Consider the following 576,716-nt stretch of genomic DNA (forward strand, 5'->3'; position numbering starts at 1 on the left):
GCTACAGCTGTTGTTGCCATGTAGACGGTTATGGAACTGTGAGCGATGTTATCAGAGGTGACAATCCTGTGACCGTAGTAGGTGGGTTGTGACATTAAAAGGGAGGGTAGAGAAATCCCCTCCTCTGTTGTATCAAGTAAGAAGATCCACCAATGTTTCCTATCATGCATGCATTTTCACATTTGTTGCAAGATGGTCACACAATGCGCAGCCTGCCGGAGCAGAGGGGACACTGAAGAGGTAACTTCTCTTCATTTCCTTATTTAAGCAATAGGATATGAGCTACTATGTGCCGGCCTTGACACAGATTTGCTTAATTCAGCTCATCCAGCCCTTCTGGCCAATGGTGAAATAAATGAAGGCTCTTGCAATCTCTGTGTTCTTTAATAATCATTTAGATCCTCTGCAAAATATCATATGCTTTTTCTAAAAGGAACCAAAGTAACAACTACGCGGAGGTAAAAGGAAGAAACTATTCTACACCATTCCACCTTAAACCACTGAAGGCTTGAGGATAAAAACAAAACAAAAACAAATAAACAAAAAACAAATAAAAACCTGTAAACGAAACAAAGCTCTCCTTTTATCTTGATGTGTCCCAAAATATAGCCAATAAACATGTCCCTCCTCATAACACACAGAGGTAGCAGATGGGTTGACTTTGTTATATGGCCAAAATAGATCTAAAGGGTGGGAATAACATTTTTCCAGAGACACAGCATTGAAGCTGCCAGGTTTTCAAAATCCACATACAAATGCAGCCTCCTGTTTCCTTCTAATGGATTTGTCCCCACGCAAAAGCAAGCTAAATTACAACTTGAAAAGCTATGAAGGATGCAGGAAGATGATCACATGCTTTTTACTGTTCAAGTCAGCTCTGCTTCTAATTCAGAAGTTCCCAGTCCTGTGCCTTTTCATTTCGGAAGACTTTTGCTCTAATTTAACAAGGAAGCTAACTCTACCCCTCCTCTCTCTCACACACACACGCACATATGCACATACACACACAATATAACAGCAGATCATGATGCTTATCTTGTCCCACTTTTGAGAAAATAAATTTGATGGAATCAGGGAATGTAATCTCATGTTGTTGTTTAGTCATTAAGTCGTGTCTGACTCTTCATGACGGACCAGAGCACGCCAGGCCCTCCTGTCTTCCACTGCCTCCCGGAGTTGGGTCAAAATCATGTTGGTCACTTCGATGACACTGTCCAACCTTCTCGTCCTCTGTCGTCCCCTTCTCCTCTTGCCTTCACACTTTCCCAAAATCAGGGTGTTTTCCCGGGAGAGTTCTCTTCTCTTGAGATGGCCAAAGTATTGGAGCCTCATCTTCAGAATCTGTCCTTCCAGTGAGCACTCAGGGTTGATTTCCTTCAAAATGGATAGGTTTGTCCTCCTTGCAGTCCAGGGGACTCTCAAGAGTCTCTTCCAGCACCACGATTCAAAAACATCGATTCTTCAGCAGTCAGTCTTCTTTATGGTCCAGCTCATGTAATCTCATGTATGTTGTCATAAATCCTGAGTAGGATGTAAAACACTTAGAAACTGGGGCAGGGGGAGAGGCAGGATTGGCCTTGGTGGTTTTGGAGGAAGCTACATTATTCCTCCCCCCTTTTTATTTTTTTATTTTTTATTTTTTTGCACAAAGCAACATATTTTTAAATGGAAGCCCAAACTTTTTCAAATAAACCCATTTGCTCAGTGCAGGGGGGGAAATCATATTGGTGTCTTCTAAGCAAGTTAGCACCACACGAGGTGATGTTCCCGTGTCACAGTTCAAACCAGTCTGTCAATACTGCTCTTTTTATTTTTTCCCTACCCTGCTTTTGAAAAGCTGCTTTCAAGAGATATTTTGGAAGAAGTCTGTCCTTGGATAAGGTTTCATTTGGCTCAGTGGTGATTTCATCCTCCTTCCGGAAAATCTCCAGACTCACGGCGAAGCTCCCGCGGTCATCCTGACCAACCCGCTCAAACCAATTCCTCTTTCCACATCATTTCCCGAAGCAGATTTGTTGTCCTGCTATAAATATTTGCACTCAGTGCTTCAGAATTTCCAAGAGATGGTCCCTCGGCTCCAGAATTAAATTAATTGTGCTCCTTCTGTCCACGATCTGTAATATATGTTGGAATGCCTCTGGAATGCTCCATCTGAACAAAACTGCAGGCAATCCTAAATTGTAACAATTCCTCACCAGACGGAGAAAGCCGTTTGCCGCTCCTCAGGGGACTATGATTCTAATTCCGGGTCCGTGTAAGAAAAGTTTCTAAATTCTTCTTGATTAATCATGGAAAGAATTCCATCTTCAATGGGGGTTAAAACAGGCTCTTCTTTTAAAAATTCGGGATCGAAGTTGCTCACGTCTTCTTTGGATTTCTGTCAAATGAAAACATAACATAAATGCTAGGTGTCTCTGCTTTCTTTGTTTTCCAGCTACGACACAGGATAAAAGTCCCTTTATTTTCACAACTCTAGCCCAAAAGCATTTTCTAGGATTGAGGTGGAATGTTCTAGAAATGGGGGGTTATTCAGAGCCACCCTGCATCAGACCAAGACTCTATTAATACTTGGAGATTTACTCTGAGTATTTTTCAATGATCACATGATGGAAATGCCAATGCGAATCAGCCCAGCCCTTTTGGCTTCAGTTCTTCCCCACCACCACTGGGGGCTTCTATATTTTTAAAGTTGAACCGATTCAAGCAAGTGCTTTCCCTGTTTGATCGTTTGTTTCGTTCTACAAAAGGATGAGGTGTGTTTCTCTGGGTGTTGTTAGGGTGACATATTCAGCTGGGGTGTGATGTTTGGGAAAGCAGGAACATCCACCCCACCATATTTATTTATTTATTAGACTTCTACCCCGCCCATCTAGACCAAAGGTCTACTCTGGGTGGCAATAGTTTTCCCTAGTCGCCCCAAAGCATTTTTTAATTCTTAAGAAAACAAACTGCCACATTGAGCGCTAGATTGCCTTATCACTGTATTGGGCAGTATGAAGGGAATAAGGCCATGGGCACATATCAAATCAGCGTAAGGGCCAATGTGAATGCTGGCACTGAAAAAGTTGGGTGCCGGTGGGTGTCTTTATGAAACGTACCTGTCCTCCGACCCGGATTTCGGCACTTCCCTCTGCTGGTGCAATGGTCCAACAGAGGGGTGCAATGGCGGCCATTACTGGTCTAGCCACATAGGGGATTGGAGGACCGGTAAGTATTTCTCTGTTAATACTGCCCCTAGAAGAAAAACATAAGCACTTAACCCTTGCAGTGCAAGGGCAGTTGTTGTTTTTTTCCTAAACTAAAACCTCAGGATTCAGGTCTACTTGCAGTGTTGGCCCTTTGAAATAAATACGTTGATTTTGTGTTGCAATTCGGGCACTCGGGCTCAAAAAGGTTTGCCAGCACTGATCTAGACCATGCCATTGTTACTTTTGCTTTTCTCCTGCTTCCTCTGTGTTTTTCCCCCCGTTTGCCATGGAAAATGGAACAAAGAGAGAAACATGATAAATCTACACAATGTCTTTCAATGGATAAACCAAAGCTGAGGTCGCCTTGCTGGCATAAAATAAACTCCAAAATCTGTGGCGAGGTGATTGCTTTAAAGGCAGAAACAAAAATGTGCATCGGTGTGCAGAAACACCAAAACAGGCCCCACATGGATCCCTTAAGAAAGCCAAAAGAACGTACAGAAAATATGCAAGTGTGTGAGCTTCCTGTGTAAACCACAGGAATCTCTCAGTATGTCTTTCACGTACTGAGTCCTGCCTGGAGATGCTGAATACGGAACCCACAACCTTTTCCAGAGAAAGCATCTGCTCTGTTATGGGTCCATCTCCCTTGTGTAAACACAGACATACACATACAACAGATTTCTAAGGACTTACAATTCGAGGTCGGAAAGGTGGCTCGATCTGGCGCTGGTTCAGCAAATCCCAATCCAGTTCCTTAAAATAGGGGTGCAGGAGGATAGCTTTCTCCCCGCCCAAGGCGCTACTGCCAAGGCGCATTTTGGGGTTCTTTGTCATGAACTAAAAAGAAAGGGAGGGCTTCATTAGCAAAACTGAGAGCCATATACTGCCTGCTTCTCTTGGCTTCCCACCAATATTTAAGCCCTGGCCTACATCCAAAGTATAAGAGACAGCCATTTTGGAAGACTGTCATGTCCTTTTTAAAAAAAAGATCTATTAGGTAGGTGTAGATTTGGGGTTTGCCACTATAGCTCCCAGAATCCTGTTCTGTTCCCAGGGTCCTTTGCAAGAAAGCCTGAACCTTAAACTCCTTTAACTCCATGCAAAACTCTAAATTACTGATATAACACCTTGTTCCAACTGATTTCATATTTTTTTCCAGAGATCTGACTTAAACAGATTCTTTTTACCTGTGAAACTAGAATTGCCAACGAAGGCCATGTTTCGGTCTTGAAGACCAAACACAAAGCAGAGCAGGCTAATTTGCAAAGTACAGGTGGTGTGAAATGCTCCTGCTGTGACAATCAGACCCTTCCAGCAATTGAATGCTTCCCTCTTCTAAATACGGATTCTCTGTACCTTACCTGGTAAACCCATATATCTGGTTAGTCTTTAAGATCTAGAGGAAAGACCTTTGTCCCAGGTTCATCACCTTCAAGAGCTTATTCATGGGGCCTCAAGCCAGGACCCCCTCGGTTGTCATGGCCAAGAGGAGCTAGGATCGCCCCTACCTGCTCTCTTTCCAATGGCAGGTAAAAACCTTCATATTTAAGCAATTCTTTGACAGTTAAGAGCCTTCATTTTCCCAGTGGATGTGCTTATTCTCATTGTTTTAAACTAAATTATTACTAGCATTTTTAATGTATTTATCATATCATTTTTGTATTCTTGTTACCTTATTAAAACACTTATTATTTTATTAAAAGCTACCCTGCATGTTTCATGTTAAAAAAATTACATAGTTTATATCAGTTAGTTATCTGCTTAAAAGCTCTTTGGTTTTTAAAACTGCCAGGCAAGAGGCACATTAAACACTGATTACAGAATATATTGCATTTATAATAAGCGCTGTTCATTGTTGGGCCAGGTAGGTGTGTATAAAAGGGAGCAAGAGAAAAAATGTGCATAATATTTTTGCCTAATTGCACATGTCATTATGTTATAGAGTATTGAACAATAGCAGAATTAGTCACAATCTGCAGGCAGAAGCCCAGCTTATCTTGTCAAAGAAAGGAAAGGGTGTTTCTCTCCTGACACTTCTTGGTGACGCAGATGTTGGGAAGTGGATACCAGAAAAATCAGGTGGATTTCACTTTTGCTGTTTCTAATCTTGTGACCATAAAAAGACACACTCAAAAGGGTAACATCTACTAGTAGTAAAAAATTTACAAGCCAAACTGGATTTTAAATAATATTACTTGGAAGGAGGGTAGGGCTTTTCCCCTTTCTCCTTCCCCCCTCCTTCTGGATAGATAAAAAATCTACAGAAACAAAGATACAAATATGTCAGGTGAAAAACAAAATAAAAATTAAAGAAGACAGAACTGTTGCAGCACCTTAAATTACACATTTCCTTATTCCCATCGTCTGATGTCTTCTACATCGGGAGGACTACAACTCCCAACATGCTGGCTGGGAGTGATGAGAGTTGCAGGTCCAACAAATCTGGAAGGCACCCCGTTGGGGAAGCCAACCTCAGGGGCAAAATTGTGCTACAAACTTATACTTCGATGTCCCTTATCACAACAATACACCAATAACAAAAACCACCTTGATCACCATAATCACTCAATCTCCTGAAAGGGACACAAAGCTGATCCCACAGCTACAAATACTCAGCTATCCCACACACTACACCAGAACACAGACAGAGTTCTAATTCCTGTCCTGGGAAGATGCCGGCCATAGAGACTGGCGAAACGTTAGGAAGAAAAACCTTCAGAACACAGCCAAATAGCCCAAAAAATCTACAACGACCATCGGATCCTGGCCATGAAAGCCTTTGAGAATACATTGAACTTACACTTCATTGTATCCTAATTTTAACTGTTTTTACTGTTCCTCACGAATCTGGGCAATGTGGGTGTCGAACATCCTTCATGCAGAGATCCCCAGCGGGCACACCATCTAAAGGCCTACATTTCCATGGAAAGAGTGATAACTAAGAGATTAAATCAGCCCTTTGGAACTGGGTTTATGACAATATATGTGCAGAACAAGTAGGTAAGGCACAAAACCTGCAAGTTCTATTGTTGTTATGCATTGTCAAGTTGGAACCAACTTACAGTGACCCTAGCAGGGTTTTTAAGATAAAGGAGATAAAGAGAGGTTTTACCACTTCCAATGAGTTTCCATGGCTGAGCAGGGATTCGAACCCTGGTCTCCAGAGTCCTAGTCCATCACTCTATCCACTGCACCACACTGGGGGCCTCTCAAGTTCTATTAAGACGTGTAAATTGGGGGGTGTGGTGCAATAAAGTCTCTTTATAGACACCAGACTATGGAGAGAAAGTTACATCCTTTTATATAGAGCTTAGGAAAGTTATTTTCTCTATTACACTTTCCGGAATCCCCTAATACCGTGTTGGCTGGAGATTCTGGAATCAAAGAATCACAGAGTTGGAAGAGACCACGGGGGCCATCGAGTCCAACCCCCCCACCATGCAGGAACATCCATCAAAGCACTCCCAACCGATGGCCATCCAGCTTCTGCTTAAAAACCTCCAAAGAAGGAGACTCCACCACCCTCCGAGGCAGCCTCTTCCACTGCCGGACAGCTCTGACCATCAGGATGTTCTTCCTAATGTTCAGATAGAATCTGTTTTCCTGTAGTTTGAAACCATTGCTCCATGTCCTAGTCTCTAGAGCCTGGAAAACAAACCTGTTCCCTCTTCAACATGACATCCTTTCAAATAATTAATCATGGCTATCATGTTCCCTCTTAACCTTCTTTTTGTAAGGCTAAACATTCCCAACTCCCTAAGCCACTCCTCATAGGACATGGTTTCCAGACCTTTGGCTATTTTGGTCGCCCTCCTCTGGACACGTTCCAGGTTGTCAACACCCTTCTTGAATTGAGGTGCCCAGAACTTGACACAATACTCCAGGTGAGGTCTGGCCAAAGCAGAACTATCACTTCCCTTGATCTGGACACTATACTCCTCTTGATGCAACCAAGAATTGCATTGGCTTTCTTGGCAGCCGCATCACACTGCTGACTCATGTTCAGTTTGTGGTTTACCAAGACTCCTAGATCCCTTTCACAGGTACTGTTGTCTAGCCAGGTTTCTTCCATCCTATATGTGTGCAGTTCATTTTTTTTCTGCCTAGGTGTAGGACCTTACATTTCTTACTGTTGAGATTCATTTTGTTAGGACTCTAATTTGTCAAGGTCATTTTGAATTTTAATCCTGTCCTCTGTGGAATTGGCAACCCCTCCCAATTTGGTATCAAATGTGAATTTAATCAGCATACTCTCTATTCCTTCATCCAGGTCATTGATTAGGATGCTATATGCTTCTGAGTATAGGTATGCACATTTATGGGGCAGGAAGATGAGTAGGCAGGGCCCCTTTTTGGCTGGATGGAATTTGTAGTAACCCGCAGTCTGACAAATCTGGCAATGCCTGAGCTCGCTTCAGGCGTCCAAATTTCAGGAAATGAACTCAGCAGCAGTGGCTTGCCTGTGAAAATTTCCCAGCGGTTTACTTACGGAGAAATCATATACTTTGCCTCTTGTGAGCCTGTGAAAATTTTGCCCTTTTGGACTTTTCTGGTGCACTTCCGGTGCCTTTCCCCATTAAGAATAACAATATTTTAATTTTCCAGTAATGAGGTTTGCTGTATATAGCAGGCACCATGCAAGGCTCATAAAGGGAGACAGGGTCCTTGGTATAGCTTGGACCCATGTCATTGAGGGCTTGAAAGGTTAGAATGAAGACTGTGAATTCTACCAGTGGAGCTGACGTAACAGGGGTTATGTAAGTTGTGTTGGGCCCTTTCTTAGAAGAAAGGCAGGGTAAAAATATTTAAAATAAATAAATAAAATGGCATTGGCATTTGGTAATTTACTGTATTTTTCCATATATAAAATGCCCCCATGTATAAGACGCCCCCCACTTTTCTGATCCAAAATTAAGAAATCTAAGAGGGGGTTAGCAAGGGTGGGGGGAAAGGGATCAAAGCGCTGCAGGATAGCTTTGATCCCTGCTTTCCGTTCCACTTGTTTTTGGTTTCTCCTGAGCCTACTTCCGTGTATAAGACGACCCTCAATTTTTAGTCTAAAGATTTTAGACAAAAGTATAGTCTTATACACGGAAAAATGTGGTATATTCCAAGCGGACAAAACATTTTTTAAAATAAATGATTTTCAAACTCTGATCACATCTGATTTGGTCATTCAACTCGTTGATTACTGAAAATGGGACATTTAGCACCTCACAATTAAAACTCAGGATGTGAAGGGCCTTTTATTCATAAAGACTATGGTGTACGGGCCACCTGTCACTTGGTTTTATCCCAAAGCACAGCTATGACCCACCCCCACAAGGGCACAGACAATCCCCCCTCAGGTTTTTGCCATCATGTCCCCTGATCCTGACTGGACTAAAAGAATCTACGCGACTCATGACTTCTCATTTGATGATAATTATTTTAAATGTTGCGGTAATAGACCTGATCATGTTGGCCAGTAGGCTGGAAGACGTTGGAATTGTAGACCCAAACTCTAACTTTTACGTCAAAAGTGCCATAGATGTGGAAAAAAACTGGTCCCATACCACTGCTATGAAGGGCTCTGAAATTTGCCTTAAAACAAAAGGACAACGTAGCAAGGAAAACGACATATAGGATGGAATGTTGAGCTTTAAATAACTCTCTTGACTCCCTTTAATGAACCTTGGGAAAAGTCATAACAGCCGATCACAAGTGTCTGCCTAGGTCTGCCAAAGGCAAGTTTAACAACAACAACAACAACAACAACAACAACAACAACAACAACAACAACAACAACAACAACAACAACAACAACAACAACAACAACAACAACAACAACAGCAGATAGTTAGGTTTTTGGTTAAAACTTGTATCTGTTATATAATACCAGCCAATGTTTTTATAATTTTGGCCGTGCCTGGAGTTTTTGAATAATAATAATAACAATATTTCCTACTTAGGGTGACCCTTTGGAGGGTTTACTAGCTAGAGAGTACTCAAAAGTGGTTTACCATTCCCTCCTTTTGGGGACTGTGCAGCTTGCCCATGGCCACACAGGCTGGCTCTTCTCCTAGGGGGCACAGTGGGGAATCAAACTCCATACCTACATTACTGAATTATTCAGCAATACAAGCTGAATTTACTTATGTTTTAAAAAGAAAGCAAATTCCTGAAGGAGGAGGAAAAGCTAAAGCCTAAAGTCATTGGTCTTGTGCATTACTTTATATTATATATTGTGATTGTTGTACCTTACTTTGAAGCCTTTAGACCAAGTCGTTTCTAAACATCTATAAAATATCACAGTTCTGACAAAATAAGCAAGCTTTGGTGAATTCCCAAAGCTATATATGGAAAGAATCACCAAGTTGGGTAGGAAGTACTTCCCTAAACTATTTAAAAATAAATACAGTGGTGCCTCGCTTAGCAAGTGCACCGTATAGCGATGTTTCCGTATAGCGATCCCTTTTTCGGGATCGCTATACGGAAACATACCCGATCTTCGCAATGGGGAAAACCCGCATTGCGAAGATCGGGTATTGCGGCGGCCATTTTGGAGCCGCCGAACAGCTGTTCGGCAGCTCCAAAATGGCCGCCGGAAGCCCAGAAATGGCTGCTGGCAGCCGTTTTCACGCCCTGGCCTCGCTTAGCGAGGGCGCGAAAATGGCTGCCGGCAAGGGGAATCCTCGCTGAACGGGTAAGTAAGCAAGGTATTGGAACTTAGTTTAATGCGTTTCAATACCTTTTCCCTACCCGTTTAGCGATGATTCCGCATAGCGAGGGTTAATCCGGAACGGATTAACCTCACTATGCGGGGCACCACTGTACATGGATTCATTCTATGTGAGCTGTTTTATCGGAGATTGGCTCTCTTGTTCTATGGATGTGTTATTGGTCGTGAAAGACCAACAAAAATTAAGAACTAGGTATTGAAAGAGGAGTAGGAGAAGAACTTTGGCCACGCAGACCCTCCCACGTCAACCCCCTAGGGTGTCTAGGTCACTTCTGTCTTCCTGATGACGCTACTCTCAAGAGTGTTCCTGGAAGGGAACTGACCTTCCGAGACCTTCCATTCAAAGGGAATTCCCTGATGCCCTCTAAGAGGAAACAGCTAAGTCATCCAAGAGACAACAGACTCTGTCTCGAGGTTTCCTAAAGGGGAAAAATCTGGGAATTACAAACCTAACCCTTTCCTGTTTACTTTTCTTTCTGTTTGAGACAATAGATATAGACTCCAAATTTCAAGGAAAAGCAGTAATTGTCTATAATACTACAGTATGTGATTGTAAACTGGCTAACCGTTTCCATCAATCTGATGACTCATCTTATTATTCAGATTCAAACTACTTATTAGTCTAAAGTCCGGGTGGAGCGTGGAAAGCCTGCAACTCCCTAGATCACTGGTTTTCTTGGCAGTCAGATTCAAGGACTTGCGTTATGACTTTTCTAGGACTGGCATTATAACTTATCCATTAACAGGATAAGAATGCACCACAATAAGTAGTAGCATGGATAGTCTTATCTTCCATGAATAATTCTAATTCTCTCTTAAAGCTGTAATTACTTCTTATGGTAGCAAATTCCATACTGTTACTATAAAGTACATAAAGACATATTTTTTGTCTTACATCAGTCTTCTACCAGAGACCTTTAGTGGGTGACCTCACTAGGTCTATTATGGGAAAGAGAGATTTTTCCCCCTTCCTATCCATTTTTCCCTAGACTATCTCTACACATTAGAGATGGCCACTGTGAGGAAATCTGATGGGTTTTGTTCTCTAGGCCAGTGGTCCCCAACCTTGGACTATAACTCCCAGAAGCCTTCACCACCACCTCTGCTGGACAGGATTTCTGGGAGTTGAACATCTGGAGGCCCACTGCTCTAGGCTGCTCCAGGTGGCGCTTATCTGCATGAGAAAGATTTAGTTTGCTCCAGGCTGCATCAATACTCTTGAGAGGAGTCTTGATGCAGGGGAGACTCTTGAGAGTCCCCTGGACTGCAAGGAGAACAAACCCATCCATTCTGAAGGAGATCAACCCTGAGTGCTCCCTGGAGGGACAGATCCTGAAGCTGAGGATCCAATACTTTGGTCATCTCATGAGAAGCGAAGACTCCCTGGAAAAGACACTGATGCTGGGAAAGTGTGAAGGCAAGAGAACAGTGTCACCGAAGCGACCAACATGAATTTGACCCAACTCTGAGAGGCAGTGGAAGACAGGAGGGCCTGGCGTGCTCTGGTCCATGGGGTCACGAAGAGTCAGACACAACTTAACGACTAAACAAAAACAACAGGCTGTATCAATGAATGTGCCACAGAGCCTAGATTCCACTCTTAATTCCTTGTCTGCAGAGAGTCTCATGAGAACTGAAAGGAGGGGACTGAGAGCAGTTACATTTTGAGGGTGAAGTTACTGGACAAAAGACCTGAACCTGATTGGATAACGTCATGTTGGGGGAACTTGGTTTTAAGATCCAGCAAGAGGCTACTTGGCGTCAGTCTGTTGAGCTAGCTATTCGTTTGTCTATCTGTCTGTCTGTCTGATGATGATGATGGATTAGATGCAACAGAGATTCAAGAGGAGGAGGAGAAATTCAGCCATGATTACTTAGCTGGAGAATAGTTATTAGGCACAATTAGTTAGTTTTTATTATTGTATGGAGAAATGCTTTCATAATTATCTGAATATGCATTGCTTATTGCTACTGTGTTGTTTTAGAACTGTACAATTGCCTTTTGAATTCTTTATACCTTTTAAATAATTTTAATAAACTTTTAAATATTTTACCCAAGTGTGATCCTTGCGGGGGAAAAGAATTTGGGTGTCTAAAGAAGGTGCCTTGGCCAAGAGGCTAGATTCACTAATTTCATTATTATGGGTGGTCTACCTTGCCTGGTTGGTGCATTCAGTAAAAGGTGCACAATCAGAAAAGATTGCTGTCTTGGGCGAAGAGACAGGTGGAAAATCCAGGTTAGAAACTTACCCATAGTGCTAACAGACACACCCTCCGGGTCTCACCCAGCCTAGAGTTCAAAGGGTGGTAAGTAACTTGAGAGGCTCCTTCCCTAGTGGCGTGCCCTCAGGGGGTTCCTTACAACCACAAAACTGCTGGTTCATTTCTTGGCTGAACAGTTGTTTGGCGCTTCCCAGGCTCACCTCCCCTGGTGGGCACCCTCTCAGAGCCCAGCGCCCCAGCTTCCTTACCACACTTCCCCCAGGCGCCACCTCTGAGTGGGTGCCTACTAGAGGAGGCAGTCTTGGGAAGCCCTGAACATCTGTTTGGCTGAGAAATGGACTGGCACAAAGGACCGAACTGGTGTTTTGTGCCCACCTGCACCTCTCTCCTGTCCCTCCTTGCTCACCTTTTGGGTTTAAATAAAGAGCTGCAAATGTTGGCTTTCTGTGGCACTCAAAAGCCACACATGTTGACTTTTCATTCACTGTGGTTCTGTGCCATCAAACTGCAACTGATTTATGGTGACCCTAATAGGGCTTTCAAGGTAACTGAGATATTTAAGGATTGGTTTACCAGTTCCTCTTGCTCAGTAAATTTCTATGGCCAAAGGGAGATTCCAACCCTGTTCTCCTAGTCGGTCGTTCTCTCCACTATACCTCACTAGGAATCCTTTTAATTGATGAACTAAAAGGTCCTAAAACCACCTTGAACTCATTTGATTTCATCTGATTGTAGAAGTGAAGGAGCATCAGTCCTGGTTTACCTGTTCAATGGGAGATTAACCAAAATTTTGAAGGTACTACTGACCCCTTGATCTAGAAGCTGAATTAGAAAAGTTGTGTCTGGAGGCAAGTACAACACTTTGACATCTTTGGTGTTGAATTTATGAGGTTCTGAGAGGGCAGGGGCACAGTATTTATTAAATCAATCAATCAATTGATTCAATAAATACTGTGCCCCTGCCCTCTCAGAACCTCATAAGTTCAACACCAACCAACCAACCAGCCAGCCAGCCAGCCAGCCAGCCAGCCAGCCAGCCAGCCAACCAACCAACCAACCAACCAACCAACCAACCTACTTACCTATCTATCTATCTGAATATTTATTTACTTATTGATTTATTTACTTATTTAAAAAATATCAGTGTATAACCAAAACCATGCAGCTCAAACCCATGCAATTAAAGGGTATTTCTCTGTCTAACATTTTTGTCACAAAATTCAAGCAAATAAATATTATTTTTTAAAAATACAGTTATGAAGCCTGAGAGAAGGGGTACAAAGGAAAAGGGCATGCGTCAAGCTGATACGTACAGCTTTTAGGATTGCCACTGCGTCTTCCTGGAGCCAAGTGGGGTAGACAATTTCGTCATTGAGGATGGCTTCAAAAAGGTCATCCTCGTTTTCCGCCTCGAAAGGGGCATGGCCACAGAGCATCTCGTAGAGCAGGACTCCCATTGCCCACCAGTCTACGTCTGGACCATAGAGCATCTCCTGGAGAATCTGCAAAATAACCGAGGCGGGATTAGCAAGAATGAAAACCAAAGGTGGAAGCCAAGGTGGGAGGAGGAATGGGCCCAAATCCATAACCCTGTCCAAGCTACTCTTAAGTCTCTGTTTGTGCCCACAGTGGATACTTGCAACACCAGACTTACATGTGACAAAAAGTATCAGAAATCAAATACAGTAGGATCCCCTAGCTGTGGGATCAGTATCCGCTGTTTTGCTTATCCACTCTCTCTCAATAAAAACAACAACAATCGAGAAATACATATTTATGTATATTTGCAGGATGTACTTAGCAAAACTGGACACTAGAGGGACCATGAAATGTATATTGTTTGATACTTCCATGGCTTTTAGCATCCATGGGGGAGGTTTGGACCTGATGCCCCATGGATTCCATGATCCTTCTGTACCACCCACTGAACAGAGTTTCCTATCCATTGAAGAGGAATGTTTTCCATTCTCTTGTGAAATGGAGAGCTGGATTTGTCCTTTGCAGGAATTCCACTATGAGGCGGGGTGGTGTTATGGGGGTGTCACCTGGCTGGAGAGGAACTGAAAGGCTTTCAGGCAAGGTCAGAGTAGGATGTCCTTTGAATCTTTTCCAGGTGTGCAACAGCTGGCTTATCTAGTACTCTTGCTACCATATGGTCAATAATATCACAGACAAAGCTTTCCTACCATTCATTTTTTTGGGGGGTGGGAATTCACATTGATGACTTCAAGAGTTGGGAAATCAAGATGATTACAGGGCACAATAAAAGGGAGAATGACCCTTCCAAGGAGACAGAGATGATACCCAAGGGTTGAACCAGAGCATGTACAAAGAACACAGCATTCATTTGCTATTAATACCCACAAAGACTAGAACTGGGGAACTGAAGGGGTATCCGCGTAGCAACATTGCTGGGCACAACTGTCTCCATATTAGCATAGATGCTCTTCCATTGGAAGACGAGGAAAGTAATTCTTCTGTTACCCATCAGCACTAGTTATTTGCAAGTGACAGATGTGTATATATCATTGCCTGCTGAAAACAGCTGACTTATATGCACAGAGAGGGGAAATGCTGTTTCTTTGACTACAACTCCCAGAATCCCCACACACACCCCTGGCTGGTGGATTCTAGGCATTGTAGGCTCTGCATTGGAGTTCACAGGTTGGAGGCAATTCTGTAGACACATTTCTGAGTGCTTGATTTCACAAACACACATTCAAAGTTGAGTTCGTCACGATGATACGAATATTTGCTCACCAACAAACATTTATATTTTTGACTCAAAGATTAAATATATTCAACAAAGCAGCTGCGCCACTTCCACTGGCCAAGCTGATGGGAAATGTGGGTTTGCTGAGAGTCCTAAGAGAATGCGAAGCCCAAGTATTGGGGGAACCCGTTCCTATACCTCGGGGGCAATATAGTCTGGGGTCCCACAGAACGTGGCTGTAGTGACGCCATCTAGGATGCCTTCTTTACACATTCCAAAGTCAGCCAGTTTGCAGTGGCCTTCGTGGTCCAGTAATACATTATCCAGTTTTAGGTCCCTGTAACAGAAAAACGGATGACTTGGTCAAACCAAAGCAGAAAGTTAGACAAAAATGATGTAAGTTAGTGAGACCAAGATGATCCCTACAATTCCTATTGCCATGGATGTGGGGGAGTCTAAAGCAGAGCTGACCAAGTTACTCCCACTAAAACATAACTTCGGCAAGCACGGATGCTAAAAATATTTTTCCTGCTTAAAACATGTGCCATAGAAAACAGAAGGCAGTTATTGTGTTCCTTATGTCATCATCACTGCCGTTATATTCAGGACCTACAATTCCCAGAATTCTATGGCATGATGACTATAGGAATTGTGTGAAATGTGGTTAAAAAAAATAAATTAAAAGACAAACAGTAACATTTCCAAGCTTTGGTAAAACCTAATCAATCCCAACAAGACAGTCCAAACTCATTGTGATGGCATCTGGGAATTGTAATCCAAAAAGTAACTTTTCCAGACACTGCACAGGTTGAAGGCCCTGTACAAATGGAGATCTGAAGGCTTTCTTGCACAAACGTTACAGATCCAGTTCCGATTGTCCATATCAGCATCTTCTCACAACTGAATGATGATAAACTTCAGTCCAGTGTGCCTCTCAATTACCCGTCATCTTCGTCACCAGAATATTAGCACAACCCTCCTGGGCCAGTTACTTAAGAGGTCTTTTGTGTGCCAGTTTCACCAGCCGCCAGTCCAATGACTTCAGGGAAGCCAGCAAGCAGGGGCAAAAATCAAACTTTTTGTGGCACCTGAAAGAATAAGCAATTTATTTCAGTATGATGCAGGCACAGTGTCTGAGGAAGTAGACTGTAATGGTTGTTGTGGGTTTTTCGGGCTCTTTGGTCGTGTTCTGAAGGTTGTTCTTCCTAACGTTTCGCCAGTCTCTGTAGCCGGCATCTTCAGAGGACAACACTCTGTGCTCTGCTGTAGTGGAGTATACTCCACTCCCAAGCAAACTGCACCAGAGCACAGAGTGTTGTCCTCTGAAGATGCCGGCCACAGAGACTGGTGAAACGTTAGGAAGAACAACCTTCAAAACACGGCCAAAGAGCCCGAAAAACTCACAACAACCATTAGATACTGGCCATGATAGCCTTCGCGAATACAAGTAGACTGTAGTCTGTGGAAGTTCATACTGAGATAAACCAGTTACTTTTTTTTCCAGATGGCCACCACTCCCTCTTTTTGGTTTAACTAGCATGGCTTGCTTAATTCAAAACTGTACTACAGAAGGAAGGAGGGCAAAATCCCACCCTTTCTGGTCACATCCTCCCTTGCCTCCATGAATGGCATTCTGAGAAGTGTGGCTTCCAAGCCTAGAAAAATAAGTATGATTTTAAAATAGGAAACCAGTGGAGTGAGGGGGGGGGTTAACAAATAGGAAAATAGGAATGAAACCGTGAGCTGTAAGCCTAAGGTGGGTAAAATAGATGCAGAAGGTAAAAGAAGAGAGCATAGCGGTGACTGGACAGATAAATAATAAAAGGCTGAGCCTTGAACCAAGAACTGATGGACATCTCAGTGGTTTAGGTATCTGGCCAGGGAATCAGAGGTTGGGAGTTTGAATCCCTGGCTCTGCCTCTCCTTGACAGGGGCTTGGATAGAGTCCCTTTCATCTCTGCATTTCTAAGATGATGATGCTATGGATCACTGAAAAGAAGCCCAATTTGAAAGGTTGGGGGCAAAATACGAAGACCTTTGAGTGAAATAATTTCAGCCTGGTAACCCATCAGATAGTCTCTAGAATTCTTGAGGAGAGTCATTAAGAAGTAGCTCCGGAAGCAGTTCATAGGGCAGCCTTCCTGAGGCAGCAACTACATGGCTGAATAGTACAGGATTTGCTGTGGAAGTAAAGCAGGTACATTTGATTTTCTTTTTTTTTTTTTAAGCTGATCAATTGACGTAAAGGCCAAGGCAAATCAACCCAGTCCTTTTATATATTTTTTTGCTTCTGCAAAAGACTTTCTCTTACCCCTATCATGGGGAGCTACTCCTTTTTTTGAAGCCAGATTGATTCAAATTGCGTTCCCCCCCCCATGTGATCAATTGTTTTGTTCTCCAAAAAGAGTAGGGAAATGACTGTAAGTACTATTCTAGTTACCTGCTAAACTGGGCATAATCTCTTGGGCAGCGGGGATACCCAATGTAGTATTCTTCTCCCAACGTATTTTTAAAGAACCAAACTACCAAGTTTAGCGCTAAATCACCTTATCGCTGCATTGCTATATTAGTTTTGTGCTAGATCACCTCTGCATGACAAAAATTATTAAGAAAATAAAAATCAATAGGAAATAGAAACAACTGCAACAAACAACTGGCAGAGATGCTTTGATGGTATTCCTGCCTTGAGCAAGGGGTTGGTCTTGATGGCCTCGTAGGCTCCTTCCAACTCCACTACTCTATGATCCTATGATTCCATGTATCTACAGCAGGCAACTGTTTCAGTACGTGTTGGTACATGATGGAGAACTTTGGAAAACTGTCGCTTTTACCTAGTGTTGTGCAACACGTTAAATAGCCTTCTGGCTTTACAATGCACCACAAAGTGAGAGCTGGGGAGAAGCAGAGGGCAGGATTAGGGATGGGTACGAACTGTGCTTTGGTACTTTGGCACATTCCAGTGGATCAGGTCCACATATGTTGTGCAGGAGCCTTGGATTCCCTGCCCCACCTACTCTTATGGATGCTCACTCAGAGGAAGAGACAGGAAGAGACGGCCAGGGTGCTTCCTTGGAGTGGGCACCCACAGAAGAGGGTGGGGTGGGGAATCTGGGATGCCCGCGCAACACCTTTGGACCCAATCCACTGAAACAGGCTGAAGTGCCAAACCGTGATTCGGCCCATTTCTAGGCAGGATCAAAGGAAAGGAGACAGTGGCATCGTCAAACCACATCAGATGGATGAGCCAGTGTAGACATTCACACCAGAACAATCTCCAGTCTTCACATATTCATCGAATCAGGACAAAAAAAGTGTACAACAGGCTGCGAATCAAGTTGCAGGAAAACCGAATCAGAGCCAGAGTAGTGGTAGCTTTAGTCTCCCTCCTTCCTTATATTCCTTCTGAAATGTAAAAATTTATGCCTTCGTTACAAAAAAAAATAACTCATTCCAGGAAGCTATATTATCTGTTACTTCTAGTATGTGATTTTGCTCCTACTTCAAATTGTTGGACAAACAGTTTAACATTACATCTTAACTGGCTCACCTTATTGCAATGGGTTATGTTCTATAATTTAGATTTTATTTTTGCCTCTCTCTCTCTCTCTTTCTCTCCCTCTCTCTCTCTCTCTTTTTGCAATTTTGTAATGAGATGGAATTCTTGGGTCTGAATATCCTCCCTCCACGGCTACCAGCAACAATAAAGTGTGCTGCTTATCTACCCACCCATAGCACTTAAAGTATTATCTGGGCTATTTACAATTTAATTATGCAGGCTTACACAGGCTTGCCCGCCCACAGTGGGAATGGAAGGCTGAGTCAACCTTGACCTGGCTACCTGAGGGGTCAAAGTCAGCATGTGAGCAGAGTCTTCACTGCAGTACTGCATTTTAACCACTGCACCACGAGGCTACTCAATCGACACTTACATTGCTGAAGATCAAGTTTTGCATTCCACGTTGGATTCTAGAAAACACATGTCAAATAATTGCAGTTCAGCAAGAGCAAAAACCACTGATCAACTGCTTCAGCATAAAGGAATTCCAGAAGCAGTGTGTTATTGGGGCCTTACATTTTGTACAGTGCTGTGTTAAATACATTCATTAGGGGGAAATGGAACTTTGAGCACACTATTCGAACCGTATTTTTTTTCTTCTGGCTTTCCTTTGGATGACTCGGACCCCCTCATGACAGCAGAGCAACTTTCCCCTCTGATGCAGAAATCTGTAAGATTTGCTGGGTCCAAAGTTAGCAGTCAAATTACCCAGCAAACGAATCTTGAGAAGAATAGGACACACCAAAACCAGAAGGGAGAGACTTGCCTAATTTGGCAGCCTGGACTGAAATTTTCAGTGTCTGTGGTTTGCGAAATGGATGTGCTGTCTCATTCTCGACCCCCCCCCCCCCGTTTCTTGGGTTTTTGCTCGAAATTGCCAAAGAGAACATGCTTGAAACACTTGACAGAAAAAGTGCTGTGCAAAGCAGAACAACGGCTTCTCACTGCAGCCTGTAACCAGAGCCTGGAAGAGTTATATTTAAATATTACAACAAATTTATTTTCAAAGTAACTAACAAAGATCCTTTCTAGGGCTCGGTGCTCATCCCCATCTCTGAGCTGTAGAGCCAGTGATTGTCCGAAGACAGTTTCCGTGGTTTTCTGACAGTATGACCAGCATGTAATATTTTAGATGTCATCAAAATGGACACATGGTCCAAAATCATTCCACTTCATTGTTAGAACTTAGTTCCTTTTGTAACTACAATTCCCATAATTAGGAAAACCAAAATCCTCCAACCGCTGACCATTCAGGTTTGGGAATTCTAGAAGTACTATTTAAATAAATAAATAAATAAATGAGCCCCACAGAATACAAAAACTCTTTCTTTTAAAACTCTACATTGCACAATGGCATTATAATGTTTGCTGTTTTATTTTCAATCCCCTTTTTAATGATACCTAGCATGGAGTTGACCTTCAGTGCCACTGGGTTGACCCTTTCATCGAGCTGTACACCAGCACACCAAGATCTCTTTCCTGATCTCTCGGACAGCTCAAAACCCCATTAGCGGATAACTAAAATTTTGATTTTGTTTGCCGCAATGTGAATTAATTTACATGTTCTTATATTGAAACTCATTTGCCATTTTGCTGCCCATTCTCCCAGTTTGGAGACATCCTTCTGGAGCTCTTCACAATCCCTTCAGGTCTTCACCACATGGAAAAGTTTCGTGTCATCTGCAAAGTTGGCCACCTCACTGCTTATCCGTGTCTCCTGGTCACCGATGAACAGGTTGAAAAGCCCCGGTGCCCAGGACAGATCCCTGAGGCACATCGCTCTTCACCTCTCACCTGTCCAGTGAACCCTGCTTCTCACCCTCCCAATGGGGGGAAAATGAAGTGAAATGACCAGTAAAAGGCACCCTGTTTCATGGTAAACAAAAAGAGAAGAACACACGAAAAAAGGACAACGGAAGAGGCACCTCTGAAATAAAATGAAGGAAACAGAAGTTTCTGCTGTCTAAACCTCTATTGTGGCACACCATTTCCCTTCCTCACAGGAAAATTTGGGTAGATTAGTGCCCTAACGGATTTATTTCAGTGTGCGATTTCACAGATTATAATCCTCTGAAGAAGTATCTGTTCGCTTTAAAGATTTCACAGAACTCTTTCAAATTTCTTTTCTGTATATGTGTATGTTCTTGTTTTTATACATCTTTCGATGACCATTAATAGCTATGTTAGTTATGGAACTTCCATAGATAGAAGTAGTATATCTAGAAAGACCAGTTTCTAAGGATGCTCCAAAAGCAGAGGCTGGCGAATACAACATGCTGACCTTCAGAAGTTCTGATCTAGCATTTACCAGGCTTCCCCATTCTTGTGCTGTTCAGGTCCCCTCAACCACAACCAGCATGGCCAATGGTTAGGAACTGGACAGGGAGTTGTAGTCCAAAATATCTGGAAGACTAGTCTAGTCTTAGGGTGTATAGCTCTAATTAGACCTGCCCTCCCTCATGTTTCATCCTTGCTGAGAATCATGGGAGATAATGGCCACAGTGTAGTGACTACATCCTATGGAAGTACTTCATGAACTCTACCAGCAGAAATATGTACCTAAGATTTATCTACTTATCATTATATTGCATCAGCTCAAATATACAGTGGTGCCTCGCTTAGCAATGTTAATTCGTTCCGAAAAAATCGCTCCTAAGCGATTTCATCGCTAAGCGAAATGCAGTTTCCCATTGAAATGCATTGAAAACCAGATAATCCGTTCCAATAGGAACAAATTGCCGTCCTTAAGCAAAAATCGCCATAGGAAACATCGCTAAGCGAAACGTGGTTCCCCAATCTCAATGGGGGAAAATATACAACAACAAATTTAAAAAGAGTCAGAACAAAGTCAAATTTGGTTTAAAAAGGGTTTATTAAGTGTACTTTATGATTTCAAACATTTTAAACAGCAAACTTTAACTTTATAAATAACAGAAAAACATTTAAAACACAACAAACATGAGGCTGTTTAAAAACCATCATTAAGTGAAACAGGGGACCCAAAATGTAATCGCTATGCAAAGCATGGTCCCAACCATCGCTAAGCGAAAATCGCCCATAGGGACCATTGCTAAATGAAGGGCAAAAACACTCCGAAAAAGTCGTCGCTAAGCGATTTCCTCGCTAAATAGAGCACCCGTTAAGCGAGGCACCACTGTATCTGGAAGACCAACCAACATTTGCTCAACTGGATGGAAATCAGAACCAAAACACACACAACCCCCCCCATGGGAAACCACATGATTGCAACATTTCTGGAAAGCCAGGCTTTGCCATCTCATATAGTGATGGGTTGTGATCTGGCTGCTTTGTTTGCAAGCCACACAAACTGAACCTGTTGAAGACTGGAAACCAGGCCCTATGAGGAAAGACTGAAAGAACTAGGCATATTTAGCCTTGAGAAAAGAAGACCAAGGGGCAATATGATTGCACTCTTCAAATCCTTGAAAGGCTGTCATACAGAGGAGGGGCAGGATTTGTTCTCAATCATTCCAGAGTACAGGATGCAAAATAATTGGCTCAAGTTACAGGAAGTCAGATTTCAGCTCAATATCAGCAAAACATTCCTAATTGTTAGAGCAGTACAACAATGGAACCAATTTCCTCAGGAAGTGATAAGCTTCCTGAGGAAGCTTATCTTGAATAAGCATTCAAGATAAAGTTAGACAGATATAAGATACACTTTAATCTGGATTCTTGCACTGAGTAATGGGTTGGGCTCAATTGCCTTATAGGTAAAGGTTCCCCTTAACATTTAGTCCAATCGTATCCGACTCTAGGGTGCAGTGCTCATCCCCGTCTCCAAGCCATAGATCCAGTGTCTGTCTGAAGACAGTTTCTGTGGTTACATGGCCAGTGCGAGTAGACACGGAACGCCGTGACCTTCCCACCAAGGTGGTACCTATTCATCTACTCACATTTTAACATGCTTTCGAACTGCTAGGTTGGCAGGAGCTGGGACAAAGTGACGGGAGCTCACTCCGTTGCGTGGATTCGATCTTATGACAGCTGGTCTTCTTACCCTGCAGCACAGAGTTTAACCTAGTTTAACCTGCAGCGCCACCACACAATTGCCTTATAGGCCACTTTCAACTCCCTTATTTTATGATTCTATAAATCTCCAAGGAAGGTTGGCCGGGAGATGCTAGTTACTATAGTTTCAAAGGTTTAGATGTGTTAACCGGCAGCTTGTATTATTATTATTATTATTATTATTATTATTATTATTATTATTATTATTATTATTATTATTATTATTATTATTATTATTATTATTATTATTAGTAGTAGTAGTAGTAGTAGTAGTAGTAGTAGTAGTAGTAGTAGTAGTATTAGTATTATTAGTATTAGTATTAGTATTAGTATTAGTATTATTAGTATTATTAGTATTATTAGTATTATTAGTATTAGTATTAGTATTATTAGTATTATTAGTATTATTAGTATTAGTATTAGTATTATTAGTATTATTAGTATTATTAGTATTAGTATTATTAGTATTATTAGTATTATTTATTTATTTATTTATTTATTTATTTATTTATTTATTTATTTATTTATTTATTTATTTATTTATTTATTTAATGCCTATCTGGACCAATGGACCACTCTAGGCAGCTTCCAACATAAAATTTAAACAATAAACACAGCAAGTGCAGAAATAATACAAAATAACTATAATATAAATAGAAAAAATAAGAAGAAAAATAATAAGAAGAAAATCAAGAGTTGACTGGAGGGAAGGTCTGAGTGAAGAACCATGTTTTTAGTTGGATTTTAAAGATGCCCAGCGTAGGGACCGTGCGAATCTCCGGAGGGAGATTGTTCCAAAGGCGAGGAGTCACCGCCGAGAAGGCCCAGTTTCATGTCTTCTCCCTCCGGGCCTCTCTCGGTGTCAGGCTCCTCAGCCTCACCTCCTGGCTCATGCGGGTGATCCGGGTAGACCGTGGTGGGAGTAGGCGCTCCACCAAGTAGCGAGGTCCCAAACCGTTTAGGGCCTTATAAGTAAGCATTAAAACTATAATGGCTGTGGATGATGGTAGTCCAATGCAGAAGAAGAATGCAAAATCAATAGAACAATGAGGTTGAAAGAGAGAATTAAAACTGAAAAGAGACAATAGAACTTGAAGAATAAGAATTAATGGGAGCAGAAAGGAAGATATGGGTATAGGAAAAAGTACTTCACATAAACCTCTTGCATGCAAAACCTACAATGGAACTCTGCAGGTGAACCAGGGCTGACCAACCTATAAGCCATGCAGTCTCAAACTTTTCTCTTGTTAATATTTTTAGAGGAGTAAAAATAGTGTTGGCCTCGATCAGTATTGTATAAGCAATACCCAGTCATTAAAAAAACAAAACCCAACCCTCTAGGCATTTGCTGGTACCTTTGGAGTTCTCCTAACAGCTGACAGGATGTGGATAATTTCATAGATAAAAATAAGTTATTGTATAAAGCGAAAATATCAGTTTCCCTGTAGCACCTTAAAAAAAGGTAAACAGGCAGAGAAAGTTTAAATCTAGGGGCAATTTCATACCAGACACATAACGAAAATAACAGCATGCCAGGAAAGGAGAGGGAACTTGTCATAAGGTAAGCGCATGAAGTGTGTGCGCGCCTATGTGTGTGTGGGCATCCAGGCAGAGGCAGCTTATTACAGTCATGGTGACAGACAAGAAATACAAACATAAGCCGAAGGCAGGCTGTGTTTTCTGGCTGCCCAGCTGAAGTTTTGCCCTTTTCAAATGGAAGCTGGTGATGCCATGCAGGGCGAGAGGCGGCTGGCGCACCGTGAGCCAGTCTTGGACCAATGTGGCTCAGAGGCACGAGGGCAGGAATGGACACAGCGACTATTAAGAAAATGCCAGAGGTGAACAGAGGAGGGCAGAAAAATAGTGGGAGGCGGTGGGGCAGCGACAATGTGATCCTCCAGAGAAAAGCATTTCCTTTCTAAAATAGGAGTAGTGAAGAATCAAAAAATAAACCAAAGTCAACTGAAGGTGCATCATTGAAAGATAAGATTATGTTGAGCCAGGCCTCTGGCTCATTTAGCCTGGTTTTGTCAACACTGGATCTGCAGAATTTCACACCGTTTTTCCGATTCTACCTGGGGAGGCCTGGGATTGAACGTGAGGCTTTTTGCATGCCAAACATTCCATCCTCCATGGAATAACAGCGCCAAGAAGGTAAGGGAGTGAAAAAGAAACAGAAAAAGAGAAGACAGTGACTAGAAAAAAGAGGAAAAGCAATCTGAAATAGAGCAAAAATAGGCAACAGGGAAACTGACAGTATGGCTTTAAAGAGTGAGCAGGAAGGTGGAAGCAGGTAGAGAGGACACACACACACAAACACACACACACACACACACACACACACACACACACACAGAGAGAGAGAGAGAGAGAGAGAGAGAGAGAGAGAGAGATGATTGAGATAATGGTGAAGAAGGAAAGAACTGATGGTTCAAGTCAAAAGTAGGCATATCAAGAAAGCAAACGAGGAGCTGAATGAGCTAGGTCCCATCGTAAGGCAGGCAAGCTAGAACATGGCCCAGAGACGAGATCAAGAACTGTTAGGCAGTGAAGAGTAAGTCAAACAAGGAAAAAACAAGAGAACAAATTTGCTAATGAGAAGCATCAGAAGTTTGGAGCAACCACCACAGGTGGTACATCATGGAAGGATGGAGGAAGAAGTATTTCCCCCATTGGTCAGTGTGTTTCACTCCCATGCCTTTTTAGACCACAACTTCCATCATCCTTGAACATTGGCCATGCTGTCTGGAGCCAGTTGTAGTGAACCATGTCAACAACTTTTGTCTTTTCATATAAATTGGGACACAGAGATGTTTCTCAGAATTGCAAGGAAAAATACCATTACACTGAATGAATGAATGAATGACAGAAAATCCTTCCTGGAAGCCTGTGGCAAGCAAACTCAGGAAGTCGCCTGATGAGCAAATAAGTTATAGCAGCTTAGATCTTTCATCATACTGAATGCATTTTTCTAGCTTGCCGAAATCATAAAGCCAATACACTCTGAACAGTACTGCTATTCTGTGCATGCCAGGGAGGTGAAACTGGATAGTTTCCCCTCTGGAGCCAACCATGCAAACTACATTCCATGACACTGGAAAAAATAGGATCTTAATTTCCTAAGGTTTTGACAAGCATTTCCCCCTCCTTTAAAATTGGAATTTAACTCCAAACGTGGTAGGTGATTTTCTGCTAGTTTCCGGAAGTCTGTGAAACTCTGCATTTCTTCCCCCCCTCCCCTCCATGTTTTGGGACTAATTTGCTACTTCTAAAAGCTGTAGTGCACAGAGACAGGTGCTGAGCTTCAAAACACTGGATTGGGGTGTTTTTCTGCGAGGCTGATCAACAGAATCTCTGTTCTGTAATGCGTGGCATCCTGTGAAAGTCAAATTATATCTTGACGTGGAAGCAGGTTCAGTAAGGGAGGGTTGCGAGTGCCAAAAAGTGATTCGCTAACGGTCTTTGTGGGGCTGCCTCTCGTGAGAGGAAAAGTCCAAAGAGAGGATTATGCAAGTGACTGAACAAGAGAGAGATCATATCTAATGAAAGCAGCAATTTTTGAACCCCAGAATCTCTTTGGTCAACATCGCTAGCCAAAATTCTAGATAAAAAATTTCAATGAAGGGAACAAAGGAACAAATTAATATCAAGTTAAAGAGAAAAACAAAAACTCAAATTGGAAAATCAGATTTTTAAGGTGGGAGCTTTGTCAACACCATCTGGTTATCTAGGAGCATTTAAAACTGCCTCATACTATCATAGGGACATGGTGGTGCTGCGTGTTAAACCACAGAAGCCTCTATGCTGCAAGGTCGGAAGACCAGCAGTCGTAAGATCGAATCCACACGACGGAGGGAGCTCCCGTCGCTTGTCCCAGCTCCTGCCAACTTAGCCGTTCAAAAGCATGTAAAAATGTGAGTTGATAAATAGGGACCACCTTGGTGGGAAGGTCACGGCGTTCCGTGTATAGTCACGTTGGCCACGTGACCACGGAAACTATCTTTGGACAAACGCTGGCTCTATGGCTTGAAAATGGAGATAAGCACTGCGCCCTACACGACTGGGCTAAATGTCCATACTATCAACCTACTACTCTATTTAAGAGCCTGGACCAGTCACGTTTTAAAAGAATTTCTTGCTATTATTCAATACAGTATTCAAGACTAATTCAGTATTATTACTTGTTGCTATATTTAACACATACAAGTAGTTGGTGCAGTTCATGTTGGACTAAGTGTGCAACTCAGCATGTATGTATGTGTATACAAGAATGTTAGAGTTGCATAGAGTTTCCATATTGAAATTTATGCAACCAATCAGATTATGTCTGGAGTTAGGCAATAAATGTGAAGTGAGTTACCTGCCAGATAGGAGAAGAAAAAAAGTGACATTTATCATTCTGTTAGAAGTAGCTGTTAGAAAGACGGAAGTAGTCTGCTAGGCACTGTCTGTTAGTATGTCTGAGAATCTGTCAAAAACATAAGTCTACATTAAGCACAAGCAATTTAAATTTATTCTACATACTGCATATGTTATACAGTAAACATTTTCAAAATTTTACCAAGAATATATGAATATTATTTTCAGCCACTGTCTCTCACACCAAATAGAATACCATTCATACTCTGTGCGGCTTTTGATACTATGCTTGAACCACTGCTACAAACACTCAGCACATTTAAGAGTTCATTGCTTTTTCACTACTTTTTATACAATACTTAACTTTTGATAGAGGTCAAAGAATTTGAAAAACTTCTATCAAAATGCCACACCTAAAAAAACCTTTTGAAGTCAATGTTAAAAATACAGTGGTGCCTCGCTAGACAGTTACCCCACATGACCGTTTTTTCGCTAGGCATTGACTTTTTGCAATCGCTATAGCGATTCGCAAAACAGTGATTCCTATGGGGGAATTTCGCTGGACAATGTTAGGTCCCTGCTTCGCAAACCGAGTTTTGCTAGACAATGATTTTGACAGCTTCCTCCGCGCACGCAAAACAGGTGTTTTTGGGACCTAAGCTTCGCAAGACAGTTATTTAAACAGCTGATTGGCGGTTCACAAAGCGGCTTTCCTATGGCCGATCTTCGCTAGACAACGACGATTCTTCCCCATTGGAACGCATTAAACAGGTTTCAATGCATTCCAATGGGGAAATGTTTTTCGCTAGACAATGATTTCGCTAAACAGCTATTTCTGTGGAACGGATTATCATCATCTAGCGAGGCACCACTGTAATTAGAAAATGTGACTCATTGTAAAAATAATTTCATTACTATTGACTATGTTACTTTAAAAATTCTTATGCTTCCATTAGCCCTAGAAAAGAGTACCTCGTAGTAAAGTACCTATGTTATTTGTAATGAATTATTTCCAGAATCTTGTTCATAGGAGCCAATACTGTCTATTCTGATTTGCACATACTCTATAAGGTCCCAGGCTGCCCATCACATCTAAGAACCTTTAATGGCAGGAAATATCTGAGCTGGGGGTGGGGGAGTGATCACAGAGTAATTGGCTGCCTTTTTTGGTCATAGCAGATCCAGCCTCAAAAGGACTTACATCAACTCTCACAGACAAGTACCAACAATTTTTGGACTCTTGTGTATAATTTTTCCGCACTATCCAGAAAGGGCTTGTGCTAAGCCTGAAGAAGTGGAATTTTCTCCCCGAAAGCCTGCAATTTGTTTGATTTCTAATGGTCCATTAAAAGGGACAACCCACTCTTACACAAGTGGCAATCCATAGACTCACAGAATTCTCTCATGGGAAAGGACCTCAGGGGTCATGTAGTCTAATGCATGAAATCCACAGTTAAACATGTGACCATTTCCAGCAAAGTCAACAGTCTTCCAGGCAAAATCTTTCTCTCTTAAAGCACGTGCTCTGTGGTTAAGGTCTGAGCTTTTCCGAGCCTTACCATTAACCAAATACATAGCTGACAACTGCCAACTGTTTTTCTAGGAAAAGCTCGGCCATGAGTAAAGGCTTGGAGCACTTTGGCTGCCGGTCTGCAAAACGCCATTCACCAACACGTGCTGCATGATAGAACTGACTCAGGCATTTGTAAAGGAATTGCAGGCAATCAATCCATCAATCAATCACAAATTGGGAGAGAAGGCTGAGCATAGAATCTTTCAGCTATGACTCACACACCAGTTTTATGCCACACCATTCTTACAGTGCCAACAGCGGCTTAAAAGAACCAGCTACTACTTCTCTTTGCCAGCCTCTTCTGCCAGAATCATGGTTTCCAGAGCATTTACGGGAAATGTACAGCTGACTATTTCAATGACAACATGGGGCTTAGTGTTGCTTTTACAGCAGAAGTGCTAAAACTGACACCCTCCATACAGCAGGTCTGTAAATTCTCTGGAAATGAGCACAAACACACATATTCTACAGGAGATGTTAATTTAGGATCTCAGAACTGTTCCCCCCCCCCACCTCCATGTGAAAAACAGCTGGGCCATAGAGAAAGATCAATCTCTTCCTAACAGAAACGGGGAGAAGCAGAAATGTTTAGCACTTTTTCTTGGAACATTTTGTGGCCCTCCTGATTGTTCTTTATTCTCTTTCCCCTCCACCACTGCCAATGCAATAAATAATTCACTTTTCATGCAGGGCACTTTACTGGTTTATGATGTAGTACAGTGAATGGTAACACCAGACGTTCCTATTGCGCTGCCCTGCAATGATCATACTGGCTGGGAATGAGGGTGTTGTAGCCCTTTGGAGGATAGTGGATTGGAAAAGGTTGATACATGTGGCTATTCCTCATTTGTATTCACCATATTTATTCTGAATTCGATATCAGGCAAGCAGGACAGCTGCTGCTCAAGGGAATAAACAGACAGAAGTCTGGTATCAGAAATGGCATCACATAAGCCGATGTCAAAACACAGTGAGAGCCATTCAGCAATGGTATTGGAGGGTGGTGGTCTCTCTTTCACTGGAGATCAGAAGGAGACATTACAAGGGAGATTTGAGAGGGAAACCTCCTAGAAACTCTACATAGTATATATGGTCTCCTTGGCCTCCTTCACTTTCCATCTTCACATTATTTCTCAACATTAACTATATCAGTAGGACTATCCCAGTATTTCCCAGGAAGCTTCATGACTGAATGGCAATTTGAAACGAGAGCCTCCCTACATCCTAGTCATTTGTGCAATGCTCTGGCATACACCGACAACTAGGCATACAAATGCCACAAAATGGCCAAGACCTTTTTCCTAGCTTTGCCCGTCACTCACTCTTGAAATGGTGCTCTGCCTCTCCAGTCTGTCACCAAGATCTCCATGTAAAGCTGCAGCAAAAACAGCCTCCTCTTCCCCACCAATTTCAACACCCACAACTTTGCGCATGCTCCAGCCCACAAAGGCTTCATTTCAAAAACAGGGGCTGGCACTCTCCCAGCTGGCAGATCAAGACTAATCTACTTATTCATGAGTCTTCTGCCATTGTTCTCTGGAGAGGCAAAAGGCAGTAACAGAACATTCCAACACATGGGTTAGTCCAAGGGTACTCCAGTTATGCACTGCAGCTTCCTGGTGTGCCCAGGATCCAAGCCAGGGGCACCGTTGGAAAAAAGATGGAACATAGAGCTATGAAGACTGTAGAGAGCTCTGTGTCAAATAGGAACTGGAAGTGAAGGTGTGTGCCTGCCTCTTCTTGTCCCATCTCTATGGTCCATGGTAGAGGCAAGTGATTATGCTTAATATGAACAATATAATAACTAGAGACTGCAACTTTAAGCCTTCAAAGGAAAGAATCACTGTTCTCAATCTTTTGTTTTTGCAAGTATTTGTGTCAAGGATAACTCACTTTTAAAAATGCACCAGGCTTTTAAATGTTTGTTTCAAAATTTGCAAATACTGTATATACAGATCCAGCTGATTAAAATTTACTCAGTTAATTTTCTAAGTCTCCAATACTATACTGACTTTTCAGGGAGTGTGGCTCATGGAACCCAATAGATTTTCTCCTAGATTGCATTGTAGTGGCTGCTTTGGAAAGCAAGCTGAAACCCTATAGAAGGATGTTGGGGGCAGAGGAAGCCTTTTTATACCGAACCGGGTCCTTAATGTCTCTTAGTCCCCTTTTGCCAGCTCTGACGGGCAGTGTCTGTCCAGCACTCCTGCCTTGCTCCATGTGGAGATCCTTGACATTTCCTGGCGTTCTCCCATCCAAGTACTGACCAAAGCCAATCTTGCTTAGGACTGTCGCTTTTTTATTGCAAAACCTAACCTAGTCTTATATCTCCTCCCGCCATATTATTTATGTGTTTGCTGTCAAGTCCATTCTGACCTATAATAGTCCTACAAAATTTCTGGGTACAAACCACTCAGAAGTAGTTTACTAGTTCTCCCCCACAGGGACACCATACAAGTCTTACCAGGAGGGTGAAGTAGAATCAAATACTTAATCCCTGCCTCCTCTCTCTCTCTCTCTCTTCTTTTACTCTCAAGACCCCCCCCCCATTTTTTGTAACCCCTGGTCCAATGGAGAGCTTTGCAGGACTCAAAAACTTGCACATTTTGCAGGAGGGGTGCAATTGGGCCGGTGTTAATAAAGACATTGAATCCCTGTGAATTGCATTGTAACTTTCCCCTGAATGTTTTTTTAAAAAAACAAAGCTGCAGTGCTACTTCATCAGAAGTGAAGTCTTCATGAACTCAGTAATACAGTATTTACTTCCAAGTAAAATGAATCAGATAGAGCAGTTAGCTGTCAGCTCTCTGATGTACGGAGATATGTCAAAACTGTCAAGTACTAGCAAAGAGAAGTGGAAAGAGATTACACTCTCTTTTATGTGCAAAAGATGATTTCACACATTGAACGAAAAGATTTAGCTTTCATGTTTCCTTTACGGTTTCTTCTTAAGTACCTCCTTTCTCTGAATTTCTTTAGACTGCCTGGAAATCCACAACGAAACACTCTCTATCCTTTATTATAAATCTTCTGTATAAAACCAGGATTATTATATAAACTGCCTTCTAAATGTCAACAGCTAGAGCACAAGCATGAACTTTATGACAAACCGGTTGATAAAAAGCATTTCCTTATAAAAGGTGAAAGCCCTAGGATTAACAAGCAAGGATCCTGCCAGGCCAGACAATAAACCTAGGAAGGCATCTATCGGACTGGAGGAGATAACCATTCAAGGAAACAAAACTGAAGAGATGTACACTTCATCAGCCCCTTAAAACAGGGAGCAACACAAGGACAGAATTGAAGGCACCTTTTCATTGTTTTAACGTAGGCAAGCCTTCAGCTGTGACTTTAATTGCTCCATCTTTGTTATCCTTCTCTTCAGGCAAGCTTTAAATAACCTACGAATGGCAGAGCTGGAAGGGATTCTATGGGTCACCAAGTCCAGTCCCTCCCAAGGAGGCACCATCGGGGGACTGAACTCCCAACCTCGGGGCCCCGCAGCCAGAAGCCTAAGCCATTGAGCAGTTCCCTTAATGACTGGTGGCCTGAATAGGGTTTGAAGTGGATGGTTGTGCATTACTGGTTTGGGTTTTTGGTGTTGCTTTTATTTACCGTAAAGAGCATTGCAAACAAGCAAGAACCTTTTAAAACACATTGCTCAGCCAAACAAAAGAAAAGGGAGGGACACATTTCATGATCAACAACAACCGACACACAAACATTCCCGTTTTGGGCAGGCAACTGTGCATCGCTGGAAAAGTCAGCAGTTTATAAACCCTTCAAGCTTGATAGTGATAGCATGTTGACGGAGGTGAGTCTGGAAGCTATGGCCAAAACAATATCACTTTTTCTAAGCCCTGCAAGTTATATTCATAGCCAGGGGGTGCACACTGTTTCGCTGTGCAGCTCCAGCACAGCCATGATGCTCTGCTTACAGACTTGAGATTTTTTTTCCCCCTTAAACAAGGGATAGTTAAAATAGCTCTTCCATCCGACATCATGTTCTGACTGCAAATGCGAAGCAAACGCTGTTTGTCATGTTCGTTGGGACCCTCTGGCAAGGGAAAAATATACTTCCTATTCATTCTGCAGCTGCGTCTCATCCTTGTGTCCCCAAGCTTTGCAGAAGAAATGCCAAGTAAGTTACAGGGCTCACCATCCTTCTTGAAAACCAGCCGCCGCCACGGCCATGCATCCGCGCCATGACATTCATTTGGCCCTCCAAAGAGCGCCGCGTATGCAGATTTGAACGCCCGAGGCTCTTTTTCTCCTTGCTAATATATCCTCCCAGAATAAATTTATTTATTTTTAGGTGCCCCTCCAGCGCATGTGTGCACACGCCCACTTGAGCCAAGAGTCACTATGAATGTTTGCAAAAAAAACCCAAAACGGATGATGATATTGAGGCAGCAGCTGCTGGTATAACGTCCTCTGTTTATTTAGTGGTGTATGACGGAATAAGAACTGAAAAATTCGCATTATTTATCAGCTGAGATAACACAGCCCTGCCACCCCCCCTATGAATTTTGCTTCCGCCCTGCTGTTGCAAACTTGCCTTGTTGCCAGCCCCAAACAGAACAAGACCTCACCCCCACCTCCTTTTCTGCACTTCTAGTCTTCAGAACCTAACACCTTCCACACACACCCAACAACAAGTCTGATAAACGAAGCTGTCAACGGGTGTCAGTTCGTGGCTGGTGATCACAGAAGCTGCTCTCTTACACTGGCAGCTTTTTGCTGGTTGTGGAGAACCCCTTGTACATCAGCTGTTCAAGAGACCTTACGTTTAGAGGAGGCCTTGCTTTCTGGCCAGCCTACTCTTTCACCAGCACAAAAAAGAGCAACCAGGTAGCTTAGCTTTTGGGATCTAGTGATTGCACCACTGAATCCGTCAGGGCTTAATAAATCCTCCTCTGAATTTGATCCAGTTTGTAAGAAGGATGCATTGCCAACAAAGTGGAGCATGTTCAGAGCAGGGCAGCAAGGATAGCCAGGGGATGAGAAACCAACTCCTAGGAGGAAAGACGGAAAGAATTGGGCCTGTTCAGCCTTGAGAAAAGAAGACCGAGGGGAGATATTATAGCACTTTTCAAGTACTTAAAATGTAGTCATACGGAGGAGGGGCAGGATCTGTCCTTGATCATCCCAGAGTGCAGGACACATAATAATGGACTCAAGCGACAGGAAGCCAGTTTTAGGATGAATATCAAGAAAAACTTCTTAACTGTTAGAGCAGTACGACAATGGAACCAATACCTTTGAGAGGTGATGGGCACTCCAACACTGGAGGCATTCATGAGAAAATTGGACGACCATCATTCCAATATGTTTTGATTCGGATTCTGACATTGAACAGAGGTTTGGACCTGGTGACTTTATTGGCACCGTCCAACTCAATTATTCTATGATTCTGTCACTGTGATCCTGTGGTCTCTATGGAGAAGTAGTAATTTCAAATTCCGTTCCAGGGGAAACCTGGGGTTTAATCACTGGGATTTTCTGGGATTTTGCTGATGGAAAAACTTTCTCCTGAAGCTCATTGCTACCAATACGCATGAAGAATCTTCTCCCCATTGAGATGGCTATGGACAAGCTGATTGAGCAGAGGGGTGTGTGTGATATTTGCTGTCATGTTGATTTAGGGTGACCTTAAGACAGTTTTCAAGGTATAGGAAAAGTTTAAGTGGTTTTACCATTGCAACATTCCAGTTCTATGGTTGAGCATGGATTTGACCCAGTCTCCTGATTCCTAGTCCAACACTCCCTGGACTGTGAGGAGAACAAACCTATCCGTTTTGAAGGAAATCAACCTCGAGTGCTCACTGGAAGGACAGATCCTGAAGCTGAGGCTCCAATACTTTGGCCATCTCATGAGAAGAAAAGAGTCCTTGGAAAAAACCCTGATGTTGGGAAAGTGTGAAGGCAAGAGGAGAAGGGGACGACAGAGGACGAGATGGTTGGACAGGGTCACCGAAGCGACCAACATGAATTTGACCCAACTCTGGGAGGCAGTGGAAGACAGGAGGGCCTGGCGTGCTCTGGTCCATGGGGTCACGAAGAGTCGGACATGACTTAACGACTAAACAACAACAAAAGCCCACTGCTGGCACATGGCCCTCATGTACTTTCCACACACTACTTTCACATGCACTCCTCGTCACACTTTCATACTCTCACTCTCACAGATGCTAAAGCTGCACATTTTACCTCCTGAAAATGTGTGCCAGTTGGGTTTTTTAAATGCCTCCAATGGCACCCAAAAGCTTAAAATGCAGAATGGAAGAAAGGTGTGGCATGAAACAGAAAAATCTCCAGATCAGAGATAAGAGACTTTTTGTGGCCAAAAAAAGTTATTATCTCTGATTACCTGCTGATCAGAGATAAGAGATCATTTCCTTGCACAAGAAGGGATCAAGGTAAATAACCACGTTCAGGGAAGGGAGCCCTAGGAGACAAGTTGGAAGCTTCTGCAACATGCTGACATTTGGTGGCAGGCACATAGGACTTCTTCTGCAAGCCAGTCCTGAAGGGTGTCCTTAGCTATAAACAGAAAATTCAGTGGCTACTAATCAAGTCTAGCTTCTACCCCCAAGGCTATCCATTCTCTCTTTATCTTTCATCTAAGGGTGGGGAGAAATGCCTTTGGTTCTCACTTTAACACAAACTGGCCTAATTCACACTTCCTAAACCAGAACACAATCCTCCCTTGTTGTTGTACTCTGAGTTTTCTTTGGAAACAAAACAGTGCCTACAAAATGCATACACTTACCCATATGGGCGAATTTCATATTAAAATGGCCAGATCAGAGAATATGACATACTATTAGGGTACTGTTTAGAACAGTTGCTTGTTTTGGACTACCAGAGTTGCCCATCTAGGATAGCCTGCTGACTAGGAGGCTTTGGGAGATGCAGTATTTCTCCAAAGCTCTGATTGGAGAAATGGCCGCAAAAACACCCACCATTTTTTTGTGTATACTTATTTTTCAAAAAACCATGCACTGACGTAGAAGGGTGGATTCTTCGCTTACTCATTTTGTCTGAAGGAATTAGATGAACCTCAAGCAGTAATGCAAAAAAGAGAAATTGGGGACAGCCGTTTGGCTCACCTGTAGATGATGCCTTTCTCGTGGAGGAACATGAGAGCGGAAATGATTTCTGCAGCGTAGAAACGGGCTCGAGCTTCGTCAAAACGACGGGACTTCTGGATGTGGAACATCAAGTCCCCTCCATTCACAAATTCCATTACAAAGAAGAGGCGATCCTAAAGAAAGCAACACCATGATCAACAAAAGCCTGTAAGTTGCTCCTTTCTTTGGCCCGTTCCATTGTATGTTTTTATCGGTGCCGTTCTTTCTAAGGATCACTCTGAAACTCATTTGCTCATGACCAACAAACATCCTGACTTTTCTGACAGTTCTCCCAGGTACGTTTCTGCTTTGCCCAAACAGGCAGAGAGAGGGGAACCGACTCTGGAAGGTGCTGCTTGTCTTCACTGCTTGCGATGGTTGCCATTCTGTGGAGCCCCTGCAGTTGTTTTCTAGACACTATATTTCTGAGATGCATGATGGGCTGTACAGTTGATCCCCATTCATGGCAATTCTATGAATTAATGACCTTCACATTTATATACTATATATATATAGTACACACTCTCTGTGTGTGTGTGTGTGTGTGTGTGTGTGTGTGTGTGTGTGTGTGTGCGTGTGCGCGCGCGTGCGTGCGTGCGTGCCTGTGTGCGTGTGTGTGAGGATCTTGTAAAGGTCATTAATGCATATGGTTATAAGCTGGAATCAACTGGACAGCATATGAGATACGGATGGATGGATAGATGGATGGATGGATGGATAGAAGAGAGGGAGGGAGGAGGGAGAGAGATGGATAGATAGACAGACAAATGGATGGATGGATGGATAAGAGAGAGGGAGGGAGAGAGAGATGGATAGATAGATAGAGAAATGGATGGATAGATGGATGGATAGGAGAGAGAGAGGGAGGGAGAGAGAGGGATAGGTAGACAGACAAATGGATGGATGGATAGGAGAGAGGGAGGGAGGGAGGGAGAGGGGGAGGGAGGGGGAGAGAGAGAGAGATGGATAGATAGAAAGATGAAGAGATGGATATATATAGTGTATTGGTTGTAGGTCACCTTTCTCCTAGTGAATGGGCCCAAGGCAGTTCACAGTGTTAAAACACTAAAAGCACAATAAATCATGGGATAAAAGAACAATTAAACATGCAATAATAATAAAAAATCCACTAATTAAGCAAAAAGCATTTAAAACTTTTAAAAACAGCCTTGGGAGGGGAAGTCCTAGCATCCAGGGACAGCTACATTGTATGTGTATGTAAAAATACACATATAGACAAACACATTAATCTGTTAAATTACTATAATGATTATTTGCATTTCTACTCCATCTTTCCACTACTAAGTAGTGCTCAAGGCAACTTTATATGCATCATAAAAAACAATAAAAACAAACTGAATTATTAAAATCAGATTAAGCCAAACACAATTATAAAATTCATTACAATCAGTTACATATAATAACAGAAAAATTAACCAGTGTTATCATTTTGTGAGTAACATTCAGCAGTGTTCCCCTGGAACTGTTGATAAATGGGCAGGAACTGGGTTTTTCTGGTATACCAAGAGAACGAACATCTTCTTATTAGAAATCATGGTGCAATAAATTTAAGTCTTCATACAGCATTTGAAAAAGAGCCTTTGTCTGTGTGTGCAACCGCTGAAAAAAGTGTTTTTATTCATTTTTTTTTTAAAAAATGATGCTCTGAATAGTTCTGAATATATTATTTAACTATGGCTTCATATTTTAATACATGTTACTGCTAGCTACCTTGAGGATCATAGTGATGGCTTTTGCCTGATATTCTTGCACAGACTAGCACGGCTACCTCCTTCGAAACTCCTTTGATGAAAATAGATGGTGATGATGATGAAGATGGCAACGGCGATAGCAAGGATGGCAATGACTCAAACCATGTTAGTCTGCTTTAGCATAGGCAACAACACCTTTCATGGCAGCTTTCAGGCAAACACATTCACTGCTAAGAATGTGTTTTGCTTACCTCAGTTGACAAAAACACCTCAGTGCCTCTTTCGAGCTCTGATTTGAGGAGGGCTATTCGGTTTGTCTGGCTGGGCCTTACGCAAGCAGATGTGCTGCTTATAATGACTCAGTAATTCTGGAGAAGCCAGGCAGCCTGCTCTCAGGGGCGACGATCTGCCACCGAGATCTTGCTTATGCAACGATAACGAAGCACAAACCAGAGGACGGAATCGCAAAATACAGCCCAGTCAGTCAGACATGTGAAACATTTTCTTGTGCACTGATTGCTAGATCTGTTTTCTGGTATGATCAACAAACATCATCTGCCAGGAAACAGAAAGGAAATCATTAAAAACTGCTATTTTGGCAGGTTTTTCGAAAATACTTCATCTGAGGAAACTGCTGAGCCTGTTAGCCACCGACTTGTTTTAACTGTTGCCAGTTTTATAATTGTTCTTAATGTATACGATGTACTGTCAATTTTGGTTTTATTTTAATTTTTAGTTATGTTGTTACAATTGTCATTTTTTAACTTTGCGAATAGAGATGGGCATGAACCTCAGTTTGGAGGTTTGTGCTGGTTCATCAGCCCGGCACCACAGATGCCGCGCACTCCCTTTCTCCCACCCACCCCACCCAAGCCGGATCCTCCACCCACCAGGTGGCATGTACTGCTCTTCTCCTCCACTTCAGGCATTTGTCCCGTCCTGGCAGGAGCAACTGCTTTCCTCTGCCTCCACAGACAGCCGCCTACTCAGACAAGGAGGCGGGGCAGGGATTCCTGCACCGCTGCCTTTGAGTGGGCTGCTGCTGGTGGAGGCAGAGAAGGGAAGCAGGCACTCCTGCTGGGACTGGATGAATGCCTGAAGAGAAGGAAGAGAGCAGCATGCACTGGCTGGTGAGTGGGGAATCCAGTGTGGGGGCAAAATGGAACATACAGCACTTGTGGTTCCAGGCTGACGAACTAGAATGAACCTCTGAACCAAGATTTGTGCCCATTTCGAGTTGTGAACCACCACCACCCCACGCGCATCCCAAGACTCTTTAAAAAAAGCTTTCCTAGGCAGAGCTCGTGTTTATTTATTTTTTATAGCTATCTGGTTGACAAGATGAGGAAGCCATCATTGAAGAAGGAAAGCCTTCTTAATTCAGTTCCTTCAAACCATGTCACCTACAGGTGCTTCAAATGGAACTGCAATTAGAAGGATTTTTTTTTCCTCAGCCTGTGTGGCCACTTAGAGAGAACCCAATACCCCAGTGCAACTTCACAGCAAGAGAAGGAATGTTTATTTGCATTTCCCTCACTGAGTAGTCACACCCTAAGATTACCCAGATGTCTCAAGATACTGACTGACTTTGTGCCTTTCATTATCATCATAATCTAGTTTTCAACCTGTTATCATTCATAGTTATTCTTTCGAATGCTCATGTGCTCCATCTGAAGTGCAGTCCCCAAGCACTTACATTAACATCTCTCTTGACTCCTGCCTGTCAGGTCCCGTTCAGAAATCCCTCAACCACTCTCATTACAGCTTCTCCTTCTCTTTCATCACCTCCATTTCACAGATTTTTTTCTTTTGTTAGATAATTAGTGGCAGTGACTTGTTGCAACCATTTCTTTTTGCAACGTTTTCCTTTGTTGCAATTATTTCCTTTGTAGCAATCTTGAAAGAAACGTGGTGGCACTGCGGGTTAATCTGCAGAAGCCTCTGTGCTGCAAGGTCGGAAGACCAGCAGTCATAAGATCGAATCCACGCAACGGAGTGAGCTCCCGTCGCTCGCCCCAGCTCCTGCCAACTTAGCAGTTTGAAAGCATGTAAAAATGCAAGTAGATAAATAGGTACCACTACGGTGGGAAGGTCATGGCATTCCGTGTCTAGTCTCGCTGACCACGTGACCATGGAAACTGTCTTCGGACAAACGCTGGCTCTACAGCTTGGAGACGGGGATGGGCACCGCACCCTAGAGTTGGACATGACTGGACTAAATGTCAAAGGGAACCTTTACCTTTACCTAGCAATATTGAAGTATTCGGGCAAAGGTTTAATATCAGCCGTGAAAAATGCACGGAATTTCACACTAGTTTTTTATCATGTTAAATCTGTTTGCCCTCTGCTATGTGCCTCTCTCTGTGTAAATTAAAAAGAAATAGGAAGTTGCCAGGGAAATAAGCAAATAATGGTACACCAATTAAATAAACCATAGGAAAAATAAAGACGCCATACCCACGACTTTAAGATTGTCCTTGGAAACGTGTAGAACAGACAGGCTACTTATTTTATTTTGGTCTCATTTTGTTTTTTTGTTTGTTGCTGCTAACACCAACAGAGCCTTTTAGGTCAAGCAGAAAACTGTGCAGTGCAAAACGAGAATTAAGAAGCAGCAGGATTTTGAAAACGGGCTTACAAGAAATTTCGTCAGGAAGGAAGAGTCTTCCCAGTTTCCTCATTTTCGTTGGCAGGCAGAAAGGAATGAAAAAAGAGAAAGAGAGAAAGAGAGAGAAAGATTCTGGCACAGAGGATGGCGTGAACCGAGGGGAGGCCAAGACTAAGAGGAATTTTCGCCTCCTCCTTTTGCTACCATGAAAACTGAATAGCGCTCTGAGAACCAGGGGAAGCATGCTTTATTGAAGTGCTTGTGAGGAAACAGAAAGCAAGCAAACTAGGAGAGAAAAATTCAGTCTCTCATCTCTTGGCAAGAACCCTGATGGCAATAAAGCTCAGCGAGGCGGCAGCAGCTGCTCCGTTTCCTCAGCTAACCTTTCGTGGGATAAAAAGGGTCACATGACTCGAGTGGTTGGCATCTTTTTTTTCCCACTTGCGACGCCCGCCACCTAGCGGTCACCCCTCGTTCCAGGAAAACATAGCCACCCACTTGTCACTATAGATGAAAGAGAAAAGTATACATACAAGTTTTCAGCAAATGATCTACCCATATGCTTGTTTTTGCTACTGGCGTGCCTTTGTGATTTTCCTGGATTTCATCTCCCATTTGTTGTTGTTTTTTAACCTTAAGTGGTTTGCAGTGTGCCGTTTTTCGACGTTTGTAATTTGCACGTTGCATAATTGGTAATTTTAAGTCCTCGGGTAGCCTCTTGGCCTACCTGGGCTTTCTGTGAGGAAAGGTGGCGTATAAATCGCCGTAATAATTCAATAGGACAGGCCCTGGCTCCACAGGATCTGCAGGGGCGCATCTTCTGGTGAGCGCTTGCGCTTGTACTTTTTCTGCAGCTGCTCTCAGATCATGGAACTCTCTTCCTTGGGAGGTTGGGCTGGCACTCAACTCCTTTCCTTCCACTGGTAACTGAAGACCCATCTCTGTTGTTGTTTTTGTTGTTGTTGTGTGCCATCAAGTTGCCTCCAAAGCATGGCAACTGTATGAATAAGCAACATCCAAAATGGCCTCAACTGCCCTGCTCAGCTCTTCTAAACTCAAGCTTATGGCTTCCTTTAGGGAATCAGTCCATCTCGTATTTGGTCTTCCTCTTTTCCTGCTGCTTTCCACTTTTCCCGGTGTCATCGTCTTTTCCAGACAATCCTGTTGTCTCATGATGTTCCCGAAGTACAACAGCTTCAGCTTCAATGTTTTTGTCTCTGGAGATTGTCTGGGCTTGATTTGATCTAGGACCCACTTGATCCTCTTTCTGGCAGTCCAGAGTACCCACAAAGGTCTCATCCAGTGAATCAAATGAATATTTTTTTGTCCCAGCTTTCTTTGCTGTCCAGGTTTCTTTACTGTCCAGACCCACCTGTACGTATAGGCTTTTGGCGAATCAGCAAGCAACTGAAATGGCAGGTTTACAGGGCTTTTAAAACCTGTGTTATATTTCTTAAATCATGTTTTTATTTTTTAAAATGTGTATGTTATTTTATTCTCCATGAATCTGGCCAGTCCCCTTTGAACACGGTCCAAGTTGGTGGCCATCACAACATTAAACTACAAGAAATACTCTAACGTAATTATAAGCTGAAGAAGCATTTCCTTTTTTACACGGATATTTTTGAATTAGAAATTAGTGGTGCACCATACTATGGAACAAATAACACCTACTATTATTGATAATGATCTCGTAGCAAATGCCACCATGAAGAGTGAATGCCTACAATGTATATATGCAAAAATAAAGTGTATTCATTACATGCAGAGGTATATTCGTAAGGCACATCTCATTCTTTACATCATGATTACGCAACTTAAGATGCTGCTAGATTGCAACCCCCATCATCCTATCAACTGATGATTCTGGCTCATTTAATGACATCTGGACTGTGGAGGAAATTTGTCCATCATGTCCTTTCTCATGTCATGAGATGGGTTATGTGGTTTAAATCTTGTACTGAAGATGGGATATGTAGTAGTGAACAATGTAAGATGGATTCCATTTTGGTTCTTTGTATAAATGATTTCTGCATGCTGACAGTGTATTGTTCAGAAGAATGTGGGAATGTTTTTCTGTAGGCCTGAGGGAAACATTCCTAGATAAGGAGGATGGACCTTGTTGTGGCGTGGTTGCAGACACGCTAAGACAAACAACACCTGTTACTCATGGGAAGAGAACGAAGCCGAGAAGAAAGAAGATAAAGAGGGACTGTTTACCTGACTTCATTCCGTGATTGGATGGCAGCGTGAGAGATGGGAGATAAGGGATGTGCCAGCGAAGCTTAAAAAAGGAACTTTTATTATGGACATTATACATTCATTATTTCATACATGCATTCATGCATGCATTCATTCATTTCTTTTCCTTTGGATTACCTAACTCTACCTTTTTGGACTATTTTGAAAATGTAGTTTTTCTAGGTCTGTTTGCCTGCTGCTCAGTGCGGGTGAAAGGCTGGGAGAGGATGTAGGGAATTTTAGAAGAGGCTTTTGCCTTTTGCCTTCCCTTAAATAGCTTTTTACATATTTTTATGGATTTTTAGTATTTTTAGTGTCTTTGTATTTTAATGGAATTAATGCTTCATTTCTGTTTTGTAACAGAGTCTTGAAAATGATTAATTGCTGCTTATGCATAAAACTGACTTTATTTTGTGAAACTTTATTTCTCTTTTAATAAAATAATAATTATAAAAATCGGTCTCTTGAACAGTGGAGCTGTCTTAGGGTTACCCTGAGGGGGAATTTAGATCACACTGAGTCCTAATCTGATTGAGCATTCTGAGTCTACTGACTACAAAGCTCATGTGTTTTGATTTTTGATTTTTCCTGAGGTGGCAGAGGTGCTCTTTTTAGGGCAGACTTGTAAGCAGAAGCGTTGGGGCAGCCCTCGGTTAAGTTACCAGGACTCGACTTGGCCTAATGAGGGAGCACAAGCTTCTAATTACAGTGGTGCCTCGCATAGCGATGTTAATTCGTTCCAAAAAAAACATCGCTATGTGAAACCATCGCTATGCGAAACACCATTTCCCATAGGAATGCATTGAAAACCGGATAATCCATTACAATAGGAACGGATTATCTGGTTTTCTCCCCCCCCCCCCCCGCGGCTTGGATCTGACCCCCAGCGGCTACCTCAGCCGTGGCTGGATTCCCTAGAGTCCGGCCATGGCTGGGGTAGCCGCCGCGGCTCGGATCCAAGCCGCGGGGGGAGGGTGGTGGGATTGGAATGCCTTTCAGGCATCCCGGGCTTGGATCCCACCCGCCGCCGGTTAGGGTAACCGGCGGCGGGTGGGATCCAAGCCCAGGATGCCTGAAAGGCATCCCAATCCCACCACCCTCCCAGCCTGCCCCCACAGCTTGGATCCAAGCCGTGGGGGGACACTGGGAGCGGACACCCCCCCACCCTGCAGCCGCCACTTGAAGCCTCCCCGCGCTGCTTTCCCCAGCCGTTCTCGGACGTCCAGGCATCCGAGAACGGCTCGGGTAGGCGGCCCGGGCAGGCTTCAAGCGGCGGCTGCAGGGTGGGGGGGTGTCCGGAAGGTTTCCAGGCTTTCGGCTGGAAACCTTCCGGATACCCCCCCACCCTGTCCCCGCTGCTGGTAGCCTGCCCGGGCCGCCTACCCGAGCCGTTCTCGGACTTCCAGGCGTCCGAGAACGGCTCGGGTAGGCGGCGTGGATAGGCTACCAGCTGGGGCTGGCCGGCGCTTCGGAGCGGCCACGGGAGAGGTCTCCCCGCGGCCGCTCCGAAGCGCCGGCCAGCCGGCCGGCATTCTCGGGGCGGGCGCTTCGGAGCGGCCGCGGGAGAGGTCTCCCTGTGGCCGCTCCGAAGCGCCCGCCCGGAGAATGCCTGCATAGGCGCCGGGGGCCTACGGGGGAAACATCGCTATGCGAGTTTCCTCCAGAGACAGCCTCGCTATACGAGGCAGTAATTTTCCCGGCAAAACCCCTCGCTATGCGAATTCATCGTTAAACTAGGCATTCGCTAAGCGAGGCACCACTGTATTCTCTGTCCGAACAATCAAGCATCCTTTAGGGCAGTGGTCCCCAACCTTGGGCCTCCAGATGTTCTTGGACTACAACTCCCAGAAGCCTTCACCACCACCTCTGCTGGCCAGGATTTATGGGAGTTGAAGTCCAAGAACATCTGGAGGTCCAAGGTTGGGGACCACTGCTTTAGGGGATCTGGTTGTTTACAATGACAAACTCTACCAACTTCTCAAATTAGCAATGCAGATCCAGGGCATAAGATGTACAGCCCGTACACAGATGTCCATGGAAGCACAAGACACTGGGATATATTTTTGCTCTTCCTTGTCCACTTTATGACTAGCTCAAAAGGTTCCAGTGGAGACAGAGGAAAGGAAGGCTTCCAGATTAAGTGTAAATTATTCCTTAATATTTTTTTATTTAACAAATTAATTAGTGAACTAATTTCAAATTTTTGGTGGCTGTGAGAGACTATGGTAATGTGCTCTGAATAGAGGTCTTGGAACAGCATCTAGTGTGGCTGAGGAGGCCAATGCGAGAGCGTTCAGCCTGGAGGCAGGCGGTGCATCAAGGCCTCTCCCAATTTGAAGAGGCCCTTGTCCAGCAGGCTGAGGCAGAGAGGCTGTCCAGAAACTAGCAAAATCAGGGAGCTGGAGAGGGGACAGGTTGTATTTCTCTTCATTGTGGAAGGGATTGTCCCTCTTGAATTGGTGGCTTAATAGTAACCAATTAACATTCTTTTAATGATTTAACATTGCATAAGAGCAAACATAGAGGACAAGATGGATGGACAGTGTCATTGAAGTGACCAACATGAATTTGACCCAACTTTGGGAGGCAATGGAAAAGAGGAAGGCCTGGCGTGCTCTGGTCCATGGGGTCCCAAAGAGTCAGACATGACTTAACAACTAAACAACAACAACAAGAGCAAATACGCATGTATTCAAACTCTAGATTTATTATCTATACAGGTATGTCTGTCTTGTAAGAAATGGAAATGACTTCCTACCTATCTACCAATTCGGAAGGGTGTTTGTGTCCACCACAAGTAAGTGCGTACTTACAGGTGTCTGGAAGCAGCAGAAGAGCTGGGTGAGAAAAGGATGGTTCCGACCCAGAGTCAGGATCCGTTTCTCCGTTAGGGTGCATTCCACGTCGTCATCTTGAAGAATCACATCTTTCTTCAGCACTTTGATGGCGTAGAGATAGCCCGTCTGTTTCGTTTTAGCAAGCATCACCTATAGAAGGCAGGAAGCAGGAATCTTTAGGTTTTTTCGGGAGGGGCTGGGTATGAGGGATACATCTTGGGATAGGGTGGGAACGTTTATAAAATGAGGAATGGAAAGTGGATGAAGGCACCCCTTCTCACAATGCTACAGCCTGGGGCAAATCCTGCCCTGAAACTGACTAGCATGGAGATCTGTAACAAAAGGAAGGCCATAATAAATCTCATAATAATGCTTCCTTTGTTGGTAAGCAGAGAAGTATTTAACTACACTTGTCCAAGTAATGACATGCCACTAGGGGGAAACAGAAACCACCAGTATGGATTACCCAGCCTGCTCTTTCTTTTCCCTAGAGTTTGAATTCATTTCATCCCACATCACACACACACTCTGGAAAACAGCCAGAGGTAGAAGAAGCCAACCATCTCCTAGATGTAGTTCTTTAATAAACATTTTTCTTTCCAGCTGAAATTGTCTTTTGTTCATGGCTTCGATCAGCGGTTTCTGCCCATCCTTTGCTGTGGTTTGAAGCGGATGAGTCAGAACAGTGGGTCGCGGATTGTAGCAGGGACCACACAGAGAGCAAAGCTTTTATTCTGTGACTCCAGCGCAACCATGGGCGTGTTTCTTGGGAGTAAATCTCCCTGTGCTCAGGGACTGCAATATAAGCCAAAAAGAGCAACAGACGTGATCTTACCCAGATGTCAGGGGCCCCTAAATGGACTGAGCTACAAAGCCCATCATCCCCCCCTAGACTGGCCACCCTAAATGGTGAACAGGGCTATACCTTTAGAAATCAGGTAGAAGTGTAAATTTCAGCTTGTCACGCATCTGATCAATTTCCCTTTCCACGCAACTTTTAAAGACGCAGAGCCTTGTCTTCCATTTCTCGTGCCCGCTTTACCCCCCCCCAACCAGCCAATACAGCTCCACCAGCTTCCTGTATTGCCTGTTCAGCATATGCAGAGTGGCCAGAAATCAGTAGAATCGGGACTTATCATTTATATTTTAATAACAATAATCATATGTCAATTAAATTTTGACTTAGAGTGACTCTTTCCAGCGTTTTCCAGGTAGAGAAGACTCAGAAGTGCTTTACCCTTTCCTTCCTCTAGGGGAGCTGTGGGACTGTACAGCTTGCCCAAGGCCCCCCAGGCTGGCTCTACTCCCAGGAGGCCCAGTGGAGGAATCAAACTCCCAACCTCTTGCTCTGCAGCTAGATACAGTGGGGTCTTGACTTGAGAACTTAATCCGTATTGGAAGGTGATTCTCAAGTCAAAAAGTTCTCAGGTCAAATCTGCATTTCCCATAGGAATGCACTGAAAACCATTTGATCCGTATCTGCTCTTTTCCGTCCATAGAAACTAATGGGAAGCTGCTATTCTGCCTTCAACCACTAGAGGGGTACATTTTGTTTCTTTTTTTTCTTAGGTCAAGAAAGGTTCAGGGAAGGCAGGGAAAATACAGTCCAGGCAGGACAGTACCAGGCAGTCCGAAGACTGTCTCCCAATCCACTCTCTAAACGCTGGGAGGAGTGAGGAAGCAGACAGGCACCCTTTTCACTGGCCAACAGTTAACTGAAGGTTCAAATTTTGCACTTTCCCTGCCTCCCACGTGGTTTTTTTTCAGTTCTTAACTCAAATCTAAGTATGTAAGTCAAGTCAATATTTTCCTATGAGAGTGGTTCTTAAGTCAAAATGTTCTTAACTCGAGCCGTTCTTAAGTCAAGACCCCACTGTACTTAACTCATTGAGCTAATTTATATCCCACATTTTCTCCAGTGAGTTCAAGGCAGCACACATGCCTCTCACCTTCCTTCCTTCATTATCACAACAACCCTATGAGGTTGAACAGTTTAAGAGAAAATAGATTTACAGTTCCGGGGAGACATGAACACGGATTTCTCAAGTCTCAGCCCAGCATTCAAACCACTGCACTTTATACTGGGTCTCTGTTAATAGATCTCTGGGTCATTAACACCAGACTGGCAAAAGATTTTCTAACACTTAGTTTTTCAACAACAACAACAGCTTTAAATATTAAACCTATGGAGAGCAAAAACAACACGGAAGAAGGCTGAAGAATGTCTCCCACCAGGACGAGACTCTCGCTGGACCCCCTGGAAGTCCCTTCGCAGACTTTGAAACAAAGTAGGAAGATCAAAGAATAATCAAGTAAAATGGGGATACAGGACAAATCTTCTGTGACTATGGAGAAATTCAATCCATGCAGCGCTTGCGTGCATGCAATTTATGCCCCCCACAGCGTGTACAAAAGAACGTCTAGCAAACGGCTGAGAAAAAGCTATTGAAGTAGCCCGCTTCTGGTCAAAAACAGTCTAATTATCTTAACATTTTAATTTGTTTTAAACCTTCCCTATATTGCACGTACATCTATCATTGTTAATTGTGCAACGCTCTGATACGAATAAAGGAAGAAATAACTGTAGAAATGCTTTCTGCCAGCCTCTGTCTCAAATGGCTTTCAAAGAGAGCTCGTGAGGAGCAGAATCTTGTTTGAAAGGATGGAAAACCCGCTCTTATTTTCAGTATCAAAGCTCCGGACTCTGTGCATGTGCTCCTTAATTCAACATGTATGATGGCCACCTCGGGAGAGGACCTAGAAATTCCAGTAAATAGCAGCAGCAACAACAACGACAATAGCTGTAGATGCCACAAGCCACAGCCACAGGGACTTCTAATCTCCGTAGTTCCTAGGTGCAGATGCTTGGAAGAAAGGGTGCATACAGGTGCAACCCACTTATTTCCATGCAACTTCCTTGGTACATGCGCTCGTAATCTCGAGATTAGACCACTGTAATGCGCTCTACGTGGGTCTACCTTTGAGGCTGCTGCGGAAACTACAGGTGGTGCAGAATGCGGCGGCCAGATGGTGTGAAAAAATACCAACATATTTCACCCACTCTGGCTGCTCTGCATTGGCTGCCCATCCGATTCCGCATCGACTTCAAAGTGTTGATGCTCACGTATAAAGCCCTAAATGGTTTAGGGCCTTGATACTTGGTGGAACGCCAACTCCCACCGAGATCTACCCGTGTCACTCGTGTGAGCCAGGAGGTGAGGCTGAGGAGCCTAACGCCGAGGGAGGCCCGGAAGGAGAAGACAAGAAATCGGGCCTTCTCGGCGGTGGCTTCTCGCCTCTGGAACAACTTACCTCCTGTGATTCGTGGGTCTCCCTCGCTGAGTATCTTTAAGAAGCAAGTAAAGACATGGTTGTTTCGGCAGGCCTTTCCATCATACACCTCTTGACCCCTCTCTTTTCCTTCTTATTGTTTTGTCTTACGTACTGTGCGATCTAATGTAGTGGTTTTATCATTTAGAATTGTTTACTTGCATTGTTTTGTATCATTTTATGGTTGTTAGCCCCCTACTTCTTCATGGATTGCTGCCTTGTCGTGGCGAAGGGGCTTGAGTAACTCAGAGAAACTATGGGCTATGCCGTGCAGGGACACCCAAGACGGACAGGACATAGTGGAGAGTTCCGACTAAACGCAATCCACCTGGAGTAGGAAATGGCAAGCCACTCCAGTATCTTTGCCAAGAACGCCCCATGATCAGAAACAAAAGGCTAAAAGATATGATGCTGGAAGATGGGCCCCTCAGGTCGGAAGGCGTCCAAAATGCTACTGAGGAAGAGCGGAGGACAAGTACAAGTAGCTCCAGAGCTAATGAAGTGGTTGGGCCAAAGCCGAAAGGACGCTCAGCTGTGGACGTGCCTGGAAGTGAAAGGAAAATCCAATGCTGCAAAGAAAAATACTGCATAGGAACCTGGAATGTAAGATCTATGAACATTGGGAAGCTGGAGGTGGTCAAACAGGAGATGGCAAGAATAAACATCGACATCCTGGGCATCAGTGAACTAAAATGGACAGGAATGGGCGAATTCAGCTCAGATGATTATCATATCTACTATTGTGGACAAGAATCCCGTAGAAGGAATGGAGTAGCCGTCATAGTCAACAAAAGAGTGGGAAAAGCTGTAATGGGATACAATCTCAAAAATGATAGAATGATGTCAATACGAATCCAAGGCAGACCATTCAACATCACAATAATCCAAGTTTATGCACCAACCAGCATTGCTGAGGAGACTGAAATTGAACAATTCTATGAAGATTTACAACACCTTCTAGAACTGACACCAAAGAAAGATGTTCTTCTCATTCTAGGGGACTGGAATGCTAAAGTAGGGAGCCAAGAGATAAAAGGAACAACAGGGAAGTTTGGCCTTGGAGTTCAGAACGAAGCAGGACAAAGGCTAATAGAGTTTTGTCAAGAGAATAAGCTGGTCATCACAAACACTCTTTTCCAACAACACAAGAGGCGACTCTATACATGGAAATCACCAGATGGGCAATATCGAAATCAGATTGATTATATTCTCTGCAGCCAAAGATGGAGAAGCTCAATACAGTCAGCAAAAACAAGACCTGGAGCTGACTGCGGTTCTGATCATCAGCTTCTCATAGCAAAATTCAAGCTTAGACTGAAGAGATTAGGAAAAACCACTGGGCCACTCAGGTATAATCTAAACCAAATCCCTTATGAATACACAGTGGAAGTAAAGAACAGATTTAAGGAACTAGATTTGGTGGACAGAGTGCCTGAAGAACTTTGGATAGAGGCTCGTAACATTGTCCAGGAGGCAGCAACGAAAACCATCCCAAAGAAAAGGAAATGCAAGAAAGCAAAGTGGCTGTCCAACGAGGCCTTAGAAATAGCAGAGAGGAGAAGGGAAGCAAAATGCAAGGGAGATAGGGAAAGTTACAGAAACTTGAATTCAGACTTCCAAAGAATAGCAAGGAGAGACAAGAGGGCCTTCTTAAATGAACAATGCAAAGAAATAGAGGAAGATAACAGAAAAGGAAAGACCAGAGATCTGTTCAGGAAAATTGGACATATTAGAGGAACATTTTGCGCAAAGATGAACATGATAAAAGACAAAAATGGGAGGGACCTAACAGAAGCAGAAGACGTCAAGAAGAGGTGGCAAGAATACACGGAGGAATTATATCAGAAAGATGTGGATATCCCGGACAACCCAGACAATGTAGTTGCTGACCTTGAGCCAGACATCCTGGAGAGCGAAGTCAAGTGGGCCTTAGAAAGCCTGGCTAACAACAAGGCCAGTGGAGGTGATGGCATTCCAGTTGAACTATTTAAAATCTTGAAAGATGATGCTGTTAAGGTGCTACATTCAATATGCCAGCAAGTTTGGAAAACTCAACAGTGGCCAGAGGATTGGAAAAGATCAGTCTACATCCCAATCCCAAAGAAAGGCAGTGCCAAAGAATGCTCCAACTACCGTACAATTGCACTCATTTCGCACGCTAGCAAGGTTATGCTCAAAATCCTCCAAGGTAGGCTTCAGCAGTATGTGGACCGAGAACTCCCAGAAGTACAAGCTGGATTCCGAAGAGGCAGAGGAACTCGAGACCAAATTGCTAACTTGCGCTGGATTATGGAGAAAGCCAGAGAGTTCCAGAAAAATATCTACTTCTGCTTCATTGACTATGCGAAAGCCTTTGACTGTGTGGACCACAGCAAACTATGGCAAGTTCTTAAAGAAATGGGAGTGCCTGACCACTTTATCTGTCTCCTGAGAAACCTATATGTGGGACAGGAAGCAACAGTTAGAACTGGTCATGGAACAACTGAGTGGTTCAAAATTGGGAAAGGAGTACGGCAAGGCTGTATATTGTCCCCCAGCTTATTTAACTTATATGCAGAATACATCATGCGGAAGGCTGGACTGGAAGAAACCCAAGCCGGAGTTAAGATTGCCGGAAGAAATATCAACAACCTCCGATATGCAGATGATACCACTCTGATGGCAGAAAGTGAGGAGGAATTAAAGAACCTTGTAATGAGAGTGAAAGAGGAGAGTGCAAAAAACGGTCTGAAACTCAACATCAAAAAAACTAAGATCATGGCCACTGGTCCCATCACCTCCTGGGAAATAGAAGGGGAAGATATGGAGGCAGTGTCAAATTTTATCTTCCTGGGCTCCATGATCACTGCAGATGGAGACAGCAGCCCTGAAATTAAAAGGCGCCTTCTTCTTGGGAGGAAAGCGATGACAAATCTGGACAGCATCTTGAAAAGCAGAGACATCACCTTGCCAACAAAAGTCCGAATAGTCAAAGCTATGGTTTTTCCTGTCGTGATGTATGGAAGTGAGAGCTGGACCATAAAGAAAGCAGACCGCCGAAGAATTGATGCCTTTGAATTGTGGTGCTGGAGGAGGCTCTTGCGAATCCCCTGGACTGCAAGGAGAACAAACCTATCAGTTCTAAAGGAAATCAACCCTGAGTGCTCACTGGAAGGACAGATCCTGAAGCTGAGGCTCCAGTACTTTGGCCATCTAATGAGAAGAAAAGACTCCCTGGAAAAGACCCTGATGTTGGGAAAGTGTGATGGCAAGAGGAGAAGGGGACGACCGAGGATGAGATGGCTGGACAGTGTCTGCGAAGCAACCAACATGAACCTGACACAACTCCGGGAGGCAGTAGAAGACAGGAGGGCCTGGCGTGCTCTGGTCCATGGGGTCACGAAGAGTCGGACACGACTAAACGACTAAACACACAGCCGCCTAGAGTGGTCCTCTTGGACCAGATAGGCGGGGTATAAATCAAATAAATAAATAAATAAAGTTGAACTCAAGTAGTCCTGTAGCAAGTTGGATCAGGACCTGGTGGTAAATCTGGAAGTCCGGATGCTTCTCAGGTCCCTGTACCAGCTCTCTCCAAAAATTCAGAAGTAAGGTTGCTGGATTAGTTCCTCTTCAAGATGGCCATGAACTGCCAACCTGGCAGTAAGTGCCAGTTTAGCCTTCAGATCGACAGGTAGCTCAGCGGTTCCCAGTTCTACTTCCTCTGGCCTGCGCCCGCTCAGGAGGCAGCACCCAGAGAAGGCGGGGCAGGGAAGCCAGGGAAATGCCTCTGAGTGGGCACAGGCCAGAGGAAGAGGAGGTGGGAACTGCCAAACACCGGTTTGTCCAAAGGAGAAACTGGCATGAACCGGCAGTTCAGCGGGTTGTGCCCATCTCTAGTCCACATCAATAAAGGAGCGGGTCTTTGGTAAAGCTAACGGCTCTTAATTGCCTAGGTACAGCCGAACCACTCTCAAACATTTTGTATTACAACTGCTGCGTGATGCACATCCTCCATGCTCCGCAGGCTCAAAGGACGCCCACTTTACCTTTCCAAAACTGCCTTTCCCCAGCACTCTGATGAATATCAAATCGTCAATCTTCAGCTTGCTTGCTGAAACTTCAGGCACACCGTTCCCCTTTTTCACGCTCTCTTTCTTCTGGCGCCTCAGCGTTGATCTGGAGGCCTGCTTCTAGCAAGGAGAAAAAGGTTGGGTAAGCCAGGGGCTGCTGCTTTTCACAAGGAGACATCGTAGCTGGTCCTTGCTTGATAGCCGGATGCTGCTCTGAAATATTTACATTCACTGATTTCCAGATCTTCTTTTTTGGACACATGAGGACCAGAAACTTGCCCAGATTTTCACTGTAAACTGATGAGGGATTCACCATTATGGGCACTAACTAGCAGGACTTTACAGGTGGGGGCGAGGAGCCTCTGGGATTTGGGCTGCAGGCTCAGCCTATCTAGGACCAAAATGCAGTGACTACAGCTTCAGCCTGAAAAAAGCGTTTCTTTTAAAATGTGTACTGCTGTATTAAACACAGATGGTTTCCCCATGTGCTTGGTTTGACCATAAAAGTGCTCATCGGAAAGAGATTTTGCAATAGGGTTTTACCCCCCCCCCCCCCCGGTCACCAGCACAGCCACAAATTTCCCCCTCTTTGGAAGGCTGAACCTGAGACGTGTTGATGGAAAAAGGAAAGCCCAGGTTTTATTTTGCGACACCTGAGTAGGACTGGTACTAAATAGGCCCTCTCAGAGGTCACGGGTTCATGGGATCCCCATCCATTCAAGAGGCTATTAAAGAATGAACTTTTAAAAGAAGCATTTAAAGACATCCTTCCCCCCCCCCACCATGCTATTGATGGACTTGGGTTGGGGGTTCTGCCATCATTTGAGTTTCTTGTACAGTCGTACATCGCTTTACGATTGCCCCGTATAACAACGAATCCGCTTAACGATGCTTTTTGCAATTGCAAAAGCGATTGCAAAACAATGCTTCCTATGGGCAAAATCCGCTGTACGATGATCAGTTCCCTGCTTCGGGAAAAAGCTGATCATCAGGTTCCAAAATGGCCGCCGGCTGAAGAAAATGGCCTCCCGCTGTTTTCTAGAATGGATTCCTCGCTAGACAGGCAGCAAAAATGGCCACCATATGGAGGATCTTCACTGGACAGTGAGTTTTTAGCCCATTGGAACGCATTAACCAGGTCTAAATGTGTTTCAATGGGTTTTTTATTTTCGCTTTACGATGTTTTCGCTCTACAGTGATTTCGCTGGAACGAATTAACATTGTTAAGTGAACCACCACTGTATTTGGCTTAATTTTTATCGATGTTGCTGTTGAGAATTTAAGGTGTGGTGTTACAGTTACACAATGCAGTGATGTGGAAAAGGGTAGGAAAGAGAAGAAGAAGAAAAAAAGGGGGAAAAAACCCCGACTTACTCCATTTGGAGAAATATTTCCTGGTTGCAACCCCATACATGCTAATGTCTTGGCCAGCTCTGCAGCGTTCACCCCGCAGTTGGGCGCCACATTGGCTTCACACCGTATATGTACATTCATTTTGCAAACTGGAAAGGCAGAGAGAAAGACAATCAGGGTTGAGCAAGGCAGAGTTTCCTGCAAATCTGATTTCTGGAGAATGATTCTGAAATAAATGTGTTTCAATGAGACGAAACCCTTTGGGAGCATTTTTACTTCTCTGGAAGAAGCCAACCTTTCCATGACGTTCTGTTTACCAAGTTGTAACTTGAAAAAAATCCCTGGGAATCTTCTCTCTGTCCCTTCGCTTTTGGATGACAGAATCCTAGACATTGACAGCAATTTAAAGGTAATCTAATCCAGAGTTGGAAAAGCAGGTTTTTTTTTTCTGGACTACAGTGGCCATCAACCTCCAGCCAACCTGGCCCGCAGCTATGGATATTTTGACAACTGTCACCCAGGAATATAACTTTCCCAGGCTCTGTCAAGGCAAATCATAAACTGCAAATTGAATTAGCCTGTTTCGTACTGATGTGCATGAGGTCCAGTATCAGGTGAGAATGCCAGACTTAATTCTGGGATGAAAAAAGTGAATGGACAACTCAGTTCTGATCTGAAGCACCAACGAAATCAGATAGAGGCACTAATCATTTCAACTTATGTGTTTGTTTTTTGTTTTTTTTTAAAAAAAATCAAAATTAGGTGTTCAGTAAGAAAATGCCTGAAATTCCTTCTTTAAGATCTATTGTGTCTACAAATGCCTCAGAACACAAGCAAAAACTTCAAAGTTTTCTCTTTTTTCCCCCAAATGCAGCTGAACGGAAGACTTCAAAATGGACTCAAAATGGCATGCAGATGGGGCACAAATTTTTTTTCCAGACTGAATTGGAATATACTGTATTCCAAAATTCTAAATTGGCCTTCAAACTAAGAGAGTGGTGTACCATCCTCAGTTAAACACAGGATCTGCAACGCAGGAGGCAACAACCACCCCTCCTGAACTGAGTGGTGGCTGCTGAGACTATATGCGATGAAAGAGCGCCTAAGGCTTTCTGAAATAGCCTTTCCCCCCGGCTGGACATCGCCTCCTCTTCATTACCTATCCAACCACCGATGTTGAATATGGAGGCCGGGAAAAGATCAAACTGGGAAGATCACCATCGACATCATGTTAGAACTGCAGAGCTGAAAGGGACCCTATGGATCATCTAGTCCAGCCCGTCAAGGAGGCACAGCGGGGAATTGAACTCCCAACCTCTGGCTCCACAGTGCTATCCAGTGGAGCCACTGAGCTATCCAGAAGATACGCCAACTAGTATCTGATCTTGTACTGTCCCACTAGGTAGTCTGCGGTGCAGACTGGACTCTAAAAGGAAAGGAGGAGTGAATGGACTGTACAACTAGCACCAAGGAAGAAGTGGGGCCAACGCAGGAATTATTGAGCACTGAAGGCCTTGGCCCAAGTTCTCTCCACAACGTAAAGACCTAAGTAGCCGAATCAGACTGCGCTTCTGCTGGCCATGTATCCTAATTTCCAGAGGATGGTCCTGTTTTAAGGGCTCTTAGAGGATCATTTCTACATCCTGAGACTTTGTCTCTCATTTATAATATCTTTTGTGGATGGACCGGTTCCTTTTGTTTTGTTTACCTACCTAAGCACCGTCTTCCGCATTATAGTGAAATGTACTGTGTTTCTGCACAACACCTGGTGTGGAGTAATGGCTGCACTAATGAATTTGGGTGATCAAGTTCCTAGTCCCTATTGAGCCAGCCATAAGGTGACTCTGAGCCAGTCACTTTTTCTTAGCTTGACACACATCACAGGATGAAGTGAAGGAGAAGGAGAAGAGAGTCACACCCGTTGTCTTTACATTCTTAAGGGATGGGTAAGATTTAAATGTACTGTAATTGATAATAAATAAATAATTCTGAAATTATAATCATCATTTCTCATCCTGCACGAGAAATGCAGGTTGAGGAATCGTGTCTATAATACTGTAATTATAGATGCCTATAAACACACTTTTTAAAACCAAATCACATCCCTTTTTTGTCCTTTTTTTAAAAATGAGAAAGTATTTTCTGTTTGGTCCTCTATTCCAGGACTGTGTTCAGCAGCCCTCTTAAATGTGAATAGTAAACAGCTTGTTTTTACTAGAACTCGGAAATCGGAACAAAACCGTTCAGGAAAAAGGCAACGCCCCTAAATAAGGAACACTCGGAATTTTTCTTGTTTCCAATGAAAAAGGGTCTCTTGACACATGCAGGTGTCCCATCCAAAAAGTGTCAACCGCTATGAGATGTTCCTCTCCAGCGCAAGAGCAAAACAACCAAGGCTTTCCATTAGCAGTAACATGAGCAGTGGGAGGGCAGGAGGGAAGGGCTTGTATTTCACACACTGTTTTGTGTTCTGTACAAAGCAAAAAACAAAAAAAACCTTGCATTTTGCACTGAAAACCTTGCAATTTTTTTGCAAGGTGTTCAATGCAGAAAACTCAAAGTATATGAATTTTGTGGAAGCTTCTGTGATGCAAAAAAGGACTTCTGCACTTTTTCAAGGGTGGGGTTTAGGGTGGTACAGAAGGGCCTAGAGTCCCAGAACACGCAAAACCCCACAAAAACTCTTGTCATCCCAGCCAACAGGGGGGAAAAACATCTGAAACTTTCCCACCGGTGAGCATAAAAATAAGGGAACATCCGCATACCGAAAATTGTAGAATGAACGAACAGAGAGAGTATTTCGCTTTCTGAGCTTACTTTTACATTGTAGGCCTTGTCGCATGATCCCCCAAAGCAAGGAACCGCAATGGTCGCAAAAGGTGGGCACTTTATAATTGTGGATTCTGAATTTGTGCGGGATGTTGATTCCAAACCGCTGCTCAGAAAACTGTGAGGACAACGGGCAGGGGAGGAAAGGCAAAGCTGGTTAGTTGGAGAAATGCAAATCCATTCTTAAAATACCAGTGTATTTTCCATCCCCAATTCCATTTACAAACAAACACTCCGAATCCTGAATGGCTTTTGAATTTATTCTACATCGCACTGGTTTCCCTTAAATCATGCTCAGTTTAGCGGGGTGGATTCACTATCTATTGATTTTTAAAAAATTATTACTTAATCTGTAGCTTTCCCTGGTAAAGATCCTTGCAGCACACCTGTAAAGGACTTTAATGATCATCCCCATGTTATGGGGGAAGACCTTACAATGGAGGGCCAAACTTGCACCATCTACTTTGCATTTATGGGGTCATCTCTTTTTTTAACAACCAGCTACTGTTTCCCCCAAAATAAGACCTAAGCTGAAAATAAGCCCTAGTAGGATTTTTTCAGGATGCTCGTAATATAAGCCCCCCCCCCCAAATAAACTCCCAGTTAAGTGAAACCCCACCCTCCACCCTTGTGCAGCAACCAGAAGATGACATGACCGTATTTGAATAAATGTAGATTGTTGTACATGAAAAAAGCAAAACATCCCCTGAAAATAAGCCCTAATGTGTTTTCTGGAGCAAAAATTACTATAAGACCCTGTCTTATTTTTGTGGAAATGTGGTAGTTGTCATTGAAAAACTGGAAAGGGGAGACAATTTTTGGATTTGCGCAAGAATAAAAGAGTAACAGAACACAGGACAAACAATCGTCATGGGTGATGGGAACTGTAGTCCAAAACACCTAAAGGCCACATGCCAGATCCCAATTAAGTGGCATTCTAACATGCCTCCTGATACATCCCGGGTTGTTTCTACACACAAACACTCCTGTTTGCTTGCTTGGTTGGTTGGTTTTAACAAAAATAAGTCAAGATACTTCTTGTCTCTCCATACAGCAGAATTCCAGTTTGATTGCCTGAGGCGGAGAAGCATCATTTTGCCCAAGACATGCCTGACTGATCATAACATTGTCAAATTCCCTGCACAAAGAAAACCAACATGCCAGGATGTCTAGCTTAGAACCTTTCTTCCTGACAGGCTAGCTTTCTTTATGCAAGACACTGTTCATTCAAAGCAGAGTTCAGCCCTGATACCGTCCACCTGAATTCTGACAGGGCACCACAACGAGAGAGGGACATCACAAAGTTCTTCTTAATGTGAAAATCGACAATGTGGCAGCCAGGAAAGCATGATAAAAATCTGGCTGCAGATGCCAGAAAAGCATCTTCAAATCATGTGCATCAGGTGTGCATTCAGTGGGTGAAATCCTGCTGCATTTGATACAGTGCAAAGTACACCCACAGAACTTTGCAGGGAGTTACATCCAGCTGCTCTACGTATCCGATTACACGAACTAGCTGCGCAACTGACCACCCTACTTAGCTACGCAACTGACTTTGCAGCTGACGGTCTACTCAGTGTGCAACTGTGTTTCTAGAACTGCTTCCAGGATTTCTCCTTCCATGCTTGCAACTTTCACCACTTCCAGTTACATTTTCATGGAACTACTTTATTTTCTTAATAAAACAATTATTCTTCAGCAAAGGAGTTTGCCTCTTGAACAGCAGGACTGCACCTAAATCCAGTGTGGAGTGGAAAGCTCACTCATTGCTACTATAACTGAGAGGTCCTACCTAGCCAGTCTGTTGTGCTGTCTAAGGAAGCACACAGTCAGTGGTTTGTTGCCTTGTAAGATGGCAAGAGTTCTTTTCAGGTAAAGCTTGTCCTTAGGGCAAGAACTGCCCACTTCTGAGGGTCAAAGGACCTGTCTAAAAGTGGTGGTCTTGCGCTTACAATGACCCCCTCGCCCAAGACGCTATCTCTCTAGAGAGAAGTGATTCTGACACGAACCACCCAGAATAGTGCATTGCATGAATGGGTCAGGATATAAAGCTGAATGGATGGATGGATGGATGGATGGATGGATGGATGGATGGATGGATGGATGGATGGATGGATGGATGGATGGATGGATGGATGGATGGATGAGCGAGCCGTGTTAACCCTGAAGATTTCCTTCTAATACTAAGTTTTAGTTTGCATTCTTTCCGTGTTTACTCCTACATAGGCTCGCCTCACCTTTTTCTGTGGTCTTTAAGACTATAAATAAGCCAATTAAGACAGGAATCTATGCTCTTACGAAACATGGGCATGATCCTGACTGTCTCATTCTCTGCATCAGTCAATACGCTATTTTCCCATCCTGCCTGATGAACGAGAGTGCCATGAAAATGAAAAACTTGCAAACATTTACAGCAAACCAGAGCTGGACAGCCCATTAAAGATCTCGCCTTCTACATTTGGACCCTTGCTAAAACCAGTGATCCAGGTGCTATGTAAACAAACATGCCTATCACCTCTCAAAGCAGACCAGCAAGGGACTGTATCAGATTTGACTTTTCTTCTCTGTTTTTTTTTGTGTGTGTGTGTGTTGTTCCAACGCAAACTAAAGAAATGAACACGTGAGTACCAAAACATTTGCAACAGCAACAATTTTCTGAGAGAAGGGTTGCATTTTCTGACAGAAAAGCAAGGGTGCCAATATTTTTGGCCATGACTGTATATCCCATTTCGTTGCATTTCATTTGAAGTTTCGTGACATGCTCTACTGGGGATTGGCTTTGAAGGTGGTTTAGAGACTTTAGCTCAGCTTTGCAAGCCTGTATGGGAGATGCTCTTCTCGTGCTCCAGCAAGAGAACATGGGGAACACGGAAATGGGGTGTTCTTGGTGGATGTTTCCAGCCCTTCACCTGGAGAGCAAGGATGACCTTCACCCACCATTAGGCTAAGACCTTTTACTACTCTGGCAGAACTTGGGCTGTTTAGCTGTTGAACCAGAACTGAATTGGTTAGTGCTGTTTGTTTGTTCCTTCCTTTCTAACGGATCTATTCTTACTATTTCATGTTATGTTTTAGCCATGTTATCTTTTAGTGGCTTTTTATTTTGACTACTCGCCTCAAGCACGGTGTTAGTGGAAAAGAAGGATGTGATTTAAATAAATGCATACATGCATAAAATAAATAGATGCATAAAATTAAAATGCATTAAATTAAATATATTATCTAAGGATCAACCAGTTTATACCATGGCACATCAAACAACAAGCTATTATGTGCCGTCTCCTTGGAACTGCCTTACAGCAGTTCCTAATGGAACTTTCAAGGGAAGTGAGAGATTTAATCAGAGGTTTTACCAGTTCCAGTCCCCCAGTGGGTTTTCATGGCTGATCGGGAATTCAAACTCGCGTGTCCTGAGTCCTAGTCCTTCACTCTCTTCACGACACCACGCTGGGTATCAAAACCACAAGCGGCAGAATCTCAAAATGTGTCACGGTGACTTTACCTTTGCATCCGTCTTGTTGCTATTGTTCTGGCAGGTGCAAGCCGTGACGATGAGGTGGTGGCAACGCTTGTGCACCACACACGTGCAAACTAGAAGACAAAGGAAGCACAATTAAAAACACGGAGAGAGCTCACCAGAAACCTCAGAAACCAAAGAGGAAAAGTAAAAAGGATATTCTACCACCACAATCCATCTAAAGGTGCTAGCCAACCCTACGCATGACGCTTAGCAGCAAGAGAGAAAGGCAGAAACTGGAAAACCAGCAGTTCATGATGGTTTGTGGTTCGTGGCTACCCATGAACTATCATAACCCCCCCCCCCCTGAACTGGTTTGCTGTTCGTTTTTTGGGTTTTTTGGTGGTTTTTTAGACCAGTGGGGGCAGTGGGAAGCGGGAAGCATCCCATTTTGGCAAAGCAAAACGAAGCACCGAGGGGTGGAAAAAGTTTGGCGCTTCCTTTTACTTTGGCCAAACAGGATCCATGCGCTGGGTCATGAACTGAGCCACAAACCAGCTCCATTCGTCGGTTTTCTTGCTTCGTGGTTCATTTTGTGCCGATCTCCCAGGAGCAAACACGTAGTGGAGAAGTCCAGCCAATTTTAGCAGGACGAAACCTAGATGCAACCTGAGAGTCCCACAGTTTCTTCCTTGCCCCAAAGTTTGGTCCCAAAGATTTGGATTTGTGATACCTTGTAGCTTAAATCCCATTGCTAACCCCCCACACACAAGAGACACAACGAATTCACTGTTGAAAGGTAAGTCAACACTGACAAAACATCCCATTCATTCAATGTGTCCAAAGTAATCAGAACTAGCTTTTGGATTCCGGCCCCCAAAGAAGGAAAGTTTAGTATTCAGGTTGAGGTCTGAAGAAGAGGAACATGTAGCTCTTCCTCCTCAGTATCTATGACTGTATTTATCTACTCGCATTTGCATGCTTTCAAACTGCTACGTTGGCAGGAGCTGGTACAAGTGACGGGAGCTCACTCCATTGCATGGATTCGATCTTACGATGGCTGGTCTTCTGACCTTGCAGCACAGAGGCTTCTGCAGTTTAACCCGCAGCGCCACCACGTCCCTTGAGTGTCACTACTCACACACAAAGAGACTAGATCCTGAACAGCCCGATATCAAAGCAGGGACTCTTTAATTAGTGGCAACCTATCACTGCCGTTGGAAGCATTACTCCCACAGCACCAGTGGAGTTACAGACATTGTGATAATGAATTCAGTAGGTTAATTAGGCACTGGGTAGGATGGACTGTTGCAGCATATTTACATTACAGATTGCAATCTTCATAACAAATACCAAGAGACATGCACAGGCATTTATCTGTCTGTCAGTGTAAAAGCTGTGCCTATCAGCAGAGTCATGATCCACTGATAATACTTGAGTCATGACCCTGCACTTAATTTTGTTATGACTTGTTAAATCTATTATATTTTTTATTTCGTTTGTAGCTTTGTTGTATTATTAGGATTTTATTTTACATCGGTGTCATTATGCACGTGCACTTTTTAATTATAAAATGTCCAACTGATTTAATGGGGTGTGTGTGCATGTTATGGTTCTTATGCTTTCCGTAATTCTTCACCATTGTCAGTTTATTGCTATGTAAAGCAATCTCACTAAGTCAGGTGGTATATGAATACTTCTGACCATCTTCCATTCAGCTCAAAAGACCTTTAGTGGTGAGAGGACACCACTAAATTGTATCTTATAATTTAACTACAGAGATAAGGCACTGTACCTTGGCATTGATAGCCCTGCTTCCCAAATACTCCCCTGCAGAAGATAAAACAGAGACAACACATGACTGAGGATCAGATAAAACCATGAAAATCTGGTCTAGTTTGTACAACATTATCTACATGTAAATGAAAGACCGAAAGACAGCACAACCATGCTCACAATGCATGTCTAAAACCAAGCCCACAGGAGGTACAGTGGTGCCTCGCTAGACGATGATAATCCGTTCCACTGAAATCGCTGCTTAGCAAAATCATTGTCTAGCGAAAAGCATTTCCCCATTGGAATGCATTGAAACCTGTTTAATGCGTTCCAATGGGGAAGAATTGTCGTTGTCTAGCGAAGATCAACAATAGGAAAGCCGCTTTGTAAACCGCTGATCAGCTGTTTAAATTACTGTCTTGTGAAGCTTAGGTCCCGAAAACACCTGTTTTGCAAGCGCAGAGGGAGCTGTCAAAATTGTCGTCTAGCAAAAATCGGTTTGTGAAGCAGGGACCAAACATTGTCCAGCAAAATTCCCCCATAGGAATCACTGTTTTGCTAATCACTATAGCAATCGCAAAAAGTCAATGTCTAGCGAAAAAACTGTCATGTGGGATAACTGTCTAGCGAGGTACCACTGTATCCTGTCCGATCCCGAAGGATACTCTGTACATTTGAAGAAGGCTTGCAGGTTTTGTCATTCCTTCGGTCAACACTTACATTTCCCCACCCTCCGCACTGCAACAGTTTGCGATAGAAATACATTTGTAATTCAAAAACCAATTGATTTACACCGGTTGCTTCTTTCCAGCCATTTTGCAGAGATGTTGATATTTTTCTCTTTAAAAGTTACTTCTAATTGCAATCCCTATAGCCAGGGATTAGCAAATGGCAACCTTCCGGATGATGATTCTTTACAGTTCCCACTAGTAAATGAGAACAACAGTTCTGACCATTGAAGAGAGCAGGTGGGAACCGGCGTCCAGCTATACTTGCAGGGCAACACTTTCCCCATCTCTACCACTTATTCAGAAGTATGTCGCCCAAGGGGTCTTACTCCTGGGGAAGCAGCGTGTAGCTTCGAGAAAGGAACGGCTCACAAGAGTCTCATCAGAGCCCCCCTTTTCAATCCACACTTACCAAATAAATTCCCGGCAGTGTGAACAGTAGGTAGGCTGCCGCAAGTAAGTAGCCATAAACTTGTGCCCGTTGACTTGGTGAACTCGTCTGCGCATGGCCCGCTGGCGTTTCCGGGTGAAGTTTTTAAAAATACGGTCTCTCTGGAGAGTCCCTGCACATGCAAAGAGAGTGTCGAAAGGGGAGGATAAATACAGTACTTACAAGCCAGCTAAGCATAAAAGTGAACAAGTATACGCTGCTCTCCCCCCCTCCCGTAATTTCCAATCGTAACATCTCAGCAATCCATCCATCCATTAAGTGTCTCCATCCCCGTTCTCCTTCCTAACTCCTTCTCCTTTGCTTCCTCTTCCTCTGCTCATCTCACACCACACCTTCCTCCTAAACCCGTCTGTTCCCATAGGCCTCTCCTGTATAGACTGCCTCCTCGTTCTCTTGTTGTTTGACAGCTACTTCCCCGATGGCTAATTTTCTAATTCCTGTAAAATGCCTGGCTTATTCTAAAAGAGAAAGAAAAAAGAAGAAGAGAGAGAAATCAAGAGGTTCCTCAGTTCTAATCTTGCCTCCACCATGAACTAGGTCAGTAGTTCCCAGCCTTGGGTCCCCAGATGTTCTTGGACTAAAACTCCCAGAAGCCTTCACCACGAGCTGTGCTGGCCGGGATTTCTGGGAGCTGAAGTCGAAGAACATCTGGAGACCCAAGGTTGGGAATCACTGCTCTAAATGGTTTTAGACAAGTCACTCTTTGTAAACCTCAGCTCTGCCTTGCAATATGCAGATGGCAAGGCTGTTGTTACAATTACAAAACCATGTACCTGTGAAATGCTCTGAGCATTCAAAAGTGCTCTTCAAATGTGTGTGGAGAACACATGCTATTCCAGATGTTGATGGCGAGCTACACTGCATTCTTCACTATTACCTAGGTTGGTTGGGGGAGATGGCAGCTCCCTACAGTCAAAGAACATCTGAGAGCTACATATTCCCCGACCCTGTTTTTCTTAATATATCTATTTATACATTTAGGGCTCTCACCTGGGCAAAAAATGTTGAGTTTCAATTAGATTGCTTAAATTTCTTTGTCAGCAAAACTGACATTCTTAGAAATAATATGAGAATTATTGCTACATTGAGTAACAGATCTTTTTTTAAAAAAAAATAAATCTGCTGTTAATTTCTTCCAGTCCTCTGGGATCAACTATTTTTAAATGCATACAGTGAATACTTCCCATTTCTGCGCTGACACATGATTGCCACAGGTCTTGTTACATGCGCTAGTGTGTCATTCTACCCAGTGACTGACACTATATACTAAAGAAAGGAAGGGAGAAAGACAGACAGACAGAGAAGAAGGAAGGAAGGAAGGAAGGAAGGAAGGAAGGAAGGAAGGAAGGAAGGAAGGAAGGAAGGAAGGAAGGAAGGAAGGAAGGAAGGAAGGAAGGATTGATTGATTGATTGATTGATTGATTGATTGATTGATTGATTGATTGATTGATTGATTGATTGATTGATTGATTGATTGATTGATTTCTTGGCCAGCAAGAACCTAAAATGGCAACTGTTTGCTGCTACTGAAGGTCATGAGGACAGTACCTTCCTCTTTGGAAATGCAAGAACAACCTGTAATACGACAAGCACTGGTATGCAGCCAAAGCTTAGGAAAAGGGAGCTTTCTACATGCTGACTGGAGCAATTCTATGATCAGATTTTCACTGCCCCCACTGCAGAAGTCACGACCACCATGGCGAATCCGTCATCTTTCTTTCTATGTTAACACAAGAGCATAAGGTATGCCTTGTTTTTAAGGAGGAGAGGACTCCCAGAAGCTTCCAAGAGGTGCAATTTGTTTTGAAACCAGGCGCATGCCCTCCACGCACCTTGTTTAAATGGAAGAATGTGGTGATTTTTGTTGCCATGGTGGATACAGTGATTGGGTGGGTACAACTCCCCCTCCCGGGTTTACCAACAAGGAGGAGTTTCAACACAGTTCCTTCCTGTCTCTCAAAGCTGCCCAACCATGCCCGAAGATCTCCCATGTCTTAGAATGGAAGGGCACACAGCAATTCACAATTTTGCTCCAGGGGCTCAGGGTGTGCTTTTAATTCATCACCAAAACAACACTGCCCAGCTCCGTGCTCTTACGAAAGAGCCATACTTTCTCCATGACTCAACCACCCTCTCCTCCTGCAACTTCCAAAGGAGGCCAAATTGTACAGAGGCCCTACCCAAGCTGTCACAGTCGCATTCCTCGGGACAATATAGCCGCGATTCCTACACTGGGAAGACAACAGGAATGTGTGACAGGTTCCTCTGGTTCCAGGTTGTTTGCTGCTTTTCCTCCTGTCCTGCGCTGACTCCTACACGCAGAGGAAGTAGAAATCTTATCTTCCCCACTTACACATTCAGAACCAGCACTTTGGACAGAACCTATTAGAGGAGTGCCAGGAAGACTCTAGCAGGTAGAATACAACCGATGGTTGTACCTTGATTCTTAGAACTGCAGAGCTGGAAGGGACCCTACAGATCATCAAGTCCACCCCCTGTCAAGGAAGCACATAGTGGGGAATCGAACTCTCAACGTCTGGATCCGAAGTCAGAGACCTCAACCACTGAGCTATCCAAGAGCTGGTAGAGCTATTTAAGAACACAACATATCCAAACAGTTATAGTAAGGCAAGCAGCCTGCTGACTTCCAGAACTGATTTATCAACGTAGGCAGGCCACCATATCATCAGAAAGTCTCATCGTCATTTAGTCGTGTCCGACTCTTCGTGACCCCCATGGACCAGAGCACGCCAGGCCCTCCTGTCTTCCACTGCCTCCTGGAGCTGGGCCAAATTCATGTTGGTCGCTTCGGTGACACGGTCCAACCATCTCATCCTCTGTCGTCTCCTTCTCCTCTTGCCCTCACACTTTACCAACATCAGGGTCTTTTCCAGGGAGTCCTCTCTTCTCAGGAGATGGCCAAAGTATTGGAGCCTCAGCTTCAGGATCTGTCCTTCCAGTGAGCACTCAGGGTTGATTTCGTTCAAAATGAATAGGTTTGTTCTATTTGCAGTCCAGGGGACTCTCAAGAGCCTCCTCCAGCACCACAATTCAAAAGCATCAATTCTTTGATAGTCAGCCTTCTTTATGGTCCAGCTCTCACTTCCATACATCACTACAGGAAAAACCATAGCTTTGACTATTCAGACTTTTGTTGGCAAGGTGATGTCTCTGCTTTTTAAGATGCTGTTTTTATTTTATTTTATTTATTTTTTCGATTTTTACCCTGCACCTCCAGATTACATCTACTCAGGGCGGCTGTCAAGGTTTGTCATCGCTTTCCTCCCAAGAAGCAGGCGTCTTTTAATTTCGTGGCTGCTGTCTCCATTTGCAGTGATCAGGGAGCCCAAGAAAGTTAAATCTGTCACTACCTCCATATCTTCCCCTTCTATTTGCCAGGAGGTGATGGGACCAGTAGCCATGATCTTAGTTTTTTGTTGTTTTTTTATGTTGAGCTTCAGACCGTTTTTTGCACTCTCCTCTTTCACCCTCATTACAAGGTTCCTTAATTCCTCCTCACTTTCTGCCATCAGAGTGGTATCATCTGCATATCGGAGGTTGTTGATATTTCTCCCGGCAATCTTAATTCCGGCTTGGGATTCCTCCAGTCCAGCCTTCCGCATGATGTATTCTGCATATAAGTTAAATAAGCAGGGGGACAATATACAGCCTTGTCGTACTCCTTTCCCAATTTTGAACCAATCAGTTGTTCCATATCCAGTTCTAACTGTTGCTTCCTGTCCCACATATAGGTTTCTAAGGAGATAGATAAGGTGGTCAGGCGCTCCCATTTCTTTAAGCACTTGCCATAGTTTGCTGTGGTCCACACAGTCAAAGGCTTTTGAAGAAAGTCTACAGGAAAGTAAAAACATTCCCACCCACCCAGCTCAAAATGTTTAATTCACTTGGGACAGGGAAGCAGCGAGGAAAAGACATGACCAATAAAAGTTGGGAGCTGTTTTGACAACAGCAGGCTTCCATTCTGCCCCGTGTCCTACAGCTCTGTGTGAAAACGCCCCCTACCCATTTTATTATCCAAATTACACCTACCCATATCCTCACCTCAGATCCATTTACATGCTTATTATGTCATATATTCTCAATTACCTTCAGAATAAAATCAGATTTATTTATTTTTTTGAGCCCAGACTCCAGAAAAGCTCAGGCAGTGGCTTCCATGTTTATTTGTTTATTTATTTTAATTAGATTTTTATACTGCCCATCTGCCCCAGGCCGCTCTGGCGTGGTTTACAAATGACGATAACACAATAAAATACAACACAATAAGACAGAAATAAAGTTAAAAAATAATACCAATAAGAAAAAAACATTAAAATAATAACATTTCACCAATCAGAATGCAATGATTTCTGCAGTTCAGATCATTTCATTCATTTGTCCCTGGGTATTTTATATCATGAAAGGACAGATCCTGAAGCTGAGGCTCCAATCCTTTGCCCATCTCATGAGAAGAGAAGACTCCCTGGAAAATACTCTGATGTTGGGAAAATGTGAAAGCAAGAGGAGAAGGGGACGACAGAGGACGAGATGGTTGGACAGTGTCATCGAAGTGACCAACATGAATTTGACCAAATTCTGGGAGGCAGTGGAAGACAGGAGGGCCTGGCGTGCTCTGGTCCCTGGGGTCACAAAGAGTCGGACACAACTTAACGACTAAACACCAACAACATTTTATATCATAACAGGTCCCTTCCAACTCCATTATGATTCTACAATTCTCTCCCTAGATCATGAAGGGGTGTAAATTTGCATCAAAGAGAGATTTTTTACTTTCTTCCCTTTCTCTGTTATCAGGCAAAAAGTTTACTCATTTCTATCCAGAAGTTGGAAAAATTGATAAAAAGCCACTTCTATTGAAGAAAACAATTTATCTTTAAGGAAAGCTTGGCCAAACCCTTTCTCTCAGCCCGACCCACCTTACAATGATGTCTGCAGTTTCAATGGGAATTTTCAAGTCAGGAGAGCTATTCAATGGGTGGTTCATCACTGCCACCCCCTAGGGAATTTCCCTAGGGGAAAGTAGGAATTCGAACCCAGGTCTCTAGAGTTGTATTCTGGTTACTCTATCCACCACACCACATGGATATCAAAGCACAGGGTGAAATTCTTGACAGCCTAGGTCCCATTCATTGTGTATCCCTTTCATTGTGCATTCAAACACCCTCTATATTATATCACTGGTTTCAGAAACCAGTGATATAAAAGTGAAAATTCTCCAGGTATAATCTCTATTGACCGTTGACATAAGAAGTGGAATGTATAAAATAGTGAGAGAAACTATTCTAAAAGAACTAATTACAAACAAGCCAGAAACTTACCCTTCTGGCCTATGCTTGTACTTCCCTTTTGAAGCAGTGCGTCGAAAAAATCAAGATTACCAGTGAGGTAATCTTGATCTTTTCAATGCAGTACTTTTGAAAAGGAACTTTACTATACCTCTGTTATATTCTCTAAAAATGAGCGAGTCGCTGGTAATAATGTGATTTATATTACTTGTTATTTATTACTTCCTAGTTCTTTTCCATAAACCAGCAAACAGGGAGGACGGGCAGATCCTAAAGTTGCAGGTGGGTGGAGGGTGGAGAGGAGACAAATCCTGGAGGCAAAGACAAATAAGCACATTTCAGTCCTCACCCTGTCTCAAATCTTTCTTTCGGAACATATGATTTTAGATTGTTCTCCCTTCATCTCTGCCTTGTCAGCATTTTCCATGCAAGTCACATGCTCAGATTTCAGGCCGACGTGTCAGAAAGATTCTCCTCTACCTCCGAGGCAGGTACACCTTCTACAAAGCCTTGTCGTATGAAATATTCAGAAGCCGGTGCCATAAAAATCACATTAGCTGCCCCACCAGCTTTCCGAGTGTATTTTCTCCTAGCCTTTTTGCCAAGAGCTTTCATTTGTTTTTGTCTTAAACCGAAGAAGGGGGGGCGACCCAGTCTGTATTTAAGTGCTCATAAAACATGATTTGCTTTTGCTAAATCACAAAAACTAGGCAACACGTTTGCACGGTGAAGATGAGCAGAAAGCCTTGTGGGAATGTCTCCAGCTAATCCTGCAAGCGAAGGCAGAGTAACGCTCCCTCCGGAACGTCCTGTGCAAGACAGAGAGGTTGAAAGCGGGCAAAGCAGGGATCCGGATTCTGAAAATGAGTCACAGGCTGTCCCACGCTTCTCACAAACCCAGCTGTACCCTGTAGAAGTGCAATGTCTGTACATCTTGCACAACTCATTTAAGGAACCCCAGATTCATGAGACTGCCGATGCAGTATGATGGATAGAGTGACAGACTAGGACCTCAGGAGGCGTGGGTTCAAATCCCCATTCGGCCATGAAAACTCCCTGGGAGGTGGCACTGATAGAACAACTCCTTAAATATCTCACATACGTGAAAACTCTGTGAAGGTCGTAGACCCAACTTAATGGCACACAACACACACATTTATGAGAGGATCCGGTGTGTGTGAAAAAGAGATTTTTTTTTCTTCCTTCCCTTTCTCTGTTATCAGGCTAAAAGTTTACTCATTTCTATCCAGAAGTTGGAAATATATTATATATATTTGGAAGCACACTTCCCAGAAACCCATCGCTAGAATAACCATAACTTTTATCGGACTATAACCCAGAGCTGGCTGGGAGATTCTGGGAACTGTAAGGGGGGAGAGAGAGAGAGAGAGAGAGAGAGAGAGAGAGAGAGAGAATAAAACCAGCATTCCTACCACCCTAAATAATTCCTTTCACTATCACGGCCACCTTGACTCATAGTTTGTTTCTAAACTAGAAAAATCCCAACCATCTTATTCTTTCCTCCGGGAGAGCTGCTCCAGAACACAATCCTGCTGATCTTTTCCCTTAAAATCCTCTCCCCTTCCATCTCTTTTAAAGCAAAAAAAAAAACACACAAAAACAAAAACACCCACAGTTTTTAGATCCTTTTTCTACCTACTGTGCAGCTTGGGTTTGTTAAAGGTAGATCTTGACTCTCCGTGTAGCGTCTTCTACCGTCGTACTGACAAGGATGCTGAGATGCGGTGCCCCCTTGGGCAACTATGGAATTCTTCCATAGCGTTCAGCTGCTATGGGAGATTTCGAGATGCAGCAACTGGAGGCTAAAAATAAAACTTAGCACACCAGAAGGAAAAGATGGCCTTCCTCTTACCTTCAGTGAAACTGCCCAGGAGAGTTACTGCAACAAATAACTTCCCTTCAGGTTCCAGGTCCACCTGCAGGAGAACAAGCATGGGAGAGACAGATGGTCAACTCTGACGAGAAGCAACGCTGTTCCTGCCTGCGCATTTCCATAGTCCTCTTCAAGAAAACGGTCATTTGTTACATCATCATCGTAATGTAATTTAGTTACTCCTCAGTTATTGCAGAAAGGAATTACGGTAATTACAATGTCCCTTATTTCTAATGAGTTCCACACCCTCTAGTGAAGTTCATGTGCAATGGAATCAAGTTACATGATCTTGCTCACAGTTTCTCCATTTAGAGAAGAGTTTAAAGGCCAGATTATGCACCTTGTGTGTGTGCCCACCAGCACAAAGGGAGAAATTTGGTTTCTATTTTAATTTGGTCTGTCTTTTAAGACAAATCAGCCCAAATTCACATCGCCCCAGTTTATTCTTATCAGAACGTCACTAAATAAAACAATTAAATAAAAATTAAATCAAATCAGCAAAAATTCATGCCGTGAATGAACTAGAACACAAAAATACACATGTTTCTGAAAAGAGATGGGGTGGGAATTGTACTTTGGGGGAAGGCTTATAAAAATATGTGCAAATTTTCCTGAGAGCTTTTAAAAGCATTCACAGATATGTTGATTCAGAAATGGGAAGAGGCGAACCAAGGCTGGGGAAAAAAAAATCTCAAGTCGTACAAAGTTGAAAGGTTTCCTCCATTCCCAGCTCATGTGGTCAAATTTAGTAAGAAGACCTCTTCAACATCACCTAAAAGGTCAAACAAGCTTTGTGTCTCAGTCACATCTCTTGGACTCAGTGTTCCTCTTCCACAGAAAATGAATACAGTGGGGTCTTGACTTGAGAACTTAATCTGTATTGGAAGGCGGTTCTCAAGTTAAAATGTTCTCAGGTCAAATCTGCATTTCCCATAGGAATGCATTGAAAACCATTTGATCCGTATCTGCTCTTTTCCGTCCATAGAAACTAATGGGAAGCTGCTATTCTGCCTTCGACCACTAGAGGGGGATATTTTGTTTCTTTTTTTCTTAGGTCAAGAAAGGTTCAGGGAAGGCAGGGAAAATACACTCCAGGCAGTACCAGGCAGCCTGAAGACTGTCTCCCAATCCACTCTCTAAACGCTGGGAGGAGTGAGGAAGCAGACAGGCACCTTTTTCAGTGGCCAACAGTTAACTGAAAGCTCAAATTTTGCACTTTCCCTGCCTCCCACGTGGGTTTTTTCAGTTCTTAACTCAAATCTAAGTATGTAAGTCAAGTCAATATTTTCCTATGAGAGCAGTTCTTAAGTCAAAATGTTCTTAACTCAAGCCGTTCTTAAGTCAAGACCCCACTGTACTGTTTTGGCCAGTTGTTTGTTTGACTCTGCTGTCCCAGTTTAGGGTGTTTCATTAGAAATCCTGTAGTAAGATTTAGATGTCAACTTCAGTTTGCAGGTTTGGCGGGCCAAGGCTTGCTGATAAAGCCCATGCTCGGCATTATAGAGACGGAAATCTCACTTTTTATGTCTCTCGAGACTTATGAGAAGAAATGGACTTTGCCTTAAGAATTTGTGAATTTCAGAGGCTGTACGTCATGGGTTTGAAAAGTGATATCTGTGGGCCCTGGGATGACCTCTAGGACTCAAATGCACATCCAACGCGATTTTCAACGACTCAAAAAAGGAGCCTTGTGGCACAGTGGTTAAACTGCAGTACTGCAGTCAAAACTCTGGTCACAACCCGAGTTCAATCCCACATAGCCAGTTTGAGGCTCACTCAGCCTTCCATCCTTCCAAGGTTGGTAAACTGAGTACCAGCTTGCTGGAGTGGAGATGGTCAATGCGTAGCCCGCACCATTGCATTGTAACCTGCCCAGACATTGCATTAAGTGCTGTGGGGTGGTACATAAGCAGCATGCTCTGCTGTACTCTGCTCTCTACTGCAGCGATTCTGAACATGGACAATATTACAGACACCCCGGGGGGCTCTAGCACATTTGTAGAGGGCCATAAACTGGAAATAATTCTTCACACACTATCTTAAAAGGTTCATCATACAATCCTGATTCACCCTATATTTCTTTCACATTGTGTTTATGGTCATGGTCAAAAAAGGGGTTGAGAATTGATGTTCTAAAGAGTGCAGGAAGCATCCCCAGCATCCTGTCCTCCCACCAACATCCCAAATGTCTGGCCTCTCTGGAGGGTGTGACGAGGATTTTTCAGATAAAAACGTTTAAGAAAATTTGGAGGTGGGTGTGCAGGTACCACAGGAACAGGTGTGCCTTTCCAGCCAAACAGGTGTGTGTGTTTGTGTGCGCAGCTGGAGGTTGTCCTGCTCTGATTTATGGGATGCTTTGGGGAAATCAAATGAACACAAAACAGGCCTACATTTTAAAACACAGAGGGACAAAACGTGTATAATTGAAAAATACACACAGACATGATTTAGTCAAGGGGAAGAGGGATGTGTTGCTTAATTGGGAAAAATGCATTAAAATGGGCAAAAGTTTCTATGCAAACCAAAGTAGTCTCAACTTGTATGAAGATGGATGGGAAAGGAAAACCAAGACTAAGAGAATTTCACTTTTCATGTCAAAATCTTTATTTCGGTTCCTGCCAGGGTCAAACTGAAAAGGCCGCTTTTCAAGGTTGTTGGAGATCCACTTGGTCAATGGCCAAAATTCTGTTGCTCAGTGTAGTATATTGTACTAGAGTGTACTAGAGTAGACCCAGTAATCAATGGGGATTTAGTGGGTCACCTCCTCAGTCAGCTGCATTGATTCAAATGGGTCTACTCTAATTATGACTTATCGTTAGACAGAGTAGACCCATGTGAATCAATGGAATGGAAGAGCTGACTCACCGAAGCCTATGGGCCTACTCTAGTGTATTCTAAGCAACAAGATTTTGGCCAATATCAATTAAGAATCTGGAAAACTAACAGGTTTTCTTTGACATAAGCTTTTGTGAACTATGCTGGCTAGATAGCTTGGTGGTTTAGGTATCTGGTTGTGGACACAAAGGTTGGGAGTTTGATTCCCGACTATGCCGCTATGCACAGTCCCAGGGCGCCACCAGAAGAAGGGAATGGCAAACCACTTATGAATGCTCTCTACTGTATTTGGAAAATCCTGAAAAAAGTCACCATAAATCAGAATTGACCGTGATACATCATTATTATTATTATTGTATTCTCAAAGGCTTTCACAACCATCATCATGGTTGTCGTCATTGTCGTCATCATCATCATCATTATTATTATTATTTCTGAATTGCATTATATTTCTTTTGATTTTTTAAATCTAAACATTTTGGGTTAAATGGCATTTTACGCAATTTTGCAGACTTTTCACAAAATCTTTATAGTTTTATGCTATTACTCCATTAATCCTTTTTTTAAAAAAAAGACAACAAGTAATGAGTAATGTAACAATTTATTTTCTCGTATCATAGTAATAGTGAATTCCTTATGATCTATCATTCTGTTTTTCTAATGTGTTACAGAAGAGATTACTTTTCAAAAGTTACGTTCCAAATTCTGTTGTTGTTGTTGTTGTTGTTTAGTCGTTGTGTCCAACTCTTCGTGACCTCATGGACCAGAGCACGCCAGGTCCTCCTGTCTTCCACTGCCTCCTGGAGTTGGGTCAAATTCATGTTGCTCACTTCACTGACACTGTCCAACCATCTCGTCCTCTGTCGTCCCCTTCTCCTCTTGCCTTCACACTTTCCCAACATCAGGGTCATTTCCAGGGAGTCTTCTCTTCTCATGAGATGGCCAAAGTATTGGAGCCTCAGCTTCAGGATTTGTCATCTTAGTGAGCATTCAGGGTTGATTTCTTTCAAAATGGATAGGTTTGTTCTCCTTGCAGTCCAGGGGACTCTCAAGAGCCTCCTCCAGCACCACAATTCAAAGGCATCCATTCTTCGGCAGTCAGTCTTCTTTACGGGCCAGCTCTCACTTCCATACATCACTACAGGGAAAACTATAGCTTTGACTATTCGGACTTTTGTTGGCAAAGTGATGTCTCTGGTTTTGAAGATGCTGTCGAGCTTTGTCATCACTTTCCTCCCAAGAATCAGTCGTCTTTTAATTTCATGGCTGCTGTTACCATCTGCAATGATCATGAAGCCCAAGAAAGAAAAATCTGTCACTGTCTGACCAAGAGCTTATTTTACAAAGCTCTTTGTAAAACATTTAGAAAGATTTAACACAGGCCATATTTGTTCTTTTTTTCTTTATTAAAAATATAGGAGAGTGGGTGGATTTTCATCTGCTGTTCCTTTTATAGCAGTTCTGTTAAAATCTGCTGCACTTCAAGTCACACACAATCTATAAAAAGCTCCCTGCTAATTTCAAGGGGGGGGGGTGTTCTCTCTCCTAATCTGGTTCTTAAGTGTAAACATCAGCCTCACACCATGTGTAATATCACAACAGTCGAAAACAGGCTGAAAATAAAGTTCTCTGGAGGGATGACTCAATGATTTCCAGCAGCCTTTAGTCATGCCTTAACTTGCAAGCAGGCCAAAAATAAGCATTTCGTTTTAACAAAAAGCCACAAGAATTATTTTCTTTCTAAAGATGAAAGAAGGGTCTAACTCTAATACAAAAATGCACAGTCACCTTGGAGTTCTTCATCATTGCTGATAAAAGTAATCAAGTGCATCAATCTAGGAATGCCTTTAGAAGTACAGGTTTCTCAAACGCTGATTTGCAATTTGCATGTTCCAGTCTGAACACCAAGGTCTTAACGGTTGCCAGGAGCACATTTACATAATTAAAACTAGTATTCCGGCTGCTTCTGTTCTTAAAGGTTTTTGATCAGGCCACGGTGATACATGCCTTAGTTACAGGTTGCTTGGATTCTACACTCAGTATAAATTACAAAAATCACCATGGTTTATCTTACTGGATGTAATTTAGACTATGCTTGTTAAATCAAGAACACTTATCCTTCATTGCTCTAAATATTATTCAGCATTTCTCATAGCCACTGAGCTTTCCCCCTCCACAAGCCTTTCCTTGAGAGCTAGAAACTTGGGGTTTCTTTTTTGTCTAAATGCAGCTCTTTTATAGATTGTGTGTGACTTGCAGATGGTGAGAGCAGCCATAAAATTAAAAGACACCTGCTACTTGGGAGGAAAGCAATGACAAACCTAGAAAGCATCTTAAAAAGCAGAGCCATCACCTGGCCGACAAAAGTCTGAATAGTCAAAGCTATGGTTTTTCGAGTAGCAATGTATGGAAGTGAGAGCTGGACCATAAAGAAGGCTGACCGCCGAAGAACTGATGTTTTTGAATTGTGCTGGAGGAGGCTCTTGAGAGTCCTCTGAACAGCAAGGAGAACAAACCTACCTATTCTAAAGGCAATCAATACTGAATGCTCACTGGAAGGACAGATCCATAAGCTGAGGCTCCAATACTTTGGCCATCTGATGAGAAGAGAAGATTCCTTGGAGAAGACCCTGATGTTGGGAAAGTGTAAAGGCAGGAGGAGAAGGGGACGACAGAGGACGAGATGGTTGGACAGTATCATCGAAGAGACCAACATGAATCTGACCCAACTCCGGGAGGCAGTGGAAGACGGGAGGGCCTGGTGTGTTCTGGCCCATGGGGTCACGAAGAGTCAGACACGACTTAACGACTAAATAACAAAAGCTCTTTTCTCCCCACCAACTAGAAAGTAGAACCAAAACTGACTCAAAGCTGGTTTGGGGTGCGATGAATTTGGAGAGTTGTGTAAATTTAACACGAGGAACAGGGAGAAATGGTAAACGCCTTTTGTGCTGAAAAGGAGAACTTCACATAATCTTAATTCTGCTGCCATTATTCACAAAGTGCAGTGTCCTCCTACTCTTTTAAACAATTTGCATTTTTAGGGCATCCCATTCGTCCTGCAATGCCCACAATTAATTTTGACATTTTTTCCATCAGCCCCATGATGTCAACTAATCATGAGTAGACAAAGATCTTTCTATGAGTATTCAGTATATTTTGTTCAGCCAGGAAAGCTTGCTTTGTTTGTTTCCACACACACTGTTTTGTCGCCTGTCTTGTGACTACTGACACTAGTTCTTTTTGGCAGTGATAAGAGCATATCTTGATCACACTTTGGGTAATGTATTCAGTGGGATGAGGTGTGATGGATGCTTCAGCGTTACTTCCTTTGGGCTCATACCCCTAGGGATGACACTGCTTTTCTTTTTTTAAACGTTACTAGTTTAGCGCTATGTCAGATCAGTAAATGCATCTGTAATTCTGAAATGGCCCAGTCTTGCAATGCTATGCTATGTCACTTTGCAAACCAAACTAAATGGGGGTGGGGACTACAGAAGAGGGTATGAGATATTACAGGGAGAAATGTACCTAAATTGACCTTCAGTTCTGTAGATACTTGCAATGCAGTTTCCTGGGGTAATTAAACCTTTCCTGTCTAGACAACAACAATTATTTTTTGCTGGCACAACGCATGGATCTTCAGTACACAATACTTTGCTCCCACCTCACGCAGGCAGAAACGAAGACAGACTGAGTGTACATCTCCACAACTGAGGCCAAAGCCAAGACAGTGGGGAAGGATAGTGTGTCAGCCAATTCCTATCTCACCGCTTCATTTATATAATCTAAAAGGAGGCCCAGGGCAGAGTGCATCTACAGCTTTACCGAGAGGCATCTGAACCACAGAAGCCACAGAATGAACCTGAATCCTCATGCACGGGAAAGCAATGGAGAGGGCTGGTAGGCAGACCAGCAGGAATAGGCAACTCATCCAGTCTGGCTCAAACTGAGGTCCCACAACAAACACAACACATTTATAGGTGCTGCTGGAACCTCATTGGCTCCCTTTGTCACCTTAACCCAGCTGTGCTAGAAAGCCCACAACCAGTTTCCTGCCTTGTGCACCAGTGGTAGCGCTATAGCGCAGCAGCGTTCATGCAAACAGTTCCCTTGGATGGCACGTGAAGGCGGGGACTTCGGGCAGGATCCAGTCCTGTACCAGAGTGTCCACATCACACCCTGAAAGCATAGCATAGGCTCCACCATGCCATGCTCCATCCACACAAAACACTGCCTCATACAGGAAGTGAAATTAGTTTGTCCCTCAATCTCTATGCCTAGATTGTGCAGCGTCTCTCCTAGAGCATGGGAAAGTTATTTTTTCCACTGGCCCTGCTGGCTAGGGGATTCTGGGGCGAATGAGCCTCCTGACTGGCAGAACTTCTCTCCAGTCCTACATGGAGGCCCTTGCCATCACTTGCAACCTGGCTCTTTTTTAAACTGGAGGATCATGGGGGATCCCCGGGAATATAGGATCTTGGACCTCCTGCAAGTGCTCATACAGTCCCTTCCTTATTCCTAAGAGCAGGAGAACTGCTGCTGGTCAGACAAAAAACAACGACGAACCAGACAAGCAACTGGTCTTCGCTGGTAATACAGTAATGTAGTTTCCTTACTGTTAGATTGCATGGCATTAGAGATGGGCATGAACCAAACCACAAACCAGAAAAACCAACAAATCAGGAAGGTTTGTGGTTCGTGACCCAGCTTGGGGACCCTGTTTTGCCGAAACAAAGCACCCCTTAGTGGTTCTTTTTCCTTCAGCAAAACAGATGCCCGCCCCACCCATTTTCCCACTGCCCTCTCGCCCTGCCTAGTCCTGCCACCATCACGGTCCGGGAAGAGAAGACGAATCACTCTCTCTGATGATAGCGGCGGCAACGGCAGCATCCGGACTAGGCAGGGAGGCGGCACGCAGGCCAGTAAGAATGGAGGTGGGGGTGAGTAGTTTCCTCCCAAGGTGAACCTGAAAAATGAACCATGAACCAGTACATGTTGGGGTGGGGGAGGGGTCATGGTGGTTTGTGGTTCATGGCTACCCCTGGTTTCCTGGTTCGTGCCCATCTCTACGTGGCATCCTGGTCCACATCATGTGCTCTCTGATCCTTCTAGTTGGAGATGCCGGGATTTGAACCTGGCACTCTTTTGCATTTCAAAGCACCTATTTTTTTTACCACTGATTCCTTTCATGCCAACATATTTCCTTCATCCCCTTAGAAATACACCACTTTTAGGAACCAGTTAACCTAAACAAGAAACAGCCTGCAAGACTGAACGGAACTATTTTTTCCAATCACCCAGCACAGCTATGGAACTGAAACTGAAGGAAGTCTAGTCATCAGGGTCAGAGGGTTCCAACACACACACACACACACACACACACACACACACACACACACACACACACACACACACACACACACACACACACACACACACACACACACACACACACACACACACACACACACACACACACACACACACACACAGAGAGAGAGAGAGAGAGAGAGAGAGAAGAAAGTGGAAGAGCAGGTAAGGCCAGGGGATGTGAGAAAATTAAGCTTGGCATTTTTCCATTAAATGAACAAAACAAAACAAAAAACCCTTAATTGCTGTGGATGAGAAGAACATGAGAAATGCTAGAGGCCAACATTTAAATGTACACTGGATCCTTAGCAGAGAGAGGGGAGGACAGGGAGGCAGAAACCAAGAAGTCAAAGCGAAACAGATTCTGGGAGAAGCCATGTAGTAGTAATTAGAGCATCAGACTGGAGCTTGGAATCCAGCTTCATGTCACTCTGCTCAACCATGAAACTTCCTGGGCATTAAGAAGGCCCACGAGTCATGATGCTGGTGCTCCACTCCCCGCATAATGCGTCCACCGATCGGTTCTTTTCAAAGTCCCTTCCATCATCCATAGCTCTTTGGTGCACACTGACATTGTACAAGCACAAAACACAGAGGGACACCTTGGGAAGGAACCAGTGAGCCCTGGCACCAGCTGGGAATGGGCAGAGATGGGTCTTTTCTCCCGGGCTTTCTGGCCACTTCAACATATAAGGATCAAACGTCTTCTCTAGTGCTGCTCGGTCTGAGATTTGCCTCACTGTCTGGAGACCTGGAGATGCGGTGCAAGCTCCTTGAGATGTTGTCACTTCTCCTCACACCTGACAACCTTAACTAAGACCCCTGAGCTGCAAAAGATGGTCAGATGCCCATAAATAGAGTGATCCGCTGGCGCCAGTAAGAGAGACGACGGAGCAAAGAAATCACAGGACTGTGGAACTTTTAAAATAGCAACAAGAAGACACTGAATTAACTGGTAAAGAGTGGAGACCACGCAACGTACAGGCCACATGCACTCTCCAACTGCTGTAATCTGCTGCCACCCCCCCCCCACTGCTGCTAGTTTCCAGCGGTTCAAATTTCCAGTGACTTTACTGGGAAAAACTGGCCCTGGTGAAGTGCATTCCTTCTTTCTCAGAAGTGGGATCTTAGGAGAACGATTCTTCTGCGGAACAAAGTCTGTTGCTTCTCTGCACACAATTTTCACAGCAGAATTGCAGGATTGTGTTTTAATTATATAAATTATATAAAAGGATTATATATATCTCTCTCACACACATTCCAAATGTTACTGCTCAAAATTGGCTGCCATCCTTGGATACCACGAATGGTCTCATCCTCCCTCTCCTGAACTTGTTCTGACTCAAGACGTTGCTCAAGAAACTCTGCCTGGCATTTCTGGGAAGAGTTTCGTCCTGCAACCGACAGCTCTCGTTCTAGCGCTCCCGTGAAAGGCCTACCTCTCTGGATAAACCTGTTTGATCCGCCCCTTGAAACCTATTCAAAAGGAGCAGAAGACTTGGTTTGCCGAAGGTTTTTATGGTGGGGTCTAATTAAAAAAAACCCTGATAATATTGCAAACAGATACTTCGAGCCTGTTCAAACACCTAGCTTTTTCTTCTTCTCGACATGCTTTCTTTCCCCACTGCCCCAAAGAGGGATTAAATCTCTCTGATAAAGTCATTTTTGTCTTGTTTATAGAAAGATCTAGTGGTGTGCATGTGGTGGCGCTGGGGGTTAAACCGCAGAAGCCTCTGGGCTGCAGGGTCAGAAGACCCGCCGTCGTAAGATCAAATCCATGCGACGGAGTGAGCGCCCGTTGCTTTGTCCCAGCTCTTGCCAACCTAACAGTTCGAAAGCATGTAAAAATGCGAGTAGATAAATAGGTACCACCTTGGTGGGAAGGTAACGGCGTTCTGTGTCTAGTCGCGCTGGTCACGTGACCACGGGAACTGTCTATGGACAAAGGCTGGCTCTATGGCTTGGAGATGGGGATCAGCACCGTGCCCTTCATGACTAGACTAAATGTCAAAGGGAACCTTTACCTTTACCTTTACCTAGTGGTGTGCACTTCTCTGGTTATACAAGTAACATGCCATTGTGACCACTTTTGTATTAGGGACACTCAGATCATATTGTTGGCTCAAAAACTGATCCAGTAGGATTGTTGCCAGCTTAGTGGCATCCCATTCTCTGACCTTTCAAGGACAAAATCTGAGATCACTGGGAGATTCTTGATGGCACAGAGGCAGAACTTTATCCTCCTCCATCATCACTTTTCCTGAGATTTCTCTTGCCCTCCTGGAGTACTGGAGAAGCTCAGGTATCCCAACAACCCTATTTATTTGTTTGTTTCTTTGTGTGCTTATTTATTTATTTATTTATTTGTGTGTGTGTTTATTTATGTGGGTTTTTTTGTTTAATTTTATTAACCACTCTAGGCGGTTTACAACAATATAAACAACGACAGAATAACCAGAGATCGAACAGCTACCAAATAAAATGTAAGAAATACACAATGAATAACAATAAGGAACACCGTAAAACATCATAAAAATAGAATAAAACGAAGATCAAATAGTATAGAAATAAAAATGTAACTGTTTAGTTTTTAATGTACGGATGCTGCGACCTAAGTGAACGAAATGCAGAAAGCTTTTGTAAAAATACACTCAGATGCAAAGTTTAGCAATCTCTCCTCTTATATTTTGGACTACATCTCCCATGGTCCCCAGCTACTGTAATCAATGGCTGTGTAGCCTGGGGCTGATGTGGGGCTGTATTCCAATAGAGCTGGAAAGCCCCACGTTAGAGAGGGCTGCTGCTGTAGGTCAGGAGCCAGCATGGAAGATTCTTTTGGACCAGCCATAGATGTATCGGTCAGATTTCATCCACTGGGTAGACGTTGATTACGTTCTAAGTACCGTTCCTTGAAACCGTCTTGGGGTGCTTATTTGCTCCCCATACACTGGGGGGGAAAGCCTTTGAATGCTAATAACGAGGGACAGACCCAAAGTGACAAGGTTTAGGTCAAAATGCCTCTTTCAATTTATAGAAATGGGAAGTGCTTCTTATTTTTTTTATCACTTGTGGGAGGGAAACCCCCACGCAAGCATCATATGCCCAATACAGTTCATGTTCTACTTGGCCTTAATTTTGCCATTTAGGAGAATCCCCAGGCACCTCTAAATATTCCATTTTGTTGCAAAAACAGGCATTTCTTCCTGGTTATCAGCCATTGCTACGCTACATGCCACAAGCCTCCTTCATGGGTTGGCAGAAGAAGATTACTACTGATTACTATCCATGCTTTCCAATCCCCATTAACATGAATACATGCAGGTGGAATGCAGGAAGTCTGTAACAGAAACGCCCATATGGAAACGAAACCATTCACAAGAATCAGGCAAAGTAATCCGGGGCGGTTCCTTTCCAAAACAAGATGTCGTTCAAGGCCGTGCTCAACTCCCTTGACATCAATTTCAGTTCTTCCCCTTTGTAAAATGTTTTCTTACTCACAATACGAAGGGCAAAATCCTGTTGTGTAACCCTCAGCTTCACCCAGATCAAATGGCGGGAAAAAATGATTGATTTACACAAATTAAAAGCTTCCTATCCCTCGTTTTAGGTTCCAAGGCTCCCTAACCTTTACCTTTTTGTCCTGGGGAAGCCATTGGGAGTCTTAAAACCTGAGGGGGAGGGCCTTTAAAAGTCAAAAAATGGATGCTATATTGGCCCGGCTGGGATTCGAACCGCTGGCAGTGATTTTTTACTTTTAAAGGAAAACGGACACACACAGCGTCCGGTTCCAAGTCTCCTGAAAGGTTCCACAGGGCAAAAGCATTTCAGAATATTCAGAACAGAGGCCTCTCTCTCTTTTTGAAAGTATTTTCTTTTAGAGTATTAAAAATACTTAAATTGGCCACATTTTAAAGTGGGGGATCTTTATGGGGCTTTTAAAGCAAGTGAGATATTTAAGGAGTGGTTTTACCAGTTCCATACCACCAGGCCTCCTGAGTCCAACGCCGTATCCATTACTACATTACACGGTATTAACTCACTTTGGAATACACTCTGGTTGAAAAGCCACATGTTGCTTTCCTGAAAAAACGATGCTCTCTACTACAGCACTTGAGCTGCTATTTGCTCTAGCAGCTGGGGGGGGGGCGCTTTTTATAAGAAACCCAGGAGTGATCCAAATCCAGATCAGGAGACAGTTTTACACATGAATTTACGAGGCTGTTTTTTCTTTTCTTTTCAATAAGGAGAAAGTGTGGTTATTGTCATATAGCCTTGAGTTGCCTGGGAAAAATCCTTAACACTATTATTTTTTTTTAAACAACCTTGCACTTGTTCCGACTGGAAGGGACCTTTACTGGCCTGGGGATGACTGTCAATCTATCTGGCACTAGCCAATCACTCCTTCACCTCAGAGTTCAAAGAGAGCCCCGCCTCTCCGCTGAATGTTCTCTTTCCCTCCCTTTGTCTTTTTAAGTCAGGGTGCTCTTGATCTGTTAGTGTTCACTGTTCACAATTGTTAAGTAATGAACCATTTTTATTCTTTCTACTACTAATATCTCAGAGTGGGTTATTAAGACTACAAGAGCCAGTTAATGAAAAATGCGGTGGACTGTCTGAGGAATTTGAAACTATTCTCCTCTGTGGATCTCTGTATTTCTATTGCTTCTCAAAATGACAATTTTAACCAAAAATACAAAACTCTGTAAAAACATGGAGTTCAGCACGTTTTTTTCTTAAACTGATATTTGTTTCCCCAAACTTGATGGTTGCAAGGACTCCAGCTCCCATGATTCATCTCACCTTTGGCCCTGTTAGCTGGGGCTGATGGAAGTTGTAGTCCACAGTATCTGGAGGGTGCCAGCTTGGAGAGCCTTATATTACAGTAATGGTTCTCACCTTTTGGCCTTCCACACCTTTTAGAGCTCAATACCCAGAATCCACAGGTAACAAATATTCTGGGAGTAAAAGTCTACTTAGGCTTGGGGGGAGCAAAATTCGAGACCTACTGTTAGATCATGACTAAAAGGAAATCAGAGGGAGTCGTGCTGCATTTAAAGGGGCAGTGCACTTAATAGGAAGCTGGGTACTCAATTTACCATCTTTGGAAGACTGAGTGACCCTTGAGCCGGCTACCTGGGATTGAACCCGGATTGTGAGCAGAGTTTTGGCTGCAGTACTGCAGTTTAACCACTGTGCCACAAGTCTCCCTCGTGGCGCAGTGGTTAAACCGCTGTACTGCAGCTAAAACTGTGCTCAGAACCTGGGGTTCAAATCCCAGGTAGCCGGCTCAAGGTTGACTCAGCCTTCTATCCTTCCGAGGTCGGTAAAATGAGTACCCAGCTCGCTGGGGGGCAATGTGTAGCCTGCATAATTAAATTGTAAACCGCCCAGAGAGTGCTTGAAGCGCTATGGGGCGGTATATAAGCAGCACGCTTTGCTTTTAACAGTTCAGCTACGAGTTGGTGCAGTACATTTGCACAAGCAGTATTACCTGAGAACACACTCGGACAGAAATTCCCACTTTTAACAGAAAGGCAATAATTGGTTTACTGTGCAGAGTCATTCTCATAATTCCCGCGAAAATGTACGTAACGCAGTCTAAGAATCTGGTGAAGAAGCAATATTAATAGTCGATAGTTTCTGAGCTGACCCAAGATTGTCTGATGCCTAAGGCAAATGGTGCTCCTCACCCTCACCAAGGTGCAGAACAAGTACCCACAAGGCAGCAGAGTTATTTTAGCACCCGAGGCAGGATATCCTGTAAGCAACCCTCCCCACCCTAGGCAGTGAAAATAACAACATAAGCACAATCTTGAAGACTATGAAGCACCTTGAAGACTATGCTTGAAGACGATGAAGTTTTGTTTGAGATATGAAACGTCTGTGGATTTTAAGCCTTGAGTGACACCCGGAATCTGCTGCCTGCAGATACTGTTTCAGACAGAAACTACGTTGCCCAGCAAAAAAAAAAAAAAAAAAAAAAAAAAAAAAAAAAATAAAAAAAAAAGTATTGAATCTGCAGTGATTCCCATCACAGCCCATGACACCGAACTCTACAGCGATTCAAAATGGCGTCCAATCTGTTCTTTTCTGCTCTGGTTTATTCCTTCCAAACTGCCATTCCAGGTAGCACATGGCGGCACCTTTTTTCCTCACCAGTTTATGCCCGCCGATTCCCCACCCCTCAGATTTGCCCCTGCTCCTTGTTCCTCTCTCGACCCCCCCCCAATGTCCGTCCCCATTGTATTGTGTCTTTCATTTGGTTTCGTCCTTTGCAATTTTGTCCACACAGGACATATCCTTGTTTCCCACCTGGAATTAAAATTGCACCTCCAAAAAGACCTTTGGGAAAAAATTAAAAGGGGGGAGGAATAAGAGCAGGACCTCTGAAGTGTTCCCATGAAGCGACATTGTACCCAGCCCCCGACATGCCCACAGTAATGGTGTACACACACATCACCACCCTAGATTAAAAGAAAGGGGGGGGAAGTACTGCAAATTGGCCTTACAAGTGTAACACCCTTATCCCCATTTATTGCAAATCTGTGGTACCAGCCACAACCTGCCCAACGGTAGGACCTGCAGACTTTTATCTCTAAAGTATATTTTTTGTGTTCTGTTCTGTGCCAACAAGTTGGAACCAACTTCTAGTGACCTTAATAGGGCTTTTAAGATAAGTGAGATTTTTAAGAAGTTTGAGCAAGTTTATACCACCACCACCCTGTGAGCTTCCATTGCCGATCGGAGATTTAAACCCAGGCTCCGGAGTTCTAGACTATCACTCTGTCCATGATATCACACTGGCTATCACAGATCTTTTACATATTAGCATGAAAATTTAAGCTGGGGTTTTTGCAGCAAGTCCACCACCTTTAGTGGAAAAAAAATGGACTGCTTTCTGCCAAAAAAGGCAAAATCTGGTATTTCCAGATTTCTTGGACTACAAATCCCATAATTCTCCATTCTGGGAGTTCTAACTGAAAGACAGACAGTTTTCAGACACCTAAATCTGGCTGGCCTGAGAGAAAGGCCTTAAAACAGGAAGGCTTTGAGGTTGACCTAGGCCTAGTTCCACCTAGCTAGAAAGAAAGTTTTTAGGCAATACTGGGGAAGTAACAGGATAGGCAGACCTCACAGAGTGGAGAATTATGGAGTTTGTAGTCCAGAAAATCCAAAAATCCCACCTCTAGGAATCCAATTCTAAACAAAGTCATTCTCCTAAATTATTGCGTTCCAGTGAAAGAAATTAGGAAGCTTCAGGACAACCTATGCAAGCAGAAGTCTTGCTGGTCATGTAAAACCACAGGGTAGCTCACTCCAATAATCTCAAGAGCGCTTCCAAGACAATTTTCTTGTGACTCAAACGTGCACCTGGTGAACTGCATGTTACCAACAGGTAGCAATATCCACAGAGTGTAACCAACAGGTAGGAATATCCGTAGAGACAACTGCTTGTTAACATAAAATTTAACCTGGATATTGACCAGTTAATTATCTTTTCCCATGCTCTAGATCTTTCTGTGAATTCACTTTCCAAAATAATTTAAATCGTGGTCAACACACTAGGAGTGTGTATGAAGACATTGCTGCTTTATTGTGAAAATATATTAGTCACAGTATTTACACATATGCACACCTTCCCAGGTTCATCTCTGCTGTTAGTAAGGATGGGAAGCAGAATCAACGGACGTGGCTTGCTACAACAACAGACGCAACAAAATTTTTGCAGAAATGATCTGCAAGAGAAAAGACCAGTTCCATGCAAGGTCATCAACAACGTGGTTTCCTACTACGAACAGAAACCACCCACCAACATACCTTCCTCAATACCGCATATCTGTTCTCACCAAATGCCACAGATTAGAATGACTATGTACAAATAGTGATTTTATCTCGCAATCGGTGGGTCCTTATGTTGCTAAGACAGCACCATCCACACACAGGAAAGATCAGCAGGCTAGCAGAAAAGTCAGTGTCTGTAGAAGGGGGAAAAAACATTTTTGGGGTGGTGGGGTGGAGTGGAAAAGCGATAAAAACAAGTTATGGAGTGGAATGTCCCAGAAAAGCACAGGACTAACAGACTAGATTTCGAAATATTATGGGAAGACGGAAGAAGGCATACATCAAAAGGTTCACATTATGAAAAATGCAACGCAGAATCTGCTACACAAGTGGTATGTTGAACAACGGACAATATACAATATACAAAGGTTCATTTGGGCCAGTGTGGTGTATTGGATCAATTAATGGTCTTGGACCTAGGAGACGTGAGTTCACATCCCCAATCAGCCATGAAAAATCACGGGATGGGGTGGCAATCATCATCATCATCAACAACAACAATGCTTAAATATCATACATGCATTGCAAAGCCTAATAGAGCCACTATAAATTGGCTCAACAGATCCAGTAAACCACATTCTCTACAAATTTTGTATACTGCATATATTTAACATAGTTTTTTGTAAAGCAAAACAAAAGCAAAATGTGTTGCATATACTGTACTGTATACCGCCCCATAGCGCTTACAACACTCTTTGGGCAGTTTATAAGTTAATTGTGCAGGCTACACATTGCCCCCCCCCCAAGTTCTCATTTTAATGACCTCGGAAGGAGAGAAGGCTGAGTCGACCTTGAGCCGGCTACCTGGAATTGAACCCCAAGTCATGAGCAGAGTCTTAGCTGCAGTAGAGCAGTTTAACCACTGCACCAGGAGGCTTACTGTCTTGTATACAGTGGTGCCTCGCATAACGAGCACACTGTTTAACGACGAATCTGCATAGCGATCTGTTTTTTGCTATCGCTAATGCAATCGCATTGTGATGTTTAGATAGGGTAAACATTGCATTGCGATGTTTTTAGAACAGCTGATTGGCGGTTCCAAAATGGCCACCAGGTAAACAAAATGGCCACTGCAAGCATTTTCGCGCGGTTTCCTCGCTTACCGAGGTGGTGAAAATGGCGTCGCTATGGAGGATCTTCGCTCAACGGTGAGTTTTCGCCCCATAGGAACACATTAAACAGAGTTTAATGCGTTCCTATGGGGTTTTCCTATCCGTATAGCGATGTTTCCGGATAGCGACGATTAATCCGGAACGGATTAACGTCACTATGCGGGGCACCACTGTACTGTCTTTTGTGTAATGTGAACCTTCACTGGTTTCTCTAGTTTACTAGTTTTCAAAGTATTCAATTATTGCATGCATTGCATCTCTTTTTCGGATGTGTGTGTGTTAACATAACCACTGCTTCTGTCTGTGCTCTTGGGTAAATCAGTGAACAGGAATGCTCCACAAGGTTGCATGTGGACCTCTAGTGTGACAAACTTTCTGGTTCAACGAAGCACTGACGGTGGTTGACCTTGCAGTATTAAAACATGTCAAGATTAATAGCTAATAAATAAAACATTTCTATTGTATTCCCGTGCACTGTGTGCTTGAATGTCAAAACACAAGGAGAGCCATGTTGGATTAGACCAAAGGTCTGTCTAGTCTAGCATTCTGTTCACGCAACAGTCAGCCAGAGACCCATGGGAAGTCCACTGGCAAGACGGGAGCACAACTGCACCCACAGAATGCAACATTTGTGCCTTCATGTGAATGTTCAAAGGTGTCAAAACGCTGACTAGAACTCAGGGAGTTGGCTAAATTCTTAGGGAATTGCTAGGTTTCCCTCGGTCTCCAACCAGGAAGAAAACTCTTAGGTCAGCAGTACTGAAGAAGGAGAAAACCTAATATTTGTACATGATGTTTCCTTGAATGCAATCATACACAACCACCTCTATTCATTTTCAGGTAGCCTCAGGACTCCTTAGCTCATCACGAAGGTAATTGTGCGTGTTTTGCCTTTGTTTCCCTCCCAAACATAGCCTTTTCTGCTTCTGTGCTGTCACAAGGATGCAGCCCAGTGATATCACAAAGGGCTCTCTCTCTTATGATATCACAAATACCCACATACTCTAAGGTTTTGGATCCAAAATTGCAAGATAGGCTGCTGCTGATCTGATACTATCTGGGCTTGAGCAGAGATAGGTAAAGGTTCCCCTTGACATTGAGTCCAATCGTGTCCGACTCTAGGGCGCAGTTCTCATCCCCGTCTCTAAGCCGTAGAGCCAGCGTTTGTCCAAAGACAGTTTCCGTAGTCACGTGGCCACCACGACTAGACACAGAACACCATGACCTTCCCACCGTGGTGGTACCTATTCATCTACTTGCATTTTTACATGCTTTCAAACTGCTAGGTTAGCAGGAACTGGGACAAGCCACAGGAGCTCTCTCCGTGGCGGGGATTCGATCTTACGACGGCTGGTCTTCTGATCTTGGAGCACAGAGGCTTCTGCGGTTTAACCCGCAGCGCCACCACGTCCCAGAGCAGATATGGTTGCCCTGAATTTGAAGATGTCAGAGGTGGGGCAGATACACCACAGTGGTGGCCTAGGATACAGGTGTGTGCTCCTAGTTTCTCCCAGGCATATGGGAATGACTGGGGAAAAGTGCTTTCAATCCTGCCCTCAGAAGACTTGTAATGAAAAGGGTCAGGCCTTGGCCGCATCCTTTCCTACTTTCATTCCAAAAGAGCCCTCCCCCCTTTTATGCATTTGAGACCGACAATTACTCTTGAATGCAACACAGAAAGGCTGTCGTCGAACGGTGAAGCCGCTTGCAGACCAAATTCTGAAGCTACCTTCAATATAAATAGCCTGGTGATAAAAGTCTAGGGAACTAATGACCAACTGGAAAGTTTAAAATGGCAAGAGATGGAAAGAATTCAAAAGCTCAAACCACTCAAAAACACCCACATGTTCCTGCAGTGTGGCTTTTATCAGCAAGGCCACAGGGGCGCCTTCCTGCACGGAGGGGGGTTCCGGTGGAAACTTGGTGAGCGCTCTGAGAAACCAAATGCACCAGCTTCTGAAGCAGGTTAAAGAGAAATAACCCAAACAGTCCCTTTTTATTAATTTTTTTCCCAAAAAGTTTATATTGCATGTTTCAGCCACATTGAGATTTAAGAGTGTTTCTTTTCTTCTTCTTCTTCTTCTTTTAAAGGTTATACAAATGCTTCACCTCCCTGCAACCTGCTGCAGCTTAGAAATATTGTACTATCACCACTCTTTTTACCGTTTCTGTGGAAGGCAGAATTCTGGAGACTTGTGCAGTTCTGTGGATTTTGGACTCTAATAAAAGTTACTGTAAAAAAAACAAAGCAAAATGTGCCACTTATATACCACCCCATAGTGCTTAAAGCACTCTTAGGGGAGTTTGCAATTTAATTGTGCAGGCTACACATTACCCACCTCCCAGCAAGCTGGGTACACAATTTACTGACTTCAGAAGAATGGAAGGCTGAGCGAACCTTGAGCCAACTACCTGCAATTGAACCCAGTTGTGTGCAGAGTTTTGGCTGCAGTATTGCAGTTTAACCACTGTGCCACAATGCTCCTTAGTATTACTAGATTTTTTGTTTTAGGTGTCATCTGTTTACCCTGATGTGCTGGTTTTCAGTGAGTAGGGAGCAGCTTTTGTATTTAGTGTTGGAGGATGTACAAACTTTCACCGGAAGTGGAACAACCTAGAAATAACCTTAGCAGATGCCACTAAGGTTCATGTTGGGAAGCCAGTTAAATCCACTGGACTATAATTCCCATTATCGCCAGCCAGTTTAGCCTAGGTAATGTTAGTTCAGAAATGTTACCTTTTTAAAAAAAAAAATTCTTGGAATTCCAGAGCCAGCCATGTTAAAAGGGGGGAATGTTAAGAGCTGTAATTTTAAAAAATAATATGTCCAGGCTCTGGGCATGAACAATTTGCTTCTAACTTGGAATTCCACTGGAAGGGGGTGGGAGAAAGAGATAGCCCCTCCTACTTTACCTTTGGCTCCTCCCACCCCAGCTTTTGCCCCACCCAATGGGTGCACGGAACCCCTGTAGTATTATGAACATGGAAGCAGTCATGCCCTGCTTTTGGAATGAATGAACTCCCGAAATCCGCCTGGCGCCCTCCCTGGGATTTTTCAAGAAGCTCCTTAAAACATTTTTATTCTGGCATGTTTTTGAAAAATCTGTCACCCTAAGGATCTCTGAGAGCAACAGCCTTTCATATTTAATTCGGACTCATTTTAATTTGTTTTTAAAATGTCTTTCTACTTAGTTACTTTAGTTTTATTTAAGGCACTCTGTGTTATGCTTTTTGTCACTGTTATTGTCACTTCTGTGAACTGTCCAGAGTGACCATTGTTTAGAAATCAAATGCCCAATGAACGAACAAACGAATGAACTAACTAACTAAATAACTAATTAATAGCTAGCAGTGCTGAGATATCTTGGTGGTAAAAACTGCAGAAGAATTGCATTCCACTCTTAAGTCCGCTGGCCGAGGAACTGCTCTGCAAATCAATCAAAGAAACTGAGCACGCAAGTATGAATATTTTAAGTGGAGGAATATAAAGATAAACTGGAGATGGGGAGAGATGAGAGAGACAAGCCCTGATGGGGTGTCACAGACGAAAGCTGGTAGGACCACGACTACTGCGGCCACAACTGAGGCACGCATGCCAGTCACAACCCTCTGTGATGCCAAGCCAAACTTCAAGTGGTCCGAGATCAGGAGCCCTCCTATTGTAAGAGTTTCGAAATGTTGTTCTTTTTTTAACCACAATTCCCACAATCCACTAACCTCTGGCTAGAGGATTCTGGGAATTCTAATCCAAAAATAGAGAAATGTTTCTAAGCTCCGCAAGAGCCAGGCACAGAACAAGCACGTCTTGAGACTTCTGCACTGAAGCCACAAAGGTGTGATGAAGGAGGACATTGCAGATGGAGTTAACATATACACCACATCCCTAACATGCTTAGAGATCTCCCTGCTTTCAGGCTACAATGTCTAAATATGACTACTAGGATCTTCCATTGAGGCTTCGCTCCTTACAACTGCCCTGGCCCTACTGCAGCTTAAATAAATAATTGTAGAACTGCAGAATGGGAAGGGACCCTAGAGATCATCAAGTCCAGCCACCTGTCAAGGAGGCACGGCAGGGAATCAGACACTCAGTCTCTGGCTCCTAAGCCACTGAAATATCCAGCAGGTCCAGGTCCAGGAGGCTTCCAAAGAGAATTTTCACGACATCCGACGCCAGTAAAGGTACAGTAAAGGCAATTCCTTTTAAACAGCCATTTCTTAAATAATAAGAACTGCAGAGCTGAAAAGGATCATCAAGTCCAGCCACCTGTCAAGGAGGCACCGTGAGGAATCAAACTCCCAACCAGATGCCTAAACCACTGAGCTGTCCAACAAGTAACAGTGCTGGAAAAGAAGCCCATGCTTGTTATTAGTTACAATGCTGTAAAAAGTAACTGGTCATCTTATTGGTTTCATTGCTTGGTGCTTTTTGGTAACTGTTACTTTTCAGGATGGTACTCAGCACTGATAAGATATTGTCACAGAATATTTGTGTGCAATCAAAATACATCTAACATTTCCTTTAAAAGTAAATTTTAAAAAGAATTAGGAAGTACTACACATTACAACAATAAAGGAACTTTGATCCTATTTGTTACTTTATTTTTGACATGTAATCACCTATTACAAAGAAGAGCGTCCTAGGTCAAGTCAAACCTGAACTATCTCTGGAGGCAACAACGGTGAAGCTGAGGCTGTCCACTTTTCAGCACATCATGAGAAGGCAAGGTTCCTAGGTACTGTAATCCTAGGAAAAGTGGAAGGCAGCAGGAAAAGGGGAAGCCATCAAATGCAAGATGGATTGACTCCATCAAGGAAGCCACAGGCTTGAGTTTGCAAGAGCTGATCAGGGCTTGGCGAAGGGCCGATTGAACCAGAAGAGGCTCAGTTCGTGCCCATCTCTACTTGTAACATGTTCCTTCCACACACTAAAAAGGTGTCTGTTGCTCTGCTGCCTTTTGAACTAAACTCTTCATAGAACATCTCATCCCAGGAAGAAGATTTTCCTCCATTCTGCCCCTGCCAGGACTTGGGTGCCTAGAGGCAGCCAGGAGAGAAGTGGCTAAGATGATGAAGATGCACCTTCTTGGCTTAGGACGTGGGGCCCTGATGAAAGGCAAGCCCTTCTTCTAGCATAAAGGAAGGCTATTTGCCTTACAGTCAGGTATGGCCAATATCCCATTTAATTTCTGCTGAGCTGAAAATCCAACCAGCAAAATAATGTGGCATTATGCTTCTGTTTCACAAGGAGATGGTAACTTTTCTTCATGGAGACCATGTCTTGTGCAACACCAATGTTGGCACAAGTAGCACAATCCTGCCTCACTATTCTAGTGGAACTGCCCCATCAGCAGACAGTCAATAGTCTGTCTATCTATCTATCTATCTATCTATCTATCTATCTATCTATCTATCTATCTATCTATCTATCTATCTATCTATCTATCTATCTATCTATCTATCTATCTATCTATCTATCTATCTATCTATCTATCTATCTATCTATCTATCTATCTATCTAATCTGTCTGTCTGTCTGTTTGTTTGTTTGTTTGTTTGTTACACCCCTTTCTCTCAAAAAGGATTGTTTATTTCTTTTGGTGCAACTTTGGCACAAGCAAAGTACTGTATCTGTTTGCCAAGCCTCTGCATGCACCATTAACTGAATTCTGCAAGTCAACCATCCTGTCATTGACGTTGTTCTTATGAGTGGGTACTCTTTGTGGAGTGGTTGATCTGCATTACCCTCCAAAAATGTTTTTGGTGAATTGTAATTGAGTTAATATTACGTTAGCCCGTGAAAAATTGTAGTTGTGGCTATTGGTGTGTGTGTGTGTTTGTGTGTGTGAGAGAGAGAGAGACAGAAAGAGAGAGAACCACTCTGAATAAATATATGGTGGAAATGCAGGATAATTCGTGTAAAATCAGGCATATAATGAATGAGGAAAAAGAAGTGCTGTCAAGAGAAGATCTGAGGTAAAAATCAGGCCAGAACATGGTCCAAGCAGATTAGTCAAACAATAACATTAATACATTTCCATTTTCAAGGCTTGGCTTTCTCTCTCTCTCTTGTATACACACACAGGGAAATATAATGAGAAGTCTTGTGGCACCTACTAACAAGTCTCATTTGCCCATTTTCCTGGCAGCACATATTGCTGTGAAAATCTGTGAGCGCTCATTTCGTTCATGTTGTTGTTGTTTAGTCGTTTAGTCGTGTCCGACTCTTCGTGACCCCATGGACCAGAGCACGCCAGGCCCTCCTGTCTTCCATTGCCTCCTGGAGTTGGGTCAAAGTCATGTTGGTCGCTTCGATAACACTGTCCATCTTGTCCTCTGTCGTCCCCTTCTCCTCTTTCCTTCACACTTCTGCAACATCAGCATGTTTTCCAGGGAGTCTTCTCTTCTCATGGGATGGCCAAAATATTGGAGCCTCAGTTTCAGGATCTGTCCTTCCAGTGAGCACTCAGGGTTGATTTCCTTCAGAATGGATAGGTTTGTTCTCTTTGCAGTCCAGGGGACTCTCAAGAGTCTCCTCCAGCACCACAATTCAAAAGCATCAATTCTTCAAAAGCATCAATTTCATTCATAATACAGGCCAACAGGAGTGACAAGATGGAAGGGCTCTGTTTCTGTTTCCACTGGAAAGGAGAAGGCTAACATGCCATTTTGCAACTGCAATTTAAATTCCAGAAAAGGAAGCAGCAGAAACCACTTGAGAAGTCCCCTCTTGTTTAGCTCCACTTTTTGGTACATACACAAAACAAGGGGACAACTGTAGCCCTTAGTGAACCAACGTAGGCAGTGCCCAAAACTTAGAAGAACTGGCATACGGACTGCTCTCCATGGCCCCCTTCCTTCCCTTGGAATAGAGGTTTAGGAGCATGAGAAAGAACAGGGGCACTTTGGGGCCCATTCAAAGGGCAGCAAACCAATTCAAAAGAGCTAATAAAGCACAAGACACCAGGTATAAAAAAAACCACTAGTCAAGTTCTGAGATTCGAAACCTCCACACAATGCACGTGTGCCAGCCAAAATGTACCTTTGCTGTGCACCTGCTCTGCAGATAGAGTTCTGCCAAGGATGTGTCAAATGAGCTTGTGCTTTTCCTAACATGCTGCTCTGGCACCAAGGCAAGAGAATGCAAGGAAATTATTATGGGTAGGGGATTACTAGTGCTGAGCAGTGTCTGTTTCCTTAATGCCTCACTGATGCTTTGCTTCATGAAGAAACCAAGGAGGCCTGGAGATTTAACACCAGAGAGACTTAACCAACCGTGCATTGTGGCACTTCCAGTGAACTGAAGGGGGGCAGGACCATTCCCAGAAAAGAGCCAGATTTTGCACTATAGGTGGACCAAGAGGGCAGACACCTCCTCCAGAATTCTTCAGAGGTACACAAATACACGCACTTGGCTGAGTTCACAAGTTAATACTGTTTGGTGCAGTGTCTTCCCCTCCTTCTTTTAATACTGATGGCTTCAGATGAATCCCAAGTAAGTGTGGTGACTCAATGTCGCCATCTAGGCTGCAATACCAGTCTGCCAAAATACTCAATTGGCTGATTTTTCTGGGGCCGGTTCCTGCCCTTTAAACTCCCAGTTTCATGAATTTATTGCTAGAACCTCAGCTTTTGACCTCTGCACAGTTTTGATTGTTCAGCTGCTTCAGGCTCTTGTTCGTTGATCAAAAATTATATTTCTTTTGATTACGCAAATGCTCAATACTGATTCCAACCTACGGAGAGCTTTCTCCACCAGAGTCTCAGATCGGAACGTCCTGGAATCTGGTATTTGCAGAATCCTAATAACTGTCCCAACACAGAAATATTTTGATATTGGCAAAACAAGAAACCAAATGCTTTCCTGATTGCCTGTGGTTGGCACAAATTTACTGACAGTTGACCAGGAAGAGTAGGACTCTTCACGCTATCCATGACAATTCCTTTTCAGATCATTGCTATATCTCAGAAGACTAACACAGGAACGGTGCAGGCAAGTGCAGTGGTTTTAAAACAAAAATCTTTCTGGCTCATCAATGTAGACTTCTTTGAAATCCTTGTCTATAATCACATCTAGATTACATGGCTATGACGGAGAAGACGTTATGTTTCAGTGTACCTAATCTCTGCAGTATACACATCGGACTTGTGTGAACAACCAAAACTGTGAAGCAAACTTTAGAACAAAATTTGTGTTCGGCACTGCTACAATCCACTCTTTATTATCGAACCATTTCCTCCCCATGCAGCATTGCTCTCTTTACCTTACAGGTCAGATGTGGTCGTCCCTACTTGTCATTAGCAAACTGAAACAACCGTGTTCACAAACACATTGCCGAACAGACAGGAAAGCTCTATGGGAAACCAAGATATGGCGGCTCTGTTTGGTTTTGTTTAACACCCCCATTTACAGACGGCCACCAGAAGCGAGACCAAGCAGCTTCACATTTCACGGCAAACCACAAATGCTTCAGCGCTGAGACAGATCATTTTTAGTGGGGGACTTCTAGTGGGTGGGGAGTGTTTGGGGAATGTTATGTGTGTGCATGTGTCTGGTCTCTGGGTTTCTGTGAATTTCGTTGTATGGGTATACTGTGTATATACTTACAATGACAATAAATTATATTATTATTATTATTATTATTATTATTATTATTATTATTATTATTATTATTATTATTATTATTATTATTATTATTATTATTATTATTATTATTATTATTATTATTATTATTATCATGTGCTGATAAAGAGAAGGAGGAAGGGGCAACGACCCTAAAACAACTCTAGCGATCAGCTTCTTCTTATTTAGAGTACAGAACAGCCATAAAAATCCTTATCCAAAAAAGAACATGATTTATTGTCATGACTCACTCTAGGTAATCTAGGTGATCCAGGCAGGTAAGCCTGAGAATAATCCCCTCTTCATTATGGTGCAAGGAATATACCGTATTTTTCCGTGTATAAGACTATACTTTTGTCTAAAATCTTTAGAGTAAAAATTGAGGGTCATCTTATACATGGAAGTAAGCTGAGGAGAGAGCAAAAACAAGCGGAGGGGAAAGCAGGGATCAAAGCGATCCTGCAGCGCTTTGATCCCTTTCCCCCTACACTTGCTAAGTCCCACTTAGATTTCTTAAGTTTAGATTAGAAAAATGGCACTGTCTTATACATGGGGGCATCTTATACACGGAAAATATACGGTATATGGGAAGAGACATGGCAGGCTCTGCCCTCCATTGACCTTTGTATGTCCATTGTAATAGCTTGTGGGAACAAGTTCACCTATATGGGTAATAGGAATTTACCAAAAGGGACGTTAATGACAATGCAATGCATTTCAAGATCTAAATACTAAACCAGAAAAGGCTAGCCTAGACCTACGGAAAATAAAAACAACGCACCTTGCAGAATGGATGAATGCTGAAGAGTGTCTCCCACCGGGAGAAGACTCTAGGTGGAACATCTGGAAGTCACTGAATAGACTCCAAAGTGAAGTCGGAAGTTCAAGGGGCTACGTGGATACAGGTGGAGAAATTCAGTCAATGCAGCACTTATGTGCCTGCAATTTATGCCCTACCGTGTGTACAAAAAAAGATCTAGCAAATGACTGAGTTGATTCTGTAGCCTCTACTGGTCAAAAGTAATCTAATTATCTTAACATATTTATTTATTTATAACATATTTACCCCACCTTTGTCCTCGAAAGTACCCAATTTTAATTTGTTTTTAATTTTAGCTATATTTCATTTACGTCCATAATTTTTAATTGGACGGTGCTCTAATGGGAAGGAAGGAAGGAAGGAAGGAAGGAAGGAAGGAAGGAAGGAAGGAAGGAAGGAAGGAAGGAAGGAAGGAAGGAAGGAAGGAAGGAAGGAAGGAATTGCACAGACTAGAGAGGCACAGTCTGCTGCTAAGACCTGGTATTGTCTGGCTGACCCTACCAAATACCACCTTCATGCAACCTATTTTCCATTGGGTGTTTCCCCGAAAATAAAACCTAATCTGAAAATAAGCCCTAGTATGATTTTTCAGGATGCTCGTAATGTAAGCCATACCCCCAAAATAACCCCCAGTTAAGTGAAACCCCTAACATGCGCTGGATTATGGAGAAAGCCAGAGAGTTCCAGAAAAACATCTACTTCTGCTTCATGGACTATGCAAAAGCCTTTGACTGTGGACCACAGCAAACTGTGGCAAGTCCTTAAAAGAAATGGGAGTGGCTCACCACCTTATCTATCTTCTGAGAAACCTATACATAGGACAGGAAGCAACAGTTAGAACTGGATATGGAACAAATAGGGAAAGAAGTACGACAAGGCTGTATATTGTCTCCCTGCTTATTTAACTTATATGCAGAATGCAGAATGCAAAAGGCTGGACTGGAGGAATCCCAAGCCGGAATTAATACTGCGGGAAAAAATATCAACAACCTCAGATATGCAGATGATACCACTCTGATGGCAGAAAAAGAGCAGGAATTAAAGAACCTCTTAATGATGGTGAAAGAGGAGAGCACAAAAAAATGGTTTGAAGCTCAACATCAAAAAAACTAAGATCACTGGTCCCATCACCTCCTGGCAAATAGAAAGGAAAGATATGGAGGCAGTGACAGATTTTACTTTCCTGGGCTCCATGATCACTGCAGATGGAGACAGCAGCCACGAGATTAAAAGACACCTGCTTCTTGGGAGGAAAGCGATGACAAACCTCGACAGCATCTTAAAAAGTAGAGACATCACCTTGCCGACAAAACTCCGAATAGTCAAAGCTATGGTTTTTCCTGTAGTGATGTATGGAAGTGAGAGCTGGACCATCAAGAAGGCTGACCGCCGAAGACTTGATGCTTTTGAATTGTGGTGCTGGAGGAGGCTCTTGAGAATTCCCTGGACTGCAAAGAGAACAAACCTATCCATTCTGAAGGAAAACAACCCTGGGTACTCACTGGAAGGACAGATCCTGAAGCTGAGGTTCCAATTCTTTGGCCATCTCATGAGAAGAGAAGACTCGCTGGAAAAGATCCTGATGTTGGGAAAGTGTGAAGGCAAGAGGAGAAGGGGACAACAGAGGACGAGATGGTTGGACAGTGTCACCGAAGCAACCAACATGAATTTGACCCAACTCTGGGAGGCAGTGGAAGACAGGAGGGCCTTGGCGTGCTCTGGTCCATGGGGTCACGAAGAGTCGGACACGACTAAACAACAAAGTGAAACCCACTCTCCACCCTTCTGCAGCAACCAGGAAAAGATAAACATGGCTGCATTTGAATAAATGTAGATGGTTGTACATGAAAAAAATAAATAAAAGATCCCCTGAAAATAAGCCCTACTGCATTTCCTGCATATACAACAGGGAATATGCAGGAATCAGGCTATTGACCTTTTCCTTCTAGGCAGCTTCTTTTCTCCTACATTCTTTTTTCATTCTCTCACTTTTAAAAAAAGCCTGCAGTTTGTCTGGATAGTTGCTTGGATAGTAGTTTGTTTGGACAAACTGCACCAGAGCACAGTTCCGACTCCAGTCCTCTGAAGATGCCGGCCACAGAGACTGGTGAAACGTCAGGAAGAACAACCTTCGGAACACGGCCAAACAACCTGGAAAACCCACCACAACCGACGGATCCCAGCCGTGAAAGCCTTCGAGAATAATAATCCTCATAGGAGAAAGTGAGTGATAGAAAATCAGTCTCCACCCAATGTATGCATTTTCACATTTAATGAGCTACATCTGCAGCCTAGGTTTCTTCCACTGAGGTCAAAGCAATGGACAACATGGCTCTCCTCCGACTTGTCGGTTTAGCAATGTAGGGGAGGCTGCAAGAGGACGGCTCACCAAAGTTCACCCAGTTAAGCTTCATGGGTCAGGGCAGCCTGGAAACTGGATCTCCAAAGGCACAACCCATCACTCAAACCCTACCTCACACTGTCTTTCCTCCTGGAAGCAGGAACCGCAGGCTGTATCCCGCTGCTTCCCCGGGAGCCTCTCCATGCACATGAGTTAATGGGACCATACACTGCATGAACAGAGGAGGGGAGGGAGGAACCACCAGCCGAAAAAGCACCCAAAGAGGCAGAACTGGAGATGGGACAGGAATACAGTGGTGCCTTGCTAGACAGTTACCCCGCATGACAGTTTTTTAGCTAGACATTGGCTTTTTGCGATCGCTATAGCGATTTGCAAACCAGTGATACCTATGGGGGAGTTTCGCTGGACAATGTTTGGTCCCTGTTTCGCAAACCGATTTTCACTAGATGACGATTTTGACAGCTCCCTCCACGCACGCAAAACAGGTGTTTTCGGGACCTAAGCTTCGCAAGACAGCGATTTAAATAGCTGATCGGCGGTTCGCAAAGCGGTTTTCCTATGGCCGATCTTCGCTAGACAACGACGATTCTTCCCCATTGGAACGCATTATACAGGTTTCAATGCATTCCAATGGGGAAATGCTTTTCGCTAGACAATGATTTCGCTAAACAGCGATTTCAGTGGAACGGATTATCATCCTCTAGCGAGGCACCACTGTAGCTGAAATCAGCCTTCTGGGATGATCTGGAGGAAGGATGTGCTGCTATTCCTTCCCAACCAGCCTGGCCAGGATCACGTTGGATGGAGGATGGTGGCAACCACCATCCATTCCATGGGGAGGTTAGCAGGGCAAGGAAGGCTGCCTTAAATTTAAAAAGCAAGAATAGGTACGGTATTTTCCAAACTCTATGTCTGGTTGAGCCCTTATTCTTTTCTCCTGCCTCAGGGCATGATCGATCATTCTCCACTTCAATGGTTTTCTATTTGAAAAGTATTCTTTATTTACAGTGCCGTTTCCCCTCCAAGGACAGGACACTTAGCAACATGATTTTTTTTTTTACTCTTAAAGCAAAGTGGGGCTACTTGGACATCGCCAGTGGCCGGTTCTCTGCCTCTTGCACTTTTTTAGGGCACTTTACAGGCTCCCCCTCCCCATCAGATGGAAGAAGAAAGAAAGAAAAGAAAAGCTGGAACTGGCCATAAGTTCTCTTGCACTTTTGAAAAAAATAAATTAGGAAACCAGGTTTCCAAGGTGTTAAATAATGCCAGGAGGACTTGGGTCCTGTTCAAAAGCTGAATAGCCATTCCCAAGACCATCTGCAGCTGCAATCCACTTTTTTGTTTATTTATTTTTTATGGGGGAAAAAGGTGGACCTGGGAGGGGTTGGGCCACCAAAGCAGCTTGAGGGCCCAGCCAAAAGACTCCAGAGTCTGTAACTACGAATGTGCACATGGCCGGGCTCTTTTGAGACACCGGCTGGACCTGATGCCAAACCCATCAGCCCACATTCTGTTCATTCAGCAGCCGAGCAGAAGACTCCAGAAAGTCAACAAACATAAGACGAGTGTTATGGCACCCTTCGATTCATTTTCTCTGATACTGGAAGTGGTATATAGCCATCATCATCAACAACGGTCACAACTGCTTGCTGTCAAGACAACCCCAATTTGTGTGTTGTGTGTTTAGTTGTTTAGTCGTGTCCGACTCTTCGTGACCCCATGGACCAGAGCACGCCAGGCCCTCCTGTCTTCTACTGCCTCCCGGAGTTGTGTCAGGTTCATGTTGGTTGCTTCGCAGACACTGTCCAGCCATCTCATCCTCGGTCGTCCCCTTCTCCTCTTGCCATCACACCTTCCTAACATCAAGGTTTTTTCCAAGGACTCTTTTCTTCTCATGAGATGGCCAAAGTACTGGAGCCTCAGCTTCAGGATCTGTCCTTCCAGGGAGCACTCAGGGTTGATTTCCTTTAGAACTGATAGGTTTGTTCTCCTTGCAGTCCAGGGGATTCTCAAGAGCCTCCTCCAGCACCACAATTCAAAGGCATCAATTCTTCGGCGGTCTGCTTTCTTTATGGTCCAGCTCTCACTTCCATACATCACGACAGGAAAAACCATAGCTTTGACTATTCGGACTTTTGTTGGCAAGGTGGTGTCTCTGCTTTTCAAGATGCTGTCAAGATTTGTCATCGCTTTCCTCCCAAGAAGAAGGCGTCTTTTAATTTCAGGGCTGCTGTCTCCATCTGCAGTGATCATGGAGCCCAGGAAGATAAAATTTGACACTGCCTCCATATCTTCCCCTTCTATTTCCCAGGAGGTGATGGGACCAGTGGCCATGATCTTAGTTTTTTGTTGTTTTTTTTATGTTGAGCTTCAGACCGTTTTTTGCACTTTCCTCTTTCACTCTCATTACAAGGTTCTTTAATTCCTCCTCACTTTCTGCCATCAGAGTGGTATCATCTGCATATCGGAGGTTGTTGATATTTCTTCCGGCAATCTTAATTCCGGCTTCGGTTTCTTCCAGTCCAGCCTTCCGCATGATGTATTCTGCATATAAGTTAAATAAGCTGGGGGACAATATACAGCCTTGCCGTACTCCTTTCCCAATTTTGAACCACTCAGTTGTTCCATGACCAGTTCTAACTGTTGCTTCCTGTCCCACATATAGGTTTCTCAGGAGATGGATAAGGTGGTCAGGCACTCCCATTTCTTTAAGAACTTGCCATAGTTTGCTGTGGTCCACACAGTCAAAGGCTTTCGCATAGTCAATGAAGCAGAAGTAGATATTTTTCTGGAACTCTCTGGCTTTCTCCATAATCCAGCGCAAGTTAGCAATTTGGTCTCGAGTTCCTCTGCCTCTTCGGAATCCAGCTTGTACTTCTGGGAGTTCTCGGTCCACATACTGCTGAAGCCTACCTTGCAGGATTTTGAGCATAACCTTGCTAGCGTGTGAAATTTGTTTCTGATCATGGGGCGTTCTTGGCAAAGATACTGGAGTGGCTTGCCATTTCCTACTCCAGGTGGATTGCGTTTAGTCGGAACTCTCCACTATGTCCTGTCCGTCTTGGGTGTCCCTGCACGGCATAGCCCATAGCTTCTCTGAGTTACTCAAGCCCCTTCGCCACGACAAGGCAGCAATCCATGAAGGAGCAACCCCAATTTACATAGGCCTTTTCCTGAGTTTGTTAGGCAAAGAGTACTCAGAAGTGGTTTGTCATTCCCTGCCTCCAGGGAGACCCTGGGACTGTGGTGCAGCTTGCCCAAGGCTACATAGGGTGGGTCTTCGGGGATGCTCCGTGGGGAATCGAACTTGTGACCTCTGGCTCTGCCAGCTATAGCCATCAAAACAGCCGCCGCCTTCTCCATTCATCCCCTTTGAAAGCTGTCCAGGTGAGCAACTAACTACCTGTGCATCATATGGAAGCACATTCCAGTATTCTTCTGCTGTGACAAATAATTGTCTTCGTACACAAGCAGCAGCGATGAGCACCTTCCGAGAGGCTGCATCCAGACTGGTACTCCAACATCTCCCTCCATATTTTTTTTCAATTTAAAAAGACCACACACACGCACACCTTCCATGTATAATCTGGCAACATGTTTGCCCTGCAACCAGGAGTGTGTGTTGGGGGGAGATGGTTTCCAAAATCAGAAGTGATGAGACATCAATTATGGATTTTTTAAACACTAGACTTAAAACCGGCAGGAGCAGGGTACAGAAAAATTGCCCTCAGGGCCCCAAGAAGAACACAAATGCCCCGTCTTGTTTTTTTTTTTAAAGTAGGCATGTAGGAAGATAGTTTTTCCAATGTTGGGGGAAGGCGCTTTGTCCACCCTGCTATATACAGAATCTCTGTCCACTTTGTTAGGAAAATACTTTCGACTATTCTATTTTCCAGCAAATGTCTTTTTTTAAAAAAATGAGTCCAATGTCACCACCACCATCCCCAGAAACTGCATGGCAACTGCATAAATAAATTGAGTATTGTGTGAAGAATAGCTTCCTTTCACTGGTCTTCTTGAACAAAATAACCGCCAGCTTCATCAGGCAAACGCCAACGCGACCTCCATTTCTGTATAAGACATTCACACCTTTTCAAAGCACAAAGTCCTCCCCCCCCCACTTCAGCCTCTGAAATGTACATTTCGCACCTTCCCTCCATTCCAACTAGCAACCTCTCTCCTTTTCAAGTTCTGAGGCACCGTCTGGACGCAGTGTAGACTTTGATGTTTGAGCATGGGAGGGTGAATTAAGATTCAGTGCAGCCAAAACTGAAGTTTTGCTGGTTAACAGAAGGGAAGAAACAGCCTGAGGGTGGGTTTACAAGCTACTGTCAATGGGGATTCACTCTTTCTGAAAGATTAGGTTGGTCCCTCGGAGGCGCTCTTAAATGCACCATTGCTCCTGGAAAGTCTTGCCCAGAAATCGCTGGTACACCTGCCATGTCCTTTCAAAGAGATGATGGATTTGGCCAGAGGGATCCATGACTTAATTACAGTAGCTGCTGGCTAGACTACCGTCAAGCAGTTTATGTGGGGCTGACCTTGAAAACTGTTTGGAAGCTCATAAATAGCTCATGCACCAGAGTGGGGTGGAGGTGGGGAGGTGCCCTGCTTTATCCACAAGCCATGACTGTTCCAGCTAATGTACAATGGACTGATGCTTTCTCCTCACTTCGCACACAATGGGAGGAGAAGCAAGTCACTCTTACAAGAGGTGTAAACTGACCTTCTAGAGAGCTTTTGAATGTGGGTTTAGGCTCAGAGGTTGCCTAGCCTTGTTTTAACACATGTTGGCCTTCTACCCTCGTCATTAAGGGCTGCCAGACAAATGGACAACAAGGTTCCCATTTAGTAATGTTGCAGCGGGAGGGACCTGCACAGGTACAGCATGGCTCACCTTTGCATGGCAAATTACACCTGATCATGAACTGCTGGATAGCTCATTGGTTAAGGCATCTGGTTGCACACTCAGAGGTTGAGAGTTTGATTCCCCGCTATGCCTCCTTGACAGGGGCCAGACTTGATGATCTATAGGGTCCCTTCCAGTTCTACAGTTCTAAGATTATTATGATGTACTTTGCAGCTGGTCTGGCCACTCTACAGAGATTGCCAGCTGTAATGTTGCTTCCTCTGGCCGAATGCATTAGGAGCTACCCAGTTCCCATTGCTAGGCATCTCTCCTGGGACATTTCCAAGCTTTTCCCCACATCTATTAAAGAGATCAATCAATAGGTATGCATCTTCCTCCAGCAGCTCTCATTAATGCATCAATAACTGGCAAGACACAAATCCACTCCACAGCTTTATTGTTATATATGCATTGTTAAAAATCAGAGAATCAGAGAACAATTGAGTAGGAAGAGGCCTCTAAGGCCATTGAGTCCAATCCCCTGCTCAATGCAGGAATCCAAAACAAAACAGATCTGGCAGAGGGTTGTTCAGTTTTCTCTGGAATGCTTCTAGCAGAGTGCTCAACCCCTCCCAAGGTCATGTGTTTCATTGTCGTACTGCTCTAACAGTTAAGAAGCTTTTCCTGATATTCAATATTTCCTGATATTTTCCTGAAATCTGCCACCTAAGCCAATATGCAAGCTTTTGAACTGACCAGGAGTGTTCATTGTGTATAAAAATAAAACACTAGGAGTAACTAAACAATTCATCCTTAGGTTGAACGTAGGGTCAAGTTAAAAATTCAACAAAGTTTTAGTGACTTTGATACATTTTCATTTTAAAAGTGGTATAAATGTAAAATTGCTGTCTAGAAACCCCAATATCTATCTGACTTTGCATGCTTCACATGAAACGCAGTTTTTTAACCTCACTCCAATAAAATAAATACAGTAATGGGTGTTATGAATAATTCAAAAGCTGGAGATAACAACCTTTGGTGTTTCAGACATCAGCTCAGCACCAGACTAAGTAAAAATTATGAATTTTAGATGCTCTGGATAAACCTGAGACAAAGCTTCCCTGAACTGATGCCATCTAGATATTTTGGAATAGAACTTCCAGTCCCAGCACAACAGATAATTGGCGATGTCCTAGCTCATGGGTGTCGTAGTCCAAAACGTCTTGAGGGCACCCATTTAAGAAGGCCACATTTGACTAAAGGCCACACACTAAAACTGGTAGGGGTTGAGTCCAAGATGAACAAAAGGAAGTACTTTTTGAACCACCTAATTACCTTACGGAACTCGCTGCCACAAGATCTGGCAATTATCTCCAGATTAGATGACAACAGACATATTTGTGGGGAAATCTAGAATAGTCACGGGCCATAAGAGCTAATACAATGTACCTTAGCAAATGTACCATGAATTAAAGGAGAAAGACTAGATGGTCACAACCTCCATACTATGTTTATGACCAAAAGCGTGCTGCTTATATACTGCCCCATAGTGCTTCAAACACTCTCAGGGCGGTTTACAAGTTAATTATGCAGGCTACACATTGCCCCCCACCCCCAGCGAGCTGGGTATTCATTTTACTGACCTGGGAAGGATAGAAGGCTGAGTGAACCTTGAGCCGGCTACCTGGGATTGAACCCCAGGTCATGAGCAAAGTTTTGGCTGCAGTACAGTGGTTGAACCACTGTGCCACGAGGCTCTATGACCAGAGATGGAAAAGGTGTGGGAGGAGGGAAGCAAAGCTCCCTGAATCCCCTAGCCAGTATAACCACTAGCCACACTGGCTGGAGGCTTCTAAAAGATATAGTCCCCCCAAAAATTACCCTTTCCACATTCCACTGATGAATCTCCCAAGGAGATTTTGGCTGGCGACTGAACTCAGCATCAGCAGCTGGATTAAGCTGGAGGGAACCCCTCCCGGAACCTCCAGCCCCCAAAGATCTAGTGGGCCATACATTGGCCACCCCTCCATGAGATAGTCCAAAAAGCTAATGTATAGGTATGTTTTGGTTTGGGTTGGGTTTTTCTCAGAGACCAGAGCTTTACATACCCCACATTTCTAAAAACAAACTTGGACTCACTCCATAAGCCATTCAATACCCAAAGGCAATCATCTCCCCGCGCACAAGGACACAAAGGTGCATCATTCATCAGAGCCAGGCACACTTTTCACGGAAGACCCAGTCCCTGGGCCTTCTCTCCTCTACTCACCCAACCTTCGAAGCTGTCAGACGAGCCAGTGCTTTGCAGCAGCTCATGGAAGTGGACCGTGCAATGGGCCACGAAATCGTCATACCCAATGGGGGTCCCGTGGAAGACTGCCAACTCCAGCTGGCATCCGTCCGTCACCGGGATGGAGAATTCCTCATTGTAGGTGGGCTTGTTGGTCTTCTGCTTGGTGCTGGTCTGTCCCACCCGGACTTGGTCCACACTCACCGTGATGTAAGGGTCCAGGAGTTGGTGGCCCTTCTTGAAAAGCGAGTGCCGGAGGGACCAGCGGGTCGGCTGCAGTTCCACCGCCTCGCCAATGCGCACCTTCATGTACCCGTTGAACTTCAAGGTCCCAGACATAGCGGTGGTGCTCCAGCGGAGGTTCAGGGAAAGAAGCTCCTTCCCTCGGAGACAAAGAAAACTTCAGGGCTGTGCCCCACCACCGAGTCTGTGGTGGTGTGGGAGGAACACCCCACTTCTCAGAGGAGAGGACAACGGGAGGTCCCCACCCCTTGGGCCATAACGTGGGGTGTCACCAGCCCAAATTCTCAGGCTCTCCCTGCCTTCCCGAGGAGCTGCTGAATCACTTCATGCCGGAGCTGAGCAGTTGGGTTCCATCTTCTTTGGACGGAAGGCACCGAGAAAGGGAAAAGGGAGAGAAAGAAAGGTGGTGGAGAAGTAAAACAGAGCCTCTAACAGCGGTCCTGGCTGGTTCCCAGAAGAATCCCGAAATCTTCTGGCACAGCAGCACCTCCACAAAACCCGAAGCCTTTGCTGCTTCCTCGGTTTACACACCGCTTCAGGTCCCTCCCTCTCTCGCTGGGCTCTCCAATCCAGGAAGGAACTGCAGTGAAGAGAAAAAGAAGAAGAAGAAAACTATTTTTCACACCCACCCACACTTTCTTGTGCTGCTCACCCAAGCCACCAGCCCTCAAAACCCACCTGGCCCGGGGCGGGGGGGGGATCCTGCCTTCCTTGGGCTCCTCTCGGCTTCCTCACAAAGAGCTTCCACTCCTGAAATAGGAGTGTGTGTGTATGTGTGTGTGTGTGTGTGTGTGGAAATAGAAGACGGAGACAAGTGGTTGTTAGGCAAGGAAAACACCTGAGGGATGAATGGCAAGCCCGAGAGACGACGAGCAGGCCGAGAGGCGGAGCTTCCCGGATGCCCTGCAAGGACTTGTCCAGAAGGGATGTGTGAGCGATACTGCTGGTGCGGGGTGTGTGCGTGCCTGCGCGTGTGCGTGTGTAAAACCACCCTCCCGTTGTGTTCCTCAGAACTCCACAGACAGGGAGCTCACCTTCCCCCCCACACACCCCCAGATCTTTGCTACTAGGGGGCTTCTCCGACCCCCTCCCTTCCTACCTGTCGATCCTCCCCAAAGGTGTGCGCGCTCAGCTCCTGATGGGGAATCTCGATCGCCTGCCACAGCTGGAAAACCTGCTCCTTCCTCCCCCCCCCGCTTCTCCCACCCAATCACAGCTCCCAAATTAGCATCTTGTCAGAGAGAGGGAAGGGGGGGGCAGGAACAGCCGGAAAGGGAGGCGTCCAGGTCTCCTCAACCCACGTGGAGGAGCGTCAGATGCCGGGGTTTCGTTGTGATCCCTTTCAAACCGAAAATAAGCCCAGACTGCATTTCCAACTCGCCTTTGGTATGGTTAAGACTTGGATCTGACTGCAAAGTTGGGAGAGTATTTATACTTATTCATTCGTTCAAAACCCCTCACACATAAGAACATTGACTGGTACTGTATTATATACCCGATTTCCCCGAAAATAAGACCTCACCTGAAAATAAGCCTTAGTATGGTTTTTCAGGATGCTCGTCAAAGAAGCCCTACCCCCCCCCAAAAAATAAGCCCCAATGAAGTGAAAACCCACCCTCCACCCTTCTGCAGCAACCAGAAGATGATATGCCTGTCTTTGAGTAAATGTAGATGGTTGTACATGCAAAAAAAATAAATAAACATCCCCTGAAATATAAGCCTTAATGTGTTTTTTAGAGCAAAAATTAATATAAGACCCTGTCTTATTTTTGGAGAAACATGGTAACAGATACAAGTTTTAACCAAAAAACCTAAGTATCTGTTAACTATGGGTGTAATACAGTATGTCTACTGTTCCTAATATTGCTGTTTTTTGATGGTGTGGTTTCTGAGATCTGCAACTGCTTATAGTACTGTGTGAAATTTCTTGATATTGTTCCCAAAGCCCCAATGACTACGGGGACCGCTGAAGTGTGTTTCATCCACAAGCGAGATGTTTCAGTGGCCAGATTTCTGCATTTTGTTCGGTTTTTTCCCAATTCTTTAGCTTCAACTCTGGCATCCCCTGGTTGAAACGAAAGAATTGGAAAAATTAACAAAAATGCAGAGATCTGGCAGCCAAAAAACTTGTGTGTGAAACATACCTCAGTGTTGTTCCTCTTATTGTATCTTTTATTTTGTACTTTACCTTCTGAGGATGAGGACGCATCAGACTACTGTGCCCACTATCCTCTGCCACGTTGTAGGAGATGATAGGCCTTGTAGTTTAAAGATGATGATGATGATGATGATGATGATGATGATGATGATGATGATGATGATGATGATGATGATGATGATGTGCTGTTGTCAGTTCTGAATTATGGTGACCTTTTTTTAGGGTTTTCCAAGTAGACAATACTCAGAAGTGGTTTACCATTCCCTTTGTTCTGGGAGTGCCCTGGGACTGTACAGCTGGCCCAAGGCCACCCAGGCTGGCTCTGCTCACAGGATACCCCCTGTGAGCAGAGATATCGAGCTCCCAAAAGCACATTCAGTCAGATTGTTGTTATTATTATATACAATTTTATCTTGCCTGTCTTTCAGTGAGCTTGAGCGTAACAAAGCAGGCACAGTAATAAAAGAACGAAGAAATGTCCAGATCATTGACATTGACATTGCAGGAGATGGCATAGTTGAAAATAAAGAATTGGTAAAACTAACAAAGTACAGAGACCTGACCATTGAAACATCTCGCCTCTGGAAGAAACACACTTCGGTGGTCCCCATAGTCATTGGAGCTTTGGGAACAATATTAAGAAATGTCACAAAGTGTTATCAGCAGTTGCAGCTCTCAGAAATAAGCCCATCAGAGCAACAAAAAAACAGCAGTATTAGGTATAGCACACATATTATGCCAATATTTAACAGATACTTCGTTTTTTGGTTAAAACTTATATCTGTTATATAATACCAGTCAATTTTGACTGTGCCTGGTGTTTTTTTAACAACAACAACAACAATAGTGAGCCAGCAAGTCACATAAGGTGATTCTTTTCAGGGGTTTCCAGGTAGAGAATACTTGCCCTTTCCTTCCTCTAGGGGCGCTGTGGGACTGTGCAGCTTGCCCAAGGCCACACAGGCTGGCCCTGCTTCCAGGAGGCACAGTGGGGAATTGAACTCCCAAACCTCTGGCTCCACAGCCAGATACCGAAACCGCTAAGCTATCCTGCCACCTTGAAAAGCACAGAAGGAGTTTTGAAACAGGGAGAAAATATTGAATCTGAGGAATGAAGGGAGAAAGTGAACGCGGAAACAGGAGGAGAAAAGGGGGAGTGGTTTCACATGGGAGATATTTCATTCAAAAAAGCAAACACCCAAACCAACAGTAAATTAAAGCACATTTTTATAATTATTTCAGAATAAGCATCCACCTAAAAGCACACAAAGGTAATGCTGAGATTTTATTTTTAAAATTGGTTAGCTCGACCTCTATGAGTTCACCTTGGACTGGAGTTCCCACTTTATCCTGTCACATCTGGGGGAGGTGTGGCCAAGCCGTAATTCAACAGGTGCAGCATTCTCAGGAAGGGACGAGCCCTCAAGGAACAAGGACTGAGGCCAGTGTAGGAGGCAAGAGAGACGTAAATAGGTCAGCCGCTGTGCCAAAACTCAAATCAAGTTTTCTTCCTGCTTTGCAGAACTGCAATTTTTCGGGGAGGGGGGGTTGTCAGTGTTTATTTTTTTACTTCAAGTTTCTTTTGAGTAGTTCTTCTTTCCAAGCAGCCGCTGTCCTGCTTCTTTAGAGAAGAACAAGAACAAGTCAGACCGGTCATGCAAGGTTGAGATGTCATCCTCAAGTTTCCAGTCAAGCAGCCCTGGTCTTCTACCCATCCCGCCCCCTTTTCCCTCCTGGTTCTTTCAGTTGGTCGCTCCTGTTACCTGCAAGGTGGTTCATTCCTTGCTGGGATGTTTTGAAGGTAAGACTGTTCCCTTAGCTGGACTGGAGCAGCAGGTTTTAAGGTGGCCTCTGGTCCTCTTGTTCAATTTTTCCTGTGTTCGACGGTCTGTTCAGATTAAGTTTCTTGTACAGATTTTCAAGCTTTAAAATCTCCCCATCCACCGTTAGCCACACCTGGACAGAACCCACCTTTCTTCTGCCTTTGGGAGAGAGGTATTTTAATTCAAAACTCAAACGTGTCGTCATTCAAAACAAGGGCTTGCTCCTAATTAAAAGCATTGCAATCATCCGGGCACCAAAAAAATCAAATTGCTTCATTTCTGTGCTGAGGATGACGCTGCGGTTTAATGATGATGATGATCGTATGCCGTCGAGTCAATACTGATTTATGGTGAGCCTTCTCAGAATTTCCTAGGTAGACAGGACTCAGAGGTGGTTTATTCCCTTCATCTGCGGGCAGCCCTGGGACTTTGCAGCTTGCCCAAGGCTACACAGGCTGGCTCTACACACAGAAGGCACAGGGGGAATCAAACTCCCAACTTCTGCTTCCACAGGCCTAAGTTTCTGCTCTTCTAGCAACAACAAACGTTGTGCCTCTATAGTTTGGCACCCTGGGTCTTCAACCTCAGTTGCCCTACTCTAGTAATGGCGGTGGAGCCCCATTTTTGGTTCACCAAGGCTTTTGGGGCTGATGCTTTTAAAGCAACAGCTATTCTGTAGCTCAAAAGGGACGTGGTGGCGCTGCGGGCTAAACCGCAGAAGCCTGTGCTGCAGGGTCAGAAGACCAAGCAGTGGTAAGATCGAATCCACGCAACGGAGTGAGCTCCCATCGCTTGTCCCAGCTCCCGCCAACCTAGCTGTTCGAAAGCATGTAAATGCAAGTAGATAAATAGGGACCACCTCGGTGGGAAGGTAACAGCGTTACGTGTCTAAGTCGCACTGGCCATGTGACCACGGAAGATTGTCTTCGGACAAACGCTGGCTCTACGGCTTGGAAACGGGGATGAGCACCGCCCCCTAGAGTCGAACATGACTGGACAAAAATTGTCAAGGGGAACCTTTACCTTTACCTTTATTCTGTAGCTCGGCATGTCCAGCCACTTCTGTAAACAACGAAATTGGCTGGACGGAGGAGGCCGATGCCTTGACGTGAAGCATTTCAAACCCATCCACTCCCAGGATTTACGAAATATTTTGAAACCAGTACTTCAAGCCTAATTATGCAGCTCCGAAAAAGGTTTAACAGTAATAAACCACCCTAAAAGGAGAACAGGAAAATCCAGACTGTGAAGATGAGACATGTGGCTCGGTGAGTAGGCAGCAGAGATCTGGTGTAGGCGTGCGGCCGAGAGGGTTTATTTGGAACTGTGCTGCTTCCTGTATTTATTTATTTATTGGTTGCACACATTGAATGGTGTGGGTTTCAGCTGTTCTGTTGAACACCAGTAGATGGGGATGTTTGGCCTCATATGAACAAGCACGCAAAGCCATTTCAAGAAAAAATGCATTTGAAAAACTTGTGTTTTCTACCTCTGCCACTTGGAGAATCATTCGCTTTGATATATTAAAGACGCCTCTCTGCTCTGGAAAATTTAGGTTTTTTTTCAAAGAAAAGGCACCCTTCCTTCAGGCAGAAGTAGCCGTTTCATGCTAATTCACTGACGGAGCAAAAGTACTTATGCTGGTATTTTTAGGCACTGCACATGGGGGTTTTTTTTTCTGCTCCAGTGATGCAATCGGTTTTATTCTAATTTTAAAGGAAGGACAGAAATAGAAAAGACCAAAATGGAACATATGCAACAATATAGCAAGAACGGAAAACAAAATAAGTTATCCGGCGTGGAATAATATATTGTGGGTATGCCCGGTGAATTATATCAGAAAGTTTTGGATATCCCGGACAACCCAGACAATATAGTTGCTGACCTAGAGCCAGACATCCTGGAGAGTGAAGTCAAGTGGGCCTTAGAAAGCCTGGCTAACAACAAGGCCAGTGGAGGTGATGACATTCCAGTTGAACTATTTAAAATCTTAAAGAATGATGTTGTTAAGGTGCTACATTCAATATGCCAACAAGTTTGGAAAACTCAACAGTGGCCAGAGGACTGGAAAAGATCAGTCTACATCCCAATACCAAAGAAGGGCAGTGCCAAAGAATGCTCCAACTACCGGACAATTGCACTCATCTCACACGCCAGCAAGGTTATGCTCAAAATCCTCCAAGGTAGGCTTCAGCAGTATGTGGACCGAGAACTCCCAGAAGTACAAGCGGGATTCCGAAGGGGCAGAGGAACTCGAGACCAAATTGCCAACATCCGCTGGATTATGGAGAAAGCCAGAGAGTTCCAGAAAAATATCTACTTCTGCTTCATTGACTATGCGAAAGCCTTTGACTGTGTGGACCACAGCAAACTATGGCAAGTCCTAAAAGAAATGGGAGCGCCTGACCACCTTATCCATCTCCTGAGAAACCTATATGTGGCACAGGAAGCAACAGTTAGAACTGGATGTGGAACAACGGATTGGTTCAAAATTGGGAAAGGAGTACGACAAGGCTGTATATTGTCACCCTGCTTATTCAACTTATATGCAGAATACATCATGCGGAAGGCTGGACTGGAGGAATCCCAAGCCAGAATTAAGATTGCCGGAAGAAATATAAACAACCTCCGATATGCAGATGATACCACTCTGATGGCGGAAAGTGAGGAGAAACTAAAGAACCTTGTAATGAGGGTGAAAGACAAGAGTGCAAAAAACGGTCTGAAACTCAACATCAAAAAAACTAAGATCATGGCCACTGGTCCCATCACCTCCTGGGAAATAGAAGGGGAAGATATGGAGGCAGTGACAGATTTTACTTTCTTGGCCTCCATGATCACTGCAGATGGAGACAGCAGCCCCGAAATTAAAAGACGCCTGCTTCTTGGGAGGAAAGCAATGACAAACCTTGACAGCATCTTAAAAAGCAGAGACATCACCTTGCCAACAAAAGTCCGAATAGTCAAAGCTATGGTTTTTCCTGTAGTGTTGTATGGAAGTGAGAACTGGACCATAAAGAAAGCTGACCGCCAAAGAACTGATGCCTTTGAATTTTGGTGCTGGAGGAGACTCTTGAGAGTTCCCTGGACTGCAAAGAGAACAAACCTATCAATTCTAAAGGAAATCAACCCCGAGTGCTCATTGGAAGGACAGATCCTGAAGCTGAGGCTCCAGTACTTTGGCCATCTCATGAGAAGAGAAGACTCCCTAGAAAAGACCCTGATGTTGGGAAAGTGTGGAGGCAAGAGGAGAAGGGGACGACAGAGGACAACATGGTTGGACAGTGTCATCAAAGCGACCAATATGACTTTGACCAAACTCCGGGAGGCAGTGGAAGACAGGAGGGCCTGGCGTGCTCTGGTCCATGGGGTCACGAAGAGTCGGACACGACTAAACAACTGAACACACACCGGTGACATGCAGAGTCAGAACAGAAAAAAAAACAAATCCTGTTCCATGAAAATGTACCTACGTATGGCTGGAGTGACACCTTGCAATAAACTGGAGAAACTATTTTTAGTGGATTCGCTGCACACTGCAAACCCACTGATAACCCAAACCCAAATAGCAGCATTTTTTAAAAAATAAAATCTAGTGTGCACATTGCTACTATGGCTGTTTGGGGGGCTGTTGCAACAACCCATGATGGGAGCAACATGCTTTGTTCCCGCTTCATTTTTATTTTTTATTTTAAAAGTATTTATGTGCCTCTTTGGAGGTACAGTTTTAATTACAGTTTTGTGTTTTTTTTAAAGGGCTCTCATAGCCACATGCGTGATCAGAAGTGTAAAGGAGGAAAAAAAAGTGAAGATACAACTGTGATCAAAGGAGGGTGGCATATGGGAGCATTAGGAAGGGGAAGATGGGCGGAAGGGGGGTCCTGTACTGCTCCCAACTGCAATGTTCTCTGTAATACCAGAGTAGAGAAAAACTCAGTTCGGGTGCCATTTTGAACTGCTTTAGGGCTTGGCATCGTATGCTGCGGCAGGCTGCAGATTCAATCCATTTTCTCTGGACAAGGTAGTTTAAACCTATACTCTGTATAGCATACATAGCAGTGATGGCGAAACTATGGCACATGTGGCAAAGCTAGCACGCAGAGCCCTCTCTGTGGGCACACGAGCCATAAGTCACCATAGAGAAATACTTACCTGTCCTCCGATCCCGGATTTTGGCACTCCCCTCTGCTGGTGCAGTGGTCCAGCAGAGGGGTGCAATGGGGGACTGGAAGACCGGTAAGTATTTCTTTGTTAATACCACCCATGGGGGGGGGGGGAAACAAGCATTTAACCCTTGCAGTGCATGAGCAGTTGTTTTTTCTAAACCAAAACCTCAGCATTACAAAGATATCTGGAGAGCGGGATCTGAAGGCCTTAGGAATGGACCTCAACAGATGGGAAACCCTGATATCTGGGCGTTCAGTCTGGAGGCAGGCGGTGCATCATGGCCTCTCCCAATTTGAAGAGACCCTTGTCCAGCAGGCCAAGGCTAAGAGGCAGTCACAAAACCAGCAAAACCAGGGAGCTGGACAGGGGACAGATTGTATTTGTCTTCAGTGTGGAAGAGATTGTCACTCTTGAATTGGCCTTCTCAGCCAGACTAGATGCTGTTCCAAATCCTCCATACAGAGCACGTTACCATAGTCTCTCGAGACTGAAGGAGGCCTAAGCTAATAGATAAATATAAAGTGATACCATGCATTGATCAAAATGCTCATTTTTAAGTGTGTGGCTATCTTAAATCATTTCAGTCACATTGGTTACCAGATGAGCCAAATGTGACCCTTTGGCTAAACATTCTTTGCCCCTGGATTAACCCATTCTAAGGTGGTGGCTGCCAAGATATTGTTACATGCTGTCAAGTCCGAAGCAATTTAAAGCAGCCTCGCAGGGCTTTCAAGATAAGTGAGATATTTGGGTGGTTTTATCAGTTCCACTCCCCCCAGTCAGTTTCCATGGATTTGAACCCTGGTCTCCGGATAGTCCAACACCACATAGGAACTACAGCATCAAGAGATACTTCAAGGCAATTGATTCCATACAGGCTGGAATCCTTTTACGTACATCAACCCGGATGACTCAACTGGACTAAATTTAAGTGGGAAATTTTTCCAACTTTAGAAGCCAGCGTAGGCATTTGGGATTGTGTGCTGAGTCATACAATTTCCGTGCAATAGCAAATGCCTCTGCTCCCTTCTTAGTTTGCAGTAATTCTCTGCTGAAATTGATGTTGATGGAGTTATGCCAGCAGATGAAACGAACGGCCATAGTTTATTAACTTAATTAAATTAGCTTTGCTGATCTATTTTCTAGCTTACTTTGAATGTCAGTATTTTAAACAAGAGGCTAAGTTTCTTCTCCTCTCTGGTCACTATGTGAATGTATGAGCAATGCACAGAAACATACACAAGACAGCTTAAGGTGTACCTGCAGAGGATTTGTGAGTGTTAGGTTAAGGTTCCCCTTGACAATTTGTCCAGTGGTTTCCAACCCATAGAGCTAGCATTTGTCCGAAGACAATCTTCCATGGTCATGTGGCCAGCGCGACTAGACACGGGACGCTGTTACCTTCCCACCATGGTGGTACCTATTTATGTACTTGCATTTGCATGCTTTCGAACTGCTAGGTTGGCGGGAGCTGGGATAAGCGATGGGAGCTCCCTCCGTCATGTGGATTCGATCTTACGACTGCAGGTCTTCTGACCTTGCAGCACAGAGGCTTCTGCAGTTTAACGCACAGTTGCCCAGTAATCTATTATTAGTGTTTGCTTTAGAACCTTGAGGACACGGAGAAACACATTACATGCATTATATATGGCTTTGGGACAGTATGTGTTATTTTACCGAGGGTACACCATAATGTTATTTCAGTTTAGAGGGTTTATTTCCCAACACACTTTAAAAGGTTGTGAATGGAAGACATGGAGCCTGAGGGCTATAAAGTCAGAGGTCATGGCAAAGCAAGGAATGTTCCTTCTGTAAGGCAAACTATCCCAGCGATTCCTGGAGAGAAAAATTGATAACAGTGGGAATGGAGTTGGTTCTTATGTGTTTTCTTTCTTTTCCTTCATTTCAGGGTGGAGGTGGGCTGATGGGATGTTCTCCTGCCCTCTTGAACTAATAAATCATTGCAGATAAAAAGCTGATGATGTTGATTTCATGGTGTTTTCCAGAAACTCTGCATGAATTCACAGAGGTTGCATGTTTTATTTTATTTATATGCTGACTTTCACCCCACAAGGGAGCCAAGAAAGCTCAGAACAGGTAAAAGTATAAAACAAACACCGTTTTAAAATCCTATAAAATATTATATTTAAAACTATTAAGATTAAAAACAATTTTATAACATGTACAAATCTGTAAGTTAAAAACCAGCAGTCCCGAGGCAACATAAAAGCCTGCCTGAAGAGGGAGGTCTTTGACTGATGATGGAAGGACACAGACTATGATTCCCAACCTTGGGTCCCCAGACATTCTTGGACTTCAACTCCCAGAAGTCTTCAGCTGTAGGCATGCTGGCCAGGATTTCTGGGAGCTGTAGTCCAAGAACATCTGGAGACCAAAGGTTGGGAACCACTGGACAAGAGAGAAGGGGCCAACCTGGCTTGGGGCAGCACATTCCTCAAGCCGCTAAGGAGGTCCTCTTTTATGTCCTCAAAAATGAGCTTGGGATGGTGGTGGAACCGAGAGGCAAGATTCTCCTGCTATGCCAGGCCTTGGCTAGGAGAGAAATGTCAAATCCCAGAGGCCCTGTATGTTACAAAATATGAACTAATTTTATTTATATGCAATTGATGCGTTAAAACTAGGAATGTGAAATCCTTCCTTCCTTCCTTCCTTCCTTCCTTCCTTCCTTCCTTCCTTCCTTCCTTCCTTCCTTCCTTCCTTCCTTCCTTCCTTCCTTCCTTCCTTCCTTCCTTCCTTCCTTCCTTCCTTCCTTCCTCTTTCTGTTCCTTCCTTCCTTCCTTCCTTCCTTCCTTCCTTCCTTCCTTCCTTCCTTCCTTCCTTCCTTCCTTCCTTCCTTCCTTCCTTCCTTCCTTCCTCTTTCTGTTCCTTCCTTCCTTCCTTCCTTCCTTCCTTCCTTCCTTCCTTCCTTCCTTCCTCTTTCTGTTCCTTCCTTCCTTCCTTCCTTCCTTCCTTCCTTCCTTCCTTCCTTCCTTCCTTCCTTCCTTCCTTCCTTCCTTCCTTCCTTCCTTCCTTCCTTCCTTCCTTCCTTCCTTCCTTCCTTCCTCTCTTCTCTTCCTTCCTTCCTTCCTTCCTTCCTTCCTTCCTTCCTTCCTTCCTTCCTTCCTTCCTTCCTTCCTTCCTTCCTTCCTTCCTTCCTCTCTTCTCTTCCTTCCTTCCTTCCTTCCTTCCTTCCTTCCTTCCTTCCTTCCTTCCTCTCTTCTCTTCCTTCCTTCCTTCCTTCCTTCCTTCCTTCCTTCCTTCCTTCCTTCCTTCCTTCCTTCCTTCCTTCCTTCCTTCCTTCCTTCCGGCATATTTCACAGTCCCTTTGGAATTATTGTCCTGTCCTAGATTCACATCAGTTTGGCTATGAGATGTCTATTTCTTTTTCTTTTGTTCTTGGTCATTCCTATGTTTGTGCAAAAAAAAAATTGATTTTCATGTTCATTTTTTCTAATGTACACATTTTGAGACATTTTTCTTGAAGACAAAATGTTATGAAAACCAAGTTTGTGATAATGGTGAAAAGCCAACAGTCCCAAGAAATATCTTCAGAGATTCAGGATGAAAAGATGGATTGAGATGACAAAACAAGACCGATACAGTTGACAGTGTTTTAGGTCTCTGGCTGCAGAGCCAGAGGCTGGGAGTTCGATTCCCCACTGTGGCTCCTTGACAGGGGGCTGGACTAGATGATCCATTGGGTTCCTCCTTCCACCTCTGCAGTTCTCAGATATTGTAGTGTTTGCAGGAAGCCACAGAGGTTGCATAAAGCAGACGGCTCCCAGCTGGGATCATTGCCAGGCAATAAAAGGCAGAAAGAGAGATGGCCCAGAAGAGGATCTTGGAGATGAAGAATGTAATATGCAAGAAAATAAAATAAAATCGTCTTCGAAAACGTGGATTGTACAGTGGAATGAAAAGGACACTCTGCTGTGGGTGATGGCTCAAAGTAAAACAAAAGGGAAAAGAAATGCAGAAAAGAGAAGACATTTTGACTTAAAATGACCATGATGACATTCGCATATCTTTCAAATATACATGTCTATGTTTTTCAACCAGAGATGGGCAAAAATTGCGAGTTCGGCGTTCGTACTGGTTAGTTTTTCATCCAGGCAGGTGTTCAGCAGTTCCCAGTCCCGCCTCCTCCAGCTGATGCCCACTCAAAGGCAGTCCCCCAGTTTTCCTGGCCTGCCTCCTCCAGCCTCTGGCTCTGACTGGCCGCCTGCTAGAGGAGGCAGGGCTGGAAAAGGCTGAACATCTGTCCAGCCAAAAAATATAAACCAGTGGCTTGTGCCCATCTCTATTTCTAACCCTATGTCTAGCTTGGTGCACTTCTTTCCTTCACCAAAACTCACTGCAAGTCTTGGGAATGTATAGATTTCAGAGCCAAGATGTGGTTCATCCCGTTGGCAGTCCAAGAAAGTACAAAAGGGATATGTCTCTAGAGAAATGGGAACCAAACTCATGTCATTTCCATCCCTAGTTAAACTAGTACCTTCAGCAAAGAAAGACCGAAGGTGGGATAGACTGAGAAATCCATACAGGCAAACAATGTGTGAGTAAGTGTGTGCATGTATGTAAGGGGGTCTGTTTTTTCTTTAGTCCTTGATTTTTCAGTCATTTAGATTAGGAATCCTTCAGTCTTGAGAGACGATGGTCATGTGCTCTGAACAGAGGTCTTGGAACAGCGTCTAGCGTGGATGAGAAGGCCAATCCCTTCCCCACGCAAGACAAATACAATCTGAGCCAACAGTGCAACAGGGATGCAAAAAAAGAGGCCAATGCTATTTTAGGCTGGATCAACAGAAGTATAGTCTTCAAATCCCCATGAAATACTAGTTTCCCTTTATTCAGCACTAACCAGGCCTCACCTTGAGTACAGTGTCCACAGCGTCCAGCAAAATGTCTTCTAACTTGCAACATCAGTCCTCAGCACGGTTAGCATGTTGTTATCATAGAATCATAGAAAAGTGAAGTTGAAAGGGACCTACAAGCCCATCAACTCCAACCCCCTGCTCAATGCAGGAATACAATCAAAGCCTATCTGCCAGGTGATTATCTAAGTTTTTCTTGAATGTCTCCAGTGTTGGAGCACTCACCAACTCTCAAGGTAACTGGTTCCACTGTCACACTGCTCTAACAGTTAGGAGGTTTTTCTGATATTCAACTGAAACCTGGCTTCCTTTAATTTGAGCCCTTTGTTGCGTGTCCTGCACTCTGGGATGATCGAGAACAGATCCTGCCCCTTCTCTGTATGACAGCCTTTCAAATATTTGAAAAGTGCTATCATATCACCCCTCAGTCTTCTTTTCTCAAGGCTGAACATGCCCACTTCTTTCAGCCTTTCCTCATAAGGCTTGGTTTCCAGCCTCCTGATCATCCTTGTCGCCCTCCTCTGAACTTGCTCCAATTTGTCGGCATCCTTCTTGAAGTGGGGTGTCCAGAACTGGACACAATACTCAAGGTGAGGCCTAACCAGTGCTGAATAGAGGGGGACTAGCACCTCGCGGGATTTGGAAACTATACTTCTATTAATGCAGCCTAAAATAGCATTAGCCTTTTTTGTAGCCACATCACACTGTTGGCTGATATTTAGCTTGTGATCTACGACAATTCCAAGATCCTTCTCGCTCGTAGTTTTGCTGAGCCAGGTATCCCCCCTCTTGTCACTGTGCAATTGGTTTCTTTTTCTGAGGTGCAATACTTTACACCAGGCTTGTCCAACCTGCGGCCCGAGGGCCGCATGCGGCCCAGGTCAGCTCGTAATGTGGCCCAGTGCAATTTTTTATTTTTAAAGAAATTCCAAAGTTTCAAGTTACACTGCTGGCGCTTCTGGCCGGAATGTGGCTGGGGCATGTCACAACAGTAGAGGGGGAGAGAGGGAAGGAAGGAAGGAGTGGGAGGGGACAAGGGGGCTGCTTGACTGCATTGCGCCATCCCCGTCAATAGGTGGACCCCCTCCTGGCCCCATAAAGCCGCCGGAGTTGAAGCTGGCAGCCTCTGCTGTCTGAGATCGCAGCTACCGGTAAGCGTGCTTGGAGCGGGGTTGCGGAGGACGGCTAGGGCTGTCCCCCCCATGCGGCCCAAACCAAATGTATGTGCAGCCCAAACCAAATTTTCATCTTCTAATGTGACCCAGGGAAGGTGAAAGGTTGGACACCCCTGCTTTACACTTATCCCTGTTGAATTTCATTCTGTTGCTTTCCGCCCAGTGTTCCACCCTATCAAGGTCATTTCGAATTTTGTTTCTGTCTTCTAGGGTATTAGCTATTCCGCCCAATTTGGTATCATCTGCAAATCTGACAAGGTTAAGAAGTGATCCAAATCGTACTAGCTTTAGCTGTTCCCAAGCACTGATCTTGAGAAACCAAGATATTTAAATAGTCATTGCATCTCAGTGCTTCATTACAGTCTGATCAACAGTTGAGGGTCTCCGATGGAATCACACATGTTCCCCTCATTTAGAAAGCATGTAAAGTTCAAATCATCATCACTGGGCATAAATTCAAACACATTCATTTCTGATTTTGCTATTGGAAAATTCACAGCCGGACACGTGAATGTGTGAAAATAATATTCTCATTGGACTATGAGCTAAGAAAAATAAATATTGGGGGAGTATTGGAACCTTTTCAAGAAAGGAAGGAAGGAACGCATACGTTTGGGGTGGTTTGGACTAATAGAAATCCTGTATGTGGTGATATATTTGCTATACTTCATGCATAAATGCAAATCTTCATTTGATGGCATCAGTGATAACCATATGCTAACTAGTCCGTATTATTATATTGAAAAGTTCCATAGTTTTTTTAATAGAGTAAAGAAGCATTGGGACATGGTGGCACTGCGGGTTAAACCGCAGAAGCCTCTGTGCTGCAAGGTCGGAAGACCAGCCGTCGTAAGATCGAGTCCACACAACGGAGGGAGCTCCCGTCGCTTGTCCCAACTCCTGCCAACCTAGCAGTTTGAAAGCATTAAAAAATGTGAGTTGATAAATAGGTACCACCTTGGTGGGAAGGTCATGGAGTTCCGTGTTCAGTCGTGCCGGCCACGTGACCACGGAAACTGTCTTTGGACAAATGCTGGTTCTACGGCTTGGAGACAGGGATGAGCACTGCGCCCTACAGTTGGACACGACTGGACTCAATGTCAAGGGGAACCTTTACCTAAAGAAGCAGTACTTTTATGGACTACAAATCCCAGATCCTTCAACCAGCACACTTGCAGGGGATTCTGGAATTCCCCTTTTCTCCTTTTTAAAATGAGATGTGCACAGAATGAGATACACACCTAAGCAGGTAGAGAACCTTCTGAGTTGGCCAAACCTTTCCCATACTGTGTTTCTCGTGGCTATTATGAGTCCTGTCTTTTAATGTACAGTTATTGCTTTTTAATTGCCTTCCACTGCCCACTTCATTTGTCAGTAAACAGAAAGAGTGGATTGCCCTTCCAAAGCCCTTACATCCTGTTCTCATAGACCTTCGCCACCCATGGTGACTTAAGCTATCCCCTACTGGTAACCAGGCTACCAGTTTATGGCCCCGTTGTTTTTTTCCTCCCCTCCCTGTGCCCTCTTTAAAAAGATGAAAAGTGCCTTAAAAGCTTCATGTGTGCCATGCTTGTATTTGTGGCCAGTTTTTAAGTTTAATGAACTTATTTGGAGTCACGGGGGGGGGGAGGAGGGGAGGGGAGTCCATTTTGGAGGAAAGGGGGGAGAAAGACCTTTCGGAGAAGGGGAAAAAACCGCCCCGGTGGAGGAGAGCCAGTCCAGTGATTACTCAGCCATTAAGATGTGGTGACACCATCTTAAAGATAATTAGTTGACAATGAGTTGTGAGTCTGTGAACCCCTTTAACACCTGCTGCCGGCTTTATGGGCAGAAAAAAAATGGACTTCTTTTGGGGGAAGCTGCAGAAGGAGTGCTGGCAAAAGAAAGAGGAATGAGCAAAGGGGGGCTGGTGATGTCGAAAGGAAGAAGGAAGGGGGAAAAAAATCTGGGCTCTACGCCTGGAAAGAATGCATACATTTGCAGGCGCTTTTCTCCTTTTCTTTCTAAGCTTTAAAAAAAATGTGGTTATTCCTGTGAGGGGCTGTTAGGGAGCTGACCAGTCCTGGGGAGGGAAAGTAACCCTATAGAGGAGATGCATTGTCGCTTGCTGAAACAGAAAAACCAAGCAAATTAAAATGAGTGTAAGGAAAGGCTGCAACTGATTCTGTTCTGTTGTTGTGATATATTGTGGCGACCCTATGAATGAGCCATTTCCAAAACAGCCTTCCTCAGCTCTTGTAAACTCAGGCCAATGGCTTCCTTTATGACGTTAGTCCATCTCATATCTGGTCCTCCTCTTTTCCTGCTGCCGTCCACCTTTCCCAGCATGATTCTCTTATCCAGAGAACCTTGCTTTCTCATGATGGGCCCAAATAGACACCAGATTTTCATCATTCTTGGCTCCAGAGATAGTTCAGGCTTAATTTGCTCTAGGACACACTTGTCCATCTCTCTGGCAGTCCAGAGTGTCGGCAAAGCCTTCCTCTGGCACCAATTTCCAACGAATCCATGGCTCCTTGGATACCGCTATGCCCCCCACACAATCTTGTCTGGTTTTTAGAATGGCAGCAAATATGTTTCGAAGGCCATTAGGGAGTTCCACAAAAATCTCTCTAGCCAGGGCTAGGAAAAGAGTCCTGCCAGCCATTTCAGAGAGCCACGGCTGCCAGTCAGAGCTGACCCTACTGGGCTAGGTGGAAAGATAGCCTGGCCCAGTATAGGAGCATTCCCCATATTCTTATGTTTCCCTTCTGAAAGTTGCTAATTATTTCATGGGGGGTCCAAACCCAGAACAAAACTGCTATTCCTCCCCCATACAAGCAAAGCTCAAAATTCTGCATCTCTGAATGGATTGAAGAATACAAGGAGGTCCTTCGTACTCTGTTGTTGTTGGGTTTTTTTTTTCCAAAAATACTCTAAAATAAAATCTCATGAACTTCCTCTAATACCAGGTGGGGAAACTTTGGCCATCCAGACATTTGGGATGACAAAGTCCATCTGCCCCACTCATTTTTGATCCCCCCCCTCTCTCTATATCACTTTAGAATTTCCTCTTCTAGAGGAAACTGGCAATATTTTTTTAAAAAATACTTCATTTTCCTTATCTTTGAAGATGGAGACACTGCCTTCATTTGTATGAATCTGAGCTTAACAGTCTTGCAGAATGCTATGGATGCCCTCATATGTATTCTGGTTCTCTCTTGGTTGAATATAGAGATACACCGGAACAGTTAGAAGACCTCATCGCTTCTTAACCTTGACAATTTCATGGAAGGCAAATGCCAACAATTCTGGGATTTGTGGCACAGTGGTGGTGAAACAGGGAGAAACCCTTAGCCAGCTCATGAAGTTTGCTGTGGGGGGGGGGGAGCTCAGGGAACAGTCCGGTGGACTTGTTCTGAAGATAAAGGGCAAGGACAGATATATTACTTCGAATTCCTTGAAGGAAAAGTGGGATATAAATGCAACATATTGAATATACAGTATATTTAATAAATGACCAGTATCCTGTTGCATAGCTGGCTGAATAACTTAGTATCTGGCTGCTGAGCAAGAGAGTGGGGATTTTTTAATTATTATTATTATTATTCAAAAACACCAGGCACAGTCGATCAAAACTTTGAAGACATTGACTGGTATCATATAAATGTAACATATAAGTTTTAACCAAAAACCTAAGTATCTGTTAAATATCAGTGCAGTATGTATGCTGTTCCTAATATTGCTGTTTTTGTAGCTCTGTTGTTGCTGTTGCTGTTGTTGTTGTTGCTGTTGCTGTTTTTGTTGTTATAAAACACCAGGCACAGTCAATTAAAATTATAAAAAGATTGACTTCTTCTTCTTATCATCATTATCATCATCGTCGTCATCTTGTTGCATAATTTTAAAGACACTGGGGAATGATGTTTCTGGCAGCAACAGACTCCTGATAATTAAAGAATTACTTTCAGAAAAATAAATACTGCTTTGATTTTCAGATTGCACATGGACCTTACAGAATGAGACAAATCTGCAGGCAACCGAAAACTGAAGCAGAGACTCTTCAATTAGTGGCCATATGTCACTGCTTGTGATGTCACTCACTCCTGTTGCACCGGTGGGACTGTACTGTACAACAGAATTTTGGCCAATATATAAGCACACCTTGGGTATGTGTCTTGTGCTGAGCCTGGAAATGTTGCTGTTTTGGACTACACCTACTAGAATTCTCCCACCCGCTAGGGGTCTGATGGATTACTTTTCCAACATTGAAATTATCCATCGACGCATAAGCATATGCAGAACTGAGCTTCTTACAAGCTCATCAAGCTTTCCTATGCTGCATTTTGCAGCAGAAAGATTGGGTTTTAGTAGTCAGCTAGAAACTGATCATCATTATCATCATCTTAGAGTTACAGAGCTGGAAGGGACCCTCTGGATCATCAAGTCCAGTTCCTGACACAGAGGCACAGAGGAGAACCAAACTCCAAACCTTTGGTTCTGTAGCCAGATGCTGAAACCACTGAACAGTTACTATTTTGGACTTCAGTTCCCATAATCCATCACATGTAAGGTTGGTTCAAGGCTTGATTGGACTCTAATTGAAACGTGATGCCCTCTAGTGGCCCTGAAAACTGAACTGCGAACGGGTTCAATTTTCTAGTCTTTCGTGGTGGTTTGTGGCTAACCACAAACCATCACAAACCACCATTGTTCATGTCTGTGCCCCTCTGCTCATAGTAGGACCAACTCCAGTGACAGAGATTCCTAGTTACTTTAGATGGTGTGCATCTAGGTTGCGATTTTTTCCCCTCAGAACAATTTGTGGCAAATAACTAGTTCTCCTTTAAGTGCCGCGTCGTTTCATAGGATCTCCGCCATTGCCACAACACCATAGGCATTCAAAAGAGGGATTTAAAAACATGCATGTATGTATTTACATGGGAATATCAATACAGTAACTATCAGTACTCCGATAATTGTAACCTGTTTTGTCTGTCTCTCTCTCTCTCTCTGCCTGCCTGTCTGTCTACTGGCCCAAGATGATTAATAAGCGGTGGAAAGCAGAACAAAGATGAGAATACAAAGGATGGTCCGGAATGAAAAACCCTTGAATGAAACAAGGAATTGAAACATAATCTCACAGTACTGATATATTTCCAGGATGCTATAACATGATTTACTGCAAACAATTCCACAGCATTAAAACAACCTTTAAAAAAAAAGGGGGGGGGAAGACTGTGTGTGCTGCTTCAAAGAAAGAACACTGTGGGCTCATAAAAATGCAAAGAACAAATAAGGGGCCCCTAAGCCCAATTTATACGCCATGCCCACTGTGCAGCGAGACACATATAATCTGTAAAATGTCAGCTTCAAAGTTTCGCAAAGATTGGTGTTAGCCCTGACCTCTGACCTCCGGGGCTCTAGCTGGGCCTTCATGCTCTTTTGCCCAGCTGTTTTAAATAAACGTGCCCCGTTTTTTTTTTTAAAAAAGAGATTGTTCTCAAGAGTTCGACACAAATAGCAGCAATAATCTCAACTCTGGTCGGAGACAGCAGGAGGGGAAAAAAGAAAAAGGGAGCCTTTACAGAAAGCCAATCAAAGAGTTACCTCATGGCGAGAGTGGCGGGTTAATAAATATGTCATTGTACTTGAAAATATTTAAACAAGATTGAGAGAAAAGAGAAAGATACGCAACAAAAGGAAAGCATATTGCTGAGGCTTCCTGTCAAAATACACAGGGGAAGTACTTCACTTTGACCATTTTCCTCATAAAGAGGCACTATAGGCCAAGATAAACAAAGCGGGAGAATCTGGTTTATCCCACTGCTGGATACAGAGGTCTTTGGGCTTCGGTGAAGTCAGCTGAAGAGGCCAAACCAGGTTCCTTATGACAGAGTTCTTAACCAAAGGCTGCAAACATGTTCAGAAACGCCCCCCCCCGTCCTCTCTCTTGGCCATCCCAAATGATTTTGAAAGTTTTTGCAGGCAGCATGCAACGTTCCAAGACGCGTGTGTCTTCAGCCAGGCATTCTGTCCATTGTTTGGTGGACTGGTTTGCTCCATCTGCCGATGATCAGACAATGTAATATCTAGAATAAATCAACCTACAGTGGTGCCCCACTTGACGCTTACCCCGCATGATGTCGAAATCGCTTTAGGATGAGTTTTTTGCAATCGCTATTGCAATCGCAAAACGATGGTTCCAATGGTTTTTTTCCACTTGACGTCGATCAGGAGCCTTCTTCACGAACCGTTTGTTCGCTAAATGATGATTTTTTCCGGCTCCGCAAAATGGCTTCCCTTCATAAAATGGCTTCCCTCCCTTCTCAAAATGGCTGCTTTTCGGACCCCTGCTTTGGAAGACAGCATTTTTAAACAGCTGATCGGCGGTTCTCTATGGGGAATCTTCACTGGACAATGGGGTATTTCCCCATTGGAATGCATTGACCGGTTTTCAATGCATTCCAATGGTTTTTTTTTCACTTGACGACGATTTCGCTTAACAACAATTTCAGAGGAAATCATCATCAAGCAGGGCACCACTTTATCCCCAAAGTGTTCTTACCTACACCGTTCCAGGTCCATATCAGGGGTGAGTAGGATTTTTTTGGTATGGGTAGGATCATTCTGTTTTGGTTTGTTTCTAGCAAGTGCGATCTCTGGGATTGAACCAAAGCAGAGTTTGTGATTTTAAATTCCCCTTTTGCCTTCAATTTCTCCATATCATAAAGTGGCTTTAGAAGACAGCTTAGCCACTTCATAATGTTGGGAACTGAAACGCTTCCTCTACTCCTCCATGGCGGGGCAAAGGGATTAAGTAGCCTATTGGGGCTGCGCTGATGCACTGTACATCTTAGAAAAAAATTGAAATCTTCCTCCCAGCAGGAGGAAGTGTGTTTCCCCCCTTTGTTTTTTCAAAGGGTACTGGCCAAATAGGGTCACTTGAGATGAGCATGCCATGTGGATGGAAGGGTTGCACAAAATTGCATATTAGATATCTACCTGACCTTAAGTGACCCTATTTAGCTCACTCTAATTTAGCCCTGTAGACAAGCCCTTAAAACCAACGCTTGGGCAACCAAAAAGATGTAACACGTACAACAGTAACACAATTATCTGGTAGATCAATTAAGTTGAAGAGATACATTAGGCACAATTCAGAATTAACCAGTTCAATTAAATCTGGAGGCACATGCTTAGATTTATGTGGTACAGTTGTTCAAGGACTATATAAGATAGCCAAACACCTTACATTACAGAGAGCAGTCTTCTACCTGAAGAGTGGTCAAACAGAATTCCTCAGTTTTAAAAGGTTTTGAAATTTTATTATTATTTGTATTTGCGATGGCTTTCATGGCTGGGATCTGATGGCTGTTGTGGGTTTTTCGGGCTCTTTGGCCATGTTCTGAAGGTTGTTCTTCCTAAAAGCCTCAACAAAAGCCTATCTCACAGCCAGAAATACTCCACTCCCAAGCAAACTACACCAGAGCACAGAGTGCTGTCCTCTGAAGATGCCGGCCACAGAGACTGGCGAAACGTTAGGAAGAACAACCTTCAGAACACGGCCAAAGAGCCTGAAAAACCCACAACAACTATTATTTGTTTGTTTGTTTTATATACTGCCATTCTTCTTAGAAGGAGACTCAAGGCAGTTCACAATATTAAAAAGAATAGAATTAAAAACATAACAAGTTTAAAAAAATTAAAAAAAACAATTAACCTATATGCTAATTAAAATCCAATTGAATAATGAAAAGCAAGTAAATATTTAAAACTATCATGAACTCTTAGAAGACATTCAGGGGTTCAGTTATTGATTTTTAAAAGCCTGCCTGAAAAGGTGTTGGCATAAGGATAAAAGGGAGGGGGGTCAGCCTGATTTCTTGATGGAGACCATTCCATAACCCGGGAGCTGCCACAGAGAAGGCTCTCTCCTGTGTCCCCATCAGCCATGCATGCTCTGGCTATGGAACCGAGAGGACAGCCTCCTCTGACCATCTTAAACGCTGAAACTACAGCTCCCTGAATCCACTAGCCAGCATGACTAGCTAGGGGATTCTGGGAATCATAGTCCACTTCCAAGCTCTGACCTTATAGTCATCCTTGATTTAAAGGAATGTCCGAGCTAAGTTTGGTTTAAAGATAAAGAACGTTCAGAAAGAAGAAGATTATTTATAGTGTTGCCTAGCAAGATGATGTTAATTCGTTCCGCGAAAAAAGCTATCTTGCGAAAACATTGTCTTGCAAAACGTGGTTCCCCATTGGTATGCATTGAAATCCATTTAATGCGTTCCAATGAAAAAATCGTTGTCTTGCGAAAATCGTCCACAGAAAACACCGTCTTGTGAAACGCGGTTCCCCATTGGAATGCATTGAAATCTATTTAATGCGTTCCATGAGGAAAAATTGTCGTCTTGCGAATATCGTCCATAGGAAACCATCGTCTTGCAACGCGCAACAGTGATCGCAAAAACTAATTGTCTTGCAGATTAATCGTCCCGCAAGGCAATCGTCTTGCAAGGCACCACTGTAAATCATACCGGTGCATCCAGCATTGATTGTGCACATCTGATCTAGCCGGTCTTCCCTATTCCCTTCTTCCCCAGTTGACCCACCCCAGCAAATGCTACTCAAAAATGTCCTGTGTGTAAATTAGCATGTGCAAATTTTACAGAAATATCAGATCTTTGGTTTTTTTTCCCTTTTGTTCTCATTCCAGTTAGAGACATTTTCTCCTTCTGGTGGTGTGTTAAAGTAGCTGTCACAAGATTATATTGCTTTAGAATGTGAAAGGTAGAGGAGAAAATAATGTGAGTGTGTCAAAATTCGTGGCATATAAAAATGAGTGTGTTGGAAAGAAAGGATATGCAAGAACCATCTTGGCTGGCACCGAAATTGTTTAATTTGAAAAACAAGACCCTCAAATACCTTTCCCTCTCTTTCAACGTACTTTCTGCATTCTAAGTACGTAGATTATGTGTAATTTTATAATGTAATATAGGTATAAATGTAACAGACCAACAAAATCTTTCTCTTTCTCCCATTTACAAAAGTCAGCACCAGAAAATCAAATGGCAAAGCACAGAAACAGGAAAAAAATGTGTATATAAGAGCAATTTTATAGAGATCTTGGATTGGTCTTCAGGCAGAGAGATTGGCTGGTGGGGAAAATGAGGCAGCTTAGTGAATGGTCTGAAGGTCTTTTTGTCATTGTTACTTTAATACTGAGAACACAAACTCTGGTTATCACACTCTCTCCCTCTCTTAGTATTTGTCTGACAAAAATAGGTTTAAGGACAGCACAACACAATTAAATGCCTGAGGCAAAGGAGCGTATGCCATCCACCCCCACCCATGTCAAGCAACCTGCATTTCACTCAGTATCCCCCCTCCCCAATCCCTGCTAGTAAAACCAGTATAATAACAAATTCACTGAAATATAACTTGCTGTCCTCGTCGCGCACTGGTTAAAATGCAGTACTGCAGTGAAGACTCTGCTCACAGCCTGAGTTCAATCCTGACAGGCTCAGGTAGCTGGTTCAAAGTTGACTCCTTCCAAAGTTCGCAGCCTGAATCATTAAATTGTAAATGGCTCAGAAAGAGCTTTGAGCACTATGGGGCACTACATAAGGAGCACACGTTGCTTCTCTTTGATTCTGCGTTTTCATAACATCCAACACGAAAGAAATTCATGGAACTATAATTGGCTGGCTCTTCATGACTCCCGCTTCCAGTGCCTCAGGCAACTTTCTCACTTCACCAAATACGTAGTACTGCCGGCCCCGGACACACAAACATGAATCATGGAGAGAGTTCCTCCCATTTTGTCCAGCAGGGGGCAGTATCGTCCAGCCCACTTTACCTATCATCAAACTGGAGCATCTCCCTTCATAATAAAGAGGCTGACAGGGAGGCCAATGGGCCTCACCATCCCACTTCACCTTGAGAGCTCAAATATTTGGACAGGAGGTGTTTAATTATCATCCAGAGACCCTCATGGAACTTTGTATCATAGTGCTGTGCTGTAAGCATAACTGTGTCTATCACTAATAAGCTGAAACACAACTCCCCCCCCGCCACATTTTAGTGAATAGTGGAAGATAAAAGTGAGTGTATCATGTTCTGTATTGAGACACCAAGACACCACCCTCTAACTACACATTTTAGAATAGGGATGTTATAACAGTATGGCCCATCAGAAAACTAGCAAACAATTGCATTAAAGAAAACAAGTTTTATTTAGCACAGATATTTGTCAACTGCAACCTACTTTTTAATATGCAATAATTTTTTAAAAATATAAACGGAGGTAACATGAAGCGTAAGTGTCGTAGGATCACTTGCATCCGCTCCAAAAAATAAGACGTACAAAGCCTGTGCATTGCCTTCAGATAAATGTGCAAAAATTGTCTAATCAGAGATATTTGTGAGATTCTAGAGTGATCAACCCTGAGTGCTCACTGGAAGGACAGATCCTGAAGCTGAGGCTCCAATACTTTGGCCATCTCATGAGAAGAAAAGAGTCCTTGGAAAAGACCTTAATGTTGGGAAAGTGTGAAGGCAAGAGGAGAAGGGGACGACAGTGGACGAGATGGATGGACAGGGTCACCGAAGCAACCAACATGAATCTGACCCAACTCCAGGAGGCAGTGGAAGACAGGAGGGCCTGGCGTGCTCTGGTCCATGGGGTCACGAAGAGTCGGACACGACTTAACGACTAAACAACTACAACAGAGTGATTACAGGGCAGAAAAAGAGCACCATTTATATCAGAGCAACAGCACAATAAATTTTTCTAGAAAATGCTTCTTGGCCTTCATTCTCTCATTTAGTTTGGTTTACTAAACTTTACTGAGATTTTAATATATCTGGAAGCGGAACAGTTGCACGGGCTTTGCGTGAAGAGGTCACACAATGAGGATGCTACACTGAATGCAGAATCATTTTTGTATCTCCCTGTTTGCAGGAATGGGCTTGTGGATTTTTGTAAAAAGAGACCCAGAAGTATCCAGATAATGTCATGAACCCGGAGACAGAGAAAGTCAGAATTTTTCCTAAAGGGTATAGCGTGGGTTGTCTCCAATATTAGGCAGGGGGATGTTTATTTATTTGTTTGACTGATTTATTTATATACCACCAATGTCATCAAAGGCAACTATACAGAAATTCATCCTATATCTTGCTTCAGAAATCCACTTTCCTTACCTGGTGCTTTCAAATCTCGTGCCAGACTCAACCAGAAAGCCATTATATTTCTGAGGCGATTGCCTTTAAGCCTAATGAATTTATTTAGCAAAAAATCTTTGTGGGCTGTAATCCACTTCTTTAGATGCAAAAGAGGGCCATCGTCCAAAAACAAAAAAAAAAAGTCCATATGAAATAAAACCTGTTAGCCTTTAAAGTTCCACAAGGCACTTGGTAGGTTTCCCTCTGGAAATTTCTGCAAATCTCAAAACATTTTATGAGGCAAAGTTTAGAAGTAATCTTAACACCAACATAGTACTTGTTACTCTGGGTTTCTAAGACCAAAAACGAAGAATGTTACTTTTGTAAGTTTTAACTGCATTCATGTTGATGCTGGAAGTTTTGTGTAACAAATGCTGTTTAGTTGTTACTTTGGAAACACTAGTGTGTGCCCATTTGGGGCCGTTTTTGGTAATGTTTGAACCATAATGCGGAGAGCCATGCGCTAATAAGGTGTTATGTTACTCTCCTAACAAGTAACCCATGATCATTGAAAAACAACACCAAATTTAGTGTTTTTTTAAACAACAAATCCAAGTTCTACATTAAGTACTATTACTACTACTACCACCATCACCACAAAAAAGAAGCAGTAGCATGGAAGGCATGATCATAATTCAACAGGGGCATGGCTAAAACGGGGGGACCCTTAAGAAAGAATCCGAAGGCTTGATTTTTGCTGCACAAGAACAAGCGCTCCAAACCAATGCGATGAAAGCTGAGACCCAAGGAGTCAGGGCTAACAGCGAATGTCGACTCTGCCAAGAAAAAGATGAAACTGTGTTACACCTCATTTGTGAATGTCCAAAGGCTTCACAAACAGATTACAAAGTTAGACATGATAAGAATGGCAAAGTTAGTGCACTGGTCATTATGCAAAAAAATATAACTGGCCAGCCTCCAAAAACTCGTGGGAACATCAGGTAGAGAAGGTGTCAGGAAATGAGGAAGTCAAGGTCTTGTGGGATTTCTAGATCCAAACGGAATGAAGAAATGTCTGTATCATTGATTGACACTGTTTTGAATACTACTACTAATGATGATGATGATGAGGAGGAGGAGGATTATCAATTAAGATACAGTGGGGGCTTGACTTGAGAACTTAATCCGTATTGGAAGGCGGTTCTCAAGTCAAAAAGTCTGTAAGTCAAGTCTCCATTGACCTACAGTGCATTGAAAACCGATTAATCCCGTAACAGGCCGTTTTTGTTCCATTTTGGTTTTTTTCTGGTCTGTAAGTCAAATCTCAGTCTGCAAGTCAAACCTAAATTTTGCAGCCAGAGAAGTCTGTAACTCAAAAAGTCTGTAAATCAAGCCGTCTGTAAGTCAAGGGTCCACTGTAATGATAAGGCATCCTTCAGTCTCAAGAGACTAGGGTAACGTGCTCTGAATAGAAGACTTGGAACAGCGTCTAGTGTGGCTGAGATGGCCAATTCTTGTGTGGATACAGTAATAGAGGGAGGTGAGTCCACACCCTGGCCCATGACTTGTCTTTTCTTCAGGCTGATTGTTAGTCCAAAGTCTTGGCAGGCCTTGCTAAAACGATTCATGAGTTGTTGGAAGTCTTCAGCAGAGTGGGCAACAATAGCTGCACCATCGACGAAGAGGAAGTCCCGCATGCATTTCAGCTGGACTTTGGTCTTCTCTCTCAATCTAGAGAGATTAAAGAGATAATGATGATGATGATGTGCTATCAAGTCAATTTTTACTTACAGCATCCCTTTTCAGGGTTTCCTAGATAGAGAGTACTCAGAAATCGTTTCCCATTCCCTTCTTCTGGGGTTGCCCTTGGACTGTTCAGCTTGCCCAAGGCCACCCAGGCTGGCTTTTCTAGGATGCACAGTGGCGGACTGACCTCCCAGCCTCTGGGTTTGCATCCAGAAACCTAACTCACTGAGCTATCCAGCCAGCCCAGAAAATATGGTTCCCTGTTTTTCCTCATTAAAAATAAAATAAAAAGCTCAGGACATTTGCAGAAAAGAATTGGTCTCTGGATTGGAAGGTCTCTCCTCTTTCACTTGACTCTCAAATCTGGAGTTCCCTGCAAGACATTTAAAAACATGCCCAACCTAAGTTGTACGAAACACTGTTCAAGGGCAAGCTCTCACACAGCACATCACAAATGTTCTGGTTGGATGTTATCTCATTAGGTATCGGAGGGAAGCCATAACAATACTGTAGATGCAGTCTATTATTCCCCCGCCACCACTGATCTGAAAATCTTCTCTCCATTCCCCCCCCCCCTTCTCAAAGCCATAATTTCCTAACACGAAACTTTTTGTGTGTGTTAAACCCCCTTGGATTCCTTCCTGGCATTGTGTCTGATGTAGATCTGAAAGGATTATAGATCTATTTTCTTCCCCTCCTCCTGGTGATTATGTCTCATTACCCTCGTCTGGTAAATCCCTCGTCTGGCCTGGATTCTTCACCTTTTTCAGGCTATAGCACTTGTAAACGCTCACCGCAAGCTTAAATATTTCTGCGGTGACTAATAAAATCCATAAACCAGATGCAGAGATTTTGCATCGTGGGATGAATCAACCCGTTGTGTGTGCAAAGAAGAGAAAAGAACATGCCAAAGGCAGGTAAAATCCTCATGGGGGGGTGACAGAAGGGAAGAAAGCAACAGCTGATTTTAAATGCCTACATCCCAACTTTCTCCCCAGATACTGAAATAGGTGAGAATAGGTTTTTTTTTTTTTAGGTCTGTACCTATAGGACCCTTTGCGGCTGGACAGCTCAGTGGTTTAGGTATCTGACTGCAGAGCCAAATGTTGGGAGTTCCATTTCCCAGTGTGCCTCCTGTGAGTAGAGCCAGCCTGTATGTCCCTGGGCAAGCTGCAAGGAAGGAAAAGGCAAACCATTTCTGAATAGTCTCTCCCTGGAAAACCCTGAACAAGAATCGCTATAGGTCAGAATTGACTTACCCTTGCTAAACACCATGCTTTTAGTTTAAGTTGCTTCAAATGGAAGCTAATGGCCAAAATCCTGCTGTATTTTTATGCTGGCATAATGGAACAGGCATAAATCTTATTTTGTTTATTTATTATTTGATTTATACCCTGCCCATCTGGTCTTCCAACCACTCTTGTTGGTGAGTTGCCACAAGGTAAGATATTAGCGTACATATTTGCTGTAGCATTCCAAGTGTAGTACCTAGGCTAACTTCTTAACTTGTGGCAATTCACCAACAAAATTTCTACCAGTTGGTTCATACCAGTACAGTGGACCCTCTACTTAAGGAATTAATCCGTATTGGAATGGTGGCTGCAAGTCGAAAAGTCTGTAAATCGAATCTCCATTGACCTACAATGCACTGAAAACCGATTAATCCCATAACCAGTGGTTTTTATTCTATTTTTATTCCATTTTGGTTTTTTTCTGGTCTGTAAGTCGATTCTCTGGCTGCAAGTTGAATCTAAATTTTGCAGCCAGAGAAGTCTGTAACTCGAAAAGTCTGTAAGTTGAGCCGTCTGTAAGTCGAGGGTCCACTGTAATCATAACTAATAGGATTTTGGAAAATGAGTCTCAAAATCTGTAACGTGTTGCAGAGTTTTGAATTTCAGGCTACATAACTCTAGCTGTAGGGATCCACAGAGCAGAATAGCTTCAAGTTCCCCCAGAGTAGACCACCTCTTTTTCTCATTAACTGGCACTTATAGACTCAATAACTCTGAGTCATTAATAGTAGACAGAACAAAAGGTTTAATTTATTTACAGTGAACAGATCAAAACAGCAAACATGACTGCTTGCAGCAACAGGTCTCAACAGACTCATTGCTTGCAAGAGATTAAAAGTGAGAGAAAGAGATCTAGAGGCGGAGCTCTCTTTGAATTCAGAAGTAGGGAATTGGTTAGTGCTGTTAGTAATTGATAGTCACTCCAGCCCAGAAAGCTCCTTCCCAGTTATACCTAGTAGAGGCAGCATATAAGGCTGCAAAAAAAAAAACCCTCCAACTTTATATTGCTCCTCTGAATGGATTATTTTAAATATGATGAAGAACCTGCAGTTCTAGAAAGTGAAGTGAAAGCTGGTCTGAAAGCACTGGGAAGAAATAATTCACCAGGGATACATGAGATAGAATAGAACTATTTTAAGCTACAAAGACTGAATCTGTCAAAATCCTAACAAGAATATGCCATGTAGCCCTTCATCTGGAGGCCGGTCTAGTTTCCATAGGAGTACGGGTCAAAGTTCTTATGATTAACTCTTGGTTAAATTTTATATTTTTCTAGAAAGTCTAACACCATTGACCCTCTTGGATGCTTTCCAGTCAGACTGGAAATCCTTTGTACTCAAAGAAATATATCAAATTGCCATTGGTATAGCCCATTGCTACCCTTATAGCATTGGGCTATACCAATGCCAAAGCGGCAGTCAAATGTCGGATTTGGGATACAGAACTTCAGGATTATGTGAGCCAATTGGGTACTTGTTCGTTCTCTCTGGGCCTCCCTCAGTGTTAGGCCCCTCAGCTGCCCCTCCTGGCTAGAACGAGTGATACAGGTAGATCTAGGTGAGAGAAGGGGCAGATATTGAGGTCCTAAACCGTTTAGGGCTTTATAAGTCATTCTTAATTCTTTGAAACCAATGCAGAATCGAATGGGCAGCGAATGCAGGGCAGCCAGAGTGGGGGAGATATGTTGACGTTTTCTCACCCCGGTGAGAAGTCTGGCCACCACATTCTGCACCATTTGCAATTTCCACATCAATCTCGAAGGCAGCCCCATGTAGAGTGCATTGCAGTAGTCCAATCTCGAGACTACAAGCGCATGGACCAGAGTGGTGAGCGCCCCACCATCAAGATAGGGATGCAGCTGGGCAATTCGCCAAAGATGGAAGTCGGTGGTGTGGACCACTGACGCTACCTGTGTTTCCATGGTAAGTGCTGGAGCTAAATGGACCCCCAGGCTGCGAACCTCAGTCTTCATGGTGAGAGTCACCCCCCAAAAAGTAAGGGAGTTTCGCAAACCACCGATGGCAGGGCCACCCACCCTCAGGACCTCTGTCTGGGTTCAGCCCCAGCCCATTCCATTGCAATACAGCCTCCAGGCAGCTCTGAAGGGAAGAAATGTTGTTGGAAAAAAGGAGATGTAGAGCTGGGTGTCATCGGTGTATTGAGGACACGAAGCCCCACACCTCCTGATGACCCAGTGGCCTCATGTAGATGTTAAACAGCATTGGGGAGATAATCGAGCCCTGCGGAACCCCACAATTGAGACTCCATGGGGCTGATATAGTCTCCCCAAGCTGTACTCTCTGAGGATGGTCTTCCGAGAAGGAACAGAGCCAGGCAAGAGCCAGACCACCCATTCCCAGCTCGGCGAGCCTCCCCAGGAAGATACCATGGTCGACGGTATTGAAGGCAGGTGAGATATCAAGGAGGACCTACAAAGACATTTTGCCCCTGTCGGACTCCCTCAACAGGTCATCCAACAGGACAACCAATTCTGTTTTTAATTCTATTCTTTTTAATATTGTGAGCCACCTCGGATCCCCTTATCGGGAGAAAAGTGGCCTATAAATAAAACAAACAAATAATAATAAATAAATCATCAGTGAGCAGCTGAAAATGAAGATCTTTTGTGTGGTTGGTTCATATTTTCCTGGAGCGATGCATAGGGGAGGCAATTAAGAATCTGAAAGCCACAAGGTCCATTCATCCCCAGTTAAGTGCATCAAGTTTACCAGCATTCTTCTTTTATGTCAAAATAATAAAGGTAGCTGGTGTGGTCTCCAACCTCTTAAACATTCCTCGCTTTTTATTAGCATAACTCTGTCAGCCTGGATAACACAAGGCACCCCTAAAGAGTAAGTTTGCAAGCTTCTCTGTTTAACTCCAAATTGGACCCAAAGGGGAATGAAGTGCATTTGAGCACAGTAAGGTGGGGTCAACAGGGGTTAGAAGCAATGGCTTTAAAGTGTTTTACGAGGGGAGCCTGTTAAGCTACGGGACTACCTGGTGCATAGAGAGATGTAATGGCCCTTTCCCCCCTTGGAATGACCACCTTGAAGTTACAGTTGACCGATTTGAGAAAAACCCAGCCACTGTACCTCTGTAATATGGAGATGCCATTTAGCTGTGGTGCCGTTTAGCGGCCATTCCTTCAGATCACAGACTCAAGGCCATTTGGAAATGAAACAAGGTCAACCCCAAGAGGTCCCTAGTTTTCCCCTAGCTATGCAATTCTAAAAATCAAAAGGACCAGCATGTTTTTAAAAACTCAGATAAGAAACTGCAGGAGAAGCTAGAATATGACTCTAGGAAGGGGTTCGAAATGGAGTGTCTTTAAAGTTCCACACCTTTGCTTTAAAGCAGCATAATTTAACCGCTTTTCCTTAGCTGCTAATGCAGTAAGAGGTCCGGGATTATCCTGGCCTTGTGAGGAGATACCATAGGAGTTTCCTGTCAAAAATGGAAAGCAATGCGACTTATTTTCCCTTTCAGGCTAGCCTCTAAAGAGGCAGTGCACCTACTTTTAAAAAACAGTACACTTCATTTATTTTTATGGTTTTTATGGCAGGGTTGCCTGTATTTGATTTTAATGGTTTCATGGTTAAATTAGTTTTACTCGGCTTTATCATTTTATGAAGATTATAAGATGCCTTGAGCACTAATTTGTGACGGCTGGGTATAATTTTAATAGTAATAGTAATTGTAATAGCAATAATAATACACAGGGAGAAGGACCACCCAGTTGCCTGAAAGAACAATATGGCCACTTTCCTCTTCTGTCCTGTAGCCTGAGGTGATCTGTTTTCAGGCTCAAATAACACTGAATTGTGCTGAACCTAATACAAAAATTTGTAACCCAATGTTGGACATGGGGGTTCTCCTCATACAAAAAAAAGGAAAAGAAGGTCAAAATCCAAGTGTGCTTCTTATAGACCCCATAGGTCTTAAAGAACTTGCTCGGCAGTTTACAATTTAATTATGCAGGCTATACATCGCCGCTGCTAAAGCCTTCCCCACCTCATGAGCTGGGGACTCAATTTACTGACTTTGGAAGGATGGAAGGCTGAGTGAACCTTGAGTCGGCTATCTGAGCCCATTGGGATTGAACTTGGGTCTTGAACAGAGATGGGTACGAGCTACTTGTTTGGTAATTCATCCCAGTTCGTTTACTGCTGCAACAGGTGTTTGGCAGTTTGATTCCTTGCCTCAGTTTCATCACTTTGGCTTCTAAGGACTGTTGGATATGATTTGATCCAGGACCCATCTGTTTGTCTTTCTGGTGGTCCAGAGTTTTTCACAAAACTCCACTCCATATTTTGAATTAATTAATCTTTTTCCTGTTAGGCTGTATTTACTCGCCATGTTTCACTGTAAACAGTAATTGGGAAGAAAATAGTGTGGATGATTACTGGCTTAGAGCCATGTTTATTCCTAGTTTGTTAGTTAATTACATTTGTATCTTGCCTGCTGCCAAACAAAAGTTATCTCAAGAGAAATAAATCTAATGTTCTCTATTTAGGCGGGAAAATGTCTAGGCAGGTGTACCTGTGAGAGAGATCAGGGGGTCTTAAGCTGTGGACACACGGGCAATTTGAATCAATTTCTGTTCAGACTTTTTAAAAATCAGATTCAGGTCACGTGGTAAATAAACTGGTGGCCACAATCACACGTACTGAATGGAAATAGATTTATTCTTGGTGATTTAAACCATTTTTGAGGTCTGCACAGCTGAGATCAACTCATTTCCACAAAACCGCATGGAATTGAGGCTACGATCACACCAGCAAAATGTTGTCAAGTTACTCCTCATGGATTTCAACTCTCTTTTTGGATTCAGGCGACACAAGGCCATTATTGATCCTTTTGTTCCGCCTCTGTGCTATCTCCGTATCAAATTCAGCCCACTGGGAGGGTACTACTATATTTGTTCTGTATTTCAGAGTATAACCAACATTCATCAAGTGTGTACTCCAAAACTGATTAATTTCCTATGCATTTGGCTGCAAGGTCAGAAGACCTGCTGTCGTAAGATTGAATCCATGAGATGGAGTGAGCCTCCATCGCTTGTCCCAGCTCCCGCCAACATAGCAGTTCGAAAGCATGCAAAATGCAAAAATACGAGGAGATAAATAGGTACCACCACGGTGGGAAGGTAATGGCGTTCCATGTCTAGTCGTGCTGGCCACGTGACCACAGGAGATTGTCTTCGGACAAACGCTAGCTCTATGGGCTGGAAATGGAGCTGAGCACCGCCCCCCTAGAATCGGACACGACTGGACAAATTGTCAAGGGGAACCTTTGCCTTACCTCACCTTCCTTGCCCGCTGTCGTTCAACTCCCTTATTATTTTTTTTTTCAGTTTTCAAACGGGAATGCCAGTGCATTGGTATACTTCTGTCAAATATGGAGCATCAGTCCCCCTTACTGCCTTTTGACCACCACAACAGTGTGCTCTCCACAGAGAGTAATAAAGCATGAAAATGGGGGAAATGAACCAGATCAGTATGTGGCCAGCAAAGGGCATGTTGCCGACACAGTGATGTACCCACACAACTAGAAGAAGATGAAAATGATGAAGAAGAAGAGGAAACAGGGGCAGAGAAATCATAAGAAAAGGAAGGGGATATGTGCTGTTCGAGGGGTGTAAACAAACATACTGCATTGAATTCACACAAAAAAGCAAAACAGTTAAAAAACCACTATCACCAGATATATGCCATGTGACTACAACCCGCGATTATACAAGAAGTTGAAGACTCAAGAAAGACAGGGGACATTTCTCCTGTGTGACAGCGGCCTGAATCAATTTTAGAAGTGAAGTATTTTGAAAAGCCCCTGCCAGCCAGTTGGAAAAAAAACTTGCTTTGCAGCCCATATAAATCAAATTCACCCTTGCATTGTGTGAACGATAAATATAAATTGATTTAAATCACACTTAAATACGGTTCTTATTGCCACTGTGAGCACAGCCTTAGTCCACTGCAGGCTAAAGATGAGTCAGCAGTGACGCAGCAACAAAGAAAAGAAATGCATTTCGAGGTTGCATCCACAGAAGGATAGTGTCCAGATCAAGGGAAGTAACAGCACCACTCTATCCTGCTTCGGTCAAGCCTCACCTGGAACACTGTGTCCAGTTCTGGTCCCCACCGTTTAAGACAGATATCAGCAAGCTGGACTGTGTCTTGAAGAAGGTGACCTTTATCAAGATGATAAAATGTCTGGAAACCAGTTTTTCTGAGAAGAAGGGTTGAGGGAGTTTGGTAGGTTTAACCTGGAGAAGAAGAATCAATTGGCGGGTGCTACTAGAGCCATGTTCCGATATTTGAAAGGCTGCCCCACGGAAGACCGAGCAAGTTTTCCTTTCTGCTCCTCCAGAGAGCAGGACCTGGTCCAGTGGATTCAAGTTACAAGAAAGGAGATTTTGACTAAACTTTAGGAAGATTTTCCTGACTGTAAAAACTGTTTGAGAATGGAATAGACTAGCTCTGAGGGGTGGTTGGCTCTCCTTTGTTGGAGGCCTTTAGATGAACCTACAATGGAAGAAATCTATGATTGTATGGTTCCTTTTCTAAAGGGTTTGGGTGGGTTCCACTTTGCAGAGAAAGACATGTAGGCACTGAGGAGAGGCAGGAAGAACGACTCTCCCAGCCTTCATTTCACACGCAAAACTGCAACATGCATTGAATTCTTCTTCACAACTACAGGGGGGCATTATTCTCCACTGACCTCTGCTTTTCAGCACAGAGAGATGGCCCGCAGACTTCGAAGGAATATTTCTGTCCACCCCCTACAATATCTGCTGCCTAAGATGGCTGCCTCTCTCCGTGGCCTTGTTCCCTGTCATGGTTTTCCTTGATAATTGTGAGGTAGGTCAGCCTAAGAGTGACGTTCCTAATGTTTCGCCAGTTTCTGTGGCTGGCATCTTCAGAGGACAGGAGTCAGAACTCTGTCTGTGTTCTGCTGCAGTGTGTGGGACAGAGTTCTCACTCCTGTCCTCTGAAGATGCAGACCTATCCCAAAAAGAACCCCCAGTTCAGTGAAACCCACCCCTCCACCCTTGTGCAGCAACCAGAATAAGATGGCATGACTGTATTTGAATAAATGTAGATGGTTGTACATGACAAAAATAAAACATCCCCTGAAAATAAGCCCTAATGTGTTTTTTGGAGCAAAAATTAGTATAAGAACCTGCCTTATTTTCAGGAAAACAGGGTACAAATAAAGAGGGGAAGATTTAAAGCAACATTCAGTTGGGATTTTAATCAAATGTCTGAAAATGGTGCAGGTAGATCTTTGTTTCCATCATGACATCATCTAAAATTAAACTCCAGCTTGAGATATTTGTTCTGCCTGATCTCATGGAATAGATGTTTTATGACTGCCTGAATGAATTTGCCTGTGAACTTGCCAGCGACATTAATAGACGTTCTTCCTCTGCAGTAGAACGTCCCTCATCACACACAGGGTCTGTGTTCCTTTGGCTCCCGATCACCAACAAAAACAAGAGAAACAACTCCATTTTTTGAGGGCATACTTTGGCTTGCTGGGTGTTGACAGGTGACATTCTCATAGACCTTAATGTGCAGAAGCCTCCAGAAAAGTGCATTACTCTCTCTCTGTCCGTTTCTATGGCCTTTTTCCTCTTGCTTCAAAAATGGACTTTCTTGTCCAGCAAGTTTGCCCTACAGTCTATCATCTATTCAGAGGAGCCTGTCGAGATTCAAACCTGCTAGTTTAAAAGCAATGTACTTTGTAACATGCCCGAGCGCCTTTGAAAGACTTTGCAAGACCTCAGCTTGCTAGAATAGCTATTCAAGGCATCTTTGCTAAACCTTACCTGCTAGATAGCTCATATCATGTGTGTGCATGGAGTGCGGTGGGGGGAATCAATTTTATTATGGCTAAAGCAGAATAGCCTCTTCACGGATTGCTGCCTTGTCATGGCGAAGGGACTTGAATAATTCAGAGAAGCTAAGGGCTATACTGTGCAGGGACACCCAAGCCAGACAGGTCATAGTGGAGAGTTCTGACTAAACGCAATCCCCCTGGAACAGGAACTGGCAAACCAGTATCTTTGCCAGGAAAACTTCATGGACAGGGAAAAAAGGCTAAAAGATATGACGCTGGAAGATGACCCCCTCAGGTCGGAAGGTGTCCAACATGCTACTGAGGAAGAGCAGAGGACAAGGACAAGTAGCTCCAGAGCTAATGAAGTGGTTGGGCCAAAGCTGAAAGGACGCTTAGCTGCGGACGTGCATGGAAGTGAAAGGAAAGTCCGATGCTGCAAAGAAAACTACTGCATAGGAACCTGGAATGTAAGATCTATGAACCTTGGTAAGCTGGATGTGGTCCAACAGGAGATGGCAAGAATAAACATTGACATCCTGGGCGTCAGTGAACTAGAATGGATGGGAATGGGCGAATTCAATTCAGATGATTATCATATCTACTATTGTGGGCAAGAATCTCATAGAAGAAATTGAGTAGGCCTCATCGTCAACAAAAGAGTGGGAAAAGCTGTACTGGGATACAATCTCAAAAATGATAGAATGATTTCAATACGAATCCAAGGCAGACCTTTGAACATCACAGTAATCCATGTTTATGCACCAACCACCAATCCTGAAGAGGCTGAAATTGACAAATTCTGTGAAGACTTACAACACCTTCTAGAACTGACACAAAAGAAAGATGTTCTTGTCATTATAAGGGACCAGAATATTAAAGCAGGGAGTCAAGAGATAAAAGAAACAGGTAACTTTGGCCTTGGAGTTCAAAACAAAGCAGGGCAAAGGCTAATAGAGTTTTGTCAAGTTGGTCATCACAAACACTCTTTTCCAACAACACAAAAGGTGACTCTACACATGGACATCACCAGATGGACAATACCAAAATCAAATTGATTATGTTCTCTGCAGCCAAAGATGGAGAAGCTCAATACAGTCAGCAAAAACAAGACCTGGAGCTGATTGTGGCTCTGATCATCAGCTTCTTATAGCAAAAGGTGTTGTAAGTCTTCACAGAATCTGTCAATTTCAGTGCTGCTTAAACTGAAGAAAGTAGGAAAAACCACTGGGCTAGTCAGGTATAATCTAAACCAAATCCCTTATGAATACACAGTGGAAGTACAGAACAGATTTAAGGAACTCGATTTGGTGGACAGAGTGTCTGAAGAACTATGGATGGAGGCTCGTAACATTGTTCAGGAGGCAGCAAGAAAAACCACCCGAAAGTAAAGGAAATGTAAGAAAGCAAAGTGGCTGTCTAACGAGGCCTTACAAGTAGAGAAGAGAAGGGAAACAAAATGCAAGGGAGGTAAGGAAAGTTACAGAAAATTGAATGCAGACTTCCAAAGCTGAACTTGACCCAGACATCCTGGAGAGTGAAGTTAAGTGGGCCTTAGAAAGCTTGGCTAACAACAAGGCCAGTGGAGGTGATGGCATTCCAGTTGAACTATTTAAAATCTTAAAAGATGATGCTTTTAAGGTGCTACACATAATATGCCAGCAAGTTTGGAAAACTCAGCAGTGGCCAGAGGATTGGAAAAGATCAGCCTATATCCCAATCCCAGAGAAGGGGAGTGCCAAAGAACGCTCCAACTACCGTACAATTGCAATCATTTCACACACTAGCAAGGTTATGCTCAAAATCCTACAAGGCAGGCTTCAGCAGTATGTGGACCAAGAACTCCCAGAAGTACAAGCTGGATTCCAAAGGGGCAGAGGAACTAGAGACCAAATTGGTAACATGCGCTAGATTATGGAGAAAGCCAGAGATTTCCAGAAAAACATCTGCTTCATTGACTACAGAAAGGCCTTTGACTGTGTCAAACACAACAAACTATGGCAAGTTCTTAAAGAAATGAGAGTGCCTGACCACCCTATCTACCTCCTGAGAAATCTATACATGGGACAGGAAGCAACAGTTAGAACTGAACATGAAACAATTGATTGGTTCCAAATTGGGAAAGGAGTACGACAAGGCTGTATATTGTCCCCTGGCTTATTTAACTTATATGCAGAATACATCATGCGGAAGGCTGGACTGGAAGAAAGATTTAATTCCAAGCCGGAATTAAGATTGCCGGAAGAAATATCAACAACCTCCGATATGCAGATGATACCACTCTGATGGCAGAAAGTGAGGAGGAATTAAGGAACCTTGTAATGAGGGTGAAAGAGGAGAGTGCAAAAAACGGTCTGAAACTCAACATTAAAAAAATTAAGATCATGGCCACTGGTCCCATCACCTCCTGGCAAATAGAAGGGAAAGATATGGAGGCAGTGACATATCTTACTTTCTTGGGCTCCATGATCACTGCAGATGGTGACAGCAGCCATGAAATTAAAAGACTCCTGCTTCTTGGGAGGAAAGTGATGACAAACCTCGACAGCATCTTAAAAAGCAGAGACATCACCTTGCCAACAAAAGTCCGCATAGTCAAAGCTATGGTTTTTCCATTAGCGATGTATGGAAGTGAGAGCTGAACGATAAAGAAGGCTGACCGCCAAAAAATTGACACTTTTGAATTGTGGTGCTGGAGGAGACTCTTGAGAGTCCCCTGGACTGCAAAGAGAACAAACCTATCCATTTTGAAGGAAATCAACCCTGAAGGATAGATCTTGAAGCTGAGGCTCCAGTACTTTCCCCTCTGATGAGAAGAGAAGACTCCCTAGAAAAGACCCTGATGTTGGGAAAGTGTGAAGGCAAGAGGAGAAGGGGACGACAGAGGACGAGATGGTTGGATGGTGTTATCGATGCGAACAACATGAATTTGACCCAAATCCGGGAGGCAGTGGAAGATAGGAGGGCCTGGCATGCTCTGGTTCCTGGGGTCACGAAGAGTCGGACAGGACTTAATGACTAAACAACAAGAGCAGAATAGAGGGTGTGCCCAATATGTGCCTTTCTTGAGGTGCCATCCAATCAAAGGGCCCCAAAATGGTATTTGAGGTATGTAAGACATTCAAAGAATAGCTTTATTATTGCTGTCCTCCAGTGAGTCACCATGAAACCCCCATTTTGGACACATTTCCAGGAAACCCCACAGGCTGTTTCAGAAGAAAACAGGCAACTGAGTCAGAAGCTGAGTCCTTTTGCTTCATACCAGTAGCAATTCTCTAGAATTTCACATTGTTTGAAAACTTTAATATTTATGGTGCTTAGATCTTCAATAGTAAGAAAAACGAAGCAAGACCGTTTTAATATGTGTGCTAGATGTGCTATCAAATTGCTTCTAACATATAGTGGCCTGAATAGGTTTCTCAAGGTGAGTGAGATATTTAAAAGTGGTTTTACCAGTGCCACAAACTGTGAGTTTCAGTGGCTGAGGAGGGAGTCACTCAAGCCTTCCGAGTTCTCGCATATACCCGGAAGCACACTGAGTGAAAAACTGAACAGGGAAAAAAAAATACCGCCACCATGAAAAAATTCTCTACTCCCCATTGTTTGCTCTCAGTTTTTTTTCTAATGTCTATTTTATGTAACTTGTTTTATATATATTTATTGTTTTATTATTACATTGTTAGCCGCCTAGAGTGGTCTTAAACGACCAGATAGGCGGGATATAAATTAAATTAAAATAAATAAATAAATAAATAAATAAATAAATAAATAAATAAATAAACAAACAAACAAACAAATAAATAAATAAATAAATAAATAAAATTATAAAATTTTATATTGCGCAACACTCTGGTAGGAATAAAGACGAGCAAACCATAGTGGTTGAGCATAAGAAAAAGAGACCTTAAGCATTGCATGTTAAAACCAGAAAACGGTTAGGTCTCTGAGGTGGGCGGAGAGGTGGGGGAAATGCCTCCCGAACCTTTTCGGTGCCTTTGTTAAAGCACAGAGGAACCTCTGTGTAACATCAGACATTAAAAGAGCAATAGATGCCACCAGACCTCCATGGAGCCGTCTGAGCCCTCCCGGGCAGGGAGAAGTCAATGTTTGGCTGCAGACAATTCCATGCAGGGAGACGTGTAACCCTGTAAAGTATTTGGGGGGAGGGGGGCCGATAGGGGAGGGCCTTTGGGCCACAACCAGGGCACGAGTGCATGCCTTTGATTCCTGTTTATGGCCCCCACGTTGAGTGATCTGACTTATTGGCACCAAGTTGACTATTTTTAAATGATGCAGCAGCTGGCTCAACACATAGTTTCAAGATTTATGCTCCAGCTTCTGGCTGGAAGGGAGGTGGGGCAGAAATCTGGGCCAGTGACTACCGTTTATCCCATATACAGATATGCAGGCTTCATAAATTTGCCCCCAGGCCATCCAGAGTGCAGAATCCTCGGGAGCTAAAAGGAGGCAATGAGGTAACTGAAGCAGGCAGACTGACAGACCTGGAGCAGACACCACAATAAAATATAACAGATCTGTCTTAAAGGACATTATGAATTACCAGCAGGCGCTGAACCCACAGATCAGCCGTCTGACATTACAGGTTGATAAGCAAAGCACGGTATGCTCTGCTTAATTCCCGGGATTTGGGGTGTCCAGCCCAAATCAAGCACCTGGTACAGTGAAATCACTTTTCTCTTCTCATCATTATTGTGACCACTTGTTGTTTAGTCGTTTAGTCATGTCCGACTCTTCGTGACCCCATGGACGAGAGCACACCAGGCCCTCCTGTCTTCCACTGCCTCCTGGAATTGGGTCAAATTCATGTTGATTTCTTCGGTGACACTGTCCAGCCATCTCGTCCTCTGTCGTCCCCTTCTCCTCTTGCCTTCACACTTTCCCAATACCAAGGTCTTTTCCAAGGAGTCTTCTCTTCTCATAAGATGGCCAAAGTATTGGAGCCTCAGCTTTAGGATCTGTCCTTCCAGTGAGCACTCAGGGTTGATTCCCTTCAGAGTGGATAGGTTTTTTTCTCCTTGCAGTCCAGGGGACTCTCAAGAGTCTCGTCCAGCACCACAATTCAAAAGCATCAATTCTTCAAATTTAATGATAAAAGTTCTTGCAGAGCTTTGAATATTTGGTTAAATTCCTTGAACTGTGCAGGAGAAGTACAGGCATTCATGGAAAATAGTAGCTTCACATTCCCCATAGTCTACCTCTTCCTCATTACTGGCACTTAAAGTTTCAATAACTCACTCTGAGACTTCTGTAAAGAGAAAATTAAAAACTTTTCATTACTTACAGTTGGGAACAGATCAAGAGCAAACAAATAACAGACTGCTAAAGAGAGGGAAAGGCAACACTAAGCAGAGAGGCGGGGCTGTCCTTGAATTCAGAGGTGGGAAAGGAATTATTGGTTAGTGCTGGAAAGATTGACAGGTGCTCCAGCCCAGAAATGTGCCTCCTAGCCACACTTATTACAGACAGCATGCAAGGTTGTAAAACTTCCAACGAAAGTAGCCACGTGTGCTACTTTGCAGGGAACAGTTCTCTATTTTGAAATGTTTTTTTTTCTATTTGAAGCACCGCCCAACCAATATGTGGTGTAAAAAAACATTGGAAGGGAGAGGAATGAAACTTTTTTTTAAACTACAGCTCCCAGAATACCATGGCTGGTTATAGTCCAAGTAGTCCCCCCCCCCCCAAAAAAAATAATAATAATAACTGGCCTTCTTTCTGACTATGGTTCTCTTTACATTATAGTCCTTATTTTTAAAATTGTCATGCTGACAAATTTTATGCAGATTGGTCTTCTCCCGTTCTTTGTTAAACATTATATAACATTATACATTTAAATATTAAACGTAACATTTTTAAAAACACTACAAACAGACATTATAGTGGATCCATTTTTAAAAGCAGGATTTCCTTAACAAGCTAAGACGTGTCTACCCCGATGGGAGGTTTTGCAAGCTGCAAATTAGCTCGCTTTTTGTTTAGGGATAGGCTTTATTTGCAAGCATGTCCTGCAAACATGGCAGCTTTGAAGGTTTGCATCTTTGGATGGAAACGGGTTCCTCATCTTTTACATAGGAAACGGGCATCTCATTTAGTTTTACCACACGCATCAGCCAAGCAGCTCTCTCTTGAGATAAGCTGTCAGTACAATGAATGCAGCATAGTGAGCCCATTCTTAGGCTCCCAGATCTTGGACTACCACTCCCAGAATCCCTGGCTATCAGAGCTGGTGGCGAAGGCTTCTGGGAGTTTTAGTCCAAGAACATCTTGCGATGCAAGGTGTAGTAGATCCAGGGCTCACAGGGTCAAAGTTCTAAGACCTTTTTATATGTAGGGTTCGTGACATCCTCTGCCATATCTGCTTAGAAAACTGTGATATGCTAACCTTGGTTCCTGTGAGTAAATCATACTGGGCCATTAGGCAGTGAGATAATTTCCCCAGTCAGATGATGTTGGAGAAAGGCAGCCATTGCAGTTCCCCCTGAGAGCCCTGGCTATTCTCTTCCACTGGAGGACAGATCTGCATGGACCACATGGTCAGCCCAGCACCCCCACACTGGCCTACTGCCTTCACATCTGGCTCAGGTAATTATTTCATTACTGCAATGCAACTGGCATACTGTGTACCTGTTTGAGGAACTGAGCAAAGTAGCACTTCGCCAGATGATGGAGCATGCTCTAGGAAGAGGCAGGAAGTTTGTTTTCTGGGGTTGTAGAAGGTTAGGGTCTGACACAACGGATTCAAATTAGATGAAAGGTAATTGAACAACAACAACAAAAAGAACTTTCTGAGAATAAAGCTGTTCAACAATGGAACGGGCTACCACAGAGACCGTGGGGACTGGCGACACCCGTGTCATCAAGGTCTTGAATCCACTTTAGGTTGGGTTACAGAGTTCTTGAAAAGAACTGTCCTCCTGGGCAAACCCTATTCCCAAGACAAGTTCAGCCCTTTTAAAGTCATTTGAAGCTGCTTTAAAGTTCAGGCTGAATCCCGGAGCGGACTGACCACATCTGCAACATCAGAGCCATTTGCCCCCTCCCCCACTGCTTGGAAGCAGGTGCTGCAGGGTTTTGAACAAAAGCTGGCGTGATGCTTTAGCTGTCTATCTCCTCCTTTTCTAAACTGTTGGCTTCCACAGTGCTTGGGGCTTCAAGTCTACAATTCTGTGATTCTATGGTCTCGTCCTTTGCCTCTGGCAGCAAAACGTCTCTTCGTTTCACTAGTATAATTCAGGGGAGCAGCCGGTGCATTTTGTTACTGCTGTTGTCAAACAACTGAGACTCATACCACCTTGTCGATGTATTGCAGATGATGATGGTGATAATGACAGTGGTGGTGATTATGGTGATGAATGATGGCGACGATTAGGCCCAAGGCACAACAAGGATAAATCATCCCAAGACATCCAAGGCTTGAATGCAGTTGCTCATCCCAGCTAGAGTAGACACCATGAAACAACACACTTTATATAAGTGCCAACGTACCCTTCAGCAATTGATTGTAATGCGCCTACTGTAGTTGGGGCTTGGGACAGGATGTTCAGATTTTCTGGACTAAAAATACCATAATTCTCCATTCTGAGAGTTCTACCTACCTTACCGACACCTTAAAAACACTTAAATGTGAGGCACTGGGGAGAAACGTCTAAATTAGAGAGACCTGAGGCTTAACTAGGCCTAACTTTACACTCGCTTCCTGTTCCTGTCCTGGTGCAAGCTGGGAGCTCTCTTTCTGTGCAGGACACTTAGGCACAGCTAGGCCTAGCTAAGACTCAAAGTCTACCAGTTCAGGCCATTTTCCCGAGTGCATTCCAGTCAGGTATTTGCAAGGTACCTGTAAGGTGGGTAGAACTCCCAGAATGGAGAATTATGGTACATGATTCAGAACGTCCAATAATCCAAACCTGAGTTAGGATTAGCAATCAAGTGGTTTTCTGACAGCTTCGAGGGGATTCTCCTGTCACCTTGACAGACGATTCTGTTGTCAAGGTTTGCAATTTTGTTTGTAAGAGTGTAAGGGTTGTAAAAAAAAAAACAGTTTTGAAAACGAAAGTGCATTCAAAATGGGGCTAGGAAATTGCTTATTACAGTCAATGCAAAACCGTTCTTTAAGTGTGCCAATTACAGTGTGACAGTGCCAGCTGAACAAGGTCAATGAATGGCAGCTGAATAATATTTTGGTTATGATTGGTAAATTTAGAGGTGATTACCTATGATTACCACTCTTTGTCCTTTCAGTGACTTTATATTTGAATACAAAAATGTAGGTTTTAAAATCTTTGGTGCTACAGGAGTATGATTGTATAAGTTCTCTGTTAGTCAAAACAAAAATTGTTATGAGTATAATGACAATACCCTGGACTACAGAGCATTAGAATTATAATATAAGCAACAATCGTCAATTTTCCTTTGAAACAAGTATATATGGATTTTTGAGCATTTAAGCTTCCAAGACCTGCAGATAAGGTTTGTTTGTAGTTAGAAGGGAAGGAAACAAATTGTAAGGGTTGTAAATATGTAGAGATAGAACTCAGGGAAACAACGCATTCAGTTCATCTTAACAACATAGCTTTACACTGCATTACACATGCCAGATATCAACAACCATCATGTAGCAGAGCAGCTGATTCAGAGGCAACTCACAAACATCATGGGGTTCTGGGTGGCCAGGAGCACAGTATTTCTTGAATATCTATCTATCTATCTATCTATCTATCTATCTATCTATCTATCTATCTATCTATCTATCTATCTATCTATCTATCTATCTATCTATCTATCTATCTATCTCTCTCTCTCTCTGTCTGTCTGTCTGTCTGTCTGTCTGTCTGTCTATCTATCTAAAAAAAAATCCATGTACAGAAGAACTTCCCGTAATCCATGGGATCACTTATCCTCGATCTGAAAACATTAAATATGTTAATAGAAAAAAAAATCCAGAAAAAACTAATTTTACATATAATACCAGAACCAGCCAGTAGAGGGAGCCAGCGACTATGCTATGTCTATTTGTTCTTGAAGAATACATAGCATTGTCTCTGGCGCCCTCTCGTGGCTAGTTTTGGTAATGCACATGAAGATATTTTTTCTGCTTTTTTTCTTTTACTATGCTTTTACTATGGCTGGACAGTGTCTGCGAAGCAACCAACATGAAATTGACAGAACTCCGGGAGGCAGTGGAAGATAGGAGGGCCTGGTGTGCTCTGGTCCATGGGGTCACGAAGAGTCGGACATGACTAAACGACGACTATATAGTAAGGTAAAGGTAAAGGTTCCCCTTGACAATTTTTGTCCAGTCGTGTTCAACTCTAGGGAGCTCATCCCCATTTCCAAGCCATAGAGCCAGCGTTTTATCCAAAGACAATCTTCCGTGGTCACATGGCCAGTGCGACTTAGACACGGAACGTTGTTACCTTTCCACCAAGGTGGTCCCTCTTAATCTATTCGCATTCGCATGCTTTCGAAGTGCTAGGTTGGTGGGAGCTGGGACAAGTGACGGGCGCTCACTCCGTCACGTGGATTCGATCTTACGACTGCTTGGTCTTCTGACCCTGCAGCACAGGCTTCTGCGGTTTAGCCCACAGCGCCACCACGTCCCTGGTGATCCCAATTATATAGTAGCTAACACTATATAGTAGCTAACACTATATATACACCATGGTAGCTATTATCCACGGTTTTCGGTATCAACTGAGGGCTTGGAACCAATCCTCAGAGCATACGGGGCTCCCACTGTGTAACCAAAACCATGCCGTTCAGACCCATGCAATTCAAGTAAAAAGTGTAGTTATAGCCCACAACCCACACAAAAAAGGAAATTTCCCAAGATCTGAAGGAAACCATAATTGGGATCACTACCTCCTGAAAGGACAGATCTAACGATACGGCCAGGTCCACTGTCTTTGGTAGCAGTTACATCACTGCATTTCGTAAATCAGGAATGAAGAATACATTCCATTCCTTTTGGAGTATTTGTATATATACATAATATATAAACACCCAAATATATATATATAATTGGGATCACTACATCTTATATATACTTTTATTCAGCTTAAACTGACAAGGCAGAACTGAAGCTGAGTTGGCTATTCTCATCTCCTTCACCGCAGAATGTGCTGTTCACTTCAGTGAGACTGATTAAGTCATGCATTTACAAGTGAGGGTCTGATCATAACTAAATCGAAGCAGATGTCCGGGGCTCCCGTCGCCAAGAAAGCATCAGTCAGAGAGAGCCATGCATGACCCTAGGGTTGGCTTGGGTTTTTTCTCTTTTAAACAGCATTTTTACAGCACACTAGGAGGTTAATTGTTGCAAAAGTTTAGTTTCAGATCACACTGGCTTTTCAAATAGCATGTCGGTTTCATATTCTGTCACAGAGATCTGAAAGTATGGCTGATAGTGAACAAGAGGGAGAGAGAGGGAGAGAAAGAGCAAACATAGATACTAAAAGCAATCAAAAATAAGATCCAGACCCTTTAATATTCTCATATTTTTATGAGCTAATGTAAGCATATATATGTATTTTTTGCTAAAGGTGGGCAAGGAAGCAAAGTGAGAAAATATGTAATAATATTCCATGAGAACACAACACACCTACACACATAAAAAAGAGGTGGTTTGCCAATAGTTGGGTTGGAAATCTTCTATGAGAGAACTACGTCTTCCAAAAATACTACATAAAACATCTTTTTTTTCTATGGGGGTCTTTTATGGGGAAAGTAATGGATTTGCACAGTTTTTAACAATAAGAGGGGGAAATAGATGGCGCTGGCTTCTACTAAATGAAACCATTGGCCCATCTCACTCCATACGGCCTCCTCTTGAGTTGCAGCAGCTACAAAGACCTTAGGATTTCCCAGCCTTCTAAGAATCCCACATTTATAGAATCTTCAAAGAACTTCTCGTCCAAAACTTTAATAGTGCAGGAAAACTGTAGCTACAGCATCTCCCCTCTTGATAGGCAGCTACTGACCCTCTGCTTAAAAACCTTTAACAGAAAGGTGGGGTGGAAGTAGAAAACACGTTGAAGAATGGTCCATGCGAATGGACTCGGCCACTCACTCTAGCCGTCCTCTCTATGATTCCTCTACCACAGGAAGTGTGTTTCATGGTGGCAGCTGATCTGTGGAACACACACAATCTCTCTCGAGATTTGTCTTGCTCTGCCTTGTTTAGCTTGTAGGCAGCAAGTTAAAACATTGGAGCAAGTAACACAAAATGTGATCAGCGCACACACACACACACACACACACACACATTTCTGCCCCTTGCAGTGTCCTGCTCACTTTCTACAGGTGCCCCCCTTTTTGAGGGCTGCACAGAAAACAGGCAGGAAGGCACACACATCATCACCCCATAGCTCCCCAATGTATCCAGGGCAATGTGGCAGGTCTGCCTAATGTCTCCCTCTTCCCACAGCACTGCACTCAGAAGTCGCAGTTGTTCATCACTAGAGACAACCATCACACTAGTGTTGACAAAGGGTTATAACTGGTGCACAGTATTGTGTTGTTTTTTCGTTGCTGCAGAGTTTTGAAATGTCTGGTAAAAGTCTCAATAACTCACTCTGAGATATTTGTAGGAGAAAGAATTTAAAAAGTTTCTTTGCTTACAATTGCTTGACAGACTTGTATATACTGCTTACAACTACAGACTTGTATATACCGCTTTCTTTAATCCACACACACTAGCCAACAACCGAACAGATCATCGGCAATAAGCAACTGCGGCCCACCAATGAAAAAGAAGGACAGAACACTCAACAGAGAGGCAGAACTCTCTTTAAATTTCAAAAGCTGGAAAGGATTTTTAGTTAATGTGGATTGATAGACAATCAAATCATTCCAGTCCAGAAAACTCCCTCCCAGTCACTCAAACTACAGACAGCCTACAAAGTTGTAAATAAAACTCCCAACAGTTTTTACTACAACTGGGAGTTGCAGTCCAAAAAAAGCCATAAACATGAATATCATTTTCATTTACACGTTCAAAGACCCCAGAGCGGCTTTCTTCATGTTTTGTGAATTTTAATTTATTTTATTTATTTATTTTTGAGGCTGATACTTTGCAGACCTCAGAAAACATAATTCTTTTGGACTACGATTCCTAGAAATCTCCTCTAGCCAAATCCCAGTAGCTCCTCCAAGCTTTGATGCATCCTACGCTGACAGCTACATTATTTCATCACGGGCAGATGAGAAGTGAGGAAACATCCCGCAAATTAAATTCAAGGGGAGTGACAAGTCATTACAAGCCATCGTAGGGTTGACCTGCCCACCAGCAAAAAGTGAATCAAGATGGCAGATTACTGTGGCCAGGATCATTGGATTGCAGAGTCGGGTGGCTTAAAGACAAGCCAAACTAAACATGTACTAAAGCTGCGATTAAAAACAGACAAGTTGAGAGGCTTTCCCACCGCCTAATGCACTGTTCCATGTTTCAAGTCGTTTTCGGATTCTCTGTGTAAAAAGCTCTCCTTCCCTCTTTATTCGACAAGGCAGGACTCTCTCTAACGAAGGGGGGTGGCAAAGCACCAGCAAAGTTTAACTGCAGATATTAGCTCCAAAGGGCCCACTTTCCAAGCCCCTGAAGGCCACAAAAAGCAACGTCTAAGGTTTTCCAGAAATGAGGGGAAGAAATAAAAGGAGTGCTTTGAGTTGGGATACTCAGAGCTTAGATTGATTGATTGATTGATTGATTGATTGATTGATTTATTTATTTATTTATTTATTTATTTATTTATTTAATATCCTGCCTATCTGGTCAGTTAAGACCACTCTAGGCGGCTTAGAGAATTTACTTTTTGGACTGCAACGCCCAGAATATTCTAGTTATCACAGTTACCAGCTGGGGGATCATTCTGGACAGTTAGGTTAGGCATCCTTCAGTCTCGAAAGACTATGGTAGCGTGCTCTGTATGGAGGGCTTGGAACAGCGCCTAGTGTGGCTGAGAAGGCCAATTCGAGAGTGACAGTCCCTTCCACACTGAAGACAAACCCAGTCTGTCCCCTGTCCGGCTCCCTGGTTTTGCTGCTTATGTGACTTCCTCTTTGCCTCGGCCTGCTGGGCAAGAGTCTCTTCAAATTGGGAGAGGCCATGATGCACTGCCTGCCTCCAGGCTGAACGGTCAGATGTCAGGGTTTCCCATCTGTTGAGGTCTATTCCTAAGGCCTTCAGATCTCGCTTGCAGATGTCCTTGTATCGCAGTTGTGGTCTCCCTCTGGGGCGCTTTCCCTGCACTAATTCTCCATAGAGGAGATCCTTTGGAATCCGACCATCAGCCATTCTCACGATGTGCCCAAGCCAACGTAGGCGTCGCTGTTTCAGTAATGTATTCATGCTGAAAATTCCAGCTTGTTCTAGGACTGCTCTGTTTGGAACTTTGTCCTGCCAGGTGATGCCAAAAATCCGTCGGAGGCAACGCATATGGAAGGTGTTCAGCTTCCTCTCCTGCCGTGCACAAAGGGTCCAGGACTCACTGCAGTACAAGAGTGTGCTTAGAACACAGGCTCTATAAACCTGAATCTTCGTATGTGTCGTCAGCTTCTTATTGAGCCATACTCTCTTTGTGAGTCTAGAGAACATGGTGGCTGCTTTCCCAATGCGTTTATCCAGCTCGACATCTAGAGAGAGGGTGTCAGAGATGGTTGAGCCGAGGTACACAAAGTCATGAACAACCTCCAATTCTTGTGTGGAGATGGTAATAGAGGGAGGTGAGTCCACGCCCTGGCCCATGACTTGTGTTTTCTTCAGGCTGATTGTTAGTCCAAAGTCTTGGCAGGCCTTGCTGAAATGATTCATGAGTTGTTGGAGGTCTTCAGCAGAGTGGGCAACAATGGCTGCATCATCTGCGAAGAGGAAGTCCCGCATGCATTTCAGTTGGACTTTGGTCTTCGCTCTCAATCTAGAGAGATTAAAGAGCTTTCCATCTGATCTAGTCCGGAGATAGACGCCCTCGGTTGCAGCTCCAAAGGCATGCTTCAGCATGACAGCAAAAAAGATCCCAAAAAGTGTTGGTGCGAGGACACAGCCCTGTTTCACTCCGCTTTGGATGTCAAAGGGGTCTGATGTTGAGCCGTCAAAAACTACAGTGCCTTTCATTCCCTCATGGAAAGATCTGATGATGTTAAGGAGACGCGGTGGACATCCAATCTTGGGAAGTATTTTAAAAAGGCCATCCCTGCTAACCAGATCGAATGCTTTTGTAAGGTCTATGAAGGCCACTAAGAGTGGCTGTTGTTGTTCCCTACATTTCTCCTGCAGCTGTCGGAGGGAGAATACCATGTCAGTGGTGGATCTATTAGCTCGAAATCCGCACTGTGATTCTGGATAGACTCTATCTGCAAGCACCTGGAGCCTCTTCAGCACAACACGGGCAAGCAGCTTCCCTACCACACTAAGAAGAGAGATGCCACGGTAGTTATTGCAGTCACCCCTGTCTCCTTTGTTCTTGTACAATGTGACGATGTTTGCATCCTTCATGTCCTGTGGTACTCCACCTTCCCTCCAGCAGAGACAAGAGACTTCATACAGTTCGGTGGTGATGATCTCCTTACCGCATTTCAGCACTTCAGCAGGGATGTTATCCTTTCCAGGTGCCTTGCCGGAGGCGAGGGAGTCCAAGGCCGCTTTTATTTCTGCTAGGGTTGGTTCGTTGTCCAGCTCTTCCAAGACAGGCAGGCACTCAATGTTATTTAATGCTTCTTCGGTTACTACATTCTCTCTGGAATATAGCTCAGAGTAGTGCTGTACCCAGCGTTCCATCTGCTGTGCTCGGTCCTGGATAAGCACACCTGTAGCAGACTTCAGGGGAGCAGATTTCTTCTGTATTGGACCTAAGGCCTGTTTGATACCGTCATACATTCCTTTGATGTTACCTGTGTCCGCTGCTAACTGTATCTGAGAGCAGAGCTGGAGCCAATAATCATTGGAGCATCTCCTGGCAGCCTGTTGGGCTTGACTGCGAGCAGCTCGAAGAGCTTGCAAGTTGTACTCGCTAGGACAGGCTTTGTATGCTGCTAGAGCTCTTCTCTTATCCTCGATGGCTGGCATTAACTCCTCTGAATGGGCTTCGAACCAGTCAGCCATCTTTTTGGTCTTCTTGCCAAAGGTGGACAAGGCGGTGTTATAGACAGTGTTCTTGAAGTGTTCCCATCGTTCAGATGCATTTGCATCAGCCGGGCCTGGAAGGGCTTCCTCAAGTGCTTGGGTAAATTCCTTCACTTTTCTTTCATCGCAAGTCTTGCTGATGTCAATACGTGGTCTTCCTTCCTTTTTCGTGTGATATACTCTCTTTGTTCGTAGTTTTACTCTACTACACACCAGGGAATGATCAGTATCACAATCAGCACTCTGGTAACTGCGTGTGATCGTAATACTAGGAAGGCTGGAACGTCTAGTGAGGATTAGATCAAGCTGATGCCAATGCTTGGATCTTGGATGCCTCCAGGAAACTCTGTGTTGCAGCTTCGTGTTAAAGAATGTGTTGCTGACACAAAGACCATAATAGCAGCAAAACTCCAGCAAGCGTTGGCCATTTTCATTCATCTTTCCAATGCCAAAACGGCCTAGACAAGTGGGCCAAGAATTATGATCAGCACCAACTCTAGCGTTAAAGTCTCCAAGAATGAACAGTGCCTCTCTTTCAGGGACTTTTTTGATAGTAGCTGCCAGATCGTCGTAGAATTTGTCTTTCACTTCTGGAGTGGATGACAGTGTTGGTGCATATGCGCTAACGAGGGTTACTGGTCCTGCTGATGAGTGGAGCTGCAGAGACAGGATTCTTTCACTCCCCACAGTAGGTGGAACAATGCATCTCAGAAGAGTATTTTTGACTGCAAAGCCAACACCATATTCCCTGGTCTCATTCGATGGTTTTCCCTGCCAGAAGAATGAGAAGTTTTTTTCTTTGACAGATCCAGAGTCTGGCAGTCTTGTCTCTTGTAAGGCAACAATGTCCATCTGCAGTCTACTCAGTTCCATGTCAATGACAGCTGTCTTGCGCACATCATCTATTTCTTGCAGGTCGTTAGGAAAGCCGTAGTCAGGAAAGCCAGGGGTCATTGTCCGTACATTCCAGGTGCCCAGCTTTAGGGCAGAAGTTTTCTTACGATTGTTGCATGGTGCACAGTTATCGATCTGCTTGTCGGGTTTGACCCTAAACCCCACGCACCCCGTGGAGTTAACAGACCGTGGCGAGGTAGCACCTTACTGGCTGGGGGCTGCCCAGCTTAAGGCGGGCGGTATCTACCTAGTGAGGTGCAATGACCTCTCCCACCGTCAGAAGTAGCCCCTGGCGTCCTGCTCTACGCCAATTGAGCAAAGACTTATAACCGGTAACTGCTACTTCCCGTGTTGTTTCGACGCTGTATGCGAAGCTGGAGTGTCCTCTCCAGAGCACGAAGCCTGGGTAAAATAATATGGAGGATAGGCTGTTACCCAAGCAGCAAATCCCCCCTCTCCACGTCGCTGAAATGGTCCAGTGGAGAGGCAAGAGCCAATACAACTGGTTCCAGCAACGTCGCAGGAGTTGGCAGAGTGACACAAAGTGCCTCCGGGACTCCAGCTCCGGATTTTGCCTCGAGGTTATCTCCTGAAGCCCTTTCCATGAGTGGATATAGCCACAAGGCAGTGGAGGTTTAAATTCGGAGTTTTCCTTCTCCTAGATGGGCTGCCTTCCAGGGCTGACGAGCCCCACCTACCCGGCCTGCTCTCTAATAATGTGGGAGTATGCAATGTTGAGTGGCTTTCTTGTTTCCCAAATTAGGGTAAGAAATAGGATTAGAGAGTTTCATGCACCATTAGATATGCTCTCTGGCTCATCCTCCTTTAATGCTAAAACTCTGCCCTTCCTCAGGTAATCCATATTTACCATATTGGGATTGGGGTTAAGAGTTAGGGTGTTTGAGAATTTCGCGCGCCGTTAGGCGCGCGGTCCAGTAAAAAAACCCAAATTCAGGGCGTCAGACCCAGCCCCCTCTGGGACCATGTGGTGCAGGGGCCAAGACACAAGCAAATTCCTTAGCAAAACATCAATAAAGGCCTACCTTTATCCCTGAAACCTCCCTCAGCAATGGGTACAGTTTCCAGTAAAAAAACCCAAATTCAGGGCGTCAGACCCAGCCCCCTCTGGGACCATGTGGTGCAGGGGCCAAGACAAAAGCAAATTCCTTAGCAAAACATCAATAAAGGCCTACCTTTATCCCTGAAACCTCCCTCAGCAATGGGTACAGTTTCCAGTAAAAAAACCCAAATTCAGGGCGTCAGACCCAGCCCCCTCTGGGACCATGTGGTGCAGGGGCCAAGACAAAAGCAAATTCCTTAGCAAAACATCAATAAAGGCCTACCTTTATCCCTGAAACCTCCCTCAGCAATGGGTACAGTTTCCAGTCTGGACAGTAGGCTTCAAAAAAATGAGTGTTCTCCACTTTAGGGACACTAAAACTGACTGGATACCTCAGTGAATTGAGGCATCTAGCTGTGGAGACATGAGTTTGGAGTTCGATTCTGCACTGTGCGTCCCAGGGGAAGAGCTAGCCTAAGTGGCCTTAGGTAAGTTATATGGTCCCAGAAGAAGGGACTTGTAAACCACTTCTAAGTATTTATAGCTAGAAATCCCCAGCAAAGGATGGTGTAAGCCAGTATCAACAATGATACATAGTTCTTAAATTGTTGTTGTTGTTTAGTCGTTAAGTCATGTTCGACTCTTTGTCACCCCATGGACCAGAGCACGCCAGGCCCTCCTGTCTTCTACTGCCTCCCGGAGTTGGGTCAGATTCATGTTGGTCGCTTCGATGACACTGCCCAACCATCTCGTCCTCTGTCGTCCCCTTCTCCTCTTGCCTTCACACTTTACCAACATCAGGGTCTTTTCCAGGGAGTCTTCTCTTCTCATTAGATGGCCAAAGTACTGGAGCTTCAGCTTCAGGATTTGTCCTTCCAGTGAGCACTCAGGGTTGATTTCCTTCAGAATGGATAGGTTTGTTCTCCTTGCAGTCCAGGGGACTCTCAAGAGTCTCCTCCAGCACCACAATTCAAAAGTATCAGTTCTTAAATAGGGACACTAAATATTGCAGCCATCTGATTTATGCTCACTCAGAACTGGCCATGTTGCTTTTCTGGACTGTAAATGCAAGAATTCCCCACCTGTTACCAGTTTGTGAGAGCTATCGTGCAGAAAAGAAATGTCCACATTCTGCTTTCATATTAATCTCCAAATTGCCCAGTGCAGGACCAGGAAAATTTTGACTTTCCAGATTTTTTTAGACTACATCTCCCATAATTCTTTACTACTAGCTGGGGTTTCTGGGAGCTGAAGTCCAAAGGTCCCATCTTCCAGCTTGCTCCGGTACACCTGTATACCCCACATCCTCAATAATTAGTACAGAAACCTCTGTTGAGGCCTTTTACTTTTGCAAAAATGTATTCTATCCTTCTCAAATGTTGGATGTCAAGTGAAGCCTGACTCTCTACAGCAGGGGGGCCAGGCCTTGGGTCACCCAGGAATTCTTGGACTGCAATTCCCAGAAACCTTCACCACCAGCTGTGCTGGCCAGGCTTTCTGAGAATTGTGGTGCAAGAAGACCCAGGTTACTCAAGGTTGGGAAACACAGTGTGCCTTAATCTTGGAAGTGCAGAGCTGGAAGGGGCCCTTTGAATCATGAGGTCCAGCCTCTGTCCAGGAGGCACCGTAGGGAATCAAACTCCTAACCTCTGGCTCCAGAGTCAGATGCCTAAACCACTGCTTACTGCCAAGACTTTATAATCTCGGCCGGTGTCACAGTCAATTATAATGCCATTTCCCTATAATATCAGAGGTCTCCATAGTCTCCTGAGGTTAGTTCCATACAGAGGTTCACTTTTTGAGCTTCAATCTCTGCAACAATTATGTCAAAGCAGGTTCATCTTCTTTTTTCCAGATTTTTTTTCTCCAGACAGCTGTTTTTTCTTTCCCAAAGCACAATCCCCAGAACAAGGAACAGATTTTCTTGTAATAATTGAACTCAAAAGTTGCTCCATGAAATTATGGGGCAGAAGGCTGAGGAGGACTGACAGGACAGTGTGTCTATCTTAAGCAATCCTGTTTTGGGGGTGGTGGTGGTGGGAATTGATCTGGAACGTCTCCATGTTTCTGTAGACAACTTTTGGCAGTATTGCTTCCCACTGGCACATTCTTCAGTAGAGTATATTTCACACGGCCAAACAGACAATGGAACTAATTATCCAGTATGATGTAGCAGCGGGAGTGCCGGTCTAGCACTTAGGTATGCAAGTTTAAAACCCAGCGGGTGTCATGGTCAAGTGAGGATTCGATCCCACATCTCCTGAGCCATAACCCATCACTTTGACCGCTACATTAGTCTGCCAGCAGCATGTGTTGACGTATTAAGATATCCTATTCCAGTCTCTCCCCCAAGCCAGACAAAAGGCTGGCTTGGACACCCCGGGGATATCTCCATGGCCTTGGCTGAGCAATAAACAGGGCAAAATCAGAGGGGCTCATAGAAATAGTAAAGCAAAACAAACAAACAAGTGTTTATAAAACATGCAACCATCCTGGCAATATGGAAGAACCTGTTGATTAACAGATGCAGTGGGATGAAAAGCCCCTGTCCATGTTCCAGTTAAGGGACAGAACAGTTGAACTTCTTGATATATCCTTGTTCAGCTGCTCCCTTGGTATCACATCTTTGAAGTGACTTTGTAGAAGGTTACCGGTCACCCACCTTGAGACTCCAGTACTTTGGCCATCTCATGAGAAGAGAAGACTCCCTGGAAAAGACCCTGATGTTGGGAAAGTGCGAAGGCAAGAGGAGAAGGGGACAACAGAGGATGAGATGGTTGGACAATGTCATCGAAGCAACCAACATGAATTTGACCAAACTCCGGGGGGTAGTGGAAGACAGGAGGGCCTGGCGTGCTCTGGTCCATGGGGTCATGAAGAGTCAGACACAATTTAGCAACTAAACAACAAACAACCTGCCTCAATCCAGAATATCCTGGAAGACCGAATTATCTGTCTACTGTTTTTTTGATTATCATTGTTTCTATCATCAGATTTGTGCTCATTTACTCTTTTGCGCAGGGATCAGCCACTTCGTCCACACACATATTAGTTTGTCGATCTGTGCTTAGATGTTCTCATCACTTACCAGTGACCTCTTAACAACACTTAATGACTACCAGTTTATTATACCTGATTTGTCACAGTTCCTGGAGCATTAATAGCACTTCATTACCACAAATAAGACCATTACTGTGTTGGACTCACTAATGACTCCTAACACCCCCCCAACCTCCCAAATTAGGATCCGATCCAATCATCATTATAGGTTGAAACCCTATATGGAACATACTGCTTAGTAGCCATTTGTATCTCTGAACACATCACCATTAACTCAATTCAATGTTTATCCTTATGCCAAATTCAAAGCATGGAAAGTTACTTTCAAAAAGTAATTTGTTCCTGTTATAGTGACAAAGCCCAAAAAACTAGTTAGTTGCCATTATGTGCCTAATTTTTAAAGTAACTCTCCATGTTTCTGTTTCTTCAAAAGTAATTTAAATACAGTTTAACGATTACCCCGCCCCACAATGAAATCACTTCACGATGAGGTTTTTGCGATCGCTATTGCAATCACAAAACAATCTTTTAAAGGGGAAAATCCACTTCATGATGATTGGTTCCCTGCTTTGGGAACCGATTCTTTGCATTACGGCAATCAAAAACAGCTAATCATCGGGTTTCAAAATGGCCGCCTGCTGTTTTCCAGACCTATTTCCGGAAGACGACAACTGAAAATGGCTTCCCCTATGGAGGATCTTCACTGGACAATGAGATATTTCAATGCATATCAATTGGGTTTTTTCTTTCTATTGACGACGATATCGCTTAACAGCGATTTTGCTGGAATGGATTATCGTTGTCAAGCAATGCACCACTGTAGTTGTTTAGTTGCTTTTAAAAAAACAGATGAGTGCTATAAGATGCAGTGGTGCCTCGCTTAACGGGCGTCCCGTTTAATAACGAATCCGCATAGTGATGAAGATTTTGCGATCGCTTTTTCGCGCAGCTGATCAGCAGGGCTTCGGGATGATCCTGAAGCCCAGCTGATCAGCTGGGCGAATATGCCGGCGGGGGCTTTGGAAGGACCACGGGGGAGCTCTCCCCCGCGGTCCTCCCAAAGCCCCAGCCGGCATTTTCACCCAGCTGATCAGCCGGGCTTCGGGATGATGGGGGGAAGGGCTTCCCCCATCATCCCGAAGCCCCGCCAATCAGCTGGGCGAAAATGCTGGCTTCGGGATGATGTGGGGAAGGGCTTTCCCCCATCATCCTGAAGCCCCGCTGATCAGCTGGGCGAAAATGCCAGCGGGGGTTTTGGGAGGATGTGGGAGTGCTCCCCACCGGTCATCCCAAAGGCCCCATTTTCGCACAGCTGATTGGCGGTTCCAAAATGGCCACCCGCTGTGTTGCCTCTCTTTAGAGGCACCGAAAATGGCCACCCCTATGGCGGATTTTCGGATAAGGTGAGTTTTTAAGCCCATAGGAACGCATTAAATGCGTTTAAATGCATTCCTATGGGCTTTTTTATTTCGCATAGCGACGAATCTGGATAGCGATGATTTTTCCGGAATGGATTATCGTCGCTATGCGGGGCACCACTGTAAGGCCTATAGCACAAAACATACTTTATTCCCATTCTCTTTCTCAGCTCAACACCTGTAGCAGAGCACAAGATAACAGCATGAAGCGGTATTTGAACCAACAAACCTTTACATTGAAGTAATCGTACTTGCAAACTAATACCATGTTTACCTCCTGATGACCAATCACAAAACAAAGCAACTGTATGTGAAAACTGTGATGGTGAAGAGTTCCTGCTGTGTCAATCAGGTTTATTTCATAACTTAAGGAATTTCTCTTCTAATGAACACAAATGCAGGAATAAGTGATACCTTTATTAGACCATTAAGAAAATAAAGCAAAAAAAACAAACAAATAAAAAAAACTGAGCTTTATTTTTATTTTTATTTTGGTTTTTGCTTAATTTTCTTAATGGTCTAATAAAAGTATCACCTGTTCCTGCATTTTATATTGTTTCAAAGACCCTGCAGCTTGGTCCTGATTTCTTCTAATGAAGTGATCTCTATAACATCTATGTTGACTCTTTGTTATAGCTTTTGTTATTTGGAAAAGCAACTAATTAGAAATAGCAAATTGTTATTTACTAATGATTTCGAAGTTCTACGCAAAACATCTGGCTAGTTACAGAATCTCGTTCCGATGGACTTTGCTCTGGCCTAATCCAGCAAAATGTGTGCCGGGTTTATAGGAGAGGCAAATCAAACACTTTTAATTTAATTGCTTTCAAAAGCAAACTTAACCCTAAGCAGCACACGTTTTTCAGGCTGAGAAGGGATTAGACTAGGGGGGCTGGCTGTGTTATCCAAATAAACAGAACACCACCACCACCCCGTCCAATAAGGCAGACGTGGCCCAAGCCCACCGCCCCAGGGAAAGGCCAGCAAAGCTGCTTGACGCTAAGATGGTCTCAGAATCCATAAAAGGACTAATTGAAGTCACTTTACAGAATTGTGAGACACTTGATGTGCACAGAGGCCTGGAAGCCAAAGGAAGGAGAGGGATCTTCGGAGCAATTTGACAAAGGCTGCCTTCCAAGATCAATGCAGGTGGTCCGGCAGCCGGAGGCATGACCTGGGGGCGGGGGAGGGATGGAGAGAGAAAAACAGTTAGAAGCATTCACCTGCAATCAATCGTGTACCAAAACTGCCAGCCCTGAAATAACCCAGATTCCAGTTATTAATTGGAAGTCAGCAATTTAGGGGAGTTCCACTAAATGGCTTGGAAAAGAAAGGAGAAGAAGAAAGACAAGGGAGCAGGTTAGATCCAAGGAGGGGGGGAAGCCTTGACCCTTCTGGTGGATTGGGACATGGGCTTTACTACAGCTGGAAGACCCCACCAGTTGCTCAGCCAAGGGGGCATTCAGGAAATGAAAAAAACCAAAGTCATGGGATAAAATCAGAGTCGCTGCAGCCAGAGTCACTGCGAATTGGTTAGAATCCAGTTTACGCATTCGTTTTGATGAGTTTGTAGCAGGACTTTTTTTAAAAAAAAACCTTCAAATGGTTCTATATCTTGTGCCAAATATCCAACCTGCACGGAATAGATAAAAAAGGAAATAAAATTCCCTTTGAGTTTCATGAGCAAATCCAGCTCTCAGCGCAGGACGGAATGAGGAGGGGGGGGGATGAATGGCTGGCATCTTGGTCTCCAAAGCCAGGAAGGTTGTGGGGAGGGTGAGAAGTTTTAGAGGTCAAAGGGCAAGTAAGTGCCTTCCTATATTAAGACCCTTTGTTCCCCCCCCTTTGTTTGCTAGTCAATGAAGGCCCAGGTGAACACCATCCCACCAGGTGTGTTCTCAAAGGGATTTAAGAAGGTCTTCGCTCCGTTTCATTCACTTTTGAGCTACCTTTTGATGCCACACAGAAAAGCGAAGTAGTGGGCCGTAAAAATATTTTAAACAACGTTCATTTAAAAAAAAATGAGTCCAGTGAAGTATGAAATGATTAACGAACATCAGCGGTGCAGAGAAACATCAAGGGCTCAGCCACATTGCCTTCTGGACGACACCTCCCGGAATCACCAGCCGTGGGGGGTTGTCGTCAAAAAAAAAAGCAAAATTCCCAAACGATTTAGGAAAGTCTGCAAAAACGGCTGTTTTCTAAGCAAGCTGAACAAATCAGGTTTTTAAAATTTCCAATAGTTGAAAGGCAGTCCTACAGAGAAGAGGCAGGATCTGTTCCCGCTCAACCCAAAGTGCCCGGTACTTAATAATGAGCTCAAGTTACAAGCTGAGTCTTGGGAAAAACTTCCTATCTGTTAAAGCAGTACGACAATGGAATCCATGACCTCAGGAGGTGGGGAAGGCTTGAACGCTAGAGGCGCTCAAAAGAAAAAATTGGAGCACCAGCTGTCTGATCTCCTTTGATTTGTAGACCTGTACTGAGCAGTGGGTTGGACTCCATGGCCTTAAAGGTCCCTTCCAACTCAAATATTCTATGGTTCCCTATATGTCCAATATCCAGGTGTTAAGTAGCATTGTTTCTGTGATTGGCCAAGGGCCCAGTGTAAGCACTGTGGATAAATTGGTTCAGTCTAGTGGAGCAAATGGTATCCAAAGCTTTGTAGAAGTAACCCTCCAAAAAAGTTCAGTAGAGGCTGAAACCCAACAAAACAAAACCTGCCATGGTGATCTGGAATCACTGAATCATGACAGATTGTTGAAAGGGGGGGGGGGCTGGAGGATGCAATGGAGTTTCCCTGGAGGTAGTGATAGCTGGCTGGTAAACAGGACTGCCTTAGGCCGAAACAGTTGGTTGCTGGTTGCCACTGTAAGTACAGAATTGCATTCCCTCTGGGCTGCCTTACTGTTATCCGTGTGTTGTGCATGATTAATGCGTTACTCTTAGGTTGCTGACAAGCGGGGGGGGGGGGGGAATGCAAAGAAATTCTCTCTATCGCCCTCGAGTGGCCAGTTCTGGTATGTCTTGGCTATTTGGTGCCCTCACATTAGTTCCAAACTATGACAACTGTATGCATCAATACCCTGCAGAGGTACTATCATGAAGAACCATGTTTAGGTCTTGCAAGCTGAAAACTGTGTCTTCGTTTATTGAGTCAATCCATCTTATGTTTGGTCTCCGTCTTCTCCTACTGCCTTCTCCTTTCCCCAACAATACAGTACAGTGGTGCCCCGTATAGCGAGGTTAATCCGTTCCGGATTAACCCTCGCTATACGGAATCATCGCTAAACGGGTAGGGGAAAGGTATTGGAACGCATTAAACTTCGTTTAATGCGTTCCAATACCTTTGTTACTTACCCGTTCAGCGAGGATTCCAGGTGCCGGCAGCCATTTTTGCACCTTCGCTAAGCGAGGGCAGGGCGCGAAAACGGCTGCCGGCAGCCATTTCCGGGCTTCCGGCGGCCATTTTGGAACCGCCAATCAGCTGTTCGGTGGCTCCAAAATGGCCGCCGCAATACCCGATCTTCGCAATGCGGGTTTTCCCCATTGCGAAGATCGGGTATGTTTCCGTATAGCGATCCCGAAAAAGGGATCGCTATACGGAAACATCGCTATACGGTGCACTCGTTAAGCGAGGCACCACTGTATTTTCAAGTGAGCCTTGTCTTCTCATTATTTGCTCAAAGTACAATAGATTCAGTTTAGTCATTCCTTCTCTAGAGAGAGTTCAGGCTTGATTTGATTGAATACCCACTTATTTTTCTTTCTGGTGGCCCATAATACCTGTAACGTTCTTCTCTAATGCCACATTTCAAATTTATCTATATTTTTCTCTATCAACTTTTTTTGTTAACTAATGTTGACATCTGCACACAACAACTGGGAATACCATAGTATAGATTATCATGCTCTTGGTTTCAAGTAGTACACACTTATTCTTTCTCAGGCCCTCCATAGCTGGCCTTCTAAGTTTCAGTTGTCTTCTTACTTCTTTGCTGCCAGCTCCATTTCGATTGGTAGCCAGACCAAACCACAGAAAATCTTTCAACTGTTTTTATTTCTTCATTGGCAAGGTTCATTTTCCTGATTAAAGTTGTACAATGCTTCTGTAGTCATGATGTTTGTCTTCTTATGTATGTTATGTATGTTATAATTATGATTTATGTAACTCTTTGTATTATTTTACTGTTTGTATTCACTGGAAGCCGCCTAGAGTGGCCTTTTAGGCCAGATGGGCGGGGTATAAATCAAATAAATCAAATAAATAAATAAAAATATTAATGTTCAACTGTTTCCTGTTCTTGCACTTTTTCCAGTATTCATTTAATTAACACTCCCCCGCTATTCATTCATCAAGAGTGTTTTTTAAATTATATTTTGGCACTACAACTTTTAAAGTTATATTTTGCCACTACAGCTTCTAGTATTCTTCTTTGAGTTTACACTAATGTTAGATATATTAACAGTTCATGACCAGTACTAGGAATGGCAGTTTGTCTTGGTTCATAGATGTCCACGAATAACAAACCACAAATTTATGAATTTTTCCTGAACGAACCGGAAGTCAGGTCGTTGATTGGTTAGGGATTTATTTATTTTTTTAGACAGCCCGGTGGCTATCTAAAACAACAACAACTTGTCTGATCCCCCCCTGCCCCAACAGCCTGCCCCCCACCCCCTTCTCACTGCCCCTGTTACCTCCCTACCTTTGCAGGCCAGTGGCTTTTGCGCGTGACCCCACCTCTCAGCTGGTAGGGTGGAACATGCACAGATGGGCCCTGCCGACTGACAGGTTGCCTAACTAAAAAATAAAATAAAATAATATGCATATCCCTGATCCCAACCAGTTGAGAGGTGGGGACGAGCACCAAGGTCACTGGCCTGCGGCAGGGCTCTCAAGATGGCGGCAGCAATGAAGGAAGAGGATTCAGTGACAGGAAAAAGTAGGAAGTCAACGGAGACAGTGGGAAAGAGTGGGGGGCAGGCTGTGGGGCTGGGGGACAACAAACCAGGAGGTTTGTAAATTGCCAAAAATTCATTGGTTTGGGAAAGTTTGGGTTCTTCAGTTTGAACGAACCTGAACTAATCTGAATCAGCGAATTAGCAATTTGTGAATTTCCTGGTTAGTTTTTAGCTTTGTGCCCATCCCTAATGTACTACCATCTCCCCTGGTCTTCTTTTGGCAGAGATAATACAACTTCTCCATTTCCTGTTTCCATTACATACAGTAGTCTATTTGGTTTCTGTATTGGCCTTCTGGTGATGTCCACATATACATTCATCTGTCCAGTTGCTTGAAACATGAGTTTGTGATTTAAAAAAAAGATTATTAGTTTCACAGAATGACTCATAAGAGTCATTGTTTGTTTCTGACCCCTAGACCAAATTTTCCAACAGCATTTGGTTCTGTTTTGTTTCCTACTTTTGCATTGCAGTCACCTGTACTCAGAGCTATTCATGCTAGTCCTTTACTCTTCCCCAGTAGCAGACTGAGTGCTTCTTCATTTGGGAGTCTCATCTTCCAGCACTATTTCTTGTTTCATTTTGGACTGTCTCATCATAGGGTTTTCAAGGTTAAAAAAAAAAGTTCAGCAGGGTCTTACCATTGCCACCTTCTGCACAATATGAACAAATAGTGATGCTGTCCTTGTCTGTGAAAGATCTTCTGCAAGCATCACCTTCAGCTACCGCTGCTCCCCAGTAATTGCCCTCCAGAAGTTTCTCCATCTCCATCATGATTGGAACTAGCCATTTTCTTCTGCCGAAGAGGCAGTTAATGCTGAAGTGGGAGGCTGCATTTTATTCTGGTGTCTTGGCTGTGACCATTTTGCTAGGATTCCAGGCTGATAATGGAGTTGAGTTGAGCCTTCTGATGTCATTGCTCTTGGTTTCTCTGACACATTCCCATCCTCTCAGCACAATAAGGTGTGTGTTCAAGAAGGGGGACACCTCTCACTACTCCTTCATACATAAGAACATGAGCTCTGCTGGATCAGGCCATGGGCCTATCTAGTCTAGCTTCCTGTATCACACAGTGGCCCCACCATATGCTTCTGGGAGCACACAGAGACCACAAGATCCCTGTCTCCTGATGCCCCTCCCCTGCATCTGGCCTTTGGAGAGAACTTCCTTCTAAACCTGGAGATTATACCTCCCCATCATGGCTTGTAAATTGCGATGGACTTTTCCTCCAGGAATCTGCCCAATCCCCTTTGAAAGGCACCTAGGCCAGATGCCATCACCACATCCTGTGGCAAGGAGTTCCACAGACTAACAACACGCCGGGTAAATAAATATTTTGTTTTGTCTGTTCTCACTCTCCCAACACTCAATTGGAGTGGATGTCCTCTGGTTTTGGTATTGTGTGAGAGGGAAAAGAGCTTCCCTCTATCCACTCAATCCATTCCCTGCACCATTTGATACGTCACCATCATGTCCCCCCCCCCACCATGGTGGTAGCCATGGTGGACATGACAATTTAATACATGCGGAGGCACCAGCTTGGAAAAGGCTGTGCAAGATTCTTGCGGATGGTTTATGCTCCGTGTTCACTGCTGCCGTGCATCATTTCACTTCATAAACTGGACCCATCCCATGTGCATTGATCACCCTTCCGTTCCAAGTGCAGGCTTAGCAGGAGCAGCAACATTTCGCCTGTGAAAACAGGAAAGCCCACCTCATGCCAGGAGTTCAGCGGTTACTTGGAATTTTCTCCTCCCTCTGTAAACATGGGAGAAAGACTTTGATGTGGGAACAAACTTCCATAGTAAAAGGCCCTATTCATAGCATGGGAATTTCCTGCCAGGTTGCTCCCTTCCTTAGGTCTGCAGGCACATGAGATGCCAAGGTCTTGCTTCGGTAGGAGTCTCATCCAAAATGCAAAAAGGACACAAAACACTTGGGGAGAAATGCAAAATGTTGGGGCCAGGTATTTTTCCCCTGTGCTGATGGGGTTCAATTTTTATCTTGAGAAAGCGCAATCAGAACAGTGTTCTTGTAAAGATCAAGGTTTCAGTTTTCAAAGAGGTAAAAAAGGTAAAGTTTCCCCTTGACAATTTGTGCAGTTGTATCCAACTCTAGGCGGCAGCGCTCATCTCCGTTTCCAACCCTTTGTCTGCAGACAATCCTCCAGGGTCACGTGGCCAGCGTGACTAGACACGGAATGTCATTTACTTTCCCACCAAGGTGGTACCTATTTATCTACTTGCATTTTTGCATTCTGCATGCTTTCGAACTGCTAGGTTGGCAGGAGCTGGGACAAGTGACAGGAGCTCACTCCATCATGTGGATTCGATCTTACGACGGCTGGTCTTCTGACCTTGCAGCACAGAGGCTTCAGCGGTTTAACCAGCACCGCCACCACATCCCTTTTCAAAGAGGTAGCCATGTTAATCTGTTTCAGCCTGTAATAGATATATACAAAAATTAAAACAAAGGCAACATAAAACAAAAACCAAACCTTAAGACTGTGGTTGGTATCCTGTTGCTTAAAAGCAGAAGAGAAACTGCATAGGTGTCCCCGTGCACCAGACAGATTCTCCCTCGCATGTCTTTTATTTAACTGGTTTTGAGATTGATCACACAAGTACAGTGGTGCCTCGCACAGCGAGGTTAATCCGTTCTGGATTAACCCTTGCTGTGTGAAACATCGCTGTACGGAAAGAAAAAAGCCATTGGAATGCATTAAACTTAGTTTAATGCGTTCCAATCGGCTGATTTACTCACCGCACAGCGATGTTCCTCTATGGCCAGCAGCCATTTTCGCGCCCTCCCCTCGCTTAACGAGGGCACGAAAACGCTGCGCGTGGCCATTTTGGGGCTTCCGGCAGCCATTTTGTAGCCGTGGAACAGCTGATCGCCGGGGCGCAAAGTGAAGGTCGGTAAGCGAACCGCTTACCAACCTTCACTCTGCGATTTCCGCCCATTGGGGCCGTCGCTCTGCGATCGCATTAGCAATCGAAAAAACGTCCCCGTAGAGCGAATTCATCGCTCTATGGGGTGCTCGTTGTGCGGGGCACCACTGTAGTCACATTCTGAGAAGCCTGCGGGAATGGGAGAGGGGGACACTTCAGAAAGATGGGCACAAACCGATTCATCCCAGTTCGTAAAGGCCTCTCCCGCCTCCTCAGCCAATCCAGCCACTCCCCAGGCCCAGCTTGCTTGCTTTTCCCGCCTCCTCGGCTGATCTCCCAGTCATGGGCAAGAACGCAGCCTTCTCTGCCCCGCCCTTTTCTCTGATTGGGAGATCAGCCAAGAGGGTGGGGCAGAGACGCCTGAGCTCTTGCTGGGATCGGGAGATCAGCTGAGGATGTGCTACCATGCCAGATCTGATGAGCGGATGATTGAGCCAGAGGAGGTGAGGGAGGGGAAGAGCAGCCGCACCTCTGCTGCCGACTTTATGAACTGGGATGAACCTGGTTCGTGCCCATCTCTACTTAACCCATTTTCCCTTCTGCTCTATGTTTAGGCAATAGGATACCAGCCTAATAGACTTATTTCTGTGAGACCTTTAATGCCATGAAAGTATATGAAGAAGCAGGCTGTAATTTACAAACAGGCGGAGATAATTTTATTTTGGACATTCAGACAGAATTACTTGGCGTTTACTGGGGCTGAGGGAGGAAGGGAGAGATGGGGCGCACACATTTCGCAGAAGCCCCTCCTGTTGCAAACAAGACTAGGAATAGAAACCTGGTTTCCTCTCCTGGTGCTTTTCTTCTCCAGCCTGGCAATATATCATAGCTATAATGGAATCCAAAGCCTTGGTGTAATGCACTCGGAAGCACATATTGGATAAAATGCCATCTTTTCCATTGATTTCCCATTTGATCCATTATCTTTCACTCACACTGGAGGGTAAGAAAGTGCCAGCTGTCGGAAATACCTTTACATCTCTGTTGATCAATGGCCAATCAACTACAAACGGTGCAATCTCTTATTGTCTTGGGGTCTATCCCACATCTGGTGAGCACTGAAACTTGACTTTGTTTATTGTTAGAGTTATGATCACACAGGCATTTGTCCCCTTGTTGGGTGTGTTTGATGCTGGAACACACCAATGTGGTCCCAGGGCACTCCAACCCACATCTTTTCACGCTTCTACTTTTGTGTTAGTGCCCTCGAGATTTGTCCATTCCCAACACACCTTGTTGCTGGGAAGGGACTAAATTCCAGCCTTGCAGCTGTCAAAGCTCCTTCCAGTTTGAATTTCCAGCATCATAGCTTAAGAAATGAGCTGCATCTTACAGTAACAGCAGCCAGATTGATATTTGCAAGGAAATGAGAGAATAAATAATCAATTGATGTTGGAAGAATGACATAATGAGATGTGGAATCTAGCAATTAACAATGAATTAACTTCTGAATTGAAAGTTAGAAAAGAATTATTGAAAAAAATAGTTTTAATTGGATATGTAACCCTTATATAGAATACATCTCTCTCTCTCTCTCTCTCTCTCTCTCTCTCTCTCTCTCTGTGTGTGTGTGTACGTACATACTGTACACACACATACACATTTTCTATATAAGGGTTACCCACCACCACCTTAGCCTAGACCACTGCACACAGCTAATGACCCCCCATCAATCACAGTGGCAGATAATCTCTCCCCCTTATCACAACAATACACCCACAACAAAAAACATGCTGATCACCATAATCACCCAATCTCCTGAAAAGGACAAAGGCTGTTCCCATAGCTATAAATACTAAACTATCCAAACAAGCTGCACCAGAGCACAGAAAAAGATCTGACTCCTGCCCTCTGAAGATGTCGGCCACAGAGACTGGCGAAACGTTAGGAAGAAAAACCTTAAGAACATGGCCAAAGAGTCCGGGAAACCCACAACAACCAATGGCCTTAATATTTGTTTTTGAGGTTGTTCAGGAAATGCCTATCATATATCATGTTATTTTGCAGTTGTTAACACAGTAGCCTGCTTCCTGTGATCCTATAAGGACCCAGCCTCCTGGTCACCATGTTTTGGTCTCATAAGGAGGGAGAAACTACTGATACGACCAGCTTGCATAGGGTTATCCTCCATGAATTTATATAATCCTTTCCTAAACTCAAGTCTGTCTTCAGTCACTATGTCTTGAGGAAATAAATTCCACAAAGTAAAGAAGACCATCCTTTTGTCTGTCTGGTCTCTCCCCACCATTTAATTTCATTAGATCACCCAAGTTGTCTCTTTCTCCCCCTGAGCTATAAGTAATCACCAAAAAACTCCAACTTTGTTATCTTTCAACAGAGGGAACGGATGTCAAGTCCTTGCTGATTTGGATTGCCCTTTTTCTGCCATCTTTTCCAAATGTTTAATATTCTTTTTCAGGCCCAGCAATGGGACCTGGGCAGAGTGATTCCAATGCAAGCATCATAGGCTTGCATTCAGAATACAGTGGTGCCTCGCAAGACGGGCTCTCCGTTTTACGACGAAACCGCTTGATGTTGACTCTTTTGCGATCGCAAAAGTGGTCGCAAAACGATGTTTCGTATGGGGGAATTTCGCTTTGCAACGATCGTTTTCCCTGCTGCGGGAACCGATATTTGCAAAGCAACGATTTTCGCACAGCTGATCGGCAGTTTCAAAATGGCCACCGGGAAAATAAAATGGCTCTCCGCTCTTTTCTGGGACAGATTCCTCGCTGCACAGGCAGCGAAAATGGCCGCGCTATGGAGGATCTTCGCTGGACGGTGAGTTTCCAGCCCATAGGAAAGCATTAACTGGATTTTAATGCGTTTCTATGGGCTTTTAAAAATCGCTTTATGACGTTTTCGTTCTACAGCAATTTTGCTGGAACGAATTAGCGTCGTAATGCGAGGCACCACTGTATTGAAAAGAGGTTCAGATAGCATAGCAGAAAGACATGCTGGCAAAGCCTTTAAAAGGAAAGGGAGCATTTCTGAGGCTCAGGATCCCCCTGCCTTAACAGCTTGAAGGATCACAAACAGAAGCTTTGTAGCTTAAAGTGCAAGGTAATATTCTTCTAAAAGTTTCAGAGCTGGGGTCCCAACAGAATAATAATAATTGCATTTGTCAAGCCAGTTCTGACTTAGGAATTTTCTGGTATGAAGTGCTCAGAAGCAGTTTGCTATTCCCTTCTTCCGGGGGTGCTCTGGGACTGCGCTCAAGGCTACACAGGCCAGGTCTTTTCCTGGAAGCAAAGTCCCAGACTCTGGCTCCATGCCGGATGCCTAACTCACTGAGCTGCTCCGCCAAGCAGCGCAGAAGTGCTAAATCTGTCACTCTCCTGGCACGACTGAATGCCTAAGTTTTATGTGGGAGGATCGCTGAACCCAGATGCCCGAGAAGGGAAGGCTGGGTGTAATTTTAGCTCTCCTGCATAGCCTTCTGCAATGCATTATTACTGTTCAAGATTCCTCCAGGACGGATGGCTTCTTCTTCTTCTTCTTTTGACCTTTAAAGCTTCTGATAGTCTTGCTGACATCTGTGACGAATGGATGATCGATGCGCCCAAGCTGCGACCTGCTCAAAGAGCCTTCATGAGAAAGCCTCCAAGTGCATTAACTTGCCACATTGACCTGTTGCTCATGTAATAATAACAATCTCATACAACACGTGGGACATACAACAGGGAAACGGTCCTGTTCCCTTTTCTCTGATGGCTTCTTCATTCACATGTAACCATTTAGTGTTTACTCAGGTTATTACTGTATTAGGTATCTCCATTTATATTCTGCCTTTCCTTCAGGGAGATCAAGACCTAAAGGCTGTCTTCTCCGCTTTATTATCCTTCTGGCAACATTGTGAGGTTTAAGAGAAACTGACTGGCCAAAGAGGGAGATGCATGCAGACGAGAACCTAGATCTCCTAAGACAGAGGCCGGAGAGGATTAATCAGGTTAAATCATCATAATCATCATCATCTCAGAACTGCAGAGCCAGAAGGGACCCTATGGATCATAAAGTCCAGTCCCTGTCAAGAAGCACAGTGGGGTATCAAACTCCAAACCTCTAGCCAGTTGCCTAGGAAAAGGTAAAGGTAAAGGTTCCCCTTGACAATTTTTGTCCAGTCGTGTCCGACTCTAGGGGGCGGTGCTCATCCCCGTTTCCAAGCCATAGAGCCAGCGTTTGTCCGAAGACAATCTTTCCGTGGTCACATGGCCAGTGTGATTTAGACACGGAACGCTGTTTACCTTCCCACCAAGGTGGTCCCTATTTATCTACTCGCATTTGCATGCTTTCGAACCGCTAGGTTGGCGGGAGCTGGGACAAGCGACGGGCGCTCACTCCGTCGCGTGGATTCGATCTTACGACTGCTTGGTCTTCTGACCCTGCAGCACAGGCTTCTGTGGTTTAGCCCGCAGCGCCACCACGTCCCTAAACCACACATATTTATGTGTGACTCTCCTTAAACGCCATAGAAGTTACTTCCGTGTAATTTCTGTTTTTTAGAGCTGCAGTGTGCTACAGACATCATTTAATTTACCTGGAAGTAAATCCCCTTTCATTCCAGGAACTCCCTTTAACATTTCCACCTCCTACTCTAGCCATGAGACGTTGCCCTTTAAACCAGCCAAAGAAAAGGCAGTAGAAGCGATTACATGAGTTGGTCAAACAATTCTTATGTGGAGCCTGCCGTGGCAGTGGCAGTCCTCTGAAAACCAGATGCTGGAGGACAAGAGAGGCCAGCTCATGCATTCTCTTGTATCATTCCTGCCTGTTGCTCAAGCAGGATGAGCAAATTTGGACTACAAATCCAATAATCCTCAACTTGCTGGCTGAAGATTCTGAAGGGTCCTCCCCCCCTCCGCTATGGAAATTTGTGACTCCAGATTGGCTACAAAACAGATCAGGACAGGTAACAGAAGACCTAACAAGGAATGCGTCAAAGGACCCACACCATTGCCATTATGCCTGCAGCAATTTGGAATTTTTAAGGAGCAGTGCCTGAGGTGTAAGAAGTGACAAGCTAAGCCCTTACTCCCATGTAAATGTGCAGAGGGTAGAAGGGTAGATGGTTGCTGGGCTCTATATAGCCAACTTCCTCTCATAAATACGTAAACCAAACGGTGTTGCTGAATTGTTTCTTGATAGCATTTTCAGAATCCCTTCCAAATACATGCCTCAGAGGACACATGCATTTCCCAGCCTCGTTTTATTTTATTTATTTTATTTTATTTTATTTTAGCAACCCCATAGGATCCTGGGGTGCTATAAAAAAGGCAGCAAGAAAACTATGTGCTTCCTTTAAGAGCATCCTTGTTCCTTTTAAAAACAAGGCATTTGCTCCCATGCATCTTGTTTACAAGCAGGTTCACACTCCCAGCAGCCGTCCAGAAGGAGTAATGTGCTTGTAAACAAGTGGTGCAGGAAGCACAGCAGCTGGCTTCTTAACAGGGGAAAGACACTGTTACAGGCAACAGGCTCCGTTTTGCTGCAAATTCAGGGGCAGCGCAGAGAGGTGGCATGGTTCGTGGTGGGTGGTTGGGTGGGAACCGTTTTTCGCCATCCCACAGAGGTTCCACCTCCCAGTTTTAAAATGTATACTTTGTTGGATGTACTCCAAAACAGCATCACTAAATCTTGTGCAGGCACTCTGTATTTCTTCATACTTGTACCCTTTCCCCACTACTCTAGTCATCAGTAGAGATGGGCACGAACTGGTTCGTCCCAGTTCGTAAAGGTAGAAGCACAGCTGCTGCTGTTCCCATCTCCTGCCTCCTCTGGCTCAATCAGCCACTACCCAGGCCCAGCGTGTTAGCTTCCTGCACCTCCTCAACTGATCTTCCAGTCCTGGCAAGAGCTTGGGCTTCTCTGCCCCGCCCTCTTAGCTCATCTCCCAATCAGAGAAAAGGGCGGGGCAGAGAAGCCTGTGCTCTTGCTCATGACTGGGAGATCAGCTGAGGAGGTGGGAAAAAGCAAGCAAGCTGGGCCTGGTGAGTGGCTGGATCGGCTGAGGAGGCGGGGGAACAGGAGGAGCAGCACCTGTGAGGCCACTTTTACGAACTGGACGAACCAGTTCGTGCCCACCTCTAGGGCTCATGAGTTGGGGGAGAAATTGTGTTTGCAGTGGGGAGGAAACACAGCTATTCCTCCATGTGCTGTAAATTATCAGTAGCTTGTACCTGACTACAGGAGAAGTTTTAGAAGAGGTAGCTGTGTTAGTGTGTCATACGGTATCAGGCCAAACACACACAAAAATAATAATTAAAAAATTAAAGAATGTTGTGGCATCTTAAAGACCAACAGGTATATTTTAATGTGAGCTTTCGTGGACCAAGTCCAATGTGTCAAACAAGGACAAGATGTGATTCAATTGTTTTTTGTTGTTCTTGTTGTTTTATTTCAACCTTGTCTTTGAAGGAAGATATTGTTTGTTTCCCCCTAAATGGTGACTGATAGATCTGATTCCCTAGCAGTGAGCAGAAGAGAACATAGATTATATTTGGGTCCCTGATATGACTAACAGTTGGAAACTACAACAGCATGTTGCCATATTCAATGTTGCAGAGTGTGGCTTAGAAATGTTAGCTTTTCTGGACAGCAGTCGCCAAGATACCAATGCTACTGCACACCTATATCCTTTTACCCGGGAGTAAGGCCTGTTGGATTTAATGAGGCTCATTAGTAAGCATACATGCATTAGACTGGTCTGCTAGGTTTTATTTTAATGAAAAATAAAGACCGTAGCTCTCATGGAAGTAATTACGTGTTAATAGGCAGTCACTTCAATTTTTTCCTGACCTTTTGAATGGAAATACAGTCACAGGTCGCTTTGAGCAAATCAGAAATTGAGGGTAATGATCCCTCCCCTTCTTTCTGTCTTGTCCTCCATTCACCCCTCCTTCTGCGTCTCTGCTGATTTTCTCATTTGGGAGAAAAGTACAGTGGACCCTCTACTTAAGGAATTAATCCGTATTGGAATGGTGGCTGCAAGTCGAAAAGTCTGTAAGTCAAATCTCCATTGACCTACAATGCACTGAAAACCGATTAATCCCATAACCAGTGGTTTTTATTCTATTTTTATTCCATTTTGGTTTTTTTCTGGTCTGTAAGTCGATTCTCCGGCTGCAAGTCGAATCTAAATTTTGCAGCCAGAGAAGTCTGTAACTCGAAAAGTCTGTAAGTCGAGCCATCTGTAAGTCGAGGGTCCACTGCAAAAGGAGATTTAGCTTTCCTCCTGTAGGAAGAAAAATACCTTCAGAGATGAGCAAAACAAAGGGGAAATACAGAAAGAGTTACAGTTAGTGCTCCTTCCTTACTGTCTTTCCACCGCTAACTGCATTAGTGTGCATTGGCTGATTTTTTTAAAACATTTCATTGATTTTCCATTAGAAGGAGGAAACATCAAGGAAAAGTAGTGGCCAAGAGTAGGTAATCCGTTATTTGGGCCTCGGCAGTCTTTCATCACATTGTCGGCCGGATCAAAACCTATGCTGGAGCTTCTCCAGACCCTATGCAGAAAATCGGGAGTTTTTGGACCGTCCCAGAGGAAAAGGAATAAACGGAGAAGGGAAAGCCGCGAGACGGAGAAGGGTCTGGTGTTCCTTGTTGCAACCGGAGGAAGGCAGGCACAAAAGCCAGATGCCTGGACAAAACCACGGTTCATGGGGGGCTGCTTTGTGTTATCTACACAGATGTGGAAAAGGCAAGGGAATAAAAGCAGCCCTTGCTGTTGACAACTCTATCTATAGCGTCATCCTTGAACGAACCCCATCCATCACTCTGCGGCTCTCCTGTGGCAAAACAGGGCCGTAATCCTGCTTTTCAGCTGTGGAGATCAATCATGGGCTTGCAAAAGCCACCACTCATCATGCCCTGGGCTGAGACACGCACCTCTCTTCCTATTAAATATTTGTCTTTTAGCAAGAGGTGCGTTTTTAGCTGGCATCTCGTGAGCCGAGGCGGAGTTCCAAGAAATCGGTCTGTACGATTATGAAAAGGTGCACCTGGCCGGCTGCGATTATGGTGTATAGCAGAGGTGCAAAATAAGTGGGTTCTGAGGTGTTCCTAGGTTCATAGAATAACTGAGTTGAAAGGGGCCTGTGAGGCCATCAAGTCCAACCCCCTCCCTGCTCAGTGCAGGAATCTAAATCAAAGCAGATCTGACAGAGGGTGGTCCAATTTTCTCTTGAATGCCTCCCGCATTGGGAGTGCTCACCACCTCCCGAAGTTTTTTTCCCCATTATCGTACTTCTCTAACTGTTAAAAAGTTTTTTCCCCCTGATATTCAGCCTAACTCTGGCTTCCTGTAGCTTGAGCCCATTATTATGTGTCCTGCACTCTGGGATGATGGAGAACAGATCCTGCCCCTCCTCTGGATGATCTGTGACTCTGTGGTTGATGAGAATTGTAGTGATAGCCTGGAAACATTCTCTCTCTCCCTCTCTCTCCCTCTCTCTCTCTGTTACAACTCATTTTCCAAGCTCTTGTTATAAAAAAATCCCAAGAGTATTGAGCGGGCCATAAGCTTCCCATTAAGAAAGCAAATGAAATTAAACCCAGTCAGAGAAATCCCTTTGATTTAGAAGAAAGTCTACACAAATGATCACTGTCATGGGTTTGCCCTCAAAGGGGGGATGAGATAGCCGCTGTTGCCCATGTGCTGCAAAATACTGTATGCTGGCACTGGAGTTGGCATAATTCTGTCCAGAAGCACGGAAGCAATTCAGAGTTAGCTGAAGATCGGGAAAAAAACTTCTTAATGGTTAGAGAAGTACGCTAATGGGGAAAAAACACAAATACCTCTAACTAGTTTTTTTTTTTTTAAGGGCTAATCAGGTTCTAGCAATGTTATGGTTGTTCAGACAGGCATTTTGTTCTGTTCCATCAACGGAATCGCCATGAAATGATCAGCCAGCAAGGTGATCACGCCCCGCCACTTCAAATGCTTAAATGTGTAAATGTCTCATTGTTTGTGATGTTTTATTATGTTTCATTATGTTGAATTTACTTTTATATTTGTAGTGATATTTTTACGGTCTCATGCTGTGCTGTAAACCGCCCAGAGTGCTCGCTGGCTAGATGGGTGGTACTGTATATAAATTAAATAAATAAATATCCCCCCCCCCCAAAATTTACTGTAACCAGTAGGATCAACGTTGCTCCACTGGTGCCGCGAATAAGGTTGAAGCTACTTTCAGTCGCGGGCTGTGCTTCAGATTTGGAATGTATTTGGAAAGCAAAGCAAAGTTGGGATATTTATGTTTTTAAAGCAAGTATGGCTCAATAAGAAGCTGACAGCATATACCAAGATCCAGAGCACACTCCTGTACTGCAGTGAGTCTTGGACCCTTTGTGCACAGCAGGAGAGGAAGCTGAACACCTTCTATATGCGTTGCCTCCGACGGATTTTTGGTATCACCTGGCAGAACAAAGTTCCAAATAGAGTAGTCCTAGAACAAGCTTGAATTTTTAGCATGTGCAGATTACTGAAACAGCGATGTCTACGTTGGCTTGGGCATGTTGTGAGAATGGCTGATGGTCGGATTCCAAAAGATCTCCTGTATGGAGAATGAGTGCAGGGAAAGAGCCCCAGAGGGAGGACACAGCTATGATACAAGGATATCTGCAAGCAGGATCTGAAGGCCTTAGAAATGGACCTCAACAAATGGGAAAGCTTGACGTCTGAGCGTTCAGCCTGGAGGCAGGCGGTGCATCATGGCCTCTCCCAATTTGAAGAGACCCTTGTCCAGCAGGCTGAGGCAAAGAGGAAGTCACAAAAGCAGCAAAATCAGGGAGCTGGACACGGGACAGATTGTATTTGTCCTCAGTGTGGAAGGGATGGTCACTCTCAAATTGGCCTTTTCAGCCACACTAGACGCCATTTCAAGACCTCTATTCAGAGCACTTTACCATAGTCTCTCAAGACTGAAGGATGCCTAATCTAGGGAGCCCCATATGCTTGTATCAAATGGCATCTCTCCAAAGCACCCTGATTTTCTTTCCTATATTGACCTTCCAAGGTCAATATTGGAAGGAGAAGGGTAAGGTTCAGGGTTAGGGTTCTCAAGGTTGCCAATCTCTGAAGTAAATTATACTTCAAAATAGAGGCCTTTCCTCTTGAAAATAGGATCCTCAGCCACCTTCTTCTTGTTGGTAGATCATCTCCAGAACTTGTAAAAAGTTCTTCTTTCTTTTTTTCAGTCTATCACTTCCAGAATCCTGCAGTCAGCAGACGCTGGCTGGGGGATTCTGGGAGTTCTTGTCCCTATAATGTGGCTTTTCTGAACTCTGCTCCAGCTCCTACCCTCTCTTTAATGGGTGGCGAGGGGGGGGCGTGTAGGCTGTCAATGGGCTTGGCTGCCATACAAAGAAAACACAGTATGCAGATGACCGGAGAGCCGATAATCCTAATGTGAAGAAGGAAGGCTGGGTCTGAAGGCATGGGGATCTTGCTGTTTCTCATCCAACAGCTGCTGAGGGAAATGCACAGAGACCATGTGAGAGGCATAGCATTAAACACCCCCCCCCGCAACACCATCTGGTGTTCATCTGAGATAAATCCAGCTATAACAGCCTGAACTCCCCAAGCAGCAGTACGGAAAAGAAACTCCAGTCAGGAAAAAATCACAAATAGAGACAGGATGTGTATGTAGCAAAGCCCGAAGTCACTGCTTTGTGGGAGAATTGTTCCATGGATGGGATGGCACACCTAATCTTTGCAGCTGCAAAGCTTGGGTAGTTGCTAATTAGAAAGTAATTAGTTATAGTTAGGGTTCCAAGGGCCCTTAAGTAATTAGCTGTCACTATTAAGGGTTGTGGTTGCGCTGCCTCTGTGCTGCAAGATCAGAAGACCAGCCGTCGTAAGATCGAATCCACGCGAGGGAGTGAGCTCCCGTTGCTTGTCCCAGCTCCCCGTCAACCTAGCAGTTCAAAGCATGCAAAATGCAAAAATGTGAGTAGATAAATAGGTACCACCACGGTGGGAAGGAAATGGCGTTCTGTGTCTAGTCGCGCTGGCCACATAACCACGGAAGATTGTCTTTGGACAAACGCTAGCTCTATGGGTTGGAAACGGAGATGAGCACCACCCCCTAGAGTCGGACACAACTGGACAAATTGTCAAGGGGAACCTTTACCTTTTTATAGTTACAATTGTTAAAAACTCAAGGATTTACAAAATGCGTTCCTCAGACTAGAATACCCACCCAATACGATTGGGTAATAAATCAATAAAGTAAGATGGGTACCCAGAAGCAGCCTACTATAGGAGAGACCCAGAAGGGAAAATAATCGAATACCACTAGTGGCCACTTTCAATCCACAACCGAGACCACTGACATGCATCAACTAATTTCCCACCCTTCCTTGACAAGAACATTTCACTTTCCCAAGCCCTTGTCAGCAGACCTATACCGACTCGTAGACAACCTTCCGGCCTCAAGCAACTACCGTGTTTCCCTGAAAATAAGACAGGGTCTTATATTAATTTTTGCTCCAAAAATGCATACGGGTTTATTTTCAGGGGATGTTTTATTTTTTTTTCATGTACAGTAATTTATATTTATTCAAAGACAGTCATGTCATCTTCTTCTGGTTGCTGCACAAGGGTGGAGGGCGGGGTTTCACTTAACTGGGGCTTATTTTGGACTAGGGCTTAGGAGCATCCTGAAAAATCATACTAGGGCTTATTTTCAGGTTAGGTCTTATTTTCGGGGAAACAGGGTACTGATAGACAATGGATAATACAACACTGACACAGAGATTGCAACAAAACCCTGCTACAAACCCAAATGTCAGCTTGGGTAACACAAATACTCGACCTAATAATATCACACAAAATATCAAAAGCACTTTAACCTGTTCCTCTACCAATGTTATTTATGCAAATTTTTTCCAACAATGCCCATTTCTGTTTTAGAACAGAAATGTTCTAGAATAGGACAAACGGGACAATCTCTATGGACATAAGTCAGACATCAGGAATGGCAGCACAGAGAAACTTGTTTCACATTATTTTAATTTACCAGGATATTCCACAGACAATTTGAAAGTGGCCATCCTAGAAAAAAGAAGTTACAGAACAAGAATCCAGAGAGAAACAGCTGAGATAAAATATATACACATGTTAGACTCACGTATCAAAGGACTTAATATAAACCAAGGCTTTTTGGTTACTACAAGATGTAAATATTACAAATATTATACTGTACTGAATCTCCCAGATATTTTCCTCCCTTAACAAAGCCACCTTAGAAATTTCTATGGTAAAACAGATTACGCTCTGTTCTTGAGGTCATCCATTGTCTGGGGTAATTCACACACTACTGCAACTGATTCCCCTTCATGGATTGCTGCCTTGTCGTGCGCGAAGGGGCTTGTGTAATTCAGAGAAGCTATGGGCTATGCCATGCAGGGACACCCAAGATGGACAGGTCCTAGTGGATAGTTTGGACTAAACGTGATCCACTTGGAGCAGGAATTGGTAAACCACTCCAGTATCTTTGTCAAGAAAACTCCATGGACAGAAACAAAAGGCTAAAAGATATGACACTGGAAGATGAGCCCCTCAGGTTGGAAGATGTCCAACACGCTACTGAGGAAGAGCAGAGGACAAATACAAGGAACTCCAGAACTAATGAAGTGGTTGGGCTAAAGCAGGAAGAACACTCAGCTGCAGACGTGCATGGAAGTGAAAGGAAAGTCCGATCTTGCAAAGAAAAATACTGCATAGGAATGTAAGATTTATGAACCTTGGTAAGTTGGATGTGGTCAAACAGGAGATGGTAAGAATAAACATCCTGGGCATCAGTGAACTAAAATGGACGGGAATGGGTGAATTCAGACAATTATCATATTGTGGGCAAGAATCCCGTAGAAGAAATGGAGTAGCCCGCAGAGTCAACAAAAGAGTGGGAAAAGATGTACTGGGATATACAGTAATCTCAAAAATTATAGAATGATTTCAATACGAATCCAAGGCAGACCTTTCAACATCACAGTCATCCAAGTTTATGCACCAACCACCGATGCTGAAGAGGCTGAAACTAACCCGTTCTATGAAGACTTACAACACCTTCTAGAACTGATGAAGCAAACCATGGAAGTCTACAGCCTATTTACCATGTAGAGATGTAAAATATCCAGAAATTTTGAAGCCATATAAAATGGCTTTGGAAAAAAATGGAAAAGCAAACTTTTTTCACCCAAATTTTCTGGTTTTTTTCCATCTCTACTCATGGGAGGTAAAAAAAATTTCTGGAAATTTTTAAGGCAAGTAAAACCGCTTTGGAAAAAAAACGTCTTGAAAACTGTTGTCTTCCCCAATTTTCCTGGGTTTTTTCCCCTCCAGGCATTCCCATCTCTGCTCATGGGTTCCACCAGAGTCACAAGCATGTCATATTGTCAGTAGAGATGTCAAAGCCTGGCCCGGGGGGGGGGGCAGAAAAATTGTGGGGAAAAGAGATGAAATTATGACAAAAGGTTATTTCTCTTTCCCTAAAATGGAAACAATAGTGCTTGTAGGCAGGGCTTTAAAAACACAGTAAGCCTACAGTCCTTTGTGCATTTAGGCTTCAGCCCCTTTAGCTTTACAGTGGTGCCTCGCAAGATGATTTTAATTCGTTCCGCGAAAATCGCCATCTTATGAAAAAAAATCGTCTTGTGAAGTTCCCTATGCGTCGATCTAAAAAAAAATGTCTTGTGAAGCATCAGTCTTAAAAAAAAAAAGTCTTGCAAAGCATCGGTCTCAAAAAAAAAGTCTTGCGAAGCACAGCCATAGAAAAAAGTCTTGTGAGGCACCATAGTGATCACAAAAACCAATCGTCTTGCGGGTTTTTTGTCCCACAAGGCAATCGTCTAGCGAGGCACCACTGTATTGGTTTTACTTCTGAGTGTACACAATCAATTTTCTATAGAAGTGAGACATTCTTAAAGGACATCCTCTAATGCTTTGGGAGAAAAGATCATTCTGACAGGTGGGCCTTTCTTGTAAGGCACTCAGCAAGTGGGGGACAACCTCTGGAGGATGCTGAAGGAGGAGGAGGACACACACACACACACACACCTCCCGTGCAGTTTATGCAGCAACAAGACACCCCTTAGCCTGGAAAACCACATCAGTGTTCTTGCAAGGCGACTGCACAGCGGCTATGCAGGGAATCTGGGTTCAGCAGGTGTCGGAGGCAACGCAGCAATGGTCTGCTAATTCCGCAGGGGGCAGACATGCCTTCTGGAACTCCAAAGGCAAACCAGAGCTCTTAGCTCATCGCAGTCCTCTCTCTCTGCCAGCACTGGGGGGGGGGACTTTGGCATCTTCTGTGCTGCTGATCCCCAATCGAACCCCACCACAGGCCAGGGATTACTGAGCAGGGAGCTGAGGATGGGCAGAGATATTCATCTGAATAGAGTAACTGATCCCCCAGCATCAGTTCTTGCTTTGCCACCCAACTCCCACGAGCCCTTGAGTCAGCAGAACTGTCCACCCATAATGGTGGCTTGTCCCTCTCTCACTTCCTTTTCTTCCTTTTCTCTTTTCAATGCATAAATTGGAAACTCGCCTTGGGCTCTTTTTAGGAGAAAGCTGGGATAAAAAAAATATTTTAAATGAATCAATAAGTAAAACCTGGGACTCATCTTTTAAAATGCTTCTAAAATGCCCTGAAAATGTACATTTTGAAACGAGAAAATGTCTTTCATTGCATTACTTGATAGAGTAACTTTGTTCCCACTCATTACAGTGCTTTTAAAATGTAATGTTATCACATCTCATTGGAAGGAAGGAAGGAAGGAAGGAAGGAAGGAAGGAAGGAAGGAAGGAAGGAATGTATTACATTTAAAAATAAGGAAGTGGATTTGTCCATGAAAGCTCACATTAAAACATAGGAGTTACTTTTTAAGGCTCACATTAAAATGCAGCAGTTACTTTTTTAAAAATTTATTTTGTTTAGCCTTAAATACTGGCAGAGACTAATGCAGTTCCCTCTTCTAAAGGAAAAATAAGTACGAGCTAGGTTAAACCTTTGTTACTCATCTTGAACTGCTGGATAACTCAGTGGTTTAGGTCTCTGACTGCTGAGCGAAAGGTTGAGAGTTCAATTCCCCACTCAGCCTCCTTGACAGGGGCTGGGCTCAATGATCCATAAGGGTCCCTTCCAGCCTTGGAATTCTACGTTATTATATCAAAGCTCTGCGGAGAAGCCTGTAAGGGAATTATGAATGTAACCCCTTTCTGCCATTGCTTCCCGGTAGAGCTGGTATTCACTCAGGCAGAGCATGTTACCATAGTTTCTTGAGACGGAAGGATGGCTACAACCACATCCTGACATGGTACCCCCATCTCTGTTGGCTTCCCCAGTTGTAATAGTGATGTATAAGTTCCTTGGCACAGGGAAACGTCACATGATTGTCATATAAACAACCAAAGAATAGTGATTGATATCGTATCTTGATTGCTTTTTAAATTCTACAGTTAATTGTAAGGGGAATAAATGAAATGAAATGCTGAAGCCCTTCATATGGAAGGGGTGATCAGATGTTGTTCTAGAACCCATTCATTCTTCTTTCCAAATGAATGGGTGCCGGTACAAGATCTCCCTGTGTCTGAGCCAAGGAGAAAAGCATCCGCCAGCTGCTGCCATCTCTAGGCCTTCTGTCTTCCTGGATGCACAGTATTTCCTAGGAGTCGGGAAGAAAAAGGAGGAGAAGGTGGAAGCCATGACTTTTCTCCTCACCGTTCCCCACTTCCATTACTCTGCTATTTCCTCAGTTGGTCAGCCTCAGAGGCCTCAAGACATTGGTACTAAGCTTTGATACTCCCAAAATTAATCTCTAGCCTGTTGGAGTATTTGCAACCACACATGCTGCCTTTAGTAGGTTTCGCCGGGTGGGATCTTTCTAGGTTGGGGTGTCTGTCAGTCTATCCAGCACTTACCAATGGTTCCCTCCTTCCTCTGAATTCAAAGAGAGACCCTGTATCTCTGCTCAGTGTGTCTTTTTGTCTCTCTTCTGTCTTTTGGAAATAGTAAGTCTGATGAAGATAATTTATTATTTCCCTTACTAATGTCTCAGAGCGAGTTATTGAGACTGTAAGTGACAGTGAAAGAGGAAAAGCGGTGGACTACTCTGGAGAACTTGAAGCTATTCTGCTCTGCAAATTCCTGCACTTCTCCTGCACAGCCAGGGGAGGAGAGGGAGGCTGTGTTAGAAAAATTCAAAACTCTGCAACATAGCCTCCCCATACTGTTTTCTCCTGAGGATGCTGGGGAAAGGATTTTTTTATTTTTTATTTTTACTAGAGATGGCTGAGGTGCACCTGAGTTATGGAACCAGGGAGAGTTGTCGTGAGTGATGAAGAGGAGGAGGAAAGCTGATTGCAGCAGTGTCTGGCTCGGATCGTGGAGAGTGGGTGACAGCCGGGGTAACCACCTCGGGTCAATAGCTCGGCTGGATTGGCGTTCTATGCTCTGATTTAAAGAAGCTGCATGGAAAAATAAGTTTTCTGTTTTGCTGAGCTTTAGCTACAGTTTTAGGCTCCACATGGAGCCTAAAAAAGAAGATAAAGGGGTTACATGGCAGCTCCCTGGCTGGGCTTTAAACACAGGCCTGCAGAAAGGCTTCTAGTATTTTTCCAAAGGAACAGAGGTCACTGGGCTTCTGGAGCTGAGGCCTTCCTTATAAGGAGAGCGTTCAGTTTATTCTCGTACACCACCAGTATGCATTCAGAAGGCAGCCCTTGATCATGGCCATGTTGGAAGACCCACTTCAACCCATGGGGGCTCATGGGAAATGCGCCCTCTGGGCCCCATTAGAGAAAACGTCACCTGTCCAGCCCTTAACCATTCCGATCATGTCAGAGGGGAAATTTAAGACTTCCAGAATGCCCCGGAGTTGCGCAGCGCCAGCCCACAGGACAGGAGAGGACATTTTCTCTCTTAATCCTAGCAGGTGACCGGATTGTGCAAGAGGGCTGTTTGCCCTTGTAACATCATCCTCGCTGGGCCCCCGAACAGCAGATGCTATTCTTATTCATCGCAAGGCCTAAGCCTTTTCAGCACCTTGGGATTTGCTGCGATCATAAATCCCCCAACAGTAAATTGCCAAATAATTACTCGGTTTACACTTGCATGTCTTTAAGTGATTGTCAGCAGCAGGTTAATAACGCCGGGTGGCTGCTCCAAGTAGCCTTGTGGGCGTGGGAGAATTGCTTTCGCCTTGACACTCAGGCTCTGAGGGTGCAGCTAATTTTCAAGAAAGGGTTTTTCTTTGGGTTTCTGCCTCCTATAGAGAAGACATCATACCTTCAGAAAAGCACCCAATCATAGATAACAGCACATAATTCTAAGTTGCGCATGAAACCGCAACACTTCAGAGTTCCAGAGGATGATAGCAAGGCAGACTAAGTGGCATCAAATTGACAGATCTCCCGTTCATAACTGCAGTCATTGTTCCCATTTTAACCACTGAGCGGTGCCTTGATTGTGAAATTACTGTCGGCAGGATTTGATAATTTCGGTGTCATTGCTATCAGCAGCAGCATCTTAGAACTACAGAGCTGTGGATGATCGAGTCCAGCCCCTGGTATTTCATCAGAGTTTAGGACCGTTTCTCCCGTCTCCATCAAGTCACTCATGGAAGGGGTGGGAGAGGTGGAGACTGACTCTTTCGCACACCTGGCTGTGGTGCCAGAAGCTAGAATACCTCAGGATGTGCAGGAGATATACTTCAGAGGGACCAAGGGCTTCTGCAACAGCTGTATGCATTTTCCTGTCTGTCCAAATTTCATTTTGATCTTGGCTCTAGGTAGCCATTTCTTTCTTCCACTCACTCATTCATTCATTCATTCATTCATTTCAATACTGGCCACCTAGTGGCACACTACTGCTTTGTGCAGATCACAATACATAAAAATGCCCTACCTTGACCAAAAAGATGAACAATCCAAGAAGCAGCCCCTTGGTGGCAGCAAAATTACAGTATTTGTCCGTTTATAAGACGCACACCTCCCCCACTTTTCTAACCCAAAAATTAAGAAATCTGAGCTCTGAGTATTCAGCCTCTGGGCTCAGAATGTCAGACATTAGGAGCCCCTGTTGCATCTGAGCCTACAGGTTCCACGTCCAACGAGGTGTGTTCCAGTTGGTTTGTTCAGCATCAGCTGATTTCAGTTCCATAAGGCTCATGATTGGAGGAAGTTAAGCCTAGTGACTGAAGGAAGCCTGTTTACAGAGGCAAGGTATGGGCCGTTTTGTTGTCTCCGTGTTCTCAGCTTACTTCCGTGTGAAAGACGCCTCTCAATTTTTAGTGCAAAGATTTCAGGAAAAAGTAGTGCCTTATACATGGAAAAATACAGTAAAAAACAGAAGCATAAGAATCTACCATGGGGGCAGGCTATTCTGGAAAGTTCTGTTTTTACAAGCTTTCAGAAAGCTAGAAGGCTGACTCCCAACACTTGTCTGAACCATCCCATGAGACTATAAGTGTTAGGTTGTGTTAGCTTTAGACCCAGAAATCTCAGGGAATGCCTGCTGACCTGGTGGCATTTCTGAGGAACCTTCAGTGGTGCCAACACATAACAAAGTAGGTCAAGAAGGGCTACTGGAGATTCAGTGGCTCACAAACCTGAGAAACTGGAGCCCCCCAAGTCTAAAACCCCCTAATCGATATCATACCCCAGTAAATTTAGCTATATAGAAGGAGGAGGGCACAGTCTAAAACTATTCCTCTTTTCCTCAGCCAAGCGTTACAAATCTTGTAGGAAAGGAACATCTGCTGAATGTTGAGGTGCTGTCCTTGATGTTTTTATTCCAAACTCCAAACTGTATCTAGAAGAATGATGTTCTGATTTCCATATCCAACAAGCCATGCTGGAGCCCAATGGGGTTGCCATGGAAACATTGGCCCATTGGTAGAGATGGTTCATGGGTTCTTTCCAGGCTCCTCACGGACACTGGAAGGTTCTGGAAGGAGCAGTGATGGTCCAGAAAATAAATTTTCTAAGTGGTGGTTTGATATCAGATTCCTGGTATTTTCACAAGTCATCATCACCATCATCAATGCATCCCCAAAAGCCCATCTCGAGTACAATTTATTGGGCAGAAAGACAAATCATAAATTAAATAAATTAATACAAGCATGAGCTGGTACTTCAAGGAGAGGTACTTTTATTTAGGGAGCAGGTGGTCTTCCCTGACGAGGGAAAGCTAACAGCTGCCATCACAAACTAGTTGACAGCTGCTTTCAAAGGCAGCTACACAGCTTGAATGGAAGGCACAGCAATGACTGAAAAGTTTTTTCTCTCTCTCTCCAAGAGACCTGCTGATTTTGAATTCTGAAGTCTGTTTGTGCCATTTCTTCTTTTGGATCACGGTTATATTTTACAACATCTTATAACTAAAGATGGGCTGCTTTTTGTGCCTTTCATAGATTTATATGTGCCATTTGACTCCGAAATAAAGGTTGCCTCTGGAAAAAGTTGCCAAATAAAAATAATGAATGACCCGAAATTATTATTACAGTGGTGCCCTGCACGATGACAATAATCAGTCCCACTGACATCGCTGTTTAGCGAAAGCGTCGTCATGTGAAATCAGTTTCCCCATTGGAATGCATAGAAACCCGGTTTAATGCATTCCAATGGGGAAAATACCTCATTGTCCAGTGAAGATCACCCATAGGGAAGTCATTTTTCGAGCGCCGATCAGCTGTAAAAATGGCTGCCCTGTGAAGCATGGGTCCGGAAAACACAGGGCAGCCATTTTGCGAAGCCGACGATCAGCGGAAAAATCGTCGTCTTGCAAACAAACGGTTCACGAAGCACGGACCTAATCAACGTCCAGAGAAAATCCTCCCTTTTAGCGATCGCAAAAAGTCATCATTATGCAGATTCGTCATTTAGTGGGGTCGTCGTCTTGCGAGGTACCACTGTACTACAAAAAGTACCTTATTCCAAAACCAATTCTGAGAATAGGTTCAAATTTTGCCCTTACAGATCCTATCCCAACATATGAAGGGATCCAGATGGGTTGTATTTTAGCACCATTTCTTTTTAATTTTTAAATTAAAGATATGGTGTCATTTTTATGTAACCAGAATTATTATATGCCCAAGAATGTAAACAGAGAGGCAAATATATTATTGTACGTTGATGATATGATACTCTCTCTACATCCCAAATGGGCAGGACAAGACTTTCGAGACATTTCATTATCTTAATATTGTAGCACAATGATCTCTTGATAGAGCTATAAGCATATTGCATACCATTTATCCTGAATGTTGGTGAAAGAAATTCTCCTCAGAAAGTGAAGCAAACCTGACTCCCTTGGATGTGTTTGTTAGATAAGGATGACAAACCTTTTTAACAGTTCAGCTTGGAAATACCGTAATAAGTTACAAAAACCAAACTGAAACTTACAAACATCTAGATTAACTAATTTAACCTAGTTATGTCTAGTTTCCACAGGATGGAATGCGGTTGAGATCCTCTGTAGTGACACAGCATGGCATGCTGGACTGAGATGCCAGGGGGCCACATTCCTTCCAACTCTAATAGGCTCTCAGATTCTATTTTATTCTAAATGGACTGTTGTAAACAGAGTGATGGGCCTTTGCTTTGATCTAGCAAGGTAGTTCTTATGATAGATATTAAATTATATAATTTATAGAGTTTGGAAAGCTTATTTTTTACTGGATGATAACGCCAAACAACTTCCCTCACCAGAGGTTGTCCACAAAATTAACTTTTCTATGACGCCCTGATTTTGCACAAAATGGCCAAAATCCTGTTTGTGTGAAATTACCCAGTGCAAATCAAATGACAATGGCCTCATAGCCCCCTTCCAACTCCATTATTCTATAATTCTATGTCATCATCTGGCACTGGTCATATTTAGATTAAAATAATTAAACATTTCCTGCCCCCTCCCTTCAGATTCAAAGTCCCTCTAAAGGTCCATTTTGCATTGGGCAAGATTTTGGGAGCCTTGGGACCGGAGAAGGAAGTCTTTAACAGTAAAAGAAAAAAAAAAACACTTCTGATGGTCCCAATCCTGGTGGCAGTGATCCAGCAGCAGCTGTTTTTGACTATTAAAGGCTTTCCTCATCTCAGGGGTTCTAAAGGCTTCCCTGGCCAAAAAACAGGGCGGGGCATGGAGGCTTTCTATTAGTTTAAATTAAATATTGGTGATTATCTTCTGGCTTGCACTGTATTACTTTAGAAGAGTGTACCATAAATTATAAGAAATACAGTTAAATGTATTGTTATGATTTTTTTTTGTATTGGTGATGAGAAGAAGGGAGAAAATTGGAAATAAATAAATGGAAACCAAACTTTTAAAAACTTTTTTTTGTTGGTCTTGGTGCATTTGGGGGTGGTTGTCCTGCTTATCCTACTGCATGGGACCCTGGCCCTAAAATATCACCTTAATGGTTCCCATTTCCTACACCCAAACCTACTGTATCATGAAGCAACCACCCAGCTTCTCGATCGTGCAGACTCTTAGCAGCGGCTTTTATTTGATACATGACATTTGCTGCAATTTTCCGACCTGTTTTCCAGAAAAGTAGTTACATAAAACCAGGCTGATTAGCCTCGGGGCAGGTAGCTCCCTGTTCAGTTTATTATAAATCTTGTGCCTGATTACATCATGGCAGAAAATTGAAACGCAAGTCAGATGGTTAAGGCATCAGCAGCCACACTGTGGAGACTCAACAATGCAAGCCTTCCCCCAGTGACCCATCTCGACCTTTCTTGGGCTGATAATAAAAAAGTGACATCATGTGCAAACAAGTTTTAAATGCAAACCAGGTGCAAAGAGCTGGCTGGGTGTATTATGGGCTGCTGAGTGAACTGCCAACAAGTCAGAAGCTGGGCTCAGATTTTCATTATTCTGAAGGAATTGCTCCCAGGTACGATGTGAAGTCAGTTTCTGGGGTGCATTGCTGACCCCAACATGAATTATGAAGCAGCGATGCTATACGTATGAAAAAAAATCTCTGCATCAAGAAAGCTAGCGCGGCAGGGTGAAGGGCAGTAGAAAAAATATTGAGGTGGCAGAATGGATCACATTACATTAGGCTACAGATAGGTGTCATGCTCGAATATTCCTCTTTGTTTTTAAACCCTTACCACAAAAATAAGTTACTTTTGTCTCTGTGGTACTTTTCTCCTTGCATGAGGTTTTAAAAACATTAAAAGAATTAAATTAAAATTACAATTCTGCAGTGGCACTCTGAAGCATGCTACTACCTTTTGCCCTCTTGATGCAGAAGTTCAGCCCAAGGGGAGGGCCAAAATATTTCACTTCTGGCTACCAGCTGCAAATGCCAGGAACCACAACTAAAAAGATCCCAAGTTCAGTCCATGGGTTTTTTGCAAAGGGTGCTGCTTTCCGGTGTTTACTATCCTTGCTGGGCTAAGTGGATAAGTAGACTGGCCTAGCATACGGCAGCTTCCTAGATTCTTATGGCCGACAGAACAAACATCACACAACCTGCAATCAGAAGATTAGCTCCCATATTTAAAATATTTTCAAGTCCTTTTCTCCAGCTTCTCAAACCCAGACAAAAGAACCACCCTATAGCAACCTCAAAGTATTTCTGCGACCCATCTACACGGCAATAAGTGGTGGCTCAGGTCAGATTTGTGCTGGATCACTAGAAAGTTAGGAACAAAACAAGCTTTCAAGATTTTTTAGCAGTATTCTTCAGCAGAGTTTTAATATCTTAGCAAAAATCTTCGTATGCAGAAACTCAAAAGCTCACCTTTAAAAAAAAACTATTTGATAATCCTTGTAAAGCATTGCACATTACATAAACCTTTGTTTGTGTGGACGGATCCCACAGTTGCCCTTCCCCTTTTGCTGATAAAAACCATGGTAAAACCATGAATAAGCTGTATGGTACAAATCCCAATCCAAGAGGAGGGCATCTTGCCTGATGTACACTTCTGCTAGGACTCAAAAGCACATCTCGTTTGGAACGTTTTAGTAGTCCAATAAAGTTATTACACACCCCGCAACAAAAGTATTTCTGTCGTTTTACGGGGATCTCCCTCTCCGTGTCTGTCTGCCGTCAAGATAACCAGCAGATCCATCTGCCCGGCAGCGTGACTGAAATTTTATAGCCCCCATAAAGGTGTGAATTGCCTCCATATAGTTTTAACAGAGTGTCATTTTCAAAGGCGAGGCTAATCATTTACACCCGCAGGGATATTTTTTTTTAAGCTGTCTACACACTTTGGGCAGACCTTCAGATATTTTGGACTACCACTCCCAGAATTCATGCCCATGCCTGATGGGAGCTGGAGCCCCAAAACACGTAATAAGTACCAAATTGGGTGATGTAGATGGAATGTATTAATTTTATTTATTTATTGGATTTCTATCCCACCCATCTAGACCAAAGGTCTTATCTGGGCAGTTGGTATGCAGAGGAATGTTCCTTTCCTGCACCGTATCAAGTTGATGTCTTTGATAACAACCCAACTTATAGATTAGTTCTAACATGTAACATAGTGACCTTCGAGTCATTTTTATACCTCAGAGACTGGTTGTTTAATTGATACTGGATTGCCAACTTTTTTCCCCTTTGGCTGGGCTCCTCTTACAGCTTTAGTAAAAACAAAGCAAAGGGTGTTGCTTTTATAGCATCCCAGCTTAAAGCTTTCTCTGGGTAGTTTACAGTATAGTTATGAAGGCTACACAGCAAGCTGGGTACTCAATTTACTAGTCAACCTCTAGCTGGCTATCTGAGGCCAGGATCAAAGTCAGGTCATGAGTAGAGTCTTGACTGTAGTACTGCAGTTTAACCACTGTGCCACGAGGCTTTCGTAGCTGTAGGTAAGAAAGAAGCTAGTGAAATATCTCCCAGTATAGGGCTCAAGCTGTACCCCTAGACATGTTTAATGGGGCTCACCCCAGGTACGTTTGCATAGCAGCCTTTACATGGGACATACTTTTCCTGCTGATTTGTGCTTCTCATGCAGCTGTTAAAAGATGCAGGAACTGGACAAAGAGTGAAGGGCAAACTTGATTGTCCCTTACGATTGTGTACAGTACACAGAACTTTGCTGTATATAGGGTGTACCCATCAGGGGTTGGGTGTTTCTTTCTTTTTTCTTTTTTTGCTTCCTTCTGGCAGGACTATTTCTGTCGTTTAACAGCTGGTCAAGAGGCACAAATCCGGATGCTTAGTTATTTGCACCCCTGACTCTCTAAGCCAGGAGGAAAGTTTTGCTTGTAGATCTCTGATGATCTCCGAGTCATCAAAAGCAGAAGAGCCTAGCTAGACAAATAAGGAGCGGTGGCTCATTCTTCACGTGGTTTCCCCTCCTGTTGCAGGGACACTCTTAAGTACAGGCAGGATGTGAGACTTGTTTAGGGCATGAACCCACACCTGATGCGGGCAGTGGTTAAGCCTGGAGCTTTAGGCTAACAGCAGAATGGAGATTCAGCTTGCAGAACGGCTGACCCACCCAGCTTAATGCAAGTTCGTGGTTGTTTACCACGGCCTGCTGTGTTCAGCAACGCCCCCACGACACAGGACTCTTTTCTGCATCTCTCCCCCACCCCCACCCCCCGGCCAAGCAGAAATATGCCTGTTTCAAAGAAAGGCCAAATGGGGAGGTGTGTGTGTGCACATGGCCTGTGCTTCTTTGTTTGAAGAACTGGGGTGTGATATCCAGTCCACAGCTGCCTCAGCTATAACTTTTAAACCACCACCATATTCCTTGCAGCTCTCCTCACTTACATCTAAGAAAGACGTGCCTGGTGAAATCAATTTTACCAAGAACTTTTGGACTTGTTAGGGAATTTAACCTGGGACCGCCAAGTCTTGAACCAACTTTGGCCATTAGAGTAGACTGCTGTTGATACACAGATTGCTATTTTCAGGGTTACTTCCGTCCTCTTTTTCCAAAATCAGCTAATGTTCTACCTCTGAATGAAATTGCAGAAACAATGAAGAGTAAGTTTTCAAAAAGCGCAAGTTACCAGCTCTCAGAAGTTACACCTTTCAAAAGCCACAAGTTCTGAAAAGCTGTACTTTGCTATTATAAATGACCCCAATCCCCTACAGCAGAGACACTGTAAATCAGCACCTCCATTTACTATTGGTATATAATTATCAGAGTAGCCTTGATGAATGGGATCAGGGTCCATGAACACTCCTGCGTTCATTCACAGAGGAGAGAAGCACTGAAACTGCATCATCAGGCTACGAAGTCAAACAGTCCTAACTTGAAATGTAGAGGTATGTGTATGTGCTTGTTCCCCAGCAAATGCTATTCAGAGGTCTATTGCCCATGAAGCTGGAAGGTCCATATAGTAATCACAACAGTGGCCATTTATCAACCCTGTAGGAGGTTGTGTTCTATTTAGATGGTGCAGAGCTGTTTTACTAAGCCTGACATATCCCACGTTGTGTACCGCAAGATGAATATAATTGTCTCTGGCTTATTTACATTAGCTTGCATTGTGGCACCATGAGCTGTCTGCTCACTGCAGAACATAACTGAGCTGATCCAAAGTTTTATGCTGAGATTCCAGCTAATCTATCTGCCTCCTGAATTCCAAGCTGGTTTAAGAATTTAGATGCCCTTCTTAGGAAGCAACAAATATTCAGCATCAACAGATCCAAAGCTTTCTGAAGTTAAGCAAAGAGGAAAAAATGCAAAGGGGAAAAAAACACATCCCATAACAAAACAAAACAAGAAAGATGTACGATTAGGCCTTAGAATACAAGGCAACATGGAATAGCTGATTTACAGCTGTCTTCACTTTTTTCACAAGGTGCGTCCTTCTGACCATCTGTTATCTATTTAAGATTTTTATCCGACAGACCAAGACAGCTGAACATTAACTGCATAACTAAGCCGGTGAAATCTGGAGAATTAAGAGATCCTGGGAAAGGAAGCCAGTGATGGCAATCACTTGTCATAAATACGGAGTGAACATTTTGACTGTCTTTTATCTGAGTGCTGTTCACATTAACCAGCTCCGATCAGAGCAAAAGCAGAGAAATATTTTTCAAATGTATATATGCAGGAAAACACAGCACAGCTGGATTGGTATCACTAGCTGTATTTTAAATACATTTAAATGTATCCAACAGCAGACAAATTCGTGCTGGTGTGAATAGTGGGTCTGTGACTTTGCTCTAATTGCTAAGAAAACGTACAAAGCAAAGCAAAGTTTGCTGCTTATATACCACTCCATAGTGCTTCAAGCACTTTCAGGAAGCAACAGTTAGAACTGGATATGGAACAACTGATTGGTACAAAATTGGGAAAGGAGTACGACAAGGCTGTATATTGTCTCCCTGCTTATTTAACTTATATGCAGAATACATCATGCCAAAGGCTGGACTGGAGGAATCCTGAGCCGGAATTGAGATTGCGGGAAGAAATATCAATAACCTCCAGAAAATGAGGAGGAATTAAAGAACCTTCTAATGAGGGTGAGAGTGCCAAAATGGTCTGGTCACTGGTCCCATCACCTCCTGGCAAATAGAAGGGGAAGATATGAAGACAATGACAGATTTTACCTTCTTGGGCTCCATGATCACTGCAGATGGTGACAGCAGCCACGAAATTAAAAGATTCCTGCTTCTTGGGAGAAAAGCAATCACAAACCTAGACAGCATCTTAAAAAGCAGAAATCTCACCTTGCCGGCAAAGGTCCGCATAGTCAAAGCTACGTTTTTTCCAGCAGCGATGTATGGAAGTGAGAGCTGGACCACAAAGAGGGCTGACTGCCGAAGAACTGATGCTTTTGAATTGTGATGCTGGAAAAGACTCTTGAGAGTCCCCTGGACTGCAAAGAGAAGAAAACTATCCATTTAGAAGTAAATCAACCCTGAAGGATAGATCCTCTGGCCATCTCATGAGAAGACTCCCTGGAAAAGACCCTGATGTTGGGAAAGTGTGAAGGCAAGAGGAGAAGGGGACGACATAGGATGAGATGGTTGGACAGTATCAGTGAAGCTACCAACATGAATGTGACCCAACTCCAGGAGGCAGTGGAAGACAGGAGGGCATGGTGTGCTCTGGTCCATGGGATCACAAAGAATTGGGCACGACTTAACGACTAAACAACAACATTAACCACAGGCCCATTCTGAACCACTCAGTCAACATCTCTCAGCCAAGCACAGTTGTTACAAATATCAAACAAGGAAAATTGCCATGCATTTTGACTTCAGCTCCGATGCAGGTAAGTCAGGGAGTGGGCAAAGCGTCACTTCCATCATCACGTACCACTGGCTCCATTGATTTGGCATGATGGGAAATGCAGTCTAATAACATCTCTCGAAAACCACTCTTATACCATAGAAGTAGGACCAGGAGTAGTGGTAGAAAGAAAAGACAGAAGAGACCAAGAGGCCGACTGGAACTGAAATATACTCATTTGAATTAGGTTGCTGAATCTTTGGCAGATCTCTTAAGTATGTTTCTAGTAGTTTAGGCTACATTTAGATTGTGTATATGTTGCAATTATTCAAAGAAAGGACCACTACTGGGCACTGCAGAATCTGTGCAGGGAAACAAAAGGCTTGTTGGCTCAGAAGGGAAGACTATCACATCAGCCCAGGTTACAGGCGAGAGCTTTGTGCTCCTGGCCCCAGAGGCAGCCCCGCTCGGAAGGCCCCGATGCATTTCTAAGCTGTCAGCCAAAATGAAACTCCAATGATCCATCTGGAAATAATGAGGAACTCCCTGCTTGGAATTCTTGCCATTCCAGTGTAAGGTTTAATTTCATAATTTCACGTTAAGCTCCTATTTTCTAGAGAAGCTGACTTCCTTTGAGGAGAACAAGGGAGATGAAAGGCTTGTTCGATTTAAATACAAACCATCTCTTGGGACAAACTGGGGAGGGGAAAAAAATTTTAACACTATTGTTTTGGTTGTTACGACTCCAGGAATAATAATCGGGTTTGGCCAGAAGCATCCAAAGCAACCTGAAAGGGGAGGTGCCTTTGGCATGAACACAATACAACTGGCTGATGCGAACATCTTCTCAAATTCATAACATGAATCAACCATGTTTTTTTAAGACATCAAAATAAAAGACATGGCAAGAAAAGTACTGTGATTCTTGCAATATTCTTAAGTGTAATATTTGGGAGCCAGTGTTGTGGAATGGCCTGCTGATGTTGCTACGAATGAAAGGCCCATCATTTCAAATTGGAGCCCCTTAGCAAACTTAAGCAAATCACCTTTTTAGTTTTAACGTGGAGGACTTAACTTAGGCGCACCTTAGAAGAATTACTGAAACAATGCACAGGAATGCCTCTGAATACTTCCGGAGCACCACCAAAGAAGGAAAAAAGCTAGATATTGCTCCTTTTTTCTTCTGTGTCCTGGGTTAGATTAGCTAGGTGGGACAAGGCATTTTCTACAGGTACTTCCTTCCTCCCACAGGAAAAGTCCTTCCACCATCTTGATATTGGTATTTCAACAACGGGAAATCCTGTGTTGTTCTGGAGGGCTTCTGGAGCTCCCAGAGGATGATGGATACTTTCCCCTTACTTTTTTGGCACTTTTATTCCTTTTATTCAGCTTTCCTTTTTTACCTGTCATATTCCTCTTTTTTTTTAAAATCATTTTTATTGTGGCATTAAGAAAAAAAATGCCAGCTTAAAAGATCTTTGGTACAAGGTGCAAAATACTGTATTTTAATTTAAAAAAAAAAACACCATAAAGCCCATACCTATGAAGTATCCTCATTTTATCTTGCTTTGAGATTCAGGATTACTGGCCGAAGTCCCATTTTAATACAAGCTTCCCCCAGTTGCCAGAGCGCCACCAGGGTGCTTCTTCAGCACCACATAACTATCGGCATGCTGTAATTCAGTGACATTTCAGCCCTGTTACTTGAGAGCGCCATGAATGAAAAGTTGGGGCCAAATCAAACTTGGGAGGCCTGTCCTGTATTACGGTCTTCATTTTGTATAGGATAAAAAGAAGGCTCCTATATACGTACAAAATATCACAACAGAAAGAAGTTAACTAATGCTCTGTCACAAGAACATTTAACGTGAGGTTCTGGAACTTTACCTTTTACTTTTATTAGATTTTTACCCTGCCCCCCCCAGACAAAGTCTACTCGGACCACTGGAGGGCTCAATTTCTTACCTTCAGTTTCATTATTTTAAAGGTTCTTTTAAGGTTAAAACAGGCCTGGGGAGGGGGAAGGACTTTTATTTGGGGGTTGGGGTGGCTTTGGAATCCACCTGAGACCAGAAACCCCTACTGTAACACCACTGTGTGAGGCCAAGATTTATGGGGATAGTTGTTACCTGAAAGTGCCCTTGCATGAAAGTGGCCCTCTACGTATCACTGAAGGGTCACTGTCTCACACAACTTTCTTCTTGATGTGTAAGATTTCCAAGAGGAGATAAGAGTGGTGCTGTCAGAACAGTGATTTCCCCCCTGCCCATCAGCAGTCCTGCTGGAAAATCCGGAGCGAGGCAAGCGGCATGAAGGGACGTTACCCTGTCTGTTAATACGCTTAGCTGACCTTGATCTGGATGGCCATTATGAACAATTCTTAATATGGAGGTTTAATGGTCCAAAATATGCCAAAGGCCACAGTTTAATTTTCCATCAGCCCCATCATCTTATTTTTGAATATACCAAAGGATCACTGTACACAACGTGCAGTTCATTTGAAAAGTCTGGACGGCTGGGCAAACAGGGCAAATTCACCCGTGTTTCTTGCTTCTCCACCGAACTCCATCATTTTGGATGGCAGCCATTAATCAGGCCAAGGCTGAGCTCGGCTGCATCTGCAAATCCAAGCCTTCTGTGGGCAAGGAGGCCAGGGGGGGAAACAAATGGAAGCTGATTCAGTGAAACTGACAGCAGCAGGTGTAGCAAGATTTTGGCCCTTTTCAACAGGATGTTCTCAGAAGACTTGACTCTGTTCTTGGAGTTCAGCCGTAACTCTTCCACATTTGTGTACAAGGCATATAATTATTCATCAACTCCCAACAGAGAGTCCCACAAACTACCCTCTTCACAGTATTTTGTTTACATCCCTGGCACTAGACAATGTAAATAGGTTGTCAATGTGTTCTGAGTTTCCGTATTTAATTTCAGTTACGCCACTTGCAAGGCAGAGAAGTTTAACAGTGCAAGATCAGTGCAGAGAGGAAGCCAAAGAAAGGCAGGGCGGCTGCTGGGCTCTCCCCTGGTTCCAGCCCAGCTTTGCAAAAGGGCAGGAGAAAGCTGACTGCCAGGGTAGATTGTCATGGTTTTTAGACCTCAGTGAAGTCTTCTCTCTGACATCTGTGTAATTTTACTATAGACACTGCTGAAACGTCCGTTTGAGTTAAGAAGGCAGGGATTCTTTCACTGACGAATCCAATTGTAAGTAATTAGGGCTAAACTGACAAGACCAACCAGGAAGCCAAAGACTAACAGTGCACATGCCTGTAAAGGAAACAAGACAAAAATATAAAGCCTTAGCAGCAGAAATCAACTTAGCACATTGTCATTTAAGTGAAGAACATAATTTTGTCCCTTAAGTGGTGGCAAACTTACATGACTGCATTTAAAGCAAGTATAGCATATCTTGAAATTAAGTCAGTGTCACTGAAAGAAAGACACCGACTCATAGAAACATGTTATATTGGTGGTTTAGGAAACCATTTAAGGCTGCTGTAATCTCAAGCCTTGGACAAAGTTATCCACCCAATTTGATAACACATTATTCAAAGGTACGGATTATGTAGAACCTGGTGTGCAGGAAAGATTGCAAACAAATAGAATTTAGATTCCGGATAAATGTGGAGACTGTTCACATGAGATGTTTATGTCACACTTCACATTTCCTGCCTCAAAGCGTATGGTCTGAGTACAAGAGCCTCGGTTTCAGTCTTGGGATTCTTCAAGTGAGCAGGACTAGGAAACAACCTTCCCCTTGAGAGTCAGGAGATCCCCCTTGAGTCAGAGTGGACAGTAGTTGGCACATGTCAGCAAACCTGTATCACACTAACCTATAAAATGCCTCTTTGTATCACCTCTGCTATGGGAGACCTCCTGCATCCAGGAAGAGCGTACACAACTTGTTTCTTTATGGGCAAAAAGGGAGACCAGCAACCAGAAAAGCGCATCTTTAACACTATGTATTTTATGCAGAACCAGACAAACGCATATGCATCACCTTGCTGAGGGGTGGGTGATCCATTATACGCAGGCCACACGTGGGGTTCCACCCCATTTTATAGTCTATAGATCACTCTCACAACAGCTGCACTTACTGCCACTGGGGAATCATAGAATAGGGAAGTTGGAAGGGGCCTATAAGGCATGAAGTCCACCCTCCTGCTCAAAGCAGGAATACATATCAAAGGATATCTGCCAGGTGGTTCTCTATGTTCCTTTTGAATGCCTCCAAGTGTTGGCGCGTTCACCACCTCTCAAGGTAATTGATTCCATTGCTGTACTACTCTAACAGTTAGAAAGTTTTTCTAATAGGAGAGAACTGCTATACAGGAGTACCTCAGTTTACTACACCTTGGTTTACGTAATTTCCAGTTTACGAATGGAAATCCATTGAAAGTAATGCCTCAGTTTCCTTTTATTTATTTATTTATTTTTGGTTTTTGAAGGAAGTTTCCCCAGGATGCACTGTGCCTGGAGGTTAGTAGTGCCGCCGCTGTTATGGCAATCGGCGTTTTGGTTTACGAAATTTCTGCATTACGTAATGTTCCGGAGAATGTATAAATTTCGTAAACCCAGGTATTACTGCACCTGGAAGCCTCTAGGAGTAGCAGTCCTCTAAAGTAAAAAGTATACCTTATTTTAGGTTAAACCTGAGTTTTTTCAAAACTGGAAGTGAACGTCTGGCCTCTTTCAGATGTGGGAAAAGAAAATAGTGTTTGGAGGTAGTACAGCTCTATGTGAGGGCAGCTGCCCACCTGATTTAGACTCTGGAGAGAACATCTGTCTGTGCCCACTAAAATACGGTCAACCTTTCACGCTAGAACTTAAAAATGCAACTAAAGAATCCAGAGCTTACCCCAAGTTTCTGTCGTGATATGAAGTCCTCTGTGCTAATCTTCAGATAGAACAGCCCAGGGTAAACAAACAGTAGGCAGGTTGAAGAAGTTGAACCTTGAAAAGAGGAGGACAAAAATATAAAGACACACAACACACACACACACACACACATTGTGTGTCTTTATACTTTTGTATCATGCATGCAGATTGAAAAAAAAAACACAAGATAGAACTGGAGAAGAAACAAGCACACGTACAAATCATCTTACCCACTACTCCAAAAAGGTGTGTGATGTCAGGCACATACATTGCAAGTAAGACAACGGTGGCATTGAGTCCTAAAGTGATGAAAATGTGGTGGGTCAGGGAGAAAGGAAGATGTGAAAAGAACGTCATCATTACCGCCTTCCTTGCCTGTGCAATTAAAAAACAGAAAAATAAATGTGAAACCAGGAGGGAGAAAAAAAACAACCCAAAGGGGTTGCTTTGCTGTTAACAAAAATTAAAATGATTGACTCATGCTAAAGAGTGACATCTTTAACACCTTTGGAAAAGAGTTCTTTAGGCCCAGCCTTGAGAATAGGGCAAAGCTGTATGGGATCCATGTCATCTATAACACCCTGTTGTGTACACCTGGGTTTGTTTCTACATAAGGTGCGAACTGGTCTTACAGCAATTTTCTGGGCAACCATTAATCAATATATCATTATTTGCTCTAAGCCACTGTAAAGCCTACACGCACACTTTACACAACAAACTGCGAGCATCCATACTTGTTTGCCCTCATTCCGCTTGTGGGGAGACTTTGATCTGAAACTGGCCTTTCAGGGAAGAGGGCAAACAACCCATTCTCCTCTAACGCTTCTCTAAACAAAAGCACCGTCTCCTGCTTGTAGCAGCTTTACATTTCCCACTGTGTAACGTCTAGTTTGGTCTCTGAAAAGGCAAACATTCCAGAAAAGCAAAGTTCAAAAAATGGCTACGGCTAGCAGCAGCAGCAGCTCTCTGCTCCTTTGAAGTAAAATATGGGGAGGCGTAAAATTAAAGCAACCCTACTGAATCCAGCATTCGTTGGAGAAAGGAGCAAACTAGATCCTTTGTGGAATGCCTAGTTCCCACAATGACCAGCCAGGTTCCTGTAAGAGCCCCATATAAAACAACTACAAGGGCATCCACCCGCTCATGGTCTCCAGCTGACCATCATGTTGCCTCTGATACTGGGTGTATTACATAGCGGTCATGATCTGTGATCACCAACAGCCTTCTTTTGCGTGAACCGGTCCAATTCCATTTTTAAACTGCTCGTGCGGGCAGCCACTGCTATTATCTTGCAGTACGAGCAAGTCTTATATGTTAGCAACACATCAGGGGAAAAGAAGCTTTTGTTTGTTCTGAACCTTTGATCAATTATGTTCACAGATTCAACCTGGGTTCTTGTATTATTAGAGGGGGAGGGAATGACCTATTCTGACCCTGCAGGAAATCAACAGGAAAGTACTTACAGGAAAGTGGATGAGAGGCACTGTCAAGAGCACAGCAAAGAGGATGCCTAGTTTCACCGTCACAATGACAGTGTCATGGGGCAGGTATCTGCTGTATCCTTGCAACAATTCTGAGTCCACATGGTCTGAAATGTTTTTGAAAAAGAGGAGCAGACTATAAGTCATGGTCTGAACTGGAGTTCACCCCATGCATTTAATACCACATGCATTAAAATTCTCAGAGCTTGGAAAAGTTTTTTTATTTGTTCATTTGGGCTGCCAGAATCCTCCCGCCAGCACAGCCGCTGGCCATCCTAGCTGGGATGTCGTAAGAGCTACTGTGTGAAAGCTACCTGGTGTGGTGTAGTGGATAGAGTGATGGACTAAGTAAGACTCAGGAGATCTGGGTTCAAATCCCCACTCAGCCATGGAAGCTCACTGGAGTTGCAGGACATGTAAAACCACTCCCTAAATATCTCATTTACCTTAAGGAGCCCTATTAGAATTGCTATAAGTTGATCCTGACTTAACAGCACATAACATCATCTGAAAATGTAGCTTCTTTAAGCTCTGAGAATTCCTTTATTATGATGGCTTTCAATTTGTTTCCAGAGGAACACTGGTGTTGTGCGCAAAGTTTTATCCAGGTTTTCTTAAGAAGATCAGCGGTAGAAAGCAAAGCTCTCTGCTTGGCCCTCTTCTACCTGCAATGAGCCTGTTAACAACCGAGTGGCCACTTATACATGAGCTAGGAAGGGCTGAAAGAAGTCAGGTTATATCCAAAATGTGCCTCAATTCAATTCACTGTTAAAAGTATTTTAAAGTACTGTACTCTTCAACTTCACGGCTAGTAAAAATAAATACTGTAGGATTAAAACCAGTCATAGTAAGCATCATCATCTTCATACAACAGTGCAGAAGTAGCTAGAAATAAGCCGAGCAAACTTAGTAATGTGCAACTGTAAAATGGCCTGACAAGCAGTAAAACTTTGATCTGGTTTTGGGTAAGACCTTACCCAGCAGAATGCCATACTAGAGATGACAGTGAACCTATCTCATGGGGTAAACATTGATGGGAAAATTTAAAAGTTGGCTTTGCTCTTCCTCCTGCTGGTCCTTTAACTTTAAACCCATCTTTGACTTCATACTTCTTAAGCCAGAAACATATATGTAGTAGATTGCCTTTTGAAAAGAGCGATATACAGGCTACCCTATGAAACAGACAGAGCCTGTCTGAACTAGCGGTGTGCTTTAGACTTTGCTCCCCAAACCACAGCCATGGATACCGTGATCAATCTGGAGAGGGTCTCCAGCAAATAATTCAGTTTTCAGGCAGTGGAAAATCTGAAAACCACCCAGATGCATGCTATTCAAGGAACAGCAGGAGGACTAACCTTCCCACCACTGCCACCATGCCTTAGTCACCCAGTTATTAATCTTAATCCAAAAACTAGGCCAATTACACATCTGCTCACAGGCCTAGCTAATAAGATACTGGCCAATGTGCTATATAACCACTCTCTTGATTTTTCAAATCATAATTTCTCTTCTCTGCTGATTATTTTACTTGGAATGATCAGCGGTAGCAACCTATACTTTTCATTTCTACATGAAACCGCTGGGAGAGGTCATCAGGAGGTTTGGGCTGAGGAGTCAGCAATATGCTGACGACACTCAGCTCTACCTCTCGTTTTCCACCAATCCAGGTGAGGCGGTTTCTGTGCTGAACTCGTTTCTGGACCTGATAATGGACTGGATGAGGGTCAATAAATTGAAACTCAATCCAGACAAGACGGAAGTGCTGTTAGTGGGTGCTTCGCTGGACAGGTTGGAGGGCCATTTCCCTGCCCTGAATGGGGTTACACTCCCCCTAAGGGACAGGGTACGCAGCCTGGGGGTGCTCCTGGGCCCCAGTCTAACACTGGAAGCCCAGGTGGGCTCGGTGGCCAGGGGCACCTTCCTTCAGCTGCGGAAACTATACCAGCTACGGCCCTACCTGGACGAGCGGAGTCTCATGACAGTTACACATGCACTGGTAACATCCCGTATAGATTACTGCAATGCGCTTTACGTGGGGCTGCCTTTGAAGACGGTCCGGCAACTGCAACTGGTCCAGAATCGAGCGGCGTGGCTGGTGAGTGGTGTGGCCTCCAGGGAACATATCAAGCCGATTCTGTATAAGTTACATTGGCTACCAGTTGCTGCCCGGGCCCAATTCAAAGTGCTTGTTTTGACATATAAAGCCCTAAACGGCTTGGGCCCTGGATACCTGAAGGACCACCTCCTTCCATATGAACCTACCCGGCAGTTAAGATCTAGCCAGGGGGCCCTTTTGAAAGAGCCGTCCCTCAAGGAGGTAAGAGGGACGGCTTGTAGACAAAGGGCCTTTTCGGCAGCTGCCCCCAGACTATGGAATGCCCTCCCGACTGAGATTCGTCTGGCGCCGACACTGATGACGTTTCGGCGCCAGGTCAAAACCTTCCTGTTCCAGAAAGCTTTTAACTGAAATAATATTAGCTGTGGGTCCGATGGCAATTTTATATATATTTTAATTGTATTTTAATTGTTGCATATCTTTGTTGTATTTTGGATGCTGTAAGCCACCCAGAGACCTTTGGGTAGTGTGGGAGGCATATAAATTAAATAAATAAATAAATAAATAATTACAAAACCCAAGTATTCTAGCTTTCTGCATTTTCTGTGTTTGCCTTTAGTAATTTTACTATTAATAGGATGTATTTATCATTAATTCCATTTATACCCTGCCTGCCCTAAATGATCTCAAGGCAGACAAGGCATTCTCCTCATCTGCTCCTTACAATAACCCTATGGAACAGGGTCAGGCCGAGAGAGCGTGAGAAGTCCAAGCTTATCCAGTGAGATCCATAGTCCAGTGGGCACAAGGCACTGGGTCTCCTGCATTCCCATCCAATATTCCCATAAAAACTCTTGCTCTCAGTTTGTTCAGCTAAGTGGCTCTTCTAAGATGTGTTTTGTAAGTTGGTCTATTTTTGTGAAAAATCAGTGTGGGTTTGGAGCTTGTAACGGAGATAACATGCAAGTTCTGATACCAAACAAATGTAAAAACAACTTCATACTGTCTAAGCAGCGTTGAGAGTTATAACTAGGGGGAGCATTTCTATGACATGTCATATTTTCCCCTACAACCTGTGTTTGAACTTATGAGTAGGTTTTATGGGTAGGGTTGAAGATGTTTGTGAGTAATCTGGTGAAAAGGGGCCAGGTTACTAATAAACATATTTAAAGTTGCTTGTGGTTTCAAATGTGGTTTGCAGACAAAATGTGAAATGTCATAAAAATCCTCTCTCCCCACCCCCCACCCCCAGTTATAAGGAAATGAATATTTTGAAGCCAGTATTCTGGAAGTTTAATATTTATGGAATTTATTTTGTGAAGTTTCCTACCAAGCACTTGACAACCTCATTTTTTCAAATTAATGGTTTAATGAAACTTTTAGTATAGGAAAAATAGCATCACAGGAATCATTTTGTAATAACTACCAGCATTTTAATTTCCTTCTTTCTCACTTTCCCATTCTCTTTTCTCATGAATTCAGGTCTTCTTTATATTACCCTGTATATATACAGTACATGCCCAAAAAATGTGAAAGAAAGTGATGTCCCCGAAAGAAAAATAAATTGGTTCCCAATATGTTGGACATTAGAAGTGAAATATACATATTGGAGAGGATCAAGAGAGTCTTCCTATCCCTGAAAGAATTAGACATCAAACACAGATAGTTCACTTTCAGATATTTTGAAAGCATTATTTCATGGCATTTCTTGTTCAGCTAACAGAAACCAGGCAAACAGAACTGCTGTGTTTAGGCCACATATCTATCACACGTTATATACCGTATTTTTCGCTCCATAAGACGCACCATTCCATAAGACACACCAATTTTTTAGGAGAAGAAAACAGGAAAATATAATCTGTTTTCTTTGCTCCATAAGACGCACAGACTTTCCACCCCCCTGTTTTGTGGGAAAAAAGTGTGTCTTATGGTGCGAAAAATACGGTATATTCCAGGGCAGGTGTGCTACCCTGGAGGCCAATCTCAAACATGCAAATAATAGCACAGGTATAGTTACCTGTGCTCTAAAGAGGGAGGAAGCCAAATAGTTCTTTGTAACAGTCAACTTACTTGTATCTCAAAAATAAACTCCAGTCCAAAAGAGAGAGAAAAATTGATAGGCAGAGTAGCAAAGAAAAGTATGTTTCCTACTAAACTTTTGTGAGTTACAGATGTATTCTAAATGGCCTTTGAAGACAGACATTCATTTAAATGAACATGTCGACATGTATTTAAATGTTCATGATTCCAGGACTCTATGCTACAATAATATCAGTACAGAAAGGGGTAAAAGGTTCAAAAGCTGTCTCCTGGAAATGATGAAAGACAACATTATTCCACAAAGACTGGCAAAAATCAAGGCACAATAACCATGCTTTTGAACAAACACGAAGCTGCTATCTACATCCACTGGCTAGGTCACATTTGAAAACTGATCACTCACCAACTTTCTGCAGTATTTTGACGGACCTTTAAAAAGAAGAAAGCCACTGAGGTGTAAGAAGTGCTAAAATATGATGGGTTAAGGGAACAAAAGCCTAGTCCAATCTAGACAAGCAAGGTAATAAGAATATAACTTGATGTTTTTCTGTTATTGAACTACGGCTGTTTGTAATGCTGAAAAAGCAAGAAGGAAGAAAATCCAACAGATGAATGAAAATGCCTTTTATAGCTGGGGTCGTCACCTGGAAAATATGGCTGTGCAAATCCAATTTTAGCATGAAAACAGATACTCCTTTTGCAGATTTCAACTAAGCTCATGCCATATATTATGACTGAAGCTCATCACAGGAGATTTTTTCCCCCTCTTAAGGTGACCATTTGCCTTACCAAGCTTTCTAGGTGATTTTCCCCCTACCAGAGTAGGATAACATTTTACATGCATTTTATTGCTGAAAAGGGGGGGGGGGTCAGCATGCTAGTTTCTTGCAGCACTTTGACTAATGCATTTACTGAAGCACTTGCTTTTGTACAGTAGAGTACACATCACCAGATGTTTGAAAGATACCTGTTACCCAGGCCTTTGGAACAATTCTACACAAACTGTGGACCAATTTGTGAATACGAGTTTTCAAACAGTGAAGAGCAATGTGTTGATTTAATCAGATGACCTGCTAACTATATACTGAAAAAGTGCAAGTAGCTATGGGTGCAATGTCTTATATGTGCAAAGTTCTCCATTTTGGGTGGAGCAGATATTCAAACTAAAAAACTAAAACACCTATACAAGTGTGTGGCACCCTAGGTTTTAAATCTTCATTGTGTTCTTGCAGGTGAGAAGAGAAGATGTTATACAGTTTCTCCCTGCCGGGTAAGAGAGAGAGAGAGAGACAGACAGACAGACAGACAGAGACAAAGCGTGTGTGTGTGTGTTGCATTTCGTAACATTTTGTGAAAAATTGTAGAAGTATGCAAAAATTTGTATTTTGTGCAAAACCCTTGCAATTTATTCAAAATACATGTTTTTTTTTCCCCCCTGGAAATACAAGGTTTTCTAACATGTGCAAATTCATGAGGGTTTTTTGTTACTGTTGCTAATGATTTTTAAAAAGCACTGATCTTTTAATTCTTGTGCACAACTCTTTCAATGTTTGACAGCTTTCTTGACAGAGCACCTGATTTCATCCATGATGACAGAATCTGCAAGTATTCATTGCATTCTTGACATCTGCATTATCCCCAGTTTTGTCTAGCCTTAGGCTTTCTCTTGCTATCCACAACCTCCCTTTGCCTATTTCATCCAGTACAAAAAGAGATAAAACACAATCACTCACGTGGTTTAGTGTTTATCTCTGGTTTAGAGGTTTTGCACAATTGTGTACACTTCATTTCCCTATCACATTTGCTCAGTTTTCTGGTTTTAAATGGCACACAAGGAGGACTTTTTATGAGCCAGGTCTCCACGCTGGGCACTACTTTAAATAGCTAAAATGGACTCTGAAATAGGGCAAACAAGAAGAGAGTACATTTCAGTCCCTGATGAATAAACCACAAGCACAAGATAACATAACTGGGATCCCAGGACAACATAATGCCTGGGCTTCTGGTTTTAGATATTGATAGGTGACCCTCTTTCCAGCCAGGCTAGGGAAGAAAACCACAGTGACAAATCCAGGGGAAAACTATTTGAGCAGAAGAGACCGTATGACTGGCGGGATTCTAGGACCCAAGGGTCTAATCCAGTGGTGGAGAACCTTTTTGGGCTCCTGTGCCCAAACTGGAGGGAAAAACAACAACAGGGGGTGGTGTGTCACCGTCGTGGTGGCGGAACTGGAAGTGGCAGCGGAAGGGGGAATCCCGGGCACGGAGTTGCCTTGAGACCCCACTCCGGATTCCACGCCAGCACCAGCTGCTCTGGATCCTGACCCAGCACCTGTCTGGGCACCAGCACCACAGTTGCAGCTGCCTGCTCAGGTTTGGCTGTGGGAGGAGAGGGGGGAGTAGTGATCTGGCGACTTATGGCTCGCGTGCCAGCAGAAAGAGCTTTACGTGCCAGTGGCACGCGTGCCATAGGTTCGCCATCACTGTGTAGTCATCATGACTCTTGCCATGTAACTAGTCCTCCAGAAATGAGTTTTCTCCGCTGTTCACTTCCTCGATTTCAGTGATTTTTTCCTATATTTGACAACAGTGGCAAAGGTGTATTGGACAAAACAACCTTTTAAAGAATCCAGACAAGACAGTAGCTCAGAAGACAAAACCCAGATACAATTCTTATCACAACATATTAAACTAGGCTTACCCAGTATGTGACCCATTAAACCACCCACTAGTAGTGCATGTAGCGTTTGGGTATTGGCTAAAGCTAAAATGCCAGGGAAACAGCAATATCAGCCCTATGGTGGGTTGTGTCAAGTGTCACCATGCGTACAGATCTTCCTTCCTCCTTGTAAAGGAAAATGGATTGAATGCCTTGACAATCCTTACCATAAAAAGTGAGGTATCCAAATAGTGCAGACACAAAATAAACGAGAAAGCTCAGACCAATTCCTGTGTTGGCCACCTTTTGCATCCTGTTTTTGGAAGGACTAAGAAAAAAAGGGGAAAAAGTGATTGGAATTATTTGAGATGTGAGCAGAAAAGAAGATTCCACTGATTAATGTTTCAGCTGCCCAATCATAGATATCAATGGATTTATTTCCCATGGTTAAGAAACACCTGAAATAGACTCCTTTGTTTAGTGAAGTCCTTAGAACTTAGGTAAGTTCCTAAATGGCTGATTGAACTTTGAAAGAGAAGTGCTTTCTGGACATTAGGAACAGTAAAAGGAGGAGCAATATCACATGGCTATTATTAATGATGCCTCTGCGGAACCTCCAGCCTTAGCATCAATCAAACAATCAATATTTGTTATATATATATATATATATATATCCTCTCTTTCCTCCAATGAGCTCAGGAATGAATAACTTAGTTTTCCTCCTTCCCACTTTATCCTTTCAACAGGTAAATCAGAACAACAGACAAAGCATGCAAGAGGGAAGTTGCTTCCACAGGCTCTCCCTAGATGGGCCTGATGGGTCTCGGTGGCAAAGAGAAAGTTAGCAGGGCTTCTATCTAATACTCTAACTGCCTTTCCTGAGGGACAATTCTGAGACTTCTCCCTATTCATAAGAAACAATGAAGGCTTGTCTTCCTCGCCCCCTTTGCCTTGGCCCTGTACAGTTCAGCCGATATGGGAAACAGCTTTTCACCAGAAAATTGCAAAAAAGAGAGATTGTTATAGCCTTAAATACTGCCTTATTTTAATGCAAGCTTTCGAGGATCAAATCTACCGTATTTTTCTGTGTATAAGACACCCCCATGTATAAGACACCCCCCACTTTTCTAACCCCAAATTAAATCTAAGTGGGGCTTAGCAAGTGGAGGTGAAAGCAGGGATCAAAGCCCTGCAGGATCACTTTGATCCCTGCTTTCCCCTCCACTTATTTTTGTTCTCGCCTCAGCATACTTCCATGTATAAGACGACCCTCAATTTTTAGTCTAAAGATTTTAGACAAAAGTACAGTATAGTCTTATACATGGAAAAATATGGTACTTCTTCAGCCATTTGAGTGAGACTATATGACTATCATATTAATACAGGTGGGGAGATACAGATAATGGACAAAGTGACCGCAGTTTGTAAATACAGTGGTGCCTCGCTTGACGACGACCCCGCTTGATGACGAAATAGCTTGACGAGTTTTTTTGCGATTGCGATTGCAAAACAATGGTTCCTATGGGGTTTTTTCGCTTTACATTGATTAGGTCCCTGCTTCGCGAACTGTTTCTTCGCAAAACGATGTTTTTTTTGGCTCCGCAAAATGGCTTCCCTTCGTAAAATGGCTGTTTTCTGGACAGAAGCTTCGGAAGACAACGATTTTAAACAGCTGACCAGCAGTTCTCTATGGGCGATTTTCGCTGGACAATGAGGTGTTTCCCCATTGGAATGCATTAACCGGTTTTCAATGCATCCCAATGGGGTTTTTTTCCCCTTGACGACGATTTTGCTTAACAGCGATTTTCCTGGAACGGATTATCGTCGTCAAGCGGGGCGCCACTGTAAAGGAATCAGGGATGGGGACTTGCTATCAAGTCAGACTTCAGTTGCATGAATAACTCAACTTGGACTCAAGTCAGGTTTTTTTTAATAGCTTCATGACCCACTCCTTTTTTTTCTGGGGAAAAATCTTGTTTTTAATAGGGACTTGGGCTTGGAACTCGGGACTTGATAATAAAGACTTAGGACCTGGATCCAAATACTTGCCAACGTTCCTGAATGGAACAGGACAAACAGGCTGGAGCAATTTCAGTGATTTGTCTGTACATCTACAATCCTAGTCCACTCTGCAGACTCACTGACTGATAACGGAGGGGACATCTGGCAGTTTTTTTCCCAGAGAAGCCGTAAATAAAGGAGAAAAGAGATTGCCTGGCACTCGTCGTACTTTTACACAACTGCAGTTTAACTTCCATATTTTTTATAAATGACGTGTTACCTTTGGAGCTCACAGTAAATGGGCAATATTGATGTATGGCACAGAAATGAGAAAGCCATGGTTGGAATGGCATAAGCACTCTAAAAACACAACAAAAGAGGAGAGAATAAGAGAAGAGAGTGGAAATAAAATCTGTAAATACATTTACTTCTCAAACAGGGTCACTTCTAAATTTTAAAAAAAGGCTACTTGGGTTTGAAACAGGTCTGGGAGCCTCCAAGCTTTTCAATGACAAATTGTGAGCCCTAAGTGTTCTGGGGGAACTGCTGGCCTTTTTTGTCCCTGGCAAATTATTTTTGGGGGAGGGTGTGCTGGAAGAGTGAAAGTAGGTGTGGGGGTCAGGATTGTCCCCCTTTTTTGTTCCCCCACCACAGACGAGTCTAAGTCACTTTCTTGCTTGTATGCATTTATATTTCTTGTTTGCAGCTCACTTTAAACGTGCCAAAAACCTAACTTCTCTTCCCCCTCCAATGGGGAGAGGAAAGGGTTCAGCAACTTCCCTATAACGCCCCCCCCCCAAGTCTGTTCTCCTCTGGGTGCCTTGGCAGCTCTTCCTTTGAGTCCTAAAGGAAATCTCCACCTCTGGCATCTCCTGTGACAGCGACACCCACCATTCTCCCCTTGACCCCCTTTCTTCTTTTGAGTTTTGGCACTCACCTCCCTCTGGGGAGGAGGCTGTCTCTCGGGGAGGAGGGGGTTCCATGGCTTATCTCCTTTGGCTTGGACTTTCTCCTGGCCCCTTCTTTCCCTTTCCACCCGCTGTCTCTCTCACCTCTCTGTCTTGCCTCAATAGGGTGGTTCTTTAGAAACCCACACTCTCCTCTCAGGTTCCTCCTTCCTCGGGTCCCTTCTGCCTTTCCCACTCCATCATCCAGGGATTCTACTTGTCAATCCCACCCCGCAAGGAGTCTGTTGCCAACCATCTCCTTCTCTGACTCTGTCCATCCAGCTTCTACTTCCCTGTCCTTTTCCTTCCCCCTCTATATATTCTCTCTCCTACTTCTCGTCCTTCCTCTTCCTCCCGTTGGTTCCTTCCCAGGTTACAAGTCATGATGGGGATGTGTAATCTCCAGGCTTAAAAGGAAGGGACCTCCAAAGGCCATATGCAGGGGTATCAGGAGGCAGGTCTCTCATTGTCTCGTGTGCTCCCAGAGGCATCAGGTGGGGCCACGGTGAGATACAGGGAGCTAGACTAGATGGGCCCTTGGCCTGATCCAGCACAGCTCTTCTTATGTTCCCATCTTTTCTGTTTCTGCAGGGTGTGTGTCCCCTTGCCTCCCTTCTTGCCTGGTCTGGGATTGTTGTGGGGCGAAGGAACCCTGTCTTCCATGGGAGAGGAAATGGCATATGGGCAGGTGGTCTCTCTCTCCTAACCCTTTCCTCACAGTGGGGCTCATGCCATACACAATAAAAACAGTTAACCTGTCCCTCCAATTCAAAATATCAGCATCAGCAAAAGAAATACTGTCTGAGAAGCCCTGACTTATCTCAAAGTTTAAACACAGTTTTAAAAGCATCTGTGATCTATAAAATAATGCTATAAGGTTACCTCCTTGGAAAAATTAAACAACGCTGCTTTACATTCTGTAGTAGAATTTGAAGCCTGTAAGATAAACATGGAAATAATTGGGTGAAGTTCTTCAGCCAAATCCAGTTCATGTAATTTCAAAAACGACCTCAGTATCTTAGGAACGAACATATAAATCACACTGCATCTACCTTCATGTGACAGTTGCTGAACTGTCCATGTGCCAAAATGTCCAAGGAGCAATCAATGGTCCCCCTGGGTCCCTGGACTTCAGTTCTAGCCAGTATGGTCAATGGTGAGGAATTCTAGAACTTGCAGTCCCACATATGTGGATCAACCCATGTGACAGATGGGTTGGCAGCCATGAATTAGAAACGTATTCATGTGCCTATAAGGTCTGCTTAACTTTCTGCAGCTAATTGATGAGGTGCTTGGGATCCATTCCAGTTACATAATTCAGCATGTGACCAGGCACACAACTGACACACACTCTAGCACTTACACCAAGTTATTCAAATCTTATGCAAATGCCAATAGGATTGTGGCAATTATAGCATAACCAAAATGCATATTCAAACTTATTTTCATGTTCCTCTTATTTAAAGATATTGTTGTTGTTACGTGCCATCAAGTTGCCTCCAAGTTACAGTGATCCTATGAATGAGTGACCTCCAAAAGCTTCTATCAGTTAGATCCTTCTTCGGCTTTTGCAAAATCAAGGTTGTGGCTTCCTTTATCAACTTACTCCACTGTTTTTTAACTGTACAATTTATTGTGTTTTTTAATTTCACTTGTTTAAACATATGCCTTGAGTTCCTTTATGGGGAGCAAGATGTCCTAGAAGTGACACTAAATCAATCAATCTAGAAATAATATACTGTAGATAGGGTGACTTTGAGGGCTACACCTTCTTCTGCAAGTCATTCAAGACCTGCAGAGTCAGAAATCACTGTTGCATGGCTGTATTTTTATTTATTTATTTTAAATTCATTAGATTTCTACCCCGCCCCCTAGACAGCATCTACTCGGGGCAGCTTACAAATATAAGAAACATAAAAACATTGTAACGTTAAACAAGTGAATCAATAAGATGGAATATTCAAGATGGGAATAATAGAAAACAAAAAGATAGATTTCAAGAATTGACAGGAGGGAAGGCCTGCCTAAAGAGCCAAGTCTTTAAATGGCTCTTCAAAACACCCAGCGAGGGTTTCTGTATGTGTACAGAATCCTACCTCCAGAAGAACAAATGCCTCTAGAATAACTTAGACCACTCAAAACACTGAAACTGATTGATCAATTTTAAGCACTTATAAAATAATCAGATGACACTTTGAAAGATTATGTAAAAGACTGTAACAATTCAGGAAGTACTTCAAATAATTTGCATACCTGGAAGAATCTCAAGTTTGGTGGTAAAGGACAAGGAATGGACCATTTTTTAATTACGATCTGTAAGGTCAGAAGACAGCCTAATTTAGTTATTATCATTTATTAGAAGTGTTTATCAATCATCTTTCTGTCCAACTAGGACCTTCAAACTGATGTACAATAATTTTAAAAAACATATTAAAAGCTACCAATTTTTTTTAAAAGCGAATATTCTTTAAGAAGAGATTAAAAACAATACCAAATGCCAACCCTAAAACCAGTTTTGGAGGGCAAAGGTCACAGAGAACAATACCGTCTCCACGGCCCATTAAACGCCTGATGAGTGCAACTGTCAGACTTCCCTTGGGAGGGTGTTCACAACGGAAGTCCTCCTATAGAGAAATCTTGCTTTGTGTGAAACTTCTTGGGATGGCTGGATACACAACAGCCCTCCTCAAATTCCAAGCAGGTTCAAAGGAGAGAGCTGTGCTGTCCTGAACCCCAACCATGTAATTTATAAACTTTGCTGGTTAGTGAATATAATGCATGTAGGTTTTAAAAAAACAAAACAGTTCACATCTATAATATCTGCCCCATATCTATTCATAGCTATACATTGTAAAAACATGAAATGAAAGTTGCAGTGAAAGTAAAGATAGTATCTTCTTTGGCACTACAGCACTTTACATTACTTTAGAATAAAGATTAGCAAGATGGGTTGTGTTCATATATTATTTTATGCAGCAGTCCCATAAAGAGTTCAAAAAAAGACAGCAACCTACGCCTGAGAATACTGTGACCATCAGAATCTCCTTGTGTGGTCCCACAGTCTGGAGGGCCCTCCAATGTAGTCTAGCACATCTCCCTCTCGCCTTTAAAAATGGCCGTATGCGTTCCAGAGGGAAGCTACCATCACAGATGGAACCTCCCGAGGACCTTCTAAGTAGCCCCACTTGCATACAGAGGGACCCTGGGGACATCAAGGATCGAAGCCTTACAGTGTGCCTGAACATTTCTGAAAGTTAAGCATTGCTTGCCTTAAACTATGCTTGAATTTTGCCTTATACTGTTCCTGAACCAGGAAGGAAGGAAGGAAGGAAGGAAGGAAGGAAGGAAGGAAGGAAGGAAGGAAGGAAGGAAGGAAGGAAGGAAGGAAGGAAGGAAGGAAGGAATTTACATATGTTGTGCCTCAATATAAGCTTGTGAAACACTACTTTATAGAGTTTTCCTCTATAGAGAAAAATCAGTGTGTCAGGAAGGAGGATTGTAACTTAAATATCTCCCTGATTACCAACATACAGCTGTTAGAGTCTCCTAGCTGATTTCGGCTTGTGTCCTGTCTTTATTATCGTGACTCTTTATTTAATAGGCACCAACCTTTCATTTACTAGCTAAATTTATATCTTGCTGCTCCTGCCAATCACATTGTCATTGTTTTGAGGAAGAAGTGAGGAGAAGGAGAACCATGTATACTGGCTTTTCACTGGAGAAGGGTGGGTTAGAAATATAACACAAATAAGTGAGTGAGTAAATGAGCAAGCAAGCAAGGAAGGAAGGAAATGACAGATGAACCGATGTCAGCCCAAAGCAATGGGAATTCAGCTAACAGGAGGTTCCTCCTATAGCTCAAGCTGCAGATGATCAACTCCAAGACCTTGCAGAAGTATTTTGCAACTTTTGAGTGACAATGCCCTTAAGGAGTTCCTCTGACAGCTTTGAAGTCTGATTTTTATCACCTAACTCAGTTCCTTAATGGGTTGTTTGTCTCACATGGTAGATGGCATTTTTGCTAGATAGCCTTGCCTCAATTTTTACCTTAAAAAAAAAAGAAAGGAAAATAAAGCTGCCCACATTACCCAAAACCTGCATGCAAGTTGATGCAAGCCGTAGGGGTCTAGAGGAATTCCTGATTCTCAGGACTGAACATCCACATAACAAGCTGGCTCAGGTGGAAGACACAGAGGGAAGGATAGCAATTAATTAAAAGCAACTTCTTCTAGCTCATTTATTTTCATTTCAACTCCAGTCCACTCCAGGGCAGGTAACAACCTCTGAAACAGGAGAAGGGAGGGAATAAAATACCTAACTAAACTATCTTTACAAAGATTATCATTACACCACTCAATTTTCATTGCCTGCATTTATTTGATTCCCTCCCCCAACTTTTTTGTGTACGAGTACAAAGGCTGAGTGGAGTGCCAGCTGAATCTTTATTTCGACATGGATGATGAGGCAGTGTCTACCCCTGCATTTGAGGTCAGTCTTGGGGGGCACAAGGCAGTCCACGTGGTACACGCAGCTCTGGCCCCTAACATCATCCTTCCACCCCTCCTGAATCTGCTGCAATGGAACAGAGCCAGCAATTCTCTCCTAACATCTCTGCTTTCATCCTGAGTCCCAAGTCGGCAGGGCTGACTGGAATCCTGAGCTCACATTCATTTCTCATGTATGACGTTTATCCGATTCATTTTGACAGAAATTCCTTCTTTTGCATGGCAGCAGAAATCTGGGTGCATCACGAGTGCCTCTTTCTTTGAAAGAAATTGCTGGATTGTTCTGGTTTTTAATCTTTTTAATTGATCTTTTCCCATCCTTCTTTCCAGGGGTTGATGGTCCTGTATTAGTTTGTTGGTTCCTATTTATTGTTTTGACTTATATACTGCCCCACAGTGCCAGAAAACTCTAGGGGGTGTGGAGACAACAACATAATTATTCAAAGAACACTTTGTACCTCCTCCCACAGGAGCTGCATACTCAATTTACTGACCATTGGGAAGGCTGAGTGAACCTTGAGCTGGCTACTTGAATCCATTGGGATTGAACTCAGATTTTAGCAGAGATGGCCACGAACCGCCGGTTTGTCCGTTTGTGCCGGTTCATCTTTAAGATGGGCACCCACTGAAGAGGCTGGTCAGGAAAGCCAGGGCGCTACCTCTGAGTGGGTGCCTGCCAAAAGAGGCAGAGCTGGGAACCACCAAACACTTGTTCATCTGAAGGACAAACCAGCATGAATCAACGAACCAGCAAGATTCATTCCCGTCTCTAGTCATGAGCAGAGGCTTGACTGCAGAACTGCAGTTTAATTGCCATACCGTGGGTCTTGCTATTTAGCTATCATTAATACTCTGGGATAGTTGGGTGGATAGCTCAGTGGGTTAGGTATCTGACTGTGGAGCCGGAGGTTGGGAGTTTGAATTCCCACTGTGCCTCCCTGGAGAACAGCCAGCCTGTGTAGCCTTGGGCAAGCTGCACAGTCCCAGAAGTGCCATCTGAAGAAGGGAAGAGTAAACCACTTCCAAGTACTCTAAACCCTGGAAAGGATCGCCATAAGTCAGAACTGACTTCATAGCACATATAGGAGGTATTATTTTTATTAATGGACTGAGTCAAGCCAAGAAATAGGTAAAAGCCCAGTGTCATTCAGTAAGCTTTGTGGCTAAATAGGGATGTGAAGTTAAGGCTTTCTTATCTCCATAATGTGTTGTCAGTGTTACAGTACTATGTATTCCCTTATTATCTCTGTTCTACAGATAGAAAATTGGGGCTACAGTATGGCTGGATTAAGGCCACGGTTGTTTTATTTGCAGCTATATCTGTATTTATCTTGTTCCTGAATTTTTGCTAACAGAACAAGGGAATCCAAATGGGGGGGGGGGCAGTATCCTGTTAGTAGAGAAAAAAGTAAATGCTTATCTGCAATAATCGTAATGAAACAAAAGACAATGGTAGAAGATATACTCCTAGGTCAGAAAGTACTCAATAGGCTCTTGGAAAAGAGATAAGGATAAATGTGAGTAGCACTGTTCTTAGTGAAACAACTCCACTATGCCAAAAGAACATTCGGCTGCTGATCAGCACAGATGTGAAAACAAAACCCAAAGGTGCATGACATAACTGGAACTTGGAAACTGACAGGGATGAATCAGAATTATAAAATAAGAAATGGAACATATAACGATCACAAACTTGGTGTGAATGAATGAACATAGCCTAAAATATGCCATTTTCAATCAGATAATTTCAAAGTGTTTTACTCTGGAAATGATAAACTTGGAAGAAAGAAGAGCAGGAGCAGACTGTGATTCAGACTATGAGCTGACAAGGAGAATAATCACTGCAGAGAAACAGAAGGAAATATCAAGTAATTTAAAAAAAGCCAAGAAGTCACAGAGAAATTTAAAATAGGGTTATGATGCTGAAAACAATACAGTGGTGCCCCGCATGTTGACAATAATGTGTTCCATTAAAATCGCTGTACAGCGAAATCGTCGTCATGCGAAAAGAAAAACCCCATTGGAATGCATTGAAAACCGGTCAATGTGTTCCAATGGGGGAAATACCTGCTCGTGCAGTGAAGATCCTCCATAGGGCGGCCATTTTGCAATCTGTGTCTTGCGGAAATAGGTCCAGAAAACAGCGGGGAGCCATTTTGCAAACCGCCGATCAGCTGTTTTAAATCGTCGTCTTGTGAACAATCGGTTCGCGAAGCAGGTACCTAATTGTCGTTAAACTAAAAAACCCCATAGGAAACATCATTCTGCGATTGCTATAGCAATTGCAAAAAAGGCATCGTCAAGCGATTTTGTCGTTTAACGGGATACGCGTCTAGCGGGGCACCACTGTATAATGAAAACTGTAGCAAAGAGATGCAGGGAATACAGACTCCTTCAAATACGGATCTTTTGATGAAGAATGCATAATTTTAGAAAAAGAAGTGAATGTGCTCTCACACCTCTTGAAATAAAACAGAACTATTTCATAATACATATATTGAAATCTAACAAAATCCTAACAAGAATATGCCAACACATAGAGAAAACAAGGATGCAATGTACTATCCAGTTTGAAAAAAGGAGATGCCAAAGACAGAAGTGACTATGGGACCGTGACATTATTTCCCCATAAAAGCTAAGCCATACTCAAGATATAATATACTTTTACCATATATGGAGTGAAAAATGCCAGATGTTCAAGCTGGATTCAGAAAAAGAAGATACACTAGAGATTGTATTGAAAATATAATTGGCTACTGGGATGCACCAAAGAATTTCAGAAGAAAATCCATTTATGTTCTATAGATTACAGCAAAGCCTTTCGCTGTGTATGTACTGTATATCATACAACCCAATGGACCACTGTAGAAAGAGTAGATCTACCATAATACAGTATTTGATTGCACCTATCCTCTGGGCAAGAGGCTATTGTTACAACAGATTATCTGAAACAGAGTGGTTTCCCATAGACAAAGGAGTGCGAGAAGAAGGTTCATCCAGAAAGGTGGATTAGAGTCAGATAAAAGAGGAATGGAATCTGGTGGAAGAAACATCAGCAAGTTGATATGTGCAAATGATATCACAGCACAGGAAGAAAATAGCAATCTAACCTAAGGCCTATGTAGTCCAGCATTCTGTTCCTATGGTGGCCAGTTTCCCAAGGGAAAACTACAAAGAAGACATGGGTACAACATCTCCCCTCTTGAGTTCCCTACCAATGGATATACAGAGGCATACTGTCCTCATTAATGGCGAGAGTACAAGAGTAATAGTTACAGAAAACCTTATCTTCCATGAATTTATTAAATTTTCCTTTAAAGATGCCCAGGTTGGTGGCCGTTACTACATCTTGACTATTGCTGCTATAAAGCCAAAAATACTACTCCATTTCTACATACCCTCTTTACCAAAGCAAATGTGTTCCAGTATTCTGCTTTCCATAATGACATACAGGAACTATTGGCAGTAAATATCACCGCTGAAATGCCCTAGTTGGCACATAGACAGAGAGAATGGCGGGGTGGCAGTGGGGAAAGAAGGGTAGAGAAATATCAATTTCAGATGGAAAGAATAGGGTCTTTGATGCATTGATATATACATTCAATTGCTCAAAAAAGACTGGCTGCTTCTTATGCCTTTTCGTTATTAAACTAACATGTACATCCAATTTACTTGGAATATATGACATTTTCTTTTGCCCGAGTTGCATTAAATGGTGATTTGGGGGGGGGGGAGTAGATGAAAAAATTCCATTCCGCATGCGGAGAAGGGGGAGGGAGAGACTGGGAAGTACATAGGCCTGTATTTTTCATTGCCCTGTCAGCAAAACAAATACACTCTACTACATTTTACAGTCCAAAAAATTAACCATGGTAAATCTTTCCATATTTCTGATTTTTCAGCCAAACAAACTTATCCAACAGCAAACACACACCACACATAAAGGACAGGAGAAGGAATACATCAGTTTTTAGGGCACGTTTTTAAAAAGCAGACATCCGTTTCAAGGAAAGTTTGAAATCCATCAAAATAATAAGAAAACTTAACGTAACCAGTGATCTGGATTTCTTTGAGACTTACCACAAGAGCAAAGTACACCATAAAGAAAAATGATAAACTACTTGTGTAGCCAAGAAAGCCTGTAAAATAACAGTAAAAATAAGAGGCAATTTATAAGGAAAGTGATCCTGATGTAGGGCTAAAAGCGCTTCATGGCATAGGTATGTTTCCCATTATAGGGCTTGGTATCTGGGCTTAAAGCTCAGAATAACAACATTCCAACTTGCCTGTCACAGATCATTTATGTAGTTTTGTAGGGCAGAATTAGAATGGGCTTACCACTAATGGCATGCTATAAGTAAATGCAGCTCTTTAATGTGCTGCTGTAAAGGTTTTATTTTAGTACAGCAGACAAAATACTACTGCAATCTAAGTAATAGGTTAACTAGGCTGAAGGACAGAGTAAGTTGCAAATAAATCTCTCCCTCTATCTTTCTTTGAATCATTTTTTTTAAAGCAACAGCCCACTAGAAGTTTCTTTTAAGCCCTTCTATTAAACTGCTATTAAAAAAGAACACCACTGCTAATAGTAATTATGAGAGCAATAATGCCTCCTTTAAAACTACTTACCAATTTTAGGGAGAAGCGCTAGAGGGAAGACAATACAGATAGAGGTAATTAGCAGAAGCAATCTCCCATCAAGGTACCAGGAGCTATTGGAAAAAATAATAGGAATGTTAGTGTCTCTAGAACAAATTCTATTTATTAAAAACTGACTCTCCCAAGACAATTTTGAAGAAATAAGTATTTTTAAAATTCAGACTTCTATAAAATCTCTTTAAGTACTTTATCTTAAAGGTAGCATTTGTGTTGAATTTAGCAATGTGATGATACCACTTAGTACACAGACAACAAGTCAGAAGAGCTATCACCTAATTAAAGAAATCTTAGGCAGCAATCTCAGGCATTTAATTCAGAATAAACCTTACGAAACTCAACAGAATTTGCTTCCAGGTAAACATGTGTAAGATTGTTTTAAAATGAAAGAAAAATTGGTTCTTATTTATTTATTTATTTATTTATTTATTTTATTTCTATCCCGCCTATCTGATCAGTTAATGAGTTCATGTTATTTGTATGAAATTTCTTCGTTGGAAGCAAAACATACACCTGTTTAAATGCTAAAGCCTTTTTAAACTGATTAAACTAATTTACTGACTACGTTTACTCTACTTGGTTAGCTTGTAGTGTAAGTTGACAATGTTGGGGGCAAATGACTTTTTAGCCTAATGGACTCTGTAAGTTGAGTGACAATCATAATACAGTACATACTTGCCACCTAGTGCACAGACAACACGTAAGAAATACTATCACCTAATTAAAGAAATCTTAGGCAGCAATCTCATGCATTTAATTCAAAATAAACCTTATGAAACTCAACAGAATAGATAGATAGATAGATAGATAGATAGATAGATAGATAGATAGATAGATAGATAGATAGATAGATAGATAGATAGATAGATAGATAGATAGATAGATAGATAGATAGATAATACACACACACACACACACACACACATATACATAGACACATACATACACATATATATACATACATATACATACATACATATTTAGCCGCCTAGAGTAGTCTTAATTGATTAGATAGGCGGGATATAAAATAAATAAATAAATAAATAAATAAATAAATAAATAAATAAATAAATAAATAAATATGCATACATACACACGCATGCATACATACACACACACACAATCATAATACATACAGCACTTGCCACTTAAATGCTTTAATACATCTCCTATTATTGTGCCTTGATGACAGATACGCTCTTCTTCAGGAGACACACACACACACACACACACACACACACACACACACACACACACACACACACACACACACACACACACACACACAATTTCAGGGTTATGAGCTATGATATGAGTCACCAATGATGACTCTGAAAGAACATCATGTTAAGATCATGTTAAGATCTCTGCTTGTTAAAACACCAGGGCGAACTGATAAGAGCCTACGCATCATCCCTTAGGGTTGTTCCTCATAAACACCTTGGGCTCAGGGTTTATTTAACCCTGAACACAGTTAGCACCTCATAAAGAGACTCAGGCATTGTATTTCCATTTAAATGTGCCACTAATGAGTATGGGGATATCTGTTGAAACTAGGTGGGCAGTGATGATTAGAATTATTTTTCACATACACTTCTCAGTTACCTAATAGGATGAATGCGTATCTCTAGCTATCTGCATATTCTGAGAATTATACATCACATATGGACTGATCAATCAATCAATATATATGACTCTCTCTCATGCTATACAAACAGGATAATACATAGACCTTAGACAATGTAGTTTTTGGCATTACAGCCCCCAGAATCTCCTAGCCAGTGCTGTTTGTACTCACAAAATAATTTGTATAGTTGAGTCTCTTGTCTACCCTAAATAACCCAGTCCAGAGTCCCAAAGGACTGCAAATATTTGTTCTTCCAGAGGAAAAAAATGTCAGCCTCCTCCCTCATGACCAGAGTGCTTATGCTGGTATTTCCCACTGAGCTTCCCAACCCAATTATCCAAACATCCTGTGCTCTCCAAAAATCTGTCTGGACGTACACATCAATACAGCCGTCTCCCAATTCTGCTGTTATCTCTGTACATGGAGAGCTTCGTCATAGGCTGTCAGTTTGCATTCTTCCCTATTGCCCCCATCCCAACCGACCCAGAATGTACAAGGTAATGTCTAAAACCAGAGGTGGGGAAACTTTGGTCTCCATATGCTGTGGCCAATGACTTACATTAATCCCTGCCCATGGCCAGTGACAAGGCATTGTGGGAGTTGTTGACCAAACACTTACAGTTCCCCACCCTAGTCTGCGCCAACAGATTCCATAGGAGTTTGACCACAAAATCTCCGAGTCTGAAAATTACCTCGTATGCAGAGTAAAGAAGATGGGGAATATGTTGTGCTAACAGGATCAAAGGGTTTGAGAAACCATTCCTCTGTGCAGTAGAATCTATGTACATTTACTAAGATGTTAAGTTCCATAGTCTTCTTTATTAAAGTATTCTTTAGCAAGTGTGCTTAGAACTATAGCCTTAAAGTGGCAGAGAACCAGTGAGAACCAAATGAATCCTGATCACAATATACCTTTTCAATAAATAAAATAAAGTAGGTCATACTAGGTCTGACTTCATCTGGTTGAAATATATGCAAAATGCATTTTGCTGCTTTTAATCTGATTATAATGTACTAATTTTTTTGTATTATAAAAATTGTTCTTAGAAACAGCATTTTGAAACTAAATTTATATTGACAAAGCATAATTAAATATTGTAATAACACTTAATACAATCCCAAAACAACATGTCAGGTCATCATATTGAGAAAAAGAACAACCACCGCCCTAATGTTTCAATTTCTTGCACATTTTAAGCATCTCCTATGATCTGGCATGGACTTATGCATTTTTCATTCCTAAGCATTTCCTCTACTTTAAAAAAATCCATTGCAGAGGTGCATGTGAAAAGTTCTGCTCTATCATAGATTAATGTAACGAAATTTAGGGCTCTGGGGAACTAGAATCTCTTTTAAAAATGTTATTTAGGCAATTGGGAATTCTGCCCTATCAGCACTTACTCTTTGGCTGAGATGGACAAAAGCAAGGAAGAGAGGCTTCTTGCTTATACAGCAATTTGAAAATATTTGTTACAGAAAGAACAGTGTTATTGGACAAGGTAGCAACACCCAACGTTAGGGTTGCGTGCTCCAGCAGGCATTTATGAAGGACCACAGATGTGACATAAGTATTTCTCTCTAAAAAGAGCTGGCTAGTTTGACTGAACGGTTATAATTCACTTAAACGGTTAACCATTTGGCTCTTTGAATTTTCTGCAGTTTTCGTCTGGCCTTCTTTTCTCTCCCTTTTTCTCCTTTTTCCTTTGTAACTTTTTTTTTTACAAGAACTTCAATGCTGTCTCTGGCCAAGTGTTTTCGTTGGCAGCTCAAGCCATCCACTGCAGATGACTCCCCAATAAAGAGTTTATTATGGAGCAATACAGGTTTTGGCACGGCAGGATGTCCTCAGCGAATCTGGCACAAGCTACTGGGGCCCTAGGATGGGTCAACGTTCAGACTTTGGCAGGGGCTGGTTCTTGTTCCATATAGGTGGAAGCTGTCTGCAATTTTTTACACGCTGCTTAGGTCTGCAGCTATAGCATAAGGTTTCTCAGCACATTCTGGTGCCAGTCAGGGCTGGGTGGTGTGTAGGAGTCAGTAACAAAGTCATTGACAATCCAAACAGTAGGTGCTAAGCCCCTGAACAAAGTAGGGCAGCGACACCCAAACTGCGCGCTGTGGGAAATAAAATTAGTTCAATAATTAAACTTTCTCTGAGCCCAAAACACAGCAGACTGGCCAATGTTTCTCTGTGTAATTCAGGACTTTCATCTCATTCCAGCTCAATTCAGGTTCTACCTAGGGAAGAGTAATTCTGCACTGAATGGATCTAAAGGTTTCTCATTAAGTACGTGTGTAAAAGGGACGTACTGTATGTCCAAAACTGTATGTCTTATCAAAACACAAGGAAAGTGGTCCACATACTTATTACACACTCTGGTTTGAATCCAACTACAGTACATTCATTGAATAAATGAGACTTGATTAAGTCTTAGTTTACCATTAAATAACTGATTTAATGGCTCTGGTCTAGTGGAGACTTGTTGTTTCCAATTTATGGTATTCTTATGACTCTCCAGAAGGTCCATCCCTTGGCAGTCCTGTTCTGGTCATGCAAACTCAAGGGTATGATTTGCTCTACTGGGTCAAATCTATTTATTCTTTCCCTTTTCCTACTCCCCTTCCATTTTTTAAATATATAGATATGGTAATGCAATAAATATATATCAATATATATTTATTCATGTGCGGATTGGGGCTAGGGATGGTATTGGGATCTTGCTGGGTTACCGCGCTCCCCGTGACCCAGCCACCTCCCTACCAGAGCTGGCCGACTTCGTCTCCGCAGCACTGTTGGAGTCCCCGAGACTTCTGGTCCTGGGTGACTTCAACATCCATGCGGAGGCGGAGGTATCCGGTCCAGCTCTTGAGTTCTTGGAAACCATGGCTTCCTTGAACTTATCCCAACATGTCAACGGCCCCATGCACATGGGTGGCCATATGCTCGACTTGGTTTTTTCCACCAAGTGTAATGAGCATGGTCTGATGGTGACTGACCTCGTGTCAGTCCCCTTGTCATGGTCAGACCATTACCTAATAAAATGTAACCTCGCAATGGCGCTCTCCCCTCGGAGGGAGCATGGATCTATTTTGATGGTCCGCCCTCGAAGGTTACTGGATCCAATTAGTTTTCAGGATACCATGAGAGGGATTCCAGCAGAACTGTCTGGTGCTCCTGTCGAACCTCTGGTCGATGGTTGGTTCTCTGCCGCTACTAGGGCTGTTGACACGATCGCACCCAAACGCCCTCTCAGGAGCAGAGCTCGGCCAGGACCCTGGTATAGTCAGGATCTACGAGCGATGAAGCGAATAAGGAGACGGCTAGAGTGCGCTTGGAGAAAGAAACCGACGGACTATAGTAAGATAGCTATCAGGATCGCAACTAACCATTACCTAGCCAAGGTAAAGGCTGCTAGAAGATCTTACGTCGCTGACCGGATAAGCGAAGCTTCCAACCAGCAGGCGGAACTTTTCCGTATAGTTCGCGATCTATCCGGAATTGGTCAGGGTGAAGGGCCTCCCACTAGCATCTCACCTGACCAATTTGCAGCGTTTTTAAAATCCAAAGTGGAGGCCATCCGCCGTGACCTTTCTCCTTTTTTAAACACAATGGGTTGAGCAGAGATGTCCAGCGCTCCATCCTGCCCGGTTATTCTCGACTCCTTTCAGCCTATAACACCAGATTTGGTGGACAAGGTGCTTGATCGCTGTCGGGCCACCACCTCTTCTCTCGACCCTTGCCCGGCCTGGCTAATCAAAGAAGCCAGGCAGGTAACAACTGAATGGGCCACTGCAATAATTAATGGGTCTCTCCAGGAGGGCAAGGTCCCCCTCGCCCACAAGGAGACACTCATTAGGCCCATTAGGAAGAAACCAAATTTGGCGGCACATGAAATTGGCAATTATAGGCCCGTCGCCAATGTTTCCTTCCTCAGCAAAGTGGTTGAGAGGGTGGTGGCAGATCAGCTTCAGGCGCTCTTGGACGAAACCAATGCTCTGGACCCATTTCAGTCGGGCTTCAGGCCGCGCTATGGTACAGAGACGGCACTGGTCACACTGTTGGATGACCTGTTGAGGGAGGCCGATGGGGGCAACATGTCCTTGTTGGTCCTCCTCGACATCTCAGCTGCCTTTGATACCGTCGACTACGGTATCCTCCTGGGGAGGCTCTCCGAGTTGGGAGTCGGTGGCCTGGCACTTGCCTGGCTCCGCTCCTTCCTGGAGGACAGCCCCCAGAGAGTACAGCTTGGGGAGAGGGTCTCGGCCCCGTGGAATCTCAATTGTGGGGTTCCACAGGGGTCGATCATCTCCCCAATGCTGTTTAATATCTATATGAGGCCACTGGGCGGGGTCATCAGGGGGTGTGGGGCAGCGTGTTATCAGTATGCTGATGACACACAGCTCTACATCTCTTTTACACCAACTTCAGTGGATGTTGTCTGGTCCCCCCAGCGCTGCCTGGAGACTGTACTGGAATGGATGCAGTCAAATGGATTGAGGCTGAACCCGGACAAGACGGAGGTCTTGAGGGTGGGCGGCCCTTCCGTCAGCAGCATAGGTGACTCCCTCTCCTTTGGAGGGACGACCCTTGCCGCAAAGAGTGAGGTCCGCAGCTTGGGAATACATCTGGACCCGGCGCTTACCATGGAAACCCAGGTGGCGTCCGTGCTCCGCTCTGCCTAGTTTCATCTATGGCGGATTGCCCAGCTGCGACCATATCTTGATGGGGGGGGCCCCTCACTACTCTAGTCCATGCGCTCGTAATCTCGAGATTAGACCATTGTAACACACTCTACGTGGGGCTGCCTTTGAGGCTGACGCGGAAACTTCAGATGGTCCAGAATGCGGCAGCCAGGCTCCTTAGTGGGGTGAGAAAACACCACCAACATATCTCCCCCACTCTGGCTGCTTTGCACTGGTTGCCCATTCATTTCCGCATCGACTTCAAAGTTTTAATGCTTACTTATAAGCCCTAAACGGTTTAGGACCTCAATATCTGGCAGACCGTCTTCTCCCACCCAGATCTACCCGAATCACTCGACATAGCCAGCAGGGGCGGCTGAGGGGTCTGACGCCGAAAGAGGCCCGGAAGGAAAAAACAAGAAACCGGGCCTTCTCGGCGGTGGCTCCTCGGCTGTGGAACACCCTTCCAACAGAAATTCGGCTGGCACCCTCGCTGGGTGTTTTTAAAAGCCAGTTAAAAACTTGGTTATTCAAGCAGGCCTTCTCTCCAGTCAATTAAGTCTTTCTCCTTTTTTCTTTTCTTTGCTATTCCATCTTGGTAATCCTCTCTTTAAATTAATTGTTTTAAATTGAAATTGTAATTGTAATTTTATGATTTTATTTATTTTTATACTGTTGTTTTATTTTGTAAACCGCCCCGAGTAGACATGGTCTAGAGGGGCAGGGTAAAAATCAAATAAATAAATAAATAAATAAATAAATAAATAAATAAATAAATAAATAAATAAATAAATAAATAAATAAATAAATAGACAGACAGACAGACAGACAGACAGACAGACAGACAGACAGACAGACAGACAGACAGACAGATAGATATCAGTGAGTCTCCTTAGTCACAGGTCTTGAGAAGGAAGGCTTAGTGGAAGAGTCAGTCATGTTGAGGAAAATGGAAGGGAAGTAGAAAAAGGGAAAGAATAAATAGATTTGACCCAGTAGAGCAAATCATACCCTTGAGTTTGAAGGACCAAGCACTGAAATTACTAATAATACTAGCAACAGCTGTGAAAGGAGAATCTTTGTCCCACCTCCTTGTCGGAGTGGTCAGCTGCCTGAGGAGGTGGAGAAGGAGGTCTCTGGTGGCGTGCAAAGAACAGTGAGTGGGCCAAGCAGACAGGGGTGCCATGTCTAATTCTCATAACACCAGATTCAGAGATTTCATCAGACATGATGCCTGCAAATCTTAGAGCAGGAATCAGTAAATGGTGTTGGATTCCAGTTTCTACCACTCCCTGCCAGTATGGCCAAGAGACAAACGGCTGCCGTCCAGCAACATCTGCTGGTTTCCTAACCCACACCATAGTGAGTTTCAAATGTTTTTTGCAAAGACCAAGATTCTCCTCATGCCGAATTCTGCAGCCAATATAAATTTTTGCAACATCGTTGGGTTTTCACAGAACTGCAGACTGTGTGTAACCTTCTTATGAGAGCAATCTATAAATCTCTGGTGCCAGAAAATTTCCCTTTCTTTTCAGTAACCTTGTATGGCAGCTCTGCACAAGCCCAAAATAACAAAAGAATTTCAGGGTTTTGGATATAACATGGGACCTACATTTTTCTTCTACTACCATATCCGGCCATTTTGCTGCTCCCCACCGCCACCAACCAAGAAAAGTGGCCTGCCGCCTGTGCCTTTAAGGACTGCAGCTGGAGGTGGAGTGGGAGTGTCCTGGGCAGGTGCTACAGGTTGTGCAGTCAGTGGGACTCTGGTTATGGTTTTATGTTGGTTTTGTGTTGCAGTTTGGGCACTCGGGATCAAAAAGGTTTGCCATCACTACACTAGGGTGACAGCATAGGCTATTGCCCGTTTCCATTTTAACAGAGGCAAATCTTATGTGCCAGTGGCTTTGGAAGTGTTTAATGCCAAAATTGTACCACAAGTGTTGTATGGCATCCCTGTTTGGATGAATGCTATGGACTGTTCAGCAGAATGGATCCAATCCTCTCTTAGGGGTGCCAAGATGTATCCCTTACACCACTCTGTGTCTAGAATCAGGTCAACCCTTGATAGAGACGAGGGCATGGTTGAGAACAATAAAACTTTGGCTCAGAGTCTGCTATACAGTAATTCGGACCAGGGCAGTCTGCTTTATCAACCTCTAGAGGATGTGACTGCCCCAATGGGATCAACCAATTTGGTTAAGACAATTAGATCGATGGGAACTGTGATGGACTCTTTGGGTTGATGTCCCAATTGGAAGCATATCAAGTGGTAAAATGTAGGCTACTGGACATACAAACACAGGAACTGCAGAGCACTGCAAATAAGACCTTTTTGCCAATGAGTCAAAGTTGGCCAACCAGCTTTACCTGCTAAAATGCCCCCAGGAACACAGGGCCTTTATAATTACTAGATGTAACACTATTCCATCAACAAGGCAGTATTGGAGATTCAGTGGGATTCCATACAGCGAGAGGTGCTCCTGTGAGCTGGGTTGAGTGGAGTCATTCTCACGTATGATTTTGTATTGTCCAATGTTTATGGATCTCCGCAGAAAATATTTACAATATTTTGTTAAAGAGGGACTGATTGGAATGTGACACACTAGGGCACTGTATATTCTGTCAACGGTAGAGTCAGTTAAAGTAGAGAACATGGCAGCCTTTCTGAACCACATACAGTGGGGTCTCGACTTACGAACGGCTCGACATACGAACGGCTCGACTTACGAACTGCTCTCATAGGAATATATGGACTCGACTTACGAACTTAGATTCGAGTTACGAACTCTTTTTTCCCTTTTTTTAAAAGCTAAGTCATCTTAGGTTAAAAGGAAAAAAGAAAAAAAATCCCCCTCTAATGGCAGAAGGCGGAATAGCAGCTTCCCATTAGTTTCTATGGACGAAAAGAGCAGATACGGATTAAATGGTTTTCAATGCATTCCTATGGGAAATGCAGATTCGACTTAAGAACTTTTCGACCTGAGAACTGCCTTCCAATACGGATTAAGTTCGTAAGTCGAGACCCCACTGTAATGAGGAGCCACAGACTGAGACATAACCAATTTATAGATGCAGTTAATTAATATTTTGTTTATCTTTTATATGCAATGTTCGTGTATGCCAACGAAAGCTCTGACTGACTAACTATAAGGTGGTGTGCGATAATTGCTGCTAGTCTCTGTCCCTTCAAATGTGCCAGGGGCACCCACGGGGCCACATGCCCCCCTCTCCATGAGAACAGCTGTTTTTGGATAAGGGTTCAATGAAAACAGGAGGTCCAAAAAACTGTTAAAAAACAGCCTGAGAATGTTTAACTGTAGCAGCAAAGACAACGGCAATCTGTCCAAAACAAGAACAAGATATTCCAGTGCTGGAACATTTTTTCCCAGCGAGCTGAACCACAGTTTTCTTTTTCAGCTTTGAGTCAGTTCTAAAGACCAAGTGAACGCAGCTGCACAGCCAAACTGGAGAAATTATAATACAAATATGAAAACTGGCACAGGTCCCAAAAACTAGTCCAATAACTGTTCAGCAAAAACAAAAATATTTAAAATTTCACTAACTGCCAGATTTCACTTTGCGGTTTTTCAAAAATATGTTAACATGGTAACATGACAGCAGCAGTTTAAATGTTTCAAGCTCAAGCACGAGCTGGAATTCATGTTTCACATTTGGTGCAGCACAGTTCCTTTGGTATAACATGACTTTGGGAGGTGACAGAAGAAAAAGCCACGGGAAACGAGAGTTGGTCTTAATGGGATAAAATTGGATCCTGCAAAAAACAAAGATGCCAAATATTCGCTGTGACAATTAGGGGGCAAAGTCACCTTGTGAAGGAAGCAGACATGTTTTCCGTGTGTGTGTGTGTGTGTGTGTGTGTGTGTGTGTGTTTAAATTTAAATTCAATAATGTGCAACTTGGGGCTGAGTCTGCAAGACCAGAGAATATGCCTGGTTTGTTTTTAAATGAAGTTCCACAACTGAGCCAAAGGATAACTGATTAAGGCTGGGATACATCAGATGTTGAGTTTGAAAATCCAATTTTCCAGTAAGAAAGGAGAGGGTGGCAGAATCAATGGAATTTTGTCGAACTCAATAGGAGGAGCAGATTTGCAGGGAAAACACTGGACTTAACCACAGGAAAAACTGGTATTCAAAGCCAGTTCAAACTTTACAGAAGGAATGGGGCCAATTGTGGTACTTCCTGAGATAACCTACCTACATTTGAATATTTATCTCTAAATAGAATACGGACGTGGTGGTGCTGTGGGTTAAACCACACAAGCCTCTGTGCTGCAGGGTCAGAAGACCAGCAGTCATAAGAGCAAATCCATGCAACAAAGTGAGCTCCCGTCGGTTTGTCCTAGCTCCTGCCAACCTAGCAGTTCGAAAGCATGTAAAAATGTGAGTAGATAAATAGGTACCACCTCGCTGGGAAGGTAATGGTGTTCTGTGCCTAGTCGCGCTGGCCACATGACCACGGAAACTGTCTTTGGACAAACGCTGGCTCTACAGCTTGGAAATGGGGATGAGCACCGCACCCTAGAGTTGGACACAACTGGACTAAATATTGAGGGGAACCTTTACCTTATAATACACGGTATTTTTCTGTGTATAAGACGATACTTTTGTCTAAAATCTTTAGACTAAAAATTGATGGTCGTCTTATACATGGAAGTAAGCTGAGGATAGAACCATGTGATTACAAAACTGCCCATACCTTTCCTCTGTAAACAGGCTTCCTTCGGTCAGGCTTAGCTTCCTACAGTAAGGAGACTGAGCTTCCTCCAATCACGAGCCTTATGTAACTTATGTCAGCTGATACTGAACAAACCAACTGGAACACACCTTGTTGGAGGTGGAGCCTGTAGGCAGTGCTCAGATGCAACAGGGACTGGTAATGTCAATGTGTTCTGAACCCATAGGCTGAATAAAGTGATACACTCAATGCTAAGTTTGATGCTTAATATGACAGTACTGGTATGTAAATGTTACCTAATTACTAAATAAAAATGTCTTGTTTTATGTTTAAAATATTGATTTCTTAATTTGAGGTTAGAAACAGGGGGGCATCTTATACATGGGGTGTCCTATACACGGAAAAATACGGTAATAGAATAAAATAGAACAGGATATGATAAAATAGAATATTAGAACTGCAGAGCTGGAAGGGACTCTGGAGAATGGAATCCCAACGTCTGGCTCCACAGCAAGATACCTAAACCATTGATCTTTCCAGCAATTTTTATTTATTTTATTATTTATTTATTTATTTAATTTATATGTTGCCCACACTACCCAAAGGTCTCTGGGCGGCTTACAACAATTAAAATACAATACAATTTAGAACAATTAAAATACAATTAAAATATATATAAAAATTGCCATCGGACCCACAGCTAATATTATTTCAATTAAAAGCCTTCTGGAACAGGAAGCTTTTGACCTGGCGCCGAAATGTCATCAGCGTCGGCGCCAGACGAATCTCAGTCGGGAGGGCATTCCATAGTCTGGGGGCAGCTGCCGAAAAGGCCCTTTGTCTACAAGCCGTAGACTATCAACAAAGGTACATTGGATATAGACCACTACAGCATAGCTTTCATCTGGTCATATGTTCTTTTATATGTAAGATTATATAAAGCCAGAAAAATTAGTTTCTCTGGGCTCCAGTTCCCAGAATCCTGAGCTATCCTGCAAAAGGCAGGGAGTTGCAATCTGGATAAGATGCTTTTTCAGGTTCTGCATGAAGCTGCTATCCAATCCATTCTAGTCCAGGCCAAACATTACTCCTGTGTTCTGCTGATTGAGTAAAGCTGTCCCTAAGAATTCCTCGTAAGCGACAAACAAGAAATGACCATTTTTGTGTGGGCTGCAAATACAAATATGCTGACAGCAAGCTATGATTTCTTGGATCTCATTAATCACTACAGGCTCAGCAAGGAATCACACTTGTTCACAGAAGCACCTGTTTGGACTACAAACAGCGAAAAACAGGTGCAAGCATTTTAAAGGCCCCATGCACTTCCTTTTCATCGGGAGAATAAGGAACCTTGTGCAGTCCTCATGTTGCAAAGCAAATGCTTATATTTTGTCATGATACATTTTAAAATTTCATCTTACCCACTGTGGTCTCCACTCAGAAATCCTGCAATGGCACCAGGAAGTTCAGATTTAATAATGAAAAGGTAAGATGACATAGCTGCAAATACAAACATTAAGTGAGTGAGACTCATGGCATAACAAGGCAACTGCAGGCAATCCTAATTCAAAGTAGCCACAAAGGAAAGAACTCTGTTCCAGATTAAAGTGTATAGGACAGCATACAGAACTCCTATTAGTCCCCTTCATACAATTTAGAGGAAAATGCGTACATCCAAATGTGCATGTGTCTATAGCACAAATATATTTTTACAGTTTATACAGCGTCAGCAATCACTTGAAAGACACAAAACAAAAACATATCGAACAGTTTGATCAGGAAAAAAAATCTAAATTTAGAAGCAGTCAAGGCTCAAAAACTTGCAAAGTGGTGTTATAATTTTAAACCTCATCTTGATTATCTATTTCCAATGTTGTGCCCAGAAGCAGGATATACAGTTCCACTCTGCTGCTCTCTTCTTTATTTGGACTTCCGTGTTCAAGTTAAATCAGTTATTGCTGCAAGTGATAAAGCAGAATTAACTGGAATACAGAGATTCCTGAGAATAAGAATCAGATCAAGAGGAATTAATGAATGACTTTCGCACACTTAAGGCAGAGGTGGTTCATAGTCCAAGAGGTGTGGTGGGTACAATCCATAATTTTGGAATGAGGTTGTCCCTATTTCAATCCTAAACCATCAACAGCTTCAGTTCTATTTTCCATTTACCTTTACTTCAAAAGAGAACTCCACCTGTTGCAACATAGGTGAGTAGGAACAACGCAAAAAAGGGAAAGTGTGCAACTTACATACCAGCCCATAGTGTTTAAAGCACTCTTTGGGTAGCTCACAATTAATTATGAAAGCTACATACTGCCTGTCCCATCGGCTGGATATTCAATTTACCAACCTCAGAAGGATGAAAGGCTCAATGAACCTGGCCAGCTACCTGAGATTGAATCAATGATCAATGAAGTACTGAAATAAATGGATTAAAGACCAAGGAATCATAAATCTTCCAAAAAGAAGAAAGTCAGAATACTTTAGACATGTAACTATAAACAAAAACTGTATCAATTACCTTGAGATGTGGTGAGCGCTCCAACATTGGAGGCATTCAAGAGAAATTTAGGCAACCACCTGTCCGATCTGCTTTGATTTGTATCCCTGTATTGAGCAGGGGGGTTGGACTCAATGACCTTACAGGCCCCTTCCAACTTCATTATTCTATGATATTGCTACAATTTATTATTCAAGGTTTAGAAAATGGAAAAAGTTATTGAGAAAGGAAAGAAAATTCTATGCTGAAAAAAAATCTTAAGAGACTGATTTGGATGCAATGCAACAGAACTGATTACATCATCCTAAATGATGGTGTCTAATTTCTAGAAAGGGAAGAATCAAAATATGTCAACATCATGGGATGGAATGAAGGAACTGGTTCACAAGAGGGTCTATTAGTGTATTATTCATAATGATAGACATTTACTAGTGTGTGAATAACTGATTACACAGGTCAAAACAGTGAGCTTAGTTGTGTTACACTCTGCCTCGTTTATTAAAGAATTCTGTCTTGCAGTTTACTCTAAAAACGACTTTCTTTTCCGGAAAATTAGAAAAGAGATTTCTGGGATACTATCCACTCCTTCGCTGAAGTCCATTTTATAAGCAACAAAATCAAAACCCATGAACTTTTGTCACTCTGCTATTAAAATCACTGAGAATAAAAAGCATATGAGGTAGTTACAAAATGTTGTAGCCCTGAAAGAGTTAAAGATTACAGATTTTTGAAGTGAAGGAATGTGGCTTCTATAAAGAAAAAGTGAATTGCATTAATCCAGAGTGGCATGTACCTACAGCAAGGTTAAATTAAAAACAGTTGTGAGGTCACTAAATAAGGAAACATTCACTTCTTTGTATAGAGACTCTCATCTGGGGTTGGCTTTCCCAGCTGACGAAGGCTTGGGGAGACATTTTATTTGGTGTCTCTATTTTTATTTCTTTTTTAAAAAGGAAATTTGATGGAGTGTTAGAAGGGCAAGTAATTTGAATACCACCAGTGGGGCTGCAGGACAGCCACTAAGACACTACACTTTCTAAGGGTGACCTGTAGATGCCAGTGGATAATAAAACAATGTTTTTTAAAAAAAAAAATACCAAAGAAATTGAATCTTCTTCTGCATCTTAAGTTAATTTCCCCCTCCCTGTCCATTAAGTAGTAACATTTTATACAAGCGGAACTGAGAGCTCAGACATCTCTATCCACTTCACTAATTTTTTTTAAGAAGTCACATCAGTTTAAAAAGAAAAACCTTCAAAAACCTTCAACTAATTTGCAGATCAGATTTCCTGCTAATATACAATCTGTCACTCTTTCCCGGGCATTTATTTCTGCCTCTGGCTAATCATTTGATCATTTCTTTGCCCTTTGTTGTGTGATTGACTCTTTTGTTTCCTAAATCTGCAGAGCCACTCCTTTGAAAATCACCCTCCAGGGGGAAGAAGAAGAAAAAAAGAGAGAGCCAATCTTCTCTGTTATACTCCTTTGCTTTGATACAGCCTAAAAAGAAATGAACTCCCTCGTGTATGCTACTCTTTCTCTTTCTCTAGGTAATAAAGAAAATGGATGCCAAGTTCAATGAATATATTTATACCCCTGAGGCTTCCACATGATAAGGATCTCTCCTTTGGCAGCTCATGGGAAAGCAGGAGGACTGGATGAGTGTGCTTTATCCACAGTTTAAAAGGTTAAGTTATGGGCCTGGAGACCCCCTACATACACACACTGTTCTGCACTGGAGAGTTCACATAAAAATCACTAGCAAATAATAGGAATATACACCAGGAGACAAAAGAAGAGATAAGGCAACGCAGGGCTGCTTGAATCAAGTTAAGGGAAGGGGGGAGGACGTACAATAAAATACAATGGCTGCATATTCATCAGGATTTGCTGGCAGTAATTTCAATGCAACGACTATTGCTTAGTCCTGTATTGCTGGATGCCAGCTAAACTGTGGTCTGCCTAGGCTTAAATAGCAGCTCTGTCCACATTTCCACCGGTAAGTAACTCAATTTTGAATGGCGGAATACAGTCCAAATTACATCCTGCTTAGAGATGCTTAAACTGATTTACATCCATCGCCTTGCATCGCCTGCTTCACACACATTTTACAGGACAGAGGGCAGGATTTTACTGTTTATGCTAGCAAAGGAAAACTAGACAAGTATGTACTTGGTCTGAGCCATATTTGTCCTCTAAGCTTAACCAATAGTTTATCTCTCTGACTCTTGCTTGAAAACATGAGGGATGAATAATACCTCTTTACTACAAGCCAAGAGTGGCAGACATCCCCCTAGCAGATTTTATAATCCTAGGGCTGTGTCGGCTGGTCTTCGTCACTTAGAGCACTGATGGCTAACCTTTTTGAGCCCGAGTGCCCAAACTTGGGGGGGGGGGGAGAGGAAACAGCGTGCGGCGGCGGAAGCAGAAGTGGCGGCAGAAGGGTGGGATCCCAGACATGGAGGTGCCGCCGGACCCCACTCCAGATCATGACCCACTCCTGCCAGTGCCAGCTGCTCCGGATCCTGGCCCACCACCTGTCAGGGCGCCAGCACTGCGGCTGCAGCCTCCTCCTCAGGTTTGGCTGATCCGGCAACTTATTGCTCTCATGCCCGCAGAGAGGGCTCTGCGTGCCAGCTGTGACACGTATGCCACAGGTTCGCCATCGCTGACTTAGAGGAAAGGTCTTCTGCACATCCCCAGAGACACATGCATCAGCACTTTCCAGAAAGCAAAACTGTTACTGAAACCACATTCGTGCTTAAATCCTCGGAATAAGAGCTTGGAAAAGGTGTGAAAGCTTGAAATAATTCCTTAAAAGAAGGACTCAGAAAATGATATTTTTCACAAGCAGTCTGCATAAATCTCAATGATCCTAGGGAAGGCGGAGATCCTATGGAGATGTGGAACCCAAACCTCTTCTACTTTATTACCAAAATTTGCAGGTAGGACACTGAAATTCTAGGCCTGCTTCTTTTCAGTACTAGCAATTTTAAATAAATCCATCTTTTCTTAAGAGATAATGAGCCAACCAACTGCTATGTCCAATGTGGTATTAAATAGATTTGTCAATCTTTTGCTTTTATAATGAGGCTTGAAGTCAGAATGTCTGACTTCCCACTTGCTGTTTAAAACACTAACATTGTTGGTATAGATGTACTCCCATCAAGCAGCCCAAATCTGGAGAGTCTAAAGCAATGCACATCACATAAGTATCTCAGTAGAGATTTAGCCAGTCGTCCAGCTACCTGCTCACCTGGTGGTAAGCTTTAGGCAAACTATTATTCCAGTAATACAATCAAGGAAACTGAATGGTGTGCTTTATGAACCAAAACAACTACTAAAACGTAATTATTTACAATGAGAGAGCAGAGTTTATTTATCAACTATAAGTCATTAAAATACGTTAAAATAAAATAAAAGCAGCAGGTGAGATAATTAATTAAAAAGCAAATACAATAAGACGTAAATAGGAATCAAAAAGACAAATGTACAGGAAACAAGCGAGCTCGGATGTTAATTGCAGCCAAGGCAAAGTTTGCCACGTTTAAGGTGGTATTGGCGTTGATGTCAGCCAGGAGCCAACAGACCTGGGCGAGATTAGGTCTGTCTTGGATGGAAGTCAGAGAACTTGCCAAAAACCTTGATCTAGGGGAGTGGTAATGTGGACATCTCAAAAGGTAGTGAGTGATGTCTTCGACTTCTCCCAGGTGGCAAGGACAAATTCTTAGATGATAGGGCAGATTCTCGTGTCTGCCCTCTAACACTCTTGAAGGCATACATCTGGCCACACTAGATGGCCACTGCCAGACTGGTAGTAAATCTGGCCTTCTCCACAGTGGAACCAAGGCTCTGAAATCAGCTCCTGGTCAAGTTCTATCTGACCCCCTTCCTCCCTCGTTTAAGTGCTTCCTGAAGACATTGATCTTCCAAGAAGACTTTGAGACCAACCTCATCTGAATTTTTAGCCTCGGTGCCCTACTGTTCATATGGAAATGCTGTGCCACTGTGATTTAACTCATTTAATTCTGTTTGTTAATTTTATGACTTTATAACTGCATTATTTCATTTTGTTCTTGTTTTGTTTTTTGGATGTCATCACTATTCTCATTGCCCAGAAGAGTGTTGTGTACTAATGGGGCAATATAGAAATGAAATAAAATGAATTAATGAATGAATAAGTGATGCCCTACATCTGCACAAAACCAAGTTGTAATTAATTCAGAAAAAAATGCAACTGCAACCAAAAAAATTCATCTCTGTGTTTTCACCAATGATTTACTACAATGGAGTGTTTCAGGAACCAAGTGGTAAGTCACTGACAGTGGTTGCTGTAGCAAACAAACATACATACATCTTAAAAATCTGAGATATGTTGGAGTCAGGAATGTGAGTATAATCAGTATGTAGTATTTCTACTTGTATCAGACAGCATTGTCTGACCCTTCGTTCAAAATACATCCTTAACCCCATGACAAACAAACATGGGGTTTGCCCTGAGCAAGGTGTGAAATGCTCCCCAGGATATACATGATGCCATTAACTTGCAGAAAAACAGAAAACTATTCTAATCCGAGAGAAACAAGCTTTACAAGGGGAGATAAAATGCAACACTTTATGGACTGCTAACGCAGTATCAGAACATACAGGATGGGCTTTGTTTTTAAAGATTCCTGACCACAGGGTCGTGGCTCCAGCTTTTCCTACCCACTCCGTTCACAGACAACAGATCAGCACCAAACCGGCAATCTGGTGACCAAAAGAAATGTGGTCATGCGCCGAGGGAGTTGTCAGAGAGTTTGTGGGATTACTCTTCCCTTACTGAATGATTGGCAAGACACCCTTAAAAACATCCGGTGGTTGGAAAGAATGAACCTCACTCCTTCTGGCTAACTGCTTTTAACCAGTCAGTTCAGTTCACGACACTGTCCTTTAAAAAGACATGCATCTTTATCAGAGCTTTCTGAATAAGTTTAAGGGAGCACTTTACAAAAGTTTACTTGAGTTTCCAATGAGGAGGAGACTTTTAAAATCTGCAATGAGAAGGAGACTTTTAAAATCTGCCGTTCCAAGTAGTCATTGTTTATAGTGCAAATTTTACACAACACTTCTTACTTGCATAGTCATGTTTATCTCCCGGTGGCTGCCCTCATAACAACTGAGACGAGTCCACCCTACTCCCCTTTTGAAGACAGAGAACTGTGAAGCAAAGACACTTTTACTTGTCCCAGGTCATGGATTGCAGAGACGGAAGGCTCTGCTCTAAGGCATCCAACAGGTAGAGCCAGCCTGGCCCTACTATTATACAGAGTGGGACAATTGACTTGGATGGCAGATGCCGGGACAGCAGCAGGAGCTTCCTCAACAAACCATTCCACCCGAGCTCCTCAACCACTATCTTCTAAAGGAGACCATCATATACTTGCCACCACCAATATTATAGCAAAATCCAACTCCTCGTCTAGTCCACTTTTGCCTGTACACTATTGATGGCTCCCATCTTCTCCTCTGCTTCTGGCAGGAAAATGCCTTGGCCAGTCCTGCTGCTAAGAAGGCTACCCAGAAGGCAGGGAGAGTTGCAATGGATCTTGGTTGTGTACTACCAACCTGCAAGGAACCCTCTTTCTCCTCACCGGTGGGAAGACCACTGTGGCAGCTGCCAAAGACTGAGGTATGATGGAAGTCTTCCAGGCTCCAAGGGTTACCACTGGTGGTTACAGAAGCAACACAATACACAGAAACCACAAGGTACATTTGGTTGTGGGACGGCCATTTTCTAACCTGTCTAATTTAGAGACAGCTCAACCTTTCATGCTATTTGTGGGTTAACTCTGGGACATTCAGGGGCTCTTTCTGTTAACACAGTACGTTCCTAGACAATACATTACATTTCAGTAATAACTGTGCTGCATAACTATTTATTTATTTATTGAATTTATATGCAGCCCACTCTACCCAGAGGTCTCTGGGTGGCTTACAATAATTAAAATTCAATACAATAAAAATAAAATGATTAAAATACAATTAAAATACAATTAAAATTGCCATCATCAGGACCCACAGTTGATGTTATTTCAATTAAAAGTCTTCTGGAACAGGAAGGTTTTGACCTGGCGCCGAAAAGTCATCAACGTCGGCGCCAGACGAATTTCAGTTGGGAGGGCGTTCCATAGTCTGGGGGCAGCTGCCGAGAAGGCCCTTTGTCTACAAGCCATCCCTCTTACCTCCTTGAGGGATGGCTCTTTCAAAAGGGCCCCCTGGCTAGATCTTAACTGCCGGGTAGGCTCATATGGAAGGAGGCGGTCCTTCAAGTATCCAGGGCCCAAGCCGTTTAGGGCTTTATATGTCAAAACAAGCACTTTGAATTGGGCCCGGGCAGCAACTGGTAACCAATGTAAGTTAAACAGAATCGACTTGATGTGATGTCTAGCGGCTCCACCACTCACCAGCCGCGCAGCTCGATTCTGGACCAGTTGCAGTCACCGGACCGTCTTCAAAGGCAGCCCCACGTAGAGCGCATTGCAATAATCTATACGAGATGTTACCAGCGCATGTGTAACTGTCATGACACTCCGCTCATCCAGGTAGGGCCGTAGCTGGTATAATTTCCGCAGCTGAACGAAGGAGTCCACCTAGGCTTCCAAAGTTAGACTGGGGTCCAGGAGCACCCCCAGGCTGCAGACCCTGTCCCTTAGGGGGAGTGTAACCCCATTCAGGGCAGGGAAATGGCCCTCCAACCTGTCCGGCGAAGCACCCACTAACAGCACTTCCGTCTTGTCTGGATTGAGTTTCAATTTATTAATCCTCATCCAGTCCATTATCAGGTCCAGACACAAGTTCAGAACAGAAACTGCCTCACTTGGATTGGTGGAAAACGAGAGGTAGAGCTGAGTGTCATCAGCATATTGCTGACTCCTCAGCCCAAACCTCTTGATGACCTCTCCCAGCGGTTTCATGTAGATGTTGAACAGCATGGGGGACAGTATCGAGCCCTGAGGAACCCCGCAACTGTCCCCCAGCACCACCCTCTGGACACGGTCAGCTAGGAAGGAGCGGAACCACCGTAAAACACTTTTAAACTTACTATAGGAAGAACTCCACCAAAGTATGAACAGGACATACAACTGTGCAGGTGTCAATCATTTGGGAACCATGCAGAATTGTAAAGGATCCTTTAAAGATCTTTAAAGAATATAATAAGTACTGTATATTCTTCACAAACACAAAATAAAAGATAATGATAACACTACAGGTGTTTCCAGTCTGCATTGGAAAATACTTAGCATCACAATAACAAAGGCTGACCAGCCCCAGTTAGATTGTAAGATGAAAAGCACGGCTTTTATTAAACTCATTTCTTCCAGCCAATTTTTCTCTTCACACTTCTGCTAGTCAGTGTAGATAAACAGTAAAATGCAATCCACTAGTACAGTTCTTGTTTCCTCTGACAAAGTCACAACCTTATGTAAAATAATGTGTTTTAAAGTGTTCTGGACTATTGACTAAGTCATAAAAATTAAACATAATTGGCTTTAATGACCCTGAATTGTCCAATGAGGATTAGAAATGGCAAAATTACCCTCAATTAAAGACAAGCTGGAAATCCTCAATTTAAAACAAAAAGAGCAATTAGCTTTCAAACCAAACACAGGCTGCTGAGTGGGTGAACACTCAAATTAGTCTAAATCTCTTTGCATACAACCCACCCTTGTGGAAAATACAGAAGTCACTTAAAAGATTAATTTAGGCAGGTCTTTACCAAGAAATGGACGCCTTGTAGCAGGAAACATCAATTCTTCCACTTTACATGTTTGTTTATCTCAACAGTGTTTGTAATGTTTACTGTGCTGACAGAAGAAGCACATCTGTAGGTTTCTATAGAGAATCTTCCTTCCAAAATCCTTGGATTAGCAATTTTTTGAACACAACATATGAAAAAATTCTTGCCTGTTTTTGATAACCTAACAGTCAATGATGTCCTGTTCCATGTCATCCACATCATTTCTAGAACATTTCCCTAACTTTATCTTACAACAACCTTCCAGAAAGGTAGACATAAGTTGTTAACTGACTTGTCTATTCTCTGCACAATGGATCCAGAATTATACAAGTCAATTTGAAAAACTAAGAGCAAACAAATGTTTTCGCAACACAGAAAAACTACTTCTCTGGACCAATGTGCAGGGAACACAGAAATCTAGCTAGCTGGAAGTACATGCATTATCTTGCAGTTTTATAGTTTTCTCAATAAACATAGAATAAATGAGTTCTGAGTTTTCCTCTCAAGATCTGGCTTCTTACAGCTCTATAGTTGTTTCTTGGTCTTTCTTGCTGCATTCCTTTCAAGATAATCTCACTCCGAGCTTTTGGAAGGTGCATGATTTTATATAGTATCATTGGAGGAGAGCTTTGTGAATACCCTGGACTATCAGAAAGATGAACAAATGGATCCTAGATCAAATCAAGCCTGAACTATCTCTGGAGGCAAAGATGTTGAACCTGAGGCTGTCCTACTCTGTGCACATTAGGAGAAGGCAGGATTGTCTAGAGAAGACAATACTGCTGGGAAAGACAGAAGGCAGCAGGAAAAGAGAAAGACCAAATATGAGACTGGACTCCCTTAAGGCTTGGCCCTGCTGGAGCTGAGCAGGGTATTTGAGGACAGGACATTTCGAAGATCACTCATTCATAGGGTCTCCGTAAGTCAAAGATGACTTGATGGTACATAACAACAACAAAATTGTCATCTGACAGCTATTCTGATAGTTGTTTAGGCTTTTCACGATGCCATCAAGGTGGTCTTTGCCATCTTTTAAAAACCTACTTAATTTAAGCTATAACAAGTGAACAATTACACTAAAATGCAAAGCTGCATTGGAAAGCTAAATCATTTCCCTACAAATCACTAAATGATACAGGCTGTATACGGAAAGAAGAGGCGACTAGGGTGGATCAGAACACCCAGCAACAACACATTTCTGGGAAAGGTACCGGCTGGAGCTCTACACCAAATGACCAGCAGATGGGGTGGCAACAGCAGAGAGGGGAGCCCCCCCACCCTGGTCGTTCTATAAATAAATACTTACAGTGCTACCAGGACATTTCTGTCTTATTAACCGTATACCATCCCAAATCCAAACCATCCTTTGATTTTTCATGTACAGAAGGAATCCTGTGAATAGGCGGAATCAATTGCAGATCCTTAACTTAAGGCCTGGATCTCAAAAGGTTTGCAAATACTGTAGCACTCTTTTCAGTCATGGCCTAGTATCTATGGAACAATTAAAAATATTTATGCATATTATTTAACTAGATTGAAATAGATCTGCAAACTCTCTTTATAGGCTGCCTTTCTTGATAGAAAAACATTAGGACGGGGTTGAGCAATATGTGGTCCCATGCTATTTCTGCACTTCACAGCATTTCTTAGGGTCCCAAGCTCCTCTGCACCATAATGGTTAACTAAAATGTTCACCATGAGCCCTTGAAGGCGGTGTAGAGGGCAATTCTGCCATGTTCTGAGGGGGCCTCAAGCCTCACTAGGGTTTTCACGAAACATTTTGACGTAAGCGAAAGAAGAAAGTAGCAAAGCAGGATTGCAGTTGAACCTTAAGAAGACCAAAATTCTGACTGCTGAATAATGACACTGTAATGTTGACAACGAAGAAATGGAAATAGTTAAAGATTTTGTATACCTCGGTTTAATAATCATTCCAAATGAAGCCAAGAAATCAGAAGACCGAAATGTGGAAAAGCATCGATGAAGGAATTAGGAAAGATCATCAAGTGTAAAGATGTGTTTTGAAAGGAAGCCACAAGCCTGAATTTACAAGAGCTGCACTGGAGGACAGGACATTTCAGAGATCCATCCTTCAAAAGGTCACCATAAACTGGAGGCCACTTGACAGTATATAACAACATCAAGAAGGATGCATCACTGGACACCAAGGCAAACATCATTCACACTACAGTACTGTATTTCCAATTACTATGGATGAATGGATGTGAAAAAAATTGAGAGTAAGAAAAAACTGAGAGTAAGAAAACTTACTCATTTGAAATATGGTACTAGAGGAGTGCTTTTGTTGATACCCTGGAATGCCAGAAAGATAAACAAGTGGGTCCTAGATCAAATCAAGCCTGAACTATCACTGGAGGCAAAAATATGGAAATGGAAGGTGCCCTAATATGGGCACATCATGAGAAGGAAGGATTCTTTGGAAAAGACAATAATGCTGGGAAGATTGAAGACAGCAGGAAAAGAGGAATGCCTAAAGGAACCCCAGGCTTGAGTTTACAAGAGCTGAGCAGGACTCTCAAGGACAGGACGTTTTGGAGATAACTCGTTCATACAGTCACCGCAAGTCGGAGGTGACTTGACATAACAACGTAACATGTAACACTGTAAGCACTCATAACCCTCAAATAAAATAATTCTTTTTGGCCATGAGAAGGCACAAATGATATTTTTTTCAGTTAAGACAACCCTCTGAGTTGAACCCATTTTAGGAGAATATTGCCACTGAATATAGAATATGGACATTGCATCTAGTTACCATGGTCAATAACTACTGATGTATTCATCTATTCTTGATTGATTTGTTTATAATCTCCTTATAAAGCTACCAGGCAATGCAATCTTAACTCAAAGATGCATTGATCGGAGTAGGTCTTCTTTGGACAGAAACAATCATCATCCAGAAGAACCCTCTTGCACAAGATATATAAACAATATAAATAAAAGCAAATAACTAATAAACAGTAACAGTAACTGAAGTATGGTAACTGTTCCGCTGTCTAAAATGTGTCGGGGGGAGGAAGAGACAAATAAGACAAGGAATGGGTAAGCTGACAAAGGAGCTGCGTTACACCAGAACCAAACCTCCTCCACCTCTACGACCACAGCCAATGCTGGGTAAAAGTTATGAAAGGGTGAGCGACGTTGCTAGAACCAGTTGTATTGGCTCTTGCCTTTCCATTGGACCATATCAGCAATGTGGAGAGGGGGGATCTGCTGCTTGGGTAACAGCCTATCCTCCATATTACTTTACCCAGGCTTCATGCTCTGGAGAGGACACTCCTCGATTCAGAGCTTGTTACCATAGTCTCTTGAGACTGAAGGATGCCTATGAGACACCAAAAAATAATAATAATAATTCTCTTTCTCCCGCTACTCTCAATCTGCCTTTAAACATTTTATAAACACCCAGGTGAGGAACAGGCACCCACCCACTCCCATCCAGAATACAAATTCTATCAGACAGGGTCAACACAGCCAGTGGTGACTGGAGATAGTGAACACCCACACATTCCCACATCCCTGCTCTCTATGCATATTTCACCCCCTCCCCAAAATCCCAACTGTTTTTCTTTTATATATATGTATATAGAAACGGATTGTTTCAGCTGCTTTGGTTTTGCATCTTTCCCATTCCTATGATTTTGTTTCTGAGATGGGGCATTTAGAGCATTGCAGATTTAAATGCACGTGCTACGATACCAGCATTTTTATTACCCTGGCAGGGCTTTACTCATTTCCCTTCTTCCATCACATCTCCAGTGGAATTAGCATGTAAATGGAAAAAAGTCAAGGAGTCTTCTGATTTATGACTAGATGACAGGAATTTGGAATGTGTTGTGAACTTGTGAATAACACAATTTGTGAGTCTTGGACAGAGAAAGAGTAGATCAAGCAGACTGAAATCTATCATTAGCATTGAATCCTTATACTGTATACTATACTGGAATAATGTACTATACTGGAATATAAAGTCAAGTCGGAATGCCTTAGAGCCAACACTGGTATACACCAAATGGCCCTGAAGTTAGGGCCGAATGTCCAATTTCCAATTACACTAAACAGCCACCTATGCAAGAGGTGCAGACAGCTTAATGATAATCACTAATGATAACCATCTCCTGCCATACCTGTGCAGAATGCTGACTGGCTGAACCATCTAGCAAAAATGAAGCTACAATGATCCCAAGGGATATAAAGGCATCTTGCGATGTACAATAAAAAGAAGGAGCACTACATAGTGATCTTCTGATTGCGGCAAGCTGTCCTTTTGTTGCAGAATGATGCAAAACAGGTTAATTCTATCATTATGGGTTGGGGAAGAATATTTGAACTTTGGAAAAGAAAGGTTTACTCCCACGGAAAGACTGTGAATCAAAGGTATCAAACACCAAAGGGACATGGTAGTTTCCAAATGACAAGATCCATGGCTTGAAATAATATTTTCCAATCATGAAAGCCGTCTGTTGAATGAAGGAGAAACTAGAATTTTCAGCAAATATATCTCTGTTCCCTGACAGTCAGGATTAGTACAGAAGATATAGTAAAATATACAATGGTCCAGGCCTCTGGGGTGGCTCAAGAAATTTTTATTAAAAGTGACACACACAGAAGGTTACAAACTATGATGAAGAGGAGGAGGAGGAGGAAAGACTCAAATTTCCTTTGACCAGCAAACTCTTATACTAGGTCCCAGGCTTGCCTGGTCCTTCACTACTTAAGCCCAATTTACTTAATGATGTTTATATAGAAATCCATTCAAAGAGGAAAGGAAATTTAAAAATGTATTTCTCATTACTCAAAGTCACCCAAACTGGAAGGAACAAATGGCCAAAATCAATACCAGCCTCTTGTTACACTTTTAAACACAATTTGTTCTATTAACAAAGAGCAATAAATAGAATTACTGAAGTAACTAGTCTGCTTCTAAGTATGTTTATTCCAAAAGAGGGATTACCTTTAATTGAAAGCAAACATTTGTGGTTGAATTTATACTCCCACAAAGCAAAGAAATGCAGGCCACAGATAAAGCTCCCTCATTTAAAATATGGATCTACTGATGGACCCTTTTTGGTACCTTAACTTCCACCCTAAGTAAACACTATGCCATAATTCTATTTGCCATTTTACTTCCTATATAGTGCAGTCCGGGTCAGTCCTTGTAGCACAGTCCGGATCACAGCTACATAATCTTTGCTAGTCTAGTCCAGCTGATCCTAACCTGGGGGAAAGAAACCTTGTGCTTAATGGGACTAGTATTAGGCAAGCTGGGGATTTTCTTCTCTTTAGGGAATCCAAGAGAGGGGCTCAACAACTGGGTTTACTTAAACTTAAAGCTAATACGTATATAGAATAGCTTTACCAGTATGCCCATGTTTTGAATGAAGTATGTTGATCTATGGCCTGAACTTCTTTGCTTTTGGAAATACTGTATAGTTACAACCATATCTTCCTTTAAACTGAAGGTGTTACGCTCTTTAGAAATTTCCCCGTTTTTTGAGATGTAGAAGAACGAAGACATCAATGCTGGAAAAACAGTATCTGTCTTTATTGGACAACTTAAAATATCAAAAAGCAAAGCAAGCAACAATATTAAATTTTAGACTCACTACAGGAAAGGAGATCAACTTCTCCAAGTCAGTTCTGGGTGGATGTCTAGAAAGGATACACACTCACAAAGGAGAAGAAATTTCTACTTAAACCAATCTTTCAAAAAGAAAAGTCCTGAATATTACTAATGGTGTGCTGCTTCATATTTTCCCCCAGGAAACAGCTTCTAAGGATCAGTTGTGTTCCACCACAAACGAGTGCTACAGGTACGGAGAGCCGGATTGAAAACCACAGTTTGTACCACATAGCTGCCAATATGCATCGGTTGTTTGGGTGACATGTAACATGTATGAAACTGTACTGCTGAGATATCAACAAATTTGATGATGTTTTAGTGAAGTCCGGCCTTCATATTTAGGATAAATGAACCAAAGCTGTAATTAGGAGGATGCAAGACATACTGTGAAACAATGACGTTGACCATAACGAAACCAGACTATTGTCATTACCCCCCACACACACACTCTTTCTTAAGACCGGTTGTATCTTCTTATGCAACTTAAGAAAGGTATAAAGATCTTCAGTATTATCAGTTACAAGAGTTTAACATATCTTACCGCCAATGTTCTGTATTATAATTGTACTGGCCACAAGAACCTATCAAAAGAGTAAATTATGGTAAAAACACAAGAAACATTGCTTAATGCTACATTTAAATCATTTAAATATTTTTTTAAAATCATCAAATATGATTGAAACCATGCTACATGGGAATTGTTGACTAATTGTGTGGCATGGTAGAAGCCAAATACTCTTCTTAAAATGTATAATTATACTAGCTTTTGCAACAAAACACTTGAATAAATATATTTATTTATTTATTAAATTTATACCCTACCCATCTAGACCAGTGGTTCTTAACCTTTGTTACTCAGATGTTTTTGAACTGCAACTCCCAGAAACCCCAGTCAGCACAGCTGGTGGTGAAGGCTTCTGGGAGTTGCAGTCCAAAACTCCTGAGTAACCCAAGGTTAAGAACCAGTGATCTAGACCAAAGTCTACTCCGGGTGGCTAACAATAAAAAAATGGAATAAAAACAATATAATAAAGTAAAAAACAACAATAGTAATGTAGCTCAAGATGGGGGGGGGGAGACATCCATGCTTCAAAAACAATATTTGTCTTTACTGAACAACTTAAAATATTTTTTAAAAACTCAACTGTATCAAAAAGCAAAGCAAGCAGCGATATTAAATGTTAGACTCGCTATAGGAAGGAGATCAACTTTTCCAAGCCATCTCTGTGTGGATGTCTAGAAAGCATACACACTACATACAACTAAACCAGACTATATTTAAGGAAATATTGGTCAGCCAACATCAGATTACCCCTTTCATGGTCCTTGTGATGTGGCATGCATGTTAGCTTGAGCCCTCTAGCTAATGATTCTGGGAGTAGGCTTGTGGTGCTGAACAGGTTGCCTATCTTCCATGCATCCTAAAATTTATCTGCCTATGTTTTATTCTGTGTATAAAGAAGATGCTGCATCTTCTGAGAAATGGAGAAGAATGGACACTTCATAATTCATCTCTTACTGTATATGCACAGAGCTTCATGCAGATACTGGAACCCAGAAGAGCTTTAGATCATGTTTCAAGCACTTAGAAACCTCTCCTTCTGTATAAACCTTTGGGTCAACATGTTTACTGGAACTATAATTCCAAAAAACAACAACAACCCACAAATAGATCACATTAGAAATTACCTTCTGATCATGGGGCGTTCTTGGCAAAGATACTGGAGTGGCTTGCCATTTCCTACTCCAGGTGGATTGCGTTTAGTCGGAACTCTCCACTATGTCCTGTCCATCTTGGGTGTCCCTGCACGGCATAGCCCATAGTTTCTCTGAGTTACTCAAGCCCCTTCGCCACGACAAGGCAGCAATCCATGAAGCGGACACTCTTTTCCAACAACACAAGAGGCGACTCTATACATGGAAATCACCAGATGGGCAATATCGAAATCAGATTGATTATATTCTCTGCAGCCAAAGATGGAGAAGCTCTATACAGTCAGCAAAAACAAGACCTGGAGCTGACTGCGGTTCTGATCATCAGCTTCTCATAGCAAAATTCAAGCTTAGACTGAAGAGATTAGGAAAAACCACTGGGCCACTCAGGTATAATCTAGACCAAATCCCTTATGAATACACAGTGGAAGTAAAGAACAGATTTAAGGAACTAGATTTGGTGGACAGAGTGCCTGAAGAACTTTGGATAGAGGCTCGTAACATTGTCCAGGAGGCAGCAACGAAAACCATCCCAAAGAAAAGGAAATGCAAGAAAGCAAAGTGGCTGTCCAACGAGGCCTTAGAAATAGCAGAGAGGAGAAGGGAAACAAAATGCAAGGGAGATAGGGAAAGTTACAGAAAATTGAATGCAGACTTCCAAAGAATAGCAAGGAGAGACAAGAGGGCCTTCTTAAATGAACAATGCAAAGAAATAGAGGAAGATAACAGAAAAGGAAAGACCAGAGATCTGTTCAGGAAAATTGGACATATTAGAGGAACATTTTGCGCAAAGATGAACATGATAAAAGACAAAAATGGGAGGGACCTAACAGAAGCAGAAGACGTCAAGAAGAGGTGGCAAGAATACACAGAGGAATTATATCAGAAAGATTTGGATATCCTGGACAACCCAGACAATGTAGTTGCTGACCTTGAGCCAGACATCCTGGAGAGCGAAGTCAAGTGGGCCTTAGAAAGCCTGGCTAACAACAAGGCCAGTGGAGGTGATGGCATTCCAGTTGAACTATTTAAAATCTTGAAAGATGACGCTGTTAAGGTGCTACATTCAATATGCCAGCAAGTTTGGAAAACTCAACAGTGGCCAGAGGATTGGAAAAGATCAGTCTACATCCCAATCCCAAAGAAAGGCAGTGCCAAAGAATGCTCCAACTACCGTACAATTGCACTCATTTCGCACGCTAGCAAGGTTATGCTCAAAATCCTACAAGGTAGGCTTCAGCAGTATGTGGACCGAGAACTCCCAGAAGTACAAGCTGGATTCCGAAGAGGCAGAGGAACTCGAGACCAAATTGCTAACTTGCGCTGGATTATGGAGAAAGCCAGAGAGTTCCAGAAAAATATCTACTTCTGCTTCATTGACTATGCGAAAGCCTTTGACTGTGTGGACCACAGCAAACTATGGCAAGTTCTTAAAGAAATGGGAGTGCCTGACCACTTTATCTGTCTCCTGAGAAACCTATATGTGGGACAGGAAGCAACAGTTAGAACTGGTCATGGAACAACTGAGTGGTTCAAAATTGGGAAAGGAGTACGGCAAGGCTGTATATTGTCCCCCAGCTTATTTAACTTATATGCAGAATACATCATGCGGAAGGCTGGACTGGAAGAAACCCAAGCCGGAATTAAGATTGCCGGAAGAAATATCAACAACCTCCGATATGCAGATGATACCACTCTGATGGCAGAAAGTGAGGAGGAATTAAAGAACCTTGTAATGAGAGTGAAAGAGGAGAGTGCAAAAAACGGTCTGAAACTCAACATCAAAAAAACTAAGATCATGGCCACTGGTCCCATCACCTCCTGGGAAATAGAAGGGGAAGATATGGAGGCAGTGTCAAATTTTATCTTCCTGGGCTCCATGATTACTTCAGATGGAGACAGCAGCCCTGAAATTAAAAGGCGCCTTCTTCTTGGGAGGAAAGCGATGACAAATCTTGACAGCATCTTGAAAAGCAGAGACATCACCTTGCCAACAAAAGTCCGAATAGTCAAAGCTATGGTTTTTCCTGTCGTGATGTATGGAAGTGAGAGCTGGACCATAAAGAAAGCAGACTGCCGAAGAATTGATGCCTTTGAATTGTGGTGCTGGAGGAGGCTCTTGAGAATCCCCTGGACTGCAAGGAGAACAAACCTATCAGTTCTAAAGGAAATCAACCCTGAATGCTCACTTGAAGGACAGATCCTGAAGCTGAGGCTCCAGTACTTTGGCCATCTCATGAGAAGAAAAGAGTCCTTGGAAAAAACCTTGATGTTAGGAAGGTGTGATGGCAAGAGGAGAAGGGGACGACCGAGGATGAGATGGCTGGACAGTGTCTGCGAAGCAACCAACATGAACCTGACACAACTCCGGGAGGCAGTGGAAGACAGGAGGGCCTGGCGTGCTCTGGTCCATGGGGTCACGAAGAGTCGGACACGACTAAACGACTAAACACACACAGAAATTACCTTTCCAGGTGAGCCAAATGCGAAGAGACCCAGATCTTCATAAGAAGTAACAGCTATTACAAAGGAGAAAACAATGGAAATTCATATTCAGTGACAAATTATATACATGAGAGAGAGAGAGATGAAATACAAAGTTGTAATGTCATAATCTAATACAGCTGCTTTTTCCTTAAAAATCACATGTACTTTGAATTGTAGATTGGCAAAAATTGACTCAAATAATCACAGTAGTCATAGAGCGTAACTGAAAACGCTGATTTCATGTACCAAGACAAGTCTGAATACTACGTGACAGATGAATTAATTGACAATAAGTAAGCTATTTTACAGCAGAGTGATAGGTCTATGATGGGTAATGGCTGTGTTTGAGATTTGAACCTGAGTCTGTTAGTTAATCCTTCTAACTACTATACTTACTGCCTGTTGCTTCATCTCTGAGTGTTTTAGTATCCATTCCATCATACTTACTTCAGACAAATGAGAACCACAACTGGCTTGTAACCAAACCAAGTGGAAACCCTATAACAAAATGGAGGTGGGAAGTCCTTCCTCCACTCACATCATGAACTGAGAGTGGCAGGAATCACTGACCATTGCTATTTCCTTCAACCACTTCCTACCTTTCCCTCTGACTCCCAGGGATAGGAGTTCTCAGCTGGGAAATGGGAAAAGACAGTATCATCATGTTGCTGACTAACCATGGAAGCCTCAAACCTATACTTAAGTATTCTGGCTTTAAATTACAGTGTGTCATACCAACTGAGAAAGTGGCATCGTGTTTTAATGTCTATTTTATAAATATGAAAACATACAAAGTATCACAAATACAAATAAACCTTACTTACTATTACAAAATATCTAACAATATGTCAATCTTAGCAAACTTTTTTACAGCTGTCAATCTATGTGGAACAATTCATGATTCACAACAGTCAGCTCAACCAATAATGCAAATACTATAACCAAATTATGTTGGCCAAAATGCTATTTAAGGAACCTATGAGTAACGGCAATCACACAAGTGGTATTCCCCTCTTGCTTATTGACCATCTTGCTGCTGGGCATGTATCCATAGTAGGATGGCTTACATTATTGCCTACTTATAATGTATGATCCCTACAAGATTTTGGTCATTGTTGTTTCATGCACAAAATAACAGAAGCCAAAGTTTTCCAACTGTATTTTATCTTTTTTGCTTTATTTGCCTACTTTTACTTAAATGAACAATTTATCTTAGCCAAATCAAAGGCAATATGCAGCACTTTATTCCTTTCAAGAGGGAAAAAAAATAATCTCATTTAAGAAGCTTTAACGATCCATTCTTAATAATAAAGCATTACCCGGATGCCCATTTCCCACAACACTAAAGCGAGACTTGTAGGTTTGTAGCGCTATCCCATTTCCACAAATATCTGTTGTTGTTGTTAAAAAAAATACCCGGCACAGTCAATCAAAATTATAAAAACATTGGCAGGTCTTACATAACAGATACAAGTTTTAACTAAAACCCTAAGTATCTGTAAAATATGCTGTTTTTAATATTGTCATTTTTCATAGCTTTGATGATATTACACATTTCTGGAATCTGCAACTGCTTATAATAGTGTGTGAAATTTCTTGATATTGTACCCAAAGCCCCAATGACAATCGGAACCACTGAGATATGTTTCATCCACAGGCAAGATATTTCAATTGCCAAGTCTTTGTATTTTGCTAGTATTTACTATTCTTTATTATCAACTCTGCCATCCCCTAGAATTGCAATGTCAAGAGGAATGTTCTTCATTCTGATATTACAATGTCTGGCATATTATTTTCAAAGTCTCTATCAGTTTGGATCTGGAAATCCCTGTTGTTGTTGTTGTTGTTGTTGAAAAGCAGAGCATGTGTGAAGAACCTGGTTTACTTCACACTCCAGCAAGTGCTCCTGACATTCACCTGTAATTTTATGTGCAATGCAGGAATAGGCAAAGTATTTTATTTATTTATTTATCTGATTTTTATACCACCCATCTAGCTACCAAGACCACTCTGGAAGGCTTATACAATAATACAAAGCAATAAAACAGAAATAATCAATAAAAAAGCAAAATGTGAACGTAACGAAAATAAAATACATTAAAAGAATAAAAGAATAAAAGCATGACAAAAGGTTGAACGTATAGCTATTAAAAGCACCATTGTATCAGGATGTCCATGAGCCAGCCACACGTGGCCTGCCAGTGCCATTCCCTATTTTTATTTATTTCGCTTCTTATTTTGGAAAAAAGGCTCCTGATAATTGAAACATGTCCAGAGGACTCAAAGCGTGGCAAAACGGCCCCGTTACCCCCAGTGGGGGCTTTTTTTCCAAAATACCTGGCAGATTTCAGAGTTATAGGAGAAACAGGTGTAGCCCTCGAAGATCTAGAGAGGAGGCTTCAAACCCCAGTCCACAGCTTGGTGCTGGTCTGTGGCCTGGGCCAGACTGTGGAAACAGATCTCCCCCCACACGTATCCCTCTGCACAGCCCCTTTGCGAATACCCCTGAGCTCCCTCCTAATGCTTTGTGCCCGTGAATGTGCGCACCTGCTCCTTCGTGCATGCGCCCAAGTGTGGGGGTGTGCCACGCCTTCCACAACCGGTCCATGGTGTAAAAAAGGTTTGGGGACCACTGATCTACAGGGATTGCGTGTGGTCCCTGAACCCTGGATGTTGTCCACCCAGTCTAGCTCTAACGGCAATTGATTTACTAATTTAAAAGGATTGTAGTAAAGATATTAACGGTTACCCTGCTTGATGATGAAATCGCTTAACAATGGGTTTTTGTGACCACTTAACGATGGGTTTTTTGCAATCGCAAAACAATGTTTATATGGGGTTTTTTTCGCTTGACTATGAATAGTTCCCTGCTTCAGGAACCATTTCTTCGCTAGACGACGATTAGAAACAGCTGATCGGTGGGTCGCAAAATGGCTCTCCGCTGTTTTCAGGACAGATTCTTTATTTATTTATTTTTATTTTATTTATTTTATTTATATCCCGCCTATCTGAATCACATAGGACCACTTTACAGGCATCGCAAAATGGTCGCCCTATGGAGGATCTTCGCTGCACGATCAGGTATTTCCCCCATGGAACACATTGACCAGTTTTCAATGCATTTCAATTGGGTTTTTTTTAATGACGATATCGCTGTACAGCGATTTTGCTGGAACGGATTATCGTCGTCAAGCGGGGCACTACTGTATTCTTCTATCTGTTCTTGAGGAAGGAGGCAGATATGATACCATATACAGAAAGTCATACAGAGGAGGAGCAGGATCTGTTCTCAATCATCCCAGATTGCAGGACATGTGGTAATGGCTTCAAGCTACAGGAAACACGATTTAGGGAAAGACTTCCTGTTAGAGCTGTATGACAATGGAACCAATGACCTCAGGAGTTGGTAAGCGCTCATGGCATTCAAGAGAAAATTGGACAACCATCTGTTGGATCTAGTTTGATTTGGATTCCTGCACTGAGCAGAGGCTGGACTCAGTGGCTTTACAGGCCCCTTCCAATTCCATTATTCAGTGATTCTATCCCAAGTGACACAAATATGCTAGACAAGGAAGGAATAACTGTCTTCTCCTTATTACCTCCCCACTGCATGTCTCTCTTTTGTCTGCTTGACAAGATTGGAAGGGAGATTTGAGAAAGAGCTTTGCAAACCAAGGTACATTTGCTTCAAAATGCAAATGTATCTTAGAGTCATATTAGATGATTTGCTTAGAACCTATTATGTGGTAAAAAGATGTTTCTGGTCAAATTGCATATTTTTCCTCACCTCTGTTTTGTGGCAGCTGGTGTGCTTTATTTTGTGATGGGTCACTGGAAGTTCAAAAGTAACATACTTAAAATTTGTCTGCTCAAGCACATATCTCTAAGGAAACCCCATCACTGGAGGGAAAACATGTTAATCATAGGCCTGGAGGACTCAAAACATAGCAAAATTGCCCCCTTCCCACGGCGAAGACTTTCCTTAAAAAAAAAAGAGGGGATGTCAGGGGTACAGGAGGACCGGGGTTATACGTTTAAAATTATAAACACTGAGAATATCTGACTGATGTGCTTGTAGTACATACGCATAGAGAGGAACATTTGCACTCTAATGCCTGTCTTATATAAACAGACCACACACTGGCCAAAGTAGCATTGTACTTTTATGCCAGTATAACACAATCAATAGCTGACTGGACAGCTTAGCGAGGTAGGTATCTAACTGTGCATCCCAAAAGAGGCAACCTCTGTAGCCTTGGGAAAACTGCAGAGTCCCAGGAGGCCCCCAGAAGGGAATGGTAAACTGAGTACTCTCTACCTGGAAAACCCTGGAAAGGTTCGCCATAAGTCAAAATCAACTTGACAGAACACAATTATTATTATTAACGTAATCAGTATAAATCCTGGCAGTTAACTGGATGAGAAATTAGCATAGTCATTTACTGTTGAGTGCCAAACTGTGCAACTCGGGGCAAAACAGCCAACAGCTATACTAGCTTCTTAACTTTCAACAATTTGCCAATGAAAATTTTGCCAACTGTTTTATGCCACTGGATGTAAGTACAGTAATAGGAATTTGGTTATTCTGAATAAATAAAATCTTGCCTTACAAAGTATTTCACTAATTAGAAAAGAGAAAGTATTTCACACAGTGGTGACTCGCATTACAATGTTCATTTGTTCCAGCGAAATTGCTGTAGAACGAAAACGTCGTAAAGCGATTTTTAAAAGCCCACAGAAATGCATTAAAACCCGGTTAATGTGTTCCTATGGGCTGGAAACTCACCGTCCAGCGAAGATCCTCCATAGTGCAGCCATTTTCGCTGCCTGTGCAGCGAGGAATCCATCCCAGAAAACAGCGGGCAGCCATTTTGTTTACCCGGCCACTATTTTGAAACCACCGATCAGCTGTTAAAAAATCATCGCTTTGCGAGAATTGGTTCCCGAAGCAGGGAACCAATCATTGCTAAGCGAAATTCCCCCATAGGGAACATCGTTTTGCGATCACTTTTGCGATTGCAAAAACATCTACGTCAAGCGGTTTCGTCGTTAAATGGAGCTCCCGTCTTGCGGGACACCACTGTATTAGGTTTTTTCCTCCCAAGCTTCTCACTTTTCCACTGGAAAAATAGTGAAAACAATCCTTACGGAGAAAATACTCAAAACCATTTCTCTGAGCTTCTACATCTCTACCTGAGTTTATATTTTTGAAAATAATTAGTTTTTCCACTGTGAAACTGTTTATTGATAGTGCTCCCAGTTTTCTTTATAATAACTACCATGGTGAGTTAGCCAGAAACATAATCAAGATCTCTGCCAGCAGGCAAAGCCTTTTTTTTTAAATCAGGCAGGTCTTCGGCAATTAATTATCTCAAGCCAGAGGATTTTAGCTGATGTGCTTTAAGCTGGTGTTTTTTTTTTTAAGGTAAACTAGTAGTTTTAATCAATAAGAAAGGCAGCATAGTAAACGAATTAATGAATAAGTGGATGCTGTTTTATTAAAATGTGGCCGAATAAGATCAGCAATTAATACTAAAAAAGTGTCCTAAGTATATTTATGTAAATGCTATAAGCTAAAAAAAGGTAAAAAAATAATAACTCAGACCCTATCTATCTGAACACTTACGACAGCAAGACAGAAGACAAGAGCAGCACCTTCAGAGAAGAACCAGAGAAGTATTAACTGAATGAACAGACAGCTATAGAAAAAAAAATGAACGAAGAAAGACATTCACACAGCATGAAGCCCATATATTTCAAATAGAAATTTATTTCACATTATTTTCTTACTGTCTGAATCTCTCTAACATAATACAGAAGAATACAACCAAGATACACTAGAAAGTTTACATATGCAAGATCTAGATACAGTGGTGCCCCGCATAGCGACGTTAATCCGTTCCAGGATTAACGTCGCTATCCGAAAACATCGCTAAACGGAACAAAAAACCCCATAGAAACGCATTAAATCCTGTTTAATGCGTTCCTATAGGGCAAAAACTCACCGTTCAGCGAAAATCCTCCATAGGGACGGCCATTTTCGCGCCTCGGTAAGCGAGGAATCCATCCAGAAAACAGCAGCGGCCATTTTGGAACCGCCTATCAGCTGTTGAAAAAGCATTGCTTTACAGTGATCAGTTCCCCAAGCAGGGAACCGATCATAGTAAAGCACTGCCAACCAGCCAGCTAGCCAGCTCGGGAGACAAGTGAGGGCTCGGGAGGAGAGCCACCAGAACACCCGGGCCTTGCCCTGCCTCCCCGCGGTCCCCGAAGCACCCCTCACCCCAGTCGCCGCCGCCGCCGCTGCCGCCGGGAGGAGGGCCGCCGGAACACCCAGGCCTTGCCCTGCCTCCCCGCGGTCCCTGAAGCACCCCCTCACCCTAGTCGCCGCCGCTGCCGCCGGGAGGAGGGCCGCCGGAACACCCAGGCCTTGCCCTGCCTCCCCGCGGTCCCTGAAGCACCCCCTCACCCCAGTCGCCGCCGCTGCCGCCGGGAGGAGGGCCTCCAGAACACCCAGGCCTTGCCCTGCCTCCCCGCGGTCCCTGAAGCACCCCCTCACCCCAGTCACCACCACCGCCGCCGCCGCCGCCGCCGGGAGGAGGGCCGCCGGAACACCCAGGCCTTGCCCTGCCTCCCCGCGGTCCCTGAAGCACCCCTCACCCCAGTCGCCGCCGCCGCCGCCGCCGCCGGGAGGAGGGCCGTTGGAACACCCGGGCCTTGCCCTGCCTCCCCGCGGTCCCGAAGCGCCCCCTCATCCCCTCCACTGCCGCCGCCGGTCAGCTGGGGGAAGGTAGGGGGAAGGGATGGCTCCCTTCCCCCTCCCCTCCTGAAGCTGACGCTGAAGCCGGCATCTCAGCACAGCTCCAGAGGTGGGGGAATCCCTTCCCCCTCCCCTTCTGAAGCCCATGCTGAAGCGGGCATTTCAGCTCAGCTCCGCAGGATGGGGAGGGGAATCCCTTTTCCCCCATCCGCCGGAAGCCCCGCCCATCACCTGCGCGAAAATGGGGCGTAGGGGAAAATCGCAAAGCGATTTTCCCCCATTGAAAACATCGTTTTGCGATCGCTTTTGAGATCGCAAAATAACCTTCGGTATGCGGATCATTCGTTAAACGGGGCACCCGGTAAGCGAGGCACCACTGTATAAGTACTGGATGTGTTACAATTGTTAAGATTATTGAGAAGTAAAGATAACAGTGATTCACTGTTCCTCATTCTCTCTGAGATCTCTGATGCTGACAGCACAAAAATGTAAGGAAGTTAGAAAGCCCACATCTACATCCCTGGTTTAGGAAAGACAGCAAAAAGGGAGGAGAGAGGAATACAGGGTAATTTGGCTGTAGGATAGCTAAATTCAGTTATACGGTTTCCAGTGTAAAAACAGGACAGTTTCAAATGTGATTACTTTCACGCAAGTTGTATGACACATAAACCCAAATCCTCTGACCTAGTTACTCTCATGTAACACAGCATGACTTTCAGAGGTGAATCGCATTAAGAAATCACCATAAACATTTTCTGTTGGGACCAGTGGCCATGATCTTAATCTGTTTTGATGTTCAGCTTCAGACCATTTTTTGCACTCTCCTCTTTCACCCTCATTACAAGGTTCTTTAATTCCTCCTCACTTTCTGCCATCAGAGTGGTATCATCTGCATATATGAGGTTGTTGATATTTCTTCCGGCAATCTTAATTCCGGTTTGGGATCCCTCCAGTCCTGCCTTTCGCATGATGTATTCTGCATATAAGTTAAATAAGCAAGGAGACAATATACAGCCTTGCCATACTCCTTTCCCAATTTTGAACCAGTTTTTCCATACCCAGTTCTAACTGTTGCTTCCTGTCCCACATATAGATTTATCAGGAGATAGATAAGGTGGTCAGGCACCCACATTTCTTTAAGAACTTGCCACAGTTTGTTGTGGTCCACATAGTCAAAGGCTTTGCGTACTCCAGTGGTTCTTAACATGGGCGATAATGCCCCCCAGGGGGCAATTTCATTTTTCATTTTTCAGGGGGGCGGTAGAACGAAAAGGGGCAGCGTGGGTCGCTGGAGCAGAAGGGGGCGGTAGGGGGGTGTTGGAGCAAGCCAAACCTATGAAGATGGCTGCAGCTTTTTTACAATGTCCATGAACATATATTTTCCTCCAATCTTAATTTAGTTTCAGTTTTCGTCTTGAAATTTTTAGTTCCTGCATTGCGGTTTGTTTTTATGCCCTTTTTATATTTCTTTTTGCGTCTTAAAATTTGCTTGCAACTAAATCATTAAATGTTACTTTTTGGGGGCATTTCATTTTCTTGGAATTGAATTTTGTTTTCAGGGGTCATTGGATTTAAGTGTCTTAAATAAATAAATAAATAAATGAATAAATGAATAAATGAATAAGTGAATAAATGAATGAATGAATGAATGAATGAATGAATTAAATAAATAAATAAATAAATAAATAAATAAATAAATAAATAAATAAATAAGATATCATCGCCGCGGGGAGGGGGGGCAATGATAACTTCCTCAATGGCTCAAGGGGGCGTTTCTATCAAAAAGGTTAAGAATCACTGGCGTACTCAATAAAGCAGAAGTAGATGTTTTTCTGGAACCCTCTAGCTTTCTCCATAATAAAGTGCATGTTAGCAATTTGGTTTCTAGTTCCTCTGCCCTTCGAAATCCAGCTTGTACTTCTGGGAGTTCTTGGTCCACATACTGATGAAGTCTACCTTGGAGGATTTTGAGCATAACCTTGCCAGCGTGTGAAATGAGTGCAACTGTGCGGTAGTTGGAGCATTCTTTGGCACTGCCCTTCTTTGGGATTGGGATATAGACTGATCTTTTCCAGTCCTCTGGCCACTGTTGAGTTTTCCAAACTTGCTGGTATATTGAGTGTAGCACCTTAACAGCATCATTTTTTAAGATTTAAAATAGTTCGACTGGAATGCCATCACCTCCACTGGCCTTGTTAACCATGCTTTCTAAGACCCACTTGACTTCACTCTCCAGGATGTCTGGCTCAAGGTCAGCAACCACACTATCTAGGTCGTCTGAGACATCCAGATCTTTCTGGAATAATTCCTCTGTATATTCTGTATATTCTTGTATGTATCCTCTGTATATTCTGTATATTCTATTAGAGGAACATTTCGCGCAAAGATGGACATGATAAAGGACAAAAATGGGAGGGACCTAACAGAAGCAGAAGACGTCAAGAAGAGGTGGCAAGAATACACAGAGGAATTATATCAGAAAGATGTGGATATCCCGGACAACCCAGACAATGTAGTTGCAGACCTTGAGCCAGACATCCTGGAGAGTGAAGTCAAGTGGGCCTTAGAAAGCCTGGCTAACAACAAGGCCAGTGGAGGTGATGGCATTCCAGTTGAACTATTTAAAATCTTGAAAGATGATGCTGTTAAGGTGCTACATTCAATATGCCAGCAAGTTTGGAAAACCCAACAGTGGCCAGAGGACTGGAAAAGATCAGTCTACATCCCAATCCCAAAGAAAGGCAGTGCCAAAGAGTGCTACAACTACCGTACAATTGCACTCATTTCACACGCTAGCAAGGTTATGCTCAAAATCCTCCAAGGTAGGCTTCAGCAGTATGTGGACCGAGAACTCCCAGAAGTACAAGCTGGATTCCGAAGAGGCAGAGGCACTCGAGACCAAATTGCCAACATGCGCTGGATTATGGAGAAAGCCAGAGAGTTCCAGAAAAACATCTACTTCTGCTTCATTGACTATGCAAAAGCCTTTGACTGTGTGGACCACAACAAACTATGGCAAGTTCTTAAAGAAATGGGAGTGCCTGACCACCTTATCTATCTACTGAGAAACCTATATGTGGGACAGGAAGCAACAGTTAGAACTGGATACGGAACAACTGATTGGTTCAAAATTGGGAAAGGAGTACGACAAGGCTGTATATTGTCTCCCAGCTTATTCAACTTATATGCAGAATACATCATGCGGAAGGCTGGACTGGAGGAATCCCAAGCCGGAATTAAGATTGCCGGAAGAAATATCAACAACCTCCGATATGCAGATGACACCACTTTGATGGCAGAAAGTGAGGAGGAATTAAAGAACCTTGTAATGAGGGTGAAAGAAAAGAGAGTGCAAAAAACGGTCTGAAACTCAACATCAAAAAAACTAAGATCATGGCCACTGGTCCCATCACCCCCTGGGAAATAGAAGGGGAAGATATGGAGGCAGTGACAGATTTTATTTTCCTGGGCTCCATGATCACTGCAGATGGAGACAGCAGCCACGAAATTAAAAGACGCCTGCTTCTTGGGAGGAAAGCGATGACAAATCTGGACAGCATCTTGAAAAGCAGAGACATCACCTTGCCAACAAAAGTCCGAATAGTCAAAGCTATGGTTTTTCCTGTCGTGATGTATGGAAGTGAGAGCTGGACCATAAAGAAAGCAGACCGCAGACGAATTGATGCCTTTGAATTGTGGTGCTGGGGGAGACTCTTGAGAATCCCCTGGACTGCAAGGAGAACAAACCTATCAATTCTAAAGGAAATCAACCCTGAGTGCTCACTGGAAGGACAGATCCTGAAGCTGAGGCTCCAGTACTTTGGCCATCTAATGAGAAGAAAAGACTCCCTGGAAAAGGCCCTGATGTTGGGAAAGTGTGATGGCAAGAGGAGAAGGGGACGACCGAGGATGAGATGGCTGGACAGTGTCTGCGAAGCAACCAACATGAATTTGACCCAACTCCGGGAGGCAGTAGAAGATAGGAGGGCCTGCCGTGCTCTGGTCCATGGGGTCACGAAGAGTCGGACACGACTAAACGACTAAACGAACGAATATTCTTGCCACTTCTTCTTGATGTCTTCTGCTTCTGTGAGGTCCCTCCCATTTTTGTCCTCTATCAGGTCCATCTTTGCACAAAAGGTTCCTTAAATATCTCCAATTTTCCTGAACAGATCTCTAGTTTTTCCCTTTCTAATATTATCCTCTATTTCTTTGCACTGTTCATTTAAGAAAGCCCTCTTGTCTCTCCTTGTTATTCTCTGTAATTCTGCATTCAATTTTCTGTAACTTTCCCTATCTCCCCTGCATTTTGTTTCCCTTCTCCTCTCTGCTATTCCTAAGGCCTCGTTGGACAGCCACTTTGCTTTCTTGGATTTCCATTTCTTTGGGATGATTTTTGTTGCTGCCTCCTATACAATGTTACGAGCCTCCATCCATAGATCTTCAGGCACTCTGTCCACCAAATCTAGTTCCTTAAATCTTTCTTCACTTCCAATATGTATTCATAAGGGATTTGGTTTAAATTATACCTGACTAGCCCAGTGGTTTTTCCTACTTTCTTCAGTTTAAGCTTGAATTTTGCTATGAGAAGCTGATGATCAGAGCTACAATCAGCTCCAGGTCTTGTTTTTGCTGGCTGTTATAGAGCTTTTCAATCTTTGGCTGCAGAGAACATAATCAATCTGATTTTGGTATTACCCATCTGGTGGTGTCCATTTGTAGAGTCACCTCTTGTTGGAAAAGAGTGTTGTGATGACCAGCTTGTTCCCCTGACAAAACTCTATTAGCCTCTGGCCTACTTCATTTTGAACTCAAAGGCCAAACTTCCCTGTTGTTCCTTTTATCTTGACTCTTTGACTCCCTACTTTAGCACCCCAGTCCCCTAGAATGAGAAGAACATCTTTCTTTAGTGTCAGTTCTAGAAGGTGTTGCAAGTCTTATTTCTTATTTCTCTTCTTTTATTCTTGCCATCTTGGGACTGTTTGCTTTAAATTAATTGTTAAAATTGTAAATTTACGATATTATATTTTATATCGTTTTGTTTTTTAATGTAAAACTGTGTATATTGTAAATTGTTTTTATCTTTTATGTTGTGAGCCGCCCAGAGTAGACTATGTCTAGATGGGCGACATATAAATGCAATAAATATATAAATAAATAAATAATAAAGTCCTCATAGAATTGGTCCATTTCAGCCTCTTTAGCATCAGTGGTGGTGCATAAACTTGGATTATTGTGATGCTGAAAGGTCTGCCTCGGATTCGTATTGAAATCATTCTATCATTTTTGAGATTGTATCCCAATACAGCTTTTCCTACTCTTTTGTTGACTATAAGGGCTTCTCCATTTCTTCTACGGGATTCTTGCCCACAGTATTAGATATGATAATCGTCTGAATTTAATTCGCCCATTCCCGTCCATTTTAGTTCACTGATGCCCAGGATGTCAATGTTTATTCTTGCCATCTGCTGTTTGACCACCTCCAGCTTCCCAAGGTTCATAGATCTTACATTCCAGGTTCCTATGCAGTATTTTTCTTTCCAGCATCAGACTTTCCTTTCACTTCCAGGCGCGTCCACAGCTGAGCGTCCTCTCGGCTTTGGCTCAACCACTTCATTAGCTCTGGAGCTACTTGTACTTGTCCTCTGCTCTTCCTCAGTAGCATGTTGGACACCTTCCGACCTGAGGGGCTCATCTTCCAATGTCATATCTTTTAGCCTTTTGTTTCTGTTCTGGGGTTTTCTTGGCAGAGATACAGGAGTGGCTTGCCAGTTGCTCCTGCTCCAGGTGGATCGCGTTTAGTCAGAACTCTCCACTATGTCCTGTCCGTCTTGGGTGTCCCTGCATGGCATAGCTCATAGCTTCTCTGAATTACTCAAGCCCCTTCGCCACGACAAGGCAGCAATCCATGAAAGGCCCGTCAACATAGCTAATGCTATCCCCCCACACAGATTTTAGGAACTGTTACTCAAAGAATAACTGCTCTGAACTCTGGTGTTGTTGTTTCATGTTGCCCCACTGGACAAATCAAACTTTCTTGGCATTCACAGTAGAAACAACACACACACCTGCCTTGACAAAGAACGTCTTGCTCCTCCTTGGCTTCGAGCAGTCAGTATTTACATTTCTCCTACGTTTCTCTTTCTATGATTTTACAAGCTCAAACTATTTTATTTATTTAATTAATTATTGAAAATATTTTTACCCCACCTTTCTCCTTAGAAAAGGTTCCAAGGCAGCTTACAGCATTTAAGAATAAAACAATGAGTATACAAAGGTGGTGTACATCATTAAAAGGTAGTATTTAAAGCTAAAAACACACTAAGTATAGAAATATTAAACAAGACCAAACAAATACCCTCTTAGAAATGGGAAAGGCAAGCAAGGCTAAAAACACAGTCAAAACAGTGATGCATAACAATCAATCTAAAAAGATGACACTCAGGCAGCCAGTCTTTCATCTTCCAATAAACAGGCCCTCCTTCTAAGGGCCAAACTAATGGCACCTTGCACATTTGAAGGCAATAGCATGTTTTTCCTCTAGGGACCTAACTTCTCCAAATCTCTGTGCCTGAGATTAACCTCCAAACAAAACCAATTTACTTCTGGATGGCCAATTGCAAAACAAAAGCTAGATAATTTCCAAAGGCAGAGCTGAGGAACAGGAAGCTAGGCTAAATCGGCATCTTTATCTGTTAAAGATAGATTTTTTTTTTCCTAATTGGATAGCTCAGTGAGAGCCAGAGGTTGGGAATTTGATTCTTCACTGTGCCTTTCAGAAAAGCCAGCCTATGTGGTTTTGGGCAAGCTGGATTTTTGACGGAAACCCAGGAAGCCCTCAAGAGAAGGGAATGGCAAACCACTTCTGAGTACTCTCTACCTATAAAAGCCTGGAAAGGGTTGCTTTAAGTCAGAATTGACTTGATTGCACATGATTATTGTTTGTCTTATTATCTAATAAGGTAGCTGCATTTCTAATAATCTGCTAACTATCTCATAAGGTTTCAGCCTCAACTAAACTTTCAACACGTTGCCTACAGGAACTGATCTCCCCTTCAAACTGATTTCCCAAGAGTTTATCTTGTCCTATCATCAAGAATCTCCTTCGTTCCAGGGCAAGGGAAGAATAATGTTCAATACATTTAGCCTATTTGCAGTATACCCATAGGCATGTGTCAACACGTGCTACAATACAAATGTGATTTGACAAATGAAAAATTTTCAAGCATCTTCCAATAAACAGGCCCTTCTTCTTCTGTGATTATTTTTTCCTTATGTGTTTTTGTTTAACCTTCAACACAGAAAATTTGAAGAACATATCCAACACAACTAAACATTCATTGTCACACTCATGACACTAATTAGATAGCTCTTCAAATTAAATTCCCAAACTTCAAACAGATTTCTTGCTTGACCATTCTATTGTTTTATGTGATAAAGCACCTTATAAGAACATGCTGCCTTCTTCACTTACCACTGTGAATGCACATACTAAGCAGCAGAAATACAGAGTAGGAAGCAAGAGCAGCAACAATCAACAGCAGCACACTAAGACAGAAAAAAAGAATGTTGTAAGTCACATTTAAATGATAAAATGCTCTGTTAAACAGACAGCTGAGAGGCTGTTTTCTCCACAACCAACCAACCAAAAAACAATTAAGTAAGTCATAAGACCAATTTCCTCCTTTTATCATCTGAATCAGCAAAATACAGTGTAAACTAGTTCTGATTACTCACTATTTTCCACATACTGTTTTTCCGTGATTTTGCTTAAAAAGTTAAAATTGCATTCCTTCGACACTCACCCTTTGGTAAATAAAGTTTTAGCTGACCCTTTTAATTTGCTATTTCTTTATCTGCCAATGGAGAAAAATGGTTTGATGGGTAGGAAAAAAAAAAAACTGTAATCACACTCCGGCTGAGGGATCCTCCCATCATCCCTGAATTTTATTTCTATTTCAACTTGGCATAAGCAAGGGGAATCTGTAGCTGCAATTTCCAACACGCAAATACAATGATCTACAAATACTGTAAATAAAAACAGCAAAAGCAACATGGTGCTGTACTAGTACACTGAATCCTGAACCTAGATATATTCCAAAATTTCCCAGGGCCTCTTCCTATAAACAGTCTTTTCATGGCTAGAATCTGGGTAGAGAGGGATAAAATTAAACCACAATGGCTCCTAGATTTACAAGACCTCTGGTACATCTACCTTAATAGTACAGCCACCCACATTAGCTGCCAGTAGCTCTTGAAGTTTCAGGAGAAGTGCTGAAATTTTTCTGTGTAACTGCCATCCTCTTGCCCAGTTTTATATAGTATTAATGCGGAGGCTTAGAGAGAAAAAAAGCTATGTAGCTTCTCATTATTTACATAAAATATTATTGACAGTGGAAACATACCTAAACCCAATGATTCCTGTCTTGGCCATAGCATATGCCAATCCAAGTATCCCGCTGCCCATGATTGCATTCATTAAATTAAATACTGAGAAGCCAAAGGAACTACCAGATGATACATGACTTAAAGATCCCTGTAAATATTGAAACATAAAAAAGTTACAATAGAAACACTTCATCTGAGGAAAAAACAATCATAAAAGTCCAAAGCAACAACAGAATAAAAACCCATTTAACAGACTTTTAACTGCAGTAGACACATGTGTTTGACACATAAAGGTTGCTTTAAAAACGATTACTAGACTCTAAGACATTAGAAGTTACATCTACATTCCACATATTTTGAGGATGAAGGCTGACCAACAGCAGTTTTGGATGATTTCACAGAAAGGAAGTAAAACTGATAAAAAGACAAAACAAAAAGGGGGAGCCAAAAAAGTTGTTCAGTAGAACAACTGAAAAATTTGCATTGTTAGAAAATTCACAGCACCGTAAGGATCAAAAAAATAAATAAATCCAGGCATACCTCTAGAAAGGGAGCCCAGCTCTGTATAATTAAAGCGTTCTTTTGGAGTGCTTGTCATAGAGATGTTAATGAGCTGAGCAATATGATTTTGGAAATAACTACTGTATTTCTTTACAGGACCCATGGGTGATAACAGTACCCTCTTTTCCAGGGATGTGTGACTAATATTTGTAGCATGCTTCTGCTATAAATAATACAGGTTTGGTGGAGAAATGCATTTATGCCCATTGCATGGGACCACAAACATGGCTATGATAGGAGACTTCATTCATTACTGCATGTGTCCATTTCATTAATTCTATGGGGTTCTGATATTTATGAGGAGATCAGGGAATTGTTGGATCCCACATGATTTCATAACGTTGTAAAGTTTCATGGGTACGTAGTGTGTGCTTCTACAGCAATAGGAAAGGATATGTTTTCTATGGGGCTGTAAGAACTGTGGAACAGCTGTATAATTCCAGGAGGAAATACTGCTTAAGAAGGGGCACTGTGTGCGGATTTTGATGGGCTGTATAATCCCAAGTGGGTGTGCAGAGGGACTCTTAGAATACACAGCCAGGGTATTTGCACTCATTTTGTGTTAATAATACACAATGTGTTAATTAATACTTCCCGCGTTAATAATACACAATGATTGGGAAGGCACTTAAGAGGCACGCCTAGAGTAGTCCACCACGACTAGATAGGTGGGATATAAATTAAATAAATAAAAAATAATAATAATAAAATTAATTCAACCCTCACTGGAGCTCCTCGGATGTCTTGGGGGTCGCTCTCCTTCTGCCTAACCTACCTTATAGAGCTGTTATGGGTGAGGCAACTCCTGCCTACACACCAGTGAAATCTTTCCAAGTAGGCCAGGGAATTACATGGCCTTCCAGATACTGCTGGGTTGGGAACTGGAGCAAAGCCAGTGGCAAAGGATGATGGGGTTTGTAGTATCACATCGACTGCTGCTAGGAGCCGGAAAGCCCCTTCAGCTTTGGGGCATCTCCAGTTGCGTTTTCAAGGTGTGTGACAGGTGTGACACGCCTCCTCCATGACCAAGCCAAGGATTTGAACCCAGATCTCCTGACTCTTAACCCTGGAACCCACCGGGTTTCTCACCACATCTGGGGGTCCACCCGTGTGGGATAAAGAAGGGGAAAGTGGGTGGAGGCCATACCCCTGGTTCTCTCTCTTTCACCCCCAAGGCTTCACTCCCCACCTTTGACTCGCCTTCCTTGACCACCCAGCGGGGCCAAGGCGGTGTGTGAGGCTCTTGGGGGGGGGGGAAGCCTTTCCGACCTAACCACCCACCCTTCCAGGAGGCCTCAGACACAAGCCCGGCCGACCAACCCTTTCTCCCGCTTCCCGACCCAGGCCCTCCATTCCCACGTACACCCGACACGCACCCTGCCCGGGGCCGCCCAGGGCGAGAGGAGCGGGGCTCTTTCCTCCAGCTCCGGAGTCGACAAGGACCAGCCCGTGTCGAAGTTGAGGCTCCCGACCGGCGGCTCTTCCATGACACCCCGTGTGTGTGTGTGTGTGTGAGAGAGAGAAGGAGAGGACCGGGAAAACCCAGGCGGCCGGTCCGCGCAGCCGGTCCTCGGAGGAGGCGACTCAACGGAGGGCGGTGCTTCGGCCTTGACGGAGCCGGCCTGGAGGGCGGGAAGCCCGGGCTCGGGCCGCCTCCTCGGCCGGCCGTGGAAGATGACGACGAGGCCGCGCGGGACCGGCCTGGGCCTTTTTTTTTTTTTTCGGGTGAGGGAGCTAAGCGAGGGTCGGCCTGAGGCGGCATGAGGTGAGGCGACTCCCCTCCGAGGCTGCGTGAGGGAAAAAGGTGCCGGGGCTGAATCCCGAATGCTGTATCCTGCCATCCCTTCCCCTTCTCTTCCCCCCCACCCCATCCCTCACGGGGAAGGGAAAAGCCCTCTGCACATGCTCGAGGGCACGCCTTCGGCCCCAAGCGTGCCTGCGCTTGTCATGGGGACATCGGGGCCTTGGAGGGGGCGGTGGGTGGAAGCCACGGCATCGGAGGAGTATTTCTCAGAGTCCTGATAAGTGAGGCCTTCCTTACTTGCTATTCTTCTCCTGTTTGTGGTGGTTGTCAGCCGTCTGGAGTCCACTGAAGAAGGTGGAAGGCGATCTATAATATACGTAAAACCGGGCATCCTCTCGATGTGGCTAAGCCCCATCATCCTCTGTGAAGGCGGACGAGTGGAAGCCAAAAAATACTGTATTTGGAAAACCAAGAGTGGATCAAGCCATTGCTCTGATTTAACTCCCTGCTCCGTTCAGGACATCTGTTCCCAAATTTCTTTGCATGGCATCCTCTTTTATTATTATTATTTTCTGAAAGGGTGGCGCCTTCCCCCACTTCTCCTTTACTTGCATCCAGCCCCTTTTCCCACAGACACTGAATTTATCATTTAACATTTCAATTCTGTCCCACTCACCCCTACCCCTAGAAGTTCTTCACATCCTTATAGCCCCTGCCTCCCCCCCCCCCCGCAATTTGGAAACTAATGATATAGGAAATTTAGACTTAGAACATCTCCAAGAAAATGGCTGTCCAGAAAAATGACCCCTCTAACAAATTGTGGGTTTTTATTTTTGAGCTGTTTTTCCTGTTAAGAAAGCTCCATGGTTTGTTTTTCTTTGATTTTTGGGGTGTTCTCTCCCTCTCTCTTATTAAACATACTGCAACGAAAATCACATATACAATGAAAGTAAGAATAAAAAAGGGCTAGGCAAGTACTGTAATTCATGAAATAAGGCAGGACCTGGGCAGATATTAAATGAAACAAAAGCGATATAGATGTATCATCCCGTAGTTCATCGCACCATTGTTGTGCTGTTTTGTGCTATCAAGTTGCTTCTGCCTTAGGTATGAACGAGTGACCTCTAAAATGTTCTGTTGTTAATGTTCCTGTTCTGCCCCTAAAATTCAGAGTCGTGGTTCCTTTCTAGAGTTAACCCATCTCATATTTGGTGTTCCCCTTTTCCTGCTACTCTCCAACTTTGCCTAGCATTCAGTGAGTATTGTCTTTTCATGATGTGCCCAAAGTACAGTAATCTCAGTTCAGTCACTGAAAATGCAGTCTCCATTGAATTTCTAGTGGTAAGACAGAGCTTGCAGTCCTCAGAGGAAAGTTCAAAGGAACTGGGCAGGTTGACCGTGAAGAAGACTAGCAGGGGATGGGAGGAAACACAGGAAAGCCCTCCTCAAATATAGCGGAACCTCGACTTACGAATGTCCCTACTTACAAACATTTTAACTTATGAACCGCTCTGTTCACAAAATTTTGCTTCAATTTGCGAATGGGAAAAAAGTGTTCTGTTTAAAAGGTGTTCCCTCCCCACCTCCCTCCTTTCCTGTCCTTTTTTTGACCTAAGTTCACCTTAGGTCAAAAGAAGAAGAAAAAATTTAGCCCCTAGTGGTAGATATGGATTAACCAACTTTGCATTAGTTCCTATGGGAACTAATGCCTCTACCTGCAAACAGCGCCTCTAGATAAGAACGAAAAACAGCCAGAACGGATTAAATGACTTTCAGTGCATTCCTGTGGGGAATTTTGCTTCGACTTACGAACATTCGACGTACGAACACCGTTCCGATACAGATTAAGTTCATAAGTCGAGGTTCCACTGTACCTGCTGGACTGGCATGGAGAAGGAAACAAAGAATTAGCTACCTCAGTAGATCTCACAGGGTTAACTTGGAGGAGGATAGACATACCCTGTTTCTCCGAAAATAAGCCCTAGTATGATTTGTCAGGATGCTCGTAATGTAAGCCCTACCCCCAAAATAAGCCCCAATTAAGAGAAATCCCGCCCTCTACCATGTTTCCCCGAAAATAAGACAGGGTCTTATATTAATTTTTGCTCCAAAAATGCATTAGGGCTTATTTTCAGGGGATGTTTTATTTTTTTCATGTACAGCAGTCTACATTTATTCAAATACAATCATGTCATCATCTTCTGGTACCTTGGTAATGTCAGAGACCCAGAGACCTGTCACATCGTGTCAGTCCTGCACAACCCAAAGATACGATTTCATAGAAATTGAACTGATTTTATGGGGGAAAGGGGAACCAGATACGCAAGTGTTTCACATTTCAGTCTGAATGATTACATCATGTCTATAAAATGAATAATTTCCTTTCTAGGATTTTCAGGCGATTAAACAGCTTATTCGCTATACTCCTGAAAATAGAACATTTTGGAACAACCGCATCAAATACCTCATTGCCAGCAGTCTGGCAGCTTTGGAACCCATCTTATCTGGTCTTAAATCGACAGCTGGGACATCTTTCCATTGCTCAGAGAAAACATTTCTTTTCTATGCCGGAGATGCTTAACGAGAAATTTGATCATGATCTGAATGTCCCTCATCCCGGAGTACGTGGAATGAGTGTGCTCAACAAAGATGCTTTCAAAAGAATTGTTGTCATACCAGCCCTAAAAGTTGACAAAGGCATTGTAAGTAAACTCTTGAAGTCTCTCAAAGAGGTGCTGCTAAAGAGGCCGGGTCTCAAGAGAGTGGTTGAAGACCCTGAAGATGACAGTAGCGTGTTCGTTTTGTTAGATGCTACTAAAATACCTGCTGACTGTTCCCTGGGAGAATCTGTGCAACAGACCTTAAAGAATTTTGGGGTTAACCCTGAAATAATCAAGTACAAATTGGAATTGACTTACGACCATTTTAAAGCGGATGAAGTTCTGCAAGCGGTGCTTCCGGAAGGTCAGGAAGTGACTACTGGCTTTAGCAGAGTTGGCCATATAGCTCACCTGAATCTCAGAGACCATCAGCTGCCTTACAAACATTTAATTGGTATGCTACCTATTTATTTGTTTGTTTGTTTGTTTGTTTGTTTATTTATTTATTTATTTATTTGATTTATACCCCACCTATCTGGGCGACTCGTCCACTCTCGGCGGCTTACAATATAGGATAAAACAATAAAATGCAGAAAAGTGCATAATCGTATAACAATTGTAATAAAATAGAGGGATAATAAAAGGGAAAATAAGAAAAGAGATCAGGTATTGACTGGAGGGAAGGCCTGGATGTATAACCAGGTTTTTAATTGGGTTTTAAAGATTCCCAGCATAGGAGCCGCGCAAATCTCCAGAGGGAGGTTGTTCCATAGGCGAGGAGCCACCGCCGAGAAGGCCCTGTTTCGTTTTTTCTCCTTCCGGGCCTCTCTCGGCATCAGGTTCCTCAGCCTCACCTCCTGACTCCCACGGGTGATCCGGGTAGACCTTGGTGGGAGAAGGCGTTCTGCCAAATATCGAGGTCCTAAACCATTTAGGGCCTTATAAGTAAGCATTAAAACTTTGAAGTCGACTCGGAAACGAATGGGCAGCCAATGCAGTGCGGCCAGAGTTGGAGAAATGTGTTGGTATTTTTATCACTCCAGTAAGGAGTCTGGCCGCTGCATTCTGCACCACCTGACATTTCCGCATCAGCCTCAAAGGCAGCGCCACGTAGAGCGCGTTACAGTGTTATAGTATCTATGGCAGAAGTTTTGTAGAATTTTTGGCAGTTTTCTGAACAACAGTTTAGCTTTTACTTTAGTTTTTTATGTCAGTTTTGCGAGTCGCAGAGATTTCTAAACACTACCTAACGTAAGAGCCGTCAGTGGCCACCTGATTCTTTTTACTTGAGATGGCAAGTCTTGAAAATGGGTCTTTCTGCACACAGTGAAAATAGATAGAAAGCCACTTCAAATGTTTAAAATTCAGCAAAATAGTCCTAGGTAAACTTACTAATTCATTGTGGCATGCTGTTTTTTTTCAAAATCTGGTGTTGCAAATAATATGTTAATGTTTAAGAGGCCACAAGATTCTCTTTTACAAAAAATATTGTGGTGAGGCCACTTGTCTTCTTTTCTGGCTTAGCTGCATGGCTCCCCCACACTACTTCTTTCCTCTTGTGTCATTAGAAGAGGACATGGAAGAATAACTTCAAAATTTATGGCACTATAGATCCTCTATATGGGAAGAAGCCTCTTCCAGGTTGAAAGAGCTGTTGATAATTCCTTAGGGCTAAAGGAGAATGACAATTGTGTCATAGCCCTCGACAGGTGTGGGGCACTTCTTGGAGTCTGACAAGAGATGTGCCACAAGCATTATTGTGGTTAATAAAATGAAGGCACTAATTTCATAGACATAGATTTCCCCTCCCCCCCCCATTGGCTGGAATGCAGTTCAAAACTACATTACTGGGATGCAGTTCAAAGCTACAATTGACATAAATTTCAGTGGCAAATTGTTGCTAGTTAATATCTGTAGTTTCTGTCATGCGCTAAGTCACACAAGTGCTTATCCAACAGAAAATGCAACCCACGGCTTCATGACTAGTGTCAATTAAAGACTGAGATTTGTAGAAGTGAACTTAGACTGGTAGGTGTGTGTAGTAGAACTGTGGCCATTATTTATGTATCAATCTGAGAGATATTTAAAGGGCATTTATTGCCAAATTTCACTGCTTGTTTCTCTGTATTTTAGGCCAAGTTATCATCGACAAGAATCATGGCATCACCTGTGCTGTAAATAAAATCACTGGCATTGACAATGCTTATCGAAACTTCCACATGGAAGTCCTGGCTGGAGATGAGACCAGTATGATAACAAAGGTACTGGGCTTTTAAATGGTTTGTTGTTGTTTTTAAGCAAAGGGGGATTAATCCCTAATATAGAGAAAGCAGACACTTCAGTCCAGTGTATTAATGCTTGTTTTCCTCTTGGTTCTTATAGACTTGCCAGCATTTGTATATTCTCAGTGGTCTTAGTCTAGCCTGAATGAAATCAAAACTCTCTTCATAAGGTTTTGGCTGGAAGAGTCTTGGAATATAGTTTAATAACTGAACTAGCAGGCCATATTAATTTTTAAACCACTTAATTGAAAATGCTAATAGATTCTTACAGAATCACTCAATTTATTCATTGATTGATTTATTTGATTTATATACCACCCATCTGGCAGCCAAGGCCACTCTGGGCAGTTTACAACAACTAGACTAAAAACAATAAAAACAAAAAAAATAACAAAATAATTTTCATGGCACTTTAGAAAAAAACATAGGAATATTGTCTTCTCCTCCATTCTAGATTTATCCCTTTAGATAATGACATTTATCATACATTTATAGACAGAAACACCCATAATGTTCAATAGTGCAAATTCAGGTTGTTCTCATACAGCATTTTGATCTGTACATTCATGATGGAGGTCAGCTACAAACTTCTGAGATTGTCACACCAGGGAAAGATAATAAAAATTGCTTTTTTCTGTAAATATTCACCAAAAGAACTCTGTTTTCCATACGAGAAGCACTCTGGTAAAACTGGGTGAATAAGGCTCAGATCCAGATGCCCAGAGCTAAAGCTAATTTAGAAACAAGACACCCATCTTCTGCTCCTCCAGAAATGAAATATCTTTCTTGTTCTGCATTTGGGCATTTGGTTTGAATTAAGGAGGTAAGCAAATCTGGATTTCTTCAGCAAGATACAGGCCATATGGATAGGGTTTGATATGCTTGCATTTGGGGGCTCTGATACAAGAGGAGAAAAGAGGAGAAAAGGTTCACAGACAGCACCATTTCTGAACAGTGCTCACATGCATTGTAGGCGTTTCCTCCAAAATACACCATTATGAGAACGTAGTCATTTGTTAGTCGCAGATACTGGGTTTGGAGGCAAAAGAATAATTACTTGTATGCTGCAGATGAAATGCACCATGTAAATAGGAGCTTTGATTCTCCGAGATCAACTCTTGTTTTGGACTCTTGCAGGTTAAAGAAAATTACCTCTGGTATGAATTTGATTTTTCAAAAGTCTACTGGAATCCCCGCCTTGAAACGGAACACACACGGATCGTCAGCCTCTTAAAGCAGAACGACGTTCTCTTTGACGTCTTTGCCGGGGTGGGGCCCTTTGCCATCCCTGCAGCAAAGAAGAAATGCATTGTGTTCGCCAATGATCTCAACCCTGAGTCCTACAAGTGGCTGCGGCACAATTGCAAATTAAACAAAGTGGACGAAAAGGTTCAGGTCTTCAACATGGATGGCAGAGATTTCCTGAAAGGGCCAGTGAAGGAAGAGCTGGTCCGGCAGCTCTCTTTGAAAGAGCGGGAGAGTGCCTTGCATATTGTCATGAATTTGCCGGCCATGGCGATTGAGTTCCTGGATGTCTTCAGGCATCTCTTAGACGGAGAACCAGCCCGCACAGACCTCCTCCCTACAGTGCATTGCTACTGCTTTTCTAAGCATGATGACCCTGCGAAAGATACACGGGAAAGAGTTGAAGCTTGCTTGGGGACATCCCTCGAGGGGCTTTGTTCTGTGATGCTGGTGAGGAATGTGGCTCCCCATAAGGAAATGATGCGTTTCAGCTTCCGCCTCCCAGCCAGTGTCTTGTACAAGCCGTTGTCTTGTCCAGCAGGTAAGTTTGTGGGGGTGGGAGGAAGGGCAGGATTACTGGGAGATGATTTTTGCATTGAGGCAAAATCCTTTGCCTTAGACGTCTAGTCGATGAAGGTTTTAAAACTGTATATGGGCTTATACCAGAGGAGACACTTGTGGGTCATTTCAACCACTGGCTTCCCTTCTGCGAATGTTGAAAGCCACAAAGCCAAAATTTTATGTCATCATGATCATGCCTGCTTTGGTTCGGTAGCTTATTTCTTTATTTGATTTATACACCGCTCCATTAGCGCATGCACTGCTTTAGCCGGTTTGCAAGTTTAATTTTAAAAATCCCACAGACCACACATAACAATACCTACAACAATATGGCAGTTTTTAAAAAAATCACACAAAAGAGAGTAAAAAAAGGAAAGATGGAATATTAATATTACCAGCATCTGAGAGACTCAGTTGTTGAAGGCAGCTTTGAATAACTCTTGTTTTCTGCAGTTTCCTGAACATAAGGAGGGAATGAGCCCTCTTTTGTATGTCTGCTGGTAGGGGACATACTGTCACAAGACAAGGGGCCATCATGAGAAAACATGGTTCCTTATCTTCACCTTTCTGGCCTCCCATGGTGTGGATACTTTTAGTACCATGGATTGAGAGGAGCAGATGAAACGGGTAGCTTATTTGTGGGAGAGATGTTCCAATAAGTATTGAGGTCGTACATTATTAAATACTTTATAGGTCATAACCTATGAATAAGCTGTGTATGTCAGTGGAAGCTGCAGCCCCAGCCTCTGAGTACATGCAGACACAGTGGTGGAGGTGTCTGCATCACACATTCTATGTGCATTTTTTACATTTCTCCCTAGAAAAACTTCAGAATCCTTCAGATGCAGCCTCTTGGATGGTTAATGAAATGTGTGCTCCTTAGTGGCTACTGTGTGCCTGGAAACTGAGGATCTTTCGTCACTGTTCTTGAACTCTGTCAGAGGCATATACATGCCATTCAAATCTGGATAGATTCAGATGGTCCTATGTCTTCATCTTGTAGGTGCAGACAGTCCACAGGAGCCAACGTCTAAACGCATGCGCTTAAATGAAGACTCCCAAGAGGAAACGAATCAGAAGGCCTGAGAGTCTCGGTGGTTCCATTATTGAGCTGGTGACTGAAAAGAACTATAGCGCCATCTTTTCAAGAGGGTCCAGACAGAGTGGATTTGCTCCCTTGTAAGGGCAGCTAGGCAGCAGGCAGTACAACGGTCCACCCCTGAATGCTGCCATTATAGCCTGCTGTGCCTGTATGCGGATTGTGCATTGACCTTTTTTTTCTTTTTATTCCATGGCAGACAGAACCATTTTTTAAAATATATGTATTAAAAAGACTTGTTCACTCATCACTAGTAGTGTCTTCAGTTATATTCGTGTGCATTCGTTCATTGTCCAGGGAGAAACTGCGGTGACACTAAGGAAACTGAGGGAGCTGATGAAATGCGTTGTTGTCCACAAACACTCTTTAAAGAAGTAAAAGGAGGCTTGGAGACTCTTTCATGGTATATCTGTAACAAGAAGGTGACTGTTCCATTTTCTTTCCACAAAGGGCCAAACGCTTTGTCACAAGGTGGGGAAGTACATGTTTTGGGACATACTCACTTACTGCACTACTGAATATATGACTTGACTAGCACAGCAGAAGGTCATCTGCCTTTGATTATCCCTACAGTCTCCTCCTGCCAGTCTTTTGTAGTCCTCTTGAGTCCTTTTGGCAAGGGATGTGGTGGCACTGTGGGTTAAACTGCAGAAGCCTCTGTGCTGCAGGGTCAGAAGACCAGCCATCGTAAGATCAAATCCATGCAACAGAGTGAGCTTCCGTCGCTCGTCCCAGCTCCTGCCAACCTAGCAGTTCGAAAGCATGGGAAAATGCAAGTAGATAAATAGGTACTACCTCGGTGGGAAGGTAACAGCTTTCCGTGTCTCATCACGCTGGCCACGTGACCACGGAAACTGTCTACGGACAAATGCTGGCTGTACGGCTTGGAGACGGGGATGAGCACCGCGCCCTAGAGTAAAGGGGAACCTTTACGTTTACCTGAGTCCTTTTGAGAAGAAAGGCTGGGTAATAATATTTTAAATAAATAAATAGATGCCCACAGAAGTTCCCAGGAGCCAGCTAAAATTAGAGTAATTGTAGCTCTGTAGGCAGATAACTGAAGTAATTTATAATGGCCAAGTATTAACACCTAATACTTCAGACCACTTGACCACCAGGTCTGGTTGTATACGCAACTGTCTCTATTGCTTTCATTGGGATCGGATCCGCTAGTGTGTGCCGATGTTGCTGCACAAAGTTCTGTTCAGAAAGTTCAGATCACGTCTGCACAGTTCAGATTTATCTGTTCAAACACAACATCCACTTCAATTCCTGACACTTAACTGATTAGGGAAATGAATTCAGAAAGTTATTTCACATGCAGTATTCCACTGCTTTGAACAAACTGACGTCGTTTGCTGACACAAACATCCATCCCATATTTACTTAACGCTTTTTACTTCGTTTACTTACCATTTTGCTCTTATTTAAAGGGATCAAACCTGTATGTTCCCCTGCCTCTTAATTAATCCACACAACCACCTTCTCGCTTTCATGACTGTGCAGGATCTCCCCAGTCCTGGCCTGCTGCCACCCTGGCTCGCCAGCTTATAGTGGCAGGACCACTACAGACATAGCACAAGATGCCATTGGAAACAAGGCCCTGTATCAGATACTGGAAGGACTTGGGATGTGGTGTAATGTAAGATGTGTGCCAGTGGCAGTTTTTGCCTTTCACTTCCTTCTGAGCTACTGTTTACTAGGATCTACCTAGAGCAGCACAACCATGGAACCAGGTAATGGTAAAGGTTCCCCTTGACAATTTTTGTCCAGTCGTGTTCGACTCTAGGGGGCGGTGCTCATCCCCGTTTCCAAGCCATAGAGCCAGCGTTTGTCCGAAGATAATCTTCCGTGGTCACATGGCCAGTGCAACTTAGACACGGAACGCTGTTACCTTCCCACCAAGGTGGTCCCTATTGATCTACTTGCATTTGCATGCTTTCGAACCGCTAGGTTGGCGGGAGCTGGGACAAGTGACAGGCGCTCACTCCGTTGCGTGGATTCGATCTTACGACTGCTTGTTCTTCTGACTCTGCAGCACAGGCTTCTGCGGTTTAGCCCACAGCGCCACCACGTCCCTCATATGGAACCAGTTACTGTACCTCAAAAGGTGATGAGTGCTCCAATACCGGAGGTATTCAAGAGAAAATTGGATAACCATCTGTCAGATCTTTGATTTGGATTCCTAAATAAGCCAGAGGTTGACGTGATGGTAATATATGCCCCTTCCAACTTCATTACTGTGTGATTCTAAGAATCTGTCTCAATTCATAGCCTTCCCTTTTCCAATTCTTGAGTGCACAGTTGGACAGCTGGGCCTTTCAGATGTCGTTAGGGTGCCACTCACTAGCATAAGTAATGATGAAGGATTGTGGGACTTGTAGTCTGACAATCTTTGAACACTTCCAGCAGTAATACAAGTTCTTTGAATAACTGGCTTACAGAAATATGTTTCTTATATAAAAGAACAGCTGTCTCTCTTCTAGTGAACTTCTATAGCTTGTTCTGGGTTTCAGAGACAAAATACAGTAGATCTAAAGTGGATTAATGACACAATTCTCTTATGTTTTGTGACTCATTGTTTCCTATATGTTTCTTTCTAGAGAGGAATTGCCTATTCCTTTGCTCTAGGTAGAAAATTTACTCTTATTGATAGAAAACATATTTTCCTGTAGGGCATGACAGCCTCTACTGCAAATCATCCATGTGGATTTAGCAACAAAATGAGATACCAGTGTAAAGACTGCTGTCTAGCAGATATTCACGTGAATTAAAATATGTTTGTAATGCAACAGTGACAGCTGTATTCTACGAGCTAGAGGAAAAGGAGGCTTTTAAAAATTGTGGTAAAATTCACTTAGTACGTATTTATAAAGAAAAGGGGAAAATGAATATATTCTGAACTCCCACCATTAGGAAGTGGTCCAGCCAGAACGTCTCTCTCCTGGCCCACAGATTGTGTGGGAATCTTCTGATATGAGCAACGATCCTAGGTTCCTTTCTTGCACTTTTGATCCGTGCAGAAAAGTGCCAGCATATAAACTGCAAAAGCAGGACTGTGAACCTATTTCCTCTCACACCTGAAGTCCTCATACACTCCCTGTGGTCCTCTGAAATGTATGGCACCTATTGAAAGGTATTTGTTTGATGTGATCCACTGTGGGTCTAGTTATGAAATATATCAAGTAAGGCAACATCTTCAGGCAAATTTCCTTGGCAAGTAGTTCATTTTTTTTATTATGTTTATACAGTATGCAGCCCATCTAGTGGCAAGCCACTACTCTGGGCAGTTTACAGATTAAACCACACACAGCATACTCCAAACAAACAAACAATACTAGCAGAAAATCCCTAGCGGCAACAGCAAAAGACAATTAAAGTTCAGATGTAATGGTTCAACACATCTGTCACAGGGAGACAGTGTTCTTAAAAGCCTCCATGAAAAGCTTGGCTTTAACACATTTCCTGACGGTCAAGAGGGAGGGAGCCTAATATATATGTGCAGGCAACACATTCCAAAGTGTCGCAGCCACCATTGGGAACGCCCGGTTCCCAGTGGTCATTTTCCAGGCCTCCTTTTGGGTGGCCCCTTGCAACCATGAAGCCTGGGAAGAATGGGTGGTCCCGGGAGACAATCTTAAGGAAAGAGGCTCTGACAGGTAGTTTACTGCTCAGCAACTGCAGGTGTCGATTATGTGAAGCAGGGAATGCACTTTTGAACAGTAAATTGACTCACGAGTGACCTCTCTTTTAAAAACACCAGTGTGGACATTACTATAGTACAGTATAAGACAGCTGTGAATAAGGAAGTCACTGTTCAACCACCTCCTTTGCAGTGTGACCAAGGTGGGCCGTCTCCAGACATCTAGGGGCTGCAAGGGGCCAATCTCGAACACTGGAGAACCACACCTATGACCACTCCCCCCCCTTTTTTTCTTATGCGGTGGTGGTATTTTTTTTAACAGAAAAATTCCCCTCGCACCTTCAAATGGCCAAAATATTTTTAATTTTTTAGATTGCTCTGAGCCTCTCAAACCATAGCAAACATGCCACACCCCGTCACATCCTGGTTGAAGAGGTTTTCAAGAACTCCCCTTTAAAAAAAAAAAATCAGAAGTGCTGAAGAAGCACGTTTGGGCCCCGGGGTGTGTGTGTGGAGAGTTGCATGCAGCCCCCAGGTTACATGTTAATTATATCTGTCTTAGATTTAAAGTTGGCCAACTTGGGAGGGTCTTGGTGTCAATATTTTTCCGCTAAGGTCTAAGGGTCACAGTAGACCCTGAAAATACAAACACACGTGACTCAATTCTTTTGCCTTTAAAAAAAAACTAGGGCTATTTTTGAAGTTTAGAGGTCTAAATCCCATTTTATACCCAAACCTTTGCTGTTGCTAGTTTCCAGGTACATAGAATGACATATTTTTCAGAAGAAAAGGTTTTGGGGTTGTTTTTTAGGCTCTTGGGGAACAGTATGTACCCCATGGGCTGCGTTTTGCCCATCTCTGCCTTCTTGTAGTCTCATCCAGTCAACCAAGTGGAAAATTATATTGACCTCCATTCTGGTTTAGAAAAAAAATCTCTTTATTTGGTGATATAATGAATGTTCAGTAGATAAGTCATCACGCCAGGACAGACACACTAGCAGTCAAAACCCGAAAAAGCAACTTTCTGGACTCTAGTAAAGAGTTATATAAATATGAAGCCATATTACCATAGGCCAGCGATGGCCAACCTATGGCATGCATGCGACAGCTGGCATGCAGAGCCCTCTCTGTGGACACATGAGCCATAAGTAGCTGGATCGCTACCCCGGCAGCCAAAACCTGAGCAGGTGGCTGCAGCTGCAGACACCAGGTGGACCAGGATCTGGGGCTGTTGGCGCTGGTGGTGGTGGGCCGGCTGAGCTATGGGCACTGACGGGGTTGGGCACGACTGGAGGTGGATCTTGGAGTGGGGTCTGGGGGCACCTCCATGCCCGGGACTCCCACTTCTGCTGCCACTACTCTTACTTTCACTGCCGCCACCCGCTGGGTTGGGTGTTTTATTGCAGTTTGGGAACTCGGGCTCAAAAAGGTTTGCCATCATTGCCCTATGTGCACAAAATGTAAAAAAAACACACACAAAAACAGGGGGATCAGAAAAAGATGCACAATGTGTCCAACCGTGCTCTTGGTGGATCACATCAGGAGAAAGGGTGGCGAGGGGATCTGCCTCACCCCTGAAAGGCAGCAATACAACTCGAGATGTAGCCCTACCATTTCTTTCTGCACCTATGCCTAAACTGCAGCGACTTCATACTGCCTTGTGACTAAGGCTAGCAGAGCATCTATGCAACATGAAAATGGCAAAACCAGAGAAACATGATAAACTTCTTGTGATCTGATAGCTTCAGATTCTTCAAAAAGGAATTATTGTTCCACTGCAGAGCTCCAGCTACGCAGGGGACAGTCCCATGGATCAAGACTACATTGCAGAGGTTTATCCTCTTATTTAAGAATTGCACAGTTTAAAATAAATTACGTTGCCCTTCTTGGTGTAATTTTTTTTTTTACATTGCTAGTCAATTGTTTCAAAAATGCCTGCAAAGCTGTATTCTAGCGGACTTCCTACCACCAGTCTCGTTTTAGTCTTGTCATGGCAGAAATCAACTTTATCCCATCAAATGCAGGAATACCAGCCCTGCCTCTACCACAGTAACAGACAAATAGGTAAAGAGGAGGAAATCATGCTTTGAGAGAGGACTCATGAGGTTGTCAGCTTCTGAGCAACTACTCATTCTTCTGCTTCAGTCTTCTCCCTGCTCCCTCCTTTGGGCTTATGTTAGAGATTAGTTGTGTTTTTAGTGGGTAGATACTGCTCTCCTGTCCAGCAGCATATTCACTTTTATTTTGGCTGCTTTTTAAAAAAGAATTGCTTCGTAAACAATTTATTTATAGATTAAAGAAACAGCACTGATGCTAAATCAGGGTGATGACGCTGTGTCCCTCCCAGATGTTGGACTGACTTTGGCCATGTTGGCTGGGACTCGGAAGGCTTTGAGTCCAAAAGCATCGAAGGTTATCAGCATACTTTGCTTTCTCTGTTTGAAATGCAGCAGTGACCAAGGTCAGTCAGTCTTTTATTCATATCAGAGTGTTGCACAATTCAAAACCAGGGGTGCACGTGAAATATAGGCAAAATCAGAAACCAATGAAAATGTCAAGATAGTTAGACTGTTTTTGACCAGAAGTGGTCAGAGTGCCAGATGTGTGCAAAAAAATTCCCTTGACTTGCAGCCATCATCTACGGCAGTGGTTCTTAACCTTTGTTACTCAGATGCTTTTAAACTGCAACTCCCAGAAACCCCAGTCAGCACAGCAAGTGGTGAAGGCTTTTGGGAGTTGCAGTCCAAAACTCCTGAGTAACCCAAGGTTAAGAACCAGTGATCTACGGGATCAGCATCCATGAAGTGGGTGGGTTCGGTGATGTTCCAATGCAATGCTTCTGGAAGTGAAGGATTTGCTGGCTTCAAACTGTTAACCAAGGGGTGTCCAAGTGCATCTATAATGGGCCTTCTAGGTCCCCCGCTAAGGTCACTGTCTCAAAACTTCTGCTGGCACTCTGACAACATCTGGAGGGCAGCACTTTGCCCACCCCCTACCCTTAAGCAATCGTGCTAGGCATCCTTCAGTCTCGAGAGACTATGTATGGAGGACTTGGAACATCATCTAGTGTGGCTGAGAAGGCCAATTTGATAGTGGCAATCCCTTTCCATGTTGTTTCGATGCTGTATGCAAAGCTGGAGTGTCCTCTCCAGAGCACGAAGCCTGGGTAAAATAATATGGAGGATAGACTGTTACCCACACAGCAAATTCCCCCTCTCCATGTCGCTGAAGTAGTCCAATGGAAAGGCAAGAGCCAATACAATTAGTTCCAGATCAAGATACAAACCTACCACACAGAAATAAAAGCATGTAACCACAGATATTTGAAGTAAGTTCCATGCCAGCTATTCTCAGTGTCACACAGGACCTAACTTAAAAGTTCCTGCTTCTTGCCCCAGCGTGTAGCAGATGCACTGAAATGACAGGCAGATAGAAGGTGTGAGCAAAAACCAGTGGTGAGAAATACTGGAAGTAGCTGGAAGGCCCACACTTTGTTCGCACCACGAGCACATTTTCTAGCCGGGTCTTAACTTTCATCATTCAAGACACAAGGTGGGATGAATTAGCGGAGACGGGTACAGGCCGCCCTTTCTCATCTCGTGCTTCAAGGAAGGAAAACCCATTTGTTTGCATAAGGAAAAGCTGGTTTTATGGGAAGAAAAGCCCATGTGCTTATTGCAGAGTGACACCGTAAAAATTTAATCAAAATATCATTTCAGTGCTTGTGCAAATAAAAAGCCTAAAGTGGAGATAGAAACCACAGAATTTAATAATAATAATAATAAAGTCTGGCTTTATTTTAAAACTTTTACAAGTCTGTTTCTGAGACCTCAAAACACACCAAACAAAATAATTATTCACATCTTCCATTAGCCTCTCAGCAAAGTGTCTTAAAGCATTTCCCACTCCCAACCTCTGCCAAAAAAAAAGAGGGGGGGGAAGAGAAAAAAGGATGCACACACAACCTTCATTTTTAGAGATTGTTTCTGCACAGTTTTTAATACCTGAGCACAGCTGGCTCCACCATTTTGTAAAAGAAAAAAAGAACAAAAAAGGAATAGGCCACGGCAGCTTTGCCATTTCCAGGTGAGTTTTGCTTTGCTCGCCTTCCTCCCATGTAGGCGACGCCCAAGCTAGCTAGGATGCCAAAACAGCCCGCTGAAGGCATCTTGGAGAGCTCGGTGACAGGCAAGAGAGGAAGTGTAGCCACCAGCCAGATCTTGCGGGCAGGCAGCTCGAACGTGGTTTAGATACCTAGAACAAAGAGAGACATTGTTTGAGTGCAGAAACAAGCATTTCATCCTACAGGACGGGAACGGCTGAAAGTTCAGCTTCTCTAGTTCCCACCGCTGAACACTTTTCCATAGAAGCTAAGCCTTGAAGCCAAGGAAACCAAACTTTGCAAACGTATTTTGGCTACTGGAGCACATTAAAGAAGTTCAGAAGAAAATCAGTTTTGTGATTGGTTGAGTACAGCAAAAGCAATCGAACAACCATTCTCAACAGGGTGGCATATGGCCCCCCTAGGGCCCCCTGGAGCAGTTGAAGGGGGCCACAGACAGGAAACAATTCTTCACAGACCACCTTAAAAGTATCTGGAAGTTCAGTCCAAGAAGCTGCTTGGATAAGCAGCGAAACGTTTCAACCTAACAAGAAAGAAGTCCAGTTGCCACGACTCAACTTCCAGATCACCTCACCTTACAAGTTTCATTATGTGACTTATATAATCCTGATTCAGCCTATATTCCTCTCCTATCGTGCTTATGGCCATAGCCCTAAGGTTGAGAATGGCTGGCTCACAAAAAGCGATTTAAGTGTTTTAAAAGGACTGGGTGAGCTACAACATCTGATTGTCCCGATGCACAAGCTGTACTCTTGGCAAGAAGTTACTGTTAGGGCACAATATGGAGAAACAGAATGGCTTCCAGTTGACAAACGTGTACTCTACCTCTTTTCCTGTCCAGCTTATGGAAAGATGGATTATATTCAGATACAGTGAAAGAATCATAAATAGGCTGCCACGCACGCTAATGCTGGCAGAAAACAGAAAAGGCTTGAAATAATTAGTGATGAACGTTTTCAAAAGTGCAAAATAGGGAGTGTTTAGGAGCCATTTTTCGCTTTACAGGCACCTGAAAATGGAGGCTCTTCGCTGGACGGTGAGTTTTCAGCCCACTGGAATGCATTGAACGGTTTTCAATGCATTTCAATGGGCTTTTTTATTTCGCTTTACGACGTTTTCACTCTACAGCGATTTCGCTGGAACGAATTAACGTCGTTAAGCGAGGCACCACTCTACTCAAGAACTTGTAGTCCAAAAATCATTTTTTCCAAGCTCTGGGTAAGGGACTTTCTTGTCATGACTGGGCAACTACCTGCCTCAAGACTCGCAACAGCATTGCAAATGAGAACCAGCTTTCCCAATTCCACTACAAGCCACTGAGATCACAGCTAGTTGCTTTGATTCAACGCCTCTTGGGTCCAAGCTGCGGCAGGGAAGGTTTGAGTCATTCCTTCTACTGCCTTGGCCATTCAAGCATAAACATGCAACCCACCCGCCGCCTTTTATATGCGGCCTCAAGAAAGCTGAAAGAGCTGCAACACTGGCTGGAGCAAACGTGGGACCACCAGTAAAATAGCCCAAACACAGTTGCATCTTCGAATTTGCAACAGCACAAGATTTGTGTAAAGGTCACATAAAACAAGCCAGCTTTTATAGAGGAGACGCCATAAACAAATGAGACCTACTAATGTTGTAAAGCTGTAAAGGCGCTGGAGGTTATGAAAGGAAGACGTTGATTAATTACAATTTTCCAACAGTCTTTTTTTTTTTTGCACCTAATAACCAGAATAGGCAGACGTGGGCACTATTTCTAACTAGGTTATTTTTGTGAAGATGCTAAGTTGACAAAACCAAGACATGGCGAACATGCTGCTTTCTGCTGAGCTCAGTGATGCTGCATTACCTGGAAAAGGTAGTAGAATGGGATCTTACCCCTGCCTGAGGCACATGCCCTTCTCAGAATCCAGAAAGTCATTTTTTCTGGACTACAGCTCCCAGAATCCATGATCAGTGGCCATGCTGGATAGGGGATTTTGGAAGTTTTAATCCAAACAAGTAGCTTAAAGTTCTAACGCTAATCCTGACTTCTAAGGTGATGGGAACTCAGTCCTCAGCCTAGAGTTTTTAAAACATAGTCACGGTGCGCATATCTAGAAGTCAGTGAAGGCTGTTCCATTGCCAAGTGGGGTACTACCCACCACCTGATGGCTAGATAGGAGTTTAGGTTCCCCTTGACAATTTGTCCAGTCGTGTCCGACTCTAGGCGGCAGTGCTCATCTCCGTTTACAACCCACAGAGCTAGTGTTTTGTCTGCAGACAATCCTCCGTGGTCATGTGGCCAGCGTGACTAGACACGGAACGCCGTTTACTTTCCCACCGAGGTGGTACCTATTTACTTGAATTTTTGCATTTTGCATGCTTTTGAACTGCTAGGTTGGCGGGAGCTGGGACAAGCGACGGGAGCTCACTCCGTCGTGTGGATTCAATCTTACGACGGCTGGTCTTCTGATCTTGCAGCGCAGAGGCTTCAGCAGTTTAACCCGCAACACCACCACATCCCTTACTAGATAGGGGTAGTAAGGACCATATCTTCCTCCCAACAGAGAATCAGGTAGGATAGTGCTGACACCCAGTAAGCCAACATCAGACACTACTCTTCAGTTCTGTTAGATGTTAAATGTGAAAGGGATGCACAGCAGTGTCACTGCAAGGCAGAAAGGAAAGGAACAAAACCCAATTAATGATGGCTATGATTCAAATTGGCCTACTTGAGTCATGACTTATTTTAGCATAGTATCTGCAGCTAGAGTAGCTTCATTTGAATCAACTTAGGAGTTGACTCACCGAATACCAACTGATTCAATGGGCCTACTCTAGTGCCAGTTACTATGCTAAGCAACAGGTGTTCAGCCATTGCTTATTTATTTAATATATTCACTATATTCTGGTGTCAGCTTTCCTCCTATGTAGAATGCTCAAGACCTAGTTCCAATCTGCATAATTCAGGAGATGTACACCAGGCCTGTCGGTGCCAGGTGGAATCTGAACAAACTCTCAGGCTGCCCTACCCGGGACACAATTAACAAGGACAGGAATTTGCTGGGTCTCCCAGGATCAAGAACCAAAATGAAAGAGAAAGAATGGATGATTGAGGAGGAGATGGGAGGCACACATAAAAAGGAAAAAAATCACCAAGGAGCTGATAATTTGGTTGTTGTGGGTTTTCCGGCTGTTTGGCCGTGTTCTTAAGGTTTTTCTTCCTAACATTTCGCCCGTCTCTGTGGCCGGCATCTTCAGAAGACAGGAATCAGAACTCTGTCTGTGCTCTGGTATAGTTTGTTGGATAGTTGAGTATTTATAGCTGTGGGATCAATTATCCAACAAACTGCACTAGAGCACAGACAAGAGTTCTGACTCCTGTCCTCTGAAGATGCCAGCTACAGAGACTGGCAAAACGTGAGGGGAAAAAAAAACCTTAAGAACATGGCCAAACAGCCTGGAAAACCTACAACAACCATCAGATCCCAGCCGTGAAAGCCTTCGAGAGCTAATAATTATTTCTAGGAAAATATAACATGCTCTCATAATACAATTAGAAGAGCCATCAGTGAGATAATACGAAGCAACTTAATAGAAAAGATGACTATTAAAGCAGTGGTAATACAACTGTCTACAAATATATGCAACACATGAGAGACCCATATTTACTATCAGAACCTTTCTATTATTGTTCAGGCCCAAAGCTTTTCCAAACTGTACTCAGGTTGCATTTGAAGCCACCTTACATCCCAGTGGGATGTAAGCACGGTGAATCAGGCCTAAGCCCCCTCCAAAAAAAAAAAACCTTGCCAAATCCCTTCTAAATATAGCCCAAATGGCCCCATCAGCCTTTTAGCATCTCCCCACAATGCTCCAAGCACCTTTAAAGGATTAATTCTTCTTGCAGAAACTGATGGAATCTGTTCAAGAACAGCAAAAATGAATTCCTGCATTGTATGATATTAAACTTACATTCTGGTTATGCCATTAAAGGTTATATCCTTTTAATTGGCTTCTTTGGGAAGAAAGAACAAAGTCATCCTGCTTCATATGGCAAAGGGATTGGTTTTGGCATGCTTTTTCACTTCTCCCAAAGAAAAATCATGTTTTTTGGAAGGCCTCTTGAATTACTCAAGATGTATGAATGCTGAGCATTTGTTTCACTCAAGCTACAAAGAGGAGGTTTAATCTAATATTTACATGGTAGAACAAGTTAAATGCTGTACACAAATAAGGCCCAAATATCTGCTGGGAACTGGGAACTGTACACAGAGGCTCCCTCAACCATGACACCAGTAGTTGGCCCAGGATTCAGAGTGGCTTCATTTCACCTGGAATGAGCAAGCCAAATATTCCCTTGTTGTTGTTGTTTAGTCGTTTAGTCGTGTCGACTCTTCCTGACCCCATGGATCAGAACATGCCAGGCCCTCCTGTCTTCCACTGCCTCCTGGAGTTGGGTCAAATTCATGTTGGTAGCTTCAATGACACTGTCCATCCATCTCATCCTCTGTCGTTCCCTTCTCCTCTTGCCCTCACACTTTCCCAACATCAGGGTCTTGTATTGGAGCCTCAGCTTCAGGATCCGTCCTTCCAGTGAGCACTCAGGGTTGATTTCCTGCAAGATGGATAGGTTTGTTCTCCTTGCAGTCCAGGGGACTCTCAAGAGCCTCCTCCAGCGCCACAATTCAGAAGCATCAATTCTTCAGCGGTCAGCCTTCTTTATGGTCCAGCTCTCACTTCCATACATCGCTACTCGAAAAACCATAGCTTTGACTTTGCAGACCCTTGTTGGCAAGGTGATGTCTCTGCTTTTTAAGATGCTATCTAGATTTGTCATCGCTTTCCTCCCAAGAAGCAGGCATCTTTTAATTTCATGGCTGCTGTCACCATCTGCAGGGAACATGGAACCCAAGAAAGTAAAATCTGTCACTGCCTCCATATCTTTCCCTTCTATTAACCAGGAGGTGATTCTCTAATATTTTCTTAGGCTGCTTCAAACCTCTTTGGTGCAAAACCTCTAACCTTCTATTTGGTCCAAAACCTAAACCTCAATCAGTGGAAGTGTACTGAAGGGTGTTTCGTTAAAAGCACTTAGGATCTCTGCAGACCTCGCACTACATGCCAACCAATCGTCACTGGGGAGTGCAAGAAGGTGCATACAAAGTTATTGTGGGATAGAGCAACGTAGCCCATGCCAGCAACAGTTTGTGCCTCCACACATTGGCCAAGCACCTGGATAAGGGCTACAGCCCTACTGCATTTTTGCAGGTTGTGTCTGCTTCAGGCAGGATGTTCTGAAAAGGACACTAGCAAACTGGAGGTTTGGAGACAACCTGGACGGTATGGAGCTGGAGACCCAATCCTGTGATGACTAATTGAAATTGCTGGGTAAATTTTGTCTGAGGTTAAAAAAATAAAATAAAAAAGGAAAAACGTAAATAATCTTCACGTGTCAGAAGTATGTCACAGTATGTCATACTGCAGGTGCAGCAGAGCTGTTCTCTGTTACTCCAGTAGGCAGGACTAGAAATGGCAGGAAAAGGTATTTCAGTGAGTTTAATGAGAAACAAGCTACCAGTATAAGCTGACACAAGAACAGATGGCTTCTAGAGGTGGTAGGCTCCTCTCTAACAGAGGTACAGACAAATTTAATGTGTTCTCCAGGACATTTCGTAATGTGAAAAATTCGCAAACTGATATGCGGTTTTACATGTGGAATACATGCATGGGGGCGGTGCTGTAAACCTCCCAGGTGCAATGCAAACTTACTTCGTATTGCAGAAAAAATGCGTAAACCGAGGCATTATTTTCAATGGATTTTCGTTCATAAACCGAAAATTACGTTAACCAAGGTGTTCGTAAACTGAGGTACCACTTGTATTTAAACGGACACTGGATGAGATGCTCCACGTCCATCCTACACTGCAGAATCTTCAATGAGCAGGGTTGGACTAGACCAGTGTTTCTTAACCTTTTTGAAAGAAACGCCCCCTTGAGCCATTGAGGAAGTTATCATCGCCCCCCCCTCCCCGCGGTGATGATATCTTTTTTTTTATTTATTTATTTATTTATTTATTTATTTATTTATTTATTTATTCATTCATTCATTCATTCATTCATTCATTCATTCATTCATTCATTTATTTATGACACTTAAATCCAATGACCCCTGAAAACAAAATTCAATTCCAAGAAAATGAAATGCCCCAAAAAAGTAACATTTAATGATTTAGTTGCAAGCGAATTTTAAGACACAAAAAGAAATACAAAAAGGGCATAAAAACAAACCACAATGCAGGAACTAAAAATTTCAAGATGAAAACTCTGAAACTAAATTAAGACTGGAGAAAAATATATATTCATGCACACTGTAAAAAAGCTGCAGCCATCGTAACAGGTTTGGCTTGCTCCAGCGCACCCCTACCGCCCCCCTTCTGCTCCAGCGCCCCCACACCGCCCCTTTTCATTCTACCGCCCCCCTGAAAAATGAAATCGCCCCCTGGGGGGCATTATCGCCCACGTTAAGAACCACTGGACTAGACAGCTTTCATTGTCTGCTTAAAGTCTATGATTCCTTAAAGCTCTCTGAAACTAATTTTCTTACATAACTATTTAATAGTTTTAACTAAGATGTTACTGTGTTGCAATCGTAACAAGTGGCAAAACCAAAGTCCTCAGAACAGAAGCACGCGGCAGTATACTGTGTAAACCATCAAAGCACAAACACCAAAACATCTGGAGACTCACAAATGTCACTTGGTGTATGTTCTCAAGGCCTACAATCCACTTCACCGGATGCAAGTGTTGGTGAACTACAGTCCATGACATCAAAACTGAAACTGCTTACAGTCTATTAATGCTAATGCTTACCAGTCTTTAAGAGGTCATAAGAGTCCTGGGCCAGAATCCTGTTGGAGAAACTCAGAGCATAAGGTGCAACCATACAGTGAGTTTACCCTTCTAGAGGGCTGTCCCTTGTGCGCTGGATCACTCGCTGGTTGCAAAACCAGGCACACAACCAGACGTGTGACCGATTGCACCAAGGACGTAACCTATACGACACGTAACAGAAATGGGAAACTCCTAGACAACGGTCACTGCCTGTACAATGTTTCACAATGGGATCTACGTCTTGCTCTACCAGACTAAAATGTCCAAGCCACCCTTGGAAACAGGAAAACGAAGGCATTTTGTGTTTTTGCCCAAGGATCTAAAACTTCCATTTGTTCAGGCGGCACACAAAAGCCCTCGTTTTCTTAAGGTTCTGCCAACCTCCTACCCCCCCCCCCCAAACCGCACAATAAGGATAGTTTTGTCACTCTTTTCACATTAACCCACATGTGTTGTTTTAATCCCTTTATGACCACCACATCTCTGAACAGGATTCCTGAGGTTGCTGGCAGAGGTCCCGGGCTTTTCATATACACCTTTTATAACACCAACGTTCAGACTTTTCGCCGAGCAGTTTCCTTGAAGGCCAGACCACTTTTGAAAGCAGGAAAAGGGTGGTCTGCTAATTTTGGTACAGAAAGCTCCCGAACCCTTCATGGATTTATAGAAGCAGACTAAGCCCTCCCATTTAGAGAATATGCCACAGCTCTTTTTTGATCCAGGCAAATCATCAAGTTCCTTCATAGCCTTTTAATCCAGTTGACATCCCTAGAGCATTATCCCAAGAGTCTGGAGTGCTTCCCTCTAACACAACTCCCCTAGTTTAAAGATATTCACAGCCCAGCTCCAAACACAAGAGCTATGCAGAGGGCCCTTAAGTTGGCCAAACAGCTTCCCATGTAAGCAGTACAGTAATGTAAGGAGTTTGTTTGGAAAAATACAAGCAGTTATTTGTTCCTCGCCTTGCTTCATCACCCTTGGACAAAGGGGGTGGAGGGTCGGTCCTACCAGGAGCCGTCCTTTATGGAGAAAGCTGGTATATCAGAGGTGCCTCCCAACCTACACTCTCAATGTTTTCCATCCCCTATATATACAGAGGTTTACCTATGGAGCAATGTGTAACCAGAGCTTTATTATAATATATTGGATTTAACACATTCACATTTGCATTAAACAGGATTAAATATAATATATATTAAACACAGTGGGGTCTCTACTTAAGAACTTAATCCGTATTGGAAGGTGGTTCTCAAGTTGAAAAGTTCTTATGCTGAATCTGCATTTCCCATAGGAATGCATTGAAAACCATTTAATCCGTATCTGCTCTTTTCCGTCCATAGAAACCACAGTGGAACCTCTACTTAAGAACTTAGTCTGTTTTGGAATGGTGTTCTTAAGTTGAAACGTTCTTAAGTTGAAGCAAAATTTCCCATAGGAATGGACTGAAAACCAATTAATTCATTCTGGCTGTTTTTTTTGTTATGTAGAGGTGCGTTCGTACATTGAAGCATTAGTTCCCATGGGAACTAATGCAGAGCTGGTTAATACGTACTCTACCACTAGGGGGAGAATTTTTTTTTTAACCTAAGATGACCTAAGGTTAAAAAAAGAGCAGGAAAGGTTTTTTTTTCCTGTTCTTATCTTGGATTTCTGTTCTCAAGTAGAAGCAAAATTTAGCAAATGGAGCTGTTCTTAAGTTGGATTGTTCTTAAGTAGAGACGTTCTTAAGTAGAGACCCCACTGTATATATTAATATATTTTTTTAATGTTTTGAAAGCAATCTCTAAAATATTATGTCTACAACAGTCTCTTTAAAAGTCTAGAAGCATTGGTTTATTTCCCCGAAGACTCCCTGGAGAAGACCCTGATGTTGGGAAAGTGTGAAGGCAAGAGGAGAAGGGGGACGACAGAGGACGATATGGATGGACAGTGTCATTGAAGCGGCCAACATGACTTTGACCCAACTCTGAGAGGCAGTGGAGGACAGGAGGGCCTGGCGTGCTTTGCTCCATGGGGTCACGAAGAGTCGGACACGACTTAACGACTAAACAACAACAACAATTTTAAATTTAATTCGTTAAATCTCATACGTTACTTCAAGCTCTTATTCAAACATGCAACCTGTTCTTATCTGAAGCTTTAGCAAAGAACATTTGTCAGCTTGTTTCTTCCAGAAAAATAACCGTGCTCCGAAAGGCAAATTGACAGTACAGATACCTACAATTTCTCAACAGCAGTAAATACAGTTTAATCGTCATGATTTTTAACAATAAAGGTGACGTTTCAAAGATTCATTGTTCAGTTTGTTTCTAAGAGCCTGACTACATGGACTGCTTGGCCCACTGTTGGGAGCACTGCAGGAATGGCCTAGTGTGCTCCTCAAGACTGCAATCAGATGACATCTTTCCTAGAGCAGACCAGCCTGCCCTGGAGTGTTCCTCCCCACACCTTTCTGGCCCTTGTCAACGGGCTTGTACTTTTCCGGTGCGAGTAGGACCAGTCTGGTTTGGACTAGGTCCGACATGTGTGATCGCTGGTACCAACGCAAAGCAAACTTTCCTCTTTCAATTTGCCAGTATCGTGAAGTGGCTTAATATAAGTGAGCCACTTCAGGATATTGGCAAATTAAACACATTCCCTGATTGGTAGAGGAAATAGTCTATAGACAATCCATTAAAAGTTGTTGTTGTTGTTGTTGTTGTTTTTCACTTCCCCTGCCCTCCACCAAGCAGGGGAAGTGATTAATTTGCCAATATCCTGAAGAGTCTCATTTATTAAGCCACTTCATAATAATGGTAGGAGCCCTTTCTGTGTGAGTGTTCAGGTTTGATTAGCTCAATTTAATCAAGACTGACGGCTCCCAAGCAGCCCCACACTAGCTTGCTCCCTGCTGCTTGTGTATTCTGTTGTTTAGTCATTTAGTCATGTCCAACTCTTCATGACCCCATGGACCAGAGCACGGCAGGCCCTCCTGTCTTCCACTGCCTCCCACAGTTCATCTTGGTCAAATTCATCTTGGTCGCTTCAGTGACACTGTCTAACCATCTCGTCCTCTGTCGTATGGGTATGGCTGCTTGTGTAGCCATACCCTAATTTATTTTGTTTTTATTGTCTTCTTAATTGTTTATTAACAGGTTCCCCTACTGCAAGATCTTCTCCAAAAGTATTTTTAAAGTCTTATCAGATCTATGCATATGAAAAAACAAATGGATATGATCAAATGGACTACAATTTCTGAAACTGAGTGGCATCGCAGGGAATGACTATGCTGTAAGTTATGGTTGTAAAATACTCAGTCAACCATAATGCAACACCAATGAAGTTATCCAGAATCTGTGCTCAGGGACACACAGCAAGCACAGAGAACAGCCACTCTCAACATGCCACCTATCTTAATTTTTTTTCCTGCTCCTTGGCCGAGAGAGCTAGCATTGAGATGGCAAAGCAGTTCTTTGTATCAATGCACATGATACGTAACTCCGTGCAGTCAGGGAACCTGCTGTAGCTGGACCATCTACTACAACATATGCTCCATGTGCAAGTATTTTCCATACAGATGTTTCCCTTCTCAAAATCTGCTGTCCAGATGTCTTACAGGCAGCATGGGAAAGATAAGACTCGCTCAACAGTTGTTCCCCCTCTCCCTACAAGAAAACTTCACGGACTCCCTGATTTAACCCCAGCATTACAAAAGGCAGGGCAGAGTAAACCAAGAGCAGAACAACTTTTTAAAGCAGGGGGGAGGGGGAAGATTTTAGAATTGCCAGGTTTATCAATGCACTCTCCTTCACTTCCTCTCTCATTCCCTTTGCAAACTGTTCTTTTTCCTGCAGCTTCTGTGGCAATGATTCATTTCTATAATATACATCACAATTATTCAGATAACATCAACTGAAAGGTTAATTAATGCTAGATGTAAACAGTCAACCTCAAAACAAAAAAGGTAACTTGCATTTATTTTTTTAAAATATTTTACCCCCCTTCCTCCATAACAAGACCCAAGGTAGCTGTTGTTGTTGTTGTTGTTGTTGTCGTCATCATCATCAAAACCTCTGTTGTTACCAATACCAATGATACTGATTGGCTGAAAGGACAGGTTAATTATCTGTAACTGTTCTTTGAGTGGTCAATTATGAATTCACATATCTGGTTGCTTCTGCGCCTGTGCAAAGGCTCTAGGCCAGGGGATCCCAACCTTGGTTAAACCAGGTATTCTTAGACCGCAACTCCCAGAAATCCTAGCCACCACAGCTTGTGGTGAAGACTTCTGGGAACTACAGTTCAAGAACATCTGGGAACCACTGCTCTACCTCTCCCCTTAGCTGACATACTGTGCTCCACCCAATGGCTCATTCCTCAGTTCCCTCTATCTGACACCACAGCACAATTGCGAGTAGCATGACAGAGAGGTCGTGTGGGTTCTGTGAATTCACAGAGGACCACTCAAAGAGCCACAGTTACAGGTAAGTAACCTGTCCTCCTCCTTCATTGCCTCTGTGATTCACACACACACGATTCCCAAGCTAACTTACCAGCCAGCAGGATATTGTCCATGCACAGAAGACAGCACCGCATGGCCAAATGATGCGTCCAATTTGGCTCTCACATCCAGCCTCTAATGATTTGCAACAGTCATAGCTGGGTCCAGGTTGCAGCCCTAGAAATGTCCTTTAACAGGGCCCCTTTTAAAAAGGCTGCTACCGCTGCCTGTGTAGAACGTCCCTTTCAACATTCAGCAAATTCCTCAGACAATGAGGTCATCAACCCCGGTCTTTGACCCATTACCGATCCGTGGCTTAAGCCTGACCGGGCCACCCAGACAGAGCTGCCACCCCACCCCCGCACGCACTCAACCCCGCAAAGGTTGTTTGCGCCTGCACGCTCGTGCGCCTGCACAAACAGCAGTGCGGCCTCCCGGAGCCTGGATGGAAAGCCAGCAGTATGGAGGGACCCCACGGCAGGAGGCAGGAGCCCAGGAAATTCAAATGGCCTCCCCGCCGGGCTCTCCCGCCATCGGCCGCAGAGGGTAGCAAGGAGTGCTGAGGACCAACATGGCCATCCCCGTGAGCAGCCTCTGGTGCCAGTTCCAGAGACCTCCCAGCAGCGGCGGTGGAAGCCTGGGAGGCTTCAAACTGGTAAGGAACCGTTTTTCCTTTTTAAAAAACTGTTCTGGATGGTTTAAAAAACTTGGAGGGTGGTTTCTGTGCTGTGTTGTTTTGTTTTTTGATTATTATTTTTTTGCAGTCCCAGCGTGGGGACTTGCTCTATGATGATGATGATGATGATGATGATGATGATGTATTTTTCTGAAATGCTAATCCCGTTCCCATGGATTTCAATGGGAAATGGTGCTTAATGCATAACATAGTACTGTATAACAAGTACCCCCATGCATGGATGCCCCCCCATATCCCACCCCATTCACGGATGCTGCCCCCCCCTGGTCCTGGGAAGAATGGTCTTCAACAAAACTGGTCCCTCGCATTAAAAAGGTTGGGGACCACTGCCCTATGTGGCTTCTAGACTCCTCCGATATGCCTGAGGATCGTAACAAGGCATATCTTTTCAATACAACAGCTTTAGACATGTTTTTAGCAGTGCTGTCTGAGTGAACCTGCTGGGTTGCCAAAGAGAGGATTTCCTGTTGCTTAGAAGAAGGGTCTGAATCTTTGCCCGTAAGAAATGGTGGGAAGCTCCCACTGCTGCTTGATAGCTGGCCACTCTGATGCCTAAACACAGAGCGGATCCCTCTGCCAATTAAATCCATTTTGCACCCTTCCCTATTAATTCATGTGTATTAATTCTGACTGAGAAGCCTCCACAATGATAAAATGGGAGGAGTGTTTCAGTGGAAGGGATGCACCTTCTTCTTGCACCTTGTATAGGTAGAGGTGTTGTTGGAGGGGGAGATTAAGTTTTTTGCCAGGATTATTTGACTAAATCTGACAAGTTTGTAACACTGGATTTGAATGGGTTGAACCATATTTCTTCATGCTTTTTAGAACATGGAGTTTGTTTTTGTGGTTCTTCTTCTTAGGCATCCTTCAGTCTTGAGAGACTATGGTAACGTGCTCTGTATTGAGGACTTGGAACAGCGTCTAGTGTGGCTGAAAAGGCCAATTCGAGAGTGACAATCCCTTCCACACTGAAGACAAATTCAGTCTGTCCCCTGTCCAGCTCCCTGTTTTTGCTTTTTTTGGGACTGCCTCTTTGCCTCGGCCTGCTGGACAAGGGTCTCTTCAAATTGGGAGAGGTCATGATGCACCGCCTGCCTCCAGGCTGAATGGTCAGATGTCAAGGTTTCCCATCTGTTGAGGTCCATTCCTAAGGTCTTCAGATCCTGCTTGCAGATGTGTGATTATTATGATGTGAAACCCATGCATTCTGCTATGTTGGTGAAGGTCTGTGTGCTTCAGACTTTGCCATCCTAAGAATTGTGTGTATGTCATCTGAGGGAGATAAAGCATTTGTATCTCCAACATCAGAATCCAGGGACGTCAATGAAACAGAAGAGGATGACTCTTCTTCACATTTTATGTCTGAGGACTCTGTTTCACTTCTCTGTGTCAGCATGTCCTTCTATAGACTCTTTTGTAGACAAATATATGTCAATATCCTCTGACTTACCTGGACCTACTACAGCACTTTTCAAGCTCAATTCTCCCTGGTTCAAGTTCAACTTTTCGTCCTTTGTCTTTTCCAATTGGTCTTTCTTCAGCTTTGAACTATCAGATCGATTCAGAGATGGTTGATCTGAGTCAGAAATATCAGGACTCACCATAGACTAGTTTCTGCAAGGTTTGGATGCTTGGTGCCAAGTAGATTCTGAGGATGATGATCAGGCTTGATTTCTTTCTGGTGTGGATGTCAGGGAAGCTTACTTTGGTATTGATCAGTACCAGCTTTTGCAATGTTGAGTTGCAATTTTTGACTTGACATCCCTGAAGGACACCTTACGCTCGACATTTGTTTAAGATATGTGAAACATCTTTCTAGCCCATCTGTTATCATCATGAGGCATTGGGACTTCTTACTCATTGCATAAAAGGGTGAAGAAAAGATACAGGTGAGCCACTGGTCTACCTCCTTCAACTAAGCTCTCTCTAGAGGGTGAACTTGAAATTCTACCCTACTTAACTGAGCCTCTCTGTAAGGATGGCTACCTCAAGACGATCCAAGCTGATATCCAGAAGACCAAGGTCTGCTAGTTCTCAATCCAAGCCAGAAATCAATAATAATCTCCAGTTCAAGTGAACTGGCAAGTTGTTGATTTGATGAAGAACCACAAGATACAGTGATTTTTATGGATTGTAAAATTGTTTGTATATATATTGTTTTTACTTTGTGTTGTGAGCCGCCCAGATGGGTGGCATATAAGCTTAATAATCAATCAATCAATCAATCAATCAATCAATCAATCAATCAATCAATCAATCAATCTTGTCTGGAAGGACCTGTTCCATCCACAGACACTGATTCCAAGCAAGCAATGTCTGCTGCTTCTAGATATGCATCAATGTTGACGGGTGGATTACCACTGATGCCACCTGTCTATTGGCTTTTTTCTTTATCTTTTCAGATTTTGCCAGTTCCAACTTGGGTACCTTCTTCCTTTTCTTCGACATCAAATAGTTTGGTGTCAATGACTTCGAAGCCTGACTGCAGGCCTTCAATATAAGGCTTTGCCAGAGTGGTATCAGCAGACCTAGAATGTTGATTTTCCTGGTCCTCTGACTGTACTGTTTCCATTATTGTGTTTTTCAGCCAAGTTCTACAAATGGCCTATGTTGATATTGAAGTTGAGGCCTACGCCTTAAAGACGCTCCTTAAGTGGCTGCTGCTGTAAGACAAATTTCTAGCCTTGTCTGCTTATTCTGAAGTGTCACTTTTGTGCCGTTTTATTTACCCTTCTGGGTTTGATTACCTTCACTCTGGCAGCAGAGACACTTCTTGTTTCTCAAATAATGATATGTTTCTTGTCGCAATAAGACACACATTGCTTGAACGAGGCCTTAGAGGTCATAAACATTGACAATGACAAGCAATAAAGGAACTGAAGAATGACCATCGGGTAGAGCAGTATATTAACTAAGAGGGGGGGGATAAAGTTCTAGAATGTCTGCACAGGCACAGAAGTACCCACATGTGTGAATCACCGAGACCATGAAAACCAAGTGTCCCTATACAATACAGGAAAAGGATAAACCTAACCCCAAAGAACCCACATTCAAAGTTTCAGTAGTGTGGGTAGAAAACAGAGGAAGGAGAGAAGAGAGGTTTGAGGAAGAAGGGATTATCATCTACAGGGGCCTCTTGCTTCATTTCACTTCAAGGTGGCAACCAAAGGCTGATAAACTGGGGACTGATAAACTTTTTGCTAAGTTTTTACTTCCTTCCTTCCCCCTTTTTTTCTTTCTTTTAACTGTCTGGAGTTTTCAACAGGTGCAAATAAGCCCTGCAGAGAAAAGCCTAGGTTGTGCTGGAGAAGAAATGCCTTTTCTCATTTATTTGAGTGTGTTTCTTTCGAACAGTCGCCAGCGTCTTAGATTACCGCCGTGATCTCATCCCTCGGCATTCCACATGCCATCCTTCTGGCTGCAGGACAAGGACGGCTCCAACTGGGTTTTCAGCACGACAACCCCCTGCTTTGCCCCCACCCACCCATCCAACCTGCCACCGGCCAGCAAGGGAGGGGGGGGAATCTCTCTTTCCCAGTGCACTAAGCCGAGAAGCACAAGTTACCGCTTGTTTCCAGCAACTGAGATCGGCTCCGGCTGGTGGGGCCTTCTTAAGGTCTGAGCTGCTTCCGCCCATCCCTGCTTCCAGGCGAAGCCCGGCTTAGCTCGAAGCTTTCGGGAACAGCCGAGGCACCTGGCCCCTGCATTTGTCATTCCCTCGAGGTCACCCGCCAGCTGTCTGTCCTCTCAACACCCTGCCTTCACCAAAACAGCCAGGCTGTTTTCTGCTGCGCTCGGGTTTCCAGGTCTGAAACCCTCCAGATACAGCAAATCAATCATTCCCCCCACGGCAGAAATAAGTGCAAGCAAGCATTTTTCACATCCTTGAGCAGCAGTTTTGCCTGGCAAGGACACTGCAGTCAAAGACCTGGGAGCCAGGAAGGTGGCAAATGCACGCAGGCTGCATATGGAGGGGGTGGGGGTGTGGAGACGGATTACACCCGACAGCGCATGTAGCCATGGCTACATTTAGGCCATGATTGAACCAAGCTCTCCATGCATTGATTTGGGGAGGGGGGAGAAGGTCACAGAGCCTGAGCAGCAGCACGTCTTAATTCCCCTTGGGTCTTAGCTCCTCCCGCCTTTTGTGTGTGTGTGTGTTCACAACCGGAAAGACTTTGCCACCATTGAACAGGACACTGAAGAAGGTGAGCTGTCCAAGCTGCAAGACACAAGCCGCTTCTCAACATCCCCCTGGAGCTACTTCACAGCCTTTGATAGGAGTGTAATGGGATAATATTTATTTTTATTTTAGCCTGGGCCTTTAGGGGTGGGAAAGGAATACAACAAGGCTGTATATTATCCCCTGGTTTATTCAACTTATAGGCAGAATACATCATGCGAAAGGCTGTACTGGAGGAATCCCAAGCCGGAATTAAGATTGCCGGAAGAAATATCAACAACCTCAGATATGCAGATGATACCACTCTGATGGCAGAAAGTGAGGAGGAATTAAAGAACCTCTTAATGAGGGTGAAAGATAAGAGCACAAAAACCGGTCTGAAGCTCAACATAAAAAAAAAACTAAGATCATGGCCACTGGCCCCATCACCTCCCGGCAAATAGATGAGGAAGATATGGAGGCAGTGACAGATTTTACCTTCTTGGGCTCCATGAACACTGCAAATGGTGACAGTCGCCACGAAATTAAAAGACGAATGCTTCTTGGGAGGAAAACGATGACAAACCTCGACAGCATCTTAAAAAGCAGAGAAATCACCTTGCCAACAAAAGTCCGCAAAGTCAAAGCTATAGTTTTTCCTGTCGTGATGTATGGAAGTGAGAGCTGGAACATAAAGAAAGCTGACCGCCGAAGAATTGATGCTTTTGAATTGTGGTGCTGGAACAGATTCTTGAGAGTCCCCTGGGCTGCAAGGAGAACAAACCTATCCATTCCAAAGGAAATCAATTCTGAGTGTTCACTGGAAGGACAGATCCTGAAGCGGAGGCTCCAATACTTTGTCCATCCCATGAGAAGAGAAGACTCCCTGGCAAAGACCCTGATGTTGGGAAAGTGTGAAGGCAAGAGGAGAAGAGGACAACAGAGGATGAGATGGTTGGACAGTGTCATCGAATCTACCAATATGAATTTGACCCAACTCCGGCAGGCAGTGGAAGACAGGAGGGCCTGGCGTGCTCTGGTCCATGGCGTCACGAAGAATCAGACATGACTAAACAAGAACGACAACCCCAAAAAGGCATACAGGCAGAAAACCATGAAGCCTATGAAAACAATCCCATTACAAAGCCACAAAAATCCAGTCCACAAACATGACAGTAGCAACAAACACAATTGCCTTTGGAAAAAGTCAAGAGAAAGCTGATAAAAACTGGTTGATTTTCACAGCTCTTCTGATAGTCCAAAAATGAGAGCTGAAAAGCCTGCATTGGAAGATATTGTAAAAGGGGGAAGCTGCGCCTTGAACGGCCATGGCTTTTCCATGCTCAACAGGCTAAGTTAAGTGGACAAGACCATGTCGGGCGCATCTCAGTCCTTATGCCAGGCCAAGGCTGCCTTCAAGTCTGGTCCAAAAATACAAAATGTTCCAATGCCTGAGGGCTAACGACCCAATTTAAATGTGGTACCAGCACAGGTGAGTTTATTTTACAAGTCCCTTTTAACATTTCTACCAGGCCTCAGTCGCTGAAACTTCTCTAAGAACTGCCAAGGTACAGAATCGTTCTGGCACTTTTTAAGATGGGATTTGCAAAGGAACAGCGGCAGACAGTCTATACGAATTCCCTGCCTCCTTTTCGTCAACATATTTATGAGTCCTGTTGTTCTCTGGCTTCTGTTATGCTCAGTGTCGGGCCTGTTTTTCTTATTTGTTGCAAAATATGCATATAATTCACTTTTTTATTGCCCCAATTTTAGTGCACTGTGATAGACTTTCCAGAGAAAAGCAGTTTTAAAAAAAGGAACAAGGAAGGCAGACAGACGGATAAAAGGTTTAGCCTCTTCTTAAACTGGAGATGACAAAGAGAGAAGCAGTTTTGTTCTGAAGCCTAAACTAAAATCCCCGTTTGCAGACACCATTGCACTGAAGGGCTAATACGATTTCCTGAAACTACGAGGAGTGAGGCCAAGCTTGAAGTGAGCTGGTCTGTCTGTGACTTTTCACCTAAGAGAGAAGTAATAGCAAGACCTTTCTGCAAAAGCCCACACTGGCATCCGCTGCATATGTAACAAGAACATGAGACTAAGTCACCCATTACAAACTTTAGCCCTGGCGACAAACCCATTTTGGGGTCCCAGGAAACAGAATGCAAGACCGGCAGGGTATACATTCTTTAAAGGGTGCCTTTTTTTGTTTTTTAAAGGGGGAGGGTCTCCATCTTCTATCTAGTGCACAAACAACAGAGGTTTCTATTGGAACAGAACAGCCCATTCACCAACCCAATGGAACATCTGTCCACAGCACTAGGCATTGCAGAACGAGTTATCCAATGGCTTTGGAATTAGCTCCTGCATGGCTAGACGGATCCCTGATGGCCGATGGTTGAACTGGAAGAGACAGTACTAAAGAAAGTATCAGTTCATGCACGGATTTTGTGCAATCGTCTTCGTCCAGGATTGCGACATGCACTAGTTCTCAATCAGTCACTGAACTTAGCTGGAATTGCTTCTGTCCTTACATGGCACAGATCTGAAAAGGTTCCATTAAGAAATAGACTGAGAAAAAAACATTACTCCATATGAGAAGAACCCAGGAAAAAAATTCCTTTATTGAAATCTGCTTCCCAAAGTCTCACAGGCAACGTGGCTGTTTTTGGGAGATTCTGGGTGTTGTAGTCTAAAAAGTAACTTTTTCAGCCTCCATTTTCTTCTCTTGGCTTGAACCATTTCAACCTGCCTCTACAATAAACAAGTATATTTTACTTATTTAATGATTAAAATGCTTCTAACCCGTTTTGGAGATCACTCATTTACCCTAAGTCTAAGGCAATTTGATGGCACATAACAACAACAATCCATCCTGTAGCAACGGATCTCCCAAAGTCAGTAAAATCACATTAAAATAGTTCCAACAAGTTTAATACATGAAGACAGTTAAAGGACTTTAAACACTTTTTAAGAACAGGAACAAGTGAACTATTAAAACCAAAAGAACTTGAGACCAAGCCATAACCTTTCTAATTACCCAGTAATTGGATGAACCACATTTTAATTTGATGCTGAAATAGAGGTAAGTTTTATACCAGCCGGGCTTCAAGTGGAGAACACTCCATTATCAGATCTCTCTGTAGCTGTATATCTAATATAAAAACCAATGACCTGTAATATATTGAGGATTCCCACACATGCAGCTAATAGTGCAGAAGCAGTTGTGCTATCCTGCGAGGTGTCTATTGCACAGCTGGCTGCACAACCAATCATGCAACAGCAACTTCATCAAATAATGTAACTGCTTGGACAACATTCGTTATATCCTTGGAAATCGACACAGACATTCCTCTTTAAACACTAGATGGCAGGAAGATCTGTCTCACCGGACCCACCTGAAAGCAGTGCAGCCATGTGCTTAGGTTTGGGAGAAAGAGAGAAAGTTTTAGGAAGACATCTAAGATAGGCTCCCCGCCCTCACCCCTTTCTCTCTCTCTCTTTTCCTTCATTTTCCAATTCCCTTTAATTCCAAAAGCAACAGGGGTAAAACAACTCAGTGTACAACATACAAAAATGAGTAGAGTTTAAAACAAGGACTGTTGGCATAGTCAACGTTGCCTTTTGTCTTCCCACAAAGATGAATATCAAAAGCTTTCTACACCTGCTCTCCTCTATTCTCCCAGAGACCATATTTTCCCCCTTGTTCCACTTATGACCCTTAGGAGCCAATCCAGAGAGTCAGTTTATTGTGTGAACAGCACACTGTTCCTTGACATGAGAATAATTCTTATTTCCTGAGAGTTGACATTTCCACCATCCCCATGGAATTCACAATATCCCAGCACTCAAATCACAATATAATGTTGCTAGAAAACTAACGCCCATGCCTCCAGCTGTTGAATTGCAATGCTCTGTGAAATATGGCCAGGCAACTGTCACAGCAGCCTTCAAAGCTGCCTTATGTGGAGTTGAAATATAGGTCCATCAGCCACAGCTATGTACGTGGACAGTAGTTCTCCAGTTTTTCCCCAGTGCCAGTCCTAGCTCATTTGGGTTTGAACCTGGAACCTTTTGCAGGAAGAGCAGATGCTGTACTTGTCAGCTCCGATGCCTTTCCACCAAAAGAACCACCACCATGCTCCACACACTAAGGAGAGGGAGTGAAAAGAAGCCCAAATGGTCAGTTTTACTTAATGTTTCTATTCATCTTTCCTCAATCTCTAATACAGTGATTCCCAATCTTGGGTAACCCAGTTCTTGGATTACAACTCCCAGTAGCCTTCGCCACCAGCTGTGCTGACGGGGGGTTTCTGGGAGTTGCAGTCCGTGAACATCTGGGTTACCCAATGTTGGGAACCACTGCTCTAATAGCAAGTAAAGAAGGGGGCAGGGAAAAGGCAGTGCAATGCCATTCCATCATGCTGTTTTTCAACAGGTCATTAATTGTAGCATGGATGCAAGAATGAACTTCGGTTGTTCTTCTCTTCCCAAAAGATGAAATTTGTAGAAGAGAAAAACAGAACCCTGGTCCCTTAATCCTGACATAAGCCATTCAAGTGTTACAGTGGGGTCTTGACTTGAGAACTTAATCCGAATTGGAAGGCGGTTCTCAAGTCAAAAAGTCTGTAAGTCAAGTCTCCATTGACCTACAGCGCATTGAAAACCGATTAATCCCGTAACAGGCCGTTTTTGTTCCATTTTGGTTTTTTTCTGGTCTGTAAGTCAAATCTCAGTCTGCAAGTCAAACCTAAATTTTGCGGCCAGAGAAGTCTGTAACTCAAAAAGTCTGTAAGTCAAGCCGTCTGTAAGTCAAGGGTCCACTGTACTTACTCCTGACTTAGAAGATTTACATGTTCCAAATTTAGGGAAATAAGCTCAGTCTCAAAACCAGTACTTTACAGTCTTGGCAAAAGTTTACTAATTGTTTAAAATGTCTAGCACCAATCTCAAAGACATTGGGACAGGGTGCTGTAAAATAGCAAAAGTTCTATAAACTGTTACTACATTCCCTTCTTTTCATCCAACAAACCGAAATAGCTTTATTTTGCCAGATCCAACTCTATTCAGTTGCCTCTGTTAACAAGAAGAAAACAAATTATACATTGAAGCTGGGAGAAAAGCCAAATGTTGATGAAGAACACTGAATACTTGTGGCATAATTATATGTTAACAATGCTGATTACCAAAGAGGGAGGGGAGAGTGCATCAAAATGTTAGTGTCTTGAATAAAATGTTCTGGTAACTTGAAACAGATTTTTTATAGAAAAACACAGCAAGACATTGTGTGATTCCAAGATCTAGCAATGATCTTAATAAGAGTACTTAATGGTGTGGTGGATAAATTCTCTGAGAAGCTATAAATGAAAAATAAATTCATGCCGGATGTTTAGAAACCCAACAACAATCAATGTCACACAAAAAATGAAGTCTCTGTCATGTATAAATTAATTTTAAATTTTCTGTTTTCAGCCTCAGGAAGAATCAGTACACTAAAGTAGTAGATGAGGGAAGAGTAAATAGAAAGCAGAGCAGGGAATTAATACAGTTTACATATAAAAACTGAAATAAATGGTCCTATTCTGATACAAATGTAATAGAATTTGAAAGAATGAAAAGGTTGTAGTCATAAGCTAAAAGCTGCAAGAAGAAAATCTGCCGCACAGTTTTGAAACTTTGGGAAGCAAACTATTTTCATCAGTGTTTATTTTTATTTCAAAATTGCTTCCAACATTTCCCCAGCTACAAAAACATGCAATCATAACCCTATGTTTTTATACATATTTTTCACCAGAAAAATTCCTGAAGCAAGAGAGAAGAACAGAATATTGGATGAGACACAATGCACCAGAAAGAATTCTGAAGGAACAGCAGAAACAATGATGAGTGAAAGTAAATTAGTGAACAACCTTATCACCCGCTGAAAGGTTAAAGGTATTAGATATGTCATCAGAAAGAATGAGGCAGAAATTGGCTCCCAAAGTTGAACACTTGAGTAGGAGAAATAAATATAGAGAGGTATATAGTATGTTAGAAATTCATTTCCAAGGCTCAAACCCTGTTGGGCAAGCTACAAAGTCCCCCCGTCATATACCTGAAAAAACAACAATCACAATAATTTTATCTTGACTTTTCACCAGAAAGATGGATTGAATTCATTAACTTAAAAGCAATAACTTTATATGGTCTCAGTAAACATTACCAGAGGATAAGCTTCTATTCTTTTTTATGGGCTGATTGAAGATACATATGGCCCAGCTATTGTCTTAAAGTTAACATGGGCATCAGATCTCAATATCATACTCATTGGAGAACCATTTGGAAATCTCATCCAGTCAGAGTGATTTTTTTTTTATCCACTGTCAACGCATGAGGATCCACATATTGTTTTTGAGGAATGTGAGATGTCCAAATGTGGTTTACCACTGCTACCTCCCCCTTCCCCAAGAGATGCCATGGCTGAATGAGGATTTGAACACTGATCATTTGAGTCCTAGTCTGACACTTGATCCACTACACTACATTGGCTCTCAAAAAAGTCAAAGTGACATCCGTACAAATCAGAAGTGCTACATAGATGTTATCACAACAAGCCTGTTAAACTTCACTCTTCCAACACCAATATGTTTTTGCTAAGTTGTCAGGAGAAGGGTTTAGTTCTCTAACATTTGCCAAGTGTGGCAGATAGCCTAGAACCATGTAGCTGAAATTCTATTCCCAATTATTGATCAGCATATTTATCAAACATGTGAACTACTGTTGAGTTTCACTGCAAGGAACAACTGCTTAAAACATAAAAATATGATCTAGGAGTTGTTGACAGCCACCAGATAAGAGGATGGCTCACACTGGAAATGTGCTAGTGGGTTGTGTGTACACAGACGGATGGACAGAGTGTAGAGGATTATGCTATCTGAAAACCTGACAAGTTTTATTATCCCCCTCATTCATGTTAATCTTCTTATCTATGCTTGCATATCCTTGGCTGTCACTCAACAGGATATCGTTAAGATAATCATTATGCTAGTGTTGTTATTGTTTTTCCCCCCATTTCCATTACCATTCACATCCTGCCCCAAACCCCTCCATACTGATGCTGAGGTTTCATTTCACACATCTGATAAAATTGGCCACAGTTCAAGAAAGCTTTTGACTAATAAAACTTGTTAGTCTTAAGGTGTTACAGGATTCCTTGTTGTCAACACTCTATCTATAGTATCATGACATTCCGTGACGGGGGTCTATTGTTCCACCGCATGCTCAGTTCCGCCAAATGCTCAATGAAGAGATCTTCAAACGCTTGCCTACAACTTTGTGCCAATCTGGTTAGCCTCGCAGATTGGCACAAAGTTGTAGGCAAGCGTTTGCCTGACCTGTATATTCTGGAATCACATTTTATGATGACTATAATTCAAGTCCAGGCTCATTTCCCTTCAATCCCTTCCAAACTTTGTTTGGGCTCGTGGCAAATCAATGCTCAACACTCCTAATTTAAGGGAACAGAAAAGGAAAAGAGTAACATACAACCCTGTTTCAATAAAAAGAAAGCAAAACGATTTTAACAGGACAAGCGTGTTAGGAAGTACTGTTACCACCAATATCAGGCAAAACCAAAAGAAAGATGAAACGGACAAAAATGTTGTGCCACCTTAAAGACTTAACTGTTATATTTTAAGGTAAACTTTCATGAACTTTCACCCACTTCTTCACACATAGGAGTTCTATGCTATCATTTGGCTAAATCCAGTGCGCTAGAATATTAATGGACAATGTTACAGATACCCGATTTGATCAGTACCCTAATGGATAAATATTTTGGGTATCATTTATTGTGACTTGTAAAACCAAATGAGGGGAGAATAGCAATTAGAAGTATGATGTGCAAAATACTAAATTTTCACTCCAGGTCCCGGTATGGCATAGATGCTACTGAGTTCTGAACTTAAATAGCTGGATAGGTTGCAATTGAAACAAATATTGGAAGAATTCAAATGTTATAGGGAATTGAAAATTAATTATGATAAATCTAAATTGCTATGCATAAATACAATTATCCTAGAACAAAAAGAAATCAAGAAAAGAACAGGTTTAGACCTACATTATTCAAGTTTCTAATATTTGGGGATGTGGATAACAAAAAATATAAGGCAACTGGTCTATAGGAACTACAAAAGAGTATTTAGTTCTACAAAGGAAAAAAATTAAAAAATGGAAAAGATTAAATCTAACATTATTTGGAAGAATTGCAATGGTAAAAGGTCATATCCTACCAAAACTTCTATTTCTATTTCAAAATATCCCTCGACAATTGGAAACAAAAAGATTAAAAAATGATTGCAGGGAAAAGTAAATGTGTGAGATCTATAAACACAGTTAAATATGGCCCAAGTAGAAATGGAGGGCTAGCAATACCATATTTACTAAAATATTATGAAGCTTTCCAAATGGCCCAAGTAATCAAACTTCTACAAGATTGCAAGACTCCTGAATGGGCAAGAATGGAGAGAGAAGAACAAGGAAGGTCATTGGACTTCTTCATATAAAGAAAGAATCTTTAAAAAGGAGAAAGAAATACAGAATCTTTTTACTAAAGAATTACTCCAGATATGGAGGAAATATCTGCCAACTGAAATAACTGAGGGTATGATTACATGGGCATATAGCTTGCATTTTGCACTGCTTGTATCATGGCCTGGTGTAAGCTATTTCCTGGTGATCCCACGATGTAAGGAATTGCAGTCCAAACAACACTGATCTGTGCTAAAGCTGGGCCCTTTTGGTCCCGCAAAATACTTGGTACCTTTCTGGGACCAGGCTGGACCAATTTCCCATGGAACTGTCACTTTAAGGGTGGGATCACTTTAGGCAAAGCAGCCCCTTCTGGTGCAATCAGAGAGGCCCCTTTCTCACTGTCTGATTGCACCCTGAGTGGGGTATTCACCCCCCAAAAAAATCAGTTTCCCTGATCATAAGCACTTGCTACATTAATCCAGTCAACTGGTGCTAGTATTCCTGACATGTATGGGGGACACACACACACACACACACACACACACACACACACACACACACACACACACACACACACACACACACACACACACACACACACACACACACACACACACACACACACACACACACACACACACCTCTTCTATACCATGCAAACAGAATTCTTCCATCTTGTCCCCTAAGTTTACCGATAGCCTTTTCAGTTTAACCCTACAGATATAATGAGAGAGGGAAGCTGTACTTAAGATGGTGAGGGATACAAAGGTTTCTGTTGCTCCTTTAAAGACAAAAAAAGGGAGGAGAGCTAAATTTAAGGGAGCAGGAATTTAAATACATTTTATTAGTACGTGGGTTCCACAGTCTCTCCCTTTTCCTGTACTGCTTGCCTTAAGACAGCAGTCCCCAACCTATTTGGGACCACGGATGGGTTGGGGGGTGCGGGCTCCGTGTGCGGGGCAGCAGGTGCACCCCCATGCTCGCGGAGAGGTGACACATCCACCCGCGAGTGCTACACGCCCACTGTGGGAGCGGGTGGGCAGAGATCCATCTCCGTGGTCCAGTTTCAGGAAGACCATGGACCGACACCGGGCCACGGACCAGGGATTGGGGACCTCTGCCTTAAGACATGGTGTGTTGTTATAGTTTTTTTTATTGAGTTTTTAATTCTGTTCCTTTTAATAGTGTGAGCTGCCTCGGGTCCCCAAATCAGAAGAAAGGCAGCCTATAAATGAGACAAATAAATAAAAAAAATTAACAGAAAAGTTTTAAAAATTATTCTGTTCCTGGGACTGTGGGATACACAAGAAATATTTATTTATTTATTTATTTATTTATTTATTTATTTATTTATTTATTTATTTATTTATTTATTTATTTATATCCCACCCATCTGGTCTGGACGACCGCTCTGGGCGGCTTCCAATAATAATAATAAAAAAACTAGTGGTTACTTTAGACGCAACTCCATAATAAAACATTCAACCCAATCCAAATATTAATGAGTTATACAATATTTATATGGTTCCAATTAATTTTCTGAGAGAATGGGAGTCCCAAGCAGAAGCTATATACAGTAGTACTGTACCTTGGTGTACGTACACCTCGGTTTATGTAATTTCTGGTTTACTAACGGAAATCCGTTCGAAGTAATGCCTCGGTTTACATGTTCTTTTTCGGGGGGGGGGGAGGGTTGGTTTGCGAAGGAAGTTTCCCCATGCCTGGAGGTTTGTAGTGCTGCTGCCGTTGCTATGGCAATCTGTGTTTCGGATTACGAAATTTCTGTATTACGTATTAATTTCTTAAACTGAAGTACTACTGTAAATTTTTCCCTTTGGGCTCCTGATCTTTTTTTACGGAAATATTTTAATCTTAGGTACAAAAACAAGTTACACTTTTAGACGTGTAGACATATTTGCAGGCGTTTAAACAAGTGTTACCTCTGAGTGATGGATACTGAAGAAAATGTTAACTGGAAAATGAATTAAGAGAAACATACAGAAAAAGTCAAGAAAATACTATTTCTATAATGAAAAGTCAACCAAAGTGATTAAAATATAAACACACCAAAATAAACAATAAATCTGACCAACTATTATCAAACATAAATTTCAAGACTCTCTTTCAGCTATTTTCAAATAAATCTTTTTACTGCCTGAGGGTTTTTATAGAAAAACGCAATTACTTTACGTAGTGGAAAAAAATCTCTTTCTAGGCAGTATGCTTCATAGACATCAATATTGCTGCGGGTTTTTTAAGGAATAAAGATCCATTTTCAAAAACAAATTAAAAATTAAGCTTTATTGTGTGTGTCTGTGTGTTTTTTTTAAAAAAAAAAACAACACTACATATACACACCTGTTAAAAGCCTATCAATCTAAGCAGGAAAACATTTCACCTTTGCATGGTAAGTAAGAGCAAAAGTGCTTATTAAAACATTAATCACAGTCCATTATATTCTGTCTCCCTGCCAAACATTTCCCATTACATCACTGACAAATATCTATTAACTAAAACCTGATTCTGACAAGTTACAGAGGTATAGTGTTCTTCTGTCTCAGTAATGTACAAGCCAGTTGTGAGGTGCGTGTGTTTTTTTTATCCCCCACAATTGATTTTGCAGCAGTAAGTAAGTATATGCGTTCAGGGGAAGGGACTGGTGACATTTATGACTGCAAAGGTCGGTTGATTTAACTTGTGCTTCTACTGTAAAGTAATTCAAAAATCATTTCAGACTTCACCGCCCTTTATTAAACACTTTTCATTGAGAGTGCATGATTACACCCCCAGTCTGGTTAACAAGTTTTAAATATGTTGAGATGTATTCCGGCGAATGCAAACTGCATTGTCTTGTGAAGGTGGGCTTTGCCTGGAACGGTGCCTCACAGGAAATTGTAGCAAATGAAAACCACACCGCCAACCCTTCTCCCCTCCAGCAATGGAGGATTTATGTTTTTACATTTAAAGCCAGTTAGGCAGAGGAACAAAAAAATACATCCATGTTGCCTTAGTCTAGCCTTGACAATGGCTAATCTGTAAATTCTGCATGTGTTCAAGTCATTATTTTATTATTAGAAACATTACATGACTTGGGGCCGTCTAGATGCCGAAACCAGAATAACATATTTCTTGAGACTGCATGAAAGCCCAGAAAAAAATTGTATCTGCCATACAATATAATGCCATAAGATCTAATCCAAACTTACACACTTACTCTACTGACATAGTTGCATACATTTTCTTAGCAATTCTAAGATAGCTGGGGAGGCCCTTTTCTGTATCCCACCATTGAGAAGAGTTGTGTGTAGACACAGAGGGGGGCTTTGGTTTTGCCAAAGCACGCCAACTGTAGAATAGCCTCCCCTTGGAGGCAGGATGGGTGCAGTCAATATGTGTGTACTTATTTGTTAGAGCCTTTTGCAATGTCTTTAATGTTTGAGCATTTTAATTTTGTGTTGCTTGATTTGAAATTGTTTTAAATAACGCATGTTTATTAAAATGTTTTATACAGCTTTATAACCCACCCTGAGATCCTATGATATAGGGTGGGCTATAAATGTTTTAATAAACTAAAATAAATAATCACAAGTTACCGTATTTTTCGCACCATAAGACGCACTTTCCCCCCACAAAACGGGGGTGGTGGAAAGTCTGTGCGTCTTATGGAGCGAAGAAAACAGATTATATTTTCCTGTTTTCTTCTCCTAAAAAATTGGTGCGTCTTATGGAAAGGTGCGTCTTATGGAGAGAAAAATACAGTAACTATGTACCAGCCACTGGCACGACCGTGTCCTTCCATTCATTTGAACAAATACGGTACTTTGTTTTAGAATTAGGGTGGAGGGGGCAACTGTGGCCTTATATTGTTGAACTACAAATCCAAGAATTCCACACTATGACCTTGGCTGGCTAGGGCTAATGGAAGTTATATTCCAACAAGATTTGGAGGTACAGTATGTGGTTTGTCCTCCACTATTTTAGACCAAGCTTGTGCTAAAGTGTTTAATACTTTTTAAAACTTAAATTGCCCCCCAAAAATTAATTTTAAAAAATTGTGATTTGAATCAATTCAATTTAAATTAAATTCACCACGCTCCCTTATGTGACAATAATCCTAAAAGAGATAACAAAACATGCAGCAACGAGGGGGGGGGTTATAGAATATGGGCCAAACTTCTCTTGGGTTTTACACAGGAAAAGGAAAGACAACACCTCTGTTGATTTATTCAGATTACACCCCTCCATACTGTGTCATTCAAGACACTTTCCCCTCCCTCTGCAGCCATTCCATCAACATGTAGCACGAGGAGGAGAACGCGAAGCCACTTCTTCTAGCTTTGCTGAAAGGCCAATCCTTTGCTCTCCTCCAAATGATCCCATTCCAGCTGGCTGTTACAAGACCTACCCCTTCCTTTTAAGAGTTGGTGTCTGAGTTTGTGGCCTTTTTTCTCCACTTCCCCATCACTTCCTTCCTTTACTCCTGTGTCCTTTACCTGCAATAAAGACTATCTTTTATTTTCAAATACCTCTGTTTGCATGTACGTCACTCTCAGACTAGAGATCTGTAATTTTTCTAACTTAATATGCTGTTTCTCAACCTTTTGTATCTGATGTTCTACAATTCACGACAATAGAAACAAAAAAGTCACATATTTCCCCCCAGAACTGGTCTTCATGTGTTTAAAGGAATACTATGATTATCTTTAGAGTGATGGGTGGAGGAAATGGGGGATTAAGAGAAACACAGAGTCTCCAAAGTTATAGTAGAATGCTATGAGTGGTGGCCAGAGGATTGGAAAAGATCAGTCTACATCCCAATCCCAAAGAAGGGCAGTGCCAAAGAATGCTCCAACTACCGTACAATTGCACTCATTTCACATGGTAGCAAGGTAATGCTCAAAATCCTCCAAGGTAGGCTTCAGCAGTATGTGGACCGAGAACTCCCAGAAGTACAAGCTGGATTCCGAAGAGGCAGAGGAACTCGAGACCAAATTGCTAACCTGCGCTGGATTATGGAGAAAGCCAGAGAGTTCCAGAAAAACATCTACTTCTGCTTCAATGACTACGCCTTTGACTGTGTGGACTACAACAAACTATGGCAAGTTCTTAAAGAAATGGGAGTGCCTCACCACCTTATCTATCTCCTGAGAAACCTATATGTGGGACAGGAAGCAACAGTTAGAACTGGATATGGAACAACTGATTGGTTCAAAATTGGGAAAGGAGTACGACAAGGCTGTATATTGTCCCCCGGCTTATTTAACTTATATGCAGAATACATCATGCGGAAGGCTGGACTGGAGGAATCCCCAGCTGGAATTCAGACTGCCGGAAGAAATATCAACAATCTAAGATAAGCAGGTGATACCACTCTGATGGCAGAAACTAAATGACTTGTTAATGAGGGTGAAAGAGGAGAATGCAAAAAATGGTCTAAAGCTCAACATTAAAAAAAAAAACCTAAGATCATGACCACATGATGATCAGGGACATCAGGCTTCACTTTGATCAAGTCATCAACTGGAAGCAGGCTGCAGGATTATTGGCAGATTAATCCATACCATACAACTTTACCAAAGAAATCTATTATCCTGAAGGTATGTAAACCTTGGAATTTGGGAGATGGGTGGATTTTTTTGTTTTGTTTTCTGTTTAGAAGCAATCTGCGGCCCTATATTTTTTCTTAATTCATGAATCTGGCACTTCTTAGGATACGTTCAACATTCCCCTGAAGCTTCCTTTCAAGAAAACTCATCCATTCTTATTGATCTTCCAATGAACTCTTTATCTACCCAAACTCTTGCAAAATTTCCAAAGAGCTGTAAGATTCCCTAGGAAAGGCTCTGAAGACAACAGCTACTGCACATTTTTACCCAGTTTTATGTAGCTCCATCACATTCTGTACCTGAAAATTTTAACATTCCTGAAAAAAGAGAGAGCATGTATATAACTTTAACAACATTTACCTTGGTATAGCCCTGGGTAGGCCCTACTATCTCACACACCCCAGAACAAAAGAATACAACATCCCAGAGACCATTCTAGAATAAAATGGTATAATTACATTTCCTACAATGATCCTGTAATCTCTGGAGTATTTACTCTAGACTAAACAACTCCCCCTTTAATTGGCCTGCATCTGATTGTCAATGAAAGAAGCTTGTTTGACAACTGCTCAGAGCAGAAAGTTTCTTTTTTCCATGATTACATTTTAAAAAAACGAAATGCAGGGGGGAAAAAAACCACACACACTCATTACTGCAGAAATAATTCAGAGCACACAAGCTTGTGTTCAACCAATGAGTTAATTCTGTAGCCAAACGCCAACAAAAACAATTATGACGGACATTCTCCTGTCAAGCCCAGGCTTTTGAGGTTAATTTAGTGGTAACATGCACAACTTTAGCCAACTTGGAATCTAAGCAACTGCACAGTCTACTGAAGCCTTCCTCTCTTTTTTTTGTTCCTTTATACATTTTCCATATTCTTGGACTTTATAATTCCCCCAAGACCTTTAACAGCTAGAGAACCCACACTAGACCCACAGGTGGGCGGACAGGAAGTCAAAAACTCGGTTTCATAATCAGCCGACTCCTAACTTATTCCGTTAATGACCTTGACAGCAGTGCTCCATGCAAAACCCCCACGCACTACGGGGTGCAGCTTGAAAAGCTCAAAGGACGCTCTGCCAAAAACTCCAAGTTTTCTAAACAGTGAGGTTTCAGGCTTCCTGCACGAGCCCGAATCTCTGTCCTGGGTTTCAATTCAGTTGGACAGACAGCATTATCTGCTTCCCTCATTCTTACTTAAAATAAAAATACCCACAGAGGTTCCAAAATACTACATAGCCAAGGTCGTGGCACTCCAAGCATATTCCCTTAAAAGCAAATAAGATCATTCTTGGAGGTCAATGGTCCTGATCCACCTTTCTGTCATGCACAACTGGGTTTCAGCACCAATAAGCACCCTAGGATAAGAATATACTAAAGTGTGCTGCTTATATACCGCCCCATAGTGCTTCAAGCACTCTCTGGGCGGTTTACAAGTTAATTATGCAGGTTACACATTGCCTCCCCAGCAAGCTAATCAAACTGATCCACCAATTTCAGGAAACACAATCAGTCGACGTAGTGGGACCTGGACAAAGTCTGGGATGTGTATGTAAATTTGCAGCCAGTCGCTGATCTGCATCTCATTTGAAGCATGCATATAAGGCGACATGTGGCTGTCCATTAGAGGCCTGAACAGAATGATATTCGACTCATATTTGGTAATTAATTATTAAGGACTACACCAACTGTTTTGAGCCAGTGGTTGGGAGTTTTGGACTAGGAAGACTTACCTTCAAATCCCTGCTTAGTCAAGGCAGTTCACTGGGGGGGGGGTGGCAATACTAAACCAGCCCTTAAACATCTCACATACCTTGAAACTCTTGTAGGACTGGCGTTAATCTGAAACAATTTGACAGCACATAACAACAATCTAATCCAGTCGTGTTTTCCAACTACACTGGACCTGCTGAATCAGTGGGACTAAGTTTTGAATCCATGCATTCATTCAAAGGATCTACTCTAGCTGGAACTAACACCCGCACTTACTCCTAATAATAATTATTCTAATATTCACTACTCTATAGCACTATTTGTAAAGAACAAAGTGAGCTGCCTTGACTAAACAGGGATTTGAAGGTAAGTCTTCCTAGTCCAAAACTCCCAACCACTGGGTCAAAACAGTTGGTGTAGTCCTTAATAATTAATTACCAAATATGAGAAAATCCTTTTCTACACATGTCAGCTACCTTGTGATTGAGCAAGAGGAAGGAGAGATGATGATCTGCTGGGTATGGGACATCATGAGAATCACACAGTTGGGTATACTCATTCACAGGTAACTTGGTCACCTTCAAATGGCTTTCCTGTTCTACACTACATTTGTGAGCAGATCAATACAATACAGTATATTCAGTCCTGAAACGTGTGTGCTGGGGGTGATCAGCTGTCAAACTTAAGGACATGCGACAACATAATTCAGAGCTGAAAGGCACCAAAGGAATTTAACCCAAACATCTGGTTTAGGGAAAAAATAGAAAGGGACTACCTACACATTATACCTGGCATCTACTGATGATACCCATAAAAACCTTTGTGGAACTTTACAGCAATGTCCCTGCCATACACTGCAAGGTGGCTATATGAAAAGGAAGGTAGGTCTCCTGCACCTTTAGGGGTTGAGAAAAATGAGAAATTTCTGCAAGGATAGTTTCCTGGGCAAACTACACTTCCTGAAATCCCTACTTCCACACAAATCCTGTCTGCCTTTTCATGTGGCCACCATATTGCTGCTGGACCATATTTTGGGACTGGCCAGCCCACCAAGAGTTGAACCACTACAATGCAGTATCTTCAACCCAATCTGAACAGCCTGACCTGAAGGCTATGAGCAAAAGCCATTTAGAAGCCGAAGAGAAACAACAAGATCATGTGAACTCCTGGAAAAATTTATCCCACATGGTGACCAAGGCAGGTTCTATTCCAGGCCCTGATGCCCTTTGGAAACAGGTCTAGATAGGCAGCTTTACTCAATACAGTGGGTTCTTGACTTGAGAACTTAATTCGTATTGGAAGGCGGTTCTCAAGTCAAAAAGTTCTGAAGTCAAATCTGCATTTCCCATAGGAATGCATTGAAAACCATTTGATCCGTATCTGCTCTTTTCCGTCCATAGAAACTAATGGGAAGCTGCTATTCCGCCTTCGACCACTGGAGGGGGATATTTTGTTTCTTTTTTTCTTAGGTCAAGAAAGGTTCAGGGAAGGCAGGGAAAATACAGTCCAGGCAGAACAGTACCAGGCAGTCTGAAGACTGTCTCCCAATCCACTCTCTAAACGCTGGGAGGAGTGAGGAAGCAGACAGGCACCCTTTTCACTGGCCAACAGTTAACTGAAAGTTCAAATTTTGCACTTTCCCTGCCTCTCACGTGGTTTTTTTTCAGTTCTTAACTCAAATCTAAGTACTTAAGTCAAGTCAATATTTTCCTATGAGAGCGGTTCTTAAGTCAAAATGTTCTTAACTCAAGTCGTTCTTAAGTCAAGACCCCACTGTAGTTATCTGGAGCTGATTAGCAACCAGTAACTTATAGTTACTTTTCATGGCTCTTCTCTTCTGCTCAGCATGAACAAATGAAAGAACTCTATTCATTCATGAAGATGACAGATTTGGGCCTTCTTGCTGCCCACTTCTTATTTGTTCGTTTCTTCCTATTTTTTATTGGCCACTCTTCAGAGCAGATTATAACAAATTCTCCAAATATACCGTTTAAAAGAATCCATTTGGCATACATCTCACAAGCAGGCAGTGAAATATCCAGCATAAAAGGACAGACAAAGCAGACAGTGTGACTAACAGCCTTCATCACATCCAGCCGTGGTTCATGTAATCTTTTCTGACTGATTTGGTGCAGAATGGAAGGTTCAAAAGAGTACAGTTTAAGGGAACGATATGAACTCCATACTAACAAATCACTTGCACTGGATTTTGACTTTTATTTATTTTGACTTTGCAACCCAACTGATACTGTTGCTACTCTGCCTAGCATTTTCATAGGCGTATTCTTTTGTCTTCTTCATTTACTTCATTTACAGTTTCAAGAAGTTACTTAAAACAGAAATGTTTAAAGACACCTTTTATTATTGTGTGTCATATGGTGCCCAATTGTGGTCTAAAATTTGTTTACTTATGTCAGATTTGCTCAGCCACGGGGATCATTTTATCATTTATTGTTTGTTTATGCTTATTCTCATTATTTATCGTTATTGCTAACTATGTGGCACACTAGTTAAACTGCAGTGCTGCAGCTAAAATTCTGCTCACGACGCAGGTTCAATCCCAGGTAGCCAACTCAAGGTTCACTCAGCCTCCCAGCCTCCCAAGATCAGTAAACTGAGTACCCAGCTTGCCGGAGTGTAGCCTGAATAATTAAACTGTAAACTGCCCAGAGAATGTTTTACACACTATTGGAAGGTATATGTGAAGCACGCCTTGCTTTTTTTGCTTTATTGCATTTGTAGTTTAAATATGTTGGTTGTTAACCATCCAGACAGTGCATATCACACTACTGAGTGGTATATAAGCTAAATAAATAAATAAATAGTATTAACAGATTTTTTTTGAGCTATTAGTTTTTTAATTGCATGTTGTTAAACTGCTCTTTTCCTTTCTTTTTGAACACACTTAGGCTACAGAAAAACACCGTGTCCTTAAAATAATATTGCAACTTGATTACTACAATTTATTGCTTACTAGTTAGTTTCCCAAAACAATGTGCAGACTTCAGCTTCTCTGGCTCTCGGGAGAAAAGGCATTTCTCCCCCACCTCCACTTCCCCGTTTTGCTGCCAAAGCAGTGTATTACTTCTGGCCTCCATCCTTCTGAAAATCTACTTCTGGTAACCTTTTCTATTGATTTTTGAGACGTGGTTTATTACTTTCAGGGCATTCCATGAGATGGGTCCCTTCAAAAATATGCCAGCCATTCCAATATTATTTAGCAACACACGGATGGCCGCCTTCTCAGCAAAACTTCTTGCTGAATGGCTCAAGCCAACTCAAGAGGTGCAGAATTTGCACAGACTCAGCTATACAGATAGATCCTTGGATGACTAAATAAGCGGTGGAGTGATTAAGGTACAAAACTACGAAACCAGCTTTTCATTCCCATTCAGCCATGGAACTAACAGCACAAACTTATGGATACAGGTCTCTCAGCCGAACTTACCTCACTGGACAGTTGGCAGGATAAAATGGGGAAGGGGTTGATTTGTCCTCAAGGGAGAACTTGGTGGGGCATAAGTTGGGAGAACAGACCCCTAGCTCAGGGGAGGTGGCCTCCAAATATTTTGGAACACAGTCCTCACATTCTTATCCATCATCCATGATCGCTAGCACTTCTGGGGCTGGAAAGCCAGAACATCTGGAGGAGTAAACATTCCCTATTCTCCCCGTCAATGCAGAGACCCACCAGATTGCGCAATGGGTAGCATGTGAGTTTTTACTCATGCGTCCTTTGATAGATAATAACTCCAGCCAACCTTGTAACTAATAATAAGAATTCTTGACATTATGTACAATACGTCACACAAATCCTAACCATATTATCAACAACAAATTCTAATGAACCAGGTTGCAACCTAAATAAAATGTTCCAATCAATTTATTGTGGGAGTTTGGGGCAATGAATCAATTCACCTATCCTTGAAGGTTAAAGAATAAATTTTTAGTTTATCACACTGCCAATCCTAGAAGTGACTTTTCACCTCAGTGTGACAGAAGGTAATAATAACTGTGTACTGTCAAGTTAATTCTGACTTATGGGGACCCTTCCCAAGGTTTTCAAGGCAAGGAATATTCAGAGGTGGTTTATCATTCCCTTCTTCTGGGGGTATCCTGGGACTGTGCAGCTTGCCCAAGGCCATATGAGGTGGCTCTACTCTCAAGAGGCACAGGGGGAGGAATCAAACTCCCAACCTCTGGTTCTGCAGCCAGATACCTAAATCACTGAGCCGTCCAGCCAGCTAGAATGCCACTGTTAAGATATTGCTCACCATCTGCAGTTTCCATACTAAAATATGTATTCAAATAAATATATACATTAAAATGTGCATACAAATTAAAGGTATTCAATCAATCAATCAATCAATCAATCATCATCATCATCATCATCATCATCATAGATGCACAATTAACTATAGGCAGCTTTTAGACCATCACTTTTTCAAAAGAATTATTAAATTGACCAACTAATCAACTCAGCTTCGCATGAAATTTAATTCAATCAATCAATAAGATGAGTAAATTAATACTGGGTTGCCATTTTGTTATTTACTTTTAAGTGCATTATTTTTAAGCAAGAGCAAGAACAGCAAATGCCACCTGATGAATTTAGATCCTGTGGTAGCAAGCTTTACATGCAAGAGACAGTTTCACATAGATTGCTAAAAGTCAGCGCTCAAACTCTAGTTCAGAAATGAAATGTCAGGAACCACGAGGTCCCTGATATAGAAAGAGAAGCTTATTTCCTGTCACACATGTTCATTTGTCACCGCAAATCCCAAGGCTTTGGAGGCCCTAGCAGCTGCTCCACGAACAGGTGGTGTGTGCTAGATCAAGGTTGCATCAGGGTTGGGAAAGCTAATTAATATTTGTCTTTGACAACCTGATATACCAGCTAATGGGGTGAGGTGGGGGACACTGGATGAGAAAGCCAAAACTGAAAGGGCTCCTTGGTTAAGCAACTCGAAAAGACCCTCAAGAAATTTAGTCTAATCCCACACAGTGATGTGACGATATAATCCTTTAACCATTTTTCTGACCTTCCTCATATTATGGAAACCATGGTACTGCCAAATTAAAACCAGTGCATCTAAATGGAAAGATACGAAAAGCTTTTATCTACAAGATTATTTCATTTCATTCATTCATTCACTCTTTCATTCATTCAGATTATACCCCATCTTTCTTTCCAGCTTTTTTACAATGCCCCTTCCCTCTTCAAGAACACAATTTTCTATTTATACCACAGGATGTGGCACTGTCTAAAATCTAAATTGTATACAGTGGTGCCTCGCTTAGCGATGTTAATCAGTGCAGCAAAAATCGCTGCTAACCGAAAACATCACTAAGCAATTTTAAAAGCCCATAGGAATGCATTGAAACCCCTTCAATGTGTTTCTATGGGCTTAAAACTTACCTCTAAGCGAAAATCCTCTATACGGCGGCCATTTTCACTGCCCGGAATGCGAGGAATCCGTCCCTAAACACAGCGGGCGGCCGTGTTTTTACCCGGCGGCCATTTTGTAACTGCCGATCAGCTGTAGGAAAAAGATCGCTATGCGATAATCGGTAAGCAAAACAGCTTACCGATCATCGCAAAGCTATTTTTGCCTATTTAAAACGTCGCAATGCGATTGCTTTTTTGATCACAAAATCTTAATCACTAAGCGGTTTCGTCTTTAAACGGGGCGCTCGTCAAGCGAGGCACCACTGTATATACCATGGTTACACAGACATATATTGTACATAAACACATACCACAATCTCTGCTGTTGAGCCCACTGCAGCTCACCTACCTGCATCAAGATTAATCTCCAAGATGTGTTTTTTTTTCACACTCAGTGAAATCCATTAAAATCTATAAAAACACTGCCTATTTTTGAAGCTGTGGGAATCTAAAGCTTGGAAACTTTACGGTGACGCCCAGATCTGCCAGTGATAATGGCCAATAGCTTTTCCAGTGGATACTTAAGTTTTCCAAGTCTTGTAAGGAGAAACATTTGTTGTCCCCACAGGTCATGGAACTTGCACTGGGATACAAGGCTGTCAAGTGCACAGAAGGAGGTTGTAAGGGAGCTTCCAGCTGGGTATGCCAGCTCCCCATACCTAAAGGGACCTTGGACAAGAGACATCCCCTTCCTCTTACAGATGGAAACCCATCACTCCCTTCAGATCAAAGATTTTAAAAAGAAACAACACCACAAACCTCTCCCATGGCTCAGAACAAGCCCCGGTATTTTTATTGGCCTACTGCTGATATGTTGGATAAGTCAAGCCCTTCCATTTCCATTTTTTTTTAAAAAAAATTGATACTGTGCAACTGAAAATGAACAGCCACTTCTGCTTGACTGCCAATGGCAACCTTGCAAACGCTAATGTGATCCAGCCGAATTCTCCACTGATCTATAAAAGACCAGACAAGCAAAGGGAGAGAGAGAGTGAAGGAAGAAACAAAAATCACATTTCACCACCCAAACAAAACATTGGTTTGGGCAGGAAGTTGACGATTCTGTTAAGTTCTTTCTGTTTTGCTTTTTGCCTCCCTCTTCTCTTTCTTTCTTTTTTTAATTTTTTGAGCAGAGGGAGGAAAAGCTCTCTCTTCTCAGGAAGAAAAATAAAAAATGGTGAAGTTCTCTGATGGAGTATCATTTTGCTGACACGGCTGACAGTAACACTTGGGAAGTGAGGTGAGGGGCATACTTACCCTAATTTTTCCAGCAAGTCCCGGTCTGGAACTGGTGGCCCATAGGTGTCTACATGCAATGGCTGATATTTGTAGAGGACCTCCTCAATTTTTGGTATGGGTGCTAATGAAATATGCTTACCCTGTTGAAAAGATACAATAGGATGGTGAACATTATGGTATATTTTAAGAGATTTGTACCAAGAAAGTAGCACTGACCCTTAGAATGCTGGATGAAAACATCACGTCAAAACCATTATATGAACTGTTTCCTGCTATTAACCTGATTTTCCTTTTTCAGGAACAGCACAAGAATAATAGTTTGTTAGCTATAATTCTTCAGAGAGGAATGGGCAGAAAATAAGATTTACTAGTATCAGACTTATTGTAACTGAGTACAGCTGCTTTTCCATGTCTCTGGTAGACTTATCAGATAAAACCTTTCACTGGTCATAAGCAACATCAAACAAATTCTGCACAGAAACCCTACTGCAATTTGCAATCAATCACTTCCCAAAATCAATCAATCACTTTTCTCTAATTCCTGGTTTGGTAACAAAATTAAAGCAAGTGGAAGCTTGAGTACATTTATATAAGAAGACCCAAGTTCAGGTCACAACAAATCAAAACTGATCATGCTAATGGCTAAAATCCTATTGCTTAGCATAACAAAATGTGTAACTTTCAGTCTGTTCCTTGCTGGCAAATAGAGAATAATTATCGGGGGGGGGGGGGGGGTTGCATGTTGGCTTGGTGCACAGGTGCATTCCCCTGAGAATCACGGTAGAGATTTTTCATTTACTGGTCAGGAACATACTGAAAGGTACACATTTTCTTATGCTAAGCAACAGGATTTCAGACAATATTTAGTATTTATGTGTAATGTTTGCAGGAGGCTCATGGTGCAGTGCTCAAGTACTGCAGCCAAAACTGTGCTCACAACCCGGGGTTCAATCCCAGGTAGCCGGCTCAAGGTTTGCTCAGCCTTCCATCCTTCCAAGGTCGGTAAAATAAGTACCCAGCTTGCGGGGGGGGGGCAATGTGTAGCCTGCATCATTAATTTGTAAATAACCCAGAGAGTGCTTTAAGTGCTATGGGGCAGTATATAAGCAGCACGCTTTGCTTTTTTTAAAACACTTCACATGTAAATCCCAAGTTACTCTTAGAGCAATCCTATAAAGGAAAACATTTCTATCTCAATATTGAAAATACTATGAGATAGGAGATAGGGAGAAAAAGAAAAAATAATTTGTCCAAGCCTACGCAGCAAGCTATTTTTCAGCCTAAAAACTAAACCACAGTCTGAGATTACAAAAACTAGCCTCATTAAGCCTCATATGAAAATGAAATCAGAAGTCTGTATTTTAGATAAATCTCATCTTAGCACCTTGTCTGGATCATCAACTGTGTTTAATCCTATGTTTAACTAAAACAAACCAACTACAGTTTGAAGTTGGGTTGTTTCAGCAAACCACAATGAAAATAAGCTGCAAGTTTGTCTAGGTCAGTGGTCAGGGAACAGGGGTAAATTACCCCAAATGGGGTAAAAATGAAAATCTTGGCGGTAATGAGGATGCAACCCTAACCCCCTTCCCTCCTCCTCCTCCTCCTGTGCCCGGAGGGGGAGTCCCCGGATGCCCGATCGCCCCTTCCCGCACCCTTCTCCAGCCTAGCTGCAACCGAGCCACGGTGGATGGCGGCCAGTGACAGGCCCCAGTCGGTGGTGTACAGCAGCCAAGGTGGCAGCGGTGGGGCCAGCCATGGCAGAGGGCAAGGCGCCTCTCCTTCCAGTGCCTGGAGAGGTGGATAACGGCAGGACAGGTGGGCACGGCCATGACAGCAGCTCAGGCCAGGCTCAGCCTCCTGGCACTGGGACGCCACCCCAGGCCCATCCCTGTTCCTGGAGGAGCCCGTCAGGCGGCAGCACGGCTTCCTCCACACCAACCGGCCGGGCCTGGCGGAGCCTCTCATCCTCTATGCAGCAGCTGTCGTAGCGCTTCGATGGCAAGTCTTGCAGGAGGCCTGATGCCAAGGCCCAACGCGGCCACCTTGGCAAGCAGCTGCCAATGCCAGAGTGGGAGGCGCCGGCGGGCAAGCCACCTGCTGCTCTTCGGCGGCCGCCTAGAAGCCGCCTGCTGGCGGAGAAAGGGAGCTGCCCGTATGGGGCCAAGGACTGAGTGTGACACTGGCAGGTGAAGGACGCCCCCCGGGCACAGGCGGCGAGGCTTTGGCAGCGGTGCTTAACTGGCCGCACGTGACCGAGATCCTTCCTTTCAAATCAAGGGGGTAATGTCGGCGTATATAATTTTTTTATGGGGTAAAAGGTAAAAAAGTTCCCTGACCCCTGGTCTAGGTTCTGGCACTATGGGAAGCTGCAATTACAGTGGGCCCTCAGCTTCTGAACGGCCCTAGTTGCAAACATTTCGGGTTACGAACCCAATCTCATCGCAAGTAGTAGATCCTACTTGCGAATGCAGATCGAGTTAGGAACCCAAAAGGGAGGGAGAAAGGGCGGGAAATTCGAATTTCCTGCCCTTCCTCCCTGCCTTTGGAGCTTTCAAAGGGCTTCCTCCGATTTTGGGGGAAATCCCTTTGAGAGCTCCGAAGCCGCCAATCGCGGCAGCAGGGACCCGGGGAGGATCGGGGTGGAGGGAGGGAAGGGACAGAGGAGGAGGAGCAGCAGAAGCAGCTCCCTCCCCCGCTTGTGGCTGCTCGGCCCGCCGCCTTCTGCCCTGAGCTCGGTGGTGCACGGCGTGAATCCCGGGAGGATCGGGGTGGAGGGAGGGAGGGTGCGGAAGAGGAGCAGCAGCAGCAGCAGAACCCTCCCCCATCTGGCTGGTGAACTCCCGCGACTGCCAAAGCCAACCTCTCCCTCCCTGGATCGCTCGGCTAATTGATCGCTGACTGGCTGGCGTGCGCGCGCCCACCCGCTCGGAGGATTCTGCACTCGCCTCGGAGCTGGAGCATCAGCGGCGGCGTGGCATTCATGTCCGCCTTGGATCGCAAGAGACCAGCTCAAAGGTAGGCAAGATGCCTGGACAGGGACGCCGCTCCTCGCCCGCGGAGGGAAGAGGAGCTCCTTGGGCTCCTTGATTCCTGCCGATTTTACAGAGAGCTGGGGGGGGGGGGCGGACTGAATGCAGGAGAGACTGACGTGGGGGAGTGGGGAGGAAGGACCGAGACTGGGAAGACTTTTCTAGGCAGGGCTGGAGAAGTTAGGGGTTTCAGACAACTCCCTAGATCCCCCAAAACTAACTTTCCCAGGCTCTGCTTTTGATGGTTTAAATCCAGAACGGATTAATTGTTTTTCAATGCATTCCTATGGGAAATGCTGATTCTAGTTACGAACTTTCCGACTTACGAATGTCCTTCCGGAACGGAATTAAGTTCCTAAGTCGAGGGGCAACTGTAATTGAAAAGCAAAGCTTCCAATCACTTTCCTACAGATGGACTGGAGGAGATGAGAGGGATGTACAGGCCCATGGTTTCACCGGTGTGTGTGTGAGGAGGATGAAACTGATAGATTAAGAACCACTTTAATATTATTTTAACCTCTAACCCTCCCCCAAGCTTCTACAGCTTTAAAAAAACAAACATGTTTCAAGTTGAAATACAAAATGCCATTAATGTCCTTTGAGTCTCCAGGGCAAATATCTTTTTCTCAGTGTGCAACTCAACCTCCAGCGGCCAATCGGTTCCTCAGGTTTTCTCTCAGGGCTTGGCCACACTATTAAAAGGAATCGGAAGCCAGATCAGAGGGTTTTGAATTCGTTTTAAAATCATGTGGTTTTTAGGTTGCTATGCCCTCTTGGGACAACTTTTAATCTGGTCGTAAACTGCCTGATGCCAGTGGGAGAGGGGAATGGGAGAGGAGGAGGAAATGGCAGAGGCACTACTGCCAATGCTGCCGCCACCACTGCCGCCCCTTCATTTATTTTTCGTTCAGCCTTTGAGAATGTAGGTTTTGCCTTCCCCAAGGTGCAACAAGAGCAACAGACACACGCCCTTCTTCTCCCACTTTCCTTAACTGAAAGCCAGCTGCTCCAACTACTCCAACTTCCCTGGAGGAAGAGAGAAAGTGCAGGTGGGCCAGAAGGGGTTAAAGTGATTTTTCCCAAGCCCTCGTCATGTTTTCATTGTTCTTTTCTTTTCTTTCAAAGTGGAACAGCACTAGATCAGTGTTTCAGACAGAAAATATACACTGTATATATAAAACAGATTGTATTGCAAAGTTGCCCTGCAGCTCAGAAACTTGTGATCCTGACATCCAATACTTAACAAACCCCACAGACACAATTTATTGCAACACAGGTGAGCACACATGCAAAATCGATTCAAAATAAATTGTATCCACAATCAAGTTAAAATAAGCAAGCCCCTAGCTGGTGTTTTAAAAAACACGCTTTCCAACAAAAAAGGCTTCCTGGCCAAAAAAATTATCACTTAGCCATATGTCATGCAGACTGGTATTTTTAAATTGATTTCAATTGTGCTAAACCTTGAAATCAATTTAACCTGGAACATTATGACATGAAACCAAGTCCTCAGTTTAAGGAATCATCTCTTCCTCCCCATTGAAAAAGAAATAAAATATTAGCCACTAACACGATTTGTATTTAAAAGTCACAAAAGTGACCAACTTGTACAACTCTTAATTCTAAAGAAACCACTGCACATACAAGCCATAGATATGGTTTATTTAAGCAACATTGATTACAAATAGGCACAAAATAAGCCCTGTAAGGAACACTTATGTATGTTTACTGACAACATGAAACATAATCTCTTAGTTCCAGTTTTGTCATAAGGATACATTAGATATTTTTGATTGCCCGCAGAAAACCTATCTGTCAAACTCCTACAAGAGGTAAAAATAGGATTGGGTTTTCTCCAGGCAATCAAGGTTCTAACGTACTAAAGCTGCTGCCTGGGTCAAATTCAACTATTTCATGTACATCAACCAATACTTCAATTTCTTCCAGTCTCATTTGAACCATATTTACAAACTTGTCTTCGTATATATAGCTGTCAGAAATTTGCAAACACGTACAAGTTAGTTGAACATCTGCCTTTGTTTGATCTGTTCCAACAACTAAGACACTCTATATCAGGCAAATTCAAACAGAACAAAACAAGACAAAAACATGTGGCACCTTAAAGACTAACTATTATATTTTAATGTCAGCTTTTGTGGACACGTCCACTTCATCAAACATATGAGGGGAAATGCTCTAATGACACTCTACTCTCTTAAGATGATCGTACAAGATGTTGCTAGTCTACAGCTTTGAGAAACCCAAGCCAGCATGGCCAGTTACTGGTTGAGAAATGCAACAAAATTTGGGGGATTGGATGGAATAACTGAGTTAAGACTGGGCATTAACAAATTTGTCATGACGAGCCCAATCTAACATTCACGTTTATTATTCCAATGTTCCTATGCAGTTTCCAAGTTCTGCCTATCAATATACCTTCTATCTTGTTTCAAAATGAGGAAAGGGTGTTTGAAAGGTTTACTTGTAGAAAGAAATCCGTAATTTCGACAAAGATTTTGAGGAGCCCACCTGACTAAGGAGGACTCAGAATTCCAAGTTGGCAACAATAGCATGATCCGTCCAACCCTTCATTTCATTCATGTGGCTTCTCCTTCCACCAAGGCAGATGGCAGCTACATTCCACACCATGTGTTCTGTTCACAGTTGTTGTGTAGTAATCTAGTAAACTGCAACAAGAATAGGCTCACTGAATCCATAGGAATTTAGTGAGTCAACCTCCTGGTAGCATCCACTGATTCCATGGGCCTATTCTAGAGGAAACATACTACGCCAAGCAAATATTAGCCACCGGTTGCACCTGAAATCTCCCCACAAGGCCTGCCATTGCTTGCGCTGCACCGATAACAGCCTTCAAGAACCCTCAAAACTATGATGAAGTGGTGCGATAGGACTTAAGATTTTATTTACCCAAATTAATGGATGAGAACTTTACTGATATCCTGGACTGCCAGAAAAAGAAACAAGTGAATCCCAGATTAAATCAAGCCTGAACTATCTCTGGAGGCAAAAATGTTGATATCTTACTTTGGGGACATCATGAGCCAGGATTCTCTGAAAAAGAGAATGATGCTGGGAAAAGTAGAGGGCAGCAGGGAAAGAGGAGGACCAAATACGAGATGATCTGATTCCCTAAAGCAGTGGTGTCGAACTGTGGCCCTCCAGATGTTCTTGGCCTTCAAATCCCAGAAATCCTGGCCAGCAGAGGTGGTGGTGAAGGCTTCTGGGAGTTGAAGTCCAAGAACATCTGGAGGGCCACAGTTCGACACCACTGCCCTAAAGGAAGCCACAGGGTTGTGTTTACAACAACTGAGCAGGGTGGTTGAGGACAGGACATACTGAAGATCACTGATTCATAGGGTTACCATAAGTTGGAGGTGACGTGACAGCACACAACAACAACAACAACAACAACAACAACAACAACAACAACAACAACAACAACAACAACAACAACAACAACAAGAGGAACACACGAAATTTGCAGGCAATTGCACATCAGAAGAGCTATGCTGGATGAGACGAAAATGATTTTTTGCACAGAGCGGGACACTTTAACCACAAAGTTTTCTCATGCAGTTGTTTGATTTGTTCCAACTCACAGCAGAGTGATTTTTAAACACGTTATAAGGTAGCAACAGAGAATGGCGTCACCTTCCTTGAAATCCATCCCTGCAGCCACCGTGTTAATTTCATTCTCTGCTAAATAGGTTCCATTAATTGGGTTTGAGAATATGTCCCTATTTAGATGCAAATAACGTTTGACATATTGTTTGTTTCTTTTTTGAAGTCTTAGGATCATGCCATGGATATGATTATTCAGTACATGTAAAAGGATGGAAGATGGATATAGAAACCTTTCTCCAAAAAAGCTGGGCCATTAAGTGGATGTCTTTCCACTGCATAACGATTAGAATTATATAATAATGAACGCTTATGATTCCCCGATTCCCTCAAAACCACGCCATATACTGTACATGGCTGGAGAACACACACGCCTGCCTCAAGGAGGTCACAGCGTGGCTTTTGCAGAAGTAGGACAATAGGACAATAGTGAAGAAATGGAGGCAGGGTAAATAAGCAAAGAATGTGCAATTACTTCAGTGACACATACTTATGCTTAGTTATTGCAAGGTATGAGGACTGGGAGGTGTGCCAAAGGCTCTGTACTTATGAGAGAATTTCCCCGTAAAATATTGTCCAGAGAGCATTTGACAGTCCATAAATCGCCATATATATCAGGTAGTCTACAAACTAACTTTTGTTGTAAAATTGACAAATGGGTCTCACTGCTGATGGAAATATCCCGAACCTCAGTGATACTGGATGAGGAGAGGAGACCACATTGAAATAACTGGAAATCATCACTGTAATCCACTGGAAATCTTGACAACCTCTTCATCTTCACTACAAATTCTGCAACCACTACTTATATGGATTTTGACCCACCTACCCCTGGAGCAATAGCATTATCCTTATTTTGTTTTCAGCTATCTGTCATGAAAAAGAATGGCGGATTAGGAACGACAAACATTTGCTAGTCAAAAGAGTATAGGAAAGCTCTCCTTTCTCTGATGATCCCACATAACATTTCCATAAAGGAAAACTTGTCAGCACTCAATGCAAATGGCTTTGTACATTTTAAGGTACTCCTGAGAAGTCAGCATAATGTTGATCAGTCGGGGTCTTTACATTTGAAATGATGATGATGATGATGATGATGATGATGCAAAGCTTCCAATTTTAATAAAGCATATCATGAACCAGTAAGCAGTTTAATGAGACTTCACCTTCAGTTAAACTGCTAAATGAGACCTGGAAGCATTCCATTAGAATCTCTTATGCCAAGAGGACCTGGCAGAACTCAAATCAGTGCTGAACCAGAATTAGAGAGACCTGGGTTCTAATCCTCTATCATTTATGGAGACCACCTTAGGGCAGCCACCGTCTCTTGGCATGATCCACTAACGGGACTGTGAGGACAAAACAGAGAGAGGAAAAGATGCAAGGATATGATCACAAGTGGGAAAAGATCACATTGTGAACTGCTTGTCGAGTTTGATCTATTTCCCAGCAATCACACAATGTATGGGGAATTGGGCTCCAGCCTGAATCTGGTCTGTGCCCAAGTGGAATCTTTTTGGTTTACAGAGAGGGAGACAGGTAACTGAGTCTACTTTAAGGGCACAGATTGAAGACACCATGCCTCTAGCTGGCATTGGAACTGTCATAGCTACAGCAACTGTGTCTGTAACATCAGGCCAGGAGTAATTTTGAACTTTTTTGCTTACCAGTTATTTTATTTAATTTTTTTAATGTTATACGTTTCATGTTTATTGACTATTTGGTTGTTACTGAGGTTATATGTATTGTGTTATTATGATTTGCTAGCTGCCCAGAGTAGGGAGGGAGGGAGGGAGGATGGATGGATGGATGGATGGATCTTCAACTTTCTGTTTTGCCATAGGGGAATAACAACAGTGACCAAATTTTACACTTTTTTTTACAAAGATCTGTGAAAAAACTGATGTAAAACTCTCTCAAACATCTTACTGAATAAAAAGACAAAGAATAGGATCCTATTATGGCATGGTGCTTACCACCTCCAACAATGTAAGGAAATGCACTTTCTCGGCCTCCAAGGAAGAGCAGTTTCCTAAAGGCTTTTGCTCAAAGAGTTATTCTATTGGGCAAGGCTACATACAGTAAGCAGCTGCACTTTTTGTGAGCACAACCCCCAACAGATCCCTAGGCAACTGTGCAAGGAGGTGGAGGCACACACATTGCCTGGACATTCCTCTTGTGTGGTTGCTTATGCCACACTACGACCTACTGCAATGACCGAAACAGATATTTGCAGTACAGAAATACTTAACAGGATCTGGACCCAGGCATTCTGAATTGAAAGATGAAGTTATTAAAGAATTTTACTTTATTGTTGTATTTTAATTAGTGTACAAGTTTATAACCATTGGGTAAGTTGCAAACTAATAAACAAACAAGTGAATTCTAAATACTAGATTTACCAAAGGTATGTATTATACTTAAATTTATGCAACACAACAGCTAGCTGAGTTGCTTTAAATCTTCACAGACACAGGACGTTACTTCACAGCAGATGATTTAAAGCTTTATATATGAAATCTTGCAGCTGAAATACTTGAATGTTATTTATGGACTTCTAAAGTTTGCTCTGAGTACGTTACAAATGGTGCCTCTCAGCACTCTATCAACTTGCTTAGCTCACATCTACGGACTCCTAAAAGTATTGTCATACTTCATGCCCATCTAAGAATTTCCAGTTGTTGCATTACAGTACAGTGTGACACTGATATTTTCTGTACCATGACACACAGTACAATCGTATTCATTTCATGTATTTTCCAGTGTCTTGCATTGCTGGATAAACTGCCCTTTCAGATTAACAAAACATTTAAGAACAGCGGAGCAGAGCCAAAGAAATGTCATCTGATAATACTCAGTTAAACTTCTGACTATCTATAAGATATGGGGCGCAGATCAATCAACCAGCTAATCACACCCTGCAGTTCTTTTGCTGGCTGGGTGAATAAGGGTCTGCTTAAGGTTAGGTCAACAGCCACATGACTTTCTCTCCACAGGGACTCCTGTGCTCAAAGGAAGGGCGAGTTGATGGGCTGTCCCATTTGACCCCTTCTAGATCAGGAAAAGGGTTTCTGTTCCATTTTTCACGTACCGCTTTATTTTTATACAACACTTGGTAGTACTGTACCGTTATTTTTTAATCTCATAACACTAAGCTTACTCTATAAAACTTTAAAGGAAGTTCTCTCTGCTAACGAGCATACTGCTTTGAAGCAATTAGCACAGATCCGTTTAAAGACGAACGCACCTCTGAAGCCTTAAGCCTTTTTGGAAATAGCAACCCAAACAGAAGGGCCTTCTTCTCCCCCCCCCCAACCCCCAGTTGCTGCCACACATGTCTATGCCAATCAGGCACATTTGCTGGAGCACATTCCAGTGTTTACTGATTAATTTCCCCACTAAACTCCCCTACGGTTATTCGCCATTGGAAAGGAGCAACTCCTTTTACCTTAAAGAAACTGGCCCTGTAAGAACCGGGAGTCCAGGTTCTGTTTTCCTTAAATTCCATTTCATAGCACTACTACAACATGGCTTTAATTAAATAAAGATAATACAGTGGAACTGTTAGGAAGAAAAATGAACTTTAGCAATAAACCGCTTCTCTTTTCACAAGAATGTAAGGATTTCAATAACTGAATCCAACCATAGTCTGTCCAAATCAGACATAGGTGAAGAATATCCTTCCCGACAATTTTTTTTTAATTCCTCACCACTTGTTATGCCAGCCTAGTGTGATGGGAGTTGCAGCCCACCAGGACCAGCAGAAAGGAAATTTACTCTCTCATCACTGGAGTCCAGGATTTGGTTTCCAACAGCGCTAGCTTCTGGATGCTCAAGAGCTGGGCATAAGGCCTGATGCTTTTTTTAGAAGTCAAAGAAGTGCAGGTGGGAGAAAGAAGCCTTCTCCAGGGTGGCCCCAAATTTCTGGAAATTTCCTTCAGGAGTATCTGCCTGGAAACATCCTTATCAATCTTCTGCTCTCTTTTCTGATGACAGTTAACATCTGTTGTCAAAATTATATTCTTTCTTTTTTAATTAATAATTACACTGTTAGTTCTTTTACGTATCCCAAAAGGCAGAGTATAAATATTGACTCATCGATGTATTTCTGGCATTGCCATGTTTGTTTCCAAGGCAGTCAAGAAATAAAGTGACAGGATATCCTAACAATTTTTTTAATAGTATTCAGTATAGATCCTGAAGCTGAGGTTCCAATACTTTGGCCATCTCATGAGACGAGAAGACTCCCTGGAAAAGACCTTGATGCTGGGAGAGTGTGAAGGCAAGAGGAGAAGGGACGACAGAGGATGAGATGGTTGGAGAGTGTCATCGAAGCAACCAACATGAAATTGACAGAACTACAGGAGGCAGTGGAAGATAGGAAGGCCTGGCATGCTCTGGTCCATGGGGTTGCGAAGAGTCGGACACGACTTAACGACTAAACAACAAAAGTATCCAAAATGACAGGAACAGCACCTAAAAGACCTATCAAAGCACAGATCCGATACCTCAGTATTTTCCAAGTCACAGATTCTCAGATGTTATTGGACTACAGCTCTCAGAATCCTTCACCACCAGCTTTACTGATGGAATAACATATTGGAATTGGTGTTGGGGAACTCCAGCCACATCTGGATTTAAATACAATGGCATGGATCGTGAGCAGAACAAGGGGATTCCTCCATTTCTGGAAGGACAGAGAAGATTTTTAAAATTGTTGTTGTTGTTATTGGCCACTTCCCCTTCCATTGCTACCCTCTATAAATCTATTCCAAAAGACTGGGGCCATCTGGAGCATGCCCGGGGAGAAATTGAGAAATATCACCCAATCTGCTTCCCTTCCCCGCCCCAAGGAACCTCTGCCCTTCCATTAATGGTAGTCAGGATCAAAGGCAATCTATAATACATCGTGTACAAAGAGTCCTTTTAACTTTCATTCTAAATCCCCTTTGGCAGATTTTCTGCCATAGATCTGTCCTTTCTTAAATTGCATCAGTTATTCTGAGAAAGGGCTGAAGCTCAGTTGCAGGGTACACAGGCTTAACCACAAGTGTATCAAGTCGCAGGTTCAATCCCTGCCTAACAGAACTGGCAAAAGCTCTTCTATGAAGTGATGGAGAACTGCTGCCAGCTAGTGTCAATGCTACTGGGCCAGATGGAACAGAGTTTGGAAATGTTACATTTCTGAACTACAACCTCCATCATGTCCCAGCCAACATGGCCAGGGATGCTGGCTGGGGTATTCTGGATGCTACGGTCCAAAAATGTAACCTGCCCAAGTTCTGAGATTTTCTGCCTCGATATCAGGCAGCTCCTGATGTTCCAAAAACAGCTATTATATTTATGGCAGTGAGTTTCAAAAAATCAAATAAGCAACCTGTCTTCAAGTATTATCTTTTTCACTCCTGACCCTATTACTAATTGCAGCTTCATTTGATGACGGTGAGCCCCAGTACTATAGAAGCAGGAGGAGAAAAAGCTGATCCTTCACAGTGTTTCATAGATTAACATCTAGAGATAGGCATGAACCACTGGTTCAGTGGTTTCGGGACCGAACAGGTTTCAGTGCTTCCCAGTCCTGCCTCCTCCAGCAGGCGCCCACTCAGAGCTACTGTCCCAGCTGGGCCACTGCCTCTGAGTGAATGCCTGCGGGAGGAGGCAGGGCTGGAAAGCGCTGAACATCTGTTAAGCCAATAAACGAACTGTCATAAATGGCCAAACCAGCAGTTTATGCCCATCTGTACATAAAATCCTGTTACACAATGGTGTAACTTTTACGTCTGAACTGCTGTAAGTTAAAAACTTATTGTTGGCATTCTCTGTTGGTTGCACAAGACATCACACAACTCTGTATGTCTGCAACCTTTTTTTAATCTTACGATGATTCGCTTTCAAAAGTTACAGCCTCTGCATGACTGTGCAACAGGAATTGAGCCACTGTTTTTTTAAGCCCCTTATCAAGCCATTTTAATAAAACCATTATTCTTCTAAACTTAGTTCTCCAAAAAAGAGTGGCACAAACTGTAAATATTCTGTTAAGAAATACCTGGCAACTTTTCAGGAGGGCAGCATTGAACAACAACAACAACAACAACAACAACAACAACAACAACAACAACAACAACAACAACAACAACAACAACAACGAATTACTTAAGACCAACCACTTGTATTCTTGCATGTGATTAAATGGGCTGAAGTCCCTAAATAACACTTGTTAGTCTTTAAGTTGCACTAGGCTCTTTATTAATATTTTATTTTATATTTTTAACCTTCTTGGAAGCCTACTTTAAAACAGGCACGCATAGACAGTACTTGCTATGTTTTTAAATTACTGACTGTTCTAGACCTCTGTGTGTGCGTGCGTGCGTGCGTGCGTGCATACATGTGCACAGGCACACATGTGCACATTAGTTAATTATTTTATAAATACATGCTGCTTTTTGTCCAGTAGAGGGACCCAAGAGAGTTTTGCTGCATCATCTCAATAATGGGTGCAATGGATTAATCCAAAGGTACCAAGTGGAGAAACAGAAAACAATTACTTGCCGGGAAGTTGTCACCCAACCCAGTGACTCACACATTATGGCTTGGTTCTTGTGCAAACAAGCTTTCACCTTAAAGGTGTGCCACAAAATGTTGTGAAATGCCGCCCGCAGCCTTTGCTCAGGGTAAAACCACTCTTCCTACTTGAGCTACCTTCAATTGCCAAATACAGGGAATAACATAACTAACTTTGACAAGTTTTTTAAAAAGTTTGTAAGCAGGATCTATTTTGTAGTTTGCAGCAATGAAAGAAGCTACAGATAGTCTCGCAAAACACCGTATTTCTTTATTTAGTAAACAGGTTTGACCCACTTCAAGCCCGCGTTGGATCTCAGGTTTTAAGCACTCCATACCTTCACCCATAACGCTACTCTCATTTAGTAGCCATCAGAGCTTGATTCATGACCTTCACAGCGACCTCTGAGAAACCAGTTGTGGGCACTACCGTGGTGTAAATCCTTGCAGACAAGTTGAACCTGTTCTTTCTGGCATCCTGCCCTTCAGAAGAATATTCCCTTAAGATTTATTACAAAAGGGAAATGAAGGGCCATTATTTCACAACATTTGTTTTCCATGTACAAGTTGAGCTGAACCCTCCTATGCCTCTTTAAAAAAAATTCTACTAATCGTATACTGGGATCAAGGCAGTACAATAAAATCACAATGTCTGAATATAATTTCCAAAATTCTAATTTCCTCTTAAAAGTCTCAAACTGTATTAACATAGGGATACTGTTAAGTATACAATGAATAGTGCCTGGAGTACTTACAGATCACCTTCAGTATATTCCAGGACATCTCACAGACCCTAATAACTCATTTATACATTTGTTCACCTCAAAAACCAACTGGAGATAAGACAGGTTTTCTTAAGTACAGTGGTGCCTCGCTTAACGGTGATAATCTGTTCCAGGAAAATCGGCGTTAAGCAAAAACATCGTAAAACGAAATTAAAAACCCCATTGAAATGCACAGAAACCCGTTCAATGCGTTCCAATGAGGTAAAAACTCACCGTCCAGCAAAGATCCTCCATACGGCGGCCATTTTCGCTGCCTGTATAGCGAGGAATCCGTCCCATAAACACAGGGGGAGCCATTTCAAGCACCGGGTGGCCATTTTGAAACCGCTGATCAGCTGTTTAAAAAAACATCATTTTGCGAAGAATCGGTTCCCAAAGCAGGGAACTGACCATCGCAAAGCAAAAAAACCCTATTTAGACCATCGTTTTGCGATTGTCCCTTTTAACATATGAGACCCACAAACTGTGAAGCAGTGAATGTAAGCAGGGAGAGGTTTATGCAGTTTTCATCCCTCACAGTTAGGACTTCCAAACATACATGAAGGTTAGTATTTTTGGTTTTCTAATGACTTTGTTAACAACAAGATCTTCGGAAATGCATTTTAAAAGAGCTATCCCTTTGGAGAGCTAAGGGTTATTTACACAGCAGTGGCCAAGGAACTGCTGGATTGTACCATGCCAGTAAGGACAATTGTTTCTTCTTCTTTTGCATTTTCCATTGTGCAGGCTTTCAGTTCCATGACTATCACACAAGACAAGGTACACGCCGCTTGCACTATTGCTCTTCCAGGCTCACCGACTCCCCGGCATGATTCTAGCTACAGTGGGGTCTCTACTTAAGAACTTAATCCGTATTGGAAGGTGGTTCTCAAGTTGAAAAGTTCTTATGTTGAATCTGCATTTCCCATAGGAATGCATTGAAAACCATTTAATCCGTATCTGCTCTTTTCCGTCCATAGAAACTACAGTGGAACCTCTACTTAAGAACTTAATCCATTTTGGAATGGTGTTCTTAAGTTGAAACGTTCTTAAGTTGAAGCAAAATTTCCCATAGGAATGGACTGAAAACCAATTAATCTGTTCTGGCTGTTTTTTTGTTATGTAGAGGTGCGTTCGTACATTGAAGCATTAGTTCCCATAGGAACTAATGCAAAGCTGGTTAATACGTACTCTTCCACTAGGGGGAGAATTTTTTTTAACCTAAGATGACCTAAGGTTAAAAAAAGAGCAGGAAAGGTTTTTTTTCCTGTTCTTATCTTGGATTTCTGTTCTCAAGTAGAAGCAAAATTTAGCAAATGGAGCTGTTCTTAAGTTGGATTGTTCTTAAGTAGGGACGTTCTTAAGTAGAGACCCCACTGTACAGACTTCAAATGCTATTATGGATGTCACCAGATTGCACAGATGGTGCGTACAAGTAGTGAAGTATCCATTATTAATAAACCTGTGTTTCGTACAACTGTTTACAAGGGGATCAGTGGTCCTAAAAGCAAACCATTATTTGAAACACATTTCCTTACTCAAACAACAACAAGTTTCTTCAAAAGATGAACTTCTATGTGATTAACCAGGATCAGGGCAAGATACTAAGCTATTTTCATGACAAACATGGCCTCTGCTCCACCCGATAGTTAACTACATTAGCATTTACCACTCTTTTGGCACTGGATTTCTGTAGGTTTCAATTGATGGAGAAAGATAAATATATATCTTGAACCCCCACACTGCAGACTTTCAACAAGGCAAATAATACTTGCGCACGCAATTTTATAGAATCAGCATGCAGGATAATTTACAGATTCATATATGTTGCTATGTTACTCTGCTGGTAAAGTAATAAAGCTAAAAATAAGATTGTTCTCCTGCTGATGTACATGCTAAATAACACAACTGAATTCTTTTGCCAACTAAATCACTTCGTTCCAACAAAAACTCTCCCCTACTGTTCTAGTATACGGTTACAAGTAAGCTACTCAACCTCACGTTTTTTATTTTACATCCCATCTCCTATTCCAGAATATCCCTACCACATAAGACCCGTTGTTTCGGAGCTTAAAACTCCACAAAATGGAAACCAAATCTCTCTTTCTCCTCGTGCCTGAAATTCTGATGCAGAAACTGAACTTCTGCAGATCCAGCTTGTTGACATGACATCAGCCGTCCGATGCAAAAGCCACCAACCAAGGAGCTGTTCTCTGATTCACCACTAGGGGAGCCAGCTTCCTTCATCAAACCTTCAGTAGAAGAGTGTAGCGTTTGGTTCGGCGTCTGTCTCACATAATCTTGGAAATATTGCTTAGCCAAGTCAGTACTACCAAAACTTCACAGCTCTGGATTTATGCATCTGTACAGATGCGGTTGAATCCAAACTCGGTTTGGATTCAAAAGGGGACGAACAGCTAAAAATGGAATTAACCAGAAATAAGGCCCGACTATAAACTAGCAGTGTGTATAAAATTCAGGGGGAAATGGGTAGGGAATATCACCCAGGAGGTAAAGGTAAAGGTTCCCCTTGACAATTTTTGTCCAGTCGTGTTCGACTCTAGGGGGCGGTGCTCATCCCCGTTTCCAAGCCATAGAGCCAGCGTTTTGTCCGAAGACAATCTTCCATGATCACATGGCCAGTGCGACTTAGACACGGAACGCTGTTACCTTCCCACCAAGGTGGTCCCTATTTATCTACTTGCATTTGCATGCTTTCGAACCGCTAGGTTGGCGGGAGCTGGGACAAGCGACAGGCGCTCACTCCATCGTGTGGATTCGATCTTACGACTGCTTGGTCTTCTGACCCTTCAGCGCAGGCTTCTGCGGTTTAGCCCGCAGCGCCACCACGTCCACACAGCTAAAACAGTATTGTCTAAGAATTTCTGAAATTCACGCACATACTGCTACGGTCCTCGGGCACAGGGCTTCTGTGGACCTATTTTGCCACTTCAAACCTAGCCAAGTAGAACTGCCTGCACTTAGTAATCACAATTATTTAGTCTCAGTGCATCGTTAGTAATGTGAAATGTGCCAACCCGAAAGTAGCATGGGTGTCTGTGTTTTCTGGCCCTGAAACCCTTCCCCGTTTAGCTCCTATACATTCTGATTTGTAAGACTACAAGCACAAAGTTGAAGATATCTCACATTACTGAACAGAAGACCCAATGTATGTTGTGTGAAGAACCACCTCCCCCACCCCCAAATAAAAGGCATACCCTATCATGGAACAGTTATTCTACAAATCCAAATCCTGTCAAAGTGTCTTTTCCTAAAGTCATCCACCCACCCCACTAGATCCTCTTCAGGTAGCAATTCCAAGGGAGGCCAAGAAATCATCCACCAAACGTAGGACCTTCTTTGCTGTGGCTCCAACACTTTGGAATCAACTGCGGGTGGAACTGCGCCTGGCTCCCTTCCCGCTCAAATTTTAAAAGACGTTTGAAATCACTGCTTTGTTCTCAAGTGTGGAAGGGATGGTCATTCTCGAACTGGCCTTCTCAGCCACACTAGACGCTGTTCCAAGTCCTCCATTCAGAGCACGTGACCATCGTCTCTCAAGACTGAAGGATGCCATTGGTTCAAAACAGCACTTTATAGAGAGGCCCTTTTTTGGCAACCTTGTGTGTTTATATACCCCAAGCTGCATTTTATTCTGGTATTTCTGCCTCTTGAAATGTTGATTGACAATCATTAGGTGCCTTGTTTTTACTTATATGTATTGTGTTTTAGATTACTGTACACTGCCCAGAGTAGTGCATTGCACTAAGGGGGCAGTCTTCAAATTTAATAACTAACGAACTGAATGAATGAATGAATGAATGAATGAATGAATACAGTTTGTTTCAATAAATTGCCCCAAACATCTGCTGAGGCAGCATATTCCCTTCACACAGTATATACCTGCCTTTCTCGCATCGCTATCTGCCCTACTTCCTTTAACTTAGTGCTTTTCTCCAAAGTGCAATTGGACCTTTTATTTTAAGACAGAGCACACTCTCAGGACACTACCGTGAGAGCATCAGAAGCTGTCAGAAGCTATTTCCCAGCTAATCCTCGCTCAGCCCTTTGACAGACAGGAAGCCCCTGCAGATCCAAATGGCATGGCTGTTGCAGACCAAGCTGGGTAACTTCTGATTTAGAGATGTGAAGGGTGGGGGATAGAAAATATAGAGGAAAAGAAGTGGAAACATTGGGAACTTGGGGTAGCACAGAACCAAACACAGTAAAATATTTTATCTTTTAGAATGAGTTAGATGCTTTTTTAAACCAAGTAGCAGCCACATGGTATGAAGATTTGAATGTAAGGCACTGCCTCTGGGTTAGAGAACCATTAATTTCTGCAAGCAGTGTAGACAAAAATGGCACTCGTAACCAAAACAGATTCTTGAACTTTCTGGGTGATACCATCTTCGTAACAGGGATATATAGTCTAATATATTCGTGAAGGCTTTCACGGCCAGGATCTAATGGTTGTTGTGGGTTTTTCGGGCTCTTCAGAGGACAGCACTGTCCTCTGAAGATGCCAGCCACACAGACTGGTGAAACGTTAGGAAGAACAACCTTCAGAACACGGCCAAAGAGCCCGAAAAACCCACAACAACCGATATATAGTCTCATCCAAATACTACACTTTATTTTGTTTAATTTTTTTGTTTTCATTTTCCCTTTATTTTTAGATGACACACCCCAGGATGCAATAATTCATCTCTCCTTGGGCAGCTCCATTTGCTTGCCAAGGTGGCATTACTCGTCAGCCATGGCAACTAGGCAAATTGTTACTGTAAATGCCAGACTGGTCTGAATCATCAATGCTGATTTGTCTCCTGGTTCTTAACAATGCTTCCAGAGGAACAAACAAGGTGTTGTGGAATTTTGTGGGATTATATGCCCCTAACGTGGGACATTCCAGTTCACATTATTATTTCACTGTCAAGTGAAAAGAAGATCTGTCTAAGGCCTGAAGTGGCATTTGATCTCAAGGCCAACAGTTGCCAACCATTAGATTTCCATCCAAGTTTCTTTTCTGGTTCATTTCAATTTGAAAATTAAAAGTTTATTACTAGATCACTAAAATTAACTACTCAAAATGTATCCCTCCATTATATTTATGCGCTGCAAGACAACTTTGTTGCCTGTTATTTGTGATTTATGCAACACATGGTCAAAACATGGGACGAAAGAAGGAATGCATTAGACCTCAGATTTTAAAAAAAGAAAGAAAAGAAATGAAAAGTTATACTGGGATAATCTACAAAATGTGCTTACACTGTATGAATGATGTGCTGTTCCTTCATAAAGCATGTAGGCAGTCAGCATTTCTCCAAAGTATGAAGTACTTCCATGTGCTTAAAGCATGATCTTTCCAAAGCAAACAAGAGGGAGAACGCAGAAGAGTGCATATCCCCTGTCAGGTCTGTCTTAGTTTATTCTACCAAACACCTTCTGTCTTTCAAGAGCAATCTGTCTGCATTACTCACACTAACATGCAGCAAGGGGCAATAAACATCTGCACAAGCCTGATATTAAGGAATGCTGAGTGTTAGCTGGCAAATATTTACTTTAACATACTTTTAATTCTGTTCAAACTTAAAAGAACAGCTATGCTGGATCACACCAAAAGCCAATTTATAGTCTCTGGTACGGAAGGAAACAAATATGCATCGTGACTTCTATCTGACAGCTCCAAAACCAGGTGGATAAAAACTGTTTTAAAATATATGGCTCAATATAAGAGAAAAGCAAGATGAATAAAATGAAAGGTATGGATAATGCAGAAAATACACTGGGGATACCCAACTAACAAAATATCGAATTTATAAGAGTTATAGAGGCTTTTTGGAATAGCAACACCTTTTTACATCATCTGAAGACTCGAACAAGTGGGCTGAGCAAGCTTCCTGCAGGGTAAGCTACACAGTCTTTTGAGCCACCACCAAGAAGTCCTGGCCCCCACAGTCCATCACTAGAACCTTGCCTGCAGAGGGACCTGGGAAAAAGTCCTCCGAGGAAGAGTTTGATGTATAGGCAGCACCAAAAAAAAAAACTCCATATGGAAATGTATCCTGGATAAAATTAGCATGATGGAACTCCACAGGAAATCCATAGATTAATGGCAGGGCACACATTTTTATCATGCCCAGAGTCCCAGATTCTATCCTCCCTAAACCAGAAAATAGAAAAACGGGGACAGTTAATAGGATCTCTAGGCAAGCCCTCTGTGGAAGTAAGGAATGATCTGCTGTTGATCAGAGCAGACAGTTTGTGCTAGATGAACCAATGGCGTGGCTTACGACATAATCAGGGCAGGTCTGTCTCAAGGGTTCAGTAGGAGCATGACTGCATCATAAAGTAATATGGATGACATTCCAGAATTGGAATGGTCTCATTGCATTATATTCTGGTGAATACTGTATATGACATACAGTACAAGTCGGTCAACGCAAATTAGCCTGGAGTTCCCCTGCCTCCTCTCAACCTGTAGTTTGTTCCTTCATCACTGGGGCTTCTACTTTTTTTGAAATGGAATCCATTTGCATCAGTTCAGATGGTGTGGTTGCTTGAGCTGATGTGGAAGTGTTTGTAGCAGTTGTATCTGAAGCCATTGCAGCTGGTTACAGTGGCAGTGAAAGAAGGATGGCAGTGGGGAAGCTGGTTGCCATTTGTATCCTCTCCTCTCCAATCCTGGCCCATGGATCTGCTTTCCTTTTATTTTATTTTATTTTATTTATTTAATTTCATTTTTATACCGCCCATCTAGCTGAGGCCACTCTGAGCAGTTTATACCATAGAGGGTGTGTGTGTGTGTGTGTGTGTGTGTGTGTGTGTGTGTGTGTGTGTGTGTGTGTGTGTGTGTGTGTGTGTGTGTGTGTGTGTGTGTGTGTGTGTGTGTGTGTGTGTGTGTGTGTGTGTCAACCTATCAAATACAATTTAACATAACAAAGAATAGAAATAATAAAATACAAATAGGCAGTAACACAATGATATTTATTCACTCCGCTCAATAGTCTGGCTGCTGTTTTCTGGACCTGCTGATGTTTCCATGACAGCCTCATAGGTAGCCCCATGTAGAGAGCATTAAAAGGTTCCCCTTGACAATTTTTGTCCAGTCGTGTCCGACCCTAGGGGGCGGCGGTCATCCCGCTCTTCAAGCCATAGAGCCAGCGTTTGATTTTGGGTACAAGATATAGGAAAGTAGTGCCATGTTGTTGTTTAGTTGTTTAGTTGTGTCTGACCCCTCATGACCCCATGGACCAGAGCATGCCAGGCCCTCATGCCTTCCACTGCCTCCCGGAGTTGGGTCAAATTCGTGTTGGTCGCTTCAATGACACTGTCCATCCATCTCGTCTTCTGTGGTCCCCTTCTCCTCCTGCCTTCACACTTTCCCAACATCAGGGTCTTTTCCAAGGAGTCTTCTCTTCTCATGAAGTGTGAGTGCCATAGGTAAAGGTAAAGGTAAAAGTTCCCCTTGACAATTTTTGTCCAGTCGTGTTCGACTCTAGGGGGCGGTGCTCATCCCCGTTTCCAAGCCATAGAGCCAGCGTTTTGTCTGAAGACAATCTTCCATGGTCACATGGCCAGTGCGACTTAGACACGGAACGCTGTTACCTTCCCACCGAGGTGGTCCCTATTGATCTACTTGCATTTGCATGCTTTCGAACCACTAGGTTGGCGGGAGCTGGGACAAGCAACGGGCGCTCACTCCATCGCGTGGATTCGATCTTACGACTGCTGGTCTTCTGACCCTGCAGCACAGGCTTCTGCGGTTTAGCCCACAGCACCACCACGTTCGTAGAGAGCATTGCAACAGTCTAATCTTGAAACTCCCAGAGGCACCTCTGCCATGAATGGAATTGTTTACAGGTCTGGCTTACTAATCAAGCTTTATAGGCTTGCTAATCAAGCACCTGGGCATCTATGCGACAAAAGGGAAAAAAAGAGTGAGGGACTGGCAGAGAGAGCAAGAGCAGTAAGTTATCAATCCCCCTTGTTTCCAGCTTGCTAAGGTAGTTTTCCTGTAACCATGCTTCCTGTCAAAGCACAACAGAGATACCTTAACAAGCTGCAAACAAGGCTTCTGAATACCAATTTCCTCTCCTCTCTCTCCTGACTACTGTGTTGCTGCTGAAGCAAATTTACCAGGGGAACCCCAACTTCGTAGGTACAAATTCACAGCAGATCCATGTGCATTTTTTCCACTGTGTAGCTGCACCTTAGAACAAACAAAAAGGGGTAGGAAAGTGGGAAGAAAGAGTAGGGAAATGGGTAGGGGAGTGGAGAAAGATAAACAACAGATGTCCATGTCTAAATCCACTTGTACATATTAAGTTGTGGTCTAAGCATGCTTAGAGCTAAGGTACACTGAAGATTGCTGGAATCATTTTCAGTAAATGTAAATCATATTAGACAATCCAGTTTCAGATTGGGGATTCTGTGTTACATTCAACAGGCTACTCTGTTTCATTTGTTTGTTTGTTTACTAAAATTTCAAGACGATCCCTATAAATAACTTTCACAAGCTCTGAACTTTCCATAACAAAAGCATGGAATGTTTTTTCAGGCCAGTAGCAAAATACAAAAAGCAGAATGCATACGTTGTCCGGAGTGATTTTAAGTGTGATTTTTATCATGCAAGAGAAGGGGAAGAGAGAATCAAAGCAGCCAAGTGAATTGTGCCAAATGCTTGAAGAGTTTGATAGATCAGTGGTAATGTAGTAATCCCCAGACTAATTAGGAGATCTTATATGTTATTTGGCAGGTTAGCAGACATTTTTCAAAAACTGATCCAACAATAGGCTGTTTCTCAACACCGTCTCGTGGGTTTACACTTGGAGTAAGAAAAAGGAAAGGAAATAGGGAGACACTCCAGATTTCAAACAGCAACTAAGCATGTTTGCACTCGAACCACTTCTTCATGCAAAAAGTCAGCATTTCCTCATGCTGCTGAACAGTTTTTATTATATCAGTTTAAAACCTCTAGGCCAGTGATGGTTTTGAGCCCAACCGACTTATTTATTTCAAAATGCCAAAAACTGCAATTAAACCTGAATACTGAGTTTTTACTTTAGAAAAAAACTGCAACATTTAAATGCTTTGGTTTGTTTTTTTTAGGGGCGGTATTAACAGAGAAATATGTACCAGTCCTCCAATCCCCCATCAGGTTACACCGGTAATCAGGTTACACCATTGCACCCCCTCTGCTGAACCACTGCACCAGCAGAGGGGAGTGCCAAAATCCGGGATCGGAGAATGGGTAAGTATTTCTCAATGGTGACTTATGGCTCACATGCCCACAGAGAGGCCTCTGGGTGCCAGCTGTGGCACATGTGCCATAGGTTTGCCATTACTGCTCTAGGCTTTGTTTTTGGCTCAAGACATCCAAGGTTTTATCCTACACATTGCCGGATTTTTCCAGGCAACTGGAAAAAGGGAACTTTATTCTAGAGCAGGCTTGTCCAACCTATGGCCCGAGGGCCGCATGCGGCCCAGGTCAGCTCGTAATGCGGCCCAGTGCAATTTTTTATTTTTAAAGAAATTCCAAAGTTTCAAGCTACACTACCAGCACTTGCAGCCGGAATGTGGCCGGGGCATGCCACAACAGTAGATGGGGAGAGAGGGAAGGAAGGAAGGAGTGGGAGGGGAAGGGACAGGGGGGCTGTGTGACTTCATTGCGCCGTTCCCATCAATAGGTGGACCCCCTCCCAGCCCCATAAAGCCGCCGGAGTTGAAGCTGGCAGCCTCTGCTGTCTGAGATTGCAGCTGCTGGTAAACGTGCTTGGAGCAGGGCTGTGGACGATGGCTAGGGCTGCCCCCCCATGCGGCCCAAACCAAATGTATGTGTGGCCCAAATCAGATTTTCATCTTCTAATGTGGCCCAGGGAAGGTGAAAGGTTGGACACCCCTGTTCTAGAGGGTGCTGTAATCTAAGCACAGGTAGAATGCTATGAAAGTGGTGGCTGAGAGGACAATACTAACAATTCCCCCCACCTCCTTATAAACTTCTTTTTGGGCCAGCAAAACAGCCAAGCCAGAGCTGTAAACAATTCCATCCACGCCAGAGGTGCCCCTGGGAAGCAATGGCAAAAGTAAGAGATACGCTGACACATGTGAGAGATATAAAGAAATATATCGAGCAGCACCATTGGGGTCAAAAATTTGGCTGGCCCCCAGGACCCCGAAAGTCCAGGGTGTCATTTATTTGCAATGTTACATCTGGACCTTTCTATTTGTGAGGTTTACAGGCTGCTTGATTCACAGTGTCTCTATGGAACTGTGAGTTCAGTCTCTTGCTAGACTGACATCCCAGATAATACTGATCCAACTGGCACTGGGACAGATGAGGAATTAAGTCATTATCTCTGTACAATCCATTTTGCTACATGGAACCAACAAAAAATGTGTCAAAACAAGCAGGAAGGCCTTTAAGAGAGCACAAACGGAACAATGAAATCTACTCCATGCAGAAACTGCTCTTATTCTGAAGCATGTGGTGTCCAAACCATACTGAGTTATAACCGACGGGAAAATTCCCTCTTACACAAGAGTTGTTTGGCAGCTAAAGAACTGCAGCAGCTTGATTTACTATCAAATCTCTCAAAGGCTGGCACGGCACAGTAGCTGACAGATGAACTCGACATTTTTCTAAAAGATCATCTGCCTACCGACAGGACAGCTGCATACCAAATTCCATTTCGGTTAACATCGCAAACAACAGAAAAATACATTGCCTTCCAGATCCCACCTGTTTTGGACTTTACAGGAAAAGGTGAAAGATGATGGTATTTGCAGTCCAACAAATGCAACATCACAGCAAGAGTCACAATTTTTAGTAAACGCTATGTCTGGGAAGGAGACCTACCAGCAGCCACAAACGGGTTACACGAAACTGCAACTAACACATTTTGCTCTGATTTCATGTATTGCAATCCACCTCTTGGGACACCTGTTTTGGTTTTCATTCCACAGAAACAGACTAACACCGCTATCTCGCTGGAAACACGAGGTTTAATCCCTGCTTTGGCCTGAAGCAGGAGAGCTGAAGTCCCTGGTGCAAACCTCTCACCTCTTCCATCAATCCAGGTAGGCAAGCAAACCACACATTTCCAAGATGCCATCTGCAATCTTCAAAATAAAACCCCTTCAGGCACATCAGGCTGCTGGTCCTGAAGGCACAACCCACAAAGGAACTATTTCCCTTTCCTCTTTCTCTCTCCTACCACACCTGTTTTTACCTTGCCAATTCCTCCAAGGAGCTCAAAAGATATAGACATTATTATTATTATTATTATTATTATTATTATTATTATTATTATTATTATTATTATTATTATTATTATTATTATTATTATTATTATTATTATTATTATTATTATTATTATTATTAATTTATTAATTTTTTATTTTATTTTATTTTATTTTATTTTATTTTATTTATTTATATCCCGTTCATCTGGTCAGATTGACCACTCTGAGCGGCTTCCATAAAAAATATACAATAAAGCATAACAATTACTACAAGTACACAACACCACATATAATAAAACAAATAGATAGAAAGAGAAAGGAAATTAACTATTGACAGGAGGGAAGGCCTGAACATATAACCATGTTTTTAGCTGGTTCTTAAATGTGCCCAGCGTAGGGGCTGCACAAATCGCTGAAGGAAGGTTGTTCCAGAGGTGAGGAGCCACCGCCGAGAAGGCCCGATTTCGTGTTCGCTCCTTCCAGGCCTCCCTCGGCATTAGGCTCCCCAGCCTCACCTCCTGGCTCGTGCGGGTGATCCGGGTAGATCTAGGTGGGAGACATCGTTCTGCCTTCCGTAGCTGGCTAGATAAGCTCAGTGAGACGGGCCCCTCTCTGCCATGGCAGTGGGTCAAGAGAAGCCCAGTTGCCCACTGTGCCTCAAGGGAGAGGAGCCATCCTGTGTGGCCTTGCCCAAGCTGCAGAGTCCCAGGTTGCCCCCAGAAAACAGTCGACGATCCTAGAGTCACAGGATTTGGCTACAAATAATGGTGCAGAAAGACAAGTCTCACAATGCAAGAAGGAAGGAGTAGCTTAAACAATTGGATTGCGTCATTCTATAATGGCAAATAATGCACCTGCTTGAGCTTCCTGGCTGAACTGAGCACTAGTACATCCCTCTTGGTTATCGCTTCGGACAGCCAAACAACTACGTTTGGCTATAAAATATGCTCTGTTTCTGACTTGAAATTGCTGGTATCACCCACATCCTTGGGAGTAAATGGGAAGCAGGAAGGAGAGAGAGAGAGAGAATCAACCTATTCTGGTACTTTTTCATAGGCTGAGACATTCTTCAAAAAATAGTTTATTCTGCCTTCTTTCCTCAGGGAAGCCCATTTTACTCCAGGTTATCATCATCTTTTTTAAGGAGGCATAAGTAGAAGTGATGTTTTGTTTGGAAACGGTTTTTATCTGCAAGATCAATTTGTTGATAAGAAGAGCCTGCTCTTTGGCAAAGCATGCTAAATGTTTCTTTTTATTCAGAAGAACTTTGCTCATCATTTTGTCCTGCTGCTCTTGCCATATCCTGTTCTCAAAGAGTGTAGCGTATGAAGCAAACAAGTGCCAACCAATCCATAAGGGTCAAAAAGAATAAAAGCCAGTATACATGCAAGGACAGATAGAAGATAGGAGCCTCGTGGCGCAGTGGTTAAACCGCTGTACTGCAGCCAAAACTGTGCTCATGACCTGGGGTTCAGTCCCAGGTAGCCGGCTCAAGGTTCACTCAGCATTCTATCCTTCCGAGGTCGGTAAAATGAGTACCCAGCTCACTGGGGGGGGCAATGTGTAGCCTGCATAATTAAACTGCAAACCGCTCAGAGAGTGCTTGAAGCGCTATGGGGCGGTATATAAGCACAACGCTTTGCTTTTTTTTATATATGTCTAAGGATGCAAAGAGTCACCAGAATCAATTGAGATAGCATAACAGAATCAGAGCTCATTCATGTTTTTTTAAATGGAAATCCATTGTGATACTCGTTACTTCTTGGTAGCAAGGTTGTCATTATCATGATTGTTGCTCTGACTGCATAATTTAATGTGGTGTGTGTTCTTAACACAGTGCTCTTGCAAGCATGTCAGAGACACACATGGAAATAACCTCTGGTTACCTCCAGCAGCCAATTCTGATACATCCCATTGCAAATCTTTACAACAATACAGAAAACAAAAGCAAAGAATACTTCTTCTGCCGCATAAGATTAAAAACAGTATGGCATAATACCAGGAAAATGACTCTGAAACTACCTTAAAATACCCTTTATAAGTAACTTTTGAAAGCAACTGTTATTTAATATACAGTACCTAAGTAGCAGGTGTTATTTGTTATATCAAAAAAAAATAAACATTGTAACTATGTATTACAAATATCTATCATTCAAAGAGACGTGGTGGTGCTGCAGGTTAAACCACAGAAGCCTCTATGCTCCAAGGTCAGACCAGCTGTCCTAAGATCAAATCTATGCAACGGAGTGAGCTCCCATCGCTTGTCCCAGCTCCTGCCAACCCAGCAGTTCAAAAGCATGTAAAAATATGAGTAGATAAATAGGTACCACCACAGTGGGCAGGTAATGGCGTTCTGTGTCTAGTCGCACTGGCCACGTGACCACAGAAACTGTCTTCAGACAAATGCTGGCTCTATGGCTTGGAAACAGGGATGAGAACTGTGCCCTAGAGTTGGACATGACTGAACTAAATGTCAAGGGGAACCTTTACCTTTATCATTCAAAACTAAGTAGTTGAAAGAAACTATGCTACATGTAACTAGTTACTTCCAAGCTCTGCCCAGCATTCACACTAGAAGACAGACTGCTATGAAAGCACTTTTTGGTACACTTTGGTGTTGAGGAGGAACACTACACAATGGTTTTGTGTAAAATGCTCAAAATTTTGCAACAAAGATTTTTTTAAAAAAACAAAGATTTTTACATGTGGTAAGAAGCGCCACATGTTCAAGCTAGTTTCAGAACAAGTAAAGGCACCAGAGGCACTTTGTCAGAAGAGGACTAAACTGAGAGTATTGTACTTTCAACAGATCACAAAAAGACAAGGCTCACTGGAACACTACTGCTAGGAAAAGTGTCAGACAGACGGAAACGCGAAAGATCTAACATGGAAATGGATTGGTTTAAGAAAGGAAGCTGTAACTTGCAGTTTGCAAGACCTGAAGGAGGGCTGTTAATGGCAGGATCTTTTGAAGGTTCTTACTTCACAGGGCTGCCTTCAGTTAGAAACAATACATAACAGCTACCAAGGCAGAGTGCTGATAGCTCAGAAAACCCAGCACGCCTCTAGGAATGGAGAAAATATGAAAGCTAAATGCTAAAGCTAGACAATGATTACTTTTCCAGAACAGTAAAAACAAAGAAACAATTTCTACACATAATTTCTACATAAACCTTGAAGAGAAGGCCATTATTTGCTTGTTAGTTGTCAGAGCAACTTTTCCCAACAGCAACCACCTGCCCCACCATATCATCCCAGGTAACGGTGGCCACCCCAAAGGAGACCAGAAAATCATCAAGGAGAAACCAAGTCTTCTTAGCAGTGGCACCAGCCTTGCAGAGCCAGCTCCTGATTGAACTGTCCCTGGCGGCCTCCCTCCCAACTCCTGCTTTTTTTATATATATATTTATTTGGCTCATGCACTGCCATTTTAATATGGAATGGTGCACCATCTTGGATGGCTGAATTAATTTTGTTTTGTTTTGTTTTATGATTTCATTGCTGTTTTCATGGTTTGTACAATTTCATTATGCTGTTAACCTCCCAGAATAGTGCACTGCACTAATTGGGTGGTAATTTAACAATTTAATTGATAAGTTAAATTTCATTCTGGCATCAGCTACCATACATACAGTACCACAGGTGGGCTTGTACACCATCTATTCTATCACATGCAGGTATATCTAGTGCAGGAATCTCCAAACTACAGCCCATGGGCCACATCTGGCCCGCCTTGCCTTTATATCCAGCCTGGGCATAGGAAGAGGAGGAAAAGGGGACCCAAGCAGTCCCCCACCCCGCTGTATTTGCAACAACAGAGGAGTGGCAGATTGCTTGGGTCCCCCCTCCCTCCTCTTCCTATGCCTGGGCCGGATATAAAGGCAAGGTGGGCCAGAAGTGGCCCATGGGCCTTAGTTTGGAGACCCTTGATCTACACCAATAGTTCCCAATCTTAGACTCCCAAAATGTTATTGGATTAAAATTCCCAGAAGCTTTTGCCCCTAGCTGTGCTGGCCAGGACTCCTGGGAGTTGTAGTCCAAGAACATCAGGAGACCCAAGTTTGGGAACCACTGATCTAGAAGTTGGTGTATTGTTTGAAGAACGTCAAAATCGATACCAAAGGCTGCAACTGGAGTCAATCACCAAAAAGACTGAGATAAAGAACAAACTCCCTTCTCTCCCTCCCCTGCCTTTTCTCTCTCTCACATACACACACACATAGAGCGCCATTCAGGCCTTACCATTTTGATGCCTGTTGAAAATGCAACTGGCTTAACTGGTTTGGGAATCTCTAGTTCCATTTCTAGTTGTGTAGACCGGTCTTTGTGTTGGGCTAACAGCAAAGAGGCAGGCAGATGAGAACTTTCCTGTAAAGGGAATTAAAAAAGAACACTCAAAAACAAAACAGAGTAAAATATTTAAAAGGCCTAAGTGATTCCCCCCCTCCCACTCGTGTTATGTATTCCTAGAATAACAAAGTGCATCTCAAAAGGCCATTTTCAGAAGAAAAAGGCACAGCTCTCCACATACTGCTGGTTTACCAGAAAGCGATCACTTTTGGTAATAGGAAAAAGCTGCATTAGCCTCATAAATCAGAGGAACCTGCAAACAGCCTTTTTTATAGATTCCACATTAAATGACAATATAACAAGCTCCTTATTCCAGAAGGCCCAATGCAGCCATGTGTATTAAAAATACTTCTTTAAGTAATAATAATTAGAACTTAATCACAAAAACAAGCAGAACAGAAAACCATCTAACTTGGATCAGATGTTTATAGAAGACACATCCCTTTGACCAATGAACTCCATCCAGTTTCAAAATGGTTCTCCATTAGATTTCACCTGAGGCCATTTGGAGGTGATTCTCACTCCTGCTCACACAATGAACCTATTGTGCATACAACCAACAACATATTTATTTTCTCCTTTACTAATTTCTTTCAGGGACGCCAGTCAACCTTAAAAAAAAGGTATGGGAGTACATGCAAAGTAATAAAGAGGCTTAACGTAAGTAAATCACTTACGAATGGGCTACAACAGGAGGATTGTTAAGACATACTCACAAAGAGGATCCCAAGGAACCATTTTTAAAAATTAAATTATTGGCTAATATAAATTCTGTAACTTTGGCAGGAACCAGACATGAGGCAACAGGTCAACACGAATAGCAACCTTGTGTTGAGTTCTTCCTCCTCTCTTCACACTATTTTAAGAGAATGCATCAGGTAAAGACACTATCCGATGTATTTCCTTAAATGTACTTTGAGCGGGAAATTGAAGCCAAGGGGGCTTGATGGAGGACCGCCATTTTTGGAGGCACTGTGACCGCAGCCATTCGCTCTGCTCCCTAAACAGCTACCAAGAGACAGCCTACAATTCCCTGGTCTGCCTTCAGTCTTATGGACGCATTCAGCTCCGAGACGCTTCAGCACTATTCGGGAATTTGAGGAACCTGTGAGTGGTTAAATTCATGGAGGGCGCAAAGGTCAACACATAAGCCACATCCTCAAGACAAACACTGCCCACTCCTGAACTGTAGTGGCCTTTTGGCCAAACACACTTACAAAGCAACGGCAAGAGAGAATTTTGAGGATAGAGTTTATTACATCCCCACTATGAATTTAGCTTTTCATGCATTCCCCAAAATGTCCAAATACAGGTTTTCTTCTCCCTTTTTGCTTCTTCCACTCCATTTCTCTCTCCATGCCTTCATTTTTTCCCCTTTTTTTCTGGGAGGGGGAAAAAAAGACCTCACTCACAAGAATATAACTAAGCTTAAGTGCCACATGGGTGTAGTATTGGGGGTTTGCAACACACCTAAGAAAGGAAAGTCAATCCTCACTCCATGCAACCTCCCTGAAAATCTGGTGGGCATGTAGCAATTAGTCAGTGTCACGTTCCTGCCTGTCCCTTGGTTGTTTCACCAATCAAAGGACACAAAGCTATGTGCCATGTCGCTGCCACCAGTTCATTACATCAACATTATGTATAATTAATAATAAGGCAATATGTCATTTTAAGTAGAACCAAATATAAGTTGTTTATTATTACAGGTGATGAAGGTACAATCAATGTCTGTAAATCTTAACAAAACATCCTATTTCTTCCACTCTCGACCGCCAACCCTCTCTCTCCACTCCAAACCACCAATCCAAAAATCTCCAATCTTCCTCTCTCCTCTCCCTGCAGAGACGCTTATATTTCGTGAACCCGCCTCTCCAGCACTCTCATTGGTTCATGCAGGCAGCACATTAATATTCATGACCTGGGCGGACGCCACAGTCAGTTGTGTACCATCAAGTTGGAACCCACTTATAGCAAACCTAGTAGGGCTTTCAAGATCAATGAAATATTTAAGGCATGGTTTTACCAGTTCCACTTCCCGTGTGAGCTTCCATGGCCAAGCAGGCATTTGAATACCGGTCTCCAGAATCCTAGTGTATGACTTGAATACACCACACTGGGTACCTCATGCAGCAATTAGTCTACGACAATTAGTCAATTACTTTATACTCAGAGGAGAATTTGGTTTTTTGGGTTTTTTTAGCATACAAAAGGAATGAATCGACTTTTCCCTTCTGAGCTGTAAACACCCCCAAAAAATCCTTCTCCACTCCACAAAAATGAAATGTTTTTTTGGTAAGCCTAATTACCGTGCAGCAGGGCAGGTCTAAGGTGGGCCAAGTGCTAGGCTGTTCCCCCCTCTGATATAAAGCTTCAAAGGAACTCAAACGTGATCCCTCACTTTTTATGTTCAAGTTGAAAAACAGCCATTTATGTGTAGTCTGGTTCCATTGTTTTCCATAACCACAGGTGCTCCAGTGCCATTATTTCATGGGGATACTAGTAAAAACCCAATTTCCTGACTCAGATGCTTTCCAGCGAGCTCGTAATGCTGACTTTATATGCAAGGTGAGCGCTACAGCCTGAACTATCTTCTCTGGCTCATATTTAAAATTAAAACCGAAACCATAAAGGAACTGAAGCTCTGCCAATTAGGTACCCCTCCCCCCCTGCCTCACACACACACACACACACACACACACCCCTTAACAACCCATCCACATGTTGAGCTAGCCTATGAGGGAGGTGCTACCCCCCCCCGGGGGGGAGGCAAAATGCAGCCCCTCAGAGCATTTTGTGGCCTCCAAGTCCACCTGATAGCCTCTCCCATTAGTTCTTTTTAAAAAATCCATTCCTATGTGGGTTCACTAAGGCTCCCCACTCAACTCCCCCATGAAACGTCAAAACAAATAGCCATTTGTGGTTCTAGTAGGTTCTGAGTTAAAATGTTCGTTACCAAGCCCATTGAGATTGCCCACTCTGGTTCTACAAGTTATTGCACTCCCAAGAAGGAAACTCCATTATAGCAAAGGGCAGGGCCTTATTCATGCAGGTACTGTTCTTATGGCACGTCTCTGTCATGAAATACGCTCCTACTCCTCTCCCGTAATCTTTCTGCAGTTTGCCCAGACTCCTCTTTTGCGACTGATTGAGCCTATCGGCTATTGATTAACAATGTCTTACAACTGATAACACTGCTAGCTTTTGATCTGTTCTTGAAGATCTTATTAGCGTTGTTTTTAACTGTCTGTAAGTCACATACACACCCAAATATCTCTGTACATTCATCAAAGAGAACTTTTGTGCTATAGCTTGTATGAAGAACACATTACAAGGCATCTACGCTGTAAGTGCTATAAAGAGCTTGTTAAAAGAGCAGAGAATGAACATCACACACACAAATGTGCAAAGCTGTTTAAGGTTCATGTGTCAGAATTATACCCTCTTCTTCAGAAGATCATGGGCCATATCTATTGCTGGCACAAAGACATTTTAGAAATCTTCAGTTCAAAATACTTTTTTTAAAAATAAAGCGGCTTTTTAAAGAGAGAAAAGTCCATTTAGATTTTAAAGAGGGAGAGAAAATCCTTTTAAATAATTAAAAAAATAGAAATACAAACAGAACCTTCTTTTGCCTGCCCTTCACATTACCTTTTAGTCATTAACAACATATTTAGATATGTTTAGTAGCGATGCATGCCCACATGTCGTTAAATTACCTATTTTGGTCATGTTATAAAGATTATTTATAACTGCTCCGTTTTGCAAGCCATCTGGCAAAATGGATTTCCAGTAAAACCGACTGCTGTGTAAGAAAACAATGTTCACCCGGGCTAAATTAAAAGGGCATTTAAAGCAGAGTTGGAAACACTTTGGTGACTCAGTATAACCCTCCCCTCCCACCTCCTCCCCAAGCCACTAAAAGAAATAAACGGTTAGCAGCGGAGCTGTTATGAACTGACCTTCATGATCAGACAAAGCAGAAGGGACAACCACTTTAAGAAGTGTCACCTCTTCCACATATTTGTCCCTGGACCTCACTCTATGTTCCTTCATTAAGGGAGGGGGCAGAAAAATCCTGCCAAAGGAGAGCCAGTCTGATTAGATGGGTGGCCTAGTGCTTACACTGTCAGGAGATGATCAGGGTAAGGCCACTGAGTTGCCCTAAGAGAGAGGCTTTCTCTTATCTTCCCAACTTCTAAACATTGTTTTGCAGTACCACTGCCCGAATCTTCCTACCAGCAAGGCTAGAGGCTGAGCTGGCTGGGAAATTCAGAGATCTGGAAATCAAAGGAATAACTTTTCCAGAGTTATTCTCTGGAATAACACCCAACGGGTGTTTTGGGGTCTTCCGGCTTCTTTCTTTTTGTTTCATAACCCCTTGGGTGTGGATTATCTTGTCCTCAGATTTTCATTTGGTTGTGCTGTTGCAGTTTTAAGGTTGCCACTATTTTTAAATTTGGAAACGCAGGTTGGCAAGGGCACAGAATGGGCTCCAGAGCCAGCCTCATCGGAGGAGTCACCAAAAAAAAGAGGGCAGGCTGCTGGTCCACATGAACAAATGAGAAGCGGGTCTATTGTCCACTCAATGGCCCTGAATTGCACATTCAAAATCAAAAAGCTTTCAAATTCTTTGCAAATTCTTCAGTAATAACACATCACAATTATGTTGTTACTAGGGGAAATAGAGCAGATGAGATGGGAGGGGGGAATAGCGAAAGGCTGGAGGGTGGCCGATGATAAACCCTGTTACTCAGAAAATCCCAGTGTGTCAGCTCTGGCTCCACTACACCACTGTTTAACTACAGTCAAAGATGCAGCACAAGAAAGGGAAGGAAATACTAGGCCACAGATAGCTTTGCTGCAGATATTACAGAGGGACTAAAGAGGAAGACACAAAGCCACCATTTTCAGTAGGGAGGCACACATTTGGGGCAATGTTTCGTTTAATCTCACTTTTACTTACTGTCATAATCAGAGCATTAGGCAATGTTCCATTCAATCAAAAGTGTTTTGGGCTTTGGAGTCATGTCTGTTGCTCTACAGGTTTCCTAGTTCAGAATATTTTATACAACAAAGGACCAATGAAAATTTCATGGCTGGCAAGAAGAGAAAACTGGATAATAGGGAAAATCTGCTGTAACACCCCCCCCCCCAGGATGTCCTTTTAACTGGAAGCTGGAATAGGCCCTACAGAATGACAACAGAAGAAGACATAGGAATTGGCTCAGATTAAGACCCAAATCCCCCTGCTCCACCCACCAGGAGCCTTTAAGAGAGAGAGGAAAAGTTCCTTTAGCAACCTAAAGGATCCTATTTGCAAGTTTCAGTGATGGATGTACTTTCGGATCATAATCGTGCAGGAAAAGTCAGTATAGAGATGGCCCCCAGCAGCTTCTTCAAGAGAAAGGAATATGTAACAGCTTAAAACCGGCTTTCTAAATGGTCATTGTAATGCGGTATGTATAGCACATATAGAGGTTCTACTGTACAGTAATGGAATCATGTGCTTTTAACATATGGCAGTATGAAAAAGAAGAACTTGAAATATGGACTTATCACAGAACGTAAAGGATTTTTCCAGTCGAGAGGGTGATTACTGAAGAACTACTAAAGACAAACAGATACGTAAAGATAAAGAAACCATAAAACAGATACAAGTATGTATACATTTTGAATACTTTCATCATGTAATGAAAAACAAAAGTGAAGATTGCTCCGTTGATCATCCAAGGCAATGGATGGAAAAAGGAGTTCAAGAAGAAAAAAAGAATAACGTGCTAGCTGAAAAATCTCAGAACAGTTTGAATCCTGCATAAGCACCAATCTTAGCCGCCTAGAGTGGTCTTGCAGACCAGATGGGTGGGGTATAAATCAAATCAAATCAAATAAATAAATAAATAAATAAATAAATAAATATTAGTGCAGCCGCATTCAGAGTCAGGTGAAGTATAATGTTATCCAACCTCAAACGAGAAGAAGAACTGGTAAGAACTGGCAGAATGTACAAAGTTTGTTTTCTTGAACCACAGCTCCCAGTATCTCTCAGCCACCGTGCCTAAGGACTATGCGAAATATTTATTTATTTATTCTATTTATACCCTGCCTATCTGGTCAAGACGACCACTCCAGGCGGCTTTGTAGGCGATTTTGTGAGTGGAAGTCCAAACCAAGTAACTTTTTGAAGCTCTGAGGAGGACTGTATGGGATGAGAGACCCAAGCCCATCGTCTGAGGCAAATTCTTTCCAACCTTTCAGAGGTCTGGGCTGATGGAAAGCAAGCCAGCTGTTTCCCTTCAGCACCGCCAAGTGATATGGGCCCGTGAACTCTGCCTCTGAAAGGATGAGAGCAGCAGGGCTGCTCTGACATTCCCAAGGCTTTTTTTTTTACAAGGGGAGGAAGCGTCTGTCTTGCCCTCCCATCCTCCTGTTTACTATTCAATTATACCTGCACGCTTAGTACAGGCTCTACTAATAGAGGGAACCACAGAAATCAGAGCTTCAAAAATTCACTCAATCAGGCTAATAGTCCAATTATCACACCCTTATTGGGTTCTGGAAGTCATAGGGTAAAACAAGTCATTTCTCCTACCTCTGAAAAAGCTGTTAAGCTTAAGAAAGGAAAAGAAATAAGCAGCAAGCAAATACTGGACGTGTCCACAAGGGCATCAAACATTCTTCAGCTCTGCTGACTGCAAGGTTAAAGGCAATATAGATGTCATTTTTCTGTCCTTGTTTGAAAGAGGGAGCATGCCTGGATAGCTAGGCCCATGGTCTAGGAATAATTAAAACAAAACACTCTTCTTCTTTTAAAAGTCCAGTAAAAAAGGCCCACATGCATTCTGCTCCCCAGTAAGTCACCCTCTCTTCGTTCAGTTCTCAGAAAACCAAAAGCACCTCTTAAATCACCTGATGCCAGCCTCCCTCCCAACTCAACTGACATCTCTGAGGGTCAGACAAGAAGTTCAAGTACACAGGCTTCCCACAGGAGGAAAGGAAAGAAGGACAGAAATAAAATACATAAACAATTGGGCAGAATCATAAAGCAAAACAGTAAAAAATTGGGGTTGCAGGGGGGCTGCAATAAGGGAAGAATCTGGAACACAGATGTACATTCCCCAAAAGCAGATCCTACCGGATTACCTCAGGAAGGGACAAGCAGGAAGTGAAAGCAGAGAGCCCACTTAAGTGACCATACAACCCAAACAAACATTCAGGTTGGTCTGCAAAACCAATCAAGTAGCTAAGAGAGATTTTTTGGGGGGGGGGGGGGGAGAGGAAGCTTATATAGGAACACAACTGACAAACTGGCTGGGGCAAGGGGCGCGGTGAAGAGCTAGCTTCCACAGAAATCAGACATGTTCTTGCTCCAACTCACAGAACCAACACTAGTGGTTAAGGTGTGAGAAAGGGGCCGTGATTCAAATCCCCCTAATGGCCCTCGCTCATCCTTACCAAACTCTCAGGATTGTCATAAGGAACAAAAGATGACGCATGCTACTCTAAATTCTTTGAATGAAGCCGCGGAATGAGGGTGGCCGCATGAGAAAGAGGACAGGGTTCCTGCACCTTTTCTAGATGTGTAAAACAGGGAATGTGATGGGAATGTCATGCAAGCAACACAACTATAGGCGTTTGAGTGGGGAAGACCTATTATCTCCACACAACCGCCGAAGGTGTTTTGCTTTCTTCTCATCAGCAGGCCAGTTTAAGGCTCTGTGATTAATTTACGAAGTACCAAAGAACTTGGCACCTGTTTCCCATAGAGATCCTTTCTGGGCTCATTTCATCTTCAAGGCTGTGCAGAGAGGCCCTCAAGAGTGTCCCCATAACACTCTTCACGGCCACTGTGGAATAACACTGGACAAAGAGAGACAGACCCAATGCATTTCTGAATCAAGTTAAAAGACGCCTCTCCAGACGTTGGTTGCTTTCATCACCTACCAGTTTATCTAGAAGTTCCTGCTTGTTCTTCCTCTTCAGCATCTGCTGCATTTGCTCCTCCTTTTGTATAAGAAGCCGCCTCTGCTCGTTCTCCTGCCGTTCAATCTCCAGAGCCTCTTCCAGCTCCTCTTGCTCTCGAGACTAAGATGGAACCAAGAAAATTTCAACATCCGTTTAACCCACGATGTGCCAGGGTGTTCAGTTTCAGGATCCAATCAAGTTCCCTTTTTAGTAAAGACCTTTCACCGCTGGGCTGGTTCTCTCGCCCCCTTCATCTTTAGGTGCAGCTGTGTTGTACAAATGCCTCCTTTCTCAGTGCCTGCACTTTCAAACCCTTTCCATCAGTTTTGGAGTTGGTATAGACCAGCGATGGCGAACTTATGGCACGTGTGCCACAGGTGGCATGCAGAGCCCTTTCTGCGGGCACGCAAGCCATAAGTCGCCAGATCGCTACTCCCCCCCCCCCCGCCCCGGAGCCAATGGTGCTGGCACTTCGACAGGCGACGGGCCAGGATGCAGAGCAGCTGGCACTGGCAGCAGATCCAGAGTGGGGTCTTGAGGCACCTCCATGCCTGGGATTCCCTCTTCCGCCACACTCTGCTTCCACCACTGCCACTGCCCGCTGGTTTTTTTGTTTTTTTGTTTTCCAGCTTGGGCACTCGGGCCCAAAAAGGTTTGCCGTCACTGGTCTAGACCAAAGAACGGTGCAGAAAGTATACAAAAGCTTGGTGTTTTATATTCTGTCTAATATATTTTATTATGCCTAATGTGAATGTATGTATTCATGTAAAGTTGCGAGTTCCAAGCCAGGCATGTATATACTTTTTCAAAAGAATATGTGAATTAATTGATATCTAACTTTGGGTTTTGTATTATGCTTAGCTCCTGAAGGCTTCGACGGAACATGTTGAGCCACAGCTTTTTAACTACCTGTTTAACTACCTGTTTTCTACATCCTGAGACTTTGTCTCTCATTTATAATCTGGACTTCTGTGGATGTACCAGTTCCTTTTGTTTTATTTTATTTTTTTGTCCCAGACAATGTAATATCCCATGCTCCTTTTCCATAACCCACAAATCAGAGAAGCAGAGCGACTGCTCTCTGGTCTTTCTCTGGCTAGCCTCATTCAGCAAAAGAATATGCAGGAAATTCATGGCACGTAAATTTCAATTTCTGGTAACGCTAACCATTCTTCTTCCTGCCTCTTACTTATTGGAGCCCTATAAATGAGCACTCTCTGAAAATGCCCTGCCCTGCATAGCCCTGCTCAGCCTTACTGCTCACTCTCCATACACGGGGATTTCCATATGATCAGAACTCATTCCATGCAAATAATCAAACAAATAAAAGTATCCATGTGGATCAGAGTTAATCATTGGAGAGCTCTAACAACTAATTTGTTGATATTAATGTTGGTAAGAAAACTTTTAAAACCCATGGAACGTATTGTTAATTTTCATGATTTTTATGAGACAACAGATACTACCATTTGCTTGTTAAAATTTGTAAAAATCCTTCTGACTCCCCTCCCTTCACCTGAACAGACAAATTTCCCACTGACTTAGGTCAGGGGGAGGGAAAAGGCACCACTGCCAAATAATTGCTGTAAGAAGGAAAACCCACCCCATCACTATGGATTCTGTCGCCCTATGGATTCTTGATAGAGGTAAGCCTCCCCCTACAATTCACAGTGCACTTTTCGGAAATGATAACTTTCTTCTTCCCCATTTATATAAAAGAGACACTGATTTCAATAAGGGGGAAAGAAAGCTTCATTGACAAAGGGAAAACAGGGTATGTGGTCATGGCCAAAGAGTCATTTAGTAAATAGGCATAACTTTAAAGAGCAAACCTGTTAAAACGAAGTCAATCTTCCCTATGTTAGCAGTCCTTGTTAAATTAGTAACAAAACAGCCACCACTCCAATGCATTAGCAATAGGGTATTATTACACCCTACCACATTATTTTCAAGCTCCTGTCTTCTATATGTCAGAGCAATAATGAAATGGAAAGTGGTGTTTGTAACTCTCCTTGATTGTACTGATATGTTTAAAATAGTGTGCAGGGCAAAGATTCTGTCTTTTCAAGCAAACAAGGGTACTGAACCTCACCTGTCCTTCTCCATGCTTTTTACAAACCTCTGAGCCCCTCTGTTTCTCCATGTGTCGGCTCCAGTGAAAACACAGGCACAGAGCAGTGTGTCTTAAAGACGCTATATAAAAGAGCTCATAAAAATGCCACACATACGGTAATTTTTGTTTCTAGTCTTCTGCCTAAAGAATATGCTTTATTTCAGCCAATCCATTAAAAAAGGTTGACTGAGTTCAAAATAAAGTTTAGCAATCCTAATTATTCTAGATACTGAACAGTTCAGTTTTTTTAATTAAATAAAGAATATAGTAATATATACCTCCTCCTCCCCACAAATATTCCAGATATGAATTTATAAAAATAAAACCAGTCCTATACTACTGACCAGTTTGATTTTATTTTTCTGAATCACTTCTTTGTTTTCCTTCTGGTACATCTCCATTTTCTTCCTTGTATTCTCTACATCGATGTTGTTGGTCAAATTGAACACTGGATCAGCATTTTAGAAAATAGCAGCAGGGAGTGGATCGGAAAAGAAAAGAAACAAAGCAATATATCAACAACAGACATAACATATATAACTTCAACACAAGGATAATGATTCCTAGAAACATAAAATTAACACAAAGTTTTCTTCACCACAAGTCCTATGTTCTGTAAATAGTATCTCCTTCTTCAATTTTGAAAAAAGCAAAGCAAAGTGACCTGCTTATATACTGGCCCATAGTGCTTCAAGCACTCTCTGGGCGGTTTACAAGTTAATTATGCAGGCTACACATTGCCTCCCCAGCAAGCTGGGTACTCATTTTACCGATTTCGACCTCGGAAGGATAGAAGGCTGAGTCAACCTTGAGCCGGCTACCTGGGATTGAACCCCAGGTCGTGAGCACAGTTTTGGCTGCAGTACAGCAGTTTAACCACTGCGCCACGAGGCATCTCGTGTATGTTTCTTTCCTTAGCAAAGTGGTTGAGAGGGTGGTGGCATATCAGGTCCAGGCGCTCTTGGACGAAACCAACACCCTGGACCCATTCCAGTCGGGCTTCAGGCAATGGTACAGAGATGGCACTGGCCGCACTGATGGATGACCTGTTGAGGGAGGCCGATGAGGGCAATATGTTCTTGTTGGTTCTCCTCGACATCTCAGCTGCCTTTGATACCGTCAACCACGGTATCCTCCTGGGGAGGCTCTCTGAGTTGGGAATTGGTGGCCTGGCACTTGCCTGGCTCCATTCCTTCTTGGAGGACCGACCCCAGAGAGTTCAGCTTGGGAAGAGTGTCTCGGCCCCATGGAGCCTCAATTGTGGGGTTCCACAGGGGTCGATTATCTCCCCATTGCTGTCTAACATCTATATGAGGCCGCTAAGCAGGGTCATCAGGGGGTGTGGGGCGTCATGTCACCAGTATGCTGATAACACACAGCTCTACATTTCCTTTTCATCTACCTCAGTGGATGCCGTCCCGTCTCTTCAGCGCTGCCTGGAGACTGTATTGGAATGGATGCAGTCGAATGGGTTGAGGCTGAACCTGGACAAGACGGAGGTCTTGAGGGTGGGTGGTCCTTCCATCAGTGGTATGGGTAACTCCCTTTCTTTTGGGAGGACAACCCTTGCCGCAAAGAGTGAGGTCCTCAACTTGGGGGTACATTTGGACCCGGCGCTTACCATGGAAACCCAGGTGGTGTCCGTGGTCCGCTCTACCTATTTCCATCTATGGCAGATTGCCCAGCTGTGATCCTATCTTGATGGGGGGGCCCTGACTACTCTAGTCCACACGCTCATAATCTCGAGATTAGACCATTGTAACACACTCTACGTGGGGCTGCCTTTGAGGCTGACGCGGAAACTTCAGATGGTCCAAAATGCAGCAGCCAGGCTTCTTAGTGGGGTGAGAAAACACCAACATATCTCCCCCACTCTGGCTGCTCTGCACTGGTTGCCCATCCGTTTCCGCATTGACTTCAAAGTGTTAATGATTACATATAAAGCCCTAAACAGTTTGGGACCTCAATATTTGGCAGATCGTCTTCTTCCAACCAGATCTACCCAAATCACCCGACATAGCCAGCAGGGACGGCTGAGGGGTCTGACGCCGAGGGAGGCCCGGAAGGAAAAAACAAGAAACCGGGCCTTCTCGGCGGTGGCCCCTCGGCTGTGGAACACCCTCCCTACCGAAATTCGGCTGGCACCCTCGCTGGACGTTTTCAAAAGCCAGTTGAAAACCTGGCTATTCAAGCAGGCCTTCCCTTCAGTCAATTAAGTGACTCTTATTTCTTTTTTCTTTTCTTTTGATTCATGCCATCTTGGGACTGTTTGCTTTAAACTAATTGTTAAAATTGTAAACCTACGAATTATATTTTATATCACTTTGTTTTTATTTATGTAAAACTGTGTATATTTTAAATTGTTTTTATCTTTTATGTTGTGGGCCTCCCAGGCGGCAAATAGGTAGGTAGGTAGGTAGGTAGGTAGGTAGGTAGGTAGGTAGGTAGGTAGATAGATAGGTAGGTAGGTAGGTAGGTAGGTAGGTAGGTAGGTAGGTAGGTAGGTAGGTAGGTAGGTAGGTAGGTAGGTAGGTAGGTAGGTAGGTAGGTAGGTAGGTAGGTAGGTAGGTAGATAGATAGATAGATAGATAGATAGATAGATAGATAGATAGATAGATAGATAGATAGATAGATAGATAGATAGATAGATAGATAGATAGACAGATAGATAGATAACATTATGCACAAACATATATTTAAATGTCCTGGTTTCAAAACTATTGTTCATACCCCAAACTAAGAGTGCCAACGTTGCCTCTGGAGGTACACTGAATTTTTCATCAAGCAGTCCGTTTTCCAACTCTTACCTTCATGATTTTAGCTAGTTTGTTTACATCCCATAGCTCAGGGAATCAAAACATTCCCCTGCTGGTCCTGCTCTCCCCTTTCACATTCTTCCTCCCAGAGTAGACCTGTTCTAGATGGGCAGTACATGAGTCTAATAAAATAATAAATAAAATGATAATAATAATTCAAAGAGGCTGCCACGTTAAATCTGTTTCAGCATGTGTAACAGAAATGGAAGCAGAAGTATTCTGCCACCTTAAAGACTAGCAGATCTACTTCAGAGTAGGCTTTTGTGTATCTCAGAAAGAAAACCATAATCCATGAAAGCTTGCACTGGAACAGAACTGTTAGTCTTTAAGATAGCACTGTACAGTACTTTGATTTTCACTTCTATTTTGTCTTTTTTTCCAGACCTGTGACTACTACAAGGTTCCATCTTCAAGATCTCTTGCCATGATGTGTAACAGAATGCCATTTTAGGATACAACTTTATGTAAGGGTTCTTCGGGCGACGATGCGCCCCCTCCCCGCTGCCCCCTGTATCCGGAAGCAAGTAGTGCTTTTATTTCAGTGTGGGCTTTTGGAAACCAACTGGCTGCTGAGAAGGGGCCACAGATATGTGTTGACGTTTTTATTCACATGTCTAGTTTGCTTTCCATTAAAGAGTATCCAAATACCACAATTTAACTGTGCTTTAGTTTTATAATGCTGGGTCTGTTTTTAATCTTCTCCTGCATTTGGCCTTCCTTTGGACTAGTTTTTAACCCTCTTATGAGACATTCTGAATCCCAATCCCAGAAGAAAGACAGGATACACAGAGGCAAATAACAAAAATACTTACTGTCAACCTTAACCAGTACGCAGCCAAGACTGGTGCAAGAGAGAGGGGGGGCATGTGATGTAGCAGTTAAAGTACTGGACTAGAAGTTGGCAGACCAAGGTCCTATTCAGCCACGAAACTAATTCAGTGACCATGAGCAAATAACACTCTTTATTTGATATACCACACAGGGTTGTTTTGAGAATAAACTGGGTAGCAGGAGGAGAGCCCTACATACTGCCTTCAGCTTATGCCAAAAAGTCAGGATAACAAATAAAGGGGGGGGAAGGACGAAGGTGGTCTATTTCTAGCAAGAATCCAGTTCTTCAGAAAAACAAGCCTGACTCAGAATCCTTTCTTTTCCTTATACAGTCGTGCCTCGCTTAACGATTGCCCCACATTACGATGAATTCGCTTTACGACGATGTTTTTGCAATTGCAATTGCGATTGCAAAATGATGGTCTAAATGGGGGAATTTCGCTTAGTAATGATCGGTTCCCTGCTTCGGGAACCGATTTTCGCTTTACGACGATAAAAAACAGCTGATCGTTGGGTTTTCAAAATGGCTGCTGGGTGCTTAAAATGGCTCCCCACTGTGCTTAGGGACGGATCCCTCGCTATACAGGCACTGAAAATGGCTGCCATATGGAGGATCTTCGTTGGACTGTGAGTTTTTAGCCCATTGGAACGCATTGAACGGTTTTCAATGCGTTTCAATGGGTTTTTTAATTTCGCTTTACAATGTTTTCGCTTAACAGCGATTTTCCTGGAACGGATTATCGTCACTAAGCAAGGCACCACTATATTAGACGCCTTCTTAGATCATCCCTTATTAAACTGAGGTCATTGCTGCCGCTATTTTTAATAAGGCAAATAAAGTAACCACAAATAAAAGGGCTGCTGAATTAGGGGTGAACACCTCTTCCTTGGTGCTCTATATCTTTCTTGGGCCAAGCTGGTTGGCATCCCAGCTCTTCCTCTTTAAGCCGGAGCCAAGTGGTGACGAGTCAACGATCTGCACAGCATCCCTCCAGACATCTGCTCAAGGCCCTAACAGCAGATGCAACTGCAAATTCAGGAAGTTCCAATATGAGATATTAAATGGACCTTTAACCTCACACTTCCTTGCTTTATTTTTGAAAAATGACTTACAAAGGAGCAAGGAACTTTCTCCTCCCCCCCCCCCACACGCACACTTCCCACTCAAATAAAACCAGCAAGCCAGAAGTTTAAAAGCCAGTCTCTTGTCCGGTAAATGCAGACTGAAATAATGGAGACGCAGGACTCCACAATATTGCTAGGCTGTCGTTAGGAAAGCCCGAGACGGCCCTGTTGAAAGCAACGTGCTTGTGCAGGTGCAAGGGAGTAGTGAATACCGCCTTGTTGCAAATTCTATGAAAAGGAAAAGGCACCTTCTACGGACTATTGTGTGCACATTGAAAATGAACAGGATTCTGGCCTGGGCTTTCAACTACATTTCAGTAACGGTGTTTATTGTATTTCTCCCCATTATTACATGAGGTTGCCACTGATCTCCAATCAAAGTTACTAAACCAGTTTGTATTGGCTTAGCTCACAAATACAGGGAGCTGCCTAATACTTGTTATGAATGCTTATAAGTTATCAGTGAAGAAAAATATTAAAGTTTCTCTCTCTGTAGCAAAGTAGGTGCGGGACAGACATGTGGCCTGTTAAATCTCATGACAGACCCAAATAGAGCAGAAAAAGCAGTTAAATTCAAATTACAAGCTATTATTAAGAAAGATCAGCTTCAGGCTCTCCTGGAGGAGACCAATGCCCTCGATCCATTCTAGTCCAGGTTCAGGCCGCGCCACAGCACAGAGATGGCATTGGTCGCCCTGGGAGATGACCTTTTGAGGGAGACCGATAGGGGTAAAATGTCCTTGCCGGTCCTCTCGGCGGCCTTTGATACCATCGACCACCTGACCTTTCCAGGTTGGGGATCGGAGGTCAGGCCTTGACCTGGCTCTGGCCCTTCCTTTTGTCTTTTTTTCAGACCTGGAGGACTGTCCTCAGAGTGCAGCTTGGGGAGATGTTGTCCACCCCTGTGGACTCTCAACTGTGGGGTCCCACAGGGTTCAATCATCTCCCCAATGCTATTTAATATCTACATGAGGCCGCTGGGGGGAGGTCATCAGGAGCTTTGTGTCACCTATATCCGGATGACACTCAGGTCAATCTCTCCTTCCGTCCTTCTGCAGTGGATGCTGTTCGGTCCCTTGAGCGCTGCCTGAATGCTGTACTGGGATGGATGAAGGACAAAAGACTAAGGCTGACCCTGGACAAGACGGAAATCCTGCGGGTGGGGGCCCCCAGTGTCTGTGGGTTTTTCCCTCTTCCCGCTAAAGATGAGGTGCGCAGCTTGGACATACATCTGGACCCAGCGCTATCAATGGAATCTCAGCATCCGTGGTCTGCACCACCTATTTTCATTTAAGGCACATTGCTCAATTGCGTCGCTACCTTGACACCGGGTCCCGCACCACGCTGATCCACCACGCACTGGTAGTCTCGAGATGAAACTACTGCAGTGCTCTCTATGTGGGGCTGCCCTTGGTGCTGTCACGGAGACATCAGCAGGTCCAAAACTCAGCCACCAGATTACTAAGTGGGGTGAGAAGACATCAATATATCCCCTCTATCCTGACTGCCTTACACTGGTTACCTGTTCATTTCTGTGCCATCTTCAAGGTAACGGTGTTAACATACAAAACCCTAAATGGTTTGGGACCTTGTTATCCCTCTGAACGCCTCCTTCCAAGCAGATATGCCCATCCTGTAAGATCTTCCCAGGCTGGGCGGCTGAGAGTTTTGACTCCGAGAGACGCCCACAAACAGTGACCAGAAAACGGGCCTTCTTTGTGGAATGCTGTCCTGCCTGATATCCGCCTAGCGTCTTCATTGGGAACCTTTAAGCGATTATTAAAAACATTTCTATTTAGACAGGCCTTCCTACACTCTACGACATCTGATACAACAGCGCTAAAATAATTAGAATATCAATGTTCTATTGATATTATTTTCATGTGTCAATATTGTATTGATTATTTTATTTTATTATCTCCTTTTGTACTGTTTGTCATTATACTTTATGGTATTATGTAAACCACCCAGAGTGGCCTGGATTGCCAGATGGGAGGCATAGTAAGTAAGTGAGCAAGTAAGTAAGTGAGCAAGTTAGTAAGTGAGCGAGTAAGTAAGCAAGCGAGTGAGCGAGTGAGTGAGCTGGATATGGTTAAACAGGAGATGGCAAGAATAAACATTAACATCCTCGCCATCAGTGAACTAAAATGGACGGGAATGGGCAAATAGCAACTTTTGAAAACTCAGCAATGGCCAGAGGATTGGAAAAAATCAGTCTACATCCCAATCCCAAAGGAGGACAGTGCCAAAGAATGCTCCAACTACCATACAGTTGCATTCATTTCACACACAAGCAAGGTTATGCTCAAAATCCTCCAAGGTAGGCTTCAGCAGTATGTGGACCGAGAAGTCCCAGATGTACAGATTTCGAAGGGGCAGAGGAACTAGAGACCAAATACAGTGGTGTCTCGCTTGACGATGTTAATTCGTTCCAGCGAAATCGCTGTAAAGCGAAAACATCGTCAAATGAAATAAAAAAGCCCACTGAAACGCATTAAAACCCGGTTAATACGTTCCAATGGGCTGAAAACTCACCGTCCAGCGAAGATCCTCCATGGGGCGGCCATTTTCCATGCCTGTGCAGCGAGGAATCTGTCCCTAAGCACAGCGAGGGGCCATTTTCTTCAGCCGGCGGCCATTTTGAAACCCGACGATCAGCTGTTTTTGATCGTCGTAAAGCGAAAATCAGTTCCCAAAGCAGGGAACCGATCATTGCTAAGCGAAATTCCCCCATTTAGACCATTGTTTTGCGATCGCAATTGTGATTGCAAAAACATTATCGTAAAGCGATTTCCTCATTAAGCGAGGCAATCGTTAAGCGGGGCACGACTGTAGCTAACATGCGCTGGCTTATGGAGAAAACCAGAGAGTTCCAGAAAAACATCTACTTCTGCTTCCTTGACTATGCAAAAGGCTTTGACTGTGTGGACCACAGCAAACTATGGCAAGTCCTTAAAGAAATGGGAGTGCCTGACCACCTTATCTACTTCCTGAGAAACCTATACGTGGGACAGGAAACAACAGTTAGAACTGTATATGGAACAACTGATTGGTTCAAAATTGGGAAAGGAGTATGAAAAGGCTGGATATTATCCCCAGCTTATTTAACTTATATGCAGAATACATCATGCAAAAGGCTGGACTGGAGGAATCCCAAGCATGAATTAAGACTGCCAGAAGAAATATCAGCAACCTCAGATATTTATTTATTTATGCAGGGCAAGATATGCAGATGAAAACTCTCTGATGGCAGAAAGTGAGGAGGAATTAAAGAACCTCTTAATGACGGTGAAAGAGGAGAGCGCCAAAAATGATCTGAAGCTCAACATCAAAAAAACTAAGAACTTGGCCACTGGCCCCATCACCTCCTGGCAAATAGAAGGGGAAGATACAGAGGCAGTGAAAGATTTTACCTTCTTGGTCTCCATGATCACTGCAGATGGTGACAGCAGCCACGAAATTAAAAAGCAAAAGCAAAGTGTGCTGCTTATATACCGCCCCATAGTGCTTCAGTCACTCTCTGGGCTATTTACAAGTTAATTATGCAGGCTACACATTGACCCCTCAGCAAGCTGGGTACTCATTTTACTGACCTCGGAAGGATAGAATTCTGATAGTTTAGAAAAATGACTTTACCATAGTACAAAAATAACCTGATAGGGCAGGTAACTACTTTGTAAGGTATTCAGTGAAGTCTGTCACTGATGATCATACCAATACAGCTAGAATATAGATATACAAAAGATAAAATAGAGGGTTTCTACTTAGAGCAAACGTTTTTGATAAACTGTTACTGGGTTCAAAAGAACAAATTGTTGAGAAAATGTATAATTATATGTTGGAAATTAAAATGCAAGATGAAACGGTTAAAGAACCTATGATTAAGTGGGCACAAAACATAGGGCACAACATTGACATTGATCAATGGCTGAAAATATGGCAAAATAACATAAAGCTCACAAGATCAGTTCATTTTAAAGAGAATACATATAAGATGTTTTATAGGTGGCATATGACCCCAGAGAAACTGTCAAAGATGTATACTGATGTATCAAATAAGTGTTGGAAATGTGAAACACAAATGGGAAGTTATTATCATATGTGGTGGTCATGTGGAGTAGCGAACAAATATTGGAAAAGAGTATATGCTATGTTACAACAAATTTTGCTCTGTAAAGTGCCACTAATTCCAGAATTGTTTTTACTAAGTATGATACCCGATAATATAGATAAGTCAAAGGACCACATAGTTATATACATTATTACGGCAGCCAGAATTATGTATGCTGGAAATTGGAAAAGTCCGACGGTACCGGAACAAGAAGATCTTATTGAAAAGATACGGGGTATAGCCGAAATGGATATCTTATCAGAAGTCATGAAAGATCAACCCCTGCAAAAGGCAATAGAAAGATGGGACTTATTTAATAAATGGACTGAATCAACAGGCAGTAGCTGAACATCTATGTTGAAATGAGAACTTTATATACAAGGCAGAAAAGAGTAAATAGAATGATTCAAAATTTGATATGGCAATAGGTATAGATTGGATATTAGTATGTCAATGTCTCCCCTCTTCCTCACAAATCCCAATTCCCTTTTTTCTTTGTCACCCCTTATGTTAAAAAAAATTTAAAAAATTGAAAAGGAAAAAAAACTGATGATCATACCAAAGCAAAATGTATGTTTAGAAAAAGAACCACCCAGTAGACTTTAAGGGATGGGGGTGCAAGTAAGGAAACAGACTGCGTTATCTGCTTGACCATCTCTCATTGGCTGGTTCATGTGTTGGCCTGTCTTTAGACATCTGTCAAAACTTAATACAAAAAGTCCATTGTTTTTAAAGTCTGACCTGAAAGGTTTCGTTCTCTTTGAATAGCAGTCTATTTTTTGAAAAGCCAGACTACATAATAAAAACTTTTGGGGCTGGGGCATTCCAAAACCAAAGGGAAAAGAGTTTTCCAAATCATTGCTTAAGGAAGCATGAGAGAAAAGAAAGATTCTAATGCTGTCTGTGTGATATTAAACTATATTTCCAGGAAAGGTGGCATTTCTCTCTAAGTCTGTAACCACAGAGCTTCAGATGCCGTTACTTCTACCTTTATGTCCCCGTACCACTGGAAGGACAGATCCTGAAGCTGAGGCTCCAATACTTCAGCCATCTCATGAGAAGCAAAGACTCTCTGGAAAAGACCCTGATGTTGAGAAAGTGTGAAGGCAAGAGGAGAAGGGAGACGACAGAGGACGAGATGGTTGGACAGGGTCACCGAAGCGACCAACATGAATTTGACCCAACTCCGGGAGGTAGTGGAAGACAGGAGGGCCTGGCGTGCTCTGGTCCATGGGGTCACGAAGAGTCTGATATGACTTAACGACTAAACAACCACAACCACAAGGGGGAGCTGATGGCCTTCCCTCCAATCTAGTTGAATGCCATCAACAAGATGGTGGGAAGAAGGTATTGCAGTCACAGTCAGGTGACAGAAGGGGGCAATGGGACTTCACATTGATCTATAAAGCTTCTGGATCTGGTTCTTCAGATCTCTTAGTTTAGTGTCTGCCTTTAATACCTGCTTCTCTGTTGGCTGGTCTTCCAGCTCAAACTGCTCTATGCAGTCTTACTTCGCCAATCCCAGCTTGCCAGTCCAATGACTACTAGGCTCTGTTTATCCTGACCCGGATACGACAATCCTCTAACTCAGTGGTCCCCAACCTTGGGCCTCCAGATGTTCTTGGACTTCAACTCCCAGAAATCTTGGCCAGCAGAGGTGGTGGTGAAGGCTTCTGGGAGGTGTAGTCCAAGAACATCTGGAGGCCCAAGGTTGGGGACCACTGCTCTAACTCAGTGGTTCCCAACGTTGGGTAGCCCAGATGTTCTTGGACTACAACTGTCAGAAGCCTTCACTACTAACTGTGCTGGCCAGGGTTTCTGGGTTACCCAACGTTGGGAACCCTTGCTCTAACCCATCAGTTGTTCACCTCAATCCTGCTTTGATCATTTTTCATGAAGGTAGTAAGAGTAGTACACATCTAAAGCAAAATTCAAGAAACTTTTAGACACCATGAGACTTCTGAACTGAAAACATTCCATGCCATTCCTAGAATTTTTTCCCCGTTTTCATCTACTTTAAAAGTGTCCAAAGCAGATCCCAGCAAAAATGTTTGCTTCAAAAACAACATACTACAGTACAATAACCAACAGGAGATATACAAAATTATAGATTTTGGTTTATTAATACAAAATTACTCCATTAATTACTACATTGATTAATGGAGTAAACACTGGGTAGCATTGAGAAACAAGTTTTTGATCACCAGTAGTAAACCAAAACAAAGTGGATTCAATAAGCTTCTCAGAAGAAAGAGTTGCCCACAAATGGCTCTTGGGAGCAACCCCAACATTCTGACGGGAGTCCCTTCACACTGTGTCTACAAGCTGACAGAGTTCATGAACGTGGAGAAAAGACCCTTAAGCCCAGACACATGACTATTCTGGACAAACCCAGAACACCCTATCTAGCATAGACACTGGCCATGATGCCTTGGGATTCTGAGGATGAAAGCTCAAAAAAATTACCTTTTCCAAACTCTTCAACACTCCCTGCTCTGTATGTGCACTTGCCAAATCTCAGAAGGTTATCTTGAGTGGGGGAGAGCACACACAACAGGGCCTCCCTTAAAGCTGACCCAGAGACTGCAATGGGCGCAGGATGCGGCAACCAGACTGGTGTCGGGTGTGAACAGGTTTGAGCACATCTTTCCAGTTCTGGTTGGCCTTCTTTGGCTCCCTGTTGCTTTCCAGGCCAGGTTCAAGGTCTTAGGGCTAGGTTATATAGCCCTCAATGGTTTGGACATCATTATTTGCTAGAGCATCTTCTCCTCAGAACTTCAGTCCGTATCTGTCGTTCCTCACAGGCTTCACTTCTTTGGGTTGCCACTCCAAGGCAGGTCAACAGTTATCACACCTTCTCAGTCATACACTCCTGACAGACGTCAGTCAGGGCCCCTCTCTATCATCTTTTAAGAGGATGCTGGAGACGGTCTTCTTTCAAGAGGCATTCAGTGATATCTTTCTTCAGGTCTACAGCTTTTTTATTTCCACCATTTTGGAGATTTTGAATGTATGATATATGTTTTATTTATTGATATTGTCAGGGTGGGGTGGATGGGATTATGATCTGTTGCTTACTGTTTACTGCTTTTTTATTCTGTCTGTAAACCACTTAGAATAGTGCTCAGCACTAAGTCAGCAGTACAGAAATTTAGGAAATCAAGTATTTAATTAAAACATCCTAGGTTCCAGGCTTAAAAGTAGTCTTCTCATTCTTTGTAGAGAACCATCTGCACCAGGGAAAAGGCGTGTGCCTCTCCAAATGTTAGTGGACTGCAACTTTTATCAGTTCTCGACAACACAGTTCATGAATAGGGATCAAAGTTTGTGTCATCCAACAAACAAAGGGCTACACAGTCCCCACCTTAGCCACACAGAGAGGGCCCTACATATGAACAACAACAACAATTGTTTTGCTGTACAAAACATACGGCATATGTCTCCAGTCCCACCCATTTTCCATGTCATGTCTCTCTGATGCAAGAGAGGTTCTGTTTCTCACCCAAAACTGATCCAAATCTTTCGGTTGCAGTCCTCTCCCTAATTAAGAACCTATAGTCATGGGGGGGGAGGGGGGGTTGCCCCATGCATCCTCCTCTAACAAAACAACCACTCTCACTGGCTGAATTTTACTATCCCATCAATATATTCCCATTGATAGGCTTCCCCAAAATCCAGAGGCTCCAAAAAAAAGGTGCAGCCTGTAAACTATAGTGTTTGTAGTTCTAAAATCCTATAAAAGACAGACAGAGAGAGAGAGAGAGACCCAGGGGCCTTCCTCCTGAGCCTCCCTCCTTCTGCATTAGCACATAAAAACATTGTCAAAATGGTATGCAAGGTCAAAAGCTTCAAAGCACTCTCAGCTACTGTACTTGAAGTAGTGAGAAGATGAAAGGAGGGCCATATGGCTTCTGTCATGGTAAATAAAGCCAATAGTAGGGCAGATTAAGAATCTGAATGTTGCTTTCCCCCCACCACTTTGATTCCCCTTCCCCCCCTTTCTGTGACACCAACAGTGTCTTTACAAAGCAGTTTCTCATTTAGCTGTATTTACTGCATTTCCCACCAAACCCAGCAAGACTTATTATCTAGCTACAGTACGACCCTCCAAAGAGGAAAAGCTGGAAATTAAAAATGCAAAGAGAAAGTAATTAGATAACCAGGGGGTACCACAGGACAGACCAGTTAAGAGAGATGTAGCTTTAACCTTCTGCAAGGCCTGCAGGAGGTAAAAGTTTATGAATACATCAAATATGCATGCATTAGGACTTACCAATTTCTTCAACATCTTCCAGGAAATCATTATATTCCACAAGACTGGGAAAGTCATCTTCTCTTTTATTATATCTTTGAGAGAAGGGGGAAATAAAAAATAATAATACATTTATATACAGCCACGTCAAGATGACAACTTCAGAGGCATAACTATTCCTCAAGCAGACCCAAGTTTCCTGGGCTCATCTAAGCTGACCCTGTCTGAACTCCTGAACAATTCAGCAGCTAGTAGAAATATTTTCCCAAAAAAACAAAACAAAACAAAAAAGAATAATCAAAACAGAAGTCTTAAAACTGATATGAACTATAGGTCCTAGAATCCTCCAACAGCAATGTTATTGTGGTTTCATTTTAGTAGTAAACGCCCAGAATCCCCAAGCCAACATGATCGATGGTCTTGCAGTCATGATGGCTAGGGGATTCTAGGACAGTGGTTCCCAACCTTGGGCCCACAGATGTCCTTGGACTACAACTCCCAGAAGCCTTCACCACCACTTCTGCTGGCCAGGATTTCTGGGAGTTAAAGTCCAAGAACATATGGAGGCCCACTGTTCTAGGAAATGTAATATCCAAAAGTAACTTCTCAATTCTCTTCCTTCACTTTATTCCAACAGCACTATGTCTTGGTGACTGAATGGAATTTCTTGAATGGTGACTGTACAAAAGCATCTATCTCCCCTTCCTGGTGTGTAGGAACTACATCAGCATATCCTTATATTAGGAGCCTGCCCAGATGTTAAAATCATCAGGAGAGGCCTTTCTCTCAGTACCACCACCTTCCCAGAGAAGGCCTTCTTTACCACTGCTCCCAGACTCTGAAACTCCTTCCCCCTGGAGGCCAGGTTGGTCCACCTTTGTTATTATTATTTATTATTATTAGTTTGATATGCCGTATTTCTCCCAACAAAGGACCCAAAGCAGCTCACAACATCAAAATTCACACAACTTTAAAAAAGTTAAATATTAAAAGATAAATTAAACAATATATGATTTTAAACTACAATTAAAAGATTAAACCATGAAAACATTAAAAAATTAAAATTTCTGCTAAAATCGGTTTCACGGGGATTCAGAGATTTGCTGTCCTTCTGCAAGCAGACAAAGACCTTTCTCTTCAGGCAGGTTTTCCCTTAGTGACTGTCTGCCAGACAGAGAGGGTTTTTTTAATGGAATTTTGTGCCTTGTTGCTCTTCATGTGTTTTTGTGTTGATTTTATTTAGTGCTTTAGTGCGGTAAATTTATTCTTCTTGTATATTTGTATAATTATTGCTTTTAGCTTTTAAGCATTGTCTTTTACTGGCATAATCCACCTTGGGTCCTTTTAAAACAGAAAATAAGGAAAACCATTTTAAATAAATCAAATAAATTATGGGAAAGAGGTACATGGCAAGACCTTCAAACCCAGGAGGATCAAGTAAGCTCTCCAACAGTGTATGTTCGCAAACCAGACAAGGACAGGATAATTAGATGAAGAGGTTAAGGATGAATTGCTAGATGCACCTGCAAAAACTAAGCACTGTAAATAGAATGTGAAAGAGACAGATCTATATTAAGTTTGTAATCTGAACAACCAGGATCTTACACCACCTTAAAGATTTAACTAATTATATCTGGCATACACTTTTGTGGACTAAGGCTGAGAGATATGAAAGCCAAAAAAAAATGGAAACATCTGAATGGAAAGAGTTTTTCCTTCCATTTTTCTGCCCAAAGGCAAATTTTAACTTTTTCCCCCAACACACAAAAAATGGAAACTTCTAGGAACACAGGAAAAACGCTAAAATTATTTTCTCTTTGGGGATGAATTTTTTATTTGCTAAAAATGTCAGGAATTATGTAGTATGAAGATGTGAACACAAGACTAAATCAGAGAAGGGTGATTCCTGAACCTAGTGTAGACATAAAGGTAAAGGTAAAGGTTCCCTTTGACAATTTGTCCAGTTGTGTCCAACTCTAGGGGGTGGTGCTCATCTCCATTTCCAACCCATAGAGCTAGCGTTTGTCCCTTGACAATCTTCCGTGGTCATGTGGCCAGCACGACTAGACACAGAACGCTGTTACCTTCCCACTGTGGTGGTACCTATTTATCTACTCGCATTTTTGCATGCTTTCTAACCGCTAGGTTGGCGGGAGCTGGGACAAGCGACGGGGGCTCACTCCAATGTGTGGATTCGATCTTACGACTGCAGGTCTTCTGATCTCACAGCACAGAGGCTTCTGCGATTTAACCCGCAGCACCACCATGTCCCTAGGAAAGTGTACACATAGAGAATACTTATATTTTCGACAGGTTTCTGCACCTACAGAGTGCTGCCATCTTGTAAGAGAAGTAAATTGGGAGAGGCTTCACTCTTTGTGGAAGCCAGCCTGCCTTTTATCCAGCAGCATTTTTCTGGCTTGATGGAGGCAATTACGACAAAAGAAAATTGCAGCTGAAATCCAGTAACATAACTCAAGACTGCATAAGGCTGATGACATCATCATATGCAGCTGTATTTTTAGAAATTAAAGCTTTCCCATTCTCTCCCCCTTTGAAAGGTCCCAAGACTACCTTGGTATCCTTTTCATAGTGGGGAAGCCCTCGGGGCCATAGAACAGGAGGAAATCTTTAATTTCGAAAAAATCATTGCCATCGGTAAGCAAGCACCTTGGGACTGTGGGCAACTTCTGCTAATGGATTTCTGCCTGTATGTTTCCAAACAGCACACTCTATTTCATTTACAGTAATTTGTAAATTTTTGGTAATTGTTAGATAGCAAAATATTAAGATTATTGTGCTTAAGTAGCACACTGTATAGGAGTTCCCTACTGTCTTTTTCAAACAGCACATGTCTGCAATATTGTTTGCACAGAATGACTACTTTTTAAGTTTTCGCAATTCATAAATAAGACAATTGCATAGGCCAACTAGTTTATGAATGAAGCATTTGATATTATTATGATAATAAAGATGCCTTCCTTTGCTATGAGGTCAAGTATTGCATATATTTCCATTTTCTTCACCAAAAAAGGGTCTGTTCCCCACCCTAAATGGCTTTATAATTTCCAGAAATGTTTTATTTCTATTTTAGCACACCTTATTCAGATGCACTGCATGTAGTCTCAACATGCTGCTCCGTGCAGCCGAAACAGGAGACGACAGTCAACAAAAGCTTATTGCCAAAGAACCCTTGGTGCCACCAGACTCCTTGTCATCTTTACTAGAAGACTGATGGTTAACATGGCAACCCTCCTGGAAAAATCTAAATGAGAGTAAATATATATATAAAGGAAGAGAGGGAAAAAGTAGATGTAGGATCAGTTAGAACAGAGGTGGGCAAGGTACATCCCTCCCTTGTTAAAAACAATTAAAATAATTTTTTGCTGAAAAAGTCCCCTTCTGCCTAGAAGGATGATTTTGACATGTTTGGGAGGAGTGCATTCAGGATGTCATCAACCACACACAACCCTAACACACACAAAAATGCTTAAATGTTTGTTTTTTTTAAAGCCAGTAGAGGGCAGAAGAAACCTTTTCAGTTAAAAAAAAATAAAGAAAAATATTTTGGGAGGTGGCGCATGGGTCCAGGTACGACCCTCCAAGGTCAGGAGGTGTATTTGTGCAGCCCCTGACCTCTGAAAGCAGCCCATGCTTGTCTGGACAATGTGTAGAAAAGCGAATAAAATATGCTACTTACTCTAATTTAAAAGAGTATGCATACACATTAAGATATGAAAATCTACACAAACAACACTGCACATATGCCAACCAAGCAGACTTATATTTTTCCTGCTTTTTTAAAAAAACGTGTGTAATAAAACAAATAACACAAATTAAAACTGTACGTCGTACTGTTATACATATTTTGACAAACAGATTGCCTCCAGGGACTCATTTATTATAAAATGTCTGCATGTTAACAATCATGTATCTAAATATCCCAGCACATCAGGCCAAGGATTTAAAAAAGGTGCTCAGCCTATAGTCTGACCACCTGAGACAACCACCACATCCTATATTTACTTACATGAATGGATTTGCATTGGGAATAAAATAATTATTATATTCTGCTCTAGTGATGAAATGAAAGGTAAGGATGATGCTTGGAAAAGTTGCTTTTTTGGAGAACAACATCCAGAACTTCTATCCCAAAAAAATAACTTTTCTCAGCTCTGGCGAAGAATCATAGGCTTCAATAGCCTTTGTCTTCATGGAAAAAAATGTCTTCCGGGGGATTTTAATATATAATGTTTAAACAGGCCCCTTCCACAGCTAACACAAGTTCTACTTTGAAGCCCAGAACTGAAGAGGCCTTTCTTATTTTAGGGGGGTTTACAACACTCACATTTTTAACACCTTCTTCCGGATTTCCACCTCCTTGTCAACAGCTGGGTCCTCAAAGAGTTGCACTCGGAAGTTGCTCTTCCGCAGAGGGGTGTCACACTCCTGGCAATTTCCAGCACCCCGGACAAACAGCAGCTCCACACAGCTTTCACAGCTGAAAGAAGGAAACCACATGGTTGTTTTTTTTAAAAAAGCCAATGCTTTGCAAACTATAAAATAAAATAAAATAATATCATTCAACAAACTACATCCATGTTCTCTACAGTATTTATGTTTTCACAAGCAGGGGCCCTTGCTTTGCCCAGGTGAAGACTCAACTCCTCAGGAGCAACTAATGCATTAAGTCGCTACTAGGGTTAAACGAGGAACATTCACAGGTGGAAGGAAACATGCTAGATATGCTTTCAAGCCAGGATCGAATTTTAGTGACCCCAATAGAGCTTTCAAGGTAATTTGAGATATTAGAAACAAATGCAAGAGAAGGTGATGCCTTTATTAAACTACTTTTTTAAAAAATCAATCAAACAGGTAGCTTTCGATGGTAATGCAATTTCTTTAAGCTGTGCATTGAGATTTAGGGAACACTTTGGAAATGCACCTGTGTGAACGCACGCACGCACGCACGCACACACACACACACACACACACACACACACACACACGTCTGGTCACTGAACTAGAAAAGGTGCAGAAGATAGCGATGGCAGGGCTGGGGCACCTCCCTTAGGAGGAAAGGCTACAGCGTTTGCGGTTCTTTAGTCTAGAGAAAAGGCGCCTGAGGGGGGACAGGACTGAGACGTCTAAAAAGATGCAAGGGATGGATTGAGTGCATAGAAGGAAGCTCTTTTCCCTCTCATGCAATACTAGAACCAGGGAACATCCACTCACATTGAATGTTGGGAGAGTGAGAACAGACCAAAGAAAATATTTCTTGACCCAGCGTGTCGTTAGTCTGTGGAACTCCTTGCCACGGGATGTGGTGATAGCCTACCTGGCCTAGAGGCCTTTCAAAAGGGATTGGACAGATTACTGGAGGAAAAGTCCATCGCAGGTGACGAGCCATGATGGGGAGGTATAATCTCCAGGATTAAAAGGGAGGTACTTCAAAAGGCCAGATGCAGGGGAGGGGGATCAGGAGACAGGCATCTCATTGTCTCGTGTGCTCCTAGAGGCATCTGATGGGGTCACTGTTGAGATACGGGAAGCTGGACTAGATGGGCCTTTGGCCTGATCCAGCAGGGTTCTTACGTTCTTATGAGTCCCAAAAATTCCTGGCAGATGACTGTGTGAGGTCTGCTTCTAAAGATGAATTTAAATGTCGGCTGCAAGTGGCTTTTGGGTGGGCAGGGCAGGTTCAAAGTACACCTCAGGGTTAGCGCCTGGCTGGAATTTTCCTCCCAGTTCTTCAAATAAAGAACCCCCCAAATAATCTGAGACTCCCATATATATCTTCTGAACTATCCACAAAATCTTGGTGTGCCATCTGAGAAAAATGGATTCCCATCAAAAGCTAGCTGATTTTTAGTTGTCTAAATAAGGTTATCACCTGCTTTTGCGCTTATATTATTTTAAGAACCCTGTGGTCATTCTTCTTTTTTTTTTTTAGCAGATATTTAAAGAGCGTTTTAACCTGTTCCACATCCCCAGTGTGCTTCCATGGCTAAGTGGGGTTCAAACCCAGGCCGCTTGAGTCCTATTTCACCACTCTATCCACTACAAAACACTGGGTATCAGAGGCAAACATGGCATATATGGGGGGGGGGGGGAATCCCTTCCAGTTTCTCTCCTCTCATCCTACTCTCATTCTGTCTTCCTGTGCTGTCCTCTCTCCTTCCCAAGCCTCTCCAAAGGCTGAAGAAATTAATTTTGGGATCCCCAAGCCCACTGAGTCACTTTGCCCCTCCCTTTTTCTCATGTTCTCTCTTCTCTGCTTGTTCTTACTTTCTTCTTCCTACCTACATTTTCCTTCCATGCTAATTTGCACATTGTCTCTTCTCCAAACCTGCCTCCCAGTGAGCCGACTACCACCATGAGCATCACCAGGGCCACCAAAACCTTTTCTGAAGACACAAGAAGAACTTACTGGACTTTATGTTTTGACAGAGTTGCGTTCCCAGCAAATGCCAGGGTAGTTGAAGCATCACTCAACTCATCCAGAAAGAAAGCATGCATCACAAAAGAGAGAGAGACAGAGAGGGCCAAAGAAAATATCCATTTTCATAGAACGGCGTATGTTAATTTATATGTAGGGATACCAATTTAGAAATGATTTTTATAATTTAAACGTAATTACAATGCATCTCGCTTGGTTTAGGAAGTCTGTGACCAGGTGACCTTTTAGCTGGCAGAAATCTGCTGTTCCCTCTTCTGCCTTCCGATGGTTATTTATCTCTACATCAGACGTGGGCTAGGGAAATCCTTCCAAAGGTCACATGGCCACTCCTCGCTAAGAAGGGTCTGTTGCTCACTGTTTTAAAAAGGTCGGACAAAGACATAAAAAGTTCCTCACCTCTGGTCTACACAGTTCAGATATAAACAACTACACCTAGCCTTACCAGAGGTCATATTAAGCTAGTTAAACTGGATTTCAGAAGGAAGAAAAACTTTTGAAACAAGATGATTATAGGTATGACCAACCAAATGAACACCTATCACTTTGGCTTAAGGGGAAGTAAAGAGAGGAGAAGAAGGGAAAGGGGAGAAGAGAACTAACTGCGGAGGAAGAAAATCCAGTTTTTATACCCAAAATTAGGTACTTACTGTATAAACCTATGGAAACAACACAGATCTGGACAAGTTTATGTTGGAAATGAAAAATATAGAGAATGGGCAGCTCAGGACACTTGATCTTGACAGCCAATACATTGCAGAGGCTAAAAAGAAGCCTCCTCTGCTCGTATGCTTTGGACATTTAGCCATATTAAGGGAAGCAAAGAAAGGGGATGTGGAGGAATGAACTAAGACAAGTTTAACACAGAGCTGGCCGTTGGGGGAACTCAAGGTTAAGAGAGACTGAGACTAGACAAGTACCCAACATCATTAAATCAAGACATTTCCCCCCAATTTGGTCTCCCACGTGTGCTATCTGCAAAAACAACTGGCCAGTAAATTATTTTAAATGACTCTGGGGAGAGGAAAGAGAGCCAATGTGGAGCAAGGGATAAGATGTGTAGGATGGAAAAGATCTCAGCCACAGAAACTCACTCCCGGTGTCAACCATAAACCATTCCCTGAACATATCATATACAGTACCTTGAAAATCAACTGACATCAGACCTAAATATTATGTGCCTGACTTTGTCTTAGAATCCTACAGAAATCCCATAAACCTCCATGGAAAAAAATCCATATGAAAACTGAACTAATACTGTAGGCAAATATTTAAGTCAAAGATATAGGGGGTAAAATATATTTTAAGAATAAATGAAAAAAAAAACTGGGTGTTTGTCACAACTGACATTTAATTCCAGGATTAAACCAAATAATCACAGACAATTATTCAAAATTCATGACTATCAAAGTGTAAGTCTTTTCATTTTTGCAATCCTTCCAGGCAACATTGGCTTCTGTTTCTAAAAACCTTATTTAACTACATTGCTTCTATGTTCCATATGTACACATTTCCTTTAAAGTTGTTGTAACATCCAAATGACTTACAGTTATGTAAAAACTATATCTAAAATATCTAAAAGTAGATGAAAACTGAACATAGGTCGTAGGCAAATACTTCCATAGGAGCAAAATATCTTTTAAGAATATATATGAAAAGAACAATGAAAATGTTTTAATTTACATTATAAAAATACAAAAGCTTATAGACTTTATAAAGTCAGAGAATAAATCTCTAGAATACATCAGTGCAAAGGAAAAGCATTATGTGTTAAAGATGAATGCAAAAATATCAAAGTTCTTAGGATAAGAACATATAAATTTTAAAAACTATTTCTTTAAAGCATGAAAGTTCTTAAGAATAAAAATATATTAAAGAAAATTATTTTCTTCACCTATTAGCATGTTAAGAATACAAAGAGAGAAAAATATTCGTAAAAAGCTAATCCAGCCTGGCTATTAAAGTCTATAATGGAAATCCATGTTTTCTGTATATTCTGTGCTGCTTCATTATCTTTTATTTATTTTATTTATTTAACTTATATGCTGCCCACACTTCTGAAAGGTCTCTGGGCAGCTTACAACTTTCTTCCCTTCTAGCAACACTTGCCTGGCATCATTTCAGTTCCTTCTTGAAAGGCTAACTCTCCTCAACTGTTTTTATACATTTTCCAAATTACTTTCCTTTCCTTTTCACTGTAAATATTTTCTTACCTCCTTACTTAAGTCTTCTGATTGTAAGAACCAGCTTTATTAACTACCTTAACGTAATTTCTCAGACTTCACTCTCACTTCTGGGTGAGGAAAAAAACATATTGATAAACATTTTTTTCTTTTTTTATTCATCATTCTTATTGATACAGAATTACATGGAATCTTAATATTTTTATCTCAGGAATCTACATTTGACAAAAGTTGGTGCTATAAGGTTATACAATTTTCCTTTCATTGTCTTTCATTCACTATTTTATTATAATTTCATATCTATGTTTACAGATTCTAACCAAAACATTCTTTCAGTTGTTTATATCCCATTGACCCTGCTCTGCTAGATCTAGCTAATTGTTTTGAAAATGTATGTAAACAATTTTTTCAAGCTGCATTTTTTTTAAAGTACGCTCAGTTTAGGACATTTTTTCCTGCAAACCCTCACCCTGCAATCATTCTAGGTCTCTTAAAACCTACAAGTTTTCAAACCTTGATAAAGTCACCGTAAATTGGAAGCAACTTGAAGACACGTAACAAACAAAATGGCCAAATTTTCTGATGACACTAATTATTCAGGAGTGTTGCAAACAATAGAAAAAGAGGCAGAAAGACCGGAAAAAGAGAACATGACAAAAAGTCTAGGATTTTGCAGACAGCTAAAAGAAGGCTTCAAGACAAAGTTCTCCTAGCCTTACACCCAAAGCAAACAAGATCAGCATTCACCCAAATTGCAGTTTAGCAACATACTGAATGTGTTTCCTCTATTCTTCTCCCTCTTCTGTAAACCATTCTTTGAACATCTCCCATACCCTGAAAACTGTATTAGAGTTACCATAAGTCAGAAGTCACTTGACAACACATAACAACAAATGTAGGAGATGAGGTGGCATGAAAAGGTTTTTAAAATACACCGTGATGTGGAGAGAGAAGTTTCCTGTTTTCCTAACATGAAATCTCAGGTTAGCCAGTGAAATTGACTTCATATGAAAGCCAGCGCTTTCCATAGCACACATTAAAACTATGGAACTCATTGCCACAAGACAGGGCAGTGATGACCACTAGATCAGAGAGCTTTCGAAGGGGATTAAAGAGATGTATGGAGGGCAACAGATGCATGGACGTTGCCAGCGTAACAGCTCTGGGATGACATAAGCAAACAGTTCAAGAAGCAACAATGAGAGAGTGTTATTACCCTCGTGTCGTGTCCTGTTCTGTCCATCTCCCTGGGCATTTGTTTGGCCAATGGGAAGGAAGATGGATCTCTAAGTCTCAGCCAGCATGGCTCTTCTTGCATTACACTAAATCTTATTTACAGAAATAAGAACTATGATCCTTGCTGGATCAGTCCAAAGGCTTTTCTATCTGCACAGTTAGAAGAAGAGGAAGCCATTTATATCAGGGTAATATTAATGGAATGAAACTGATCTATCACATCAAATTAGCAGTGGCCTTGAAAATATACATATATTTTACAGAAAGAAACACTAGTCAAAGTTTTCGGAGAGCTAACTCCTATGTTAGTATGGTAGAGCAACAGCGTCTGGTGTGTGCCATTTTCCTTCCCTACAAACGAAGAAATTCGACTAAACACCAGTTTTTGAGGCGTACAGCACACTTCATCACATGCATGGAATATTGCTTCATTCAGCAGATTGTTATAAGGCTAGAGCAGCGATGGCAGACCTATGGAACAGCTGGCACGCGGAGCCCTTTCTGCCGGCACACGAGCCATAAGTTGCCGGATCGCTACTCCCCCCCCCCCACGCAGCCAAACTTGAGAAGGTGGCAGCAGCCACGGCGCTGGTGTTTTGGCAGCCGGATCCAGAGCACGTGGCGCTGGCAGCGGATCCAGAGTGGGGTCTTGAGGCACCTCCATGCCAAGATTCCCCCTTCCTTCTGCCACTTCTGGTTCTGACGACGACACGTCCAGTTCCACCACCACCACGGCACACCACCCGGTGTTGTGTGTTTTTTTTGCCCCCCCCCCCCCCCCCCCAGTTTGGACACGCGAGACCAAATAGGTTCGCCACCACTGGGCTAGAGTAACAGATTGTAATTAGTTGATTAAGGGAACTGAAATACAGGAAGCGTAATGACTACAACTATGCTCATAAACACACTGTACGTATAGCCAATTGGTAGCATCACTGACCAGGTGAACTGGCAGACACATATATTGTGATGCAAAGTTAAATAAGGCAAACAGAATTAAACTATAACTATTACATCTTAGTTATAAACATTAAGGAAATCGCATCTACTTTTCCCCTGAATTTCCTGCTGTTTGTGTTCACTTTACTCTGCATTTTCTCCTGTGGATCAAGTGACACAGGGGTTGCCTGTGGAATCCTCATAGATGTGTGTCTTGTTATTATGAGTTTGTGATCCGCTATCAGTGCACAGCTGGCTTAGGTTTAGTGGTTTCTCTGGTTCTGGAGCCAGAGTTTGGGAGTTCGATTCCCCACTGGAGTCAGCCTGTGTGACTTTGGGCCAGCTGCAAGTCCCAGGATGCCCCCAGAAGAAAGGAATGGCAAACCACTTCTGAGTATTTCCCTACCTGGAAAACCCTGAAAAAGGGTCACCTTAAGTCAGAACTGATTTGAAAGCTCATGGTGATGATGATTACCAATACACACAGTGCTTTACAAAGCAAAGCAGAGTGTGCTGTTTATACGCCATCCCATAGCACTTAAAGTAGTCTCTGGTAGTTGCCTATTTAATTATGCAGACTAAACTTTGCTGCCGCCGTCCCCCCATCAGATTCAGTACTTAATTTACCAATCTCGGAAGCATAAAAGGCTGAGTCAATCTCAAGCCAGCTATGTGGGATTCAGCTCAGGTCTTGAGCAGAGTCCTGGCTGCAGTACTGCAGTTTAACCACTGAACCATGAAGGTCTTACATCATGTTCACTAGAAGAGTGCAGTCCCAATCTTAAAACATCTTTAAAAATGAAATGCTGATGGCAGGGGAGATAAGGGGGGGGGGGATGAGAAGAGAAAAAAGTAAGGCATTGTGTGAAATGTAAATACAAGCAAATGCAGTGGCACATTTTAACTCTTGCTTTAGCTGGAGACAATGCGGCAAATCCAAAGGTGTTTTTATACGTGGGTTTTGAAGAGGGGGAAGAAAAAGAAGCAGCCTTGCACAACAGTTTTGTGGGGAAGGACAACAAAATTTCTTTAAGAGAGCAGGAGGCCTCTCCAAATTGTGGGGAGAAAAGGAATCATCTCGTAAGACATACTGGCGATGTTGGAAACACGCAACGAACACAACTGTGACAGACGGCCAAATCTCCATGTTAAAACTTCGGGGGCAGTCTGTTCCACGGCCAAACGGCTCTTCCTTTTTTCTAACAATTAATTAAAATCTCCTCAGACTTCATGAGAAGGAAAAGCTCACAGGCAGAGAGATAGAGTATTGGAAAAAAAGGGTGGAAATTATTCTGCAGAGATGAAGGCTACGGAGAACATTCGGACTTTCTTACGCCAACACTCTCACCACCCCAAGGTTAAAAAAAATGCACTGGAAGGATCCAGTGTATCTGGATGAGAAATTTAAATAGAGGAGGAAGAGGAGGAAAAGGTCGGCCCAACTATTCAGCCAAGGCAAGCTCTGTCGGAACGACACGAGGATCGGTCTCTTTCCCCTAAGCTTGCCTGCTGATGCGGACGAGGCCAAAACAAACGGTGACATCTGCACTGTCGTCTCCACTCTCCGGGCCTTAAAAAGAGAAGGCGGAGAACCGGCTGGCAGCACAGCCAGGTCCGTATCAATCAGCCCAGCCAGTCTCATCCAGAGAAGCTCCGGGAGAGAGCAGGTTCGTTCTGACGTGGAGCGCAGCTGCCTCCCTAAAAAATTCTCAGGACTGGGAAGGGCCCCAGCACGGCGTGCCTTACAATCGCCTCTTTCTCTCCCTGGGCGCCCTTCCCTGCAACAGCGCCGGCAAACCAAGGATATAAATAGGATTTTCTCTCAACAATAGGAAATGACCTCAACAGGTGCAGCCTTGCTTCTTTTCGTCAGAGGGACCACGTTTCAGAAAAAGCAAGAGCCTTTGTGCCTGCAGAGCTTGGAGGCAGGATAAGATTTAACAGGTGCAACCCAAACAGCCCACAGTGGGGAAAGTTTACATGAGTGGCTTCCGAAGCGCTCAGAAACTCTCTACACACAAGACCTCCACACACATATACAAAGGCAACCCACCACTGACACTGGCAGCCCATAGCGAGGTATATGGCTCAGATCTGTCCAGTGCCAGATATAAGCACAAGCTAAGCGAGGTACAACCTGGGGGCTCAGAATAAATAATATTAAATAATTATATGTATATTACATAAAGTATAGATTACTGTATTTTTCCATGTATAAGACTATACTTTTGTCTAAAATCTTTAGACTAAAAATTGAGGGTTGTCTTATACACGGAAGTAAGCTGGGGAGAGAGAGAAAACAAGTAGAGGGGAAAGCAGGGATCAAAGTGATCCTGCAGGGCTTTGATCCCTTTTCCCCCTACACTTGCTAAGCACCACTTAGATTTCTTAACTTTGGGTTAGAAAACCGGTCGGGCATCTTATACATGGGGGTGTCTTATACACGGAAAAATACAGTATATACATAATGCATTATATATTTAAAAAATAATATATGCAATCTACACATTGCCCTCCCAGTGAGCTGCGTAGTCAATTTACCAACCTTGAAAGGATGGAAAGCTGAGTCAACCTTGAGCGGACTCCCTGAGCCCTTCAGGATCGAACTCTTGGCCGCAGTACTGCAGTTAGACCACTGCGCCATGAGGCTCTGATGTAGATGTAAAAATATGTGGTAATTTTCAGGGGACTCTTTCACCTGATATATCTTTGGAGCTCAGAACACAATCCAGTCCTGGTCATGTTATTTATGCGCTGTATCCATAAGGTATGAGAAACACAAAAGAAGATTGCAGTGGGAACAGAAGGCACTGAATTTTGACAGAGATCTTAGTTCAAGTCCTCAACCATGAAACTCACAGAGTATCGGGTTAGATGAGTCGGAAGGTTGCTGTGAAAGCAAAAAGTGGGGGAACCATGTTGACTAATCTTAACCTGGTCTGGAGAAAGGGCTAAACTAGCAGGGGGGAAAGTAATGCTGAGGAGATGCCATTACTGTATTTCAGTAAGTCATTCTCAATGTACTTTGACCCTCTTCAATGAAGGATATATTCAGCAGTTAGTTAAAGACATCTAACTACTAACTGCTACATCTAACCAACAACGTCTACATTGGCTTGGGCATGTCCTGAGAATGACTAGCGATTGGATTCCAAAAGATCTCCTGTATAGAAAATTAGTGCAGGGAAATCGCCCCAGAGGGAGACCACAGCTGTGATACAAGGATATCTGCAAGCGGGATCTGAAGGCCTTAGGACTGGATCTCCACAGTTCGGAAACATTGACCTCTGAGCATTCAGCCTGGAGGCAGGTGGTGCATCACGGCCTCTCCAAATTTGAAGAGACCCTTGACCAGCAGGTCGAGGCAAAGAGGCAATCCCGAAACCAGCAAAATCAGGGACCTGGACGGGACAGACTGTATTTGTCTTCAGTGTGGAAGGGACTGTCACTCTCAAATTGGCCTTCTCAGCCACACTAGACACTTTTCCAAGTCCTCTATACAGAGCACATTACCATAGTCTTTCGAGACTGAAGGATGCCTAATCTAAAAGTTAAAGACATACAGCTTATCTCCTTTGATTTTACCAATCTAGAGCCATCAAACCTGGAATTACCAGTTCTCTACAACTGGTGCTATTCCTGGTACATGCAATTTTATTACAAAGCAAACTGCTGAATAAACTCAGCTGACAAAGACAGCTGAAATGTTTTACGAATGACTTCATAATTGCATTGTATCAGTGAGATCTTAACATCTACCCTGTGGTCTAAAGGGAAATGGGAGGAAAAGTATTTTCCAGTTTATAAAAACTTCCCAGCCATGGTCATCTGGAGATGATTTTTCCTTGCCACAGGCGAGTGGCATTTGGCAAGCCAGCAGTAGGACTCAAATGCATGTGAATGTTTGGACTGGTGATCATGTTATCTGGGGTGGGGGGTGGAGGGTTCCACTTTCTTGCAGATGTCAGCTGTATTTTCAATAGTACTTGTCGAATAAATGAAGATGTTCCTCATCATCTAGATAATGAAGTCAAGAAGTCCCTTGATTACAACAGCATGCATCTTTTTAAGTGCAGTTTCTCGAAGTATACAAAGAAAATAAAGCTGCCAGACAGCATTTGACCTACCAGATTTCTCCCCTTGCCCTTCCTGGAATGATTTCAGGTCAATTTACAAACACACAAATCTTTTACCTTCACAATGTGAAAGCATTTTGCAAGAGAGGGAGAGCCAAGATCTCAGTCTTCAGGCACAGCTCCGCCCTGCCTTCCCAATAACCCAGGTCCAAAAAAAGGATGAACCCAGAAGATTTTCAGTAAAAAAAAATTAAAAATTCCTTTTGTCTGTTTTCAGGGGATATGTGGCTCCTGGGAGGGGGCAGAAAGTTGGTCCCTGCATTGCACAAATCTGCCCGCCCATTCTAACCTCATGTGTTTTGGCATATAACATTTTATCTTCATAACAACTCTACATGGCAGGTCAAGCCGAAAAATAAAATTACGACCACAAAGGACCATGTGGTACATAGTCAGGTGTCCCTCACTGGACAACCCACGAATAAAGCTTCCCTAAGATTAGCACATGTCAAAAGCCACTGGCTTCTGAGAAGGCCAGATAACACCTACTGAGGTTCTTCTGTTTTTAACTGTAAGGCCAAGGGGACAGTTCATCCCAAATATGTCCCTCTGCACCTCCAGAATCAGCAAGAGCTGATGCTTCAGTGAAGAATGAGGACTTGGGGACTGGCTGATGTCTCCATGCTGTAGGGATTCCATGCTCAGCCCAAATATTTGGAGGGCAACTCAGCTGCGTCCAAGACATTGAAGTCAACTTGTGTCCTTCAAGCATTTGTTCTTTCTTCTCGTGTAACAGGAAAGTGCATGTCACAGTGATAGCTGTGAACAACTCAGAACAACTCAGCAGTTGTTCTGGAGGGGTTTGTAGCAACAGATGATGGCCTAGCAACAAAAGCCCAAGTGAGGATAAAAGTGGCAGGAGCCCACAGCTTCCATGCCAGCTCCTGAACAGATGACATCGCCTCCGTACAGCTCTCCATTCACAAAATATCAACTGTGTACATTCAATTTCGATTTAGGATTGTCCATACCTCTCTGTGCGACTTCTTGTTGTTATGTGCCACCAAGTCACCTCCGACAGCCCTGCTCAGCTCTTGTACACTCAAGCTTGTGGTTTCCTTTAGGGAGTCAGTCAATCTCATATTTGGACTTCCTCTTTTCCTACTGCCTTCTATCTTTCCCAGCATTGTCTTTTCTAGAGAACCCTGCTTTATGATGTGCTCAAAATAGAACATCCCCAGTTTCAAGAGTTTTGCCTCCAGCATGATTTGAACCCACTTGTTCATCTTTTTGGCAATCCAGGAAATCGACAAAGCTCTCCTCCAGCACCACATTTCAAAAAAAAAAATCATTTTTTCTCCTCAGCATTTTTTACTGTCCAGCTTTCACACACATACAAGGTGATCAGAAATACAAGAGTGTGGATGTTCTTGGTCTCGATCTCCAGTGACATATCCTTACACTTGACGATCTTTTCTAATTCCTTCATGGCTGCCCTTCCAAACCTCAGTCTTTTTCTGATTTCTTGGCTGCAACCTACATTTGGATTGTTGATTGAATCAGGGTATACACAACTAGAGACATTAATCAATTGAACAAACTGTCACCAACAGCTGTTGCTGTTAATTATCACTTTCCTTATTTTGACTATTTTCTTCAAAGGAACGCTTGAATAATGACATACTGTAGCTTTCGAATTACACTGTTATTTCACACACACATTTACATTCCCAAGTATATGGGAGAAATTGTTTTAAAAGAAACGTATAAATAAAAATGATAAATATATAAATATACTGTAAATGCCTCATCCTTCAAATGAGGAGGGCCTATGAGTCTTTGAGAAAAACAAGCTCTTGCACAATATACATGCAATGCCAGATTAAACACAAAATGAAAACCCCCAATTTACCTAAGGTACAAAGAGGACCACTTCAAAATCCATTAGCATGTTGGGCAAGCAAACGTGGCAACACACCCAAGGAAGAAAAGTCCCTTTCAGTAAGTCCTCAAAGCGTAGGAAACAGAACTGGCAGAAGAAGGAAGCAATTAAAAATGACTGGAGATCATTCCAAAAGTCTGCACCTTTGTCCTCAAATACATCTCTTTCAGTGTATCTGGAAACTATTCCAACCCGAGTTGCCTTAGGGTTGGCACAAGCCAATGCAAACAAATCACAGGCTGAAAAACCAAGAATGCGGCCTCAAGCAAAAAGCCAGTTTGTTGCTCAACTTCCTGCAGAGTGGGAAATGTACAGCCTATTGTTCTGGATTCCTTGTCAATATTCTGAAAGGTGTATAGCTGTTTGCCTACTTACATCACCCAGGATGGCTGGGAAAAACACTTAAAAGCTCCCAAAGTCACTGATTTGTCTAAAGCCAAAGCAAAAGGTGTGTCTGTATTTACCCTTTCTGGAGTCTCAAACAACTGTACCTGGTTTTATTTCAGAATTCCCTTTTCTTCCGCATTTCTTCCTACAAATGGGCAGAACTCCTATGATACCATCAGCTTATCTGGTATTTTCTTTTTTAGAGAAGACAAGTGTAAGACAGGCACATAGTGAACAAACAAGAAAACAGGACAGGTTGTGAAATACTAAGAATGAATCACCGAGCTTTGAAACATCACTTTTTGGGTACTGTATCTGTGACTGCCTAGGGTTGCCAAGACTGTCTCCTCGACCACAAACTCTCATTGCTGCTAAAACTGGGTTTTCTTCGAGTAGGAGAACAAGGTACAAGGGCTTGTGGGCCTTTCCAGCTCTTTCTGTCTTGACAATCCACGGGGGGGGGGGGGTGTAGTTAAACCCACCAGGACCCCATTGCTCTCAGTCCTTGGCTGAGCCCGAATTTGGTTCAATTTGCACCTGGTATTTCCACTACAGTCTCTTTCACGAGACTGACCCCGGCTAGCTAATGCCCTTGAGGGAGGACCAATAGTACTGGGCTGAGGAAGATCCCTGAATCCCAGCCATTCATCTTTCCTCTACCGCAGGGGTCCCCAACCATGGACCTCCAGAGGTTCTTGGACTACAAATCCCAGAAGCCTTCCCCACCCCCTCTGCTGGCCAGGATTTCTGGGAGTTGAAGGCCAAGAACCTCCGGAGGCCCAAGGTTGGAGACCCCTGCACTAGAGGATCTGCTGCAGGTACTTGTGTGCTTTCTCTGCGAGTGCCGCTTCTAGGTCAAGGTGGTGCTGGTGGATCGGGGCTCAGCTGAGTTTACATGCCACTGCTGCAGGAACCCAAGCTCAATGACCACCCACACTCTTCCTTAGAGTCCGTCACCCTCAGAGAAGTGGACCCACCCCCCAACGACAGGGTCCTGCAGCAGCTGTGGTTGGTCCTTGCAAGGGCACAGAAGATGGGAACGGGGCTTCTCCAAAGCATCCACCCAATCTTCCCCCGCTGGGTTTGTTGTCCGTGACAAGTCTCCCTCCTCCTCCTTGAACGCCAGGTCCTCCTAACCTGCTCTGGCCCCCAACCACACCCTCCCAGGGCAGCTTGCCTGCTCACTCCCACTTGGGGCCCCCACTCTTGCCTTCTGTGCCCTCAGGCTGCCCTGCCACCAGGGTCTGCTGGGAACCACAAATCGAAGGCAGATGCCCATCAGGAATAGCTCGCGGCATCTGCCATTACAGCCACTAAGCGCAACGGCTGGAGAATTCTGCGACCCAACAAACACAAAAACAACTCCTCCAGTCTCTTGCCCCACATTGCCCACTGGAGTGAGAAGGGGTCTTGAAAAAGTAAAGATCTAGAGTTGCAGGGCAGCTCTACGTCCTTTTCCATTTCAGAGATATTCTATTTCAGTTTTTCTTTCTGATTTAGGACTGTTTGGTAATCAAAAGTTCTAAAGTGCACCCTAGAAACTAATTTTAAGACCCAGGAGAGGCAGAGAGCACTCCCTACTTTTTTTTTTATTTGGAGAGGAGAAAAGATGGCAGTCCCTCTGCCCGATCCACCCAGCTTCCAATAACGGCAAGTGGGGTTTTTCTGCACAAGTAAAGCATGAAGTTCTCCAGCTGCCTTAGTTTACTACCATTAGCTCTTCAAACATTTGGCCACTTTTTTTGTCCCCTGCCCATTTCTCTGCTGCTTCTGACAGCTACAAATGAAACAGTCCTTCTGTAATGACGTCTATTTGACTGCCACCACGTTTATTTCTCTAGGGCCACCTCACGGTACTAGCAGCCACAGCGCAATGAGCACGGTGGCCACAGAGAATAGTAGATGTCAAAGACATGTATCAGGCAAGTCAAGATGGTCAAGGAGATGACCTCAACTGCTACACAAGTTAATTCAGAACTTGGAAACGTTACACTTTGGACTCCACCTCTATGGCTGAAAGTGTTCAGTAGCGATACAGATGTAACTTGACATGGTAGCTACAATCACACCATGGTAAATGTGCTCTCCATGAAGCACTACCACCAGTACACTGCATATCTGGTCAAAATGGGAACCTTGTGACTAACTCCAAAATCAACTTGCATAGTCCTTGTTGTTCGGACGGAAAGTCTGGCACATTTACAATAGTGCAATGTTACATTATGTCTTGACAATCCGGATTCCAGACATTGAATCCCATAGCAATGCTGACTGGAGGATTTTTTTAAAAAAAAAAATCTACATTCTGATTGAATTGGAGATAACAACTAGAGTAGAAGACTACTGAAATAATAGTGTGTTTCAACACATAAAAGGAGAGCATTATATTATTTTAAAAACCAGAATCAATATGAGTATTTTGCCAAGTCAACACAAAACATGGTACAGATCAATCTTTGGATCAACTGCTCTGACATCTTAAGATATGTGCCAATATAACATCCAAAAACACCTTAGCTTGCATGATCTCAGGGTCTCTTCAAGCTCTTGGTCCAAACGACATTCCTGCCAGCCCAAAGATTTCCTACAGGACCCACACAACAGTTTACCTAACTTGTGACCCTCTGAGCCAGGTGCAATCCATCAGCAATGTAATGCAGTCTGTTAGATAGATATTCATTTTAGTTGTTCCTAGCAGAACGTAAATGCAGGGGTGTTCTTGAAATTAGGCACAATAGGTAGAAAAGTGGAAACCTTCTCCATCTTTCAGGATACCAAAATCTGGAATCCTCCACTAAAGCTGAATAGTGGGGGGTTTGAGACAGATAAAAGGAGGCATTTCTCTAGATGGTAAAGTTAAAACTATGGAATTCACTACTAGAGCAGAAGGGATGGGTGTCAACTCGGTAAACTTTAAAACATCTGGACAAATTCATGGACGTTAAAGCTCTCAGTGACTCTTCATTATGATGGCACTTTTTAAGTTCTTAGTCATAACAAAAAAGTGGATAACAAAGAAGCCAGAACTTTCAAATGTTTTAATTCAGTTGTTAATACAATAATTATCTATCTATGTGTCTCTCTGTATCTGTTTTATAATCACTGCTTAAGCCACTTTGAATCCCTGTTTAAGGACAAAGGTAGATGAAAGAAATAAATGAAATGCTGGTAAAATATATCACCTCCGGTATCGGTATCGGAGGCAGCATGCTTCAGTGTATTGGTTGACTAAGAACAAGAGTAGTGGGGAGAAGTAAGTTGTGCTGTTCTGCTGATGGGCTTCATTCATTCATTTTCTCGACGCTGGTGAAAACAGCTGATTGCATCACCAGGAGACAAGTGTTCAAATTCCCCCTTTCCTGGGAAAGGGGCCAGCCGAGATCACCCAGAGCATGCGTGGCTGCTAGGGCGATATGTCCTGCCACGTGGTCTGCCTTGGCCAAACCGCACAGATCCAGAGCACCAACAGAAGGAAGATCTAGTAAGCCATTTCTGAGTACTTTATATCTCGATAACTCTGGAAGAATCAACTTGACGCCCATAATGGTATTAATTTCTCCCAACAAAAGAACTCAAGACACCTTACAATATTTCTAGAAGACAACTATAGTAAAAATGCAAGAAAACGCAATATTTAAAAGCAATTAGCATAACAAAAAAGTAATAAAACAATTTAAAACAAAATAAAAGCATATTTTAAAAGGTTAAAAAGTACAAGATGACCTATTAAAGCCCACTACTTAGCAGCCAGTAACTTTCCAAAAGCCTGCCTAAACAAGGAAGTAGTTGCCTGCTGGCAGAAGGACAGCAAGAAAGGGTCCACCACAGCTCTCCTTAAGAGGGAATTCCGCAGCCTGGGAGCCACCACCAAAAAGGCCCTTACAGCTTCTTACCAGGCATCCCTTTGAGAGTGATGAAAGGGAGAGAAAGTCCTCCCACAAATATCTCTAAATCTAGGGAGACTCAATTGAGTCCACAAGCAAGTACGTATTGTTGGCTGCTATCGGAAACAGGAAGTTGGTCTGTTCCAGCTGGGTTCTATCTACGGTTGGCTACTACACCATATTGAGTCTGAGAGGTCAGCTGTTGCAAAGTTCTGCTCCACAATTATGACGGAGAATCAAAAATACCCCATTCAGAACTCAGAGCAGGTGGATGGGTGAAACAGTATCTTGACAGGGCCTCCCATCAACCATATGCTGTCCATCCCAATGCAACTCATTTCAATCAATTACTGCCAATGGCACCATCTCTCGCCATATGAAACCTTTGCCTAGGGGGGAAGCCCTTCGACTTAAGTCTATCATAACTAGCAATCTCAAGCTCTCACATGTCTTCTTTTAACAGTCACATTTTCAATAAGCCTCTTCATAAATCTTTCAGATCCCCATTAGGGAAGCCCGCTTCCTTAATTTTCTGGCTTTTATCTAGAGCCAAGCTGCTTTCAACCTTTAGAAACCACACAGTGGGGAGGGGACTGGGGAGGGAGAAAGGTGCAAGGATTTACACTGTTGTGTCACCCTTCTAAAAAAGGAAAGCAAGGCTATGCTGAAGAATGTGTCATGTCCTCAGCTCATGTACCTAAAAAAGGGCAAGCAAGGCAGAAAATATTTTTGAAAAGAACACTGGGTATTAGCTTGAAGGGTAACTAGAGAACAGAAATTTGCAATCTTTCACAGAAGCTAGTTTCTATTTACTATAGCCTCTATACAAGCATACACACACATATATACACAATTGTACATACACAGTACTATACCTGTCAGATATTATGCTTCACCTTTGTTTCTCAAAAAGACCTCTATCAATTACGCAATCCCCTATTTGGAAAACCTCACTGAGTATGTAACGTGGATACGTCCGTTGCATTCTTCACCTGTCAATCCAAGTTTCTAGTCCTTCCATTTACAAAACAGCATCCTTTCTACCAGCCTTAGCAGAAATTCTGAGCATCGCATCCGAATCCTCACCATTTCCAAGGTCTCCTTGTAGGAAAACACAACTATTAAGCCAGATAAAAGACTGTTTCTTGCTTTCTTTGCAACAGGAGGCCTCCTAATGTCTTACTGTACATAAAAGTCAGTTTTCCAATGCTGGCTTGTTTAAAGTGTGATTGGTGATTGTCCCCTATATCCAAAAGAGAAATAAATCAGGACATGATTTTTTTAAAATGTGGATTCTGATATCCTGTTATTTTCCAGTAATTTTTCATAATTCATCTCCGAAGAGCTCCCCCTCCCTCCCACACAGTTCCAGGTCTCTGAATTCCCAATGGCTCACATTTGTCTTTCAAAGAAATTTACTCCACAAAACACATCCGAAAAATACTCTCTGCTGCTTTGGAAGATATATTGCTTCATGTCTCATTTCTGTAAATTCAGCAACTACACATCCTTATTGATTGTCCTTTTTTATTTAGGTCTGATGTACGGGTCTAAGGAGACAAACCTTCACATTCAATCAAGTTGGTTATGCACAGTCTCCCTGGGCTTTTGCAGATGCTTAGCCCCACAAGTGGGAAACACCGGTAGATCCATTAGCGACGCCTGATGGCCATGTGGGGTGAAATTCTACGAATCTTACCCACAATAAGTTCCAGAAGTTATCATTCTGCAAATAATTCAGCTTTGGATGGCCCTGAAGGAGGAAACCTAAAATACAAATCACTTACACACCTGGAGTAAAAGTCTGAGAATGTTTTGGGATGAATATACTTCCTCCTTCAATATCCTCAAGATTTTTTTTTACCACTGCCTGAGATAAGATGTACCGTGTTTCCCTGAAAATAAGACAGGGTCTTATATTAATTTTTGTTCCAAAAACGCATTAGGGCTTATTTTCAGGGGATATTTATTTTACAGTCATGTCATCTTCTGGTTCCTGCACAAGGGTGGAAGGCGGGGTTTCACTTAACTAGGGCTTATTTTTGGGGTAGGGCTTATATGACGAGCATCCTAAAAAAAAATCATACTAGGGCTTATTTTCAGGTTAGGTCTTACTTTCAGGAAACAGGGTATAACAAAAATAAAAGACTTCTAGTCCTCAATTAGGGATGGCCATTTTATAAGTCAAAAAAGATTTAATCAATTAATTATTTACCTGTTGAAAAAAAAAAGAAGGAAGCCTTTGTAAAGCATTTATTTAATTCCGGGAAAAGATATGCTTTTAAAGCTTCCAGACTAATAGATTTAGCATTAATTAAAAGAAAAAAACTGCTTTTTCTGTCCTTTATGAGTTTTCTGTATAAGGAAAAAGACAAAAGAAAAGGTGGGAAGATATGGGAGGGTTTGACATAGAAGACATCATAAATTTTGGTACATATACAGACATGTAAGTCTATTTCAGCATGTATGACCGAAACAAAATATTATGGCACCTTTGAGACTAAGAGAGCTATTCACATGGATTACAGTTCATTATGTTGAGGAAGTGGGCTGTAATAATAAAGCTCATGATCTTAAAGGTGTCACATTACCTCCATTTTTGTTTTAATTATACAGACAATGGAAAAGTGAAGGGTTAGTCCATTGTCTAAATTTTCAACCACCTACAGATGTTATCTGGCATGAGGCTTTATGGACTGCAGGCTACTTTGCCTAATGCTTGCAGTCCATAAAGGCTTATGCCAAGTAACATTTATTAGTGATATAACACTTTTTATTGTGCTTCTGAAAAATGATCTACTTTAAGAGGATCTTTTCAAATGGGCTGAAAAACAAAGTGGTGTACGCTCTATGCAGAGGACTTCTCAGAGTCCCAAGATATGTGACAACTACTGCGTCATTGCAAATATCTCTTTTTTGTGCAAGGTGCTTGAACATATGGTGGCTGGGCAATTCCAGACATTTGTGGAGGAAACTGATTGTCTGAACCCATTTCAGTCTGGTTTCAGGCCAGAATTTGGTACCAAAATGGCCTTATGACCTGATCCAGACTAATGACAGGAGAACAAGGCCTGTTGATCCGCCTGCATCTCTTGTCCCATCATTAAGAACAGTTTGTTATGTTGCGGCATGGGGCTTTTTCTGCCCTGGCACCCCAATTGTGGAATGCCCTCCCCCTGGAGGTTCAACTGGGGGTGATACTGACATCATTTTGGTGCCACATCACAATGTACTTATTTATTAGAGCCTTTCGGAGTTGAGGATCGTGGCCTGCAGAAGTTTTAGTCCAATGTTTTTAATGATTGGGTGCTTCCATTTTGTACTGTTTGATTTTAAATTGTTTTAAATATCTTATGTTTTCAAACTGTTTTATGCAGCTTTGTAACCCACTCCAAAACCCCGTGATAAAGAAATGCTTGTGTAACATGAAGTAAAATAAGTAAAATAAATATTAACTCCACATATGAGCTTCCAGGATGACCACAGACTACGGCACAGTTTTTAAAATTAACTTTTCCAAGCTCTGCACATCAACAGCACCACCGGTCAGCAAATGAACTTCTTTCGGGCAGTTCTTTTCACTTCCTGTGCATGCAAATACTTGGTCCATAATCTTCCTTATATTCGTATAAACCCTCATCCTACATGAGCTATCATCCCAACACTTCTCTGCTGGCACATATAAAAGAAAACCACATAAAAAGCCAGTCTCTCATACTGGCTGTTAAAGGAACTTAGTTACTACAATTTCCCCTCTTCCACTCCAAAGGAAAATAAAAACACAGCTTCCTCTGCTCTTCATATTCTGGAGTGTTTGTATACATGATGAATACCAGGGTGTGTTTTAAGAATACCATCTACAGCCGCTGCCCCCCCTTCCCACTGCCCTTCCCTTTTCAAAGAAACCATCAGAAAAGCACCTGGTGCAAGGCACAAAGGGCTGACTCACCTGCTTCGCATTCATTACCCTTTCAAAACCAGGGACAGAAGGACACAATGTACTTCTCAAAGGCAGAATGATTTTCCAGTATTATCCCTGTGCAGCTGCGCACACAGAGTCACTTCCAGGAAAGGAAAGCTTCCCAAAGCAAAAGCAGCAGGGCAGGGGACAGGAAAACAACACGGTTTGGGCCACGCAGGCCGGCTCAACAACCCCACTCCAGGAGGGAGGAAAGAGGAAGGCTCTTTGCTCAATAAGGTCCACAGCCAGTGAGTGGCGTTCGCAACGTCTCTGTGCCAACGACTCTTTCTTCCACACAAAGGCTCTTCATCATGTAGAAGCTTTAACAAACAAGCTCAGATAATCAGTGGGTCTCTTGATGATGATGAAAAGTGAGAAACTAGAAGAGCTGAAGGACATAAAGCCACCTCCATGCTCAGTGGAGTAAATCCAAAACTACAGCATCCCTAACTGATGGCTGTCTGGAGTCTCCTTAAGGGTCAACAGTGAGGAATACCCAGAGCTCCTGGGGGCTAAAATTCCCCAGTGATCATGCTAGCTGGGGCTTCTGGGAAATATTTAAATATTCTGGGAGATAATTAAAATAATATCAACTGTGGGTCCTGATGGCAATTTTTAGAGTATATATTTTAATTGTATTTTAGTTGTTTTAGTTGTTTTATTGTATTTTAATTGTTGTAAGCCACCCAGAGACCTTTGGGTAATGTGGGCAGCATATTAAATAAATAAATAGCATAACATAAAATATAATCCATAAAAGTAACTTTGCCAAGCTCTGAGGAAAAGCCACCACCCTTCTAGATCACTGGCTCCCTTGCCAACCTCTGTGTGGGGTGTGTGGGTGTGGGTGTGGGTGTGGGTGTGAGTGTGAGTGTATGTATGTATGTATGCATGCATACATGTATGCATGCATGTATGCATGTATGTATTCAATCATTCAATTTTATATTGCCCATCTAACAAGTTGCTACTCCAGGCTGTGTACAACAGGAATAAAAGCACTATTTATATAAGACAAATAAAGCATTCTTTTATCCAAAAGGCAGTTTCCCAAAGTTTAGGATCCATGGGGACATGAATGCTTCCCATAAAGTCTGGTTGCCCACCACTACTGATCTCCCCTATGACAAATGCCATGGCAAGAGAGCAGTACATAGGTTCAGAGGTGCACTCACTTCACACAGTGCAGGAATGACTTTTTATGAAATCAGTGTGCACTTCATGACATGTTCCGGACATCCCCTGACATAGAAATTCCCAACTTTGTATCAGCAGCTCTCAGAAGCCCCATCTAGTCTGGCCAATAGTGAGAGAATCTGGGAGTTACAGGAAAGACCTCTCCTTGCACAGTACCTTGACAGACACTGTAGGAGTGAGAAGGCAGCAGGCACTCCTTTCAGGCAAAAAGTTTGAAAAAACTTTGGTTGGGGACTCCAATCAAAATTGTAAGGAAAACTATCAGGTAGATCAATCTTATTAAATTTTTTTAAAAGCTGGAAGGGGTCAGCAGTAAACATGTGAACTAGGGAAAGAGACGGTAGTTCAAATATTTTATCACTGTAACTCAAACTTGCTCACACTCTCCAGAGACTAAGGACCACACTTTGAGAACCGCTGAGAACCTGCTTTAATACACCTTTTAAAATGCATTTATAATAAAGCAGGACTTGCAAGCTTGTTTTTCTCCATAAAGTCTAATTCATCTTTTTTGTATACCTATATCAAAATGGGGCGGGGGGGAGACTAAGCAAGTAGAAACATATGTGCAATTTTCACTAAGAAAAAAAATGAATCTCCTTTTGTTAGATCACACTTGAGATATCAGCACAAGGCTACATTGCAAGAGAACAGTTGAGGTTGTTAAATTTTAGATCTCTGCATTCAATGGCGTCACCTTATATGGGCCTCTCTTCTTGGAATCGCTCTCCAAAATAAAAGCAAATAGTGAATGGATACGTGCCAGTTATAATTATGAGAAACTGTAAGAGAGTTATGAATTTAAAATAATTGAGTCCATGGAGCCCAAAGGGTTGCAAGTTTTTTCTGTTTAAAAGAGCAGGAAAGTTACCTATTGCATAGACTTTTGAATCAGAGCACAGAGTGCTGTCCTCTGAAGATGCCGGCCACAGAGACTGGCGAAACGTTAGGAAGAACAACCTTCAGAACACGGCCAAAGAGCCCGAAAAACCCACAACAAGCATTTCGAAGCTCTGTTGGTAAATAAAAGCCAGCTACTTTTTCCAAATATAAAGAGTCTGATGAAAACTTAGAAACCTTTTATCATGTCAGCGTTCTTGTGATTTTTTTTTGGCTGCAGCCTCAATTTGGATTGATAATTAAACCAAAGTGTAGTACTGTGTATCTTTTAAGAAAACAAATACAGAAAATCTTTAGTAAGTTCAAGTTCTTCATTGTCATCATGATGAAAGTTATGTAGTCTTTCTGTAGACATTATTTTAGTATTCTTTATGTTCATCTCTACTCCTGATTTTTTTTTCACTTTTCTCAATAGCTGTTTCAAGTCATTGCTCTTTTCTGCCAGAAATGTCGTGCTATTAACATAAATTATTTGTATTTCTTCAATTTGTATTTCTTCCACTCTGTTTCTCCACTTTGCTTCTTGGTGCATTCCAATCACCTCTGATTATCAGCATTATCCTATCTCGGTGATAATGAATTTCCTCCTGGACGTTTGCGTAAAGGATTTCTCTTTCTCTTTCCTAGCATCTATAATTGGAGCACAGATGTGAAGGATGGCTATGTTGACAGACTTTCCAAGGGATCCGGCAAATATTATTTGGTTAGACCTTGACTTTATACCACATAACTCCTTCTGATATGTCTTGTTTTGCTATCAGTGACCCATCATTTCTTCTGAGTTTGCTGTCTTCAGAGTAAAACACTTTGTAATTATTTGACTGAAATGTCCTCTTCCAGGACACTAACTTTTTCATACCAAGTATTACAGCATTTAAATATTCAATTTCTTGTTTTACAAGTTTCAAATTTACCTGGATTACTATTTCTCACATCCTGCCCTCCAATTATATGCATTGTGCAGCAGGAAACTTTCCTTTTGCCTACATGCAGATTGGCAACGATATGGCCTTTAGTCCAGTTGCCTAATTAAGGACTGACTTCTCATACTTACCCTTAGCTCTTTACCAATAGCTGATTGAGTACTTTCTGATCTTGGAACTTCACATTCCAGCACTATTATTTGTTTCATATTCTCGTCACAGGATTTTTTAGGTAAAAATATTCTATAGTTTTGCACAGTACAAGCAAGAGGTAATCTGACTGACAGTGACACTGTGAGATGCCACCTTCCATGATGTTTGCTTCCCAGTGACTGCAAGGATTACCAAGAATGGATTGTATTCGGTGAAAAGGGAGGAAGGGCTGTTCTAATGCACTGTGCAAATGGCAGCAGGATACCTCCCATACCCAGCACAAATATCATCTAGCCTAATGAAATTGCAATGGGTTCGGATGGGGCTTGGGCAATGGCTTATAACATCCCCTCCAGATAAACTAGTGCAGCCTTCCAATAATTCTTCCAGTTCTCTCCTACTGGGGGCTGGCTAACCATTGTGACTGTGGATGCAGCAACTCTAAACAAAAGTGTTTTATGCTGCATCTAAACCATTATTCCAGGCTCCTCAGCCAATGAAGTTCCTCTGCTCCTTGTAATCCTTTTCCTATTAATTTCATCATGAGAAATCAGCCACAACGTTCTGTACTTTTTTCGTTTCTCATTACAGGACAAAAAACCATCCTAGTTTTCTGCCTTTTGTGTGTTCTATCATTTTCTCAGTCTTTAGTCACTGGCTCTAATGCTTCTTCATTGGCCACCCTCTCAATTCAAGAAATACCTAGTATCCTAATCCACAGTTCAAATGTTTCTATTTATGTTTTTAGCTTCCTGCATTCAAAGTTCATGATTACATCCATTCCTTACAGCCAAACATGAGAACATGTAACATAATAAAACATAGTTTTTCTTGCATATTACACACTTCATCTTAAAAAAATTACTCCAGATCATCTTGTAAGCCGCCCAGAGACCTCTGGGTAGAGTGGGCAGCATATAAAATAAATAAATAAATAAATAAATAAATAAATAAATAAATAAATAAATAAATAAATAAATAAATAAATAAATAAATAAATAAATCTCTATTCTTACTTTTATTGTGTGCTTATATTCCCACCATTGTTTCATCTAACTACAAAAGCATTTATCTTTATCTACATGCTCCAGCTTTTATATATGATCAAGACTGCTGCCTTTTTACTGACTACCAAGGGCTTTGGTTTCCTAATTTTCATTATTTGGACCATGTTCATTACTTTAATCATTGTCTTTTTTAAATAATTAGTTTGCAGGCCATTTAAACTATTTTAATCAGTAATCCTCCATCATCTGCATATGGGATGTTACTGATAACCTCTCCACTGACAATGAGCCCACTCAAAACACAATCAAAGTAATAGATCTGAGAATTGTGCAATGATGCAAATCATTTTCCAGAAATGTCGTAGTCTTTGAATTAGTAAAATTATACCACAGCATGAGCAAAGGTGTAGCACTGAAGACTATTCAGAGTTTCTGAAGCACTTTGAACCTTATGCTATATAAATGCTACTAAGAATCATTATCCAACTCAAAATGCAAATTCTCAATTGCCAAACCAAGCAAACGTTCTGACAAAACATGAGCACTTAGTTATCACAGGTAATTACTAAAGCCAGAACAGTGACCCATGCATTTTAGGAAAAGTTGCTATATTTAGTTAGCACAGACGGCAGCAAGCACTGCTTGATGATCAAGAAATTGCATGCCTTGACAATGTTGAACAAATGTAATTTAGTCTTCAATCTGTTCTAAGAATTTTACATGACAGACAATGGGACATGCCTTTCATAAACACATTAGTTATAGCCCTGTGCAGTTGCTCCTTTTACCCAAAAGTAGAAACCACAGGCTCATTAAATATAAATAAATCTCCGTGAAATGCAGAGACACTGCGCCATATCGACAGAAGCATCATTAAATTTTCAGTAATAACTACTTCCATATTTGGCTTTCTTTTCTTTTTTCTTTCCAGTGAAACAGAGAAATTTTCGGGATTTATTCCTTTATTCTATCAGTTCAGCATTTTCCTACTTTTCTTCCTTCATAAAGTATCTGTGGATATAAAAAAAACAGGACCCTCCTGATCTGCGAAAAAGTAAAAGCAAACAGTACCGCTTATATACCACTCCCCAGCGCTTCAAGCACTCTCTGGGCAGTTCACAATTTAATTATACAGGCTACATATTGCCCCGCTCAGCAAGCTGGATACTAAGTTTACCAATCTCAGAAGGATGGAAGGTTGAGTCAGCTCAGGAGCAGTCTTTGACTGCAATACTGCAGTTTAACCACTGCACCATGAGGCTGCTCCACAAAGAAGCCAACAACTCAACTCAACCTATCAAACACAGCTAGGTTTCCTTCCCCCAGATATGGATGAAGCAGACTGGACTAGAAAAGATCCTGCCCATATGCATATGACTGCACTGCAAATACGCTGCATGCAGATGCTGACACTATCAGAGCTTGTCTTTTATTTCAGCTCACCACTAATGATGTTATAAGTGGATTATGCTATTATTATTAGTTTTATTTATATGCCGCATTTCTCCAAACAAGGGACCCAAAGTGGCTCAAAACATAAAAATTCACACAATTTTAAGACACATTAGTTTACATATTAAAATATAAATTAAATGATATATGATATAAAAATTAAAATAAAACATAAAAACATGGAAAGATTAAAATTATTTGCTGAAATGGGGTTCAGGGATTCAGTTGTAATTGTTCAAAGCTGGCCTAAAGAGATGGGTCTTTAGCTTTTTTTTTTTTTTAAGGGTAAAAGGGAAGGGGCCATCCTGATCTCCCGAGGGAGAGTGTTCCATTGCCTGGGAGCTGCCCGAGGGAAGGCCCTCTCCTGTGTCCACATCAGCTGGGCTTGTGCTGGCAACGGGACCGAGAGGAGGGCCTCCTCTGCTGATCTTAATCACCGTGAAGGCACCTATAGGGAGATACAGTTCTTCATGTAGCCTGGACCCAAGCTGTATAGGGCTTTATAGGTAATGACCAGCACTTTGAATGTATGTTGTACACTATATTGTACTGTTTACTCAGGATGGAGGTTAAAGAACAAGAAGGGTCCATCACTGTGCCCATGTTTTGAGTGAGGAGGGGGAGCTGACCTATTGCTTGAATTTTTGAACTAACCTCAATCACAACAGTTTGTCTAAATTGTGCTCGTGCTGTCTCTTCTCTGCTCAGGGTTTTGACCCTGAGAACACACTCCAGAAACAGACACGCTCCACCAACGTGAAGACTACCTTGCTGAGGCAGTAGTAGAAAACCAACATTTTTACTCCATAACCGCCACTGCAAATTGTTGATTTAGGTAAGAAGCTTAAAAGACTTCAAGCGTTCAAAAAGTAACAGAAGCAAAGATAGAACTCTACCATAAGTACAGAATACATTTAATAAAAAGGGTTCCAAAAAGCCAAACTCATCACCATAAATTGGAAACCTCTATTCAACCTAAGTACAGTAAGTAAGAGCACCATACAATCTCCTCAGCAGTTAAGTCACATGCGGCTCGACTTACTCCCAGGTTAAAGCAGGCTTCTCCAACTGTGCTTTAACCTAGTGTACAAGCAAGAGGAAGCCTGCCATTGTCAACTCATTGTCAATTTTTGTTATTGTTTAGTCATTAAGTCGTGACCGACTCTTTGTGACCCCATGGACCAGAACACGCCGGGCCCTCCTGTCTTCCACTGCCTGCCGGAGTTGAGTCTAATTCACGTTGTTCGCTTCAATGACACTGTCCAACCATCTTGTCCTCTGTCATCCCCTTCTCCTCTTGCCTCCACACTTTCCCAACATCAGAGTCTTTTCCAGGGAGTCTTCTCTTCTCATGAGATGGCCAAAGTATTAGAGCCTCAGCTTCAGGATCTGTCCTTCCAGTGAGCACTCAGGGTTGATTTCCTTCAAAATGGATAGGTTTGTTCTCCTTGCAGTCCAGGGGACTCTCAAGAGTCTCCTCCAGCACCACAATTCAAAAGCATCAATTCTTCGGCGATCAGCCTTCTTTATGGTTCAGCTCTCACTTTCATACAACACTACTAGAAAAATCAACTACAGTGATGCCTTGCTTAATGACGATAATCCATTCCAGAAAAATTGCCATTAAGTGAAAACATCGTAAAACGAAATTAAAAACCCAATTGAAACACACTGAAACCCGTTCAATGAGTTCCAATGGGGTAAAAACTCACCATCCAGTGAAGATCCTCAATACAGCGGCCATTTTCACTGCCTGCATAGCGAGGAATCCGTTCCTAAACACAGCGGGGAGCCATTTTAAGCACCCGGCGGCCATTTTGAAAACCCAACAGTCAGCTGTTTTGATCGTCCTAATGCGAAGAATCGGTTCCCGAAGCAGGGAACCAATCTTCACCAAGCGAAAAAAACTCATTTAGACCATCATTTCGTGATCGCAATTGCAATCGCAAAAAGATCATCGTACAGCAATTTTGTCATAATGTGGGGCAATCGTTAAGCAAGGCACCACTGTACTAAGGAGCAAATCAAAGAGCACTCTGAGAATAGTTGTCCCACTCCAGCCATACATTAATCCAGAAAGGCTTCTTTTCACCTTCTTCTCAGTGACTGCCACCCTTGGGCTGACCCACTGCTTTTTAACAAATGTCCAAAGTAGCTCACAATGTTACAATGCTGAAAGCATATGTATGATTATGCTCACTGATAGAATAAACCTATCAATTCTAAAGGAAATCAACCCTGAGTGCTCACTGGAAGAACAGATCCTGAAGCTGAGGCTCCAGTACTTCGGCCATCTGATGAGAAGAGAAGACTCCTTGGAAAAGTCCTTGATGTTGGGAAAGTGTGAAGGCAAGAGGAGAAGGGGATGACAGAGATGAGATGGTTGAACAGTGTCATCAAAGCAACCAACATGAATTTGACACAACTCTGGCAAGCACTGGAAGACAGGAGGGCCTGGCGTGCTCTGGTCCATGGGGTCACAAAGAGTCGGACATGACTAAACAACAATGATTATGCTAACATGTGTTGTTTTCTTCTCTGTTGGGAGAGGGTTATAGTACATATTTCCTTGCCTGAATTCCTAAAATTTTCTATTTTTGTCCAAAGTGCATCTAGAATATTATTTTGTTCACCAACTTTCAAAATAAGACATCAAGCCAAGAACCTGGAGGGATCATCCCACTGGGTTAAGAACCCCAGAAACAGGTAACACAGAAGATACAACCTGTTACTTACCTGGATTCAAAATCAACCTTCCCGTTTCTCGCTCTCAGGTTTAATCCCTATCTCTCAAGTTTAATCCCTATCATAGGAAAAGGGACACAATTTTCCCCTGAACATTCAGAAATACTATTTGTTGCTGTTTCATGCTGTCAAGTTGTAAATGACTTATAGTGGTTTTAACAGAGCTTTCAAAGTGAGATATTTAAGGAGTGGCCTTACCAGTTCTATTCCTAGCAATGAGTTTCCATGGCTGAGCAAAGATTTGAATCTTAGTCTCCAAAAATATTATAGAAAGCTAATAAGGTCACATGCAAAATCAAATGTTCCATCAATAGATATCCAGTTTTTCTTCCTTTGTTGTTAAATAAGAAACCACAATACAGTGGACCTTGAACAATTAAAGCTTAAAGGAACATTTACCTTTAATTGTTATCTCTTTCCATCTTAACTACAGTCAAGAAGAGCACTGTTTTCACAGCATTTAAATACACAAACAAGAGGGGAAAGGGTGCTTATAGTTATATCTCAGCTTCTGTCAGAGGCTTAGGGCACTTTAGAACAATTTCATTAAAATCAAATTTATCACCCTTCCTACAGGGCACATAATTAAAGTAATTAGTATAGATAGCTTGAGGAAACAAACTGAAGGCGCACTATGAATAATAAAGAATTCCTTTCTACCCACTAACACTTTCATGTTTTAGGTACATAGGAATTCAAACATTTCTCTTTAAACTTTTATCTACTATTACTCATCCCATATATATTTTTTTAAAAAAGCCAATACTAGTATTTAACTAGATAACATAAAGAAAGACCCTCCTGGATGTTTTAGTCATTAATCACTTCCATAAGAGACTTTTAATCAGCTTAGAAAGAGACTTAAAAAGAAACAAGTCCTTGAAAAAAAATTTTTTATGGTAACCAGAGAACACACATACAGTATACTGCATTAGTACTAACACTGCAGGTCTGAAAAGCAGAGATAAATAGTTTTATGTAAAGAGAGATAAATTATAGGTACAATTGGAATTTAAAACCTTTTTTTCAACAAAGGTACTATCTCTGTCTCAGTCAAAAGAAGTGTTTTCTTCTGTGTTCTACTATAAGTATACAGTATTTGAATGCATATTTCTATGTATTATTTGTTACACGAAAGTGTTGATCATTACAACAAAGCACCTTCAATAAGAACAGATTCAGAGACCATAATTGATTTGTTTTTAAATTTTTCTTCACTGGACTGCTATATATTATATGCATCAAGTTGAAACTAATTTATAGCAGTCCCAATATGACTGTGAAGATAAGTCAGATATTTGGGGAGTGGTTTGACCAGCTCCATACATCCAGTAAATTTCAATGGCACAATGGAAATTCAAACCAGAAGTCCTAGTCCATCCACTACATCACACTGGGTACACGGGGGGGGGGGGTGTACATCAGAAGATGCCAGTATTAATTATCTTACATATTTCATTACTATTTTGCAGATTTTTTTTCTTTAAAGCCTTCAGTAACATTAACAATTGAGGGGTGGGGAGAAAACCATTCCAGTTACACGTACATGACCGTACACCTAGGGCATTCTCACCTCTATGCATGTCACATGGGATGGGGAATCTTTCACGTTGCATTTGTTGATAAATTAAACTCCCATATCTTGCTGTTGGCCAGGATAGCTAGGGATGCTGGGAACCAGCATTCAACAACATCTGGAGGACCAGAGGACCTCCCCCAACCAGGGTATCATAGAAAGAGATCACCACAGAGACAAGATTCTACTGTTGAATCTGCATAAGCTCTCTAGACCTACATCAATGAGATAGGTAGGTTAGCCGGTAGAGAGAACCGTGAAAAATAATTCAGCACAATGAACTTGGGAGGGAAACAACCATAGACACCCTTCAGTGCTAATAAAATCCTTGACACTGGCCTAGAGGTAAGGTCAAGGAACCTAGTGTTTATTTCTCCTCTTCAGTATCTACCGCATGGAAGACTAACACAAAGAGTTCTCAATGGAAGACCATCAGTCTAGCACTTACTAGGGCTCAGCCTTAAGAACCAACTTATAGTGTTGGATGTTGTCCGTCAGGTTAATTAGTGATTACAGATTAGGACAGACCGAGTGTGATGTTATGGACAGAGTAAAAACATTGTGCTCTGGTAAAATGACTTCTTACATATCTCACTTACCTTGAAAACCCCACTAAGGTCATCACAAGTCAACTGTAACTTGACATAAGTGCGGTGTAGTGGTTAGGGAGATCAAAGCTGGGTTCATCCAGTCCAGCATATAACTTCCCACTTCAGTGAAAAACCAGATGTTTCTTTCTGTTCCCTGCTATTACCACAGGACCTTATATTTAGCATATTTAGAGGTTCCATTTTGCTAAAGCTATTTTGCCATCAAAATATCTGTCTTTCATGCATTTATCAATTTCCTTTTAAAGCTGCCTAAATCAGTAGATGCTGTACTATGATAGTGAATTCTATGAATAAATCATATATAGAGTGAAGCAATTTTTATTGCCATTCTAGAGTATGAAAAACTGGGAACTTTTCTTGAAATATTACTTTCAGTACCCATTGCTTTAAATCATAATTCAAGATGCAACGTGTATTCTAAAACATCCATTACTCTGCCATATACTCGTATGTTTCTTCCCATACATTAGCACGCTATCTGAATTCTCTATTTTTCCTTTAAGCCAAAATAGTTTTACAATCTCCACTGCATCACATGAATAGACAGGTCAGCATCTTTTGTGGGCTGAATTTTCATGTATGCTTCATGCTGCAGAAAACTAAAATGAAGAAACCACCCACACAAAAAAAAACATCATAAACCAAACAAAAGTATTTCCAATGATCACAATGTTTAGCCTTATCTGGTTATCATTATTGCTTCTGCAGAAGCAGAATTCATCCCTTTCTCAAATGCATCACGAAAGGAAGAAAACTGTAACTATACTTTGACAGAGAACTGTGATTGAAAAGCTGCTCATTCAGACACATTAAAGAATCATCAAGGGGATAAAATTAAGCATGCCCTTAAATGTTTCTGAGAATTCTACTCCGAAATAAAGCTCTGGTTTAGACTTCAACCGTAAAACTGCTTGCTGCTGAAAACTTCATAAAATCTGGTCTTGACTAGCTAATAGGAAAACTGCTCCAAATCAGGTAATCATAAGCATTATTCTTATTAGCTTTGGTCTGTTTCTCAGTCCCAAACACATCTATCCAGACTTCTGCATTTAAGGTAAAATTTGTAGCGCAAAGCCCTTTTCCTGAACTGTCGTTGCAGAGAGCCAAAGAAGATGTCAAAGCGATCAGATCTTCTATTTATAAAACTGTACATCTTAAAGATTGGAAGTCCGTCTCAGGACCACATTTGCAGCCGAGACAGCTTGCTTAAAACAATAGTGCTGCCTTTGCTTTTGCTGGCAAGCGTTTTGACCTTCAACAAACACAGTACGCCAGCACTCCTTCTCCAAACCTCATATAGCTGAAGCAGACAGTTTCTTTACATTACTAAAGAAAATTAAAAATAAAAATGCCAGATACACTTACACTAAAAAAAAAAACAACCAACAACCCACCCACTTGTTTTTTAAGTACAAAAGAGTAAATGCACAGCCCTTCAGTTTCTTTCTACAAGTCACTGCTCAGACTGTGTCTTCCAGTTGTGTTGCAGTTATGGAGGCCATAAGTACAGCAGAGGTTACCTTATGCTGTTACCATTTACTCTGATTGCAACAGCTTTCCAGAATCTCTTCATTCATTCACTCATTCTCCACCATTCTATTAGTCACACTTCTAATGAGCTCATGGTCCTTTGCCTCTCCCACAAACACACAACATCAAATTAATCTTAGGGTTATGATCAGCCATATTTAAATCAAACAGTTTACCAAGCTATAAAAAATGTGCACCTCTCTTAGCTCCTGGGAGGATCAAAAGAGACAACTGCAACTGAATAAAAACAATTTATAATTACACCATGCAAAATGGTAAGAAAGAGTGGGAGAATTAGGCTAAATTTAAGGGGGGGAAGGCAAATGAGTTCAATCTGCATGTGTTGAGTTCAAGAGAGCTCAATTATTATTTATTCTATTTATTTAAAATATTTTTACCTCGCCTTTCTTCTGAAAAGGACCCAAGGTCACTTTTTTTTAATGACAGAATTTGGTGTCAGATTTTGATTTATTTTTTACTTCCAGATCATCCTTATATTTAAGAACTCATCTCAGTAGCCAAAAATGAACAGGAACTGCATGCATGTGAATGAGATGCCTCACACTCCCCCTCCACTTGGTAGAAGTTGTTTCATTAGTTTGCTAGGCGATCAGAAGCCCCACACTGTCTAGGACAGGGGTGGGTAATTAATTTCTATAGGGGGGCCACATAAAAAGTCTGAACTGTGTTCGGGGGCCAAACGAACTTTACTTAAAAATAAAATGAAACAGTGATCTGTGAAGTTATAATTGTTTTTATTTTAAACTTGTTAATCTTCACAAATACTAAAGAGGTTTTTTGGGGTAATGTTAAAGATAAGCAACTGATCAACTTTAGACAAAAAGCTATAAATGGTTCTAATGTTCAAAACTGTCCGGGGGCCGGACAGGAGCGGCTCGCAGGCCATATGTGGCCCTCGGGCCGTACTTTGCCCAGGTCTGGTCTAGGAGCTGACACTAGGAGAGTCAGCTGTCCTCCAATATGGCCCACCATGGAAATGCAGTCTATTGGCCTCAGAAGAGTATGGTTAAAGGTTTTTGTGGTGTTGTGTATATAGTTGCTTAGAAGTGTAACCCTAACAGAACTCCTCTGGAAATAGGGATGACACGGTGGAGCAGCCTTCCATCTTGCTTGCAGTAGGGCGAAAGGGAATATGGCAAAAAGGCTATTCCTTCATGAATCCATCTACTGTTCCACTTCCTACCCCGCCGTTCTTCCCTACCAAGACCCACATCAGCTTAAAAAATATTTTAAAACCTGTAAATAGTTAAAAGTATTAATTAACATTTGGAACCATAACATACAAATATTTTAAACCATTATATAAAAATTGTAAATAAATTTTAAAGACCTCCCCATCTCTTGCTGATTCCCCAAAATCCTCTCTAAAGTGCAAGCGCTGCCTTATTAACCAGTACCTGCGGTTGCTTTTCCCTTGTTCCTGCAGTCCTGACACAAAACTCTGGCCCCTCACTTTTTGAGACCGTGTGGCATATTTTACAACTAGCTGTAAATTTCCTTTCTTCAGTTCTGTTCAGTATAACAGTCTTCACATTAATTAGATTCAATTTTTCCCCTCCATGCAGGTATTTCCTTTTTTTCCTTTATTATAACATGTCTAAAGGACATCCCATAAACCTAAACTTTCCCAAATAAGATTCATTTCAAGCATTGAAACACAAGCAGGAAGTATAACAGATAAGTTTGTGGTTTCACATAAAGCCAGCAGACAAGCATATACTTAGAGACAACCTTTACTGCCAAAGCAATCAAAAGCTGTTACACTCATACTGAGTCTTTTTCAGAGAGTTAGAACTTAAGGATACAACCCAGCCAAAGCACATCCAAGTCCTTTTAACAGAAACTAGAGAGATGTAATGACAAGTTCAGTTGTTCCACTAACGCTGGAAGTCTTTGACCTTGTCTAGATTGGGGGGGAAATAAAGCAAGATCCCAGCCATCTTTAACGAACATTTATTCTCAGGGAATAAAGCAAGATCCCAGCCATCTTTAACGAACATTTATTCCCAGGGAAGTATCCAAAGAAATTAGAGCTTCCTTCAACATTTCAAAGACAAAAGCTAATCAGTTGTGCATGAGCCTATAAATGTTGAAGACCAGTTAACTTCCACAACTATTGCCTATTTTATGTAAGCTACATCCTGAATGTTCATTACAAGTACAAATGTCTTCTCTATCCTGTATCGTTTCATTCACATATCCACAGCCATTTTCATAAACCTAAACATGGCATCAATATTGTACTCTATGTGTCTGAAGAAAATAATAATAATAATCCACAAAAGCTCACATAGCAATAAATTTTTACAATGTAGTACAAATCTTCATTCCTCCCTCTCTCCCTCTCATACTGAAACAAACTAATTAAGGTACTTATTTGAAAACTTCTGCAAAATACAAAAGTGCTTTTCCCCCAGCCTAGCTAGATACCCCTGCCTGTCCCCAGAACTAGGACTAATATGAAGACTCTCCCTCATGTTAACCAGAGCCTCAAATAACTGCAGAACAACAGCAGTAAAAAGCTGAAGGAAAGCAAGTCCATGCTTGCATATACATGCACATACCACAGTCATCAAAAACCCACCAAACAAGAGGGGGTATGGAAGTCTGTCAGAATGTCACAATCAAGACTCTATGAGAGGGTTAAAGTCAGTGGACCGCACAAATTCTGGCTGGCTACCAAAATGAACTAAAATTTGTGCAGCCCTGTTAGGCAACAAATGGCACGTAACTTAGGAAGTATAGTGAGCTACCTCATACTGAATAAGACTACTGGTCCATTTAACCCAGTATTACTAGCCTCAACTGGCAGCAATTCCCTGGGTCTTGAGATACGATTCAGTCATAATCTACCTAACAATGGAAGGACTGAACCTGGGACTTAAACCAAGGGCTCTAAGGCCCAGGCATGGCCCCCCTCTCCCAAGGATATTATATCATATACACTACAAAAATATTTTAAGACTTCACAGTCTATCTATCCATTCAAAATAATCAGAAATCTACATATGTGTATGCTTCCTCATGGGGTGGGGGTTATAACCTAGAAATCCCCGTGTATCAAAACAGAATATCAGGAAGGGGCTATACTAGCCATGTCTTGCTGAAGCTCTGCTTTTTTTTCCCAAGGGGGAGGAAGTGTCTTTCATGTTAATACTGGGACCAGCTATATAACCAAATCCAAAAATAGCTGTATTCATGTGAACAGAAATTCGAAGGAAGACTATAATCCATACACAATCCATAACATTCAAAAACAAAATCTACTCCCACCAGGATCACCACTTCCATTATGATATAATACAAAATCACCTTAGTAGCCTCCTCCTTCTTCTTCGTATGACACTTGCTGGTAATTACACAAAGAAAATGTAAAGTATTCTGAAACTTCTAAAGGTATTAATTTAGAATTATATTGGTCCAGGGCCAGAGGTTCAACCCTGCAGGCCGCATGATATCTATGGGTTAAGAGTCTCTCCCCTGGCCCACCCCTAAAGTCTTCTGCCTCTATTCTCTCTTCATATGGCTCCACTTTATCTCCTTCTGCATGGGGAAAGGAACAAATTGCATCATTCCTCACTCCCCTTTCCTGATGGAGAAGAAAAAGGGGAAGAGAAGGCACCATTAAGCACCCATGTGAGTTGCAAGCAACCTTTTCCCACCCTACCCCACCCCTTCTTGCCAAGAAAGCAGAAGGGGTAGATGGCTGACGTTACTTCTCCTTTGCGTTCCCCAACTGCTTTGCCAAACTGGGAAAGGCAACAGAGCAGTAAACCCAGATAAACTGTTACTCCTGTGCTTTCTCATAGGGACAAGATTCTGCTTGTGGAGCAGCCATTCTTAACCTTTCTTTGGCTATGACTCGTTTAGGAGGTCTTCTCAGATTCCAGGACCTCCTGTCAAACAAGGATACAACACGAACAGATGAATAGCAAATCCCCTTCTCACATTTTTTCAGTCTGTGCCCCACTCCAAATGTGCCAGGGCCCCCACTGAGGATGACTGGTGTAGAGACTTCCTACACTCACACTAGATGGTGACCAAGAGATACAAAATGCTTGACTTTTCACAAACATCTTCATGATCGGCAAATCAGTCAATGAAGCCCATTAGGACAATCTGTGGTGTCTGTTTCTGCTGCCCTTTCCATTATCAGAGTAAAACAACTGCAAAATACAATATAGAACAAGCGTTATTGGCTTTCACTTAACCTGTTATAATTTTTATTTCCTATTTATTGAGTGATTTTAGTATTTCTCCCCTTGCATTAAGAATCAATATGACTAAGAGTATTTCTTTAATGTGGAAAAAAACAAACAATGATTCAAACTGAAGGGGAAATGCCACAACTGTTCATCTGAAGACTCAGGCCTGCTGCTTTGTTAGAACTAAGCAACACTGCCAGTCTAAGAGCCTCTGTAAGAAAGGCCAAGAATAATCCAATTGTACCCCTAACAGGTTAAATTCCATTGGCTGGAAACCAGCATGTCTTAATCAAGACAGAATCCCAATGAGAACCATAACCATCAAAAATTTAAACTTGTGTCTGAAGAGGAAGGCTGCAACCCACATAAACTCACTTTCAATTAAATCTGAAAACGCCACAATAGGGTGGGGGCTTTTTCTTCTGTTCTGTTTTTGTTCTACCCCTCCAAATAGTCTAATTGTATGCATAGCCTGAAATCCTCTCCATCTTTGTGTAACATACAGCTCTCCATTCACAGCTTTACTTATGCTCAGGTCATGAGCATCGGGCAACACAACTCTGCAATACGTTGCATGATACCCATCGTGAACACTATATAGAACGCAGGCAAAAGTGCTTCATACATAATATTTCTGCTGGGCTAGAAGGTTCAGATCTGGTTCTGCAGTTTTCTGTTGCACACCAGAGCAGTACAACAGGACTTCAGCCATCAAATGCAGATGTCTTCACAATATTGTTTCTATTCCTTTGTCATGGAACTCCATTAAACATTATTTCCTGGTTTATAACTCATAAAATTGATGCCTGGGCTTCCAATTTGACAGAATCGTGATTATAATAAGACATCTTACTTGCTTTTTATATTTCTTCACATCATTACATCAAATACTACAACAGTTTAGAGAAACCAGTTTTGTAAGAGAAGCTGATCAACTGCCAAATGAGTATTCTTGCGCAAAATGTCTTACAACTACAACAATTACACTAAATGCTACCAGCCCACCCTCCAAATTTAGGCATGGGCAAAGTGTGGTCTTCAGATGTTGCAATTCCCAGCAATCCCACCCAAGCAAAAGCAATGCGAGGAATGTTGGATGTTGCAGTACCAACAACATCTCGAGGGGTCATACTCTGTATGCCCCCCAATAGGCACACCACCAAAGAGAGTGCAAAAACACAGGCAGTTTAATAATCTGTATCAACAAAGTAATGTTTAATCTCTACCAGGAGTAGAACTTTTGCAAAACTAATCAGTTTTCATTGCCAATTCAAGCAATGGTATTCTTCAGTCTCGAGAGACTATGGTAACGTGCTCTGTATGGAGGACTTGGAACAGCGTCTAGTGGGCTGAGAAGGCCAATTTGAGAGTGACAATCCCTTCCACACTGAAGACAAATGCAATCTGTCCCCTGTCCAGCTCCCTGGTTTTGTTGCTTTTGTGGCTGCCTCTTTGCCTCGGCCTGCTGGACAAGGGTCTCTTCAAATTGGGAGAGGCTGTGATGCAACGCCTGCCTCCAGGCTGAACACTCAGAAGTCAATGTTTCCGATCTGTTAAGATCCATTCCTAAGGCCTTCAGATCCCACTTGCAGATATCCTTGTATCACAGCTGTGATCTCCCTCTGGGGCACTTTCCCTGTACGAATTCTCCATATAGGAGATCTTTTGGATTCTGACCATCAGCCATTCTCACAACATGCCCAAGCCAACGTAGACGTCACTCTTTCAGTAATATATACATGCTAAAAATTCCAGCTTATTCTAGGACTACTCTGTTTGGAACTTTGTCCTGCCAGGTGATACCAAAAATGAATCAGAGACAACATATCTGGAACATGTTCAGCTTCCTCTCCTGCCGTGCACAAAGGTCCAGGACTCACTGCCATACAGGAGTGTGCTCAGGACACAGGCTCTATAGACTGGATCTTGGTCTACGCCATCAGCTTCTTATTAAGCCGTACTCTCTTTGCAAGTCTATAGAACATGGTAGCTGCTTTGCCAATGCGTTTATCCAGCTCGACATCTAGAGAGAGGGTGTCAGAGATCGTTGAGCCAAGATACACGAAATCATGAACAACCTCCAATTCTTGTGTAGAGATGGTAATAGAGGGAGGTGAGTCCACACCCTGGCCCATGACTTGTGTTTTCTTCAGGCTGATTGTTAGTCCAAAATCTTGGCAGGCCTTGCTGAAACGGTTCATGAGTTGTTGGAGGTCTTCAGCAGAGTGGGCAACAACAGCTGCATCGTCAGCAAAGAGGAAGTCCCGCATGCATTTCAGCTGGACTTTGATCTTCGCTCTCAATCTAGAGAGATTAAAGAGCTTTCCATCTGATCTAGTCCGGAGATAGACACCTTCTGTTGCAGTTCCAAAAGCATGCTTCAACATGACAGCAAAAAAGATCCCAAACAGGGTCGGCGCAACGACACAGCCCTGTTTCACTCCGCTTCGGATGTCAAAGGGATCAGATGTTGAGCCATCAAAACTACAGTGCCCTTCATTTCCTCATGAAAGGACCTGATAATGTTAAGGAATCAAGGTGGACATCCAATCTAGGAAAGTACTTTAAAAAGGCCATCCCTGCTAACCAAATCAAAGGCCTTTGTGAGATCTATGAAGGCCACAATGAGTGCCTGTTGTTGTTCCCTACATTTCTCCTGCAACTGTCTGAGGGGAAATACCATATCAATGGTGGATCTATTAGCTCGAAATCCACACTGTGATTCTGGAGAGACTCTGTCTACAAGCACCTGGAGTCTCTTCAGCACAACAGGGGCAAGCAGCTTCCCTACAACACTGAGAAGAGAGATGCCACAGTAGTTATTGCAGTCACCCCTGTCGCCTTTACAATGTGACGTTTGCATCCTTCATGTCCTGTGGTACTCCACCTTCCCTCTAGCAAAGACAAAAGACTTCATTAAGCTCGGTGGTGATGGTTTCTTTACAGCACTTCAACAGGGATGTTATCCTTCCCAGGTGCCTTGCCAGAGGCGAGGGAATCGAAGGCTGCTTTTATTTCTGCTAAGGTTGGTTCACTGTCCAACTCTTCCAAGACAGGTAGGCACTCAATGTTATTTAATGCCTCTTCAGTTACTACATTCTCTCTAGAATATAGCTCAGAGTAGTGCTGCACCCAGCGTTCCATCTGCTGTGCTCGGTCCTGGATGATCACACCTGTAGCAGTCTTCAAAGGAGCAGATTTCTTCTGTATTGGACCTAAAGCCTGCTTGATACCATCATATATTCCCTTGATGTTACCTGTGTCCACTGCTATCTGTGAGCTGAGTTGAAGCCAATAATTGTTAGAACATCTCCTGGCAGTCTGTTGAACTTTGCTAGGAGCAAAGCCAATTCAGGACCAATTAATTATACATCAAATCATTTCTAATTTATGCTGATCCTTCCACAGATTTTCTAATGATATGCACCCACAAGTGATTTACCAGTTCCCCCTTCTAGTGGTGTTCCAGAATGGTGCATGTCTACACCAGGTGGCAAGGGCACACAACTCCAACAGCCACACATACTCTGGCTGATCTCTGTTAGCATCTTCCTGAGATGCACAGTGGAGATTCATAGTTCTTCTGCAGCCAGATGCGCCAAACAGTCTAGCTATACTGGCTCCCTTGCCAGAACGGGTCTACCAATCTTCTGCTAGCACTCTGGGATTAAGCAGCTTGCTCAAGAATTCAAGACCAATTCATCCCAAAATATACTGCATTGAAACTGTGTCAATTTATAATAACACACTGATGTTGGAAAATCCATCTCTCTCCATCCACAGCTACTGCTCAGAGAGGAAAGGGAAACCTGAGGTAGGAGTCTTAAAGTGCTAGCTATGTTAGTCTGAACAAGCATATCAACAATAAACCCAAAACTTAACTAAACTAAAACATAAAGAAGACAAAAATGTTGTGGCACCTAAAAGACCAACTGCTATATCTTAATCCAGACCTGGGCAAAGTGTGGCCCGAGGGCCACATACAGCCTGCGAGCCGCTCTTGTCCGCCCCCCCCCGACAGTTCTGAACATCAAAACCATTTATAACTTTTTGTCTAAAGTTGATCGGTTGCTTATCTTTAATTTACCGCCAAAAACCTCTTTAGTATTTGTGAAAATTAACAAGTTTAAAATAAAAACAATCATAACATCACTGTTTCATTTTATTTTTAAGTAAACTTGGTTCAGTCCCCGAACACATTTCAGATTTTTTATGTGGCCCCCCTAAAGAAATTAATTGCCCAACCCTGTTTTAATCTGAGCTTTCGTGGAATAAGTCCACTCCTTCAGATATAAGAGTGAGAATACAGAGACTACATGAAAGAGCTGGATGAAAGACATAATCACTCCTGCTAATCAAGAAGTCCTGATACTTCGATCTTGGCTCCATTGCCACAGTACAGTACTTGCAATTACTCTGATTCCTTTCTGAAAAACAGGGTATTTGCCATTACAACAAAGTACTATATATCAATGATGCACTCCTTATAATAAATACCACTGAAATTCAGTTAACAGGTACAGTGGTGCCTCTCTTGACAACGTTAATTCGTTCCAGCAAAATCGCTGTAGAGAGAAATCGTTGTCAAGCAAAATAAAAAAACCACTGAAACACATTAAAAACCGGTTAATGCATTCCAATGGGCGAAATACTAATCATCCAGCAAAGATCCTCCATAGGGTGGCCATTTTCCGGTGCCTCTACAGCGAAAAATCAGTCCTAAAAACAGCGGGGGGGCATTTTGCACAGCGGGTGGCCATTTTGAAACCTGCCGATCAGCTGTTTGAAAATCGTCGTAAAGCGAAAAATCGGTTCCCGAAGCAGGGAACGATCGTTGCTAAGCGAAAAAACCCCATTCAAACATCGTTTTGCGATCGCAAAAGCAATCACAAAAACATTGTTGTGAAACAGATTTGCCGTTAAACGGGGTAATCATTAAGCGGGGCAACACTGTATATCTTATATTACTTTTGAGTAGGTCCAATTTTCACTTATTCAGTAAAGACTAGGTATTTTTGGTACACAAAGCAAGCCAAAAGCATAATGAGCAAACATGAAAGCAGGGACAAACTTCATTTTCCTGCCCTCCAAAAACTGGAAAATAAGTCTCATCAACATAACCCCAAGATTATCTACTTCCAGGGCCTAACCTGACCTAAAGTTAATGAAGCTTTGACAAATATGGGCAAAATGCCATCCTTCTAATTAGAGATGGGGGCACTTGTATTCGTATACGTGAACTTAACCATCCACTCACATGTCCAACGGCATCAACAGCCTCGCTCATCCTTCCAATCACGCATGGAATGTCGCTCTCTTCCTGCTTAGCTAGCCACTACAGGTAGGGGGAAGGAGGACGTCTCCCTGCATGGTTGCCGAGTGGCCAGCCGAGCGGGAAGAAAGTGATGCTCTGGGAGTGATTGGGAGGATGAGCAAGGCTGCCGCCACCACCAGATGCGTAAGTGGACAGTCCAGCCCCATGGGACAGACCCTTGTGAAGTCCAGCTGCGCGGGAATATTCGTATTCATATACAAATACTCCCATATCTACTTCCAATATATCCCCCAGTCAGCCTGCCACCTCATATCCAGCAGGCAAGGTTCTCAGACATGCAAAGGCACTCAAGCTTTTTCTTTAAATCTTAGACCTCCATATGTTCTGATTTATTTAAAATACTTTTATCCCACGGTGGCTTACATCGTTAAAAGACAATACTTTAAACTAATATACAAATACTAAAAAGGATCAAACAAATACCAATCTAATAAATGGTAAACAAAAGCAATAACAGAAACACATTCAAAGCAGCAAGGCACAACAATCCATTTAGAAACTCCATTCAGGCAGCCATTCACTGAGTGAAAGATTGCCTGAAGAAAAAGGTTATTGCCTGCTTGCAGAAGGACAGGAAAGATGAGGCCAGCCTGGCTTCCAGTGGGAGGGAGTTCCAGAGTTTGAGAGCAGCAACAGAGAAGGTCCCTCTCCCATGTCCCACCAAATCTACCTGTGAAGGTGGTGGGACAAAGAGAAAGACTTCTCCTGATGATCTTAGCACCACAGCAGGCTCATAATGAGCTACGTGGTCCTTGAAATAGCTTGGACCCAAGCTATTTAGGGCTTTATAGGTTTCTTGGACTACAGTTCCCAGAAATCCTGGCCGGCACAGCTAGTGGTGACAGCTTCTGGAAGTTTTAGTCCAAGAACATCTGGGAACCCAAGGTGCTTTAAAGGTTAAACTGGCCATCTATCTCTCAGACTTCTTTGCCAGACCATCATGTCCAGTTTATTTTATGTATTTATTTATTGTAGTTTTACCCCGCCTATCTGGTCAGATGACCACTCTAGGTGGCTTCCAGCATGCATAACATACATGACAATATAAAAATATATAAAAATATAAAATATATCAATAGACAAATACTTCAAGATGGAGAAAAGAAAAGAAAAGAAAAGGGGAAACAAAAAGAAGAAATCAAGTGTTCACTGGAAGGAAGTCTTGTATAAACAGCCAAGTTTTTAATATTACTGTATATCAAAAGTTGGTGTAGGTTAGAATCCACTTTGTCAGATACATGAACCATGGCTTTCAGGTGACAGCATAGGCCAGAGCAGAACCTTCTTCAAATCTGTAGACAGGTGTATGTAGGAACATACACAGTAGCAAAGGTACAGGTAAATGGGATATAAATATGCAAATAAACAAATTATACATAGTTTAATTAAATAACCATAGTATGTCAAAAGTACAGCCTGAAGTAATATCTCTCAAAATATTTAAGATGCCACAGTGAAAGATGGGGCAGATTCACTATGAAACTAACATAGTTTACGCTTCAGAGCCCTTAATCCCAGCAGGTCCCCAGAATAGAGATGTAGCATTTTTGGAAATGCTGAAGCCATATAAAATGGCTTTGGAAAAAAACGGGGGGCGGGACTGTTTGTCTCCAATTTTTCCAGGTTTTTTTCTGCAGGCCTTCCCATCTCTAGGCAAGATGCAGTCCCAGCCAGATATGTAACATTTCCAGAAATTCTGAAACCATATAAATTGGATTTGGAAAAAAACTGAGGGAAAAAACAACTTTTTTTTCTGTTTGTTTGTTTTTCACAGCCATTTCATAGGGCTTAAAACTTTCCAGAAATTCTACATCGCTACTCCAGAAGCAACTTTAGTCCACTTTTTTTTTTAATTAGTGGTGATCTCTGGTGGAACAACCTGATTGAAGAAGGTAACAATGGCTACCCAAACCTTGTTGCTGGTTGCAATGAGGCCGCCATAAAAGTTCAAGCTTCAGGACCCCACAAATGTAGGTCTGCCACTACTGAGAGCGCCGTGAAATAAATATCTCATCTCTGTGATGCAAAGGCCCAGGGTGACTTCTAGTAAGGGGCATGACCTCGATACTTGACAGAACGCCTGCTTCCACCTAGATCTACTCGGATCACCCGCACGAGCCAGGAGGTGAGGCTGAGGAGCCTAACAACGAGAGAGGCCCGGAAAGAAAGGACACGAAACCGGGCCTTCTCGGCGGTGGCTCCTCGCCTCTGGAACAATCTCCCTCCTGAGATCCGCGCGGCCCCCACTTTGGACACTTTTAAAAGTCAATTAAAAACATGGCTATACATTCAGGCCTTCCCTCCAGTTAATATCTGAGTTTTCTGTTTGTTCTCTCCTTATGTATTTTCTATTCTATTGTTGTATTCTGTTTATTACAATATGATTTATGTAATTGTTTGTATTTTTGTATTATTTCACTGTTTTTACTATACTGGAAGCCGCCTAGAGTGGTCTTTTAGACCAGATGGGCGAGGTATGTATGTATGTATGTATGTATGTATGTATGTATGTATGTATGTATGTATGTATGTATGTATGTATGAATGAATGAATGAATGAATGAATGAATGAATGAATGAATAAATAAATAAATAAATAAATAAAAGACCCTCTAAAGAAATTATTTATTTTTCTGATTTGATTGAAAGCAGTTTTACCCCATCTTTCTCCTTAAAAAGAACTCAAAGCAGCTTACATCATTAATTAACCTCTCATTATTTTGTGGTGTGTGTGTGTGTGTGTGTGTGTGTGTATGCGATAGTTCAGGGACAGCAAAACCAAAAACAACAAAATGTCTTGTGACACCCTGAAGTCTATCCCGTTTGACCCAAGATTTGGTGAACAGCAGCTGAGTTCCTCAAAGAGCAGGGGATGGCAAGGCAGCGGGGGCTGCAGACGACAAAGACGTTACCTCAAATAAAATTCGTTACTCGTTACCGGGCTACGAGACTCTTTTACTCACCAGGGCTAGAAAGAGTGACTCTTTCGACTTGCCACACTCAGGATCCCACCCCACCCACTCAGCTAGCATGGCCCGCGGGTTCTGGGATTCAAAATTTTAAAAAAGTGTGTATGGGGGGGAGAAAAAGTACAGTAACTTTTCTCATCTCTGGCTTTCACCCCCCGAGCACCGGATATTCCTCATTCTCTTCCCCCTTCGCAGCCCTGCCCCACTCTGGGGGGGGGGGTTCCCTCTCCCCCCCAAAAAAAGCAGTGCAACTTACAGCGTGTGGCCGCAGACGTTGACCATCAGCTTGAGGGAGGGGTTCCGGTACTTGGTGGTCTTGCACCGGGGGCAGCCCTGGTCGTCCATGACAACCGCCTCGCTCCTGCTGGCGCCGGATGCGCCCGCAAGACGACGAAGCCCGACCCCCCCCCAAACTCGCCTCCGCCGGAGCGGCGTCCGTCCGCGAACCACCTCCGGCTGGAACTCGAGCTCCGGAACCAACGTTCCGCTTCGAAAAGGCGGGAGAAGCTCCTCTTCCCCCCCTCACTCCCCACCTCCACACACACCCCCGAACAATCTCTCGCCTGTGGCAGAGAAATAGATGAATTTTTTTGAGTGAACCTGAGGAAAAAAGGGATGGGGAAGAGGATTAGGGGGACAATAGAGGGTCTTGGGGAAAAATTCCAAGGATTAATGATGTCATAGGCTGTTTAAAGACCAATATGGGGCGCAATCCTGGCGTCGTCGTCCCCCCTGGGTCTTTTCGGACTGTGTGGTTGTTCTGCCCGGTTCAAGTCGCCTCCGACTTCTGGCGAGCCTAGAAATGAGTGACCTTCACAACGGGCTGTCAACAGGCCTGCTCAGCAATAGCAAATTTAAGCCTGTGGATCCCGCCTGAATAAGGTTTTCGAGATAGTCAAGGAGTGGGTTCCCCATAAACAGCTCGTTCCGTGGGTTTTCATGGAATTTGAACCCAGAGCTCCTTACGCCTAGGACGCTGTGTGTATATTATACTACGGTGGCTCTATATACGTTTACTCGAAAGTAAATTCCATGGTGTCTATCAGTTTTGTTCCTTAGTAGGTATGCTTAAGCTTAGAGCCTCAAAAGCTATGAGAGGAACGGTTGTAAGTTTAGTTTTATTAGTTTAAAAAAAAAAATCCTTGCCCCGATGGGCTTGCAATTTAACATGAGGAATAGGATCCTGGAAAGACCGCTGAGGAGTTAACAAACCCTATACCAGTCCGTGATATGGCCCAATCGTGCGTGTTTACTTCGAAGTAACCCTCATTGCCTTTATTGGGGCTTATTCCAAAGTTAGTTGCGCATAGGATCGCACCTTTGTAGCGCGTTCCTGCTGTTAACTAGCCCCAACCATACTGCGTTCATGGGCATATTTCTTTAGGAGAAGATTGATTTAGGAATTCATACCTACCTGAGTTCATATTAATGAGATAATGCTCTTTATAGCTGCAGTTCGATTGCGTGCGCATTGGTTCTGAAATAAAATCAACTGGATCGAGCCCACTATACGACCAAAGGGGCACACGGTGGACGGCAGCCTCTCTCGTTTCCCATTTGATCGGAATCACGGAGCAAATTAAGACAGATCCATATAACTTTTTGTGCTTTGAAGGCTGGAATCTCATGCACAGTTGGGCACGTTTAAGCCCCGTAAATCAACTGATCCAGGTGCGCGCCTAAGTCTCTATATGGGATGGGGCACCACATCGATGTACTAAGTCGAGAGTAAACTCCGTTAATTGGCCCCTCGGGATCTTACTTCCAAGTAAACATGCCCAGATGCAGCACCTGCCTGAGCTTAGGTAAACTCAAACTGATGTAGCTGAGCCTTTACTTCAGAACAATCGTGCCTAGCATTAAACTGCAAGGCTCAACCCTAAGCAAATGTGTTTAGGAAAACTTACTTCTCAGTAAATATTAATCGCTTCAGACTGACAAAGTGCAGTTAATATTGGTTGTAAGAGCAAAGACGGTGGTTGTGCTTTAAGGTTTGCCTAGGAAAATGTATTGATAAAGTAGCAGATCAATAATTAATACAGTGTATGCGCCACGGTTATGGCTGCAATCCTATCGTTTATGTACAGCCTGGTGAAGCTGGTCCTACAGTCCAAGCTTACATGCGCTTTTACTCGGAGGTAAATCTAGCCCTTTTTCATGGCACTACTGTAACTCACAAGGATACAAAGAACGGCAACGGCTTTCCCCTCTGTCAGACGGCAATCTTTCCCAGAACGCTTTCTGAGCAACGTATCTCAGAATCCCCTTAGGTAACATGACCAGAGGCTGTTCTGCCTGGAGATTCCGGGAACTCCAATCTAAAAAAGTTTTTTAAACATTCAAGATCTGAGGATCCCAAAGGTTGGAACTGGGGTGCAAAGAGGTGTTATCCCACCGATTAGCTGTCCTTACTCCAGAGTAACTGTTACTTGACAGGCGGAGCTATGTTTCTTTGGTCTCCACCACTAACTCGCTTCCGATTGACGGCAATTCCATGAATGGGTGACCTCCAAAACGCCCAGTCATTAACAGCCTGGCCCAGCTCTTTTAAACTCAAGGCCGTGGCTTCCTTTACCGAGTCAATCCATCTCATTCTTGATCTTCCTCTTTTCCTGCTTTCTTCATCTTTTGCTAGCATTACTGTGGAGCCTAGAGGTGTTTAGTGGGGACGGGAGTCTCCGTGAATTAAAGTCGCACGGAATATGCCTTGCAGCTAGTGAGTGGGAAGGAATGTTGTTTGAATCGGGGGGGGGGCAAATTAATCCCTTTCTGGTCCATAGGCAGCAGAACTGTTTTCAAGACAGTTAGGTGGCAGCGCCTAGATTTTAACATATTGTAATTAAATGAATAAAAATCGCACCGTGGAAATGGACGTTTAGACAAAACCGGTGGTATATTGTTACATTCACTGAACAGAAATTTTGAAATTGTGTAGGAAGACCTCTTCAGACAATCTCCTAGTAAATCTTAAATCCGAATATTTCTGGTAAAGTGACTTATAGATCGTACACCAAGCATGTCATGTATTTAAGGACAGTTATGGTTTATTAATAATGACATCCTTGGTAGCTGGTTTCAGTTCGAAGTCTCCTATCTAGTTATGAGGTCTGTCAGTCAACTCTTAAGCATATGTCCTTCGGATGAGCCCTACTAATTTCGGTGGAGGCTTACTCCCAAGCAAATCTGTTTAGGATTGAAACTTGTGAAAGTGCATTGATTGACTGTGTCACTTCGGTCGACGTGAGAAGTATAATTGCCATCCGTTTTATGATTTCCGGAACAGCAACGAATAGTACTAAGAAGAAAAAGATCAACTCGGAGTTAATGACCTTAGAGTGAGATCTATGGATCAGTCGGTGATACCTGGAAGTCCAGTTTAAAACATTGCGTAAGGACTTTGTGGATCGCATCCCTCCGGTAAAGACCTGCAACGCCCGAAGTCATTTCTGAGTGGTAGGCAAACATGTCTAGGAAGAAGGTGAATGGGTGACTTCTATCTGGCTTTTAAATGTGAATAGAGTCATGCAGTCTACAAGGTTTTCTGGCAAGTCAAGCTCTGTGAAATTGTAAGGGACTAATTTCCAAAATAATTTGGGTAAATTTATTTTTCCTGGTATAATAGCTCCCATAATCCACCAAGCCAAATGGCAGGAAAGAAATATGGGCGTTGAAGTCCACGAAAATAACCCGTCCACGAGCTTCTCCAAGTAAATATACAGTATTAACATATGAAGTTACAGAGCTAATAGATTCCTGTTTCCGAAATTCTGAGAAATTGGCGTATGTGGTTCACTGACCGAGAACTTAGGAGACCTGGCTCAGAAGCGGGACTAAACCGTGATGGGGCTGGCGTCGGAAAGAAACGGTGTTCTAGGACTTTGGAAGGAAGATAATGTAGTCCTCAAGATATCCAAAACCAGATTTTAAAACACACAGACCACCATCATGTCTTTTGTGCTCTGTTATTATTTCAGTGTCAAGAACCTCTTGTCTACCGATTGCATCTCCTCCATGTTTGCTTCGAATAAATTCCACTCGTATTTACTCCCAGGTAAACAGACATATATCTGCTACTTTACATTTTTGTAACCTGCCTGCTTTCTTTCACGAACGTGCAACCTCAGGCACCCTTTTGTTTCAGGAACAAAGCCTAGATCCAGCAGTTAGTCTTGCACAGAGTAGAGTTGATGAACGGTAAGGCAACAGTTATGCCCATCCCATTGATTCAATAGGTCGACTCCAGCTGAAGCTAAGGAAGTAGATTTAAACTGGTGGGCTTTAACTTCTGAACAGGACGTGAAAGCCAGAATCTCCTTCAGTACAATAGGATGTTAAGCTCAACTCAGATTTATGAGAACGGGCTGTGCTAGTTTACCGCCTGATCCCTAACCATCCTTACTCAGAAGTAAATCCATAGGATTGTGGTCTGGCTGGGTTCAAAGCACTCTTACGTAAGCACTCTTAGGATTGCAACTTTCACGACACAATCCGAGCCCAGAATCCACAAAAAGGAAGGGCAAATAGTAGAGAGAATCCAAACATATACAACATAAGGTTTTTATGCGAATCACCCTTATCCAAACCTGAACGACGGAAACTAGCTACTGTGTTTAACCAGACAAGTCAGATTTCTCGTGATTGTAACAAACATTTATTATCCATTTGTTATTTTATCAGTTTCTTTTTTTTTCTGCCTTGAAGTTCCAAAGTGACCTGTTTTTATTTAGCAACGATGCACTTTCTATTTATAAAACGCTATTTAAACCTTTTGCTTTTGTAAATTAAAACTTGCTAAGATGCTGCAGCTAAAAAATTGGATCCAACAAAAGTTAAGCATTTTCTCTGTGCAACCTGTAGTGTGTGTCTACTCAGAGGCAAGCTCAGTTTATTGAACTGAAACGTACTGCCAGCTGCAATCCTCTGTAGCCTTACCTGGGTGTATTTCCCATGGAACTGTTAGCTTTTCTTCTGAATACATACATATGCACAGCATTGCAGTTTTAGCCTGCAATCCTTCCACACTTGGCCGTATCCAACTGTGAGAGGAAAATGCCCCCACTGAGTTCTGTAAGGCATAGGATCGCAGCAGTGCTTCTGAATAAAGTTGCAGTCTTCTGCAAAACTGGCCTGGAAGGGCGTATGACCAAATTCAGGAGGACCTACTTCTGAGTAAAATATATGACATCAGCTGGCTGCATGTCATCCACAGTCGGAGATACAGAATGGCGTGCCCTGCTCAGCATGGTCTCAGTTTCCATCCGTAAAATGGGTACAATTGCCCCAGACTATTATGAAACCTGAACTTGCGCTTTGCACATTCAGGCTGGAATTCAGTAACATGGAGCACAATTCCAGGCGGGGTTACTCAGGAGTAAATGTCACCGTGTTCAGGGGAACTTGCTTCTTCACCCTTTACTACTTAAAATAGAACTGTGCACCTGGAATTGAAACGAGTCCATCATCTTCCTCATCTGGCCCTCTCTCTCTTGCCTGTGTATTTGCAGCAACGTCTCACTGCAAACTCTTTGGGGCAAAAACTTTTTATTCATAAAGTGTCATAGATAGTAATGTGGGCGTCTATGCAAACCCTATCCATTTAATCACAGGTAGGTCTCCTTGAGTCAGTGGCACTCTTCTGCCCATAAGTGCACAGGATTGCAACCTAAAACTGCAGTACTAAGCATACTAGTCTGGGAAACAGGATTTGGAGTAAACATGACCAGGATTAGACTTCTGATCTGGATACACTCCCGTTAACCGGAAAGGAACCCCGTTGAACTCCCTATAATTTGCTTCCCAGATCAGCACGCGGTGACTTTCATCACACTTCTGCAGGACTTCAGGATTTATGGAAGCAAATTCGTATGTTATTTTCCCCAGTATCCTTACAGCTACTCCAATGCCTCCTCCAAAAGTTAAGTTCTACGGAATTCCACGAGACTGACTCCCCTTCCACGTATGGGGATGCTCTGCTTTAGCCAAACAGCTAGCTAGAGCAGAGATCCGGCCACTTAAGTCACCAGGCGAGCCGCTCAAAATTGCCCATCTTTTATTGATTTGCAAACTTCGAAAGTGTTTTTTTAAAAAAGTGGAAGGTGGAAAAAGAAAGAGAAGAGTCACACAGAGGAGTGCACAGTCGATTTGGGTCTTAATCCGCCCCCCCCTCTCTCCCGTAACAACCGACCCAAAAGGCAAGGAGTGGAGAAAGTGAGAGACGCAGCACGAAAAAAAAAACCCGCAGGTAGAAGCGCGCCCCATTTCGAAGGGAGAGGAAGTCGTCTGGAGCGCGGCTGGAGGTGTAAGGGGGGGTGGAAAGCGGGAGGGAGGAGTTGATGGACGGTTGCTGTAGAAACCCCGGATCCTCCGCCCCGCCGTGTGAACCGGCCAATCCGGGCCCGGCAGTTGCCTTGTGCCTTTAGGAATACTGTATGTGTAGCCTTTGGTGGAGAGGCGCTTCGGTGGAGTCGCGTTAGGAGAAAGGGGGAGGGGGAGGAGGAGGAAGGAGAAAAGTGGGAGGGAGGGAAGTGGGGCTGGTGGGGGGGGGGAGAGGAGGAGGAGGAGGAGGGAGGGAGGGAGGGAGGGAGGGAGGACGAGGGGACCGAAGCCCGCGATCCGTTTACACACTCGTCTTGCTCGCCCAAGCCGTCTGAATGAGGTTCGTGCGTGGCGCCGGGGAAACCTGATCGGCTGAACGCCAGCCGGGTGGCGGTGCAAGGAGGCCGGCAGGAGGAGGAGGAGGAGCAGGGAGGAAGGGAGGGGTGCGGGCGGGCGGGCGCCTTTGCACTTTCCAGGGAAAGGCGGCCGGGGGGGGGGGGAGAAAAAGAAAGAGAGAGAGAGAGAGAGAGAGAGGAGGGGAGGGGGGAGGAAATCCCACCCAACTCTCGAAACCAAAACAAGAGCGGGGTGGGGGGGGGGAAGATGTCTTCTTCGTCGTCGTCTTCTCCTCCTCCTTCCTCCTCCTCCTCTCCGACCACCAGGAACTGCGGCTTGGCGGCGGCGATCCCGCCCGAAGCCGTGCTGGAAATGCTCTCCACGCAGGAGAAGGCCACGCAGGACGGCCCCGCTCCCGAGACGGCGGCGGCCACGACGGGGGCTGCACCGCCTCCTCCGACGGCGGCGGCTTTTGGAAGGAAGGAGGCTGGCGAGGAGGAGGAGGAGGAGGAGGAGGAGGGCGAGGGGGCGGACGAGGAAGCGGCCGCCGCCGCCGTCCTGCTCCACGCGGAACTCCTGGCGAGGAACCACCTCCAGCAGCAGCAGCAGCAGCGCCGAGGGGACGGCCCGGCCGCCTTGCCTTCGTCCTCGCCGCCTTCCTCCTCGTCCTCCTCCTCGTCCTCTTCCTCCTCGCCCCCGGCGCCGCTGGCTTTCTCCCCGGAGCACGTCGCCTGCGTGTGCGAGGCTCTGCAGCAGGGCGGCCACTTGGACCGCCTGGCCCGCTTCCTGTGGTCGCTGCCGCCGGGGGACCTGCTGCGGGGCCCCGAGAGCCTCCTGAAAGCCCGGGCGCTGGTGGCCTTCCACCAAGGGCTCTACGGGGAGCTCTACGGGATCCTGGAGGGCCACAGCTTCGAGGCGGCCAACCACCCGCTCCTGCAGGAGCTCTGGTACAAGGCGCGCTACACCGAGGCGGAGCGGGCCCGCGGGCGGCCCCTGGGCGCCGTCGACAAGTACCGGCTGCGGCGCAAGTTCCCGCTGCCGCGCACCATCTGGGACGGCGAGGAGACCGTCTACTGCTTCAAGGAGAGGTCGCGCAACGCCCTCAAGGAGCTCTACCAGCAGAACCGCTACCCGTCGCCGGCCGAGAAGCGCCACCTGGCCAAGGTCACCGGCCTCTCCCTCACCCAGGTCAGCAACTGGTTCAAGAACCGGCGCCAGAGGGATCGCAACCCTTCCGAGCCCCACTCCAAAAGGTGAGCAGAGGAGAGAGAGAGGGGAGCCGCCCGGGGGGCTGGGGGGGGCGCGGGGGGGGGGAAGGGAGAAAGGGACGAGAAAGCTGCCTCTGGATCCGGCCACCGCGCCCCGAGTGCCTTGACCTGCCTTGGGGGGGGAGGGGAAATGAACTCACCACATGCTCAGGAGCCGTGTGGCCATGGCCTCCACGCCCCCAGATGTCAAGGCATGCCTGCTTTACAATTTGCCCTTTGAGGGTGGAGGTCCTACGGGTTAGTTCCCCCCACCCCCAAAGCTTCTCTCGGATCTTTCTTCTTGGCAGGACTTTGCAAGAAGTTCCTCTGTTAGGAACCTGCGGTGCAAGTTGGTGGCCTCCCCCCTCCCCCCCCCCCCTTTTCCTTCTTGCTGGACTTGGGTTTTCTGCTGAAGGCCTGATTTCTACTCCCTGGTTGGTTTCCCTCCCCCCCCCCTTTTGTACTTTCCTTGCCTTGGCCTTTTTGCCCCACCTCCCTCCCTTTGCTTCCCACCCACCCACTGTGTCACTTTCCCACTACTGTACTTTGTATCTGGTTTCTTCCGCACACACACCCCAATTCCTTCACTTCTGCTCCTTGTCTTCCTTAAATATTTATATTGCATTGCAGACCCTTTGGGGTGCTTCCCCTTCAGGAAAGCCTCACAACAGCCCTGTGATGTAGGGACATCCTTCTCCCCCCTCCCATACTTCCCTGGGGTCAGAGCTGGGGCTGAAAGAAGGGGAGCCTGCTGAAGCTTCCCCCCCCCCTAGCTGCCCCCTCCCTTCCAGTTCAAGTCATTGGAAACTTGAACTGGAGATTCTTCAATGTGCTTCTCTCCTAATGCTTGGGCTTACCTTTCCTGCCCGGTCCTGCTCCCTTTCTTTCTGTCTCCGGCCACCTTGCTTGGCTTTGTTCCTCTCCCCTCCCCGCAGGTCTGCCTCTTGCAAACACCTTGCCTGTTTCTTGCTCTTCCTGTTCCCCCCCCCTCCTGCCTGGCTTTCTCACCCCCACCCCCTCCAGCCCTCTGTCCTTTCTTGGCTCACATTCCTTGACAAACATGGCGCTTACACCTTCCACTGCTCTCTTCCTCTCTCAGGCTCCGAAAACCCCCCCCCAAAAAAAAAACGCTGGTCTCCTGCAAAAGACAGCCACCCACCCAAGCTTCCTAGCCCTGCTGGACATGAAAGGGGCTGTGGCAAACTAGCAGGGCCTGTCTCCTCTAATGTAAAGCTCCCCCTCTCCCATTTTCTTGCCCCCCTACCTACACAAACGCTCACCCGGGGCCCCTTCTCCCTCCTTTCTCCCTGTAACCTTCAAAAACTTCTGCCCGGAGGCGTACTTTCTCATGCTTCTTGCACAAAGCCTTCCCCCCATTCTAACCCACAAAAATTCTTTGTCGCTCCATTCCTGCTGGGATCTGCTCCCCCCCCCGCCCCTGTGTTCTTGGCTTCCCCTTGGCTTTTCCGAAAAAAAGACAAATTCCAACGAAACTTCCATCTGCCCTCAGAGGTGCTGGTTTTCCCATTAGTGCAAAGGCTGTTCCAGTAGACGCCACCTTTGGATCCCGTAGAGCTCTGCCTTTCTTTTCAGTTTTGTCTCATTTGGGCTCACAGAAGAATGCATGCCGTCGGACACAACAGCAGCTCCAGAGTCAAAATTTGTTATTCTCCCCTTCAGACCTGGGGAAACCTTCCGATCCTCCACTGACCTCTTTCCTTAGGCTTATTTTTTTTTACTTTCTAGCCTCCTTCGAAAAACAAATACGTGTGGTTCAGTCTGGCGCTGCTCCTGAGCTCATAAAGACTTTTCCCTCACTTTATTTGACAGCGTTAATCATTGGCCCTGGGCTTTTTTTTTTAATGCAGCTTGGGCAGGGAAGGAATCAGAGTGTGCAAATTTTTTATCTTTTCTCTCCCCCCCACCCCCCCCACCCCGATGCAACTCCTTGCTCCTCTTGTTGTGAAACTTGATTCAGGGCCGTTTGGCTTCAGGTTAGGTTTCCCCCACAAGCCGGGAGCAAGGTGCGCCCTGGCTTATGATCCCGAACTACCCCTGACCTCAAAATCCCCCAGAACAGATCGCCTTTTAGTTGACCTTTAATCCAGACTGTGTATGTATATGTGCCTGTTCTGCGGCCGGACTTTGGGAGAATTTATCCGGTCAAATTTCTCACAGATTCCCATCTATTCCTACTCTTCATTTCCTAGCAGAAAATACACGGGTGTGTTCCTAATGTCACAAAACGAGGCATCAAAGCCGTGTTGTTTCCCTGGGTCAGACCCTTGTTGCTGATCCAGCAGCAGGGCAGAAGAGAAGTTGTTTATTTGGGGGGGGGGCTCTTGGGGTATTCAGCTGCCTGGAAGGAGCCAGGTTGAGGGGATCAACTGCCTCTCCAAAGCTCATTCCGATCCTGATATCATTCCCCCTCCCTTTGCCCTCCTGCACTCCCCCCCAGGAATTGAGGGATGGCAAAAAAAAAAACACAACACTTTAGTGCTTTTGTGTTCTTTTTTTCAAAAATCCACAAGGGCACAATTATGCTGAGGCAGCCCCTGCTTGTCCTTGGGGAAGCCCACATCAAAGCGAACCAAAATACATGGTCGTGATGCAAAACCCAGAAGGCCCATCTGCAAACTCTGGCGAGGCAGATTGATTGATTTTTACCCCGCCTTTCTTCTTAAAAAGGACCCAAGGCGGCTTACATCATTGAAGGACAATATTTGAAGCTGAAGACAATGAGTATACAAGGGTGGCTTACCTCATTAAAGTCAATATTTAAAACTAAGAACAATGGGTATAATGGGGCAGCTTACATCATTACATAAAAGACAACATTAAAGCTAAAAACAATCAGTATACAAATATTTCAAAGAAACAAACAAATAATACCACTCTGATGGTGTGGACATGCAGAGGGTCCGTCCCCCCCCCCCCCCGTGTATATATGGAGGGGGGAGATGCTACCTTGTTTTGCTTGCAGTATGAATTAATTGCCCTTACTGGGCCTTTGTATCAGTCTTCTTTTGGTGGCGAAAGCCATTAAAACAGTGGCCGAATTCCACGTGACAGTTTTACCAGTCCTTTGGAAACTGTGAGAATGCAAGGCTGTTCAAAATTTCTCTAATAAATGACAGTCATGGTGATGATGTGGATTATGATCATAGATTGTTTAAGAAATTGTTAAAATCCTGGAGCTTTGCTCAGCCAGAAGCAAAAAATTTAGAGTATGTGTATTCCTTTTTCTCTCTCTTTTTTTCCTAAGCAGCTGGAAACGAAATCAAGGGTTGATTATGCTTGATCTGTGATTGTTGATGGCATCGTTTAAAAGTGTGTTGTACACGCTGGAAAATATTTAATGCATATAACTTCCAAATGTATTTAATACCGGGAAGTGTTGTAGGTTAGAGCATGGCAGGCAGTGGCTGGTATTGTACTCACGTGGCTGGTATTGTCACCTTGCTAACCCCAAACCTAAAGCTACCTAACCAGCATTGGTATGGGGGGGGGGGGCGGCTGCAGGAGTCACATACCTTATCTCTTCCTTGCTTCACACCCCATGAGTTGTCTGTTGAGCAGAAGCATCTATAAGTCCAGTCAAACCCATTGATTGGTTTCAAAGCAATGGTTTTTGTCAAAGTCTGAAAAACTTAATTTTTCTCCCCAAAAGCAAAAAGCCCTCAGCTCAAATGGTCTAAAAATTCCAACTTTTTTTTCCAAGCTCCGATTATTGATGTTAAAACTTGGTCAAGGGTCAAATCACTTTTCTTTCTGAGTGGTTAAAATGGGAATCTGACTGTGTTGGTAACGTTTTGTAGTTTTAAAAAGTAATCTCCCATCCATGTTCTTAAAACATAGCAATTTAATTATGAATATATTTATTTTAAAAAGCAGTTTAAGGTATCTCTTCTCCTTTGCTCTTCCTGCAATCTATTTATTTATTTATTTACTTACTTACTTACTTACTTACTTACTTACTTACTTATTTGATTTATATCCTGCTCATCTGGTCAAATCGACCACTCTGAGCGGCTTTACTCTTTTGATTTTTGTTGTCATCTGGGAATTCCTGGCAATTTACACAGTTCCCCCCCCCCCCCCAAAATCCAAAAGAACCCTTTGTGGTATTTTAGCCTGAAAAAGACAGCGAGCCGCATAGCAGAGCGATGATTAGAGCTGGCTTCTCCCTAATCTGAGTTAAGATACTCTGACCACAACATCGCAGCGACTCTCCTTTCACGCACAAAAATCCCAGTGGATCATCCTGTTCTTAACTAAGAATAGATTGCTTTCATCTGTTTCCAACATTGGGCATATTCTTATGAGCCCAACAAGAAAGACAGGAAGCTGCCTTCTACTGATTTAGCCCATTGGGCCATCTAGACCATTATGGCCAACTCTGACTGGCAGCAGTGACCTTCCATGGTTTCGGGAAGCCTTCTTTCCTAGCCTTACCTGGTATTTTCCGGTGAGCTCCCATCCAAGTACAGTACTCGCCAGGCCCAGATGCTGCTTGTCTCCGAAGCCAGACAAGAACAGGTGTGTTTAGGGAGATGTAATCATATAATCATCCTTGTCTCCTCCTGTCTTGTCAAGAGGATGTGTGTGTTTTACACACACATACACAGATAGGTGCGCCTATACAATTTTGCATCGTGTAGATGTAGACATAGGCATAGATAATTTTGCAAGGCACTCATTAGGACTCAGCTTTAAAAGGCTGGAGGGCATGTTTGAGTAGAACATTAACTCTTGTTTACATAAACAACATGCCCTCCAGACATTTTAAAAAAGATCCTTCTTATGGTTCTCTATTGAATTCTTTGCAGAAATAATAGCTTGCCTTGCAGACCAATAGAATGTTAGGATTGTGCAGTCTTCCTTGTTTAGGGCCAAATGTATTGTATATAATATGCTAGTGATCAAAAGCAAACAGTGACATCTCCATGCTTATTTGCAAGGATGTGTGATGTCCCTCCTGTCCCTAAAGCTGTTTCAGCCCCAATAAACATGAGGTGCTTTTTCTTCCTGTCCCGACACATGATGTTTTTCCTTTGCTTGGCAAGGATCCAGGATTGAACTCATCTGGTCCATCCCCCCTGCTTGGCATCCTTCATTTGTATGCCATGTTCAAGACCGTCCTGTTGGCATCCCCCCCCTTTTGTCAGGATGATGTGGGATGGGCCACAACTTTGCAGGTTAGGTCCCAGGTTCAAGTCCTGTCCTCTCTGGAGGCAGTTGGGAAAAGCTCCTATCCAAGGGTGCAATGGTAAATTTGGAAGTAGCAAATGTGCTCTTTTTGACAGTGCCTGTATGGCCAGCCCCCCCATCCCCACCACTAAGTCCAGAAATGTAGACAGTTGAATCAGTCCGTATCAACAAAGGAAGTACAGGTCTTTTGCAAAGCTAATGGTTTTTAATCGCCCATCCAAGATCAAGCGAGCTACTTTGCATTCAACACGGATGGCTTGCAACAATACAGAGTTCCTGGAAAAACTCATTTTCTCATCCAGTTCTGTGAGGATTGGACCTAAACTCGGAGGAAGCAGAGAAGGTTTGATCAGGGGGTAGATAACACCATAGTCTCTGCTAATCAGAAAGGCCCAAAAGTTTTGACCCTATAAGCCCTGGTACCACTGTACTATTGCTTCTTCATAAATCTGAGTGAGATAATGCCATTAATAGGCACATAGTAGATGGTAATGAGGATGATGCAACAGTGGCTTGATTACCTGAGTCAGAGTGCAAGATATACAGTACAGTGGTGCCCCGCTTAACGCTTACCCCGCTTGATGACGAATCCGCTTCACGATGAAGTTTTTGCAATCGTAAAATGATGTTTGAATGGGGTTTTTTCACTTTGCGATGATCTGTTCCCTTCTTCAGAACCAATTCTTTGCATTATGACGATCAAAAAGAGCTGATCGTTGCGTTTCAAAATGGCAGCCGGATGTACAAAATGGCTCCCCGCTGTGTTTAGGAAGGCTTTTTCGCAAGACAGGGAGCAGAAAATGGCCGCCCTATGGAGGATTTTTGCTCGACAGTGAGTTATTCAGCCCATTGGAACACATTGAATGGGTTTTCAATGCATTTCAATGGGATTTTTTATTTTGCTTGACGAGGATATCGCTTAACAGCGATTTTGCTGGAACAGATTATCCTCGTCAAGCAAGGCACCACTGTACTCAGGAATTTAGTCCACTGAGTGCTAAGATGAAGACTTAAAGCATGGTGTGGAACTTCAGAAGTGCTGGAGTTTCCCTCTCTCTGGGGCCTGATAGAAGCTATATCACTTTCTCCCAATGTAGCTGGAAAGTGCCAGTATTCTAATTCTGCTGGAGCAAATCCAATCTCTCCCCCCCCCCAATTTAAAATATGTGATGTATAAAGCAATTAGAAAGTAAACTGTGCTTCATGAAAACTTCCAGGATCAGTATATTTCTAAACATGGTGGAGGGTGTCTCCTGGTTGTTTATATGTTAATTCTTGTTGCTTGTCTCTAATCTGAAGCAATGGAAGCTTTTCAAGAAGGCACATCATTTGAGGTTAATAGAATTATAGCCAATAATACTTAGACCCCTGGAGAGATGAGTTTTTGACAACTTATAGAATTATCTATGTGGTGGAGTCTGCAGTGGAAACCTTGAGGGGGTGAGACTTTACATCTTGGGATAACTTGACTGCCTTCATCATCCTATCAAGTCATTAAGAACCGTTTCTTTACCCGGGGGGGGGGGGGGCAGAAGAAAGGTGGTGGTTGACTGAGAAAGAGAGGTAAAGTATGAACCAGACAGATAATCCCAGAGAATTTAGAATAGCATGGCTGTATCTTATGTGCTGCTAGTGAAGTAAGGCCAGCCCTCCTGGCAGACAAAATGAAGTAACAGCCTCAAGCACCAGGCTTTGGCTGTCAGAGAAGGGGGCACACTGATATTTAATTTTTTATTATTTAATTTTTTACAGCTTTGGAATGAAATCTGAGAGATTTTCTGATTTAAGTGCCAAAATAATTAGACAGGTCCAGGGTATTATGTACCTGAACTTTGTGGGTTGGAAAACAGCATTTGCTACTCCACTTCGGGCAGAAAAAAAATACTTTGGGCTGATCTTGTATTGAAGTGACAAACTAAGGCCTTATCCAGACTGGCTGTTTTGTTGTGGGCTGGATCAGGCCACAAAGGGTAAGTTGTCAGGAGGGAGGCCAATGTACCATTTGGCGCAAGCCTCCAGTCCAAACGACATACAGTATTGACCTTTGGCTTGTTCTGCTGTCCATTAATGCTTCCCCTGATCATCTGTGCAGGATCAGGGAAGTGAAATTATTTTCTTATGTCTGCTAGATCATTGCAGTGCAATGCTAGATCATCAACATAAATATTAATTTCTGAAACTATGTCTTTGCCTGTTTGAGTATTGCCCATAAAAATCTGCCCACAGCTGCAGTTTTGATTGGCAATACACAGACGGGAGAAGTGTTGTTTTAATTTAATCAAAATGATTTACTGCATCAGCGACACAATTAAAAAAAATAATTTCACTTCCCCTGATCCTCCACAAATGATCAGGGGAAGTGTTCAGTTTCCAATATCCTGTAAGCCACTTCAGAATACTGGAAATTGATACTGAACGGAGCAATAGAGTTCTAGTTTTGATTAAGTGCAACCGGCCACACTTGCGTGGACCAGACCAAAAAGGAGCCCACCAACCCGTACCAAAAGTGCAGAAGCTCCTGACAAAGGTTCAAAAAGGTATGAGTTGAAGCAAATTGGTCCATGTATGGACACCACAAAAAAGAGTGGACAAACCTCACCAATCAGCACGCCGAACAGTGGGACAAATGCCTGTGTTTAGAGGCTCTAAGTAACCCTTGAATGCCAAGCTTGAGTTGAAACTCACCAAAGGACTTTTAGGGGCTTTGTGAGGAAGTTATTTGTTTTATTGGCAGCATTATCTGAGGTGCTGTCAGCTACATTTTGCAGACCGATCAGATCCGCTGGCCAAACCAGAGCAGTTGCTGGCGCTGGCTTCCTTTTTTAATGGAGATGCAGGCTCGTCTCAAAGTAAAGTCCTGGAACGCGTTCAAACATTGGCTTTTTTCCTCCCACCATCCTAAAGAAGAATTAGCTTCTTTTGAGACATGAAAACAAGCAAGCATCTTTTTGATCCTTTCTGTGGCAGCAAAATGGAGTTCAGGTCGTGAGGGGTAGTTTACACTCAAGAACCGAGTAGCCCTTTTCCAGTATTAGAGCCATGCTTTGCATAGTGGAGTTCTGTGATAAAGTCTCCAGCGTGTCCGGTTAGAAAGGATTAGGTGGAGGAGGCTTTCAGAAAGACAGATAAGTGGGTCCTAGATCAAATTAAGCCTGAACTATCTCTGGAGGGGGAAAATGTTGAAATTGAGACTTAACTTTCTTTGGGCACATCATGAGAAAATGAGATTCTCTGGAAAGGACAATACAGTGGTGCCTCGCTTAACGAGCACACTGTAGAACGACGAATCCGCATAGCGAGGGGGTTTTTCGATCGTAACTGCGATTGCAAAGCGATGGCCTCTATGGCTGAAACTCGCATAGCGAAGGTTGGTAAGCGTTTCGCTTATCGACCTTCGCTTTGCGACCCGCGGATCAGCTGTTCGGCGGCTCCAAAATGGCCTCTGGAAGCCCCGAAATGGCTGCGTGCAGCGTTTTCGCGCCCTCGATAAGCGAGGGGAGGGCGCGAAAATGGCTGCCGGCCATAGGAAAACATCGCTGAATGGTGAGTTTTCGGCCCATTTGGAACGGATTAAACGATGGTTAATGCGTTCCATTGGCTTTTCTTGATCCGTTCAGCGATGTTTTCACATAGCGAGGGTTAATCCGGAATGGATTAACCTCGCTATGTGAGGCACCACTGTAATTCTGGGAAGGGTGGAAGACAGCAGGAAAAGAGGAAGACCAAATATGAGATGGACTGACTCCCAGAAGCTTGTGTCTACAAGAGCTAAGCGGGACAGCTGAGGACAGAACATTTTTGGAGAGTGAGTATTCATAGGGTCACCATAAGTACCAGAGGCAATTCAACAGCACATAACAACAAGAAGTTATGAATATACTGAGTTTTTGCGTTCTCCAGAATTCTTCACGAAGCAAATATGGTATGAAATACATAGTTATGGCAAATAAACATATATTGTCTGAGTTGTGTGAACTCAGCATAGAACTGACAAAGTCTATGATGATTTCTTAACATGGAACAATTTGGCTCTAAAAGTTACACCATTTGCATAGCTATGCAAGATTTTGCACCTTAGTTTTTTTGCATCTTGTCCCAGCAGGGAGTTATGCGAGATCTGAGCAAACAAAAAAGAGTGAAAAGCATTAATATTTACATTTTTACACCACCTAGTAACTGTAGCTTATTGTGGTCCTTATGCCATCTGTCACTTCCTATTCAAATTTACTGTGATCCTACCAGTTAATGACTGCCAAAAGGTTCTGTTGTTAACAGCTGTGCTTAGCCACCTAAAAGCTATACTTTCCTTTATGGAGTCAATTCATCTAATGTTAGGTCTTCATTTCATTCTGTAACCTTCCATTTTTCCCTGCTTTGTTGTTGTTCCCAGGATATCTTGTTCTCTCATGATATGTTCAAAGTACGATAGCCTCAGTTCATGCATTTTAGCCTCTAGTTCAGGCGTGATTTGATCTAGTAACTGCTCATTTGCCTTTTTGACAATCCATGGTATCCACAAAGCTTTCTTATAACACCATGTTTCGAATGGATTTGTTTCCCTCCAACTATCAACTTTCTTCATTGTTCAGCTGTAATATCTGTACATTATAATCGGACAGTTTTGGCATTGGTTACCATTGAAACATCCATACACTTAAGAAACTTTTCTACTTCCTTTATAGCTGCCCTTTCAAGTTTCAGTCATCTTGGCGGCACATTCCATTTGGACTGACCCAAGATACAGAAAATCTTCAGCAATTTCAATTTCTTTATTGTCAACATGAATTTTGTGCAATTCTTCCATAGTTATAATTTCGTCTTAAAGTTCAACTGTAATCTTGCTTTTTCATTTTTTTCTTTCATTTTCATCAGCAGTCATTCCAAGTTATTGATGGTTTCTCTCAGTAATGTGGTATCATCTATGTATTTTAAATTATTGAAATATCTTCCAATTCTCACTGTTCCTTCACTTGAAACTAATCCAGCTTCTTGTAAAATATATTCTACGTATAGAGTAAACAGGTTGGAAAATAAAATATACAATTGTCTTATAATTTAGCTAATTGGAAAGTATTAAGTTTCTTCATAAACTGTTCTAACAGTGGTTCTTTCCAGAATATAAGTTACACAAGATTATGAATGAGGACAAAGAAATATGTGGCACACCCATTTCTTTTAGAATCATTCATAGCTTTTCATAATCCACACTCAAAGGCTTTACTTTGACTTTAAAGCACACAATGATTTTCTTCTGAAACTCTGTGGTATGCGTCAGTAGCCAACATTTTAGCTTACAGCAATTCAGCACCCAGATTTTTGCTCATTAAGTTATGGCAGCAAAAATTCAGGGCAGCATGAAAACGTAATAAAGTTCCAGCTATCATCTGTAAAGGAATAATATTATTTTTGCTTCATAATGATACTGTTACGGCCATAATTTCTTGCAGTTTTTTCAGGGAGATATGTTCATGAAACTGGTTGAAAATGTCTAAAACTCTTGAGAAGTGACTATTTATTAAATGCTGAGATATAAAGTATTCAAAGCATACCACTATCAAGTCCTCTTGACTTTGTAGAATAAATTTGTTTATTGTATTCTTGGTGGCTTTCACAGCTGGGATCCCAGCCACAAGCACCGGTGATCACTGCACACAAAAGACTAGCTAACAACACCCATCAATCACAGTGACTGATCATCTTCCCCCCCATCACAGCAATACACCCATAACAACAAATACCCTGATCACCATAATCAGCCATTCTCCTGAAAAGGACAAAAAGCTGATCCCATAGCTACAAATACCCAACTACACCACACCAGAACAGAGTTCTAACTCCTGTCCTCTGAAGATGCCAGCCACAGAGACTAGGAATGATGTAATAATCATTGGTAGATCTGCTTTGATTTTGGGTTGCATGTGATTTACTGAAAGTTGTGTACAACCCCAAATCAAAGTAGGAGCTCTTTAATCAGTTCACGTCATTCAGCAAAATTGCTCCCATAACATCAGTGGAGTTATGCAACATGATTTTAGCCAATGGGTGTTTGCTAGCTTGTTCTTAAGTAAAAACACAAGCAATGGAACGGATAATTAATAACATTTTAAAAAGTACTTTTATAACACAAGTAGGAATGAGTTGAAATCTATATGCCTTTATATATATCGTTTATATGCATATACATGAAAGTCACTAAAAACATCAAATAGAAATAGATAATTAAAAGATGAAGAATACATGGTTCCTGCAGCCTTGACTGTCCTCCAAGCTACATTGTCTTTTACACAGCAATATTCTTTGGGAATGACCATTATCTAACTTCATATTTTGAGATGATTTGTTTTGTCTCGATTAAATTTTTCATACCATCAATCAATTTTGCATATCTTAGTTAAACCAAGTTCCTAAGGAGATGCCTAGCCGTTAGAGATGGGGGTATTCGTATCTGAATAGGAATACCGGGATATTTGTATTTGTATATTAATGCGAATATCCCCATACAGGTGGCATTAACGAGGGTCCAGCCCCATGGGGCTAGACAGTCCACTCACCAGTCCGCTGCAGACATGGACGGCGCAGTTGTACCAATGGCTCCACAGTGTGTGATCTGCTCGCCACTCCTGGCAGGAGGCGGGAGAACAAGCCTCGTTGCAAGGTCAAAGAGTGGCGAGCGGATTGCATGCTGCGGAGCCATTGGTAGAATTGCGCCGTCTGCGTCGGATCAGTGAGTGGACCGTTGCAGGTGGCATTAACCCTTGTTACCACCACCTGCACGGGGATATTCGTATACGAATACAGTGGTGCCTCGCTTAACGAGCGCACCGTATAACGATGAAATCGCATAGCGATCCGTTTTTTCGGATCGCTAATGCGATCGCACAACGTTTTTCTTATGGGGCACAATTCGCTTTGCGAAGACCGGTAAGCGTTTCGCTTACCAATCTTCGCAAAACGACCCCCGCCGATCAGCTGTTCGGCGGCCAAAATGGCCGCCGGAAGCCGGGAAATGGCCTAAAATGGCCGCGCGCAGCGTTTTCGCGCCCTCGTTAAGCGAGGCGAGGGCGCGAAAATGGCTGCCGGCCATCCTGAAGCTTCGCTGAACGGTGAGTATTTGGCCTATTTGGAACGCATTAAACGATGTTTAATGCGTTCCAATGGAAATCGCTGCCCCGTTCAGCGATGCTTCAGCATAGCGAAGGTTAATCCGGAACGGATTAACCTCGCTATGCGAGGCACCACTGTACCTCCATCTCTACTAGCCATTCATCCCCATAGCACTTCACTTGTGGACTTTCCCAAGACAGCGATCTGGCCACTTTGGCTAACACCATCTTGAATTAGGTAGGCCCTTAAGCTACATCCCGGAAGGCTCTTGTTATGTGTTTTGAAAATCCACCGTTCAAAGGAGAGGCCTAAAGATTCATCCCAATAAAATTAAACTAGGCTTGTTAGTTTTTGGAGGTTACCTGTTGACCCCTTCCGTCTGGGAAAATCTTGCAATCACAGGCAGGATGCCCAAGAACCTGTTGGTGTCCCTGACACTGTGCCAAATGGCTACTAGGCGGGTGACTCTCCATTTGTGACCCTCTGGAGGGCGTTATCACAGCAGACAGGGAGGTTGGCGTCAGGCTCCCTCTTCCCTCTCATTACATTTGCATTAAACATGTTGGCCTGCCCTGGAAATGGGATCCAGAGGGCACGTTTCACTCCCTGCAATTAATAGAACTTGTATATCATTTTCATGAACTGTTTTGGTGCCAGAAAACAGTTGATGGACAATGTGCATCTTGTGTGGATCGGGAGGTGGGGGTAGGCATCTTCCTGAGTTTTTTGGTTTTCTGAACCCGTTCCTTCTACTGAAATACATTCAAGTTGGGACTTTTACCCATTTTAACCAAGCCTTTAGCCCTATTTGGACACCATAAGGAGTCTGCAGGCGTACTAGCTCCGCCTCGTCCGTCGTTGGTCTCTACTGGTGGAGTGTAACAGGGATAAACGGCAGGGCCTCCTCTATGTTAAATGCTCTCCATGCAATTAAGACCCTTAGTTTCCTGCGTCTCTTACTCACATGCAGAGCTTCCATGGTGTGGGCAACTTCTCACTGAAGGAGGGGGCACCCCAGCCATACCTCATGCAGAATATGGGCTCTCTCCTCCGTTCAGTCCATCATTTTCTGTGTGAGGAGACGCAAGAGGGAGAGGGGCTAGCACACATGAGTTCATTGTGATTCATTGAATGGTTGATCTAGGCTTCTCTTCACTAGTCCATGTGCGTTTTAATGGACTGAGTGACTGAATTTTGATAGAAGTAAAAACAAATTCCTACCATTCTGAGGTGAAAAGCATGCTTTCTGATTTTATTTTCTTTGTACAGTGGTGCCTCGCTTAACGATGCTAATTGGTTCCAAAAAATCGCTGCTAAGCGATTTCATCGCTAAGCGAAACACCGTTTCCCATTGAAATGCATTGAAAACCGGATAATCCGTTCCAATAGGAACGAATTGCTGTCCTTAAGCGAAAATCGCTATAGGAAACATCGCTAAGTGAAACGCAGTTCCCCAATTGAGATGCATTGAAACCTATTCAATGCATCTCAATGGAGGAAAAAAACAACAACAAACTAAAAAAGAGTCAGAACAAAGTCAAATTTGGTTAACAAAGGGTTTATTAAGTGCACTTTATGATTTCAAACATTTTAAACAGTAAACTTTAACTTTATAAATAACAGAAAAACATTTAAAAAACAGCAAACATGAGGATGTTTAAACCATCGTTAAGCGAAACAGGGGACCCAAAATTTAATCGCTATGCGAAGCATGGTCCCAACCATCGCTAAGCGAAAATCGCCCATAGGGACCATCGTTAAACGAAGTGTAAAAACGCTCCGAAAAAGTCATCGCTAAGCGATTTCGTCGTTAAATGAAGCAATCGCTAAGCGAGGCGCCACTGTATATGTTATATGTATATGCTACCTTTCCTCCAATGAGTTGAAGGTGGTTTCCTCACTTTATACTGGCAACAACCCTATGGTGAAGGTCAGTTTTTAGAGTGTGGGGGTCCAAGGTCATCCAGTGAGTTGCATGGCCCAGTGGGAGTTTGAACTCACACCTTCATCAAGCATTCTTAGTGCTACACCACCCTCTGCTATGCCATACTGCCTTTCCTTTTCACACAACCGCCACTGTTTGGCATCCTGTGCCCACTTCCCAGAATTTGATTGTTTCAGTTCTCACTGAGTTGTAAAACTCCTTGGGTGATTGTCCTGAAGCAGGGGAAAGGACAACGGATGAAGACTTTTTCACTGGACAAAAGACAGGGATGTAAATGGAATAAATCTAGAATAAATTTTAGTCAAACAGCTTTTTCGATCAGTTAATCTAACTGATTTGTCATTTCAATATTGCAGGTGGAATTGAAATGCATTGTAACCAGAGGACCTAGGAATTTTTTTTTTTTTAAAGAAAAGATAGGGGAGAATACAGAGTTTTGCTTAGTGCTGTGTGAAGAACAGCTTGTTTTCCTGTGTCTTGAAGCGTTCAACCATTCTGATACTTGGGAATGGCTCATAGTTTTAGCATTAGAAGGCACAGAAAGAGAGAGAGAGAGAGAGAGAGAGAGAGCAATTTCTCTGTCTCACCGTGCAGAATTTGATATGACTCTGCCATGCTGTCTTTTTCTGCACTTTTTGTAAGTGAAAAAGCCCCGCATGGGATAATTTCTCTTATATTTCTCCAGACCGTTAATCATTTTGGTGGTCCTTGTTTACATCTATGTTCATGGCCACGTCAACTGCCATAATTTTGGTCATTAAAGAATCCTAGGGTTTATAGTTTGATGAGATACATAGAATTTTGCCCCACAGAGCACTAGTTCTCTCCCCTGAAGTAGTACAGCACAAAAATATGAAGTCCCTCATCCAGACTATAAAGTCTTGGGATTCTGTTGGCTGCAGCCACGACAGTTAACGTGGTATTACGCCGCTGTGGCTGTGTAAAGTAGTTACACTCCTGCCGTCTGTCATTTTCACATTATTGCTGGGACATTTCCTGTGTTCATGTTTTCCCTCAAACAAAGTAAGTCTAAAACAAAATCAGTGGTCATTGTTAGGTGCCCTGTAAGTGCAACAGACTTCCAGCGACTTTGTGAATTAATGACCTCCAAAAGATTTTGTCTTAAACAGCTATTCTCAAGTCTTGCAGACAGAAAGTTGTGGCTTGCTTTAATGAGTCAATCAATCTCATGTATGGTCTTTCTCTGCTGCCTTTAACCCCAGCATGATTGTGAAAAGTGGTACATAGTGTTCTCAGGGAGATTACATGGATGCTGTCCCCCCCCCCGTGCCAGTTCTTCTACTCCCCCCACCCTGCATGCGAGTGCATTCAAACAGAGTCCTGGTTTTGGAATCTAAAAGAATCGCTGCTATGAGTTCATTCTCGTTTCTTCCTTGCCTTGTAGTGAGTCAGACGGGAACCCCAGCACGGAAGATGAATCCAGCAAGGGACAAGAAGATTTATCTCCGCACCCTCTCGTTGGCACCTCTGACAGCGGTACTAGCTTAAGCCTTCCTAGCCATATGGAGACAATCTACATGCAGCAGCTTGGGAACTCCAAAATATCTTTAAGTTCTTCAGGAGTTTTGCTGAACGGGAATCTACTGCCTTCCAGTCCTTCCTCTGTTTTTCTTAATGGCACCTCTTTCATTCAGGGGCCCAACGGCGTCCTTCTTAATGGGCTCAATGTGGGGACTTCGCAAGCTGTCTCCTCATGTACGCCTAAAACTTCCCCGAGTTCTTTGAGAAATGGGGTCTCCATGACTGACATGTTAGCTTCTTCTCCAGAAGATGTGAAGGACTTCAAAATCCTCCAGACTTCCATTACTGACTCAGTAGACCCACCATCAACGTCGGCAACTACAACATACAGCCCCAGTTCTGTCCCTGCTTCTTTCCCAGGCTTAATACCAAGCATGGACGTGAAGACAGAAGAAAGCGAAGAAGCGATAGCGCCGCAAGATGGGAGCTCTGTGGTTACGTTTACAGCTCCCGTGCAAATAAACCAGTATGGCGTTGTTCAGCTTTCGAATTCAGCAACCAATGGCCAGTTACTCAATGGAGGTATCAGTTTTTCTCCAGTGCAGCTGCCACCTGTTTCAGCAGCAACATCCCTAGGTAAATTCCAGTTATTTACTTATTTTCTTCTCTTCTCTTTCCTTCTCTTTTGATGGAAGTGAAGAAATATTTTTGGAAAGCTTAGTCTCAGAATATTTGCAATGGTGCCGTTTAAAGTTAAGATAGTTTTTAATAAAAATCAGGACAGTTGCTTGTATAATTTTTATAAAATTATGCATTATATTTTTTAATGTTTACTTGGTTTTAATTGTTCCATTATATTTTAATTAGTACTGTATATAGTTTCATTGTTTTTTTAATGTTTAACTTTTTTTAATATTGTGAGCCGCCTTGGGACTCAACTTAATCGGGAGCAAGATGCCCCTATAAATAAAACAAACCCATAAATAATAAATAGATTGAAAGTTGGTCTTTCCTGGCATGGGTGGAGCCCTTGTTGAACTGTAAAATGAAGTATTATTTTATTTATATACAATCTAGTACTATATAATTGACATCGAAGCGACCAACATGAATTTGACCACTTCCAGGCAGTGGAAGACAGGAGGGCCTGGCGTGCTCTGATCCATGGGGTCACGAAGAGTCGGACACGACTAAACGACTAAACAAGAACTGTATAATAACTGGATGAAAGGGGAGTGGTCTCCTCGATGACAGCCCCTTACCTAGAACAAAGGCCTGTGGGGTGGAAGGAAGAAAAAAAACATGGCCTCTTCTTCCCTAAGTTCAGTGGTTCCCAACCTTGGGTCCCCAGATGTTCTTGACCTTCTTCCCAGAAGCCATCACCACCAGCTGTGCTGGCCATGATTTCTGGGAGTTCTCGTCCAAGAACATCTGGGGACCCAAGGTTGGGAACCACGGCTTCGTTGACTTCAGTAGTTTAGGATTTAATTTTGTGCTTCTTTTTCATTTCTACCGGATGCTTCCCTGACCTTTAGAATAGCCCTGCTGACGTCTGTGGACTTAGTGCTTTTCATGGGTCACCCTTAGAAGCTTTAGCTCCCACAAATCATGCAGCGAATCATGTGACACAGTAGCAGAAGGGGTTTGGTTGCTTAAAGGTAGAGAGCATGCAGTTGTAATCATTAGTCTCCAGTGAGGTTCCCATACAGGCATGAAGGAATTGTGACTTTTTTTGTTTCTTGTTCTTTCCCATTTGTCCAGTTTTGCTTCTACCTCCATTTGCATTTTTTTTTAAAAAATCCACACAAGCCTTTGTAGGTATTATAAGTACCTTTCTTCTGATACGGACATTTGTGTCTGTTGCTGTGTGTGCACATTTGGAAAGCAATTTCCCTAATGCATTTTTGTGTGCTGTTTTCACCAATAGAGTGGCGCCCCGCATGACGACGACAATCCGTTCCGTTAAAATCGCTGTAAAGCAAAATCGTTGTCATGCGAAAGTAAAAAAACCATTGGAATACATTGAACACGTTCCAATGGGGGAAATACCTGCTCGTTTTGCAAAGATCCTCCATAGGGGAAGCCATTTTCGATTGCTGTCTTCCGGAAATAGATCCGGAAAACGGCGGGGAGCTATTTTGAGAACTGCCGATCAGCTGGTTCTAATCGTGCAGCGAAAAAATGGTTCGCAAAGCAGGGAACTATTCATCATTAAGCAAAAAACCCCATAGGAATCATCGTTTTGCAATCGCTATAGCGATTGCAAAAAACTCATCGTTAAGCGATTTCATCGTGAAGTGGGGTATCGTCAAGTGGGGCACCACTATGGATTTATTTTTGTGCACAGCTGTCCTTAATGTAACCAATTTTGGGGAAAAAAATCTCAACTACCCAACTGAATTAGATACACTTTCATGCAAAAACTGAATTGTCAAATTTAGTGAAAAATTCACATATGAAACCTAACCAAGGGTTGCACATTTTATTGGTTCACCTAAGGTCTCTTGAGTTTGGTGGGTCTTTCTACCACTTAAGCGAGTAAAGGATTGCAAGTCAACACTTATCATACAGCATCATTTGCTGTTGCCATGTGTTCTTTCCTTTCATTAAAGAACTTAGAGTGGCGTGAACCCCCCCCAACCCCCAATTTCATGGGCAACCTGTACAGTCCCAGGACATCCCAAGAAGAAGGGAACAGTAAACCATTTCTGTATATTCTCTTCCCAGAAAACCCTGGAAAGGGTCATCAAAACTCAGAATTGACAATGGCACCCAATTACTATTATGAACCTCTTTCTCAGTTAAGTAGCGAATGAGTGGCCACCAAGTAAGACCTTTGGTTGACTTTGACTTTGATTTACCAAGTTGTGGTGCTTCTTTATCAAACATAGATAGCCAGAAACGGCTTTTTTTAAAACCCAGCTGCCTTTCTTTAGCTCTAAACAGACCAGCAGAAGCATAATTATGGAAAATAGGTGACTATTTGTGTTTGTTCATATATTTTGCAAATTCCCATCTGTGTTCACTGTTCCATCAGGAAAGGCACAACGACTCAGACAGTTAATATCACACAACCCTTCTGTCTTTCTGAAATTTCATTGGGGGTTTCCACATATATTTCAGTATTTCAGCTTGCTTTGTTCCTTCTTTCCCTGAGAAAAAAGTTAACATGGGAGATATTCAGGCTAGTGCCACTGTAGGGTGTTTCTGGAGAATCCCAAGTCTCGGTGAGATGGTACACATCTCCTATAATTTGTAATACAGTCATTCCCCCCTTAATGATTACCCCGCATTGCGACGAATCCGCTTTACGACGATGTTTTAGCGATTGCAAAAAGCTGTTTTAAATAGGGTTTTTTCGCTTTGCAAAGATCGGTTCCCTGCTTCGGGAACCGATTCTTCGCATTATGACGATCAAAACAGCTGATTGTAGCGTTTTCAAAATGGCCACTGGGTGCTTAAAATGGCTCCCCGCTGTGCTTAAGGATGGATTCCTCACTATACAGGTACTGAAAATGGCCGCCATATGGAGTATCTTCGCTGGATGGTGAATTTTTAGCCCATTGGAATGCATTGAACGGTTTTCAGTGCGTTTCAATGGGTTTTTTTAATTTCGCTTTACAACGTTTTCGTTCTACAGTGATTTTGCTGGAACGAATTAACGTCATTAAGCGAGGCACCACTGTAATATCTGAGGCTCTCTTTGCAACTATGACTTTGGCCCATACTTTGGACATGACACTGAAAGGCTCCTCAAGGATGGGTTTTTCTCCCTGAATTATTGCCTGGTTCTAGATACCATATTTTTCCATTTATAAGACAATACTTTTGTCTAAAATATTTAGATTAAAAATTGGGGGTCGTCTTATACACAGAAGTAAGGAGGGGGGAGGAATGAAAGTGCTTTGATGATCCCTGCCTTCCCCCTCCACTTTCTTGCGAAGAAAGAAATTTTGGGTTAGAAAAGTGGGGGACGTCTTATACATGATGGTGTCTTATACACAGAAAAATGTGGTAGATAGAAAAACAATAATTGAATCAGAAGACAACAGTTAGCAACAGGGGGATGAGGAAAAGTAACTGGTAAGAGAAATCCATGTAGTTGACCTCTCTATATATACAGACCTTGGTTTCAAGTAATGTAGACCTTATTTTTTCATAGCCAGCAATGTAACTAGTAGTTATAACATTACTTTTAGATGTAATGAGTAACACCTAAGCTAATTAGGTGCAATGAGTAACACTCAGTTACTTTCAAATGCTAATTTTCAAAAGGGCATTTTAAGTCATTTTAGAGAAACAGAAAATATCCAGGTTTTATGCCATTTTTCTTATCAGTCCTAAGAGGCAAGGGTCTTTGGTATTTTTTGTAGTTTTTAGAAGTATTTCCTAGGTGCAGTATCAAAATTGGTCCCTAGAGGGAACCAGACTGCACGGTACATTACTAACATGGCAGTGGAACAAATTACAGAAACTGGAGTTTGGCTTCCCAGTGATGGGACAACAGAATGGAGTGAACCAACAAGCAACTCCTGTATCACTGCCATACCATAACATAGGAAGGGCACCTAGCTATAAATATCTGGGACATTTTTCAGAGAAACCTAACTCTACCGATAATGTGTACTTTTCCTGACATGAAAATCTGGGGCAGACTTCTTTGGAACTTCCCTTCGGTGTACATTTGCCATCATCCCATCCAGGAAAGCATCATTTGCCCCTGTGAACAACAGTCAGCCAGACTGCTAGAGAGCATGAAACCTTCTGCAAGGTGGCTTCTTACCTATGTTACTGTTGCTTGAAGCTGGACACTTGTGAGAGGGGAAACAATACCTTCTGATATGAACATAAGGAGAGCACTGCTGGATCAAGCCAAGGGCTCACCTAGTCCAGCTTCCTGTATCTCACAGTGGCCCCACCAGATGCCTCTGGGAGCCCACGAGGCAACGAGATCCCTGTCTCCTGATCCTCCTCCCCTGCATCTGGCCTTTGGAGGGACCTTCCTTCTAAGCCTGGGGATTCTACATCCCCATCATGGCTCGTAGCCTGCGATGGACTTTTCCTCCAGGAATCTGTCCTGCCCCCTTTGAAAGCCATCTAGGCCAGATGCCATCACCACATCCTGTGGCAAGGAGTTCCACAGACTTAACAACAACTAACTGTCCTTGTCTTCTGTACCAGGGGTAGGAACCTGTAGCCTTCCACAAGCGGTTTAACACCCAGTTGAACCCCCCCTCCCGAGATGGTGGAACTGTAGCGTTCTAACAACACTGGGGGGGGGCATTCCCTACCAATATATCATAAAAATGACATCTGAGAATTATAAAGCTGAAAACATCTATAACTAAGCTTGTAATAGGTTGCTGCTGCAGGTCTCAGAGCATCATCCTACCACTGCACAATTGTGGATGGCTTCCGATGTGTCATTATTGCATAAATTGCTAGATAGCTCGGTGGCTTAGGTGTCTGGCTGTGGTTGGGAGTTCAATTCTCCACTCTGCCTCCTTGAGAGGAGCTGGACTCGATGGTCCATAGGGTTCTTTCTGGCTTTGCAATTCTAAGATGACGATTCTTAAAAATTAACTTGATGTGGGTCCCTGGGTGGGGCAACAGTAGAATTCCTGAGCTAAAAAGAAAAGAACAGTCAAGGTACCTTCGGCCAAGCTGAGTCACTAAGTTTGGCAAGGATTAGTTTACCAAATCTGAAGAAACTGGGTTTGTTTATTGTTATAGTTCTACTGTGCTCTTCAATGTGGCGCCCTGTCGTCTCCCAGCTTAAAGAGTGGGCAGGACTGTTTCTCTCTTGCCTTTCATCCGGTTTTCTGAAACTGCTTAGTTGGCTAGACACAGGCAAACGTTTTAAACAGAGCGGGGAGGAAGCTCCAAACCTGCCTGACTTTGACACCTCTCATCCATTGTGTTCTGTTTAGGTTTAAGCAGGCGATCAACTGGAATTATTAAAGGCATGCGTTTTCAAATGAGAAAACACGGCCCCAGTGTTGTAGAATTAAAAAAGCAGGAGGCTGCAACGCTGAGAATCAGTCACATGCTTAGGGGGAAATAAAAGTCTCTGTCTGGATTTTAAAAGCATCAGATTTGGTATCTGAACTGTAAGCTTCATTGGTGGGTACCACTGCTAAGAAGGCCTTCTCACAATAAAGAACGAACGAACAAATGAATGAAAGAAAGAGAGAGAGAGAGAGAGAGATTCCATGCTTCCTAATGTTGGAAAACAGTGGAGTGCAATATGAGGGCATGCCGTTATCTTTATATTGCATTCCTTCTGCAGTATCTCAACAGTAATGCAGGCTTGTGAGGGAGGAACTGAGTAATTTTTTAAGGTCCACCTTTCCAAAGACTTTTAGGACTTTGCAAGATTACCAGTATTTCCCCTCAGTAATGAACTGAGAGCCTGTAGCCTTTCTAAAACTGGCAATGCATGTTCCATAAAATCAGTTTCAATTAAAAGCCAAGCTAATTTATTTTGTAGTGACTCATTCCTGTAATGATGTTTAGTAAGTTTTATCTATAAAAGGCTAAGTACAAATAGAAAGAAAGACCTATTTAGGTTAAGGATATGAAAAAAATGTCTCTATGAATTGAATTTGAATTGCATGAATCCACTTATTACAGGATGCCAAGTGTTTTGTAACTTTAGTTTCCCTCATTTTTCTACACTCAGAGGAGAGCCTGTCATTTTATATTTTCACAAACTGAGAGGTCCCACGCAATTTAATATTCTTTTATTCTTCTTTGTCTTCTTTTTGAGATAAATTTTGCATCTCAGTATGTTTGCAAAGACGAATGTGGTTGTGATTCACATTATCAAAATGAAGTTGTGTGTTTCTCTCTCTCTCTCTCTCTCTCTGTGGTACTGAATGTCTTTCATAATTGAAAAAACACAGCAAAGTCTCAGATTAAAGGTTCTCAAAACTGTGTTACGGAGTGTGGTCTGGTTGTTCATAGGTTTTGGGTGGTGATTTCGGGTGTCTTAAATGGAACAAAATACCTTTAAAAGTGACACAAAACAAGAGCTTGGAAAAATAGCCATTCTGGATAAGGGATTCTAAGAATTGTAGTCTTAAAGTAACTTTTCCAAGCACTGCATAAAACTAGCATCAACGTCCCCAGATACATAGACTAGGTAACTGTGCAGTTTAAAAACTTTATTGTAAAGGTCAAAGCAGAAAATATAGATCCTTGACATTCAAAAAGTATGCATGTGGAAGCTTGGAGCCAAAGATGTAGCTGATTATTTTACATCAACAAGGGAATATCAGCCTTCTGTTGTTTTACCCATTCTTGGGATTATTATTTTTTTCTCATTCTTGTTCTCCCTGGCCTAGTTTGGAGATAATGAAAGCATGGTGAAAAATAAACGTACATCAAAAAGATTCAGTTATGTGAGGGTTCGGATTTTGGCTCCTTCCTTCTTTCAAATGAATCAGGAGATTTTTGTACCTTTGAAACAGGGGTGAGGTTTATTGGAGTATTTAACAAATAGCCGGTATCAGCAAAATTGTCCCATTGTTTTTCTCCTGCTGACAACGGCTCAGTCAGGGGTTTCCTTCAACTAGGAACAGGTTTCCTTTAGCAGCATTCCATGGACCCGGCCAGTCTGTTGAGGCGTTCAGATTCATCGCTGGTTCTGTCTCTCCATCCAGTAGGGGTATGGTGTCATCCATCATCCCGGTCTTCGCTCCACCCGGTCTGTCCGCCTGGTATGGGGGTCTCTCAGGGTCTTCCTTGTATCCCCTCTTCCTCATTTCGCTCATCCTCCATTCTATTCTCTCCTCCTCTTTCTACTCTCTCTTTCTCTTTCCTGAGCTTCCTCCTCCACTCTCTGGCTTCAGCTTCTCCCCAGTAAGAGGATCTCGGGGGAACCCCCCTCCTTCGCCTGTGAGTTCCCTCGGCCATTAAACCCCGTATCTTTCTAATTCTTGAATATCTGTCCCCCAATGTTCTGTTTTCTTAGCGGGTGAAGCTGGTAGAGTCTGCACCTCTTTGTCGACAGTGTGGGGAAGGGATGGCACTCCAGCGAGAGGTTTACTACTCTTGCTCCCTGTCTCACACAGAAACCTAGGAAGATAGAAAGCTGCGTTGCATCAGTCAGATCCTTGATCTATTTAACTCAATAGCATCTGGTCTGACTAGCGACAGCTCCCAATTTTTTTTAAAAAATCTTGCTCTACCTGAAGACTGAAATTCAGTAATACGCGAGACATGCAAAGGTGGATTTGCTCACATCCTCCACTGCATACTTGCTTTGAAATTCCACAAAATATGACCAAATCTAATTTCGGTTTGATTTTGTCAAATTTGTTTTTTAGCAAAAAAATACCACAATCTCAGAATTTTAGACTATAATATGTTAATAGGGCACAGTTGCAACATTAACTAAATGTCCAGGTAGGGACAAAAGGCACAAAGAACTTTAACTCAGTGTTACATGCACAAGAGTTGAAAAGTCTGAGCCACCTTAAAGAGAATTAATTTTAAAATTTATAAAACATATAAATGGAGGCCAAACCATTGTATTAAACAGATTATCGAGGAAGTAAAAATTTTGCACTTTAAAACACAAACTTATATCCTTCAAAATACAAGACAACTCTTTAAAGTGACTCTACCTTGGCAGAGGTAGGAACATCTGCATGGGGGCTATTCACATACAAAGCCCATGTTCCACTTCTAATTGTGAGCTTCGGATCCTTCCCCAGACAGCACCAGGGATGGGATTTTCTGGACTGCAGACACCATAGTTCTCCATTTGGGGAGTTCTACTTACCTTGTAGGCACCTTGCAAAAACCTGTGATTGTACATGGAAGAAGGATCTAAATTTTGAGATCTTTGAGGTTTAGCTAGGCCATGCTCCACCTTAGCCTCCTGTCCCCATGCTTGCTGAGTGCTTTCTTTCTGAAAATCAAGCTTGGGCCGAAGCTAAGACTCAAAGCCTTCCAGTAGAGACCTTTCTTCCAGATGCATCACATCCAGGTGTTTATAGGAGTCAGCAAGGTAGGTAGAACTGCCAGAATGGAGAATTATGGTATTCATCATCCAGAAGATCTGAAAATTTCATTCCCGTAAGTATCACCTGAGAGTCCCCATCCATGTACTTGTACCTGCTTAATTTCTGAAATCAGATGAGATTTGCCACATTCCGGGTGGTATGGTGGTCGACAGCTTAGGCTTCTGCCCTCCCTTCCTCTCTGGAAGCACCAAAGGAGACATCCAGACGCCTCTGTTTTTGAACTGCCCTTATGGGCTGTTTTGTCTCAAGACCGGCAAACTGTGATTTGCTCTGATTTATAGTTTATGACAACAAGCCGGAAACAAAAGCTGCTTTCAGACTCTGGCACGTGCTCCTAAAACAATGTAAACACTTTTATTTATTTAAAATACTTTTTGTATTGCATTTTGAAGCAAAGCATCCTGAAGGCAATTGATAGACTAAAGCTTCAAAAACAATTTAAAAAATGCAATTAACTAAAACAGCAGGATGGAGCACTTAAAATAACAATATGATGGTCTAACAAACCACAGGTTTGGGCCTAATGGGAGTTGTGTTACTAAGACTGGACGTTTCTGGCCTCTTCCTCCTCCTGGTCATTAGGGAGATGCTTGTATTGGAACAGGGTTAACCCCTTCTATATTATATTTTCCTCTCATGTGTCTGAGCCACTACTTCTCTCTCCTCCTAGCCTCCACTCTGCTTGGTCTACTCCATAGGTGGGCATCTCCAGTACTGCATGCTGGAATCTCACCCTCCTGTTTGTGCAGCAGCTACTGGGTGTACTGCCATGCATCAAACGTAGGGCAAGAGGTGGCACATTCTCACATTCTTTCTCTTTAAGGCAAGCTATGTGGATAACTCTGTGGTTTAGGTATCTGGCAGTGGTGCCAGAGGTTGGGAGCTTGATTCCCTGCTGTGCATCTAAGGAGACATGCAGCCTGGGTGGCCTTGGGAAAGCTGCACAAATCCCAGGGCGCCCCCCAGAAGAAGGGAAGGGTCAACCACTTCTGAGGATTCTCTACCTGGAAAACTCTGAAAAAGAGACACTGTAAGTCAGAACTGACTTGGCAGCACAGGATTATTTATTCTATTGTGCGGGGAGAGCAAGCTTGGTTTTTAAGCCAATCCACACTTCTAGAAAGTCTCCCAGAAGCATAATTTTGCTTAAAAACCAAGGAGCACCCTCTGTCCTTGCCTTGTTTTAAGATGAGAAGATATGGGATGGTTCTAGCACACTACCGAAATTCTGGAAATATTAGCCAGAACTTGTTCACCCAGCCTACTACATTTTGCCTTTATCTCTCAAGGACTTTTCCTCCCCCTTTCATTAATACCTTGAACAGCTTGGCCAGTGGAAGCCAGGGAGAGCGTGCGGCGTTGTTTCAGCAGCTCAAGAAATGGCCACCCAAGAGATGACTGCCTGCCGTACCCCTCTATGCCACTGGAGCAGTTCAGCCAGTCACTGTAAAACAAAACGTCACTACTGCAACATCTATAACTAGAGAGCTTTTGGGTCTGTGTATTTTAAACAGCTGATTGGCGGTTCACAAAGCGGCTTTCCTATGGCCGATCTTCGCTAAAAAACGACAATTCTTCCCCATTGGAATGCATTAAACAGGTTTCAATGCATTCCAGTTGGGAAATGCTTTTCGCTAGACGATGATTTCGCTAAATAGCGATTTCAGTGCAATGGATTATCATTGTCTAGCGAGGTACCCTTGTATTCTATAAATACTTTCTTTGGGGCAGTCTTGCTTCACAAGCTATCTAAACTAGCCTCCTGGGTTCTTCGGCCAATTGGTTCTTGTTTTTGTTCTTCTTTCCCTATTTATTTTACCTTGAATGATCAGCTGTATGAATCTGTACTTTTTATTTCTTATGATAGGATCAAAATATTTTAACTCTTTGCTGTTTGTGGATTTTATGCTTTCCTAGTCTTTATTTCTCACGGTGCTTCTTCAATAGTAGTACTCAAGCCAATAAATTCGTAGTTTCCACCATTCCTGCCCTTCTGTCTTTGTTGTACAGTTGCCTTTGTTATCTGAGTACTCCGTTTTATTCTGCATTGTTGTACGATTTTAAGACTCATTGTTCGTTCTTTGTTCCTTCCTTTCTCACCACAGGCAATGTTTCTGGAAATCAAAGCACATCTATGAGCGGCACATTTACAAGCGACTCCACAACGACACAACAAGGGAAAGTGTTTTTCAGCTCGCTCGCTCCCAACGCGGTGGTGTACGCAGTCCCAAATTCGAGTCAGGTGATCGGACCAGTGAAACAAGAAGGACTGGAAACCAGCCTGGTCTTCTCACCAGTGATGTCGTTTGGACAGAACACGCAACTTCCCGCAGGCTTGCCTTCAGACAACCTCTCAGCTGGTGGCCTTCAGCCAGGCACTTCCTCTTTAGTCAACGTGACTCTGTCGCACAACTATCCCCTGGGGTCCCCCGCTCTTTTAAGCACAGAAGAACTCAGCTCGGCCGTGTCTGAGAGCGTGCCGGTTTCGGCTGCCAGCACCAGCGGGGCGACCGTCGTTTCTGTCAGCAATGCAAACTATGCCACGCTTCAAAACTGCGCCCTCCTCGCCAGCCACGAGGTGATGTCCATTTCGACGACCCAGCCCGCCCTCGGAGGGACCGGTCTTCCAACGGGCAGTCATGCCGAACCCCACCCGTCACTGCAGGTCCACCCCCATTTCGCGCGAGAGCAGCGTTTAATCTTACAATCGGTCCCCAGCTTAAAAGAGAACTTCTTGTCGGATTCGGAAAGCAAATCAGCCAGCCGTTTGCTCATGCTAGATTCGAAAGCCAAATACGTCATGAGTAATATGGTCGATGCACTTTGTGAAGAGATGGGTGCAGACAAAAAAGAGCTGGCCAAACTGCAGACAGTACAGATGGATGAGGAGATGCAGAACTTGTAGTAACGCTACTACTTAACAACGACAACATAATTGGATTCCCACTTCCGTTGGGAAACCTTCTCCCCCAAAAACCCTGGAAGCACAGAGTGAAGTTTTATTTTTCTTCCCTTGTCTAGTCAAAATATGCATACACGACAAACCAAAAACCACATTTGAAGAGTCCCCTTTAAATGAGGTCTCTGTTCGAAAGAGGAGGTTGCCATGAATTGTTTGCATGAAAACTGACCTTCGTTGAATCTGCTTTTAAGGGCCTGTCGTTTGGCAGGGGGGGAGGGGGGAGAGAAATACAGTCAGATAAGGGATGGTGTGGCTTACTAATACCCACATAGTTTCATTAGACATGCGACACTTCAGTGTATTTTCAGAAAGTATATCCTCTAAAATATTAGCTAGGAATTAGAATTCTCCTTCGCAAGAAAACGGGGAGAGGAAGGAACAGAGCTTGTGGTTCTTCGATGTGGATGCAAGATTATTGGTGCACGTCGGACATTGGAAAGTTTTCAGTTTTCATTAATGCTAAGTGATATGCTGGCTAATACCTCACAAGGTACTACCTTTTTGGTTGTGGCTTAAAAAGCAAGCACATTTGCAAATCATGTTTGTTTTTCCCCTGTGTGTCTATCTGTGTGTGTGTGTCTGTGTGTCCTGAAGAATCCTAACAAGATGAACAGCCTTTGCTGGTCTTGAAAGGCACAACTTTTTCTTCTTACTCTCTTAGGAAAGTTTTCGAAGCCATGCTGCTTCAGGGTTGGGGGGGAGCCCCTTTTGAAGTTATGCCGCCCAGGGTCACGTTGCTCTACCATGCGTATAAATACTGTTTTAATGGCTCTAAAGGAAGCCCCTATTTTTTTATTGTTGAGACGAATTCTGTTCATAGCTCATGGTGTCCCTTGATCATTTTTTGAAGTGTTGAACAGCCTGGCTTTTTTGTCTGCTAGTTTGTACGTTTTCGTCGGCCTGGGTGCTTAATTTATATTTTGTTTCTTCTTCGTGGCCTCTGTGAACGCACACAAATGGGTTAGACTGCGCCTGCGCAGGACCCCTCGGAATCTTCTAGAGCTTAAAAACGTGATTGTTAGGACGTTTCTCCATGGTGCGCATGCTCAGCCTGCCCGTAAACACCTCAGTTCCTTTTTGCCGCTGCTGCGATCAGACTCTTTCATGTCTAGAGCTGTTTTTTATTTTATTTTATTTTATTTAACTTATATGCCGCCCACTCTACCCAAAGGTCTCTGGGTAGCTTAAAACAATTAAATACAATTAAAATACAATAAAAAGATAAAAACAATTAAAATACAATTAAAATAGATACTCTAAAAATTGCCATCAGGACCCACAGTTGATATTATTTCAATTAAAAGCATTTTTCTATTATTCTGGTTTTTGATTCTGGTCTGGTTTATTGAATATTGTTTCTAATCTCTGGAGAATGTTGACTTATGGACTAACTAAGGTATATGGTTATCGGATTTTGGATTGGCTACTGTTTGTTGTTTCTGGGCTATTCTGACCATTGGATTGCTTACCGTTTGTGATTTTGGATTACGGACTTTATTGTGAAAATTTGGCTTCTGATCTTTTCGGGTTTTGATCTTGGACAATCGTTGAAGTTTTCCCGTGAGTCTTCCTTTCCCCCTGTTTCCCCCCCTTTCTTTGTCTCCTGTTCCCTCCTATTTTTATGGCCTCATCAGGTCCCTTTAAGTATTGTACATCGTGTGGCAACAAGATCCCTTTCATGGACAGCCACGACCGCTGCTTATTTTGTTTGTGGGAGAGGCACCAGACTCACTCCTGTTCGGAGTGTAAAAAGTTGACCAAACCTGTCCTTGAGCCCCATTTACAGAGGCTTTGTTCGTATCTGTGGGAAAAATTGCTCACACCTTGACTCCTGCTCCTCCCATTCCTCGTCCTGAGCCCGCTGCTTCATCGGCTCCTGCTACTCCTTCTCCGAGGTCTCCTTCGAAGGCATCTAAACTGAAAAAGTCTTCGGCATTGGCGTCGACCTTGATGTTGAAATCACCATCCGAGAAAGATCCTAAGAAAAAGAAAGATGTTGTCAAAGAAAAGGCTAAACAATCTTTTAAACCTACTCAACCTCGAGAACTTCCTCCAGTACGAGTCTCCCTTCCATCTCCGATACTTGAGGAGTTGTCTCGGGAGTTGCCAGATCCGGACTCCCTTTCTGAAGGGATCGACTTGGCACCACCACCACAGGCTCAAGCTTCGGTATCAATACCGAGCCTGTCTCCCAGTCATGGCCGTTCTGAGGTTGATGTCATCTCTAGCCCGGCCTCGCCCATTCTAGCCCTATGTCAATCAGGCGGGCAACAGTGATACAACTACAGTGGTGCCTCACATTACGACGTTAATTCGTTCCAGCGAAATCGCTGTAGAACAAAAATGTTGTAATGCGAAAATAAAAAGCCCATTGAAATGCATTGAAACCCCTTCAATGCGTTCCAGTGGGCTGGAAACTCACTGTCCAGTGAAGATCCTCCATAGGGCAGCCATTTTCAGTGCCTGTGCAGCGAGGAATCCGTCCCGGAAAACAGAGCCATTTTATTTACCTGGTGGCCATTTTGAAACCGCCGATCAGCTGGAGGAAAATCGTTTTGCGAAGAATCGGTTCCCGAAGCAGAGAACCGATCATCGCAAAGCGAAAAAAACCCATTCAGACCATTGTTTTGTGATCGCAATTGCAATTGCAAAAAGATCATCGCAATGCGGTTTTGTCGTTATGCAGGGCAATCGTAAAGCAAGGCACCACTAGTATTGAACTCAGAGGTGTCCCCATGGCAATCTCCTCCATGTAAATGACTGACAAAACATCAACATGTTTCTCCATCCTGAGAGCTTCCTCCCCCATCTCAGTGTCATACGTTTTCTGAGTATGAGGAGCCACTTTTTGTAGAGGTTGATCAACATGGTGGTTGAGGTTGATACTGTGAGGACGACCTTGATCCTTTCTATGACACTGGTGATTACATCAGGGCCAAGAGAGTGTGTTATGTATATGCCCCTCCTTCTGGATCCTTGCCATTGCCTTCACGTCCTCCACGTCGGCATCAAGCCTATTGGCAACTTGACCCTCCACCATTGAAGCCTGCTGCTAAACACTGTTTGTCTCGGCAGGATGCTGCTCATCAGACATCTCATCCTTTGAAGAGCTCTCGTGCCCTATTGGTACCATCATCTTTGATATTGCACCTGCGAGCCTCTTGCACTCAATCAGCTCGTCAGGGTGCACCTGAAACAGACACATCCCTACCGATTCCCCGAGCTTCAATTTCCATGTCAAGAGGTCGTCCTCGCTCGCCTTCTCCACCTCTTTTCTTTACTAGGGGTTCTTCGGTATCATCGGTCTCTGATCAAGATCCACCTTCGGAAGCTTCCAAAGAGTCTCCTTCAAATTTGCCAACACCAGATTCAGACGTTGCTGACCTTCATCCCCCATCACCATCTAAAGACTTTACATCATATTCACAACTAATTATTCACATGGTGAAATCTTTGGAGCCGGATATCAAGCAACCCCCTCCTCCCTCACAAGACCTTGTTTTTGATTATATAAACCAAGATAAATCCCCCCGTTAAGCTTGGCTTTCATTCCAGCTATGCTAGACCTCATAAAAGAATCATGGAACCAACTGCCTACATCTCTTCAAATCTCTAGATGTATTGAAAATCATTACAGAACACATGGCAGCGATACTACTTTCCTTGTTTGTTTGTTCAGTCGTTTAGTCGTGTCCGACTCTTCGTGACCCCATGGACCAGAGCACGCCAGGCCCTCCTATCTTCCACCGCCTCCCGGAGTTGTGTCAAATTCATGTTGGTTGCTTCGATGACACTGTCCAACCATCTCATCCTCGGTCGTCCCCTTCTCCTCTTGCCTTCACACTTTCCCAACATCAAAGTCTTTTCCAAGGAGTCTTCTCTTCTCATGAGATGGCCAAAGTACTGGAGCCTCAGCTTCAGGATCTGTCCTTCCAATGAGCACTACTTTCCTTACTAAGCACCAAATTCCGTTATAGTGCAATCTAATCAGTCAAGAGCTGGGAATCGTTCTAAGGTCACCCCCACCAACAGGGAAGGTCGGAAGCTGGATGTCTTGGGGTTGTCGTCTCTATTCCCTTGCCTCTTTTGTCATGAGGGTTTCAAATTACCAGGCAGCTATGGCAGCATATCAGAGGCAATTGTGGAACAAAGATTTACCAGTTCTCCAAGCCGCTCTCCAATGCTCTCAATGCTCACCTAGAGGCAATGACACTGGCTAAACAGCAGCATTTAACATCCCATCACATGGCTGATGCAGCATCTAAGGCCATGACTCAGGACGGAGGCAAGATCTGTCAACCCCACCTGAAGTCGCTGCACCTGACGGTATGGAGGATTCTCCCAGTGTAAAAGAAGTGCTGGACAGAGCTAGAAAACCTTCTACAAAATTGCTACACTCTTATAAATGGTCTGTTTTCACCAAATTTACTGCTTGCAGAGGTCTTCTGGCTGTTCCAGTTTCGTTGGATATGCTTCTGATTTTCGTCCGTTAAGCTGTTTGATCAAGGTCTGGCCCACTCAACATTATCAGCTTGTAGGTTAGAAGCTTCCCGCTTATTTTCACACCCGACCTTAAAGAAGTTCCTGAGGGGCTTGCGTAACATTTGCCCGCCTGTCCAGCCTCCACTCCCTCAGTGATCTCTCCAGGTCGTTTTATGGCCTTTGCTCACCTACCTTTTGAGCCCTTAGCTTTTGATCATCTTAAACATCTCTCAATTAAAACGTTCTTTCTTGTGGCTATTACGTCTGCACAGAGAGCAAGTGAGTTGACTGCCCTTCAGACTGATGCCCCTTTTACAGTGGTGCCTTGCTTGACGAGGATAATTCATTACGTTCAAACCGCTGTTAAGTGAAATCCTCGTCAAGTGAAATGAAAAAAGCCCATTGAAATGCATTGAAAACCGGTTCAGTGCATTCCAATGGGCGAAATACCTCAGCGTCCAGCGAAGATCCTCCTTAGGGCATCCATTTTCGGTGCCTGTAAAGCGAGGAATCCGTCCTAAAACACAGCAGGGAGCCATTTTAAACAGTGGGCAGCCATTTTGAAGACTCAATGATCAGCTGTAAAGATCATTGTTAAGTGAAAAATCGGTTCCGAAGCAGGGAAACGATTGTCGTTAAGCGATTTTAGTGATCGCAAAAACTTCATCGTCAAGTGATTTCCTCGTCTAATGAGGTAATTGTCAAGTGAGGCACCACTGTATACAATTTCACCCAGACATGGTTGTCTTATATCCTGATGTGTCTTTTCTCTCTAAGTGATTTCAAGTTTCCACACTAATCAACCACTAATTCTCTGAACGTTGTTTCCTAATCCTTCTTCTGATGTTGAGCGCATGCTCCATTCTTTAGATGTCCGTCGTGCCTTGGCTTTTTACAGTTCTAGAACTAAGGACTTCCGTACTTCTCCTAAACTATTTGTCTGCTTCCATGGCCCGCAGAAAGGTGTTCCGGCCTCTCCACAGACGGTTTCCAGGTGGATTGTTTCTACAAGTGGGGTCTCGACTTACGAACTTAATCCGTATTGGAAGGCAGTTCGTAGGTCGAAAAGTTCGTAGGTCGAATCTGCATTTCCCATAGGAATGCATTGAAAACCATTTAATCCGTATCTGCTCTTTTCCGTCCATAGAAACTAATGGGAAGCTGCTATTCTGCCTTCTATTTTTCTTTTTTTCTTAGGTCAAGAAAAGTTCAGGAAAGGAGGGGGGAGGCAGGGAACAGTTTGCAAAGCACTTTTGTAATCTTTTTTTTCAATGAAGCCAATTTTAAAGCATGTTTTAAAGCATGTTGTGCTGATTTTTTCAGCACTAAGACACACAGGCAGAGTCTGGAACTCACACCTCAGCCTTTTTAGGTGCTGAGCAAGCCTCCAGAAGCCTCTTCAGAGCCAGCCGATCAGCTGTTAGGTGGGGAAAGGAGGGGGCAGGAGCAGAGAAAAGCACAAAATGGCTGCCAGGCTCCCTTCTGGGTGTCGGCTTTTATCTGTTTGCTGCTCTTTTTCCTGCAGTTAGGGGGCTACCAAGGCCTGGTAAGTGACTTTCTTTTATTTATTTTTAAGTTTCTGACCCTTTTTTCCTCTCCAGAAGCCTCTAAGGGGAGGGAGGGGGCACTTTTTTCCTGTTCGTAACTCGAGGGAAGTTTGTATGTCAAGTTGTTTTTTCCCTATCAGGTGGGTTCATAAGTTGAATTGTTCGCAAGTAGGGGGCCGTTCATAAGTCGAGACCCCACTGTATCACCTTGGCCTATGAACTGGCTGGCAAGGTGCCACCAGAGGTGTTGAAGGCGCACTCCACGGGATCTATGGCTACTTTGACTGCTTGGTCACGTGGCATTGAGGTCCTTGACATTTGTCGAGCGGCCACATGGTCTACACCATCGACCTTTGTGACGCACTATCGTTTGGGCATCAGGGCCAAAAAAGGAAGCAAGTTTTGGAAGGGGTGTTCTGACTTCAGTGTTGGTGTGACGCCGTTCCTTCCGGTAAGTGAGCTTGTTCATCATCCATTTATGTGCATTCACAGAGGCCACGAAGAAGAAAGAGAGGTTACCTACCTGTAACCATAGTTCTTCAGGTGGTCCTCTGTGAATCCACACATCCCGCCCATCCTCCCCGTTGTCCGTCACTTTGGTTCTTGAGCTTCGTTGTTATTAGAACCTTGACAGCGGCGGGCATTTCGGAACTGAGGTATTAGTATTACGGGCGGGCGGAGCATGCGCACCACGGGGAAACATCCTAATAATCACGTTTTTAAGCTGTAGAAGATTCTGTGGAGTCCTCCGCAGGTGCAGTCTAACCCATTTGTGTGCATTCACAGAGGACCACTCAAAGAACTATGGTTACAGATAAGTAACCTCTTTATTTTTGAACCTGAAAACTATTTCTGACCATTTTGAAACCTTCCCCTCTCCACCCTGCAGGTAGAGCTTCTTCTTTGTCAGCTGATATTTTAAATATCTATTTTAAAATCCTATTGGGCTGATGCTAGAACGTGAAAAATTACAATTGGGAACATTCGGTACTGACCCATATGGATTTGTTGTGCTTGTAAATAACTTTACAAGATGTATGTATTTATTTTTAATCCCAGGTGCCTTTTTTGTAAGTGGCCTTATATCCTTGCTAAAGCAAGCATAGTAAATACATCAGTTCCAGACTTTGAAGCAAACAACCGCTGCACCTTGTTCTTGCTTGCCTTACTTACATGAGTAGTCCTACTAAAGCTCATGAAGCTGCTCTGATAAATAAGGAAAGTATACTATTTGAGCAAGGTTATACTCAAAATCCTCCCAAGGCAGGCTTCAGCAGTATGTGGACTGAGAACTCCCAGAAGCACAAGCTGGATTTTGAAGGGGCAGAGGAACTAGAGACCAAATTGCTAACATGTGCTGGATTATGGAGAAAGCCAGAGAGTTCCAGAAAAACATCTACTTCTGCTTCATTGACTATGCAAAAGCCTTTGACTGTGTGGACCACAGCAAACTATGGCAAGTCCTTAAAGAAATGGGAGGGCCTCACCACCTTATCTATCTCCTCAGAAATCTATATGTGGGACAGGAAGCAACAGTTTGAACTGGGTATGGAACAACTGATTGGTCCAAAATTGGGAAAGGAGTATGACAAGGCTGTATATTGTCCCCCTGCTTATTTAACTTATATGCAGAATACATCATGCGGAAGGCTGGACTGGAGGAATCCCAAGCCAGAATCAAGATTGCCAGAAGAAATATCAACAACCTCCGATATGCAGATGATGTCACTCTGATGGCAGAAAGTGAGGAGGAATTAAAGAACCTCGTAATGAGGGTGAAAGAGGAGAGCGCAAAAAATGGTCTGAAACTCAACATTAAAAAAAAACTTAGATCATGGCTGCTGACCCCATCGTGTTGTTGTTTAGTCGTGTCCAACTCTTCGTGACCCCATGGACCAGAGCACGCCAGGCCCTCCTATCTTCCACTGCCTCCTGTAGTTGTGTCAAATTTATCTTGGTTGCTTCGCATCACCATCACCTCCTGGCAAATAAAGGGGAAGATACGGAGGCAGTGACGGATTTTACTTTCCTGGGCTCCATGACCACTGCAGATGGTGACAGCAGCCACGAAATTAAAAGACGCCTGCTTCTTGGGAGTAAAGTGATGACAAACCTAGAGGGCATCTTAAAAAGCAGAGACATCACCTTGCCGACAAAGGTCCTCATAGTCAAAGCTGTGGTTCTTCCAGTAGCGATGTATAGAAGTGAGAGTTGGACCGTAAAGAAGGCAAAGGTTGTTGTTGTTTAGTCGTTGGCTTTCTCCATAATCCAGCGAATGTGAGCATTCGCTGGTGCAAAGGTAGCAATGAATAAATCCTTCAGAAATAAGATGTGCTTGGGGGGGTGAAATAGGTGTATTGCAATATCTCCATTTCCCACCTACCCAACTTCTCGTGAGATTACTTGCGATGGTTGAGCACAGAAGGTTAGATTGAGAAAGGTCTTTGGATTTTGCAGTAACAAAGACCTGACGCTGATTGAGGCTAAAGCCAACGTGAGCCTTGAAATTGGCCAAAGAGCCGAAGTTAACTTTTTGGGGTCCCAAAAATGTTCCGGGTTGTACAGCTCAGGGCCATGCTGGCTGGGACGTTGTTGGACCTATCCTAAAAAGCACAAGATCTGGGGAAACCATGTTACTCCAGTATATGTAATCTCAGTCTCTGGTTCAGCCCAATATGTCTTTGGATCTAAGAATCTGGACCAGAGAATGGTGATTCCCCGAAATCTCTTGAGAAAGAGCGATTGCATAGCAGCGCTTGCTGGCGTAGGCTCAAAATGGCAATCTGAACATGTATTTAATATTTCTGTTGGTAGTTTAGATTCTGTGGCATGGTAGTCTGCATTCAACAGCAGCGGCAGTACACACAAATTTAATCTTTAATAACCCTGCCGTTGACCACAAATCATTGTCTATTTCAACAAAACAAAAAAAGACCCATCAAAAGACATTTCTACTTGTGATGCTTACATTTGCTTTTCTTTCAAATCCTCTTGTGTTTCTCTTCTAGTGAGCTGCATCGGGTATGGTAGAAGTCACAAGATTGCTCTCATGGCATTCTTTGGAGGCATGTTGCATCAGAAAAACATCTAGCTACAGTTCCGTAATTTTTCCTCCTAAGTTAGGTGGAGCAAAGAGAGCAGCCTTCTAGATAGATCAGACTAGAATTCCCATCATCCCCTGCCAGCCCTGCCAGGCAATGAGAGTTGTAGTCCAGCATATCTTGAGTTTGTGGGAGGCAGAAAATGGCAGTTACACGTTAGCAAAAATAAAAGGGGAAGGGGAAGATAGAGAGAAAAGGGCAAAATCATGGCACTTTAAAGACTAACTGATTTTGTTCAGTGTGAGCTTTGGTGGATCAGAATCCACTTCTTCAGACACAAATATGTGTCCTGTGTGTCTATCCACATGCTGGTGAGAGTCACCTCCAGTTGGTAGTACAGAGGATAGACAAAGTGGCAATGGTTCGTTATCACAGAAGTGGGACAATCAAGTAGCTAATTAGTAAGTCCAAGCCAAGGTGCTAAGCTGTATGCAGGGTAGACTTGATTGTCACAAAAACAAAGAATTGTTTCTGAGACAGAGTGTAGAGTTTGTCAAGGGATATAGCTATTATTTATACTCACAAGAAGCTGTCGAGACTCAATCTGTGGATGATTTGGATCCAGTCTGAGGACATGCAATAAAAATTTTTTAAAAATTCTCTCCCTACATAGGGATTCCTCTGTATCTGAAAAGGGAAGATCTTGACTATGGACAAGCAATCTCTGGCTGATTTGGATTTTGGGGCTTCCCATTTTAGGAACCCTTGTCTTCTGTCACTTAAATATCTGCAGACACGTTGGCAGAGTTTGGCACCTCCTATGCATTTCTGATGTGGTTCTCTCTAAACCTCTGGCCTTCAGTCCAAATCTTTCCTCCTTCAAGACAAACAGAGCATCGTCTTAGCATTCTTCCGTGAGCAACCTCGTTTCTGAGCTATTTTGGTAGCCAGCTTGGGCCGATCACTTAACTTGTCTTCTTCGTAGCCTGCCCGGCAAGTATGACTTTGCTTCCGGGTTCCCTCACTTGTATTGTATTCTCTCATTTCTGTTTCAAATGTGCCAATTATTGGGGGTTTATTCTTTCAAATCAAAGAGAAGCATGGCTGCCACAGTGATGATAGACCCATCGTTTCTCAAAGGGAAGAACTACCACGAGGCCAGTATTTTTATGTATATGCAGAGGCTATCTTGGCAAAAATCAATGGCATTAAGGAAACATAATGTTTGATGTGCTGAAGAAAATGGATCTTCTGATGAAATTGGGTTATTTTTTTTGTTTTTTTGGCCATGTATATTTCAACTGACTGTTGCTTAGTTTCTCATAGACCATTTTACAATGTTTTGCAGCCCTATAGATTTTTCAGGGGGAGAAATTACCCCTGTCCCTTGCAGCAAGCACATGAAATGGTTAAATGACCATGTTTTTACAACCACCCTTTAAACAGTATAATATATGCATCTGAATAATCTCAACAGTCCATGCATGCATTTTGTCCACATATACAGTATGTGCTCCAATCTTTCCCATAGCCAGTGAAATATGTGCACCTACTGTCAACAAATCCGATGGAATGCATTGATGTGGCATCATTAATGATTGCAGAGAATTACCTGTCTTTTCCACAAGAGTTGAAGACAAGATGTGTTCAATAGAGACAATAGCTTTGTCTTCTAGAAAGCTAATGATACTGTATCTGTATTATCCAATGATTCTTAAGCACATGCCCACTTAATGGGAGCCATCGTCAAGTTATTTGTGTATGGCGTTTCCCACAATACTTAAAAACCAATAAGCAGAATAACGAGAATTGCTGTCATTTGAACAGAGCTAACGGTCAATGGCTTTCTCCTTCGTTTACCAGCAGAAGTGTGCCAGAGGCATATATTTGGTGGAAGGAAAACTTGCATTGGTCTTTCCTACGTTAGGCTTTGCTTTGGGCAGGTTCCCGTATGGGATGGGAGAGATCTGTAGGATCTGTATTAATTGCATGTTCTGTTGCAAGTTTTGCATGGCAAGCAACTCCCTTGCTTGTGTTTTCAGACAGGAAACGATGAGTTCCAGGAAAAGTTGGATCATGCAGTTCTGAGGGACATGTATAGGTAGGGCCAGTCCTGAGTTGCATTTCAGGAGCCATCCAGAGTCCCTGGAAAAGAGTTCCTTAAAGGACTAAAGCAGTAATTTTACAATGGATCTGGCCCCTGTTTGCAGGGTGGGGAATCAGGAACAGAGTATGATGAGCTTGAAAGTGAAAGAAAACTTTGCAGCTGCATTGCTGACAGCTGGGATGTGTTCGTAAATGCAAAAGAACAATGACTAGACAATCATGTTGTTTCCAGATTCTCTTCCTTTTCTACCTCTACATCTGGTCCACATTCTCTCTTGTCTGTGATTTATTCATAGGTGGAAATGTGTTGCCTTCCTTAGCGTGTTTTTTAAAATTTATTTTGCAAATGCATACTTCCCCTCTCCCCCACAGCCTGTGCTTTGCTTACATGCATTCAGGCTTGTTTTTGCACATATTTGAAATGTGTACTGTCAAATATGCGTATTTTGTCGAGCACCATCTCAGCCATCCAGTTATGTGCAGATTATGGAAAGCATATTGCGTCTAATTCACATCCAGTCTAGGTGATGTAGATTGTGGGAAACCTAAATAATAAGTCTGCTGAGGCCGATTTCTTGCACTTCCCCAACAACGCCAGTCCTTTAGGAGGCTAAACATGCAACTGGAATAGTTGCGAGATAGCTAAAACCATCAAGATTCCCAGTATAATATCTAGAGACGGAGATGGGTCTCACCCGGTTCCACTGATAATCTCTAACTGGAATAAATAAATCCACTGCAGACAGTTGGTTCAGAATGTTTACAGCATTATGATCTAAAATTAGAAAAATAATTTTTTCTCTTTTCCTTGTGTCGTAATTAAATGTGATCTCTTGGTTTCTGTAATTACATAGGAATAATGCCACATTAATGCATCAGTTTGCTTTGTGTTTAAAATACCAGAGTATTTTAAAGATTTGCCTTGTTTCATTAGTAACGTGGGAAAAGTGCTTTTCAGTTGGAAAATCCATATGCATGGTTAAATCTTTAAGCAATATAGGATGTACTCTCAAGGACACTGAATAATAATAAATGTGTGCCATCGGTTTCAATTTATGGTGACCCTATTCTAGATATAGAATATTCCAAAGTGGCTTACCATTTACTTCTGGAATTTGCTCTAGGACTGTGCAGCTTGCCCAAGGCTTCACAGGCTGGCTTTTCTCCCAGGAGGCCCAGTGGGAATCGAACTCCCCACCTTAGGAGCTCAACTCACTGAACTATCCATCCAGTTCAAATACACTGCACTTTGGCCAAGCTTATAGCTTGTCAGCGTATCAGTTTTCTGTAGAATTCCAAGCTAAGTCAACTTTTCCCACTGTTCATATTTCTGTCTGGATTTCTGCAATAATTTGGTTTAGAACAAACTGTTATTTTCCCAAAAAGGAATGTCGAAGCAATTAAAGATTGTACTGTAACCCCAAGCCATGGGCTGTTAGAAACAGGGAGGAGCTGAAAATCATGAAAAATTATACTGCAAATGTTTGGATTATAGCTTGCCTTAGGTGTATACAGTACTCCAAAACATTCTGAAATGCAAGCTGGGAATTGTAGCCCAACACATCTAGGGGATGTGGTAAGAGAGGCTGCTGTAAAATTGAAGGTGGTTTGAATGCAACTTGATTTGAAATGAACATTTCTTGTGTTACGGACAATGGAGTTCAAGACCTAGATTTCTGAGCTTACAAAATGTATCAGTTGAAAACCATGTGGTTTGAGCTGATGGTAGTAGATTTGACTATGCTACCTTAATTTATATTCAAGCCACGACCTTTGTATGTACTGTATGAGAGTCTGTACAACACAGGTCTCTGAAATGAGCTAAATGGGACTCTGCCTGCTTACACAGAAGTTTGCTGGCGGCAGCCCATCTGAGCTTTTGCTTTGTAACCACAAAATTGCTTCTGTGTCTGGAGAAGGATTGGAAGAAAACTGAGTAAGATAAGAAGCTCTTGTTTCTGAAGGATTCATGGAGAATATTACAAATCTATGCACATAAACTACAAAGACTTAGATTTTCCCTATAAACCCTTATAAAGCCCCATTCATTTTAAGGAAGCTTTAAATCCTCCGAACTTAACTCACCATATGCATAGTGTGTGATTAATGGCATGACTATCTTTTTAGTATGAGTAGAACATGATCCTTTTGGTTTTACTGTTTTCTCATTACCTAAATATATTGTGGCTGTTGGAAAAGGCTTCATAATGTTGCTGTTTGTGTACAGATTTTATAATTTATTTTCTACGTTGTGCTTTTGGCTTAGCAACAAAACACAAGAGAAATGCCATCCAAAAATAATTTTGAACTCTTTTTTTTAGCAAGGGGTCATGCTGTTTGGGAAATTCTGGAATCTGTAGTTCAAAAACACCGATCTGCGCAGTTTACAGCATTATTGTATCTCCTGGTAGCCCGTGTTCGATTAAGGCTAGGATCTCTCTGGGTGGGGTTCTTGGGAAGGTAAGGCAGTTGACATGTGGAAGCTTGTTAAGTCCTTCCCGTGATCAAATGCAACAAAGATTCTCATGCATCCATGTCTCTTTTTACCGGGTATCCTTAAGGACCCATCATGCAAAAAAAAAAATTGAAGAAAAAATGTAACTTTACATTTTTCAATCTTAAAAAGGAAAAAAAAAAGCATGCAAATGTCTTAGTCCTTGGCATTGATGCTTGGAAAATCATTTCCTTCCACCCAAGTCATCGGCCCACAACAAAAGCTTCTTTCTGTAAATGAGTAGGGTTTTGATTGTGCCTTAAGACGAAGGAGGGCATCTACTCTACATGGAATGTAGGTGTCTTAAGAGGCAAGGAGCGTTGTTTGCTGCACTGTTTAGGAATGACGCCGCCGTGTGTGTCACAAGAGAGATTGCTGGGCGTAACTCCCCAACCAAAGAAATTGGAAAATATGTATGTATGTTGTATGTAATTGAGGTTTGTGCCTGGAAAATTAAGAGGGTTTTTGTTTGTTCGTACTCTGAAATGTGAACTTATTTTTCTAAACACTATATACTGAATAAACTTTATATTTATACGTAGCCGGTGTTTTGCCCAATTGCTTATTATGAGAAAGTAAGAAGAAAAGTCATTCATTTGGGAATAACTGTGAACAATTTGGATATACTGTATATAGTGCATATGAGCGATGCTACAGTGTGTAGGATTCTCAGTGTGGTGCAGTGGGTAGAGGGATTTGCTAGCACTCTGGAGACCATGGTTTGAATCCCCTCTCAGTGAAACTCGTAAAAATAATTCCTTAAATATTTGAAGTACCTTGAAAACCCTATTAGGGTTGCTATAAGCCAGATCTGACAAAAAGATAGAGGGATTAATTAACAATTAATTGTTAATTAATTGTTAACAATCATATCACCCCTTAGGGTGTTTTGATTGTTTGATTAACAATCAAATTGTTTGATTAACAATCAAAACACCCTAAGGGGTGATATGATTGTTATTGTATAGTCATTTAGTCATGTCCGACTCTTCGTGGCCCCATGGACGAGATCCCGCCAGGCCCTCCTGTCTTCCACTGCCTCCCGGAGTTGGGTCAAGTTCATGTTGGTCACTTCAGTGACACTGTCCAACCATCTCATCCTCTGTCGTTCCCTTCTCCTCTTGCCTTCAGACTTTCCCAACATCAAGGTCTTTTCCAGGGAGTTTTCTCATGCGATGGCCAAAGGATTGGAGCCTCAGCTTCAGCATCTGCCCTGCCAGTGAGCACTGGAAATATCACCACCTTGGCTCAATGACCCAGTTTCCCTGCTCTGGTTTGGGGGCCCTTTGGGTGGTCTTCGTGGCCCATAAAGGGTTCTGAATGTAGAAAATTGGTTCTTCGGCCCACCCAGGTCATCCATCCCTATTAGGGTGAGAATTTTTTTTTGTATGACGAGAGATTAAGGAGATTTATGGAAGAAGTGGTGGTCAAACTTTCTTGTCCATTTGTGAAGCACAAAATCTTAACGGGTTGGAGATCATTTTGTTTTTCCCCACAAAAGTCTAATAGGTGGGCTTCAAGTTTCCAGTGGAGAAGAAAGAAAAGGGAAAAAAGCCAAGATCCTCTTGGGAACAACTGCACTCAGGATCATGCCAAAGCCCCCCCCCCCCAGCATGCTGCCCTTCGTGCTGTCAGCCACAGTGTGCCAGATTTGGAAGCAGGGGTTGGGGGGTCAGCATGCCCAATGGTCTTTCACCTTTTGCATTTCAACTGCAGGCTTCTGGCAAAGATCTTGCAGCAGCAGAATTGAAGCCCCTCCATGCCTATAATGGAGCTTAGAGTGTTTATTTTTTAAAAAAAATCACTTTATTCTTCATTTTTCTCCAAAAAATTAACAAATCAAGTGTTACATATTACAAGTAGCCTATTTTTGAAATTTACTTTTTCGTTTTTCAAATCATTGCTTCTTAAATGACTGAGATACTAGAAAGTCTTACAGGCCATCCCAAATGACCACCAAAAGCAGTAAAACACCAACGCTGCAATGATTTTACAAGTTATTGAATGGTCCGCTTGTTACCCTCAAAGTAATAATCCGTTACAATGCTGGTTAATTGGGATCAATGCTGTTCTTTGTAACATATTACTACATTTATTTTTATAAATTAAAAACAAAGGCCAGATTTCCTCCAGAATTAGGAACCAAGGCAGCTTACAATACACTTTAAAAAAAATTAAATTAAAACATAGGAAGTTACTATTAAAAATGGCTACGAGCATTAAAAGAAGCAAAATACACAACCATTCAGGAGTTAACATCAGTGCAAAGAATTTAAGGCAGAAACTGAAAAATACAACAGTGGTTAACAAGGAAGGGAAGGAAGCTTTCTTTAAAGTAACAGAAATGGAGTTCTCTTCTATGAATTTCCTAGTTAAGTGAGGGCAGTGCAAAGCAATAACTAGCAATCTTGGGGCCGAAGCTTTCACTGTCCTGTCGGTTGAGCTTGGCTAACATGAGATTGGAATATATGGGGGTGGGAGTGGAAGGATGGGAGGGGATGCCTGGAGCTGAATGTGTCGTGATCATATCAATTGTGCATTGCGTCTGCCTATTTTGCTTCTGCCCTCAGAGGAGTGGCTGGATATGGTAGGTGGATGCACAACATTCCAGCAGCAAATACCAATGGGTACATTTGTCCCCTTTTCAGCTTTATCATTTGTAACCCCTATGAAATATCGGGGTGGGACTAAGAAAGCAGAGCGGTGAGTAAGAGGTTTTGAATCAGAAAGAACGGCATGGCTGAAGAGGTCAGAGGTGATGTTGCCACTTAGACTGCTTAAAGCCCTTGCCAACAAGGTATACTGTACAGTACTTCCTATATGTTTCTGTTGCTCATGTTGCCTGCTATATAACTGTGAATAAGAAGAGACTCACCTTGCAAAATTTTGTTCGCAGGTTTCATCAAGAGATATCTAAGTAAAAACAAACCAACCCACCCACCACTTTAAAATGTTACAGTGGTGCCTTGCTTAACGAGGATAATCCGTTCCAGTGAAATCACTGTAGAGCAAAATCCTCGTTAAGCGAAATAAAAAATCCCATTGAAACGCATTGAAAACCCGTTCAATCCATTCCAATGGTCTGAATAACTCACCGTCCAGCGAAGATCCTCCATAGGGGAGGCCATTTTTGGTGCCTGTAAAGCGAGGAGTCCGCCCAAAAACACAGCAGGGAGCCATTTTACACAGCGGGCGGCCATTTTGAAGCTGCCAATCAGCTGTTTTAAAAACATCGTCTAGCGAAAAATCGGTTCCCGAAGCAGGGAAGTGAATTTTGCCTATTAAAACATTGTTTTGCGATCACAAAAGCGATTGCAAAGCAGTCATCGTATAGCGGTTTTGTCGTTTAACGAGGTAATTGTTAAGCGAGGCACCACTATACACATCTTCTAAATTCTACTGCTCCGAGTCAAAGGTCCAGTCACTTTGCCCTAGTTCCAGCTCCGGGGCAACGGATGATTAGTAGAAAGTAGCTCAGGTTTTCCCCCCTTCTCATACCTAGCTAACAAATGCATGGCTGTTGTCTTATTTCTCAGTGTCACATCTCCTCCCAAACCAAACACCTCTAAGAACCTAGAAACAACTTCTGGTTTAATGTTCAGAGCACTACAGGAAGAACCAAGCAAAAACCGTTAAATCAATAGAAAGCATTTAGGCACAACCGCAATAGCAAGCCAGCATTTGTTCCTCTTCCTTTAGTGACTATAAATAATCTATAATTTTTTTTTTTGCAAAGGAGTAAACTCCATTTAACTGCAGCTTATAAGAAAATGAAAGCAAGACATTCGCTCTATAAGGGGCACTTAGCTCCGAGCCACTGGTGGGGGGTGGGGGGGAAATCTCCTGCAAGTACATAAAAGTGAATCACAAAGGCATGAGTTCTAAACCACAAAGTTTGACCTATATCGAGCTTTCTAAAAGCATTCAAGGCCTTCCTTCGAACGAGCGAGAAGCAAAATCAGATCAGCATCAGAAATTAAGTATGTTTCAGGCTCCGTCTAGGAAGGCGTAGTCCTACATTGGAAGTTCCAGGAAAAACCGATCTGTGGTTATTAACAGCATCTTGACACCCTCAGCCTCTTGATTCCCCGAGAACTAGAAAATTCTGTGCTATCTTTTAAGAATAAGTTTTAGAGAGGAGGGCCATGAAAAACAAAGTCCCCCCTTTTTTTGTAATAGAAGTTTTCAGAAGAATAGTAATAAGTTATATGATGTGAAGTCCCCCCCGACTTATGGCAATCTGATGAATGAGTGAACCCCCCCCCCCCCAAATATCCTCTCCTTAACAGCTCTGTTCAGCTTTTGAAAAGCACACAGCTGTGGTTTCCTTTATGGAATCAATCCCACTCACATTTTTCTTCTTCCTCTTTTCCTGCTGCCATCAAGTAATAATAAATGAGCAGGACATTTTTGTCAATTTCTACCCACCCACCCTCAGCAATTGCACATATATTGTTTTGGTTCACTCATGTCATTTTCTTGATATCCTACCTAGTGGATGTGAATTTCACATAAGTTCTGTGCATTCCACTTGATGTTGCAGGGTCTACAATTAGGGAATAGACAAGTTACCCTTTTGGAATACAACTTCCAGTTATAGGAACTATAGCTCCCCCGCTCCAAAAGTAGCATTTCTAAGTTCTGGCTATGGATTATCAGGTTTTACACCAGAAAAATCATATGTCTCCTTTGACAATTTATCAGCTATGAATGAAGGCATCATCTAATGCAGAGTGTGGCAACGGGTGGCGTAAAAACTCCAGCTATGCAATGGAGAAAAAATCCAGACAGGGATCTACAGAGCAGATTATTAACATTACAAGTCTCCCTCAAATATACCACCCCGTGTTGTTAGCTAGTTTACTTCAACTAGCAATACAATCTCAATAGATTCAGTCAGAGATTCTGCTGTTGAGAAAAAAAATAATGTGTATATTTTACTCACAAATCTTGATGCATATCAGAATGACAAACAAAATGTATTTACCCTCTTACATAGTATGAGATCTTAACTGGTTAACTTTACTATTTGATTGACCTGTTACCTAAACATTTCAGTCAGATGCCACCCAGTAACTCCAGGTAGTGTATCAACAGAGTCTTCGTTATAGCTATACAAAGCCCTACTGGTTTCTACCAAGCTGGCCCCATGGTAGATTTCTGGAGCATCATTCCCATATACAGTAATGTGTTGGCTTTATTATTGTACATCAGGATCAGACCAAGATATTTTGCTGCCAGAGCAAATGGCACCCTTTTACTACCCAGGTCAAGCTGCATACAGTACTGTACAGTATAACCTAAATCCAGCCAAAGTTATTTTGGCACCAGAAGGAGAATATTCATCCCATTCCCACGGCTTAATTTTTAAAATATAATTGTAACTATGCAGCTGACCAATTTTCACCTATTTGTGACACCCAGCTTCTGCTATCTGGCTCTGCCTAATAATAGGACTGGGCTAGTGCAGCCGTCTATCAAAATTGCTATTGCTCTGCTCTTGTGAGATGTTTCTTTTCAGTGTAATTTCCGCAATGTCACAAACTGTGGCATCCGACCTTTTAACCACATCTATAATCATGGAAATGTACCCAGGACAAAGTGTACTATGGCTTCAGAGCTATCTTTTAGCACAGAGCATTAGCTCCGTCCTGTGATTGGAAGGCAACATTCAGCTTTCTGATTGGCCAAGTATAAATACCAGATACTTTCCCCTTCCCCTTTGCTGTTATGTGCCATAATATTTATTCTGATTTATAGCAACCTTATCAGTTAATTGCCTCCAAATGGTACAAATCATTAGCAGCCATTTTCATCTCTTGGAAAATACTGTAATGGCTGTGGCTTCCTTTACTGAGTCAATTCATCTCATATAGGTTCTTCCTCTTTTCTGACATTACTGTTTTCCTACTACAGTATTACTTTCTTTTACTGGGAGTCTTGTCTTCTTGTCATACGTCTAAAACAGGATAGCCTCGGTTTAGTTGTTCTAATCTCTAGTGAGAATCCAGGCTTTATTTGATGTAGGACCCCCTTTTTGTTTTACTTTCTGGTAGTCCATGGTATCTGCAAAGGTCTTCTTCTGCGCCATATTTCAGATAAATTGAAATACTTCCTGTTGGCTTAATTCAGTGTTCAACTCTCACATCAGTACTTTGTAATCAGGAAGACAAGAAGTGTGGAAAATCTTAGTTTTGGTCTCCAGTGACATGTCCTTACACTTAAAAATCTTTTCTGGTTCTTTCCTAGCTGACAATTTCAGTTTCATGTCAATATTCAACTTATACTTCTGTAGCCATTGGCTAGAATCCTACTGGTGTTTATGTAAGGTTTGTGTGATGTTCTGCAGCTAATTGCAACTAACTGACAAACTACTCAAGCACATCTTTGGTGTGCAGTTGGGCATAGGACTAGACATGAGACTGAGATATTCTAGCGCCTCATCAATCAACCACAGTTAGCTGAAACCAGTTGTGCAAATCTTACAAGAGTATAGATAGGATTCTGATTAGTATTGTTGTTTTAATGTTCAACTGCATTCCTGCTTCTGTACTTTCTTTTTTAATCTTCACTAGTACTTATTTTAAGTCATTGCTCTTTTCTCTCTGTAATATAGTGTCATATCTGCATATCTTAAATTAAAGCACCTTTAATCAGCGTTTAGATAATGCTTTTGCCTTTTTTATCGTACATCACTTTGAGTGTAGGCAGAAAAACAATAAATATCCTCAATAAATAAATAAGTAAATATTAATGGGCAGAACAGTATTTTCCATTTCTCCCATTCTGGTTCCAGTAGTAAAGAGCAGGAACTTTGAATAGCACCTTTTTCAACTATAAATATTTGTACTTTTCCTTCCTATGGTCCTTACCCCGGTGAGTCCCAATGTCAGGAGAATGGTGACATAGAAATGCAATGAATGAATCAGTGAATGAATGAATTAAACAATCAATCAACATAAATATTATCATTAATTTGGAAGATGTACTGTATACATTGCCTTGTCATCAAATGGTCACCAAGGTGCCTTGCAGAAAGCCACACTAATCCAGAACCCCTACCCAACAACTTTTCTTTCTCTTACAAAGAAAGACAATGGCTGAATGATAGTACACAATGTAAATGTATCATTTTGATAGCTTTTTAAATGAGTAGTATTTGCTATTCTTGTTCACCATCGGCATAGACCAAAATCTTTCTAGTTGCACTCACGAGCATGGACACAAAGAGCATAAATTTGGGAGGCGAGTTGCACCAAGTTAAGAAACTTCCATAGTTCTTGCCTCTTGCACATCAGTCACTAGAATACAACAGATCACGGCTTGGGTGATTTCTGAATTTGAGGCAATTTACTTCCAAAGGTTATACCGTTTCCATTACGCTAGCCTAAAATCCGAGTGGAATGTTGGCCATGGATTTGAAATGCTGCGGTTTGGCAGCTTTTATGATAAGGGTCACCTCAAGAAAATGGAGGCCTTTGTGTGCAGAAAATCATCACCATTCCATAGTTGTCAGTTTAGAAGACATGGCTGTGTTAGTCTGTCTGAGGAAGTGGATTTGTCCACAAAAGCTTTCATTAAAATAGAATTAGTCTTTAAGGTGCCACATTGTTTTTGGCTTCTTTTGGCTTCTTTCAAGGATGATTAGGGGGCTGGAAACCAAGCCCTATGAGGAAAGACTGAAAGAACTGAGCATGTTTAGCCTTGAGAAAAGAAGACTGAGGGGAGATCTGATAGCGCTTTTCAAATATTTGAAAGGTAGTCATACAGACGAGGGACAGGATCTGTTCTCAATCATCCCATAACAACGGGCTTAAACTACAGAAATCTAGATTTAGGCTGAATATCCGAAAAAACTTCTTAACTGTTCGAGCAGTGTGACAATGGGACCAATTAACTTGGGAGGTGATGAGTGCTCCAACACTGGAGGCATTCGAGAGAAACTTAAACAACCACCTGACAGATATCCTTTGACTTGTTTTCCTGCACTAAGCAGGGGTTGGACTCAATGATCTTATAGACCCCTTCCAACTCCATTATTCTATGATTTATGATGTTTTATTTTTCTTTTGCTTTTGGCCTGAAATAACCATTCCAGGAATTGCACACGAGCACTTTGAGTGAGCAGGGGCTTATTTACGTTTGAACTTACTGGACAAGGGGTTCTCTTTCTCTCAGACCTCGTGAGCTGTCCTTTGCTTTTGTTCAGCCAGACTGACATGTTTCAGACCAGGAATAGCTGAGCCTGTAGCCAAGGGCTTGATTTAAGATACCTCTTGCGGCATCGGGCTGGCCTTTGCAGGAAGGGGTGGCATGCGCTTTCAGAGCAGGTGCCGATAATGCCACTCTCTCGTCCAGGCGAGGGGAAGACAGAAAGGTCAGGAGGGATTATACGAAAGAAGCCGGGATTTATTGAGGGGGCCAAACTTGGCACGTTGAAGGCCTGATGCCAGGCAAAAATAAAGCCTACCACCATCGAGTTGACATTGTTTCTTTCAAGCTTTAAAACTCTGCAGGGTCTTTTTTTTTTTTTTTAAAGAATTCACCAAAGTTGTACAACACACTAAGGGACGTGGTGGTGCTGCGGGTTAAACCGCAGAAGCCTCTGTGCTGCAAGGTCAGAAGTCCTGCAGTTGTAAGATCGAATCCACACGTCAGAGTGAGCCCCGTCACTTGTCCCAGCTCCTGCCAACCTAGCATTTCGAAAGCATGCAAAATGCAAAATGCAAGTAGATAAACAGGTACCACCACGGTGGGAAGGTAACAGCATTCCGTGTCTAGTCGTGCTGGCCACATGACCACGGAAGATTGTCTAGGGACAAATGCTAGCTCTATGGGTTGGAAACGGAGATGAGCACCGCCCCCCTAGAGTCGGACACGACTGGACAAATTGTCAAGGGGAACGTTTACCTTTTTAGTACAACACAGTCCCTTACACAGAAGAAGGGTGGGCAAACGACAGCGCTGGGGAGTGACCTCTTCTGATGTCCTCTTATTCTGACAAAAAAATTTAGACACCTCCAGTTCCCTTTTATTTTTCCTGTTGTTTGCATTTTTGATGGTCTTTGTATCCTCTAGAGACCCAGGGCAGACAAAGACCTCTGAGATGGCAGTGTAAAACTGACCAGACAATGGCTGGGTGATGAATCAAAACATTTAAAATAGCAGGGCCATTCTAAACAACAGGACCTGTGGCTGAATAAGGTAAAGCAAACTGCTTGCATTGTTTATGGCTTCTGTTTGTTCATTTGTTTTATTTTCTAGTTCTCCTGCATTTCTAAAATAAAATACTTAGCAAGCAGGGTCCATATTCAATAAACAAACAATCTGGATTACGCTTTTGCTTTTATTTATCCTGGTTTATTTTAGTTATACATGAGCATCTTGGCTCAATATGACACATGCTGATGAAAGGAAAGGATGCAAACAATGAAGCAAGTTGAAAGGAATGTGTGGGAATGTGTTGAGAGTTGTCTTCCAACTACTGGGAAAGTCCTGAAGAAGAGTCCTGTGGGATTCAAAAGTTTGCCTGGTTTTGATATCTTAAGTGCTCTAATAAAGACATGACCCACCCTGATTAGGGGTTTTTAAATAAGAACCACTTGACTCCCCTCCCACCATTCTATTTAACTATGGAATCTAACCTGAATCATCATCATTCAGGACAGGTTCTGCAATCAGTGCAAGACTTACTACAATTCAGGAAAGACTGTGCAATCTCTCCTTCCATTCGCTAGGTAACACTGTCAATAGGGCTCCAATCCACAGGGCTTTTTTGGTTGTCGTTTTTTGTTTTTGTGCCTGCTGTGCCATTAAATTTAATTTCCACTTCATGGAGGCTGATGGCTCCAGTTACACGGCATGGGTGAGTCCACGCTAGGTTTTAGTTAAAGACTTTATAAGTGCTGTCCAAGGTTCTGAACCCTATTCTCAAAATAGGTTCGGCACCTTTAAAGTTTGGACTGAAAATATGTCCTTTAAAGTTCGGACTGAAACCACGTCCTTTAAAGTTTGGACTGAAACCTGGACCAGATTCACACAGCAGAGAGGCCACACGCTTTGACCAAACACCGTGAAGGAGCCATTCACTTCTTGGTATCCCTTTGTCTAGAGAAACGAAGAAAGAGATCAGACTCTGGACCTCTTAAGGTGAAAGTTGATAGCAAAACATCTCTGGCAGTTTTACAAGTTTGCAGCCTCCCTCTTGGGAATTGATTTGAACTACAGATACTGAAACCTCCACATCTGACCAGGAAGATTTTTTTTGGACTTTTCTGTTTCATTTCCCACCACCAGAAGCTCTGCAGTGCCCAGCCTGAGGAAGAATCCTGTAAGACATAAAAGCTTTCTCAGTTTGATACCAAAGCTAATAAAGGATTTACCCATAGCTTGTTTGGGGGTTTTGTACAAGGAGCACATCACTTTTCCTCTTCATTTGTTGGGGGAGGAGTAGAAGTTGGAAAACGGTGACCAAGCCTCCATCTCTTGACCCCTCTTGTGTGGGTCTTAACACTTCCCAATAACATTTCAAGAGCCATACATGGGATTTCTATGTTCAGTTTTTGCTTCCAAAGGCATAAAGCAAAGAACAGTGTGGTATATTGTCTAATAATATATCAGGTTTAGATTAGACAGGCACTCGAGTGGTGGCAGGGGATGTGGGTTTTTTGGGACTACATCTCCCGTCAGCCCTGGCCAATGTATCCGATTGGGAAGGATTCCAGTAACATCTGGGGGGCACATGCTGTCACCCCAAACTACAGGCAACCCTTTTTAAATCCCCATGGAACCACAAACCTTATTGTACAACCCGGGAAAAGTCTCTGTGTCTGAGCCTGACTCATTTCACAGGATTCTCGTGAAAGTAAAGCATGCTGAAACTAAACACAGTCAGAGGAAGAGAAATCATCATAATAAATAAATGCAAACTATGTGGGTAGAATTCTGCCCTAATGGTCACAAAGTGGGAATATCATTAAATAATACAAAATACATAATCCGAATCATGTTCAGTCTGTTCTGCTCCAATGCACTATAAGGCCAGCTCACAATAATTAAGTTGGAAGGGGCCTATAAGGCCACCAAGTCTAACCCCCTGATCAACCATGCATCAGAGCAGATCTGATGCATGGTTGTCCAGTTGAATGCATCCAGTCTTGGAGCGCTCACTACCTCCAAAGGTCATCGGTTCCATTGTCATACTGCTCTAACAGTTAGGAAGTTTTTCATGATATTCAGTGTATATCTGGCTTCCTGTAGCTTGAGTCTGAATACAGAATGCCAGCTGATTCCCTAAACTAGCCTCCCCAGCTGTGTTCACAAGTAAACAACAGCCTCAAACAGAAGGAGTTTTCTTTTCCTAATCCAGTGTACCAAGATTTCCTTTCCTGGTTGGCTGGAGCCGGTTTTAAATTTTAAAGGAAAGCAACAGCAGACAAGCTGGTGGGTGCGAGGGTGAGCCGCCCAAACATTCTGGGATTCCCCATCAAGGTCAACAACCCCAAATTAGGGTCTGAAGCAATCTGGTGTATTTTGATCACGTACACTTATAAACCTCCGTAGGAGTTAGAAACGCGACAGGATTCCTTGCTTGCTTTCTGGAAGGCAACCACCACCCGGCAGCTCTTGGAAGTTCTGCTAGTCCTGAATCCGTTCTCCACTCACTCCCCGGGAACTCACAAACGCTTGGCGGCAGAAGAAGAGGAGGAGGAGGAGGAGGCTGGAGGAGGTTTGCTGCAGGAAAAATAAATATTGTCATTTCAAACAAAGGAGGCTGTTTGTTATATAAGTCCTTGGAGGGTGCCCGGCCTGGCCTGTGCTGCCTGTCGCCAGACTTGACTAAGCTCGCTGGAGACAGCAGCCAAAAAGCTGCCTCTCAGGCCATCCGCCCAGACCGGGATGGGTCTGTGACGCCAAGGCGCTTCTTGTGCTTTTGGCTGCGAGATGACAGGGGAGCTATTCTGAACGAGCAGATTATGAACTGAATGTATTTGTACATCCAGAAATAGCCACCTCCTCCTTCTCCCCAGTGGGGCTGCAATTTTATCGTCCTGGCAGAAGGCCTACTTCTGGCTTCTTTCTGGGATACCTCCCCCCCAAAAAAACCCCTCTTTCTCTCTTTTCTGAAACTGAAATTCATGTGGGGCCTGGACTCTCTTCCATTCAGGCCACAGAACTGTGGCACAAAGGAATTTGCTTGACTAGCCATTGCTTGAAAACAATAACAAGCAGGTAAGTTTGTTTTGCAAAACTGCATAGGCACCACTTGGAAGACTGATATCTATGTGCTTCATGTACTCTTGGGAAAAAGCCAAACCAAACCAGTATTCCTCAGGTACATTTATAATCTATTGTCCTCTGATAAGCTCACCTCAGCATACATGGCTTCCCTTTTCTCTGTTTACGTCTCTCAATAACCCCGTGAGTTAGGCGAGGAGAAGAGAGAGGTTGACCCAATGTCCCAACTCTCCTAAGGCAAATGTTGGCATGCTTCCTGAGTAGGTGACACAATGACTTACTACAGTTACTGTTGTTTACTGTACTAACTGGCAATGAGAGTAGGCCCACTTGAATCAATGGAACTTACAGAGGAGCTGGCTAAACCACACCTTAACTGGCATTATCCTAGTTGCAACACGATGGTAAGCAACAGGATTTCAGCCAATGTGTTTCCCACCCGTGGGTCTCCAGATGTTCTTGCACTGAAATGTCCAGAAGCTGTCACCACTAGCTGTGCTGGCCAGGATTTATGGGAGTTGCAGTCCAAGGACATCTGGGGGCCCAAGGTTGGGTACCGCTGCTCTATGGGGATTTGAACCTGGATGTCCCATGACCTCCCTGTGCTAATGATCACATCATACTGGTTCTTCTAGACATGAAGTCAAAGCTTTACATTTAGAGAGTTCCCAGTGTAATATTTTATGTCTCTCACACAGACAGAAGCCATGGGTCTTAGACAGGATCACGGTGACAGAGAAAAGGAAAGATCTACCCTTTCGGTTGTTGTAGGTTTTTCAGGCTGTTTGTCCATGTTCCGAAGGTTTTTATTCCTAACATTTCACCAGTATCTGTGGCTGGCATCTTCAGAGGAGCTAGAACTCTGTCTGTGTTCTGGTGTAGTATGTGGGATAGTTGAGTATTTGTAGCTGTGGGGTCAGCTTTTTTTTGTCCTTTTCAAGAGATTAGGTGATTATGATTATCAGGGTGTTTTTTTGTTATGGGTATATCACCAGTCCTTGTGGCTGGGTATCACTGCACACAAAAGATTAGCTAACGGCACCCACCAATCACAATGACAGATCTCCCCCCCCCTTATCACAACAATATACCCATAGCAAAAAAACCAAACCACCACCCTGATCACCCAATCTCCTGAAAAGGACATAAAAACCCTGATTCCACAGCTACAAATACTCAACTATCCCACACACTACACCAGAACACAGAGTTCTAATTCCTGTCCTCTGAAGATGCCGGCCACAGAGACTGGTGAAACGTTAGGAAGAAAAACCTTTGGAACACAGCCAAACAGCCCGAAAAACCCACAACAACCATTGGATCCCAGCCATGAAAGCCTTTGCGAAGACATCTACCCTTTTACTACCAAAAAGCTACGACTGTAGTCCAGATTGAACTCTAGAGCTGTCGCTAGATGACTATATTCAGATGATCTTCAGACATATTTAAGCCTACAAATCCCCTTCTTCCTAGAGAACTGCAAATCTACTAAGGGTGAAGGGGCCTGGATGAGGGCCATAGTTCCAGAAGCATGGAGACCTTCTTAACCATTAATGGATCCCAGTTGATCCCAGTCTCTGCTACAGATGCTACCAGAAAAGGAAGTCAACCAGTCTGTCAGGTCCAATTCTGTGTAGATTGATTTTCCAACAACATTCTGTTTAATCTTTATAAACACGGTACAGTCATGAGACATGCTTTCTCATAAGTCTAGGCGAATGTGAGTTGCCTACATCTCCCTTCTGCGTGAGATGCCTACACATCCTGGGGGGGAAAGCCACAGTATTATTTTAGAATGACCACTGATTCTGCAGAAAACATCACACAGGATTCCCAGAGAGCAGCAACGTTTGAAAATTGCTTTGCTCCACCGTTAAAGCCAGATGTAAAATATCATGATGGCTTTGGGGAGAAGGGTATAGGAGGGGCAACGAAAAAGAACCCAGCTTGCCAAATATAATATACACACCAAGAAAGAACGCTGGGGGCGGGGGAGGGGGAATTATTTGGCTGTCACACAACGGCCATCAGTCAAGCCACTCCACCCTTCGAATTTTTCAGCTTGGAAGACTGCAAAATAAAAATGTCTTGTGGATATAAAAACCTGACCAGGAAAAGTTTGAAAATCAAAAGTGAAGACACAGTGACCATGAGTTGGTCACAATAAAACAATGAAACATTCTTCTTCTTTACCATCAAGCACAGACGTCTCTCCAACAGAGGGAGCTGCAGTACCTTACTCAGCCTAATGTTAGGTGACTACAATTCCCAGAATCCCCATCACACACAGCTAGGAAGCCAGCTAGAATAATAATAATGGGCTGCAAAGCTGGAAGTGACCCCTATGGATCATTGGGTCCAGTCCCTGTCAAGGAGGAGAATCGAACTCCCAACCTCTGGCTCCACATGCCAGAGGTTACCCAAGTCATTCAGCTATCCAGCAGAACAAGCTTTTGGGTGGATCTTTCCCAGTTTCTAGAACCGTACAATGGTCAAGTCATTTTTAGTTTTGGCTGGTCTTTGGCAATCAACCTTTGGTTCTTGCGAAAGGCGATTTTCAACATGCTGTTGTTTTTTTTAAGTGGTGCATTTGCAAAATGTGTTTCAGAATTTTTAAATGCTTTTATTCACTTTGTAGTTTAATTGTGTTTGTTCTATTTAATTGTAAACCATGTTGAGTCCCATTTGGGGGTGGGGGTGGTGGAGGAAGGGAAGATGGTAAATTCAAAAAAATATTCTGGAAAGCCTAATTTAACACATAGAAGAGTAGGTGGCCGACTTAGCATCAGGGCTGGACAACCTGCCCTTTGTTCCATTTTTAGCTAGTTTTTCTCAGTCATTTTGGACAGGATGCATGGCCCTACTGCCTATCTTCCAGGATGAAGTGAGCACCCAGCCCCCCTTGGGCAGGGGATCGCTGCCCACTTGGGTAACCATATGTCCTGTTTTAGGGAGCCTGGTCCTTCCCTTGATGATGGTCCACCAGATGGTGACAGGGTCCTCAAAGTTTTTCTACCTGAGACCAAACCAAGATAAAGAATCTTCCCGAGACAAAATGGAGAGCAAACTCTACAGCCCTACAGGTTACCTGCTCAGTCCAGTGAGATAGGAAATAATTCTGTTTCACCTGTTAAAAAAAACATGTCTGTTGTTGCACCTGAGCGTGTCCTCTTCTCCAGGTGCTTGGCAAATGGCCACAACTGTCTTGTCCCTTGTTGTTGGTTGCATCTCCTCTCGTCATCCTTTAAAATCCCCTTCCCACCCGACCAGTGATCTGACCGGGGTGGGGTGGGGGTGGGGTTGGTCTCTCCCTTGGTGTGGAAACTGCATTTACAATGTTAAACCATAAAATACTTAGCGAGGATCACTCTTATGGCTGAAAATAGTTGCCTCAAAAAATGTCGCTTCACCCATGTGATGAACTCAAGTTGTTTGATTGAGCCAGTTGGATCAGGTTGCTAACAAATGAACAATGAATGTTCCTGTGTATTTCAATATCATTTGTTTGCTGTTGCCTGCCCCTCCCTCCCTCCCCCCCAAGAGAAAACTTGGGCTGTGAAGCAAACAAGAAACTGATGTTGATTGGGGAAGGATGCCATCTGTTGTGTCTGGTGGAGTGGACTCTAGTCCACAGCTGTGCTCATCACCATCATCATCACGGGCTGTCAAGACAGTTCTGATTCATGGGTGACCATTTCCAGGGTTTTCAACCTGTCGGAAAAATAAAGTGCCCGTGAACGAATGGGGCAGGTCCCTAAGTTGAATTTAGGTGGGGTATTTTAATGTACTTTTCCATAGATAGAGAAGAATCACCTGGCAACCAATGTCTCTCCAGGCTTACTAGGTACTCAGCAGTGGTTTGCCATTCCCTTCCTCTAGGGGGAGCCCTGGGACTGAGCAGCTTGCCCAAGGCCATCCAGGCTGGCTCTTCACCTAGGAGCCACAGTGGGGAATCGAACTCTCAACCTCTGCCTCCACAGCCAGATACCAGTTGTACAAACATTGTTCATTAATTTACAACCAGTTTGGAAAAGAGAGACGAGCCAAGATAGTGCAGTGGATAGTGTGTCAGACCAAGGCTCTGGAGACCTGGGTTCAAATCCCTGCTTGGCTGCGGAAATGTACTGCAGAACAGTAATGGTAAAACCACCCCTGAAACATCTCACATACTTTGGGCACACGATTAAGGCTGTCGTAAGTTGGAGGTGACGTGTTGGCATTTCGTACAGAAAGCGGCGAGTGAGAACTAGCAGCTTTCTGAATCTTTGCAGACAACACCGTCAGGACCAAGAGCGGCTTTGGTGGTGGTTCTGGCAAACGGGGACACCTACCATGTTTGCTGGGAAAGAACCGATAGCCTCCCCCTTCTCTCCACGATGGCTTATTAAAGATGACCTTTCCCCTCTCTAAAATTTCAAAGCTGATGTTCAGAGCACTGAACAGACTGTGTGCCATATGTAACATGACCTCAGCTCTGTTCTGCCTGAGCGTTGATGGCACCACTAATGGGGGGTGAAAGGTCCTCTCTCTCTCTCTCTCTCTCTCTCTCTCTCTCTCCCTCCCTCCCTCCCTCCCTCTGAGAGTCACTACCACTGCACCGAGGTCTCTTCCACCCTCTCCCACCCTTTCCCGACAGGCCAGCTTCCTTTAACAACGAAAGGCCCTATCTGGAAACACTTAAAACCTGAATGCGGGCATGCTGGTTTGCTTCTCATCACAGCTCAATGGCAAAGCGTGCAAGTTCACTTGAACAGGAACATTTGTTTTCTTGCAGGATGTAAAGTGCGTAGGTAAACAAGACCGGGATGCAAATCTCAACTGCTCTTCCATCACGCAGCTCCGGGAGCCGTTCGCTCTGGGAAAGAATAGATTAAACAAATTGCAGAATCCAGGTGCGTCACTAGCTTGTTTAGTTTCTCCCAAACATATACATAAAGAGGGAAGAGAAGAGAGGTGTTTAGCAAGGAAAGAGAAGTCTGAATATCTGCAAGCTTAGATAGTTTGCTTTAAAATCTGAAAATAGGGACGGGGGAAGAAAAAACATGAATTAAATTGGCTGGTTATTTCATATATTACTAATGGTCACTTATTTACCAACCAAAAAAGACAAATATACACAGCTTAGTCTGCATATTGTTCATTTGCATGTATGGATGCAAATTCATAAACAATTCCTATAGTATAAACAGGATCTCTCCATAGTGGGAAAACCTGCTTTCCAAATGTGGAGATTGGCTAGGCTGAGGTAGAAAACTACACAGGATTAGCACAAGCAGATCCTCCCTTTCAGATGCACAAATTTAAAGCTCCAGATCTCGCATTTTATGCAAGATTGTAGTGATATACTTTCAGGTGGAGTCTCTGATTGTGACAGTCCCCAAAGCTGTGTTGATCCATACAAGTACCACTGAAAATCATGTCACCCAAAAGTGTTAAATTGCAGCTAGCTCTAGAATGAATTGAACGTTAAATTTAAAATGTGGTTTTACAGATACCATGGACCACTAGGAAGACAAATAAGCAGATGCCAGACCAAATCATGCCTCAACTCTCTCCAGAATAATAATAAAAAAGGGCTGTCTTATTCTGGATGTATAATGGCAAGAGAAAGTACACTAGAAAAGAAAGATGGAAAGAGTTGAAGGGAGCAGGAGAAGAGGAAGACCGAATATAAGATAGATTGACTCAGAGAAGAAACTATTATATTGAGACTGAAAGGCCTGAGGTGGGCTGTTAATGACAGGAGGTCACATAACAATGAGAACACCAGAATGAAGTCTGAGATAATATTGCCATATCTCCTCATGAAAATGGTCTGGCACCCTGATCCTGCAAAGGCTACTATTTTCACAGCTGTATCATTTATACTTCATAGGTTCTCTTCACATTTCTTACAGCAGACACTGTGGGCCGCCTCGGGTCCTCTCCCGGAGAGGAATGTGACCTGCAAATGATATGTACTAAACAAACTACTAATTCTCACAGTTGTGCATATTGTAGAGGAGAGGTTGGCTGTGTGATCATAGACAGGATTACTCAGTTCAGTGGAACTCCAGTGTAATGCTAGGGTTTCAACCCAAGTTACCTACTTGCTAGGATCCACTAAGGAATCTGTCGCGAGAATTAGAAGAACGAGGAACATCTTGGTATAACTCCCATGAACTCCATTGTCTTGGCCAAGGGTGGGTAACTATGCCCCTCCTGATACTAGATCTGCTGGCTCAAGCTAATTAGGGCTGCCATCTAATCGCACTGGGCAGGCTGCGGTTGACCACCACCATGCCAACAAGCCAGTGGCCCCATTCAGAAGATCTTCTCTTCACTTACTAAGCCAAGACATAAGTAAATCATCTGGGCATGCATGCATGGAGAGCAACATACAGAGAGAAGTGCAGTATAACTGCAGACAACATACTTAATATAACATGTGTTTTGTCCCTGTGCTACTCGTGCCCTGATTTCTTCCAAAAGATTCCTTGCAAAGAATTTTAAAACTCCCGTTGGGTCAGTTGGGAATGCTAGATGGCTGGTAGACACTGAGAAGATGACTGAGAACATTCAGCCATCTTACACCTGCATTGGTTTAGGATAGCAATTTATTTCTGGGTTGAGCATAATGTTCTGCTTCCAACTTTAAAGCCTTTTGAGACCATATTATTTGATTATAATAGTAGGCCTCCTTCAGTCTCGAGAGGCTATGGTATTGTGCTCTGCATGGAGGACTTGGAACAGCGTCTAGTGTGGCTGAGAAGGCCAATTTGAAAGTGACAATCCCTTCCACACTGAAGACAAATACAATCTGTCCCCTGTCCAGCTTCCTGGTTTTATTGGTTTCAGAAAGGCCTCTTGGCCTCGGCCTGCTGAACAAGGGTCTCTTCAAATTGGGAGATGCCATGCTGCACTGCCTGCCTCCAGGCTGAACACTCAGATGTCAAGGTTTCCCATCTGTTGAGATCCATTATAGCCCTATTTGATTATAGACTGTGCAAAATCTGGAAAAGTTAAGTTTGTTTGGATTTCAACACCCAGAATTCCACAGCCAGTGTGGCCACTCAGGAACTGTGTCCAAAAAAGGTAAACTTTCCAGCTTATATACTTTCATCAAGTAAACCTTGCTATATAAACACTGGGCTGAACTTTTGAAATATCAGATTCACAGGTAAGAGAGACGAGTTTTATTTGATGAGGGTTCTAGGACAGAAGATTGTGACACAGTGTTGCTCTTGTTAATGGGCTACAAATTTCTTTAAAAAATCTCAACAGCTCTTAATGAATTGTGCTATCATGGCTATTGTGCATATATTCTTCAAAATCTCATGTTTTGAGTTGGCCATTTTGAATTATTTTATTACTTTTACTATGAAAACTGCTTTGGGAGCTTTAGAGATGGGGTGCAGATGGCTAAATAGTACATATATTAAATAATCATAAATAATACATATATTAAATACTAATTAAATGAACACAGGCATTTATCAGACATGCCAATATCCACAATGGGAGAGGTGCAATGGAAGAGTGGAAGGTAGTGAAATGCAGATTTGTGTTTTGGCTGGACTACAATTCCCAGAATCCCTCAGGCAGCTATGCCTGCACACTCTAGAACAAGGGATTTGGGAGGTGAGGGGGGGAAAGGAAGCAAAACAGTCAAACATAAGACATGGATATTACCATGATTTGATCTCTATGTCCTTCTAAGATAATGACTAATATCTAATCAGAAGGGCCATGGGTGGGGCTAACTTGACAAAATGGGAGAGAGGAGTAACGTCCCTCACTTGGCAAAGATTTGTGTTATGACTATAATGAGTATGAGCAACAAGGGTGTGATGACAAGGTCTACAACTATTCTCCCTTAAGGCAGAAAGAGAGAAGAGGCAGCTGTCTTTAATAATTAATAATTTGTCTCTGCAATGATTTTTCCTGTTTATTTCTGATTTAAAAAAAAAAAACCAAAACAACCTGGCGATAAAATTCTTGTTCTTTCAGTAAATGCATCAAAATCATTGCAACCCATTGGAGTTTTGGGGAACACTCCTGTTCCGCCTTCTAGCCAGCCAACCTTTTTCTAAGATCCTCCTTCGCATCTCCGCCCTCTTGGTTCCCCCTCCAACCAGGTCAGCCAGCATCCTGTGGTCACTGAGCATGCCCAATCCCTATTGGGTAGGTTTCGTTGTTGTTGCTGTCCTTCCTCCTTCCTCCTTTGGATTTTCCCCCCTTAAAGATCCCTAGTGTTTCTGCAAATCATAGGTTTTCCCCCTTGAACAGTCTATAGCATCCTTATGTATGTGAATACTGATATTTTGAATATAGTACAGTGGTGCTTCGCATAGCGATGATAATCGGTGCAGCAAAAATCGCTGCAAAGCGATTTTGTCGCTATGCGATATTAAAAAGCCCATAGGAATGCATTAAAACCCCTTCAATGCATTCCTATGGGCTTCAGACTCACCTTTAAGCAAAAATCCTCCATACGGCGGCCATTTTCGCTGCCCATAAGCGAGGAATCCATCCCAGAAAACAGCGGCCGGCCATTTTTTTAACCCGGCGGCCATTTTGGAACTGCCTATCAGCTGTTAAAAAATCATCGCTTTGCGATGATCGGTAAGCGAAACAGGGTACCGATCATCGCAAAGCGATTTTCCCCATTTAAAACATCGCAATGCGATCGCAAAAGCGATCACAAAAAGTTAATCGCTATGCAATTTTGTCGTTAAACGGTGCGCCCGTTAAGCAAGGCACCACTGTATATGACAGTCCTCACTTGGTGAATAAATTGGCTGAACCCTGAATTTAAACCCTAAATACAATCTTTGTCAGAGGTTCTACTGCACATCCAGCTACCAAGAAAAGCTAAGGTGTAGAGTACACAAGACAGGGCCTTTTCTGTAGCAGCACTGTGACCAAGGAATGCCCTCCCTAGAGTACTAAAGTTGGCTCTTTAATTACCAAGTCTTCAACTGTAAGCAAAGCTAAGCAAAGCAAAGTGTACTGCTTATATACTGCCCCACAGTGTTCAAAGCATTCTCTGGGCAATTAACAATAATCCAGGCTATACACCTCCTCCCTCCCCAGTGAGCTGGGTAGTCAATTTACCAACCTCAGAAGGATGGAAGACTGAGTGAACCTCAAGCCAGCTACCTGGGATTGAACCCGGCTGGTGAGCAGAGTTTTGGCTGCAGGTCTGCAGTTTAACCACTGCTCCAGGAAGCTCAAACAGTCCAATTTCCTCTGGACATCCATAGATTTTTATTGGCATACAAGCTATGGCTATCAGATCCCTCTATGGCTATCAATAAACAGCCCTTAGCTTAGGACTTCAGCATACTATTATGATATGCATTGGTCTTGTAAGTAACTTTCCAAGGTCTGGAGAAGCTCCCAGGCCCCCTCTCCCCACTCTCCACCCTGAATGAACAATCAATCCAGCAGGCGCTCATTGCCTCATTCAGTCTGCAGCACTTGCTAAACGAATTCAAAATGCATTATCTTGTTTTGAAAAGTGGAGAAGGAGAGGGGAGGTCTGGCAGCAATGTCACAAATTTCTTCCTCTCAGGTTACTGCAAATTCCATTATGCTGAGGAACTGGAGGGGGCAAAAAAACAAACGCTTGTGGGATCAACATTTTAAAAAGAAAAGAAAATCTTGCATTGCTTTGGTCTTAGTGACCATTATTATGAGCACCCTGCTTGCAATCCGAAATCCCAGGGACCCATCGAATCCTTATCCAGCCCCTCTCAAGGAGGAGCAGTGGGGGAATTGAACTCCAAGATGACTGAGCCACTGAGCTATTCAGCATTGCACTCATTTCACACGCTAGCAAGGTAGGCTTCAGCAGTATGTGGACCGAGAACTCCCAGAAGTACAAGCTGGATTTTGAAGGGGCAGAGGAACTCGAGACCAAATAGCTAAAATGCGCTGGATTATGGAGAAAGCCAGAGAGTTCCAGAGAAAACATCTACTTCTGCTTCATTGACTACACAAAAGCCTGGTCTGAAGCGCAACATTAAAAAAACTAAGATCATGGCCACTGGTCCCATCACCTCCTGGCAAATAGAAGGGGAAGATATGGAGGCAGTGACAGCTTTTACTTTCCTGGCGTCCATGAGCACTGAAATGGTGACAGTAGCCATGAAATTAAAAGACGCCTGCTTCTTGGGAGGAAAGCAATGACAAACCTAGACAGCATCTTGTCGACAAAGGTCCGCATAGTCAAAGCTATGGTTTTTCCAGTAGCGATGTATGGAAGTGAGAGCTGAACAATAAAGAAGGCTGACCGCCAAAGAATTGATGCTTTTGAATAGTGGTGCTGGAGGAGGCTCTTGAGAGTCCCCAGGACTGCAAGGAGATCAAACCTATCCGTTCTGAAAGAAATCAACCCTCAGTGGACAGATCCTGATGCTGAGGCTCCAATACTTTGGTCATCTCACAAAAAGAGAAGACTCCCTGGAAAAGACCCTGATGTTGGGAAAGTGTGAAGGCAAGAGGAGAAGGGGACGACAGAGGACGAGATGGTTGGACAGTGTCATCGAAGCGACCAACATGAATTTGACCCAACTCTGGGAGGCAGTGGAAGACAGGAGGGCCTGGCGTGCTCTGGTCCATGAGGTCACCAGAGCACACGAGATGCTCTGGTGTTGGACATGACTTAATGACTAAACAACAACAACAACAATGTTGAGGTAGGGAAAGAGACTGTGGTGATTTACTTTTTAAATATATATATATATGGAGAGACGAGTCCATGGGTTTATCTTGGCTTTATTTTAGTAAAACCTGCTGCTTATATACTGCTCCATAGTGCTTAAAGCTAAGGTTGACTCCTTCATTACCAAGTCTTCTGCTGTAAGCAACACTAGGCAAAGCAAAGCAAAGTGTGCGGCTTCTGTACCACCCATTAGCAACTAGAGCACTCTCTGGAGGGTTTGCAATGTAATTATGCAGGCTGCACAGTGCTCTCCCCCCAAGCTACTGAATCTGCTGGGATCGATCTCAGGTTGTGAGCAGAGTTTTGACTGCAGTACTTCAGTTTAACCACTGCGCCACAAGGATCAAGTGAAATAGTAATAGTTCAGTGGTGGTTGATGACAAAGGCAGAGTGAAGCAGCACAAACTTTTATGCAGGCTCAGAGCGTTCAAAGCAGCTTCACATCACCAAAATGTTAACAATGTCGATGTCTTTTTTTTTTACTGCCTCTTATCTCTAGAAATTTATTTCTTAAAAATTGAACATAATAACATAGTGAAACCAACCGTAACTAAGCAGCGGCTGGATGGTACTTTGGGACCCAAAATGTCATCCAACCACAGCTCAATTAGAGCTGGTTTTCATATGCTGTTAAATGTATTCACAGTTTTAAAAAAACTTTCTAATATCTAAGAATATGTATTGAAGTGGTCATATACCAAGAGTTGGCTAGATAGTTCAGGTCTCTGGCTGCAGAATCAGAGGCTGGGGGTTCGACTCCCCACTGTTCCTCCTGCGAGTAGAGCCAGTCTGTGTAACCTTGGGCAAGCTGCGCAGTCCCAGGGAACCCCCAGAAGAAAGGAAAAGGAAACCATTTCTGAGTACTCTATCAATAGTATTCCTAGAAAATTGTGGAAAAGGTTGCCATAAGTTGGAATTGACTTGACAGCATATAGCTGTTATTATTAGTAATTGATGGGGCTTTGTTTATTCCAGCTGGCCCAGAGTTCCACAGGTGAGACTCACAACCCAAAAGTCTGTAGCCTTGCTGTCTACCTGCATTCACAGGCAAGCAGACAAAAAGATAATCTAAAAGTAGACCTAAAAGTAGATCCTGGAGGTGAACTAGTCCCAAACAGGACTTTGGGCTTTAAAGATCTGGACCAGCATTTAAACTCGGTTCTGCAAATACACGAGTGACCAATAAAACTGCTCCAACCTGTAACCAGAGAAGGATAAGTGGGGCTTTTAACCCAAGATGCCAAGCTGTAGACAGCACAACATTCTGCAGCCAGAAGGGTGTGAAACACACTTGTTGATATTTGCTGCTGGGAGGCTCACTCTCTTGTCTTCTCACATGAGCCAGACTTAACTGATAGAGCAGCAAAGCCCTTGGCATCAAAATTGTCAGCTCTAGCTCTGGAACTGATGCAAAACTGGTGCTACACATAGCATGCTGGCTGGGGAGGATGGTAGTTGTAGTCCAACCCATCTGGAGGACATACAGTTGAGATATGCCAGATTAGAATAATATTGCCGAAAGGAACTTGGAATCAAGGTTCCAGCATTACCTGTATATACTTTATTAATGTGAGCGGAACTAGTATGGACAGATTACGAGCCACAGCTCGTCCTTCCACAACTTGATCCCTACCAGATGTGGCAGACAACAATTCCCATCATCCCCTCATGTAGCTCGACCTATTTGAAGAGTGCGATATTAACCTCTGTGGCCCATCAATTTACAGAAATTGGTACTTCCTGTTCCAGGACGTAGAATGGTGCTCCATGCTGCCCCCTAGTGCTGCACTCCCAGTGCTGCGTGTGACCTTAACCCTTCTGGTACAGACCTGTTGTCTTCTCTGTTGAGATTTATCTCTGTCTTGAACTCAGCTGGTCCCATCTGGTCAAGGCAGAGAAATGAGATCCTCCTGGACTACATTTCAGGAACCAGCCACCCAGAAATATACAATATATTCTTTGTGTCCTATTCCATTGGGCCGTTCCAGACGTCATTAAACAATGAACTCATTTTACAGTTGGGGAGAGCTTGAAAATGTAGGTAGTTTCAAAATACCAAGTTACTTTCACTTAATTCTTCTCTTTTTTTGCAGTAACTAACATGTTACTAAATACCATTATGTTTGCAACATAATAAGAGCAAAACATGAAGTAAATGAGTAACAAACTACCTTTCACTAGTTAATTTGGGGGACCATGAGGGCATTACAGTTACATTTTAAATGCAATGTGATAGATAGGATTAAAGTTCCTCTAGTGGTTCAGTGAGTAATACTTTATTTTAAAAACAAATGTCCTTTAAAGAGCATTTAAATGCATGTTAGAGACATCTTAAGCAGCATTTTAAAGTTTAATGCCATTCTCTAAGGTATTCGCTTGTTGTCCACCCCCTTTTTTTTTCTTTAAATAGGACCCAGGGCAGCTAACAACACTGAAAGACAATATTCAAAGCTGAAAATATTGAGTATGCAACAATGTTTAACATTAAAAAACAATATTAAAGCAAAGAACAAAAGTATACAAATATTTTAAAAAGTAAAACCAATGGAGAAATGGAAATAACAAAAATGGAAAACACAAGTACGTAGTACTAAAAATCCAGTCAAAGCAGTAAAAATAAAAATAAAAAACCCTTTAAAAGGAACAACTGCAAGCATACAGCAAGCAACATGACAGACTGTTTTGCAATACCATAGGACATAATAACAATGGGCTAATTATCAAAACATTGTAATAAATAATGGGAATACTTGCATTTGAAAAGTAATTTTTTCAAGTTTTGAGTAAAAGATAATTTCATATTTGAAGAGTAACTCGTGGCGCAGTGGTTAAAACGCTGTACTGCAGCTAAAACTGTGCTCATGACCTGGGGTTCAAATCCCAGGTAGCCGGCTCAAGGTTGACTCAGCCTTCCATCCTTCCGAGGTCGGTAAAATGAGTACCCAGCTTGCTGGGGGGGCAATGTGTAGCCTGTATAATTAAATTGTAAACCGCCCGGAGAGTGCTTGTAGCACTATGTGGCGGTATATAAATCCAATAAATAAATAAATAAATAAATAAAAGGCATATACATGGGGGCTGTGCCTTTACCACTCACTGGTTGCTCACAGTTTTTAACAAATGTATAAAAAGTGAATATAAAGTAACTAAAATGAACATTAGTTACATTCAGGTATTGCAATAATAAAGCCAGGGAGAGGAACACATGGCCTTCTGGATATTCCTTGACTACAACTCCCATCAATCCTTGCCAACATAGCCCATAGTAGGAGTTGTCCCAATATCTTTTGGCAGGGACCCATGTTTTCCATCTCTGCAGTAAAGAGTAACTTCTTAAAAAAAATTAACTGTAATGGCAGCTAAATAATTTTTAAGCTGTGGAACTGAAGTTGCCACCAACCGCTTGCTAAAGACAACTTTAAGACGGTCATCCACTTTTTGGAAATTTTAACCCATTAACCAGGTGCTTGTAGGCCAACACAGGTCCTCCGACAGAGCAAAGCTTCCTTTCAGGTTGACCGCCAGGGCGCTGGCCACAAGGATGGCATTAGGAATGGCATTCTGCCCATGCTCCACCCTCTTAAGAGACCTTCACAAGCTCTGGCGCCAAATCCTGGTGTTGACCTAAATGTAGTCAAGAGTTGTGTAGTACTGTACATACATGGGACTGAAAGGGCAGGAGGAATTCCCTACCCCCAACTTGCCTCTCTCGGGGTGTGTTGGGCTACAATGCACATTATACGAAGCCAACCTGCTTGCTGGATGTGCCAGCTGAGAATGATAGGATTTGTAGTCCAACACCCCAGCCGAGTGCCAAGCCCACAAAGCCTTCCCTTTTTTTTGCTTTTTCCAAGTAGGGTGTGTTAGTAAATCACAACAGCCCGAATATGACAGAACACACACACACCCGAGTAAACTGTGGCAGGAGGTAGATCTGGCTTGGGGTGGGGTGCGGCAGGAATTTAAGCCGCCAGGGAAAAAAGGGGAGGGGGTCAATCTAAAGCATGGTTCTGTGATTAAATAAACTGCTTAGAATAATAACAACAAACAGCTTCTGGACATCTAAAGGCGCTCTCTGTGTCCCCCCCCCTTCCTCTCCTCCCCCACCCCCCCCTTTCCACCCAAGTCCCCACATCTTGAAGCAATCAGCAGCTGAGAAGAGTCTCGTCCTCCTGGCATCTCAGGTTAAAGAAGGAGGGCCAGGAAAATGTGGTAGAGCCATTACCCGAAACCCGAGACGCCTTCATCAGGGACTGCAATTGCCATCGCATTAGGATTGATTGGAGACCAGCAGTACCGTAATGACCCGGAAAGAAGGGCACCCCGCGACGCCTCCTTTGCGTCTCCTTCTCTCCCCGCTGCCCCCATGTCCTCCCCCCCCGTTTCCCCCCCTTTCTTCCTCTTCCCTCTCCCCCCCCCAATCTTTTAAGGTCCAACGTTTTATGTTACCGGGACGGCTCTTTTCTTGTGCAAATTTTCTTGAGGAAAACAGAAAGATTGGCACAATCCACTACTTATTATTAACTCAGAGCGGCAGGTTTTGGGTTTCTTTCTGAAATTCCTGTGTGTGTGTGTGTGGGGGGGGAATTATAGCAGCGAAAATTTTAACCCACCCTCCTTTAATTTAAAAGTATTTACTTTCATTGCAAACGGGGGAGGGGGGTGGCTGTAAAATTAAGTATGCAGTGGGCTTGGTGGTTGTTGATTTTTTTTTAAAAGGTCTGTCTGGATGAGGTTCTGGCTTTCCTGGAAGTAAAAGTGGATTGACAGCGCAAGTTCGTGCGCGTCTACTCAGAGGTAAACGTCGTGGCGACTTGCTTCGGGGCGCATCGCAAGCAGAACCGCGGCTTCAGGCTTAGCCGGGAGAGAAAAGCGGCTTTTACTTCTGAGTAAACACGCGTCGGAGTGCGCCGCTCCGCGTTCATATTGTCGGGGGCAGGGGGGAATCGAAGCGGTCCCCAGTTCCCATTTTTTAAAAAAGGACCATGTTTTTAATGAAAATTATTTCAGAACAAAAGTACAGTACAGTATTGCCTCGAAGGAATGCTGTAAAGCAAAATAATATTTTTTTTAAAAAAAGCTGTAGGGCACGATTCAGGCAAAACGAGATGTTTGGAAGCCTTTCTGTCACGTAGATTAAATAACTCTTGAACTCTTTAATTTGTAAACCGCCTAGAGTAGTGTGTTCAGTACAGGGGCGGTATATAAATCCAACAAATGCACATAAATAAATAACTCGGTATTCCCATGCACCATTCAGCCTAAGAATGGTAAAGCTTTTTCCGCTTAACACAGAGGCTTTACTTCTGAGTAAGCATGCCTCGGACGGAGCTGCGGATCCCTTCCGTTTAAACGGATAGCATAGGGAACGGCTTCGCTGTGCGCGTTTCTTCAGACGAAGGCGGAGGGGCGCGGCGCGAATGGGATTCAGCGGTGGGATTGTGGCCCAAGGACCCGATCCCATAGCCGTCTCCTCGGAGGTAACGTAGCCTTTGACAGCGCCTGCAAAAATCCCGCGCGGGATCGCACGGTTTGCCTGGAAAGGCGCCGTGCGATCCCTTCGGAGCCTCCTTGAGCCGGCGTGCTTTCGTTTCCGCGCGGCGAAGATATTTCATTTCGTGGAGGAACCGTCGCGGTGCGATTGCTGATTCATGCGGAGCGAGGTACTACCTCCTTCTCCTTCCCCTCCCCGGCCGTCACTCCCGGAGCGGCTTAAACTGAATTGAAATTGCGACCAACCCTTCGACAAGGAGAAAACAATTCTGCAGCAAATGCAAAATAATTTTAATACACCCGGGTGTGTATGTGTGTGTATGAGACACGATCAAATGTTGCTTTCACTCTCTCCCCGGACGACTTGATTAATTACTGAAGATTTGTTTTTATATTCATTTATTTATTTTTTTATTCTTTTAAAAGAAGCGGCTATGTTTAAAAAGAAGGCGAAGCGTTCCTGCTTGGCTGCAGTTTCGCTCCCCCGCTCTGCGCCAAAACAAACCGGGCCCCTCCCGGTCTGGCTTTAACTGCAGCTCCCGGGATAATGAACTCCATCTTTCCGAGCCGAACTTAACTGTTTATTTAGTGTCACCCTGCATTACCATCACCGGCACTTTCCTCTGAACAGAAGGAGCTGCAGGCTTTCTCCTCCAGAAAGGAAATTCTTTTTAGCTTAGACAGGCTTCAGCATCCAGGATGTACATTAGCGAAGGAGGGGGGGCGAGTAGCCCCTATTTTGGCTTTAAACATAAAATAAAATAAAGAAACCATGATTGAAAACTCTCTAAAAAAAAGAGGGGGGAGAATTTGGGTTGAAAATGCACGTGTGTTTTTATCAAGAGTTTTTTGGGGGGGGGGGAATAACTGGGTGGGAATTCTGGGAGTTGTAGTCAACGGGTTACTTCGAGTGCCTTTCCCAGCCAACTTTACTCGCCAGTTTTCTATGGATTTTAAATGGCTCTTGAATCCTTGCTTTGTTCCTCGTACCCTTTCCGTCTGCAATCAGCGATCTGAACAGAGTGGACACTTTCAAGCGTATTTCAACAGCAAAAAGAGGGGGGGTGTCTTCGGGGGGGTTTCCTGGAAAAGTAAGCCTGGTGGGGTTCAAATGAGGCCTCGCTTTCTCTGTGAAGGTCAAGAAACCGCAATTTGAAAAATCAGTTTAAAACGGACTCCTCGAAAATCCGTGGACCTTCAAAATTCACTTCACTGTAGCTGGCTCGCTGCCTCCCTTTTCTGTACAGGAACGCCGCACGGATTTCAGGTGGCAGGGCGTTCCAGAGGAAAACGCGTGTAGGGTTGTTGCTGGGTTTTTTTTCCCCCCGTGGGTGAGGGAGAAGTATACGACGGAGTGGGAGAAATGAGGGGGTTTGGCCGAATCGTGTGACCAGCCGCGATCTGTACTTCGAAGGAGCCAATATATTTTCCAACAGAGTGAAGTGGGTAGAATTTAACACGCACGCACAAACACACGTGTATGGTGGCAGCAGCCGCGGGAGAGACCAGAGATGGCGAGTCGAGCGTCCTCCTGTGGGAGAGCGGGGAGAGAGTGGTGGAGGTAAGGGGATGATGATTTTGTCCTGCTTTTATGTAGAGCCAGGGGTGGAGAGCAGACATAACAATCAAGGGGGGGGGGTAATGGAGGCCCAGGCAGATTGCCCGCCCCCTGTCAGACAAACCGGCCTGGCTCCGGATCAGCGGAGCAAGGGCTGAGCAGCGATCGGTCCTCACCGGATGACCGGGGGCCGTTTGATTTCCCGGGACCTGCGCTGGGGATCGGGCCCTTCGCTGGCCAGGTCTGGCGGTGGCCTCCGGATCCGCGCGGCCGCGGGAACCGAGACGACAGAGAGCTTACACGCGGCAGCATCTCGACACGAAGGAAGGAGAGAACGAGAGAGAGAGAGAGAAGGGGGTCCCAAGGGTGCAGCTGAGACCACACAAGGCTCTAGAAAAGCCCCCTGAATCGACTTCATTGAGGAAAACTGCGGCTAAGTGATCGCAAACCCGGGGTACAGGCAGCGGAGCAAACCCAAAGCGGGGCCAGAGCCGGGGAGAGGCAGAGAGTAACCCACAAATGATTTATCCACCCTCACAAACACCCAAGGAGGGAGAAAACGTTCCTTTTTTTCTTCTTCGACTACAGCTTCCAGGTTACCCCAGCCAGCGTGGCCCAGGTGGGGCACTGACTGGGCTCCCTTGGGGGTTGCAGTCCAGAAAAATGGAACTTCTCCCCCTTTCTGTGATTTCTACCGAAACCTCCTAAACCGGTTTTAGTAGGTTCCTGGCTGGACGGCCTTTCCCATCACCGACCACGGACAACAGTGGAAAAGTGGCTGCTGGATGGCCCTCAAAGAAGGATCTGGGGATTTGGGAGCGGCCAGCTGTCACCCCCCCCCCACACACACACCTCTGTCTGCCCTGAACGCAGCCCGGGCGTGACAAGAACCTCAGTCCGGGCATCTGTAAAATGGCATCATCATCTCCTGTTCCGGCGGCAGCTCTTACTGATCTACGCTATGTCTGAGTAAGCCGAAGAGGGAGGTGAATTCCAGTGACAAGCATCCCCATGGCCAGACATGAGGACAACTCCCACATCCACGTGTTTAGACCTGTCGCCGAATCTTAGCCATGTTTAATACTAAGGCGTGTTGATTTTAAGGGGACATCTTTCCTGACACGTGTTGGGACCTGAAGACTCGGGTGGGAGGGTCTACCTGCCTCTGTTTGCTTCCATCACCCTCTCTGACCATGGCTGTATTGCTTAATTAATCTTAATTCCCCCTCTCCCCTTTAAATTCGGGGTTTGGGTGTTTTCAGCGGGACTCCTTCCCAGATAAATAAGACTATTTATTTATTTTTGATACCAGTTCCAAGAGTCCCAGAGTTGTGATCCGCAAAAAGTAAAGCTTCCAAGGCTCTGGACTAGCCCTGGTTTTGCAGCCTGGTGCAAATGTACAGAGGAAAGAAAACTTCAGACCCGCACATTCTTTTGCTGCGCTTCACCCACCCAGAGCCGGCCCTACCATTGGGAAGAGGGACGGTTTTGCTTTCTTCTGTTCCTGTTTTGAAGCACCAAAAGGCAGCAGATTGTTAGTGGCAGTGATCTTTGCCTAGATTTCCTGCCCGGGAGGTGGTCTTCGGAATGGTCCGTCTCGGGTGCCGAAACAGCTTGGCCAGTCTCGATTAATTTGACCCTCGACAGGGTGGCAGCGCTGCTGGTGATGCTGGGAGAGGTGGGGGGGGGGGACGGGGACCATTCCTTGCTGATCCTTAGGCAGCCAAGTATCTTGGGTCAGGTGGGCCCGGGTCTGCACGTGCACCGATTCCCCCCGAGTCTGGATTTCACCCACGCCCGTCCCCGATCTTCTCCGTCCTGATCTGCTTGGAGAGACCGCAGCGCACGTGGGAGCGCATTCACACGGCGCCGCTTTTAATGGCTTCCTCCCAACCTTCCGTTCTTGTCCTCCTCTTCCTCCCCCCCCCCGACCCCCGTGCTGTCTGAATGACACCCGTTTTGTTTTTACAGGTGTCCGCAGCGCAGCGAGGGGCTCAGCAACCGGAGTCACAGCAGCCTCCTTGGGTTTCTCACTAATATTATAATATATAATATAAATTCACTCGCTTTGGGCGGAAATGCTTTCGAAAGGATGGATGGCACCGAGCAGGCCGGGCCCATGGCCGCCTTCGGCCTCCCTGCCCCCCCCCCCCGGGTTGTTTTAATTCTATGGGATTGCAGGCAGGAGGCGAGGGGGGGGAAACCAAATACAAGTCTTTTATTGTTTAGAAATAAGCCGAGCAACTGGCCTCGTCCTTCCCTCCCTCCTCCTTTCTCTCTCTCTCTCTCTCTCTCTCTCTCTCTCGTTTTTCCCCCCTGCGCTTAGCAGCCAGGGAGGGTGAGATCCGGTATCACGTTGCAGATTCCCACTAAAGATAACGAAATGTGATCTATTTTTCAGAACAGCAAGTGGATGGGAAAGCAGTCCAGCAACAACACAGAACTCATTTGCTAATGGCCTGGTTTTAGGTTTCCTCCAGTTCTCCCGGGTCGGAAATCGCCGGCGTGTTGAGTTACTTGCCGCAGTAGCCCGGCCGCATTCTGCGCGGCCCTTTTTATTTCTAATTAATAAAGAAGAATGGCGATCCGTCGCCGGTAACCCGCCGTCTCGGGGCGGCCTTTGCTTTCTCCCACACTTTGCTTTTGTTGACATTCTTAAAGTTGGAGAAACGAGGCCGGAAAGGTCGGGAGGGAAGGGAAGGGACGGTCTCTTTCTCTCTTCTCCCCCCCCCTCCAAAGACCCTCCCCAGCCAAGCTTCCGCCCTTTGCAAACCCCAGATGCGCCCATGATATCCGCGGGCAGTTTAATTTCACGCTGTAAATATAAAATGTGACCATTACTGCGCCACGGTGGTGCACGGAGCTTAGAACGTAAAAGGAGCCGGTGATAAAGGCATTTCCAGACATTATTTATCCACACAAATAAACTGCGCCGAATTCAGGGAAGGATCCTAAGGTTACTGGGCGCAGAAGGGTACCAGTCTGGAGTCACAACTGGTTTTAGCATCCACTGGGTGCAGCTCAATCCAAAGTTTATCTAGCTAAATATAAATTCCCATAGGTAAGTAGGTATAAGATTCGTTGTCTGGCGCTAAATTTGCGCCTGCTCCGGATCGACACGCATAGGATGAGGTGCAGGTTTTCATTAGGGTCATTCCTCCAGGATTTATGTCTTAAAACGCCTTAAACCCAGCCAGCTTGGGGCACAAGCAATGTATGGACAGTAGCCGCATGTGGCTTAATATTTCGCAAGATATTAGGGGGGCAGATCCTTCTAGCTGTTCAAAATATTGCGAAATTAGGGTCAACTGAACACATAGAGAGTTCATATATAACGCCTTCTATGTTTTACAATACGAAAATGGAAAAGTCCCTGGAAAAGACCCTGATGTTGGGAAAGTATAAAGGCAAGAGGAGAAGGGGACGACAGAGGACGAGATGGCTGGACCGTGTCATCGAAGCGACCAACATGAATTTGATCCAACTCCGGGACGCAGTGGAAGATAGGAGGGCCTGGCGTGCTCTGGTCTCTGGGGTCCCATAGCACTCACTGAGCTTTCCTCTGAGTAGACCCTTCTACCTGCAGCGCAGTTCTAGCCACGTCTCCTGAAAAACATATCCCCTGAAATTTCAGTTTCTTATCATGATTTTGGGGGTGGGGGGAAGTTAGCGGCAAAAGGATTTACTCGCGAGTAAACCTAGGTGGAGTTGGGGGGCCTCTTATTTTTAGCACCGTCTCCACAAATGACGTACCCCAAGGCTTTAGGAGCATCATCCTTCGTATCATTTGTTGGGAGCAAACGGCAGGCAACCCGGTGGGCTTTACTTCCGAGGAGACACAAGATAGGCTTGGCCGGGAAAAACTGCCTGTTTACCTGGAAGCAGGCTTTATGTAAAGCTAAGGGACTTACTTCTGAGTAAGCACAGAGATTTTGGCTGCTGACTGAGAAATGCGACTGATCCTACTCAGTCTGTGAAACAGAGAAAAACACTCAAGTCCGTTTCATTGATGGCTTATTTATAGCCCTTTGTTATTTTTTTTCTGACCGGTTGTATGGAAATAAAAATAAAGTTTCATCCCCAGTGATAAGTTGAGGGTGATAAGTTGTTCCTTCCGGCGGGTCAAAGAAAGCCGTTTAGTTTCTCTTCCTCGCGGTCTAATTTGGAGGAAAACGATTCGGTTTCAAGCTGCCGGACAAAATTCGCGTGGGAGCCTCCGAGCGGCCGGTAGAGACCCCTTGTGGTCTGAGAGACACGGCGGAGGGATTCTTTGCTCTGGGTTACAAATGCGAGTTATACCGAGATCTGTTCCGAATTAAACGGGGGGGGGAGGGGACAGGAACTAGCACTTCCTTGCCTAAAACCCCGTTCTTTCCCATAGAAAGCAACGCTCAGGTGCCAACCGGAAAAAAAAAAGCAAAGCGACTTACTCGCGAGTAACACGCGCGGTCACCTTGAAGAGGTTGCGCGGAAATCACCTCGCTTTGCGCTCCATCTTTTTCTTTGTTTCCCCAATCCTTGAGACCGAGGATGATGGAAAAGGGGCCAAGCGACACGAGGGGGAAGCCAAGAGAATCCGGAGTGAAACCGTTTTTATTTTTGTGGACTGCAAGGTTATGAAGGAAACAGAAGGGAGAATGAGTTACAGGAGTTTAGTAGAGTCGGTCGTTCAAAACAAAAGAAAGAATAAAATGCCTTATTGAAAGGCTCCGATTTTCAGATTTATTTTATTTTTATTTTCAATGTTTTTGGGAAAAGATCGCAAGGGAAGGGCGGGGAGAGGCTGCGGGTGGCAATAGACAAATAGCTGTCAGGGCGAAAGAGTTATCGCCGCCAATTTGGTTTAGATCTGTCTTGCTCCTCACCCGCCAGTCCGGCAGGTATAATCTGTCAGACCTTTGCCCCTTCGAAGTGGGGGAGAGGAACCGCCCCTCCTGTCCCTATTTTAAAAGCATTAGCTGCCGTAAACATCCGTTTAGCAAACAACTCGTGGCGGCCCAGCCTTTTCTGTTGCTGGAGGGAAACGCAAGGGGGGTCTTTCTCCCACTGGCATATGGTGGAGAGGGAGGAAAAATTCCTGCGCGATGGCTCCAGGCTTTAAGGTACCGAACGGCATCCGTGTAAGTGTGCTGCTGGCATGGATGGCGGTGCGGGGTGGGGGAGTGGGGGAGAGTTTTAAAGGGTCCCGTTCCGGACTCCAGGCAGCTGCCTTGTCAATAAGCTTCTCTTCCAAGGAGTGACATTTTTTTCTCTCTCTCCCCTGGCAGAACACGAGGGCAGCTTCTCTTGATACATCATCGGGACCAAAATAAAAAAGGGGTGTTGCGAGGGGGGTGGGTTGGCTTGGGGAGAGAAGGGCCAGACAAGGCGGCACGGGGATGAAGCGCCGTCCTATTGCTTTGCGCAAATCAGGACAGATGTGCCCGACGCAAAGGGCTGCGGATGATGGGAGCCGCCCTTTCAGGAACTGGAAGAGAAGCTGTGCGTTCACAAACACACACGTACACACGCGCGAGCATATTCTCCCCCTTTCTGCGCAAAGATTGGTCTAGGGTTTTAAAAAAAATGTAGGACAAGAGCAGAAAAGATTTACAGTGGTATGGGGCCCTTCAGATACTCTAGGACCCCAAATCCCATCCACCTTAGCCGGCATGCCCACAGGTAAGGTCTGATGGGAGTTGTGGTCTCACTACATCCGTTTCCCCATCGCGCCTAGCTAAGAAGGTATAGAAAATTTAAGAAGGTAAAGAAAACTCGCCTCCAAAGGCAGGCACGAAGTTTCAGTCCAGCCCAAAAAGAAGACCAAGCCAGTTGACCATGGGGCTAGGCTAGGTGGATGTTCCGTAGCAGCCAGGATCATACACGTGTTTTGGGACACACATTCACACACACAAACAAGGCTAGAAGGTAGACGTTGGGAGGGAGGGAGGACTTAATGGCGTGTGGTGTCGGGGGCAAGGGGTTAAAATTACAGAAAAGGAAACCATAAATGCAGGTACCGTGGCCTGCTCATACTTTGTAAAGCTTACTCACAGAGCAGTCCTGGATCGGTCTGCGCGGAAGTTTGACCACGTACGTGCCCAGGGTTGCAGCCCCACAGACCTGAGAGTGGCATCTTCCCCCCCCCCCTTTTATTTAATTCACTGCGTCTTATTTGGGGTTTACCTCTTCTGCTCTTCACCGCATTACTTCTCCCCCAGCGCCTGATCTACCTACTACTGACAGAATGATGCTCGCAACGTTTTCCCCGTAGCTCAGCCTTTAAAAAAGGAGATGACCTGAGTATTATTAATATTTTTTTAAGATAGCTAAGCATTCATTTCGAATGGTGGTGCTGGAGGAGACTCTTGAGAGTCCCCTGGACTGCAAGGAGAACAAACCTATCCATTTTGAAGGAAATCAACCCTGGGTGCTCACTGGAAGGACAGATCCTGAAGCTGAGGCTCCCCAATACTTTGGCCATCTCATGAGAAGAGAAGACTCCCTGGAAAAGACCCTGATGTTGGGAGAGCGTGAAGGCAAGAGGAGAAGGGGATGACAGAGGACGAGATGGTTGGACAGGGTCACTGAAGCTACCAACATGAATTTGACCCAGCTCTGGGAGGCAGTGGAAGACAGGAGGGCCTGGTGTGCTCTGGTCCATGGGGGTCCCAAAGAGTCGGACACAACTGAACGACTAAACAACAACAAGCATTCAAGAAAAGGGCCAGGCGAGAGACCTTTTGGAGCCCGAGGCAAAGAGCCCAAACGCTTTCCCTCTCCCGGTCTATTGGGTGGTAGTGGGTTCTGCAAGACAAATGGTGGAGCAGGGAAGTTCGGGACGGTTCGGATGGCATCCGCAGCTCCGTCCACCACTGGGAGGCGGGCAGCTGGAGAGTCCAGGAGTAATAACCAGGCACCGAGGCCGTTGCTTCCTCACGCCTGGCGGTAGGGCCGGCCGTTCCCTGCCTCCTTGGTATGGGAGGGGAAGACCGTTTCATTCATCCACACACGCTCCCCAAATATACACATGTGTTTTGTATCCGCTGTAAAGGTTTATGGGCGAAAACACATCTCCAAAGAAACGCGTGAGTAGAGGTGCACACCAGAGGTGGGCGAGTTTGTGTCTGTGAACTACAACTCCCAAAATTCTGCTCTGCTGCCTGCGGAATTCCGGGAATTGCAGTCCAAAAAACACAACTGGCCTCCCCCCTGATTCAAATTCTTTCTAGGTTTTAACTGATGGTGGGAGAAAAGGTGTACCTAGTGGATGGAGTAACGGCCAAGGAATTTGTGAAACCACTCTATAAATCTCTCACAAACTTGGAAGCCCTTTTAGTTTCGCTATAAATCGGTAACAGAAGGAGAGGAATTATGTTTTAAGCAGGTTCTGATAACAAGAAATACACATCAACCATACTATTGCAGTTGGCGCATCAGACCAAGATGTGGATTCAAATCCGGACCGAACTATGAGAGGGAACATCATTATCTCTCAGTCTAAACTATTGGATAGGCCTGTTGTGCAAATTAAGTCCTCAAGGGCTCCTTGAAACCCTCCTTGGAAACGTGGGTGGCGGGGAGCCCCTGATGAGGTTCACAAAGCAGAACGCTAGATTAGGGAGACGTGTGTTCAAATCCCCACTCTGCCAGTGACCGTAGGTCAGTCATACTGCCTCAATCTGACCCACCTTACAGGGCGATTGTGGGGATAGAGTGCAGAGGAAAAGGCCCTTGAGCACTTCAGAGGAAAAGCCGGATCTAATTATAGCTAGCTAATAAATACTGCAGCTGAGCAGCGCTGGGTATACTGGGGTTCTGGAGATCAGACTCCAGTTCCCATGAGCCAGCGACCAGCATAACTGGCACACCTGGAAGACCACTCCTTCCTCACCCTGTCATACAACTTGGATTTCAACCTGGAATTAATACTCTGAAACCGGCGACATGTTGATTTCTAGGGTCATTTTTGCGCAGGAGCTGGGGTGGGATCCTATACATACACTTCCCTGGGGTGGTTTGGCTACCTCCGAATAATAGTTAAAACTTGCACTAGAATGGAGGGAGTCTTTTTTTTCAGTATCTCTAGCCTCCCCGCCATCGTCGGTGGTCGGGCATAAAAACCGTTTTGAGCTAAGTCCAAAGCGCTGTACAAATCTTTTGAAGTACTTGTTGTGGAAAGAAATCCCTCTGAACTCCGTCAGGGCTTGTACCCCAATAAATGGATCGAGTGCACACAGAGGTGAGTTCACTTAGGTGGTAAGGGGCTGAAATCACGCTCGTTTTCCCCCAGCATGATTTCAGCCCCATTTCAGTGGGACGAATTGTTTCCGTACATGGGAAGAAGTTCTCCTTTTGACTTTTCCAAACCTAGGAACCCTCGCTCAGCCTTCTTAAGGATGAAAAGCACGGCAGGGCTCCTTTACAACTTTCGCGGGTTTGATCTCCTGGGATGATTATCCTCCTAGAAACGCAAACCTTTCCATCTCTCCGAGAACTCGCCTCTGATCCGGGGATGCGGTCCAGGGCGCGCACCTTCTCTCCAAAGCCGGGAGGCTCCCGGCCACTTATCTCCTGAAAGATAAAAACGGCCCATAAAGGCGCTTCCTTTCTGCGATGTTTGCTGGCCGGGCTTGCCTTATCTCGCCCTCATTGTCCTTATCTCGGACCCCGCTACCGACAATAGATTACCTTTGTTTGGAGAAGCGGGAATTGTTTTCCTTACGCCGCGCAACACTCTTTCTTCCCATTATGGCTTTACCCCCCCCGTCTTTTTTTTTCCAATTAGGTGTCCAAAATGGAGATTAGCGTTCCTGCCGCGATGCGGCTTAACTCAGGTGGAGGCGAGAGGTTAAAATCATCCCCTCCGCGAGAATTCCTCTTCAGCCTGTCAGATTTATAGGGTGCTGTTCCTCAAAGTGAAGTCCACACTGAGGGCGATGTTCCATTGAACTCAATGGGGTTTGGTTCTCCCTACATAAAGAAGGCTGACGGCGGAAGTATTGATGCTTTTGAATTGTGGTGCTGGAGGAGACTCTTGAGAGTCCCCTGGACTGCAAGGAGATCAAATCTATCCGTTCTGAAGTGTTCACGAACCCTGAGTGCTCACGAAGAGTCGGACACCGACTAAACAACAACACACGTGTCTAGGCTTGCCCTTTTAAACCTATAGATTTGTTGCCCACTCGTGCACCCCCGCATTTAAAATCTCATTCAGATGTGAGTTTTGAGTCACCATCCACCTGCTTGGGAAACCTAATTTTAGGCACGCTTACTGAAAGTACACCTCACTAAGCTACTGGAGCTTCATGTCCCAAAGTGTTATGCATATTAGGCCATACGACCAAGCAAGCATGCACACAATATAATGAGGCTGACTTCCAGCTGGATGGAAGAGAAAGAGGGCTCTGTGTTTGTGTTTTGGGGGGTGGGTGCAGGGAGAGATCTGGTTTCAAGGCTGGAGACACACAACCCACCCACCCCCCAGGTCATCCCATGGAGGCCTTTGCAAGAAGCACTTCAGTCCCATAGCCCTGGTTCAGGACAGGTGCCTTGATTTAAACAGGGCCACTTCATGTAGAATAAAAATAAAAAGAGGAAAATAACTTTTTGGACTGGACTGCAAAGAGGACAAACCTATCCATTTTGAAGGAAATCAACCCTGAATGCTCACTGGAAGGACAGATCCTGAAGCTGAGGCTCCAATACTTTGGCCATCTCATGAGAAGAAAAGATTCCTTGGAAAAGCCCCTGATGTTAGGAAAGTGTGAAGGCAAGAGGAGAAGAGGACGAGATGGTTGGACAGTGTCATTGAAGCTACCAACATGAATTTGACCCAACTTCGGGAGGCAGTGGAAGACAGGAGGGCCTGGCGTGCTCTGGTCCATGGGGTCACAAAGAGTCAGACATGACTAAACAACAATTTCATGTAGAATAAAAACAAAAAGAGGAAAATGACTTGTTGGACCTTTCGTTGATACCTGTTAACATAAGGCACCATTTCTATCACCTTATACTGTATATTGGAAAGGATTTATATTAGGGGCAGGCCTTCCCCAGAGCCATCCTCAGTTATGGGAGGTGCAATACAATGCTGATGAAGAATGCCAGCTGGCAGGAATTTGGATTTTTAAATCCACCACCTCCCTCCAGCCCAGACACACTTGCCCTTCCAACAAAGGGCATCAGTTCTATACACATTTCAAAATCCATACTGGACTGATAATGTGCTTAGGCCAGGAGAAGATAAATAAAAATATACAGCCTTCCTGGAGAGTAAATTCCATTGGATGGGACTGACTTCTGAGTTGATATGCATAGTAGGATTGCCCTGTTGGCTTCCTGGGGGCATGTTGGGAATGAGAATGGCGAAGAATATGCTTCGCCGGCCAAAAGAGGAAGAATGGTGTTGTTGTTCCAGATGTTGTGTTGCTGTTGTTGTTGTGAAGGAGAGAGAGAGAGAGAGAGAGAGAACGCCCTTCAAGGCCTACCGTGCTCTTAGGAGAAAAGTTACGACGCTCCTTTAATTATCTCCCGCCCGCCACAAGCTATTCATCTGGAGCATCATTTATTCATTCTCAACATTAAGGTAATGAAATACGAGCTCGCGGGGAATGAGCAGGTCTGAAAAAGAGGAGCGGAGGGGAAATTGGCGAGCGGGGGAGGGGGAGCGAGAGAAAGGGGGGTGGTGGTGGGGGCGACGGGAGGCAAGACTGGGGTGGTTGTCTGACAGGCTGCCGTGGGTGGTTTATTATTATCATCATTCTCTTTTTTAGACCCGGCTCCTCTTGCAGGATTCTGACGTGTCTCCCCTGGGGGGGGTGGAAAGGGAGGGAAGGAAGGAAGAAGAGAAAGAAAACGCCTCTCTCTCTTTTTCTCTTTCGCCTTTTTTCTCCCGACGTCCAGCCAGTCCGGATCTCCAGCGGGGCACGCACCCGCCGCGCCCCCCCCCTCCCCGGGAGCCGCCTGCCTGCCTGCTTGCTTGTCGCTGCCGCGGCGGCTTCTCGCCCTCTCCTTCGGTTCCAGGGGGGCCGCGCGCGCTCCCGCGCCTCTCTCCCCCCCTCCTTCGCTCCTCTCGGCTCGGCCCGGGCGCGCGCGCTCCGATAGGCGCCGGGGAGAGCCAATCAGGAGGAGCCCCGAGGCTGGGGCGGCTTTAAGCCTGGCTGGCGGCCGGACGGGGAGAAAAGTTTCCCTCGGCTCTCTCTCGCCGCGGCGGCCGGCGCAGCATCGCTCTTGCCTCGCAGCGCGGCCGGACTTCTCGTCGTCCTCCTCCTCCTCCAGCTCGTGGGGGTCCCGGACGGCTTTGGGAAGGAAGGAGGCGCCCCTCAAAGGGCTGAGCGGGCAGGCGCGGAGCTCTCCCGGGTGCCGGCCGGCAGGAGAAGCGGCAGCGGCTAGCGCGCCCCCCCTTTTTCCTCCTCCAGGAGACCCCCCCTGCCCTTGCTAGCCAGCCGGCCGGCTAGGCAGCCCGCGGGGATCGGGGCCCCGGGGGGGGCCGCGCCACCCCGCCGGCCGGGAGCCACCATGTCGATGCTGCCGTCCTTCGGCTTCACCCAGGAGCAAGTGGCGTGCGTGTGCGAGGTGCTGCAGCAGGGGGGGAACCTGGAGCGCCTGGGCCGCTTCCTGTGGTCCCTGCCGGCCTGCGACCACTTGCACAAGAACGAGAGCGTCCTCAAGGCCAAGGCGGTGGTGGCCTTCCACCGGGGCAACTTCCGCGAGCTCTACAAGATCCTGGAGAGCCACCAGTTCTCGCCCCACAACCACCCCAAGCTCCAGCAGCTCTGGCTCAAGGCGCACTACGTGGAGGCGGAGAAGCTGCGCGGGCGGCCGCTGGGCGCCGTCGGCAAGTACCGCGTCCGGCGGAAATTCCCGCTGCCGCGCACCATCTGGGACGGCGAGGAGACCAGCTACTGCTTCAAGGAGAAGTCGCGGGGCGTCCTGCGCGAGTGGTACGCCCACAACCCCTACCCGTCCCCCCGCGAGAAGCGCGAGCTGGCCGAGGCCACCGGCCTCACCACCACCCAGGTCAGCAACTGGTTCAAGAACCGGAGGCAGCGCGACCGGGCCGCCGAGGCCAAGGAGAGGTGGGTGCCGCCGAGGCGCGAACCGGCGGCGCGCGGGCGGGGATCGGGGCACCGGGGGGGGGTCGCTGCTTTCCCGAACCCGCGTCGGTCATTTTTGCCCTGCTTACCGGGAGGGAAGAGGCTGAGGAGGGAGGCAAGCCCGCCCGAGGTAAGTCGGGTCGGCGCCCTCGGCTCGTCTCGCTCGGCGGCGTCGGAAGGGGCGCTTTGGTCCGCCGCGGGTCGGGCCGGTCAGCGAGGATCCCTTGAGCGGAGTTGGGATTTTCACCGAGCTGGCCCCGAGGAGCCCCGTTCGACGTGAAGCCCGCGCCCTTCGGAGAGGCTGGGCGGCCTTGAGTCCCCGAAGTCACGAACTAACTCCCCGGCCGTCGAAGGGGCAGAAGGTTGGCTGGACCCACCCGGCGGGGAGAGCTCGGGACGGGGCGCCGCGCAGCGCCTTCGCCCGCCCTTCTCGCCCCGGGTGAGCCGGAGCGCGTTGCGCAGGGCGGGCGGGGGGGGGAGGCGGGCGCGTGCGTGCCGTGCCCCCCCCAAAAGGGCCAGCGCCTTTCCGCCTGCCTTTCCGCCCCTCTCTTGCCCCTGTGCCCTCGAAGGCCGGACGGAGGACCCACCCACCCCCGGCTCCTGGGGCAGAGAGGAGAGAGGGTCGTCTGAACGCGGACGGCGGCCCCGGGCGGGTGTGCGTGCGGGGTGCCCGCTTGGCCTGGGTGGAGTTTTCATGAGGCAGGAGGAGGGAGCCTTTGCCGGCATCTCTCGGCGGGGACCCGGGTGTCCCTCCGTTTCCCTCTTTCCCCCTCACGGGGCGGGGGAAGAGCTCCCATTCCCTCCGCGCCCTTCCCAAAATCGGAGCCTTCTGTCCGTCGAGGCGAAAAAAACCCCCACGCGTGGACTTTCCTGCTTGGCTTCGCCTGCGCCCTTGCCGGGCTGCCCTGCCATCTCCCGTGGGCGCCCTCCGCGCCCCCCCCCACTTTTGTGGGTCTCTGTGGCAAGATCAAGGCAGAGCCAAAATGTGTCGGGGGGGGGGAGGCCCTGAGTGACCAGAAGTAACCAAGTGTGTGTGTGTGTGAGAGAGAGAGAGTGTGAATATTATCCACCCTCATCTTGTTTATGGTTCCTCCGGGTTTACCGGAGGGTCAAACGTCTCCAGGCTGATTTGTTGTGTCTCAATTTGGCATTATTTGAAAACCAAAACACGATCTCTAGGGTGAGTGAGCAAGCCACGACTTCCTCTCCCAAGCCGCCCTTTATTTGTTATTTAAAGCAAACACAGGCAGAAAAAGTTCAGGGTGGGGGGACCGGGAGAAGTAATTAAGCGTTAGTCTGTTTCAGCAGAAATAAATCAGAATGCAGTGGCACCCTAAAGACTAAACAAAGGTTATTTAAATGTATAAGCAAATATATAAGCGCGCGCGCACACACACACACACACATATATATAGTGTGTGTGTGTGTGTGTGTGTGTGTGTGTGTGTGAGAGAGAGAGAGAGAGAGAGAGAGAGACAGAGAGAGAGAGAGAGAGACTGGAGCTACTTCATGACTGAATTCCAGTCTGAAAATGTGGATGTCATGAAGGTGGGGAGGGGTAGAGAAGCTGGAAGAGAGCTGCAGCCAGGTCCTCAGCATGTTTACTCAGGAGTAAGGCACGCTGTGTTCAGGAGTGCTGGAAGGGTAGAGTTGAAGAGTGCCACATGGTGTTTACGACTGAAACCTCAGCAAAAGGTTAGGCGGCGAGGTCACCTTCCGAGTTAGGCCTCTAGGCTTTTCTACATGTGTGCAAACACACACACGCACGCACGCACGTGCGCACACACACACACACACACACACACACACACACACACACACACACACACACACAAATTATATAGTGGAAGGCCAATGAACCCGGATAACTGCAGCCTCACTTCAGTGAGACTCCAGCCGCGTCCTCACTTACCTGGGAAGGAACCACAATGAACTTAGTGGAATTTTACGCCTAGGTAAACACGCCCGTGATTGATCTAGCCATTGCAGCTGGGGAGGGGGGGGTTGATAAATGGAACAGGATGGCGAGGTTGTGGGGGAGTCGTTTATCTTCCTTACAACCCCAGCCACACCCCAGTTAAATTGAAGTACTTGACTTTAAGACGCTTTACATGTGTTTAGAGTTACAGCGTCCGCCCTCCTGATGGGTCCCAGAACTCACCCACCCAAAGCTTGGTTTAGAGGTGGCCTGAATGAATAACAAGGGTAAGGAATGTCCTTGTGAAATCCAGTGGCACTTATTTTTGTCCTGTGTGTGCAAATGGATGACACGAAATGTTATTTTCGTTTGAGGATCGCCGTACAGGAAGATTTTCAGGTAGGAAGGAGAGATTCCAGGCCTGGGGGCAGGAAGGGTGGGGGGGTGCAGACATACAGCTCCGGGGCCCCCAGGATGTCACAAAATTGTGGATTGAGGGGGAAAAACCCACTGCGAAATGAGGAAGAATCTTGTGACACCCTGAAGGGTAACAAATTTTTAGTATGTATCACCAAATTCATCCCTACCAAAATTGCTTATTTTGCTTCGAGGTATTAGTGCAGCTCTGCTCTCCCCTCCCCCCCAAAAAAAAGAAGTGTAGAAGGAAAGATTGTCAGAGAGTCAGCATCTGTAGCCCTGATTGTTAGGAAGAGGGGTGGAATGACCCTTGCCTGAAGGCATTTGGTGGAGGAAGGAAGGGATGGTGGCTGAGTTTACAAGGAAATCCATAATCCCGGCAGTACTGTAGTTCATCGGATCTTGCAGGAACATACATAGATGGATGTGATCATTTAGGGACAGAATCCTACTCCGTCCCCAGTTTGCTTTCGTTGGAGAAATGGGGTTGCCCTCTAGAGTAAATGGGTCAATATGGAGCAAAGAAACTCCATGGGAAGGAACCTGCTAGGGGAAATCCTGCCGTAGGGCAGCTTGACTCTGGAAGTGGAATGGAATCACTCCTTGGAACATTAGAAAGGTCTGAGCAAATAAGCAAATGCTTCTTGATCAATGCTGGCATAAGGAAGGAAAGAAAGAAAGAAGTGCCCCAGACGAAGAGTAACAAGGGTGGAGTTCACAGGGCCTCCTATGGGATCGAGAAGCCTACCTACATTGAGTTTTGGTTCCAGGAAGTTGGCTGCCTGGGAGAGTCACATTGGACTCCTAAATTAACGTGTCTAGGATTGGGGCCACAAATCCCCCGAGCCGGTATCAACGCTGCCCTTCTCCTTCTGTGCAAATATGGAACCAGGGTGTCTAATAGGGGTGACGTGCCAACGGCTGCTGAGGCAGGTGGAGAAAGCCAGAAAGGCATTTTTAAAATAATCGAAAGTGGGAAATCTTCACATTTTGATAACTGAATGTACTTTTTTTTAAGCCAAAGCAGATTCGGTGTTTTCATACCTAGATGAAAATCCCATAGGATGCTTTTTCTGCATTTCCTAAAAGTGGGATCAGAAATGGAATTACATTAAAATAGAGTGTAGATTCTGGCTGAATAGTCATAGCCAATACACTTCTACCCAGAAATAAGTCTCATTGAGTTCAATCACGCTCCTAAATAAGGTGTAATATTTAAGCCTTGACTTTGCCGGGAAAGATCCAGAATTTTTTTTTTAAATGACTTTAATTTTTTTTAATCAACTATTGTTCATTAGCAATAACCTTACTACAAAAGTCTGCTGCATTTAAAAGTAATAATTACAATTGGGCCTTCTGTGTTTAATGCATACAAAGCAACCACTTTTCTTTTTCTCTTGGTGATATGATTCATCCAGAATTTTGGAAACGTAATTTTGGCTGACTACAAGTCCCAGCCCAAACGGGTTTGGGGGGGATTCAGGGCTTTGTAGTCAACAAATAACCATTCCCAAAGTTCTAATGGTAACCAAGCTGTCCCTTTCGCTTAGGCCAGGACTGACATCAGTTTCCAAGCAAGACAGCGCCCCGTGCAGCTGTCTGAGGAGCCGGCCAAACGGCCAAACGTGGCAGCTGCAAGGATGAAGCCATTACGAAAATATGAACCACCGCTCTTCAGAGGATTGTAAAACATTTTCGGTTTTCCCTCCCTCTGACACCCGCCAAGTCCGTTACTCCCGAGACCATGGAGGAGAGGATCATGTCCAGGTTTACTTAGGACTGACCGTAGGGAGTCACACTGATATTTTTTTTAAAAAAATCCAATGGATTGTATTGGTCACGACACAATAAAAATGTAGAAGAACATGACACCTATATAAAGCCACTAAAAATCAAACAATTAATGCAAGCTTTCAAAGGGGAATAAAAAAAAATCCTTTGATTCTTGTTATTGAGATTGGCACTTTGTTCACTGGAAGGAGCAGGATACAGAAATTCTTTCTCTTATCCTGCGTATTTATGGGGGCATCTCCAGTGTGTGAATGGAAGGCGTAATATGTTGGGGTGTGTTGGAAGGGTGGAAGAGTTTATGCCTAAATCTCAATCTTCCTGTTACTTTTCGAAGGCACAACATCTAAATTGATTTTGCTGGATGCCAAGGGTCTCAATCCTCCAGTTGTATTTGGTACATTCTTTAATCTGGATCGAGTCCTTTAACACGGGCAGTAACGGAATTATTTCTAGATTCATTCCACCCTTAAAAATAGGTTGTAAGCTGTGAGTGGATGCATGCTATGCTGATTGTGATTATATAGGGGGGGAAATTAATAAATAGAGGAGAGAAGATGAAGGAATTAGTTTTAAGAGATCCTCAGTTTTTAGATCTTTCTTTATTGCTTGGAGGGAAGAGCGCCTGAGATTCGTAGGAGCTTCGAGTAGCTATGTGAATACAATCTTATCTTGAGATCAGTGGAACTCTCTGCCCATACTTTTAGACAGACTGGGGGTGGAAGTGAAACACCGGCAGTTTCAATAAGGTTTGCCCTTGGTTGGCCAGTGGTGCTTGGAATCAGATGCCCCGAGGGGGAAATAAAAAGGACTGCTCCTTTTCAGTAGGAGTGAGGGATTCCTTATTGAGGAAAACCTTGACTCACCATGTTTTGGCTTGGATATTCTGCTTGAGACTCAAGTTGTTCACTCTTTCAAAACAGTCTGAATTTATAGTTCTTGCATCACCATTTCCTCAGGTCCTACAGGAGAGTGTGGATTCTGACTCTTGATCTGATCCCATATATTTCTGTGAATTTCTGGGGTGTGTGAATGAAAAGGATAACACCCAATTCCTCTGTTGCTCCCGTAGAAATCAGGAGACTCGTTCAGAGTATTCCTAAATTTATTGAGACTATGCCTCAAAGCTTCTTGGAAGAAGCTCAGCCCAACAAGGTGACCGAAGTTAGACAGAGGTTATTGGCCCTGGTTGCTATTCATTTCAATAGGTCTTGAGGACGGCCAACCCATCAGGGCTTGGGGGGGAGGGAACAGCTTCCCTATGGAATAAGGTTTTAATGCAGGCTTGCTCAAGAGTAAACCTGTTAGCTCTCTTTCTTCTCATCTTGCTTGTTAGATTCTTTTATTACAGAAGTGAAGCGAGGTATAGTAATTGACTAGAAGTTTGCACCATAAAAAAAGAAAGAAGCTATAATTCATTTTTTTTCATAGGGACAGGATCCAGATTTAACCCTTCTTAGTTTAGATGCATGGAAACCAGCAGATCTTAAGTTAGTGATCAGTGACTTAAAGCTCTTTGATTTCAGCATGTCTACTCTGAGTATGACTAAATCTAGTAATTTTGTAAGAAAGTTGGTGCTAGGGGAAGCTATGCAACCCCTTCCATTGTTTGTTAACTGGGTTAGGAAGGGGGGTCATGTTAAACTACCACCTGGGGCTCTGAAGCATCATCCTGCCAAACACTAAGAATATTACCATCCTTGATCTGTGTGGTCAGATGATCCTATTGAATGCATGGCAAAGCAGAGGGAGGAAATGAAACCTAAAGGCACTATTAAGTATTGATCCAAGACTATCTATGCACTTTCCACCCAAATCCAGGATTAAGTTACATTCTAGTCAGTGGCACTTACTTCTGAGTAGTACTATGCATTATGCTGGTTTTTTAAATGTTAATTTGGATTTCTGTAGCCAGTGAGCCACCCCCCCCCAGGTAAAATCTCACTTCCTGGTTTAAATCCACTAAGATCAAACAGAGAAAATATACTGGATTTGTGGTACAGACCTTTCCTACTTTAGAAATAATTCACTTTCACTTGGAAAGGGCAAGAGGAAATTTGTTCTAGAAAATATTAAGGGACTCAGTGCAGTTTATTACCCCCTTCCTGTGTGCATAAAATACTTGTGTGCAGCCCATTGCATTTCTTTAGTTTTAAGATATTTAGGGCATGGTCCGGCCAATTTTAGAAACAGTTTTTGTTCCTCAGGGTCAACTGGTGAAAAGGCTTTGTTTTCTAAAGGATTTAAAAAAGGATTTAGGTTGCTGCAATAAAAGAACTGCCTTACTTGGGAGTTATCTCTATTGTACCCCGGGGGACTTACTCCTAAGTAGAGATAGGTAGCATTACACGGCTACAGTGCTTTGGCAAGAACTTTGATTAAGACTTAGCTGGATCTTATAATGTGGTAATGATGTCCTCAACAGCATTTTTTAAAAAATTAAAATTTTTGGTTAAATCAAATTGTCCTCCCCATTTTCCTTGCCTCTGGTTCCACATTGTGACACCCGGACTGTAAACGTTCTGCTGCATGACCCTTCCTCGTTGTTAGTCGCAGTTGAGCTTGTTTTTATTCAGATGGAACATTCAGAAGGACAGCTTAATATTATATTGGGCTGCCTTGACTGCACTGGATTGTCGTTTTTTGGGGCTTCTGTCCCCCGACCTGCTAAGCTGAAACCTCTCTACAGTATTTCAAGCACCAGTGTACGTAGAAAGAAATATCAATATGTTCAATGAGGATGACTCTGGAAGACGTTGGTTTAGCATTGTTCTCTTTGTACAATTATAGGCGGCCCTTTCCATAGGGTTTGTTTTCAAAGGTGAAGAACAGAGGAAAATGAGAAACATAACCCTTAAACCAGGATTCAGGATCCCATAGGCTCTTACCCTGGGAATAAGTGAACACAGAGATAATGCAAAAAGAGACCAATCAAATTTCTGATTGTCTAACATATCTAAGGAAGTGGACTGCAACCCATCAACGTTTATTCTACAGAAAACTTCTTAGTCTTTAAGGTGTTACAAGACTCTTTCTTTACATCTGATCTTACAAATATCAGTTTGGTTTTTTGGGGGGGGCAAGGGGAATTGAATGTTGTATTGAATAGCAGGGCCACCTAGAGCTTCATGGAACTTCTGCAGCATAGAGCACATTTAGTGTTGGGGATCTGTTCTGATTTTATTGGGAACACCTGAAATCTAATTTTAACAGACGGTTTCGGGTTTTTTTTAAATTTTTGTGTGTGTTTTTTTTTTAAATTTAATTTTATTTATTTATTTATTTGCTTCAAAGCACCATCCTTGAATGAACTGGATTCAGCAGCCTTTCTCAACTGCTGGTTGTCAAGAACTCCCAGGATGATGGGAGTCACAAAGTACCAGGAGACGCTCATTTTGATTGTGAAGTGGGGTGGAGCAGAGCAGCCTATGACGAATGGCAGCAGGCAGAGCCAGGTGCAAAAGCCGATATTTGTACACCTCTGCCGTGCAGGGATTTACACTTACACACAGGTTGAGAAGCCAAGCTTATGGTGGGGGAATGGCTTATTTTTTTGTCCCAGTGGACCAGCCCCCCCCCAGGCTGTAATAACCCAATACATCTGGCTCAGAGCTTGGAAGTGTTCATTTGGACTACAATTCCCAGAATCCTCTGGGCAGGGATTCTGGGAGTTGTAGTAAAAAAATAAATTCTGAACGCTGCTCTGGCTGCAATAGAGTTTGGCTTGATGAAACATGTGCTTGGGTGTCTTATCCCATCGAACTCCTCTCGCCCTGCTTTTGCATCCCGCTTGATCTAGATTTAATTCCCCCATCTTTTTCCTTCCCTTCTCTCTCTTTCTCTTTCCCCCTTTTCCCTCCCCCCCTTCCCAGAGAGAACACAGAAAACAACAACGCGTCCACGAACAAACAGAACCAGCTGTCCCCCTTGGATGGAGCTAAGCCGCTCATGTCCAGTTCGGAAGAGGAGTTTTCGCCCCCACAGAGTCCAGATCAGAGTTCCATCCTTCTGCTCCAGGGCAACCTAAACCACGCCAGGAACTCCAGCTATTCGTTGACAGGTTTGACCACCTCCCAGACAAGCCATGGCCTCCAGGCTCACCAGCATCAGCTACAAGACTCTCTCCTTGGACCTCTCACCTCCAGCCTGGTGGACTTGGGCTCATAATCGGATGGAGGTGGCCGGTGGGTGGCTTGTAAATAAGGAGACAATGTCGTCCACGGCAGGTTTTTTTCCCTCTCCCCTTCTTCTTCATTTTGTTTTCCCAGAGTTTTCCTGGTGATTCTTAAAGTGACTTTTTTTTTTAAACCAAAAAAATCTCTTTTGAAGCACGCTTCTCCACCTTGATTTAACACTTCTCCCTTGGCCTCTCTTAAGAGATGTTAAATTTCCAAACATTTCCATTCCCCCCCCCCCCCGGGAAAAATGATGATGATGATTTTTTTTTTGGAAATTTCGCATCTCTAAAGAGTTCTTACAATAAGAAAATATCAAAGGACAACACTTTGAAGTGTGTGGTGTTTTGTTTTGTTTTTCTGGAAAAACATGGAAAATTTTGGAAATTTTGCATCTCTAGTCTCCCTTACGTCTTAGCTGCAAGCCAAATGAAAACAATAAGACCTGGGATATACATGGGGCCCACATTTTGCCCTCCATCCCTTTGTAGTCTCTTCAATTTAATTATTGTGCTCCTATCAGTTGGATTTAGGGACGGTTTAATTTAATTTTTTAATTTTTTTTTCTAATGGTGGGCACCACCCAGCCAAGTTAAGCATAGTTCATTAAGTGCAAAGTACAAGAGAATTAAAAAAAGGCTTACCTTGGGCTAGATCCTATCTATTCCTCTTCTTGCAGAGGAGGAATGCATTAATTATAAAAGGAAACCATTTTATAGCTATATATTCTTACTACTAAGTACAATGGGACTTCACAGAACAATCCGATGCATGTTTACTCAGAAGCCAGTTTAATGGGATTTGCTCCCAGTCTTGGCTAGTATGGCAGGTTTACTCTTGAGTAAGTGTGCTTATGACTTTATTTGTAATAGCTGGTGGTGGGATTATTGTCCTGGTTTGAATTTTGGGGGTGGGGGTGGGAGAAGGGGTTGGGAAGTGGAGTTAGTGTACCAAAACTTTTACTTTGAAAGGGAGATCTGAAGAAGGTAGATAAAGTTTACATTTTTTGTGTTGGGGGGGGCTTCTGGTCACGTTTAGTGTCCTGAAAGGATTTTAAAGTAGCTTTAAAAAAATAAGAATGATGCAGTATTAGCTGAAGAATACAAGTGCCTATGTCTTAATGCAGGTTTGTAAGGCCTTTTAGGATAAAATTTAAATGTGATCCTACATTCATGTCATTTTTATGTTTGTGGTGAATTTAGAGAGTGAGTCCACATTGTTATTATTTTTTTAAGCGACAACAATACTCAGCAACAACAACAAAACCAGGAATAGCTTACCCAGCTGTTTAGTGAATGAGCCACAGAGTTTTTATACCGGTTTTCTTTTCTATCTAACCCCCTCTCAATATTTCAGACATTTGCAGAAAAAAACAAACACAATGTTAATTTGGTTTTGTTACCAAGAACAGCATGTGGTTTTCCTTCCAGGCTTCTTGTACCCAGAGAAGTCTAAATTAAATGATGATGATGAGACTGAAAGACTATCATGTTTATTTATAAAAAGACAAGGGGCAGTTTGTAGTCTCCTTATACATCCTAGTGTTCTATCTATGCCAGGCGTTTGGGGTTTTAAATCTACTCAAGAGTAAATTCCCTAGTGTTTCAGTAAAGCCTGTTGAATAGGAGAAGGGTTGTGGGAGCAGCATTTCGTTTTTCTTATGTTTTGTAACAACCAAGGCATAATTATGTTACAACTTTGCTGTAAACAAGGATAACATCACCTCTTTTGTCTGCCATGATGGTAATTCTTTTTAGTTACTTCTAGAATATGCACTAGCTATCTACTTGCAACACTCTGATGTGGTTTCCCTTCCCCTCCAAATAAGAATTCAAAAGGTAACTATTTTCAGTTCTTTGAAATAATGAGAAAGTAAAGTGTTACTTTGAAAACTGTTCTAGTGACAACTAATTACTTTTCTGGGCCGCAGGGCTTTAACTGTAGCTACGTGTAAAAGGAATTTTCCAAGAAGGGGGAAAGAAGATGTTTGAATTCAGTTCAAGTAACCTGTCTCTTCCCCTGCTTTAAAAGAAGTTCTTCTGTCAAGCTCTGTGTTTAGACTCCTCGCATCAATAAGAGAGAATAAACATGAAATGACAGACATGAAAACCGGAGGAACCATCCAATTAAGGCCACTGAAATCTCCACGGATCTCAAGGAAGGCATTCTGACAATATATCCATTAGAACCAAAGGGTGATTTTGCAAGAACTTAATCATGTTTACTTTAACAGAATTCTCCTGGGAACTTAGACCCTATTTAATGTGCTTTGGAATTCAGCCCATGGAGCCAGCGCTGTTCTTACTTGCTCTGAAATAAGACTCAACTCCTCTTCATGCTTACTCCATTGAGAAATAAAATCCTTGGAAAGTGCAGTGGTACTTACTTTGAAGAAAACGTGCATTGATTGAAGCTTGCAGGTCTTTCCCAATTTAATGGAAATTGACTGGAAGGATAGATTTCAGACTTAAGTGGGCTTTAATTTGCCAGAGGATCCATTTGATGGAGTCCAGTTATGGCTGAGATGGCACAGCACCCAAAAATGGCATCACCAAGGTGTGAGAAAGGCTCCTGCACCCACCCAGTCGCCATCAATAGGAGCTGCACGAAATATTTCCCATTAAAGTCTCAGTTGGGGGATTCTCACCCAAGGAAGGTCAGCAAACAGGACAGAAAAGGGGGCGGGGGGGGGAGTGAGCAGCAGCATTAGGATATAAACAGGAATTCACTATTGCAGTAAGAACAGGCTTAAGGATTGCATTCCCGATCATGGACTCCCGAATCCCCAAACTGCACATCTTTAATTACTGGTGCTGCTTCTGCCAATTTTCAATCCAAATGTCCGGCTTTCTGTATGATATGTTCTGCGTGCAGATTGAACAGATAAGGGGATAAAATGCTCCCTTGTCTGAAACGTTTGCCTACAGGAAACCATTCTGCCTCTCCATATTCTGTCCTAACTAGGATAGCTGCTTCTCCACAACACAAATCATTTGAGGACAATCAAGTACTGAGGGACACCCCCCCCCGAACAATCCATAGCTTCTTATGATCTGCATAGTCAAAGGCTCTGCTGTAGTGTATAAAGCATAGACTGATCTTCTGAAGTTCTTTGGTACTCTCCAATAGCCGGCAGATATTTGCAACATGATCTTGAGGGCCTATTCCTTTTTGGAATCCAGCTTGAACATCAGACATTTCTCACTCCATATAAGGTAAATACTGGCATTCCATTTACGCCTGGTGATTTATTTATTTCTGGTGCTTTCAAAGCAGCTTTCACTTCACTTTCTAGAACTACAAGTTCTTCAGCATAGGATTCTTCTTCAAAAGAAACTAATGTCTTTTCATCCCTTCTGTATAGTCTTCAGTATACTGTTTCCACCTTTTTTACATGTTATCCTGGTCAGTATGCTTCCCTGTTGGTTTTTCAGCATTTCTAATCTCTGCTTCAATTTACCTTTCATTTCTTGGCTCTTATGGAAGATATCTCTTGTTTTTCCCCTTTTATTGTTCTTGTTTATTTCTTTTGCACTGGTTTTTGTAATAGTTTTCTTTGTCTCTCCATGATAGTCACTGAAAAACTGCATTCAGGGGTTCTGACCCTATTTCTGTCATTTTTTAGTTTTGCTCCTCACTTACCCTTAAAAATTTTGAGTGTTTCTTCCATCATCTATCAATATTTTCACTATAGGAATTGTATCACCTAGTAATATCTCTGGTTTCAGTCCACAGTTCTTCTGGTTCACGTTCAATTGAGTTTAGTAATGCAAAACTGTTCTTTATGTGGACTTTAAACTCATAAAAATGTTTAAATTATATTTTGACTATGTTTCTTTTAGTGTTCTTTTTTAGCTTTACTCTGATGTTCGATATTAACTGTTCATGATCAGTACAACAATCTGCCCCTGGTCTTGCTCTGGCAGACAGCTTCTCCATATCCTGCTTCCAGTTATGTAATCTATTTCACTTCTGTATTGGCCATCTGATTATGTCCATGTGTACATTTCAATGGTTGCTGTTTTTGGTTTCCAGCTTGCCGTGATTAATGCTTCTCACCTTTCACGTCCCAATTGTATGTTTTTTGCAGCATCAGATTTTCCTTTCACCTCTGTGCTTGTCAGCCACTAGTTGTCCTTTCAGCTTTAATCGAGATGCATCATTAGCAACAGCGCTATTTGTGCTTGTCATTTGCTCTTCCCAGTAGCTCACAGAGTACTTTTCGACATAGAAGTTTCATCTTCTAGCACTATTACTTGTTTCCTTCTGGATTGTCTCATCACAGGGTTTTCAAGGTAAGCAAGGTTCAGGGGTGCTTTGCCGTTGTCATCTTCTGCACATTCCTAACAAAAGGTAGCTTGTGTGTCACCATGGTTGCCTCCTCCACCAAGGTCACCCTCAGCTCCTGCTGCTGCCCAGTAACTGCCACCCCCATCACCATTGGAACTCTCTATTCCCTTCTGCTGATGAAATGGTCACTTCCAAAGAGGGTGGATGCATCTTAGTCTAGGGTCTCAGTTGTACCAGTGACCCGCAAGGAGTCTAGGCTTACCTTGGAGTCTGGTATCCTGATGGCATGGCTCTTGGCTTCTCTAACACACACATCCCTCCTCAACACATTAAGGTGTGTATTCCAGAAAGGTAGTCCTTCTCAATATTTCAACCTTAATTATTTTAAAAACTTGATGAATGGTCGGGACCTAGGAGCCCGTTGTGCTCCCAGAAAGGACGTTTCCTTCCGTGTACGATACTGAGGGTCATGCTTTTCCTGGTTCCTTTGATTTTCAGGAGCACTTTCTGCCACATTCAGTGTTGTGTTGATCACGTTAATTGCATTAATTGTACAACTATGAAGCCTTGATCAGAACTGTCGTAGTGCGTTCCTTATTCTGGAGTTTTGCCTGTTTATTTATTTAAGAAATGCTTGTCCAAAACTCTCACTTCCTTTCAAAAACGCTCTTGAAATTTCCAGTCTCCATAGACGGGGCCAAAGTGTGGAGTGTTGGTTTTACAGAGCTAAACATTTTCTAAACATTTCAAATGGGGAGGGCTCACTTTCTTCCCAACTTCTCCCTTCTCGATTTTATTTCTTCCTCCTCCTCACGCCTCGATTTTATTTCTTCCTCCTCCTGACGCCTCGGGCTTTTCTCAGAGCTAATGACCCTTATCTCCCCTGTTAGTATTTCGCATCATTAAGTGTCTGTTTATCTAAGTCAGGGCAATGTTTACTCTCTGGGTCTTAGGCAAGGGAAGGAGGGTTCTCTCCATGGGGTGGGGGGGTGAAAGGGTGGGGAGTTAATTCTCTGCCTTCCTCGGAGATATTTATTTGTAAAATACCAAAATAAATAAGCCACTCAAAGGGAGCATCCGGTGAAGCACAGCCAGCTGAAGAGACCCCCCATGCAAAAGGGGACAGATCTGTGCCTGCGTGAATGCGTGAATGCAAGACTGCCATTCATTAAGTCATTCAGTGAATTGAGACAAAGGTGCAGTATCACAAAGCTAGCTGATTTTCCTTCCCACTCATGAAGGAGAAGAAACGAGAGGTGCGGGGAGGAACATTCTGGCCTCAGGCGGCCAAAATTTGGCTCAAAATCCTTTTGTGCCCTTAGATGGCTCTGGGTGTGGGTGGGTGTCCCACACGCAGAGTGACCTTTCTCAGGAAGAGAATTCACACTCAGTTTTCACACCTTGTCAACTTGGGAAAGAAGAGTAAGGTTTTGGGTGGGGATAAGACACCATGATTTAGGTGTAGTTTTAGAAGAGGTAGTTGTGTTTTAGCCTGTGCAAGTATATCAGGCAAAACCCAAATTTAGATTAGGCATCCTTCAGTCTCAAGAGACTGGTATCGTGCTCTGTATGGAGGACTTGGAACAGCGTCTAGTGTGGCTGAGGAGGCCGATTCGAGCGGGACAATCCCTTCCACACTGAAGACAAATTCAGTCTGTCCCCGGTCCAGCTCCTCTGATTTTGCTGCTTTTGTGAATTTCTCTTTGCCTCATAGTGCTGGACAAGGGTCTCTTCAAATTGGGAGCGGCCGTGATGCACTGCCTGCCTCCAGGCTGAACGCTCGGATGTCGAGGTTTCCCATCCGTTGAGGTCCATTCCTAAGGCCTTCAGATCCCGCTTGCAGATCTCCTTGTATCGCAGCTGTGGTCTCCCTCTGGGGCATTTCAAGACAAAAATGTGGCACGTTAAAGACTTATCTATTATATTTTAAGGTGAGCTTTCATGGATGTTGTCCATAGTTAGTCTTTCGTGGACATTTGACCATAGTTAGTCTTCAAGGTGCCCCATATTTTTGTTTTGTTTCTTGGGATTTTTCCTGACATGATTTAGTTGTGTCTTTCGGGATCTTCTGGTTGTCTTCCCTCGTCAAGGTGACGCTGCTGGAGGGTGGGCTGGGATTATGGTCTGGCCCACTAGGCACCTTATCTGCTGACGTTCTGGCAATATTACTGTCTCCTTCACCTTTGAACAAAACGGAGAGGGAATTTTTCCTTCTGTCCTGGAGGCAGAGAATAAAAAGAGGAACCGGGCAGGTGAATAATGGCTGAGGACATTTTGATCAAGACCGTAGTATTTCATGTCGCCTTGTAACAGTCTAGTCGATAACGGTAAGTGATGAAAGTATGCAGTGTGTTGAGAAGATATTAGCATATAGGATTACTCAGACATACTTTCCCAATGAAACCAAAGGCCTTTAACTACACTTGAACTTCAGCTGGATGGCACACTATCACAATAAAGAAGAAGAACGTCATCATACAGTGTAGATGCAGTACCATGACAATGACTCCCATAAAAGCAGTCATCATTGTCCATGAGCAGGGGAAGAAAAAAAATTAATATATTTACTTACATTTATGGGGATTCCTAGTGCACTATAGTATATAGAGTGATGGACTAGAACTTGGGAGACACTGTCCACCACCTCTACAAACACACTTCAGATTCTCCAGTCACCTATTATGACAATTAAACGTTAGATTATTTAGATCAGGCAATAACCAACTGACTCTGGGGGGACTCAATAGGATGATGGGGGCTAGAGCCATCGGTGACAGAATTCACTCAAGATCTATTTGCAATTTTTAGTCAACTTGGTTTCCACTAAAGTTTTTGGCTTATAAAACCACACCAGTTTCATGAAGCTTTTGATCCAAAATAGCTGACTGTTACACTGTTCTCCCCTCAGGCACATATGTGGTGTTGGTCATATAGTTCAGTGGTTCTTAACCTTTGTTACTTGGATTATTTTGAACTGCAACTCCCAGAAACCCCAGCCAGCACAGTTGGTGGTGAAGGCTTCTGGGAGTTGCAGTCCAAAACTGAGTAACCCAAGGTTAAGAACCAGTGATATAGCTCAACCCTAGGCTATACCTCAAAATCACCCCACTGATGGTTGTTGTGGGTTTTTCGGGCTCTTTGGCCGTGTTCTGAAGGATGTTCTTCCTAACGTTTCACCAGTCTCTGTGGCCGGCATCTTCAGAGGACAGCACTTTGAGGACAGCACTCTGTGGCTGGCATCTTCAGAGGACAGCACAGAATGCTGTCCTCTGAAGATGCCGGCCACAGAGACTGGTGAAACGTTAGGAAGAACAACCTTCAGAACACGGCCAAAGAGCCCGAAAAACCCACAACAATCATTAGATCCCGGCCGTGAAATCTATCGCGAATACATTCACCCCACTGAATTTAGCTTTGTTCAGGCACACATCCTCTAAACATGCATGTGTTTAGGATCGCATCCTATCTAGTTCAATTAGAACCGGTTGGAAACTCATAGCTTCTCTCGTCACAGGAACCCATCAAACGTGACCTCAAGCAGAGTCCAATCATTTGTTCCTGAGAAATCTAGACTAGGCCGGGCTACTAAATAAATAAATAAACTAGCCACAGCTTTCTAGAGGTGTCTCGCCTCACTGTCTCCTTGGTCTGTGTTTAAAAACGCTTCCCCCCCTCCTGTTTGATCCATTTCTAATAGGTGGAGAAGGGGTGCCAGCAATGGCACAAGGACTGGTACATGCAAAAACCATAGGCTGGGGGAAAGCATGGAAAGTTCCTCTTCTGGATCATGGCAACCAGAAGCCACCAGTCAGCATCACTGGCTTTTTTGTGAGGGTGCATGTCTGGGAGTGGAGGGGTGGGTCCAGAAGATTTGGCTCTGCTTCTGTTGAGCACTTCCCCCCCAAAAAATATTAAATCAAGACAATCTCACACTCACATTTCAGGACTAACGGGCATGAATGACCGCTGCAAGGCTCCTGAGTCCATCCTGATGAATAAGATTGCTGGACTGAGTTTCTCAGTTACAGCACAATGTCCTCTCTAAATACCAGGAAGGAAGTTATCTTCATTCTAAGGAATGAAAATAATATCCCTCCATGGATCAGTCCAGCAGTTTTATTCATCCGGATTGATCCAGGAGGTCTGAGGAAGAGCACTTGTCCACAAAAGCTCACATTAAAATAGAGCAGGTGGCCTTTAAGGTGCCACAATGTCTTTGTCTTTTTTATTTTGTTTTTGTCTGACACTCTAGCAAAGCCTAACTCGGCAGCCTCTTCTAAAACTATTACATATTTCATTCACCAAAAAAAGGGGACATCTGTTAGTTTGGTTTGGATGTTCCTTTAACCCGTTTACTTTCATAAACGTGCATAAACTTAATTTTGGCTTCTTTCCAAAATACTTTCATTTTATACTCCCTTTTCTTGCACAAAAAGGGACTCAAGGCCATCCCTGGCCTTCTAATTTACATTTCAGTCGCTTCCACTATTAATACAGCTTTATTATTATTATTATTTAAGATATGCAGTTATTTTACATGAAAGTGAGACGGGCATTCCGCACACGAACTGAAGGGCAGACAGAGGCAGGAGCCTCTGACTTCGAACCACTTCAGGAACTGTAGATCAGTCGGAGAGATGCAGCTCAGAGCCCCCTCCCCATCAGCCAAGAAACTCCCCGTGGGCCAGTCTCCCCCCCCCGTCTCAGATGGTCCTCCCTCAGAGGGTGGTTGTGACCATATAGTGGGGAAGAGGAAACCTTGTTTGCTGCTGAAACTCACAGGAGAAAAAGGTGGTGTGGAAATGTCAACTGCCTGATAATAAACAGTATTTTATTAGAACTTATTCAGGAAAAGAGGCATCTTAGGGTTTGCAGAGAGCCAGCCCGGGTACCAACAGGGAATGCTTCCTCAGACTTTCTTCTGGCTGTTATGTTTTCAGATTCAAGAAGACCCTGGTTTAAAAAAGCAAAGCACTTTTGCCTGGAAGTAGTGGCCTGAACAGCTGGGCTACACAAATGCACCAACCGAGCGAGCAGGCGGCTGTTAAAAGCAAACATAAGGGCTGCTCATCTGAGTCAGAAAACAAAGGATTGCTTTACAGGCCGAGATCACCTCCTGTATCTCTCTCTGCTCTTCCCCCACCCCACCCCATATTTCCACTTTCCAGAAAATAAAATGTGAAAGGTCTCTCTTCCAGAGTCTGGGAAAAATTATTATTATTTTGGTTCTTGCACCAAAAATAATAACATTATTATTATAATTAATATTTTTAATTTTTAATATTACAATATTTTTTTAAAAAACAATAAAATTATTATTATTATTTTTTACTACAACGTTCAGAACCCCATGCGGGTTGAAAGTGGGGGGGGAGATGAATCCAATGGAATTTACTCTTGGGCAAGTGAACTACAAAACTTCAGCAAGTCAACAATTAAAAAATTGAAGCAGAGATTTTGTATACCTTGGTTCAATCATCAATCCAAAGGGAGATGGCAGCCAAGAAATTTGAGACTTAGAAGGCTGAGACTTAGAAGGGCAGCAATGAAGAAATTAGAAAAGATCAAGTGTAAGGATGCATCGCTGGAGATACAGACCAAGGATTTTTCAATCACCAGGCTTTCGTGACTGTCCAGCGTGTGAATGCTGGACAGGAAAGAAAGCTGATGGGGGAAAAATGATTTTCTTGAAATGTGACGCTGGAGAAGAGGTTTATGTATAACGTGGACTGCCAGAAAGACAAACAAATGGGTCCTAGATCACAATCAAGCCTGAATTATTTCTAGAGGCAAAAATGATGAAACTGAAACTGCTCTACTTTGGACACAACATGAGCAGGCAGGATTCTCTGGAAAAGACAATAATGCTGGGAAAGATGGAGGGCAACAGGAAAAGAGGAAGACAAAATACAAGATGGACTCAACTCTGTAGCCTGTAGCCCTAAAGGAAGCTACAGAGTTGAGTCCACAACAGCAGGGCAGTTGAGGACAGGGCATTTTGGAGTTCACGGATTCATAAGGTCACCATAAGTCGGAATGTGCTTTGGGTTGCATCCTTATAAGGCTTGTTTCTGTAAGGCTGGCCCCTTGCAAGCCACAAGGGCCTGCATTAAAAGCCATTAAGCCCAAGAAGAAGCAAAGGGGACCAGCTGAGGAATATGTGTCAGGATCAGGTATGAACAGGCATGTGCCCTGAGTTCAAACCTCCCCCCAACCCCAGCATGATCTGCTAATAATATGCAATTTCCAGCTCATTTATCTTCATCACGAAAAAAACCCTCACCTGAATGATGCAGGTGGGGAGGCTACCTGTCAAGTCACCTGAGAACTTTTCTTTCCCCACCTTGCTCTAAGAGACAGAAAAACTCTTCCTCTCCAGCCCACACTGATGGGGAAGAGAAAAAGAGGGCTTTATTTCATTATTACCTCTCCCCACCCTCCCGCCCCCCCAGTGCCTTCCTCTCCCTGACAGATTTCACACTGTGTTACTCAGCCAAAGAAGGGCCCGGAGAGGAAATGGAGAGCAGCCTAGTGATTAATTCTACCTGCTTTTCCCTCCCCGCCCCCTCCTGGCACCCAATAGCCATCACCTGCCGGGATGGGGGGGCCAGCCCAGGCGGCAGGTAGCTCTCCCCCATCTTGAGACCCTGAGAGCCTCATTTGTTTGGTGACAGCTGAGTGACAAGGCCAGAAACCCGAGCTCTCCCTCCTGGCTTAGCCTGATGTGGGGATAAAAAAACCCCTGAATGTCTTTCCAATCTCTCTCCTTCCCCCCCCCCCGCCGCTCCCCACAACTCCACAACACCAAACATTTCAGGAAATGAAAGTTGTAACCGGATCCTCCCGTCCACTTGCTCGCCCGCAATCTCCACCGAGACACACACACACACACACAGAAAGCTCAAAGGAACCTGGGCGGATTCAGTTCAGCCTGGAGATGATGGAAAAGAAAAGAAAGAAGAGGCTGGGAAACTGGGGGGTGGGAGATCACACCCGCCTGGCCTCATCTCCCCTCCCCACCCCAAGGTCCCCCACCTTGGGGTTTGTTAGAAATAACTATCTGAATGAGCAAGGACTTGGGAAGGTGCCAGAGTTTGGTCTTGAAAGGAGGGGAGAGAGGGTTGGACCAGGGCCTGGTTTACCTCATCCCTCAGTGGCAGAGGTGGAAAAGGCCAGCAGTGACCACTGCAGGGGTGTTCAGAAGGAACTCCGGGCTGCTTAATCTGGACCATACGTTGAAAACGTGTCTAGAGCTTGCAAACAACTTGGCAAACATATTTTCTTCAACTAGAAAACTGGTAGAGCTACAGACCTCTTACTGAAAAAGCTGAGGAGCGGGCGGGGGGGGGGGGAGAACGGGTGCCTTTTCTTTTGTGGTCATGTTCTCTCAACAAAGAACGTTCCTTTTCACATGGCCAACCTGACTCCCGGTCTCATCTGTTAAAGAGCCTTGTGGTTTTGATTTCCTGGTGAGAACAATGGCGTATCAATCTTTTCTGCAAGGTGGGCACAAGTTGCTTTCATTCTTCTCTGGAGGACTTCCTTCCACGAACAGACCCACCCCATCAAAAATTGGCATCCCATGCAAGACAGTGTGTTGTTGGGGGGGATGCTCTGCCTGTTGTTTAAAAGGCCAAGCTTCCTTGAAGGAAAAGTTGGAAGCACGTTAGCATGGCTGAGTGGCATTAATGCTTTTTTTTTCTTCTTGCCAAGAAAGCACAGGGATGATCTGGTAGGTAGGTGGTAGAACAGACTCCCTTCCTTCAAACTTATAGTATACAATGAATCCGAAACAAAATATGGCAGCTTGGAGTTTTGGAAAGTTCAGGGTTGACTCAGCCTCCCACCTTTCTGAAGTTTAAAAAAAAATCGAAGGCCTGCAATGGGGGCTTAGAAAAGAATTAGGATCAGGACTGAAAGGAAGCAACTGGACATCAAAACATCTGGTTGTAATTGTGGAGAAGTTTGTTGTTGTTGTTTAGTCGTGTCCGACTCTTGGTGACCCCATGGACCAGAGCACGCCAGGCCCTCCTGTCCTCCATTGCCTCCCAGAATTGGGTCAAATTCATGTTGGTCCCTTCAATGAGACTGTCCAGCCATCTTGTCCTCTGTCGTCCCCTTCTCCTCTTGTCTTCACACTTTCCCAACATCAGGGTCTTTTCCAGGGAGTCTGCTCTTCTCATGAGATGGCCAAAGGACTAGAGCCTCAGCTTGGAGAAGTTGGGGGCTCTTAAACCCCATTCCCATGAAGAAAACCATAGGTCTCGCGAGACCTGCAGTGGAAGGTAAACATACACACATACTAGTCCAAGACAGACAGAGGCCTCCATAATCTAGGTGGGATCAAGCTTAATATTATTCCTGCCATCAAGAGAAGGGAAAGCCACCAACAGTGTCAGAAGGTCTCACAGGTAGTCCAGTCCTGTGCTTTAAAAAAAGGACCCCATATCCTGTCCCTGGTTTTCTCTGCCAAAGTTAAACTTACTTTCATTGGATTGTTGATAGGGGAAAGCGGGGGAATAATCCAGCCTGTATTGATTTGTCACACTCTAGATGTGTGTTGACTACAACACCCTTTGACCCCAGCTGGCCATCCTGGTAGAGGATGATAGGAGTTGCCATCCAGCCCACCTGGAACACACCAGATTATGAAAGATCAGGTTGATTCATAAATGCCATCCTGTAAAATCAATACAAATTTGCCGTCTATCTATCTTGTTTGTGTATGGAGTTTCGAATTGTTTTCCACCTGGCTTTCTGAGCAGGTCTGCCGATACCCTTCGCTGGTGTGAGTAGACGTATTAGTGAGCAAGGTCAAAACAGAACCAAGAATGGAAAGGGATAAATACAACATGGATGCAACATGGCAACCAACTGCAAAAGAGAAACATCCTTCTTAGCAACGGAGCACCAGCCCGCATAAAGTTATTTTTTAAAAAACTGACTGGCAATTTTAAAACAGCCACAGAATTCTCATTGGTGTACCTCATAAACCCTGCCGAAAGTCCAGACAGCAGGACACAGTGCTAGGCACTGTCCATTTCTCCCAAGTCTTCTGGTGTGTGAGATGGTATGGAGGAGTTACAAGAGGTTGGGCCAGTATAGCAGCTTCTACTGCCTCACTGCCAACGATAACGTGGAACAATAGTGCTTATGGATGGAGCCTTACGGTTCTATTCTTAACAGTGACAAAGTTCATAGGACTTAAAGCACTCTCTGGGTGGTTTAAAATTTAGTTATGCAGGATACACAGTGCCCTCGCTCCCCAGCAAACTAAGTACTCAATTCACCCATCTCAGAAGGATGGAAGGCTGAGTCCACCTGAAGCCGGTTATTTGAGCCTGTTGGGATGGAACTTAGGTGAGCAGAGTCTTGATTGCAGTACTGCAGTTTAACCACGGCACCACAAGGCTCATGCACAGGATCCCATGCTACCTGCTTCCCCCTTCAGCCACAAGTTTCCTGTCTCCTCTTAGCTTGGCAGAGGAGTGTAGAAATGTATTATTGTGAACTCTCTCTGTTTTAATGTAAGGAACTTAGAGGTGGTTCGATCGTGAGTGGGCCATTAAAGTCCATCGGCTTTACGAGAGATCTGTTCTACTAAAAAATTAAATTGCTAGGGAACAACACTGCTGTTAGCATTTTGCTAAAATTCCCTTTGTTGGGTGTGCGCTACAATGCGGAGTGCCTATATTTCAGAATTTAGCCTTAGAGTCCTGTGGTGGTAGGAATAATGAAGCTGAATACTAGAGTTGGCGTCGATGAAAAAGAGGTCGTTGTGGGTTTTTCGGGCTCTTTGGCCGTGTTCTAAAGGTTGTTCTTCCTAACGTTTTGCCAGTCTCTGCAGCAGGCATCTTCAGAGGACAGGAGTAGCACTCTGTGCTACTGAAAAAGAGGTCATTCCAAGACTGATTCATGGAAGTGTGACACTAGGTTCCACCAATAGTGATGAGGGCCACGAGTTTTGGTGCCTTGGAAGGCTTTAGATAAATTCATGGAGAATGCAACTATCAATAGCTAGTAAGTCATTGTACTGCTTTCAGGTCACTGTGATTTGAGAGATCAAGCAAATTCACAAATATCTGTCCCTCTCATTCCTAGTTTATGTGCAGTGCTGAAACCAGGCATAGTCTGAAGGGGGGGGAAGGAGGGGGGAACCACATGAAAACTGCTCTTCATCAGAAGACAAAGCAGATTGCAATCGTTGTCTCTACAAATTAGTAGATCTGCACAGAACAGGGATCAAGAGCTAATCAGACAGGAATTTGTTGTGTGGGTGTGAACTGGTGTGAAGGAAGCAGATAGACATAACAGTGAATGAAAAGTTGTCATCAAAATATAGCAATTAGTCTTTAAGATGCCAAAAAAAAAAAAAAAGACCAAAAAAAATTGCAGCACCTTCAAGGCTGACTACTGGATTTTAAAGCAGAGTAGTTAGTCTTTTAAGGTGCCACAATGTTTTTGTCTTTTTTATTTTTTTATTAAATATTTTAAATGTTTTTTAAAAATTATTAAATATTTTTATTAAAAAAGAAAGAAGACAAAAATAGTGTAGTATGAAAGCTCACATTAAAATATACCAGTTAGTCTTCAAGATGCCATAACATTTTTGTCTTTATTTTTAATTTCGTATTAAATAATTTTTAATTTTCATTAAATAATTTTTATTTAAAAACAAAGAAGACAGAAATGTTGTAGCACAAAAGCACACATTAAAATATAGCAGTTAGTCTTTAAGGTGCCACGATGTTTTTGTCCTTATTTTTAAATTTTTTCCTTTGTTGTTGTTGTTGTTGTTGTTCTTGTTGTTGTTGCTGTTGCTGTTGCTGCTGTTGCTGTTGTTTTTGCCTGATACGCTAGCACACAGACGTTTCTAAAACTCCTACTGTGATATGAGAATGACAGTGGCAGAGAATTTCCTGTAAACCTGTGAGCTCTCCCGGAGCCTCTGGTTCAGTACTGTGAGATGCTGGACATAAAGCCCTTCAGTCTGATCCATTCTGTATGCACCTGTTGATGATGTAAGTTCAAACCAAAAAGCAAACTTCTGTTGGGTCTTTCTTCTCTTTGAGCCACACAATTGCATGCTCCACTTGCCCTTCCTAGAAAACAGCCTATAGTGACTCCTGAACAAATCTCAACAAGGCAGGCATTATAGAGAGGGCTAAACAGGGAGGGGTTGGGGAGGGCGAGGAGCAAGGTTCTCCCCAAAACATCCTCACCTGTAAATGTGCATGGCTGTTGCACATTCAGCAGAAATGTCTCCATAGGACTCTTAAGCAAGAGCAATGTGTGTTGCTTACATACTGCCCTATATGTAGCACTTAAAGCACTCTCTGGACGGTTTATCATTTAATTATGCAGGAGGCATAATGGATGGAAGGAAGGCTGAATGAACCTTAAGCTAGCAACCTGGGATTGAACAGAGCAGAGTTCTGGCTGCAGTACTGCAGTTTAACCACTGTGCCACGAGGCTTCTCACCCCCAAGTTGTGTGTGTCTTTTACCGTCAAGGGGACTTGATAAGCACATTTTGCTGAACTTATTTGCATGTACCTCTGCAGAGTTCAATGCAAAGTTCAATGTGCAAAGATCCAAGTGGCGTCCAGAGGGAAAGGAGCATGAGGATGGAGTTTTGGGCTCTAAGCATCACGGGATAAGAAGAGAGCAATGGATTTCCTGCACTGACAGGGGGTTGGACTCCATAATCTTTGGGGCGACTTCCAGCTCTGTGTGAGAGAGGTCCTCTTATAGATTGGGAATTGGTTAAAAAAGAGGAGCGAAGTGGTCAGAATAAATGGTCAATTTATTGCAAGGCTGACTAGTGGGGCTCCTGAAGCATCTGTATCAGAAGTGGAGCTTTTAAACTTGTTCATCAATGACCTGGTTTTAGAGGTGATCAGTGAAGTGCTTAAGTTTGCTGATAGCATGGCCATTAAATCAGAAGTAGATTTTATTTATTTATTTATTTATTTATTTATTTATTTATTTATTTATTTATTTATTTATTTATTTATTTATTTATTTATTTATTTATTTATTGTGGTTTAATTTCAGAACATCGGGTTCTGAAAGGTTCTCTCCAAACTAGGACAAAAATGGTATTAAAATGGTAAGTGTAAGTAAAAGTACAGTGGTGCCTCGCTAGACAGTTACCCCGCATGACAAGGTTTTTTTTTTGATAGACATTGACTTTTTGCGATCGCTATAAAATTATTTTTATTTACGAGAAAGGAGAGGTAAAAATATGTAAAACAAACAAACAAACAAACAAACAAACCGCTAGGGCTTTGCATTGGCATGCCCGATGCTTTCAAAGTCAGCTCAGTTTGGCCTCTACAGCTAGCTTACAATAATTTCTGGTTGAAAGAGAAGAACCAAACTGTGCTGGTCAGCCGGCACAACGGCGAGAACTTATCCCATTCCACAGCATCATGCAGCGTGTGAGTGAAAGAACTCTTTGCACGTCTAAGCTGCCAGGTTTTAATACGCTCTGGCCAGCACTTAATTTTTATGGGGGAATTTGACAGCCGTTGAAGCGATTGTAGCGCTGAATCAGCCTTTGGGTTGTGCAGCAAGAGAGACATCATTCTGGCAGATAACATAGTCATTTGGAAGAGGCAACCTTTCCCATCGTGTGGGGCTGTTTAACCCCTTGTGCTCTTGAATAAAGGCTCTGCTTTAAAAAACACACCTTTTCATGCTCACTTCTGTGGTCCCCATCTGCTGGATCCATCTTGGCCCTGCACTGAGAGGGAGTTTTAGCAAAAAGAGAACTTTTCCAACATCTCTGTATGTGTAATTTTTCTCCACTTGGAGAAGCCATACTTAAAGAGCCCTTTGCTCTCTTTGGGATAAACTTGGCACCATCAAAAATGAGGATTCTTATGTCCCCACTTCTGTCGGCCAGTTTAGACCCCAGAACCTTCATTAAATAGGTAGCCCTTTGTGTTCTAGGAACGAAATACCAATCTTGCCCTCAAATAAAGGGACTACATTTGACACCAAGTGAAAGATATGCCTCCTAGGGCACCTCTTTTTGTTGCAAACAGTAGCCGACTTGTAATTCTTATTTTTTTTTGTCCTGGGAGAAATCCTTTGTCTGGTGTTTGACTGCCCTCTGCTGGCTGCATCTCCTCCGTTCCTTGCCACCTTGGTGAATTTCTGTTGCATAAGGAAAGCAAACTGGCAACCATGTGCAAAATATCTGCCCCATTTTATCCAAGGCTAAACTTAAATTATTTACGTCTTCGCTTTATGGCAATAAGATAGCATGTCATGGGTGAAAAACAATACATTGTGAAACAGGAGAGTAAAAGCACAAGGAAGGAAGGAAGGAAGGAAGGAAGGAAGGAAGGAAGGAAGGAAGGAAGGAAGGAAGGAAGGAAGGAAGGAAGGAAGGAAGGAAGGAAGGAAGGAAGGAAGGAAGGAAGGAAGGAAGGAAGGACGGACGGACGGACGGACGGACGGACGGACGGACGGACGGACCAATAAACCAGTGCATAAGAGAAAATGTTCAATGTCTTTCATAACACATATCCAAATTTTCCTTGTTGTATTGATCATAAATGTTGAGGATTCTTAGTTATATAAAGGAAGGAAGGAAGGCATCGATTTATTCTCCATGGTGCCTGAGGGCAAGAACCAAGGGGTGTAAACTCATCAGAGGGAGATCCAACTTGGAAATAAGGAGGAATTTCCTGGATGATGAGAACCATTAAGCAGTGAAAGAGCTTTCCTCTCGATGTGGTGGGTGCCCCATCGCTGGAGATTTTCAAGAAAAAATGGGACAGCCATCTGTCCGGGAGGGTATGGGGTATGGGATCCTCTGAGATCCCTTCCAACCCTAGCACAATTCTATGATTCTATGAAATTGGATGTTCCACACTGCCTTCTGAAGCCACTGCGTAGAACAGGAAGGAGATATACATTGGAGTATGCAACTCGACACTTGCACCGCCCTTTGGCACCTAAACATAGCCACCCATTGCCTAAATCGTTTGTGCTTCTTGGATGTCTAGGCATCAGTGACAGTGCCATTTCTCAAGTTCCTCTGTTTGTTGATGTTGGCATTGACCACTTAGCTTCATGGTGATACATTTCAACGGAGAATTGGAAAATCTTTCTCTCTTTTAAATTCAAGTGACCCAAGGGTTCGTCATGGTCATCATCATCTTAGAATTGCAGAGCTGGAAGGGACCCTGCGGATCATTGAGTCAAGACCCTGCCAGGGAGGCACCACTGGGGAATCGAATTCCCAATGTCTGGCTCTGCAGCTGGATACTTAAAATCCACTGTGCTGCCCAGCAGTTCTTTGGGACATGGAGATCTTTTGCCGCCCCCCACAAAGGCCACAGCTCTCCGATGAAATATCTGCTTTGCGTGATGTATGTGCACTGTATAGAGTAGTCCTAGAATGAGGTGGAATTTTTAGCATATATACATTACTGAAACAGCAACGTCTACGTTGGCTTGGGCACGTTGTGAGAATGGCTGATGGTCAGATCCCAAAAGATCCCCCAAATGGAGAATTAGCGCAGGGAAATCGCCCCAGAGGGAGACCACAGCTGCGATACAAGGACATCTGCAAGCGGGATCTGAAGGCCTTAGGAATAGACCTCAACAAATGGGAAACCCTGACATCTGACCGTTCAGCCTGGAGGCAGGCGTTGCATCATGGCCTCTCCCAATTTGAAGAGACCCTTGTCCAGCAGGCCAAGGCAAAGAGGAAGTCCCGAACTCAGCAAAATCAGGGAGCTGGACAGGGGAGAGACTGGATTTGTCTTCAGTGTGGAAGGGATTGTCACTCTCGAATTGGCCTCCTCAGCCACACTAGACGCTGTTCCAAATCCTCGATACAGAGCACGACACCATAGTCTTTCGAGACTGAAGGATGCCATGGTATTTGGTTGACACACAAACCCAATTTGGGCTGTCTATATGTTTCTGAGGTGGCCACAGTGTAGAACATAGAGTGCTATGCACTCATGGGGCAGGGTGGCACTCCCTCAAAAGATCCATCATATTAAACCCAGCATTGTTGAAATTAAAAATGTTAAAATCTCTATAGCCTCTAGTACCTTCTTCAGCTACTGGACACCAGAAACCAGAAGAAGCCGACGTCAGGTGGTTTCTTCATAGGGCATCTAAGCTCCTCCACAGGATGCTTTTTTTCTATATCTCACCCAAATTCATAGAGTTCAGAGAATTGTGAAGTTAGAAGGGGCCTATGAGGCCATCAAGTCCAACCCTCTGCTCGATGCAGGAATACAAATCAAAGGAGATCTGCCAGGTAGTGGTTGTCTACATTTCTCTTGAATACCTCCAGGGTTGGAGCACTTGCCACCGCCCGAGGTCACTGGTTCCACTGTCGTACTGCTCTAAGAGTTAAGAATTGTTTTCCTGATATTCTGTTGAAATCTGGCTTTCTGTAACTTGAGCCCCTGGTTGCGTGTTCTGCTCTTTGGGATGACCGGGAACAAATTATTCAAACAGTTCAGGAAAGAACGAGAGAGAGAAAGAGAGAGAGAGAGAGAGAGAGAGAAATATCCTGCTCAGCATTGAGCAAAGGAGGAGACGGAGCACAGAGAAAGGCTGAGGAAGCACTATCATACTGAAAGCCTTCTAGAATACACTGTCATACTGTCCTCGAGTCCTCTTTGAGGGTTGGTGGGAGAAAGAAAGAAGAAGAAAGTAGGGAACGAGTTGCCGGGCAAGGAGCAAGGAGAAAGCCTATTCTTGCACAATTGCCCATAATTTCTTTTAAAACCATCACAGGATGGTGGCTATCACTATAACTCACGGCAAGGAATGGCACAGTTTGAGCAAACACTGTCCGAAGAAGAAGCCGGTTTTATCTGTCCTCCAACAGTATCTGTTCTTCAGATCATGGGGAAGAGATGTAGCCCAGTGGCAGAGCAGACACTGCCATGTAGGAGGTCAATGGCTTTCTCTGGTGGACACCCATTTGGTGTAAGGCAGACTCTGCTGACTTTGGCAAATCTCGTCTCTTCTCTCAGAGGGGGGAAATAAGTCCCAGCCGCTGCTCATCCATGCGTGCCGAATTTAGTAAAATCCATGCAGAAGGTCACAAGCATCTATTGACCGAGACTGACCGACCATGCTCAAAGGGAACACTGTCCTCCCCTCCACCCCACAGGCCAGCGCAAAGAAGGCCAGCTGGCCATTTTGCTAGGCCTTTCAGACAAAAACCCTCTTTGAGAGAAGGCAATGCCCTTTCGTGTGCCCATGCCAGATGGTCACATCTGAGCAAAACGGAGCCCTTTCTGCTATGCCCAAACGAGGAAGCCACTTTCTCACATAGCCTGACTCGAAGTAACCAGGAGACACCAGTTGCTGTTAAAGCTTTTGGCTCGAATGCAGGGCTGTGAGACTAGCAAGCCCCATGGCGCAGTGGTTAAACTGCCGTATTGCGGTCAAGCCTCTGCTTGCCAGCTGAGTTTGATCGGACAGGTTGAAGTGGCCAGCTTGAGGTTGACTCAACCTTCCATCTTTCCAAGGTCGTTATATTGAGTACCCGGCTCGTTGGGAGGGGAGGGCTTGTGTGTAACCTGCGTAAACCACCCAGAGAGTTCTCTGGCACTATGAGGTGGTATATAAGTAACAAAACAGTTCCCAGATTCTCCCAGCTGTCATGAGCCAGGGGCCAAGCTGGCTAGGGGATTTAGAGAGCTGTGATGCCACAAAAGGCCCTTTCCAAGATCTGCCTAAATGTGCGGGGAAAACGGGATGAGGGCTCCATAAGACAGGGTCCTGCTGTACAAATTACAACAATAAATTGCAACAGCAGGACATGGAAAATCTACAGGTGCAACCTGCTTGAAATGAGAGTTTTCCCAGTCCTGGCAGTGAGTTGAGGCAGTGTGGTGTCATGGACAGAGGAAGGACTAGGACTGAGGAGACCTGGGTTCAGATGCCTGCTGGGCTATTGGGCAGTGGTGATGGTAAAAACACCTCCTTAATATCTCCCCTACCTATGGAGCCATTAGGGGCGTTCTCACCTGGATGCAAGTTGATGGCATGTAACACCCCCTGTCAGTGCTATTAAAAACCGTTTCGCCAAAACGTTTTCTAGGAGGGCAAGATCCAGGTTTGACCGTACTTTTTCTTGAAAAGTTACAAATAGGGTGAGCTGTTGGGTTCTACTGAACTCTTCACTAGGCAACTAGGATTCAAGCAAAAAGTCCCAAAATTGGGCTGGAGAGGATGACGGTGGCTCGTTTATTTATTTATTTAAAATATTTATATCCTGCTTTTCTTCCAAGGCGGCACTCAAACTGCCATGCCGTCAGACTGCCAAGAAGGAAAACTGAAGGTGTCGTTTCTGAATGATACCCAGTGTGGGGTGGAGCAGGGGTCCCCAAACTTTTTGACACTGTGGACTGTTTGGGGGGATGGGGTCTGTGCACATGGGGGGCACCCCCCATGCTAGCACACAGGTGTGAAGGGGCAGCACTTGCTCACATGGGTGTACGGGCACTCGCACGCATGTACAAAGAGGTGGAGGTGCTTTCATGGCATACATGCACACTCACATGCATGCGTGAAAGGGCTGTGTGGGGTGGGCATGCGGGGGGAGTGTGTGTGGGATGCAGAAGATCTGTCTCCATGGCCCATTTCTGCCAAGGCCACGGACTGGCACCGGGCTGCGGACCGGGGGTTGGGGACCCCTGGCGTAAAGGGTAAGTGACAGACTAGGAATCTGGAGAACAGGGTTCGAATCCCTGCTCAGCCCTCGAAACTCACTGGGGGAGTGGAACTGGTAAAACTAATCTTAATATCTCAGTTCCCTCGGAAGCCTGGTTAGGGTTGCTACTAGTCCATTCGAACTTAACAACATAACAACAGATAATAGATTCCAAATGAGACAAAAGTAACAAATATCTCAATTCAAAGGCTTTTGACTTCACTAAAGACAAAGGCCCAGCTTGACCTCCTGCAGGTCTTAATTCCGGTCTGAAGCCTCAAACGCCATAGTGATCCAATAAAAGTATTACTTAAACCAGAACTTCGCTGCCAAGCACCGTTTTTCTTTGGCTCTTTGAATACACGTTCCCTATTTATTTATTTATTTATTTATTTATTCATTCATTCATTCATTCATTCATTCATTCATTCATTCATTCATTCAATTTATACCCCACCTATCTGGTCATTGCGACCACTCTAGGTGGCTTACAACACAAATACAAACACAAGTGTGTGTGTGTGTGTGTGTGTGTGTGTGTGTGAGAGAGAGAGAGAGAGAGAGTGTAATTAGAAAAAAATTAGGCCTATTTAGGCACATGGATGTTACAAAATCCTAGATCCACTCTCTACTAGTCTTGCCATCCTGGCCTCTTTCACAGAACTAGGGGACTTGTAGTTTGGCTGGGATAATTTAATTTTAAATATACATTAATGTTTCATTGGGGGCAAGTCTTGACGAATCGGCGTTGCCCTTTGCCTTTTAGGGTTCAAAGAAATCTGATTCTCGGGCAGAGTTGGGAAATTTTACTTACAAGCCCCCAACCTCCCAGTAAGCATCTCATGCGGCCTCGTCCCCAAGCCCTCCTCCTGGTCTTGGCAGTGAGCGGCGTTCGGTCCTTTTGCACATGGCCCTTTGAGCCCTCCATGGGACCCCTTGCCTGCCTCCCTGCCTCCCTAGTTACATATCTGTAAATCTTAGGGTTGTCTCACACCCTGGGTTTATGCCTCCCTCCCTCTCCTTGTTTGTAGATGGTGCCGTTCTGGGTAGATATTTAAAAAAATGACAGATGTTTGGAGAATGATCTCACACATATCGCTGTAGAAGTATATGGTAGCATTACCTAATGTGCTTCCTGCAGGTGTGATAGATTACATGCCCCATAATCCCTAGCCATGATGAGAGTGGTAGTGCACAAGTCAGCAAAGCAACAGGATGAAGGAGACCACTATTGACTGAGGGGAGATGTTGTTCAGCGGGAGGGTCACACAACTCATGCCACAAACTGTCCAACCACTGCAGCCATTTTCTCTTAAGCAAGGAGGACTATCTACCTTGGAGTACTCGCCCCAAAGCATGAAGATCAGTCAGCAGAAATTTCCAGCCAAAGGCAAGCTGTCCTTTCCTATTATTCTCATATTAGGAACACTAGAAGGTGATTTAAAATACAGCAGGACTTCCACTCCCGTATTCACGTGATCTATGGTTTCACTTATCCACAGTTTCAAAATATTAAAAATATTGTTTGGGAAATGCAACAGTGTGTGTGAACGTCAGTGAGGTAGGAAAACACAAAACCTCACAAATTGATACAAAACAGGAATAGTGAGAAAATGGACACAAGATTCAGAGAAACTCAAACAAATTGAAACTGATAAGTTTTTATGTATCTCTTGCCAACCACAACCTGCAAAAGTCAGTGGCTAATTATGAATGGTGCAGGATCTCTACTTGAAACACATTTCCGTCCTAAACATATTTTTGTCTATGTGACGGGTTGTTTCACCTTGTATTTAGTGCATTCCTGTTTCCTTTCTTTCTCTGTTCGTTAGGGAGTTCTGCCACCTAATGACTGAAGTTGATACTACAGGCTTCCAAACCACAGAGATATTTAAATTCATTTAAATTAATATGTTTTTAAAATCAAAGAATCTGGAGGTACACACCTCAAAGTTTCCCTTTGAATTCATGCCATGTTTCAGGAATTTAGGTCTCATGGATTGGTGAGATTTAGATTTTCTTTTCTTGTGAGTTCTTTGTAACATACTGTGTTTTTCTGTCTATATGACACTACTTTTTCCTAAAATCATTACACTAAAAATTGCAGGGCGTCTTTTACATGGAAGTAAGCTGAGATAGCTGAGGAGAGAAAATGGCACATACCTTCCCTCTGTAAACAGGCTTCCTTCAGCTACGAGGCTTAGTTTCCTACAGTCAGGAGACTTAGCTTCCTACAGTCATGAGCCTTATGGAACTGACATCAGCTGACCCTGAACAAACCAACTGGAACACACCTTCTTAGAGGTGGAGCCTGTAGGCTCAAAATTCAACAGAGACCAAACTTGTCCGACATTCTGAGCTCAGAGGTTGAATCCTCAAAGCTAAGTTTTCTTAATTTGGGGGTTAGAAAATTGGGGGGTGTCTTATAAATGGGGGCTTTTATAAACAGAAAAATATGGTAACTTCCTTCCATAATTTAAGCATTAGATAAACTTACAATGCTGCAGTCCTATAATAATAAGTCTTGACAATTCTAATTTACAACAACAGCAACCACCACCACCTTGGAACTGCAGATCTGGAAGGGACCCCATGGCTTATCATGTCCCGTCCTTGTCAAGGAGGCACTGGGGGGAATCGAACTCCCAACCTCTGGCTCTGTGGCCGGAGACCTAAACCACTGAATTATCCAGCAGTTATTATGACTCTCCCAGGGTTTTCTTGGTAAACTGTACTCAAAAGTGGTCTTCCAGTCCTCCTTTCTGGTTGTGCTCCGGGGTCATCACGTTGTTTGACCAAGACCATCCATGTGCCAACCCATCAGCTACAATATGAAGTTATCAGTCAAGCAGCCCCTCTTCTAGGAGGCCCAGAAGGGTTGGCGCTCCTACCTCTGCAACCATACACTCCAATATTAGCATATGCACACTTACCTAGTAGTGTCATGTCATATCATTGGCCATAGTATAAGATTGTATTTTAATATTTCAGTCCTCCCTTTCTCTCGCCCTTTTTCTCCCCCACACATTTACCAGCAGGTCTTGTTGCTCACTGGAAGGACAGATCCATAAGCTGAGGCTCCAATACTTTGGCCATCTCATGAGAAGAGAAGACTCCTTGGAACAGATCCTGATGTTGGGAAAGAGTGAAGGCAAGAGGAGAAGGGGACGACAGAGGACGAGGTGGATGGACAGGGTCATTGAAGCTACCAACTCCGGGAGGCAGTGGAAGACAGGAGGGCCTGGCGTGCTCTGATCCATGGGGTCACGAAGAGTCGGACACAACTTAACGACTAAACAAGAACAACAAGTTGTTACTTTCTGCTTCGTGTTTTCCCATCCTCTTCATCAAGGAGTGATTTCTTTTAAATGCTACAGAGGTTAAAAAAAAAGGAACAGACAAAACAACGCTAGCTTGCTAGAAGCGTTGGTACTCAAATTTTCAGTGGAACAGCTGACAATTGGGTACAAAGACAGGTAAGCCTCCAGTTCTCCACGTGATGGCAGCATTGATCCACATGGAAGGGAAGCTGTGCTGGTCTGCCTTGTCGTTCAGATAGGTCTTATGAACTATTAAAGTCACTTGGGACACATGAAAGGCTGGACCATTAGACCCGGTTGGGGCTCGGCCATCCCTCGTTAGTGCCTAGAAAGGAAAACAGAGCTAGAAAGCTTTCCCCAGCAGAGGATCAAATATGAGAGTGCGCTATTTGTACCTCCCAGTTATATTTTAAGGAGTTGTACTGTAGTGCCACTGAAGGGAACAAGGAAGTGAGGGAGAAGCCCAAGGGCTATTTGGCCCCACCTCCCTTTGATTTTGACTTCTGTGACATTGACCACCTGGACCCAACAGGTCCAGTGGCACCCCCTGTGATTACCTTTGGACTTTCTTTGCTCAATGGAAGATGGCTTCCCAGAAGCAGATGCTGGAAAATAAGGTATGATTGGGTTCTGTGTGGAGCATAGTCATCCATCTTTGCAGATATAGTCCACAAAAGATACTGGCTCAAGGGATTTCCATGATCATTGTCGACTGCCAAGAGAATAATAATTTTGTGCTGTCATGTCAGTTGCTGGTGCTCCACCTAGATTCTTCCAGGGATAAAGTTCTCAGAGATGGTTGCCCAGTTTCTCCTCTTGGTGGTGCTCTGGGACACACAGTTGTCCGAGGTGCCACAGGTGGTGGCAAGACACGTCACCCTACCAGCCACACACAGTCTGGGCAGATCTTGCCTGGCCTTTCTCCTAGGAGGCATAGGAGAGGTTTTGAACTTCTAACCTCTGGCTCTACAAGCAGATGCGCCAACACATGGAGGTCTACTGTTAGCATATGCCATTCGGCTGATGGAGTTACCTGGCCTTGGTCAAACTACCTGATGTTAGTATATCTTCAACAGTTCTGAACACATTAGTTTCTAGCCCAGGCAGAGAGGAGAAACTTGAGAAGGGCGGGACTCGATGATCCATTGGGTCCCTTCCAGCTCTTCAGTTCTAAGATGATAATTTGTCTCAGGTAGCAGATGCCAGCAAGCCTCTGGGGCATCTCCAGCTCTTCTTTCTGAGCACTCAGCCCTATCCCGCTTCCTTAGAAGACAAAGATGACTCTTCCACACAGCCTGTCCTCCAACCCCAAAACTAGTCCGATGCCTCCTGATGGAGTGGAGGACCACATCTCATGCCCAGGTTTGGGTGTCTGGAATAGAAGGTGTACCATTTTCTCCTCTGCTGTAGAGAGCAAAATGTTTTGGGTTGGCCCTGAAGTGAAGGCCTTTAAAAAGACCGCATCTCCCTTCATGAGCCTGATTGGGTGTTAAGATCACCGGGGGAGGCCTTTCTCTTGACTGTGTTACTTTCATAGGTGCATTTGGTGGGGACACAGAAAGGGTCTTCTCTGTGGCTACTCCCACACTCTGGAACTCCCTCCCACTGGAAGCCAGCCTGGCCCCATCTTCGCTGTCCTTCCACAAGCAGACAAAGCCCTTTCTCTTCAGGCAGGCTTTCCTTTAAATGACTGGTTAACCAAGAGTTTATTTTTAAAGCAGTTGTTTTATTCTGTTGTGCTTTCCATATTGCTCTTATCTCTGTTTTTTTCATATGATATCTGTTTCATGCTCTTTAAATCTAATAATAATTTATTATTTAGCTTTTAGCTTTTTTAAAAAGATAATGTAAGCCACCTTGGATCCATTAGGAGAAAGGCAGCCTATAAATATTTTAAATAAATAAATGATTTAAAAAAACCCTGACATATATTACAGTGTGAGCTTTTACATATGCCAGCAAGTTTGGAAAACTCAACAGTGGCCAGAGGATTGGAAAAGATCAGTCTACATCCCAATCCCAAAGAAAGGCAGTGCCAAAGAATGCTCCAACTACCGTACAATTGCACTCATTTCGCACGCTAGCAAGGTTATGCTCAAAATCCTACAAGGTAGGCTTCAGCAGTATGTGGACCGAGAACTCCCAGAAGTACAAGCTGGATTCCGAAGAGGCAGAGGAACTCGAGACCAAATTGCTAACTTGCGCTGGATTATGGAGAAAGCCAGAGAGTTCCAGAAAAATATCTACTTCTGCTTCATTGACTATGCGAAAGCCTTTGACTGTGTGGACCACAGCAAACTATGGCAAGTTCTTAAAGAAATGGGAGTGCCTGACCACTTTATCTGTCTCCTGAGAAACCTATATGTGGGACAGGAAGCAACAGTTAGAACTGGTCATGGAACAACTGAGTGGTTCAAAATTGGGAAAGGAGTACGACAAGGCTGTATATTGTCCCCCAGCTTATTTAACTTATATGCAGAATACATCATGCGGAAGGCTGGACTGGAAGAAACCCAAGCCGGAATTAAGATTGCCGGAAGAAATATCAACAACCTCCGATATGCAGATGATACCACTCTGATGGCAGAAAGTGAGGAGGAATTAAAGAACCTTGTAATGAGAGTGAAAGAGGAGAGTGCAAAAAACGGTCTGAAACTCAACATCAAAAAAACTAAGATCATGGCCACTGGTCCCATCACCTCCTGGGAAATAGAAGGGGAAGATATGGAGGCAGTGTCAAATTTTATCTTCCTGGGCTCCATGATCACTGCAGATGGAGACAGCAGCCCTGAAATTAAAAGGCGCCTTCTTCTTGGGAGGAAAGCGATGACAAATCTGGACAGCATCTTGAAAAGCAGAGACATCACCTTGCCAACAAAAGTCCGAATAGTCAAAGCTATGGTTTTTCCTGTCGTGATGTATGGAAGTGAGAGCTGGACCATAAAGAAAGCAGACCGCCGAAGAATTGATGCCTTTGAATTGTGGTGCTGGAGGAGGCTCTTGAGAATCCCCTGGACTGCAAGGAGAACAAACCTATCAGTTCTAAAGGAAATCAACCCTGAGTGCTCACTGGAAGGACAGATCCTGAAGCTGAGGCTCCAGTACTTTGGCCATCTAATGAGAAGAAAAGACTCCCTGGAAAAGACCCTGATGTTGGGAAAGTGTGATGGCAAGAGGAGAAGGGGACGACCGAGGATGAGATGGCTGGACAGTGTCTGCGAAGCAACCAACATGAACCTGACACAACTCCGGGAGGCAGTAGAAGACAGGAGGGCCTGGCGTGCTCTGGTCCATGGGGTCACGAAGAGTCGGACACGACTAAACGACTAAACACACACGTGAGCTTTTACGGGCCAGAGAGTCAAGCAACGACTTCAGCAATGAAGTCAGAGGGTGATGAAGTGCACAGTGTACAAACAGATTTATAGCAAACATGATGTGCTGGCAAGTCACATCGAACTTATAGAGACCCTAGTAGGTGAGTTTCCATAGACAACTGGAGATCTGAACCCAGGTCTCTTTCTTGTGCCCTAGTTTAACACTCCGTCCCCTACACCACACTCACTTTCACAGTAAACCTTAGGTGCAGGTAAAATAATGATACTAACTTGGTCCTTACACCCACATCTTCCAATTCTGGTCAACAAGACCCATGCAATTGATGGGCTTCTTCTAGAGTCTAAGAACACCTGACACACCAGATGTTTTGGAATTCAACTTCCACAGTCCTCCTCCAGCATGGTCAGTGGAGAAGGATTATGGGAACTGTGGCATAAAACATCAAAACAGCCAAAAGTCTTTCCCTTTGCCTTAATTTATTTGTTAATCAGTTTATTACATTGTCCACCAGAGGACGCTCTTGTTACTCTATTTAGGCCCAGAGGAGCAATTGCATGACAGAAGGGATGGAACAATTACTGAAAATAATTCTAGTTTGGTTGTGGTAGGTTTTTCGGGCTGTTTGGCCGTGTTCTGGAGGTTTTTCTTCCTAACGTTTCGCCAGTCTCTGTGGCCATGGGCATCTTCAGAGGACAGGAGTCAGAACTCTAGCTTCTTTTGCAATCCAAAAGGCTACGCATACTCCGATTTGATAGTTCATTATTGACCAGCTTTGATGCAACCCTCTGTAGCTTCTTTGCCATGGAAAAGAGCTTTGTGTGGGGGAAAAGAGGTAACACTAGGGATCTCCATGGATTCTCCCACGAAAGGGACTTCTCTCCCATGTTCTTCCACCATTTTTCTGCGGCCCCTCTGGATTATAAAGGCATGCTGGAGAGGCAGCTTCAGTCCCGAGAATCCATGGCCGCCATGTTGGTTTAAGATTATGTGGAGATTTTCCTGTGGCCATATTCAAAACCAGGTTCCCTGGTTCAGGTTTAGTCATCTCCAGGTAAAACAGAACCTGGTGGAAGGTGGTTGCCTGACAACTTGAAGGCTATGGTCAACCGGTTCAGATGTTACCTTACTAGATCAACCTCCAGTTGAATTAAAGCCCACCTGCCTTGGAATACTACCTTTCTGGATGGTTCTTTCCAGTATCCACATCTGGCATGACCACAGGGATCCTCAGCATTATTGGCCAAAAATGTAACATTTCTCAGCCGTGAAAAGCCATAGGAAGTTGCTTTACATCGGGTCGGATCAATGGTCCATTTAGCCCGGTATTGCTGCCCCGGAATGGCAGGAGCAGCAATTAAAAACCCTTCATTAACAGCCCCCATTTAAACCCTTTCCTTAGCAGCTAGCTGCTTGCCTAAACGGAGGGTCGTGAGGCATTACAGGACTCCGTAAAAACTACTTATGACTCATTCCTGTGGAGAGACCATCGGCGACACCGGGTGTAAGAAACGAGCAGACGACAATGTTTTTGGCAGGGAGCATCTGACAGCACAACTGGAACATCTGGTTTCAACATCTGGGGTAGAGAAATGGAAAACGTGAGTAGCGAAAGAAAGGGAATGGAATCCTTTGGAAAAGTAGCTTCAGAAGATGAGACTTGAAGTACCGTATTTTTCGCTCCATAAGACGCACCAATTTTTTAGGAGAAGAAAACAGGAAAATATAATCTGTTTTCTTCGCTCCATAAGACGCACAGACTTTCCACCCCCCATTTTGTGGGGGGAAAGTGCGTCTTATGGTGCGAAAAATACAGTAATAGAATCCGATTAGGAGACAGGAGGACATATCATGTAAACATTAGGAAGAACTTATCGACGGTAGGAGTTGAGGCTGGTGGACTCAGGGTTCCCTTGGGGTTTCTAAACAAAGATGAGATGGACACCCTCTTGGGGGAGCTTTAGATGTGGATTTGCTGTGTGGAATTGATGAATGATGCAGTCCCTTCCAGCTCTGTAATGCTGTGAATCAGATTCTTTGATCATATATCACGCTGCAACATTTCAAGGCAAGTCCTACCTTCCTCTAAGAAAGAGGTGGCTTGTACAGGGTCATATAAATGCTAAAATTCTAAAAATTATTTATTTATTACTAAAATATACAGTATGTTTATTGTAGTCTTCCCTTCACTTGGTCTATCATTCATGGATTTTGAATTGATGAAGCAGATTGGTATTTATTGTTGCAGAGTTTGGAATTCTTGGTTAAATTCCTCTAGCTGCAAAGCAGAGTTGCAGGGATTCACAGAGCAGAATAGCTTCAAGTCCCCCGGAGTAGACCACTCCTTTTCTCGTTAACTGTCCCTTACAATCTCCGTAACTTGCTCAAGGATATTAATATAGTGTTTCCCCGAAAATAAGACAGGGTTTTATATTTATTTTTGTTCCAAAAATGCAGTAGGGCTTATTTTCAGGGGAGGGTTTTTTTTTCATGGACAACAATTTACATTTATTCAAATACAGTCATGTCATCTTCCAGTTGCTGCACAATGATGGAAGGTGGGATTTCACTTCACTGTGGCTTATTTTAGGGGCAGGGCTTATATGATGAGCATCCTGAAAAATCATACTAGGGCTTATTTTCAGGCTAGGTCTTGTTTTCCAATCCTTAAGCTGTCAAGGCTCCCTCCACTATTAATTTTCATTTTAGTTAAGTAGCTTAACAAGTGAGCCACTTCAGAATATCAGCAAATTGAACACTTTTCCTGTCCCTTGGTGGAGGTGAAGTTATTTTTATTTATTTATTTTACTCTGCTAGACCACGGATGATGCGTTGTATCAATTGGATTAATTTTTTTAATTAATTAAATTAAAGTTTAAAGTTTTTTTTTAAAAAAAAGATTGTCTGAAGTGCAGATCGAGAAACTGCCCACAGCTGAAACCACAAAGAACCCGCAAACAAGGCAACGAAAATATTTTTAATTTAATTTAAGTGATGCAGCACATCAGTGATAGTCTAGCATAATGAGGAAAAAAAATCACTTCCCCTGCCTTTCCACAGAGGATTTGTTGATAATCTGAAGTGGCTCACTTATTAAGTCATTTCATGATATTGGAAATTGATAGTAGATTTGTTCTGTAAGCTGCCTAGAGAGGTCGTAATGACCAGATAGGCAGGATATAAATGAAATAAATAAAAATAGATGGAGCTGGATTAAATAAATTCACTTGCCGTTCATATGCCATTTGGATGTGAGAATCGCACCAAATGGCATATTGCACTTCCATCCAACCTCAAGCAACCCTGTTTAGACTGCAGAACCCTTCTCCAAAGGGCCAGTGTGGATGAGCCCTGAATTAAGACATCAGTAAAACGTCTTGGACCACCCTAACATAGGAGGGATGCAACATAGTTTGGGGACAGAGGAGGAAACTGGTGGGCTGTATGGCATGCATATTTCTGTCCTCTCAGGTAGAGAAAAAGTTAGTAGACTCAGGAACAATGCCAAATGTGGCTGTGGCTATCGTTTTTTTATTCCCACAGATGCTATTAGAAGCAGTAGCCTCACTCTGCACAGGGCCAGCCCTGTCCAAAATGGCTATAGGGAAGAATTAGAAGCTCAGGAGGTTAAAAAACCCTGAAGAATCTGAACTGGGATTTTCCATCCCTCCCTAACCCTCACCTTGAAAGGAGTAGGACTTCTTCACACCTACGAGCTGTATCCATGCCCTGATGATGATCTTTGGTCCTCTGAATGAACCTGTAAACCTACAGATTCATGTAACCCTTCCAAGCTAATCTGATCATTTCTCACTGGAGTTTTCAGGTGTGACGATTTCTGCCAGCCCTTGGAGACAGAGTTTCACACATAGTTGAGAATCTGAGGAGCAAGTTAAATGCCACTTGGCAACTCCATATGTTTATATTCCCAGTCTACACAGGGCCGTACTCCCTTAGCGACAGGACTTGGGGAGGGAGGGGTGTCTAAGAGGGACAAGATCTGGACCCAATTGGCTCCAACCAGACCATAATAACAAGCCTGGAGAGAGAAGGCTTGAAGATGTTGCTTTTTTCTTTCTTTTTTGGAGTACACATCCCAGCTAACACGGCCAAATAACTTTTCTGAGCTTTGATATCCAGGTTGTAAAAGGGGGATGATGTGTATGCTTAGACGTTCTATAGAAAGCGAAACTGATTTGGGTATACTTTGCATATACTTTGCATACTTTGCATATAAACAGTCTGTTTCTATGAAGTCGCCATTATAGTTGTTATATGCCAATGAGTCACCTCTGGCTTATGGTGATTCTGTGAATGAACAGCCACCAAAATGTCCTGTCCTTCAACCGCCCTGCTCAGTTCTTGCAAACTCAAGGCAGGGGCTTCCTTTAAGGGAGGCCATCTATTTCACAGCTGGTCTTCTTATAGTCCTTCAACTTTTCCTAGCCTTACTATCTTTTCCGGCAAGTCCTGTCTTCTTATAATGTGCCCAAAGAAGGAGAGTCTTGTTGGTTTCATCACGCTGGTAGCATTTATACAGTAGTTCTAAGGCCCACAAAACATATTCAGCTGCGGTTACAATTTTTAGAAGTAACTCTTTGAATTCTGTTGGTTACAAGTCACAAAAAGAGTCACTGCCAAGTTACGGTACTTTTTAATAAATCTGAATGTTCCAGAGTATGAAAATACTCTCTTCCCATCCATGTGGTCTTCGATCATAACAGATCATGAGGCCGAACCACAAGACAAAATATGACTCAGCATTTGTAGTATATGATATTCTTCCTCTACCACTGAAGGCTCTGAGACAGTTTTTAGTAAGTCCACACCCCTGTCACAAAAACAATAATGAGAAAGTTACAGTTACCCTCTTCTTCATGGATTGCTGCCTTGTCGTGGCGAAGGGGCTTGAGTAACTCAGAGAAACTATGGGCTATGCCGTGCAGGGACACCCAAGACGGACAGGACATAGTGGAGAGTTCCGACTAAACGCAATCCACCTGGAGTAGGAAATGGCAAGCCACTCCAGTATCTTTGCCAAGAACGCCCCATGATCAGAAACAAAAGGCTAAAAGATATGACGCTGGAAGATGGGCCCCTCAGGTCGGAAGGCGTCCAACATGCTACTGAGGAAGAGCGGAGGACAAGCACAAGTAGCTCCAGAGCTAATGAAGTGGTTGGGCCAAAGCCGAAAGGACGCTCAGCTGTGGACGTGCCTGGAAGTGAAAGGAAAATCCAATGCTGCAAAGAAAAATACTGCATAGGAACCTGGAATGTAAGATCTATGAACATTGGGAAGCTGGAGGTGGTCAAACAGGAGATGGCAAGAATAAACATCGACATCCTGGGCATCAGTGAACTAAAATGGACAGGAATGGGCGAATTCAGCTCAGATGATTATCATATCTACTATTGTGGACAAGAATCCCGTAGAAGGAATGGAGTAGCCCTCATAGTCAACAAAAGAGTGGGAAAAGCTGTAATGGGATACAATCTCAAAAATGATAGAATGATGTCAATACGAATCCAAGGCAGACCATTCAACATCACAATAATCCAAGTTTATGCACCAACCAGCATTGCTGAGGAGACTGAAATTGAACAATTCTATGAAGATTTACAACACCTTCTAGAACTGACACCAAAGAAAGATGTTCTTCTCATTCTAGGGGACTGGAATGCTAAAGTAGGGAGCCAAGAGATAAAAGGAACAACAGGGAAGTTTGGCCTTGGAGTTCAGAACGAAGCAGGACAAAGGCTACTAGAGTTTTGTCAAGAGAATAAGCTGGTCATCACAAACACTCTTTTCCAACAACACAAGAGGCGACTCTATACATGGAAATCACCAGATGGGCAATATCGAAATCAGATTGATTATATTCTCTGCAGCCAAAGATGGAGAAGCTCTATACAGTCAGCAAAAACAAGACCTGGAGCTGACTGCGGTTCTGATCATCAGCTTCTCATAGCAAAATTCAAGCTTAGACTGAAGAGATTAGGAAAAACCACTGGGCCACTCAGGTATAATCTAAACCACATCCCTTATGAATACACAGTGGAAGTAAAGAACAGATTTAAGGAACTAGATTTGGTGGACAGAGTGCCTGAAGAACTCTGGATAGAGGCTCGTAACATTGTCCAGGAGGCAGCAACGAAAACCATCCCAAAGAAAAGGAAATGCAAGAAAGCAAAGTGGCTGTCCAACGAGGCCTTAGAAATAGCAGAGAGGAGAAGGGAAGCAAAATGCAAGGGAGATAGGGAAAGTTACAGAAACTTGAATTCAGACTTCCAAAGAATAGCAAGGAGAGACAAGAGGGCCTTCTTAAATGAACAATGCAAAGAAATAGAGGAAGATAACAGAAAAGGAAAGACCAGAGATCTGTTCAGGAAAATTGGACATATTAGAGGAACATTTTGCGCAAAGATGAACATGATAAAAGACAAAAATGGGAGGGACCTAACAGAAGCAGAAGACGTCAAGAAGAGGTGGCAAGAATACACAGAGGAATTATATCAGAAAGATGTGGATATCCCGGACAACCCAGACAATGTAGTTGCTGACCTTGAGCCAGACATCCTGGAGAGCGAAGTCAAGTGGGCCTTAGAAAGCCTGGCTAACAACAAGGCCAGTGGAGGTGATGGCATTCCAGTTGAACTATTTAAAATCTTGAAAGATGATGCTGTTAAGGTGCTACATTCAATATGCCAGCAAGTTTGGAAAACTCAACAGTGGCCAGAGGATTGGAAAAAATCAGTCTACATCCCAATCCCAAAGAAAGGCAGTGCCAAAGAATGCTCCAACTACCGTACAATTGCACTCATTTCGCACGCTAGCAAGGTTATGCTCAAAATCCTACAAGGTAGGCTTCAGCAGTATGTGGACCGAGAACTCCCAGAAGTACAAGCTGGATTCCGAAGAGGCAGAGGAACTCGAGACCAAATTGCTAACTTGCGCTGGATTATGGAGAAAGCCAGAGAGTTCCAGAAAAATATCTACTTCTGCTTCATTGACTATGCGAAAGCCTTTGACTGTGTGGACCACAGCAAACTATGGCAAGTTCTTAAAGAAATGGGAGTGCCTGACCACTTTATCTGTCTCCTGAGAAACCTATATGTGGGACAGGAAGCAACAGTTAGAACTGGTCATGGAACAACTGAGTGGTTCAAAATTGGGAAAGGAGTACGGCAAGGCTGTATATTGTCCCCCAGCTTATTTAACTTATATGCAGAATACATCATGCGGAAGGCTGGACTGGAAGAAACCCAAGCCGGAATTAAGATTGCCGGAAGAAATATCAACAACCTCCGATATGCAGATGATACCACTCTGATGGCAGAAAGTGAGGAGGAATTAAAGAACCTTGTAATGAGAGTGAAAGAGGAGAGTGCAAAAAACGGTCTGAAACTCAACATCAAAAAAACTAAGATCATGGCCACTGGTCCCATCACCTCCTGGGAAATAGAAGGGGAAGATATGGAGGCAGTGTCAAATTTTATCTTCCTGGGCTCCATGATCACTGCAGATGGAGACAGCAGCCCTGAAATTAAAAGGCGCCTTCTTCTTGGGAGGAAAGCGATGACAAATCTGGACAGCATCTTGAAAAGCAGAGACATCACCTTGCCAACAAAAGTCCGAATAGTCAAAGCTATGGTTTTTCCTGTCGTGATGTATGGAAGTGAGAGCTGGACCATAAAGAAAGCAGACCGCCGAAGAATTGATGCCTTTGAATTGTGGTGCTGGAGGAGGCTCTTGAGAATCCCCTGGACTGCAAGGAGAACAAACCTATCAGTTCTAAAGGAAATCAACCCTGAGTGCTCACTGGAAGGACAGATCCTGAAGCTGAGGCTCCAGTACTTTGGCCATCTAATGAGAAGAAAAGACTCCCTGGAAAAGACTTTGATGTTGGGAAAGTGTGAAGGCAAGAGGAGAAGGGGACGACCGAGGATGAGATGGCTGGACAGTGTCTTTGAAGCAACCAACATGAACCTGACACAACTCCGGGAGGCAGTAGAAGACAGGAGGGCCTGGCGTGCTCTGGTCCATGGGGTCACGAAGAGTCGGACACGACTAAACGACTAAACACACACATACAGTTACCCTGCAAAAGGGATAACATTATTTTTCAGGGATGGAGATTTGCTGTCATGTCTGACTTAAGTCGCCCTGGTGACTCGATTCTGGCTTTTTGTTTTGTTTTGTTTTTAATGACTTGAACTCGACTGGGCATTTGGAACCCACCCACCTCTCCATTTTTTTCTTGGGACTTGGCCCCACCATCCCTGTTCTACTGTAAGTCAATGGTCCCCAACCTTTTCTGAACTGCGGACCGTTTGGGGGGTGGAGTCAGTGCATGGTGGGTGGGGGACCCCACATTCACAGGGGGCGGGATGCACTCATAGGTGGGCAGGGCACACACTCGTGCATGCGCGGAGTGAGTGGGGCGCACTTGCGTGCATGCACAGATTGGCGGAGGGCCACTTGCAGGTAGGCAATGTGCGCTCGTGCGCACACATGAGTGGACAGGGCACCCATGCATGCGGGTGGGCGGGCCATGCATGCAGATGGGCATGTGGGGGGGAGTGCATGGGGGGGGAGAGGTCTGTCTCCACAGCCGGTTCCTGCCAAGTCCATTGACTGGCACCGGGCCGTGGAGTGGCTGTAAGTTACACTCACAATGTGGTTGAAGAATAATAATAAGAAATTTCACACAGTACTATAAGCAGTTAGAGATCTCAGAAATCACACCACCATCAGAGGTACAAAAAATGGCAATATTAGGAACAGCATACGTACTGTGTCAATATTTAACAGATACTTAGATTTTTGGTTAAAACTTGTATGTGTTACATACTGTGTTTCCCCGACAATAAGACAGGGTCTTATATTAATTTTTGCTCCAAAAATGCATTAGGGCTTATTTTCAGGGGATGCTTTATTTTTTTCATGTGCAACCAACCATGTTTGTTTGTTTGTTTGTTTGTTTGTTTGTTTGTTTGTTTGTTTGTTTGTTTGTTTGTTTGTTTGTTTGTTTGTTTGTTTGTTTATATCCCCCCATCTGGTCTTGCGACATACAGACATGTTGTCTTCTTCTGGTTACTGCACAAGGATGGAAGGCAGGCTTCACTTAACTAGGGCTTATTTTTGGGGTAGGGCTTATACAGTATTACAAGCATTCTCAAAAACCATACTAGTGCTTATTTTCAAGTTAGGTCTTATTTTCAGGGAAACAGGATAATAGCACTGAATGTTTTTATAATTTGACTGTGCCTGTAATTTTTTAAGAAGAAGAATGCTGTTGTTGTTGTTGCTGCTGCTGCTGCTACTATTACTACTACTACTACTACTGATGATGATGATGATGATGAAACTCAAAGAATACAAGCTGGAAAAAAACCAGAAAATTTTCCAAAATGGAAAATTCAGCAGCAAAGACAAATAAACAAATTACGTGCAGACATTAGCAGCTTAAAACACTTGAAAGATTCAAAACTGGAATGAAAAAGTCAAAGCCACACTGTGCAAAGCATATGGCCTAGAAAAGAAAATAATTATTGAAACTACGGAAGAATTAAAACTGCAGGTAACAGCTACAGCAAAGAAAATTGAAAGATATGATGGACACTTGAAACGATATAGAGAAAACATGTAATTTTGAAATAACCCATTGTTCTATACATCACTAAGAGAAAATGCAGAGCAAAAGAAATTGATGTTTAGGTATCCTTCAACCTTGAGAGACTATGGTAACGTGCTCTGTATGGAGGACTTGGGACAGCGTCTAGTCCGGCCGAGAAGGCCAATTCGAGAGTGACAATCTCTTCCACACTGAAGACAGATACAATCTGTCCCCTGTCCAGCTCCCTGGTTTTGCTGCTTTTGTGACTTCCTCTTTGCCTCGGCCTGCTGGACAAGGGTCTCTTCAAATTGGGAGAGGCCATGATGCAATGCCTGCCTCCAGGCTGAACGCTTAGGTGTCAGGGTTTCCCATCTGTTGAGGTCCATTCCTAAGGCCTTCAGATCCCACTTGCAGATATCCTTGTATCGCAGCTGGGGTGTCCCTCTGGGGCAATTTCCCTGCACTAATTCTCCAAATAGGAGATCTTTTGGAATCCGACCATCAGCCATTCTCACAACATGCCCAAGCCAACGCAGACATCGCTGTTTCAGTAATGTATACATACTAAAAAATTCTAGCTCGTTCTAAGACTACTCTGTTTGGAACTTTGTCCTGCCAGGTGATACCAAAAATGCATGAGAGACAACGCATATAGAACATGTTCAGCTTCCTCTCCTGCTGTGCACAAAGGGTCCAGGACTCACTGCAGTACAGGATCTTGGTATATGTCGTCAGCTTCTTATTGAGCCATACTCTCTTTGTGAGTCTTCAGAACATGATAGCTGCTAAAAAAGAAATTAGGCCCATGTAAAAATGATGCTCTAAAATTTTGGAAAGAGATGTTGGATAGCCCAACCGTACATAACAAAAACGGCTCATGGGTTAAAGACATTTGTACAGAAGCTCAAGGAAAACAAATGGATGATATTCTAGTAACAATTGAAATCATTAAGAGGCAAGTACAGTGGTGCCTCGCTTAACGATTGCCCCACATTATGATGAAATTGCTGTACGATGATCTTTTTCCGATCGTAATTGCGATCGGAAAACGATGGTCTAAATGGGTTTTTTTGCTTTGCGAAGATCGGTTCCCTGCTTCGGGAACTGGTTCTTCACATTACGACCATCAAAACAGCTGATTGTCGGGTTTTCAAAATGGCCGCTGGGTGCTTAAAATGCCTCCCCGCTGTGTTTAGAGATGGATTCCTCGCTATACAGGCAGTGAAAATGACCGCCATATGGAGGAACTTCGCTGGATGGTGAGTTTTTACCCCATTGGAATGCATTGAACAGGTTTCAATGCATTTCAATTTGGGTTTTTAATTTCGTTTTACGATGTTTTCGCTTAACGGCGATTTTCCTGGAACGGATTATTGTCGTTAAGTGAGGCACCACTGTAAAAGCTGTGAAAAACTGGAGCGCACCTGGTCCTGTTGAGCTGCATGGATTTTGGTTAAAGCGTTTAACAAGTCTCCATCAACGTATAGCACTGCAATTTAGTCACTTACTCCAAAATTCTACAACTGAAGATTGGATGACAATAGGCCACACATTTCTGATAATAAAAGATAATCAAAAGGGCAATGAATGCTTTTTTATATAATCTTGATTGACTCTGCCTGGTGTTTTTGAATAATAACAACAACAATGTTCTCTCAAGTTGAATCTGACTTATATCAACCCTTTCAGGGTTTTCCAGGTAGAGAATACTTAGAAGTAGTTTAGAATTCCTTTCTTCCGGGGGCGCCTTGGGACTGTGTGCAGCTTGCCCAAAGCCACATAGGCTGGTTCAATTTACAGGAGGCACAAGGGGGAATCGAACTCGCAACCTCCAGCTCTGCAGCTGAATATCTAAACCACTGAGTTATGCCTTAGTTATTGCAAGGAAAGAATTCATCAGCGCCAATAGTCTTGAGTTCTTTACCTAGGAAGAAAGGCTATATGCAGAGATATAAAGGTAAATGTAAAGGTTCCCCTTGACAAATTTTGTCCAGTCGTGTTCGACTCTAGGGGGCGGTGCTCATCCCCGTTTCCAAGCCATAGAGCCAGCATTTTGTCCGAAGACAATCTTCCGTGGTCACATGGCCAGTGCGACTTAGACACGGAACGCTGTTACCTTCCCACCGAGGTGGTCCTTATTAATCTACTTGCATTTGCATGCTTTCGAACCACTAGGTTGGCGGGAGATGCAGAGATATAGATAAAAACAATTGTAATTTGTAATCTGTGCGCAATCAGGGTTGTATTTGATCATCTGACTTGTGGTAGAATTGATGAACCAAGAATAAATAGTAGGTATTTTCCGGATGGCTTTTGGTCTCTAATTGCAAAATTGGCTCTCGGAATTGTTTTTAATCCATTCTTTTAAAATGTTGGCTTCTTTAAAGCAGGCTTTTTTTTAAAAAATGTTTTTTTAAATGAGTCCATCTATTATACATGGCTTTGAGAGCTAAGACGGGCTGAAAAGCAACAAATAAATACATGACATATATAATAAATTAATAATAAATAATCCTGTGGTTAAAGTTTCATAGTAGAGGAATGACACAAGGCTTGTTTACTTTTTACAGGAGACGGCACTGAAGGGAGGAGGGAATTGTGGAAGAGGGGGGAAAAGACCACGAATCCCTTTAGCCCTCCTTGATGGATTGCTTGCAGCAGCTTTATTTTACTCACGTCAGAAATGGGTCTCTCGGCTAGCTTTTGCAAGTGATTACAATATTGCTGGAACAATTCCATCTATCAGTGCATGAACCCTGGAAACACTTAACGTAGGCTTGACTCTCCCGCATTATTTCAGCTTGAGGAGTGGTGGGGTAAGTAATGCGCCAGCAAGGAAGCATCTAAATGGTAACAAAACCGTCCCAGGTGAAAGTACGGCACCCACTACTGTATTTTTAGTGACCTTCCTGGCTTGGATAAATGTAGCAAGCAAAGTGGATCTGAACGTCCGTCTTAGGTGAATGGAGTCTGGCTCTTGGCAATGCAAGGTGAATGGGCAGAGGTTAATTTGGGCCCTCGGTGGAAAAGAGTTTCTCTTGCCTTTGCACATGCAAAGCAATGGTCCTTTTAATGGTTCGATCCTCGGATTAAAAAAACAACAACTGACCACTGATACTTTCTCTAAAGGCAAGCTTTTCCTTCATGGCCGGCAGTGTGAGTGGGAGTTTGAAATGGCTGGTTGTGCCTTCCTGCTTTGAATGAGTTTTTTGTGTCACCGCTGTTTACCATCTTTTAATGTTGCGTTTATCTGGCCCTTTTTAGTATTTGTATAATTATTGTTTTTAGCTTTAAATATTGTCTTTTAATGATGTAGCCCACTGGAGGTCCTTCTTCTGCTGGAATGTGGAGTAAAAAGATTATCAATCAATCAATCAATCAATCAGTTGAGGGAAGGAAGGAAGGAAGGAAGGAAGGAAGGAAGGAAGGAAGGAAGGAAGGAAGAAAGAAAGAAAGAAAGAAAGAAAGAAAGAAAGAAAGAAAGAAAGAAAGAAAGAAAGAAAGAAAGAAAGAGACTTAATAGATTAACCAAGGTGCAGCTGATTGGAAACATGTCACTAGGAAAAAAAAACACTTATGTTTTCAGAATAGATATATCTGTGTCATGAGTAAAAGTGTACCCGTAACTCACCATGGCCAACATCCCACTGCTAATCTGAATTAGAGGACACACTTTCCCAATCAACAGTGGGTCTGCTTTCTCGCTGATACGAGGTAACAAGATACTGTTAAAAATGCTACATTTTGCAAAAGATCATGGGAAACATACCCTTATCCACCTGCTATTATCCGCCGAGACCCAGTGTGGTGTAGTGGACAGAATGTTGGGCCAGGACTCAGGAGATCCAGGTTCAAATCTGGCCACGAATTACTCCTGGAAAATCTCACATGTCTCAAAAACTCCTACTGGGATCACCACAAGTCAGAAGCAACTTCCACAAATAATGATAGCACCATCCACCCAGTAGGAAGTTTGATCCACCCGGCAGACAGCCCCCTCCCAGCACCAGTGTTTAGAGTATAGCCCATCTCCAACATCCTTCTCTACTTCCCAGACTCAGTGGTTAAACTGTAATAACTTGTACTGCAGTAAAAAAAATAAAATCTGCATATGACCTGAGTTTGATCTTGATGGACCCAGGTAACCAGCTCAAGGTTGACTCAGCCTTCCTTCTTTCTGAGGTTGGTAAACTGAATATCCAGCTTGCTGGTGTTTGTGTGTGTGTGTGTGTGCGTGCACGCGCAATGTTTAGCCTGCATAATGAAAAAAGTGTCAATTGTCCAGAGAGTGCATTAAGCTCTATGGTGTGGTATAGAAACAGTACACTTTGCTTTGCAGTACTCAGGCATTTAATCTACGTGTTGTCTTCCAGTTTGTACTAGACTCATAAAGCAGATTGCAAAGCAAAATAAACACCACAACGTGATAAAAAATTTAAAATGGCACTAAAAGGTTTGAGCCACGAAAACAGTCAAATACCAAGCAGAGATAAGATGAATAATAAAGTAACTGAAAAGTCAACAATAAACCTAGCAAACTAGCAGTAGCAAGACAGCAGTAAGAACTTCAGCACACCCAAATGCCTTTTGAAATAAGCATTATAAAAACTTCCTAAAAGCTGTAGTTCGACAAAAGTGGCTTCTCTGAGTTCTGAAAGCACTAGACTGCTGATAAAGGGTTGCTCCTTCTAACTGCTAGATCGGAGCAAGACTATGTGTTAAGCATATTAGCTGTTTTTTTCTCTGCAAAACAGAGCAGGACCACAGGATCCATTGGGATCACTTCCAACACACACACCCCATGGATGCAGAAAAAATGCAAGTATTAAACGCTATCTGCTGATCACTTCAGATGGGGACAGCAGCCACGAAATTAAAAGACGCCTGCTTCTTGGGAGGAAAGCGATTACAAACCTAGACAGCATCTTAAAAAGCAGAGACATCACCTTGCCAACAAAGGTCTGCATAGTCAAAGCTATGGTTTTACCAGCAGCGATGTATGGAAGTGAGAGTTGGACCATAAAGAAAGCTGACTGCCGAAGAATTGATGCTTTTGAATTGTGGTGCTGGAGGAGACTCTTGAGAGTCCCCTGGACTGCAAGGAGAACAAACTTATCCATTCTAAAGGAAATCAAGCCTGAGTGCTCACTGTAAGGACAGATCCTGAAGCTGAGGCTCCAATACTCTGGCCATCTCCTGAGAAGACTTCCTGGAAAAGACCCTGATGTTGGGAAAGTGTGAAGGCAAGAGGAGAAGGGGATGACAGAGGACGAGATGGTTGGACAGTGTCATTCTAAGGCCCACTTGACTTCACTCTCCAGGATGTCTGGCTCAAAGTCAGCAACCACACTCTCTGGGTTGTCTGGGACATCCAGATCTTTCTGGTATAATTCCTCTGTGTATTCTTGCCACCTCTTCTTGATCTCTGGTTTTTCCCTTTCTATTATGTTTCTCTATATCTTTGCACTGTTCATTTAAGAAGGCCCTCTTGTCTCTCCTTGCTATTCTTTGGAAGTCTGCATTCAATTTTCTGTAACTTTCCCTGTCTCCCTTGCATTTTGTTTCCCTTCTCTTCTCTGCTATTTGTAAGGCCTCGTTGGACAGCCACTTTGCTTTCTTGCATTTCCTTTTCTTTGGGATGGTTTTTGTTGCTGCCTCATGTATAGTGTTACAAGCCTCCATCCATCATTCTTCAGGCACTCTGTCCACCAAATCTAGTTCCATAAATCTGTTCTGCACTTCCAATATGTATTCATAAGGGATTTGGTTTAGATTATACCTGACTAGCCCTGTGGTTTTTCCTACTTTCTTCAGTTTAAGCTTGAATTTTGCTATAAGAAGCTGATGATCAGAGCCACAATCAGCTCCAGGTCTTGTTTTTGCTGACTGTATAGAGCTTCTCCATCTTTGGCTGCAGAGAATATAATCAATCTGAGTTCGTTATTGCCCATCTGGTGATGTCCATGTGTAGAATCGCCTCTTTTGTTGTAGGAAAAGAGTGTTTGTGATGACCAGTTTGTTCTCTTGACAAAACTCTATTAGCCTTTGCTCTGCTTTGTTTTTAACTCCAAGGACAAACTTACCTGTTATTCCTTTTATCTCTTGATGCTCTACTTTAGCATTCCAATTCCCTATAACGAGAAGAACATTTTTGTGTGTGTGTCAGTTCTAGAAAGTGTTGTAAATCCTCATAGAATTGGTCAATTTCCACCTCTTCAGCATCGGGGGTTGGTGCATAAACTTGGATGACTGTGATGTTGAAAGGTTTGAAATCATTCTATCATTTTTGAGATTATATCTCAGTACAGCTTTTTCCACTTTTTTGTTGACTATGAGGGCTACTCCATTTCTTCTACAGGATTCTTGCCCACAGTAGTAGATATGATAATCATCTGAATTGAATTCATCCATTCCTGTCCACTTTAATTCACTGATGGCCAGGATGATTCTTGCCATCTCCTGTTTGACCACACCCAGCTTACCAAGGTTCCTAGATCTTACATTCCAGGTTCCTATGCAGTATTTTTCTTTGCAGCATCAGACTTTCCTTTCACTTCCAGGCGCGTCCACAGCTGAGCGTCCTTTCGGCTTCGGCGCAAACACTTCATTAACTCTGGAGCTACTTGTACTTGTCCTCTGCTCTTCCTCAGTAGCATGTTGGATGCCTTCTGACCTGAGGGGATCAACTTCCAGTGTCATATCTTTTAGCCTTTTGTTTCTGATCATGGGGCATTCTTGGCAAAGATACTGGACTGGCATTGCCAGTTCCTGCTCCAGGTGGATTGCATTTAGTCAGAACCCTCCACTATGACCTGTCCGTCTTGGGTGGCCCTGCATAGCATAGCACAGAGCTATGGCAGCCAATGGTGGGCAGAGGTAGAAGCAGAGGTAGCTATTCATACATGTACACACCAAAGCTGTAATGAAGGCAGGGCAAGTTTGAGGCTTTGCCCCAGGGCACCAAAATTCAGTGGGCACCAAACTCCGAGGTAGGTTGACGGGAGTGTGATGGGAAAATAAAGGTTAATGGCTCCCAGTCCTGTTCATTTTCAGGGGAGTTCTCCAAAGCAGAGGTCCCCAACCTCCCATCCCCCTGCACACACTCCCCCCTGATCAGGCCTTTCATGTATGCCCGTGCATGGCAGCACCCATGCCACCACTCCCCCCCAGCCTTTTGGACATGTGCACAAGTGCATGCAGACCTGCACAAGTGCCACAGCACCATTTGCACATGCACACGCGTGCCCGTGCCCCTCGCATGAGCGCCACGCCGGCATTTGCACATGTGCACAAGGGCCTGTATGCTTGCACAAGCACCCTCCTGCTCCTTTGTGCATGTGCACAAGTGAGCACACCCATGTGAGAGAGAGCACACGGTCCTTCGTGCATGCTCCTGAGGGGGTGCCCCACCTTTCCCAGCTGGTCTGTAGAGTTAAAACAGTTGAGGACCCCTGCTTTAAAACATTGGCTGAGCAGTCATGCCACTGAAAGGTAAGATACGAAGTGTCACTACCCAATACTGTCCTACCAAGGAATCCTTACCAAAAAAAAAAAAAAAGAGAGAAAGTTTATGTTTCCAAAGCAGGAAAAGAGGATGCTGTGGCCATCCACAGTCCTAGCAGAGAATGATGAAGACCCATGTGGCTGTGCATGCATGCCACACGTCACTCTGGAATTCCCTTGCCCCGATCCTATTTACTCATCTGAAGAGCAGAAAAATGCACCCTGTCCTCAACTTAGAAATCCTCTTATGTAATGCAGCTTGGTTTCAAAGCAGCCCAGTAGCGCAATGGTTAAACTGCAGTACTGCAGTCAAGACTCTGCTCATGACCTGAGTCCCATCCTGATAGGCTCAGGTAGCTGGCTCAAGGTTGACTCAACCTTCTGTCCTTCCAAAGTCTGTGAATTGAGTAACCAGCTTGCTGGTGGGGGTGGGGGTGGGGCTGATGTGTAGTCTGCATAATTAAATTGTAAACTCCCCAGCACGTATGGGGTGGTATATAAGCAGTACGCATGTTTCAAAGCTGGGGAGTGGACGTATTCATTCATTCTTGTTCTCTTGTGTTGTCTCCACTTCTTGGGTGTAGGAGACATGCACAAGCAGGCAGAAGGACTGTGGTGAGGCTAAGGGGTTAAGCAGGAAGGGGAAAGTGATGAGGACGTGACCCTTTGCCTCTGGTATGGAGGCAGGCAGGAGTGGGCTCCTGGGAGGTAACCTAGAGATGAAACAGGGGAGCCTCCTTGTTTTCCCATAGGGACCAACCATCATCAAGGCCTCTCTACAGTATATCATCTATCTTGATGAACAGGATCCCTAGGGCGTGCCAACAAGGGCTCTTGATTGCATTCACATCCGGTGCCGGTCCTTCCATTAGACAAAGCAAGGCAGCCACTGCAAGGCAGAAGATTAGAGCTACCAAAAAATAAAGTGTGGGGAAGCCGGTGGTTAGCTACTGTCCTGCATCTCTCCCATCATACAAAGCTGCTGTTTCAGGAGGAATACACACACACACACACACACACACACACACACACACACACACACACACACACACACACACACAATACCCTCACCAGTGTGGAAGAAAGACTCGACTCTTGTTTGAGTTGTTTTTTTGTACATAGTGCGGGGAAAACCCATTTTGTTATTTGTCTTGGGCTGTGGTGCCAGATAAGTAGGACTGATGCCTACAAGTCGCACATGTCTGAAAGACGCAACAGTGTTGAAAGACTATCCAGTACAAAAGGCAATGGAAAGATGGGATCTCTTATACAAATGGTTTGAGTCAGTAGATAAGTATAGATCTAAAACTAATACGTAACTGTAAGTAGCAACCTAGAAGGGCAATTAATCTATAGAAAACTTGGAAAGCGGATTATACATTGTAGCACAAATAATG

At 43.4% G+C, this 576,716-nt stretch overlaps 6 protein-coding genes and 2 long non-coding RNA genes across 14 annotated transcripts; 4 read left to right on the forward strand and 4 right to left on the reverse strand.

Moving 5' to 3' along the window:
- Positions 1–365: 365 nt before the first annotated feature.
- On the reverse strand, positions 366–106,639 carry PRKCH (protein kinase C eta). Of its 2 annotated transcripts, XM_072986806.2 has the most exons (14): positions 106,160–106,639; positions 70,055–70,118; positions 62,837–62,987; positions 61,716–61,750; positions 59,966–60,054; positions 56,452–56,581; positions 53,656–53,783; positions 52,258–52,401; positions 44,876–45,049; positions 35,481–35,635; positions 15,047–15,185; positions 13,449–13,637; positions 3,885–4,028; positions 366–2,377 (listed from the first exon to the last, which is right to left on the reverse strand). In XM_072986806.2, exons 1-14 carry the CDS (start codon positions 106,517–106,519, stop codon positions 2,231–2,233), a joined length of 2,049 nt encoding a protein of 682 aa, XP_072842907.2. In that variant the 5' UTR covers positions 106,520–106,639; the 3' UTR covers positions 366–2,230. The 2 variants fall into 2 exon arrangements, with proteins under 2 accessions (XP_072842907.2, XP_072842908.2); XM_072986807.2 differs by lacking the exon at positions 52,258–52,401.
- Positions 106,640–109,494: 2,855 nt separating this feature from the next.
- On the reverse strand, positions 109,495–111,684 carry LOC144586093 (uncharacterized). Of its 2 annotated transcripts, XR_013540822.1 has the most exons (4): positions 111,434–111,684; positions 110,345–110,563; positions 109,907–110,202; positions 109,495–109,638 (listed from the first exon to the last, which is right to left on the reverse strand). It is a non-coding gene; the product is annotated as an uncharacterized LOC144586093 (long non-coding RNA). The 2 variants fall into 2 exon arrangements; XR_013540821.1 differs by having other exon boundaries at positions 109,907–110,563.
- Positions 111,685–201,666: 89,982 nt separating this feature from the next.
- Positions 201,667–272,987, reverse strand: SLC38A6 (solute carrier family 38 member 6). 2 transcript variants are annotated; one of them, XM_020813199.3, is made up of 16 exons: positions 272,730–272,987; positions 270,810–270,940; positions 269,879–269,952; positions 255,624–255,676; positions 251,986–252,025; positions 236,942–237,020; positions 224,483–224,565; positions 223,934–223,992; positions 217,602–217,661; positions 216,231–216,284; positions 214,682–214,761; positions 212,628–212,728; positions 205,628–205,752; positions 204,395–204,539; positions 204,145–204,239; positions 201,667–202,553 (listed from the first exon to the last, which is right to left on the reverse strand). In XM_020813199.3, exons 1-16 carry the CDS (start codon positions 272,838–272,840, stop codon positions 202,473–202,475), a joined length of 1,371 nt encoding a protein of 456 aa, XP_020668858.3. In that variant the 5' UTR covers positions 272,841–272,987; the 3' UTR covers positions 201,667–202,472. The 2 variants fall into 2 exon arrangements, with proteins under 2 accessions (XP_020668858.3, XP_078239904.1); XM_078383778.1 differs by lacking the exon at positions 204,395–204,539.
- LOC144586099 (uncharacterized) lies at positions 252,158–252,514 on the forward strand. Its single transcript, XR_013540827.1, has 2 exons — positions 252,158–252,281; positions 252,426–252,514. It is a non-coding gene; the product is annotated as an uncharacterized LOC144586099 (long non-coding RNA).
- On the forward strand, positions 272,976–281,134 carry TRMT5 (tRNA methyltransferase 5). Of its 2 annotated transcripts, none has more exons than XM_020813198.3 (5): positions 272,976–273,118; positions 275,487–276,151; positions 277,831–277,958; positions 279,117–279,765; positions 280,607–281,134. In XM_020813198.3, the coding sequence occupies exons 1-5, from the start codon at positions 273,114–273,116 to the stop codon at positions 280,666–280,668; spliced, it is 1,509 nt and encodes a 502-aa protein (XP_020668857.3). In that variant the 5' UTR covers positions 272,976–273,113; the 3' UTR covers positions 280,669–281,134. The 2 variants fall into 2 exon arrangements, with proteins under 2 accessions (XP_020668857.3, XP_020668856.3); XM_020813197.3 differs by having other exon boundaries at positions 280,789–281,134.
- A 7,158-nt stretch (positions 281,135–288,292) lies between these two features.
- On the reverse strand, positions 288,293–430,313 carry MNAT1 (MNAT1 component of CDK activating kinase). Of its 3 annotated transcripts, none has more exons than XM_020813209.3 (8): positions 430,129–430,311; positions 384,532–384,684; positions 380,205–380,278; positions 367,393–367,496; positions 364,915–365,055; positions 356,866–356,991; positions 327,399–327,520; positions 288,293–288,781 (listed from the first exon to the last, which is right to left on the reverse strand). In XM_020813209.3, exons 1-8 carry the CDS (start codon positions 430,215–430,217, stop codon positions 288,661–288,663), a joined length of 930 nt encoding a protein of 309 aa, XP_020668868.3. In that variant the 5' UTR covers positions 430,218–430,311; the 3' UTR covers positions 288,293–288,660. The 3 variants fall into 3 exon arrangements, with proteins under 3 accessions (XP_020668868.3, XP_020668869.3, XP_078239918.1); XM_020813210.3 differs by lacking the exon at positions 430,129–430,311 and adding an exon at positions 405,237–408,987; XM_078383792.1 differs by lacking the exon at positions 288,293–288,781 and adding an exon at positions 304,997–307,613 and having other exon boundaries at positions 430,129–430,313.
- Positions 430,314–436,685: 6,372 nt separating this feature from the next.
- SIX4 (SIX homeobox 4) lies at positions 436,686–479,717 on the forward strand. Its single transcript, XM_020813195.3, has 3 exons — positions 436,686–437,776; positions 453,436–454,148; positions 464,650–479,717. The coding sequence occupies exons 1-3, from the start codon at positions 436,791–436,793 to the stop codon at positions 465,447–465,449; spliced, it is 2,499 nt and encodes an 832-aa protein (XP_020668854.3). The 5' UTR covers positions 436,686–436,790; the 3' UTR covers positions 465,450–479,717.
- Positions 479,718–520,040: 40,323 nt separating this feature from the next.
- On the forward strand, positions 520,041–531,442 carry SIX1 (SIX homeobox 1). The gene is made up of 2 exons (XM_020813201.3): positions 520,041–521,231; positions 529,245–531,442. Exons 1-2 carry the CDS (start codon positions 520,672–520,674, stop codon positions 529,537–529,539), a joined length of 855 nt encoding a protein of 284 aa, XP_020668860.2. The 5' UTR covers positions 520,041–520,671; the 3' UTR covers positions 529,540–531,442.
- Positions 531,443–576,716: the final 45,274 nt, after the last annotated feature.

This window comes from Pogona vitticeps, chromosome 1, assembly GCF_051106095.1.
Source record: "Pogona vitticeps strain Pit_001003342236 chromosome 1, PviZW2.1, whole genome shotgun sequence".
Classification (NCBI taxonomy): domain Eukaryota; kingdom Metazoa; phylum Chordata; class Lepidosauria; order Squamata; family Agamidae; genus Pogona; species Pogona vitticeps.

What these genes read in the sequence shown, in the direction of transcription:
- SIX4 (XM_020813195.3), top strand. Translation starts at nt 436,791, where the DNA reads ATGTCTTCTTCGTCGTCGTCTTCTCCTCCTCCTTCCTCCTCCTCCTCT. An exon ending in TCCGAGCCCCACTCCAAAAG is followed by an intron (nt 437,777 to 453,435) that starts GTGAGCAGAGGA and finishes CTTGCCTTGTAG; the next exon opens with TGAGTCAGACGGGAACCCCA. An exon ending in TTCAGCAGCAACATCCCTAG is followed by an intron (nt 454,149 to 464,649) that starts GTAAATTCCAGT and finishes TTCTCACCACAG; the next exon opens with GCAATGTTTCTGGAAATCAA.
- MNAT1 (XM_020813209.3), bottom strand. Translation starts at nt 430,217, where the DNA reads ATGGACGACCAGGGCTGCCCCCGGTGCAAGACCACCAAGTACCGGAAC. An exon ending in CGGAAGAAGGTGTTAAAAAT is followed by an intron (nt 380,279 to 384,531) that starts GTGAGTGTTGTA and finishes CTTCTCTCAAAG; the next exon opens with ATATAATAAAAGAGAAGATG. An exon ending in GACTTGCTGGAAAAATTAGG is followed by an intron (nt 288,782 to 327,398) that starts GTAAGTATGCCC and finishes TCTTTGTTCTAG; the next exon opens with GTATCTAAACCACGTTCGAG.
- PRKCH (XM_072986806.2), bottom strand. Translation starts at nt 106,519, where the DNA reads ATGTCTGGGACCTTGAAGTTCAACGGGTACATGAAGGTGCGCATTGGC. An exon ending in ACAAGGCCTACAATGTAAAA is followed by an intron (nt 53,784 to 56,451) that starts GTAAGCTCAGAA and finishes CTGCCTTTCCAG; the next exon opens with TTTGCAAAATGAATGTACAT. An exon ending in TCTGCTGCTTCCAGACACCT is followed by an intron (nt 35,636 to 44,875) that starts GTAAGTACGCAC and finishes TGCTTTCTTTAG; the next exon opens with GATCGCCTCTTCTTTGTAAT.
- SLC38A6 (XM_020813199.3), bottom strand. Translation starts at nt 272,840, where the DNA reads ATGGAAGAGCCGCCGGTCGGGAGCCTCAACTTCGACACGGGCTGGTCC. An exon ending in TAGTATGTGCATTCACAGTG is followed by an intron (nt 255,677 to 269,878) that starts GTAAGTGAAGAA and finishes CCTTTGTAATAG; the next exon opens with CTGTTACTTCTTATGAAGAT. An exon ending in CAAACTTGAGATTCTTCCAG is followed by an intron (nt 216,285 to 217,601) that starts GTATGCAAATTA and finishes TTTATCTTACAG; the next exon opens with GCTTCAAATTCTACTACAGA.
- TRMT5 (XM_020813197.3), top strand. An exon ending in GCCTTACAAACATTTAATTG is followed by an intron (nt 276,152 to 277,830) that starts GTATGCTACCTA and finishes TCTGTATTTTAG; the next exon opens with GCCAAGTTATCATCGACAAG. An exon ending in AGACCAGTATGATAACAAAG is followed by an intron (nt 277,959 to 279,116) that starts GTACTGGGCTTT and finishes GGACTCTTGCAG; the next exon opens with GTTAAAGAAAATTACCTCTG.
- SIX1 (XM_020813201.3), top strand. Translation starts at nt 520,672, where the DNA reads ATGTCGATGCTGCCGTCCTTCGGCTTCACCCAGGAGCAAGTGGCGTGC. An exon ending in GCCGCCGAGGCCAAGGAGAG is followed by an intron (nt 521,232 to 529,244) that starts GTGGGTGCCGCC and finishes CCCCCTTCCCAG; the next exon opens with AGAGAACACAGAAAACAACA.